Genomic DNA, 516,498 nt, shown 5'->3' with positions numbered 1-516,498 from the left:
GTAGACAATGTATGAAGAAGTCCCACCTTGTATCTGCTCCATTCTGTGCCTTTTTATGTTTTGCTCTGAAACAAAGCAAATAGGACTGTCACCTTCCTGGTGATAATCCAAGGAAAGCAATGACAGAGCAAGATTAGGATGCTGAGAGGGTAAAGACAGTCATTGAAACACATGTGCTTGGTGCAGCTCTGAAATTAGTCTCCTGTACAAGAGATTATTCTTTTTAGTCATTAGAATAAAACTCTTGATCTGCTACTGATATATTTTGAGAAAGATTCAGAGATTTGAATACTCTGAGTAAATTCACTTTATTCCCTTTGGTTGAATTCACCTAAGAATCATTTGGTTGCAGTATGATTAAAGTTTTCATTACAGGGAATGACCTCCCATACTCAGTAACTTTGTTTTGTAAAACAAAAATGTTCTGCTGCCATACTGCAAGTTGTTATATGATCAAAAATTTTTTTCCTTGTGTTTTCTTTTTGATCCCCCTGTAGCATTTGCCAAATCAGTAATCTTCACAGTGAGAGTTTTAGACATTCAGGGGCTGTTCCTTGGCTTTGTGTTGGAAATTAAAATGAGGTATCAAAAGCTGGTATATTTGAGTAGTTTTATCAAAACTTACGCATTATTGTATTGTACTTTTCTGGAAATAGATTAAGCATTGTGCATATACAGTATAGTACAATTAGAAAATTACCATCAGAAAGAAAGACTACTACTTTCTCATGGTCTCTCTCATCTACAATGTGGGGTTCAGCTTAGTATATTTTTGAATTCACTACACTGATTTTTATTATGTACAAGAAAAATGAGACCTGGTATGTGACAAAAAGCTTGTTAGATGGAGTACGTGAACAACAAATAACAATATGACCATACCTCTAACACTGAAAGATTGTGAGTTTGTGTTAGGTTCCCAGTGGAAAGCAACAATGTTATACATAATAAAACTAACGAGAAACAGTAAATTAGTAAACATGTTACTAGATTTTAGATTACTAGATACTAATATTGCTGCAATCAGCTTTGCATTATGATGTACCTAAAGAGGAGATTGTACTGAGTGATGAAAAGGCAGCACTGTTGTCTGCTAATACCATATTTTAAAGCAGACAACCTAGCAATATTAAGCTTTTATCTTACAATTATCCTGGCTGCCTAGTTCCATGCTATGGTTGCTTTTCTTTCCTGTTTTCACTCTTTGCCTGCTGTGACATAGCAAGGAAACCTTTCCACCTCCAACGTAGTTTTCCTTCTGTTTTCTGCCCAACATATTTGCTATCCACCTCAGTGTTATAAATGGTCCTTTCACTCTGCTTTAGCATTCCAGCCCCGTAACAGACAGAGCTGAGTACAGTTCAGATATAAGTTACAAGAGAATCTCAACAGCTGTGTTTAGCAGAAAAACTATGAATTGAATATCTCTGTTTACACTCAGAGATGGAACAGAACAGAAACTCCTGCGATAAAGGAATAAACCTAATTGTTGCATTCAGTAAAGATGTTTGTATCTGTTTGATGCCTCCCTCAGTAATACAACTTTACAATCCCACAAGTCACATGCTTTAAAAATGTTGCCGTGTTGCCAAAATAAATCGCATTACCTACTAATATCTTTATGAGATGTTGTCTGCTGTTGGTTAAGCAGCCAGAATGGCTCACAGCCATTCCTAGGATAAGCCCAGTAAGCACTTCTTGTCTCTTTTTATAGAGATTAGCATGAAAAAAGTACCCTGAGGGACAAAAATAATAATAATAATAAAAAAAAATAGAAATAGTCCCAAGAAAGGAAAAGGAACTATTGCTTTGTTCTGGTGGGGAGAAAAATAAAATAAAATACATCAGCTAGTACTCTTAATTTTTTCAGGCAGAATCAGACAGTTCATTAAGAATATAGGAACATATTAAATATATCAAAGTAGCACTTATGCTAGATTGCAATAGAGTCCCCAAGCAATGGGAATCAATTTGGCCATTTATTTGACCAAATATCGGAGTGGTAATAGGGATGGCTTTCAGTCCCCCACCACAAAGCATTGCCTCTCTTTCATTGAAGATCACCATTTCTTTTTTCTACCCCATAGTTTTACAACTAAGGGACTTAAAGAAGAACTCAAGACAGCAAGGCCAAAAAGTTTATTCTGGTAAATCACCAGCCCAGCCCCTCAGAATGGCAGGTCTTAGCTGGTGAATTAGGACTTGGTTACAGGCCTGAATGGATTGCTCGGGAGAAGGATTCAGAGCCAGCCAGTCAGAAACATTAGACAAAGGGGTATACTGGGGTTCCTGTCCTTTTCCTGTACTTGGGCACTAGATTCAGCATGGTCCATTATGAATTTCCATGATTTGGATTTCAAAGTTCCCAGGAACTCTTGAGAAAAGATACTGAGCACAGCACTTGCTCTTTCCTAAATCACTTTTACTGTAGAAAGCAATCATCTTGCTACAAATAGGAGGCAAATGTGACAGCTTTCATAATATGGAGAACAATTCCAGTTACTTTCCATTTACTGAAGGAATACTCAAGCTATTTTAATCAAGGATTTTCACTCCCTCTGGACAAAATTCAGTTATTTTGGAAATTATGCTTTTATCTAAAGCATCAAATGCTGTTAACAGAAAATGCTAAGCTTTTTTTTCAGTTGTAGTTTTTATTTTATTTTATTTTACTTTATATTTTATTTTCATTATGCATTGTAGGAAGGGCCTTCTTGTATGCAGTGAAACAGATTGGAGACATTGTAGGAATGGAATAAATGTTTTCTTTCAGCTGACCTGGCTCGACATGGTCATATATTGCTATATTGCATATAGCCTTATTTGTTGCCAGGCTATTCTCTTCTAGTGAGGGTATTTAAAGATTGCCATGGGATTATTTGGATTTTCTTTTATATCAACAATCAATTCAAGCAATAACAAACAATAGCTGCCTTGAGGTCAGACCACGACAGATTGTTTCTGGTGCAGGCAAATGCTGATGTGGATTTTAAAACTGTTGTCTTATGTTCCTTTCTTTTTTTTCTCTGGTGGAATGCTATTGTTACCACAAATCTCACCTCTCGAGCAGCAATATTTTCCATTTGAACTTTAGATGTACTCAGAAAACATGTTGCCTGACTTGTTTAAGATCAATGACTTTGCACATTGGGAATGATAAAAAGGGGCATAACTCCTCTATTGCTTTAGATTAGTAGACTCAAAACCAGGGGAAGTCAGTCTAGTCTTGTCTAGCATCTGCACAGCACATTAAACTGAATTCATGCAGTGTTTCTCACATTAAGACAATACCCTGTGTTTCAATAGAATCTTAAAAAGACATGCAGTCTTGACTGAAAATTTTAAAATGTTACTTCTGCATCATCATAATACACATTTTAATAGTGGGTTACTTACTCTCAAAAAGAACATTCAAGAGTGTCTCTGTGTGGGTATTTGGCTGCTGAACTGCTCATCCTGACACCTTTGTTTCACTTTTACATGCAAAATAGATCATGCTCCTCCTCCTCTTATTTTTTTTTTCCATTACAAGGTTTTATGCATGCACACTTGTAGTTTAAGATGAATCTGACTCACTAAATCATACCAAGAATTCATATTCAGCCAGATTCTAAAACTGCTTTTAGGTCTTTTATAGCCCCCAGTTTTGAAAGTAGAAATCATATTCTTTATTCCCCTATGCATGATTTTGCATTTAACTATGTTATACTGATTGGATGAGTTCAGTCTAGAAAACAATCTGGATCTGTCTATAATTACTTTAGTTATCATTAAAGTTGTTTACTTATGGTTTAAGATTGTTTAATAAAATCTAAAAGTAATAAATCTAATAAATCTAAAGTAATTCTGATGCTGCTACAGGTTTATCCCTCTCTTACATTCCTTGCACCAAAATCAGCCAACAGTGACTGATCACACTTGAGAGACCGAGAAAGCAAAGGAAAAATAGAGATCCTGCTTTCTTTCTATAGTGAGAAATTGTTCACAAAGGAAAAAATGCTGATGACAGCCACTCTTGTTTTTCCCCATCTGCTGCTGTTTACTTCATTCGTAATACATTATTGAAAAGTGTGATAGCTTAGAGAGAGAGGCTTTGATAGAAATGTCAGGATTCAAGCTGCAGTAACATACTGTGGAGTTTGTGTGTTCCTAGTGATACTCTTGTCTCTCCTTTCCCTTTCAGGCCACAAGCTTGTCTGTATTACTGTCTATGGTTCTGTCTTTAATTTAAATTAAATTTAAGCAAGAATAGCCCTTATGAAAGAGCAGAAAAATATGGTTGGGGAAAATGTTTATATTACAAGTTTAAAGAGTTTGGGCTACATTAAGCTATAGCTGTGGTCAGGAATTTTGCATATTTTAGTGTTGGATTTGCACCACTGGAAAATAAAATGCCTTGTTGGCCTACTGAACAGCCATGGTTCGCAGATGTGAGAGCTTCCCAGTGCCAGTGAGCTTCACCACAGCTTTGGAAATTTCAGACACAGATGAAGACCTGAGTTCATTCAGGCCTTGGTCTTGGTTTCTCTACTGAGACTAGCTCTGCAGGTAAGTACCTGCAGTGGTAAGTACCTGCTGGGCTTTGTGACAATTGCTTGTTTGCAAGGGAGTAGAAAGGAGTAACTCTGTTCTGTGCAGAAATACTGATAATGTTTTTGCTTCTACATTAGAAAACTGCACGCTGTCTTACCCATATTCTAGAAGCACTGTCAGGAGCCATCAGTAAATGATGACTCTGGCCACCTTGAAACCCAAAATATGTATTATATGGGATATTAGAGTATATCTTCACAGAAAAGTTGCTTGTACAGTATTTTCTTTCTTTTTTTTTTTTTTTAATTACTGCTTTGAATGGCCAAGGTTGTTTTAGAATAGAAAAATAAAATGCAAATAGCACAACAGTCACACTTAGTTTATAAAACAAATATTGAAGTGTAGACTGCTAATTACTGGATTACAAACTAACATGTTAATCCCAGACTTTATAGAAAATAATATAGTTCCAAAGTCCCTGATACTTACAAAGCAAACAAGATGGTAATACTAAGTCTGGTTTGACAAAATCTGATGGCAATAGCTGGGCCACTTCACTTCAGCTGTATTAAAATCATATACTTTAATTTTCCTATGAAATTACAGAAAAAAAAAAAAGATTTTAATAGAGTTTGACCTTGTGGAAGTGCTATAGAAATTACTTCCTTAAATGGACCATTACTTTTCAAGTTTGCCTTCCTATCTTCATCTAGTCAGTTGACTTCTCGTCCTTCTGAAAACCCACGAAAATTTGTTAACAGGAGATAAAAGACAGGGCTGAAGTCTTGTCTCTAATAAGCAAATGTGGTCCTTCCCACACTATGTGGCTGGGATGGACCCTGGTTGGGCCAGGATTTCCCCCCAGATATTCTAATAATATTCCCATGGTTCTGAATTTTGTGTCTTAAGAAGGATTAGGAATTTGCTGTCTAGGATACAAGAGATCAGTTTCAATAATGCCAGTCTACTAGAAGTCAGTGTGACAGTGCTGAACATTAAAATTGTATTCCTAAAAAAATCCTATTTGTAACATCCCAAACTTGCATCCCGACTCTTACCTGTTAACGTATGCACAACAGAATTGAACAGACAGAAATGTTAACAATTGCAGTTCCTGAAAACAGAAGTAGCCCAAGCAACATTTATATCTAATTTCCCTACAAATCTTTCCTAATTACATTAGTATATGCATATATACTATAACAATAGCATGTGACTACAGTTTAAGGGCAGGATTCCACTAAAGGTATGCCTTCTATTGGAGACCATCAGGTTTGTCATTTTAGAATAAAAATCTCGGCAACATTATCATAGAAAATATTTTTACATTTTTCCCAGGTCATCTCTGTTACACAGGGACCATCCCTGTGAGTACCTAGATAAAAGTAAAATTGAAATCCATGTTAACTTACAGGATTTTGGCCAGATTTCAGGAAATCGTTTGCTCTTTAGAGATTACCCATAATCCTCCCAGTATAGATACCAAATTATCCCAGGCAGCTTGCCAAACTGTCAAGATGACGGCTGCTATCTCAGATCTCAGTTAGCACATTTCAGTCTTCAGTGAAGATTCCCAAAGTTGTTACATCAGTCTTGGCAATGCACCCCAAGGAAGCATGCACTGGATCATTACTTACATTAATACATTTTTCTCTCAGGCCCTGAACAAAAATTCTGGCAATCAGGCAGAAAAACCACACTTCCCTTTTGTCTTGTAAAATTGAGAGCCAATTAGTTAAAATATCTCTACGGAGATATTCTGTAAGCATATCTCTGTAAGCAGGAAGGCAACTTCCACTGAATATAGTACTCCTTTATTATATATATTTTCATTTTATTTATGAAACATTTTATGTAATTATATTTGAGACAGTTTTTCTGTGACTGTAGTGGCTACATATAAGAAGGCCCTGTATGTACTTCACAGATGCATGTGATATTTCTTAGGCCCATCCAATGACACCTATAGTCCAAATGCCTCTCTCTTATATGACACTAGTGACCCTGTACCTAAACAATGATCTAGTCTGAAGTATTCTGTAAAGGGACTGGATCTGTGAAATAAACATTTCTGGTACCATAGGGACTGATTTCATGGGGAAGGTCAAATGAGCTTTTGCCAAACAACCATCAGGAAGGGACCAAAAAAATCACAATTATTTTGAAGGAAATATTTAGAAAAAGCATATGGAAGGAAAGGATTGTTTAAGGTAATTTTAAGAGAATGCAGTTTTGAAGAAAAAATGTTACCGAACATTAAGCAATTCTCTAAAATTCTTCAAACTGGAATAATCACTGAAATAAGCTCAAGAGTTTCATCTGTTTAATTCTTGGTAAAATTTTCACAAAATATTAAGTACAGAGGGCACAAAAATAGTAAATTGCATAATAAAATCTTTATTATCAAGAATTGTAGCATATCTAAACACATCATATCTACTTTTTATTTTTATGCTGATTTCATCAATATCTAGAAAGTTCCACTCTAAATGAAATGAATACCATAGTGTAAACAGTATCTACAGTATCTGATTTTTTTTTTTTTTTGTCACTGTGTTACTAAATTGTATACTCCTTTGCTAACAATATTAATATGACAGCATTATCCTGATTAGGAGTCTAGCTCTCAGTATCTGATATTTAGTACTTTACACATTGATTCTGATTTTAGTTGCCTATTTAGTAATTGGATTTTCTCTCCTCTATTAAAATTCTTTTCCCCTGACCTGAAGGAGGCACAGACCTGTGTATTGAATGGCACAAATAAGCTATTTTGGAGTACTCTACAGTCTGTATAGAATATCCTCTACTTCATGCGTTTATGTAAATGATGTAACTAGGATCAAATTTATTTTTAAAGTAAATGTCAGAGGTAGAATTAATTGTCCAAACTAGAATAAGAAAGAGAGAAATTGGTTTTCAGCTCTGCCAGTGAAGATATAAGTTAGCTCAAGAAGTTAAATGGAATTTAGAGGAGGAGTTTTTGCAGTTAAAGACATCAAAATGGATTGTATTTTCAATGGTGAACTTAAAAGGATTTGGCTGCAATATGCTTGTAAAGATTGTTTATCTGAAGTACTCTAAAGAAACCATCTGGACTGATGAATGGTTAGGGAGGATGCACGGCTAACAGAGCTGCTGGCCCTCCTGCCTCCAGCAATGCTGGATTCTACGTTGACCCTTTGTGTCATCTTGATCCTAAAAAGTATTCTGGAGATAGCCACAAAGAGGGGAAAACATCTCTTAACCGTTGTCTGGCTAAATCTTGAACAGTTAATTGAAGGAGGGGTGGCCTTGAAGATAAGAAACAGGATGGTTCTATTCTTGGATTAGCTTTTGGCATGCTTGGGGAAATCATTTGATCTCTCAACATTTAAGCCTCTCATCTGTGAAAAAAAAGGCACAGTAATGCAGGCCTGAAGTCTTTTAAATCTACTGAAGCTAGTCTTTTTTGACCAAAGGTGGTCTTTTTTGTCTCAGGGAAAACCTACTGTTATTCCTTCTTCTTGTCTTATTTCCCTTTCCTGTTTGTTTTTCATTATTACTGTCACTGCCTTTGTTTTGAATATGAATTTGTTTGACCAAGTGAAGACAACACTTCCATGAACCTGAAACCAGAAGGGGAAGTTGATTCCTAGATGGCCTGTTTTTTCCAGGTCTGAGAGTGGCTGATAATGCCATTGCAGTGCCTGCACATTCCCATCAGCTGCTCTGCTGGGGACATTAAGGGTTACAAGTGACATTCTCTGTCCTTTCTTCATTCCTTTCAAGTACACAGAATTAGGTATGTGGAGAATAAGTAACAGTGAGGCCATATATAATTATGCATATCTCATTCCTGTCAGAGAGCCTATATATGTTAACATTGTTTTTACTGTGATATGAAAATTAACAACATACAAAAATTTTACAATGACATCATTTTGGGCATCTCACGAATTTATTGCTAACTAGGGATAAAGCATTGCCCTCTTGTTCTTTGAGAATTCACTTCAGATTTAGATTTTGATTACAAATATTATGATTCTGGTAGCCCCATCCCAGAAATTACTGTCTTTCTATTAACACCACAGATAGTCTTTATCAGGACTCTATGCTCGGAGTCCAAGGAACAAGACTCTACATTGCAGGAGACCAGATTAAGATGGTTTTGTTTTGTTTTGTTTTTCTTTAGATTAAATTTGTTCCAAAGCACATAACTAATAGTATACAAAAGTCTTCAAGTGACATTCCAGTCTTGCTCGGTGGACATTTTAAATTTAAGTGCCCTGTGGTGAACTAACCATGCTATTATTATAAAGGCATGTATGAAGTACAAATAGTCCAACTTTTAAATCTTTTTGAATTATTACTGTGCTGATGTACTTTTCCTAATGGCTGAAACACATATCAAGTAACTTCATTTCCACAGTTCATGTTTCCGTGTTAAAGAATAGCTTTTTATAAGTCATTCTTAAATGAAAAACAGTATTTTTGTGTCCAAATTTGCATTAGCTGTGGAGTAGTCCCCATTGGTCTTGATAAAGGGGAGCATCAGCTTCACTTTATTGTTGCAGTTATCATTGTAGACCTCTGTCGGACTCGCTCCACAAGGTCCATGTCTATCTTTTGCTGGGGAGTCCAGAACTGGACACAACACCCCAGTATAGCCTCACCAATGCTAAGTAGAGTGGAAGGATCACCTCCGTCAATCTTATCGCAGTACTTTGCCTAATGCAGCCACAAATACTGTTAGCCTTCATAGCTGTAAGGGCACACTGCTTACTCATGCTCAACTTGGTGTCCACTACAACCCTAAGGGCCTTTTCTGGAAATCTGTTTTCCATCTGGGTGGCCCCCAGCATGTCCTGGTGCCTGGAGTTGTTCCTCCTCAGGTTCAGGACTTTGCATTTCTTCTCTTGAACTTCATGAGGTTCCTGTCAGACCATTTCTCCATTTCTCCAGCCTGTTAGGGTCCCTCTGGATGGCAGCACAGCCCTCTGACATGTCAGCCACTCCTCCCAGTTTTGTGTCATTTGCAAGCTCGCTGAGGATGAGGCACTCTGCCCCATCATCCACATCATGATGTTACACAGGATTCACGTATGGTCCAGCATTTATGCCCAATTTGATTAGTCACGCTGTGATTTCTTGGCTGTGGTATATAAGTGGTCCAAAGTACAAAGTTTTTGAAAAAAAAATCTGAAATGTAAGTGTTGGATATTAAGTTTAATATAATGTGTTATGAGAATTAAGAAACTGAAAATGGAATGTATGAAAAAAAAAATATGCTGAACAGTTAGCACCCTACACTAACCTAAAGGGAAACCCTGAAGATAAGGTTGTTTATTAAATATCCTCCCTGTCTGGACTTTATATTCCATTTACAATGGAGTCCAAAAGACCATTCCTTGTTCCAAGGGCCAGCAGTGGACGTATGTTTTAGCCAGTCTTTAAAGCAATCGCTTCTGTGAATTCACATTTTCCTTCATACATAACTGAGAAAAGACATGCTACTGTTAATTTTCAGTTACATGCTAACACTTAATTTAAAACTCTGCTGAGACATTACTTTTTCAGTGCTTTTACAGTAATTTGATGACTTGTAAAGTGACAGAGGAATACTTGAGAGGCTGAGAACTAGGTGTTGTCTAATGTTAAATGCTCATGGAATGAACACAGAGAAAATTCACAGCAAAAAAGAAAAAGAAAAACTTTATACCAAGGCTCGATTGTTCTAGCAGCTGATCGTAAGCCAGGACAGTCTTGCTGCCATGCAGCTGACTCCAAAGGATTGGGATGATGAAGCTTTGTATGACAGTAAATAAAACAATGTCTGTCTCCATGCCTGCAAACTTTAGTGCTTTCTTAGAAAGACCCTGCACACTTTCAGCTCATGCCAACTATCACTTTCCAAAAAGTTACCACAATCAAGCCAATCGGTTTTAAAGGGTAGCAGTTTTTAGACATCTACAGACTTTGAGGAACCAGTGAACTAAGCGATCCCTGGGATAACTGGCAATTACCTGAGCTGCTTGAACAGTACAGTTCTATGCAATTTCTACTTTGGCTAACTATCCCTCTTTGTATGTAGTCCATAAAATAGAGGGGGGACCTATTCATATCACTCTGTTAAAGAAAAATATAAAAGGAAAATTCAATATATTCCAGTGAATACATAGTTTTAAAGTACAATAAATGTTCTCAGATAACCTAGCTCCTACCATGTTAGTCCATTTTCTCCAGAAATGTCTATTAATTGCTAAAGATTGACAGATGCTTGAGATATGGACTGTCAAAATTCAAGGCAATTATTTTCTAACAGCTGCATATCCTGCAGGTTCCTGTGCTCTGCTGACACTTCTCTGATGCCTTTTCTAGTGCATGGCCACCTTTGTTGCCTTTTTTATTTTTTTTTCTTTTTTTTCTTCATTTCTTTTTTTTCTTTATTTTTTATATTTTTTTCCCTCCTTGCATCCTTAACCTCTCATCTTAATCCTTCTACTCCCATTAACTTTTTATCCAAGTCTGCTAGCATCACTCCCACTTCGGCTCCAAGTTGGGCTTAGCTGGAAGAATCAAGCATGTCAACAAGCCCCAGCAGAGCAATTTTGAGTCTAACATAAGCAGACATTTCCTGTAAACCTGATACCTGGATTATTTCCATGTTACAAGGATGACAAATGGCTCACTAAATAATAGTCTTCATAAATACATTATCATTTCAATGAAATGTTTCATAGCATTTCTGAAAAGGCAATAAGAAGTGAACTGTAGTGCAATTCTCTCCTGAGCTTCACAGCCAGACCTAGTTCTAGGTTCATGTAAGATGCTGAAAAACAAACAGGGACATGATATCATCACCAGATGTTGGATATATAACTTGATGTATTTCTTGTGGTTAGTGGGCTGAAGAGCTGATCGAACCATTATTCCTCTTTGTGTAAGAGCAGCAATACATCTGTTAGAAATTGCACTAGGACTTTTGGGATTTTCAAATGCAGCAACACAGTTTTGCAGATGTTGCTAATTTTACACTGCTAGATAATGAAGATTTAGATTTTGAGGGTGGGTGAGGGGAAGGGAATGTATTCCATATTTTATTTTCTTAGGATTATAACTAATTGTCTTTCTATCTGATTTTGGAGAGGGTAGGCTTGAAAGCAAAGCCTTTTATTCAGTTTTATTTTTTTAAGAAGTAGCAGCTACTTCTCTTACATTGATTCCTTTACACGACACTTGTTACATAAATGTCACAATATTTCAAAGATGAGATGAACTGACTGTGGTAAAGAGTTGGTCTTATGCATGGCAGCACACACGAACAATGCACAAATTTTATCAGTGATACATAAAAATTTGTTAGAAAATAGTGTTTTAACCATTGTCTTTTGGATTCTAATATGGAGATACAAAAGAAAACTTCAGTTAAACTTTGTATTTTCTTGACAATAGCTTCAGATTATTTTCTTTGAAATTTCAGTGCAGGATATAGGACTAAAACATTGTTCTCTGGAAATCCCTGTGTATATGTCTTAGAGCTGAGCTGTAGCATGTAAAGGAGTGGTGTGATTCAGGATTGTAAAGCCAGCAAGCAAGCACATCTGGTCAGAAATTTGTCCCTTTTGGAACACTATCTACCTACTAATATATCAATTTTAGGCCAACAGTTTAGGATGTTTGATGAGGCAACTGGTTTTTACATTTACTGATGAAATGTGTGTATCTTGGACAAAATCTCTTGTCTTTGACCAGTGTTTTTTTCTGCACATGCTACTCCTCCCTATTTCCAGCAGTAGTTAAGAAACACCTTACCTCATTTACCTAACAGTGATGACATTTCAGGTCATCTTGTAAAATAAATTCAGGCAATGTATTTTTATCTTAATGTGGGAAAGGTCTGGTCAGCCTGTGAAAGTGGTTAAAAAAAAAAAAAAAAAAAAGATTCTGCTTGACCACGTGAGAAATCCTGAAGTTAGCTAGATGAAAGTATTTGTGTTTGTAATTTTCATCAACAGTAGAGAAGGCAAAGAGAAGTCAAACAGTTCCTGTCACCTGATTGTTAATCAGATATTCTGGGGATGCAATGCAGTAACTTGGCTGTTTATATCTTTTCAATGCAAAAGGAAAAGGTAGGCTAGCCAGCAGGTTCTTTCCTTGCAGTCCCGTATTCCATAGATTAGGATAGTTCGCTTGAATGATAAAAACATTATAGCTGTGCATGTCCAGCCTTGGTCCTCTGGGGTAGTGTCCATGGGATGTTTTGTGACTGAAAGTCCTTTTCTTTAATCATGACTAAAGACAGAGGAATAAGAGGAAAGAGACAAAGAAATGAGCACATATATTTGATATGTGCTATAGCAGGGGCAGAACAGAGGGGCATCAAAAGAGTGCTTTAAAGGCTTGAACTAAATATCCACTTCCTGTAGCTCAGCCTGTGGCTCATGAGCCTCAGCTCATGGCCTCTGCACATAGGAAGGCTCAGTGTGCACAGTCACTGTGAAATTACAGCTACAGTTGAGAATTTCTATCTTGAGCCAACTTTGGCATTTCTTCTTTTGGGGGCCACCACTGATCCTTTGAGTCCACGCGATTGTATCTGAGCAGAGCAGCAAATCAAGCTGTGAACCATCTGCAGTTCCAGTGCTCCCTGTCTGAAGCTCTGCTCCAACTACAACCTTGCCATCAGTAGGTGAAGTTCACTCAGTCTGCTCACAGGCTCAAGGGTGCTGGACACATGTTTTGTTTTTCAGCCTAAAGAAGGAGTCAGATGCCTGTCTTTCAAATGAGGGAATGGGAAACACAAACTATTTGGGCACATTTAATTGTATTGAGGGGAAGCAAAGAGGGACTTCAGCAAATTATATGGCTAGTTCTGTTTGTGTATATGAAATAGTTTGCCTGTTAATTTCAAGGAGATCTGCAACAAGCCGAACATCCCACTAACTGAATCAAATCCCATCCTCTGGGCTGCCATTTGGGCTTGGCAAGTTTTCACAGAGATCTTTTGCTCTCAACCTCAAGTGTATACTTCAAGTGTATCTTTTCCCCAGTAAAAGAATTTAAGAACCTAAAACAGCCTCCTGAATTTCCTATAACGCCTGCTAAAGCTGTCTAGTTTACACTGAATTGCACACAAGTTTGAGGTTTTGCTCTCTTCAGTTTCTCTATTGCAGCATAAGACTGAAAAATACATTCACAAATCCTTAATGTCCCCCCAAAACAGGACACCAGGCAAGCTACTGTATGTTAATTTTAAGCCTTGCTAGTCTCTTGACATTTTGATTTCCTTGAGAGAAACCAGCAATTATATGTTTAGCCATTTGTTTTGCAATTGGAAAAAAAAAATCAGAAATATTTTCTGTCTTATTAGCCAGACCAGTTTGTGGACACCAGGGAGTCTTTAAAAAACAGCTTTTATCGATATTTTACTTTCTTCCAGGTGGCTGAGGAAAATAATGCATCTGTTCCAAATCTCAGCAGACCTACACATTACGGACGTCACCGGAGCCCTAAAACAAACACGTTGTATAAAGCTGGAAATGTTTCAAGAGTTCCCACAATTATGAATTCATCTGATATTCACTTGAGAAACATAACAGCTTGGAACAAATTATCTTTTCTAAACTAGCTAGCTATAGCTACATTTTCCTCTTTGTGTGTATGTGTGTAAAGAGGTAGGAAGGCAACAGGGCAGACAGATAGGTTGAACAGTGTCCTGTCCTGAGCCAAGAAGGGACAGAGGTGGTTTCTGGCAGCCGCAGTTCTATGATTGCGAATGAGGTAATGACTCACCAGTCCCAGTTTTTACTCTTCTCTGGTGGTTTGAGATGTAGTACCCATTGATTAAACTTGTCAGCAAAAGATACATGAGGAGAGAGTAAGTTCTTAACAACTCAAAGCAGACCCCTTCTGCCAGAATTAACTCCCTTGCTTACTTTATTGAAGCTATTTATACATTATTTCATCAGGAAAATCCCCCTTGTGACACACTTCATATTTTCAAGGAGGTCCTGGGAAATCGTTGTGATCTCATGGTGGATATTTTAGCTGTCTTCTGCTTGGGACATAGCCAACATCACTCATGTTTCCTTTGACAGGAAATTTTATAAAAGTTTTTAAATTTTTTTCAATAACATTTTATCCCAATTTAAACAACAACAAAAAAAGTTCCCCTTAGAGATACTAGGCTGCTTTATTATGGTATGTTACTTTTTAAAATTTGTTTACCCTTAAAATGGCAATGTTCAGACATTTTTGTCTCTTCTGAAGTGTCTATACTTTTATTTGCCTTTTAATTGAGCCATAATACTGTAAAATAATTGTATCAAATAATTAGGTTGTATTCATTTAGTATTTAAAATCTCTCCTTCTGTCAAAGATACCAGAACAATACTGTTGATTACAGTGTAATTTAAAAATAATAATAATAAAAATTAAGAAATCTGAAAAATACCTTTCTGAACATGAGGAAAATTATCTACAAGGGATAGGACCTGAGAGAAGTGACAAGATACATGAGAAAACAGGGAGAAGAAATAAAGAGAAATAGAAATTTTACTGAATAGTAGGGCTTAAACTGTTGATACAGCCAAGGCATTTTTATGACTTCTTTTTAAAGGTGACTGTCTAAATTATTTTAGGTCCCATAGCTTGAACTGATGCCAGCCTGTCTCTATTTAGACTGTTTCTAGATTTTAACTTATGTCTGTTTCCAATTTCTTTTTTATTGTAACCTCTTTTCAGTCTTTCTGTATTTCTTTTCCTTTATTTATATTCTTCATTAGTTCCCCTCCTATTTTTGGCCAGGAAGTGTGTGGCAGGGGAAAGCAATGATCTTCTGTCTACCTTTGGACAATTTTCTTAAGGCTCTCCCTCAGCACACGAAGGAGTGAAAAACTGCCCTTCCCTTAGATAACTAAATTGGGTGCATGGTACAAGATGTTATATATATTTGCAGTCCTCATATAATTTAATAGCGAGTTTGTTTATTCCAGAGATATTACTCTTTCTCTTCTTTTGTTATATTTTCCCAATTGCTGGAACTGGCAGGAGAAAGAGTACGACTTTGTGAGGCCAGGACTATTTTACTGTCTAATTAAGTATGTGTTCATTTGAGTATAGTAGCACTATTAAATCCCTTAGGACCCTGCAAATCCAAGGACTTGCACTAATTTTATAAGGTACACTGACAAACCTCATGCCATTTGGGATGCCCTGGAGCAACCCACCAAGAGTAGAAAGAGGAGGGTTTTGATGAAGGGAAAAGGAGAAGAAGAAGAGAAAAAAAGTGCATACATCCTTGCTTTGAAGATTTGTCAAAAACTGGATCTTCTATTCACCTTCTTCCTGATGATGATGACCTTTCTGAGACTTGTATCCTCCTTTCTAAGAGAGAAGGGGTGTTGACAAGTATATAATATAGCAAAATTAAGCAGAGCATGCATAAAAGAATTAAGAGGTACGCTGTCAAGAATTAAGAGGTGAACTGAAAAGAATCTCATGAAGTTCAGCAAGGAGGAGTGCAAGTCCTGCAACTAGGGACAAAAAAAAAACAGGCACCAGGATATGCTGGGGGCCACCCAGCTGGAAAGCAGTTTTGCAGGCCCCCAGTACAAGAGACCTAAAGGTACTGGAAAGAATCCAGTGGAGGGCCATGAGGATGATCAAAGGACTGGAGCATATCTCCTGGGGAGAGGCTGAGAGAGCTGGGACTGTTCAGACTGGAGAAGAGGAGGCTTATCAATGTCTATAAATATCTAAATGGAGGGTACAATGCGGGCAGAGCCAGGCTTGTTTCAGTGGTGATCAGTGACAGGACACGAGGCAATGGCGATGAACTAGAACAGAAGTTCTGTCTGAATATCAGGAAAAACTTCTTTACTGTGGCAGTGCCCAGAGATGTTGTGGAGTCTCCTCCTTGGAAATCTTCACAAGCCACCTGGATGTGGTCCTGGGCAACCTGCCCTAGGTGTCCCTGCTTGAGCAGGGGAGTTGGACCAGATGACTTCCTTAACCATTCTGTGATTCTAGGGGAGATTTGGGTTCCCTGCACCAAGATAAGAATGACAATAACAAAAATGACTAAACTTTTCTGCTTTGTGATATGTAGGATGGGGAGTCCGGTATTTCTAAGAGATGAAAAAATAAATCCTGGATTTAAAAAGCAAATTCATACTTGATGTTCGTATTCCCTAGAAGCAGAGTTCTTAACTGGGTGGACATGGATGGGTATGTCCCCTTTTTCACCTGAAAATTTTATCTGAACAGAATTTATGAGGAAGATTTGTCCTATGTTAACCACTAACTTTAGCCACTACAATGCAGGCTAGTAGTTTAGCGCGTTGGAACATTGGAACTGCGCTATTAGCTGTATTGTGCATATGGTTCGTTGATAATCCATGTTTTGGATGGGCTATAAATTACAAATATATGCTTCTGCTTAGAGAGGTCAGTCTGTGCATCACTTATGCAGTGGGTTCCATGTGTCCCAGATCTGTGTCCAGCTCATTCTATTTGTGCTGTAGGGCATGTGTACATATTCCTGCCTAGGAAATGCCAGTTAAAAACTGCCTAGACTTCAGTTTACCTTACCTGGGGCAAGACGAAATGAATTTGCCACCCTTCAGGTCTCAGAAGCTTTGCTAGTTGAGTTACAACTGTAGCCAATATTTTGGAATTGGTAAGAGGAAGGAAGAATATGTTTTCTTTATTTAACAAAATTAATGTGTTGGGTTTTGTTCTTCCTCCTTTTCAAGTTAAGGGAGAGAGGTATTTCAAGGGGCAATGGCTACTGAGAACAACGAGGTGAAGAATTTAAGAGTGTGTATTTATAACAACAGTTTTCCTAGATTTACCATGAAAAGCATCATTCAGTGGCAGTCTGGCAAGCTGCAGGAGAGAGCTCTGACTATTACAGTAAGATGCAAGAAAATATTTTTAAGCAATCATCTATTTGGTAGAAAATAATATTTTGCTAATTTGAGCATCATGGGAATGCTCAATTAGTTATTGGGACAATTATTAAAATTAAGTAAAATAATTAAAATATAAAAATACTTATCTGAGTGTGAACTGCAGGAATATCGCCTAATAACGCTTTGCCTTACTAGTTGCTTTACCATCTGACATACCCTTGATGAATATGTCCTGTGTCCACACTGATTCCTGTGTTACAGTTTCTTGCAAAGCTGTTCATTATTGCAGTTATTAATATATTGCTGCATGATATTTTTATGTTTCAGAGTATAGCTGTATGTTTTTAGAAACTGCATTCAATATATGTAGTTTTAACTACTTGGTACAGATATAGTGTTCTCATGTAAAATCATGTTATGAACTTGAATTACTATGCCAGGTGTTCACCTTCCCCAGCTAGTTCCTCCAATTCTCTGCTGAAAATTCATGCATCAGATCATCTTCCTTTCCCCTGTGTAGCTCGGTAACATTTCCTTCCTGCTCTCTGTGCTCTCTACATCAAAAACAACATGATTACCTAGCTTCAGCATATCAAGCTGATCTTTTATACATTCAATTATGAGCAATTCACATTTTTCACTTGTGAAAATTCACATAAGATATTGCTGTGACACGAAATCCAGCTTAGTGAGCTCCGTCAGGAGTGAGTGCTGCAGTTACATTACACTGATCGTAATAGGTATTGCTGCCCTGGAGTAAGGAAATTCCACTCATGCCTGGCAGTGGCTTGGATGCACCACTGAAGATGATTGATGTTGATTGCTGAGCAAAACGAAGAGACTGTCAAGGGAGAAAGTGAGAATTCAGGAAAAGAAGGAACAGCAGCAGAGCCACCTACAGTGCTTAGGAAGTATTTGGAGACCTGCTACTATGTGGTAACTTTATTGTGATCATTGCATTACTTAGAGCCATGGGACTTTGTTCTGAGGATATCCAATTAGGAACCCTGAAAGAGGAGAGATTAGTCTGGGGAAACCTTGGCAGAGGCATGGAAATATTAATTACAGGCTGAAAATTACCTCTGTACCTTAAGCTCCATCATAAAACCTCAGAGCCTTGGGCCAGCTCTTTATTTTTCATGCCCTTTGTGACACTTGGATCTCTGTTTGCATACTTAAAGTTATAATCACAGTGTACGTTATTGCTAGGAGGCTGCAGAGATCATGCCTTTTCCTTGCTGTAGTCAGGAAGGGTCTGTTTTTCTCATAACATTATTTTCCACTTGTCCTGAGAACAACTTATTACTCCAGTGGTTACCATAGGGTCCAGAAGATTTTCAGCATATTCTTCCACAGTGTTTTTTCAGGCTGCTCTATGAGCCTGCACAATTACAGTAGCGTGACACCATGTTATCTTTATTTGTTTAAGAGTTTATCTTCTCTCTTAAGGAAAAACTTATTCCAAATTCTGAACAAGTTCACAGGAAGCAACAAGTAGCACTGGCCATCTCATTAGCTCATTTTTTTTCCATTTATTCGTTCTGTCTTTTCAAAGAAACCTTTTTTTTTTTTTAAAAAAAAAAAAAAAAGTTACTTTAAACCTAAAAATCTCTGGATCAAAAACCAGAGATTAACCTTAAGCTAACAGATTTGTAGTTACTTTTGTCTTGCCCTCTTAGACCTACAAGACATATAGACATAGTCAAGATTACAGAAAGTTAACACAAAGGCCTTTTCGTTCGTGTTCTGGGAGTAATAGAACAAGAATCTTTCCTTGTTATTAGTTGTTAGATCAAAGCTACTTTATGCAGGAATGTTGTATTTATGTTCCAAACTTGGATTTCACTCAGCAAATGGCTTCAGGCCCAAGCTTTGGTGATTAAATTAGGTACTTAAAGTCTGATTAAGCACTTTAATGAAAAAAATTAAAAAATATTTGACCTGTAGTTCACATTTATTTCTGCTTTGTTTTACTGGGGAAAAAAAAAAAAAAAAGTCTTTTTTTTTTTTTTCAAAAGTACCCTGGTGGATTATAGTCCTGTTTATTTTTCAGTGCACCTAATTATTTACATGTCAAGTGACTTTGGATCTTAAGGGTCTTAAAACTGTCCGCTGTTTGGCCTACAAAATTTCAGGGATCTGAAAACACTCTGTAGATCAGAGACTCTTACCTTATCTTTAAAACAGTGCCTTCTTTAAGTGGAAACTAGTAACTACTGTAATTGTTCTATGGCTCAACTAGTAAAACCTCTACTTCTAGCACTGGGATGGGTGGTGTAATAAGTGGCATTCTTACCCTTTTGGAAATAAAGTGAAATTGAAAAACCTCCAGAAATGTTCCCAAACTTGACCCTTTCGCTGAAGTTCACCTTCTCATGTGAATAGCTAGGTTTCAAACTAGACATTTTCTGAAGCTGACATTCCCTGGGCATTCTTCATAAAGCTGGCCCTGTGTTGTTTTCTTCTGTGAAAGTGCTTCAATGCTGTTTGTCAGACGGTCAGGCCAGGAGTGAAATAAGGCTTAATTACTGGGCATGAGTCAGGACACTACAGTAGGCCCAGCAGAAATCTCCTATTTACAGAAAATTTCCCTTCTTAATAACCTTCTTAATAACACAAAAGGCATGTGGCTGTCTACTGAGTATTAATATCCAGGTTTCCGCAAGCAGTCTAATGAGTTTTTGTTCTGTGCTGCAGAGCTATGCCATACTCATAGCCCTTTCTGCTTGTCTTCTCCATTTGCTTCTTATAATATATTTTGCTGGACTGTAATGTGTGGCATGCATTTTTGTGGAGATCTTCACATCTTCAATATTTGCTGGACATTCAGCAGGAACCAAGTCGTGCGCTTAATCTGATAAGCCCTCACAGCCCTGACTCTGTGAGCTGTTCGCACTATGAGGTTACGTGAGAATTCATGCATAGTTGGATGTGATGGGCTTCTAAAAATATCGCACTCCAATGTACATGCACACTGACAGAGAAATGCCAGACATTCCTCACCGCTCAAGGCTTTTCTGTTGAATGTGTGTGCATACAGAAAAGAAACCAGTTCGAGGAATGAAGCCACCTCCCAGTAAGGCAGTATTCTAAGAATTCTTTTAGCAGAGTTTCTTTGCTAATTGTTCATAGGTTCTTTGTTTCAAATAACCAGCAGCTGTAGCCTGAAGTACTGTAGATCTTCTCCTGCCCTCAGCTATTCAGTCAACTTGACTAACTGTGAAAAAAATCAAAGGCATGACTGAGGGAGGGCTGCAGTCAAAGAAAAATTGCTATTGAAACCAAAGTGAATCCGCTTCCCTGCCAGACTTTCCATGGACAAAAGGGTATTTGTTTTCCCTTTGGTACCCACGGTGGCATGGCTTTCATTAGAAAGTTAGCAGGCCAAGGTTACAGCTGTACAGGATTGCCAGCCAGCTTTTTGCAGCCAAATGGTGTAAAGCAGTCCATAAGAGCACAGCTGTCTCATAGTACAATGAGGTGAGGAACACACGATGAATAGCTACGTCTGTATCTGTGGGTGAAGTGAGGAAGGAGAAGAGATCACTGAGGCTATCACAGAACACAAGTAATACAAATTATTCCGAGAATTTGCTGTCAGCTAAATGAGCTACGCATCTGATAGTGCCTGAAAGAACAGATGGGTTGAAACAAGGATGTCACATCCAACTCGTCTTATCCATGTCCAACAAGGGAGGGGAAACATTTGAATTCCCAGCTTCAGCATCACTCTTATGCTTATGGCTTGCAGTAAGGTCCCAAAGCTGGAAGAGCCTGTTTCCCATTTAAGATGCAGCCACATTCTCAAAACCCAACAATTCTCAGGAGATTTCATGAGCTTTCTGCCAAAACTCACAAAACTGTTAAAAAAAGATGTTGGCATGGCTGCCAATGGTTGTTTGCCACCAACCCAAACTATAATTCTGGTAAATTTAAACCTTCAAGCTTCAGCCAAGACCAAAACATTGCCCCTCAGCCCATCTTTACTAGCAAACATATCTGATATTTTACTGTTGTTGGAATTGACTATATTTGAATTCAATACTAGTGAATAAATCATTGCATTTATTTAATTTTATATTTTATCTATAGGACTTACAAGTGCTATGTGGAGTTAACTAATTTTAAATAAAAATGTCCTTAAAATCAGCCAGGTGTGTGTTAAATCAAGAGTATGCAATGTTTTTGTTCCTTTGAAATTTTCCACGTGTCAAGGCCACAAAAGCACCAGTAGGCCTTACTGGTCCTGCCCAGCCTCCCCGTATGCTTCTCCCCATCATCCTTGCCCATGGGCCCTGGATCCTAATTTTAGCTCAGCCTGGGACCTTCAATCCCTGCCTGAATAATTTTGCAACTGTGCCTGTTTGCAGCCATTTTTATGGCCCCATCTCCCTTTCCTTCTTGATGGGATACTCTGGATGGACCCTGGACCTGCATCCTGGCGCATTTGATGGACCTTGCAACTAGCCCACAGATCAGCCTTGTTGCTCAGCCCATGTGAGACTGCACCCCGTTGGTGAGGGCATGGCTTCAGCTGGGTCACCTTCAACTTGCATGCATTTATGCAGCAGCTGGCCCTTGCTGCTCCCTGACAGCAGGTTTTTATCAGTGCTCTTATTTATTTATTTTTAAATAGAAGCACATTTTGTGTACAACTCCGCAGCACTGTTGAAAGAAACAGAGAGATGGTCAAGCTTCTTCATTAAATTATTTTTGTAGCTTGCCTCTGTTTCTAACTCAGTCAGCTCTTTTATGTGGTGTAAAGTCTTCACATAAATGGAGGTTGATACCCAGTATAGGGTAAAAAGACATTACTAGATTTGGACAATCCTCAGTATTTGGCAATAGCTCCACATTTTCAGAGAGCCTTCTCCTGCCAAAAGTCTTGCTCTTGAGGGTGAGCTAAGCAGTTGTGATGGGCTGTTTGCATGGAACCCGATTGTGATGCACACAGAGGGGAGGATAAATCCTATAGGCCAAGCCTTTACTAGGCATCAGCACCAGAAATACTCTTGCTCCTTTTTCTCTTCATTGTTACTCTTAGAGGCAGAAAAAGTGAAGTCATGCCAAATACCATCCTGTCCTACTCAGTATTTATGAGTGACCAATGAAACTGCTGCATTATCCGCCTACTCTCAAGCACTCTGTGCTGCTAATGGTATAAACTACTTATATTGTTAATACATCTTAGAAAATTAATGTGAATTTTTATCTGTTGATGTGTATGCAAATATGCCAATTTTGAGCCAAAATTTAATTTGTAGGCCAGAACACACACACACTCTTACATCTCAGAGAATTTCTGGAAAAAAAAATATCTTTACAGTACAAAATGTTTCTCTCCCATAGAAAGTCAGTGTTACCTTTGCTTGGAGGAAAGACATATTCCCAAATGACATGCCATACAGCCCTTGCAGAAATCCACTTAAATATGCACCTTGTGAAACTTTCTCTAAAATGCTCCATATATATCAATGAAAGCCAAGCTAGAGCTGCTCTCCTGTCTCCTCCAATCTATTAATTGACTAAACCAAACTCAAACCTAATTCCGGTGTCTTCTTTCCATATTTAAAGAACCTAAAGGGAATAGGAAAAATCACCACACAGGTGCTTCTTGAGAATGAGCTGTCCTCTCCTTTATTTTAAGCCAAACCATGTGTGAGCAAGTATCTGAATTGTCACAGAATCAAAAGTTAGAGATAGACAAAATTATAAGTCTCCTCTTACTCCCTAACAGAGCTCTTAAATACATGCTGGGGAATTCATTTATGCATACACGCACCGTCCTCTCGATTTCTCCTTTGGCAAATATGCATCAACATTGTCTTTCTCTATACAATCCTACATGCAATCTAGAATTGTATGCAAACAAAAAATCATAGGAGATAGGTGTAGGAGAGAATCAGAAGGTTTTCAGATTGATTCCTGCTTGTACTAACCTGTTGCTAATCTAAACCAATGGCTAAGATGAGATTCATCATTATCAGTTCCAGTATCAGTTCCAGTACTGCTCAATGAATCATGGGCGTATGGAAGACTTTATTTTCTTCCTTTCTGTGGATAAGTTTCACATATATGGTTGCAATTTGTTTTCTCTTCTCAGCTCTATCTAGATTGCCCAATCCTAATTCATTCAACCTTTATTTATAGGCCAAATTTTTAAGACCTTCAGTCATTCTGGTTGCTTGTCTGGACTGACCCACATTCTTCTTGATCTGCAGTGCCCAAAAATGGACACACAACTCCAGCTGAGGTCATACTACTGACAAGTAAAATGAAGGAGTTACTTCATGTGTTTTGCAGACAAAACTATTGTTTATCTATCCCAGTATGGTATGTTCTTTTTTTCCTTCTTTTTCTTTTTGTAGCAGCCTAGCGTTGAAAAATTTTCAACTTGTGACTCACTCACAGACCCTTTTCTGTAGCACCAGAGATCATAATTATTCATCCTGTCATTACACAGCTGATTGCTCTTACTTATGTGCAGAACTTGACATTCATTCTTGCTGAATTGCATTGTATTCTTCCCCAGACAATTTCTCTAAAATTGCTCAGTGATTCTGCTGTAAGCCTATTTTTAGAACCACTCTTAGCAGAAAGTGGCTAAAGCCACTGTCACTGGTGCCTCATTATCATAGGTAATGTTTGCAGTGTCACTTCTGTCACTCTGCATTAGGGTAGCCTGGACACTGATGGCACTAAAGACACCTCCATTTAGATACTTGGGAACAGATATCTACATGCCTGTTAAATGTCTAAACTTCCACTGCAAGAAATTAAACTTTGGTTTCATGTGATTTCTGAATGTTTGAAGATTATTTGCTTAACCAACCCATCGGCACAGTGGCTCTTGAGGGCTACTCAAGATGCCCTAGACTGACCCAGACACACACAGCAGAATGACAGAGGGGCTATGGAACCTCCGTGAAGTCTGTGCCTTTCTGGACGGCAGCAGGATGTCAAACAGGAGATCATAGGACCTTTCAAATGGCATCAGATCCTTCCTGTAAACCGAATCAAGCCCTGTATATTTAATGGAGTGGGAACAGAAATATTCTCCAGGCTTCACTGACTGCACACACTATACAGTGTAATTGGAACGTAGCCTGTCATGCTTATAGATGCTTAGGTGTCGTAATTACAAATTTAAGTCCTTAATATATCCTAGAAGGAGAAGGAAATCCATTGTTGAGAGGAAAAAAATATATATATTTTAAATCTTCACATAAGTGCAATGTAAAGGATTTCCTCACCATTCATCCCTTCTCTGAAAAGAGAAAATGGGACACTGGGATTAGGAAGGAAAAGGTAGGGATTTCACCCAAATCCTAGGATATGCTGTTTTAGGTAGTAGACTTTCTCCATGTTACGGAGAAAAATTAAAATCCATGATGAATGTTATATTGTATTTCCTTGTGAGCAGCACTTAAAGGTTCAAGATGATTGCACATATTTTGGAAGGGATAACCAATCTCAGCTTAGCTGAGTTACTTGTCAAAGTCTAAACAATGACTGGGAATTTTCCTTCAAGTGCAATGATCTTTTATAATGTGATTAATGAGGTTTTCACTTGCTAGAAAACTCCAGGAATGCTAAAATCAAATGTTTTACAAACTTCTAAATAGAATTAGTTGATTTTTTTTTCAGGATCTCTTTTGTAGTTTTTTTTTTCTTCCAGAGAAATGTTGCAAAAATAGCATTTCCTTTCCTCACACAGGAGTAGTACTGTTGTACTTAAATATTTTAGTCCTTGAGGTTACTTCTCATTCTTAAAGAGAAAAACATTTGGAATCCATTTCTGGATCATTATTATCTCAAAACAAACACGCAAACAAAAACCTTACAGTATTTCAGTTTCAGGGCTATGGCTCTACACCTCATACTATTCTACTTATTACAATCATAGAATCAGAGAATAATAGAATATCCCAAGTTGGAATGGACTGAGAAAGATCATTGAGAACAACTCAAGGCTCCACACAGGACTACCTAAAAATTAAACTGCATGTCTGATAGTGATGTCCAAATGCTTCATGAACTCTGGCAGGCTCAGTGCCGTGATCAACTTGCTGGGGAGCCTGTTCCAATGCCCGACCCCCTCTCAGTGGGTAAAGAACCTTTTCCTGATATCTAGCCTGAACCACCCCTATCGCAGCTCCATGCCATTCCCTCAGGTTCTGTCGCTGTCACCAGAGAGCAGAGATCGGTACATGCCCCTCTGCTCCCCTTGTGAGGAACCTATAGTACATCCCAGGTGTACTTTCAGGATGTCTCTTTCATATAATTACTTGTTCACTGTGGTGGTTTAACCCTGCTACACAGATGAACTCTACCACAATTGCTCTCTCACTCCCCCTGATCAAAGGAAAGGGGGAGAAAATATGACAAAAAGGGCTCAAGGGATGAGACAAAGACAGGGGGATCACCCACCAGCTACCATGATGGGCAAAACAGACTCAGCGTAGAGGGACTAATATAATTTATTGCCCGTTATTAGCAGACTAGCACAGTGAAAAACTAAAAGCAAATGAAAAACACCTTCCCCCCCATCGACCCTTTTCTACCTCCTCCCCCAGAATAGTACAGGAGAATGGGGAATGGGGGCTGCAGTCAGTCCCTAACGCTGCTCCTTCACGGTCACTCCCTGCCCCTGCTCCACATGGGGTCCCTCCCACGGGATGCCGTTCTTCCCAAACTGAGCCTGCAGGAGCTGCCCACAGGCAGCAGCTCTTCAAGGACTGCTCCCATATGGCTCCGTACCACGGGGTCCATCCCCCAGGAGCAAACTGCTCCAGCACGGGTCCCCCACGGGCGGCAGCTCCCCCCAGACCCCCTGCTCCTGCGTGGGCTCCTCTCCACGGGCTGCAGCTCCGGCCCGGGGCCTGCTCCTGGGGGGGCTCTCCATGGGCCGCAGCCTCCTCCAGGCCACATCCACCTGCTCCACCGGGGGCTCCTCCACGGGCTGCAGCGTGGAGATCTGCTCCATGTGGGACCCATGGGCTGCAGGGGGACAGCCTGCTCCACCAGGGGCCTCTCCACAGGCCTCAGGGAACTTCTGCTGCGTGCCTGGAGCACCTCCTGCCCTCCTTCTGCACTGACCCTAGGGTCTGCAGGGCTGGCTCTCTCACACTTCTCACTCCTCTCTCCCAGCTGCTGTTGTGCAGGAGTGTTTTTCCCTCCCCTTTCTTCAATCTGCTCTCCCAGAGGCACAACCAGCGCCTCTCCCTGCCTCGGCTCTGGCCAGCAGCAGGTCCCTTTTTGGAGCCGGCTGGAGCTGGCTCTGATCTGACATGGAGCAGCTGCTGGGCTCTCCTCACAGAGGCTACCCCTGCAGCCCCCCTGCTACCAAGCCCTAGCCCCATAAATCCAATGCATTCACCCAGTTCTTTACACTCATTATGGAAGTATTTTACTCCTGATCAGTACCTTCAGAACATCCCCAGATTGGACAGTAGTATTTAAGTGTCTGGCATGTGCAAGGGTCATATAAGGAGATTAACTTAAAGCTTAACTGATCACTGTATTTCCTTTTGTTTCACTCTGCTCAAAAATAAATTACCTTTACCTGTTTTCAAACCTTATTGTCACATCCCTTAAAACTGAAGGATTTTTTTTTTTTTTCAAGGGAAAGAATGGAGCTCATAGAAACAATGTTTTATTACAGGCCAGTGAGAATTCTTCTTCCATAAAAAAATGTTCCAGACTACCAGGGGGAGGCTGGCCATGCCTGGTTTGAGGGTACAACTTGTGTTGCAAAAGGGAAGCAATGGGTGTTGGCGGTCAGAGGCTGCATTCTGCGGGGAATGGCAGCACCTATCTGCTGACGAGGCCTGGGAGCTCTCTTGGGAGCTTCACTGCTTGCCAGAGGCCTGGATCCATGGTGCTGCAGAAAAATTGCTGAGGCTCATCTGGCACAAAAATTACTTCTCTTCACTGCAGTGGATGCTGTTTTGTTTGATATTAGCAAGGCAAGAAATATTAACAAAAAGGAGCAAGTCCAACAGACATTCACCAAGGTAGAAAGTGCTCCAGAGCACATAAAGTATAAGAGGCTAAGAGAGTAGGGCTTGTCCATCCCAGTGAAGAAAAGGAAAAGGGTAACTATCTAATTGTGGTTCTCAACCACCTGAAGGGGAAAAAGAGTTTTAAATTCATTTTAGATACAGTCAATGAAAGGAAGCAACAGCTACAAGTTAGAGCAAGGTAAATTCCAGCTGTATATGAATATGAAGTTTTCACTGTGACAGTGGCCGAGCACTGGAGGAATTGCCCAGAAAGGCTGTGGGCATCTTCATCCTTGAAGCTGTCAAAACTCAGGTCCTAAGCAACCTGGAAGCGGATGGACTAGATGGCCTCCAGGATTACCTACCAACCAAAATTATCAGATTCTAAACAATATGCATGTTCTCAAACCAAAGCAATATTGTTTTTTCATTTAATATTGCTTTCATTTTCACATCATTTTTAATTAGGATACAGATGGACAGAAGAAAATAAGAGAAGGGTGGGAGGCACCAGTAACTGAATCTGTTTGCTTTTTTTAACTGAGAAAAAAAAATATGTCCATGGCAACAACCGAAATTCACTTAATTCACCCTTAATTAAAATGAATATATATATATACTTTTAAAATCAAGGCTGCTTATAAAGTTTATGGTGTATTTATTTCTTATATGACACTATTATTGTCAGCCATGAATTGAGAAGCTTGACAGAAATAGAGAAAGAACAGCAGTTCACATGCAGAATTGGGAACAAAATATGTTTCTCCCAGAGCAGTGTTCAAAGCTTTGGACATCTTTGTCTGTTTCCTGTCAGGAGAGCTCTTGTTCTAACTGCTGTCAGTTACAATAGATATTCAAAACTAGGTGACAACTGTGCATGTTCACAGTCAGACAAGACATGGTTAGCTTGCTAGATCATGTTAGAAAGCTCTCCTCTGAAGTAACTTCTCCTATTTTCTTTGTCTTAAATGTCATTCACACCATTTGAGTTCCCATATTCCAATGAATTTATGAACAAAGAAAAGGGAAAGCACAAATGGAGTCTGTTTTTTCTCCCAAGATCCCAGCATAAAATAGAAATGTGAAGAAATAGCCACCATAGGAAAAGGTTCTTCTGTTCCAGCTGTTCTATTATGACAGCTTGAGCCCTTGAACGTTCTGTCTCCTGTTGAGCTACTCCTTTTCCTGTCTTGTTTTCTACAGCCTGACAGCTAATTTGCTGGCTCCCTATTCACTTCTGCCTTTCTTCAGACTTTTTTTCACAGGCTGTTTTGTAGCTTTGCTATCCTTTCTGCTTGCATTTTTGGATCATGGTGGTGTGGATTCTCTTGGCAGGTCATTGTCATTAATCATGTGCATGCGTCCAATCTTGCTGTAAGACCTCTCAGAGAAAACATACAGTGGGATTCCAGTTTTCCTGGAAATTTTTAGTATTTGAGCTTCAATGGGTTCTCCATACATTTTGAATGATCACACACAATTAAGTCCATACACCAAGTGGATTTGTAACTTTCCTTCATATTTATATAGATCTAAAGTTAAAATTTCCATTCCTTTTTCTATTTCTCACTCAAGTAAAAGGCTGAATTTTCTCTAACTTCAAAAACTTTTTTTTTAATGCATATTGACTTTTGAATCAACGGCTTTGTATTGGATAGTGGTGTAAGGGGAGAAAAAGCCCTCAGAGATCCTATGAATAAGCACAGTCTGTTCAATAGAAAAAAAAAATTAAAAAAATATTTACAGAACTGAGGAAATACTGAGTTCTGAGGAAAGTAGTAAAAATGTCATTAAAAATTAGTTGTGTAACTCAGGGACAGGACTGGATATTTTACTATTTGACTCTTTTTCATTTGGCAGTAAACCAGAGAAACCTAAAGTCAGCCACTGTTGCTTGACTTGCAAAATTCGCACGACTGGATTTATTTATTTTTTTTTTCCCCTGTTGGCTAAATTCATTTCTTATAATTGACTTCCTGACTTGAATGCGTACACCCACTTGTTTTCTACTTTTTTTTTTTTTCATACGTATTCATTTGTGCAAACATTTATGATGAAAGGCAGTAGTAAGCAGTGGGTATGACATGGGCAAATTTACTACGTTAAAACTATGAATAATTTAAACATTTGTGAAGACTGTTAATAATGATGAAAGGAACAAAAATATGTAAATTATTTTCATAAAGGTATGCGTTTCTTTCAGGCCAATATGTCTGGAAGCAAATGTTTCAACTTGGAGTAAGAGGCACATATTACCTGTGGGGAAGTTCCTTCTCCTCCAGCAGTTAGATGCTGACTTATATATCAAAGAAAACTTCTCCAAATGTTTTCTATCCTCTGGACAATTTCATTATTCATACACAGGTACAATAGTTTTTGGAAAACTGCTAAGTGATTTGGCTTCAGTAATGTCATGTCTGAATCCTGTCAAAATATATTTGCTCTTCACAGCCCATAAAACATATGGGAATATTTCACAAAACAGAGTAAATTCAAGTTGATAGAATTAATGCACTGGAAACAAAATAAAAAGCAGAGAGAAATTCTGCTAAAATTGTGGGCTAGAAAGAAAGGAAGATCTGGGTTTCTGTGTTTAGCACACGGTACGTGAATAGTATTAGAGTAAATGTGATGACTCAGTGTTGTTAAACAGAAGTATTAGCATCAGTCCCCAAAGGAAATAGCTTGTTTTTAATTCTCATATCCAACTCCCACTTGCAGCAATAACAGCTGCAAATGAAGGTCCGGGTTAATAGAAGATTGTATGTGTTTTAAGATTACTGCTTCTGTACAAAAAATATTGGAAAAAATGTGTAGTGAGTAATATAAATCTTTCCCATTCTAACAAATATAATCCTAGAACCAGTTAAGAAGCATGGGCTCCACTAATCAAATGTATCAGTAGTGTATGCTTTTCTGGATGAAAACAGAGAAGAAAAACAGCTGGTAAAATACAGTACTTTTTTGAAGATTGTTTCAGATATGGAACTGTGCTAATTTTGGATGAGATCCATTCCACCTAAAACATCTACAGCAGTAAATTAAACAGTACTAGAATCATTCCAGAAAGGCAGTTTGGATGAAGCTACCCTGCTTTGGAGTGGTAAGACCATTTATTATTAACGACACGGGCTGTTTCATGCCGGGTTGCCTCAGTGCCAAATGCAGCTCCTGAATATTTTTATCTTAGTAGTACAGATGTACTCCTAAGGTCTCCCTTCTTAACTTAGAATTTGAAATCCCAAATCTTTTCTAAGTTTCAGAAAGGAAACTTTCAATTTTAACTTCAAGATGTCCTAAGATTTTGCGCACCAATATTAATTTGTCACATCTTAATTTAGCTTGGAAGCTCACATGACACTTCTCAGACGTTTTACATTCATGTGCAGAGGGGCTGTTCTGAGCAGAGGATTGCTTTTGTCTGTTTCAACAGACACCAATAGCACTTTTTTTCTTGTATGATACCCTTGTGGTTAAAGCACTAATTCTTAAAGTGGGGTGCACTGGTTTCAATGCAAAGATATTGAACTCCCCTCATTGGACATTGAACGTGGAGGAAAACATTCCTCATTTCACATAAAATCCACTGCACACTTCAGTATACAAGCTGCTTTGTGTGAAAACCAGTAGGGCACAGGCACCTCAATCCTGCTGAGAGGCCGGTGCTGGGTTGATTTCAGTTTTCAACATATGTTTCCTGGAAGGTGTACATGTTTTATCTTAGACGACTAATAAAACAAATAAAACTTTCTTGCAAGCAGGCACCAGATCTCTGTCTCTGCTTTGTCTCACCTGCCTAGTTGAGCAACAGCATAGGAAAGTGGTGCCATCTTCTTAGCTCTGGCACAAGCTCCAGCACAAACTCCAGCATATTTCAGTGTTCAGCATTTTGCCTTCAAAAGGGAATGGTAGGCAAGGAGCTTCCACCCAGCTATTCCATGTTTGTGTGTTTAAAGGTTTCTCTTTTGAACAAAATGGACCCAAGAACTCAGATTTCTTCTTTGGTTCTTGAGTGCTCTAGTCATTTTAATCTGTTAGGCCAAAGATAAGAGTATACGCTGAATGCAGTTGTGTGGCCTTATCAAGAGAAAGAAGGATCAGATGCATCCTCGCCCTGTGTACTTTTAAAGGCAGACAGACTTCTGAATTACTCTGAGTCTTAGGGTACAGGTGGGCTTTGGGTATGTCACTGGAGCTGCAGAAGGTGCTTTTGCTGGGCAGAAAGGCTTTCCTTTACTGGTGTAGGGAGGTTTCGTAGTCAAAGCAAGGAACTTAGGCACTGATTTTAGACAGGTTCACAAATATTATATTTGAAGGTATTCAGGTAGGCTGTGCCATCATTCCTGAAATGTTCATTCCATACCAACACAACTGTCATTAAATGGGAATCATCATCAGGAAATCATCAGTCTACACCATTCTAAGTTTGAAAGACAGTATGAAACATACACATTTCAAGGTTTTTCCATATTCTCCTTTAGGAAGCTGTTAGATTTGCTTTGCAGTGCTAAACAAAGTCATGCAGGAAAAAAAAAAATTAAAATGACTGAAAAACATTCAAGGCCCTCTGATCCTGATATGGAAAGGTGGGCAGAAAACTGGGTCTTATAGTAGTAGAGTATCAGGATAATTAAACCCAAGGCATAGCTTGAAAATAGTCAAATAAAATGACTTTGGCCTGGGAACAGTTAAAAGTCATGGTTAAAAATATGATAGGACATTGGCTCTGGATCTGAGGAATTAATTCTGAATTTGTCTTTATTTGACCTGACACAAAAGGCTATGCATTTATTAAGAAGCTGTGTGCCTGGAACTATCCTTCAGCAGTAGGGCATGGGAAAGAACCATTTTCATCTTAGTCACCAAACCACTTTGGGTGACCATCCCTTGAGACCAGTCCCTGTCCTGCACTCTCAGTCCATGCCTCAAAGTTGTTTGGTAGAGCAATTGTTGGCCTAGGGAGAAATGGTGCCAGGGATTTTTTTTTTTTTTTTCTCAGAATTCAACACATTCAACTTCTAGTCCCCAGGAATTTTCCGTGTCACTGCTTTATTTGTTGAAGCAGATGCAGTAAAAATCCTTTTGCTTTAGACACTGAGGATGACACCTGAGACACAGATAGCAAAGATGAGCTGTATGCAAAATTAAAGTATTCAAGTATTCATAGGAGAAAAATAGCACAAAAGGATGAAGAAGATGGTTGAGGGGAAATATGAAAATTGCACCTTTTTTTTTTTTTCTGGATAAATCACTGGCAAAATAGATGCTGATTGATCTCATTTGATTTTAAAATTCTGAGACAAAGGATGGGACAGTACTTTTAGAACTATCATTCTGATGGCATTTTGCCTGTCCATTCTGAGGCATTACTGTGCTTCCTTCTAAATTCAAAAAATACTGACCATCACTTTTTACCTTTTCTGTATCATTTTAAGGATGTATCATTTCTACAAAATAATAGACTGTTACAGTTTTAATTTTTATATACTATAATGTTTTTCTCTCTCTCTCTTTTTTTTTTTTTTTTTTAGTCAGATTTCTGATTTCTTTCTTGCTTTTAGGATTATGATTTTCCAGGCATAGAGCAAAATGTTCATAATTTATTCCCAATTATAATATGATTTGCCTGCTAAAATTTCTAATTCCTTCTACCAGCTCATAATCCTTTTCAACTTTGGGGAATGTCTCCTTTCAAGGCACTAATTACCTATATTGCCTCCTCAGACTTCATTGTGCTTAATGTAGCAAGGGTAATCAAACTTATTTCTTGTACTTATACTACCATTAATTTTTATTTATATAACCAATTCCTCTTTATCTCTCAAAATGAGATTTCACCTTGTTGAGAATATAGTCACTGAATGAGGGAACTGCTGTGTAACATATTCTGAAATTCCAAGGATGGTTAAGTCCTGGCCGTTCACATTTTCACATCATTCATATTGATTTCCTCATATAATGAATTAATTTTCTTTATTCATTAAGCAGATGTTTACAGAACTCACTCTATTTTGTAGAATAAGTTGGAAATTTTCAAAACACAAGTAATAGTCCAGCTTGTACTCTACTGTCTAAGGCATAGATCCTTAAATCTTTAAGCCTATTTTAGGTGAAAACTATTAATTTTGCCAATGTTTCCTATATAGGTTATATAGCACTAATTTTAACATTCCAATCACTGATTAGGTTGATTTCACTGAATCAATTATTCCATTTCATATCTATTCTGTCTGCAGGTAGGGAAGAAAACAGAGCCCAGATCACTGTTGATGTTCTACTGGTATTTACCATGAAACTGAGTTTAGAAAGCGATTTTCTTGTTTCCAGTTTACATGTTTAGGGAAGATTAATATGTCTCTTTAATTATTTGGGCTTCCTTAATATTCGGTGTAGAGCTCAGCCCTGTTTCCATTACAGTGTAGTGGGTTTACGTGGCACGGTTTTGGTAGCAGGGGGCCATAGGGGTGGCTTCTGTGAGAAGGACCTAGAAGCTGCCCCATGTTAGGTAAGGGCCCCACTGCTGACCAGAGCTGAGCCAATAAGTGATGTTGTTTTGCACCTCTGTGAGAGCATATTTAAGACAGGGGAAAAAAAACAAACGCTGCGCCACACAGCAGCTGGGAGAGTGAGAGGAGTGAGGAACAGCCCTGCAGGCGCCAAGGTCAGTGAAGAAGGAGGGGGAGAGGTGCTCCAGGCGCCGGAGCAGAAGTCCCCTGCGGCCTGTGGTGAGGACCATGGTGAAGCAGGTTGTCCCCCTGCAGCCCGTGGAGTACCACGGTGGAGCAGGGTTGCACGCTGCAGCCCGTGGAGGAGACCACGGTGGAGCAGCTGGACCTGCACCGACGGAGGCTGCAGCCTGTGGAAGACCCCTGCCGGAGCAGATTCCGGGCGGGACCTGTAGCCTGTGGAGAGGAGACCACGCAGGAGCAGGTGACCTGGCAGGAGCTGCTGCCCGTGGGGGATCCAGGTTGGAGCAGTTTGCTCCTGAGGGATGGACCCCGTGGTACGGACCCGTATCTGGAGCAGTTCTTGAAGAGCTGCTGCCTGTGGGCAGCCCACGCCGGATCAGTTCAGCAAGGACTGCATCCCGTGGGAGGGACCCCACAGCACAGGGGACGAGAGTGACCGAGAAGGAGCGGCGGCGAAGAAGCGCTATAGACTGACCATAACCCCCATTCCCCCGTTCCCCTGCGCCGCTCGGGGGGAGGAGGTGGAAGAGGGTGGATGATGGGGAAGGTGCTTTTGGTTTCTTTCCTTTGTTTCTCACTTCTCTAGCTTGTTAGTAATAGGTAATAAATCTTACTGTCTCCCTATGCTGAGTCTGTTTTGCCCATCACGATAATTACTGTGCGATCTCCTCGTCCTTATCTCAACCCTTGAGCCCTTTTCATCGTATTTTCTCCCCGTTCCTCTTTGAGGAGGGGGAGTGAGAGAGCGGTTGCAGTGGAGCTCAGCCGCCCACCCGAGTAAAACCACCACAACTCTTTGTTGACTTCATGACAGTTGTATTGTCACATAGCATATATATCTATATATATTTCATTTTTTTTCTGCTTCCCTATTTTTGATCTATGAGCACTGCTGTTAAGTGCTACTGATGTAGAAATATTCACATTTATTTTTTTTTTTCATTTGTGCTATCTGTATCCTAAAAGATGTGTGAAAACAGTTAAAGAAAGTTTTGGGGTTTTTTTGTTTTTTTGTTTTTTTTTTTTTTTGTAGCTGTAAACAATGGTTGACTGTACAGAGAGGAATCTGAATGAAATCTTACGCACAATTTGGTATTTTTTTTTTTATGGTAGCCCATTGCAACAGGTAATAAGAAGATAAGTGTGAACATGTGTGCTCTATCACCATAGTTATTACCTAAGTTCATATAACATGGATGTTTTCTAACCTAGGGTAGGAGTCACAGGCTGTATAAAAATTGAAACAGTTTCTAGGGAAGAAAGTAAAGCGTTGTTTGGGGAATTTGCCAAATTAAGGTAAGTAGAAGAACTTTTCTAACAGCTCCATCACTATAGCTGGAAGAGAATAGGATACTCCATCTCATCCCTTGGATTGGGAAACAATGGATGTGTAGAAAAAAATAATATATTTTTTCTGCTTATTTTGCTCTGCGGAGGAATCTGAATCCTCAAGATTTTGTCTGTTTCCATTACATTGTTATCCTGCTAAAAATGGTACTGCCCACATTTTTGTTGTTTTATTCTTCTACAGAACCAGCAGGATTACAGCTTTTTCAGTGTAAATATCAGATCCTGCCCTATAAATACCAAGATGCTGAAAGAATTGCAGGTGTTTCTGACTGATTCTAGCTTGCAATAAGAAAATATCATAAGCAATCCAAATTGGAAGTGCTCCATATAAAAGAACAGGAGTGATGTTGGCCAAAAAACACTCCTGAAGGAATCTTATTTAGATATTTGGAAAAACCAGAACAACCACCCAGAAGAAAATACAAACTAACTGTAAGCTATAGTCATAGGCAGACGAGGAGAAATTAAGTTAATAGGTTTGAATGCTTAATATATAAAACTGGCTGTGCCCTGGAAAGTCTCAGACTGCAATCTGTAATTTACTCCATAATGGCTGCTGAACTGCTAGCTCCCATTCAGACATTAATTCTTTGCAAATGTTTTTTTGGTGCAAAGGCTCAAAATGTTCAGTCTTGAAAAAGGCTCCAGCTTCAAAGCAGTTTGTCTTTCCCCCTCACACATATTCCAACTGGATGGTCTTCTTTCTCTCTCCTTTTTTTTTTTTTTTAAACTAAAAATGGGAAATACCTTTCTCACTGTGAGATTTACTGCTCTTTACAAATATCTGACAGTTAACCTTGGCACTGATTTTATTGCAGAAGGATGCAAGAAAAATTTGTGAAAGTTCTGGGACTGCTAATCTGGCAGCTAAAGGTTTCCAGTGAAGCCTTGCTTGGCCTCAGACTGAAAGTGTGGAAGTTTTAATTGTCCATGTGACTAATCGAAACCAAAGAATACCCTGAATATTGAGTGGTATTTGCCAGTGTACTAGTCTGAGAGAATACATGAGAGGTTTGGCTGTTCCTGTGAATGTTTCATAACAGTCTTGTAAAAAAATGTTTTATACTCCTTTGTATTCATTGAATGATTACACTGTATGATTATTAACATAGATTAGGCAGATTTCCCTATTATTTTCCTGAATAGGTCATATAATGTAATATTTCCCATTGATATATGATATATTTTCTAATGATTTGCAACAAATATATGACCTGATGCACGTTGATGTTACTGGGACTACTTCCATTCACTAAAACAGTCTGTGGATCAGGAGTGTACCCATAAATTTCTCAATAAATATTTCTGGAGATTTTTAAAAACACAAAATCTCAGAGTTGGGAAATTATGAAGTGTGGCAATAAGCTTTTTAATAACATAAAGATGCAATAGAAGTAATATGATAATTCCACAGAAGTCAATGGATAATGAAGTTGTTCTTCAATAGGATTTTTAATGTCCTAACATTTTTTTTCTCCTGTAAGGCATTTGACTTCCTATTATTTCATCAGGAATTTGATTAAGACTAATTTACTATGGTGATCTATTAATGCTATCCATCCATGGATAACCTTATAAACACAAACATTTGTTGCCTGAAAAACATTTCTGCAGAAGATAAAATAGTCTATCCCAAATCAAGAACAGGTCCATGCACCTTGCATGGAGTCAACTGAATAGGTAAAATGCTATTCTGTGAAAACAGTAGTTGTGTGCATAGTAGCAGCATAAATAGGAATAATATTTGGAGAATCACCAGTTAAAGCTCCATTATTCAGTCTAATGTGAGGCTTGGCATAACAGTCACTGAGAATCAGATGCTTTTGCTTGTGCAGACAGCTTCATTCAGGAATGTCCCTGCTCATCCCTGCTTTCCCGTCTCCCTGATGCATCTCATCCAGCAGGAGGGAAATGAGCAGAAAAATCCAGTTCTGAGTTCTTGGACACAAGGACTGTAGAACCAAAGTAACATTGCAAAAGGATTCTTAATGTCAATATTTTCAGTGAAGTAAAGTCTGTACCTGCTGGTGATCTGAACCATATATTTTAAATATTGTATGTCTGCTACTTTTTGTGACATCAAAAAAAAAAAATCAACATGTGAATATGTGAATACAGTAAATAGTTAATTAGAAACAAAGAATCAAATAAAACAAAACAAAACAAAACAAAAAAAAAAACAACACCATCCTGTGAAAAGAACTGGTTCCATTTTTCTTTTCATATATTAAAGAAATGACGTTAAGAACAGGTGTCCCATAAAAAGAAGGCCAAATCAGACAGAAGAATTTATATGAAAAAAATCTCATATTAAGTAAAATTTAAAAATTGTGAAACCAAACAACCAGCAGCAGAGATTTCCTGATAATGAAACAGTTTAAAGAGAGATGGAAAACAAAGACACCTGCATATTTGCAAAGACACCTGCACATGTTTGGCTATCTGCTATTTTTCTTCCTACTTGTTTGATTTCATATTTGAAACTTTTGGCTGAATCACTGCTGTTGGGATTTTAGTATTAACAAATTCTAGAGCCACATGCTATGATTTACATTAACACAATTATACTAATGTTATTTACAATAACAGACGTTTCTGCTTAGATGTGTCAGAAGAGTAACTCTGTGTGAAGCAACACTTCCATTGACATTATACAATATTTTTATGATGGATGAAGAGCTAAACTATTTTGGGATCAGCTTTAGGTGTAAGTTAAATTTACATTAGAAATAATCTCACTGAACTTATACATAGGAATCAGTAGCAATTCTTTGCACTTATTGTAATGCTAGTTTGGAAGTTCTTTTCTTTTTACACCTAATTGTTAAAACAGGGTTTATACCTAATGAAAAGGACTTGCATTTCTGCTGGTCTATAGTGTAGAATTTTTGTGCAGACTTCTTGGCAAGAAATCTTTTTTTCTCAATAAAAGATTGCCATGGACAATACCTTTCAAATCTGCTCCAAGTATCTACTGCCAGAATGGCTTGACTCCAAATGTTTTGCAAGTAGATGTTTTTGAATGTTGCCAGAATTAATTCTGAAGTCTTCTGTTAGTAATATAGATTCAGTGCAGACAAAACTGTCAAAAGTTTTAGCACATTGCCTCTTGTATGGCTTACTTTATTAGAGGACGATGTATTGCTAGATCTTCAGTCAGCATAAATCAATCTAATACAACCACAAGGACTTTTGCCAGCTCTGATCTAGTGTCTAGTCAATCCTTGGCTTGTCCACTAAAACAACAGACAAGTTTGCCAAGTTGGACCAACTATCTTTATTTGTATGCTTATGCTTAGATATAGTGTGAGAAATATGGGCCTATAATATCGATTCAGAATGTACTGTTTGGTGTCCCAGGTAAAGAATCTTCCCCGCTATTAAATGAATTCATTTAACCGTCCCCTTTCCTTACACTTAAACATGTATTTTTCACCAGTTTATACAACTCAAAATAGCAGTCTTTGTCACTGTTTGTTCTGGATCTTGACCCAGCTTCTGTTGAAGTCAAAGGCTAACTTCCACTGAGACAGAAGATCAGTGATCAAAAGCAAAAAAAGCCAGGAGTACTAGTTTTTCACAGGGACATGCAAGAGAAGATTATCACACAGCAACAGTAGTCACTATGCAGAAGGGAATTTTTTCTGGGAGTGTTGCAGTCAGGATGTTTATCAGAGCTTTTGTTATGTTATGTTCTGAAGTTATCATGCTTTTCCACAGCTAAAGTTCTTTTATTAGCTGGCTTCTTGCCAAAGAGTATTTTTGTTTCCACATTTCCTTGCAAATTTCCCTGGAAAAAAAAAGTATTACTCCAAACTGTGCCTGAATATTAATCTTTTTTTTTTTTTTTTTCCTCCTTTTTTTCTGGTACCTGTTAAAAAATTGTTTGCACTAACATTTAAAAAACAAAACAAAACAAATGAAAAAAACAACTAACAGAAATAAAACAGGAAGCAGTAAGGAATGTAGGTCTGATATACCAAAGTTTTTATATAGCAACTTTGATGGTATTCCCCAGGAGAATTAAGTATACTTAATTAAGTACATTTCAGTGTTGGAGTCATCCCTTGAAACAAAGATTGGGTTCTGACAGAATTTTTGGGTGAATCCCAGAATTTAGGTCTTAAAACAACACTGGCATCTTAAAGTAGAATACCATTCTGCCTTTATCAGAAGTTTGCCTGTTGAATAGAGGCTTGGTTGGAAGGAGTTGAAAGGAATTCCCAAAAGAGTACCCCAAACAGCATTTCAAAGGCTGATGACTGGAAGAGGGAAATCTTACAGGGAAAAGAAGGGATGTTTCCAGTCCTTCTCCTTAAGTAATGTACTCATTTTTTTACTCATCTTTTAGAACCTGTCTTACATGAGCTCAAGTTTGTGCTTCTCGCTTACCATACCATTCACTTCTTTTGTGAGGCTGCTGTGGACAGTATCATGGTTCTTGGCAGTGTACTGGCACAGGACAGTATTTGTATTGTCAGTGTTGCTAAAGGATTTGGAAAGGTTTGTCCTACAATATCAGTGTACAGTACCGGGTTATCCAGACAGTGCAAACTGGTGGTCAGTCTCAGCTGTGATAACACATAGCACTTATCGCATCATACTGGTGAGTATGGTTGGCTACCTTTACTGTAGTTGGGTGCTGTGGCGTATAAGAAGCTATGATTTTATATTACGGTACCCAATAAAAAGCTCAAGAGATTATTATTTTTGTATGTTTATTATCCTAGCTGGCAACATTTGGATTCCTGCTTTTCTCTTTCTTATTTGCATAAATCTTCTGTGGAATGTACAATTTTTCTCCACATATTCTTATAGCTGTACATTTCTAGTCAGTGGTGGGACCCCATAGGATTATAGTTAGTAATCACTAATAAATGGACATCCATTTATTTCGATGGATTCAACTGGCTAAAAAGTGTTGTATTAAGATTTTTCTTGAAATTGTGTCTAGTCTTTCCACAGCCAGTTAGAAACTGGTAACAGATGTACCATAAATTCTCACTTTGACTTTGGTGTTTTGAGATTACACAGTTCTATAAAATATACTTTGTTCTTCGTTCAGCTTAATCTCAGTGGCTATCATTAGTTTTTTCAATGTAGCCCCATTATACTTTTGCCCTCCATAAAGACACATATTTACATACAGACAAATACATATGTACAAATCCCAGTTTCTTTATCATAGTCCATCATACCAAATGCAGATTTCCTTCTATCTCCTTTTTTTTTTTTTTTTTTCAGGGAGGATAAATTTTTATGAGTCCATAGAATTTGTAGTGGAAAAGGGCCTGGTAGGTGATGCTTATGGGGAAAAAGTTTGAACTGATTTGGAAGAATGAGCTTAAGGTCATTTTGGAACAGTCCTTGGCCACTCGCTGCTCAGTACCATAACATACATCTCCTATAATTCTAGCTATAAATGAACTGACTCTTAAATTAAGATTTTTGACTGTCTTACTGAAATCTCTTCATATTGTGGGAGAAATTGTAACATTTTCATTAATAGATGTTATTTTTAGTCCTGCTTTTACTGGTTTTCTTTGCATTTTTATCCTTACAATAATTTTTGAGTCAAAACAGTTTTTTTTTTTTTTCAAAATATCCTGGGAAGATAATGTGACATAGCAACATTAGTGAATGACATCTTGTATGAAAAAGTTGAGATCTGTATGAGATTTAAAGGTTTTGTTTATAATCACTTTGCAATCATTCTGGACCATAAGCTTAAAAAGGTGACCATCATTTCTAGTAGAAGTAATGCAGACAATATAGGATTTGAAGCTGTTTAAGTTGGTTTTGTTTTCTGAAACCGGTAGTTCTCATGGATGTGGCAGACATTCTGTGGTGTCATTCGCATATGTTTTGTCAGAAACAGTCTCATGGTTTGAGGGATAATCTCATTTCACATGGTACAGGGCAGGGAGAGGAATTTTTAAGTGCAGTCAGTAAAATGACATTAACTACAGTGAATACACATATGCAAACAAACACAAAGTTCTGTGTGAACTGATCCCCAGCTTCCTGTGGGAATGACATCTTCAATGGATTATATCTGAGCCCACTGAGAATCAGACGGGATGACAGCTGAGCTGGAAGCTATGCAAGAATACTGGCTGCCGTCTGGTTTCATATATGTTAGTGATACCTATACTTAGCCTGCTGTCTGGGGTAGAGACGGTAAAACTGGTATGAAAGATGGCAGTAAAATGAGCCTGATGTGTGATTCTTCCAGACAGTTGTAACATTATTATCAAGATGCTTACTGAAATGTGTTTTCTATTTATGACTTGCTTTATGGCTGAACGACTTTTGCATTCAGTTGTTAGTACTGGTTATTGTCATGCCTGTTTGGTGCATTTTTTTGATAGGAAGGTAGCTTCTTGAAAATAAAAACTCTTACTGTGTAAGAATTACATGCATAGAGTAGAATTGCAAAGTTACGTACTGCACATTGGAATATGAAGCTGAGGATAGAGATCTGGCCTTTCTATCTGTGAATATATATTTAAAATAGTATAACTTTGCTTCATCAGAAATGGCTTTATATGTAGGGCTGGTATGTGAACAGACTAAACAAAAAGCCTTTGAACAAAAGCATGAGCGTGATGTGTAAATTAGATTCCCTTAGTTCCCTCAAAAATCCTGTCATCAAGTAATGCTATTAGGATCACTTAAAAGTGATTTACTGATGTGAAAATGATAATGGTGATATAACTTACATTTTGAGAAGCAAGAAAAAAATTCAAAGAGGAATAAGAAGGTTTTTATATACATTGACTGAGGTTCTTCTGAGTCTTCTCTCCTCCAGGCTGAACAAACCCAGCTCTCTCAGCTTCTCCTCACAACAGATACTCTTCATGCGTCTTCATGCCCTTTTGCTGGATTTGTTCTAGTATGTCCATGTCTCTTCTGTCCTGAGGGGCTCAGAGGTGGACCCAGCACTCCAGATGGGTCTCACCAGTGCTGAGTAGAGGGGAAGGGTCACCTCCCTTGACCTCCTGGCAATGCCTCACCTAAAGTAGCTCAGGAAGATGTTGGTCTTTGCCACCACAGCACTTTGCTATCTCATGGTCATCATGGTGTCATCCAGGACCCATCTGGTTTCCAGCTGGTTGCCCTCATTTTGTTCCGTTCCATCCACATGATGTAAGTCTTGCTCTCAGTCTCCCTCAAAGGAGCTGTTTCCCCTACAGTTTACATAAGGAGCTCAAGGCATAACACCCTTTTAACTTAATCAGCCAAGCTGGATGTATAAAGCTGAGTGTTGCAAATATCCTTCCTGTCAGCCTGTGGAGTATTTGTAACTATCTTGTCACACCCTTATAAAATAAGCAAGAAGTATGGGTAGCAGGCTCTGTCTTAATACTTAGAAATTGTTCTGGAAAGGAATGTAAAGAGCAGAAACATGACAGAAGTGTTGAAGTGCAGTAGCTCTATAGGACTCTGGTGTGCCTCTTCACTCTCTTTCTTCCTTCCACTGAAATAAAATCATTTTTTTAATTATGATTACTACTTTAAATTCATTGCGGTGACATTTAATATGTAATTAAAAATAAATAACTTAATAAACATTTGTTTAAAAAGCTAATTCATATGAATTCCTTTTTTTCAACTTAATTCTAGCCAGGGCTTAATGATGGGTCAAACTTTTGCTGTCTAAAGGTATCGTCTATCCTTCTTTGAATGTGAATATCCTATTTCCAGACTGCCAGTCAGTCAATGCTAAACAACTTCTTCAGTCCTGATCTGTTGTTCTTGTCTTTGTGCAATTATCACAGCATCTTAATTCACAATATTTGAAGTGATCCGCAAGTTTCCCTGCAGTGTTAAAGTTGTTTGACCCTGGCATATGATTTGTAGGTGTAACGAAGAATATGTCCAATGTCTCCTGTATTTATAAAGAATCATCAGAAGTCATTACTAATGGATAGCTTGCTAATTGGGGAATGGTTTTATAGCATTCAATCTCAAATTAAATTCATTAAAGTGGATTGAACAGGATGAAAGTTAACAGCTGACAATTTTAAAATAATTATTTATGCTAAAATCTCCAGGATGCAAAAGAAAACAGAGTAGCTTGGCAGTATAAAATGTTGTGTGTGAAGTTGAAGGATTTCCTGCTAACATTATTTTTGGCCTTTTCTGCTTTGTACATTGAATCAGTGGCACTTAATTCAATGTGTATTTTCCTTGAATAACCTGAGAAAGAGAGGGCCAAATGGAAAACTCTTTAAAGGTCTTGTTGATTTAGTTTAGGAATAAGTTCTGTGATTTATTTCATATACTATTCAAAATCACGTTGTTTGTCATAATTATGTAGCAGTCTTTCACAATGTGTTTTTAATTCGCTGCCTTTCTCATTTAGACTGAGCCTCCATTTTATATATAACACAAAGACAGTATACAAACTCTGTACATATTATACAATCTCAGGGTACCTCAAGTGTAACAACAACAAAAAGATATCTAAGTCCTCGTTTTCATTAAATTCATGTCATTGGTCATTTTGAATGCCTGAATAGATGAGACCATACCTGTATGTACCTTTAAAATACACAAATCGTTATAAACATTATACCATAAACAGAGCTCTGCTCAATTCAGCAACATAATGTCTTGAGTTGGAACGATAAATTGGATTAGACTCAAGAGCAGCCCCTTTTCTTACCTTGAAAGGAAGAAGTTTCTAGACAAGCAGCACTGTAAAACTTCTGTATGACACATTTGAAAAAAAATGATTAAGTATGTTATGTAAACGGTGTTTCAGTGCTCTGCAGAGGAAGGAGCTCTCTGCTCCCATCTACTGGTTATCAGTGGGAAATCTGCTGGTTTTGTGTTTTACAGTGCATTTACCCAGGGCTCCATCTGGACAGAGTCTCCAGGTCTCCTGACGGGATGGATCTTGCAGATTAAGCGATCCCTGTACTCGAGAGCACTTCTGTGCACTGATAGATGGAGAGCTGGATGCTGCCTCCAAAATCTTTGCTGCTTATAGTTTTAGAAATCACTGGTTTGTAGCACCACAAGAGTCAAAAGGGAGAAAGGGCTCCTTTGGGTGCAGGTCCTTCCCAAGAGAAAGAAATTCTTCAGCCTCCACTCTGGAAAGGTTGCTGAAAACTAGCACAGGTGACCTTTCGCCAGGATACCCCGAAGGGCTGCATGATCCCGGTGATCACCTGCCCTCATTGGTGTCATGGCATAGGAAGAAGAGGAATGGAACAATTTTTTTTTTTTTTATTTAACTTCCTGAGACACTGACAATTGGCCCACCTGGCCTGTTACACCCATACACCTGGAGATGAGATTTTCACTAACATCAAAATGTTAGCAAGGCTTGAGTTGTGAAGAAGATTGGGATAATGTAACAATTTAGCTCTTAGCATTAGCATTTAGCTCGGGTTACCATACCAAACACAGAATTGATTTGAAGAAGACCTGTTGATGTCAGTTAAGTCTATAATTGCTGTGTTTTCTCATGCAGATACTGCATATGCTTCTTTCTTCATTACAGTCTTCCTTGATTTGTATGCATAATCAGTGCTTATGAGGGAGGGAAAATTGTCCATTAAGGGTGCTTTGGGAAGGTAGATGATAGTCTTTAGTGCAGGCTTGAGATGACTGATGATGGTTATCTGTTTTAAGGGGACTGCAAGTTGTTGGGTCCAGGCCTCTCTGTCAATGATCTCTGGAAGGAAGTTCACACTTACACAATGAAAGTGCTTTCAGATCTCAGTTAGTTACTGTTTTAGAAGAAGAAAAACCAGCATATGGCAGCCTGAGAATACAGTGTAGGATACCTATGCAATACATGAAATGACTCTTCCAGACAACTCAAGATTTAAGGATGTAACTGATACAGTTTCTCGACTTTATCCCAAAGGATGACAGCCACCTTCCTGCATTACCTCCCCAGTGATGCCTAACTGTGAAAGCAGTCACTATGGGGGCTCCACAGAGGGCTGAGGAGCAGAAGGTACTCATCCTCTTCAGCTCCCGCTGAGCTCCTGTCACCTTGCCTGCCCATTGGCACAGAAGGAACTGAGAGGAACAAAAATCCAGTTAAACTTTGTCTGGGTTCTGCATTTCCTTATGGATTACTGGCAAAATTATAAGAACCTGACAACCTCAGCATTTTTTGCAGTCAGCTGAACAATGAGATTTTAGAGAATTTTTTATTATTTTCTTAGCAAGACACCATAAATTCTAAATTTATTTCAAGGAAAAAGCTGATTTTTCTCATTGTTTGTTCTCACTTAGATAAAAGTTGAAATTCTTGAAGATGCCTGTCTTTTTCCTATGTTCTTTTTTAACATGAAACCGATACAATGATTCTGGACTGCTTATCAGCCTGTTCACCCAAGTAAGGCAAAAACTGGTAGGAAGAATCGTAAATAAAAAATGGAAATTTACATCGCTGGAATTCTTTGTAACACACAGTAATAGTCAATAGTCAGTCTTAACACATAGTTAAATTTTAACTCATCTTCTTCACAGTAGGTAACTCAGGTTACCTGGGCCAGATCTGGCATATGTAAAGGTATACATGAATTAGTTTTGTTTACATTACGTGTGCTTCATTATTTATTAGAAATTCAAAAGCTGCAGACCTAAGCATTGAATGCTGTAGATTTGAGTGTCTTCCAAAAGCTAATCCATTCTGTTCCTTAGAGATTATTTTGGTTACCACTCACTCAAAATGGAAAGAATGCCCCAGGATACCATAGATACATAATGTAACTATACAGCATTGGGAGTTGGCGTTAGATGATCTTTAATGTCCCTTCCAACCCGAGCCATTCCGTGATTATGTATGTGTCTGTACATTATGCATATCATAGATACAGGATAAGTGCAAGGTGCTACACCTGTGTCAGGGCAATCCCAGACAGGCGTACAGACTGGGAGAACTCATGGAGAACAGCCCTGCAGAGTAGGACTTGGGGGTTCTGGTAGATGAAAAGCTCGACATGAGCCAGCAGTGAGCGCTTGCAGCCCAGAAGGCCAACTGCATCCTGGGCTGCATCAACAGAGGTGTGACCAGCAGGCCGAAGGAGGGGATTGTGCCTCTCTGCTCTGCGCTTGTGAGGCCCCACCTGGAGTGCTGCATCCAGGCCTGGGGCCCCCAGCACAAGAAGGATGTGGAGCTGTTAGAGCGGATACGAAGGAGGGCCATGAAGATGATCAGAGGGCCGGAGCGCCTCTCCTATGAAGAAATGCTGGGGGAGCTGGGGATGTTCAGCCTGGAGAAGAGAAGGCTCCAGGGTGACCTTATTTTAGCTGTTCATTACTTAAAGGGGGTTTATAAAAAAGATAGAGAGCAACTTTTTGCTCAGTTAAATAATGACAGGACTAGGGGGAATGGTTTTAAACTAAAAGAGGGGAGATTTAGATTAGATGTTAGAAGGAAATTCTTCACTCGGAGGGTGGTTAGGCACTGGAACAGGTTGCCCAGAGATGTTGTGGATGCCCCATCCCTGGAGGTGTTCAAGGCCAGATTGGATGAGTCCCTGGGCAACCTGATCTAGTGTTTGTCAGCCCTGCCCATGGCAGGGGGCTGGAACTGGATGATTTTTAAGGTCCCTTCCAACCCAAGCCATTCTATGATTCTATGATACAGGATACTAATTTTAGGGTTGAAATTGATGTAATTAACTTTACTCCTAACTGCAACACCCTGCAATGTAATATCTAAGTAGTATACCTGGAAAAAAAGATCTCACAAATCAGTAAACACTGTTATCTACGTGATGTCTCATCCATACCCACTGCAAAACTGGAAAGAACTTCTGTATGCAGATGTTTTGGTCTTCAGAGGAGGAACTGGACACATCTTTTCTCTGTAATTTATTGACTTATAACTGTGAATGAATAGTCTTCAATCTACTTTTTCTCTCAGAGAATCATTCCCAAACTCTATGTCACTCAAATTCTACCTTCCCATCCCTGGATGTAACATTATTGCTACCTGAAGTAAAGAAACAAAACAAGTCCTAGCCCCAATGGACTGCAGTGAAATGGGCAATGAAAACCAAAATCAACCCAGAGTATTTGAAGTGCAGCTGTGACGGAAATGAGGAAGGAAAGAGAAATGTGGGAGGATGAGTAACAAAACCAGAGAAGTGTATGGAAACTGCTGGATTTTCTCAGGGGCATTCTCCACCCTACAATACAGAATGCTGGTTAACTTTTTGTCTCCTACATAATTATACAAACTTTTTTTCTCTCTCTCCCATTGTACCCAGGATGGGTTTCACCTATGTGCCATTGACCCCTGTGCAAGAATGTGAGTGCACTGTTTGAGCCAGCAAATGCAGATCTCTGTGATTTGCTGTGAAGCAACTTTAACCCATAGCTAAGATGTCTGGCAGGAGATTTGATTCTTCTAGTTTCTTAATCCTGGGGCAAACTACAATGTTTTCCTGGGCTAAACTTTCTTTCAGGAAAAGACTTTGCAATTGGCCTAATCTTTTGAGCTCTCATGCAGGGAACTCTCTGTTGCTTTGTTCTCACAGGATGTTTCTCAGAAAACAAGTGTATTTATAGTGAATATGGGAAGATGCAAAATTAGATTTCATCTGCCTTGTTGATAATCGTGACAAAATACACAAGGACTAAAATGAATGTCTTCAAAAGCTGCCCAATTGCAATAAGCATCTTTTTTTTTTTAAGGAGATAGCCTCCACACCCTGAAAAGCAGACTCTTTAAATTTATCAAGTCCCAAATATTAAAGGAAAAGAACTTGTATTAGATCTGAAATATGGGTGTAATAATTTCAAAGGAGCTAGTTATAGCATCCACAAACAAAACTCCTGAATTTTATCCATATTCAACTTCATTATATATTTGTAGTCACATCTCAAAGGAATTTTAGTGGAGATTCTGGTTTAGGACATGTGGTGACTGATAAATAATAATTAATAATAATAATAATAATAATAATAATAAAAGATAGTGTAAGTGAAATAAAAAAACTCAGAAGTTTCCCTGGACACCAATCAGTTTTGCAAAGAAATGAATTTAGGTTTATATTTAGTCACAAAACTCTTTTTCACAGGCTAGCAGCCTGAGAGCAAATGTAGGTTGTTGGTCCAGAAACTCTGTTTGGACAATATTGTGTCCAGATGTGCTTCCTGCAAATAAATGGAGTCCAGAAACTGAGATTTTGAAATATTAACCCAGTTAGGATGAGACACAAAGGCTCAAGGTCTAGTGCCTGAATCTCAGCTCCTCAGAAGGCAAAATGCTAAATGAAAGTTTGCTGAAGGCTGATGTTCCTGCTTCAAACCTTCCTAGCACTTCTGTGTGTAATAGTGTGTAGAAGTACCACATGAAAATGAATGAGTAGCAAAGAGAGATCAATGTAGTAAAGAAATATTAATAGAAGTGTTGCTGTTTATTAACTGAAGTCCTATCTGCAAGGATGAGGGTGGAGAGGAAAACCTGGATTAAAAAGCAGGAGATGTTAACAGAGTGCAGTGGGAGTCTGGACCCTAAATAGGTGACCTTAGCCGTATATCACTTTTAAAGACTCTTTTAATATCTTGGCTTAACTGGGCATGAAACCTCATAAACCACTGGTAATCCACATCTGCAGACATTTATTTTGTGAATGGATTTTTGTGAACTGTTTGAAGACACAACAATTAGCACATCTGCTTCTTACACTTTCCCCTTAGCTCTTCAGAACCAAAAAGTCACCTCTTACCCCATCAACGAACCTCTTACCCATCAAAAAGGAATTAAATATATATATATATTTATGAAAATAAACATAATGTTTATTCTTCCAAAATGACAAAATGATCATTTCAAACAGAGATATAGTCTCTTGGGAGACTCAATAACAGCAAATGTTAAATTCTGTTTGTTTGCCTGTTGTTTTTTCACTGAAAATTATATCCCTTTCAAAGAAAGGACTGGCTTGTTTAGTCACCTGTACTGGCTTTCCTTTAAGATCCCTGTTTGAGTCGGGAGATCCTTGGAAAGGCTGCAAAATCTTAGCGTGAGCAGAGTGATAATGCAGGCAAAGGGGAGCTTTCAATTATTTATTGAACACAGGAAAAAACAGCTGCTCTCCTACTTTGTCTCTTCACTCTGCTGCTGAAGAAAGAGGGGATAACTAATAAGAGATAACTAATCACCCTGAATAGATGTTACTGTATTGCAGTCCTTCAGCCTCATATAATCCTCGAGGAGTGAGCTCTGAATTACTGGAAGGTACTGTTATAAGGCAATCATCAACTTCTGTGTCTCAGCATGACTTTGAGTTTTTCAGCATACAAAATTACTAAGAAGAGTGGAATAACTTGTTAAGCGGTGAATGAAGCATTTCACTTGCACAGCATATTTTTAAATTTAACAGATACGGAATCATTGCAAACCTGGCACTGTCACAGCCTTTACAAAGGTAATTTGCAAAGGAATTTACTCAGAGATTGCCTTTTGTTTTGTGACAGAAATCTGTGATTTAGACTGCGTAGCTGTGCCAGCACAAGAATATATGTCATGCTTTAATCAACTTGAATGTTTAACTCCAGTTCACTTAATGTGACATACATGGAAAATATGAAGTACTCTTGATATTGTTACATGTAAGTGCTATTTTGGAAAACTGCCATACCTCAAAAGAATTCATAAACAGGAGAAAAAAAAAAAAAAAAAAGGTCAAAATTTCAGTTATAACAGAAACAAAAGTCCATAGAAAGAAGGCCCCACACTGAGCGCAGTTACATGATGAAATAGCATAACTACCTTACATTGGGTGCTGATCAATGCTCAGAAAAGCCCCTGGAAAGTTTGGCCTTTATCAATAGGATGGACTCTAAGGAACTGAGTAATAGTTAGGAATTAGCAAACTAGCCACTGCTGGGACACTACTGAGACACTCCTTGGGCCAATTTGCTGCTCTAGCAGGGCTCATTTCCTGGAGCAAATCATTCACACAACTGTCTATGGGAAAAAAAATTGTTAAACTGCTCTGAGGAAATTTATTGAGAAGCATCCATATGAGAGACATGTGGGTATATTTCCCTGGACAATGCAAAGTGTCAGAAAGGAAAGAAAAAATCCAGAATATCTTGAAAAGGAAAGGAAAGACTGTCTTTGATACTATGAATATGAATATTCATATGAATATGAAAAGCAGAAAGCTTGGTTTTAAGGCATAAAATGAATGAATGAAAAAGAATCATGAAATTTATATGTTTCAGAGTGTGAAATCTTTTTTGCTTCAGAGTGGGGAAAGAAAAAAAAAAAAAAGCAACACTTGAGATTTTACAGTCTTCCACTACTGAGCGTTTCTGGCATTTATAGTCATTGCTGTTGAAAGAGAAATGCTGAAAAATTTAATTTAACAGGTCTTTTCTATATATGTGATTTGAACAATCAGTGAGACAGAGAAGGAAACCTAAAAAGAACTAGCTTATACATCTGCTTCAGATGTGCAGCCACAGGAAATATTAAGCCCCTAAAGAGTATCTGGGCAAAAATAGGGACTCAAATTGCATTACATTTACAAGCTGGAGCTTTGCACCTGTCACTGCAGAGCACTTGCAGTCTGCAATCAAGAGGCAGAAGGGAGAGGGTATTCTGCTCTGCTGTAGTAACACAGAGGGTGATGGATGCAGGACAGAGGAGTTTCGCAAAAGCAATGGGATGCTAATTTGTGGGCAACCAGGGGTGCAATATGTAACCTAGTCTGTAATTTACATAATTTGTAACTTCTTCTTTCATTGCTTGTTTTACTTTCTATTGCACTTTAAAGATATTCCATCTTTTTTGGAAATTTCCTGGGAGGCCACCAACCTTCTGAAATGCTGTGTTATGGTCTATACCTAAACAACAAAATCACTGCAACACAAAAGACAGGTGATAGACAATTCAGATTCTTAAAGAACAGCCAGGACCTGCTTGGTTTTGTTCTACTTCACTTTAGAAATCTATAATGTGAGTGTCTGTGCTCAGATAGTCAAGCTTATTTCCCTTTACCATCAATGAAGAAAAAACAACACTTTTACATTTGATAGGATATAATATTGTGAATTTGTATGCTAAGGTGATTCCTGCACTAGACACAACTCACTCACTTTGTTGCCTGCAGAAGAAACCAAGGCTGACTAGCTTGGAAGTAAATGTATATTTTGCAGGTATCCAAAGTTAAATGAGATGGCTCTCACTGAAATTGTTCTTTATAAGCAGACAACTATGTTTTGTGCCATTTTGCTTTTCATTGTCACAGTGAAGGGTCACAAGAGCTCTTTAAAAATGTCAGCTTCAAAATATTTTCCATGTAGCAAGAAGGAGAATGTGTAAGAGCAGCCATAGTACCCACAGTGAGTTCCAACTTTCCCTTTCCTGTGGATGGTTAGTTAAATCAGCACAACATTTCTTCAAACTAACAAGAACCTTATGAATATCTTCACAAATAACACAAGCTCGCTTTTTAGTGGGAATGACATTGTTAACTGAGAGCAGACGGTTTAGGTCTCTGGTCATTTAAATAATCAGAGAAGCAAGAGTGACCTGATGCAAAGGAAATTACAACATCAAAATACAGAAAATTATTGCTGTTCCTATGTAAATGAAAGCAATTCACTCTGCTAGGTATGCGTTTCTAGTCACAGCTGTGTAAAGGGGATAGTCATTTAAGACCATTCAACTCAGTTACTATTTCTAACTGCAGCTTGTCTGGCAATGTTAGACTTGGAAAGCGCTTACAGTTTGGGTTCTGCAGAATTTTTTCCTTCTGTCTTTCTGTCTTTCTTTCCTTCTTTCACAGAATGTCATCTACAAGCTACACTATTTTTGTTTTCTGATTACAGAATTCACCTTTATTATATAGTTTGGATATTCATAATTTATACAGTTTATAAGACATACTACATAGTAAGCAAATGTTAGTATGGTACCTCCACTGTAAGACGATAAAAATCATAGGCAAAATCAGAATTCTGCCAGTAGGTCCCACAAAAATAATAAAAATATTTTACTCAATCTCAGGTTCCTAAGCCCAAAAGCTATATTGAATTATTTTATTAAAAATACAGTGTAAAAGGCTCAAAAGTGTAAAACACAGATGTGATTTCAATGATTCTAACTCCACTTTCCCTGATGTTGATTGTAGGAGTAAACAGAAGTGTCCTAGAATCATCCCACTGATTACAAGACAAAAGCCAAGCTCATAGGCAAGCTGGCCAAACCACCTGGCTTCCTCCAAGCTCACATGTTAGTTAGCAGACTCTTCCACTAAAAATGATTAATTTTCTCCAATCTGGGACAATGTTTGGGGCTGTTTTGTTGTTGTTTTGCTTGTTTGTAGGATCATGAAGCAAGCTCTTTATATGAGTATGACTTAAAACAAAGAAGCATTCAGTTCTCATCCTATTTTACCTATTAGTCTTTGGACTTTTGTTTGTTTACTGTACCACATCGAGAAAAATGATTGATCAGCCTTGGCAAGTGGTTGCATACACAATCTATGTGGGCAAATGTCTACTGCTTAGGCTGTCTGCTTTGCTGAGTATGGACCTAACCTCACCAATGAACTCTGGATTCCTTTTCTTCAGTTCCTTCCTTCAGTTCCACCTTGCTTCCGCCGTTCTGTGATACTGGATTCATTGGCCTTAAGTAGGATGCCTACAAGGTAAATGTTTATACTAGCCAATGAGGTGCCCTTCATCCTTGGGTGTAATTCATCTCATCCCAGAAGAGACATCCATGCTAACTCAAAGGAATGTGCTCTTTCATGCTTCTTTCTATCCATGGGTGATCTGTTCAGCCCAGAGGGCGAGACTGAGGGGCATCTGTCTGTATTTAAAAACTGATGACACGAGTGTGTCATTTTCACAGACTTCATACCTCCCCTGAGCAGAATCAAGGAGAATAATGTTTGTCCAAGGCTCCCATATATGCCCAGTAGAAAGCTATTGCACCCTGAAAGTTTTTTTACTTAGCATTTCTATTATTAGATGATAGAACTTAGGTGGTTGCCAAAAATACCTTACTTGCTGATTAATGTCTTCTCCTGTAGCAAGGAGCAACATGTTCTAAAGAGACTGCTTGTCAGGAATGACTGACATAAGTTTAAAAAACCACCCACAACAAAAAAAGAAGTTCTAGAAAAATGAATGTTATGTACTGTCACATTACTTGAATATATGGATTTTATTTATTTCCATGTTTCATACACAGCAATGTTTCAATGTCATCCCAGCACTTGAATGGTATGTTCCAAGATTTTTATCTAATTTTTTATCTCGAAGGCAGTTGAAATTGCCTCTCCAGATGTTGCTAAATAACCAAGGCATGCTGTAATCAGGCAGCATAATTCCCTGGAAAGGGAAATTATTTCCTGTACCTTATTTACATATCTCTAATTTCTTATAAAGCTTACAAAAGAGACTTATGACAATGGTTGCTGATGCTGTTTTCCCACTTAAGAACAAACAGTTCAAACTCTCTGCTGGCATTAACCCCATTCACTCCCATCAACCAGCCTCCTGGGAATCCTTCAAGAACAGTTCTGGGTCTGGGTGGGTTTGTCACTTTGTAGTGTAAGGATTTAGCTATCCCACAGGAAGAGCATAAGAAACTGCGTGGAAAATTGATGTAACCTTTGCTTCTGTGAGCTTGAGAGAGCTAGGAGAAATAAATGCATCTCTTATAAGAGAACTGGTTGTGTTCTTGCTCTCTTAAATGCTAGCAGGATACACATGCCTTTAATTGGATAATATAACCCTTGCACATTCCACAGTACCATTTTAAGGGCAGCTTCCATTATATAGTCTAAAGCTGTAACTTGTAGCAATAAAAAGCAATTTAACACTTTAAACTAGTGGTCTCAAAACATTTGCAGACTTAGACACTTTCAAGTAGTGCAGCTCAAAATTAAATTCATTTTCAAATAAATAAAATTTAAAAGAGACATTTAGTTTCTCCAGTCTTGCTCCACCCTATGTACAGTTTTTGTCCCCCATCACAAAACTGTACAAAATTGAGTAGAATGTAAGCCAGACCCTAAAATAAAAGCACATGAAAGTCACTATCTAGCTGACATATGAACTTAGCTTGAAACCCATCATTTGTAGCTGGATACTAACAGGCACAATGTAGTTTTGAGCACAGCAGGAGCAGTCACGTTAGAAAAAAATCATTTTATAGTTGTGATGTACACACCTAGCTTAAAGTTTTTTTACATTGTTCTATGTGTGAACATGTAATCTCCATTCTTGAACTCTACAATGACACAGATGGAATGAGAGGAAAGCAAAGGTAAAAGAATATTCTGAAAAAAAAAATATCTCTTTTTTATTTCTCAAGGGGACACTGGGCAGTTTCTGTAGCCTAACACTGGAGTATGAAATGTGAGAAGTTCCTCTCCTCCTTCTCCCTATGCATCATTAAAGGCCAAACCTAGTTAGACCTTTCTTAAGATTCATTCCCTTGAGCCCCTTACAAGTTGGTTCTGTGATATCCTATTTCAAGAATTTCCCATTTGTTCAAATGAGGCCTCATTAAATGCTAGATGAAGTCCTCCAATAACTTCATAACTCAGTAGACGTGTCCTGGGACTTTGTTTGCCCTGTTTTGTTGCTGCAAAATAACATGCAGATGGTTTATTATGCACAATCACTCCCAGTTCCCTTCTCTGACCTATGTCCTATGACATTAACATTAGACATTATAAACCTCAAGTGCATTAACATTTGAGAGCTTTCATCTTAGCAGTCATATAGTCTCAGTGAAAGACATCCATTAAAAGCAGCTCACTTTCACAAGTAAACTTTCTCATTAATGTTCCTTAAAGGTCACAGAGATGATGAAGGAAAAATTCTGTAGTAATAATTAATAGTAATGGTTTATATATATAAAGCACTTTTACTCTGAATATTCCAAAGTACATTAAAACATGATGAAGAGAAACATTTGTACTTCGGATGGCTTGTTGCAGAAAAACATTAATATCAGTGAAACAATTTTGAATAATTTGCCAGACTACACAGTGTATCATCATTGTAACTATTTTTTTTTTTTTTAAGTTCCCACTAAAACACCATTACGGTTGGTTCTCCTAAGGATGACAAAAGGAGCCCAGGTACCAAGTCAGACCTGAGTTAATATGACACTTCTCAAAATGGGCACTCAGAAATGTCGCAAAACCAGTGATTTTTTGACAAAGGCATCGTGCAAGCTATTATGAAACAATTTCCTTTCTGTTGCAAGTGTTTTCAGAGTGTCTGTCACTGGAAATGTTCAATTTTTTCCTTGAAGAATAAATGAGTCTTCTCATTCACCTCTTAACCTTGACAGGTGACAAGCAGCATTTCTCAATGAAAAGCTGATTTACACAATTTGCTGTGCTCTTACAAGGAAACTGGATCTTTATAAAGACACACACAAGAGACAGAGCATGCACTTTTCATTTCTTTGCAAGGGCCAGTAGCATAAATGGCACAGCAGTGAAGCAATAACCTTTGACAACTGACATCCAGCATCATGGTATGCAGGCAGCCAGATAGTGTGAAAACAGCTTAAGAACTAAAGTATACACAAACTAATCACTGTATGTCTACCTGGGAAAGTGATTATCCTGGAAATTCCTTTCTTGCTGAACAGCTCCATTCTTTAGTCCTACTCCACAACTGGAAATTTGCTGTTGACTTCTGTAGATTTTGAATAGAGTGTAATTCCTATTTAGGCCTATGCAAATGGCGGTACCCAATTCTCAGTGCGTGTTGCTCCTTTTAGCACTGCAAAGCCAACAAAGAGGTCTGCGAGAGGGAGTGAGATAGGAGGCAGGCTTGTGCTTCATCAGCAGATCTGTCTCCTCCATTCTGATTGCAGTTTCCTTACGGCTGCTGATGATTACGAGCCAGGAAAAATCACAGCTGTTGTTCCAAAAGCACTTGAAAACAGAATAAATCCAATCCCGTATCACTGGCAAAGCAATTAACATGAAATGATCTGATGCTGATTTTTCAGGCTTACTTTTTAGAGGCTATCAAACAGAAAGCTCAAGAATAAGGATCTAAATTATAGACACCCCATTTACATCCTCTGGCTCAGGAGCAGAAAGAAAAGACTCCAGCTGTCCTTATATTTGTTTTAATTTGTCCAGGACACACAATTTAGAAATGTTAATTAGGATCCAGAACACCCTCTGACTGAGTATAGAAACAGATTGATTGGATTTGATGTATACAGACTCCATTTACAAGAGACACAAAATGTGCAAATTCCTTTTTATCGTGAATTTATCACATATAAAATTATTCTAAATATATCATATCATTCTCCAGTGTAAAATTAGATTTTACAGACATAGAAATGAATGGCAGAGGAATATTTGTGTAAAAAAAATATATGTAGAAAACATTGTTTTGAAAGATGTTACCTTGAAAGACAACAAAAAAGATCAGGAAGCGAATGCTATTGCAATGCTGCCACTTACTGCTTTAACAGGAAAGAGGTTACTTTCTGCTTTGAAGTGCTCAGAGTAGAAACATCAGGCTGTATTACAGTTTGGAGACCTGTAATGCCAGATTTTTTATTTTTTTTTTGGTCTCTCATACGTACTGAGCCTACAGTCTTCACAGCAGGGACTACTGCTGTGAGGTTTTGTGTAACATGAGTGTGACTCCTAAATACCATCGTAATCCTGATGTTTTAATTCTAATGATAAAGCAGTTAAAGATTATGAAAAAGCAGGGAGTCAAAGTCACAGAATTACACTTGTCTATGCAGCCTTAATTCCTTTATGGTGTTTTAGAAGTGCTGGTAGAACTAGACATAAAAAAGAGTATATAGAGGAGTATGTAGGAGAGTTAAATGATACTTCTGAGGGAGGGTGACATGTCCCGTAGAATGACAGCGAGCTCCAAATATCAGAGATTTTCTGCTTCTTTAAGGTCTTGAGATAATCATAGAGCTGTTCTGCAAATAAAATGACGACAACTTGGATAAATTGCAGAACATAAACTACTTAATATCTGTGTCTGCTGGTGCTCGGCAGTCTCCTGGCTTTGTTTGCCCTTTCTGATGTGAAAATTTACTGTTCAAAATGACATTTGAACAGCTGGTGATGTTTGGGAATTTCTGTACAACAAATCAGAAACTGAAAAACAAGAAGACTAAGTCCTACACTGACAAAGCACCTAACTTTCATTGACATTGATTTAATTGACTTTGGTGCCTAAGTGCTTTCGAAATATGTAATTTAAAGAGATCTGACCCTATCTCAGGGGAACGATATTAGAGGAAAATGATTTGAACATTAGTTTATAGAGTTCAAGGCTGTCATCAAAATTGCCCAATGGCTGGATCAAGAATATTTCTTTAAATGTTAGTAGTCACTTTGTATTACCTGTGAATTGAATCCAACTATTTATTTTTGAATGTGACCCATTAAATTCTAATATTAAAAAAAAAAAAAAGTTTACTTAAGTAAATATAACTATCACATAAACTACTGAGAACAGTCTTTATTAACAGTGAAAGACTTAAAGAAGTAAAAAGACCTAATGATGTAATAGACCTTGGGGTCTATTTTGCCATTAGCATATGTGTGGAATCTTAATTGGCATTTATGGTAGCTGTGCCGGCACAGAAAAACAGAAAAGACCCTTTCATATTAACTATATTGGTAACAAAATCTTTAAAGCTCTTTCACAGTGAGTATTTCAGCTTAAAAAAAAAAAAAAAAAAAAAAAAAAAGTTCTCATACAAGCAACCTATTAAATAGGCTAAAATAACAAAACATATTTGACTTCTGGCAGATATATGAAAAATCTACATTTGTACTTGATTTATTCTGGAGCCTAAGACCTAAATGCATGTGTTTTCAGTTCACATTTATTTTATGACTAGTTCTTTCTATTTATTGCCTTCAAATCATAATCAGGTGAGGAACATCTTATCTGATAGAACAGTTTCCTGCATTGTGTATTTAGTGTAAACAACACATTTTTTTTTTCTGAACATGTGGGTTTGATGATATTTTTGAAGGATTTCTCCAGTTTCCCTCCAGCCTCTCCTTGCTGTGGCTCCAAAGAAATAAGGAGAGCAATAAAATGAGAAAGATGGAGAACCTTTAGATTGCTCTGCTTGATACCTGTTACTACTTGTCTCGCTTGCTAGTCAGAGTTTTGGTTGTTTTGACTGGATCCAGTTGCCAGGCTACATGCCCTTTTCAGCTCCATTAGTCTCTGGATGATGACTGATTGCTATTATGAGCTTCAAGCACACACAGCTATTAATCCCACAGCCATGGTAGTGGGTCTCCTACAGTCAGTGTGACTTCCCAGGCCTCTGGCATGGCACTTGGGCTTGTTCTCAATCAGGTATGATCTGTGTCTCAGAGCTTGGGATTCTAATCACACTCAGGATTGAACAGCATGGCATTCGCAATGTTTGGGGAGAAAAAATGTGATCTGGTCATCTGGACCCCAAAACACAATGACTTTAGCATAAGAAACAGCTAGAAGCTGTGGCTGTCTATGTTAGCAACTCATTATGAATGGCTTTCTAGGGAGGGGGTTTGGTGCTAGCACTAGACATCCATGCTTTACACATTTTGGGCAGATTTTAAACTACCACTAGTCTTGTCTCTGTATTTCATTTATGTGGCTAGGGCTTGGTAGCAGAGGGGCTGCAGGGGTGGCCTCTGTGAGCAGAGCCCACCAGCTACCCCATGTCACCATGTCAGATCAGAGCCAGCTCCAGCCAGCTCTAAAAAGGACCCTTGTTGCTGGCCAGAGACGAGTAAGGAGCAGAGACGAAGTGTTAGGGACTGACCGCAGCCCCCATTCCACATTCCCCTTCACTGCCTGGGGGGAGGAGGTAGGAGAGGGTGGATGGGGGTGAAGGTGGTTTTGGTTTGCTTTTAGTTTTTCACTGCCCTAGTCGGTTACTAATAGGCAATAAATAATATTAACCTCTCTATGCTGAATCTGTTTTGTCTGTGATGATAATTGTTGAGTGATCTCCCTGTCCTCATCTCAACCTCTGAGCCCTTTCCCATTGTATTTCCACCCCCTTTTCCTTTGGGGAGGGGGAGTGAGAGAGCGGCTGTGGTAGAGTTGAGCTGCCCAGCCAGGTAAAACCACCATAGTCCCATAAACTGAATGTCTCCCAGTAGTTGGAGCACACTTTGTTTGGTTTATTCAAAACCGGTCTAGTTTGGGTGCTCTAAGACCACGAGCATGATAAATGGGGGTGACTTGGAGATTCCCTTCAAAAACAATGTTCAGATTTGGAGTGAAATGCTAATGTGATTCTTATCTATAATCCTTCCCTGTGAATCTGATATGCATCAAGGAGTTTAAATGCAGTGCAGATAACTGCTGTTTAGTAAAACCTCTCCTGAAGACCTTGCCTGGGTAGCCCATGCCCAATGCTGGCTGCTGGGAATTTCATGCATAGATCTGTCACTCTCCCTGTACTCACAGTATAAGGATGGGAGTACCTGAGACAGCACTGTCAGCTCCATGTGTCCAGCAAGGAACCCACCTTCAGGTGTTGCAGCCCTGAGCAGAACAATGTCTTAAACTTTTCTTGGCTCAGGAACAAACCCCACACTTTAAAGAATCATATGCTTTTCTGTCTAAAGAGGCTGCTGTAAGCTTTTTATCAGGAAAACTCTCAAGATCCTAGATTTGCAATGTTCCTTTAGATAGCCTGTTTTCATTAGCCTACACAGTACTTTAAACATGTTGTGCTATTTTACTAGGTTCGCTCATTCTTAGTGTCTAATATCTATGCTGAGATAGCAGTCCACACACATCCACGGAGTAGAAGTGAAATAAGTAAATGCGCTTCAGATTGTGACACTTGCTATTGTGAGGCCATTTTCCTCAGACTACTCCTTTTACTATATCTCCTGGAGTCAAAAATGACAAAAGTTTTGAAAGGTTTTCATTCATTTTTTTAACATTGCCCAAAAGCTCCTTCCATGTTTTTTCATGCTATACATTCATGCTGACTCTATGAATGTAATTAAAGCCTCCCGAATCATTGTTTGATTATAATCTGAGTACGTTTAAATGCATCCCAGGAAGAGCACCTTTTGAAATCTTGGAAAACTGCATTTAAATTCTTCTTGTTTAAATACTGCACAAGTTAATGTGGCAACAGCAGCCCCAGAGCCTGCTCTACCAACAGCCCCAATCTTACACCAAAGCTTCACCTCCCATTTGGAGCCTGGCCTTTGATTGTTATAAATGTACATCACACTCCCTATCTCACACCTGCTGGTAGCCAGAGCCACCTGGAGGAGGGAGCAGCTGCATAAGTTCTCCTGCAGTGAGGATGATGAGCTTAAGGGCAGTGAATTTTTACTTATTGAACTGACAATGTCCTGCCTCTCAGGTCTTATCTATTCTTATGTACAGTCTTCTACCTTAATTTTTCTGTTTGACTTCTTCCAGTAACCTCATTGCCATCACTGTTTTCCTTTCCCCTGCACATCTTTTCATACACATCAGATCAACTATCACTCTTATTCTTGCCTTTTAAGGCTATAAGTGATAGATATTTGGCTCCCGATATGCCCTTTCCACTGGCTGGAGTCAAAAAGTTTGTGATTATTTCTTCATTGGTGAAAAATGCCATATGGAAATCTATGTTTTATGAACAACAGGAGAAGGCATGGTGGAGGCTGTGAGCAACTGGACAAAAGTGCTGTAGTTTGGAAGAAGGATCTGCACCAAAGGTATAGAGGTATAGATAAGCTGTGCCATGGGCAGTAGCCTGGATGGTGATTGCCTCCTGAGACTTACAGTCTGTGATTTGGTATTATCCCACTTGAAAAAAAAAAAAAAAAAAAGTGACCCTATGGAAAAAAATGAAGATCTGAGACTTTATGTGTGTATAAATACATATTTGCATATGTAAAGAGATTGCTGAGGCAACTAAGGTGAGTGAATGGATGAAGACAGTTAGGAAACAACTTTACTCACTAGGCTCATTGGGAGTGAGGTTTGAAGTTTTGGAGGAAGTGATGCTGGACTGGGATGTACAGTTTTGAAGTAAGAAGTAAAACATTTCTAAAACATGTGTCTATTCAACTGGATTTGTGCATAGGAGTCCAATTACCCATATCACGCAGGTGTCGTGGAAGATGATATATGATTAAGGGAGTAGGGGGAGCGAGGGTAGTGAATAGAGGAATACATACTGAAACACATGAAAAATGTCACTGAGCAAATGCATAATGCTTTTTTGTGGCTCTTTTGTAGGGAAAATGCTATGTGAACTCCAGAGTGCAACTACGGGGGGTATATTATAGACCTGAATTTTCACTGAAATCTCAGCCAGTTTTGAAGATCATCTGGTTACCAACTACAGGCATCAGATTGCATGAGTATGCTTCTGTAGTTTTGTTCCACTGGAAATAATAAAGAAATATATCTCAAGCTTCATGCAAATAGGGAGCAAAAATACAGTTTACAAGTTATCAGTGCCAACAGGAAAAACGCTATGGATTTATTGCATAATTTTCAGAAGATACTGGTATGATTTGGATAGAGTATAGATATTCTCTTCCCTTTCTAATAAATAGTAAATGAATTTGTTGAATTCAGCGGATTCAGTGGATTTAGCTGAGAAAAAAAAAAGCAGAAGTGCGTAGTAAATCACAATGAGCACTTGAATTTTTTTCTTTCCTTTAGTGGAGAAGAAATGCTGCTTCATATTCATGTCTGCTAAAACTTTTTTCACTGAATTTTACTAGAACGTATATTTTTTTTAATTCTTGATCAAAAGAGTTTTTCAGGAAATATTCTAACCATATAGGCAAGTGAAAGATAATTACGGAAAATTTCACTCCTTTCAGGTACGTGGTGTGGAATATATTTTCATACATTTTCTCTCTTTTTTTTTTTTCACATTATTTACAATCGTGTAACCTTACATAATTAGTAATGGCATTTGTGCAATATACCATGAATGGACAGTTGTACTTAATAACCAAAATTAGTATTTGTGGTTAAAGATTATGATATGGATTAGAAAGACTTGGAAATTCTATGTAATTTAAAAAATGTTAATAATTAAAGAGGTAACTTGAAAACGTATACAATAAAACAACAGCATTTTTATGTATTACTGTTTGATGAGGTAGATGCAAAAGTTAATGTTTTATACATCAGACCAACTTTTTAATGTTATGTTCATTGCTATTTCCTCCCACTTGTCTAGGTTTGACAAGCTTCAAAATACCCACATATCGTACAACAAAGCTCCTGCTCTGCTATTAACAGCATGGGAAAAGTGCTTATAAGCACTTTGTCAAGCACTGTAGTTAGAAGAGTCAGCAAAACCTACTCATTCATGTTTCTCATGAGCCTTTCCCCTCTCTTTCCCCCTCCTCTCCAACTGTCTCAAACAAAAAGCTGGCTCTGTGTTTGCAGTGCACTGTGAACTGTTTCATTGCTGGTGATTAAAAACAAAGGAAGTCAAACCTTTGTGGGAATTTATAGAGTGGTAGTAAATCCAGTACATGCCATCCACATGTTTTTCAAACTTCTTCATATAACCTCTGCTTTTTTTTTTCTCTCTTTTCTCTTTTTCCCCCTCTGGGATAAATACCATGGACAACTACTTGAAAGAAGGAAAATCCCTCTGTCATGTACTGTGCCCTCCCCCTCCCATGCTATCTTTATAACAGGAGATTAGGGGTGGGAGAGTAGTTCACCAAAGCAACCAAAAACCTATAAAAGTTGGACTCTACAGATGACACAATGCTGTCTTTGCTGTTGTCAGACATAACAAAAAAGAAAGGCTCGATTAAAAGGAGCCATGGCAGAGGGTAGTTACATAGAATGGTACAGAAGGAGTGGGACTTGAATTTAATCCTTTATAACTACAGATTTGTAGTAGTTACACTGTTGTACCTTTGGAGTAGAATATAATCGTGTGAGGTCTAAATCATCCTTACTGACAGCAAAGTTTGGACCAAAGTTTGGACTGGTCAAAGCAGAAAGAATGATGTCTGCAGTTAGTTTTGTGCTAATGAATATTTGGGAGAAAATGTAAAACTCCATTCATGGTTCAACTTTCTCCTTTGGCATTGCAGAATCAACTGAAAATGACTCTGCCTTGCCAGCTGAGGACTTGCCTGTTCAGAGAAAGTTATAGCATGCACACTTGGAGGATGATTTGTACTTGGCAGGGAGCAGAGGGAGAAGTGTGCCCGCTCTGTGCTGTGCTCCAGGAGCCATCAGCTGGCACTGCCATATGAACTGCCTGCCAGGGCAAGCGGACTGAAGGATCGCATTTGCTCTGAAGACTTAAAGAGTAAAAACAAACTGTATTGCTCCCTACTGATTATGTGCAACACTTACTAAAACATTTAGCAAACTGTCTTCTGAGTATTCATCATAGCTGTTGTATGCATAATTCCGAACAGAACTAGTGTCATAAGCAGCAGATAAAGTGCTAGCTAAAGCCATCAGCCCTTCCAATTTGAGAATTTTGATAACTGGCTGAAGTACTGAAGCTGAACACTTTTCATCAGAGAGCATAGCTAAAGTGAGAAAGGAAACAGTAAATAGTGTTTGTTTCAGTCCTCCAAGACAGGGACCAGGGAATGGGAAATATGGACTTTGTGCCTTGGTTGACAGACTTGATTGCCCAACATGGCAAGGGGACTTTGTGACACCCTATAGGATAGAACTGCATTTTTCCAGGAATTTTTCTTTCCATTCCTCCCTGTCTCATTCATTTCTTGTCACCTCTGTTCTGAGACATATCAGGCAGAGGTCCTACAGGTAGCAAAACTATGAAATTATCTTCATGTTTTTTTTTTTTTTTGAATCTTTATTTACTCATTTTTAAATTTGGAGTAAAGAAAGATTTTAAAGTCTTTCCAAACAGCCCTTTTGGCCCGCACACATTCATTCATCAGTTTCACAACATAGCTTGCACTGTGTTCTCATTTCCTCTTCAATCACTTGAACTCAGTGTTTAATTGATAGCAGTAATGAGTTGCTATCATCTCCGCAATAGCCATGAAAGGGATCTGAGACTGCTTGCCAATAGGCTTCATCAGAGCTATTTTGGAAGGAGTGAACTAAAGTACCAGAACACTAACACCAAACAGTACAGATAGCCGATGGGCAGAGCCGTTCCAGTACACACTATTTTGGATCGTTCCAGCATAAAATTAGCTCTGGCTCTCCCTGTTATGTGCCGTCATTAGAAATGTCGATGCTCAGGAATGAGGATCTGTGTTTCAGTTTTAAGGGTGACTGTGTTGTACTGGATACCGACACTTTGGGCCATATCTTTTCCCTAGGGGAAACCTTTTTCCTGCTGTCCCCACCTCCATGCTTGGGCCAAGACTCCCTGCTCTCCTAGTTCCTCAGTCAGGTGTTTCCTGACTTTTACTCAGTCAGTCCATGCTTTTCCTTCTGAGACTTTTATCCAATATAATTTCTACCCACTCCAGCTTTCAGCTCCAATCTCCCCAGCAACAGTGTCTCTTATTAACACCCCCACAATCTTCTGGCCTGCTCAATCATCCTTAATTATGTCCAAAAAGATCTATTCAGTCCTACACCACACTGCCCCACTCCATTTCCACATTTCCTCTCAAAGCACAGTACTGCCTCGCAAACATCTCCTCGCTCACAAACCTTATCCCATACGCTCTCTTTTGGCCTTTCCTATCCTGTTCTTTTCCCAAAGTCTTCATGCTTTCTGAGCTGCCTCTTCCCCTTCCTTTGAAACCCGATCAGATGATCTCTTAACTGCCCCATATGCTTCTTTATTCTTGTTTCTCCATCAGCTCCTCCTCCTACCTCATTTCCTCCACTTGGCTCCTGTTCATTAGCCCCTGCAACACCGCTGCTCCAGGAACTAAAGTTACCCTTGACTGAGTCCCACTTCTGCAGCTCACGCAAAGTACTGTTTAGAAAACTTCCTCGTGTGTATTCCCATTTTGGTTGCCAGCAAGAGCAGTGTCTGGAAGCCGCAGCTGGAGTAGAAACAGAGGGGTGGTGCTGGGGAGCTTAGGAAATTTGGACTGGCTTCAAACTTCCTTCAATGAAGCATAGGGAGGCAATTAATGGGGAAGCCTGGCACAGTGCCCATCTTCAGAGTCTGCTTGTGTTGTACAGCTGGCCTTATTCATTTGAACATTTTCTTTGGTTCAATTCACCACATGGCTTTACTTCACTAGGATTAGCTCTTCAGTTGTTGTAAACCTATGCAGCCGTATAGAAAGTAATGTAGAGATGCTGGTTTACAGCAAATAAGGATATGGTCTTTTTTTTTTTTCTTCTGTGTTTGAATGGAACTAAAAATTGAAACAGAATTTCACTTGGTGTCACGTCAAAACTCCAAGTTAGACATAATTTCAGTGTAAAACCTCAAAGTGGTCTGGGTGAATATGAAAAGGCTTATGAAGTTTAGGGAATCTTTAAATGGGCTTGATTTCAGTTCTGTACATGCAATTATCTCATGTGGTTCCCAGTGTCAGGTTTTATTACAATAATTTTACATTAATTAATTTGCAGTTGGCAGAAAAGACATAAAAATGTGCATGATGTATTCAGACGTATTTTTTCAACCATATTCTGAATCCTGCATTTTTATCAGTCTGAAATTCTCAGTTTCACAGGGTTTCTAGGCATTAGGATAGATTTCCAATGGGAAGTTAGCTTTGTGCCAAGAGAGGATTTAGGGATCTTGAAGTTAGGCAGTGCAGCAACTCTATTTTAAGCACCTTTCTTTGGCATGCAATCCAGAATCAAGAGTTACAGTCCCCAGGGCATGGGAAGAGTTGTAAAATTCAAAATGGTACTCAGAACCCCCTGTGCACTGAGAGGGGAAAGGTAAGCAATAGAAATGGCCAATGATGGGTAATGGTGAACATTTTTGGCTTGTTCGAGTTTAAGCGCAGAGTCAAGGCTCCAGGCAGGCTTACTGACTAATTAAAATATGTTTTAGAGTTACCTTAATTATCTAAGAATAATTAAGACCATTTTCAAGTTCATGTTATGAACAGGATTCCCATGATGCTCAAGCTCTGATGTCAAAAACTGTAGCTGGTTCTGTGCCACCTCCAGGCATTAATATGTTTAGGAATTTGTGCCAGACCTCAGTGATTATACATTCTTTGCTTATGCTAGATTGGCATCAAAAATATAATGCTTCTACAAGATGACTATGGAATGGATTATAAAGGTGGTACAAAATTCCCATCTTTTGTACAAATATTTTTATTTAGGGTCACTTAGGGTCAATTAATTAGGTTTATTTACTGCCTCAGTTAAAGGATATATATAACTTCAAATTAATTCCTTGTTGAAGAGCAGCTCAAATGTGAGACTGAAGTGGGATGGGAAGTATTGCCATTGCTTCATTTGGGGTTTACCAGATGAAGGAAACAATGCAAGAGGTAGCCAGAAGGGGAACAAACACAGGGCAGCCTGGCTTGGTAGCTTAGTCATCACAAAGTGTAGTGGAAGGGAGACAGTCCTGGGCTCTAATTCCTGCACTATGAACATCGCACATAGGGAGTAAAAGATGAGTAACCCTGAGTTGCTCCTGGTGTGCATAGAAATAGGACAGTTTGGTGATGATTGGATGACAGTATTAAGATTTTTTTTAAATTATATATCAGTAGATAGCAGATGCTCACAAGCACATGATTCCCCAACTGAAGACAGCCCACACTGCACATGCTCAAAAGATAGCAGGGAAAATCCTCAGGCAGAAACCCTGAATCTGAGTTTTGCATGCTGTCACCATCTTAATGTAAAAAAGTACTTGGCATATGTACACAGCAAGTAATGTGAGTAACCCTTTAATATCTTTATCGATGATCTGGATGAGGGGATCGAGTGCACCCTCAGTAAGTTTGCAGATGACACCAAGTTAGGTGCATGTGTCGATCTGCTTGAGGGGAGGAAGGCTCTGCAGGAGGATCTGGATAGGCTGGACCGATGGGCTGAGGCCAACTGTATGATGTTCAACAAGGCCAAGTGCCGGGTCCTGTACCTGGGGCACAACAACCCCAAGCAGAGCTACAGGCTGGGAGATGAGTGGTTGGAAGGCTGACTGGCAGAGAAGGACCTGGGAGTACTGGTTGATAGTCGGCTGAATATGAGCCAGCAGTGTGCTCAGGTGGCCAAGAAGGCCAACAGCATCCTGGCTTGCATAAGAAGCAGTGTGGCCAGCAGGTCTAGGGAAGTGATTGTGCCCCTGTACTCGGCTCTGGTGAGGCTGCACCTCGAGTACTGTGTTCAGTTTTGGGCCCCTCGCTACAAGAAGGACATGGAGGTGCTCGAGCGAGTCCAGAGAAGGGCGACGAAGCTGGTGAGGGGTCTGGAGAACAAGTCTTACGAGAAGTGGCTGAGGGAGCTGGGATTGTTCAGCCTGGAGAAGAGGAGGCTCAGGGGCAACCTTATTGCGCTCCACAGGAACCTTAAAGGAGGCTGTAGAGAGGTGGGGGTAGGTCTATTCTCCCACGTGCCTGGTGACAGGACAAGGGGGAATTGGCTAAAGTTACACCAGGGGAGGTTTAGGTTGGATATTAGGAAGAACTTCTTTACTGAAAGGGTTGTTAGGCATTGGAATGGGCTGCCCGGGGAAGTGGTTGAGTCACCATCTCTGGAGGTCTTTAAGAGACGTTTAGATGTTGAACTTAGTGATATGGTTTAGTGGACGATTTGTTAGTGTTCAGTCAGAGGTTGGACTAGGTGATCTTGGAGGTCTCTTCCAACCTAGACGATTCTGTGATTCTGTGATTCTGTGAACCCTCTTTCACGTATGTTCAAAAAAAAAAATAATCAAAAAAAAACCACAAGACTCACAGATTAAGAGCCTAAAGGAAGCAGTACAGCCCAGTTTCCCAACACACAAAAGCCACAAAAAAGGGCAGCTTTAGCTATCATTTAGATTAATTACTTTCCTCTTTTGTCTTTTTTTTTTTTTTTCCCCCTGAAAATAAGGTCATTGTAGTAAAATGGACCAATGCTCAATTGTTTATCGTTAACTCTCTTCTTCCAGTAAGGCATTTATTGTTCCTTCACTAAAGCACTCCTTTCCTACCAGTTTGAAAAATAAAATATTTTAACCAGACTGTTTAGCCAGGTAATGAAAAAAATATATATTCAAAACATTTTCTGCAAAGAAAATGCTTTAAAAAGTAATTATATAGTGACTGCAAAGAGCTTCATAAGAATATACCGCGAACATGTTAATTATTTTCTCATCTAACTTCTCCTTAATTTGATTCAAGGCAAAAGCAAAAACAAATCAGTTGCTAAGGATTTTAATATAAAACATCCTATTTACAAAAGTACCTTCATTTGTCTCTTCTTAGGCTAAGGCCGAACCCTCAGTGTTTTTGGGAGTTTCCTCTTAGCTGCCTGCAGTCAAATTTTTGCTGCATTTTTTGTTGCTGTTCTCCATTTGCAAGCTGTTATGTGAAGCAATACTATTCAGAGCAGGTCACTCCTCACTCTAGATAATTTTATCCTAGAAATGACTGATACAATCAGTGCATTTCATAGCTTGGAGTAAAAATACTTCCTCTGAGCTGAGCTTAAATGTGTTTCTCTCACATGATTGCAGATGCATCAGTAACATTTGCAGACCACCAGGCTTCCTGAAGAAACCACTGAGTGCCAAAGTCTGCTTCCATTTATGTGAAAGTTAAATTCTGCCATTATACATGCCGGTGGCCAATGAACCAGGTTGTAAAATAGTAATTAAGAATATCATTTCCCCAGTGTGAATAGTGTGTGCATTTTTGAGGGCAGATTTTAGCTGTTTTACCATTGTTTTCCAAAAGTTTGTTTCCCATGCAGTTGCACTTAGTTACACTTTATTAAGATTGTTTTGGGCTATGCCAAAAATTTGTACAGAATTTTACTATACATAGACTGGTAATGTTCAGTGCCATATTTTGACTGAAGTGAAAATCTTAGTATCTGATATATTCCCTCACTATAGATATTGCTCTGATTAAAGGAGAAATGTGATGCTTCAGCAAAATAAAGTTTAATGACTTTTTACCAGGTTTAATGTTCTAATATGTATACGGCTGATCTAAAGCTGACAGTCTTTGCATCTATAAAAAACCTTTCCCTTAGAAATGACATGCCAATACTGTTAACAATGTTTTCAGATTTGTGTCTTCAGACACCACTTCTGACCTGATGTTTTGTGCAGCACAACACGTGTATACTGATCCTCCCTGGAAAAAGCCACTTGCAACACTGCCTGATAAACACCGAGCAATCATAAAAATGACCCTTTCTATCTCAAGTGCACAGATGGTTCCAAATAGCAATGTTTCTGATACTTTGATACAGATGTTTTTTGGCGGATTGGGATATCAGCCATGCTGTGATATTCAGTTACTCAGTTCACTTTCCAAAATAAGTTTAAGATAGGACAGACTTACTGTCTTAATAACTACAGTGGTATCTGAATTCTCTGCTCCATTTCTCTTTGTGTCTGGGAGTGGTTTCAGCTTATTGCCTTCCTTCCTTGCACTTAAAAAGCACTACAATGTTTGCTGTTCTTTCAAAATGGGCATATAGCTAGAAAACACCACTCTGAAACTTAATTGATTATTAATTTATCCAAGCAATTTTGAATATTTAGTGATGAACACTGATTTTTAATCAATGACATAAAAGAGATTTTTTTATTCCACCATGCAGTTTAGCCAATTCTCCATTCCGCACAACTAGGCACACTGGCCATCAGCTGCCCAAAACCCGCAGGTGAGCTGCTGAGAACACTTAGAAATGTATGTGAGTGCTCTGTCTAGCTAAGATCCAACACCTTTAACCACACAGAAAAGCTTATCCTTCTGCATCTCTGTTCCTGGGTTCTTAAGATAAAGTTACTGTCTAGGTAATTCTATGTAAAGATAGCTACAAAAGATATTTTAATCCTAAAAGTTGAAAAAGTTGGAGTAATCTAACCTTTTAATTAGAGAAACATGAGCTTAAATTGTACTGCTCTAGTTACATGAAATGGCATGACATTTTCTTCCTTTTGGAAATACAACTGTTTAAGTTTGTTGCAAAACAAAAATACTATAAGACACAGTAATATCACCACCTTGTGGGGAAGAAATGTGTCCCAGCATGTACAAGTATTCTTATGTCTGTGAATATTCCTGGAGCTCCTATGTACTCAAGAGGGAGAACCAAAACCAAAATATAGTTGAAAACTGATGAATTTAGAAATAAAACAAATATTTTAACAGAAAGTAATTTGTACTACAAATTAGAAGGTATTGCAATAGATGGGTTTATCTTCTGATTTTTGCTTAGCAGTATCAACTGTCTACACTTCATAAAACATTATGATTTAAGTTTTGATTTGTAAAGGCATTTAAAATTTATAAATACGTTTAACGCATGCATAAATAAAAAAAGGATAAATGTATTTAACAGCCAGTTTGCACAGTGTTTCCAATAATTCTGCTCATTGTCATAAAATATGGTTAAATTAGGTTTTCCTGAGAATTTGGACCTCTGGCAGAGGCAGAAAAGTACCCAACCTGTACTCAGAGAATTTACAGACAAGACCATCATTTCTCCTCCTTAAGCCTCCCTTTTTTTCCTTTCCTTTTTCCTTCCCTTTTTCCTTCCCTTCCCCACTTACAAACTCTATCAGATGTAAGGCAGGGTTTGTACAGACAACGGTTTCATTCACCTCAGGCCTTACAGTCTATCCTATGCACTGAATGACGTAGCATCCTGTGGAAAATATAGTATATGCTTATGTTATTAAAGGGTGTAGTATAAAAGCTATACTCAAGGTTTAACAGCAGAATTGGAAACTTAACTCTATAATTTCCTAATGCTTTTGGATAATTTTCAACATCAGTTTTACAGAGAAAGGTGAAAACTTTTTTTTTTTTTTTTTTAATCTGTTACTGTAACACCACTGAGGTACTCCTCTAGGTCTTAGAAAAGTAAAAGGAAACTTTGAAACACTTTCTAAAATATAATAAAACCCCTAAGAAGGGGTTTTGTATTTTGAAGAAGGAAATCATTTTACTACTAGAAATGTTTTTTTTTCTCTCTCTTAGTACCTATGTAGCAAAAAAAAGAAGTCCATGTACAGCAGAATGCTATCAGGATGAAATAATTATTTGATAATTATAATTAATAATAATAATTTAATAAGAATGACATAATAATTTCCAGCATAACTTAGCATAATTATGTTATTTATGCCTTTTTAGAAGACATTATGGCTTTAACTTTACATAGGTGAAATTGTTGTTGTTGGTTTTGCTTTGTTTTGTTTTGGCCTGCACTGGAGAAAAGCATCGCAGAAAACCTACGCTACTCAAAGATAACAGAAATTTGTCACTCAGACTGCCCACCTGATGTATTTAATTCAGATCCTTCAGTACTTAAAATCAGACTCCAGGCTTTCATGAAATTATTCAGGAAACCTAAGCTGCTCCTAGGCTTCCTACCCAGACATGGGGGTCTCCAGACAGTGATTTCAGAGAGCCTTGGTTAGGAGTGCACCACTCTGTTACCTGGGAAGTCCCAGATTGGTGAATAGTAAGGTGACCAGCTTAGGATTCATAGCAGGTACTTCTGACAGCTTAATATCCAGACACTGGTTACTCTTTTGGGAGAAGGCACTTACAAGCAGGATGGCTTATTTCAAATTGTGATACAGCAGTTGCCAAGAAATCAGGAAAAGTCTCCAGGTTTGTACTAGCCTGAGGATGTTTGCATTACAATTTCTACTGCATTGTAGCCCCCCAAATGGCAGAAAACTCAGAGTTGATTCTCTTTTGAGCTTTCTCTATTTAACCTGCAAGTTTTACAGCACAAACTGTAAAAAAAAAAGAAAAAGCAAGTAAGCTAAAGAAAGCCTAACTCCTGGGCAAAGGGGATTTTACTGAGAGAAGTTTCTAGTTTTCCTCCTCCTGGTGTTGGTTGTTCACAATGACTCTCAAATACACAAGTTTCTGAGTTCTATGTATATATATATATACACACACATATACATAATTTCAAGACAGTTTCCATGTCCCTTTTCTTTTTTTTCCCCCTCATTATATAGACCTTCTGAGAGCCCAAATACATTCATTGTTAGTTATTTTTGTCATCTAATTTGTTTCTTTTTATCTAACTTTCAGACATAGTGTTCTTTCAAAAATCCTACCAGCTTCACAGCTCCACCAGATCCACAGCCAAGAAGAGGAATTTGGAAAACCTCACCTCCAGACCATACTTGTGACTGCTGTCTACATTTTGCATTTGTGAATTCCCCCAGATATACAAACACAAAGAAGATTTTTTAGTCTTCTGTGTCTCACCTTTGTCATGATTCAGAACTGAGACAAAGAGATTACTAAAACCCAGGAGAAAGCAGTATCTACTGGGTATCATCTTTGTGCACCACTTGCCTCACAGTAAGTACTGAAAAGCAACCACAGATGGTATCACCTGAGAAAGGGGAGTTGTGCACCACTTTTGCAAAACAGACCAACAGCTAGGGAACTCCCTTGGGAGAGGAGAGGGGAGGTTCTCATGTCGGGTGTTTATTCTCAAGAGTATTTCTGTTTTTCTTATTAGCCTCAAAGGGAATGCAATGAAGATGTATAATTGATCTGGGGAGAGTAGGCATAGGTCTGTCCTTAGTCATCAAGCTGTGTCCGCATCACTACGTGACAGTGCTACACTTTGTGTTTGTTCTCAGCCCGATTTCAAATAGAGTTGATGATGTACTTATTCTATCAACCATTGTATAAGGCATTCACAAACATGGTGGAGAAAATAGTTTTTAATGTCCACGGAGGATAAAGGTTCATAGAATCATAGAATCATAGAATATCCCGAGTTGGAAGGGACCCATAAGGATCATCAAGTCCAACTCCTGGCACCGCACAGGTCTGCCCAAAAGTTTAGACCATGTGACTAAGTGCACAGTCCAATCGCTTCTTAAATTCAGACAGGCTAGGTGCAGTGACTACTTGACTGGGGAGCCTGTTCCAGTCTGCAACCACCCTCTCTGTGAAGAACCCCTTCCTGATGTCTAGCCTAAACTTCCCCTGCCTCAGCTTAACACCGTTCCCGCGGGTCCTATCACTGCTGATAACGGAGAATAGGTCACCTGCCTCTCCACTTCCCCATGTGAGGAAGTTGTAGACTGCGATGAGGTCCCCCCTCAGCCTCCTCTTCTCCAGGCTGAACAGGCCCAGTGACCTCAGCCGCTCCTCATACGTCTTCCCCTCCAGGCCCTTCACCATCTTCGTCGCCCTCCTCTGGACACTCTCCAACAGTTTAATGTTCTTTTTGTACTGTGGTGCCCAGAACTGCACGCAGTACAGGGTAGTACAGGGTAGTACAGGTAGGCTGCACACAGCCTCTGGTGAGGCTGCACCAGCGCAGAGTAGAGCGGGACAATCACTTCCCTCGACTGACTAGCAATGCTGTGCTTGATGCATCCCAGGATACGGTTGGCCCTCCTGGCTGCCAGGGCACACTGCTGGCTCATATTCAACTTGCTGTCAACCACAACCCCCAGATCCCTCTCTGTGGGGATGCTCTCCAGCGTCTCATCGCCCAGTCTGTACGTATAGCCAGGGTTGCCCCGTCCCAGGTGCAGGACCCGGTGCTTGCTTTTGTTAAACTTCATGTGGTTGGTGATCGCTCAGCTCTCCAATCTGTTCAGATCTCTCTGGAAGGTCTTTCCACCCTCATCCGAGTCCACAACTCCTCCAGGTTTGGTGTCATCGGCAAATTTGCTCAAAACACCTTCTAGTCCTACATCCAAATCATTTATAAAAACATTGAAGAGGACTGGCCCTGAAGTGGAGCCTTAAGGGACACCACTAGTGACCACCTGCCAGCTAGATGTGGTCCCATTTACCACAATCCTTTGAACCCTGCCCGTCAGCCAATTGCTCACCCATCGTATGCTGTTTTTGTTAAGTTGTATGCTGGACATTTTGTCTATTAGGATCGTATGGGAAACCATGTGAAAAGCTTTGTTGAAGTCCAAAAAGATCACGTCAGCTGGTTTCCCTTGATCGACTAGATGGGTGATCTTATCATAAAAGGAAACCAAATTTGTTAGGCAGGACCTACCCCTCACGAACCCATGTTGGCTGGAACCAACGATGGCATTGTCCCCCAGGCCTGCTTCAATAACTTCAAGGATCATCTCCTCCATAATTTTATCAGGCACTGACGTGAGACTGACAGGCCTGTAATTGCTAGGGTCTTCTTTCTTACCCTTCTTGAAAATTGGCACATTTGCCAGCTTCCAGTCTACCGGGACCTCTCCAGATTCCCAAGATCATTGAAAAATAATTGAGAGAGGTCCCGCGATGACGTCAGCCAGCTCTTTAAGCACCCTGGGATGAATCCCATCTGGACCCATGGACTTGTATGGATCCAGGTGGAGCAGCAAATCCCGCACACATTCAGGGTCAGTTGGGAGTTTGTCATTCCCATCGTCATGGTCCTCCAGCTCAGGGCACCCTGGGTCCCGAAGCCCATCATTAGTGTTGAAGACAGAGGCGAAGAAGGCATTAAATGTCTATGCTTTGCCTATGTCATTGTCTGTGAGGAGACCTTCCCCATCAAATAGCAGACCTATGTTGTCTTTGGTTCTCCTTTTTGTGTTCACATACCTAAAAAAACCTTTTTTATTGTCTCCCACAGACATGGCCAGCTTCAACTCTAGTTGGGCTTTGGCCCCACAAATTTCCTCCCTACAAACACGAACAGCATCCCTGTATTCCTTCCTCGTCGCCTGACCCTCCTTCCAGCAGCCGTACACTTTCTTTTTTTGCCTAAGCTCCAGTAGAAGATCCCTGGTCAGCCAGGCTGGTCTTCTGCCCCGCTTGCCTGACTTCCAGTATTTTGGAATAGCCTGATCTTGTGCTTTTAGGAGGCAGTGCTTGAAGATTGACCAGCACTGATGGACGCCAATGCCTCCAAAAGCAGTTTCCCAGGGGACCTTGCTGACTAGTTCCCTGAGCAGCCTGAAGTCTGCTTTCCCCATATCCAGGGCTGAAGTTTTGGTGACAGTTTTCCTTCTGTCACCATAAATTCTAAACTCAACCACTTCATGGTCACTATGACCGAGATGGCCGCCAATTGCCACGTCTCCCACAAGACCCTCTCTGTTCTCCAGCAACAGATCTAGGAGGGCACCTTTCCTAGTTGGCTCCCTTAGCACCTGCTCCAAGAAGTTATCATCTAGGTGCTTTATGAACCTCCTGGATTTGCTTGTGTCAGCCGTGTGGTGATCCCAGTTGACATCTGGCAAGTTGAAATCCCCCATAAGGACAAGGGGAGTTGATCTCGAGGCATCTCTTAGTTCTGCAAAGAATAATTCATCAGCGTTGTCGTCCTGGGCAGGTGGTCTGTAATAGACTACCACAACGACATCCCCTTTATTTGTTCGTCCCTTAATCCTTACCCAGAGGCTCTCAACTTTGCTGTCACCAGCTTGAAGTTCCACACAGTCCAGCCCATGCTTCACATACATCGCCACCCCGCCACCTCACCTACCCTGACTGTCCCTCCTAAAGAGCCTGTAACCATCTATTGCAAGACACCAGCCACAGGACTCATCCCACCAGGTTTCACTTATGCCAATGATGTCGTAGCTGTGGGACTGGGCCAAGACTTCTAGCTCATCCATTTTATTCCTCATACTGTGTGCATTTGTGTAGAAGCACTTCAAATGCGCCTCCCTACACGCAGCACCTTGTGGAGCTGACTGAAGGACCTCACTAGCACACAGTCCCTCTGATTCTAGCGCACCATCCCTTAGCTCATCACCAGCGTGCCTGGTTTTATCCCCTTCCCCCTTCGACTCTAGTTTAAAGGTTGGTCTTTCTTTTAGGATATGTTTTTGCTAGTTAGCAAGGACACTGGAACCTGATTGTATGGTTAAATTTTCCCTAGGTATGCCTACAGCACAGGCTATCTTGAAATTTTCCAAACAATCCTGGTTTCAAATCAGCCCTGGTTGTCCTGATCAGTTGATGCATCCCCAACTATATCCTTTGTTGCTCACGTTTTCCATCAATTGTTATACCCAAATTTCAGCAGCAAGTTCTCAAGGTTAGGGTACCAGGATGCACCCTATGTGAGTAAAGTGGGCGAAAGAAACACATCTTCTATGAGGAGCCAGTACTTTTTTCATTTTAGTCTAAAGTAGGCAAAATTATTACTAGGCCAGTTACAATTATATTTACATTTAATTCTGTCTACCTAGCTATTACAACTTTTTCCTAATAGTGGTACAGTTAGCACAGATTTATATAATTCCTCAAGTATCTAACATTTTCTTGCACCAAGCTCATCTTTCTGTATTTCTTATGGTTCTGGCAATGATACCAATCTGCTTTGGTGTTTAAGAGAATTTAGTAAACAGTGTTGTCCAGATTCTACCAATTTCGGGCTCATGCATTACTACTGCTACTGTAGTTGTGGTGTTGCTGATGAGTGCTTTAATTGCCAGGCTAGACTGCAGATGAACTCACACTAATCATGTGTTTGTCCTTAGGATGGTAGAAGGACTTGAAATCTCAAAGCTCTGAAGCCCAGAACAGGAATATTTCTATCCTGATGCTCTGTGCTGGCCAGCTCTGGGGCCTCTGCTTCACTCACCTTTGCAAACACCTGCTGCAACAGAGTGCTTGCTGTCACTGTATCACAGAATTAGGCTGGTGGTCCAAGGCCATCCAACCCAACCTCCTTCTCCAAGCAGCACTGCTTTCCAAGTCCATTGAGGTTGTTCATGGGCTTGCTCAGACAATTTTTGAATATCTCCAGTGATTGAGATACCACAAGACCCCTGGCAACCTGTTCTTAACCTTTTTCATAGGGACTTTCTACATGTCAATAAAAACTTGAAGTTGTCTTTGCTGCAAATTGTAACTGGTACTTCTTGTCCCTTTGTTGATCACTGATAAGAAAGTTCTAGCTCTGTCTTGTCTATAGCCTTGCATTAGGCAGCAATCAGATAAACCTTTATCTCTTTTCCACACTAAGACATCTTTGAAAACAGGTTTTGTTAAAGTACCTCATTCCAAGAAGATAAAAATTAAGTACCTGGTTTCAAAGTCCTTTTCAAACTTCTGACTACAACCTACAACCAATCCGTTACATTTCTTAAATGACCGTAGCAGATGAAATCATTAATTGTATCTGGGAAATAAAAACCAACCAATCAACCAGAAAAAAACCACACACAAAAGGTAACAAGCCCAAGTGCTTGAAAGCTGTGTGTGTGAATGTACTACCCTAAACTTCCTGCAAGGGTGTTTGTCCCCAGACTGGTGCTGCTGCAGAGGAGGATGACTACCAGGCAGGTTAAACAGTAACCAGGCATTTGCCAGGGGACTTTTGATTCATGAAATGGCTCAGCTTGAAAGGATGCATAAAAGACCTTTTTTTTTTTTTTTTTTGTTTTAACCTTGGGGATGAAGGTGTGAGAAAAGCACATGAGGCTAGTTTGGCACTGCCAGGAGTTTCTCTGTGGCATCACAGACTTTCTGATGACCATCACAAGCAGCCTGCTTCTGGCTGGGGGCCACATGTGGGGACCCACACCTTGATGTGCCTGCAGGACCTTGTAGGGGATTTCACACAAGCATGAGCCCCATCAGGCTGTGGAGAGCTGCAGGGGCACACACAGAGCTGGAGCACCCACATCTCCAGGAGGAAATAGAAGTGTAAGTTTGTAAATGGGCAGCCACCAGCCCCAGGAGAGGGGGTGCGTGTGTAACCCACAGGGCCATGGAGAGGGCACGCGCGTGCTCATCTGTGTGCGTGTGTTGGCATAGGATTACAGCCTTTTGGAGCTCATTATAAAAGGGCATCCAGAAATTTGTAGGTGTTTGTTGACATTTTGTATGTATCTAGTGTTGTGGTTTTGTCATATTGCTGATATTGATTGTGAATGTATTGTTCACTGATTAGCTGTAATTTTTCATCATTTACAAATCAATAAACTGCTTTGATCCTGATTTGATTCAAACAATATGAATTGAGTGGTTCTCCTTGCATGACTCTATTAATGCATATCTCCCACACCCTGTGGCCAGAGACCCAGCAAGTGTCCCAGCTGCTATTTTGGGATCAGGCTTGCTTGCACAGAGGTGCTGCTCTGGGTGTCAGATTCCCCCAGCAGGCAAACATCTCACTAGGACTGGACACTCCTGCACAGAGTTTTAGTTTGGGTGAATCACCACGAAAAAGTTGAGTCAAAGGATTCATAATCCACTTGATTTTTTGTTTAGTTGAGACAACAACTTTAATTTTGTTGTTTTTAAAAAGTAAATGAAATATTTTATGCTTTAAGTCTTTTGTATATAAATGCAATAAACCAGGCAATAACTTAGATCTACATAGCATCTGGTTGTGTTGAAGTATCTATTCAAGACTATGTTTTTATGTGTGGCATCATTGAAGCCTCCTTAGAATTTTGTTCTCACTGCAGACCTCATGTTTATGTCACAAGCTCATTTTCCCCTATCTGTTACAGAAATGGAATCACAAGTGCAAAATGAGGATATCAGATGATCTGACAGCTATAGAGCAGCAAAGAGTGGCCGTCACCTGAGTTTTTTATCAGCTCTTTGTACTTATCAAGAATTAGGGTGAATTTACACCTGTGTAGAGAGCAAGCACTGACAGCAAGCAGTAAAACATCATATCTTTGAAACGTTGTGTTACAAGTGGTAATTAAGTGCGAAACTTGCTTGAGTTTTGATATACATTCTTATACAGAACTCCTTCATATAAACCAATTTCAGGGCTAATCCCTGGAGGATTTTGCTAAAAACACTATAAATTAATTGAAAGATATCTCATTTTCTCAATAAAGTCATCCAGTTTTCTAATAGACATTAAATAAAATTGATGGAATAACTTTGACAACTTGTCTGACAGATGGCTTTCAACCACTGCAGCACTGCCTTGCTCTGATATATGGACTTTAATGATTTTATCTTCTGAGGAGATGAATGTCTTATAAAGGCTGGGGCAATGACGACAGTTGTCTGTTTCTTATTCAAGATCAAAAACTTAAAATCTTTTTATTTTTTTTTAACCACAAACACAATTTTCTCCTTCCTGGCATGACAGACCAGGGGATGAAAGTCCAAGTCTTTCCCCTGCAGTCAGATCTGGGCTCCCTCTTTCCTGCCCTCCTTCTTTCATGACTTTCCACTTCTGCACTTTTGGCTCCACAACTATAAAAGGAGTGGAGACAACCCCAAAAGCTAGCAGTTAGGGCATTTCCCTGGAAGAGAGGGGAAAAAGAGTTTCGTACACAGCTGTCCTGTTCTGACCACTTTGCTATAGTCTTTAAAGGAAGCCAGCTCTTTGGGTTGCCAGGGGATGTAGGCATTTTCAATTAAGTCAACAAGAGAGGTAAATACCTTAGTGTATTTTAACTTTATAGCTCTCCAAAGGCCTTAAAAGCTATAGTGTTTTTTTCTGCTAACTGTAGAAAGAATTTCAGTGAGTAGATTGAGTTTTCCCCACTGGTGCTGTTTGCCCAATATTCAGATCCCTTTGCACCTAAATTAGGTACCTCAGTTAGTCACCCTGGCTCTGTGGTATGATTTCTACCTTCTTATTGTGACTATATTTCATTACCATCTCTCCTATGTGAAAATGAAAATGTGACCTTTCTGGCCACAGAGTATGGGGAGTCTGGTAATTTGCTGATGCAAATTAAGGCTTCAGGGTTGGTCTCTTGAATTGACAGGTCACAGCTTCCAAGATCTGTTCTTTTGTCCAGGATCATTGGATTGTATCGTGTTGCAACTGCCTCCTGGGAATTTGCAAGCAAAATCTTCTGGTAATGTTTTCAAACAACTACTGCCCACAAAAGAATATTGAGACCACATGGCTGACAGCAACAAGTCCAAAGTTCTGCTTAAATTTCCTGCTGGGAATTATGTGTGAGCATGCTATGTATAGCACTTCAGAGAGCCCAACATGTCCAAAAAGCATCAGGCATACTCTACATGCCCTATACCTTTTTTTTTTCTTTTTTTTTTTTTTTTCTATCTGCAGTAACCCCAACATGTCCAGACATGATGACGACATGTTCAGTAGAACAGGATCAGAGCTGTAACACTGGACATTTTGATGCTGTGATGATGGTCTGAGGTTTCATAGTGGGCAAATGTCAGCTATAGACATTATGACTAGAGCTCCTGCTATGCTGAAGGATGTCCGGAAATCCTGGGAAAATACTGAGAAACTATTTTGCCCTGAGAAGATTTCCAGGAATGAAAAAAGACTGTCCTTGCAAAACTCCAATTCATATTAACTCATCCCTTGGTCAGACTGGATGAATTATCCCATTCTACACTTCCATTCATCTGCAATTCCTCTTAATCATATTCCTCCAAATCATACCTTATATTGCCTTTTAATGAAGTTAGGCATGACCTTCACTTACTGTATTTTATTTTTACATTTTTCATGAAAGAATTTGATGCATGATGCTCTCACAAAGGAATTAAAGGATTGTAACCTAATTAATATCACTATTTTTCTATAGCTATTAGGTCATTCTACTAAAAAAAATAACTTTGACTTAGGAAGGATTTGATGTTTAGACTACTAAAAGTCAGCTGATGTAGCACTGCATAGTATTTGGATAAAAAATTTAACATTATAATTTCAAGTCTACACTAAAATAATTATCTTATCCTTAAAAGATGAATGTAAATGGTTAGTAATTATTCAGTAGGTACATTTCAATTGAGATTCTTCAAGCAAATATTCTTAGCTTCCTACTACCCTGAAGAAAACTGTTAGTGATACAAAACCTTGCTGGGACAGCTGTTTTCCAGAACAAACTTATTTGTGCAGCTAGCTGAACTCATTTGAACAATACATATTTTAATGCAGCTAATGTGAGGCTATATTCTAGAGAAAGAGGATGTTACTTACAAGTTAGGACAGCACAGACTCAGAAAGGGAATTAACCTTATCATGGTGGATAACAAACTGGACAGGAACTTATAAGGTACTGCAATGCTAAAACAGCTGATATCAATCTCTAATCTGAGTCTAGCAAGAAGCTGAATCAAAGTCTTTAAGTACCTACATGCGAAAAGATTTCTGAGAGTATATGGGTCATTAATCTTGCAAACTGAGGCATAAAATTGTCCAGTAACTGTCAGCTAAAGCTAAACAAGTTCAAAATAAAACAAGGTATAAGAACCTTACTAGGAAAGCATTCTATTTACACATCTTGAGAAGTGAAGTGAGCCCTCCTCTATCTGACCTCAAGTTTGGAAGTCACCCTAAGCTCAGCAGTCTTTCCAATGCTGTTGCTCAGCCAAAGTTGTGATCCATGCAGGAAATACTGAGGTGTTTTTGCAAAAATGCAGACTAACGAGAAAATATTATTGCAGAAATACGGTGATATACCTTCAAATATACCAAAGTGATCCTCCATTATAAAGATGAGTTGTTATGAGACAATTATTAATCAAAGCTATTTTGAAAGATAGTGATGATTTACTCTTCATGCAATCCAATTACATAGGTATGTATAGATATACCTGAAATGACTGGCAAGGCATACTTTAATATCACCACAGATCTATCTTATTTACAGCTTGTGCCACCATCTGTCTATGATCCCCCAAGGAACACAGGTTGGCGGAGCCATTGTAGTGATTTTTGAATGTGTTGTGAAAGCAGAGGACCAGAAGTGGACTGATGTGTTGGAGATGAGCTGTTGGCCAGAGCCCATCATTGAACCAGCTGGGGTGAGTGCCACATTTCCCCGCAATTTGCCAATAGCAGGAAAGCAGCTGAGGAACAGGAAAGCTTCAGGAGAGGTTGATTCATAGAGTATCAACATGAACACATAAATATATACATTGAGAGGAAACAAAGCTAATATATCTTTCTGCCCTGAAATAAAAATTGATAGTTTTATTCAACTCTGGTTTCAAGTTCCTACAAATGATTATTTAACATCTGACATAAGAATGTTGAAAAACTTGAAAGGAGTGTTTTGTACTGTTTTAGTCTCTAAGTGCATGGCTGTGACTATAACTTTAGCAATGCCTTTGTATAACCCCTGAAGACACACATATAAATACAACAACCTGACCGAACCCCAAAACATTTGGCTTATGGTAGATTCAAATTTGACATGCAAAAATATTTGCACATATTTATTTTGGCATGCTGGTCACTTAAATGAAGTTCTGATGATAAAAATAATAATTCATCTGTAAAAAATGCATATTTGAACTGAAGTATTAACCAATTAGGAGAAAAACTAAGGCAAAAGAGAATCTGGCTGGGTGTTTCCAGGGTTTCTAGCCTCAAATCATCTTCTTGTGCTGAGGTGTGAACTTAACTTACTATGATACCCCTGTATTTTTCTTCACTGAGGGCACTGGCAGCATTCAGAGAAGCTGATACTCTCCTCAGAAAAGGTTGTTTTCTGTTTTTCTTGTTGACAATTTCGATTTATTTTTTTAGGGAATTTTATTTTTGTGTATATGTTAATGTTTATGTAGTTTCCAAAGGCCTGCTGAACCATGACTTGGCTGTCTGTGTCCAGAACTGTCCTGCTGGTCTAATCAATATATCAATGGTAGTGAATGTATTCTGCTGGGAAGAGCTGGGAGGGGGTTATGAAATCAGTAACTCCCTCACCTAAATAATACTTCACAGCTTTGAGAAGCCTTGTGGAGGAAGCTATAACAGATAAAGGCAGAAGGATTTTGAAATGTCTAAATGTGTGCATGTAGTCTGTGCATGTACTAAACCAAAACAAGAATACAGCTTGGTCACGGTTTGGGAGGTTGTGTTCCAGGTCTGGGAACAATTCCCTTTGGAATTATAGGAAGATGTTAAAGGACTGCTGACGTTTGTGGTTGGTAATGTTCAGCCATACCAGCAATGAATAGTGATGAAAAAGAGTTTCAAGCACTTGCATGATCTGGGAAATTCAACTTAGTTTGCTGCAAATCACAAGACATGATTTAAAACCCTAGGAAGTCAGCTCACTGACTTAGACTCAAAAGTCATCAAAAAGGACTGGAGTGGTTGTATAGTATGAGGATGTAGAATATTTAGCATGGGGATCACAAGCCAATAAAGCTGATATGAAAACTGCGACACAGGTAGATTTTCAGTGGCATGAAATCAGCTGGGCCAGGACCAGGACTGAGAGGGTACTAAGAGGGAGCCTGTATCTATGACTTTCAGTAACTGAGCTCCTCCAAGCTCCACATTCAGTAAGAGCCAGAAGCCTCACACCTCTCTGGAAGTACTATAAGCCAGACTTCTTACAGCTGGTGGAGCTGAGAGTAAGGTTTGTTATGACTAAACTGTGTGTGACCATGTTTTTATTAAAAATTATGTCATGATTTTACTTCAAGTTACCGAGTGTGGTGTTATCTTCACGATCTCTTGTTAAACCACTAAGACTATACCCATTTTCTCTTCGGTGAGACAACTTCTGAAACAATTTTTATTTTATAACTTCTAACATGACTTTTCCGTGTGCTTCTTTCAGTCTCTATTGATTTTGTGGGAAACTGAAATATTTCCAGGAGAACGTACAATCATCTAAATTTTAGTGTGGGACTGTGGAAAGGAAGAAAACCTCAGGTACTTGTACTGCTTCCAGGACCTTCTCATATCCAGTGAAAGTGTTTGAAAACACACACTCATTTCAGCTGAAAAGATATTCTGCTTCTTCCCAAGTAAATGTCTTCTCCACTAGGCTAAAGTCAGGTTTTCTGTCTTGTCCTACTGTCTTTGCATTTCTGCTTGCTTCTGCATCAAAATGGTGAACAGCGTTCCTGGTACTTTTTATTTTTATGGATAGTTTGGGTCAGTCATGGTCTAAGCTGTTGGTAGCTTCAGCTCCTAACCTAATGAGGATGATACAGCTTTAGCATTGGTACTGCTTCATAAAATGGTGTGAAGTATTAGCTAAGATATACAAAACCAATATGCAGTCTGTTCCTAATGAAGAAAGGGATTCTCTTCTAGAAATAGGCATCTCAGAAAGGTCTTGAGTAATACAACAGAAACTTTCAAGGTACTACTGTTTCAAAAAAAGCTGATGTGATGCTAGGTTAAAATTTAATACAAGAGAGAAGTGAGTAGTGGATGTCATATTACATTCTATTTATACTCAGCACTGCTAGTATTTTAAAATGTTGAAAAAGTTGAAGAGGTGCAAAGAGAGTTTCAAAAATCAATTGAGGACTACAGAAAATACTTTGTAGTAAAAACTCCAGCTTCTTTAATAATAATAATAAAAAAAAAATCTGTGACTTTTTTACAAAATCTTAATATCGCCATGAGTAGAAATCATGCAGCAGGAAAGGCTACAAGATGCAACTGAATCCTGAACCCAGAGAACTACATTCAAAACAAGGCACAGAATCATTAACAGCTGGAGAGGACTACCCATGAAATGAGGGATATCTTCTCTCCCGCTCTCCAAATTATGACTAATTCTCAGCCAGGGAGGCACAATCATGCTACAAATGAGGTATCAAATATAATTAAAGCTAAAATGACATCTCATGCCCATTTAGAAACAGGGGAAGAACTGGAGGCAGCAGGTAGGAGAATATGACAGCAACCCTAGAGTGTAGGAAATAAAAAGGCAGCACCACCATGAGATTAGGATGGACAAGTGGCTTAATCCAGTCATGCAGAGTTCTCACTGTTTTCTTATTTGTTTTTCATCTATGAAAAGATCAGAAAACCTTGCTGAAATTTTGATCAAACATAAATTATGGGGTTTATCATAAATCACAGGATCTAAGGCAGGAGTAACTATACAAAAAAGAATGGTGTGTCAGACATGACATATCAGACCAGTCAGTCTAAAGTTTTTTTAATTGCCTCAAACTTTATGTGTCATTAAGTGAACAGGCTGCACATAATAAATTTCTCTCCCTCTTAGTGTACAAAAGGCCATCATTTCTTTCTAACTGGAAGATATATAAAGACAAATGAACACTCTTGGGAGGACTTTGTGATTGAGAAGACTATTGAAACTGACTCAGCATTTAAAAACAAAGCACACACACCACCACCACCCCGCTGAAATGAAGTAAATGCCACATCCAGTTACCTGAAGTTATAAATTACAGACAGTTTGGAAATTTTCAGACATCTCTGTTGCCCTGCCCAATTTACAGGAAGTGTTAGCTGGCTTTTCAATTCATGTACCTTCTGCTAGTATTATTGAAAAAATGGAGCAAGCTGTGCAGCAGCTGCTTTATCGTTTCAGATGCATGTTACATTACACATACCTTCAGGAATTATTCCACTTAAGAGTCAGCATTAGGCCACCAGTACAGCTCCAACAGCTCCTCCTTAGCTCTGCCAATATTTTTCTGACACTCATGAGGTAAAGTTATTAACTGTGAAGGCTGCTTGCAAGGAGCCATTATTCCAGCTTACAACAGAGTCTTTCCATACATTGAACTCCTCTCTTAAATTAAATAGGATTGTAATTCTAATTCCACCTGTTTCTTAGGTCAAACTCATGAGCTGTGAGAGGAGAAAGTATGAAATGAATCATCTGAGACTGCACTATATTGTCAGAAGGAAAATAATTTGCTGAAACTGTTCAGAAGTATTTGGTTAAGAAGATTTGCCGTAGGACACAGGAGAGATGTTTTTAAGTTCCTACCCTGAGACTTCTCATACTTCTGCCCCATGCCTCACCCTCTGCCTTACTTTTTTCTTTGCCTACAACAGTTTTTTCTTTGATGAGTAGAATTAAAGAATTAAAGGGCTAGTAACAGTACAGAAATAAGCACTGTAACTCATGCGTACCAGTTTCTGGTGCAATTTGTTCATGTGCTCTTTTCTACCATGACAGTAAGTAACACAGAATTGTGGGTTTAGAATAAGTTTATTTTGGTCAAATAATACAATTTTAAGCTTTAGAGCATTTGGGAGGGTAGCGTATAACCCCGAATCCCACAGTGCAAACTGGTATAAATTAGTAATAAATATATACAGGGAAATTATTTGTTACACCTTAAGTAGGATTTAAAGAAAAGGAAAAGATCATAAGCAATGGGCAATTAAAAATTCTGTATTAAACTACAGACAGTTCCAGAAAAAGTTACACACTTAACAGAAATACTGAATTTAAATGCATACAATGAGGTATACAGTGACCTTGTACAATTACAAGGATTTCAGAGGAGGGTGGGATAGAATGGAAGGCCAGAATGAAAGATGTTGTGTGTGATAGTGCCCTCTAGAGATAAAACATTTACAGCAACTCAGGTGGTATGGAAGAAAAACATGATTTTATCCGTCCTCCTTCGCTTCGGAACAAGAAACAACCAAAAACACCTGGGAACTGCACTCATGTGAAGCTAATCAGTTCCTTCAAGAGCAGTTGGGCGTGATCTAACACACATGTTAGTGGATGACCAGTGGACCAGAATGTGGGCACAGTGGGGCAGCTAATTCATCTGGCAGCAAGCACCTACCTGTTGTGATAAAAAAAAAAAAGAGGTAAGTGAAGACACCTGGTCACAGAACACAACGTGTGACACTGCTGAGGAGTTAAGTTGCAGATCTCTGCTTCATTCACAACATCTGATGTGACCTAAATACTTCCTAGGTCTTATAGAATTAGGAAGAATTACAACAGACCACAGTATTATCAAATTGAAAAGTAGGAAAGCTGGTATATAAAATATAAACAAGTGAAACAAACTTAGAATAAGAATCGATGAGAAAGCAAAGGTTATCATCAATTAATCAGAAAATAAGCAGTTTTGATATTGCAAAGGGAGGCTATTGGGATTAACCATAAGAAGACCACAGACAAATGTAAATTCAAGCCTATGGTGAGATTTGACATCTGATAAAATACAGTCAAACTTTACTACCAGATATCTCAGTCCTTACTGTAGATGGTGCTGTTGCATAAAATATGCCTTGCACCCTGACTGCTAATTTAAAACCATTTAGCTATGATTAACATAGTTATTCTGCATTCAGGATTAACGCACAAATCATTGTGAACAGCCATGTAAACATGTTGCAATTTATGTGTGATTTATATTTGAACATAGGATTGTTAAAAAGAAAAAGAAATAATGAAAAATATGTTGAATTCTTTGCCATAATACTAGTATGTATTGTAGCATATGCTATTTAGTGAGGTTTAGAAAGACCTCTGGAATATCCTTTCTGAGAAGGATAAAGCTCTTGCTTATTTCTTTTGGTTGCTCTGCCTTGGATGTAACAAGGCGAGGAGATTTCATCCTTATATTTTTCCTGAGAGAAAATTCCAGCCATCATTGTTTTATGGACAAACACAAAAGACTTCTTCCTTCATTGGGAATCAATGTGAATTAATTTTCACTGCTCAGGGAAAATACATTGCTAAAAATCAACTTCAGTGCATATGGCACAAGCAATTCTTATTCCAGGGAAGTCTCAAAGGACATAAAGTTATGATGCCCTGCGTCACACTGAAAGGTAACCTGTGTTTGCAGAGCAGAAATGAGTGGCTGAAACAGCTGCACACTGCAAGCTGGAGCTGGCCTTGGTGACACGAGTGGCTCCGGCAATAGGGTGGGAGTGGAGGAGAGCAGAGCATTGCTCTGTTACTGCCCATGCCCCTACACCCCTACAGCCCTATCCCCAATCTCACAGCAATTTAGGGAATTTATGTTTGGGAAATTTCCAGTTCTATTGCACATTGTCTGTGCTACCTGTTTTGGAGTTAAAACACATTGCTTGTCTCTTTCAAGTGGCCTATGCTGATGTTTTTGATATACTGTAGGAAAAAAAAAAAAAAAACACTCTCTTTTGTCTCAGTGGTGACTCAAATGGACTCCTGATGGTAGCAGAAGCCACCCTATTTAGATGTAAAATGTGAGGGAGGCTCTCCTCACAGCCAGTAACAGCAGTCTGGCTGACTCCTGCAGGCAGCCTGAGCCACAAGCTCAGGCTTTGCAAAAGGCTCAGAGCCAGTTGTCCAGCTGCTCAGGGTCACCCCTGATCTGCCTGGAAAGGTGCTTGCAGTGGGCAGCAAGCCGCTGATCCTGAAGGTGATGCATTGCCTCGCACTAATGCAGAATGAGCAGGTCTCTGTGATGTTTCACTGCTTAGCATTTCTGCTGAGAGTGCTAAGTAATCCCCACATTTTTGCCTTGTTACAGGAACATTTATCTCATGGACACACACACAAAAAAACCTTTTCTTCAAAGTTGTTGGAGCTACATCAGCATACAACAAATTAGGCTCAGGCCCACTGAACACAATAATTGTAGGGTGAAGTTAGCAATGAAAACTAAGGAAATTTATTCATTTGCCATGGTAAAAGAAGGTGATATTACTCAATGTTGCAGAAGCAAAATCAGAACACCTAACATGGAATAAACTTCTGATTATTATTCTGGATTTTGTTTAGCATCAGAACACACTGATAGAAGCAGATGAGAATGTGGGTTTTAGGTGAATGTTGCATGCCCCTTTGCTGCAAAATATAATGTGTTTACTTCACTGGAATACCAAGACTGAGAAAAATTCAGGAAGTTATTTTTTCATCCAGTTATATGTGTATGAATCCAGACATCTTTTCCCATGTCACTGTGTAAAAACCTGGCTTTTCTTTTCTACAAGCTAACTGGTTTTATAACAGAGAAAGCAGCTTCAGCTCACTGTTGCGTACTGAATATTTGGGTCCCCTTCTGCCGAATGAAGGCTGCAGCCCCACTTTCAGGACCTGTGTTCGTCAGGAAAGGTAAGTGCTTGAGAAGATATTTGCAGAGTGCATGGACCAAGGCGCTTGCTAATCTGACCAAGACCAAGTGCACAGATAATGGATTTTCAACCACACCACAAAACCTTTCCTGGATTTTCATTTCATGTTAAGTTTCAAATGGAAGTATCTCCAGTGTAGCAAGATTTCTGAAGTTATCACATTGAGACCTTCTCTAATTTTCTTGTATATCTTTGACACCTTTGAGACTTCTGTTTTTAGAAAGGAGGCCCAACCTTGCTTACCTTGTCTTCTCAGGCTTGCTTCTAGGAAAAGAAAAGAAAAAAAAAAAAGAAAAAGAAAGAAAAAGAAAAAAGAAAAAAAAATTAAAAGAAAAAGAAAAAAAAGGAAAAAAAGAGAAAAGGTAAAAGAAAAAGAAAAAGAAGAGGAAAAGAGAAAGAAAAAGAAAGAAAAAGAAAAAAAGAAAAAGAAAAAGAAAAGAAAAAGAAAAGAAAAAGAAAAAGAAAAAGAAAAAAAAAGAAAAAGAAAAAGAAAAAGAAAAAGAAAAAGAAAAAGAAAAAGAAAAAGAAAAAGAAAAAGAAAAAGAAAAAGAAAAAGAAAAAGAAAAAGAAAAAGAAAAAGAAAAAGAAAAAGAAAAAAAAGAAAAAGAAAAAGAAAAAGAAAAAGAAAAAGAAAAAGAAAAAGAGAAAGAAAAAAAGAAAAAGAAAAAGAAAAAGAAAGAAAAAAAAGAAAAAGAAAAAAAAGAAAAAGAAAAAGAAGAAAAAGAAAAAGAAAAAAAAAAGAAAAAGGAGGAAAAAGCTTTTGCTGCACTGTAGTGCTTATAGTTCAATATCTGCTTATCGTTTTGTTGGAAGCAACGTCTCTTGGGCCTCCTAGGCTCACACGCAGCCCATTTCAGTAAGCTCTTTCACATCATTGTACACTCTCGCTCACCTCATCTAGCTATGGAGGCTCCACGAGTCCTGCTGTGCAACACAGATTGGTTCCTGAGCCAAGGAAGCAACACACAAAAAAGAGACGTGAGGGGAGCAATGCAGGGAAAGAGAAAACACTGACTGGATAAGCAACTTCACATTACAGTGGATACTCAGGCAAAACACTATCTGAGTTATCAACATCTTATGAGAGTCTTTTCCGGGTATTTTTTCCCTACTTTTGTATTGGTTGCCAGTCACAGCTCTTATTTTTTTTTTTTTGTTCTGGGAGAAATCCTGCACTTAATCTTCTGGGTGCCGATGGAAGTAGTGGAGCAGGGGCAGTTGCAGGAGGGTGTGTATTTCTGATCCTGACTTATTTTGCTTCCACTGAAGTGGAACAAGAAGCAAAGTCTACCTGCTTTTTGGTGCGCTGCTTTGAGAAAGATGCTCATGCACGTGCCTCCCCTGGCCCAAGTTTTTTGCATGTGGCTAGAAGAAATGTAAAGCAGTGATATAATGTCCTAAAAACAGACAGTTTAACTAGGAGTTTGATGGTATGACTATTAAGTAGTTAGAGGCTAACACTGCTATAATAATGCCCTGAGTAAAGGTGCCAAATAACAGCACTGCTGTCAAGCTGCATCATATGGCTGGGCAACGCATGGGAGCCTGGTCTGTGAATGATGCTGGACTGAAAGAAGAGGCTGGAGCAATGAGTTTTGGTCAGCCTGTGGTCACCTTCACTGAAGAAGGCAGGATGTGATCTCCTCTTTGGTGGCCACCTGTCCCTGGAGCACCCTGCCTGCCAAGAGGTGGGACAAACCCTGGAAGCATCTGCCAGGCACTTTCATCCAGCTTCTAATTTAACACCTGAGAGTTCAGCTATGTTTTCTGCCCTCAGCTTTTTGTTTTCTGAGCCTAGCTGCCGTCTCCCACATCTTTCTCCTTCTCTGCAGTGTTTTACAGGACTGAAGCACTGAATATATGCCACTTCCAGTAAGAAACTATGAGAAACTATGAGAGAAACTATGAAAATATGCCACTTCCAGTAAGAAACTGGAGTAGCAGCAAGCTGCATGATCAGAAAGTTCATTAAGATGCAAATTTGGTAGCAGAAATTGTCAGTCCTGATAACTCCTTGAAGTTATATGACAAAACTGTTTGTCATCAACAAAGTGTTTATGTCAACAAAAAACTGACATGGTTAACATGATTTAGTCATAAGCTATTTGTAAGAAATAATTGATTTGTTGATTTGTCTTCTCAATTCCTGAATTTGCAATCAGGTTTTTGTTAATTCTTAGAACTATTTACTATATATATATATATATATATATTATTCCAAAACAACATCAACAACAACAACAAAAAAGCCAATACTTTGAATGACCATTGAACAGGAAAGAAAACTCCCACCAGTTTCAAAGGGGTTTCTTATTTCCCACTGCACTGCTGGTGTTATACCATTCTCTTACCACTGTGTATGTCTGCTTTAGCTTTGCTGTAATTTCTTTCCCTGACATGTATTTACAGTAACCTGATTGCTCCTATACCCTTCTAAATGTTCAATATATTGATGTAAGCAACTGGTTCAATTCTATATAGTTTATCCTGATGACCAGATTTACATAAGAAAATAGCTCAGTTTATAGATAGGAGCTTAGAGGATTGTTTTGAACACTGAACTCTTGTTTCTTATGCTTTTAAAATCCCATTAGGTTGAATGTGCTTGTACAATCTAGTTCATTGTTAACATTTCTTATCTCCTTCCCACTCCCCCAGTCCCTGTCTCCATTCCTTTTGTTCTGTCCCCAGATCTGCCCTCTCTATTCAGCCATTCCTCTTCTAAGTGTTTTTGTCTTCTAAAAGTGAATGTGAGTTTTGCTGGTAATCTTGAATAAATTGAGGTCCATGGAGTACTGCATGTGGGGATCTGGCCTTTTAATGGTTACCTATTTAATGCAACTAATAAATCAAGAAAAATGTAATTTCCAGCACTCCACATATAGTCCTGAGAAATGCAGCTATGTCATTTCTCCCATATGTTCTGATAGAGTTGCAGTGTTTTCATTGGTATGCTTTTCTACAACTGCTGGAAAAAGCAATGAATATCTTCAACTACAGAAGGACACTGGAATACAAATGAGCATCATTACCATAAATGAACTATGTAGTATTTTTAGCAGACGTTAATTAAAAAATAAATAAATAATAATAGCACAGCTAAAGGCTAGTTAATTTAAATAGTTTCCACCATGATACCTTATCTATTTCATAGTATACCACTGATCTGTTCTCTATATTTTTAGCCATAACAGAAGCTTGAGTGCTGCAATTAAACTGGATGATACACATTTAGCTTGAATATACCTATTCTAAATAGAGATACATCAGAATTTTGATGTAAAAGTGAAATTCCATTGAATTTTATTAATTTGAACTTTCATTCATTAATTTCACTGTTGTTAATAATGCTTTTAGTGTTCTATTGTGGGGTTAATACTCTTAATGTGTATTTATTTGATGTGTATATTTAACCAATTTATATTTAAAACCATAGTACTTGGTTTTGTAGGGTTCCTAGACTCATAAGTACAATATGAACCAAAATGGGAGTCTCTTCAAAAGCGTAACTAATAATAAGTGAAATTCAACACTCAATATGAAAATAATTTTTTCTCAAGTACCAAGATTTATGGACTCATGCATCATTTTTATCTTAATGGATTAGGAGGAGTTGGTACATGTCTTCAACAATTATTTCTGCAGGTTTGAAGAGCAGAGTGGGACTGAATGAATCAACCATCCCTGTTAAGCGCAAATACAGAGCATTGCAGATATATATTTTTACAATAAAAATTATCTGAAACAACTGATATTTATGCGCCTTAATTCACTAACACAATTTATAGTTTTATTTTTAGGACATTTCACACATTTTCTGAGTCACTCTATGTTTTCTGAAGTACAAAAACCTGTACTGTTTCAGTCACTTGTATACTGAGTGACTCAGTTTGATAACTATTAACTTCATACACAAAAGAAAGGGGAAAAACAAGAAAGTTTTCCTCATTTTATGTTTTCAAAGATTGAAGTTGAGGGAAAAAGAATGAAAATGCTTTGCTGTATTTCATGCGCTTCCACTTAGACAAGCATATCTAAAGTGTAAAAAAAGGAGGAATGTAAAATATTGCAGCTAACAAACTTCTAACCAAACTCCTTGTCAGCCAGTTGTGGCTGCTGTACCCATAATAATACCCATAATAATAACAGCAGATATAAAGCTGAGATAGGTTTATACCTTTCCTGTCTTTAGGATGTTTCTGTTCCCAAGAATTCATTACAGATAAACAGTGTACTACAGGCTTTGATTCAGAGACTTTAAGCCTTGTTCTAATGCAAAGCGAGGTCAATTATAAGCGAGGTGTTCAAGATTGGGCATATAATATCAGAAACATTTGTTTTTCCCTCTCATTTAGAGTGAATTGGTGAATTTTCAGCTATAATAGGAAAGGTTTGAAGAAGAAAATGCCTGTGCTGGCTTCAGGGACATTCTCTCAGCTCTACTTGACAGATGTAGTCGTATTTGTGGGCTGAGCTCAACAAGAGAGTATTTCAATTGCATACAGTATCATTTCCCCTAACAGCCTGTTCAGTTAGAGTGGCTCCCATGATGTGCAACTCCATCCATGGTATATTCATTTAGTTTTCAGATGTAACAGAACTTGCATTAACATTTGCATTCATTTGAATTTCAATGTTGACATGAAAAATACTGGAAATAGTTATAAAAAAAAAAAAAAAAAGAAAAGATATATTTGCCCATTTACCATTTTATGACTAAGAAGCCCCATGGAGGGACTGCAGTGACTGGCAGCTTCTGATAGTTACTTAAAAAGATTAAGGTGCTTTGGTTTGTGCCAATTTATGGCCTCCTGCAGGCAATCAAAATTCCCATGAAATCATTAAGACCAGAAAAGAGGCTTACTTCACTCACATTTACCTCAAAACCTACAACTCCCTGTTGTATCTTTACACTTCCCACAAACCGTTCTCAGCAAAATGAGCACCGCTCCTTGCTCGTCAGATGTTCTCTGACAGGTGCACTAAACACTGCTTCTCAAGTCTCCAGCCCAAGCACTAAAAAATGGATCACTACCTGGAGGGGGAGACTACCGGTGAGAAACTGGCTGAGTTGTCAGGCTCTTACAGGAGTATTCAATGCATTGTGCTCTATGCAAAGATCTGAAACAAGTGAAAGTACCTCAGGGTCTCTAAAGCTTTCAAGAGTCTTACAGACTCTTTCACAACAGCACTCATAACTATCAGCTTTGTTTCTATCTTATGTACATGAATCTCCTTCTTACTCTCAGTATTTCTCTACAGGCGAAGGAAGAGGTTTTCCTCTGCCGTGCTAAAGAAGAGGGTATAAAATGATGGTAATGATTTCTCTTCCTGTCGACTACTGTTCATTAAACAAATATAAACAAATGTAAACATTTTGCAAACATCTTACATGAAGTCACACCAAGATTTTGTCAAAATCAATACCAATTACATACAATAAGATGTTAATGATGTAAATCATATGAAGAGAATTTTCATACATATTACAAAACTTCACACTGACACTGAAGATTTAGTACACAATGGAAATAGCTCACATAATTGAGACAAGCAGTTTAAGTACTTGTGTGTATTGCTGCCTGGAAATTTTCGTAGAGCCGTCTGGTCACAGATGCATAGTCGCTAGTGCTATGAAAAGATTCATTCTTGCTCCCCAATATTGTTGCCTGAAACCGTTCAGAACAACGATCACTGTACAAGCTCTGGAGCAGTTAGCCAGTGCATCTTCACAGCTAAATAGGGCACAATACAGGAGCTCCCAAGCTATTACGTTAGAAATGCACACAGGATAGACATGATCAATGTAGGCAAATTATTATGGAGCCCCATCCACACCAATTAGTCTGCAAGGAGTAACAGACTACTGATTTCTCACTCAAGCTGACTTTGATCAGAAAATTGGTTTTCAACACTAGGAACTACTCCTGTGTTATGTGGGTATAAGCCAGGCCAGCCTAAATGCTTTTGTTTCTGTTGATTAAATATATTCAGAGAGGGACAAGAATGGTTCATGACAGAAATATGTTTTATGCATATCATGGTAATCTAGACTTAATTTCTGCCGAGGAAATGCTTTGTAGATATGAACAATTAACAATTATTGGCTTAACAATTATTAAAAACACGTTTACACAATCAGTGAATGACCTTCTGTTTGTAATGCCCAATTCTTTGACCACTTAAGCAATCTTTTATAAAACTAAAAAGTATTAATTATAAAAAAGATTATTATAATCCAATGTCTCACTCATGACCAAGAACACAATTTCTGGTGACTGCAAAGATTTTTAAACATTAAATTTACACTTTTGCTTTTCAATATGTTATGTACAGTTATGTTGACATTACCAAATTCAGAGAGGTTGGTAAAGAGGTAGGGACAGAAATTAGTTGCCAAGTTGAGATGGATTTCAGCATTAATAATGCATTTCTTTCACTGTATTAGGTTTTCATGGAAAAGTTTTAGTAGCAGAGGAGCTTACAGGTGTGGCCTCTCTGAGAAGAGTCCAGAAGAATCCATATCTGCCCTGCATTAGATAAATGCTAGTTGTAGCTGGCTCCAAAAGGGACCCACTGCTGGCCAGAGCTGAGCCAGGGAGAGACGGTGAGTGGGCCTCTGGGATAGCAGATTGAAAAAAAGGGAAAAAAACCTGCTGTGCAACTGCAGCTAGGAGAGAGAAGAGTGAGAAAGTGTGAGAGAGCCAGCCCTGCAGACCCCAAGGTCAGTGCAGAAGGAGGGCAGGAGGTGCTCCAGGCACGCAGCAGAAGTTCCCCTGCGGCCTGTGGAGAGGCCCCTGGTGGAGCAGGCTGTCCCCCTGCAGCCCATGGGTCCCACACGGAGCAGATCTCCACGCTGCAGCCCGTGGGTGGAGGAGCCCCCGGTGGAGCAGGTGGATGTGGCCTGGAGGAGGCTGCGGCCCATGGAGAGCCCCCCCAGGAGCAGGCCCCGGGCCGGAGCTGCAGCCCGTGGAGAGGAGCCCACGCAGGAGCAGGGGGTCTGGGGGGAGCTGCCGCCCACACGTGGGGGACCCGTGCTGGAGCAGTTTGCTCCTGGGGGATGGACCCCGTGGTACGGAGCCATGTGGGAGCAGTTCTTGAAGAGCTGCTGCCTGTGGGCAGCCCCTGCAGGCTCAGTTTGGGAATGACAGTATCCCACAGCAAGGAGCACACATGTCCTGGTTTTGTCTGGGATCACAGAATCTTAGAATGGCTTGGATTGGCATGGACCTTAAAGATAACCTAGTTCCCCCCCTTCCGTCCAGCTATGGGCAGGGTTGCCACCCACTAGACCAGGAGGTTGCCCAGGGCCTCATCCAACCTGTCCTCGAACACTTCCAGCGATAGGGCATCCACAACATCTCTGGGCAACCTGTTCCGGTGCCACACCACCCTCTGAGTGAAGAATTTCCTCCTAACATTTAATCTAAATCTCCCCTCTTTTGTTTTAAAACCATTTCCCCTTGTCCTATCATTATCTGCCCAAGCAAAAAGTTGCTCTCTGTCTTTTTTATAAGCCATCTTTAAGTACTGAAAAGCTGCAACAAGGTCACGCGGAGCCTTCTCCAGGCGGAACATCCCCAGCTCTCTCAGCCTTTTTTCATAGGAGAGGTGCTCCAGCCCTCTGATTATCTTTGTGGCCCTTCTCTCGACTGCTCTAACAGCTCCACAGCCTTCTTGTGCTGGGGCCCCCAGACCTGGATGCAACACTCCAAGTCAGGCCTCACAAGGGCAGAGCAAGGCGGGCAATCACCTCCCTTGACCTGCTGGCCATGCCTCTCTTGATGCAGGATAGAATTAATTTTTCTCCTAGTAACTGGTATGATGTTATATTTTGGATTTGTGATGAAAATAGTGGTGATAACACATGGATGTTTCAGTTGTTGCAGAGCAGTGCTCACACAGAGCCAAAGGCTGTTCTGCTCCTCATGCTGCCCTGCCAGCGAGGAGGCTGGGGGTGCACCAGGAGCTGGGAGGGGACACAGCCAGGACAGCTGGCCCAGGCTGGCCAAAGGGATGTCCCATACCATGTGGCCTCATACTCAGCAATAACAGCTGGGGGGAATTAGCTGAGGTGAGGGGGCTTCCCCTGCTTGGGGGTGAGAGGGCTGGGCTTCAGTTGGAGGGAGATGAGCAATTGCATTGTGTATCACTTGCTTTGTATATTCTTTTATCATCATTATTATTATAATTTCACCTTCATTTTCTTTCCTGTTAAATAAACTGTCTTTGTCTCAACCCACCAGTTTATACACTTTTTTTTTTCTCCTTTGATTCTCTCCCCCATCCCCCTATGGGGGTAGAGTGAGTGAGCGAATGGCTTTGTGGTGCTGAGCTGTCTGCCAGGCAAAACCACAACAACCACAGTGGAGCAGGGGAAGAGAGTGATCATGAAGATGAAGCATTATGGACAGACTGCAGAGATGAAACATTACGGACTGACTGTAGCCCCCATTCTCAATTCCTCTGCACTGATCGGGGGAGGAGGTAGAAGAGGATAGATGGGGAGGAAGGTGTTTTTAGTTTGCTTTTAGTTCTCACTGTTCTAGTCTGTTATCTGTTAAAAAATTATATTAATCTCTCTTATGCTGAGTCTGTTTTGACCATGGTGGTAATCGGCGACTGATCTCTTTGTCCTTATCTCCATCCATGAGCTTTTTGCATCATATGTCCCCTCCCTGTCCCCTGTGAGAGAGCGGTGTGGTGGAGCTGAGCTGCCTACCAGTGTTTAACCACCTCCAATTCATATACAAATATGGGAGAAAGGGAAGGCATTGCTCATGCAGGAGATGGAAAAATAAATGGAAGGAACTCAGTCCAGGACAAGATTGCAATGTGAAAGTCTGCTCTGACTCTTCAACTTGTTTTAGTCTTTAAGAAAGCTCCACAACACTGAATAGGGTCTAACTCTTGGAAGCTGATTTCTTGGTTCCCCCCTTTTTTTTGGTTTGTTTTTCTTTTGTGATATGTATATCCAGTTGTTCCAAAGCTCTACAGCAGGGAAGTAGAAGGACATGAGGCCAGAATACAAAAAAAGGAATAGGTTTGCCACACAAAAAAAAGCATAATTAAAGCTGCAAATTCAAATAGAGATGCCAGTTTGAAGATCATCTGTGATACTTCAGTCCCTTGTGTTTCTGCTTCATTTCCTTAGCTTTATGCTCATATATTATCTTCTTTTCCACATGAACCAGCACAGCTCATTTTGTGAACAGCATTTTCTTGCTCTTCAGCATTTTCTTGTCTCGTTCAGTATGTGACCCCATGCCATACTTACTGCACACCATTTAAATTCAGTTCCGAATAAGAATTATTAAATTCTTTGTGGATTTCATGCTAAGATCTCCACCTTCAAATTCAGGCTTGGAGCAATCCATCTCACACTCTGTGCTGGAAGTGGTGCTTGGAGCCCCAGCATTGTATAGGAGAATGTGAACTGATACAGGTCAAAAAACCACATGGATGATTGTGAGAAAAAGACCAAATCCAAGCCCCAGCCTTATACCTTAATATAGATGTAGCCTATATACAGAGCTAAATTGCGTTTTTAGACTGCCTGTTCTTGTCCACAGGATTTCTGGGCTGCATCTTCTTGTTCAGCTTTCTACAGGCTTTCTGTTGCAAAAAAATACCACCTAAAATTTTACCTCTACTTGTATGGTTGGGAAGAGTTAATGATTTGGCTAAATCACTAGGAGTTGTGGACTCGGATGAGGGTGGAAAGACCTTGCAGAGAGATCTGGACAGATTGGAGAGCTGAGCGATCACCAACCACATGAAGTTTAACAAAAGCAAGCGCCGGGTGCTGCACCTGGGACGGGGCAACCCTGGCTGTACGTACAGACTGAGCAATGAGATGCTGGAGAGCAGCCCTGCAGAGAGGGATCTGGGGGCTGTGGTTGACAGCAAGTTGAATATGAGCCAGCAGTGTGCCCTGGCAGCCAGGAGGGCCAACCGTATCCTGGGATGCATCAAGCACAGCATTGCTAGTCGGTCGAGGGAAGTGATTGTCCCACTCTACTCTGCGCTGGTGCGGCCTCACCTTGAGTACTGCGTGCAGTTCTGGGCACCACAGTACAAAAAGGACATTAAACTGTTGGAGAGTGTCCAGAGGAGGGCGACGAAGATGGTGAAGGGCCTAGAGGGGAAGGCATATGAGGAGCGGCTGAGGGCACTGGGCCTGTTCAGCCTGGAGAAGAGGGGGCTGAGTGGGGGACCTCATCACAGTCTACAACTTCCTCGCATGGGGGAGTGGAGAGGCAGGTGACCTATTCTCCGTTATCAGCAGTGATAGGACCCGCAGGAATGGTGTTAAGCTGAGGCAGGGGAAGTTTAGGCTGGACATCAGGAAGAGGTTCTTCACTGAGAGGGTGGTCGCACACTGGAACAGGCTCCCCAGTGAAGCAGTCACTGTACCAAGCCTGTCTGAATTTAAGAAGCGATTGGACTGTGCACTTAGTCACATGGTCTAAACTTTTGGGCAGACCTGTGCGGTGCCAGGAGTTGGACTTGATGATCCTAATGGGTCCTTTCCAACTCAGGATATTCTATGATTCTATGATTCTATGATCCTAAATTTAGGCATATCCTCCTCACCACCCCCCCCCCCAAAAAAAAAAAAAAAGCAACCAAACAAACAAAAAACACCAACAATCCAGCAACTCCTAAAATATGCATCCTGCTATTATTTTCACATCTGTGTTCCAAAACATGGATAGTTTCAAAGAACAGTTGTTGGCATTTTGTAATTTACTTTTGAAGGGAACCCCTTTCATGTTAGTTTCCATTTTGAAAAAAGACAACATCTTCAGGTGAAAAATTTTAAATAATAAGTTCAGACACAGAACAAATCTTATAGTGGCAATGCTTAGTTCATAAAGGGACGAAATAATTAGGAAACATGGATCATGGTAACTTGGGGGAATCTCAGTAATAGGTAGTGGTACCAGACCTGCTTAGAATTTAGGTGGTTTAATATCTTAGTTTCATTTGAGGTAACTCCATAACCATCTTAACACAGGACTCCAGAATCACAGAAATGTTCTTTTGAAGAGGGGTCTGGTGGCCATTTGGGCAAGCTTCCTGCTCACAGCAAAACTACTGCCAACAGAGAAGTAGGTTTGCTAGGGCTTTGAATCTTGAAGACCTCTGAGGATGGAGACCCATTACCTATTTGGATACACAATTTGATATCATCTACACTTATGTTGAACATGTATTTCATGTCACCTGTGTTACAAAGAATAGTAACCCTGGTATTGACCCTTAGTTTATGAAGATAATGGGAAATAGCTTTCAATCCATCAGTTTTGTAGCAAACTCACAAATAATGTAAATGCTTAAGGGTACATCTGTAACATATTGTGCAGTTTTGACAGGAAAAAATAAAATTAAAAAAAAAAAAAGGCTGGTTCTTACATGCCATATCCATGAGTGCCAGATCCTGTCTCTATATTGTGCTATGTAAAAATACCAACTCATTTGGAGTTAAACAGAATATTTCTTTGTGATGCTGCATTCCAACTGTAGACTCTATACAGCAAGTAATTGATTCTTCTTACTGCTACAGAAAAGAGTTTAAGACCAATTCAGTCTTTTTTTCTTTTCTTTTTTTTTCTTTTTTTCTTTTTTTTAATATTGTAGGAAGAGTTTAATATTTTTTATCCCTGTGGTGCAGGTGAATTTGTCACTTCAAAGTGATAAATGGAGCTCATTAGAAGCTCCCTGTTATTTTGTAATGCCTTATAGTAAATCTGTATTGTACCATAGTATGTGTCTATTCTGCCTTACAATGCAGAAATAAGGCATTGTTCAACCATCCTTTTGGAAATGCAGTGTGAATTTTAAGACAGAGAGCAAGGAAAAATTCTGATGGCACAGTCTGAAAAATCTTAGCGCTACTACTTTAAACAGGTTTTTGATAGCCATTGGCAGTGACAACAACTCAAATAGTTTGTGCTAGGTAGCATTACAGGCATTTGTTTTCTGCTTTGTGCATGCTTTCGTGTTTACATTCATTCATATGCCTTAGGAAAAATAGTTTGTCAAGCATTTTTTTACCTCAGCTTCTTCTAATTTTTTCATTCACAAGGGAAGACTACAGATTTTTCTGTATGTCTTTGCAGGCTTGTTGGCTGTCTTTTACAGATATTTAATTAAAACCAAACCAAACCATTTCAAATAGCTCTTTTTTTTTTTTATAATGTCCTTTTTTCAAATAAGAAATTAATATGTAAAAAATCTGTATTCTTACTGGTGCCTGAAACTCCAAAAAAGAGCTCTGAAAAAAGAAGGAGCAACAGAAGACAAAGCTTTATTAGAAGGAAGGAAGACCATATTTAAAATTAGCTCAACCAACATCAATAAAAATGAGCTCTTTTCTGAATACGCAGTCAAATGTATCAGAAATGTAAATAAATAAATAAATAAATCACAGACATTTTTATGGTTGGTTGTATACATGGGGAAGCTAAAACATCACCTTCAAACCTGCATGAAAAGACAATCAGCATCAAGACACTGTGTCTTAACTATGAGTCATGTTCAGTGATCTTTGTGGATATAAATATCAGCAAATATGACAATCTGAAATATTGCTATACACTTATGTAAATGCAATTGTTTCATTTCAATCTTCATTTCTTAGGATATGCAGCTATCTTGCTTATATGTTCCTAATTTGTTTTTTCGACAAAGGTTGCCAAAACCTAGGATCTTTAAAGATTCTAAATGGCTAGCATGTGAAAGTGGTAATTTGGATGAATAGAAAGCGAGGAAGCTGTATGTCAAGTGGATGTGCTAGTGGCTTGGAATGAAGCATTTATGTGCATGAAATGGAAATGAATGAAATTGAGAGAGTATGACAGCTCATTGTTTATTTATTTGTTTGTTTGTTAAGTTTTTGCTGTTTTTTCTCTTGCTGAAGATTGCTCTGGAGCTAGATAAACAATACATTTGTTCAACTTTGTATACCATGAAATGAAGAGGACATCTTGGACTTCTCAGAATAAATAATGTACTTCTCTTCAATTACTTCAAAACATTGGAGGATCACATAGATTTAAATGTACCATACTATGAATGAGGATATTAACAATATACAGGATACTAAAACTCTGAAGAGTTTAAAGTAAGATATTAACTATGAAAGCTTTTTGTTAAAGGAAGTTCATAAATGTCTGGATATTGAATGCTTTCAAATTAATTAGATATATTCTGAATTTCTACATTATCTTCCAAGATGTTTTAAGACATTTACATGCTGATTAAATTATGAAGAAGGAAAAGAAAAAATAAGTTTTACATCTAATGCTTTGCCACACACATGAAGAAAATCTTCTGCTTATTTGGATCGTAAGTATCTAATTTTAGAAATCTGCAGCTGATGAGTGACTGCACCGACAAAACTGGCTTATGTCTCACAACTCAGAAGAGGATTTTCACACTACACAGCTTCATCAGGCAATGGTGATATTGGGCACTAACTTTCTGTATACATGCTGCTGCACAGGGTCTTAGGTGCCTTGTGTAGCTGAAAGCCTCCTCTGTGCAGGTGTGCAGCTTCCTTCCACTGGCAGACTGCACAGCATCACCTGAGCCATCCCAGCGCAGGATGCTCTCCTCCTTGCTCTCACCAGTCAGTGACAACAGCACGATGAGCAGGAAGAACCAACTGGACTATGTACAGGTTATGATGAAACCTGTGTCATTTCTGCAGGAGACTCATGGGGAGACCCTTTCCTTTTCTCTGTCTCTCCCTCTCTCTTTCCTTTTAATTAGCTCCCCCACCTCCTGTCCTCTCAAGTAACTTTCAGTGTTAGAGTTGATGTATGCCATCAGCTATGAACCTTGCTGGTAAACCTTTGTGCATATGGAACTGTCTCAGCGTCCACTGGCTCTTTCTGCACCTTGCTAATATAGTCCTGCACTCACTCATCTTTTCTTTTCTTGACTTTTAAATATTTATTTTCTGTGTCTCCCAAGGTCCACACTCCTTAATTTACACAGAGTATAGTTGCCATCTGCTCTTTCATATGTGTGCTGAAGTACTCAATGTCATCATCCACATCCTTTCTAATACAGTTTCACTGGCTCCCTGCTTATTTTGGGATTCAACTCAAAGAGCAGTCTACAAGCAAAGTTTTACCCCAGTCTCCATCTAGTGTTCTGACATCTGTAGTATTTAAGGCTTATCTGTAATCTTCCTTCCATATCGAAGGAAAGGAGAACTAACTTGATTTCAAGTTCCTGAACAAGGGCAATTATCATTATTATTATTTGTATCAGTATGTGCCAGGTTGTCTCTGACACTGATTCAAGTATTTCACATATTTTCAAAGATATATTGAAATTAAAAGACAATAATCTGCCCCAAACTACTGAGCAAAATATTAGGAAAACATGTAAGAAAGTCTCAAGGCTTCTGCAGGGTTTTATATGTCCACTTTCAAATTTTCTACTGCATCCATTTTCTATACTCTTACACTGAATTTGGAAACTGGATCATTCTTTGATAATACATGATTCTGTGAAACCACTTACACTTTTGTTAAATCATTTTTGGAGTTCCGCTGAAAATCTTTTTCTAAGTTTAACCTACTCTTAGCTCTTTAAAACCACTTCACACTTTTTTTCAGACTATCAGTAAGGTAGGACAAAGGATATGCTGTTAAAATACTCATCTTTAAGTTGAGTATTACATCTCAAACATCTGAGAGTTTTTCCGTTTTTCATCTCCCTTCAGCTAATTGACAATTATTTTGTCAAACAATATGTGTACATACAAGCAAATACACATATACACCCACAGACAAGGACATACAGATCAGCTTTAACATTTTGCAATCATTCTTCTTTTCAATATAATTTACTATACAACAACAACAGCAACAAAAGCCAGCATAGAATCAAAAAAACATAGACTTCTTTATTACTGGCATTTAAGTATTTCAGCTAGGGGCCTTAAATGAAAATATCTCTGAGTAACATTTTGTAAAAAATATTTTTAAAGCATTTATATTTTAACATTTGTTAATTAAAAAAGAAACAAACAAACAAACAAAAAGACAAAAAGCGATTTTAAATCCTGTTCACATGTTTCTACCTACGATGGCAGATAAATTATTAAATATGAATAAGATGGTAGCAGAGGTATTTATCTCTGAATTTAGGATAGGGATTTAACACAATATTATTAGAGAATACTGACAAGACATTGTTAATTCATCATCTGTAGAGTTCTTCTGCAGCAGGTTGGCTTCTAAGTAAGCTGCTTGTAGACGTGAGGTCAAACATAAATTAGCTCAGTACAGGTTGTTCCTTTCCTCCAATTTGCCTAATGGAGATATGCTCTATATGCCACACAGGCAATAGATTTAATCCCATAAAGAGTCCCTTTATTATCACCCCGTATTTTTTGATAGGGAAGACAGTTTAACAGGTCCTATCAGGCATGGCATGTTTATGGGAAAATTAAAAGAAAAAAAAAAAGGCAACAACAAACAAACCCTCTTTTAAAATAAGTGCCACGTACTAAGACACCTTCTTATATTGCTAATTCATCTTCACTGGATATCAGTGCACCATGGCACAACATCAAGCATCAAGCTTAATCTTCTAATTACTGGTCTCCCGGGATGTGCTAGATGTAGCTGTGAACCCTTTAAAGTCTTCTTTTCTCCAGCCTGTAAGCTATTAGCTGGTATGGGTCTAGCTGAGAAGGAAAAGGTAGGTTCCAGACATTTTTTCAAGAAAACTCTTATCAGGGACAGAGTCTAGTTTTTGGATCCTGAATACAAGAATGCATTGGTTTTCAGCCTTCAGCTAGGTACTGAGATCTATGGGTTGCCTGGACATGCTTCATACTTAGTATTTTCAGACAGCCTAATTATAGACATTTCTCTGTGTGTGAGTATTTGGTGAAGGGAGCTGAATGTCATTCTGATGCAAATCTCTCACTGAATAGCTAGCTTAGCTGCTGCTAATTTGCCATACTTGATCTAGCCCTTGGGCTCCTATGTACTTTAAAAAAAGTTGTCTGAAGAAAATATGCGAAGTGTTTCTGTAAAAATGCTCATTAGTAAATATAGTTTCACTGGGAATAAGCACAGGAAATTCAAAAGGCTGTGTAAACTCCTGTTTTGTATGAAAGTCAAATTAGAAGATCGAATTTTATTGAACAAATGACTAACCTATGAATGACCTAGTCCTTTGCAAGAAGACAATTTTTAAACTTTTTTATTATTATTATTATTTATTTTTAATGTATGCCAGCTCTTGGACCATATGTGAAAGAAGGCTGCAGAGAAGAGAAAGAGGTCAGGGGGTGAAAAAAACATTTTATTCAGAAGAGGAGAGGAAAGATAAATCCAGGCTGTAGCAAGCATCAACTTACTGATCTACCACTCTTCCCTTTGTGTTTTATTAACACTATTAATGTTTTAGGTATAACTTCAAAAACTAGAGTTGCTGTAAAGCTCATGCAGCAGTTTAGAATATATATATATATATACATAAAATATATATATGTATGTATATCTTTAATTTGTTTTGTGCTTTTTCTTACGGGTATCAGAAAAATAGCTCCCAAATATTAGGTGACTTGTCATTACAAAATCAGAGTTTGTGCAAGAATGTAAAATGCAGGTCAGTGTGCAATGGATACAAGGAATAAAGTGTAGATCTATTATTTGCTGGAGGCAGGAAAGCAGTCTGGGTGTCAAATTTACATGTGTTCAACAGTCTTACATAAGTAAATGAACTGGATGAGTTTCTTTATCACAAATTCTTATTAACCAACGTAAGTACATCTCAGTAATACTTTTCAAAGTATTAAGCCTGTTGCTGATCCTAATTTTCCAGTTTGCTAGAAATCTAATTCCTCCATGCTGTTAAAACCGAAGAAGTTGGTTTGTGTTCTTTCTTTTCTAAAATAAATAAATAAATAAATAAATATATATATTTCATTTGTCACTTTTCTAGTGAAGAAATGGTGCTGTAGTTATTTACAAATCCAATGATGTAAAAGAGTTTAGACTGGGCTAGCTGTCTCCAAAGTATTTCAAGAGCTTACAGGAGAAGAAACTCTTTGCAGAGATAAGATTAATCATTATTAATTTCATTAAGTAAATTTCAGTCTTGCCTATTATATGTTTCTGTAGTGACAGAATAATTAAATAAACAATTCTCCTAAGCAAAAATTTCAAGATGTATCAGAAATTAAGTTCAGACGCAAATAGTTTTCACAGAAGGTGCCTCACTTATTAAGTGTCATGCAGTCTTTATTGTAACAGAGAGAAACCTCAGATTGCAAAGATGATGAAGACTCCATAAAGTAACCACGAATCCTCATTTGTTCCAGAAAAATAAAATACGCACCGTCTGACCCCAGTGCCCCCTGCCTCCCTGGTCCTGTCTAGGGTGATGGGACAGGCCCCAGCTGCCAGGCTGTGGCCAGCTGCCCCCACCACTCCTGGTCCCTGATAACAGACAATTAATCTCATCCTCATGTAGACAGCTAAAGTAGGTCAGAAGAACTATATCAGAAGAACTGTACCCCAGGCAAGCCCATTTTTCCTAGACTCCCAAAGAGGGAGCGTGATTTCAGTTACAGGCAGAAATTAAAATTGATATAAATCCTTTTCTCCTTTCTAATAAAGTATATCATAGTTTGCAAGATAATGTTGCTGGAATGCAATGCCTGTGAATTAAGAAAACCAATGGATTGGATTCACAGGAAGGGAACTGTCTAACTTAAATCATTGTAATCTCAGAAGTTATATATATATATATGCATATATATATATATATAAATTTTGGTACTTTTACTGTAATACAAAATTGGAAAGAAAGTAGATGTTATTCCACTTGTGAAAAATATCATTGCTTCTTTCATAAGTACAAGTGACAAAGAGCTTGACTTCATGTATCATCATTTTCCTTCTTTTATTTTAAGCTAAGTTACTTATGATTTTGCTTTTATGCAGCATGCCTCTAGCTGCAAGAAATCAAGGGCCATGTCTGTTGCAGGAAGAATTCTGGAGGGAGGAGCATACCTTACATTAGCTGTTTTAATATTCTTTTTTTCTTTCTATTGTTGCCAAGCTTTTTTCATAGAAGTTATACATAATAATTTGGTTTTATGCTAAACGTAAAGAAAATTAATATCGGAGTTTGCCATAATCTAAGAAGAAACAAGTGTAAAAACACAAGAAAGAACACAATAGAATCGCTCTGTATAATATACTCACTTCAGTACTTCAGTATTCATTGTACTCACCTCAACTAAACAGAAAGATTGCCTTTATTTTAAAAGTGTAATACATACCAGATAGAATCCAGATATCACAAGCACAGAAACAGGTCAAAAAGAACAGTACTGCTTTATATGGTAACAGCCCTAAGGCAGATTTTTTTTTTTTTCCCGTGGAAGAAAATGGCAGAATTTTGTAGTGTGAGGACTTGATCTCATACCATGATAAATAATTTCATTTACTGAGTTTATTTGAATAATATGTCAGAGGGAGGTCATGAAATAATTCAATTCAAAAAGTCAAAAATAGGTCAGAGCTGGTTATGAATAGCATCACTCTGAAACATAACAATTATTTTATTTCCTTCTGGTGAAATCTTATGCAACTGCCACTGTCACTTTGTCATATTTCTTATATTTTAATTGAAATTAAGAATTAAAATTTGAATTTATAGGATAGAAGTAAGCATCAGCAATTATTTACAGCCAGTGAGCTCTCTGTAGCCACCAACTTTGCTTCCAAACCTGACAAATTTCTGGGGTGGTCAACAATCTACACACTTGATATTTGGAGACTGTTTGCAGCAGATCAGAATTCCCAGCGAAACCCAGAATCCCCTGTCATGGCAGAAGTAAAAAACAAAAGATATCTCCAGAGCTATTCTAGTTGTAAGATGACCTGGCCCAGCCGAGAGTTTTGTCCTTTTCCAAAAAGTAAGAACAGAAGGCAGATAAATCTTGCAAATTTGATCACAGAATGGAAAATAGTTGAAAGCAGTTATTAATGCCATAGGCTGGCATTTTGTTTTTGTCAAAGAAAGTAGCGTTGTTTAAATACTTTCCAGATGACATCTTGGTTACTTGTCATCTCAGTGAAAAATGTCAGAAACTCCCTGAAGCATTGTGGAGTATATGAACTTTGAACCATAGCTCTAAATCTCTACATTCACACAAGACCTCATGGGATTTTAATGACCTCAACGGGTCAGTACCTTTGATTTAAAGCTCATCTAGTGGGGCACTAACCTCAGCCTGTGCTTGTTTACCTTTACTGATATTTGGCTGTACAGAGTGACAGTGTACATTTTTCTTCTTTCTAGGAGCTCAAAAAGGAAAGGAAATACAAGACTTTTATTTCAGTCACGTCAAAGATTAATGAAGATGTGAAACTGAGCACTTGTAGTGTATAGTGCTCAACCAAGCTGAACGATAGATAAATGCTGGGAAGAAATAACTGGGAAAACAGCAGTTCATTTGGAACATTGGTTGAAATCTCTCTTGCTACCTTCATGGGACTGATCCAATATTAACATTTCTCATGTTCTTCCAAAGATAATGTTCATCCTGTCTCTTGTGGCCAAATCTCATTCAGCAATCAAAGCAGTGAAGGTGTAATTAATTACAATTAATATACTAACCCCTTAGAAACCATGACTGGGAATAAAGGATAAGCACTGTACACTTTTATGATAAAAAAGCAGAGAAAGAGCTTGCAGGCCACATATATGATAAGAAAGCAGGTACATTAAATATATAAAAGGAGAATGGAAAAAGGATGATAATTCTGCCTGAGCACTGTCTGCCTACACCTTTTTCAAGCACTACACAGGCAATTTGGCAACATTGCTCTGCAAAAGCAGAGCATCTAAAATTGTAGCTCTGACTCTGCACCATGTAATAAAGTGCAAAACATCACTCTGGGGGAAATGCTCAGGACACACACCTTTGGCTTTTCACTGGCATTTCAGCACGAGTTCAGCCCTGTGGTCTGGACTTGCTTGCCTTGAATTGGTTGCCTCTGAGTTAACCCTGGGTTAACAAGGTCTACATGAAGGTTGGCTGTCCATGCTGTGTCCACTGACTTGGGATTCACATTTACATATCCACACACCCTGTGCTGATAGATATTCAGAAGCCCATCACAATGAATCTATTCTGCTGTGTCAAGTGCCAGAGCATCTTGTGCCTTTTTTCACTCTACTGTGCTGTCATTCTGATGCAAACAGAAGTATGATCAAGTGCAAACAGGCACATGGTGATTAAGTGACAAAGCTTTCCTGGAGGGTGGAATTTGTGGTTGCGCAGTGATGGGTATGCAATGCATCTTCAGCTGCCATCTGTATCCCAACAAAATTGGTTTGCTATCTTGGGAGTGGGCATACTTCCATCAGCTCAGCAGATGTGTATACTTCCAGTGCCATGTTGCACACCATATAAAATAAAGCTGACCTTCCAACCTGGGAAGTCTCATCATCAGTTCAACTTAAATTTCAGTATTCAAGAAATGCAGTCACAAGACTGACAGAGTTCTGGAGCTTAGTATGGCAAGTTCATTTGAGCCAGGATGTTCATGTGAGCCAGAATGGGAAGAATAATATGAAGAAATTTAATTTCTCATTAGCTGTCCACCAAAAGCCCTACAGAAGATCTAAAAAAAAATTTAAAAAATATTAAAAAAAATATTAAAAAAAAATATTAAAAAAATATTAAATTGGTTGCATAGTTGTGTCATTTTCAATGCCCTTAACTTGTTATAAATGTGCAAAACTCTTCTTATGTATACTGAAATGCTGAAAGCAATTGTCACAAATACCCACAGAAATCGTAATTCAGCCTTAATATTTTTCATTGAAATAATCTAATAGAAGAGGACATATCTGAAAAGAATGTAACAGCTGCTAAGTATTGAAGAAACAAACTCCAATTCTGCTTTCATTCATGTGCTTTGTTTTGCTTTTACACATCTCAGTCATTAGTGGAATAAAATCATGGTTTGAGTTCAGTACATTGTTAATTTGAAGTGCTGTACTCTTTTGCTTCAATCTATTCTCTTTACAGCCCCCTGAATACAGCTCAGTATTTATCTTAGTTTCTCAGTTAAATATTTACAAGGACATCAATCCTTCTAAAGGAAAATAAAAAAACATTGTGTCAAAATATTAGTTTTTAAAGACCTGAATAGCACGGAATCCACGGATTCCTTTGGAAGAAAAAATGTTAAATGAAGAATAAATCTTAAATAAAGGAACCATTTTTATCATAGCTTTGACAAAGGTGTCAAAAGTCATGGGTTTTGTCACTTCAAACCAGCTGGCTTTCTCACCCCCGCAGGGGGCAGTGCTGAGATTACTAAGTGACTGCAGGCCAAAGCACCTGCTGAGATGAGTCACTTAGAACATCCTGCATTTTGCAGCACAGCAAAGAAAGTTTGTCCTTTATTACATTTCGAGCAAAGTTTAAAGAAGTATCATTTTCAGGATTTATGTAGCTTTGACATAACACTACAAGCACACAAAAAGGTAAGAACATTTCTCCAAAGGTTACAATCTGTCACTGTCATAAATTTCAGTACAAAAAAAAAAAAAAAAAAAGGCCAATTAAAATTAAGAGGCCAATGACAAAGTTTTGGGTTGAATGATTGTGAGGACATTTTATTGTGCTGGGGTAAAATGAACTTTAATAGAAAGGTATTTCTAGTAATAATTAAGGATGATTATATACTAAAAAATATAAAATTAAAAAAAAAAATCATGTAGGCTAAGCTGTATACTCAGAACTGTATTAAATAATAACATTTTCACCAAAATTAAATTCTGGCATATTATGGAGATTGACTTTGAAAATCAGAGCTTTCAGTTTCCAAGTTCCTATGGGAAAAATATGCAACAAATTCAAAAGTTCTTAGAAGCAGCAGTCAGATTGTCTAGAGTTGTAACTTCATGATAGACGATTCAGTGTCCCACGTATTGTCATGGTTATTACTCCTGATCTTATCAAAAAGACCTCAATAACTTCATTCTTTTAGAATGCAATGAGTCAGAAAGGTTTCCAGGAAAGCATAGTCTTAGAGACATACCCAGGGTCTAATCCATTAAATCCCAGGTTTTATATTCTGTCAACGTTGCTCAGGTAGAAATGTAAAAACAGCAACAAGTAGACAGAATCTGATTTTAAAACACATATCAAAAGAAACCATTTCCCCTTTTTTTACTCAAACTGTATGTTTTCAATACCGTTTCATTTTAATTATGTTAACTTCAAAATATACTGCATGTGCTTTGTTGCATTCTACAATAAGTAAATGTAAAAGCTTAGAATGCCCAATATACTCTGCTAAGAAGGAATATTACGAATGTTCAAAAGTTGGAACTTTCCATCTGCTGCTAGTTGGCTATACAAACCAAAACAAAACAAAGAAGCAACCCCCCCACACACTACCACCACCACAACAAAAACAGCAACAACAACAACAACGAAAACAAAAGGCAGAGGTTCTGCAAGGAAGAAAAGAAACGTTTGCATGTGTAGATTAAGATAAAATGTTGGTTAAAAATACCACTGACTAAATACTTTAAAACTTAATATCAAAACAAACAAACAAATAAATAAATAAATAAAAATAAAAAATCATGATGACTTCTAAAATGAAGGAAACTAAAGATTCTTTAGGAAGTGTTCCAGAATCTGCAAAATCAAAAAGTATGCCATATATATGGTACCATACAGTACTTTTTACATAAACATTCTGCCCATACAGTAATTTCAAATTTGAAAATAAAGGTGTGTTTCCTTAGAAATATTCAGGGTTGACAATAGCCTATTGATCAAAAATCCTAAGTACTACAGAATTAGATCACAATTGTCATACCATTGTTTTGTAATACCTCCCATCATATTTGTAGTATCCACATCTTTTTTCTTCTGTCTGAACTATAAGGAATTCATCTAACAATGAACTGGTGCAGATCTTGCTCTTATTGGACATCAATATTTGATACAGAATTTACCTTGTCTGAATGAATCATATTTACATAGTAAAGCTATTTGGCAACTAAATTTCTTATGTACTACTTTTCTAAAGTATATATTTAAAGTGAGAGAGAAAAGGTGAGGGCACATGCTCAAATATACTGTCACTTTTGTTGACAATTTTATCGGAGATTTTAAATAGACTAGGTAAATTAAAATAATTTGATTGTGTTTGTAAGCACCTTTTCCCAGAACAGAGTATATATAACACATATTCACAAGAAACCACAAGGTCCATGCCCTGAATAACAAAAAAACAGGGTTTCACCATCACTCTATTTTTTCCAGCCAAACCAATGAAAATGTCTCATTTTCATTCTGATTTACACTGAAAATATTTTATGTGAAAGAGCACCATTACTTCTTGACAGCTAAATCTCATTTCAGTAGTAGAGATGGAACTAAATCTTACATTTCACTGTGTTTTTTCAGAACGTTTAGTCTTAGAATTATTAAAATATTATAGCTAAACCTGACATGCCACTGTTGGCTCTGTATCTTCTCTTAAGTTATTTGGTGTTTGGGATTAACAGTTAAGGACCATATCTCACTGGGAGTTGTCCTAAAATGAAGCCAGTAGCAGCTGCAGTAAACAGTTTCTAAATTGCTCTTTTGTGTGTGTGTGTGTGTGTATACCATAAAAATGGGTTAAACTGACTACAGAAATATTTATGTTCAGTTCTCAAGATATAATAACAATAAGTTATTATATCTTATATAAGTTATATACTATAACAATGTTAGTATATCTTACATTATATCTTATATCTTATAATAACAATAAGATATAATATATATAAATATATATAAAGATATAATAACAAAAAGTTACCAACCATATTTTAACATCATCCAAAGAAAAAAGCAAATAGATACTGTATAATTTCAAAGCTAATAGTTATGAAGGCACAAAAGGAAAGCTACTGAAGTAACAACAGCAAATACAGCACTTGCAGTTGAATGATTAGTAGCAGGTGAATTAAACTGAGTGGAAGGAAAATCAAGTATCTGAAGACCAAGATCTTTGGAAACAAGGTTTCTAGAATATTGAGACTAAAGCGCTTCAGAAAAACAGAACGTTTACGAGTGTTAAAACTTCTAGTGAGTTGGGCTTCATAGCCTTAAAAAGTAAGAAAGGTACCAGGTATATATGAATATTTATGTCAAAGCAGACAAGTAATTGTTAGCACTGCGGGAAACAGCAGGGTAGAATGAATGAGTTTCTTCTCAGTTTGAAATTACATTTGCTGCAGTATGCAGTGTTGGAGTTACTATTAACCTGCTCATCAGGACTACAGAGATGAAGATGAGACTCTTTCACACTTACTTATACTGATCTTTTAATTTTAAATCTATCCACTTGTTCATGCTAATTCTTTTGGTCACCATTAACGACAGAATTAAATCTTTACTGCATTTTGAATGAAGATCTGAGTAAGAGTCCAATATTGTTTATTTTTTGTGCACAACATAGACAGGAGGAAGACTGAGGGCTTTCACATAACAGGTTCTTATCCTTCTAATGTATAATACATTCATATAATAATGGCACTCAAAGATCCAATTAAGGTTTCAGAAATTTAATACAGTGGATATATTTTTCATGGATTTATCATGTAATTTAAAAATTAAAGTCCAAACTATATTACTCATTGAATTACACAGATGTTTCCCATGATGACTTTGGATAATCTTCATCCATCAATCTCATAAGCACATACTAGTCTGCAGACTGAATGTGTTTTTAATACAGCTGTTTTAAATTCTAATGTATTTTATATTTTTATACTTATGTTGTTTTTGTAAATAGTGGCTAAATACATTGAGAATCCTTTTAGTTTGAGATTAGTTCAAAGAAAACAAGATTAAAAAAATCAAGCTTATTTCCATTGTTAGAAAGGTAGGAACATTTAATTTAATGTAATCATAATGTATCTTATGATACACTTTAACTTAAAAAGCTTCTGCCAATTGACTAAGCCTTCAAAAAGTATTAGTTTTAGCCTATTTCATCTGGGGGGCTAAACATAAGTGTTTTAAATATCTGCATATTGTGTCAACATAACAGTCTTTTTCTCATGGTTAGAGTACGCACAAATCAAAAATTGGTACTTTTCAGTTCAGCTTTTTTTTTTTTTTACTTCAAACACTGACAAACAACAGACCAAACTGGCAACGGGTAGTCATCTTTGGTTTGAGGATACGTAACGAATTCACTTCCTTAATGAAATTACCATATATAAGTTTCCATCTGAGTCAAAAACATTATCCAGCCTTAAAAAAAAAAAAAAAAAAAAAGGCCATGTGCCTACTGACGAATTCTACTGATAAAAATAGGAGTGAAGGTTATATGGATGCGCAGTATTGAACAGTTAACATTACTAGAGTTCTTCAAAATTTTAAGAGCACTTCCGTTTTGAAGATTGAAATGCTCATAATAATATGAGGTGATCTCATAATTTTAAATCACTCTATACTGCAGACCTCCAAATTCATATTACTGCTAAAATTCAGCTGTTCATTTATTATATTCAATATGTTGGTTTAGAAAAGTGTTGTACTGTCTTTTTCATCAAGGTTCAGAACCTCATTCCAAATAAACAATGAAATTATCTGGGCCTTATGATTGGTGTTCATAAAAATGCAAAAACAACAAGCAAACAAAACCAAGACACCAACAATATTCATAACACTTATTATATTAGCTAAAGTAAAAACACAGAAAAGCTGTTTTATATAAATTTGTCATAAATATTTCTAACATGGAAATTGAACAAAGTAGAACACAGTTGACTCTTGGTGACATTCTCCTTCCACTTGTTAATACAAATATTTTTTAGAGAAATCTACCATCGAGTAGTTAATTAACTACTTCTTTCTCAATGGAAACAGTATGAGAAATGACAGCAAGACAAGCATATGGGCCAGTTTACAAAGAAACCATATAAAACACTACTAGAAACCTCTTCCTCATCATACCTAATTACAGAATCACAGAATTGTTGAGGTTGGAAAGAACCTTCTTCTGAGATCACCTAGTCAAAATTCCCCATATAAGCAAGTTTTTGGGGGTCCTGTCCAGTCAGGTTTTGAATATCATCACAGATGGAGGCTCCACAACAAATCTGGGAGACCTGTTCCAGTGTTCAGTCACCCTCACAGTAAAAAAGTGTTTTCTTGTGTTCAGTTGGAATTTCATGGTTTTTAATTTGTGCCCATTGCCTCTTGTCCTGTCAGTGGGCGCTACTGAGAAGAGCCTGGCCCTCTCATCAAAATTCTCTTTCAAAAGGCATTTATACACATTGATAAGACCTTCTTGAGCCTTCTCTCTAGGGTGAACAGTCCCAACTCTCTCAACCTCTCCTTGTATAAAAGATGCTCTGGTTGCTTCATCATCTTCATCACCTTTCACTGGACTCAATGTAGAAGTAACTCCATGTCTTTCTTGTACTGGGGAACCCAAAACAGGAGAAGCAGTACTCCATATGCTGTCTCACCAGTGCTGAGTAAAGTGATATGGTCCACCTCCACTGACCTGCTGGTAACACTCCTCCTAGTGCAGCCTAGGACACTGTTGGTACTCTTAGCCGCAAGGCTGCCTGTCTGGCCCATGCTCAGTTTGTTGTCCACCAGGACCCCGAGGTCCTTCTTTTCAGAGCTGTCTTCTAGCAGTTGGTCCATAGTGTGTGTCAGTGCCAGGGATTATTCCTCCCTAGGTGCAGAATTTTGCATTTCTTTTTGTTTTTTCAGCCAGTTTTCCATCCATCTCACTGTACACTTATCTAACCCATACCTTGTCAGCTTGTCTATGAAGTTTCTATGGGAGACACTGTAAAAAGCCTTTCTAAAGTTGAGGCAAGCAGAATTAGTGATCTTCCTTTATCCACCTATCGAGCTGGGTAACCTATAAAGGTTATCGAGTTGGTTAAACATGATTTTCCCTTCATAAATCCATGCTGACTATTCCCAATTACTTTCTTGTCTTTCATGTGTTTGGAAATGTTTTCCAAGATTAGTTTCTCCATCACTTTAACATCCTTTTCCACCAGAACCCTGTCCCATTTTAGTCCCACCTTGGACTAGCAGACCCTCATTTTAATTATGCTGTTTAGGTACCTTTTTTGTTGCCCTTTACATCCACTGACAGATTCAACTCTAGGTTGACCTTGGCTTTCCTGACCCCACCCCTGCAGGCATGGTTGGCTAGTAGCTCTGTATTTCTCCTGGTTCATCTGCCTCTGCTTCCACATCTTGTAAACTCTCTTCTTATGTCTCTGTTCAGACAGAATCTCCTTGATCATTCAAGAAGACCTCTTGCTACCTCCTGCTTGATTTTCCACTTGTTGGCATGCATCGTTCTTGAGTTTGAAGAAACTGATCCTTGAATATCAACCAGTTCTTTGGGACTGCTCTTCTCTCCAAGCATATCTTACATGGGATTCTTCCAAGTAGATCTTTGAAGTTGAAGTCTGCTGTCCTAAAATCCACGGCTGTGGTCCTGATTTTGTCCTGTCCCCTACTCTGAGGATCTTGAACTCCATCATTTCATAGACCCTGTAGCTAAGGCTGCCTCTGACTTTCACATCCCTTTCCTTATTTGTAAGGATCAGATCCAGAAAAGCAACCTTTCACTTTTGTCTTCTGGATCACCTGTGTCAGAAAATAGTTGTAGAAAACTCCTAGATTTTTGTACCCTGATGCATCATCCTTCCAGCAGCTATCAGGGTGGTTAAATTTCCCCATGAGGATCAGGGTCTGCAAATGTGAGTCTTCCTGTTGTTTGAAGAAGGCCTCATCTAATTCTTCCTTATCAGGTCTGTAGCACATACTCCCTAAAACAGAACCTATGTTGCTCTTTCCACTAATCTTTACCCATAAGTTCTCCACTGATTCCTGACCTATCCTAATGCAGACCTCTCACAGAAAGTGCAACATCCCCCACACTCCCTCATCACTTTCCCAGCCTGTCCTTCCTAAACAGCCTGTATCCATCCATTGTATCACTCCAGCTGTGTGAGCTATCCCAACATGCTTCAATCACCTCATGAGATCATAGTCTTATAACTGTACACTGACTTTTTATTCCTTCAGTTTGTTCCCCAGTAACGCATATCTGGGTTACAGTTCACATAATCATAACAGTGGAACTTGGACGAAGCACTAATTCTTCAGTATGTATACCTCAGATGTCGCTTTTTAGAAAGTTTAATTTTCAAACATTTTCCTTTGCTTAGTTTAGGACCAGTATGGAAGTAAAGAATAGCTGCAATTACATCTTTGAATCTAAGAAAGGGGATGATGTCATTTAAAAGTTTGTCAATATAAATTATAGCTAATATGTAATGGCTGACACTCTGCAGTGGCTTAAATCACTTGACTGATTAATGCCACAATTTTGAATTAACCAAACAATTTTAAATGCAGTTATAGTGGAGATATTGTAAAGTAAGACATATTATTTCTATAAAATACTGCCAGGAATACTTGGGAAATCACTTGCCAATTTTTGTCAGTCGCTTGCCAATGAACTCTTTCTTCCGTAGCTTAAAACTTTAAAGGGAAGAAATGAAATCAGAAATCTGTGTCACACAGCAGAAACTGTTGTAACTGACTCCAGAGATCTAGCAAACCAAACTTTAACATCAGCATACAAGGATGGGTCAAAGATGGAGACAACAAGCTCTAGTCACTCTGGTCTACAGGATTTTGCTAGCCTTACATCCTAGACATTCATCAGCGGACTGGGTTGCTGTACCTGCACCTGTATGTTTGAGTTGTCAGAAGGCCAATGAGGCCTTTAGAAAAGCACATTTGGCTTGGTCTGGGACAATGATTACTTGGCACAGTAGCACTGTCTGTAAGCACTCTCTGTTTCCTCCCTTGAAATATAAAATTTAACTAATATTTGGAGCTGTCTTGGATTCATGCCAGTGCAGTGTCCTCATACCTAATCTCTTTTATGCTGTGAACTAATCTCTTTATGCTAATCTGAAGACAGGTTTTGTCTCTGGATTTAGAGCGGTAAAGAAATATGACCACGGTTGAAAGGGTAAAGAAATAAACTGTAAATAAAGATAAGAAACACCTACAAAGAAAGTGTTTTTTCTCTTTTTCTGGTATTTTAAAAGATGAAACTATGAATGACAAGCACCATTCCTTTTTAGTTTTATCCCAGAAAGAAATAAGTCCACAGACCAATAAAAAAGGCTCAAAGAGTGGTCCTGAACAACAGCTAGAAAACCAACTGCATATACATCATATTATTGAAGTATTTTGTTTGTTTGCTTGTTTGTTTGTGAGACAATATTTTTTGCTGGGGAATTATCATCCTGTGTTTTCTTTGTGCAATTAACAACAACGGACAGCTCAATCTCACATCACGACCAGGGTATTCACTGAAACAGGAAACCAGAAATGTGCCTTCAGTGAGATTCAGAATTCGCATATAGTTGTGTGGCGTACAGCACTGAATATGCAAGTTTTGAGCACTTTAAAGTTTCTGTGTTTCTTTTGGGCACTTTGGCAAGGAAAATATTCATCTACCTGAGTTTCCATTGTAGGTTTTCATGGAGTTTTAGAGAGATCTAGTCCCTCTTTCCCCAGAACAGTAGTACCTGTATCACAGGTATATCACCTGTATAACAGTAGTACCCAGCATCAGTGTGCAACTACACTCAAGCTCCCAACCTAGAGTTTAAGGCCCAATACAGCTTCCAGATGTGCTGAAATGATGAAAAAGAAGGAAGTGCATAATTTATGCTATCCCTAAAAGGTTTGACTGTTTGGGAATGTAATAGGTGGAAATTAGCTGATTCAGATGCTGAATTTAGATACTAATTAGAACTGAGACAGATTAGATATCCCTTCATAAAAACACTCAGGAATAGTGGTTTATTTACAACAAGAATGGAAAATGAAAGCTTACTTCTGTGTCTGTGTTATTTATTCAGTACCTTCATTTATTTTACAGAATCTGGCTGTACCTAAGACTGTGTGCATAGATTTTTTAAGTATGTTAACAGCTTTTCCATAGATCTTAATTTTACGATTTTTACAGCATTGTAAAAAAAAAAAAAAAAGAACAGAGAAAATCTTAATGGGCAGTAGGCTTAAAAGCATTACCAATGCATGTTCTTCCATCTTCTGCCAGCTTGTAAGGATCAGTACAGAGACATATATAGCTGCCCTTAGTGTTAATGCATTTAGCAGATGGAGAGCATGGTGGATTAATTTCATTTTCACATTCATTGATGTCTGCAAAATAAATACACAATGATCAATAATCATTATAAATTAGATAGGGATTACTACCTTCTTATACACTCTCACTGAAAGGATCTGGAAGTGAAAGTTATCACACACTTCTGGTGTGTTACACATTGATACTGCCAAAGGTCCTCACTGTTAGTTTAAAGCACAAAGTTGTTTTTACTTCCTTTTTCATGCTACTTCTTCTTTTTTTTTTTTTCTTTCATTTTTTTTTCTTTTTAGCTGGAAATGATGAAAAATAAAGATTTTATTTTGGTAATCTGCAAGAAGCTATAAATGTAAACAAGCTGAATTTTCAGAAATACAAACCATATACTTGAGAACAATTCTTGAATGTGTTTGTGTCCTAAGACTTCGAGTTCTTCTATAAACCTTCTTCATACTGTGCTTTATAGCAATAATGAAAGTAATAACACTGACATGGTTCCATACACTTCTAGGAATAATTTTGACGAGTCAAGCATTCAGGTTAGCTTTGGATACAAAATTTATAACGGTAATCTGTGATATTACTGCAAAAATGGTTGTTCCTAGAAGCTATGTAAATTCTGTGAAATGGCAGTATCTTGGCAGAATGATGAGCAGATGCAAAATTACCCATTTGAAGATGCATATAAACATATTTTCCCTGAGGCCACTCAGGACCTTTCACAGTCTTATTATGCAATGAAATGGGAATCAGTGTAGAGTGAAGGAAAGAAAATACTCAATGAGGAAAAGAATACATTTTTTTCCTAATTTCTCTTTCTCTCTTCTTTCTGTGCAATTTTTGTTTACACTCTTCATTTGGTTACTTAAAGATAGATGTCCAACACTGTTTTAGATGGTTTCCCATCAGTGCTGTATAATTGTCAGCCTATTCAATGTCTCAGACCCCTTGTCTTGGGAAGGACTGCAAGCCCATACGTGGTCAATAGCCTTCAGTAACTTCTCTTTCTGGTTATACTGCTTCCCTTCATTCCCTACAGCAATGTTTGATCTGCTACTTCAGTGTAAGTAACTCTTTTTTCATCAGTAGTAGAAACTGATCCTGTAAAAACAACTTACTGGCTTAGCTTAGCATTGTCTCTCAGACTACTTAGGGAAAGCTGTCATTGGAAATGGGATCAAACCCGATCCTTTCTTAAATTTTAATACAAAGCAGCAGCTGTGTCCAAATCTGTCAACTGAGACACTCAAAATAATCTTAAATTTATGAATCCTTAAGAAATATCTCCCATAATGCCTCTATGAAGCAGGAAACTGATCTGTTGTTTGGGAGTTATTAATTTTCCTTAATGAGTGTTACACACTTCAAGACCACATTTTCGGTTAACTTCCACTGGTTTCATCTTTGGGAAGGAAAAATCTGAACACGCTTTATCTGCACTGTAATTCAAAGGTGCTATTTCAGCTTGCATAGGCCCATAGTCATGTTATCTGTTAACTAACTCATTTTACGACCACCAAATAGTGTATGTCAGATCTCACCAGCCTACACTACTGCTCAAAGACAGTGGTACTTTATTGAAGCAAAGTAAACACAGTTATGTATCCAGTGTAAGATAACACTTAATATAAAGGTAGCACAGTCTAGCACTAAATGACTTCCTGAATCAATAGAAATGATTTCTGTCAAAGCCAAAGTTAGTAAGCAGGAATTAACAGCTCTCAAATTCCTATGCTTTTGCCAGCAGGCCACTCTGTCTTTTCCAGAGCAGCATGTAATTTTGAAACCATCTGCAGAAATGCTAAGCTCTATCCTCCTCATTATATTGCTTGACTTATTCCTAATTTGCTGAACATTTAAAAGAATGGGAACACATTGCACAGACATACATGGAACAAAGTGCTTTCTACTGTAAAACTCAAGTAGCATCTGCATAAGTGGGTTTTGATGGTTTTCTTTTAATAAAGGCATTGCTTATTTAATATATGCAGCAGCTTGTTTTCCTATAGCAGATATACAGTCTTTTGTTTACATTGCTGAACATATTAAAAGAAACTAGGACAAGGAATGATTCATTCATATAACTTATTTATTCAGTTTGCTGCCAGAACATTAATCTATTGAAAAGATTTTATTATAATTCATTTAACAGCTTTATTTCTTTATATGGTATTTATGTGGGTGGAATTCAGTGGATAAATAGGATTTGAATAAAGGAAAGAGCTGCAAATTTCATTTGACTTTTTATATACCAGGTATACAATTAGAATGAATAGCTTTCTATTCTGCTGTCACAGAAATACTGATAAGCAGACTTTATTGCAGATCAGCTGCAGCACTTGCATTCAAATTAATTTACCACCATCCATAATATATTCCTAAATACAACCTTTTCAGGTTTCATTTTCTCTCATGCTCTCATAACTCTGAACAGAGTATGCATATAGAGATACGTATATATACATACATATCATTAAAAACACTCATTTGAAATATGAACAGAGAAAGACTTCATACTTCATAGTTGTGAAGAGTGAAAGTCTTGTAATGAAACATTTACAACATTCTCTTTCTCCCTATCCTCTTCCTTTCAACAGCAAAAACAAGGCAAAAAGAAGAGAGAAGATAAAAATTAATTAAAATAACAGGAAATCGTTCCTCTGAAATTGTTCATGGAATGAACTGTTTTTAATGATTTCTTATTTGTTGTACTTTTCTACCTGCAGAAATAACTCACTTCTGGCAAATCTTTGCATGGATTGGAGTGAAGAGAGAGAGAGTTTGGAACAGAATGATAAATAATTTGTTTAATTTCACTTGTATTCATTATTTTTCTCTTTGCCAATTTTGCTTAACTTATTAGGATAATACACCAACTACTGGTGCAGAGTTCACTTTCCATCTAGAGAATCCATTGAAGCAATTGCAGGAAAATGACAAAGGCTGGTTTGCTATTATATTGAATGTAGCAGGGAGCAATGTATAATTCTGACTTGCCTTCTTTTTTTTTTTTTCTTTTCCCTACTGGTTGTTAAATGACTCTTTTTTTTTTTTTTTTTTTTAATTAGGTAATTTCAAATGACATTTCCCTATCATCAACCTGATTGCTGAATCAGGATGGGAAGATATTAAGATAGCAATGCTGGATCAAGGAAGTTTCATGTTATTGTGTCATCCTACCTATACATACAGAATGCTGACTATCTTTTAATCTTGTGAACTACATAAGATTAATTCATACATACATCCAGGGAACACAAAGTAAAAAAGACTTTTAAACCATACATTTTGGGACAACATAGAAAGGAATTTACTTCTAATAAACTGTGATAGACTTTAGCTTTTAAAAATTTCAGAAACAAATATATATGTAGAGATATACCTATACAAACAGGAGCCTGAAAATTCCATCCTTTACTTGTGCAAGTTAATTGCTCTTCTCCTTGTAACTGAAATCCATGGTGACAAGAATAAGTCACTGTAGATTTTCCCAATTCTGAACAGTATACAAAATCACCATTTTCCACCTGTTTTGGTGTTCCACATGTTTCCTCTACAAATAAAAAATAAATTAAAAAAATTTAAAAAATCACATAAAAAAAATGCCAGCTTAGCATCAAAAATTGACATTATTCTCCATTATTGCTACAAATTAACTTAAGTTTAATTACTCACATGCTTGAGGATGATCAAGAATTTAAATTTTCATTTCTGGACAAGAATTTATATGGAATAACTCATGATTGATTTATAATTCTCATAAAATTAACATTACCTTCTAACAGTGTGCTCTACAGAGATCTTAGTTAATTTTTATCTGTCCAAGAACTCCTGCCTCAATTACCATAATGTCTGGGTATCTCACAAAACCATTCATGTTATCAAGGTGAAGCTTCAAACAGTAACCTGATATAGAGGGGAAATTTGAGAGAGACAAAGACCAAGATCCTATTTCAAAGTGATAGAAATGCTAAAAGTTTGTGAAAGACCAAGAATTCAAGACCTGCGGTAACCATGGTCAGTGCTCTAACTGCTGATTACTCATTCTCCCATCAGGGAAAAGAAAAAGAAAAAGAAAAAGGAAAAGGAAAAGGAAAAGGAAAAGGAAAAGGAAAAGGAAAAGGAAAAGGAAAAGGAAAAGGAAAAGGAAAAGGAAAAGGAAAAGGAAAAGGAAAAGGAAAAGGAAAAGGAAAAGGAAAAGGAAAAGGAAAAGGAAAAGGAAAAGGAAAAAAAGGAAAAGGAAAAGGAAAAGGAAAAGGAAAAGGAAAAAAAGGAAAAGGAAAAGGAAAAGAAAGAAAAAGAAAAAGGAAAAGAAAGAAAAAGAAAAAGGAAAAGAAAAAGGAAAGGAAAGGAAAGGAAAGGAAAGGAAAGGAAAGGAAAGGAAAGGAAAGGAAAGGAAAGGAAAGGAAAGGAAAGGAAAGGAAAGGAAAGGAAAGGAAAGGAAAGGAAAGGAAAGGAAAGGAAAGGAAAGGAAAGGAAAGGAAAGGAAAGGAAAGGAAAGGAAAGGAAAGGAAAGGAAAGGAAAGGAAAGGAAAGGGAAAGGGAAAGGGAAAGGGAAAGGGAAAGGGAAAGGGAAAGGGAAAGGGAAAGGGAAAGGGAAAGGGAAAGGGAAAGGGGGAAAGGGAAGGGAAAGGGAAAGGGAAAGGGAAAGGAAAGGGAAAGGGAAAGGGAAAGGGAAAGGGAAAGGGAAAGGGAAAGGGAAAGGGAAAGGGAAAGGGAAAGGGAAAGGGAAAGGGAAAGGGAAAGGGAAAGGGAAAGGGAAAGGGAAAGGGAAAGGGAAAGGGAAAGGGAAAGGAAAGGGAAAGGAAAAGGAAAAGAAAGAAAAAAGGGAAAGGGAAAGGGAAAGGGAAAGGGAAAGGGAAAGGGAAAGGGAAAGGGAAAGGGAAAGGGAAAGGAAAGGAAAGGAAAGGAAAGGAAAGGAAAGGAAAGGAAAGGAAAGGAAAAGAAAGGAAAGGAAAGGAAAGGAAAGGAAAGGAAAGGAAAGGAAAGGAAAGGAAAGGAAAGGAAAGGAAAGGAAAGGAAAGGAAAGGAAAGGAAAGGAAGGAGGAAAGGAAAGGAAAGGAAAGGAAAGGAAAGGAAAGGAAAGGAAAGGAAAGGAAAGGAAAGGAAAGGAAAGGAAAGGAAAGGAAAGGAAAGGAAAGGAAAGGAAAGGAAAGGAAAGGAAAGGAAAGGAAAGGAAAGGAAAGGAAAGGAAAGGAAAGGAAAGGCCAAGGAAAGGAAAGGAAAGGAAAGGAAAGGAAAGGAGGAAAGGAAAGGAAAGGAAAGGAAAGGAAAGGAAAGGAAAGAAAAGAAAAGAAAAGAAAAGAAAAGAAAAGAAAAGAAAAGAAAAGAAAAGAAAAGAAAAGAAAAGAAAAGAAAAGAAAAGAAAAGAAAAGAAAAGAAAAGAAAAGAAAAGAAAAGAAAAGAAAAAAGTTAATTACCAGATTACCAGATTACCTTCCTGATAGATTTCTTGCCAAGCTTCTAAATTCATCCCCTCTATATAGCCACAATGTTTAAAATCCTGTGGAAACCTTCCAAGTTGAAAGGCATCTGCTGGCACTTCAGAAATCCCTGTGTTGTCACAAATCACGCGGGACAAAGAGTGTTTTTTGAGTTCATGTTTTTGAGCCTCAGTGAAAATATTATCATTTTCCCACCAGAATCTGGAAAGGTTGATAGAATTATTTTGAAAAGATTAAATTCAAAGAGCTGATTATTCTTGCTTTCACAGTATCCTACGTAAGAGACCAGAGAATAAGAATTACAGCAAAATGTAGGTGGATACAACAATAATAAGTTTAAACTCCATAATCTGTTGTTTTGCATACCCAAAATACAAGTCATGGCAAGACTAGTGTGAGTCCACAGTACTGTTGACCTCAGATGTCTTGTAAAAGTCAGATGGGTAAAATTATTAATTATTCACGTATGCAGAATAATTCTTTAATAATGATACAAGACCACGAAAGTTACAATATTGAGAGAAAAATTCTTGAAGGTAAATTATTTGAATTGGATACTTAATCTTATGCAAACCAGCATTCACTGTGCATTCATAAATTGTTCTAAATACATATTACAGCGAATCACAGGAGCAGCCATAATAGATACCCATACCATAACATTTGAACTTTTCTTGCTATTACAGAATTGTTGCTATGAAAACGGGTATTACTGAATGCTTCTTTGTATATCTCCATTCAGTTCTCCATTTGCTAAAAAGATGTAGGTATGTAGATTAGCTATAGCAGAATATTTACAAACAGCAAATGTCATTTTGATCATACAAAATGGAGAGATTAAATGCTTCTTCCATTTTGTCAGATCAGAAGCATGCTGGCAGAAAAGAAAAAAACAGTGCTAGTATTGCAGCACCATATTAATGTATAGGTATACATAATATATATTATGTATAATATATAATAAATATTACAAATTATATATTAAATAATAATATCATTTATTATATATTATATGTTATATACCATGTACTACATACTATATTATAGTATATATTTTAGCATATATACTATATAATAATAAATATAAATAAATAATATGTATAATATGTACATGCACACATACAAATGTATATAAATATAAAAAAGCTTAGTGAGAAAGGGAAAGGAAAGAAAAAAGATAAACAGGATATTATCATTTTTATAACAAAGATGGGGCAACTCTATGAAAGATCACAGAGAGTGTATTTGGCTTAATTTTATAGATTGAGACATCATGAATTGCACTTTTTTTTTTTAAATAATTTATTAGCACATCTCTGTTTACATATTAAACACTATCAAGCAATGTTAAATTGCTAAGATAGTCCCCTGTGGTAGTCAGGTCAGTTGTTATTTTCCCCACCACTAGGCAGGCAGGATCTGAGCTAACATCACCTAGGACTATTACCAGTAGAGTATGGATGAAACAGTTGAACTCAGGATAGAATCAATTGAACTCAGGATTGAACCAATCGAACTTGAACCAATTGAACTCAGGTTTGGGTATCTGTAATACTGGGGGATCAACACTAGGGTTTCTAGTAAGGGCTGTCTGTGGTGTTCATGTTTACACCCCTCTAATTGGAAGGGAACAGCAGTGGACCCTGTACAAAATCTGCGTATGTGTGGTATGTTAGGTTGAATATGAGCCCTTTGAAATGTTTCCATGCAAATGAGAAATCTGATAATCCTGTTTGTGTTCTGGGGAATATAGGGGCTGGTGGTGTGCCCCATGGGGTTTTTCAGGACAAATTGCACACTGCTGACAACAGTTTTCTCAGAAGTGCAAAGTCACTCAGAGTCATAAAACTTGGTTAAGTAAGCTAAGTGCATGTGAAATTTTGAAGAGCAAGCTTTAGGTACAGGAAAATAGTTGCTTATGGTAAGATAGTTTGGGGAGAAGCCTGTCCCACTCCGCCTGTGTTGGAGGAGGAGGGAATCTACACAATCAGGGATGGGGTGAATGTCCCGTCCCATACTTCAGGAGCACTGTGATAAGAATCACAGAAGAGAGAGGGGCGCTGGAGAGAGAGAGAGAGGAAAAAAAAAAAAAGGCACCTTGCTTCTACTCTCACCTACACAGTGACCCCAGACTTCTCAGAACATCCTGAAATGTCACTGACTCTTACCAGAATCTTTCCCATATCCAAAGCTGTCAAAGGCTTTGCTTCACTCAGTTCCCCTGTACCTTCTAGTTTCTTCTTTCACGTACATTAAAACTTATTCTACTTTCGTCACAAAATTCAGTTTCGTCTACGCTGCTGAGAAGGCTTGAGCAGATCATTATTTTTTAATCTACCCAGCAGCTAGGGGATTGCTCTAACAAAAGTTGCTCCAAAAGATATGTATCAGATCACCAACATTTTACAGGTGAATTTTACAGGGTTAAAGTAAAAAAGAAGAAAAAATAAAATAACATAAAATTAAATAGAGGCACAATCCTCTGCACAATCCCTATGCAAATAATGACAAAGTTAGCTACAGGCCTTTCATCCAGTCATTACAAATTCTGAGATCAGAGAGGGATTCAGAGCAGGAAGGAACAGAATAATAAAGTAACATCCGATGGAATGGAAACAATTGGTTCCAGGTGACCAGGTGATTTGACCAGATAGGGCCTGGGTTTAATACATTGGAAAAAGAAATCCCTTTGTTTTGGCATACTACTGACTGAAGATTTTAAGGCTATGAGGATGAAGTCAGTCAAAAATTCTGTTTATCCTTGATTTATGAACTTAAACCAGTACGTTCAAAAAGATGTTTTGAAATTCCTATTTACTGACACATGGATTAGTGTATCTAGTATGCATGTAGTGTTGCTAATGCAGACACAGGTAGTATCTGATACAACATGTGACAAGTCACTGCAATGAATTTTAGATTTTTCCATTCTTACTCTTACTGTGAGACAATGATAACTTTATACCCTCCTAACTTTCATAAATAGTTCCATATCATAGTCTCAATAACTGAATATCATTTCACATCTAGGTTAGCTGTCATAAAAAAATTATGACAGAAACTTGGGGAATTCATTTAGCATTAGAAATATTCTTTTCACAATTTGGAGTTAACATGTTAAATTATCTTAGGTTTAATTAATGTTAATAGTATCATAAGACACTGAAAAATAGAAGCAAGGCTAGAAGGACCCCAATAGATATCCTTCCCCAGATAGGGTCAGGGATACCTATACAATTCAGAAGACTTACAACCATTTTTTCTTAACACTGTTGAGTGGAATGTTTGCTGTATGTACAGTTTGTGTTAATAAGATACCACCTTTATGATTAACGTTGTTTTTTCCTGTGAGCTAATTACTTAACATTTTTTAAAGTTCAGATTTAAATTCTGCCTCGGATGCTTATTTACATAATGGCTTCTTTCCACAACAGTGACTTATGAGAGGAGTGTAAAGGTGAGAGAAAGGACCAAATAGATGTACTTAAAACACAACTGCTAGCGTGGTGTGAGTCGTTTAAAATTAGTCCTCTCAGAAGATTCAAAATTACTGCCACAAGTATATATCACAGAAATGAAGAAAGAAAGGTTGGTTTTGTAATTGCTTCAGGAACAGAAATATGATAAAGCAACACCTCACACCCTTTTGTGGCCTGAGACTGCATTTCTGCTGCCTTCCTGGTGTGGACTGTTGTACTGGTGGCACTTGTGCAGGATTAGGTGAAGGAAGATCCTCTCCTCTGTCTGACAAGGCTCTTCTGGGAGTACTTTGCATTCCTGAATCCCACAAGACCAACCTGGTGTTTTTATTAACCTTTCTACGAAGCCTGTATTACAGCTCTCCAAATCTCTCTTCTGAATTTGCTGTTTGCTGTGGAAAATGTTGAGGTACTTCCAGTTAAGGACCCTGAGCCTAGTGCAGCCCTCAGGAACTGGATAGCTAAGACTGTACAGTGCTACATCCATCCACACAGAATTTAATTGCCTCGGCACAATTAACTGCTGTTGGCACCTTGCATTTCCACCAGAAGTACAAAGTTGATCATTTCAGTACCATAGAAACAATCTCTAAGTCTGGATTTGAAACTGTATACAGACTAAAGAAGGAAAAACAAAAGCTCACCCAACAAATCCTAGAGGAACTAGGATAAAAATTAGGAATTGGCAGTGAATAATTTGTTTAAAGCACGTATAAGCATCATGTTGTCTTACATTCTGGGAAGTAGCCTTACATATCTGTAAGATGACCATTGGTTCTGATTAGTATACAAATGATTCCACAGCATGAATCAACTTACCGGTCACCATCCCTTAGTGCTTTCATTTGCTTTCCAATTATACATGCAAACAGGGGACCAGTTCTAGCACCTGGAAGAAAGTCTTCTACTAAACCACCAAGCCAAACATCAATATTGCTAGGATTATGGTACAATTCCATGATTTTTTCAGTGACTTTCTGATTGGTTATTATTGTATTCAGGTCAGTTTGAGTTTCCAGTTTTGGTAAGCCACAGAATTCACGCCAGTCATTATAACCTATAAATATGATTTTAAAAGGAAGATTAGACTTGACTATAAACATGATATTTTAAATTAATAAGTTTAAAAGCACTGGATTCTGACAACCTTAATCTCAATTGTGGACAGTTATGTCTAAAAATAGACCTATTATTATTGATTAAGTTGATTGGAGAAATTATGGCAGGATCTGAAACAACAAGATATGCAAATGTTACATCATTTCCATGAAGGAAAATAAGGTTCTTCACTATTTATTAAGCAATGAAAACATGATAACAAAGGGTTATTTCTGAGCTGATCTAAACAGAAGCATGCACTTTGTGTTGACATTTTCAGACCAGATTGGGATGAAGAAAGGACAAGAAGTAACCTGAACTAAGTTAGTGACTAAAATACATTACTAGGGATAGTATCCTAAGACATATGTACAATTCCCTGGGGAGAAAAAAATAAATAAAATTACACATACACACACATACACACACACACACACATATATATATATAATTCTTTTGCGTCAATAGAATTAACTTCCCCCACCTCCCAACAATACTCGTATTTTGGTCCTGGAGACCAAAACTCCATTTCTACTCTAGTGTAGCTGAGAGCTTTAAACTCCAGGCTGGAGTCAGACTTCATTTCTACTGTCCAGGGTCACATTCCTAGCTACAGGGTCGCACAGCTTTAACAGGAGAAATGGAGAGGGTTGTCATCCAGAAATATAACATCTTCAGACAATCAGTCAGTCCTACTTCTGTGGGTAGAACATCAGGCTTGGAGCATAGAAGGACAGACAGATTTGTTCCTTATTCATGCAGACAAGTGGTCTGATCAGGCAGGGAGTCAGGATTGAAAACCTACCGTAGATTTAACAGCCAATGTAATTAAATTAACTAAACTCCAGCACAGTCTTCTCTAAACTTGTACATCCATGGCCTGATAGGCTCATAGTCCTTGAGAGTTTATTTCTACCCTGGGTGCACAGAGCAAGAAATCTAATGCAAAAAGTGGGCATAAAAATGTAATGTTTCTCAAAGTGACGTGTACATCTAACTAAGCTACCTATACCACTCCTGGGGACATCTCAACACCTTTTACTCTCAGTCCAGCCAACGAGGTTGTGTCTAAATAGACCTCTCCCACAGGCAGGGTGCAGCCTGCAGACATCAAGTAGCTGCTGCAGACAAAAAGTCCCTCTCCTCTGGAGCTGGATTCAGCAAGAGCTGGTATCAGTTACCTGCACCAGGCATACCCACATCCACTCACCAATACTGGTCTTCCACATTCCATAACTGAGAGGTTATTCTAATTTCAAATGCTGGGCAATATTTTGGTTTCATCAAAGTCAAAAATATTAGCAATATTAGCAGAAGAAACGTGTATTACTTTTCTGATAAAAACTTATTATTAAACAACTTATATACCAAATACAAGCAATGATAGTTCAGCTACTGATTGGAAGTAAATTTAAGAAAAATCAGTAGACCTGGGAGTCCGTGATCACGGCCACGCTGTAAATTTAATGATGCTAAATCAAGTGAACCATTATTGGACAACACAAACAGTTTTTCTGTTAACTCTTCATTCATCAGTTGATTTTGCACCTGTAGTTTTGCTGAATGTGCAAGAAGACCCCTTAGCAAAGGATCCAAGCCTCCTTTAAACATAAAAATAATATAATGTTAGAGCATGTATATAAACCATTATAATGTTCTTAACAAATGTAAATGTATGTATGCTTCTATATATTTTTTAAACATTGGTCACGTAGCCTTTTATATTCAAACAAATGCAAAAAATCGCTTCAGGTTGACATAACAGTGGTAATCTTACGAAACGGCTCCACCTATTTCTTCAGGTATAAGAAAATTTTAAACCTGATAATACATGTATCCAAAAAAAAAAAAGTATATAAGATATCATCAATTTATTGTCAATCTACCAGACTGATTTAATCTGGAGAGTAATTTCTATTTGATTTAGTGGACTATTTACCTAAAATAATTGTTCCAGTATTAATTCTCTGGAACCTGTTCAACAGCCTAAATCAGTGATGTAATTAAATAAATGTTCCTATTCTTAACTTAAGACCAGTAACCTTAAAAAAGTTATAATATTCTGGGGGAAACAAACAAAACAACCCCATTCCCCCTGCCCCCACCCTCCACACACACACATAAAACAACAGTTTAAATAAAAACATACCTTCTTTAATGAGCCTCCAGGGACTAAAGAAAGCTTCATGCAAATGAAGATTTGGGAGTTCTGGATCATCTAAATACTGTGAATTCAATCGCCTTACTATTGGTTGGATTGTTGCATGACCAAAACGAAAAGCAGCTGTTGAAAATATGTTAGAAACTGTAGGATTTATTGTGGGATCATAACCTGTATAAAGGCCAATATACTGATTAAAAGCATCTGGACCAATGATTTTGGGAATGTAATCTCTGAAAGTAATAATCTGAAAGAAAAGAGAAAGAAACATATCATTAATGTTTTGATAGTTGAAAAGTAATTGTTTATATGTATAGAATACCTTTTTCATCACTCATCTATTCCCAAGCATTTGGCATGATGAACATGTGAGTTGGTGAATAATAATGTACTTCTTGTAGTCAGGAGACAAATGACTGAAGAGAAGCAGTGGCAGGGTTCAGTACATTAGTGAGGTTCCTTTAACCTCCTACCAAAAAAGCTAGACCAAACCCTCCTCAGCAGAGAGTACCAGTATTGCTCACTTCTAGTCCAAAGGGGGTAAATCCAGCTCTTAGGAGCTCTGCTAATATTTAAAACTTGGATTGTGATAGCATAAATTCTAATGCCCTTAAAAATAGAAAGGAAAGCATGAATTACTATAAAAACATCCATGAATGGTTGTTGATAGGAAGAGACTCTATTCTCAGACATATATATGTGACACAAATCCTCTTTATTGAATACTTTAAATACCCAAACTTTAAAATACTGATGCCAAGAATCCCTTGATAGACATTTTATACTAAACTCAAGCCAATTTATAGACTCCTAAAAAACACACTTCAAAAATGAAAATGGTGATAAACACTTTCTGACAAATGTTTTTGCAATATGATAGTATTCCAGTCACATGAAAAAAAAAATCATATAGGTAATACTGAGAAAAAAAAAAAAGTGGAAAAAGGTCTAATGTACCAAATAAAATGAAAGTGTATTATAGGCTAAAGATTACACTGCACTCAGTAAAGCATAACAGGATGAATATGAAGCATAGTGAATTCAACAAAACACATTATAGATTCAATATATTATGCAGTAAAATATACTTTGTGTAAACGTACTTTGAGCTTGGTATAGTGAATACTGAATAGCTAGCTGTCACAAAATGACCGTATGAGAAACTTGTATCTTTATTTTAAGCATGACACAGAGACAAACAAGCCCTTGCTGAATTCACACACTTTTCTCATAAGGCAGAGCTCACAACATCTTTGTTTTCAGGTATATTAAGTCAGGTCATGCAGCAAACACAATATTTGAAAGAATAAGTTAGAATTCCCTTTACAGGTCCTTTAATACAGCTTAAAATTAAAATCAAATAATTGTTGGAAATTAATACTCACATCGTCATTGGAGAAGTTAAACTTTTCCTACATTCACAAAGGTTTTGCAAAGCAACAATTCCTTCTAATTTTAGATTTAGTTAGTTTTTATGGGCAAGATAATGACACATTGTTTCATTACTACAGAGGGCAGAAATACAGGTTTTCCAAGCCTCATTCATCTTGACTTGGGGTTAAGTGTGACTTGAAAGTATGAATGAGGCACCTGTACCCATAAATTCAAAAGAATGGGTAGAAAAGGATATTTTTTGCCATCATCTTAACAGACATGCAGAGACCTTAAATAGGTCTAGATCAGCCCTGGACACAAACATCCTGATATGACTCTCATTTTTTGGCTCATTGTAAATGAAATCTGAAGCAAAGCAGCCCATAAAGGCCAGATTGCCCAAACAAAAGGGCAATTCAGATTTTTCATTTGCTCCAGAGGCAAGATCTGAATTTTATGTTTCCTTGGCAGGGAAAGAGAGATTGTTGTTTCTACACATGAAAACTAAAAGGGTAAAGGTAAAAAAGAGTCATACGCCTGCCTTGAGCTAAGAGAGACGTATATTTGATGGAAACTTACGATGGCTAAAAAAAAGCTCCATCAAGCAGAGGTGATCTTTAGACGATATAGACTAAGGTGATAAAGCAGAAAAATGATACTGACAGAAAGAATCTGGAATCTGACAGAGAACCATATCCAAAGTAGCATGTAGCATCCTTCATGTAGACTCTGAACATACTTTACCTAAATTTGTCTGCATGAAAACAAGGAGAGGCTCACTACAAGTTCTGACTGACACATAAACAAGTTTTAAAGAAGGTGTAAACAGCTCAGAAACAGCAAAATTATTTTTCTTAAAATTATTTTGCATGCACTCCCTGCTATGAAAGAATTATTTGAAAGGTTTTTTTTCTCTTTCATATTTGGCATAAATAAGCATAATACATAATTTCAATACAGTTTTTCTTCCACAATTAAGACTCTTCTGTGGAAAAGAAGGAACATTCTTGTCTAAAAATATGTCAATAAAATCAGAACCAGAAAGAGGTAGTTCTATAACAAGAAAGTACAAGCAACTACAATGAACCATGTTGCCATTTATTACTTGAGTCTATTTATGAAGAATAAGTTAACTTTGGGTGTGGTCTCAGCTCTTTGTGACATTTATGACATTAGTGGATTAGTGGTAATCCAAGTTCCTCTTAAGAGACATTTAGCACCTCATAGAATCAGCTCAGAATTCCATAGAAACCTCATAAAGAAGTTAACTTTAATCAGAAATGTCAATATTTCTACTGTCTCAAAGCAGTCATTGTTTCAAAGGTACAATTTAGTAAAAAATGATGAAAAATGAGCACTATCTTTTAAATAGAAGCCATGTGCTCTGTATTTAAATGACTTTAATAGCCTGTATGACCAGATAGTAACAGAGGTATTAACAGTATTTAAATGTTATTAATTTAGTCATGTCAGAGAAAATAAAATTCTGATTTCCTAGCAATACAATCAAACATCTGGTAATTATCCAGAGAGAATCTAAATAATAAAACTGTCAGAAGAGGCCTTGTACAGATTAATCATAGCATGAATCGTATTCACTGTGTGTAGAAAGTAACTGAATCTTGACATGCAAACACAAATGCTACTCAAAGTCAAACAGGCTTCGTGGGAAAGGCAGCATCCTTCAGAAGGCAGAACTACAACAGGGAGCTGAAACTTCCTTATGTACTCAGCAAGCATCCTGACTGGATTCGCCTCCAGGATGGGCCACCTCCAGCGAAATTCTTCCATACATTAGTTAATTGAAAATATCTTACAAAATTTCATATTATTTTTGAGATTTTGTTGTTGTTGTTGTTCATGTTAAAAGCTATCTCAAATTAGGTGCAAAAAATATAGAAATTCATAATACTTCCTCGTTAGGTTCAGCAGACTTTCCTTTCTTAACCCACTCCAACATTTTCCAGAAAGCTGTGAATTTGTCATAAAGGATGGAAAAGGAAGATCAAAAGAAGATTGCAGAAGAAAATATATGAATGACTGTAAGAATAAGTAAGGTTAAAAGGGCAACTAATCTTTGCCATTGGCCAGAGGTAACTGCAAAGAATAATAGTATCTCATTGAGGCAGTGAAATGCCAATTAAATGAAGCTCATGTGCTTTGGAAATATTTCAGAAATAATAGAGAACAGGAAAATCTATTGATGGTGTTTAATCTCTTAAAGTACTACGTACAGTTGTTTGAAATTCTCATAGTAAATATTAAAGGATTTACAGCCGATGTTGAAGCCCTAAACACTTTAAAAAATGTTGATTGTATGAGAGTTCAAGTCTTAATAAATAATGAACACATTATAATAGCTCAGTCAATAGTCTGAACTATACTTTTATAGACATGAGTTATGTCAGAGTGAAACACATTCTTTTATAATATATATTATTTATCTATTTTTCATCTATCATTTCATAGTTAAAGCTTAAGTTTAAGCTCTGAGAGGAGTTATTTAATGATCCAATTTCACAAACAAGTTTCATCCATGTTAGCCATGGTGAACCCTATAATTTTACTTCAGTTAAAGTATGTCAGCTGTTTAAGAGACCCATTTTCAGCCCACACATAAGTATAAGGCAGAGAAGGATGCAAGATACTTTGAGAACACAGGAAGGTATACAAGGAAGAGAAAAAAACCCACACACTGAAAACTAAATGCAGTTTTCAGCTACAGGTGGGATCAACTGCCAGTAACACCATTATTTCAGAGATCCTTCTCTGAAATCATGAAAAATTAAAGAGAATTTGAATCAGACTGATCTGTGAAACTCTCGCATCACTCTTTGACTAGTGCCACTTCATTCGGCATTCACAATCAGAATGAAACCAGCACACATGCATGCAGTTTCAACTCGCAAACCAGATATATAAGAAACAGTAATGTTAAGATTCTAGCAGTTCCACAACTGAATGGTTTTCCTGTTTTGTCTACACTTTTTGTTTAAAGGAAAAACAAATTTAAACTATTTTCCCTCTAATAGCTTTAAAGGGGTTCTTCCAACGTTAACCATTTTGTGATTTTGTGTTCTAGTTCTGCTCATTCTGTTTTCTCAGGTCAAAATAAGAATAACTGAAACAAGAAGTTTCATTTTGTTAAGCAGATGACAATAAAAAATGGTGTTTTTGGTTTTGTTTTTTTTTTCACAAAACACTGTATAAATCGAGGTGTATATTTTTTACTACAGCATATTGCAGTGTTTATAGTTTAGAGTTAAGCGTGTGTCTCTCACATAAAATACAAGAAGAGAATTAACCACTGTTATGGCTTATTTAAACTACTACTTACCAATGAAACATGCCAACAATGCGAACAAAAATCTGTTTTGTCCAAGACAATAATAGGCAAATGTTATGTTTGGTAACTTTGTCAGGTTCCTACTATTAAATGCTTGCCACTAGAGCTATTTATGCTGTCAGAAAGCATCAAGGAGGAAAAGCATGGTCTAGAGACATCTACTTTTTTCATTTCCTTATTCTAGAAAGAAAGGAAGGCTTTTTGTCCAATTCCCTATAATTACATAGCAGCAGGCAAAAATTATGTTTGAAATTATTCATTCCAAAAAGAGAGAATTTGAGAAATGTGTAGCAACTGAAATAAAATTTTAGAGTGGAGATCTCAAGGTAAGTTCAGCTAGAGCTGTTATTACTGTGCTGGTTAGCATACCACATTAACAGAGATATTCCAATTATCTCTCTTAAATGAATTTCTCTGAACCAGCCAGATATAACTGAAACACAATTCTAATGAGCCATAAGCAAATCTCATTAGACTGTGATACTGGTAGAGATAATGAGTAGCCCAGATTTATGCAGCATATTGCCTTGCACAAAGTATTTTCTTTCAGGCCATAATGCTACTGGACATAGATCAGAAGTACTTGAACACATAGAAGTCTGCTTTTGGATTTTCACTTTTCTTCTAACAAATACTAACAACCATTTTGACTTGTCAATGCAATTATTTTAAGCAAAGAGCACATTTACAGCAAAGGAGCTGACATAGTGAATGTAAATAAAATATATAAAAAATGAATGCCAATTTTTTCAAAAGGACTGACTAAACTAAATTAATGTTATTTTTCTGAAATTATCTGTCTTTAAGTGCAAATAACAACACGCCAGAGAAGGAAGGTGGTTTCTTACAGGAAGTATTATGCACATACTTTTAACTAAAACTACTGGCAGAAGAAAGGATGTGTTTTATTGTAATAGTGAAATTTTCCTACCCCTCTCCCAATTTAACTTCATAACAGTCATGTTTTGACACCAAATAATCTGTTTCTAACAATCAGAAAGCATATGAAAATCATCTAATTTTCAATTTATTCTGGTCCTGATATAACATTAATGGTGAATCTCCATAAAGACAAAAGCCTTGGTGAGGATCAGAGGAGCAATGCCAGGTGGAGTAACCTGAGTACCCAAACTATCAAAAAGGGATTGGCTGTTCTCTGAGGCAACCAGAGAGAGTGCCCATACCCCAAACCTGAGGATGAACCCACCAAGATGAGGCAGTGAAAGAAACTGTCACCTGAATGTTGGGCAAGCTAAGTGGGTGATGGCCAAGAGGAGGTAGGACACATTGTGGGATGCAGGGAGAAGAGGATTTGAGGACTGTGTAAAACTTGGTATGCAATATTTAAATCATTGCATTGTTGGAATGTGTAAAACGCTGCGGTGAAACACGTGATTGTTGGAATGTGTGAAACACTGGGGTATTCAGGGTTGGGAATAAAGGTGGTGAAAAGGAGAGATTGGCGTGGACTTTGTAAGTAAAAGAGGTTGTCTGAGCATGAAGCGTTGACTGATCAGTTTGCTTGTCTGACTGAAATGTGCTTGATCACTGCAGTTTATGCTATATTCTGCAGGAGCAGAATCTGTCCACACTGAGCATATGAATTGTAACTGTGAGGAAAATAAAAGTTAAAGCCTGAATAGCTATTTTAGCTATTTTTAGCTATTTCAGGAAGAAAAATGAAAAATGAAAAAAAAAAAAGAAAGAAAGAAAAGAAAATACTGAGCAGGAACAGATTTTCCAATTCACAGGTGTAATATAAATATTGTTACAGTCTCTTATGTACTTTTGGCATATTAATTTCTCCCATCTCCTATAGAAATATATCTTATAGAGATCTAGATTAGACCTTAAAGTTTATATATTAATACAGCATTAAGGAATTCACAAGCATTTTTACACAGGGAAGTTACTTATTTATATAATTATTATAAGAAAATAAACATTTGGGGCACTATAAAAATGCAGAAACATAGCTTTTTAATTGCTTCCTTTACCAACCAAAAAAACAAAACCAAATCATCCAACCAAACAAACAAGAACAAAAAAACACACCACAACTGCAAAGAAATGCATCCGAAAATGCTTAGACTTCAACAGACAAAATAGACATGGGAGAAATCTGCAGAAAGATGAAGCAGAGTAGAAATTGCCATTAAAATCAGAACACTGAGATCTGGGGTCTGAACAAACCAAGGAGGAAGACATCACATTCAGGAAGGTGAAGAACAGAGCGAACTTTAAACGTGCCAGAGTGGAAGCACAGAAAAAGTTGGCACAGAAAAGCTAGTATGATCTCCAAAACCACTCAGAAACCTATTTGAAGTTCTGTGATTGGTTCTGCTCTACACTGCAACCAACACTGCAATGTGTTGATAAAGCAACTAAATATCCCACCTGATGGAGAGCTCCGACAATTTTCCGTGCTTCTTGGTAGACCGTCTCAGCGCTCCAGTGGCTGTTGATGGCTTTGAGGGCCCGGGCCAGGCGGTTGTGCTCTCTTAGCCACAGTGTGTGCATGGCTGCCAGCAACGTCACCTCACTTGATCGGCTGTCCCCAGCCATAAAGCATTCAACCCTTTCACCTTCACTTGCATTTGAGTCCTGTGCACAAGGTGATGGGATCCGGTCTGTAAAGGGTAGGTATTCCCGGCTGTTGTCATAATATTTACTGTTTACTCTAAGAAGACCTTCTTCACTTGTTAAATTCCTCAGCTTGTTTTCAACAGCGGGGGTGCTGCCATAGACGGTAGAAGCATCAAGGAAAGATGTTAAACCATTTATTTGTTGTCTTGGAATTAGGGCTGATAGATTTCCAAAGAGAATACTGTGATCACCAGTGCCACATGCAGGAGATGAGCGGTAGAAGGGCAGGCAATCCATCCCTGTGGATAATGTGTCATTGCTAGTTACCTGTGTAACAAAAACATATTTCCTGAGCTAAAGGCAACATAGCTGTGGATGTTTAATTAAGGTTTGTGTAAATATTTCCATCTCATCTCCATTTTCAGTTGTCCTCCAGATCTCATCTACTGGCGTGACATTCTCTAAACTCACAGAGATCATTTTCTTTCCTCTCAGATTGAAGTGAAAATATAATTCAATGATTTTTAAGCCGACTGAAAAAAAAATAATAAAAAAAAATAAAAACCTTAATCATAAGATCAGGTTACTAATGTAACCCTTTTTGAATAGATCTATGCCTGAATGTCTTCACAAATAAAATTCCTCACAAAATGTATCACAGTGGAGATGTGAACATCTGGTCAAATTATTTTGTACTGAATACCAAATGAAACTGCAGGTTTACATGTGTACATAAAAATGTAATGAAGAGTGTCAGTCTGCAGCAGCATGCTGTAAGAGCATTGTTTCTATACTATTTTAATCCTGTTTCCTAACTAAAAAAGTCATATATAATTATTCACTCTGCTGGCCCTCCATAAAGATTCCCCCACATTATTTTACAGGGACAGCTGTCTTGCAAGTGTTACATTCTGACTATCCTTATAAAAAGCAAAGACTGCTTTTTATAGTCCTCCCCAAGTGAAACTCTTCCCAGCCCTTTGACCCACAGACAACCAAGAAACTGAGGTCAAAAGGTAATCCAGCATTTGTCTGCTAGTCAGCAGAGGAAATACGAGAAAGGTTTTATGTGCGTAGTAGGATATCTAAGAGAAAAGCTCAGGCTAGCAATTCTATTTCAAGTAACACAATAGCAAAAATCATCAGGTTTCAAAATGACTGAAATCTATCTTCATTATCTAATGCATATTTAGCTTTATGAACTTTGTTTTTCAGAAGAGAGCATTATTTCCAAATTTTAACAACGGTTCATTGTGCACCAACACAATGAGACATAGCTGTTTCCACTTTGTGAGTCAGTTCCATGAGTTTCAAAAAAAAAAATAAAAAAATTAATATCAATTAAAATTATTAAAAAATGAAGGAGTCTGAATTTCAGGGAGTATAAAACTAGCGTTTTCTTATCAACAGGCCAATATGAAATAGGTACAGATAACACTTACAATAGATGCTTAAATATCTCAAAACAAATAAGTCTTTTGACGAATAGAAAATGTTTTGTGCAGACACCTGAGCTAATATTTTTTCTTTCTATTTTGCTTGCTGTTCATTTTTGAAAAAACTCTTTGGCACATGACAGTGAATACTGCAAAAGCTATATAAAATGATATAATTTATTCTTTTTACTTTTAACAGTGAAGGGACCAGTTCTGAACCAGAAGTTCAGAACAGTCCCTTAACTGGGATAAAAGTAACAGGGCAACTTTCGAATGGAATTAATGAGCTTCATTTAACAACTTTATTACCTCACTTATTATACCAAGTAATATTTTCTTATTACTGAGAACTTGTGCCAGTAGGGATTGATATCAACAAAACATTTAAGTTAAGAAAGGGTTTCATTTGTTTTTCAAGTTTTGTTTGGTAAAGAACTTCTATGAATATTTTTTCACTAGTTAGGTTTTAACAAATTAAAGTAGGCTATTTCTGAAGGAAATACATAATTTCTTTTTCTTTTTTTCACTGATGGCTGAAATCGGTAATTTTACTGCCTTGGGTTTTCCACTTAGTATTTTTCGCTATGATTAAATCCCTTGCTATTTTTTTTTCTCTTCAGCTGATAATATAAACAAGAAGCTCATCTCACACTACAAATGCATGAACTTGGCAGCTGCAATGTTGTATGTGTCTGAGTGCCTCCTTCTTCTATTTATCAGGGAAGCCTGGAAGAATTCAGGTATCACTGGGAAAAATGTATGAGCCGCCTTTAAGTTGTTAAGCAGTGAGGTTCACAACAAAACATATCAACAGTGAATGAAGTTCATACTGATTAATCTTTGGTTAACTGCCTGTGCAATTTCAATTCAAATTGTTCTGTGCCCCAGTGGAGAAAAGCAGCAGTAATGAACATTAAGGGACTGGCAGAACTGCGTAATGTAGTCCTTTCCCCTTTCATGGGGTAAGCAATGTGCAGCTAGCAGCTGAATGTGCAAATGAGAGATTCCTTATGTTATTATTCAAATGACATCAAAAATAATCTGAGAAAAATAAAAACCTTCTGCTGAAATGGGTATGGAATTACATTTTTCTCCAAAACTGATACAGAATATTCACATAGATTTTTTTTTCTTTGTCTGTATAGTTCTAGAGTGGAAAATATCAGAAAAAAAAAATCCCTCTCTGGCCCCAATAGTTTTCCTGGTACAGCTACATGTTGATTTAAACTGATTAATTGCTAACTGTTTTGCACATTCAAATCTGCTTGCAGTGAATTTTTTGATGTGTAGGAATCGCTAACTGTTTCAGGGTACCATGATGTCTAAACCATTATTGCATTTAAAGAAAAACTTTTTTTACTATTTTTTCTTTTTCCTGTGGCAAATGGCCTCCTTGTAATAGGACTTTTGCAGTACTCAAAGAAAAACAAAAACAAAAAAACCTAGCTTATGGTTTATGAAAGTATGCCAGCAAGGAAGACATAAACGTGTATTTTGGGACATGAAGCTTAGAGAAGAGTTAGGGGCCCCATCTGACAGGGAGTTGTTACCTCTGAAATACAGGAAAAAGGCAGGTGCTCACTTTGCTGGCTGTTTAGTGCACAGAATGATCCTTTTGTAGCTGAGACAGGAACCTGTCGTATTACACATCACCTTTTGCAAATCACCTCACTTTTCTTTGTTTCTTTTTCTTTTCCACCTCTTCTGTAGTTGAACTAACTGAATGAAAGCATTTCAGGATTGTATATGACTATGTGTATGCGCTGTGCCTATCTTAATGTCAGCAATGTAATTAATACTGAATAAAGACAGTAAGTCTTTCTAATGCCTCATGATTATCTCAGCCTTAATCTGAAATAATCATCTCTGGAATGACAGGTTATCTCAGCATCCCAGTTCCATGTGTCAGGCTGCTGAAAAACACATAAAAACTTTTTTTTTCTTTTTTTTTTTTTTTCATTTTCTTCATACTATGGGATTCCAAAGAGATACCAAAAATAGATGTTCAGGCTCTACCAAAAGCTATAGCCTTGGTGTGAGAATTACTGCGTGACTCTCTATAGCTTTTACTCTGAAAATGGCCAGAACAGAAAAGTGCAATATTTCCTGCTACCTACACATCCTTAATATTAATGTTCTACCGCAACATCCAAACTGTCATTAAATTGCATTGACTCAAAACATTTTCTAGACAGCTTCCTAACACGCACAGCCAGGAGCTGCTTTCCCCTGGTGAAACACCCAGAGAGGCCCTATGGCTCAGGGTGCCCAGAGAAGCATTTTTGTCCTCTCCTTACAGATGAATTTTCCCTTGGCTGCCACTTTCTAGGAACACAGCGAGAGTGCAAATGGCAGCTTTTCTGTTTGCATTGCTGGACTATGTGCTATCAGTTTTACTGACTTTGGAAACCAGATGCAGTTTCTTCATATATAAAATGACTGTATGAAAGCATTAAATGTATGAAAGGGAAGACATATATGAAAATATTAAATGTATGAAAGGGATGCCCCATCCCTGGAAGTGTTCAAGGCCAGGCTGGATGGGGATTTGAGTGACCTGGTCTAGCGGGAGGTGTCTCTGCCCATGGTGGGGGGTGTTGGAATTAGTTGATCTTTAAGGTCCCTTCCAACCCAAACCATTCTATGATTCTATGAAAATAACCATGGCTGTTTTCCAAATATTTATCAGATGGATTTTAGCTTTACTGAAGATTTCAGGAGAAAATCAGTTCTAGGGGGATATAGTTCTAGTTATATTATTAGCATTTTGTTTCTATGTTCACAAAGTAGTTCTCTGGTCACATTAATGAACTACCAAAAACCATACATTGGATACTTCAGATGTGTCCCGAGAATGTGATTCTTTAAGATCTCTGTGTTCTTTCTGAACTCTCTCAAGCTATGACTGCCAACGTTCAAAAATCCAAATCTGCTGGATAAGAAAGAAAACATTTACCTGTCTGTGGTAAAATTCCAGGCAGTCATTTCACTTAGCCTTCCTGAATTTTAGATTATCTTGCTGAGTGGAAGATGAGCCACATTTCAACACAGGAACTGATTCAGTTCCCATTACAGCAAGCAGAATATTTTCCTTTATGTATAATGGAAGTGGAATGATACACTTAAGGGAAAAGGAAACTATGTTATACTTATCAGTTAGTTATCAATTTGTTAGGGAAAAAGAGTTTTCTGTTCTGATGGAACTCATACCCTACACAAACTTCAGTGCATAGACAAGCTGGTCAGTAATTGAACTTCAGCCCTAAGGAAAGTAATTTAGGTTGCTCTGGACAGAAACTGGGGCATCAGTCCAAGGGCTGTGATAGGCATGGGGATCTCCTGCAGCATGAGGAGATGGACAGTGTGCTCTCTGAGAAACAAACAAACAAAAAAGTGATTTGACTTTGCTACTTGATTTTTTGAGTGACAGAATGGCTATATTTTCAAATTAATCAGACAAGAACATAGGCTTCTGTATTTATACCAATTTATGTTTCTTCTAATCCTCTAACAAGCTTTGAATTGTATTTTCCATCTACCCAAAGCGAAGATGTGATGTATGTAAGTTTCAGCAAATCCCTGAAGATCATTTTATACATACATTGAAAAGGTAGCTCTCTTCAAAAGTTTGCTTTAGCTGCTGGAAATATCTTTGCTTTTAGTGAGTAAAGGTAAGTTCCTTTCACTTTATCTGGCTGGCAATTTAAAAACAGAATTATTTATGACTACTTCCCTATTTTCCTCAGTGGAATGTGAAACCTTGAAGCATGAGAAAAATAACACTGGGGGGAGACTAATAAGGTTTCTTTGCAACATAAACTTGAGAGGTAGAAAACTATGATATTTGTACTAAATACTGTAGCTATAGTTTGTTATTTCTGTAAAACAATTTAAACATTTACCTGATTCATTTAATAATTACACCGGGTTTCAATATTTCTATCACCATCTGCTGTATTATTTATTGATGATCTATCAAATTCCCCTGCAATTACTTTAGTGTATGCATATCTCCAATGTATTTTACATTACTCACCTGTTTAGAGTCTGGAATTTTTCTTCAAGAAATTCATTCAAAATCTTACCTTTATTGGAAAACATGGATTTTGTTTTTCACATGTCATCTGGCACTCCATTCCAGTTAGAAAGGCGGTTCTACTCGTGCTCTGTGGTGTGAATGCAATGTCATGGTCTATGTACTGTCCCCACACCATAATGATATCAGAATATAAGTTGTCTTCAGTAACAGCCTCATTAGATGCATGAATAATTTTTCTTGTCACTTCACGAACCTGTGAAAAGAACTAATTTATCTTGAGTGCTACGTAGTATTTATTTACTTCTTACGAAATGATAAAACACTATAAAGCTGGAGGAGCAGTGATAAAAGTTATCCTCCCCATCCCACCCCCACCAGAAACCCCTGGAGTACTTTTAATGGCTTGCTTAAAGGAAAGAAAAAAAAAAAAAAAAAGGAAGAGATAACAAAAACAACAAAATCCAACATCTGACAGGCTGTTAGTTTTGTTCAGGAGCTGAAATAACTCTGCCACAAGCAGATTCAAGATGTTTCAGCTGAGTTTTTCTATATATTGCCAAATGAGCAGTGGCAGTGTATTTTTGATCTGTTCCTTTCCAGGTAATTTTGAAAACTGCATGTTTCTTTTAGACAGCCTAAAAGTTTTCTTTCTATTTATTCTGTTTTCTTTTCCTTTAACAAATGGACTTTGCTGGGCAATCTCAGATCAGTGTGGATACATAGGGGCACTGGGCTGCTCCATGAGTAAATGGAGCAGCTTATACAGCCCGGGAGACAGGCATGGTTGCAAAAAGCTCTGCTTCATTTTTCCAGGCAGGGAGAAGCCACAATATATTTCTGAGGCACTTCTGTGAAAACTGCATAGAGATATAGCTTCTTTGAGTGGGAACATGGAGACATCTACATCACACATTCAGCCTACACTGATCATCAGTTGAAGCCATTGGAACAAAATCAGCAGTTTGTGATGATTAGGATATTATTATTCACAGATTCCTCCCTCATGCTGCAAAATGTTCCATCACTTAGGAGAAAAGCCCCAAGAAAGGGCAGTACATAGAGAGTCACAGAGTCTGTAATAAATATGAGGCCTATATAACGAATGCATAAGACAGGTTAAATATAACTGGTGAGGACAAGAACATGGGACTTCTTAGGAACATCAGGATTTATATTGAAACTGCCAAGGTCAGAGATACATGGCATTCATCAGAAGTACAAGTTCTTATGTCATTATTTGAATAGCTTTGGTGGTCACAAAACACAAACTTTTTTTCCTACTGTAAGATTTTCTTACCACATTTTACTTGCTCAGCTATGCTATGTTTGAATGTCACTTTATAATGACCCTTACACTTATCTATTAGCTTCGTATTATTTTCTTGTTGATTTTTAAAGAATATATGTAGATAGTCAAAAGTACACAAAGATGAAATTATGCAAATGAGAAAAAAACATCTATGTCATTATTTCTATCCTATCTTCAAATCAAAGCAGAGAAGCTTGCTGGTGGTCAGATATGATCAGATTTTGTGCAATCATGTACGTTTTGGTTTAGTGTGTTTGACTTCACAAGAATGTACTCTAATGAATCTAAATATAGGCAGCTTGTACAATCTACTGGAAATTTACTTGTGCAAACGTCAGATTTTCATCTTCAAGCACTAAATTATGCAGCTTAGAGACAATGTTATTTAATTAATAAAATGAGTTGCAGGTGACATTAACACTAAATTCTCTTTCTTATCCTTATTAAACATATAGTGGTTAAAATAACAAGAATTTGAGTGCATTAAAAGTCATGTTTCAAAGCAATGATGACAAACCAGAAATAGTAAATCCAGCTCAAATCATTGCAGACTGCACTGGGGAATTTTTCATCCAGTCCTCTATGCAAGTATTTTTTTGTTCAAATTTCCCTCTACATCAACTCTGCTATTTTATAAGTATATAGGCTGCTAAAATTCCTAAATATTGCAATGTCTTCTTAAGTCAGTAACTTGGGGTTTCTAAAAAACTGAAATTCTGATTTGATAGTAATACTTTAGGACCCGGGGGAATGGAGTCAAGCGGCACCAAGCCTGTAGGAGTTTAAGAAGTGTTTGGACTATGCTAATAGTCATATGGTCTGAATTTTTGGGTAGACGTGTGGTATCAGGAGCTGGACACGATAATCCTCATGGGTTCCTTCCAACTCAGGATGTTCTATGATTCTATGATTCTTTCCAGCTAAGGTATGCTAACCTAGGAGGCAATGGTGGTATACATTCATACACACATAATGTATGTTGCAGATATTGTATGTGCTTTATATTTATTTAGCTAACACCCACCCTTGTCTTCCCCCTGGTCTTCCTTCCCTGAATAAAGAGAATTACTGGGAAAAAAAAAAAAAAAGCAGTCTAGATTGGAAGGAAATTCTGGAGACTGCATGATGCAACCTTCTGTTGCAAGAAGGGACTAAGTTACTCAGAGTCCCATCAAGCCATGTCTTGGGCATTTCACATGAGGAATATTCCAGCAGTAGTCTAGGCAACCTATTGAGACATTTAATCATGATCAGATTTTTTTTTTTTTTCTTGTATCAAGACAAAATATGGAGCAACTTGTAACTGTTGTCTCTTGCCCTGTCAATGTGTATCCTTGTGGAGATGGTACCTTCAGCCTCTTCAACACAGGGAGTTTGTGACTAGGTCCATCCTGGGCCTCCTTTTCTCTAGACTGAGAAATCCCTACCCTGGGTCTAAAAGCTGCCTTACGACTGGTGCAAGCCCTGCCTGTTCTCCACTATGCACCAGATTTTTTTGCTGTTACTGATGAAAATGGACATCTTTGGTGGTAGGTATAGCCAGTATTTCACATAATCTAATGGTGCACTTTCTAACCAGGGGTAGCTGGACTCCATTGTATCGGACTTCGGGATCCCATCCTCGAGGTTGGCTGAGTCCATCTTCATAGGCTGGTGGAAGCCATCTAGCCAAGGCCGTGTTGGATGCTCCCCATCTAGGATGTTCCCTGGGAAAATAAAAAAGAAGAAGAAAAAACAAACAAACAACCAAACAAAAAACAACCAAACAAACAACCAAACAAATGAAAAGAACCTTCATCTCTGTATAATAATTAATATAAAATAATTATCAACACAGGCCAACATTTCCTTGTAGTAAGATGTTTGTATAATGGTCTTTGGAAAGGCATCAACTAATGGTTTTGTGTATACCAACAACAATTTAACTGAAAAGGAAAACAAAGAAAAATTAAATCTAATTAAATACTTCTGTCTGACATGTTTCTAATTGATGTTGACTACCTTTTGATATCTTTGAAATACTTGCCTCTGCTGTGATCTCCTGATAATGAAATCACATTCCCTATGGGGTCAGATATACTCTTAAGAGCTTTTCCTGGCATTTTTTAAAAGATGCTTGTTTAGACCAATAATGAAGAAATCCAGATTTAGAATATAAAGAAACCCTACAGTAAAGGTGAAAGTTTAAAAGAAAAATGGATACTAGTCATACAGAGGTAACCATTTTACAAAATCTAAGGAGAAAGGTTGCAGGAAAGGGAAAAGATGGCTTAAGTTGCTGAATTCAATGGCAGTGCTCCCTCTGGTTGCACCTGTACTAGTAGCTTGGCTACAGCTTTGGGAAGGCCTACACAGAAGCTCATGCATTGATATGTTAACACTAACCATACTGTGTTTTTGGCTCACATCAACTAGCATTTCTGCAAACGGCACCTGGCTTGGTGCACCTTGGGATTAGTGCAGGTTGCCATCCTGCAGCCAGCCTGTTTGGAAGAGGGTAGGGATGTAAAAGGGTTTAGAGAAGATTCTAAGAGTAAAAGAGTACATATAGACAGCAGTTGGGTCATCTCTGGTTTGGGGGCCAGGAAATTATTGCTGGTCCTTTTTATTTAAGAGTTTAGTCAGTGAGTGCTGGGCTTGACCCAATTAATTTTCCTTCTATCATGAACATTCCTATTGCATTTCCCCTAAGAAAAGAATATTTTGTGGCTTTTTTGTTTGTTTGTTTGTCTGTCCATTTGTTTTACATGGGTTGTTCAATAAATTTTATAATTGCTAAATATATGTAGATATTAACAAGAAGAAATAAAATTTGAGAAATATACCCATTTGACCAAAATCATAAAATGAGCTACACAGAACTAAAAATATTCTCTGACAGTTAGCAGAAATACAGAAATACAGGGTGTTAAAACATACATTTATATGTCTATTGGGATGCTAAAGAGGGAACAATTATTTTATTAATACTTCATCGATCTCTAGCATACTGAAATGACTCGATTTGCCAAGTTATATGGTACTGTAATACACTTAATTATCTACAATAATTCACACTTGAAGGTTTAAGTATGTTTCAATAAAGCATTCAAATTAGTTACAGTTGATTTGCCTTTATTGAAATTACATAAAATACTGCACATAGTGTAGTGCTATTTTACTCAATTAAAAATAATGAAATGTTAATTTAACTGCTTAACTAGTGATTTTTCTCCTGATTGCTTTTATATTTTAACAGCTCACTGGAATGTTAGTTCAGTGAAACGCCTCTCAGATGCCTTTTTATTATTATATTAGACATGATAATGTCTTGGAATCTTGCATGAGTTAAAAAGGTTTTATCTATGGCAGATGAAATAATGGGAATTCAGTACCACAACTTTACAGAGAAGTCAGATTTGATTATGATACATTCTGTTTATGGGAAGTGGGACTTTTCATTGACTTGTTAAATTGCATACAAATAGTTAATGGCACAACAATAAAATAGAAAGCTTACAGATAAAATTCCTACTAGATGCCCAAATATTAGGCATAAAAATGTAATCTAGTCATCTAAAATCCTGCCCATCAACCCAAAAAACAACTCCTAAGTGCCATCCTGTCATCCTGTCCTATCTGTCACTATTAAGAACAACCAAAGATGCAACCTCACTGTAAACATAGACCTCAGAAATCTAAGATTAGCTGATGTTAATTGCACTGTGAGATGCTCTTCCTTTAGTACCTGTAATTTCTTTACCTTTGAATCCCTTTGCACTAAACATTAAAAACCACACAGATCAATGCCAGTTAGTTGGGATAAAAATGAACAAATAAACAAACAAAACCTATTTGAGTGTACTTTTGTTTATTAAAAATAGTATTGTAAATTTGCTTATTATTTACATAATTGCCTTCAGACACAAAGATGTGTTGCAGGTGAATGTGCATAATGATACTGCTGGGCATGTTTGATGTCCTGTTGATATTCTCCATAGAAGACCATGTTTACTCTGTTATTCCTTTGTTCTAGGAATTACATGCTAAAATAAAGTAATCTCAGTGCTGAAGAATAAATACATTGTAATTGAGCTGATCTGTCCCAAATATGCAAACTGATTAAGCAAAATATCTGTAAATAAATTCCATGCTCACTTTTAAATATATTTACTAGATTTTTCTTATATGTAAACAATTAATTCCACTGAATTTTCTTTTTTAAATATCACCCATGAAATGCAAGATTTACTGACCTAAAAGCACAGCTGCACATTCCTACTGGGTGACTAAAATCACTAATACAGCTTTGAGTGTTTTTTTCTTCTTTTCCTTCCTTCCTTCCTTCCTTCCTTCCTTCCTTCCTTCCTTCTTTCTTTCTTTCTTTCTTTCTTTCTTTCTTTCTTTCTTTCTTTCTTTCTTTCTTTCTTTCTTTCTTTCTCTCTCTCTCTCTCTCTCTCTCTCTCTCTCTCTCACTCTTTCTTTCTTTCTTTCTTTCTTTTTTCCCAGTTGAACGTTGCAGTTGTAAAACAAGAAGTACAGACTGGTACTTCATTTAATGTTTGAAGTCTTTGAAGCTGGCTTACGTTATAGAATATGTTGACTATGTTATAGTATAATGGACCTTTTCAGTAGATGTATTTCAGTAAAGCTTGAAGTATTTCAAGGGACTCACAAAGATTTAGACTAAGTTAAGAACTGGCCTGATGATTTCAAAGTCATAGTTTTTGGCTTTTTGTTACCTTGTGCCTTTTACAGACATTTAGAGCAAAGAGTCTAAAATACCACCAAATGTAAGTGATAACTTTAAAGACTGGTTTGGTACAGGCATAAAACATGGTAACTAGACTAACCAGACTCAGTGGATCACAATTACTCCAGCCAATTTTAGAAACTTCTATATACATCCAGGTAGTATTACTAGAGTCACTAAAGAGAAAAAGATGTTTTACCTTACCCACATCATCGTGTCTTTCTCTCCAGAGACGGAGAGAAAGACTACAGCAGCCATGCCAGCAAATTAAAAGCTTCAGCCATGTGCCTAAATTCAGCTGCTTGGCCAGTGTTTTCAAGGTCTGATGGAGTTGCCAATGCAAATAATAATATTAGCTGTTAGTTCAGATTCCAAGCAATTCTGCAAGTACCTAGGGGAATTTATGGATATCTACATAGTTAGATTTATAACATCAATGCATGTCAGGCTGTGTCCTTTCAGCAAAGAGCTTATCATGCACGTTTCAAATAAATGACTTCTGATATAGCAAAATTGATTAATCTCTTAAAAATACACAGTTTGATTGAATAACAAAACCACAGAATTTTACTGCTGTTCCTTCACCACGTTACAGACTGCCTTAACCTGTGTAATACTAATGGCCTTCCATCTACAGCTCTGTAGCCTTGTAACATTGCAACCTGCCTTTGAGCTTGTGACCCTATGGCTATGTATCCAGAGGCTAAGTATAAATACCATTTACTCTTATACTTGAAAAGACTCTTACTCTCTATTTTGCATCCTCATTGCACTTGAAAATCCTGAAAATGTATTTGCATCTGTTAGGTTGGGTTTGGCAAGAAACAATCCACTTATATTTGGATACAAGTAGGTAAAAGTAATCAATAATAGTCATTCAGATAGTTATTAAGAACATATTTATATAAATAGATATATGAAACTAAAAATTCACCCAGGACTCTCAGACGCATGTTTGCTAAGTATTAAGGTTATGGAAAAAATGCAAAAATGAGAATCTTCTTGATTTTCTTGTTGCTCATTGTGAATAAATACTTTTCCTGTTCTATCTAATTTAATGAAAAATAAAAGCTGGATTAGCATTCAGTCAGTTTAATTGGTGTAGAAAAAGGCATCTACTGAATAAGTCTACCCTAAATTTAAAGTTCCTAATATAATATTGGAAGCCTTCAAAGGAAGAGCCTGTCTGCAAAAATTAGTGTACCAAAGTTTAGATGAAGTGGCTCTTCCCCTAGGAGCTTTCAGAGTTACCTCATTTAGAGAGACATTGATGCCAAAGTTACATGATTGAGGTCACACCCTCAACTTTTATAGAATAAATAAATAAATAAATAAATAAAATAAATAAATATAAATTATTGAGTTTAAAGAAAAAAGAAAGAAAGAAGGATTTTTCATGGCACAATTCTTATCATACATACCTGTTATTGCAGGCACCAGTGATGAGACGATATTTATTAGCTAAGCAATTGTTTGGACATTTTGGTGGCAACATATAAGGCAGACATCCAGAAATGTTAGCAATCATAGTAATCAGATCAGCTGATAAAAGATCTGTAAGGAAGAACCCCAACAAGCAATTTGCTCTGTTGCTATATGACTGCTGCAGGAGAAAAGACATTACTGTCAGCTACAATTACAGCACTCTTTCTTCTTTCTAGGAAAGAGCACTTAGTGAGAAGTACTGCAGAAAGTAGTCTTAGGGACTTAGAGGAGATACGGGGTAAAAGCAAAGAGATGGTTTTATTATCTCATGAGTAGAGTGAGGGTCCAACCATAGCTGAGACCTGAGATTGACCTGCTCCTTTTTCTCCTTTAATTTTCTCCTCTCTGCTTCTCTCTTTCCCCGCACTGTGGTCACATCACTTGGCCAGTCCCTCTGTTTACAGCACAGGTGTAAAAAATGTCATTCAGGAATGAATGTATATACTAACGAGCAAAAATGTGGGACTGGAAAGCTGCAAAAATTTAAAGCAAGGCCAACTGACTATATAGCTAAGTGTGGAGTGGGAGAGGCATAAAATTATTAAGTAGAATTTGAAGGTTAGAGAAAAACAGGCTGCATATTGTTCATATATTTGTAATAGGATCCCAGACAGGTATCCAAGTGACAAGGGGCAAATTCACATTATTCTGTGAGCTTCAGAGAGCTGGCACCCTCTCTCAAGCTCACATGTATGTAAATATAGGTATGTCAGGCTGGAAGTAGAGGTGCAAATGCAAGAGGAAAAATATCCTTCCCAAACTCAGAAATCTTGCATTTCCAACTGACTGCAACTGTCATGTGATGAAAAAAAATTGTAGAGGCAGCAACTGACTCTTGCTCTTGTCTCCCCCTTGGCTGCTGTACGTTACCCAGTCCCACCACTTGTCTGTTCTGCCCATCCAACTCTGAACTAAGCTGATTAAGTCCATTAACCAAGGAAAAAAAAAAAAAAAGGCAAGCAAAAAACAAACAAACAAAGGTTCAAGAGTCAAATTAGGTCAAAAATGTTCTGCTGAGCAACTAGAAACTGTGCAAGGTAGGGGTGGTAATGAAGGAAGAATGGGCTGTTCGACCATCTCTGTAACCTCTCCATTATGTACTTGCTACTGATGTTAAATTTGTGGATATGGCTGCATTTCCATGTTAGTTCAGGTTCAAAGTCATACTAAGAATGCAATTTCTGGTATCTGTATTGCTTAGGTATTGATTCACATGTTTTCTTTAAAGTCAGTTTAATGCTTTGCTTCACAGAAAACTACTCTTTGTCATGGCACATAAAATGTATATAAGGTCTATTCATCTTCCATGTAAATTGGTTCACTTCTGTAAATTTACAAGAGTTTTGTGTGCTTAGTCTGTGATTTGGAAGTTCTTTTGAAACTGAACCAGCAGAAAGACCACTGTATCTTTATGTATGCCTGTGTATATATATATAAATACATGTACATACAGATGGATATATTTTTAGTTCTATGAATGTCCAATTAGTTTAGTAAGCCAGTTGTTTCATCAAGGAAAAATATAAAGGAAAAAGAAAGAACAAAGATAACTGTGGAGCTTTATAATGCTCTAATGCTTTCATATCTTAAAAATATTGTCATAGTATAATAATAAAATATAGAATACAAATTATAATTCTCTAGTTAATACTGCTTTAAGTGAAGGAATTACATTTTGAAGAAAAAAAAATAAAATTATTTCTAGGTTTTGAGCCTTCCAGACACCAGGGACTCATCTTGAAATTTATCTTGAATTAGCAGCACCAAGATTTTTACTTTACTTAGACAAATGTATATTGCTGAACTTTCTGGAGCACCTTCCTTTATTTCTCCATTTAAAATAAAAAACAGTTAAAATATAAATAAAATGGAAATAAATGTGCAACAGCAATGCAGTATTAAATTGATTTTGGAAATAAGAAAGTGTTTTCCTAAAAGAGGATTATTACTAAGGCCATCTATGACCAGAGGAAGTGTATTTCAAAATGTCAGTGTCATAGATTCATGGAAATCATATTATTTTATCTGTAAGCTCCAGGACCCAGAAGCACTAAACCCAAAGTACTGGGGAAGATAGTTATTTTGCTGTAAACAAGAAGCTTGTGACACTGTGGATATGCAATATACAGGATGCCAATAGCAAAGTGCTGCCCTTCTCAGTGATAGGAACACAGCCAACTCTCCACTAAAGAAAAGCGTACAACCGTGGCTATGTGAGGTGTTTTCAGGAATAGCAGAGAGGGCATCCTGGCCCCAAGGTGTGGACGAGATATGTACTCCTGCCTAAGGTAAAACAAAAGTGTAGCTAACCCAACTTTTAGATTAAAGACTACATTCAAGAAATCAACAGGGGTTTTGGTCAATGTCAATACACTATATTTACCAGCTGGATGCAATGAACGTTTGTGCTTCTGGCAAACTTTTTGTTTCAACACTTGAATAGACATTTCCATTCGTTCAGCTGCTTGGGAAATATCTTGACTGTCTTGTTCTGGAAATTTTGAGAAAGCCAGCAGCAAGGTAGGAGTTGATATTCCCTTTCCTTGGATACTTCTATAATTGAAATAAAATAGAATAAGTTTTTTAAAAACATATTGCTTCAGAACTTATTGATAACTGTATTTATCTATGCTGGGTATATTATGAGTTTAAGTTATCAAAGGATGTGGTGTGAAAGCAGAGAGGAAAGTTCTATGTGCAAAGCCTTAAGGATGAGACAGAAACGTGGCATGGACAGAGCGGGCAGCCCAAAGTGTCTGGGAAGACCTTATGCAGAATAGCCACAGTATAGGACTCTCCATTTAGAGACATCTAAGTGAGTAGGCTTCACTTTTATGTGACATTTAATATCAAAGACCACCTCATTCACTGCAAGTATGATGGGCTAGACTGATGGGCTGAGGCCAACTGTATAAAGTTCAATAAAGCTAAGTTTCAGGCCCTGCACTTGGAGCAAAACAGGCCCATGTACTGCTACAGGCTGAGGGAAGAGTGGCTGGAAAGCTGCCTCACAGAAAGGGACCTGGGGGTATTGGTTGATAGTCGGCTGAATATGAGCCAACAGTGTGCTCAGGTGGCCAAGAAGGCCAACAGTATCCTGCCTCGTATCACAAATAGCGTGGCCAGCAGGACTAGGAAAGTGATTGCCCCCCTGTACTCGGCTCTGGTGAGGCCGCACCTCAAGCACTGTGTTCAGGTTTGGGCCCCTCACAACAAGAAAGACATCGAGGCCCTGGAATGTGTCCAGAGAAGGGCAACAAAGGTGGTGAAGGGCCTGGAACACAAGTCCTGTAAGGAGCGGCTGAGGGAAGTGGGGTTGTTTAGCCTAGAGAAAAGGGGGCTCAGGGTAGACTTTATCACACTCTACAGTTACCTTAAAGGAGGCTATAGCGAGGTGGGGGTTGGGCTCTTCTCCCAAGCACCAAGTGGTAAGACGAGGGGAAATGGCCTCAAGTTGCACCAAGGGAGGTTTAGGTTAGAGATTAGGAGAAATTTCTTTACTGAGAGAGTTGTGAGGCATTGGAATACGCTGCCCAAGTGGCTGAGTCACCATCCGTGGAGATTTTCAAGAAATGTGTAGATTTGTAGCATGGTTTAGTGGTGGACTTTTGTACTAGGTTAAAGGTTGATGATCTAGATGATCTTAGAGGTCTTTCCCAACCGGCACGATTCTATGATTTTAAGTAGATTCACAACTTGACCTTCCACCTAGGAGACAACCACAGCTGTCTAGACACCATCTGCAGGTGACAATTAGAGACATGTCTCCTCTCCGAGAGGGTCCAAACACCTGCCTTGCACTGACTAGCTGTATACAAAGTTTCAGCATCTAGTTTTGCAGGAGCTCATTAGACATACATGGCTATACGTTAATTATAAGCCTGACATTACCTCTAGCTTTAAGTAGCTCAAGTTTGATGAGATGACTTGTTTTCCACTTAAAAAATCCTTTTTACTGTGAGGTTAGATACTGCAACAAGCTGCCCAGAGAGGCTGCAGAGTCTCCATCTCCGGAGTTATTCAAAGCTCAAATGGGCAGGGCCTGGACTGACCTGCTCAAACTGCCCCTGCTCATAGCATAGGGTTGGAATAGATGATCTCTAGGCCTCTCTCAACTATTTGGCAATTCACTGAAATATTTATTTATTTATTTATTTATTTATTTATTTATTTATTTTTCTCAGCATGGTGTGTCTTGTCATAGTGGCAGAGGATCATTGAGAAAAATGCATCATGGAGAACTCCCTTTTTGGCTGGAGGTCACAAGTCCCATACTGACTCTTACAGCTTAGAAAAAGTGTTTTCAGTCTATTCCTTTTCCAGACATGGTCATAGATTGACAAATACTCTGAGGGCTTCTCTGCAGTAGTGGTTTTCATGGAAACATTGTATTGTCATATTCACTTGAGACTGCTTAAAGCATGAAACAAAGTTAAAATAGAAAAAGAACTTTGATTTGAGCAAAATAAACAGTTAAATTTCTCTTCGCAAAATTAGAAACATGTTTACATAAAAGCATAAAGTAAGAAAGTATGTCTCCAAGGGAATTTCTAGTTGTTAAATGTGTCCCTAACTGATTCGAAAGTCTTAGCATGTTCAATTATCATTTAAACAGAAGATATTCCTTGCTTTTCATGAGCAGAACTCAAGGACTCTTCTAACTACAAGACTGAGCTATCTTGCTCCTCAGTAGTAGGTTTTTCAAGTTTTCCATAGATGATTAGAAATTTGGCTGGCAATCTGGAGTATTATAAGTCCTGAACTGTCTAGTAATTAAAAAGAAAAGGAAGATGACTAAAGAATGATGTTCTAAATGCAAGAACTCAGGTTTAATATTTAATACCCACATAAGGACAATATTGGTCATGCATCACTTTAAAAAAATGTATATGAAAAGGCAAAATATTTCTGTACCAATAATCTACATGAGAACACGTGCAAATTAGCTAGAAGTTAAGAAAAACAAAAACACAAAAACCAACACCTGTAAGGGCAAATTATATTCCATATGTTGTCTTCCACCTTTTTGCTTAATCTTACAGATATTGTAAGATTATCACACTTGTTATTGGTTTGCCACACTTCTCCTTCCTCCCCTATTACCTTTCTTAATTCAACATATGTGTGCTAGCCCCTTCTTACCCACTCTCCTAAAGCTGAGCTCTGATTCAGGAAATAGATGCTGGTTTTCTCATAATGTTAAAAATTGCCTTGACATTTTGTAATACAGAAATAGCCTCAGGAAGTTAAGACAATGATGTATTATTGTTTGGAAGATGAAAGAGAAGAAGTGTCTTTCATACTCATTTAATGATATAAACCCTTTTGTGGGCCATTGTATTTGGACAGAAGGTTTTTTATGTTTGCCAGGTGCTCAGTTACTCAGTCTCATTACAGATCAATGCTTAAATATATATATATATATGCACAAAGTAAATTCTCCAGAGTATGAGCCCATATTTTCCTTCATCCTCAGATATTTTAATTCTCAGAGATTTCTTTCTGCCTTAAAATTTATTTAGAGATTTCTAACCTGAACTAGTGCCTTACACATTTGCCACCATTCAAACCTCTGAAAACAGCAGCACTGTACAGAATATAAAGGGAATATCATTTCTTCATTCCTGAAATGTGCATGCAGCTGGCTATTATTGCTTTAAGACCAGAGTGGCACTAACTAAATGATGATGTTCAATAAGTTTCTGCAAATGTAACTGTAATGATGTATTTGGAATATTCAAAATGATTTTCCATTTCCTTGTGCACGTAAACGGTTCTATAGATGGTTCCTTCTGTAGATAGTCCTTTTGAATTGGCAATAGACAGGGGCCAGTAGAAAAATAATAATAATAATAATAAAAAAATCTTAAGTTGGGAGTTTTCCAATTCAGATTCTTTTAAAATGTGAAACGGACTAGTTCAAATGTAGTAAAGAACAATTGAAGAATTTAAGTGATCATATTAACCAGCTGATGTGAGGAAACATATTTGTCCATTTCAATCACAATTCAAGGTTAAACTGAAGTCCCAGCAGAAATTCAGTTATTTTGACTCTGTAGCTTGCAGTTCAGACCCCTTGATCACAAATTCGGTGAACATCAGGTTGGACTACTGTACATGGAATGATTATGAGTTTTCCCATTCTAACCTGAAAAAGAAGCTGCCGTTTCATCTCAGAACTAGCTCTTCAGTCTCAAAGACAGCACTGAGCTCATCTGTATTGCACTGTAGTTTTCCTCAATTACTTGTAAGCCAAAGTAAAATGAGTTTTCACAGTACTGTGACCTCTATAACTTTCAGAAGTTCAAATATGCAGTCAGATGCATTTCTTTCTTGTTTTTAGCCTTTGTGCTGACCAAAGCTTTAATTCAAGTATACAGCATTCTTTTTTAAAAAGGAACAAAAGCCTTAGCAGTTTTAAATTGATATGAAAATGCAGAAGTCTTTAATTTAAGGATTTAAACGCATTTCCTTCTCACTATAATAATCAGATGAGACAATAGCTCAGTCCTCTGTACTTTGCAAAGGGCCAAGGACTAATGTCTAAGAGGTAGGTGTAGAACCCATTTACCAGCCTTTATTAAAATTCCCAGTGACATTTATGAAATTCACTGCTCCACTTAATTGGGCCACAATGAATTGAATTATATAAGAGCACACAAGGGAAATACAATTTTCTCTTCTGTTAATGATCATTTTTAAATTGGCAGTCCTAATATTTTACATCAGCTAACACAAAAGCAAGTGATATTCTTATGGATATCAGACTCCTCATGCAGGCATAGGACACTTTTGCCTCTAATTCTATTCCACTGAAACCTTTCCACTGAAAGGTTGAGATTTACTTTTCTAAAATTTGGGTACCTCAGTATTGTCATAAAAGTACTAACAATACAAAATTAAAGTGACTTCAGTTTGTATGTAGTGAGCAGCCACAGCACTTGAAAAGTTCTGTCTACGTAAACACCCACAAATTGTGATTTATTTTCAAAACACACAGATAAATCCTCACAGCATAATGCCTTTAGAAAAGTCTAAGCAGAAGGTAGTGACTGCACCCCTAGAACTTGGCTGATGTGTTTTGAACACAGGAGAGAAGATTGGTTATTTTGGATAGCACAGAAATGTTGTCAGAGCCACCCAGAAAGCAGTTGAACTTTTTCGACCCAAAGCTCGCCATCCAGAGGCACGTTCATCATTCCTGGAAAGAATTCACTGTGTGCTTCTCTTTTAGCATAACTCAAGCACAAAGGACCTTTCCTTAATTTGTTTATTACCCATCAAGATAAATATTTTATTTCCTTTCCTTTATCATTACATCTGTTTTAGATGGAAAGGGGAATGTGAGACTCACTTCAACAATTTCAATTGCATTTAAGGAAATAGGAGTTGTTCCCATCTCAATCTGCACTTGAAAGAGAAACTTAATATTTTATTGCTCAAAGATACATAACATCTATAAAATTAGAAACTTCTGAGCTACGTGTTCATGGAATGTGATGTCTTCCTTAGATCAGAAAAACATTTCTATTTGTTTTCATATTTCTTATTTTTCTCACATTTTAAAACAGCAACTCATGTGGTGATAATGCACAATGTTATATTGGTTCAGATCATCATAAATATAATGCATCATTATATGCTTTCTCAAAGAAACAGTCTGATAAAAAAAAAAATCTGTTATGAAAGCTTTTTGCTGAATAAATCCTTCGCTTTTTTTTTTTCTTTTACCTTTCCAGTGTATATTGTGCAGCATAATCCACCAGATTTGAGCCCTTCAGGATAGCCTCAGTAATGCAGTTATCTTCAGTTTCTTCTCAACAGGAAAACAAACAAAACAAAAGAATATGTTTTTCAATAGCATATTTATTCAATTACTAACATTTATAAAATATTTAGGCTTGTAATATTAAATTACATGTATTTTTCCCCATTAAACTGATCTCCATATTTAACATTGTGGCTCCTGACCTTTCTGAAAAATAAGGTAAAAGTAGTAAATCAATTCTTTCATAGTTTATAAAATGTGAACAGTTAGGCCTTCCTTCCTTTTCTTTCAGCAAAATTCCAGCAATGTACATTAGGTAGTACCAGACCTTACAAGTCCAGCTGAAAAGTGTGGTGTTACGTGTATATGATTATGCCCCTTAGGCTTCATGTGTTTTATGCATTAAACTGTCCTTGGACTGAAAGGACAAATCTGAGCTTCCCTCATAAGCAGCATGAGCTGGCCTAAGCCACTTCAGGAATTTAAGTCCATATTCAGGCATAATTAACACAATTATCCACCTGAGATCTGGTACAGGTAACCAATGTATGAAAGCCCTTTTCCTCTCATTTTTCCACCTGTGTTTGATGGAAAACAATAGATGAAACTTATAATATTTCATCTGTGCTATTTTGCATGCTTGTATCATGGAATATAGTTTATTCCCCTTTCATGTAGATCTAGTTTTATACTAAATGAATCAGTTATGTTTAAAACACAGTGGTTTAATTTCTATCTGTTTTCCTTGGGATCAATAAACTTTTTCTTAGTAAATGAATCATAAGTAATGATTACTAACAATCATTAATGTACAATTGCTCATCATTTGTGCACAGTGCAATTTTAGGTGTCATATCTTAATGGTAGTCCATGTTGTGTTATTTCTGTAATCTATTTTTTGAATCAGGTGCTCAGATAAAGGGAAAAAAATAAGTCTGATGAGAAATAAACTTTCCAAAGCAAAATTCTGCTTCATTGTCTTAAATATCTTGTCACCATCCAAGTATTTCACTTTTCAATTATTTCACTAATAATAATTTCAGTTATTTCACTTTTTTTCTACCTGCATAAGGTAAAATATTCATATATTCATATATTCATTTAATGTTATCGTTCAGATTTCTTACATCTGAAAATATTTTGGAGTCTAAGTTAAAAATCAAGACTGATCTTTATAGGCCATAAATTACTCTAGAATTTAATATTGCAGGATTTTTAATTACCGTTATGAGTTTTATCTCAAAATGTATTTTGCTCAAAGTACTATTCATCATGTGGTATTGATTTAGATGCTAATCTTGAAGAGAAGATCCATTTGTTATACCTGAATTACACTGTCTCTCTTTCTTTTTTACTTAGAAGTATGATTTTGTCACTAATGCAGTGTTTTCAGAAATGCAGTTCTTGCTCTTTGTGTGTGTGTGTGTGTATAGTTCCCATTAAACCAAAGGACACTCCCTATAAAAATAAAAGAATCATATGAAATCTATCTATTCCATTTTTTTACAGTTCAAATATATTCATTTTTTTATTAACTAACATAAAATATAACCTCATTTTAATCTATATCTTTCCAAACAATTCATACAGAAAAATCAGAGAAGTAACTATGGAAAATAGATCTGGTCCCCTGCTCCAGGGGGATCAAAACAGATTTGTCATCTAAAGCAATGTCTTGTGGGTTTGGTTCATTTTTTTTCTTGTTTTGTTTTTTAATAATCTGGATATTATTTTATTTTATTTGTGATTCTACCCTAACTTGAGATGAAAACATTCCTAATAACTTTTTCTTCCAAACCACATCTGCAGTTATAAAATTAATTAAGAAAATGTAAAGATTGAAAAATTCTGTTTCTTCACAATCTCTGCCCTACTTCACTGTAAAATCAGTCTCTGTGAAATTCTCTTCTTAAAATTCAACCTCCTATTTACTGTATTTCTAGTTTATTAAATATCACTGATTTAGATTGAACAGATGCAAATTAATAGCTCCAGTATTTAAGACGGTGAGATTTCATTGTTTGAACACAAGCACTTCTGCAGCCTGAGATGCTGTAAAATCTCCCCACTATCCGCAAGGTGCCAGTGGATAACAGACCCACTGGAGATGTGCACGATCATGGGCCAGGTGTAAGATGCCAGGTGGGACATCCCATGGCAACTGACTCTAGCCCAGGGTTAGTAAATGTAGGGATCAGCACTCTGGGAAAGAAATCCGTCAATCATGCCTGTAAACATTACATCTGACTTATGGATGCTACTAAGAAAGTTAAATCACTCCTACTCAAAGAATACATAACTGAGATACATTGCACATCCAGTGTTTTCTTTTGGCAAGTTACAAACCTGCATTTTAAAAGAAAGCACCCATGAAACAGTTCTTACAGAAATCAGTGTATTTTGCACATAAAAAAGATTAAGCTAAACTGCCATTGCTAAACTGTCTGCAAAGTGTATTTTCAGCTTAATAGTAATCACTGACAAAAGGAAATAACAGGTATTTTATATATTACTTACCAAAGAGGACATCTTTGCCTATCTGAAGGAAAGAAAATAAAATAGCTGTGAAGGCTATAGCCGCTGAAATTCCCAAAATAATGAACACTTTCATCTAGAAGAAAGAAGAGATAACTATTGACAAAATAAATGCCTTCATCTTATAGCTAATTATAAGGCATACTATAAATAACTTCTTGCATATTGTAAATTTTACTTTTAAATTAGACTTGTAGCCATGTGTTTGAATATATTTTGGAAATTCAACATATTAATTTTCAGAAATAATTGTAGTTCCTTTTCTCTTTTTTCATTAGTACTTTTTTTTTCCTTTTGAAAAACTTCTAGCACAAGGAATTACATCACTTTTTTTTTTTTAATATCTTAATATGTTCTGCTAACATTAGCACTTAGCCTATATATTAGAAATTCAGCAATATTTTACCAGTCATTTTGAACTGCTCTGTGTATTAGCAAGGTTTGTTGTAACTTTTGTTTTGCATATAAGACAGTGAAAATGGAAAAACTAAGAACAAAATCTATCAGAACTGTTTATAGTCCTATCCATGTATAATCATAGTCTCAAAGCTGCACAATGAATATACTCATATCGCAAATAAGAGCTACATTCTCCATTTCAGTGCACTGGTTTGCTGGTAGATATTACAGCAGTGCAAATACATACATAATCTATCCAGGAAATAATATTATTCGTAAGCTATATTGTGATCAGAGTTTGAAAGATTTAAAATATTTTTAGCTCTCTATTCCATCGATATAAAAAAATAAAAAATGAATAATTCAAATAAAAATTCAGGAAAGTAATATTACCCAAAGGAAATCAATGTGAAAGCACTCCTTTTTATATTTCACAAGTTAATATGATTAATTTGTTCTGGAAAATGGCAAGCAAAAGTTTCACAGTCTGACCTTTTGTCTGCTGAGGATCTGATCTTCCACAGTTCTGTACTTTATTGATGGCAGTAACTCTGCTGAAATATGAAAGTGAAGTACTTTCCAGGGGCCCAGCCTACACTATCAGCTTGATGCAGTGCTACTCACTCAAGCTTTAAAAGTGCAAATGATTTCAAAAAAACTTTTTTGGCTACAGTCTGTTCACACAATGCAGAAATTGACGTTAACACTTAACTTGTTTATTTTTGTCCTGTTAATGAACCAAGAACTACCTTTGTAGCCATTTCTAATACCAGATTTTTTTTCAAGGATATGCAAGAGAAAAGTATTCAGATTAAATAAAATTATATTGCTATGTTACTTACAGAAGTACTTTCTAGGCACACTGTTCATTTTGCCAATAAGTTTGGAAGAGAAGGCAACTCCGTGCTCCTTTTTCTGTGTTCTAGTATCAACACTTTATCAAAATAATCTTTATAACCTCTGCTGATAGTCCCTGGTTCGCCTACCAACTTTCCTGCAGGGCTTTTTATTTTGTTTTGTTCTTTTAGATAACTTATTTTACACTTCTAAGACTACCTGTTATTATTTAGCTGTACTTTTTCAACCCCAGTGCATATTCGAAAGTCAGTATTTAGACCTAAGGAATCTACCTGTCTGTTTTTTGCTTGTCTTTTTTTTTTTTTCTTTTTCTTTTTTTTTTCTTACTATGTAGGGGGAAAGATGATTTCAGCCCTGCAATCAGAATTGAGATTTCCCTCATTTCATCTTTGCTGGTCTTGAGAGGGAAATCACAAGGTGGAGCCAAAGATCAGTGCTTTGATCTCTACCATGAGTGATAAGTAGGGGTTGGGTAGCAGGGAGCATCCTGGAGCTTGTGTACATAGCATATGGTGGTAAAAAAACAAAACAAAACAAAAACAAAACCCAAACAAAACAAACAAACAAACAAAAAACACAACTATGAACATGTGAAAAAATTGGAGGTAAAACTCAAGGCTATTATTACAGCAAACGTCAGTTAAGGAATATCACCATAATTCTGTTCCCTGCAAGGACGAGGGAACTTGGGTGAAAAGTAAGCAGAGAGTAAAGATAAACAGACCCTCATTGGATAAGTAGGTCTATGCCACTTAGATGGGGGTTTTAAGATTGCAGACAAGAAGTCAAACTTGTAATACCTCTCTAATCCCATTCCAAATTGCAAATCTTTTAAGTTTTTTTCCTTACACGAGAAAACATAAAACATATGGCACAGCAAATCATTGAGAAAAGCAGATCCATTTCAAACACCTAATAGAATAAGGAGCTTTCAACTGTATCCTTTCACATGCTTCACAAGTATCATAGGTCTCACTTCTATTCTGACACTTGAGAGACTTTCTTAAAAGTGTCAAAATGGGTCTGCTTTTTCTGCAGTTTCACAGTCCAAAATTAAAACGTTCCCATTTAGTTCAAAAAGAGCTTGCCTACAACAATTTTTATTTAAGAATCCTAACCTCTGCTCATCGGTTGTGCTTGAAGTATTTTTCAACAGCGGAATGTAAGTTGCTAGATGCAGTAAATCAATCTGTAATGAAAAATTTTAAAGGCAACATCTATTTTGTTTGTTTTATCTGATGATGTAAGTATATTTTGTATCGCAACTTGTGCTTTTAATATAAGAGTGTAAATGTTAAACTGCCCACTGAACCTCAAGCACAGTTTTACTTAGAACATGGGGGAAGTATAGGTTACACTGGACCAGTGTAGAGAAATGCAGTTGTATTCTTATTCTTACTGGAGCTCATTCAGAATCCTGTTATTGAACTTACTAGAGTATTCAGAGAAAATATCTTACTTAAAATATTATGCAATTTCAACTGTTGTTTGATACAGGGAACAGACATATTTCTCTAAATTCAGAAATACTCTTGCATTTGCACTGTAACAGCCTGCAGCCTCACCAGGCTCTCTGAGGCATTATCATTCTTATATTCAGTTCTTATAAGCAGTGGATTAGAGTGAGAGACCTCCAAGATATATCTGTGCAGCTGCAGAAGCTATTTTTGATAATAGATTATACTATTTTGCAGCATTTAGTGGCAATCCTGGGCTCTAGCCTGGTGTGAAGGACACTGTTATTATGGGTGTCTAACTTGTTGTAGAAAAATTAGTCTCTGATCTCCTCTGGCTATTAAAATTCCATGAACACTTTTGCAGAGGAGAAGCAAAAAGTGCATGTAACTATACAGTACTCTAATTGAAGTAATTTTGCTGAAGTTCCAGCTTAACATTGTACAAATAACAGCAATTAGTCTCTTTCCAGTTAGTTTAGCAAAGTGCTGCCAAGTCAAAAAAAAATTCAATAAAAAGGTTAAAGAAAAGTAGTTTACAAGGAGAATTTACTAGGGCTTCACTGATATCATGAGTTTAGTCGCTTTAAGGACTTTAAGAGGCTGTAAGGGTAAATTTGGCTGTAAAGGTAAATTCAGCTGCAAAGGAGAGTCCATTCTATTCCTTGCATCTGAATTCATGACAAGCTTGCAAAGCGCTGTTTGAAAACTCTGCCATAACTAAAGAGCAAATTATGATTTATGCGGAAGAATGTGGAATAGATGAACAATTTTTAATATATAGAAGGTCTGAAATTCAATGTCTTGATTCACAAAACAAAACAAAACATTTTAAAAATGAGACAAAAACATCTTCCATCTCAATAAAACATTGATTTCAGACCAAATTTTGTCTTTTTCAGACATATCATTTTAATGGAAAGTTTAATGGCAAGATTTCTGACTTCTTACAATGCATGTCCTTCTTGCAGAGACCACAGAGGTATCATATAATGAAGATGATGTCTTGGATTTAAGGATGGTGTGTAGATACATCATATATCATGAAGTCATAAAGCTGATCAAGTACTTACAAGGTAAAAAATGTGATCTTTTGTAACTTAACAGTAAACAAAATTTGATTTAGTAAAATAAAAATAATGACCACATAATACAATTATGGCAGACCAATTTTTGCCTGTGAATGAGGATCTCAGTGTGACTACTGACAAATACACAAGAGGATTTAAGATCCCCAAAGGAAAACTGGGAGGTGCGGGTACAGAGAGTTATTTGTTGCCATATTCAAAGTGCCCAAAGATGGGGGGTGTTCCTGTCCTCTTTTTGTAGTGTTTTGCAATGAGTGAAATATTTACAGAAACCCTGGCAGGAACCATTACACGCGGATCTCTCATGTGAGAAGCTCCTTGGATAGCAGCAAGAACTGGACCAGTGTCTTCCACCTCCTGCCTCCCAGCACTGAGTTACTGCAAAAATTCAAGCAGTGGCAACACGCTTCCATTTTGTACCCATCATGTGAAAGAATAAAAAGAGGTATTGTAGTAAAAGTGCTCAGGAAAATGACATAGATAGCTATAAAAGGAGAGGAGCAGAGAATCCTGACTGGACAGAAACTGGCCTTACAGTGAAAAGTGCAAATGCTATATACCATGACACACATTTTTTGGTATATGTATGTTCCCAGCTGTTCTTATTACCTGGTTCAGGTGTCTCAGTATGACAGCATTGGTATACCCTGTTTTGAAGAGACTTAATCTCTATCCACTCTGTCTAAAAGGCTTGAGTTTTGCTAGCTGGATATTTTTCCCAAAATCAGAGATTACATTTTTCAAGGTTGTGTTGTGCAAGTGTCTCCATGGACAAAAATGTTCCAATAACTTGTAGCAGCAGTGCTTGAATTCATTCTTACACTTAAATGTTTTCTACTGGTCTGCTTCAGTGAATTGCCTGGTAGGCTTCCCAAGCATGACATTGACATTCCAAAATTTATTATTTAACTTGAAATTATTAATTTTTTGATCGATTCAAAGATTTAGGCAACATTAGATATTCACACAGTAAGAAATCATTACAGAGATGGAATTGTGAAACAGTTTGGAGAAAGAGGTAATAAAGGGAAACACCTAGTGAAAAATTAGACTTCTATTTAGTAAATCAAGCAATAAAAGAATCTCTCAAGATGGCCACCAGATCATTAGATGGATATTCAGTAGACACATCCTACACTATAAACGCATTTTGTTAATTGAAAAACACATTTTAAAACTAATGAGATACTCAAACTGTTTTCAGCCAAGTTTATATGCACTCAAGCAAATGTGTATGCTTCTGAATTCATCTTCAAATTTTCATTAGTCTGTCTCAAATCAGGAAAGTAAATGGTCTGAAGAAGTTAAATGAAACATTCTTCACAAGCACCAATATTAAGAGGTCACACAGCACCACTCTGGGACATTTAGTGTTCAAGTGAGCCTTATGACTGTGTAGTAGAAACATCTTGGCTATCTGACGTCACGTCAAGGTTCCACAGAACTTGAGCTGTTATTGTTAATGCCCTGGTGAGTCTGAAGCATTCTGCAGCTTAATAAATAAACTCTCAGGCTGAAAAAAAAAACAAGAGATGTTACAGCTTTCTCATTTTTGTGTTTAAACATACACACGAATAAGGAACATGAGGATTACCTGGCTTGTAGCATTAAATAGTAACTAATGACAAGAATGAAACCCACCATATTTAAATGAATATTAATATAAATCAGCACTTTATGAAAGATTAAGAAGAGAATAGTTCAAATAGTTGAAGTCACAAGAGAGTCCGTGTCTCTGTGGGTACTTGTATGTAGGTGTACATATAAAAGCATATATAGATAGTCACAACAAAATAACTCATTTTTCACTAAGGTCTTCATATGTGAATTGAGGCAAAATAATAATATATACGATGGTATACTGAAAAATCCAACAAAATGTTTTTAATGCAGCCAAATAAAAGACAATATATTTGAAAATTAATTGTGTGGGTAATGTAGACATGATGGGATATTCTTGAAAACCTGTGACTCAGGAAAAAAAAAAGATATAATGGAAAAGATATAATGGAATGTCATGTTTTTGTCTGTGATAGAGTTAATTTTCTTTGCAGAGGCTCATATGATGTTGTGCTTTGGATTTTTGACGAAATCAATGCTGATAACACATGGATGTTTCAGTTGTTGCAGAGCAGTGCTCTCACACAGCCAAGGATTTTTCTGCTCCTCATGCTGCCCTGCCAGCGAGGAGGCTGGGTGTGCACCAGGAGCTGTGAGGGGACACAGCCAGGACAGCTGGCCCAGGCTGACCGAAGGGATGTCCCACAGCGTGTGGTGTCGTGCTCAGCAATAACAGCTGGGGGAAAGAAGGAGGAAGGGGGGTACGTTGGGAGTGACACAGTTTGTCTTCCCAAGAAACCATTCCATGTGATGAGCTCTGCTTCCCAGGCAGTGGCTGACACCTGCCTGGCGATGGGAAACAGTGAATGGATTCCTTGTTCTGCTTTGCTTGCACACATGGCCTTTGTTTTCCCTAGTAAACTGTTCTTATCTCATCCCATGAGTTCTCACACTTTTACCTCTTCTCCATCCCACCTGGGGAGAGTGAGCAAGTGCCTGGGTGGTGCTGAGCTGCCTGCTGGGGCTAAACCACAGCAAAGAATTATCACAGGTAAGTTTTTCAGTAGTTTTTCAAGGTAGGGCTTCACCAAGAGAAACTAATGTGTGCCCCTGAGATGTAGGAAGAGAATTAATAAAAATCATTGATCTGGTGTCAATGTATGGAATGGATAACACTATTATAAGTTCATCATATCCGCTTCTGAGGTCTGGAGATAGGGAGCAAGCTTTAACAAAAGTGAGACTTAAAGCAGTGAAGGGGCTTGGTTTGGTGAGAAAATGCTGAGAACGACATTTGTTGCGGTTGAATATTTACACTTGGAAAAAAAGAGCCCACAGGGAGCAATTTTAAATTCTGTAGAAAAAGGCTAGATACAATACCTGTGAGCTGTACTGGAGTTAAGCAACTTCATCTATGAAATAAAATGTAACTTCCAAGTAGCAAAAGCAATTAAAAGTTGAAAGACGTTACATGAACAGTGAGGAAAAAAAGAGAAGGAAAGCTTTTCATACAACCCCCAGGCATGCCTTAATTCAGGGCTCTCACGTGATTTCTCTGAGTAGCGGTAACTGGTCCTGTGGCACCAGCTCTATGCAAGAAGAAGCACAAATACAGGAACTGTACACAGTGGTGAGAAGACCCCACTCTTTCCCCATATTCTCCACACTTTAACCTGCAGATTAAATGCCCAGTACCCATCCCCTCCCAACCATCTGCTTCTGGCCCACCTCCCAACTGGAGGCAGTGAGCTCAGGCTGGGCAGCCCCCAGTCGATAACCACCTAGCTAGCTGATATTTTAACCATCAGCATGGTGCAAGGTACATAATAGTAGGCGAGCAGTTATTTATTATGGGTAACTGAGACAAGCTGGCAGATCAGCTGATATACCTGCTCATATGTATATTGCTGTAAACCACCGGGAAATTTTGCATACTGCTATGTGTACCATCACTGGAAAATATCTAAGTATTATTTTTTCTTACAATGTATCTGAAATTTCTTTACTTTTGCAGTTGATCCTTGAAGCAAAATGTAGCCCTTTCTCAGCTGATAGAAAAACAAATTTATGCACTAGTCAGCTCATTGGTATTTAACAACAGTATTTTTGCCTTCGGAGAGGATCATAGTTCCCCTCAGAAATAATGAAATTTGTTTTAATGAGAAAAAAGCACTTTGCAGAAATGTCATTTTGTGGGAAGCAGTGGTTATAGATGGTTTTTGTTAGCATAGTGGTACCATGTGCCCTCCAAAAGGACTTTGACCCTATGGTTCATTGCACTGCTAAATGCACTCATAGTAACATAAGTGTTTGTATTACTAGACTATAACCATTATAAGTCTACAGCATGTTTTGTCCTGTATTATTTTTCAGCATCTTGATACCCAGGTCTTTTTTCTAGTTTTCAGTAATGTCATCAAGGATCAAAGAGCTTCTTATCATCCAAAAAAACAAACATACAAGACATGGGTGTCTTTCATTGGTTCGTGGTACCAATGTTGTGTGGCTGAGATTGTACACGGACACTGGAGTCTCTGAATGGAAAGCTGCTGCTGTACAGTAAATTAAAGACCTGAGACACTATAGCTTTCATCTATACTACTGAAAATCTCCTATATTTCCAACCAGAATGAGTGTAGCTAAACTGCCAGTAACAAACTGCTCCTTGCTAATTCCTCAGACATGCCTACGGGTTGTTTAACAGACAATTGGCTGGCTTTGGGCAAAATCATGCCAGAGACCATTTTCACAACTTTACCACAGAGATAATCATATCTCAGATCCCCTGAAGATTTCCTTATATGTTTTAATTTACTAGCACTGAAGTAACAAAAGGGTCTTCACTAGAGAAACAGCCAGGGGAAAAAAAAAAGAAAAAAAAAAAAAAAAAGGCTCTATTCAATTTTTCAGTACAATTGAATATTGTCAACATGAAAGACGGAAGTATCTCAGACTCTTCCCTGTGTGGTAGAATACACCAAATAACATGCCCGGGCTCTCCTGATAGCCACTCTCTAAGATAAAATGAGCTTCCCAGAGCTCTAACAGGAGTACATGATTAATCAGTTTGGTTTGGGTATTCATCCACAAATAAGGACACAGTACATGACAGGACCAGTAGAAGGTTTGGGATGTGACAAAGATAATGTAATACCTTTGAAGGAGCATGAATAAAAAATCACCCCTCTGCAGGCAGAGAAGAAATTATTAATCATAGTCTGGAGTCCTGTGTTTACAATCTTCATACATCATTTAAAAACAAATAATTTTATGACACCAGGTAGCTTTTCCTAATATATATAAATCTAGAAGTGATGTTCATATTCTCTTCCCCTTGAAGCACAGAGAAGTTTAGATCCTCCACTTCTGTTCAGTCATTGAGTATTGTTACTCCATAACTGTAATAGCATCTAAGCACCTGAATTTGCATCAGTAAAACATCATCACATTTGCATGCCCATGCAAATCCACCATGATCATACAGGGCCTTAATAGCTGTGGGGAGGAAATCCTTGTCTTCCAGGTTATTAACAGGTTATTAGTTCTCAAATCTGTCTGTAAAAGATAAACACAGTGGACTTGTGGCCTCCATTGGACGACTCTTTGGGCACAGGAGAGAGCTATCCATACACAGGGGAAAACAGTGGAAAGAAGATGCTGGTGAGCACAGATCTTTTATTTCCCAGAGAACTGGTCACCAGAGGAGAGTGCCCTGATTGTCCTGAATTAACTGTCATCTCTTGAGATCTCATCCGAGACAAAGAAAAACAACTTGCAGAGGCAGTGAATATATCTGCCGTATGAAAAAGGTGATTTTTATGCAAGGCTACCACGATCTTCGTAGATGTAAAATACTCCATTGCTACATCAACATTAGCTCAGTACAAGCAAAGTTCTTGCAGCACAGGAAGCCTGTACTTTCACTGGCAGAGAGACATTAGCACAGGCTGGGAAATGCAGATGCAAGCAGGTTGAAGGGAGGTGGAAGGTGGCAGAGACAGCAGGTCTACCTTTTGAAGGGGGAACATGCAAAAAGTGGCAACAGTAATGGGCAGGAAAAGGCATAATGTTCCTGGAAGTCTGCCTGTGCCAGTAGCAGTTCTTATATGGCAGGAGGAAGCTGCCAGCAGTGATGTTTGTTTTCTGTGCAACAATCAGGCTCTGGTATACATAATTAGCAAGCAGATGGCAAGAGCCCCATGAGGACCTGAGTTTGTGATGACTTTTGCACTCCGCTGCTTGTGCCATAACATTCTTTTTAAAACAAAGCATGTGCCAGGTCTGGGTAATGGTTTAACAGATGCTTCATCTTGGTTTCAGGACAGCAGATGCAGGAAAGTTTCTCTGAGAGCCAGGAAGGAGACATTCATGAAGCTATGGATGCTCCAGTATATACAACATTGTATGGGTGTACATATACTCCTTTAGCCCTGGGTATGCCAGGGGCCTGTAGATTCATTGTGCATGTTCAAGGAGGGGGAAGATGCAGAAGAAATTTCCTTCATCCTTTCCCATGAGAGCCAATGCTTCATGGCTTCCATTATACAGTGAACTGGATGGTTTGCTCAGTTATTGGGTTGGAGAATTTGGATCCAAGATGCTGGAAGGCTGAACAGGCACAGGCACAATCCAGGGTTAGTTATATGGGACCACTTGAAGAAATCTGAAGAGTCCTGCATCAAAAATATTAGTAGTAAATATGTCCAGTAATAGTTTTGGCATCTTTCAGGGTATTTCCATCAGTTAACTCCAATAGCTTTCAAGAATAACAAGCTTGCTCAGAGAACAAACAGGTAAGAATTGGCAAAGGCCAGTTGCTCATGGGGCTTTTGGTATGCTTAAATACAATTCTGGTGTTAAAATAGCATTGTGGCCTGCCATTTAAATCTGCTTCATGTGTCAGTGTTAACTTGTCCCATGTGTAAGTCATTTTGTTCAGGTGGCTCAGCTGTTCCCACACCTGTTACAGACTGCTCTGACTCTCTGCTTTTCCTCACTATTTTCCATTCAAACCTCAAACTACTTTCTCCTCTTTTCTTCTCAGCTGTATGTTACCTCTAGCTTGTTTATCACCTGAAGTTTCACTTTGTCTCCATGTTCCCCACATCGGCCAAAACTCTGAGGCACAACTGTCTCCTTAAAGTGAGTGCACCCAATTTCTAAAGTGAGTTGGACCAGAGCCCAAATTACAACAAAGTAGCTCTGAGCATAGATAAGATGTAAATATCCTGGGAAAGACATGAAAGTCCAATCCCTTTGAGCTCATTCCCCCAGTCCTAATCTTCTTCTAGCAACTTGATGTACTTTTAATCTTTAACTCTACCAACTCCCCTGCTACAGCTGGAAATGTCTTTCCTTCCAACTTCCTTTTGCCCCAGCTTTATTCAGTATTTTTTCCATCCTGCTTCATGCTCACCCACCCCCACTGCACACCTCAAAATGCTCAATGTTAATATTTGAAAGGAGACACCACTCTGATTCTCAAACAAAGGTACAGATATTTGTCACTTTTCTAGTGCAGGACACCCACTCTCCATGTCCCCCTTAATTTTTATCTCTTACTGTCCTCATACAGATCCCGCTTGCTGACCCCATCTTTCTAGTTCTCATTTTCCAACCCATTTCCATGCTCCCACCCTCCATTTTCTACCCCCTTCTCTATCCCCTTCTCTTAATTTCCACCATATTCTTTGTCCTTATCCTACTTCTTCCATCCTGGGTCTCCTTTAGTTGTCAGTTAACCATTCTCCTGATTTCCACCACAATTTTGGATTCAGCAGGGAGGGTCTTAGGTGCTTTAAAAAACACAAAGAGGTAATACTTTGTGCTAGTTAGACAAAATATTTTTTGGTAAAATCCTTGGATTTGGTAGTGCTTTCGAGGCTGGTATAGGTTTGCACAAAGGATCTGGGGCTGCTGCTTGGTTGGGAACTACCCAGTCTGAGACCACAAAATGATTGTTCTGAAAATCCGAGCTTGTTGCAACTCCTTAGGTAAGAAGGGGTGGTCTCTTAGACCAGCTAGCTGGGTAGGTAATAAGTATTTAATGCAATGGGAGTTTCACAGATATCAAACAAGCAGTCTTAAGCTCTTCTTGCTCTACTTTTGACATAGTCAAGTAAAGTTCCCCCCTTGGATGCATTAAAGCAGCACCTAAATCATTAAACAAGGCTGCATGGGAACAAGAAAGTCCAGCTTTAAGAATACAGAAAAGTAAGACTGTCTCTTCTCTTTAATTAGTTAAAAATTAACCTACCCCAATTCTCCTGTCAGGTGCGATGCTACCAGTTCTGAGTTCATAGGCTGCAAAAAAAAGATTGACTATGACCTACTTTAATAAAAGTGAGCTGTGCAGAAAACAATTCCCATTTTGGGAAAATAAATAAATAAATCAGTCAATAAGGAAGCTTGCAACTAGCAGCAACCAGCATTAAAAATCCTAAGAACAAAATCAATGCTATAACTTTAAAATTAACCACTGTCTAAACACTTTGGCTGCAGTTGAAATAAAAACATTTTTCCCAATCTGTAGGAATTTTCTTCTCTTTTGAACTGTGTACAGCAGGAAATAATTCAGCTCTGTAGTTCCAAGCATGAAATAAAACAAAGCAGATGAAATAATTAATATAATTTAGTGCAAAGCAATTACTTCTATTGCCACGAGAAGCACAATTTACTACTACAGGGAAGTGAAAAAGTTCAGGATGTCAATATGTCACAGTAAAATACAAGATAATCTGCACATAATGCAACCTTCCACACTGCTCTGCATTTTGCATCACAGAGCCACTGGGTGAAGCACAGATGATTTCTTTAGAAAGGGGACTATTGGAGTTGGACTTGATGATCCTTATGGGTCCCTTCCAACTAGGGATATTCTATGATTCTATGATTCTATTGCTCTGGATTACACCTCCCCAGCTGAGCGTCCTGCCTGCTGGGTTACAGAAGCCTGCAACTTCAGCTGTGCTTACGCTCCCTCCCCAGCAAACCTTTCTCATCAGGAGGCCAAAAAGTGTGCCTCTTGAGTTGAAGAAGGCATCTATGACATTGCACCAAGGGCTCAGGAACATGCTGAAGCAAAGAGTGGTTGCTTAAAAATGTGCAGGCTCTTGGCAGTGACACTGCTCAAAGCCTGGCACGCTGAACGAGCCCTCTTCTAGGGACCACTGGAGTTGAAGTGCCAGACTGTTAGCCACAAGGTAGGCAAGTATTGTGGTCTGCAGCCTCTTCTTAGGAGGTATCCCAGAGGAAAGAGGGTGGATAGGAATACTAGGATACCTCAATTCAAAGGCTAAGAGATGAGGCAATTTTGAAACGTTTAAAGTATTTGCAGGTTGTTTTTGGTCACACTGTGTTGGCATTAACAAAGAAAGAATGCTTAGCTCCATTACAAGCACAACCTTTTTCTTTTAGGTTTAAATTCAGGATTTATTTTTCATTCAGAATATATTTTCTTGAAATGCTGTTATTTCCTTTAGGAAGAATTTCCTCCTACAATTAACCACCACTACCCATCAACGATTCCATGGTTAACAATATGAATATTATCTTTATGGGGGTAAGTGTAGATGATGTCTTTGTAGAAGCTAGATATACTAGAAGACTTGGAAAATATATATATATATAAAAAATGTTTCTGAAGTCCCTTTTTCCAAAGATCTTCCCAGTAGATGCTGGGCTTTGAATAATTCAAGCATAGTTGTTTGGAGGTGGATGGGCACTATGTTTTTCATCTGTTAGTGAAGCAAGGAACAATTATAGAAAAATCACAAGTTACAAATGAATTCTGCCAAGATTTGAAGGCTGTGGACTTTTTGCTGCGTAGCACCTTTGAATTCAGGATTTGAGCACTGATCTCTCACTGAAACAAATAATATGTATTGTGATCATTATGTCTCAGCAAATCTCAGCTGGCTGTATTTAAACCATGAGAAGTGGGAATGTTTCTAATTCCTTATTTTAGACTATCAACAAGGGCAAAATATGACTCTGCCTTGTTATGTATCCCTTCCTCCATACCTTGATTTCCACTGCCAAAACCGGTCTATGTGTCTGGAGGAAGATGATGCCCCCTCTCTTGATCAGGACTTCTGGGTGAATCATGGATCATACCTAGGCTTTATCATAGAAATTAGGTCAAGCCAATGATGATTTATTGAATTAAAGGTGAAATTAAGTCCAATTAGAAGACTTTCCCCTTTTATCACGAAGCCCACCAAATAACTAATGATATATAAACTTCAAATAACTGGTAACAAATCCCTTATACTTATTTTATAAATGAGGAAAACCCACTGATGAGCAATAAATTATTTATTCAAAAACATCTATACAAAATAACACTCTCAGAGATAAACACTTTTACATTTTTAAAGTGCATCTCTTCATTGCTACAATATTTGGTTTACTAATTTACACTGTACATTCATAATTTATAAAAAAAATAATTGGTGAATATTTTTTGAGTTGGATGTTAGTAACAGTGACAGAGAGCACATATTCCATTATAGAAATCACTTTTGAAGTGTGTACATATACAAACTATTAATATTCAGATTTTAAGACAACACTGTGACAATAGCAAGAGCATCACTAGAAAGTGGAATTACAGTATACTGTATGATAATAGGTCCTCTTATTATAAAAGATTATTTAAAAGTGCAAAATATATACACTCTGCCTTTATATTACTTCCTTGTTTAATCTTTACTACCTTTTAAATCATTTTCTGACTTCCTGAACTGAGCAGATAAAATTACAGTAATTTTACACTATTTACTACAACCATGCACATGTTGCAAGGTCGGAAAAAAAAAAAAAAGGAAAGAAAGAAAGAAAAGAAAGAAAAAAAAAACAAAGCTTCATACACAAAAACACTGAATTTCAGATTTTTTGTTTAATTTGCCAACTAAAATACATAAAACACATAACAAAACATCATGAATATAACTTTAGATGTGAAACATTATTAATACGAAAAAATCTTGTTAATTTTTCTTTGACAGTTAACAGATTACTCGTAAGCAGTTCCCTATGCAGTCCATTGAGGTGATCACATTTACTACATCATTTTGTTCCACAATATTTTGGCCCTCGACACAACCTTCCACTAAACTGAAAAGAAACCTGCAATATGCAAAAACTCATTAAAAAAACAACAATCATTTAATTGCCACATGACCAAGAACAATGACATTCAAACAGTCCCTATGTGATTGTATAGAACTTTAATATCCATTAGGTTTGGCTCTATTATGATATGTTGTACATTTTAGTGTATTTTTAGGACAAATCTAGTAGACTGTCAGGAAATGCTTAATAATACATGGCTATTGGTTGCAATAAAGTATACTAATTAAAATGTTTTTCTATTCTTAAAAAGAAAAAAAAAACCAAAAACCTCTGCATTTATGTTGTGTAAAGTTTAAAGCTGAAAATTTCATGCTAATTATCTGGTGTAGCTCACTTTTTTTTTTCCTGTGCCAGACATTTCAACAGACTTAATATTTTAAAATTTATGTCAATTTCTGGAGAGAAGATGATTTTTCCTTTTCAACAAAGAAAGATTTACAGGGTAGAAATGAGAATGAATGGCAGTTAGGGAGGAAACCTGAGTGTTAATGGCACCACTGATGATTTAATTCTAGATGCCCTGCATTCTTAGGGAATTCCAACAATGTCCATTGATTTTCAAAGACATGAGTCTGGAAATGGTTTAAAACATTTCCCATAAAGTATCTGAAATATTAATATCTCCTTTTCTTATTTGGCTGACAAAAAGAAGATATTAAAAATAATATACACATTTTTCATTGAACAAGAGTAAGCAGCTATCAGCCTGTTGAAGAAACACTTTTGTTATACTGTTATATGAACTTCTGATCAGTGTGAACAAACTAGGAAGTTTGTGTGATAGCCACACACAGTAGAAAAGCATTAATTTAATGATTTAAAAAAAAAACATCCACACTTCACTTCCACAATGTGTTTTTGTAGGTTTTCACTGAGAAACAGAAATCACTTTTTACTTCGCAAAAAAAGATCACATGATGAGGAGGAGGGGAAGCAGTGGCCACATATTTCACACTGATAATTTTGGGAAGTAAATTCCCGCAGCTGTATGTAGTACTTGGCTCTGTTACAGATGGTGTTTTCCACCCATAGTGGAGAAATTTACTGCAGTGTTTGAGATAGAAACTCCTCGAAATATTGACATAAAAGTACATGCGGGAATGCTATTAATATAAATTTTGGGGACACAGATATAATAACTACTTTTCTCAAACACAAAGAAGTCAGTTAGTTTTCCCTTGCTTTTATTTACCACTTTCATGAAGAATAATGTCTTTTCTCCATTTTTTTTTTTTACAGCTACGTGAAACCTGAGAATATTGTGAGGACTTTAAATCCCTTTAGTTTGAAATAATCAGTTATTTATAAAATTTTATCTTTACCAGCCTAAGACATTAGTCATATTTCTGTTGAAACTGGAGTAGTATTGGATGAATATAATAATATTATATATAATATAGTAACATATGAATATGCCAAAAAAGTTGAATTAAAATTAAAACCCACCAATCTCGCTGCATAGCATTTCATTCATTTTGTTGAATTTTCTAGTGGTGAAAAAGACAAATACAGATTCAATTATCTAAAATCATGATTTTTTTTTTAATAATTGTATTACAAATATTCAATCTTTTTAATATAATGGGATAAATATATTGACATAACCATAAAAAAAAAAAAAAAGAATGACCACTCGATGGTGTCAGGTCAAAGGAAAATTTTAAAATAAATGACATTTTGTATGTCAATACAATGGGCTAACAGAAAACTCTAAATGAGGCTAGACTCCTATCACCCTCTGTCTCTGAGAGACATAAGTACTCCAAAATGTGGGCTGGAAATGAGAAATTCTGAAGAAATTGTTTAACAGAATGTAATTTTTGGTATATAGAACAAATGAATGAAAGGCACTACACCAGATTAACAAACAGCAACTAAACACCACCACCACTAACAGAAAAGCAAGGATGTTGATATACGTGAACAAATACAGTCAAGAGCAGAAATAGGACTAGTGAATGGGCACCTGCTGCAGAGCGAGCACATGCAAAGGACGTTAGGACATATTAGGACAGCCTGCAGTGACCATCAGGGATTTGACCTCTGGAGATCATAATTTTGCTCAGTGAATGCTAATAATGTACCCCCAAATGGATGGCTGACATTATAATCTGGATAGCAGAGTAAAGAGGTATACGTTTACATGCTTCAAGAAGAGATACAGAAAGTACTTGCACTTGCAACATCTCTCACTAGAACAAAAAGCATAAAAAAGCACAAAAGATTTTATTTTCTCTGATAGGTCTGCTGTTATTTAATAATTGAGCAGTATTTCTTCTTATGCGATGTAAGGAAATGCTGTGTAATTCTCTTTTCCTGATCTTAACATTTTTGTTATCACTTACCCTGCCTACTCTAGCCAGTTTAGCAGTTCCTCAGGACATGCTCAGCATATTCCCAAGTACCTGGCTGCATCAGTTCCAGCAGAGATCACTAGCTTGCATTTTTTCCTGTTCATATCCTTTTTTTTTTTTTTCATTTAAGAGAGTCCTTCTACAGTTCAAATATCATTTTCTTTCCCACCATTGAATTCATATTTGAAATGACTTCTAAGCATCAGTGATCTAATTGACTGTTCATGGAGCAGACTATGGAGTCCTGCTCTTTATTATGAACATTGCACACATCTATGGCACAAAGAAAAGTGATTCATCAGAAATATATTACCCTGTGTATAAGAGGAGGTTAGAAGTATTTATGTATGCTTTTGTGGAGCTTTGTGGTCTACAGAAAAGTGCCTTGCAAATGCAGTTACCCTATTTACCCAAAGGTTTTACTTAAATTTTGTCTTTTTGTCTGTAATCACATGTTGTATCATGGATATTGTTTTCACACACACATGCACACAAAAAAGAGCACAAATATTAAATGTTTGAAACTGAATAGCAAGTCTTTCTAGATGAAATATACTTGTCTGTCACTGTAAATATCAAAGTAGTCTATTTTTGTTTGAACACTTTTGACAAGAGAAAACTACAAATTTTAGGCAGTGAATTAGCCCAAGATACTCCATAATTTGTTAACTCCTCTGTACGATTAGGCACCATTTTCAATGTGGAGAAAACTTGTGAGTGCGGTCATAACCGTGATAAACAAGCTGAGGAAGCACAGCTAAAACTGTGGAATAATACAGAAACAAGACAATTAGTTAACACAAAGAAAGAGGAGAATCGGACATCTCTCACTTTTAGTACATCCTGACAGTGGTTTAATTTCTGCCCTGATCTGCAGTGCTGGAAATTGTAATGAGAATCCATGCCTTTCTCCTTGAAACCTGTGCCATTATTAAAATGGAAGAACCTGGAAACATCTTTAAAATCCAGGGCCTGTTTTCAGAGATGAAGAATGACAGCTAGCAGGAAAACCGATGGGTTGAGAATTTCCCATGTGCTGGATTCTAGTCTCTGCTGTCCACTTTTCCCTATCAAGATCATTTCTCCTTTTCCTTCTAACAGCTGAGAAACATACATTCGTTTCAGAGATTTAAATACAATTCCTGGTTTCCATTCCTTTTTTTGTCTTGCACTCCTTCTCCAGGAACACTGTAATGTGTTTTTGACAAATTCTAAGCTTTGCTGAATACCTTCAGGAACTAGATGCTATAGAAAAATGTATCAGACATAGGGTCTCTCCCGCACAAAATCTGTGCTTTATTGTAACACTTCCATTGCCACCAATATTTCTGCCCCTTGGCAATCTTGTTTGTGTACACAAAGCACTGAATAAGTCACTGTGCCTTTTCCACTTCAAATCATCTGTTAATCAAATCATTTTCTGTTCAGGCCAAGCTCAGCCTTCCACTACTTGCACTTGTGCAGGGACAATTGAATTTGCCCTTTAGAGCTATTACAGGGACATCAAGTTTCCTATTCCTCACTGGGTTTCAGCAGACCGGTATTTACTGAAGTGATTCATTTTATGACGGAGAACAAGGGACCTAGCAGTCTGCTGAACACATTTTATTGCTGGGCAGTGAAATGCCTCTGTGTGTGTAGAAAACTGGGGCTGAGGCCACACTTGCTTGCTAACACCTTGCTGATGGAATGCTTTCAGAATGCTTGCCCTGTTTTGTTTCATTTTTGGTTCAAGGAAAGAAAGCATTTTTCTTCTTGGTCTGAACATAAAACTGTCCTTTACTCTCAAACAAAAATCTGAGACAAAATATGCTTATAAGAAATGGTGAACCTTTGCTTTCTAATGTGGCAGAGTGTATTTGTAGGATGTAGGACCTCCAGGAGTAAGATTGGTGATTATTCTGCATATGGGCACAAAAGAAAGAAGCATTTAAAGAAAGAAGCATTAAATAGTGATGCAACTGGTAGTCAGATGCACCAAATGACCTCTCATATTTGAAAATGTTACAGCATTACAGTTTAAAGGCTGTCTTTCCTACTCTGTATAAATATGTTGCAATGAGTACAAAATAGATGACTTAATTTGATATGATTAGAAGTTAGAATTTAGGAAAAAAAGGGATGAATTTTCAATAGACTTTTCAAGTGCATCATGCATGCTTATTTTCTTTTTCTACTTGTAATATTTGTAGATATATCTACTTATATTTGCTCTTGTTACACTAAGAATATTTTGTAGAAATTTTTCTATATTCTATATTTCTATATTCTTAATTTGTTTCAAATCCACCAGTGAAGCACACTTCTAGTGGAGCTAATCTATTTGACCCCAAAAGTCACAGGACATATTCACAGATAAATAACCATAGGTAAACAGCCTATTACACCTTAATGACTTCCACTCATCAGCTGAGGCACGGCAATCATCTAGTAGCATATTCCCAGCTCATTGCAGATATTAAGTGAAACACATTCAGTAAACAACTGCAGAGGTCTAGGAATTCAACGCGAGTCTGAGTAGATGGCAGCATATTCAGCAATTTTAATTATTAGGCCCATGGGGGGGGGGAAATCTAAATAACCACATCTGAATGAAAGACTACGTCTTTTTTTTTTTTCCCACTGCAGGATCCATTAATAGCGAGCTATTAATGGATTAATTATTAATTATTAATTAATTATAATTAATTAATATTATTAATTATTAGCTAATTAATAGGGGGAGCTGGTTAGGATTGCTGACTTCCAAGCTGTCTCTGAATGAACCCATGTGTATGTTTCATAGCCTGGTCTCCGATGTCACAAACTATGGCTCATAAAGGCACTACAGTTTTGTCTTTGTCTTGCTCTGGTTCCTAGCTATTTATCCTTTTTGAGAGCATTTTCAAAATATCATCACCTTGGTTTTTGTTAGTTGGAGGTTGCTGCTTTTTGGGAAATCCTACAGGCAGCCTGCAAACAGATTGCAAACAGCACACAGTGAATGTAGTTGGGTTATACTCTCAAGTGCTAGCGTTCGGCTTTTTAAGATCTTGCATACAGTACTTTAAAACAAGAAGAAGTCTACTTTTTTATTATTATTTTTTATTTTTTGAAGAGCTGCATCAGTTTGGATAACTCTTTCATAAGTATTTAATTCGGGTCACTGGCTTTTCCAGGTTTGGGAAATCTTAGTTGAACCCAAAATGGTAGTTCTTTTGCTTTGGGTAAGATTTTAATGTAATGAAACCATTATACGTCCAATAATGGGACATTTTGTCTTCATTATGCTAGACAAATGTTCCTTGTATTTGCAATACTTAATGAAACACCCATTCCCTCAGATTAATTTTTACTTGGAGTTCAAACTCATTAAAGTACCTCTGCACACACTCCTGGCCATTTTCAGTCTGAGATTTCAAAGAATAGTGAACCGCTGACCTGCCCTATGCAATTTTTTTTTTTTTCCATACAGTTTGAATTCCAAGCATTTGCATTTGGAGCAGATGTTTTCATGCCAAAGAACTGGTCCAATTTATCTTCTAAAAAATGCTAGTTTTGCTTTTGAAATCAAAAAGGAATGTAGGTAAATGAAGAGAAGGATGGAGCATACCATTAAAAAAATCCAAATCTTAATTTTATTTATCTTATTGTCAGCAAACCAAAAATGAAGAGAAAGAAAAATACCATAAATAAAACAAGTTGTTTTAGAACAACTGCAAAGAGCTTTTTTTCAGGCTGTTGAATTTTTTTCAGGAGAAGAGATGGGAATGCAACTATAAAAGAACAAAGATTGATTTTGGAAAGACCTATGACAAATGAACACAACATATACTCTTCAGAAAAATTAAAAAAAAAAAAAAAGTGAAATGCTGTGATAAATCAAAGGGCAATGTATATTGCAGATTAAAATGCACCAACAAAATTGAAACAACTGAATAGCATTAAGGAAAAATATGGCCCATTATTACACAAAGTTTAACATACATACACTTTCAGCCAACACACTTTTGCAAGCAGTATTAGAAAATTTGTACAGCTGTGGATGGGAGAAAAAATACTGTGATTATTAAAAATAATAATAATATTAACAAAACACAAAACAAGAAAACAAACAAAACAAACAAAAAAAACAAACACCTGTACCTTGTCCGCTTGCTTGTATTGTTAGGAAAAAAATATCAGTCATGTCAAACTAGGAGAACAATTCCTCTGAAGGCAAGGGAGCTAAGTAATTCTGACTGCAAGGAACCACTTGATGATGGCTGGCAAAGCTATTTAGATAGAGAAAGGGGAAACCTACATGCCTCTTAGCTAGATTAAGTAAAATCATAAGAAGACACATAAATGGATTTAATACTGATGAAAAGGCACCTATTGTTGAGGAATGCATGCTAATTAGCAAAAGAAAAGATGTATGGTACTGCTGTGTCTAGAATCCACCAGACAAGAAAGGAGTATGGTGCAAGATTTTCCAAGGGGAATAAAAAAAATAAAATAAAAAGAATGAAAGAATATTTTAAAAAAGATTCACAAAAGGAAAATGTCCATAAAAGGAAGAGAAAAGCCTTGTTTACACCCTTTTTATATGAACATTCAAAAACTAAAGATTACAGGGTTGTTTTATGACTTACTGCAGAACTTTCTCTACAGGATATAAAAAAGGGTGTTTGAGAAATGTATTAAGAAAGTAAAATGAAATGCAAAAAATATTGAGAGTTGAGAGAATAGAAATGGATAATGTGGCAACAGAAGGCATTAGAATTATTTGGCATGTATTTTATAGGAAATTATTACAGTCAAAATGATTGTAATAAAAAACAACAACACACATTTAAGAGTATTTTGAGATCTCTTTCAAATGAAAAATTTTAAATGCAAAATGAAGAAACAGGCAGCTAAATAGCAGGACTGGTAAGAAGTTAATTCTGTACAAGTTAAATGACCACAAACTCAGAATTTGGCACAGTTTATGGCACAGAATGATAGTATTCTCACCTACAGTATACAGTAGTATACAGTATATTAAAATTTGAAACTCCACAGTGCCTTGATCCAAAGAAAGGTGAAGGGCAAAAGAAGTAGAACTTTAGTTTTGAATCTAATTCCTTTTCCTCTCATCCTACTATAATATTCTGGTGATGGGGAGAAATACATCTGTGATAATTCTAAAAATGATGATAAAAACACCATTGGCTTCCAGGAAGAACTAAAGCCCAGAAGTGGTTTTGATACTGCAGGGCTTCAACCCTGCAGCTGTTTAATATTTCCTACTTCTCTCTGACTGCATGTATTTACAAGTACATACAGAATACTAAGCATGCAGGTAAGTGCTAGGGCTTTGGTGGTGACCAATGTGTTTTTAGTAGCAGACAGGTGGGAAAAAACACAGCGTTTACTACAAAAACTCTTCTTTGCAGTACTGTATAAAGCTAGAACACAAGGCATATGCAAACCATAGAATTTCCAAAAGTCTCATCTTGGTATGAAACATTTAAGAAAAACATTTAAGAAACAATTTTTTCTTCCTTCCTGTTTTATCCAACAGCAAAATAATCTAACTAAACGCATTGGTTCAGTAAAGGATTTATGCTCTAAAACACAGGGAAAATTTTATCCCTAAAGCCAATTAAATATTCATATTAAATCAGCCAGGGAATATTTGTCCAACTTCTGTGCAATAAGAAAACAGCGAGCTGATTATGTACTCTGTTTATGGATGTTTTAGGGTGTACTAAAGGGCTGTAGTTTAGCTCAGCTCTGAATTTTAATTGAACAAACTGCTTAAAGACACAGTAAAAGGTCTCTAATATTTTTGTTATGTGTAGCTTGATGTTATAAGAGTCAGTGTATCCCCTGAGACATAGAACCAATCTACAAATTAATACAATTTCTACTGCCTCATTTTAGAAATATTTTCTACTAAGCACTAGGTAGTAACTGCTGGCTGGAAAAGTAGGCTAAGTTCTTTCTCTTTCCTCACCCTCACTCCAGACTTGTTTAAGGGGATGACAAACTTCTGGTTTATACTCCGTTCATTTCACGATTGTTCTACTTTATTTTCATAATCCTCCAACATTGTTCAGTGTAGGACAGGCAATGGAGAAGGATGAATATCTTTTCAGAACATGATTCAGCCCACTGGTTTTAGGCATCCATAACAGGTGGGATTAAAGCACTCTCTGCAACTGCCAGTGTCTTTTCACTTATTATGAGTTGAGACAGCTGACTAACAGAGACCGGACAACTAATTTCTCCATGAATTCATTAATAAGCATCATGTATCATGTTTCTATCATATTTGAAAATTTAGGGACATGTAAAAACCTGGCAGCTTCCTAGCATAGAAATATAACAGAAATAATGTTCCAATAATAACTTTTAACTAGGAAAGAAAAATAAAATCCTCCTCACATTTAACTTCCTTTCCCTTTTTCCTATTCTGGCAATCCTACAGACTATGTCAGACTGTCATGATTATGACAGTCATGATCAAGTTAGTGTTACAGAAAGAAAGAATGAAGCACTCTCACAGCTCTAACAGTAATAAAAATATTAAATACATGAACATTAAGTATCTTTTCAGTTAATTGTTCTTGTAAATCTGTCTTATTTCTAGTAAAAAAGATGATTTCATCATTAAAGTAAAAAAAAATAAAAATAAAATAAATTCTGTATTGAAAACAAACCAAACCAAACAACAATAAAAACAACAAAACCCTCACTAACAGAATTTCCCTCCAGCCCCCACTCACCTTCTCTAGAAATTAAAAGATTTTGACTTTGGGAAAAACAAAATAAAAAGAAAGAGCAATGCTTTCCCTAGAAATTAGCACGTCAGTGTTTACAAGAGCAGAAGGCTCTTGTGCAGCCCAGTTTCCTGTGTAGCTTAGACCCTTCTGCCACTCTCAATTCCCAATGTAGTGACATTTACACAATATATCATGCTTTTTCCAGAGCCTGTGATGCATCTAGACTGAGGTATGAACACCTGCATAACTGTAATTCCCATAAGGCATCATAGCAGCCTTTCCAAATAAAAGATTACAGTTTTCTGTCCAAGTAGTCTGAGTTTGATTTCTCACTGAAAAGTCAGCTTTTTTTTTTTTTTTCCTGCAGGAATAAACCCCTTTACTGACAATGAAGGCAGCTGTGCACCAAGGCAATATTAGAAAAGAAAACAGTTTTTCTCCCTGCCTGTATTACTTAAAATTGTGTATCTTTTTCTCATTTTTCAGCTTAAGTCCTATTTAAGTCACTTGGAGCCTGTTCATCAACAGCAGTGGATTTTGCCTCCAGTCCATAGGACTTAATAACTTGAAATTTAATGAAAAGATTTTACTTGTAGAGTTCTTCTGGCTGAACCAGATTAAAATACATCTTCAATTTCATCTTGCATGCAACAGAAATCCTTTTTGTACTTTCTAATAAATTTACTACAAGGTCTTTTACTTCACATCAGATAATCTCTTCTCTACATGCTTCAACAAAAAAGTATGTAAACATTCTTGAAGCATACATTAAGAAATTAAATAGATGATTACATGATATGTTTTACATTATTTTCTTTGAAATAGCTCCCTATTCAGCAGATATAACTCAATGGCAATCAACTTAAAGTAAGAGGACTACATGAAAGAATTTCTCTATGAAATCTCGAGAGTGATAGATACTTTCAGCTTGTATGTTTACGTAAAGGAGACATTTAAGACTGCACAGTCTGTCCATCCTTCCCTTGCCTCCATTTTTGTAGTGCTTTGATCCATTTCCTATACATTGGAAAGAGGGACAGAAATCACCGCTGTCTTCTCTTCACCTCTCACGTAGGCATGGAGGAAAGGGATTCCTTCCTAATGTCCATCCTCTTTGATGCACTTTGAATATTGCAGTAGAGGTGATATTCAGGTGGGTGGGGAAGTGTTGCAAAATACCAACAATAGAAGCATTTATGGAAATCTACTTAAAAAGATCTTCAGGCATTTGTAAATAATGCTTATGCCACTACAAAGATTAGACTATTAAAGGCTTTGTGGAAAAGCATGCCTTGTTGGAAGTTACCTATGAATTAATGTAGTTCAGACAGAAAACAGGTGTTAGATTTACAATTGCAATATCTGTCAGAGTCTATCCCCTCCTGCCCGCCCCTAAATAATAATAAAAAAAAATCTTGTTTGAGCTTCAAGCTTACTGGTAAAAGAGTGGCTATTACTCTGAAATACTTTCTGTTTTTTAAGATCCTAGTGTGAAAAGAATTAGGTCAGATATCCAGAACTTGAGCTTTGGCTGGATCAGCACAGCTTCAATATTATAATTCTATGCTTTATATCTATAATCAAAAATAAATATAAATAATATAGGTCAGCTACACTGGGTGAGGCCCTGCCTCCACTGAAGTCAGTGAGAATCTATAGCAACATCTAAATTTATAACTAAAATTGTCAGGGCTTATTTTCTATCCCTGAAGCCATCTGGCATGGTCTGAACACATCACCTCTATTAAAGTCTCCCTTGTTTTAAACAGGGTAGGCACAACCAAGACATTTACTGGGAACAGACCTGAGCTCACTCAGCTCATGACTGTGCACAGAAATTTTCTGCAGATTTCAATTAACATTGATCAAAGAATGCCAGGAGTTGTTTTAACAAATCTACAGTACAGTTCAAGTCCAGTTCCCAAGTCCAGTTCCCATAGCACTTAGAATATATATCACTGACGTTAAATCCATGGCACAAGTCATTTACTCAGTATCATGTTTCCAAGTGGAGTCATATTTAGTTTTGAGCTTAAATTAAAGACATAATCAGGACATATAGAAAATACCTTGGTTTTACTACATTTTTAATCATGAGTGGCTATCTTGATTTTGTGATGTTGCACAATTTTCTAATATTTCTGTGTGTCTTTACTTGGCCTTCTGTTTAGAGCTCTGCTGTAGCAAATGCCTCTCTCCTCCTACCCCTTACTCAACTCTGGCATCACTTTGTCTTCCTGGAAAAAAAACAAGAGGAAACTGTACACAAATGAATAATGAGGTAGCAAAACCACCAAGTACAAAACAAAGTATATTAAATTTTGTTTTCAGTTTTGATTATTAAGTAAATATTTGACATTCCAGCTGCCCAGATACCATAAAACATCTGTCCTCTGCTTCAGTGATTGATTCTTTCGGGATGACTGTGGAAGGTATGTAGCCACCAACAGATCTATTTACCATTTGTGGATCCTACTGTTTTGGGGTCTTCAATGAGCTGAAAAGTAGTGACAATAGTGATGATATCCGATGGCAAAAAGTATATACATGTTATATTACACACACTGTGAAGGTGATGATAAAATAATACGCTTTAACGACATAAAAAAATGTAACAAATAAACATAAGACACCAAACAAATTGGTAGTGTAACATTTTCACATATGACGTATGATGCCCTGTTAAGAGAACTACAAAGAAATCCAAGGTCCTGGGGAAGTCCTATACAACCCATATCAGAGCTGAATAACAAGCTCTGTGTTAGCTTTTCCCAGGCTCTGCCAATTTCCTCTGAAGGCTGGCCTTTAGTCCCTGCTTTGGGATTGTTGCAGAATGTGAAGGAAAGGAAAAAGAGAGTGAGCTAACAAGAAATTTCAAGTGTCTCTTTAAAAACATCTTTGGAGAATTATTTCTAAAATACAGCCCTAAAATCCAGTGGGTGAACTGCTAAGAACTTTTTCTCTTATTTTGCTAGAGATTGATTTGCACATATCAGAAGAAAAATCCTATCTTGCAAAAATGGTAGAGAACGTTACAAAAAGACTCTTAACAGAATTTAGGAATTCCCTCAAACAAGTAAGAAAATTCCTTCAAATAAATATAAGCAACTTCATATAATAATTCTGAAGGTGGCTAATGAAAATATGCAATATCCAGATGCACTTGACAAATAAATAAATAAATAAATAAATTTACAAAACTGTTCTAAGGAAAGGAAATGCAGGATTCTGATGGAGAGAGACAAATCCTTAACAGAAAAATAAATAGAAGTGTTTTGAAAAATATAACAGATAATCACATATTTTGAAATGAGAAACTGAGAAATAATTTGCAAGCAAATGTGTGTTGTTGAGAATAATCAGTAATCTCCAAGTGTAAAATAAAAGGGGCATGGGAATGAATTGTCAAAATGAAATACTAGAGGCATCCTTATAGTTATTTCCAAGAAATTGTTCTTTACCAGAAAGTTTATTGTATTGACCTCTAATGTTAATATTATTAAAATTCATAAATATAGTCTTAACTGCATCTTGTATTTGCAATTAGTTTGATATTGACTTTTTTCATTCTACTCGTATGGACTTTCTAAACTTTCTGAATAATGCTTACTCTGAATTGCAGAACTTTTTAGGACAAATGAAAGATTATTTAATAAATTGAACTTAAATTCTTTTAAGGTTTTAATTACAGTATTTGGAGATATATTCTTTTTTTGTTTTGTTTTTGTTTTTTCCTAGTGCTGAACTTTGTATATAAGGGAGTAACAGTAAAACAGAGGAAGAATTCCATCATTCTTCAAACTACAGTCACTCTGCCATCTATAATTGTTCACACTAATAACTGGGAATTGACTGTAAAAAAGCTATCATTTGTGTTAAAATCTCAGTAAGCACAAAAAGCTGAAAATTAAAAGGAAAGCTGAAAATTAAATGAAATATTTTCAATAAAAGCATGTTTGAGAAAGACATCTTTGAAAAAAAGTAATATAAAATTTAGATGCTATTTGTTTATAATGGTTATAAATATGTATTTACAATTAATAAAAATATTTCTCAGTTTTGCTAAATAGTGTTTTAACAGTAGCTAGCTCTTCTACTACGCCTCTTGCAAACATTAGAGCTGTAAACAGCACTAGAATTGCTAACAGCATCCCTAATATTGAAATTCTCTCAGGATACCACTTTGCAGTAGGCAATCATTATGGTAGGATCAAATCACCTTCTTTTGACACTTTATTTGTGCATTAGCTTTAAGTGGACAGATAAGCATCCCTTTAAAGTAGGTGCCTAAGGCCCACTGCAATCTGCTCTACCTGCCTTACGATAAAGGAGGAAGCTCTCTGACTAAATTTGAGTACTGAAGCTATGTAAAAAGACTCCTCACCTGAGAGCTTTTAAAGGCACATACCTTCTTTCCTTAGTATACAGTGATTTTAGGCTTTTACTTTATCAAGACACTTTCCTATACTCCTAAAATATAGGCAGGGCTTTGATCATTTTGATCCATACTCATTGTATATATTTAGGATATTCTTCTTGCTTGATTTCTTGATTGTGTGCTTTTTTTTTTTAATTTCTTAGGGAAAAACAAAACAAAACAAAACAAACAAACAAACAAACAAACAAAAAAACACAAAGATATTGCCTGATGCTGACTCAAAACTGCACTTAAGAACAACTGAGACTTCCATGACAAGTCTAGAATACTTGGCATCACTTACCACTAAGATTAAAATGTCTTCCCTTTAAAATTTTTCAGTATCAGGATGTTTTCAGTAGCTGTGCAAGTAAAAAATTGATTTCAATAGGAATGTTAGGAATATGCTAAAAGTAGAGCTGTCTTATTTTCTTAGCAAGGAGAAACTCTTTTCATTTGTATTTAAGCATGTATGTAAATCAGGGTTAGAGGTGAAGGAAAAAAAAGTTAGGTGGGCTAGAAAAATCTTTATGTCCAGCTATCACCCTACTGACAGCATCCTCTGCGAAGCAAAGAAGTCACTGAAGAATGTCTGCAACCATACACAGCATCGCATCTGAGGCTAATGTCAAGGCAATCTATGAATGATTAGATGATTGATTCATGGAAACATCAATAATATATCAGAAAACCCTACAGGTCGGTGCTTATAGTTATGTCAAATGCCTGCTTATGCCTTTTCCCCAATCTCAAATAGAGTACATCATGTTTTGCCCCAGCTAACCCTCAGGCCTCCAAAGAACTGGACTAAGGAATTATACTTTTCAAACATACCAAAGCAAGATGAAAGATCAATTCTTATTGCAGTTTTCTAGAATAATTAGTTCTTTTCTACAGTGAGGGCTGCAGCAATTTTCAAAATGCACTTAAGAGGCCAAACTTTGGACACATGCTTTTCAAACGTTAGTCCATGTTTTTATCTGATAAGGGGGGTTATGTGTGACCATAAGAACAGAAATCAAAATGACACCACAAATGTTATTGAATGAATATTTGCTCAGAATTTTACATTAATGCCGAAGACAACAAACTGATTCAGTTTGACTTAATACTTGTTAACTCATAGATTCAAAATTTTGAACAGATTGTGAAAACTGTTAACATTACAGATAACACAACTATAGACTTCTTAGAAAATCACAAAGTTGCAATATTGTGCATGAAATAACTACTTTCTTTAAGAAAATAATTTATTTTCCATAATCACAACATATAGTCTTGTATCAGTTACTGTACATATATTTTCTTGCAATGCTCTGGCTGTCTATGAATACTGGATCCACAGATGCCACTTTTGCTGCTATAAAGGAGTGAATACAGTGTAATACTGCCGTCAAATCCTGAAATTCAAGTTCCTGAAAGAGGAAGCAAGAGAAAAAAAGAGAAAACGTGATTTCATATTCAGGTCTATAACCTTTTTACATAAATACAGAAAAGACTAATCAGCAAATGGCAATTGACTTTAAATGAAAATTTGAACCTTTAAAGGGAACTGTAAATTTAAAAGTGCTAAGAATAAAAGATGGATATCCATACCTCGTTCACTGGAAGTGCAGTACGTCAATTTAATTTTCACCCTCTGCTGCTTTATTGTTTACATTTCACTCAGCTTAGGCAATGAGAGCATTCAGCTTGCAAGAACATTTAAATATCACTCCATGTTTTAAATTATTTGAAAAGTTAAAGATGTTTGGGAATGATGTGGTCTCAAGTCTCAACCAGGGGAGGCTGATGAGGACACATACCTTGGCAGCCTCTGAAGGAAGGAAGCTAGGAGGACAGAGGCCAGGTGGAAGTGAAGATAAAGTCATACCACAGTTTGCACATAAAAATAAGGCTATTTGAAATATGCCCCAATTCAGCAAGAAAAACAGTTACTCTTAACCAGGTCTCAAATCCCCTTGACTTTTTATAAAATATTTAATTTTCTGTGCACTACGGACAACGTTTCTCTTTCCCAATCTCAACAGACAGAAATGGAGTGATATTCTAACATAATGACAAAAAATAAAGTATAAAAAGCATGTTAAATTTACACAATATTACTATTTGTAAAATCTGCAGCTGGATATTTGGTATAGTTTTTGGTTTGAGGAGAACACATTTGATTTCAACAGGATATGCATTTAAAGGTATTGGTTACACAGTAGCTTATCAGGGAATAACCTATCTGCTTATCTTTAAATGAAAATTAAAGCACTGAACTTCTGATTTTCCTATTACAGTATTTTACAGTATCTCCTAAACATAATTGTCTTAGACAGAACATTTGGAATGTATTCCTGTTCAGGAAACCATTTTGCTATCAAAGGCAACTTTGTATTGGGCATTGCTGGCAAACTTTTGGCAGTGGGAAGACTGCATGGGCAGCCTCTGTAAGGAGAGCAAGTTGTGCCAGGGAAGGTTTAGGTTGGAAATTAGGAGAGGAGATATTTCTTCTCAGAAAGAGTGGTCAGGCATTGGAACAGGTTGCCCAAGGAGGTGGTGGAGTCACCGTCCCTGGGGGTATTTAAGGAAAGGTTGGACGTGGTGCTTAGGGACATGGTTTAGTGGGTAATGTTGGTGGTAGGGGGATGGTTGGACCAGATGATCTTGGAGGTCTTTTCCAGCCTCAATTATTCTGATTCTATGAGAGGCTGGGGATGCCCCATGCCGGACACACCTGGTTTCAGCTGGCTCCAAAGGCCCCACCGCAGGGCACGGCTAGGCCCAGTAGTCAAGATGGTAGTGATTAAAAATACACTTAAGAAAGGGCAGCAAATGAAAAATAAAAATAAAAAAAATAAAAAAGACAACAAGGAGGACAGTGCAGCAGAAAGTGCTCCATGGTAAACACCCTCAAAAGGACTGCAGCCCATTGGGGACCCATGTTGGAGCAGAGGAAATGAGTAGGAAGGAAGGAGCAACAAAGAAAAAAATGAGAATCGAGGAGTGTCAGAAAGAAACCATTGCACCTTGACCCCAACCTTATGTGCCACCTCACCAGAAGGCCTGAGTATATCTTGTAGCGAAGATGGGGGGAGACTGGGAGCAGAGGTCTCTGAACTGGGGAAAAGGGAGGAAAGGTGTTCTTCCTAAGTGTTTAAATGTGATCTTCGCTTCCCAGCACCTGAACCAGTAATTAAATGTCTTAATTTAAGTTAAATTCTGCAAGAGATATTGCAGATTTTATTATTATTATTATTATTATTATTATTGTTGTTGTTGTTATTGTTATTGTTATTATTATTATTATTATGATATATTTTACTGTTTTGCCTTTGACAGTAATTTAATTGGTGAATGATTTCCCTGTCTTTATTCTGACCCACAAATTTTCTCATGTCTGCTCTTCCCTCCCATTGCTGGTTGGGGAATAGGCAAGTAGCTGGGTGGGTGGTCAGCTGCTGGGGGGGGGACAGTAGGCATTGTACAGGCTCAGTCCATACTCAGGGACCTCCTAACTGAAAGTACAGGAAGTACTCCTGAGAATGAGAGTTACTTACATGAGTAATAGCTTCAGGATCAGCCCAAGCTTGCTAAAGAGGACATTCTGAAGATACCTGCATTAACCACCTTCAGCATGAAGAGGTACACTTCTGCAACGACTTTGAGCGTTTGGGGAACCAAAGGAGTTAACAGGAATATATCAGGAAATGGACCAGTATAATGAAGCTCATCTTTCTGTACTACTATGTTTTTTAAAAATACTACAGGTAGTCAGAAACTGTTTTTCATCTTGTCCAGATGTGCGGTGTTCACTGTAAGATGTTTGGCATTTGAGAGATTTTGAGAGATTTATTTTTCCATCATGGAATTTTTCTTTTTCCAGTATCACTTACTACCCTACTTCCAATATTGTTCTGATTAAGCACTTCCCTGAAATATATATCTTTTACATACATTTTTTTTTTTTTCTGCTTTTCAACATCTTTATTTTACTGACTTTTTATTTTGAGGTAGTTAAGTTGATTCCTTCAGAAGCTAAAGATAATGGGACAGGTGTCCTTGTAAACATCTGGTATATGAACATTTCGTGTATGAACATACTGTGAAGTAAGTAACAGCTATAGTGATAGATACCTTTATTATTTTTAATAAATATTTTATGTCTCTTTGTTATATGATAGTAATCATACTGTCTCCTCTTCTGTGGCAGTAAAGCATTACCTGAATACGAGGTCATTTTGTACATCTCCACGGAAGGCAGATAATGACTAACTCAGGTGCTGATACACAACAAGTAATACTGTGATTTCATTACTGGAAAGCAACCTGTAAGCATTTGGCAAGATTCATAAGCCTGACTCACTATGTTCACATAAAATATGTGAATTAGTTTAGCCATATTTCTTTGCTTCTGCTTGGCAGATTCCCCAGGGTAAGTGAACTATACTTTGGTTTTATTTCTACTGAGCCAGGTACAACTTTTTTTAAAACAATCTGGATGTTTTAAGTAGACACAGCTAATAAATAGTCTGGTGTGATACAGGACACATTGTTCAATCTAAATACAGGAAAAACTGCTTGATTTCCCCCTAAGACAAATGCTAATAAGAGTTTTCACAGGACAGACGTGGTCTCCAAGACCCTGAATAAAATTAACTCACTGGGGATTTCAAATTATTTAAAAAACAAACACTTTTAAAAAAATAAAATGATCAAAAATAGAGGTTCATTGTTCATTTTTCAATATTGACTAGGTTGCAAGCAGGAAAACACAAATTGTAGATTCTTATTCTACCTCACATTCTGCAAAATAAAACAAAGTTGATATTTGCCTTTTTACTGTTTCATTCAGGAAATAGCCAGGGATTCTGGTGGAATTATGACGAGAACAGGATCAGACACATGAAAAATAAAAACGTGGAAGAAGAAGAAGGTGGCATCAGACTTTCAATATTTGAAGACTCTAGTTCATGATGAAGATGAGTATATATTTTTTTTCAAACAATAGTGCACTGTTTCCTTACAGCCTCAGGTACATATAGTTTATTGTCTCAGGGATTTTATTTTCCGCTAAGCAAATCTATTATTCTCAGACAAATGTAATTTTCCTTTACTGTCTACTTCCTCCAGCATAAGGTGGCGATAAGCAATATTACTGTACAACAAGAGTAATGGGATCATATTCAGCATGCTTCCAGGATATGCCCTTACCATGATGATAAGTGGCTTTACAAGTGCCTTTATGCTCAATGAAACATCCAAGAAAGCTACAGAAAAGTCCTTCTCAGACGCAGTAACCTTTGGACAGAGAAAGTTTTGGCAGCAAGCTCTCCTCAGAGATTGTTCTCTCAGTGCACACATAAGCCTGGGAGAATAATGCTTTCAGCCCTTAAATCCTGCATAGAATATGTAAGCAGAGATATTTGGATGTATATAATAATTTGTGTTCATCATCAATTTGGTTCATCATCAGACAAATAAATTTTAACTTTCCAGAATCTTGAACCACAAGAATTTTGTAATTACACAGCTTTAAGAATTTGTTAACATAAATGAAGCGACTCCCCCATCCCTTCAAAAAATTTTGAAGTTTTCCTACAGCTTTTGAAGTAAAAATAGGTGAATTCAGACACTATGCACAGGCCATTTTTCATGCCATCATTTGAATTAATAAGCCATTATAAACAGATTGTTATAATTGGATCTCTTACACAATGTGCCTCTGCAATATTTCATTGCTTATTTTCCTTCCATGCAATGGGAGAACATTTTAGTTTTTATGACTAGATTTTAAAGAAATATGTATTGCAATAAAAGTCAGATATTCTTTTATCTAAAAGCAGCTAACACAGGAGAATAGATTATAGATGCATGACAAAAATTAAGGAATCTTAAACATTGCATCTTGATTAAATCAAGGTTTAGGGAGGTGTGCTGTTATTCATCTTTCATGGTTCTTCACTACAAAATTCTGCTTTCTGAGTATATCATTCCATGCATTTGAAATGCAATGCAAACTGCTATGTGACCTCCCACTACTTCCAGTTTCTAGTCAATGAGCACAAGTTTATCAAAATGTATTATGGAAAAAGTTGCTACCTGCAACATCTAATTGAAAAAAAGTTTATAAACCCTTACCCCTTAAAATGCTGCACTTGGTTGCTTCTTTGTGAGAAGATAAATATACCTTAACTGGAGTAAAACAATCTGTCAATTACAGAAGTTCTCTTAATTGTGTTAAACAGCTACGGACCCCCATGTATTTAATGGAAATTAAATTGAAATTAAATTAAATGGAAATTAAACTGACACTTCCAAGATTCTAAATAACAACAAACACAAAACACCCTATAATCTTATGAAAACAATAGAGGCATAAGCCAACACAACCAATGAGCATACTGTGCAATTTATTATGATTCATATCTAGTTAAATAAGGAGAAAAAAAAAGATAACATCAAGGGAAGTGGCAAAACTCTCTCAAACTTCTGTTTTTGTGTACTTGCTAGTTAGTAGGTTAAGAAATAATTACCCTAAAAGAAGAAAAATCTCGTGAGAACTTATATCAAACCAAGCACCTTGGTAATGCGTAATAATTGGCATCCAGTTGCTGAAGTATTCATTTGGGCCTCTTACTCAAAATCAGATCTCATTGTGGAAGAAAAATGAAGCGTAAATGTTGGTTAAAATCCTTTGAGGAATTTAAACCCATGTGATCTTTATTCTGATTTTTTGGAGGCATAAAGAAACCACTTTTTCTATTTTGATTGATAGATATGGTCATGAGGAAATGTTTCTTAAAACATTTTATTGTCATTTTATTTGTATTTTATTGACAATATATGTCTATTGTAAACATTAATATAAAATTAATGTAAACATTCAGAAAAAAAAAGTAGTGCCATTATTTAACTCTCTTTGTATAAATTTTACATAACTAAAATCGAGTATACACACAGGACTTTTAATAAATGCAACTCAATAGAAAATAATATGGAATAATGTATCTATTCTCAGCTCAAGTCAAAGTTTAAATCTCTTGAATTACAATATTTAAAAACAATAAATCATAAAATACAAAAGCACTCACATTAGTCTTAGATTTGCTCCAAAATGAACGGAAAACATCCAACAATTTCACCTCAGGTTCTGACTGATTCATTCTGACATTCAACATATTGAGTTACTGCAGCCAGAAGAGCTCAGAGACAAGAGCCTTTTACAAAGCTTTTCATTTCCTTACTGCAAATATATTCACTTCAAAGCTGTACATATTTATCAAGAAAAACAATTAGAGATAGCTAACACAGATTGTAGGCAGGATTTCAGACTGCTCTAACAATGTTATGTGAAGAGTTTTTGGATAAGAAAAGAGGAAAGATAGGAATGTGTCAGCACTGGGAGTCAATCCAATTCCCCTACTGCACAGTGCTCATTGATTCTATCAGAGTACACATCAAACTGCAGCAGTCCCTCCTGTGTACCTCAGAATTTTGTCTAATCTGTTACAATTAATCTTTTGGATACTTACAATATGATTTTATTTCTATATAATATAATTTACATGCAGTTGAAAGAGGAGAAGCGTTGCCAAACCTGTGTTTTAAGTGAAGACAGCACTTTATTTTCTCCAGATAATGCTGCAGGTCCCTCAGAGGGGTTACTTTTAAGAGTGGTACTGTTTTTGGAAGCTGTTACAGAACAGGGTATCCAAACAGGTAGCATATGAGCTTTCTACATGTAATTTACCAGTTGGCTCACTTCCCTCATGTTCTCTCCCATCTTCACTATTTTATATTAAGTTTTCTATTAGGGTGTGAGATCATGGAGGATTATAAGAAGAGAGGAGAACTCTGAAACTATTCTGTTGCAGGGCTCTGATATGGTCAACTTTGGTAGACTGTGTTAGATATGGTCATCGGAGAGGTAAGGTTCACCCTGAGGCCTGAGAAATCCAATTAATCACAAGAGTATTTGACACAGTAGGACATAAATGAGGGTGGGGATGTGGTGCTTTGTCCCTGAGAGACACTTGATGTCTGCACTGGCTACCTTCACAACCTTGAAGCTGTCTAGCAAGGGGCAGTCATGTATATCCAGAACAGGCATTGGGGTACAGGTTTGTGCAGACTGAGGATAGGGTTTGCTCAGAGAACTGGTGTTCAGGTGGTGAATATAGCTTGGATGAAGATTACAACAGGAAAAGGGGAAGAGGATTGGGGGGTTAATTTGGAAATATGGATTTGGTGAAAGATAGGGATGGCATGAAGGACATGGGAAATGTAGATACTGCATTGTCAGAAGACATGGAGACAATATGTCTGCTAACGAGAGACCATCTGGAGTATGGTTTATAGGGTGGAAATTTTGCTTCTTCAGGTTTAGAATGTAATGTGATTTTTTTTTTTCTAGAAAATAACACCAATGATACTTCTTTCTAATAAATGAATCACTCCAATCTCTTTGTCTATTTTTTAAAGTAACATATTTCACCGCATACCCAGCCAGGCAGATAACTGAGTAACTGATCATTTTATTTGCCCTGCATCATCTAACTCCACCTTTCTGCTTGCTCGCCTCATCTGTGATTGCTGTTTTTTTTTTTTTCTTAATTACAATTGTCTATTTTATGTATATTTAGAAGAATCTCTGCATGTCTAATATTTCAATAATCAAGGCTATTTCAGTTTACTATATGCATCCTAGTAAGTAGTTAAGGACAGCAAAGGCACTAGAGGGAAGACAGCGAGCAAGAAAGAGCATAAAAGATCGGATCAAAGCAGTGGAAGATAAGACTACAAAACTGCCTGCTGGTACTGAGAATATAAAATATGTGCACACTGCACTGACCTTGATCACTGTATGTGCACAACCAAGTAAGAAAAATGTATGTTCTTGCTTTGCCCACCCACCTATAACAGCTGGATATATGATGTATCATAAAGACCTTAACAGGCCTGTTGCATCACTACCACACACACACTTAAGTTTATTGATTACTTCTGAGAGCTGTTGAATCACTATTTGAACAAGACATGAGCCTGTATCCTGTAAAGGCTCTCTCAGTGTCTAATTTTCTGCACCTGTGCATTTCATGACTTCTTTAAGGACGTTGGTGAGTCTTAGTGTTTATTAATTGTTGACATTAGTATAACTGTTGCTACTGTATTCTTCAGCATATTATTTCATTCTTTTTGATTGAAGTGCTAGCCACACTTTTTTGGAAAGTAAAACAAAACAAAACAAAAAACAACAACAACAAAAAACAAAAAATATCTAGCTTTTAGCTGTAGTCAACAGAAGAAATTCTAAATTCAGTTCTAAATTTTAGCAAGTATACCACAGCTTGGTTGCCATATCATGATTGAAAAGAACAAATGTGTTAGTACAGTGCAGCTTAAGACTGTTATAAACAGGTGTAGTGGGTTTACATGGCAAGGTTTTGGTAGCAGGGGGCCATAGGGGTGCCTTCTGTGAGAAGGATCTAGAAACTGCCCCACGTTTGGTAAGGGCCCCACTGCTGACCAGAGCTGAGCCAATAAGTGATGTTGTTTTGCGCCTCTGTGAGAACATGTTTAAGTCAGGGAAAAAGATAAATATGCTGCGACACACAGCAGCTGGGAGAGTGAGAGGAGTGAGAAACAGCCCTGCAGGAGCCAAGGTCAGTGAAGAAGGAGGGGGAGAGGTGCTCCAGGCGCCGGAGCAGAAGTCCCCTGCGGCCTGTGGTGAGGACCATGGTGAAGCAGGTTGTCCCCCTGCAGCCCATGGAGTACCATGGTGGAGCAGGGTTGCACGCTGCAGCCCGTGGAGGAGACCACGGTGGAGCAGCTGGACCTGCACCAACAGAGACTGCAGCCTGTGGAAGACCCCTGCCGGAGCAGATTCCGGGCCGGACCTGTAGCCTGTGGAGAGGAGACCACACAGGAGCAGGAGACCTGGCAGGAGCTGCTGCCTGTGGGGGATCCAGGTTGGAGCAGTTCGCTCCTGAGGGATGGACCCCGTGGTCGGGACCCATATCTAGAGCAGTTCTTGAAGAGCTGCTGCCTGTGGGCAGCCCACGCCGGATCAGTTCAGCGAGGACTGCATCCCGTGGGAGGGACCCCACAGCACAGGGGACGAGAGTGACCGAGAAGGAGCGGCGGCGAAGAAGCGCTATAGACTGACCACAACCCCCATTCCCCCGTTCCCCTGCGCCGCTCGGGGGGAGGAGGTGGAAGAGGGGGGATGGGGGGGAAGGTGCTTTTGGTTTCTTTCCTTTGTTTCTCACTTCTCTAGCTTGTTAGTAATAGGTAATAAATCTTACTATCTCCCTATGCTGAGTCTGTTTTGCCTGTAATGATAATTACTGTGCGATTTCCCTGTCCTTATCTCAGCCCTTGAGCCCTTTTCATTGTATTTTCTCCCCGTTCCTCTTTGAGGAGGGGGAGTGAGAGAGCAGTTGTGGTGGAGCTCGACTGCCCACCCAAGTAAAACCACCACAACAGGCAAAAATAAATTTTTGGCTATGGAATGAGGTATGAAAGCTTGTCCAGCTGTAAAGTTTTATTTAAAACTCTTTGTGAATATTTGTGACTATCATTTACACACACACACACACAAACTAAAATGGTGCTTTTACATTGTAAGCCTAAGAACTTGATCCATGATGACAAAAATCAATGCCAGATGAATTGCAACTCTATCTATGAGTTGTACTTAAGTTTTTTAACAGTGTTCTACAGGGACCAGGAAGAGTCAGACGGCTTTTCAGTGCCAGCTTCAGTGATTCCAACTGCCACTGTCTACTGTCAAATCTGGAACAAGTTTAAATGTGGCATTGGCAGATGCAAACTTTACTAACGCATAAGAAACGCGTCTGAAAAGTTGTCCTGGAGATGCTCGTCTAGGAGCAGGCAATTAAATTCACCCCTTCCAGAAAATATTAAAATTAATTTCCAATAGCAATCCAACTGTCCGATACTGTCAAATGGATAAAGTCTTAACTCATATCCATCATAATCTTGCAAATGTTTTTCAAGCTCTCAAGATGTTCAGTAGTAAACTGCCAGACTTCAGCAACAAAAGACCCATATTAATAAAAAAACAGAAGGGCTTGAGTGCTAGATTATGGTTTATTGATGCTAGAGATTAATGTTGTTGTAAAGAGAGAGCTTTGCTTGCACTCTCCTTAATATCCCATAGTTCTCAACTAATGTGGAATATATTTCCTCTCAGGTGCATATAGTAAATCTAAAGACAGAAGCACAGTTGCCGACTTGTCCTTGATCACTTTTCTGAAATTCTCCTATTTTAAATAAAAAGGATTTGTTGCAAACTGTGCTGCACAGTCTAATTGCAAAAGCGTATCAGAGTGTGCTCCTGTACCACTGCAAAATTACAATAGTGTTGAGGCTTGAAGTCAGTGAAGAAAGAATACTGTATGCACTCTGATAAATATGCAGGGTTCTTAAATTATATGCATAACAAACAGGAAGTGCATGAGAAAAGCAACATTTACTTGAATGCTTAAATATGGCTCACAATTGTCTAGTGAAACTATGATTTATTTTTGTATTCTTTCTTCAATTAAATATTTGTGACCAAGTTGGTAAAAGAGGAAATGTAGTGAAGAAAGATAAATAAGGTCTCTTTCCCTTCTCAGTGTGAATGAATTGCTAAAATATAATTCCACTTTTCTTTTCAACAGAGGATAGAAAGAAAATGAGATGAGAAAAAAAAATGCTTATATGGCTCAATTAAAATATGCTTGGAAAAAAAAAAGATCTTATCTTCCAGGTAGCTACAGTTTAACTAGGGAGTTAAAACATGAATGCAATCTTAGAAATATTAATCTCTCTTTTTATTTTTTTTAAAGCAAGTGTACTTGCTTTAAAGGCTCAGAATATCTATAGGTTCTATATAGGCTCAGAATATCTAACGTTATTAACATTACTTGGAACTTTTTCTGTACTGGATCCTGTGTTCAGGTACATAAGTTATATACAACTTTGCCAAATATAAAATGTTTTGGCCAATATTTACCATGCCAGTGACAAAATTACTTTTCAAAAGAAAACTTTAGCCAAAATTCCTGAGACTCTAAAATTTGGCAGGGAGATTTGCATCAGAGGTTGTTTTTTTACTATTCCTGTGTAATCTGTCCAAATTTGTTAACTGGAAAATTTACTTGCCAAGATATTATTTTCGCTGAGCATGCTCCAGCTTCAAACTTCTACCAGACAGGAAATTAAAGGAGTGTGACTCTTGATCAGGAAAATTTGGGTATATTATATTCTTCTATTTTTCAAGCAACTGATGGAACCTACTTTTTAAATTGCTTTTTCAATTACTCAATTTATTTTATGGTAACTTAAGTTTTATTTACCAAAATTACTTATGAAAAAATCACATAAAACTTGAATAAATTCAAGACAAATCATGAGTATTGTTTCCCCCCACAGCAGTTATCCTGTCAAAAAAAATGGAAATGATGTAACTTTAATAGAATCTCATTTCAAAAATCTACCTTGCTTCCTACAATTTTGTTATTTTCTCTATAATTATGTAATTACAAATTGCTTATTCAATAATCTTTGTGTTTATTTAATAATGTTTGCATTTTTCTACTATCAAATTGAGGCTGACTGGTCTATATGTTTCTACATCTCCCCTTGGTCCTTTAAAGAAAAAAAAATATCTTTCTGTAATTTTATTTATTTACCTGGACTTCTCAAACACAACTTCCACTACCTCCTAGTGTGAAAACTATCATTTAAAAATACTCCAACCACTTTCCCTCCATATTCTGGCTTTTCTTTATAACCCCTTGATCTTACCTGTAATGTGAGATGTAATTGCATTTTTTTTTGATAACTGAAGCAAACAAAAAAGCACAGAACGTACCCTTCTCATCTGCTATTTGCTCAGTTTATGCAGTAAGCTATGAATTATTATTTGCCTTCAAGCCTTCAGCTCTCCCCTGCTACTAAAATATTCACAGATTCTTCTTACTTGTTGTTATGTCTTTTTTTTTTCTTCATTTTTTTTACTGTTAAGAAAATACAAAAGCAAGGATTTTACATAGAAACTTTTGACATGTAACAGGTCCATGTTGTCTCACTTCTGTGCCTGGCAAGATTATGGAACAATCCTCCTGGAAACCATGCTAAAACACATGGAAAATAAGGAGGTGATTGATGATGGCCAACATGGCTTCACTAAGGGCAGATCGTGCTTGACAAATCTGGTGGCCTTCTACGATGGGGTTACAGCATTGGTGGATAGGGGAAGAGCAACTGACATCATCTACCTAGACTTCTGCAAAGCATTCAACCCTGTCCTCCAAGATATCTTTGTCTCTAAATTGCAGAGACATGGATTTGATGTATGGACCACTCGGTGGGTAAGGAATTGGCTGGATGGTCACACTCGAAGACTTGTGGTCAATGGCTCAATGTCCAAGTGGATATCAGAAAAGAGTGGTGGTCCTCGGGGGTCAGTATTGGGACCAGAGCTGTTTAACATCTTTTTCAGTGACATGGACAGTGATATTGAGTGCAGCCTCAGCAAGTTTGCTGATGACACCAAGCTTTGTGGTGTCGTTGAGCTGCTGGAGGGAAGGGATGCCATCCAGAGGGACCTGGACAGCTTGAGCGGTGGGGCTGTGCGAACCTCATGAAGTTCAACAAGGCAAAGTGCAAGGTCTACATATGGGCTGGGGCAATCCCAAGCACAAATACAGGCTGTGCGAAGAATGGATTGAGAGCAGTCCAGCGGAGAAGGACCTGGGGGTGTGTTGGTTGATGAGAAGCTCAACATGAGCCAGCAATGTGTGCTTGCAGCCCAGGAAGGCAACCATATCCTGGGCCGCATCAAAAGAAGTGTGGCCAGCAGGTTGAGCGAGGTGATTCTCCCCCTCTTGCTCTCCTGGGACCCACCTGGAGTGCTGCGTTCAGCTCTGGGGCCCACAGCATAAGAAAGGCATAGATCTGTTAAAGTGGGTCCAGAGGAGGGCCACAAAGATGATCAGAGGGCTGGAGCACCTCTCCTACAAAGAAAGGCTGAGGGAACTGGGGTTATTTGGCCTACAGAAGAGAAGGTTCCAGGGAATCCTTATAGCAGCCTTCCAGTACCTAAAATGGGCCCTACAGGACAGCTGGGGAGGGACTCTTTGTCAGGTAGTGTAGTAATACCAGAAGGAGTAATGGCTTTAAACTAAAGACAGGAGATTTAGATTAGATACAAGGAAGAAATTCTTCACTCAGAGGGTGGTGAGGCACTGGAGCAGGTTGCCCAGAGAAGCTGTGGGTGCCCCATCCCTGGAAGTGTTGAAGGCCAGCTTGGATGGGGTTCTGAGCAATGTGGTCAAGTGCAAGGTATCTCTGCCAATGGCAGGGGGGGTTGGAATTAGATGATCTTTAATGCCCTTTCCAACTTAAGCCATTCTGTGAAACTGTGTGTAATGAATATGTTCCATCTGGTTTAAGAGCCCCTCACCAAAGTGACATGAAAGGGCATCTCCAGCTCAAATAATTTCAAACTTTTGATTCAAGGAAAAGCACATAGACATACAAGCTCCACATTAATGCCATGGTCCAGAAACACTTCATAACTAATCTTTCTCCTCCTCCTTTCAAAACAGCTACAAAGCTACTCCTTCATAGAAAAACATGTACATGCTATGCTGCAAACAGATTTTTTTAAGAGCCTTTAAAAAAAACCAACTGATTTCCTAAACAAATAACATGCTGAAATTACATAAGTACACACTTGTGTTATTTTTACATTTGTTGAAGTGGTGGATACCTCAAAGGAGCTGAACTTCTAGAATTGTGTTACAAGTTGCTGATGCGACACATTGGGAGGTCCTGTTACCACCCCACACTGAAGTGAAGGCAGGAAGAGCACTGTCCTTTCCTGTCTTGACCAACAACTGGGGCAGGGGTCACTTGGCCACCCATTAAACAGGGGTTGTCTAAATACGTAATACACACATACCTGCAAACTAGCTGCAACAACTGCTTTTTTTCCCATTACCAGGCATTCTGCTGGATTTGCGGGGTTTTCAAGGATTTGAAGTGGTATTATTGGAAGTATTAAAGGAAGAGTAAGTACAGAGTAGTACTGAAATGGGAAAGTACAAGGGGAAGTTGTAGGGAATATGAAGGACCTGAAGAAGAAACAACTGACAGGAATCTAGGACTTACTAGTTCCTTTAAACAGAAAAAAAAAAATGGAAAAATATATTGTTCTTCACCTAATACTGAAGTGCACAGGAAGAAGCACTTCACTCAAAATTTGTAGGAGAAAAAATACCATCTCTAGTTAGTAACCAAGATGCAAAAATAGAATTCCCAAATGTGTTTTTTTTTTTCCCCAAAGAATTTATAAGCATATAGAACTCGATGTAATCTGGAAAAATCTTTTGCAACCTTAATGCTACTGATTACTGCCAAGTGAACATAAGCCATCTGTATCAAGCTTTATTTCACATGTAGTAGAAATTAAACTTCTATTATTTGATGACATTTTCTGTTCCTGATTATTGGCTGCATTTCACCATACAGCAACATCTGGCTCTTTCAGTACACTAAGCTGAGGCAGATACTGTAGTATATACTATGGGTATTAGAGATGCTTATTTCATGATTACTCTGTAATTCCAAAGTCTAAGAAATAATACCATTTAGAAGTGTAGTGGACATAAACTTGAATATATGAACCAAGTATCTAGAGCAGGGAGGCTGCATAGTTTTAGCCCAGTCCCATTTAATGTGAAATCTTAATGAGAATGGGAAATCTTAAAGGATAGGTAAAGATATTAACTATTCTACCTTTGTGATATGGTCATTACAGCAAATTTTCACTTTATAGGTCATTTTAACCAGTATAACTCCAGGTAATAGTATTTGAGAGCTTTCATAGATCTTCGTGTTTTTGTTTGTTTGTTTGTTTGTTTAATTTTTCTTTGACTTTTGTCCACCAAATCCCAGCTGAACCTCACTCTTGCCTTCCTCTTCTTTGTCATATCACATCAAAGTTCTGATTCCTTTCAAAACGTCATGATTGAATAATTCTGTCTTCACTTGTTTATGTTTTATTGAATTATTCTTTACTCTCTTTATTCATCAATGATCTCTACCTTTGTATTCCATTTCTCCAATTTTCATCCAATCCCTTAGGTTGTGTGTACAACTGCAAGAAGCTTAGGATCACAGAGGAGAATCTGAGGCCAGATTCAGGCATTACAGCTACACCTCAAGATGATAATTCAAAGTACAATCCTGAATTAGAAACTGCTGAAGTTCAGTTGGGAATCTGAATTCTAAGTTTCACAACCATATCATATTGCTGGAAGCAGAAACAGACACCAGCGGTATCTCATCTATAGTAGTGACTGGCTGTCACCACAACTTAATGCCAGATCCTGCAAAGCACTGAATGCTCCTTAAGTCACAGTAGAACCAATAGGTTTCAGGAAGTGCCTGGCCTCTTTCAAGGTTATTTCCTTTTTTTTATTTTTATTTTTAACTAGTAAAAGTTACACAATATTTTATTTATTTGCATATCTTAAACACATTTGCTTGAAATTGTCTACTATATAGCAGCTTAAAATGTATTTAGTCATTAAAAAGTTTTATTTTTCCTTTATCCTTTTCAAAAGCAATTTTAAGGTACTGTATGATTACAGGTAGGCTAAACAACTGCACTAAAGAAATCATCTTTCTGATATAGTGAAACACCATCAAAACACAGCTCAGTAACAGACTTGTACAAATACTGCAATAAATTTATAGATGTTATATCACTTTATTTATTGTGGAGTTTCTACAGAACAGCAGAGAAAAAGATAAAGTGTGGTCTGCAGTTCACCATGTGCAAGTGCAGCAGTAAATGGAATTGATAATTGATAATTCCATTTCATTTTTTACTAAGCTGAGAAGGAATATGTCACTTACCTTTGTCTCAATTTGTTTGGTGTCTAGATTCTGAAAAAGCAGCTTTACTCTTGTTTTCCCATCATCTGAAGAGCCTTTGAGCTGAGAGAATTTAAATCTCCACAGCACGTTCTAAAGAGAAAGAAATTTGATTAAGGACTCTGTTACACACAGTTACCTAGAACTACAGATAAATGATTAATGTTTATGTATTAAGATGAAGCATTAGGGCAGTAAACACAGTGCATGATAACAGGCTGGTTGCAGAGCAAATAAAATTAACAGCTCAGTATCACATGTGGGAACAAAAGACACAATAATAATACTTGCTAATTAAAAACTTACGTAGAAGTTCTCTGAAATGTAAATGTTTCCATTCCCTACATGATACAATATCAATATCCTTGACAAAAGCTTAGTTTTAAAAAGTGGTTTGAAATCCAAAGATAAATATGAAATAGAGATGCAAAAACTTTATTACTGAATGTGGTCTTGCAAAGTACAAAAAATATGTTCTATGTTACACAGTTGTTTCTAAAATACATAGGAAAGCTAGGCTTCTTGCTCTTTTACAGGTTTACGCATGGGTTCTTACTACTGCTGGCATATCATAGATTCACAGGAGTCTTTTAATATGTATAGAGATACTTTTCAAAAAAAAGAAAAAATTATTTTTGAAACCAGCATTATTTGTATTTGAATGTTTTCTATTGATACAAGTGTATACTTTTTATTTTTTTTTAAGGAAAAAAAGCTGTCTAATTGCATAAAGGCCTTCTGCTGATGTTTCCTTAATACCTATAACATTAATGAAAATTCCATGTACATATTGAAATGTGATTCAGTCCCTGGACACTGTTGAGAAAACACAATTTAAATGCTTTAAAGGCTATTGCAAAAGCAAATATAGTCAGAGAAAAGTTTGCTATGTTCAATTTTTCAATATACCTTACTGTAAAATATTTTCTTCATGTAGACCAATGCTATACCTTCACCTGTAAATTTTCTGACTTTTTCTCTGTGCATTTTTCCAGTATTCTATAGATAACGCTGACTGGATTTGGGGTGGAATAGCTGCTCTGTGAGTCAGATGCAGTCCTTTCTACAATCAGTCCTTTCTACATAAGTTCAGACTACTTTTACTGTCTGAGAGGAGAGGTATTCTGCTAAATTTTAAACTACTTCTACATATTCGAGTCCTGCGGCATAGTTAGTAAATTCAAGGGAAGTGTTGGATTACTCCTATTTTAGAAAACGTAATTTGGAAGAGAGCAGGAGACCTGCTTCCTTCAAATTAGCACTTTGGTAAGTTATTTCTTCACATTGTTGCCAGCTATTACAATAGATGCCTTGATGCCTTTAATGGTAATTAAATATTTACATTTAACTTGATATATCCTTGTTGAGACTAAATCCCCACTCTTCTGGGTGCTGCCAGAACACAGAAAAGAAGAAATACCAGTCTGAGAGATGATTAGAATGATAAAGGAAAGTAGAAGTTTTGTATTTGTCTCATTAGCCAATGATTTTCCTTTTTTAGTGGATATGGCAACACTTGTATAAATGACAACTGGTAAGTGTGATAATCTATACACTGAATGATGAAAGCCTCATGAATTTCAATTATTTTTTTGTGTGTGTGATCTTTAGAACCCTACTCATGGTTTGAGAAGGAATACCCTATGCACAAACAAAACAAAACAAAACAGAAAGTGTTTATGCATTTGTTTATACAAATAAAAAGGTATGAAAAGCCTTATTTAATCTCCTGGTTCCCTGCAGACACAAACATCATTGGCTTCTTAGATTTCTTAATATAAAGGGTGAAAAAAACTCACCCCATCAACAATGCTATGGCATTCTGCTGGTGCTTAAACTTTACATTCATGAACAAATTTTAACTGGGTCCAGAGGGCCTAATTAGACCACCTGAAAGGTATTCTTAAATAGGTTTGGATCTAAATAGGATAGAGGAACACTCACTATATACTATAATTGCTTAGATGGGGATGAAACACAAACAATTTAGCAATAATAGGCATTGCTGCAGTCAATAGTTGACACTGAGTGGAAAAGAGAAATAGATGGCTCTGGAAAGAAGAAGAAAATGCACACTTGGGGATCCCTTTATTTCAGATAAGCGGCTGGAGGCATGGGATAGGGAAGATGAACCAACTAAGCCAACAGATAAAGAAAATCTCTATGATCAGACACAAAGCAGCTGCAGGATGTAATGGTATCTCTGTGATGGGCCCCAAATGGTATATCTGAATGCGTTAAGTCCATGATGACCACAGAACAGACCATGTATGTCATGAAGCAATTATTTCAAATATGTTTGAGAATCCCCCAAAACTGTTCTAATGAAGAGTTTTCTAAAAGATGCATAAACTCCTAAGGAGAAGTTCTTGCCCTTTCTATTTTGTCATTTGTAATGTGGAAGGCCTCTTTACATCCCCTTAAAGGCTGTAATAGCGAAAACTTTTTAATAAGTGCATGAGCTTTTTGCCCCAAATTTGAGATCCGCCCTAGAGATGTAGGTCAGACCAGAGGAATGCACTTCATTTTAATAAGCCTGTATGAGCACCTGCTGTGTTTTAAGATCATTTTCTTTGCATCAATAGATGACCTTAATTTGAAGTTCATTGTCTAGAAGATAAAATATTTATTTTCAGCAAAACTTTTTGTGTCCCTAATGAACTGCTAATTACTTGACCACTTCAACAACTTACTCAGTCTTGGTAAGAAATATTCTAAAAAGACTGATTGTGTAGCAACACCATCAACTTGAGATGACAGTTATGGGCAGTAAGAATGAACAGTGGAAGCTGCCCATTACTGCCTCACACAGGCTTGAGGATACAGAGCAGGTCCATCTCTCACAGACATGAACAATAAATGTGTATGAACTCTCCAGAATTTTTACAGTTTAACAACAGAATTAATATATCTAATGTTATTTTTTTCCCCTTTTGGGTAAGCATCAAAGGTTGATCAAAATCCTCCTCATCATATATGCTGAAGGTAGGCACATTGGGTCAAAGTCCTACCCTTTCTATAGGTAATACCCTGGTTCTACTGAACGCAGTAGGAATGAGATTTTAGTTATGACTCATTTTCTGATCTTGTGAAAATGAGTATCAATTGAGAAATTCTTTTTGTTTTAAAGGTGGCAGTACACTAAATCAACATTCACATATAAAAGAAACATCTTCCATAGTCTAAACTAATGAGATGATTACTGTCTATACTTCATCTGTGGCTACATGCAAAATGTGCTATGCAGAGCATAATTTCAGAATGCAGTATCACCAAAAACAAAGAAGAATATGGAAACATATGTTCTGAATTGTTATGCTATTCATAGCACATGTAAGGCAACTAGTCTAAATTTTCAAACAATGATCTTGGTCATTATTTCACTGCACAGAGATTTCAATAAACTTGTGCGTTTTTGCCAAAATACCAAATAAGCCAACACACAAAAACTAGATCCTGTGTCAATGTTTCAAAATGCAGTATCTTTCATCTTAACTCAGAATGACTGATTAGCATATATTATAAAAATAATTTCAGTTTGGATTTGAAGATCATATTTTAGAGGACAGACCTTCTACTGTACAGCTCTATTAAGGTAGAAACATTTTTTTTTTAAATGTAAGTTTGCTTTTACTGGCAAATAAATTTATAAATTTATTTAGAATCGCTTCAAATTATATTTAAAATAGTAGAATTATAGATATGGTTTTGAAGTTGGCATGTGCCATAAACCACTCCCTACAGTCACTTTATATAGCCACTCAATTTTGCAAGATAAGTGAATTTAATCATATAGATTGGCTTTAAAATGCATTTGCCCTTGTTCTGTTTAGTTTAGATATAGCCTAAATTTCTTATGATGGAAGAATAATTCATTCTATTTTATATCTGTAGCTTCAAAACAAATAGAACCAGGTGAAAGTTCAATATTTTTCATGGCTGGTAATCTTTTCAAAATCTTGAAGTTTCTCTGTTACTAAGAAACCAAGTTCTCTGCTATATATAACCTTCTTTTTTTATTGCTTGGAAAGGAAATTACTTTTTTTTATATCTTTCTCCAATATCTATCTTTACATGCTATGGCACAAGTAGATTATCCTTTTCTAGTCTCAAACTGACTGCATTTTGGAGGTGCTTTAAAAATAAAAAGTACAGTATATTTGAGGAAAAAATACTCCACATCAATATATGGTTACTGATAACTTCAAGAACAGTGGAATAAAGCAGTTATATATGTATATGTATATATATTTTTTCATCTTACCTTTGTTTTACTGTCAAAACAGGTAAATCCCAGAGCAAAGTCAACAGTGAAACATAGGGTATCCCCTTGCCAACTGCACATATACGTTTTAGACTGGGAAAAAAAAATAAAATAACAAAAACAACCACACATGAATTTTAGGAGAACAACCATTATCTCAATTTCTCACATAAAAATAATACTTCATATGATTATTTTTGGTGTGTGAGAAGACACTCAGCTAGCAGCACTGGTACTGCCTTATCGCATCTTAAAATTGTCAAAAATTTCTGACTAAGTTTGTATGAGATCTGTAAGCTAGAGATGAACTGGAGATCTTCTTTATGTCAAATCACTCTTCTGCAAAATAAAGACGGTGTTCCTGAAAGCCATTCCTTACCAAATGCAACAGAAAACAAAGTACAATCTGACTATTTTAAAGCTACTGGAGAACTGCATGGACTGCACCTATTAATGACTTCTCACATCTTCTCCAGTAAATATGGGGGTAAAACTGCCTAAATGTTTAATGATTGCAGTCTAATTATAAAAGAACTGTCTATCTACTTGATCTCTCTGCTTGATATAAAGTTTGAAGACAGTCTTTTACTTTGCAACGTCTTCAGTTGTAAACTTGGCTGACATGCCAGTGACACACCGTGATGGTTCATTTTGTTTAAAACAATTTAACAATTACAACAAATAACTAGTACTCATTATTTAGCACTGCTACTTGTTAGATACATAGCCAGTGCTATATATATGCCAATTCTTCAATCTTCTTTCATTCTTCGATCTCCCTTAAGAGGGAGTACAAATATTCTGTTTTATTAAAACAACAACCAGCCAACCAACCAACAAACCCAGAAGTTTTTGTTTTAACTTATGAAAAAAATTTACAGCAAAAAATCATTTAATGCTCTTTGCATGTATTTTTAAGGCTAGCTAACTTTGGTCTTTCCTAGATTCTGAACGTATGACAAAGTATGATGCTGATGTAATGTGAAAAAACTTGATGAGATTCACATTAAAGTAAACGGCAAAAAGCCCACTGCCTTCAGCATGAATAGAGGTCAGAACATGCCTTGAGCCTTTCCTCACCTCACCTTACCAGCCATTTCATGATATATACATACCCTCAATCTTTATGAAATCTTTTTTACTTTTTTTTTTTTAATTTTCCCCCAAGGGAGCATTATTTTGCTCTCATTGATATTTCATAAACCACACTGTTGCCTTACCCTTAGACATTTATTTGCAGGATTTTTATTTTTAACTGGATAGTTTCTTTAAATACAGAAACATGGTATTAACATAAGAATTTCCTAAAGGAAACTGAAAGCATTAATGAAATTGCTTAAGTTGAAAATTGTCCCATGAAGTTGTTCTTCAAAATTTTTTTTGCATAATATAAAACTTCTGTTTTTAGTAATTGTGAAGGTTTCCTTTTCCCACTACTTAAATAAATATTTAGAGTTATACTAGAATAAGAATTTCTGAGTTATAGACTAGAATAAGAATTTCTGAGTTATAGACATGACATTATGTTAAGGATTTTGAAAGGGCTGGGAATTAAATTCATTTATTAGTACAGGCTAGTATTATAATCAACTGAACAATGACAGATGTAAATTATTTCTGAATAAACTACTTTTCTCATTAGTGTTCAAAGATCATATTATTTGGTATTAAAAAGATTTCAGTGATTGATAATCAATCAGAACACTTTTTAATTTAAATATTTATATATATATGTATTTAATATATTTAACTTAAATATTCCCACATTTTATGCAGTAATTGTAAGGTGGTATTAAGCATCAGTCTTAACTTATTCTCTATTATTATCCAATTTAAATAGTTAAAAAGCTGGGCTCTGACTCAGAAATGCAGTTTTGAAAACGTATTAAATTAGATTCCCCCCATGAGTAAACATCTAATTGCTCTGTCACACATGGTGATTATTAAAATGAACTATTTACAAATAATTAGCCTGGACAATTTTACAAATATTAAATATTTGTAAATAATGGAACTGGTTTAGAAATGATTTGCAGGCAAACACTAAAGGCAAACAGATTATGCTGCATTTTCAGTGTGATAACCATTACAAATAAGGTTTGTACTTAACAAAAAACAAAAAACCAAAAAAACCACAAATAACGTTTTCTTTATAACAGAAGTAGTTTCAGTTTTGCCATATAAGAGAGATAACAGCAGTTATTAAATTTAAAAACCTGCCTCTGGCATTTGCTCAGTGACTTTGAACAGGTTCTCGGATAGCTCTAATAAGGACCCCATCCCGACTTATTCACACTAGTACAGAGCACTATCCCTTCTAATTCTTGTCTTTGGAATAAGCTTCCCATACACTTGCAAATATGTGATCACCCTTGTTTATCTACATAAGTTGTTTACATAGAGGTTTAACAATAGAAATCTGATCTTAGCTGTCTTCAAATGTAATTTTCCAGAAAAACATCTTGCTACATATCAGCCAGCTCTCTGCAGGTGTTCAACTTGAGAATTCACAGTTTAAGCACCAGTGAGGAAAAATATAGGTTATTTTAAGCAGTCTTCCTTACCAATTGGAAATTAGATTTTTCTTCTGAGCTTAGGTCTAATACTGGTTTATCACAGAGCACTTAGGAATTGTAAATAGCTGAGAACTTACAAGGTATCAATTTAAATTTTGCATTAAAATATTTTCCTATCATTAAGCTATACTCAAATAGTCACATTAATTTTCATTAATTTACACAGCTCATGTATATATGAAAGTTCAAAACTGTAGCAAATGTGGCACAGTGACAATGTTTGGCTTGCACTGCTCCAGAGTAGGTGTAGTTTTCTAGCTATAATCTTGGTGTCTCTGATGGTAACTGATTATCATAAAAGCCAGTGGTTATGGAGACTGGGAGTTTAAGCCCAATGAACTTTCTTTAGTAAAAAGAATTAAGCTGTTAAAAGCAAGGCATCACATCTGAACTGCATCGGGTCAGAAAATTGTAGTATATATCCCAGATCAATTACTTAATCTCTTCCAAGCACAGGTGAAGTGATCTGTAGAATAATCATTTGTAATGGAAGACAATTAAAAACTCTTACCTCTGTAACCTCTGTATCTCTGTTTTTTTTTCTCTTTTTTTTTTTCCATATATCAATATCATAATGCATATATATTTAACTCATGAAAAGATCACTAAGTTGACAATATGACTGTCCAAATAGGGGAAGAATGGTGTTTATGACCCATTCGCCAAAGGAATTTGTTAAGACTTCCTGTGCCTACTCAGAAACAGGGTGAAAGTGTGACAGCATCATGGTAACAACGCACTGCAAACGTAGGCAGCATCAAGCAATACTAATATTATTATGCACTAATTAGCATTATCTTGCATGCTGGCATTACCAGGTTTGAGCAGTCCTCAACACACATGCTCTCTGCCTCTATCTTGTCCATGCCTCCAGACTGGGTCCTCTTCACCAGCAGGTCATGTGGAAGTGAGCAAGCCTCTCTGTTCCGGCAGCAGTAGGGGAAGGCTAAAAGCTTTTCCTTCTAGATGATGGAACTCCCACCTGTCCTCAGCAAATCACTAATACAAAGCTGAGCCCATGCCTTTACATAAACTGCAAGTAACTGAGATTCTTAGAGAGGAGTATGGAGAAGAGTGGGTAGAGTTTCTCTGGGAGGTAGAAAAAAGACAGTCCTGGAAGCTAAATGATGGGAAAAGAGATCCTGTGCTTAGGGGCAGGAGGCATCAGAGAGAGCAAGTACCCTTCTACTGTAGCCTTCAGAACAAAATGAAGTCCCTATGTTTATCCTAGGGCAAGACTTCAGCCCTGTAAGGAAGTCACATCTGGACAGCTGTTCATCTTTCATTTGCCATCTACAAAACTCTTCACACATCCATCCCTCTGCATGACAGTACAGTTAACTAATCTTCTGATGCTTGGGAAACTTAGCACTTTTTTCCCTTCCCTTCCCTTCCCTTCCCTTCCCTTCCCTTCCCTTCCCTTCCCTTCCCTTCCCTTCCCTTCCCTTCCCTTCCCTTCCCTTCCCTTCCCTTCCCTTCCCTTCCCTTCCCTTCCCTTCCCTTCCCTTCCCTTCCCTTCCCTTCCCTTCCCTTCCCTTCCCTTCCCTTCCCTTCCCTTCCCTTCCCTTCCCTTCCCTTCCCTTCCCTTCCCTTCCCTTCCCTTCCCTTCCCTTCCCTTCCCTTCCCTTTTTTATTTTTTTTCCATTTTTTCCCCCCCTTTTTTTTTCTCTTCTGTCCACATAACCAGAGACTTAATTAGTATCTTCCATGACTACACACACATCATGGAATCTGCAGGAGGTAATTAGCACTGAAGGCTTGGGTCAACTACCTCTTAATGGTAAAAACAGAAAGACTTCTTTAATGCTTATCTTCCATCAGTTTTTAAAGCATGGAGAGGACAGAGGACAAGTTGCTTCAGTACTCTAAAACAAAGACTGGTGTAGCATTCTGTGTAACAATGAGCAGAGACTTTTAAAATACATTCAAAGACAGGCCAAATAATTTTAAAGCTGGCTTTTATGATAAACAGTCACAATGACGGTTTCCTCAGAAAGAGGGAATGTGTTTGTGAACAGATCTGGTAACTCAACACAAAGGGCTTTAAACTCGATTCATAGGTGTCAGGTTCCTAAGTAAAAAGGTAAGGAAATGCTAAAAATGGAGAACAAATTCACAGGAAAAGGCAAGACAGACTTTCTTATTTCCACTCAGAGACAAGAGTGCAGAGGAATATGCCTCAAATTTCTGTACGGTGAGACAGAGATGGGGACACAAACAGAAAGAATGATTAGTTCACGTGTAGGCACTGGCCTACGACATGGTTGGAATGAGGCCACATGGGAGCATTGTGTCCAGTTGTGGGCTCCCCAGTACAAGAGGGACATGGAACTACTGGAGCGAGTCCAGAAGAGGGCTATGAAGATGATGAGAGGACTGGACCACCTGTTGTACGAGGACAGGCTGACAGAGTTGGGCCTGCTTAGCCTGGAAAAGAGAAGAATGAAGGGAGTGTGTATACATCAATGTGTATAAATATCTGAGGGGAGGGTGTCGAGAGGATGGAGCCAGTCTCTTTTCAGTTGTGCCCAGTGACAGGACGACAGGCAACGGGTACAAACTGAAGCACAGGAGGTTCTGGCTGAATACAAGGGGGCACTACTTTACTGTGAGGGTGACAGAGTACTGGGACAGGTTGCCCAGAGAGATTGTGGAGTCTCCTTTTCTGGAGATATTCAAAACCCGCCTGGATGCCATCCTGTGCAATGTGCTCTAGGTGATCCTGCTCAGCAAGGGGGTTGGACTGGGTGATCTCCAGAGGTCCCTGCCAACCTCAGCCATTCTGTGATTCTGCGATTCTGTGATTCTGTGAATTAGAGACTTGGCAGGTAATAGGCACCATTGCAGCTGAGGCACTGGCTGTTTATGAAGGAGAAGCAAGGAAGAAAAAGAGGTCCTCTCCTCTTCTTGAGTTGTCTTCTGTGTAAAGGGATCCTTGACCACACAGAGCCATAGTATGGAGCAAGAAGGAACTAAGTATACCTGCCAGATCTGAGGCCATCTGATTTCAGCACAGGTATTTGGCTCTCCTGCCTAAGCTGAAGCCATAGGTCATTTGGGTTGCTTCAGGGACTGCAGTCCAAATGCTTCTGAATAAATCTGCACATGCAAAACATTTTTGCAGTTGATGGAATATGAGCTTATTGAAATGCCTTTGCTGGATGACCTAATTTGTCTAAACTCTGTCATAGGTGGCCAGTGTAGCACCTCTGGACTTTTCCATGACATGCAACCTTTTAATGTTCCTCTGACTTGGGACTGGATTCTGACCCCAGATTGCCCAAGTGGCATAGGGGTTCCATTTGTTTGTGTCTTTAAAATATGACTACTAATAATGACTGCTGATTGGGATGCTGTGTTCTGAGATCATCAAAAATGTTTCATAGCAAAAAAATTAATTTAATATATTTTTCTAAAGAATCAGGGTGATCTGTTCAGTCAGCATTCCTTTTCCTAAGATTTCATTTATTTCCTTGGCAAATGAAATTTCCTGTGAACAACTGAGATCCAGTGACATCGCTCATGTAAGGGCAACAGTGAGAAAAATGATATATTGCATATTCCTTTTAATGGAGTTTACTTTCATGACTTTAGTGCTGTTGTTCCTAATGCCCCATCAAGCTTACAATTTCAAAAATTCAGCTGAAACCTGGCTATATTTTGGTTAATTTTTGTCTTGAATGAAGAGAAACTCACTTCTGCTTTAACTAATGTTGCTTGCTATACCATTCATTCATATTCAATATATTCATTCATTCTGGACTAAGTTATGTTCAATTAAGCAGGAATTCTGGTGTTTTTTATCAGCCAAAATACAGGGGAAAAAAAAAAACACACACAATCTTTTATTCTAATTGCATACAATTTTGGCATGTATGTTATTTTGCTTATTTCTTTTCCAAAAAAACAATTGGAAAGTAGACAATATCATTGCACTTTATTGCTTAAACTTCACATTTCCCCTGCTGTTTTGTCACCTACTTTATAGATGTATAACAAGCATTTGCACTAAGATGGTCTGTAAATGTTCATTACATGTGAGTAGGAACACAGACACTATTTCTCAGTATACTCATGTTGTACAGTTCAAAACATATTTACTTTATAAAAATAAATAACAAAAATAACCAGACAGCAAAGATCTGGGCAAGAACGATATCCATACCCATACGCAGAGAGTATGCGTATTGCATAAATTTCTTATTATTCATTTAAAGTTAAAAATGTGCTGTGCTTCTGTGTAGAAATAATACACTATCAATAAACTGGGAAAATCTTAACAACATTTTTACTTTTCTTAGAGCTAGGTAGTATTTGCATTCAAATTAAATTAACATTATTTTATTAATCTAATTAATTTTTATATTATAAACATCTATTGTTTTCCAGAGACAAGCCATCCCAATTACAATATAGAATAGAATGTAGAATAAACAATACAAATGATGAGAACAGTTTTATCAGATTCAGATAAAACTCCAGATACTATAAAACAATTATCATCACCTGGTTATGATCTTTTTCATCTTTTATAATTAAATGCCAGCCAATATATATAGAAACCAACAACAAGAATTTATGCATTTAGCATGGTTTATTTAGTCACGATCCAAAATCTGACAGATTTAATGGCAAAATTCTTTTTAGCTACTCAGTACTTGTCTGTTATTAAATGTCCAAAAAAGTAAAATATTAATGATCAGCCATAATCAAACTAAGAAGTTTTCTTTCTTTCTTTCTTTCTTTCTTTCTAGCAGTGAGATTTCAAAGTGCATTCTTAAACCTTGGCTTATGTCAGAACAGATTGTGCTTCCTCATCTCTATGACTGAGCAACCATTTTTTGGTTTTGTAGTAACTGATTTTTCCATAGGAAAAAAAAATACAACTATGAATTAAATACCCATAAATTTCCCCACATATATTTTTACATACCTGAAGCAGATTCACAGCCATAGTAATCAGGCTGGCATCATTCATTTCAGTAGAAATCTACTAGCATACTTCAGCAAAGGCACTGACTTGTTTTTGAGACAGTTCTTTATTATGTAATAAATTATTTTTCTGGTGATTTATAAACATCTGAATTTCTAAAATGCTGCTGATTTTGCTGTTGAGAAATGATTTTAATTAGAAGTATCAACAAGAGACATTACCAATTCAATTCCGGAACAATTAAGCAATTCAAGAATTCAAGTGTTCATTACCAGAACAATATTCAGATCAACGATGCTTAGATAGGGATTTTGTTTTTTCTACCTGATTCTAACAAAGAAATCATAGGCAGAAGACAATAGAGAACACCAACTTTTGAAAATAGAAAGTAAGATATCAAAATACTAAGGTTATATTTCTCTATAAATTTGAAATTCCGTTAGAGTAACTTTACACTTTGAATTGTTTCATCCTTATTCAAGTCTGTAACACACTCTGGAAAACAGTAACAAAATTAGACTCACAACACATCATTATCTAAATCTTTGGATTTATAAATAAATATAAATATATTGATATACATGACTTTGGATTTAGCCTTTCAATATCTGTAATTTTAAGAACACATTATTTTGAGAAACGTTGGTTTATCTTCATGAAAATCAACATTTTATATTAATCATGTTTAAAATATAGAATATGTTAACGAGATTTTCTTCAATATCATTGTAAATTACTAAATTCTTATTGGAAAAAATGCAAGAGAATTTACCTGCTGTCTGAATTGCTCAATTATTAATCATTTTTACAACTATATTTACAATTAATCCGTATAGTTCTCAGCATATTTATTTGGGTTGGAGAATTGTTTGTGTGTTTCATTAGTGTGAAAATGAATTCGCAACTAATCGCATTTCTAAAGATGACCGATTAAAAGCTTTCTGTACATAATGAAAACAACCTAAAACTTAATTGTGTAATTAAAGTACTCAGTTTACTGAGTGCTTCTGGTAACAAACTCATAAGTATCTTTTAATGATCCTATAAATCTAACCTAATTTAACAGCTTTTTATTATCTTACCTGAATTTAAGAAGGGTATTCAGTTTATTTATTTATTAGTTTGTTTCAGAAATAAGAATGAGGTATCTTCTGAAATTATTAATATGGTGGCATTTCCAGTATTTAAGGTATTCCTATATATGTCTGATGCTTTGTCATCAGAATATAAAATTGAGATAGCATTGCCAGCTGTATTCAACATTTTTGTATTTTAAATAAATTATTTGGAGCTTAGAAGTATTACACTGTAAACAACCAATCTTGTTTTACTCATCCTCTCAGGTTACCATAAAGAAGTAATAGATTCACAAGCTGGAAATGACAATTATTTATTATTCAGGCTGCCTAATTTCTGCTTTTTTGTTTGTTTGTTTGTTTTCCATTGAAATGGACTTCTCTTGCACAGGCTCAGAAAATGATTTAGACTATTGTTTCTCAAGCACCACTTAATTCCCAAATTTTCCTAGACACAATCAGTGTGTGTTTTTTGACCACAGAGTTGCTGAGACATTCAAAGTTTTCTAAACATCTCAGAAATTAGGTAGCCAGAAGAGCCAGATTAGCTGTGATACAAGGATGAGTAGAAAGATACTTCACCTGTGCCCAAGTCCCAGTGGGAACACAGTCTCTAAGATCTATTCTGATTACATCTAACTTGGGTTGTAATAAGATCAAACTAAAACACCATTTGAGAATGACTAGAAAACACCTTTTGTGTAATGTTCTAGGAAAGAGACCCAGGAACTAAACTTTTAGGCTGCTTGGATCCAGACACCACAAGTTTCATTTTAGTCTGTTTTCTCTAAATCCAGAATTGTCAGTCATCAGACTTGTACATTTCACTCTACTAAACACCTTCAGATGGGGCTGTTTTCACACTTCTGTGCAGCTTGGTCACTATACAGCAGAAATGCGAGGACTCCAAATCACTGACCAGTGCACTCCACTGTTCACACTTGTAGTTGCTTGCTTAATGCTCACCTCTATGTATAATCTGCTTTATAATGCTAGGTTGCTAAAATATTCTTTTGCCTTAGGAAAAACAAAAGATTACTGCAGAATCCAACTTGAAGCACATGTGTGCTAAATGTGGTTCTGACCACATTTTAAGGGTCCACATTTTAGGTATTTTTTAAAAACACTTGGCATGCATAGTGGATTTCAGTTGTTCTCTTTTCTTATGAAAATATCAGACTACTTGATAAAATGTATTATAGAAATCTACGTGTATACTCTTCTACTCTTCTTGTTGTGCAATATATAATCTCATCTAGATCTCGGGCCATTTGGAATAAAATCTTTTGTCCATAAAATAACGTCAATTGGCATTCCAGTACATCTTCAGTTATATATTACTTCAGACCAAAAATATTGGCCTGGTTTAATAACAGAGTAGTATATTTCAGTATACTTATTACATTCTGACCAAGGTGTTGGTCCTTAGAGATTTTTATTTTGAATAGAAATAATAAGACCTAAAAAAAAAAATAAATAAATTGAAAACATACATATAGGCTAAGATATATCTATATATATCATAATAGAACAGAACTAGGTGCAAGATTGTACTGCTGTTCAGTAGAAAAAATGTTTAGAAGCTGCTTAGAAGCCTTTAATTTAAAGGTATTTCAATGGGAGTTTACTGTTATCTCCAGTGGACTGAGAATAAACCCCCAAATATGTAAATTAATTTTGTGTCTTTCCGGAGCTGCTCCAAATATGGAATCTACTTTATTCCTTTACTCCATTATTAATTCATTTAATTTGATGAAAATGTAGTTTTTTAAAATGTCAGTGTAGGTTTTTTTTTTTTTTAACTTTTCAAAAAATTAGTGTATCCAGAAGGTTAGGAAGTAGTGACTTCTTATAGCGAGTATATTCATATGGTCACTATTATATTGATATTAAATACAATATAGTCAATCTATGCACCTGAAGGTAAATTCTGAGAAACACTGCTTTCCTGTAAAGGTTACTGAAATCAGTTCTGTATGTTTTCAATTAGTTCTAGCGAACCTTTTCAGAGCATTTTTAACACAAATATGCATGAAAAATTAAGTAACAGTCCAGAACAAACAGCAAGTAGTTTGTAGGAATGATGAGACTGCACAGATTACTTTCTTTATTTTTATACAATAAACAATATTACTTTTATACAATAAACAATATATGTTTCACGGAAGACAACTTGGATTAGAAGTGAATTAAAACTGTAGAACGGATAAAATTTATGAAAAGGTAATACAAGGAAATTTGAAAAGATGAATAGAAGAGAGGATAGCAAAAAGTACCCAAAACCAGAAACAAAATCAGAGGTAGGCCATCAAGCAAAAAAGGGAAGAGAAACAAAGCTGAAGAAAGGAACTGTGTAAACAATTTCTTCAAAATAATTACAGGATTTGGTTGTTTTTGTTTGGTTGGTTTCCTTTTGCTTTAATCATCAATAAAGTGGTTTTAGACTTGTCAGGCATTTCATGTAGATCATCCTGAATAACATACAGTGTATAGAGGAAAATGTTAAAATCTTGCGTAGGAAGCTCACAAACTAAGGATGCTGTGATATATGTTACTTGCATGCCTGTCATCTTTCGTAACTGTGGAACACTGCTCATGTTCACAGATGAACACAGAGATTGGCAGGACAGAATAATATTGAAATGAAATTTATTGTTGCTTACAAAACAGAAAAGGAATTAATTAATTGCATTTAAGTATTGCTTTATTTTTTTTTTTTTTTAGGAATTTTAATCATGGTGTATTAGCAGAAAAGCAGTTTTGAAAATAAAATTGAGAGCTTCATATGGGAATCCTATAGAAATAATGCCCTGGGTTTGAATGCACAATTATTCCTAATAATCATTGTTGCAGTCAGTCAGGAACAGACATAATCAGCAACCAATTCTGCATCGCAATGAGCCAGTCTGGCTTACATGTTCAGCATCGAGAATCTCATTATGAAGAATTGTTTGTTGCTAACTCTTAGGAAAATAAATAAATGTTAAAAATGCATAAAAAAAAGATAAAACATCCAGGGAAGCAGATACGTGTTAATGAGAATACAAAGGGTGAAAAAAAAGGATACTTGTTTTGTACATTTATGTTCATATAGTTTTTTGGATTTCCAATCATGATTCACATGACATGAATTTAAGTGAAATATGATTACATTGTTCATGAAAAATGATTGGTGTCTTGTTATTTTTAAAGTATTTTCCTGACAGGAAGAATTTATGTCATTCCAGAAACTGAATTTTACTCCCGATGTATCTAGTATGGTGATACATTCATATCCCTGTCCTCAACAAATACCTATTTTATTTTGACAGACAAATTCTGGAAGTCAATGGAAAGAAATTTTCTAGAAGTAATTACCTTTTTGTACAGAAAGTACGCATTCAGCAAAATTTCTCAATTATTCTATTATGAATGGTTAGAGATCAACATCTGACCAATTTTAATTTTGTTTTTTTGGTAACTCATTTTTAAAAAGTGTTTTTTTTTTTTTTTTGTCCAAGAAAAGTAAATGTTTTCATGAAACTAGGTTAGCCAGCTGTATTAGGATGGGACAGCACTTGCAGCATCTGCAACACAGCTGGAAGGAAAAATTTACTTTCATGTTTAAAGTTTCTAGATAAATGATGAGAGTATGTAACTGTGCCTCCTCGCTATAAATCAACCGCAGGTTTTTCAGAGATGCTGCAGTGGATGATTTTACCCTTGTGTGGTTTTTTTTTGCAGTCTCCTGGGAGCTCTTCCATTTTGTGAAACAGATTTGTCTTAGACTCTGTCTTCTGCCATCCATGTAACAAGGACAAAGTTTTACGATGCCAAAACAATTAACCCTTTGTGTTTTTTTACAGCGTTTGTATAGGTGAAAATGAAATGTTGTAACTCTTTCTTCTGTCCCCTACCAAATATGACTGCAACATCCTTGTCTGTCCTCCTGTGGGACAATAAGGAAGGCTCCAAAGATCCAAATCATCCTACCAAAGAGTTTCTGCATTAAACAGTCATATCTAAAACTTAGATGAGGTCATGATATGCTTTGGAAAGAATAGTGTGACAAGAGGGAAGAATACTGAGAAAGTAATAAAAAAGACAACGTTGAAAAAGCATGGAATAATATCGCATCGTACTGGCAAGCCAGTACTAAGGGTCAAAGAATTAGTAAGGAATCTTGAAAAAGTGCTGGCCTTTTATTTTTGAAGACTACAAAAAAACTTTTTTTTTAAAAAAAAAAAAGAAAGACGACTTAATCTGACAATCATTAATTGGTCTTGTGCTGCTGAGGGTGTTCCAGCTGAGACAATATGGCTGGATGGGACTTGTGAGAGATGACTGAAGTTTTAGTTGAGAGAACTTCACAACCTATCTTTAACACACTTTTTCTGCCTTTCAGTTGCCTTCCTGCCCTACTTCCACTGCATTTCTAATGACCCCATCTGTCCAAATTATGCCATCCACAATTAAAATGTTTTTTTTCTAGGAAGAAAATATAGATATTTCTGTCACAAGTATTTAACATAAATTCACTTGTTATCATTGTTTGCAAATGGAGTAATTTAGAGTCACTGAATTTCACAGTTTTGTGGTAAGATCCTGTTTGTAAACACTTGCAGCTTGAAATAGGGCTTTAAGATACCTGAAAGGGAAGTGATATTGTGAGGGGAATTTCTTCCTGCCTTATCACATTCTTCCCATTATTTAAAACTGGTATCATTTTCATAAGAAATGTATAACAAATCACAATTTTGAACATACCATTGCACCTTAACATTGCTTTTCATAGACTGTGTAAGGACAGAATTTTCTCAGAACTACTATTCTTATAAAAATACCATAGCCAAAGAACAGGTACAGGATGTGTTTAACAACAGCTCTGACAAAGACAAGATCCTAATGGTCCTTGAAAGCAAATAGAAGGAAGCCACGTTTAAATACGAATGGCTGAAATGATACAGTGACATCCAACCCCACCATGAATCTCTCCCAATCATTTATGAAAGAAAATGAATTTCCAACTGCAATTATGGTTCTTACCCAAAAGAAAGATTTTTTTATGGACAATCTAACCTACAGGTTACAGCCTTTAATCTTCTGGGTACTGAAAAGTTAATTCTTTTTCTATGGCTTGGAATAATCTATGCAATATAGATATATATGCAATTTAAGAATGCATATCATTCATGCTGCCTTTGATATCTACCTGAAAACCAGAGCATGCAAGCAGTATTCATGTTTTGAAGGAAGACTTTGCACTGCTTAAGAGTGACCACACCACTATATGTCCTACTGACATAGCAGTTTTCAGCAAACTTGTATGCATACAACTGAAAATTAAAATGAGAATAGACATGGAGACTTAAGCATTGTAATCAGGATTTTAATAGATTGCCTCTCCTGGAGGTTTCAGATAGGTTAAACCAATGATGGAAGAAATATTAATGCCTTTTATGGATATTGGTCTAGCAGCTTGTTGGATTGAAAAGACAAAAGGTCATTGCATAAGCAAAAGAACATCCCTTAATTTAAAGACTGTTAGTTGCAATAGAACAAGAAGTTTTGAGTTTTACCAATAAACTCTTCAGAATCAATCAGTTACAGAACCAGTTGATATCCACCCTTATTGCACTTAATTTTAATGAAATGTTATCTGCTTTTTATATGATGATAAATAGGATAATTGAATGGTTGGTCAAACAGATGCACCATAATTTCTTGACGAGTTTATGCAAGAAAATATTTTATGTATACTCAGTTAGCATTATGATTCCACCCCTGACACCCAACAACTTTTCAGGAAGAATCCTTTTATTTATTTATTTATTTATTTTTTATGAAGAACTGCATTCTTTCTCAGACACACAGGAGCAACAGCATCACCATTGCAAAATCATTTTTGTTACCCCATCAGTTCGAAGAGACAATTAGAATTGTTCTATGCGAGCGCCTGCAAAACTCCTTAGGATCCCAGAGACTTGGAAATTCAGAAGAGCTGATTCAGCAGCTATGCTAAGACTCCTGTTCCTTGCATGTTTTGTTAATGCAATGCTGTGATCCAGTGCTCCTGATAACTATCTTTAGGAGGTCCCTGTCAACCAGCACATGCCAGATCAAGCTTGAGTTTGCGCTAGCTATGTAAATATGTTTATCATTGGAGAAGGCCTATACTCTTAATCCATATATTCCCATACCACTGGACCAGTTCACTTGGATCCACATGTTCAGAAAATAATTTTTTTAATACAACAGTACAGAGTTGCTTTAGACTACAACTTAACTCAAAATCCATAGATGTTCTCTGTCTTCATACCACAAAATATATTTTATTTACTTTAGGATGATCACATTTATCCTCTGATCTCACTGATCTAATCACGCTGATTCTAATGGAAGCTTAGTCACCACAATACTAACAGACACATATTTAGACAGATACACCAGGTACCATAACCTTAAACATGAAACCATCTAATGGGAAGTGTATCCTCAGGTCTAAGAAAATAATTGGCTTGAGAAAATTTGACTAGCCAGCAGAAACTAGTCAGCTGCTGTTTAATTAAGAGAATTTAAGATTTAATATGACAAACTTTCATCTTTTACTCTGATTCTTCACATTCTTCCAATGTTAACATAGTCAGTCCCAGTTTTCAATTAACAGTGTAAAAATGAAATATTTCTTTTTTTTTTTCCTTTTTTTTTTTTTTTTAAATAGAACCATAATGTAAAACAAATGTACCTTATGTGAGCTTTATGGAAGAAAATGTTCAAAGTGGTCTAAAGAATCTCCTCAAAAATGTTTTTCACTGGCAAAATATATCAATTTCCAGTTTTATGTAATCAAGGTAAACCTTACTCACAGAATGTTATTACATAGGCATACTAGGCATACTATCTAAAGATTTGTTTTACTTCTTTTACTGATGAAATGGCTCCAGGATTTAAATTATTCATTACTTACCCCAGTTCTTTGAACTTCCAAGAAAATTGCTCTTTGAAATGATTTCTCCCACACTGCCAGCTCGCTGCATAGCTCTACATTGAAATAATGACTCTTGCCATGTCCAACCATAACACTGAAACAATATGGCCTGTGGTCTTCAAGATCAAAGTCCTGATGAATACCTAAATACAAGTTTGCTTGTAGCCAGCAATCATCAGCAAGCCAGAGCTGAAAGACATGTTTCAGTATGTGATTCTTCATCTAGCAAAAACAAACAGTTAAAGCAACATTGTCTTCTGTAAGTGATGGGTACTTCGATATGTTACATCATTATGTTAATAATTAGCTTGAAGAAATATTCTGAGAATTAAGCAACACTGGCGAGAACAATTTATCTCATTGATTCTTATTCACCTTACCCTGTATCATGTAATCTAAGCTACTTCTGTAGTTCAGAATTACTGTCAAAGTTTTAGAAGCAACGCATATATAATTTAAAAGGAATTTATAGCAATATGTTCTTTACAGTGAAGAGGAAGGTAATTCCTAAATTGTGTGAATACAGTTCAAGAGCTGTTTATCAGCCTTCTAGCAGAATATAACTACTCCATTTTAATTGGGTTCCAAACTGCTAAACACCCAGAGATGCAGTAATTCATCAAACATATGGGCTAATTCTGGAAATAATGATGTCAGCTTTCAAATATCCCCTAATAGCTGCCAGTGCTGCTTTGCAACTACAAGAGGAGTGAAGTGAGATCCTGTCATCACCTTCAGGATGAAGAAGATGAGAAATTCCACATTAGTCTTTCATAATATAAAGTATCCCCTAACAGAAGGTTTTGTAAATGGAAACAAATTCTTACAAGAAGCTTCCCTAATCTTTCAAGTGTTCACTGACTAACATAAATATAGAGAAAAACAAAACTAAATTAAAAGCTTATACATTTGAGTATTTTCCATGGCTGATTTTCCAAGTTAGGTATTTTTTAAATTTCAATTTATCAGAGCCCTTTCCTATCTCTATTTCTCTATGATGACATGGGACAGGGAATACTGAAAGAACAATTTACAAATGGAATCTTATTTCTTATTTTCAAGAGTTACCCGCAACCAGAATTTTATTTCTCCAGTACTTCACGTTAAGTTTAGGAGCTTGAGTCAAGCAGATCTGAGGTAAAACAATAGTGCTGGACTGGACTTAGGTGGCTTTGAAAAGACCAGAACGCAGCTCTCTACTGGTACACAAGTCCTAGAATCTTGTAGTCAGGATAAACCTTTTAAAGAATTTTAACTTATTTTCCTAGGACCTCTAATAGTATATTATACTCTACCAAAGCCTGCAGCTGAAACTCTATGCACATAAAAAACAATCAATTAATTGGGATTTGTACATCAAAATGTAACCTGAAATATTTAGATTTATGTAAGATAAATGTTTAAAAGTTCAGGGTCTTGCATCCCTCCTGTCCTAGATGCACACACAACCACCCTCACAGGACAGCAGTGAAGATCCACTTCTGAGTAATAAAAAGCAGAGGTAACAAATCATCTATTGGTGCATGTGTATTGCTTCCATATACATATACTTCCAAACAGGATATACTCACATTGGAAATGATAACGTTGATTGTGCTGGTGAATTATTGAATAACATTGAGCTGGCATATGTAACCCCATGCAATTTACTCTGTTAAGTCATGGGTGCATTGGGGAATATCTCAGAGGCAGCACATAATGCCACCAGGGCACATGACACTGTGTTGTCACAAAAGGCCCTAAGCTAGCCTAGCAGAAAGGTAATGAAAAAAGCTATTTTTTGCCACTCCTTTGGACTGGTAAAAAGGAAACTGAACAAAATAACTGCATGTCATCTGGAGTAACAGTTATTAAGCCTACGTCTGCTTCAAGACTCAGTACTGCAATTAGACTCCTAGCAATTAGACTAATGCATTTATATTTTATACTTTCTATTTAGAAATGTGATGTGTGAAAATACTATTAGAAACAAAAAAAAAAAAGATAAAATGTTTTAAGACAGGTTGCTTTTAAAAATGCATATAATGTTCTCGCCTCTGAGAAATACAGGTTTTCAGTAACAATTCCAGTAAATACGGAGTGTGAAGCAAGCTTAGGAGGAAACACCTGATAAATGAGATCATATTTTCAATCACCTGGTTGTTACCACTAAATGTTCATGTTATGCCAGTATGTGATATATAAATTTTAATTCACGTATTTGCATATGTATGTGAATACACATAAACATATGTATACACACATAAGCCTAAAATACAGCAAACATTTGGTTTTAAAATGCTATTCTCATATCAAATTCTTATTTTCCATTTTCAATTCTTATGGCATAATGAAGATAGGTGAGAAGCTTACATTTAAGTGAGTAACAAGTGCACCTTGCCTTATAACCATCTTTCTTGAGAAAATACAAAAACACTCTACACCACAGCTTTGCACTAGATCTAACCAGCTCCCCCAAATCCTTAAAAACACTCTCCCATACTGCAGTTTTTACAACATAAACTCCACCTTTCAGTCTGCAATGTAAAAACTTTAATCTCTTGAGATTATTTCCATCTTTTTGGATTTGCTTAGTTTGCCCCCTTGTCATTTATATCAAAGAATCAACAGAAAAGAGGTTAAAGTGTTGAATTTGAGCTTCTGCACTTTAGTTAATGTATTCATGAAGACTGGTAATTAAGCATTCATTTATTAAAATGTCAAGAATATTAAAAAGTTGAATCTTTGGTAGTTTATTTCCTACTTCTTTTTCGTAATGAAAAAGAATTTGAATTATCATAGAATTATCATAGAATTTGCTTTAAGGATAGACTGTCCTTGAAATTACCAGAATATTCAAGGAAGGAGTGAGCTTCAAATCACTCATATTTCAAGGAGAAAAAAAGAAACAACAACAACAACAAAAAACAAACGTGACAGCGTAAAACCTTTTCAAAAAGCATAATGAATGTTTGCTTTAGTGCTGCCCAACTTATTTATCTGGAAAAAATGTAAATTTTAAGAAAATTCAAGGAGACAGAATCAATAACCAGGGTTAAATTCTCTGCTTTTTGCAGCTGTCTCAGTGCTGGTCAGGATCTGATGTTACCCATAGACACCCAGTTGGAGATATGTTCACATTAAAATAATACTATTCCCACAGAAATAGGGTTGAGCTCCTGCAGCCTGTGCTCTGGAGCTCATCTCTAGTCCTGAACTTCAGGATTGCCAGATTCTTGGCATGGCACTGGCCAGGACCCTTCCCTCTCCCACTTCTGCTAGAATCATGCCCCCCTGTCCAGTGAAAGCAGGCTTATAACAGAATGCAGACAGGCAGCGATGGGCTGGAACTTCTGAACTATCAGTTAAAACTGCAAAACCGGCAACTGACATCAGGCTCTTTTAGCAGACAGTTAATGGCATTGACATCTCTGTAAAATATAGTTATCAGCTCATGATTGAGAGCTATTTTTCTTTTTTTGTTTTATTTTATTTTGTTTTGTTGTTTCAGTTCTGTGTGCTTATGGCCCTGTTTGTAACTTCATCAGGTTTTCAATTTATTTATTTTTAAATCACAATCCACAGAATTGGTGTAGGACATATGCCCTTGTTGTGGAAAGTCAGATTGGTACAAGTAGTTTGAGCAGTCAGGACATGGGAACTCGCGGTCACCCCAGGGAATTATTTAAACACACCGCCAAGGGTTTGTCCTAAATACTTCCTTGGGACAAGCTAAACAGAAAACATGACAGCATCTCTAGATGGTGGAAAAAAATAATTATATGGTACACAAATGGAACATGTTGCCCTTTTTAAGGTAAAACCAACTATACTGTTATCAAATTACCCATTATCTAAGAATGACAGAATTGTCTACTTATTACTCAAACTTGAACAAAAGCATTTTTATGTACATCAGGAATTACACTGAAAGCATTCTTCATTACATTCACTTAAAAATCTAAGCTACTAAAAATATACAATATCCAGAGTCATTATGATTAACTGTTATTTCATTTGACTGGTTCTCACACAGAAAAAAAAAAAACAAAACCTTCAATTTGGAAGAATTTTAGGAACTTGCTCACTTGGAGCTTAATCCATTTTCCATACTTATATTTATACAGGTAATGCAATAGCCACTGCAAAAAGGTTTTATAACAACATATAAGATATTTCTATGTTAGCTACTCCTAGTTGTGATTAAATTGAGCTCATCATTAACAGGAAGAGGCAAGCTTTCTTTACTATATAATGTAATTGTTAGGAAACCTACCTTGTGAATTTTAAATAGAACCTCACAGAGGTTATAGATTTTTTCAGCTCGTACCCAGTCTAGTGTGCTTACCTATAATATCAAAATACAGTATTAAGAACAAATTCTTCTTTATTCTAAAATCATATAAAGATGAAAATATTATAAAGATTTCACCAATCATTATTCTATCAGATGCTTTAAGTATAAGCAAGTGTTAACTACATTTAATATCCAGCATCTAGAAAAGACTGTCAAACAGTATTCAGTTTTTCCAGAAACAGCATCTACATGACTTTTGCTATAATTAAAAGGTATTATATACTTACATTGATTTTTTTCCATTATTACTACAGCATGATGGAAACCTCTTTGTAATCTCTGTGGTGAGGTACATAAGCATATTTATTTTACAGTATGCTAACACACAAAACCTCCTTAAACCTAGAGGCATTCAGCAGCACATCTCAATTTAATAAAACTCTTAGAACCAACAGACCAAGATCTGTTCCTAAATTCAGATTTGAGTTTATATACAGCAGGCCACCAGTATCTTTATATCTATATTAAAAACTGAAAAGGACTATGTGTTTACAAAATTTGAATTTAAAATCTTGTCAGCTGTGTGCTTCATAATGATAGATGTTACTAATAGATGTGTTTTTTGTTACTTTATCTTGTTCATATTACAGGCTGTTAGAAGTTGACAATTAGAATGACAGTTGAAGATTTTTCCTAAAGTCTAGGTCATGACACAATGTGATAATCTGTTTTCTTAACCTACATAGGTTAAGAAAAAGAGAACCTATGAGTATGAAAAATACCAGGGGAATACACATTATTTTGATTACATATTTTAGAGCAAAATACTAGCTCTTTGTGAATGCATAGGAATGTCTGTATAGATATATGAAAAATGTGACTAAACTGAAGCTTTTAGCACATGGAAATAACTGTTTTGGTGACTGCAATAGATGCTTGGATGCTTTAAAATACCAGGGAAGATGCAGCTTTGTTTTCCTCTCCTGCCTTGCCCCTCAAAGGAAGAAAGTAGAAAATGTCACTTAAATTATTAGCAAAAGCAAAATTTGGCTATAAAACATCTGGCTTCTGTGGAAGAAACATAATCAGGAAAGAACGGTGGAAGTCCAATAATGGATTCTTTCTCTCTGTATTCATAATAACACAAAGCTCACCTATAGTATTTGAATCTTGCTTCTGTTGTTTTGTATGAAGAGCTGCTTTTTTTTTTTTTTAATATAACTTTTACATTGAATTACCATGTCTTCATGAATTCTAAACCATAAGGGTTTAGAAAACCTTGAGTCATAATAAAATGGTGAAAATCCAAACCAGTACAACACTTGGGAGCAGATTATTGTGACTTTTACTAGTTATCAAAAGTTATTTGATTGAGTGCTGCCAGAGGAATAAAGTGAACTTGGTTTTATTTTCTGTCTAATCATATATGCTTTTTGTCCGCACCAATTGGAACCAGTGAACATTATTATCAATTAGCCCTTTTTTTTTCTGTGTGTTTCAAAGCAGTGCTTCAGAATTTACCTGAATTCTGAAGATGGCAATCACCTTACCTAAATTTAGACATCAGAAGGATCTAATTTTAACAACTGAATCTAATTGTTAATTTAGTTTTAATTTCTGTATATTGGAAAAAAAAAAAAAAAAGTTTTCTCACAGCTCTCTTAGCTCCTTTCCATGAGATTGATGAACAGACTTTGGGAATTCTTTTTATCTTCAGTCACTGAATGTAGAATTTGATAAGTTTAGATCAGATCTTTACACTCTAAATGATTGAATTTGGATGAGATGAATCACCTACTGCAAAAGGGACTGAAGACATCTGGAAGAGAAAGTTCTATCACCACTTCTTTTCAGGGTATAAAGGGACTCAAAATCTAGGGTTCACCATTTGAAACTTTTTATATTTTAGCAGTCAAGTAAGAAACATCACTTGAATACAATGCATGCAGTAAAATAAGTAAAAGTATATAAAAGATGTATACTTTCTCTTTCTGTTATATTACAAGCAATTTCTCATTACAAATTAAAGCTCAAACCATTACTTAATGCTAACTTTCAAAGTTAGCAATTTCCTTTAAGGAAGTTTTTCAGATTAGAAAATTAAAGCAATTTTAGATAGTATATTTGTAGTCCCATCACCTCATGAAGTGTAGAAGTTTTTAGTCACACAGTTCTAATTTTTAGATTTCCATTAATCTTCTCCTTCAAGGTCCATTCAATATTTTATTTGAGTTTTGCTTTTTTAATTATTGCTAAAAGTAAGCAATCACAAAAGATTAGAAACAACTGAAACTGAGAAATTATAAAACTGATTCATAAAGAAATATAGTTTTAAACATGCTCACATACAGCAAGTACTGCAGGTTTTTGCTTGATCCTTTCTACAGGATTTTTTTTTTTTTTTTTTTTTTTTTTTTTACTCTGATGGCTGTAAATATTATAGGTTTTGGATCATTTTTGTTTTTGATCCTCAAAGAGGATCTTCAAGTTTTTTGCAAAATAAGGTTTACAGGCTAGAATGGTGGCTAGTTCATTATTTGGTCTTGAATTTCTGAAAAGGAAAGATTCTTTCCAATCTCAGTTAAAACCATGAGAATCCTTCATTCCTGTTAGTGGTTAGACAAAACATAAAAGCATAAGCACCTACTTCATCTGCTGTTTATGAAACTGAATTTAGTGACATGGGCTATAACCTAAAAACTGTTGAGACAGGACTCAACTTACATTTCCTCATATCTTTTGTTTTGATTCCTGAAGATTAATTTAAACTGTTAGAGTCCTTTTCTGTTACTAATGATGTACCATGGACAATGGTTACACTGCTGTTAAATCCACTCTGAATACCCCCATTACCCTGACTACTGCCTTCTCCCCATTATTCTGTGCATTTCTTTCATCTTTTGTTTCTCTGTAACCTCTTATGACTTTTTCAGCAGAGATAGCTAATGATCACAGATCACTACCAGCAACTATGTAAGCCAAGATTTTCTTCTACTGTGTGTATCAGAGAAATACTACAATACTTAAAGACAAGTGAAACTGTCTGAATATCATAGTGTGCAAGGTCACCAGGAGAACATGAATGACATTTTGAGGAGGTTCCCCTTAAGGAAGGGAAACAAACATAATACAGAGGGATACTGGAATCCAAAGAGACAGGTGACATTATTACAGTTTTCACCTCAGAACTATCATAGTAAGTTTAAAATACAGTTGTTAACAGTTGCATATCATCACAAATTACCTTATAATTCTAGTTAATGAGAAAAGCTGGAAAGGATCAGGAAAAAAAAAATCACAAAAAGTGCAGTATATCTAATTTGTTTTAAGGGACGTTCCCATTTATTAAAGGCTTATCTATAATCACCCATTTAAACACTGGGTAATGACATGTAGAATTATAGAATCATAGAATATCCCAAGTTGGAAGAGACCTACAAAAATCATTGAGTCCAACTCCCGGGTCCCCAGAGGACCACCCAAAAATACATGGTTGTATGGCTGAGAGCATTGTCTAAACACTTGAACTCAGTGCTATAAACACTTCCCTGGGGACCCTGTTCCAGTGCCTGACCACCCTCTCGGTGAAGAAGCTTTTCCTGATAGGAGAATGCAGGTAACTAAGATAAAGGTAATATTGAAACATATTCCTTATATAATACAAAGTTTTTCTCATTATTATATTTTCTCATTATTTCCCTTTTTTTCTCATTATTTCACTTTGAAATGATTCCTGTAGGTATTCTAGACATTGGAATATCTTGCACTTATCTTAACATGTCAAATCTTAACTATTTTTGAGTAAAGTTTTTGACAAAACATTTCTAAAAATGTATATTCAGAATGGCTTAAGGAGATATACTTTCATTCATACAATTTAGTTCTGGCAAAGTGCCCAAAAAAGCGTAAAAAATACATTATAATACCAAGTGGCATTCAGTTAGCTTCCAATTTATTTCCTGTTTGTCTAACACACAAATTTATGACCATGAGTAGCTGAATGCTGCTATTTACAGTAATTTGGTGAATATACAACTCCCTAGCTAACTCATGCATTACATGATGAAAAATTGCAAAGGCTATAGAATATTTGGGTTTGTAGGTATTTTGCTAATTAACTCTTTCGGAAAGATCAAAAAATAACACATTTGTAAACTCACAAATAACACTAAGCTGAGATGAAAGGGAGCACGAGTGCTCAGAAGACCACAAAGATAACAGAAGTGAACTGGGATACAAAAATTGGAATCTGAACTTACAGTTTTAAGTCCATAATGAGAGACTAATAAGAAGCCCTTAAGAGTTACAAAAATGTTAATTATTCAGTAAGGACTTTTAACTTCAGTGTGAGTTTCTATAAGCATATCATGTTTTCAAAAAAAACATCACAAAGGATTCAAGAAACTAAAGAAGCTACTCAATTCTTCTTAAACCAAGTTATCTCAGCACCAACTCAGGAGAATGCTCGTATTCTAAATATACTTCGTTTTAGATATGTAAATAAATAATTATTTTTTTTCTTTAAAAGGTTACAATTTAAAATAGGATATATATTAAAAAAAAAAAGTTAAATTCATTTTGCAACATACTTATAGCAAGCAACAAACTGAAGAACGGTTATTCCTTAAAAGAGAATTCTGTAATGAAACCAATCATAAAAGATTTGCATGCTTATTCAGAGATCAGCACTAAAGGATTGTACTACGCACATGGGAAATAAACGGCTGCATTTAAAGGAGTATCACACTTCAAAGCATCCAATTCACCTAGAAATACCAAAATGATAGAGACAAAAGATTGAACATTTTCTGGTCAATGGTAGTTCTTTTCACTAGCCTCTTCACCAATCGAAAAAATGAGCCAAGTCTAATTCTCAAAAATTATAAAAAAGATATTAAAATGGAAAAAATATATCGAGAAATGTTCTTTAGATGAATTGTGATATAGCAGTATAAGAAGCCTAAGGATCTGTAAACCAACTCAAACTAGATGCTACAAAACACACAATAAAGAGAAATCAGATCCTAGTAAGATGTGAAGAAATAAATAAAAAAAATAAAGAAAGAATTTGTACATAGTGTTAGAAAGTTCACCAAAAGCATCCATGGTCAAGTCTATGCCCTACAACTCATTGCCACCTCTTTCCTGTTGTTACATGGGCATACATATACTGTACAATTACCACTATTCAGAACTTATGTGGCAGTTCTCTCTACATACAAAGCACTGTCATGAACCTACGGATAAAAGTCATGCTAATAAAATTATGAATGCTTCCCTGCAATGTTTTTCAAAGATGGAACACTGATAAAATACTCTATATTAGTTTCATAATTATTTCTGTTACTTACACAGTACTGTTGCATTTATTCCTTTTCTTAAAACTATAAGCAGGATATTCAGTGATTGCTTAACTACCTTCACATAAATCACTTCAGTGCTATTTAATCACAACGAAAAAGACAGTTTTGTAATTAAGAGCAACATAACAACTTCAAAGGCATGGCTACTTTAAGACTTGAATTGAAAAACAATATTGATCTGTGAGTACGACATAAAAAAATTACTCAGTACCGTCTTCCCATACATATAGCACATATTCAATAAAAACAAAACATTTCATTTTTCTGTACATTTTCAATTAAAGAAACAAAAAAGTTTGTTTTTAAATGATAATTTTGAACGATGTCTCCACAATTTCTTCTAGGATATGAATTCAGAACATTTTCAAGACCTGAAAATTGACAGAAATGTATCAGATGCTTTTAGAATGTAATAAAATACTGCTTGTATATTAACATATCCAAAATAATAAATTCTATTTGCACTGTGGTATTTTTCATATGTGTAGTTTTCAGAAATGCGCCATAATCCAGATACAGCAATCTGTAAATTAAAGCTGCAGATTTCTTAAATACTGTTAGATGAGCCACTTCAGGGGTGCATGAAGACCTTTCTCTAGTGAGCAACATTGTTGACATTTACTTTTATTCTGAAGATTCTACATTTTTAGAAGCAGCATCTAAGATACTGTTGAAACAAGAGTAAAAATAGACTACTTTCCATAGATTCTTTCATATTATAAAATCAACATTTGCTCTATATTTTTCTTGATTCTTGTGCACGGTTAACCATATCTTTTTCATTCTTATGAAAGTTAGCAGCTGTATTTACATTCATGATCTTTTACACACAAAGAAACAGAAAAAGAATAAAAATTGTACTAGATCCTTTTATAAGCAGTTGTAAAGTTACAAGTAAGGTAATTACAATTAAAGATAACTATGACGTGTAGGTCATCTACTTTGTGTGATTTAGCATGCAAATAGCAATACCATCATAGAAACATCTTAAAATAAAACATAGTGGAAAATCTTATCTACTATGTTAATGTTAAAACATTTTTATTTTTGTGGTAGAACAATTCAAAATTTAAAAAAAGAAGTCAGTAGAAGTAATGATAAGAACAGCACCATTAAATATGTCTAAAAATAGCGAAGCAGCTCCCTGCATGGCTTTGTGCAACTGATGTTTCCAGCGACAAAGCTGGGACATACCATATCACCAGCGCCTTGGCTATGAGAGCTCTCCCTGGGGTCTGGCAGGGCAGGGTCTCTCAAGCCAGGGTATATGACACCAACTTGTAGTGGATTGACCCTGGCCAACAGCTAAGCATCCAGCCAGCCACTCACTCACTAACCTCTAGCAAGAAAAGGGAGAGAATTAGCACAAAACCAAGAAAGCTCACAGTTAAGACAAAGGCAGCTCAATAAGTGGTGGAAAAAGAGAAAAAAACCAATGGAAAAAGAAAAACAAAACAAAACACACACACACACAAAAACAATACTGTCACACACTGCACACACCACACCTGCCCAAGTAGACCAATGTTCAGTGTCTAAGCAACATACTCTGTTAAAGACAAAATCCCTATTTTTTATTGCCGAGCTATATGGTATGGAATATCCCTTCTGTCCAATTTGGGTCAGCTGTCCCAGCTGTGTCCCCTTCCAACCTCTTGCCCTCCACCATCCTACTTGCTGGGGAGGCAATGTGAGAAACAGAGGAAGCCTTGATGTACAAGTACTGCTCATCAACAGCCAAAACACGGGTGTGTTATCAGCTCTAATTTAGCCACACATACAGAACACAGCACTGTAGGGGATGTTATGGGGAATGTCAACTCCCTTCCAACCAGGCCCAGTACATGCCCCCAGGCAGAAGCCAGGCAGCTGGGGACACTGCAGAAGCCTCAGCTCACTAGGCACCTCCCTGGGGATGGGGCCAGGCAGAGGCCAGGCCAAGATGTGGGCCTGCGGGTGGAACTGGCCTGGTGGGGGCTATTGCTTGGCAGGGCAGGGCTGTGGGGAGCTGCCTTGCTGCAGCCTCACTGTCTGACAGCCCTAGGTGTTGACATGGAGTCCTGGCTGTCATGGACAGTCAGGGCTGGAGGTGCCCTCAGGGCCCTGATAATCAGCTTCAAAGTGTAGCCTTAGATTCAGCTTTGAATTCTCAACTGGTGTGGTTGCTGGAAACTTCTAATCTCCTTTTTTCCCCCGATACAATAAATCAGTGGCATGATTAAATAACAAGGCAAATGGTCTACAGATTTTTTATTATTAATACGCTCTGTCATTAATATTTTACACTCACTAGTGTATCTGATTACTGATGTAACATAACACAATGACTAAAGGGTCACCTTTGTGCATTTTTCTGAAAAGCCATTGTTTCTACAAAATTTTTGCACAGAAATCCAATAGAATGTAGTAGATACTGACAAATAACATGGTAAAATACTATTAAACATTCATCCTCATTTGTCTGTTCTTTTGTAAAGTGCTGAACATGATAAATGAAGCAGTTTATCCCCAATTAGTATCATGTAGATGGATAGTTTTAATTATATCAATAATGTTTCTTCAAAAACAAGTCTAAAAGCAATAACAAAAAATTATAACGGAAAAGCATTCATGTGGTGTGTTATTTATTTGTTTAATATTTTTGTTTTGTTTTTGCATTTTAATTGGATTGCAGTAATTGAATCAAAATTTAGTTTCTTGACTTAACATATGGAGTAATAATTTTTTTGCAGGGGAAAAAAAACACAAAACCTTTTCCCAGATGTGCTAAATTACTATTACTTAGCAACTTAAAAAATAATGTTTGAAGTTAATAGGAATCCCTGGATTTAGAATTACAACCTAGAGAAAGAGAAAATGTTACCGATTGGTTTGGCCTAAGGTTCATAAATATGGTTTGAAATTTGTACTTCAGTAACGTAAAGTAGACAGCATACATGTAAAGGATGAGATTTTTTTGGATCAGCTGAAGAAATTGGGAGATTGACCACCTTCTGAGCAATAATGTTACAAAGCTGTTTAATTGAAATTGCATTCTAATTCCACATATTGTTCTTTTTGATTAGCTAAAAAAGCAAAGGCTTTCTGGAGAGAAAAGAAAGGATAAAAAAATACAATGTGATAAGTATGGGTAATTTTTTAAGAGTTTAGAATTCTACAACTCATTTCTGTTCCATTCTTGTAATTTAATTTTCTTAAGGTGATTTTTTTTTCTTTTTTTTTTCCCCCCCAGAAATATTAGGTAAGTCATCTGTTGTGAAATAGAATCCTCTTTACTAACTATGTAATAAGAAATTATCAAAGCAAGATGCTGTCATTTGTTCAAACTGTACACTTAGCATTGGATTCTCTCTAACAGTTCAATCCCTTACCTGTGCGCAAAATCCACATTTACTATTAGTATGGATGGTGCATTTCATTATGTGTATTGTCTTTAAGGAGTTACTAGCAACTCATTACATCTCCAAAAATGTCTTAGAATAAATGTAAGATAAAAAAATTTGTCTGTAACTAACCAGAGAAAAATATGAACTTAAAAACTTTAAAAAGTAAAAACAGTATATTCCCTATTAGGAATTCTTTTAGCTAACCAGATCTGGTATGATTTTCAGAGGACCTTGAAAGAGGTTAAATATCTAAAGCTTAGTGAAATTCAGTGGCATTTATGGCTCTAACTTCTTTTGAAATCTCAGCTGACAACTTCTCTTAGTATGGAAAAATAAACCCAGACATAACAAACAGGTTTCCATATACAATGGCACTGTAACAAAAATATTTTTTTTTACCGGTGGAGTACTGAAAATGTAGAAGGATGAACCCTTCAGTGCCAGAAACTTGAATTTGTAGAGCTGAGACGAATCAGTTCCTTCAAGCCTCTCATGTACCCATCCCATATGTATGACCTGCAAAAGAAAATAATTTAAAATGAAAGCTCTATTTTTCAGTGGGTCAAAAATATATCTGAATAGATTAAGTCTTTCCACGAGGAAACTGGTCATCTTAGATTAGGATGCATCATCTTCTTCATGTTTGCTTTCCCACCGCTACCGTACTCTTGAAGCCTCTAATCATGCTGGTGTGTAAAAAGTCCTTCAAAGTACCTTTACAGTACAGGTTGTCTGAATCTTGCTCTGATCCCAGTCAGCAAAAGTACTAGATTTGCATACACTGTGTGTCTATCTCAGCCACAGAGAAAAGGTGGAATTTAATATGTAAAAATTAAGTAATTATTATAAAAGCAGATGTACCAAGACAGTGAATCTAGCTAAGTTAGAAGGTTCCATTAGTAATCACCATTTGAGAAGTCATTACTTGTGTCTCAGCAGACTCTCACTTGAGCCAGCAGAAAACCTAGGTGCACATAAATATTACAGCCAGCAGTTTATATACAATATGATTCTACCCTACCTATTGCACAGTCAAAACTTGGAAATACTAAACAAACCTTCAGTTGCTTACACCTCTAAAAAAATATATCTGAGTAAGTCACTAGATTTACCTGAAATCAAATAGCTTTCTGTATGCTCACGTTTGCCACTGTAAAGAAATTGTCTTTTTCACACTAATTGTCTTACAGAATTTATATACTTTTTTTAGGTACATTTTATCTCATGACCACGATTTATGTTTTGGTAGAATTAAATGTCAACATAATTTGTTACAGAACTCTGCTCCAACAGTATTACAATACTTTTTTAATATATTTCAGATAAATTAATTTTAAGATAATATAAAATTAAGAAGTAAGAGTGCATGCTTCCTTTCTGAGAGAACTGCAAATTTGTAAAGGAATAATCCCATAGTGTGGTAGTAGAATATCACGAAAGTAGTTGCCCACCAAAAATAACCTAAATGTATTCAAAATGTTTTCATATTCTAAAGTTTTTAAGAGCATATTGCCCTTGAAACAAGAACTGGACTCTAGAATGCTCCACCAATCTGAATATAAAGCTATTGCGTTCTCATTTTCATTTAAGGCTACACTTATGAAAAATACTGAACTACACAGGGGCTGAAATGTCATAACACTTGCGAATATTTTGAGCCCCCAGAGTTCTGCTGCAAGTCAGTGAAAACATAGCCCGAAGAAAGTATTCATTAAATTGTATGAAAAGTTCAGCATTTGCGCTATGGGTAGATTTTGGGAAAAACAAACGAACAAACAAACAAAACCCCCCCACACACAGACAAAAATAGAAAAAGTAAAAAAAAAAAACAGTGATCTCAGAAATACTTTTCTATTGAAAGCTTGGTATGTTCATGAGTCGTTGATACTACAGAGCACAAAGGTGGAAAAAATGGATAAGGATAAACTAATAGTATAGATGTACGTTTATACTCTTGTATCATGAGGATTTCACACATTGTTTTCTAGTTTTTTATTATATGAGGCTTATGTCTCTTACCAATCTATTTGTTTAGAAATGATTATATAGATCAATATGTTGAGCCAGACACTGCTTCTGCTATACTCTTCTACTGAGGTCCAGCATTATCATTCTAAAGAGTAAATAGCACAATAAATACAGTAGCCCTTTCAATTCTCACTTTGCTGTTTCATAAATCCAATAACTCTCCCCAAAATTTTGCATCTATACTAGTCAGCAAAGGTTTAGAAGCAAAATGTTCAGACACTTCATAATTCTAACAAAATATACCATAGTATTGCTGATAATCTACTACAAATTGTATCATATATTGCTTTTATCAGCATGGTAGTATAATACCAAATAACTCAGAAAACAACAATGTCCAAAACACAGGACCTAAACAATACATTATTCTCCTTCACATTCATGAAGTCATGTTTGCTGACTTGCAAATGCACACAATTAATTAACTTGTAACAGTATTATTTTTTTCTAAAAAAATAAATTACTGATTAAATTGATAAGCAAAGGATTTAGCTCACTATTATGTTTTTCATTATCATCATTGCCATCACCACCATCACCACTTATTCTTAAAGCAGCATTCACCAAAGAATTTTAGAATTACCCACAACGTCAGATGGCAAAACTGTCACAGATAGTCTTCAGCTTGTCCAGGCCATTCATCAAACATCATATATTAAAACAAACGTGGCACATCCCAAGAAACATAACTATATATCTTGTTGCAAATCAAAGATGTTTACTTAGTATATTAAAACAAGTTCTTAGAAGTTCTTAGCCGATACTCAGGGCAGGATGATATCAGAAGACTGCAATTCCATACAAGTGTGTTTTCACTTCCAAATAAGTTTGATTTTCTTTTGTTGACAGTAGTTGACAAAAAACACAGGTTGGCCAGTAAGCATTGGTTTTAAGTACCAACAGTAGTGCAGAAGACAACGATAACCTTCTTTTGACTAACATTTTCCATTTAGAAAAAGGGTATTGAATTTCTCTAACTTGAAAGAAAATGAGATTTCTTTCCAATTAAAATGTGCCTTACGCCAACGTTTTCCGTTTGTAAAATGGGAATAATAGTCTTTACTTGTTTTATATAGTCTTTACTTGTTTTAATAATAATAATAATAATAGTCTTTACTTGTTTTATAGAATGTGTGTGAAGACTGTCGCTGCTGTATTCTTATCTACGACTGCAAGATGCAGTAGGAGTGGCAAACATTACAGCCCTGAATTAGTGTAGCACTTATCTTTTAGATTATTCTCTTACGAATGTACTGAGCTACAAACACAGACTGTACTGAGCTACAAACACAGACCGTATTTTCTGATTAGTTGCAGAGATACTCTTTGGCACGTGTTCAAAGATTTTTGGCTGAGATGGAACTGATTATTTATTTTTATTGTAGTCACATCATACAGTGACCAGTCTACCAGTCTACCTAAGACCAGAATCAGCTTTAAATTTGATTCTCCACACTGCAAACAGATTTTCGTAACTATTAGCATCTATGAACTCAATAGTAAGCTGGTAAGCTGTCCTACAGGACATCTTTCAGAATCTTTTTCAACCTTAGACCAAAAAAAAGAATGGTACAAAACCACATTCACTGGATTAGCTTTTGGAGGAATGTGAACCCCATTTTGAGGGAATGGTACTTCTTGAGGGAATGGTACATTCAATGGTTCATTGAATTATTACAACATTGTAACATCTCTCATTTATTTTCTTATTCATTTAATTTATTATTGAAAAAAATACATGGATATGGAGTAAGTTCACGTATTCATTCTACTTTATCAAAGTCTACACAAAAAAACAAACATCAGTACTTCAGTTACCTTTCAAATATATTGCTCTGAGTATTAGTCTGCTTGACTGAAACAACTAACAAAAATTCCAGTTCCAGGAAGAAAGAACTCTAATCAAAAAAAGCCTAAATAACATATCATGGAAGCAAAGAGAGTCTTAGAACTATTAAAAACATAAGAAGAGCCTTTTTGTTTCTAAATTTGATTATAATTCCCAAGAAATATCAGACATTGATCAACAGTTCTTCAGTTCTCATTTTCTTTAAAACCTTTACTTAACTGCACCTTGTCAAAATACGTTGTGGAAGTAGAAAACAATTTTATGTCTCACAGTAGAAATAAGGATGAAATGGCCTGCTGATTTTTTACAAAAGAAAATAAAAAATGATGCACAAAAACTAGACGGTATGTTATAATTCAGTGTAATTTGAAAAACAAACAAATAAAACAACAACAAAAAAATTACCACCCTGCAAACAGTCTTTTAAATCACAAGATTATAGCTTGTATATTACCACCATGAAATACTTACCTAAGTGTTAAAGGTGCTAGTAGACAAAATGATGTAGTATCTTAGTGTTTTTTAGAAAGATCTAAAGATCTAAAAAACACTTATAAAATGAATGCCTATATCAACTTGGTCCATTTTTTTTTAAACACAGATGTGAAAGAATTCAACAAATAGCACATTTGTAGATCAATTTTGAAATCAGAGAAGAGTATCCCTGAAGAATATTAACTGAAGTCTCAGTATTTATATATATTTAGGAAGAGAATTATAGTACAGCTAGAAGACATAAAAGCTTTTTTTGTTTGCTTGCTTGTTTTAGAATTTTTGTGTATTTAGGAGAAAAACAGGGCTTGAGTTGATTTATATGCAGATTGCTGCACCAGATACGGAAGATTGAATGAGATACTCTCTAGGGGAAGAGGGAAAGTCAAGCTAGGTAACTGAGGAATGATTACTATTGAAAGATTTGTAGTGAGCTCAGTGGATTTAGAACTGTATTACCGTTACTTGGGATAAGAGGAAGGCAAACTAGAAAGTAAGTACTAATGACTATGAAAAAGAGGAAGAGCAAGTGTAAACCAAAACGATGAAGGAAAAGACACTCAAAAAGGAGAAATAAACTAATTTGTTAAGGCAGGAAATAAAGAAACAGGAGAAAATATAAAATTAAAAGAACAAGAGAAAGGACGCTATACAGGTGTAGAAAGTGAGAAGCATAAATGCAAGAATATTTGGAAGGAAAAAACAAATAAAAAGGAGTTCCAAATGTATACTTGTCTACAAAAATATAAAACACTAAAAAAGTAAAGAAGGAAAATAGAATTTCCTTCTTCAGAATCAGTGTTTGCTTGAATTTTGCATATATGCATACATATAGTATGTATAAATGCATCTTTTTATATGGATGCAAAAAAAAATCTATTATTTTTTACTTTCTCTCCCCATGCCTTTCTTACTGACAGGTTTATTTAATGGTCATTTAGACCATACGAGTGGACAAAGAATAATTATTCGGTTCAAAAAAAGTCTGTATGGAACAAAAGCAACCAAGTCCTGGTACCCAATACCAAGCTATTTGTGTTTCTTCAGTATGTAAGTGAGATTTTAATTGAGTCTCAGTACGTGGGTGGGATAAAAATTGTTCTGTTACTTGGATTGAAACCTGCCATTTGATTTCTTACAGAGTAATAAGGCATAACACTCCAAACTGTCCCATTCTCAGCACAGCTTTCACCACTCTATTCCCATACTGCATAACCAATTTGAGACTACTATTGGAAACTGCATGGAAAATTACCCATACATCATCAATGTATTATTAAGTTTCTAGTGTGTTCTAACATACTTTGCAAAAGTTCCTGTAGGAACAAAATGAGCAATGGCACTCATTATGAGGAGATAAAACAAGTCACTAACAAAATGTAATCCAATCATAGCAGATAAATGAAAGTTCTTATTTGCACTTACTGTTTTCCTACAGCAATAAAGCATCTTGATGCTGCAATGACTAGGAACCTAACATGTGTTACGTTTAATAAAGCAATCGGTACATTTTGTGTATAGTACTTTTAGTTAAATGGTTAAGAAAAGTAAATGAAGCATAACACTCAAGGGGGAAATGAAGAAAGAAAATCAAGTAGATCTCTGATGTATGAAAAGTCAGAACAGATGGGTACACTCATGTAATTAAAGTGGGATATGAATCTACAACAGATGCCAGCTTGGTCTGCAAGTCAAGAACAAGCGTCGTACCATGAAGCATCGTGGAACAATACAAAATTAAGAAAGCAAAGAGAAGTACATCTTGTGGTAACATAAGTAGTTGCTTTTGGTCTTTCCAAAAACAAGTGGGTAGACTTGTTTTAAAATTTTACATATTGGGAAGAAAAAAAAAATCTTATAGATTTTCTCTATCAACTTTTGTATTTGTATGCCTTTCACATATACAATGATCTACTCCCCCACCCCCCAAAAAGGAATACTAGAAGTTTTGATTAATGGTTATAGAATGTTTGCTATTCAAAACATAATGTTATAGAGATGAAACCATGGAGGAACTTAGAAATGATGACACTCAGTGTTTTACATGCTTCAGCTTCAAAGCAGGCTTTCTAAGTTCCAGCTAAGCACAGCTTGAACACCACAAATAGCAACATGTCTGTACTAAGCCAAAGGAAACTATGAAGACTGATATGTATGTGAATTCATGCAGCTTCCCACCAGTTAGCTGCTGATGCAAAATATGGATTCAGAGTACTTTGGGTAGTGAAAATTGTTTCACCTCTTTGCTTGGTTTAACAAGGAGGCTTGGAGAATTTGGGGCTGATGCCACTCAATTTTTCTCATAACTGTCTTGTTCAGGTTACAATCCAAAACACAAAACTCTCTTGAAGGCATGTAGCAGTAAATCACCTTTGAAAAAAAAATCCTTCTTGAGTGCAACAGGCAGTGGTACCCCAATGCCCACCTTTTATACTGTAGCTCAGTGTAATACTGTCCCTGCGTTCTGTGGCCCTTCCACAGTGCGTGGTTGCCTCTCATGTGAAAGGAATGTCTGGTGAGAATTGTAGGTCAGCTTCCATGACTAAATGTCAAATATATCTGTCCTGTGAACAAGTACAACCAAAATAAACAAAATGCACATCTCTACACAGTTGAGAATTTCTTAGCCCCTCTGTCAGACATCAAAGCAGCTCTGTCAGAGCTGACATTGTTCTCTTTGATGATATCTAAGAGCCATTCTGGAAAGAAGATCCACACAGAATCATATGCTGACAGAGGCCTCTGGAGGTCATCTAGTCCAACACTCTGCTTAAAGCCAATGTAAATCAGTTTGCTCAGTGATCTGTCCAAATGAGTTTTGAGTATCAACATAAATAACATATAACACATGACATAATGCAATTAACATAATAGCAGGTGTTTTTTTTTTTTGTTTGTTTTTTGAATATCAAAGATGAGGATTCCATAGTCTCTCTGAGCAACCTGACCTGGTGTTTGATCAAATCAACAAGTTTCTGTACTTGAACACATTCACATCTTCTCTTTCTGGAAGACCATATTTGTGTCTAAGTTAGTGAGATGGATAGGAAGATTGTCAGGTTCCCTCATTGAATCTGGAGATCATGAAAAATGGCTATCACCAAAACAAGACTCATATTCTGTAAATGTTTTAAATCTAGTTGTAAATCCTTTTGCTTTTGGTTCAATCAGTTCAGTTCAATGTTTCTCATATCAAACCCAAGGAGTTTTGCCTTGACTTCTTAACCTCTTCATTTGTGTTTTTCCTCCTATATTTCCTTGCTAGTTCTTCCAGTTACTGTGTTTCTCTGACATTTTCATGGAAATCATTCCACAGGTTATGTCCTGCAAGAATTCAGAATTAATGAGCATTAATTGCACCTGAATCTGAATTTAATTTAGCTTAATTAGATTTAATTCTTTATTCATGCAGCGCATTTGCTCCTTTTCTCTTTCTAAAAGCAACATTCATATCACAACAGTTGATGGTCAAGTCTTATTTAACTATTGTGATTCTTACTTTTCTGTACTAGCAGATGCCCAGTTCTGTTATAATTCTCGTATTATACTAAATCAGTAGAACTATTTGTGCAGCAGAAACTGTCCAAACTAATTACAAATTGAAAGCTCAGGTCCTTCATGTATGTTTGTTTGTTTTACATGCCTACTCTATCTTTTAGTGATACTACAACAACAATAAAGTATACCTAAAACACTATTCTCTTCTTCACCAAATAAAGACTGTGATTGTTCTGCCATTTTGGAAAAATAAATAAATAAAAAAAAATCTTTCAAACTTATCTATTTCAAAGGAATCCTCAAAGAAGAAAATGCAGTCTGAAAATGAGTCTCAGCTTCCTTCTGCATGTCATTCCCCCAAACAATCACATGACAGTTCTGCTTAAAATTGTGTTAAAATAATTTTAATTGGAGAATCATCCTGAAGGAGAAGGACTGATCTCATAGTGTTAATCCAGTGAAATAGTATCTCTATAATACTGAGTGGAAAAGCAGTGTGTTCTAAAAGCTGTTAAGAGCGTACTCTAAATTCTTTCTGACAATACACAAGGCAGAAATAAAGTGAAAAGGAGAATAAAGAACAATTGTTATTTATTCAATTTTCAGATGTATTATAACAGCTGAGGAAGACAGCTTAACCAGAGAACATGACTTTTAACTGAAGACAGAATTACATTGTTCCATGCACTCCCAGACACACCATAGATCCAGCTGAATGCTAGAAGATGCAGTCAATATATTAGGGTAAGGCACACTACTTAAATACACTCCTCTGTATATATTAACTTAAATAGGAGTAAGTTTCTTTCATCTGACCCATTCTATAGCTTCCAGAATCCAATGTTTACAAGTCTTACAACTTTGAAGAGAATTCTAATATAAACTATTTAATTAACACACAAAAATGGAACATATAAACAGCATGGATGCACTGAGAAACGTGTTTTAGAGAACAGTATGTTCAGAAATGCAACCATGGTATTCAGAATTGGTATTCAATATTAAGGCTTTTTTTTTTTCCAGAAAGTTTGGCAAATCTCTTGATTTTTTTTTTTAATCTGCAGCATGCTCCTCTCTAAAATCAGTATAGTAGTAATAATTATTTACCTCACAGAGGCACTACATATTAGCTAACTGACTACAGGTTGAAAAGTTCAAGTGCTTTGAAGTGGTGCTTAGAACAAGTTGTATTTTCAGTGAAAGAGCAGAAGTCCAAGAAAGATCTCTGAAGCAGATCAAGAGAATTTCATTAGGAATTGCATAACTGACCTCCCATACAAATAAATTTAAAACAATTACCAGGGAAATAACCTTTACATTGTTACTTTATGCTTGAAGAAATTTAGTCCTGTTCCTTTTCTACTGGTGTAAATTGTAAAGCTATTGTTTGCAAGAATTGAATTTCTCCATATTAACAAATGGGAGAAAAAAATTATTGGCATATAATATAATTTTAAAACTTTTTTTTTTTGGAAATAAAGAAGGAAATTTGATCTTACAGGAGTATGTGCAGGGCTTCTTTTAATCTGCAGCATGAGGCCAAGAGAAAATGTTCATGGTATATCTGGGGCAGCAGTTCTGCTATAAGGAACAAACCCTCCATATCTGAGAAGTTCCTTATTCAGCATTAGGATTCATAAAATCATCAAAAATAAAGAGGAAAAGAAAATTCTGAGAAATTTAGTACGTTATGTCTCTGCAATGCAGGACTAATGACATCTACATTGTTTCTAACAGATACTTCCTTATTGGCCTAAGGGTCTCAAGTAAAAGGGCCTTCAAAATTTCTCCTGGAATCTCCCATGAATTTATTAGCTTTACCAGTAATGAGGAAATCTATTCCTCATGTTTAACATGAATCACCATTACCGTCTAAGAGTTTTTACCCTGGCCTGACATTAAACTGATGAAGTAATAATGTGAGAAACTGCTGGACATTGTGTACAGTGCAAAAAACGGTTGGCCAGCTCAAGCCCAAGGCTAAACTAATTAAATAATAATGGTATAAACTAACAGGTGAAATATATCGATAGGAAGTACAGGAACTCAATTTGAGAGAAGAATGTCAAAAGATAGTGAAAAAAGGGGGATAGTTTACTGACAGTTGTTGCTAGTATCACAGCCCAAAGCTGAAATACTCCAATAAGCATGTAAAATCATAAAAAATAAGGAGCAACAGAAAGATTAAAATTTGTCTGGGTTACTTTTCTTGGGAGGGGGAGGAAGAGAAAGAAAAAAAAAGAAAAAAGAGGTAGATAATCTATGTGAATGGGGCTTCTGGAAGGTCTGGCTGACCAGCCCTGTACCTGATTACAACAGGCTGATGTAAAAATACACCATAATAGTAAATCTGTTGTTTTGTTGACCATCTATCTGACTGGCTTCTGCAGTCCGGAATCAGTGAGGTGTCCCCTCCACTCTACCTGCAAATGCTAGCAATGCAATGGAAGACGGACCAAAGCTCACTAACAGAATTTGCCTCTCCGTATACTTTTCAAGTATTTTCCAGTAAACACTTTTCCAGTTGTTCCTATGGCCTCTGACATACAATTGCTGATTATACTTGCTTACATGCTGTACTCTAACTGACTTCCACCCTGTTTTTCAGACTCGTTTTTCAATATGTCAAGATCATTCTTATGTCTAGTGCTATTCTTTAAAGCCTCATGTCTGCAAAATTAATAGGCTTACTTTTGTTAATACACCATAAAGAAAATATTCAAGAGAACTGGATCCAGGACAGGTCTTTTCAGGACTTCTAGTCAATACATCATTCAGTTTTGAAAGTGAACCATTTATAGCTATTATTGGATTATCTAACAAAGTTTGTACAACCAAATCTTGGCAACAGTTGTTTAAAATATTGTTGTGTCAAGAAATGTCATAAGCCTTACTGAAATCAAGACACGTTGCAGCAAACACCTGTCACCCATGTCACCCATCCACATGAGGAAATTAGATTGGTTGTCACTATTTATTCTTGACAAATCCTTCAGGGCAGTCACTCATCTGTTATCTCAGATGCATACAAATATTTTGCTTATTTATTTCAAATTTCTTTCTAGTGATTGATGTTAAATTGACTAGTCTATAATTCTATTGCTTTTCTTTCTTTTTCATTAACAGCCATGATGTTTGACCCTTGCTAGTCTTTTGGTATGTCACCCTGCAAACCTACTTTTTTCAAGTATGTTAACAGTAAGAGGAGGTCGAAGGAAACATTGGACTACTACTTGGAGTGGGTGGTCACCTTACACATAAGAAAGGGGAAAAGGCAGATGCATTTAATGCCTTTTTTTTTTCCCCTCAGTATTTAACAGTAATGACAGATCTTGGGCTGCCCAGACCTCAGAGTTGGAGGATCATGACTAGGGGAGCAGTAACTTTCCATCTGTGGTCACTGAAATTGTAAGGGATCAATTTTATCAGCGTAACATTCACATCCATGGTGTCTGGCAGGATTCACCTCAGAGACCTGAAGGAATTGGTGGATGTTCTATTTATCCTTTGCTGGTGCATCTTAATCTGTGTCCTAGCCTTCCAGCTAGTCGTATGCTATGCTTTTATAATCATTGTTTCTAGATTTCATTTTCTGTATGATTTCCTCCAGAGGTCAATGAAGAGCTCATGATTTAGGCATCTGACTCTTTCTTTATGGAAGACATATGTCAGAAACAACAAAATAAAATGATTCAAACCCCAGTTAATTCAATTACTGTGTTACTGCAGTCTTTGCAAGCCTTGACTATGGCTGTGAAGGCCAATGAATAATTCTGGTGAAGTATCTCTGCAGTGAAGACAGATTCACAATCATTTTATGGGTTGACAGAGATACAGATGTGAAACTTTGGTATAATTTAGTGGGAGTTTCACAACTACAGGGCTGCAGATGCAGAATGCATTGTCTCTGAGATACCACCATGCACAAGCCTGCTAAAAAAACACAAGAGCTTGACCAAGACTCCAAACTTAAGGGATCTCACAATGCTCTAAATTACTGACTTTTATGAATATTGAAATCCTCTCAATCACTACAGAAGAAAAATTAAATATACAGATGCATACGTAGGTAGGGAGTTTACCTTTTCCTTGAACTACAAAAAATCAAAGCAAAGAAAAAAAGAGACATCACAGGAAGCAGCAAAAGCCTGTTTTATAGCATAAGAATAAAATATATAGTCTTAATATCTGATCAATACTTTGCTATTTCTACCAAGAAGAAATCACATTATTTTAGTGGAGGACAGGAAATGTTTTTGTTATTCTTAAAAGCATTAAAAACAGTAAATGAAATATAAAAACACCTTGAAAATAGTGTTTCTGTACAGAGAATCACCTAATTTACTGTTTTATAAAAAATATATGGAAATCCAACAGTGTGTGCCTTTTTAAAAATTGAGTCCCCAATCTATGCCTGCTAATAACACAGAATCAAGTGCTTTCAAGTCTCTAGAGCACTGTAATAAATTATATCAGGTAGAATCAAAACTTATAGTATTTGGAGAACGGTGACTGTCAACAGCCTTTGTACTCAATAAAATAACGTACAAACTGCCTCAATCCCCCTCTATCCTTGTGAAGCACCAATATTCTCTAAAAGTATCCAATGCCTAGATGTTATCTGAGATCTACACAGGTTATATATACAAAGAGCCAGAGCTTTAGCAGTGGTATTTACTGAACACCTTTTTATTTATTGTGATTTCTGTATATTTGTTAAATCCTTGTAGTCCTTAACAAGGACTAACTAGTACGGCATGGCTTAGGGTAACTCTCAACACAAGAGAATAATCCATTGTTTGCTACTGTCAGTCCTGCCTTAAATTTTCAGTTCCTGAAATTAAGTTTCTAATTGTATCTTCTTTTGCTTTCATATTCTGCATGGAAAAAGTGGGATAAGTACTACCTAACTTTAGGCACCTACCTTAGATGATAAGCTAAGAGGCTACTCTTCTTAGGACTCCAGTAGAGCAAAGACAGAGAAAAGGCTCCTACAAAGAATAATTTAAAGCACCAATATCAAGCGCTACATTTGAACAACTCTCAGGAAGAGAATAATTTTCTGCACTGATTATGTGGGTAGTTTATGGACACTAACCTGTTAATTTAGGTGTCATGGTTTTGGCTGGGACAGAGTTACTTTTCTTTGTAGAGGCTTGTATGATGCTGTGTTTTGGATTCTTTTATGAAAATAATGGTGATAATACAGGGATGCTTTAGTCATTGCTGAGCAGTGCTTACACAGAGCCAAGGACTGTCAGCTCCTCGTGCTGCCCTGCCAGACAGGAGGCTGGGGGTGCACCAGGAGCTGGGAGGGGACACAGCCAGGACAGCTGGCCCAGGCTGGCCAAAGGGATGTCCCACACCATGTGGTGTCATGCTCAGCAATAACAGCTGGGGGACAGAAGGAGGAAGGGGGGTACGTTGGGAGTGATGGTGTTTGTCTTCCCAAGAAACCATTTGGCATGATGAGTCCTGTTTCCCTGGGCGTGGCTGACACCTGCCTGCCAATGGGAAGCAGCGAATGAATTCCTTGGTTTGCTCTGATTGCACACATCGCTAGTAAACTGTCTTTATCTCAACCCATGAGCTCCTGCACTTTTACCTTTCCAATTCTCTTCCCCATCCCACCTGGGGATAGTGAGCAAGCAACTGGGTGGTGCTGAGCTGCCTGCCGGGGCTAAACCAGAACATTAGGAAATCAGATTAGGTAGTTAGGGTTGGATTGTATGATTGTCCTCAATATTTAAAAAAAAAATATGAGAATATCTTTTTAAAACTGTAACTTTAAAGCTATACATTACATATATCAAAATTGATATAAGTAAACTTTAAATAGCTCCTAAATTACTTGTAGTAGAGGGTTTACCCAACAACAGACATTCAAATTCAATACCTTTTCCCCTAGCTTTCATAATCACCAGTTTTTCATATGGGTTTTATTAATAATTAAAAACCATGGCAGAGAGATCAATTAAATGATTCCTTCTTATACAGAAGAGGTATTTGTTTTGGTTTGGGGGTAACTTCTGATCATCTGCCATATACAGAATTGTTTTTTTTCAAGTGCATTTTTATTTCAAAATACTGACCTAAATATAAGAAAATAATTTAACACAGGAGAAAATATTAATGGTTAAATATTTTTAATAACTTATTGAAAAGTCTATAAATTTCCAACTACCTTTTACAAATAAGATGACAAAACAGTGACATATAGAAAACATATAAGCTGTCAAACTAGTAACAGATATTTATTTCTTCCTGATACGAAGCATTTTGACTCAGTTTTTGACGTCTGTAATAAAACTTCATAATAAATTTCTACAGTAAAACATTAAATATTAAAGACAGCTTGCTTAATTTTCACTTCTTTAATCAACGAAGCCAACATTTTTGCAAACTGCAAGGACTGGACACTTTCTTCCTGAGTAATGGTACAATGCCAAATTGACGATATGAAAGCACATATAAAGTGAAGTTTTCTAATAACACATTCAGAGTGCTTCCCCGAATTACAGGATTAGCCTGGAAAATGCTACAATTATGTTTTACAAAGTAAAAGAAAAAAAACTCTTTACAATGCTATAAAAAGTAAGAAGGCTTCCCACTATGGTAAATTCACTTGGGTCTTTGGGACATTTGGCTAGCTGGAGCAGAAGCATTATCTCACTAGGCTGAGCTCCATAAATCCCAGACAAATGCTCATGGCAAACATGTAATCTGCACAGCTTGACATATCCAAAACAGATTGGTTTCTTAATGCACTGCTTGGCTGTCTGTGCATGATATGCAATGTAAATACAGAGTTAACTTGTCAGACTCACTGTAATTATACTGCATGCAAGCACACACTGTGCTTTCCACGACATGGTTGTAATTTATGTTGTCCCCGTCTTTCATGTATATACGTTATGTACTAAAAAGGACAGTTCAGAACTTAAAAACACAGAAAACATTGTTTTATAATTTGCAAATGGGCTAAATGTGTGCATGTAAGCTCTTAAATTTTGCAGCTGAACAAGAATTAGAAAAACTGGGTAAAATAATGAAAGTCTTACCTGGTCTGAGGGAGAACAGCATTTATTTGCCATTTTCATCTATGAAACAAAGATGGAATAATACTCAGAGTTATTAATATGCTGATATGAAGAGTTTCTCAATTAGCATCGAGGTAGTTATTGAACACTGTATTAACACTTTCAAATTATAAGAAAATATATAGTTCCACGCACAAATACTGGATTTTTACTATTATACTAAGTTTACAAAACAAAAGACTGGAAACCTTTTATCTGAGTTTTCATGAAATCCTTCATAAAGATTTGCATTTATGAATTTAACTTTTCCACTCCGGGTAAAAATATTATACTGTCCTGTAGACACCTCACTTATGAAAACAAATGCCATACTGTATACGACATGTTTAAGGATGAAGGGAATATTGCTTAGAATTTCCTTTAGTTTATTGTCAGTATAAAGTTACATATCTTTCTTCTCACAGTTCAAATAAGAGTCCTGCTGATTTTAGATTTTCTTTGGCAGTCATAGTTTCCACAGATGAGTGGTGGACAAATCCTGGCAGATATTCCCTTCTTTAAAGTGAAATATTAGTAAGTGTAGTAATGAAATGGAATAAGACTAAGTGACTGTATATATAGACTCCTTTACACTCAGGGTTATAAACTGCAAAAAGTCATGCAGCTGATAAACACTTCCAAAGGATCTTGTCATTACACAGCCTATTTTGTAACAAATGAAAGGTTTGTGATAAATACCAAAAGCTACAATTATGCACAGGAAAAGCTACAATTTCAACAGAAAAAGAGCAGAAGAAATCTGGGGCCCTCTCTTGTATCCTGGCAAGAGCAGATTTGTAAGATCAAATCTGCAGAAAAGCAGAGCATGTCTGTAGTCATGTAGCTTAGTAAACACAGTGACACCATTACCTGTTACAGTGAGTCAATTCTGGACAACAGCTGAGGGCCCACCCAGCTGTCCTCACTTCCCCTTTCCAACAGGAATAGGAAGAGAATAGGAACAGGAAAAGCAAGAAGACTTGTGGGTCAAGATAAAGTATATTTAATAAGTGAAGGGAAAAAAAAAAAAAGAAGTGACGTAAAGGCAATCCCTCACCACCACCTACAAGAAGACCAATGCCCAGCCAGTCTGCCAGCAACAGCCACCAGGAAGACAAATGCCTACCTTCTACTGCTCCCCCAGCTTTACTGCTGAGCACAATGATGATGGTATGGAATACCTTCTTGGACAATTTGAGTCTGCTGTCCCAGCTCTGTCCCTTCCAAATTTCTTGCCCATCCCTCACTGAGGGGTGGAGGGGGTCAGAGTAAGAAAAAGAGAAAGCCTTGGTGCCCTGCAAGCACTGCTCAGCAACAAACAAAACACTGGTGAGATATCAACATTGTTTTAGCCACAATTGCAAAGCACAGAACCACAATGGCTGCTACGAAGAATGTTAATTCCATCCCAGCCAGACCAAGCACACCTGTGAGAGGCCAACAGGCTTTGTGTTAATGTGAATGACAGAGACCTCAAACTGTTTAAGGGTTTTTCTCAATTTGTCTTGGGCTCTCTGAAGCTATTTTACAGCTCGTTTAGCGATAAAATAACAATATAATGACCATTAGACTATTCTCTATTTGGTTTTAGCAATGTATAATTGCAGGATGTAATTACATATATGTGTATACATGCGCTTGTAACTAATAGATGGCAATAACATGTTGTAATTCTCTATCGAGTTACCCATGACTGCAAACAAAATAGCCTTAGAACACAATGTGACGTGGAGGAGTATAAGATGACAGCAGGAGCCTTCACTTTACGGACACAGGCAGATACAAAGGCCCAGGCCTATATGAAGTCATCAGTCATCCCTAACCCATCACGGGCCACCAAGCCTTCTTCCCCACGCACTCACTTTTTCAGCCTGTTTGAACTGAATTGTTTGCTTGAATGGTGCAGGTGTGCTGCTGGGACCAGACAGGTAGGGGTAACTGATGAACTTCACAGGTGCTTCCAACCTCAGCCATTCTGTGATTCTGTGATTCCATGCTGGGAGAGCCTGCCAGCCCCTCAGAGGGGTCCTGCCATGCTTTGCACCACCTCCCCACCACCCTAGAGGAGGAACAGAGATAACCACAACAGAGGCAGGGCACAGCCTGCAGGTGCGGGCACATGTACCATGGCACAGACAAGGACAAAAGGAGGGGACTGGAGCTGACAGGCAGCCGCTAAGCAAAGTGGGGGCTACTAACATGGCTCCTCACAGCTTCCACACACAGCTCTGCCCAGAGCAGCCTGACCCCAGGCTGCACGGCCACATGTGGCCCGGACGGAGATGAGGCGGCAGAGCTTCTTTTTCTTGGGACACTGACAGTAACAAACCAGTGGGAACCCTAGAATCCTACACTGTAATGTGGATAAAACAAACTGGTCACATGCTCAGTGTTGCTGAAGGAAGCAGAGCTCACGGGTCTGCTTTAGTGAGTGGCCTGATCCTACTGGCCTAATCCTGAGCATTTGTGCAGGACATAATGAAAAGGCACATGGAAGCCTGAAACATCAGGAGGAATGCCATCACACCCTGCCCAGCTTCAACTTCAGCTTCAGCCTGTCTCCACTGCTTTGGAGAGAAATACACACGCAAAGTAACTACACAGAAGCCAAGCTATATAAACTTAATATATTATTTCCATGCAGGTGACCACAGACATGCTAAGTAATAAGATTACGATAATATAAAACAGTGCAAATAAGCAGGGCTAGCAGTGATCCTGTCTCGTTCACCTGCCTCTCTGGCTCAGTCCAAACTACTTAAGCTCCCTATATAATAGGAGTAATTTTTCTTATCTTACTTTTTATTTTATTGTGTTCAGATGTGCCTGGAATATTGAGTGTGAGACTGGCCATGCAGTTTTTCTGGAGAATGAGGGAAGAGCACCGTGAAGAACATCTTCACCACCAGTTAGCTTCCTGTTGGTACAGGCAATAGGAAAGAATGCTTTGGACTCTGCAGCTTTTCACTGTACAGACCTAGTTCATTCAAAGCAGGGATGGCTGCAGCCCTAATGTGGGTCTGTGGGGAGGGGAAAGAACTCCTGCACCACGTTACATCCTGAAGAGAGAGAAGTATGCACTCTGCACTTTGCCCAGCACCACATGCTCTCTACATTCCTCCACAGCTGGTGCACTGAGACAGGAATACAAATGGAGTAGGCTACATCTTGCTGGGACTGCATTAATATTCAGCACTGCAGTATAATAACTGGAGCTGGAGACAACAAGAGAGCTAAAACCAAAACCCTGGATCTGCGAAGACTGCAGGCAGTTTGGAAAAGGAAGCATAAAGCAACTGTAAATACTACACTGTTTTAAATAAATACATACAGGGCAGGAACAGAATGGGGATGAAATAATTCAGAACCACATGCTTAAACTCAAATATCTCCTAGGCTGGGATTTATCTCACTTAACTTTGAAAATCTAAAAAAAAAAAAAAAAAAAGAAAAATTTTTACATCTAATATACCTATACTCCATTTCTAGTGAGCAGAGAGAAAAAGCAAGATTTTGACAGGTACTTATTTTTTTTTCTAGGTAACAGAGGGTTATATGCAACTGCTTATTGTTTGGCTAAATTTAGGTGATGTGGTTCCTAGCCTTCCTGACACAACCTTCTTTACAACCTCAATGGCTTGATTTGTGATACTTTCAGATGGGAATTTACGAGTTAAAAACAAAAAAAAAGGCAGCAAAGAAATACCACGTTTTTCTACCACCAGCAGAACTGTTATTGAGGTAGTCAAATTTGTGTTTCCTACATATTGTAGGCACCCAAGGATGTTGTTTCCATCTACAGGTACCCCACATATTGCTATGGAAAGAAAGCAAGACACCTTCCCTCCTCTTTCTTTTTTATATGCAAGTTCAAAACTCCGAGTTCGTAAGTCTCTCACTAGCCAAACAGAAATTTCACTCCACTTTGATATACAGTATTACTTAGATATACCTGTACATGAAGGCATAACAGAAAATGTTTAATACTACAATATGTACAATTAAAACAGCTGTCAAAGACAAATATCCCTGTTTTGAAACCAAATTTTAAGTTTCAACCACTCTCCAATGAAGCTGCTGGAATGATTTAAAAAAACCTTAAATGATACTTTAAGTGGAACAACTGTATCCTAACTCATTTTCTTACCTGCTTATGATTTATTCATCTATTTGTGATTAAAGTTCTGAAAAACAACACCTTTAAAATGTACCAAAAAAAAAAAAAGAAAAACTTGAAAAAGTTATAAATACAAGAAATAAGTCTCAGTAATGCAAATGAACTGGCAGCATTAAGTTTATGTGTTTCTGCATACCATTACTATATTAATGTTCAGTGTTATATTTGAAAGAAAACAAGATCTATGAGAAAAGCTTCACATATTTAATAGCTTGTACTTGAATGGCACAAAACAGAAAAATATCAATTATTCCAAATTGTGAAGAACTTCCCCAGCACAGCATTGCTGCACCCTACAAAAAACAAACAAACAAACAAACAAAAAACTTCTAACTAAGCAAATAAGAACAGGAGCAGTGCAATGCAGATGCACATTCAGACTGAGTTGTCCCTGTGCTTTTCAACTCATCATGGCAGCTTCACTGGCAGTTTCTGTTCCCTCTCTCCCCTCAGCTTCTTCAGCTGCACTTCCTTCTGTGGGAAAAAAGGTGCACGAAAAAGTAAATGTGAGGTCCTGATTCACCTCTATTATTTTCTTCTGCCAAAGGTAAATGTGAAGAGCTTGGAGAACACTGAGAAGATTGGAGATCATATCACAAAGAAAGAAGATGGGGAAATTTCACGCTGGCAGAAAAGTATGTGAAATACAAGAATATGAACGGAGCGGTGAATAATTTCTGGCAAGAGTCCTTAGAAAAAAGTAATCCATACTGCTTCTAAAGCTCACAATTACAGGGAGATTTTCCTAGCTAAACATACAAGACATGTATCAGTAAGGAGGGTTGAAAAGACACCTTTACATCTTTCTCAATGTTGCAATATTCCGTGTACTCCTCTGTCTTGTAAGAATTACCACTCTGCAGGCTGGTACCAGAATCATTATTTCTCATTTACTGAGTAACGCTTTCTAGATACGGTAGCATCCAGGGGTAGCATTCTTATGCAGTGATGATTCCTCACATCTTCACTATTGAAAGACAACTCCTCCTTTACACTTGATCCCCAGAGAGCTTGCCTTTGCAAAGAAGTTAGATGTTTCAGTACTTCAAAAAAGTAGTCTGACATTAACAGAAGTGTCACATTGTGGCAGAGTTATTTTTATACTGCCTACATTAGGATTATCTTCTGGCATCAGCAGGAGATCTGACAGAGCTGCCAGTTGCTGAATGAGACTATATTATTGTAAAGTGGCAAAATAAAATATATTAGGGTAAAGTGATGTATGAAAGAGAGGGTGCACTACAAGAAAATAATTCATCTGCATCAGGAGCACTTTACGAATGAAAATTCAAAGAGAAATTATTCAAAATGGTATGCAAAAGTATATGACAAAAGTTATGTATAAAAGAGTAGCACAAATATGCACAGCTGAATTAAGAATGATTAAACTGCAGGAAGAGTGGATAAAATCAAGAGATAAATATTAGCAGAATCAAAATAAAAAACCGTGAAGAAGTAAAATTGAACAATGGAAAATATTGCTTAAATACATAGTAATGGGGCAGGTAAGAATGCTGACATTCTTTATGCCAACAGTATCACTTGGAAGATCCACTGTTATTGTGTATCTAGCAATTAATCTCTGAACCAGTAGAGATTATCTTCAGGGACTGCAGGAGAGGTACAGAAAAAATACAGCAACAACAACAACATTTTGTGAAATGATAATAGTGAGGTAATAAAAAGCATCCGGAATGGATTTTCAATAGATCTAATCCGAAGGCCTTGCCCTAAACAGCGTGGATGTCCCTTTCCCCGTCAGAGACAGGGGGCAGTCCCTAGCTTTCTTTTGCTGTACACTTAAGTTACACTCCAGTCTCACATTCTTGGTCTTAAAAAAAAAAAAAAAAAAAAAAAAAAAGTAGTTCACGGTGAAAGGGATTGTCACTGGCTGTTACATCTCCTATTCCAATCATTAGTAATTAAAACAGCACTGTGTCCAGACCTGTCTAGTTGTTCTATAGGCAGCACCTCTGACAGAGCCTGTAAAGCACTAAATTGAATGAAAAAGTTTATTCTCTTCTTATACGCTCTATATAGACTTTACTCTGTATCTGACCAAGAGCACTGAATACAGGAGTTTTTCACATTTTTTTTCTTTTTTTTTTCTTTTTTTTCTTTCTATCAGATCCTTCTCCTGAACAGCCACTTAGATGAACACCAGGTGGACTACTTGGTTTAGAGAATTCACTATTGTGATAAATAACTGAGAAGACCAAGAAAAAAACTCTGTATAAAATAAAATATTTATGCAGACCGGTCACAATACACTGAAGATACTACATCAGAACACATCCTACTGTATATAGTGCATTTTGAAAAACAACAGACTAGAACCCTACCGCAGATAAAATCTGCGTGTACCTATAGCCACTTTTTATTGGCTTATTCATCTATATTCTTAAAATGACATTTATTCACTGGATTTTTTCAAAAGCAAAAGAATTGGGTTTAGGAACTATGAACTGGAAGTGCTCTAAAAATATTCCCATACACTTCTTTTTACTATTAACAGTGCAAGAATAATGAAAATTCATGAATAATTTACATAGCTTTCTTAGAATTATCAAATAGCAAGACCTATATTTATAAAGAACGCATCATAAGCAAAAATATTTTATTTTGTCAAATATATTGCTTAAGTAATTGAATATTAAATAATAATTAATTTATTTAAAAAGTTATTTTGATCAAATCTGATTCCAAGTAACTTTTGAAGACCAGAAAAGTAAATTATAATCTGTTTTGACCACAGATTTACATTGAAATCTAACACAAAGTCTACACAATATAATCTAAAGAACTAAGCAACAATTAACCAGGAGTATGAAGTAGAAATTAAAGATATTTATGCCACCAGATCATGATTACGGTCATGAAATGAAATTACAGTCTGACCACATCTAAACAAAAAGACATTAAAAACATGCACAGAAAATTATTCCAGGGACAGCTGTGCAATAGTTTTTTCATCATTGATTTCTTAACATTTCAGAAAGACTGAAATATATTTTCAATATACTACATGTTCAAGTTGCCTATTTAACTTTATGATTCATTCCAGAATCTTCAATATTTTTTGTTGTTCTTTCTTGGAATAATAACGTGCTGTCCAAATGACTTCTTTTGCTCCAAGGATTATTTAATGCTTCTGCTTGCAATAGCAAATGCTACTTATGAATTAGCAGTAATAATTTGTACTAACATAAGCAACCTTGCACTTCCATAGAGAAAGATGAAATAATGTGAATTTAAATAAAACAACCTCTAGACAACTTACAGAGGTAAAAAATACTGTCTCCTAGTAAGCCCCTATAAGTCACACTTCACTAGCTACAGAATTTCCACATGCCTATTTCAAAATCAATAAGTGGTAATTTCAAGCATAATTTAATTACAAAAATGTAAAAATAAATATTTGGTCATTTCTAAAGCTCTGTGTAATGACCAAGAAGGATCAATACTTTTCCTTAAGAAGTCTTTAAAATAATAAATGCAATCTGAATTTCTACTACTCTCTTATTTATAAGAACACTGCAACGCTTGAAAACTTGATACTTTTGATTGATTAGACAACCTCTTCCTGTTCTTTCCTTCCTCCTTTTTCTCCCCCAGAACACACATTTTATATATATGGTATCTTAAATGTGAATTATTTTCTGCCCTTGGAAAATTAGAAATAGTTTTACAACAGCACAGACAAGAAAATATGCAGAAAGTAACATACATTTTGAAGTGTCAAATCACTGATGTTAGTTGATATTGCTCTCAGCCAGTCAGCACTCTCCTGGGCTGTATAAAACTGAAGTATCCCAGTACTAACTCCATCGAGTGCCAGCACTTCAAATGCGTTAGATCTGCAGTAAGAAGAAATATATCCGTAAAGGAAGATATATCAGTTTTCTTAAACTGTCCAATATCTCTCAGTGTTTAAGTGATCCTTACAACTTTTGAAAAGTTTTGGGGTTTTAGTTTACAAATAAAAAGAAAGGTAACAAAAAGAAGGATAATAATGGACAGTATTAGCAGCAAAACATACAATAAATACTTTCTCTGCACCAGCAGCTATATGTGCTGATCATTTACTTCCCTTAAGTATACAGACTGTTTATAATTACTAAACTCAGGGTACTGTATTCAGGAAGAATGCATTAGACCTTTTTGAACAAATATTAACATTTTTGAAACCAAAAGACTTTTTTCTTTATTGAATTTTTGGTTTCATTTTCTAGCAATGTGTCTGTTGCAACAAACTGCCTTCCCTAGTTTTAATTTATTCCATTCCTATACTTTCTATGTAAAATTCTAAGCAAAGTTTTCTTTAAGTTCTTTTATGACACAGAAATTTGAAAAATGTACTTAAAAGTTTCTTTATAATATTTTTTAATGTAAGGCCCTTTCTCATAACAGCATCTACATGTGCTAATATTCAATTGATTTTTTTTTCTTCAATTTTTATGCTTCTTTTATATCTTTAAAGCAACTTCGTTCTACAAATGCCAGTGTTTCCTTACTATCTGTAGGAAGTTGAGCTCTATGCATTTACCTCTAAAATCCCACACATCTGGATGATGGTGGGATACACTTTTTCGACTGTTAAATTTTTCAGTAGGAATAACAGAAGTCTATTCAGTAGTGGCATGGAAGTACACTGGTCTATATATCTTTAAAACATATGACATGCAATAGTTTCAACTAAATTTCAGAGAGTTACATAGGTTACTTAGATGTCCATGAGTGTTATGAGAATTAGATTTTACTTATATACTATTGTGCACGTTTCTTTTTTATAACTTGGAGAATATCACTGCTCTCTGCTATATTTACAGTCGATATATTTATACTTTAACGCTATATTGCTTTCCTTTTGGTACTAAACTAGAAGGAAGTAAACTATTGAATCCAGAATACTGCTCTGTGAAGTTGCTGGGTTGGGGGTTTATCTGGGATTCTCTTATCTAAGGTGAAATCTTCTACCGTTTCATTTATGATATATGTTAGTATGAGCATTCAAAGTGACACACAAAGGTTACCTGAGTCACTCACTCATGACTTACTGAAAAAGTTATTAACCTAACAATTGTAATTTATAGGGAGTTTGATAGTGAGCATGAGGACTTAAAACTACATGCTAAAAAGGTAATATAAAATACCCATCATATACAATATTAGCAAGATGCAATATTCTAATATATATATATATATACACACATTAACTGATATCTTTTACTGTTAAATGAGTTGTTAAGTGTTACACTTGCTGCTAACAAAAATAACGTTCTTGGTCTGAAGACTTAAATGTTATCAGCAGATTCCCTTGTTTTCCTTTCATGATTGAATTATCTTGTTACCTACTAAAACCTAAAAACAATGTCAAAATTCTGTGCAACTTTCATTTCAGGAGATCTCTGTTTCAGCTCTTCAGAAAGAAAGAAAAGGTGAAAAAAAAAATAAATAATTACATTATCTTCAAGTAAACTGAGTGAAATAATCACCCCTCGAGCACACAGTTCCTTTTATCTAAGGCTCTCATAAATATCGCAACAGTGCTGTAATGGAATGATTTATGGTATGATCTCTTCAACATCCCTCTGAGACAGGGAAGATCTATCATTGCCTATTCATTGATACACGGTGGAGCATGGAAACAATCAAACTGCTGCCTTGAAGAGGATCCATTCACAATGCCTAATTTAGACAGAAAATTAAAATATCAAAACTAAGATACTAGAATCTTTACACAAATGAGAGAGGACAATCCAGAGAATTTAACAGAGGCAGAAAACAGTGCACTCCACTGTCACCACATAGGGCGGTCACCAGTGGTGTCCCTCAAGGCTCCATTTTAGGGCCGGTACTTTTCAATATTTTTATAAACGATCTGGATGTAGGAATAGAAGGTATTTTGAGCAAGTTTGCTGATGACACCAAACTTGGAGGAGTTGTTGACTCGAATGAGGGTGGAAAGGCCTTGCAGAGGGATCTGGATAGGTTAGAGAGCTGGGCGATCACCAACCGCATGAAGTTCAATAAGAGCAAGTGCCGGGTCCTGCACCTGGGACGGGGAAACCCTGGCTGCACGTACAGACTGGGCGATGTGACGCTAGAGAGCAGCCTAGAAGAGAGGGATCTGGGGGTCGTGGTTGACAGCAAGTTGAATATGAGCCAGCAGTGTGCCCTGGCGGCCAGGAGGGCCAACCGTGTCCTGGGGTGCATCAAGCACGGCATCGCTAGTAGGTCAAGGGAGGTGATTGTCCCGCTCTACTCTGCGCTGGTGCGGCCTCACCTCGAGTACTGTGTGCAGTTCTGGGCACCACAGTATAAAAAGGACATGAAACTGTTGGAGAGTGTCCAGAGGAGGGCTACGAAGATGGTGAAAGGCCTGGAGGGGAAGACGTACGAGGAACGGCTGAGGTCACTGGGCCTGTTCAGCCTGGAGAAGAGGAGGCTGAGGGGAGACCTCATCACAGTCTACAACTTCCTCGTAAGGGGGTGTCGAGAGGCAGGAGACCTTTTCTCCATTAACACCAGTGACAGGACCCGCGGGAACGGCGTTAAGCTGAGGCAGGGGAAATTTAGGCTCGACATCAGGAGGGGGTTCTTCACAGAGAGGGTGGTCGCACACTGGAACAGGCTCCCCAGGGAAGTGGTCACTGCACCGAGCCTGTCTGAATTTAAGAAGAGATTGGACTGTGCACTTAGTCACATGGTCTGAACTTTTGGGTAGACCTGTGCGGTGCCAGGAGTTGGACTTGATGGTCCTTATGGGTCCCTTCCAACTCGGGATATTCTATGATTCTATGATTCTATGAATCCAGAGAATTTAACAGAGGCAGAAAACAGTGCACTCCACTGTCACCACATAGGGTGCCTACATAATAACTCAGGTTCAGAAGATACATGAATGTATGCAGTGTGAATTCCTTATCTAAGTGGCACAAAGTTACACAAGTGGCTGACGAAAGATCACAGATATGAACTCTTAGGGTAACAACTAATACAGCTAACACACAATCAAGCTTTTTTTAAAAAACAAACAAACAAACAAACAAAAACTCCACTACAAGTTTTGCTATAAAAATTAGCCAATCTTTTCTAATTTGAAACATGGTGCTGGCAATACTGCAGATGACACTAAAGCTCCCGCTGTCCTTTACCTTATCAAAATATTGTGATCAGTTATAAAAGACAGTTAAGAGATTCAAACAAAGGCAGCTAGATATCTGAACGATTCACTGACAGGATATTTGCACAGAACCAAAATGTAGGGTGTGAGGGATCCTAAATTCCAGGCCAAAAATGGATACAGTATTTTAGATGCAGGTATTTCAGATGTGGCCTCACAAGTGCAAAGTAGAAGAAAATAAGCACTTCCCTTGACCTGCTGACTCTGTTATTACTAATACAGCCCCATTTGTGGCTACCCTCCATCCCTGAAAGTGCATACAGCTGACTCATGCTCCACATACTAACCATCCAGTGGGTTTGTTCTCAACCTTGCTCAACTTTACTATACTATTTCTTGCTTTCAATTACAATTGTTTCCCTCTACAAATTCCATTAGGTATTGTTGTATGTATCACACTGTGGTCTGTAAAATATAATGTATATAAGGCAAGAAGTGAAAACAATTATCCAAACTAAAACCAAAAGCTAAATGAAATGAATGATGAAGTTCTTTTTTTCCACTTTAAGTGAAACAACCAGTACATACTGCAAGCACCAAGACAGCACTGAAATTTGGGTGAAAACAAATTCTAGAGGCTTAAATAGCACACTTTTCTCCATTTTAACAAAATGCAGAAAATAAAAAAATAGAGGGACCTCTAAGCACCTACTCCTGCTGGCTGACAAGGATGAGCTTTAATATCACATAAGAGTTTTGAGAAGTTTCAAAATGCTATGAAGTCACATCACCACAAAACAAGATGACATGGCTTTTTTTTTGGGGGGGGGGGAGGTGTTGGAAAGCGGTAAAGGAGGGGGAAGGCTTCAAGACTTTTAAGACACAGCTAGAGGAGTTTCCTGTCTCTTTTATTCCTGCTGTTATTGTATTATTGCAATGAGAACCAGAAGTGAATGGAGTGGAGTTCTGATAGTTTGAAACAGCAGAAAATGAATACTGACTGCAACTTATAACCTATACACAACTATATATGGGGTTAACAGGCTTCAAATCTTTCTAAGACTGCAAATGCCACCTACCACCAAAAAAATGAGAAAAAAGCACAAAAAAAGGAAACAGAAATGTAGGCAGTAACTTCTCTGTCCCTTTACACTGACTATCACTTGAAATACACACCTGATGACACTATCGAGAATTTTACATAACTATTTTAAGACACTACCAAAGCTCATTAAACTCTTCTCTGAATGAAACACAAGACAAAATCCTTCCAGTTTCCACTTCAATAGATGCATCAGTCATATGGAATTTCCCCTTCTTCCATATGATTGGAGGCATTCTTCATCACGAAGTAGCAATCACTGAATCCATCACGTAAAAATAGTCTTACTGATGCAAGAATTGTTTGAACTCCAAGGCTGAGAAAACTGAAGGCCTTTTACTCATCTTGAAAGACTGGAATTTCATGGTGGTTTCCAGTGCAGTCTGGTCAGAGATAAATATCACAGTTGCCGTGAAGTCACAACCAGACATCGTTTGCCAGCATCTGAATAGCATCGCTTCGTCAGGTGTGGATGAAGCATTCCGCTAGCAAAGATTAATTGCCAAGAATATGTTTCAACGTCTAATGTTAGAGATCCTTTCTGCTGATGTGTGTCTTCTATGGGGAAATAAACAAATGCTGCAGATACAGAAAAAGCTCTTGGAAGATGGAAATATTTTCCTTTTCATATTTCATATATTAAAATATATTAGTTTCTAAAGCTTCCTGTCTCTCTCACATTTCTACTGAATATGGCTATACTATCTTTAACTCTACACATGAGTGTGAATGATAATAATACCTAGAATATTTGCTTTTCTTAAATTCTAGAAATTTGGGATGAATTACCCTCACATTTCCTATTATTTTCATATTTGTATCCCAATCTGAAACTTTCTTTCCCACAAGCATTTCCACTAAATAGCATGAGGCACTGGTTTCTTTACTCAGCCTATTTTTAACTCACTTTCACTGTGAAATGTCTTTTTTTTTTTCTTTTTATTACATTAATTTATTTTAATAAAATAAACACTGTCTGAGCAAGAGTAATGATAAATAATAGATGGGTATTGGTAGACAGTTCTCTTCCTGACATTTGACACTTTTCGTCAATTAATATTAATAAAACAAAAAATGGCAACTGGGAGTTTTGTGATACAGAGCAGTTGGTAAATAAAGAGGTTTTAAGTCAAAAGACTTTTCTGAGAGAAAATCTATTTTCAATGCCAGCTGAACTGCAAAAATCTGAATTTTTACGTTATTGGAGGGTAAGGATTTCAGTCATTCAGTCTTCCTTCCTGTTTGGATGATTTTTTGATGTCTGAATTCAATTTTTATTGCTTTTCTTACAGTGTTTTCTAATGGCTTGTTTACATTTCTGTATGACTCTCTTGCCAGAATTTCTATTTCTAATTAGCCTGAAGTATTGTGGATTATGGAATGAAAATTCATCCCAAAAAAGAATTGTCCAAATTATTTAATCTCTTTGAAATTATGTTAAAAAATAATGGGGTGTACTACTGCAAATGAAATACAGCCTCAAAAGATGGTCAAAGTTGCTTATATAATTAGACTAACAGAAACTATTGAGATAAAAAGCTATCAAGATATTAAACATAAACTTGGATTGCATGTCAAGTTTGTTTCTTCTTTTTTAATGAACATTTTGCTTCTGGTATTGTAACTTTGCTTTATTTTGCATTAAACTTGGAGTAATGAAGTAAGATAATTTGAAGTGACACAGACATTTTGCTTCTACAGATACTATCTAACTGATATGCCACTAACAGCTCCCAGTTGTATCCCATTAAATTTGTAATAACTCACGTAGAAGAAAAAAAGGATTGTGGGAGATGGGATGGTTCTAGCATTGATTAGGTGTCTTATCCTGTACCCCATGAAGTCACACAAAATGTTACGCTAGGACTGCTGATGGGAACTAACAGGCGTACTATCACCAGCTGAAAAGAGAGTAGGATGCAGGTGTGAGATACTTGGCTTTGTTGCAGAGAGAAAAATCTCTGGAATTACAGTCTGCCAGACTCAGCATGCTTTCCTTGTCTGAAGTCGCAGAACAAAGAAAGAGGCTGAGGAGCCTTGCTGGAGACCAGAAGCAGCCTGAATGACTGAAAGACATATGCAGTATCACCATGCTACTGTCCTCTCTTGAGTGCAGAACTGTAGTAGGATGGGTCACTGTGGTGGGGTGGAGAATGGAATATATGTATCCTTATCAATATGTGTTTTATAATTTCAGCACAATCATCGGTTTTTGATAATTCAAGGGAGAGCATTTCAATTTCACCCCCTTCAGGCAAGTAAAATTCTGTTGCCTAAGTAGATGAGAGGCAACAGACACAATTTGTAGAATGGCAAATTCCGATTTGACATCAGGTTTTTCATTTTTTCATTTTTTTTTTCTTTTGTTTTTCCCATGAGGATGATCAAATACCGGCACAGGTTGCCCATCAAGTTTGTAGAATCTCCATCCTGGGAGGTGTTCAGGAGATGGCCATGTGCAATGTGATCTCATTAGACATCTTTGAGCAGGGAACAGGACCGGGTGACCTCTGGCATCCTTTCCAGCCTGACTTATTCTATGATTCTAGAAGTGAGACATACTGAACAGAGGAACTATTTTTTTTAATCATAAGTGACTGTGCAAGACAGAAGAAACACAAGACATCCTTATTTCCATCCACTGACTCCCAGCTGAGTCCAGGGATTTAGCATATTTGTAGGTGAATGACTACCAGATATCTACAGTCAGATGAGATGAATCTCATCTATTAAATTCCAATCCCAATAGATTGTGAGCATGCGAACAGTCCCAAAGAACTTAGGTGAACGTCATTTTACCTTAAGTTATCAGCATGCAGACAAATTTTTAGATTCTCCTTTGTGCTCCTTTGTCACAATGAAAGCATGCTGGAGAGATTAAAAATTTAAATAATAAACCACCAAACTGTATTTCATGTTATTCATTATAGGAAGATCGAATTTATCTCAATGATGTCTTCAGAGCTACCTTAATAGTCAGTAGCTTAAATCTCAAATATAATACATGATTTTTTCTTTCTGGCACATATAAGATGGCTAACACAATACATACATGGACAGTTTTTACTGGACTGCCTCCCACTGTAATGCCAGCTAAGTTTCAGTTTCAAGCACTATATGTCTTTCGACATGAGGGGAGTCTATAGCTCATGACAACAACAACTTTTTGTCAAGACTACAGAGTTCATCATTATGTTTAAATTATATGCAAAAGATTACTTCTTGAACATTTTCAGTTCTCCATCTGTTTATACTGTATATGGAATTCATACACATTTGTTAGAGAAAGATAGATGGCCATGTGCTTGATTTTCACTTAGTACTGTGGCAGGTTTACTTTGAACACTAAAACCTGTCTGCCTTCAGAAGACAGAACAATATTCCTTTATCGTATTTTTATTATTACTATTATTGATAATACAATGCAAACCAGGTTCTTTCCCATAACACCCGTCTATGCCTCAGAAAAAAATGCATTTCTGGAACAAAAACACATTGTGAAAAACAACAGCGATAAAGCTAAATAATGAGCACCACAGGCTACATGCTTCAACACATTCAGCTAGCTCCAGAATTCTTTATTGCTATTTTGGTGTCAAAGTTAGTGGGAAGAAAGCAGGCCTGCCACAGAACCTCAAGGCTATTTATCCTGAGGCATTTAGTGGGGACAGAGTCTTGCTGAGCTAACCCTGGTGGGTTAGAATTTAGTATTTTGTCAGACAGCAGAAGAAAAGACAACATATGTCTCACTTCCTCCAGAAACAGAAAAAAAAAAAAAGGTAATAATTCTTTGAACTCTGGCAATATTAATATGCACAATCCCCCAGAGTAATAACTTGTTATTTGTTATATATATATATATATATATTTTATTTTTTTTTTTTGGGTGGGGGAAGGGAGGGAGGAGAAGGATTTATTTTACTTTTCCTTTTCCACTGTTTTATCTTCTAAGGGAGGTTATTTACTAGAACTAAGAGTGAAGAGGTGCCACATCAATTTTCCAGAGCAACACAACTTCGGGGGAAAGGGCGAATGGTTCCTGAGTACATTCGTGTGCTTAGCTGCAGTACAGATTTTAAAACTAGATGCTAAATATTGTGAGGATGAAGAATAAAAAAAAAAAACACCTCACTCTCCTTAAGTTGGCTTCCTGCAACTGAACAGAATTAAAGGGATGTATTTGAGCATGTGACTGTATTGCCCTAGACTGCAAAGCAGCAGCAATTCCCTTAATTTTGATGCCATTGATTTTTGATGCACTTTTAGACTGCAAATATCTTGCATCCAGAATGTCTAAATTCTGGCCAAAACGTAAGGAACAGGTACTTAACTGGTCCCTAACTTTAAGAATAAATATTCAGTGCTGATCTTTAGTCTAACTGCATGGCATAGGTCCTGTCTAGCTCCTTTTTCCTGCCTATACCTTGACTTTTCTCTGAGTTAGCCCTTATTTTAGCCAAGGGTATGTCAGTCTCTCATTGTGGAGAGATCTACAGAATAACTATTCACTTCTTGGGCATCTCTCTGTTAACAGTCTGTTGAGCAGAGCTTATCCTGTATCCTGTATTTACCTGACCCCTAGCAACTGACTTCCAGAACATCTTGCTGCTTAAGTAAAATTGTAAAAGAAGTATTGGAAATACTTATTTCAACATTTTTTTTTAAATAAAAAACACACATGGCAGTGGTCAGGCAGTTAATAGAAAAGGGTGGATAGCACATTTTTAAGAAGAAAATCTCAGATTTCATGGCTTTTTCACATATCACCTTAACAATGTAGCAAAAAGCAATAAATTGTCCTACACCTCATATTCTTAAACACAGAAAAAAAAAAAAAAAGCACTTTACGTAGTGCTACAAAGCTCAAGAAATTCAGAACAAAGGTTACAGAATGGACTTCCTTACAGGCAGGTACCAAGCTCTTCAGTACTTTATAACTACACTCAAAAATCAAGAGGCATGGTAGAAATCACGAAACATTGCCCACAGCAATATATCGAATTTATTACAAGGCTACCAGGTCTAGAAGTCATTGAAAATTGCTTTCACTTTCCATATCTATGCTGAATGGAAAGAAAAAAAAGTTTAAATTCCTTAAGTGCCAAAAGAAACTCCAGTTGACAAATGCTAAAACCCTAGAGCTAAAAGTAGGAAATGTACCTGAAGAGAAAAAAAAACTCCTCTTCAAAATCATACGATATTTGAAACGGATTATATACATAACAAATTTTTTAATAAGAAGCTGCTACATTTAACAGAATAGTAAAACGTCTTAGAAGCACAGAAGGAAAACGACATATATAGATATCATGCCCATTGCTTTGCCATCGCAAGTTAAAAAAATCATATATTGCTCAATGCTCATTACTATTAAATCTCATCGCTATTAAATTCTATCTTGCTAACCAGTTAGACAGGAAAAGTTCCACTACTACAGAGACAGATCTAGAATATCACCATTCCAGTGGTTAGAAACCATTGGCTAATTTTTATCCTAATTTATTCATGGTCAGTTAGTGCCCTTGTGAGTCAGTATTTCCATCTAGCTTAACTAGCTTTTGTCCTTCACAGTGTTTTTTCTTCCTGTTAACCCTACATGCTAAGAAATCAAAATAATATATTTCTAAAAACACTGTATGCTTATCTACTGTATCCATTCATATTTTATGTTTTAATTCAAATAACCAGAATTGTAAACAGATTCTAGACGGGGTCTTAGCAATGTTTGTACAATGGTCTTTATGCTTCTCGTTTCTGGAAATTGCTTCTCCTGCTATACTCTAAAATATCTGTTTTTCCTTCATAAGTCTGCAGAACAGTGATGTCCCAGAGTTATTTTCTGCCGAATTACAGTATGGACCTAATCCTCACCTTACTCTGCTGCCATCCACCAAAAGGCTCCATTAGGTTCCTATGGAAAACTATTCCATAGATTTTTGTTCTAGTAACAATCCTTAATGTCATCCCCCTACACTTGGCACTATTACATTGTATTCCATTTCCAATTGTTCTATCCTTTCATAACTATGGTGCTCTTCTTTTGTATAGTGGATGCTGATTCTGTCACTAATGATTTTAATTAATATACTTTTATTTTCTGTATCATCAGTCAGATAGTCCTTAAGAGATAATAACATCCCTCAAAACCTTTACTTTCTTTTTCTACTTACTTTTTATCAGATGTTACTCACTCTCTCTCCTTCTTGCTGCATTTCAGTTTGGTTATGATACTTTTTATGTACATACTCATTCAGTCCTCCTTCCCTCACGTTCATTCTAATCGTTACCGAAAGCTGTAATCAAACACTTATTCAGTTTTTGTAACTCAGAGAGATTATGTTTAATTCCTATACATTTTTTCAAAATGGTTTGCTTCATCACTTGCTTATTTATGTAAATAACTAAAGGCATTTTGTTAATACACTGGAATGTTAAAATGGGAAATAGAATCCTTCAGAAAGATTCTCTCTTAAGAATATAGTGAGCCAATGATTTAAAAAAATAACAAAAACACTCACCCGCCCCCAATACACTGTAATAATTGCAATTGCCAGAATGCCAGCAAATATAAATTAATACCAAAATTTAATTAAGTTGTTTATGTAATTGGGATCACAGCTACAAGGGCTTATAGGTACTGGACCAGAGTTACTTCCAGCTCACCCATTTCTTCTGTTCAATTTCCATCTTCCAAATAAGCAATTTTTTTTCAGTCTCTAAACTTACAACGTTCAAGAGGTTATAGCTATACTACCTTCACTTAAAGCATCAGTCAATACAGCAAACAAAAATGATTATCTAGGGTTGTCAATGCCTGTTGTAAGGACTAGAAATACTTATCTACGCATAGTCCCAAATAAGGTTTTATATATTCTGTTACAAAATATGAAAGATTATAAATGAATATAACTATGTTCTTCATCTTCTATATGACTACCGGTCTTTACCTTTTTATCTTAAAAACAAAAAGTCTGCAAACGACACCATGAACAACAAATTTTTTGGGGTAAGCAAGGCTTACTTATTCCACTGTTAAACTTACATCACATTTAGTGACCAACTCTGTCTTTAACAATCAAAAATTACTAGCAATTGCATGTACTCACAGGAGTAGAATTCTCTCTGTCCATATTACCTTAATACTTACAGAGAAAAATAGCACAAATGGATTGGCGAGAATTGTAGAATTATAAAAATAGTGGTGCTATATAATAAAGGCAAGGCCGTTTAAAAGCCATTGAACTAGTAAGTAATCAAAAAGAGCAGACTAACCTATATATTACAAAGAAATATTCAAATAGATTCCAATTGCACCATCAATATGAGCTGCACTAATAAAAAGTGACTTGTGTAGTTAAGCTAATGTTTATCTTGATGTTCATACTTTCTGAAGATATAACTGGAAAGATCCTACACTGAGAAGATGAGAAACACCAACTACAATTTTCATCTTTCCTTTAAAATATTCTAGGGTTAGGGCGTTTTTTTATTTTGTTTCATTATGTGGAAAAGAGACTTCAGACTCTTTGAAGTATTTTTTTTTTCATTCCTCTTTATGTATAAGGAAGGAAAACCATCTATCCCATTCTTTCTTTTTTTCTGTTAATACCTACAGTGCTGACAAAATCTAAAATATATGAAAGATATACTTGTGTCATTAAGTCACCAACCTTCAGACTTTGTGGGAAAAGTCAAATGAAAAATCCAGTGTAATGAAAGTCAAAAGATGACTCCTTTTTCTTACACAATGAAAAAAGAATAATAGTCAAACAGATAGAGGTGCTCCTGACCATCTCGTGACACAAAAGCTAAAAGTATGTATTTTCTTGCCAAAGTTACTGGAAAACTCCAATGAAATACTATAACATACTTTAACCACAAAGGAAATAATATGGCCCAATCTGATTAGATTAGGCTAGATCTGATCTAAACCACACTAAAATTATGCCATAGTCTAACAGAGAGCTCTAATTATATAACCTGTTTCTAACTGAAAAATGGTCAAAAATATTGAGAAAGATGCTGACAGTTTATATATTGTTATACTCTGCCTTTTTTAAAGGAAAGGAAACAAAAGTTGTCTTTCAGTAATAAATCAGACTCTGTTTGACCTTGTTCCTAAGGATGTCTGAAAATTAGAGATTATTAAAACACTAGGAAAAGAAAACTGAAAATATGACAATATCTTAAATATAAAAGCAAAAGTGATAATGAGGTCAGAGGGGCTTTCTAGACTGTCTGACAGCAGCATACTACATCAGAACAGCAACAGTAGTTGGACGTACAGATACTATATTTAGCATACACAATGCTATATATTAAAACCATCAGTTTGTGATTGATTTTAGTAAAAGAGTATGCTATGACTTCTGTGACCATCTGCAAGAATTTCAGAGGTGAAAAAGCAGTTTTTCTGTCAGCGTTACCTAGGAGTGAATAGATGGCCAAATAATCATACAGGCTTTGATATCCTTTCCCAAGCTGTAATATTTTACAAAGTTACAAGAGAATGTCAAAAGCTAAAAAGACATAGATCGTTTTGGTAGAAGAATGATCCAGACCTCTCTTTCAGAATTTAATTCAGGTAAAGAGTAGGGGAAATGTCCTTTTTTATAGTGTCCACCTAGCAGAAGAGAAGGCACATAGCTGTGTATATGACACCATAGAAAATAGTTTCAATTGCTCAATGATACAGACTTAGAAAGGAGACAGGGCTGTACCAGTGCCAGAGTGCCTTCTCAAGACCAACTGAGAGAATATAAAAAGAAGCATTACATCAGAAAAGAAAACAAACAAAACAAAACAAAACAAACTAATGACAGAAAACATAAGGGACACAAAAAGTGACAAGGATTACATATGGATTCACAGAATCCTTTAATATTGAAAAAGCAAGCATTCTCTTTACCAATCTATGCAGATAGACCCTCCCAGACCTCCTTCCCCATAGTTTTTGATGCTGACCATGATGTTATATGGTATGGTTATGGAATAATCATTTGGTCAATGTGGGTCAGCTGTCCACACTGTGTCCCCTACCAAATTCTGGCCCACCCTCAGCCTACTTGTTGAGGGTGGGAAAAGAGAAAGCCTTGATGCTCAGCAACAACAAAAATACTGGTGTGTTATTATTTTAGTCAAAAATCTAAAACACGGAACCATATGGCCTGCTATGTAGAATATTAACTCCATCCCAGCCAGACCCGGTACAGTACCAGAAGATGTGTTATTTCAAGGCATTTTCAAAATGTACAGGCTGCTGTTTTCAGAAGTGGAATCTATTGGGATTGCTTCATCTAAAAAGTTAAAAAACATATGATGCATGCTGCAAAATGTTAGAACTCTCCCAAGCATATTATTTACTGGGGTTTCAACAGTCTTCACTTTTGCTTTCACTTATGTCCTGAAGCCCACAACAATCACCTTTGCTATCCTACTCCACTGTTGCTGTATGAACTATTGCCTAAGTATCTGAGATGTGGCAAGATTCTATGATGAAAAATAAAACACTTTGTACCCTCTACTTTGAGAAAATCTGTTGTCAGTATGAGTTCCTATATGACAATGATAGGCACATAACATTTTGCAGAATGTTATCATTTTTAAAGAAAAAGGAATGTTTACTGACAATATCTGAACTTATTCTATTACAGAGATATGGAGTGAAATGTAATACCTTAAAAATTAATTCAAGTAATGCCAAGCTTAACCTCTGTGCTAGCTGCTGATGAATTCCCAAGAGACATCAGATTACAGAAACATATTTATAGGAGCTATATTTACAGTCCTTTTTTTTTTTTTTTTTTTACTTTGTCTCATAATCATCATGCATGGCATTAATCTCAAGAGAAAATGGACTACATAGATTTTAATAACAAGACTTTCATATCTCCACTCAAAGAATCCTTACATAGCCAACACGCCACAGTAAAATATTAGGTACAGCTAACTAACACAGTGCTTCCCCTTTTAGATTACAAACCTTAATTTATCTGTTCCAGCTTTGTACCTCGAGATTCGAGCCATTGACAGAGGAACTGATAAGGTGTCTAGCCAGCGCTTCTCATATTTTGGTTCATTAGCTATGGGTGAAGAAGGTGATGATGGAGCCTGTGCAGAATAAATGAGAATCAGTAAGTACAGTCTACAAAACAACATAGTGCAAAAAACATGAATATTCATCTCTGGCTATGCTTGTCTCAGAAAGGAATAATATATAGTGATAAAACTATTTAAGGAACTATAGTTTCTTGAACTTTGTAGATTTAGAAACTTAGGAATTTAGTAGAGAAATAAAAATAAGTATTCACGAAGAAAGGAATGCTGTCCATCTTGATAATATATGTGACACAATTTGATACTATTTTGACTTAATTTTAGTATTGCCTTAATACTAAATAATATATATTGCCTTAACACTAACTATATATAGTTTATGTTTATAACTGAAAATAAGAAGGAAATTTGTTTTGTTTTAATCATAAATATCCTGAATTTTATCTAAATGCAACATAATTATCTAAATTTATCTAAATGCAACATAAATTAAATTTTTGATTTAAACTAATTTAGTCCATGAAACTCTTTGACATGTCTCAATTATCAAAGAAAAAGACACAGTATCCTAATGTAAGTACCACAGGAGTCATTGAGAAGACTGGTTTCTTATTTATGCAACAGACTTTTATCCATAGTATTGTTTAATAGTTGATTTAAAACTCTGTTTTCTTTATTATCAGTATCCATATATGAAATTATGAATTTTGGAAACTTCATCTTAGAAGTTTTCCTTCAAGTGCCTCTACTGGAAAGACAAGATTGCTGATACTCTCCAAGCAGTAGAAGTGTCCAGATCTCACAACAGTGAAAATACGTACTTTTATGATCTACTCATTACAGCATACAGAAGAAAATGATGTTAAAACAAATGTGTGCAAATGCCAGTGCAAAGTTAGTGGAATTAGCCTGCATATATAGCTATTAGTCAAACCTGAAGTAGAGGTCATATAGATTGTTCAGTCTGGTCATATGTGTAGCATCTTATGTATTGCAACTGAATATTTAATTAATGTATGAAAGCAACACAGTATGAAACATGATTAAAATCAAATACTTATGAAATTTAAAAAGTTGTCAAGGAACTACTGACACTAAAACTTTCATGGAACTTCAAAGGAATACACATCTTAGTCAATATACAGTTGCAGAATATGCAGTTTATTCCTTGTGAAATAATATCCAGAGGTTTACACTATTGTATCACTGACTGAAAGTACAAAACTATGTCTAAACTGTGAAGAAAAATAAAGAAAAAAAGACAAAGGTGGTAACTGTTTTTCTTTGCAAATGATTTGAAAATAGTGTTTACAGGTAAAAATCAATTAAGTTATGAACGTTATGTTATGATTAGAAATAACGTTAGTTAAGTTATAATTAGAAAATGATGGAAACCAATGCTCAGCATACCAATTCAGATTTATAATTATGATTATGAGCATATAAAAGGCTTATTAAATGAACAACAGAATGAGATAGGATTTTCTTACGGAACACATAAAGACAATACACTTGAAAGTTTACATTGGTATTTATATCTCTGCAGTACCATGACATCTGCATATTTCACTTTTCTATAAAGAGAGCCATCACTATGTACAGAGAGGCAGTTAAGAAGGAATCAAAGAGATATAGGTATTTAGGTCAAAGTTAGGCATCTATGCTATCTGTATCTGAACCGAAATTACCTGTCCCTTAGAACTTACCAGTAGAGAAGTGAGTTGAAAGATGTTTATTTTTATAAAAGCCATAAACATGCACAGAGTAGAACAAAAGCAAATAAACCAAATGATGACCCAGCATCAGCTCTCTTATGCCCAGGTGTTTAAAAAAAAAAAAAAAAAAAAAAAACACTCAAAATAGAGAGCATTCTGAGAATTGCTCCATTTCTATTTTTTCTTCCTGCTCATAAATCTTTTAGGTTTTTGTTTGTTTCTTTCTTTTTCCTAAAGCTCTTTCTTATAGTCAGTGGCAACTGATCTTTCTATTTCTTTAAATAAATCAAAATACTGACTTTCAGATTCTAACAGGATGACTGAGAGTTAGTGACTGAGGAACACTTCTCTAGCAAATAAATAAAAAAAAAAACAGTAGTGAAATTGGCAGAGTTGGTTAACAGTAAAGTACTTACTGTTGTAAGCACTACTAAATTAACTACTTAAGTTGGTTAACAGTAAAGTCTTACACTGCAAACTCTTTAAGGAAAAGAATCATAGAGTTTCATTTAGAGTATTTGCAATCCCTAGAACAATCCAGCTTTCATTTGACTGAGATCTCCTGATGTTGCAGTATGAATATTTCATAATCAAGTCCATTGACTAATTCTATTTCATAGAATTAGCCACAAAAAGATAAGGTGTCTTGAAAGCTTAGTTTAAACTTGGTAATATCTTAGTGAAGAAACTGATGCATATTTTAGCGTTCTGTACAAATGAAAATCATTGACAGAATGACAGGCAACCTGAAGTTGAAAATGATCATCAGAGTCTAACATACCTGTCCAGAAGCTGAAATGTCTAAGAATAAAGTAGAAGGTAGCTTATTACAGCCAAACAAAAATGCTTGAATATAATCACTGAATTTAAATCCAGGAATCAGAAAATAGGAACCATCTTCACCTATTGTTCCTGTCCTCTCCACTCTCAACACAGAGGTAACATCCAGATAATTTAAACATAAAAACCCTTTTCTTGCAAACTGTTAGCTGTATTTCTTTTAGTAGGCTGTATTCTGTCTATTATGTAATATTCAATTTAAGAGCATTTTACAGAAAAAAAATAATGGAAGGGTCACTAGCAATTTGATATTTCATTGTGGTCCCTTACACTTCAGTCAAATGCTTTAGTAGGATAACAGTGTAAAGAAGAAATATCTCCTTGTAAGTAAGGATAAGAATTTTAGAAAATCTACATCACAATTCTCCACTGGATTCATTAATTAAAGAGGGGAAAACCCTTGGTCAAAATTTATTAACCTCAAAGTTATGATTCTAAATGCTAAACTGTTATAACTTGTGTAAACTCCTAAGGAAATTTGGTTTCTGCAGACCATTTCAAAGTTTTGATACTTGATAAACATACCAGAAAGTGTTTTCCAGAGGGTTATGTGTTTCACCCCCTTAGTTCTGGGTTACTTACACAAGCAGAATCCATACTGCATGATCCAGCCAGTAATTACCAAGAATAGGAAAGTGATACAAAGTGGTCAAGCTGGTCCAAGTCTCAAACGTCTGTTTCTTACTAAGCCATATTGTACTAACCTGTTTATGGTAGAACAGAAATTAGAACCCTCCTTACCTTGTTACAGACAAAAGAGAGCATACACATGGCCACAAGGCCACTGCACAAAAATTAAATACTATCATAGGCCCAGCAGCCCATTTTATTCAGTTTGCCCTATAATCTACTAATATGTCAATCAGAGACAGATCCTTCACTACATCCCTTCAAAACACGTGGATAAATGTAACAACATGGGGAAGAAGAAAGCCAGTATCATTTTTGCAAACACAGGTCATGCTTCAGAAGTCTTTTAGAATTATCCAAAGCAGTTATTAATGAGAGGACCAATCACTAAGACGTACTTGGGTTTCCAAAAACCAGGAAAAAAAGAAAAAAAGATTATTAACTGATTTGCTATGAAGTAAGGGAAAGCCCCAACACAAATTAGTAATTAGGTAAATAAAACAAGCAAAACACTTCACTTAGTAACCAGTTTTTACTTCAGAGGGTACTATCAGTGGACTCCCAGATATACAAGCTATTCAGCATACTGATTGATGATGTGGACAAGATAGTAAGCAATAGACTGATGAAGTTAACTATGTGCAGCAAGTAATGAAAAATAATAAAAAGAAGAACAAACTGCAAACTGCAGTAGAAGCACCTCATGATACTGAATGACTGAGAGGTAAAAGGACTGCTAAAATATAATAGATAAATGAATACTAATGCATATGAGGGAAGTCTATATTAACTTTTCCTGGACTGTAATGAGTTATGAACAGATGATAAATACTCAAGATAAGATCTTGCTGTTGCAGGAAAAGCAGATGTTGAAAGGTATGGAATGGCTTTCATGCAAATAATTATTAAGTAAACAAAGACTAATTAGACTGGAAAAGAAGCAGCTGACATGACTGTATGACAAGTGTATATAAGAACACAGAGAAAGGGACTAGGATATAATGGCCCACTTTCCCTTAAAATACAAATCCTAAAATACAGAAGGATAAAAACAGTGAAAGAATGCATTTCTGTATATAAGAAACTCTAGTTCAGGAAGAATCTATCCAAAACATCATGGAGGTGCACAGAACATACCCTATAAATAATTCTACATATTTCCTCTGTTCTTGGATTCTTAAGGGCATCTGTTGGGGACGAGCTTTTTGGCTAGGCGGTCCTTTGGTCTGACCCAGTGTACTGAGCTGGCTTGAACTTCAAGCCTTCTGTCTACTAAACAGTTGCTGCTCATGCTCTGCACACCATTCCTCCAAAGGACTGAAAAAAATTGGCGGTTTAGAGATAATCTCTTCAACTGTGGCTTTTATCCTCTGGTTCATTTCACACCTTTGGCTTTCTGCAGAGATCACCAACAATGTTGCCAATTAATGCCAATTTGCTTGTAACACCTGTCCATTAAGAAATGGATTGAGTACAAAAATCTCATTTTTGACAGAACACTGAACCAGGATCAGTTTGTAATGACGCATAAACACTATCCACCTGGGACAGCTGTGTACTGTTGACCTGGAGGAGGGAATGATCCTATATCCCATTAGCAATCACTGACCTATGAAGGACAATGTGGGCAAGTGCTTTGTTGCTTTTAAAAACATATTTTGTAACTACTTGTTATGGGACAACCATGAAGTCATATGGTAAGTAGAATGAAAAGGCCTCCGTTAAGTGGGAGACCTAATCAGACATGTCTCTATAATTAAGCTTGCACTAAGAATATAGGAAAGACATAAATAGATCATAGTTCACTGTGATTGTCAACTTTTTATCTTTTTGTGACATATTATTTGCTGAGCTTGGGCAACTCAATTATTTTACCTTTTTAATTTTAATTTTAGACTGTCATTGATTCTAAAACCTCTGCAAGAAAAATGTCATGTACTCAAAAGGAAGCATTTCTGAATCCACACTAGTAATTTAATTTGTAGTTTCTGTTAGGCCTGCACCTTGAAAGCAGCCACAGTGATATTTTAGGATGAATGACACGCTGCTGCTTCTTTAAACATGGGCTTTAGGCAGGCTGAAGCTGGGTTAAATCAGTTTTGGACTCAGAAATACAGTCATGTTGCTCAGCAAGCTTAAGCTTGCTTTTTAAATATACTTTTCAACTTATAGTACAAACACTGTCTGGTTTGCAAAAATGCAAGTCTTGCAAAGTCTTCATAGTAGATGAAGACAAAGGACTACACCTAGAATAGCAATGTATCTATCAAAACATTTTCATATCACAATTAATCAGAGGTATCAATAATTGGTATAGTTTTTTTTCTTAAAGGACTAAACTAACTGGCATCAATGATTTATTCCCTTGAAAGCTACTTTTCTTTATTACCATGATGCCTTGCTGCTGCCACCAGCCTTAAGAAATAAAGAGAAGACAGGACTCTTTCTTATTGATATCTGAAATTTCAACTGTATATGCAACTAGCGCAAAGGATTTCACAAAAGGCTTGTGTTCTATAACTTTTGTATTTTTTTGCTAAATTATGCTTGAGGGTTTCAGAAGACTGGCAAGATGTACACTGGAAAATTAACTTTCAGTTAATTTATTTTAATTTAAATTAATTAACAAATTTAAGTAATGACAGTTTTGGCAAAGCCTAAAAGGTAAAAGAACATAAAAGAAAATGAATAAGAAGCAATTGTGATATACATAAGGAACATTTTTAACTTAAATTCTGTGATTTTGTCTTTCCTCCTGTAAGACTTTTTCTGACAATTGCAATTCATCCACTTTCTGCTTTAGAAGATTTATTCTTTCAAAATGTATCATTAAACTCTTGAGACTGTTCCATAAACTGGTACTTCTACCAAGCGCATGTGTATGTAGCAGGCATGACTTATTTTAGATTACTGCTTGTGATGAACACTGGTTCAATTTCAGATGATATTATTTATCTTTTGAGCTGTTGTTGTTGCTATTTCCTCTTTAGTGAACATTGTTGAGTTTCTGAAAAGAATATCAGATATTTCTCTGAAGATATGTGTATGAAAATGCTAGCAATATTAATATAACATTTGATCTTCATATATTGAAATATTTTCCTAGGAAAAACAACTCTGACATTAAAGTGCTAAAACATGGTGTAGCATAGCTTAATTTCTTTAAGCTATAACTGAAAAAAATGGCTAATACATGTTTATGGACTTTGGTATAAAAACAAAACAAAACAACTCAGTGTAGTTAATACTAACTTAATTGTTTTTTTTTTTTTTTTTTTTTTACAAACTGGAGAGCATCTTGTCAAAACTCCATTACTGAAGATATTGCAGTACACTCAACAGAAAGCCCTCAATATGATACGCTTTTCAAAGTAGGCAGATTTGTCTTACAGTTATTTTGGAGGAAGGGATTTAGATTTATATCTTTTCTTGCAGCAGCACTGGAAACCCCTCAGCTCACAGTGAATTGGAGGAGCTCTCTCTACATGTTTCAGTCAGGTCAGTGACTGAAATCTGTACGCATATTGCATATACATATGCAATGTACAAATGAATAAATAAATGTATATGTAGGGTTAGTTTTCAGTGGATCAATTAAGTAATCTGATTAATGTGTAGCTGAGCATTTGCCAACTCTTCTTCTAGGGCGAGACAGGAAACAGAGGCTGCCGACTAGCTGGGGAAGAAAACAAGTCCACTCCATTTAGCAGTAAAAGAGTCTTAGTTAGCTGACATTAATCATGGAACAACACAATTACAAGTGTTCATTAGAGACATGACTGAAATTCTTGCAGTGCCCAGCTAAAGAAACACTTTATTGAGGTATCTATTGTAAAGAGGAGTCAATTAGAGTGTTCAGCTTGTCTCAGATGATATGATGATATCAAAATACCTGTGCATTTCTTTGATGTAGCATCAATTCAGAAGAGGGTCTGTGTTTATTTATTTTTAATGGAATGCTTAGATGCAGGTGTGCAATTCTGTGACAGCTTTAAGAAGACAGTAATTATGTGGTAAAGTATGCATCACCAAATCATTTAATAAAGGCTTTTATACGGGAAACAAGCTCTTCCAGATGAAGTAACAATTTGGACACGTAATTTAATGTCTTTAAAATTCGATGAAAGAAGCAACTTTTAATTATACAGCTCTATTCTACACTATTTTAATTGACACACATTGTTTAATTAAATGTGAAGAAGGTGAAACAGCATGTGAAACAAGAATACTGCCCCTCCATTTCTATTACAGAAAAACTGATTTAATTCCAATGCTGCATTACATGTAGGCTTCTGAAATTTAATGTCTTCTCTTGAAGACATGTAGTGCATTTGAATTAATGGATAGTTTTGCAGACACTGAGCACCTATATGTGGTTACGTGTTAGGGATCTATGCTGCCCTATTCACTGCAGTAGCTATGCATTTAAAACAATGGGATTGCTATTCTGCTGGTGAGGAACAAATTAGAAATCTTTCAATTATATAAATTTTTCTAGAAGTGATTTACTACGGAAAAATTAATGAATATTTCATTACAGCTGTGCTGCTAGGTGGCTAGGTGCTGTACTTTTTTTTTTTTTTTTTAAATGAACCAATAAGGTACAAGCCTGACTAAGATATTTTTAAAGAAAATGTATGGACTACTGCACCTTTTTCTTTAATTTGTTTCCCTTAGGCTAAATGTAATTGGCTCCTGAGTAACCTCAACAACCTTGCCTGCAACACCTTTCCCAGACATATTCTTTCTTTGGGGGATGAGGGGGGTTGGAAAAGAGGGTAAAGTAGTTTTTAATAAATCTCAGCACAAAAGCAGAAAGTAATTATGACTCTTCTCAAATTATAACAGACGTCAGGAAAAAAAACACCATGTTAAAAGTATGTGAGGAAAAATACAGAAGAGAATATAGTGTTGAAATTATTAAAGTGTCACTTTATAAATGCAACTGTACTGAAACTTCAGTGTTACAGACAGCTTTTGGCAGCCTTTCATATCCCCAGATGGGGTGTGCTGTCCTTGCTGAGAAGAATTAGCTCAACGTTAGAGAAATATTTTGGCCTTCACACACTGCAAATCCCTTGGGACAAATTTGAGGTTTGTCTCCTGCTCCTATCACTGACTGGGAACTCAGTAAGTGTCAATTTGTTGCAGAAACTTGTGGAATGACAATGGATGCAACTCTGAGGGAGGACCTGTTGCCTTGATTTCACTGTTGTTTATTATTATAAACCTTTTATGTATATCTGAACCACTGGAGTTCGTCTATGCTAACATCGCATCTAGATCCGGGTCACCACTATTCACCTTTGTTTCCCTGCAGATCATTACCAGGGCCTGGTATTTGAAACACTAATCTAACTATGGCAACAGTAAAAGGATCTTTCTAAAAATAATAACACTAGTAATGCTTGCTTTCATTTCTAATGCTTCATCTTCTAACACATGCAGTCTTCAATCCCATGAATGCTCCCACATATTTTTTCTTTCTAACCACGGACTTCTGATACTCCCTGCTAACATACCTGAAAGATTGCTGCTCTTTCTGTTGCCAAAAGGTGATAAAGGATCATAATTTTGTTTAGTCATGCAACGGAGTTGCACATGTATAACTTCTCATTATAATCTAGCTCTGCCCTGAAGCAGTCCACTTTGTGCCTTTGTAGTTATAAGCAGGAGAACAGATAATGAGGGAAAGAGAGAAGCTTTTGTACAAAAATCAAATGCAAATTTAATTCATCCCCAGTTCTCATTCTGCATTCCTGAACATCATAAGCCAAACATAAGAGCATCGCGCATTAATAATAAACAACATTCCCCCAAACTTCTTTGTCTGTCTGTGCAAATGAAAGGTACTCAATGCACTCAGTGCAATCTACAGAGCAATACAACTCTCTGCAAAGCAGATTCCCGGTGACTGGTTAGATGAACTACTCCCTACAATCCATCAAGTAAACAAGGTTCTCCAAATATTCTAATCACAAGTGTAATTAAAAAAGAAACTGTGTAATCACCTCATTTCTACCAGCACTGATAAAAAATAAACAACTTAGGCTTTATCTCCTAAGCCATTTTCTTTTTGCTACTGCTGAAAACTACAATGAACAAGTTCATAAGAAATATGAGAAGTGCATTCACAAGAGAGGGCTGTATATGGGAAAATAGGTAGAATCAAAAAATGAAACCAGATACCTGACAAAAACAGGTTATTATTTTTTTACTTGACACATTATTTATATTATGATCGTGCTGCACTTTTTTTTTTTTTCTCAAAGATAAACAACAAAGCCAGAACCTTCTATTTGACCTTTCTTGGTCTTTGATTTCTTTTACAGGGGCTAATCCCCACTTAAAACTTCTTCTTGGGCTGTGTGTGAATATCAGTTTAACTTTCAGTGCTTAAGTGAGTACTTTCAAAACTAGTATTAGATGTCACAAAGCTGACATGTTGCTCAGTGTTCATTTATTTAGTATCTAGTAAGCCTTCCTTTTAATTCAATGCCATAAGTCCTTTCACCACCATTTTTAACTAAGTTTAATAAACAAAACAAAAACCTTAAACAAACAAACAAAAAACACTAAAACCATATATGACTTAAATTTTATTGGGAAATTAAACAAGTGCTTAATTTCTGTGCAGAAGAAATAACTATCCTGATGAATCACATATTAAATAGAAGAAGAAATAAGCCTGTGGAAAGGATTAACAATGACAGTGGGAATCAATAAAAGATGAGACTTTCAAAAATACCTTTTATTCATTTCATTAATATAGCAAAAGTCCTAATCAATTCAGAATTAGAGAAACATAACACTTTTGAACATCTAAATCTCAGATGAACAATTTCCTTACTCAATATCAAAAGCATTTTATAAGCAGATCTAGAATAGTAGAGTAGGAAGTTATTATCAAATAGCTTTTTTTCTACTGATATGATTTCTGAGAGTTGTAATCAGAAACAGAAAATTTGGATTATTTTTCTCTGTATGTAGAAAGGGAACGGTTTCATATTTTATTAGTGGAGAAAAAGGAGTATGCTTATTTGCAGTGTGTTTTATCTCTTTTCATATAGGATCTCACCACAGAAGCAGTTCAAGATATTCAGTTCAAGTGTAGCTAGCTATGTTTGTCTGTTTAAAGTATTTTCTTTTCTGTTCAGGAAATGGAAGACGTAGTGATGATTACTTTCATGAGAGTAACCAGTACTGTCTCTCTAAGTAAGCTACTTTTTGTATTTACTAGATTTATTACATCTTATGCAAATACATTACCAAATGACACACTATGAATTACAAGTCAATTTAAAGTCATAATTCTTTCATACACAGTGAGAAAATCATGGATTTTCAGATCAGGAGTTGGCAGAGTCTACTGGTATCACATACTGAATCACTCTAACAGAAAAGATATTGATCTGAATCTTGAAACTTCTTTAAAGTGAGCTACAGCATGACAAAAATGAAGAATAAAATACAAATTAAGAATGATAAATAGTATGTTTATACTGAACTGGAAGGCACTACAGAAACAGGAAAAAAGTAAAATTATTGAAGCTTTTAGATGTGGCACATCCATTTGATCTCAGCTCAATGGTCTGGTTACTTACTGCATTGAAGTATCCATCAGCATAGCTTTTACCCTCAGTAAGAGGATCTCCAACCCCTTGCATGCACCTTCTTCCCTTTTTGCCTCTGCTTGTTTGGGATTGAGCAAATCCCTCTGCAGTTGGGATTGTTTCTCTTACTCTGAAACCAGGACTACCATATATGTTAAAGACATAGGACCTATAGGTCCCACCAGATGTTGGGCATCTGTATTTTTCCTTTTTTTATAAACTGTATGTGGTGCTGAAGTAGGCATCTTTCTTAGATCAAAACTGTTTAATTGAACAGATGAAACAAAGCCACCAAATAATAAAAAAATAAAAATAAAAATAAACATGTAAGCAACTTAGAAAATTCTAAATGCTTGTTTCATTTAATTTAACCAACTAAACTCAACATACACTATCAAAATTAAATTAGAATTCTTAAATTACATGATCTACTCTAGTCGCAGTCCATTTATCAGAATATCACTTTTAGACAATTCAGGGAAGTTGGATATTCAAAGAAGTGAAAAACTACTACGGTTTCCCTTTGTATGGCAACTTTTATACTATTTAATAGTGTCTTAGTAATTTCTTTTATTTCAGACCTCTTCTTTATTTATTTGTCCAGAGGGATGACTTGGAAATCCAGCTAGGAGAACACCCCTACAGTATTTTCTCCATTGTTTTGTAGTTAGAATCCTTCATGTACATGCACTATAATCACTGGCCTAGAGAGTAGCTCTTCTAAACCTTCTATGTTCCCTGAAATTTCAGAGTACGATTAATAAACCATGTATCAGATACAGATGAATGTATCTGATACTACCAGTCTCTACAGCATTTGTCACACTGCTCAAGCACAAACTAATTAGGTGTGAAGAGAACACTTCACCTCATTTCTCTATGTTCAGGGCAATCCCTTTGAAGCACTCTACTGCAAACTACTCAAATACTATAGGAAAGATTTCCATAAATCCTGAAGATGATATCAAATCACATATAACAGACGCTTCACAGAAGATGTGATAAAGATATGTCTAACAGAGGCAAGCTACCATGAGAACTGAAAACAGTGTAATCGTATTAGGCAGAGACAGCTTGATGTTAACATGGCTAAACCACTTCCTATATGATAAAAACTAGTAACACCACAATATATTCTGGTGTCATGTGAATGTTACTGACTGAGATAGCATTAGCTCAGGTGTCTCTGTATTACCGGTTTTCAGAACAGACACGCTGAATGACTGTTTGGTAAAACTGTCATAGTAATCATTCTCTACCTCCTGTCCTTTCCTTTAATATGCATGATTTTTGGAGTAGCATTCATAAATACATGTGCATTGTCTAATATAGCAAGGATCTGACCGTAGTTAGGAAGATACATACAACATGATGTAACATTATTCATAGTGAGTCAGACCTCCCTTACCAAGATGATATTAAAATGGGGTTTAAATATCTATATTTTTACTGGGCAATACTGTCAGAGGGAATGTCAGTCCAGCTCTTCCTTTACTGAAAAAATGAAAATACCTAATTAAAATTAGAAGCACCCACTATTTGGTACCTGAAAAACATGCAATTCTGAAGTTCTAATCACAGCTCATTCATATCTTAGCTGGATAGACAATAGACCACACATTTTTAGTGGACTACCTCAAAAGTCAGCCATATCAACATAGAATACATAGAACCTTGCTTTTGGACCTCATAATAAGAATCTGGCAATTTTTAGTTTTGTTTCCTATGAAGTGAGATCATGACATTTTTACTGGGCTACATTGTTTTGCTGGGCTAAATTGTTTTGCTTTACTTCACTTCTAGGTCATTGTGTCTGGTGCACATATATAGGTCCCCACATGACTTTTTGTCCAGCTTCAGAAAAAGACAGAAAAGTGCTGTATTAACGAGTTAGTACCTCAGTATTCTCCCTTCTGTTTTTATAGAAGCTTACATGCAGTCTTTTGTGTGCTACCTTGGAAACTAACTCTAAATTACTTTGTGTTACAAGTCCATAAAACTCCAGCCACTTATTGTTGTAACGTGTAGAATTCCAAGTGTGCAATCCCCACTGTATAGTCATAACGATGATTGAAAGTTATTATGGCACACATTTTAGCAGTTAGTAGGCATTAATTTGCTAAAGCATGCTAATGCAATCAGAGGAAATCACCTGACCATAGCCCTCTTCATATAATGCAAGCACTTTGAAGAAAGGACTTGTTTGGCTGCATAGCACCTGGTAGACAGGCATTTCAGAATAATGGACCCTGATGACAGACAGTTTTTTTGCTAAGACAACACTGCAAGGTAACTAAAGGTAAAAATTATCTGGATGATTGCAAACAAATAAACATGATATCTTCTGTATCTATACTCAGTTTTTTCCCCAAGCACTAAAGTACAGGTATCAAAGCAAAACTGAATACTTTTATTTATTATTAATCATATATATTTATATAATAAATATATGCATATTTATATTATCACATATATATTTATCAGAGAAAAATAGCTTTAAGGATTAATTTAGAGGGGTAGTGGTGAAAATGTGCAAAGCTTGAGAGAAGCAGCAGACACTTAGATGTCTGAAGAAAAAGGAGAAACAGAGGTCAGCAGAAGCCTGTACTCCATTCACAGGGCATTCATTCTTTAAAATTCAATATCTAACTGAAGAGACTACAGCTGCAATTAGTTAAGAGCTAAACAATTTTTCAGCATGAACAGCTGTTCTTGTACAGCTATTATTTACATCTTCAATCTTCATTTTAAGAAAAGAGCAACATTGTCACCTACTAAAACATCCTATCTTCTTTGGTTTTGACAATTTCTATCTTTCCCAGAGAAAAGAATATATATATATATTATTTTTTTTCCCCACAATGCTGCACTTAATTCAGTCATAGCTGTTTGCTGCAGAAAAAAGAAAGAAGGGACTATCCTCTGGATTAAAGAAATAGACTTGTTTTCTTAAGTCTGCTTTCTCATTTTATTTCTTTTTCCTCCTTTTTTCCTTTTAATGAAAGTTTGCCTCAATAATTCAACCTTTACATTCTCTTCTGAATTCCATTTGCATTTCAGCATCTTTACTAAATTTAATAGCACAATGCTATAATTCAACAAAATACGTTAAAAATTGACATGAATTCATCCCCACACAATGATCCAACCTTGCTGTGATCATTCTTAGAAGCTTCTCAGTTGCCTCATAGCAACTGAGAATAGCAACTCAGGATACCATGTTGGCTATTTCACAAGAATTTTACAGCACAGGCACTTAAAAAAATATCCAACAAAACAAATGAAAAAAAAAAGTCAAAACCAAATCAAACCAAAAAACACTCAAACAACCAATCAACCAACCAACCACTAAAAAAACCTTAGGCTAGTCCTATGGTGTTACATTAGCATTCTGAAGCTCAAAATGGAGCAAAAACTTGCATAATTTATGCTGGTTTTGGTATTAATTTACTTACAGTATTAATTGAGTTTCCATTTAAATGTAAGCCACTATCAAAGAGAGGTGATGAAGCTCCACTGCTGTGATCACTGGATGGTCCAGGGGAACCTGGAAATCAGATAACAAAAGATAATCGCTTATATTAAAAATATATGTATATATCTATTCCAGCTGTAAAACACGTGAAGAATTTCTAATACATATCACCAAACCAAAACTGAAGTACTGTGTACATTTTAGGAAGATAGACAATAAAATGTGTCAATCTTGTGCTATACTTTACGTCTAACCAGAAAAAAAGTAGCTGGATGTCATTTTATGGAGGCTGTCATTCTATAGAAGCTGTGCTCAAGGTACCTTCTTAGATGCTTAACTGTTTGCAGGATTAAGCCTTTTAAGCCTTTTTTTTTTTATTTTTTTCACTGAGAATGAGATATTCAAAATCAAGTAACAAATTCAGTTACACAAATCCCATTAATTTAATGAATAAATTTCCTACTCAGTGTTGAAAGTCTCATTTTGGAGTATAATTATGGAGAGTATATCTATACACAAAGCTAATAAGAAACTCTCAAGCAAGTACTAACAGTACACATACTTACATTTTACTAATGGATATATATTTTTCATAAAGTGGCAATTACTTTCAAGAATAATGCACCTTCTCAAACTAAGAAATTAAAAGTAAATTGTCATCTTGCAATGTTGTTACTGTGTTAATACTTTATTATAACACAGCTATATTCTATATATATCTATATATATCTATATATAGAGATATCTAATCCTTTAAACAGCTATTCATGGTCCTACTTTAGCAGTTAATGGGACTCTAGGAAAGCTTAATGCATTTGTATGTAATAACTCATTTAATATAACAGAAACAACACAAAGCCACACCATTGTGTAATTTTTGCTTAAATATAAAATTATAACATATAGCGCCAATAATACACAATTACTGTCAGAATATACTTGGCCTTACCAATAAAACACATAAAATCAGTTTCACAGCATTATATTCATCATCACTGAAAACTCATTTTTCTGTCTGAAGAAGTCACCTGAAATTGCCTTTAAATCATTTCACATTAATAGGTCTGTCAAATCTAACATCACAAGAGTCAAAATGTCATTCCAAGTCATATATTTTTATATGTATCTATTCCACATATCTGAAAGATTTAGCAAAATGGAAGTTAATTCAACAAAAGCTCATTTTCTCCATAACAGCTCTCTGTCAGTCCAATATTGAGATCCCAAAATTATACTCTGTGTTCTGAAGTTTCAGCATGTTTTCATTCATAGTCTTTTCCACACAAATTGAGACGATATCAGCAGGAGGCACTGCTATGCTTTGCTGATACAGGTCTAACCCAAGTGCCAACTTAGTAGCTAGGTACATTTTGTAGCTACTGTAAACCTACAGTACACCACAAAAATTGATGTTCAGAGTTGTAGCTGACCACAGGGAATTATTGTAACAGAAAATGGTATCTAATTTTTTATTTAAAAAAATGTTTAAATAAAAAACTTGGCATTAAATTCCCTGTGGAAGAGCCCGCCTGTTGGAACCTCATTATCTCCCATAACAGACATGTATGACAGGTCCATGAGTCGATCAGATTCTTAATGTGGACCAATCCCACATCTTCTGCAGTTTCAGCATATCCAAATAGACAAATTTAATTATTTTCAAAACTCTGAATGAAGGATTTACTATAATACAACATACTACATTAGTGTTTTTAAGTATGTAAAACTGACATCTGCTGCATGGGAAAGCATACAATAAAAGGTGAAGTAACATATTTTCCTCCTCCCAACATATCCCTCCAGACTTGCTTTTCAGTTCAGTAGCTTTCTTTGGTTTTCTGAGTCACAACAAACTACTCAGCCTCCCTCAGTCTAAGTCACCTTCACCACTTGATTGCAGGGAAGTTCACAAGTTGTTTAGTCTGCTCCCTGCTTATTCGCACACTGATGGACTATTCCTTCATTGCCTTGTTCTGTATTTTGGAAGCTTCCCCTGTTTATGTACAACTGCTTTCATGGAAGGTGCAGTCCTCCCATCTCTCCAAGGAGCTCTACCTGCCTCCTGGCATGGCAGTCCCAAAGCTAGCAGGTGGGCTTTTCTCTTCAGAACAAAACATAGGATATACATACACAGCATATACACGATCTAAAAAAATTACACTAACACAAAGCAATCTTATACTACCTGCTACTATAGCTCTTGCCCAAATAGATGAGACTCCATATCAAGTGCTGGGTACCAGTTCAATCTCTGGAACTTTATTAGTTCATAACCATCCAAAAAAAGTGCTTATTTAAAATAAAGCGTCTGGTATAGACAACTCCCCTCGCCATGACTACAGCATCTTACTGGGGACTGATGCCAGAAGCTAGGTACATGGTATATTGTGAGACTTTCAGCAACCATTATTATCACCTAGCTTTCTTCTTATTCCACCCAAATTGTAGTTAGACACTCAAGCTATGAGAAATGAAAACTTGTACTATGACAGGTCTTATCTGTTTAATTTTTTTCCTTTTTTTTTTTTTCTTAGCCGTGTCATTTTTGTTATCTTAAGAACGCTAGTTCATAAAAGATCCTGTGACTAAGGGAAAGAAAGATTTTTACCTGAGCAACAGATTATTATGCTCAGAGGAAAAAACTTCCCCTGTGACGTACGAAAGGGCCGGAGAAAGAGAGAGATATCCAGTATATAGGATTTTGCAGTCCACAAAAGAGACTGAGATACTCCTGAGGGTGGCAAGAAAAAGCCAGAACTCAGAGGTGAGTGAAAGAAACTTCTTAAGGACCACAGGGGATTTTGCAGATCTAGCAGTAACTCAGGAAAACCACCAAGTTATCTGACACTAAACCTAAAGCAAGAAATCACTTGCAGTGGAACAGGTAGGAGTTGTTTATAAAACCTTTTAATTCTTTTTGACAGAATCACTGAGATTTTTCAATTTAAAAAGTCAGATATTCTGCTACTTAGTTTAATAAAGCCTGGATTTTTTTTTTTTTATTATTTACACCTTAAAAGCCTTAAACTTAGCAGACCTAGAAAAGTCTATTTTAAAGTTCATCAACAGTTTTATTTTTTTAATGTATTTCAGTCAGTGAATTACACTGAACCTCTAAACAACAAACAAAAACCTCAAAATGAGCATACCAATGTAAGGCAGTCAGAAAGACATTATCCTCTATAGCACTACAATTTTTCTTTTGATTAACATTGCTGAATGATACTGGAGACGTCCTGTATAAAAATAATAAACAAACTCATTTATCTGACTTGCTAAATATGTCATAGACAGCCTCCAATAGACAAAAAGACCATTCCAGAACAACCACAAAATTAATGTCAAAAGAAACAGAAGCTTTGCAGCCTTTGAATATTCTGATAATTTGGTGTAACCATCAAAATCAAAAAATTCTTATGATATCCTGATTTACCATAAAATGCCCTGAAGACTCTTTCCAGCAGCAGTGTATCTTATCTAAAAGGGTAAACACCTTATGTCTTGCTCAGCTCTGGGATGGGTAATGGACTTAGAGTATCCTCAAAGACGGTACCCACAGGCTGAAGCCGTAATATTCTGTAACAGGCTAAGAAATAACCCTCATATCCACTTTTAACCTCTTCAAAAAAGGAAATTCCTTCTTTTGGTTTCCAGAAACATATATCTGGTTTCTTTCTAGCTGGAAGCCACCTTAGAGCAAATCACAGGTCATGGGATGTGGAATCATCCCAGCCACGGGGCCAGACAATGCAATGAGCAGAGAGTTACTGATCATGCAGTGTAGCTCCAAGAAGATGATACCTGACTGCTGGACTCTCCTCAGCCCACCACTCCTTAGCTGGCCCACTCTATCCTTCTGAAGAGGACTGTGAATCCCAGTGTCCAGACTCCACAGGATGGTGCCCCCAAAGGCACACAGCTGTACACCCTGAAGCTAAATCCGGTGCTCCTGGAGTATGTCAAAACCTATACTAGTTGTTCACAATCCCTGAAAGAGTGAAGTAACCAGAAAATGTGAGAACTGTAGGCACATATTTTCCTGTTGTGACATCTAGTGTCTTTAGTACCTATAGTGTGAGATAGTGTAAGGAAGGAAGAGCTATGAGAAGGAAGCAAGGGAGGCAGATGCTACTCCTGATGATGTGCTTATAAGAAATAGTAGTAACAATGGTTAATGGGAAGAGACAGCATGGTTGCATTTGAAGTGAACACGCCACAGTACTAAAACTGTTAGGGTAGCAGCTGGTCTGACTGAATCCTTGGAGGTAGGGGACCATGTGCCTGAATCTTCTGGGATGCCAGGAAAGCCTAAGATACTTCAGATTTATGTGTACATGCACTTTAATCTTGCCTGCAGTGTGAGTTGGGATGCATGTAGTTGTATAGTAGAATTGATACTTAGGTTGTTATATTTGTCACTAATTCTTCATGACTGGGATTTTGCACATGGATTTGTGAAAAGCTCTTCCTTACTTGGGGTCTTACCACTGCTAATTGCCTTAACTTCAGCTGGCTGCAGGCCATGAAACAGGCCCTTTGAAAGAGAATGATATTTTTTGTAAGGTGAAAGTTTCTTGTTGAAGTGTTCAAGGATGCTGTGTACCTCTTTCTGGTCACATGAAGATAGAAGATGGCCTGGTCTTCCTGCTAATTATTGCTTTCTCATTTCCAGGAACAGCACCTCATACAAGCAGTGCCATGACCTCAGCCTCCCTGGTAGCACTGGCTGCAGCGCCTCCTGGTGCAACACAGGCAATGCAGGAGTCACCTAAGCTCCTCTTCTCTCCCATGGAGAAGACATCAATGTTCCTGGACCTGCATGATCTGCCATGTGAAAGTGGCAGCTGTCTCACACGGGATGTGTACTGTGTGTAGGTGGCAAGGCAGCGGGGCTCCAAGTGTGGCCTCTGTGAGAAAAGGCCAGGGGCTGCCCCGTGATGGACAGGGCCAGCTCCAGCCAAAACAGACCCACCACTAGGCAAAGATGGTAGCACCTCTGAAAAAGTGCGTTTAAGTAACTGCAAAACTCCACACAACAGAGAAAGGGGTGAGGAAAAAGTGTGAGAAACAGCCCCGCGAACACCAAGGTCAGAGAAAAAGGAGGGGGAGTATTTGCTAACCAGAAGAACCAGAAATTTCCCTCATCTATATTGCCCATAAACAATACAGTATTGCTACTGTTAAACTGTTGTTTATGTCACAGCGTAATTCTGCTCTCTGACAAAAATGATCAAAATATCAAAGTAGTTTATGAAATATACACAATTAATGTTATCCATTTGCTTTGTAAATGTTCTGTTTTTCCTGATTTTTCTGAAAAGGACAACATACAACTCAGCATGAATACACGACCCAGATGTTTTGTAAACATTATTTTATTGCATTCAGTCAAAGCTTCTTTAGCAAAACTTCCAGCTATCATCCATGACTGTACTGCATTTTAGTGGGTTTTACACTTTTATTTTGAATAAACTATACAGACACAATCATGAAGTATGTATTAGATTCTTACAAGTTAAGCAGAAGAGTACATAAATAATTTTCTGTTTCTTGCTGTAAAACACTCAAGGATTGAATTCTTATTTCTGTCAGTATCATATTATTATGAGAATACTGCAAAGAGGCAAACAAATTACTCCTATCAGTTAATTTCCTCTTACCTAATGGAAGCTTTAAAAATGATGGAGCTTCCCTGAGGTACTGAACAGTGATGGTAACTTCATCGCCAGCATTTCGCAGTAGGTGTACCTGTCAGTGTACAAATAACAGCTACTTTAAACCATAGAACCACGAGCCATGGAAAGCATATTATTTACAACGAAATCAGCATCTCTGTTGATCTGTAAGAAACTCAGTATGAATACTTCTGACAGGAATGGAGAGTATCAAGCCACACCAATAAAGGATAAGAATAGGCAGGACCAATGGAACAACCTGAAGAAATAATTTGGTGAGTAACTTGTTTTTATATTAGAAGCTTTAGATAACTTCTACAAACAAACTCATTTTATAAAATTGCCGTAGGGTAGTAGGGAAATTTGTGTTTTGTAGATATAACATATTAATTGTGTGTATGCACACATATACAGACACATAACATAAATATAAATTAATAACATCACATATATTTCATATCTGATTTATATTTGGTTTGATTCAGGTGTTATATTAGACACATTTTTCTGTTTCAAATATAGTTTTTGTGACTATCTTCATTATCTGTAAATATTTGCTCACCAGAAGAGAACACATATATAAACTCATTATGCATATATGTAAATACGTAAATGTATACGCATATATATATGTGTAAAGATATACACGTATTAAAACATTAGAATTTAACTAAAGGCATATCACACTACTGCATAAGGAATTTTAAAAAATCGAGAGCTTCAACTAACATCTTTGATGGAACTCTGTTCCTTTTACGGTCAGAGTTATTCCCTTGTTTCATATCCTTGACACCCAGGAAATAGGTATTGCATTTGGTTGGTAAGGTTTGCAGCCTTGGTCCCCTTTGTCAGAAACAGATGCCAAGGCCTGTGGCTTCTCAGCTGAGCACAACCAGAGCTTGAATGCATCAAGCAGAAATGTAACAACAGCAAACAGTAACTCCTATAAACGTACTTACTGATCTAATGTGCTTGAAGGAAGCACATTGTTTGTAGCACAATTTTGAACACATTTTTGAGCACATTGTTGAAGCACAATTGCTTGTATTGCTTCAGACCTCTATTTCAGCACACTGCCACATCGACTAACATCACAAGATGCAGGATTACTACTAACAAATTAATCACAGCAGGGATTACTTACTTTATACCTTTTCTGATGTGTATCAGAATGTAATCAGATATGTTTGGGCATATGCGAGTATTTTTCAGGCAACTAATGGCTTTCTGGAATTGTTAATTACAATATTGTAAGGCTGTTTGCAGATGAGAAGGAAGAGAGGAGTAAATTCAGGACATTGCAATAAGGATCTGCAACAAAATCAATATCCTCAGCCTTTAACATCATACACCATATAATGTCATGTGGACAGATTTTTGTGGACAGAAGAGCATTCATTAGCAATATTATAGACAGTTGTATTATTCATCTTGTGATTTGCTCAATGGCTATGAAAGCTACAAATCTCTTCAGGCACATACACAAATCTCTGAAAAAAGGTAAAACAGAGAAGTATAAGGAAAAATTAAATTTGAGGTAGATAGTTATGCAAGATATCTGTGATTGATTTATATAAAAATAATTTTTGTTTACATTACAAGATACCAACTTGAAAATAGAATGACTGAGAAAGTTCCAATGAGAGAGTCACTGAAGAATTAAGATTTAAAAAAAACCAAAACAACAACAAAAAACACCTTTTGTTTTCTCTAGATTTCATAGTTTTGTTTTGTTTTGTTTACTCTTATATTTTATAGTCTGATTCTCTTAGAATCACAGAATGGCCTGGGTTGGAAGGGACCACAAAGATCATCTACTTCCAACCCCCCTGCCATAGGCAGTGACACCACCCACTAGATCAGGTTGCTCAGGGCCCCATCCAACCTGGCCTTGAACACCTCCAGGGATGGGGCATCCACAGCTTCTCTGGGTAACTTGTTCCAGTGCCTCACCACCCCGAGTGAAAAATTTCCACTTAACCTCTAATCTAAATCTCACCTCTTTTAGTTTAAAACAATTCCCCCTCAGCCTGACAATATTCAATTGAGCAAAGAGTTGCTCCCCATCTTTTTTATAAGTCCCTTGACTACAACTTTTTGGTCATTTGCCTTCATAGTGTTCCACCCAGGTAATTTTCAAGTCTAGGACTTGTACTTCATGAATATTTCAGGTGTTTTATTTCTGAAACATACTTCAAGATCAGACATTCATCATGAGAGTCACTTCCTTTTACTTTATGACTTTTGCTTCAGACTTTAAGCCTGTATTAGGTGTTTAGTCTTAAGTTTTCATCTATAGATGAGAGATTTGATTGATTTCACTGAACTTCGTGTGTTTAAAGTATAAGGTTATCATCTAGGCTCTTTCTTTATTCAGAGATAAACACCCACAGGTGATGAATCCTTTTTATTCTAAGATCTCTACAGATTTCTAGGGAAAGCATTGGCAACCACTTTGGAATTGAATCTTAGCAAAAGGGCCATATGGATGAACTCATTCTTCAAAGAGATGCTCCTTTTCAATTTTAATTGCTGATACAGTTTTGATCTATATTAAGACAGAACCCAATTCAAACAGCCAAAACCCCATCTAAATCTCTGAGCAATGTGAATATTAATGATCATGTACGTTTGAAGGGTTAGAGTAAGTTATGGTAAACACAAGGCACCAGAATTTTAAAAAAATGCACATCATCTATGAATTGCGCCACTGACTTTCCTTCCTGAATTAGGCATATAGGATTTACCTAAAGTGGGCATTAACAGTAAAAATGAGTGAGTAAAAACACTCTTGAGTGTAATTAGGTAAGCGAGATCTAGGAGCTCCTGTTTGTATTTTTTACATTCTCTCTGTTATATTCTTGAGAAATAGACGTGAAAAAGAGAAGCATAATAAAACTTGGCTTGATAAATGCACTTAACTGAGTTATGCAAATTCCACAAATTAGAGCCAGCATGAAAAGTAAGCATTTCCTTTGATGCCCTTTCTCTTTCGTACGTATGAGCACACAAGTACGTGTACACACACACAAAGTTAGCTGCAGCCAGTGTACTTGATCAACTATAAAAAAATAATTCAGTCACTTTTTAAATTCTCCTTCTACTGCTACACAAAGGCAATCGTGCAACAGCTAATGTAACTTCAAAGGTACTAGATTTGTCTTGCTGGACTTACTGGACTTGTGCAAAAGCTTCACTACCACAGAGAAATACATTATTTAGTGACCTTCTGCACCATTAATGTCTTCTTGTGAGCACTGAAATTGAATCTTATTTTTGTTCTTAGTATACATGGTTCAATAATCCCACCTCTTCAGGCATTAACAATATAAAGTGGCTCCAGGAAAGTGTGATACAATACCATGTCTCCTAAGGCATAGGTTTGGTAACTTTAAATGAAAACATTATGAGTTCTTTTCTTTTCATAATATCATTTGAAATAAAAAACAAATTTAATTCTCTGCAACAGTTTTTAAGCTAATGTTTTGTTTTGTTCCATACACTTTCTTTGATGGAATTTATCTTTGTAATATTTGATTAAGACCTTCTAAAAGTACACTAGGCAGTATGTTGATCATGCAGTCTCATAGAATCATAGAATGGTCTCCTCTTCCCTCTTGATAAATACTATAATGTGTAAACATTCTTTGATTCAATAAAGAGGAAACATAGTTCTTGTGCTTTTTTTAAAAATCTACTTCAACATTTTTCTGTCCATTAGGTTGAAATTCTTGTTATTCCACATATAAAGAGCTAAAGAAGTCAACATTTGGAGCTTTTCTTTAAAAAATATTAACAATAGAGTTCTCTGTATCAATTTTATTTGGCTTATGTTTCTTCCCATTAGGTATTTCAGCACAGTACTGTGATTACATTACAAATTTGTGATTTTTGAAATTATCTGTTGGATTTACAAAATACTGATGTTTCTACACTGAGTGTAAGGTAAGCAGTGTTATATGTACCACATAATGATAAGTAGAATGATATCACAAGATACAGGCACATTTTGTGACATGAACTTGCAATTTGCAGTTGACAAACTCTGAACTCCTGTTTCCCTTATACTAACTTTTTGAATGATAATAGAGAATTCATTATCTGTTACCTTTACACTTGTACACGTAGGAAATATTTCCAATTAAGCTTTGTTGGTCCATGACTCAGAAATTCCGTGATTCTATCAATACAGTGTGGCAATAATTTGATTTACTCTTATACATGTTTTGATCAAATATAAAAGCATTCAGTCTAGTTGTGAAGGCTCCATAGCACATTAGTGTAACTGCACATTAGTGTAACTGGTGCAAAGTCATTAATTGGTGTGACTGGGCTAGAAAGAGAACATCAATTCTTTGCAGCTCCTAATGTGGATTAATGTGGATTAATGCAGTTTGGGAAGACAAATTAATCAGCTGGAGAGTGGTAAGTAACTGTAGTCTAATTTAAACATATATAAGGATATACCAACAGTTTCTTCAATTTTTAACAGAAGCGTTTTTCATGTGACAGTTCATATATACATATGTATAGATTTACACATATATGAAATACATGTAAATGTGTACATAATTCTGTCTGTACTATGTTTTCGCATATGGTTCAATATGAGTCATATGGTTTGACAGACTATTATCGTTCTATTTCAGCTTTTGAACAAAACAAGCAAAACCTGTATAAGTATATATATGTATGTCGCTCAGCTATACGTGACAGAATGATAGTGAAAGTCTGTAAGATAAGTACTGTATTTTTAGCTCCCATTGAATTGATCATGGATGTTTTTCAAAACAGAACTACATTCAGGAATATTAATTTCTAATCTTGCTGGTGCATCCAAATATTACGTGATAATGGATCTGTATAAATACTCTAATATTACTTTCTAGGCAATGTTTACATGAGTCGACACAGCTTCATGAGTTCCTGAGCATTTTGTGCAAAGTAACTTGTTTAAATCCATGAAACACATATTATATTAATTTATTTAATTAAATTTAAACTATTGAGATTCATCTCACTTAGATGTAATGTAAATGTTTTGAATCTTTAAATCAGACTAAATTTAAAAGAAAACATCCAGTTACTGAAGAATTTCAGAAGTATTTAAAAATAACGTCATAATGGAATCTGGACTAAAATATTTGTGTATGTATATGTATGTGTATTTGTATATATATAATTATTTTAATATAGATTAAATAAGAAATATCTATCAAATAGACTTTTTATTATATATAAGAAATATATATTACATATATATATAATAGTCTTCAGATAAACTAACAGCTATCTTTTAACAGTAGGACATAATTTGCATAGTTACCTACCAAATTCAGCCCTTCAGAAGTAATAAATAATGTTTGCAGATATTAAAGGAAATAAGTATTTTTGGTAGGAAATAATTGTAGATTGAACCTAGGGGAGTGAGGAAAGAGGACTGGGGAGCATGCTTGTAAAAAGAGCAAGAAGAACAGGGAAGTGGGGCCCTGGAGGAGGGAAGATTCTGGCCATGGGGGAAAAAGAACTGAGCTTAAAAGGAAATGCAAGTCCTTTACGGGAAACTTAACAGAGGTGTAGGCCTTTCCACTTTCTTTTTTTTTTTCCTTCTTACTGCTTTTACCTTTTTTAAATTATTTTTTCTCTTTTTCTTTTTTCCTCTTCCTCTTGCTTTTTTCTTTCCTTTTCTTCTTTTCTCTTTTTCTTCCTTTTTCCTTTTATCCACTTCTGCTTTCACTTTCATTGATCCATTTCTACCCATCATCTACTTGGACTTGTGTAAAGCATTTGATACTTGTCCCAAAGCACATGGGACACCACACAGCATTCTTGTCTCCAAACTGGACAGACAAAGATTTGGTGGATGGATTATTCAGTGGATATGGAATTGGCTGGATGGCTGCATCCAGACAGTGGCAGTCAACAGCTCAGTTCTCAGGTGGAGATCAGTGACAAGTGGTGTCCCTCAGGGTTTGTACTGGGCCTGGGACTGTTTAATATCTTAATAAATGACATAGTCAGTGGGATCGAAGGCACCCTCAGCAAGTTTGAGGGTGATACTAAGCTGAGTGGTGCAGTCAAAACAGTGGAGGGAAGGGATGCCATCCAGAGGGACCTGGACAGATTTGAGAAGCAGGCCCTCATGAAGTTCAACAAGGCCAAGTGCAAGGTCCTGCACCTGGGCTGGGGCTATCCCACACTTGAATACAGGTTGTGCAATGAGTGGATTGAGAGCAGCCCTGCGGAGAAAGACTTGGGGGTACTGGTGGCTGAAAAGCTGAGTATGAGCCAGCAGTGCAAGCTTGCAACTCGTAAAGCCAACCGTATCCTGGGCTGCATCAAAAGAAGAGTAGCTATCAGGTCAAAGGAGGTATTATTCCCCCTCTGCAATCCTCTGGTGAGACCCCACCTGGAGTGCTGCATTGAACTCTGGGGCCCATAGCATAAGAAAGGCATAGACCTGTTAGAGCAGGTCCAGAGGAGGGCCACGAAGATGATCAGAGGGCTGGAGCACCTCTCCTAAGAAGAAAGGCTGAGAGAGCTGGAGTTACTTGGCTTAGAGAATTCTATCATTGTATGATCCCCTACCCTTTTGCTTCTGGGCCCTCGTTCCCCAAGCTCTGTGATCTGATTGGACTCCCTGTTATGTGCTTTGGCCTTGTCAAGCTCTTGCTTCTCCCTTGCAGAGCTGTATTTCTAACTTAATAAGGGCAAGATGACATCATTCCTTCCATAGTCTGGTCACCAACCCCAAAAATAAAACATACTGTTCAGTTAGAAACTAAGTCATATTTACTACCACTTAAAAAACTTCTCGTGTCTATTACCTACCTATTGCAGCATATGGAAATTTTCAGATTTAAATTAAACCACCAATTCTCTTAGTTTATTCAACTGACACTTTTCTCTTACTTCCGTCAACAAATTCAGTAAAAGATGTTTTGCACCACAAAGCTTCACTATTCATTTTGAAAAATAATACTGCTCCTGTATGCTATAATTACTATGAATTATATACAATAACAAAAAAATATTTTTTTGATGATTTTGTATATTGCTTTATCTACTTAATCACACAATTCAGTTTGTGTTTCACTTCGAAATAATGCTTACGCAAATATCTGGCATATGAAAGACAATGCTACAAACTGTGGATTGGAAAATATTTTCTAAGCTAAGTCAGCTGTTCCCTGAAGCAATGGAAGTTAAAATAAATTTGCTTAAGGCTAACTGTTAACTGAAGCATGAAGACTCATCCCTCAGAAAGTAACACTGCCATCCTTCAATAACTCCAAGAATAACAGTGCACCACAGTGACTTCTCTCTGGAACTTCAGATCTGTCTCAACCGTCATTAATGTGCTATAACTGAACAGAGTTCAAAGCCATGGAATTCATAATTTTACAAGAAACAGTATGTTTTATTGCATAGCTACTATTATGTATTACTTGTAAAAAGAAAAACAATCTCAAGAATAAAAAAAACACAGTAGACAGAAATGGTCAAATAACCAGAAAACAAACGTAATTATTAGATGGAAACTTAATTAAATCATTACTGATATATACGGTATGTAAGAAACACAGTATCAAAGTGCCACTTTCAGTTCTAACAGATAAACATACCTAACTGAGATTGGAAATGTGTATATTTAACTGGAATCAAAATCTGTAGAAATACACAATTTCTCCTCTCCTATGAAGACAGGCTGAGGGAGTTGGGGTTCCGCCTGGAGAAGAGAAGGCTCCTGGGAGACCTTATAGCGGCCTTCCAGTACCTAAAGGGGGAATTGCTCAAGGCCAGGCTGGATGGGGCTTTGACCAACCTGGTCTAGTGGGAGGTGTCCCTTCCCATGGCATAGGGGTTGGAATTAGGTGGTCTTTAAGATCCCTTCCAATCTAAACCATTCTATGATTCCACAGGATAGGGAAAAAAAAAAAAAAAAAAAAAAAAAAAAACCTTCTGATTTCCTGATCCAGTTCTTTAATAGTTTTGATTCAATGAGTTAGCTTGTTTGCTATCTAAAGTGTGTGAACAGACTCACATTCTATGAGCAAGTGTTTTGTCTGGTATCTACAAAAAGGAACAACTACCAGAACCTAGCCACCATTCAGTGGCTAAACAAATGTGCTTGAAATACTAATGATAGTCATGAGATCTATTCACTTGTTTAGATCGCACTCCCGTTAAAGTGAATGACTTTATGAAGAGAAACAATAGAATCACAGAATCATAGAACCATCTAGGTTGGAAAAGTCCTTCAGTATCACCAAGTCCAGCCATCAACCTTACCTCCCTAGCCCATCACTAAACCAAGTCCCTTAGTGACACGTCTACACATCTCTTAAATACCTCCAGGGCGGGGACTCCACCCATTCCCTGGACAGCTCACTCCAATGCTTGTACTTACGTACAACTAAAAAAGTGATCTTTTCTAACCACAATACAAAATGAGTTTATTCACCTCACCTGTCATCAGAAATACAATAATTTTATCAATAAGTTCATTTTATGTGGGTGTAAGTACTCTGTATAACTTGTATTTTCCTTCCCATTTGAGGAAATTTACCAAATGCAAAATAACTGAGCTTCGCTTATATAAACAGATTGTCTAATCTTTTACAAACACATTTATTTAATTAACCAATCCAACATCACAAGAGTGTACACTAAGTCTTTTTTAACTTTTTGCTGAGTCCTCTTAATAACATCAGCCTAGATTATACAGGGCTCCATAGTTCTTTCTACCCTAATGAAAAGTTGAGGCTCATCCAATATAAGGTAGTGAATTAGTCAAAAGCACAGAACATCGTTTAGGTAGAAAAGGCTGGGAAAGGAAGTTAGAAATGGGAAGGAAAGGATATTGCTTCAGAGAAACTATGTCAACTGTAGCTGAAACCCACAGGAGTGACCAAAAATTAAAACACAAATTAGTTGTTGCACATGATGTAAGGATCAAAGGAAGCAAGGGTGGAAATGTTTTCCCAGCAATTGTCAGGAAAAACAAGGGACATAATACAGTCCTTATTTATTTTTTTATTTATTAAAAAAAAAAAAAGAAGAGAGAGAGAGAGATGATTTATTTTCCTATCAGCTTTTTAGAAGACACTCCAGGTTTATTCATGGATGTTTTATACCCTTTTGTTCTTATTCTAACATTCTCCTTTTAGCAATATTTGGTCTCCCTCCATGGTGCTCAGTTTCATGCAGGTAGAAAAAGAAGTGTGGAAAAATAAGAAAAGTAGGGAGGAGCAATAAGTGTGGTGGGTGACCAGCACAGGGTTCTGACCTCCAGGGTCTTTGGTTGTCATTGCACAGGAGTCCAGGTGCTGAGGATGCACAGAGGAGGTGCTGGCAGCAATGCCAACAGCAGTGTGGATGCAGGTGTAGTTGGTGGTGGTCCCCTTGTCTGCGTTTGGGGAAAAGTAAAGGTTGGCTCTTTGCACGAAGAGGGCAGGAAGTCCTGCCCCAACCAGTCACACTGCTGGCTGACCCTTTCTTTCTCTCCTTCTCCATACAAAAAAAGATAGAGAGGAGATGGACTCAGTATAGCTGTCCTGAGCATGTTATGTAGATTCTAAAATCGTCCTGTCTTGTACCAGTTCTCTATATTTCATATACTTGAAAAAATCCTGGATGCCCCTTTCACTTCTTTTCTGTGGCAGAAATATTACATAATCATAAAACAGGTAGAAATATGACTAATCTGACATGACCTACTTGTAAACTTGTATTGTTTGACCCAATCTCTCTTTGTCTGTTATACTTTCCAAGCAGTGGATTAAGACCAAAATTATCTTGCATCTTATTAAAAGCAAACTCCTTAGATCATGCTTATCCCTATTCCATAAAAGACAGAACTCTGTTAAATATACTATATTTGCTTTCTCCTGGTATTTGTACAACTGATTAAATTGTTCTATTTTGTAGAAGAATCTGCAATGTCATGTGCCAATCTTTTTCTGAATACTAAGACAGGGACTCCCCTATTTTAACAATAGTAAAATATGTAAATTGTGATCCTACTTCAAAGATACAAAGTTTGCTTTTATATTTTCATTCCTAACCAGCCATTAGTCATCCTGCTTCCCCTCCAGCACTATTTTTTTTTCCTTTATAAAACAAAGTTACTTTCAGTTTCTGAACTACTCTTGTATTTTCTGTGGTTTACACATTCCTCTTATGGCGATCCCATTTTTGATTATTTATGACTGAAGAGGCTAGTAGAATTTGTTATAAGTCTTTCCACATTTTTAAAATTAGAAGGAATAAAAGAGATATAGATACCGCAGTCAGGAACTAAATGAAAAACAAATGAACAAGCAAAAATTTTAAATCTTTTTACCCTTAGGAAACATTGCTTTAAATATTGGTTGTCCCACCACACTCTCTACATGCTTTATCTAAGAAGTGCTACATTTTGTGTCCACAGTATAAAAAGCGTTTAAATTCTACCTATTGCTCCTTTGTGGCAGGTAGCTGATTTTTTCTATAGGTTTTAATTATAGTAATTCTGCTTTTGTGCTCAAAGAATATGTGCACTGTAAATGCTCATAATGCCAGAGAACTCACTGCTTTTCTAACCCAGGGAATTAATGATTGTGAAATAGATAGGGGTAAAATAATAGTATTGAAACCTAGAACTCCTTAATTGTGGATGCTTTCTTAACATGCTTACATCTTGAAAATAAGTCAGTTTCCAAGAGTACATTATAGAAACTATGTAATATTTATAAGTACACACCTAATACAGATACCATAAGACATACTCTATTTTTTAAACTTTTTTTTTCCTGCAATCTTGTAATCCTTTACAAAAGAACTATAAAGGTGCAAAAGGGTGCAAATTTAACTCACAAAAATGTGTGAGTTTTATCATTTGCATGTAAAAGACATTGGAGATTAAAAGTTCATTATAACTTGCTTCTTAATGAGGAATGCAGCCAGATGTATTCAGTGATAAAATAATCACATTTCTTAGGGCATCTGGCAAACTGAGGTTGAATTGTATATCACTCAACATTTGAATGTAGTACTACAATTTGCTGCTTTTATGTGTTTTTATTTTTATGTTGTGTTGGCATACAGAATACTTATGGCAAATTAGCAGCTGGAGAAATAAAACTAAATTCAGATCTTTTTAACCTAAGAAATGTGAAGAACATTTTAAAATTATTTGTATCACTGTCAAGTAACAGGGCTGCTTTTCTACAACAACCAAATCCCCAGGAAAACAGCTCAGAAATATTCTACAGGGTAACTGAAAGAACAGGAAAACTATGAACACCACAACTTCATTCTGCAGTCTAATGACACAAATTAGCCTTCTTGTTATAATTGTCCAATTTTTTCCTCTCTTTCTGTTACTGCCCACCTACATAGCAGCAGCTAATTTTCTAAAAATGCACGTTAAGTCCCAACTAATGAAAGCAACTATGCAATACCCATTACCTGCTCCCTAATAAAAGGTTCGTTCTCTTCTTTCAGCTCCTGTGTCAGCTCTTTTATAAATGCAGCCATTCTGTAGCTATATACTCACTGCAACAGGTATTTGCCGTCCATGTAATATGTGGGATTGGCCTAGGCAATGACAAAGGAAACCTGTGAGAACTACCAAGATGAAGAAAGCAAAATCTTCTAAAGCTTGGTATCTTTTCTCTCTCTCTTTTTTTTTCCTCTAATCCAAAAAATATATTTTAAAGTTTTAACTAAACTGAGTTTTTTGGTACGCTTCATAGTTAAAGAGGTCCTCCTCTTTAAAAAACAGAAGAGATTTTTTACAGAAAAGTTGTAATTTTTTGTTTATCTGTGTCTGGAAAAAAACATTCTGTTTGAAAAAGATTTAAAAATGCTTTCAAATCTACATTCCTGCTTTGGCTGACCCCAAATGTAAATCACCTAGTAATGGGGAACACAAGCAGTCAGAGTCTGGGATCATTTCAACTAGTTCTCCTTCATTAAAATCTTCACAGCTGATGGATTCTACCCATGTTGCTTCTGTTCATGTGTCTGTGTGTAACTGGAGATAGCCTCTTAGCCTGGAACACATCAAGAACTTCTGTCAGTCAAGATATGACCCTTTTACTTAGTGCCCCAATCTTCCCATTTAAAGAAATAATGATAACAACGATACATTGGGAAAACAATACACCTAATCACAAACTAATGAAATTACATATCATATACAGAAACTAGTCATAGAAAAGTCAATAGGAAAAAAGCTCTACATTTCTTCTTCAATAGCCAATAACAATTTAGAGTAGTGTTAGAAATCAACTTGAGTAAGAAAAGTACAATCTGTTCAAGGTTTTGGCTTTTTATTATTATTATTATTTTATTTTTTTCAGGAAACAATTGTGAAACAATCTAAGGAGAAAATTCAGAAAAAGCTCGATCTTCAAAAGATTAAAACCATTTCACAGAAAAATACTTCGGTAAAAATAAAAGGAGACTCAAAGATATCCATCAGTATGGACCCCCCTAAATTATTTTACCGCATAGCCCTGTCAAGTTCTTTCAGAAAAATCTCCATCATTTTCCTCTCTATTCAGGTCTCACAAACAAAAAGATCTCAATTTCATTTGATAACTCTTAGTTCTGGCTTCTCTACTGGCAGAGACAGTGAACAATCTGTCCTTTACTATTCCTTTCATGCCAATCAACTTTACAAGTCTCCACAATATCTCATCTCAATTATCCCATTTTCATAGTAAAGCTCTACCTGCCTTTTAGCTACTCACTGTTTAGAAGCTGTTGCACATCTTTGATCATGCTGCTCACTGCCTTATTGCTTTCTCTGAACCTTTTCCTGTTTTTTTCTTTTTTTTTTTATCCTTTGAACTGAAAGGACCAGAAATACTGTCAATATTGAAGATACAAAGCCACCTTAGATGATGCATACAGTGATGTTTTCAGTTCTGCTTTCTACTCCTTTTCTAAAAAAAAAAAAAAAAAAAAAAAAAACACCTCCAACATTTGGTTAGCTTTTATGAATTCTTAAAGCCTGAGATTTTATTTCACAGCTGCAGTGGTCAGTTCAGAGCCCATCATTCTTTACATGGAGCAAGGACTCTTCCCTCCCACGTTTACAACTTAGCTTTTACATGAAAGGAGGTTGTGGCAAGAGGGGTGTCAGTCTCTTCTCTCAGGTGACAAGTGATATAGGATGAAAGGAAATGGTCTGAAGTTGCACCAAGGGATGTTTAGGTTGGATATTAGGAAGAATTTCTTCATGGAGAGGGTAGTCAAGCATTGGAATGGGCTGCCCAGGGAAGCTGGGGAGTCCCATCCCCAGAGGTATTTAAGAGATGTGTGGACATGGCACTAGGGTTTAGTGATAGGACTTGGTAGGTCAGGTTGATGCTTGGACTTGATGATCCTGAACGTCTTTTCCAACCTAGATGCTTCTATGATCCTAAGACTTCACCTTCTATTGTATTGTCACTTAATCAGCGAGTCCTACTGTCATTCTTCAGAGCTGTCCCTTACCCTTCCCAGTCTGAACAGTTCTGTTGAATGAGCAAACTGTCACCTCATGTTTCATTCCATTTCACAGTTTGTTGTGAATATCTTGAAAACAGAAGTCCCAGCAAAGTGGGATTGTGTGGGATATCCCTTCATTGTGAACTTCAACCCAACTACTCTTCCCCTCAGTTTCTATCTTTCAAACAATTATTTATCCAAACCATTGTTATTAAGTTTCCTTTAAGGCACGTATGAAACAAGGATTTTGTTGGGAGTCTGTTCAAAACCCAAGCAAACTATATCAATCCTTTATTTGCATTTTTATGGATTCTTCACAAAGCACAGGCAGGTTTCTGACACACGGCAACTCTTTGCCAGATTGTTTTTTTTTATCTATATATTTGTTAATGGTATTTTTTAAAATTATGATTGTTAATTATTTCACTAGTAAAGACACCAGGCTTACCAAACTGTGGTTCTACAGATCACCTTTTGCACCTTTCACAGGTATGTACTTTTCATCTCTCAATCCCCAAACACCAACATACCTTAGACAATGTCTTTTAATTTAAAACAATTATATTTAAACTAAATGATGGTTTATGATCTTTATGGTTTATGACCATTATGGTGGTTTTATGATTTTATTCCATCACCTCTTCTGATACAAAATACTTTACAGAAATTTACATTTTTATAAGAAATAATTCATTTTAATTATATTTTCACGTTTATATTAATTTTTATCTTACTTTATATTCATTTTTAATTGAATAGTTAAGTGTTGTGTCATCATTTATCAAATAAATGATCCCTATGGTGACATTTAAATTAGCAAATTAAACATGATCAGGACACAGATTCAAACACTGAGACATGATTAGCTAAATTCCATATAGTTAAATTGTCAGCACAGAGCAAGGTATGGTTTAGACAGTGACTACTTAACACTCTTCTCAATCCAGTCCTGGCATGGACTGGGTTAGCCTGAGCCAAGGGCCATTATCAGTAAGTGTTTTGCAGATGGGCTCCCTGTTTCAGGAGAGGTGAGTGAGTTTAGTTACATGGACAAAAGTCATGCTGTACCGGGCAACCTCAAAATGACTGGGTAGGAAATGATGTAGCGTGCAGTGCCCAGCTAATGCATCACACCAACTTCGACTCATTAAACTGCCACCGAAAGTCTTCAGTACGAGCACCTGCAAACCTTCCTATCAACAAAAATATGAAAATGAAATCTTCACACTTTCCTACTATTGTAAATGTTTGGACACAGTCAGTCAATTCCATCTCCCTGCCCAGAGAGGCAATAACTAGTTCTCTTCCAACCAACATCCACTCAGCCAGCAGAAAGGAGCCTCCTCTGTTGCTTCCTCCCTGACTGCTTCTCCTCACCGTGTGTTAGCGAGAAAGAAGAGAAACCAGTGATGTCCCGAATTACAAATCTCCAGACATTCACAACAAGAATTGCTGAGGTTTTCTCCACGTATAATACTCTTTAATTGGCAAAAAAATGTCTTTGCTTAGGGTATTTCTTATTGCTGCTTAAAAGAAGTAAATAAAGAAATTCAAGGCTGCTTCCCCTGTGGCTGTAAAGGGCCAGCAAGCACATCCTTGTATAGCTCACCCTTACAAGGAGCCATTTATTCCCTGCTATTAGATATGCCTTACTATCAATATCACAGAAAATATATTTTATTTTGCAATAATCTGATCAAATGCACCAGAAAATGCTTAATAATACTATTTGATCATATGTATCACCTGCCCACTGTAGACAATACAGGGATGTTTAATAGTAGCATACCCCACAGCAGTGTAGAACAGCTCAGAAAAACAGGGTCTCCAGTGCATTGCTATGGACATAACTCTCCTTGACAGTGATCCGAAAAATTAAATGTAAATTAATATACTGGGAGTTTGTCAAAGAAATTTTATAGTTTGGCAGACATCTCTTCCCCATGCCCTAATGAGTCCTCAATAGCATTGGAGGAATAGGTTCTACATTGCAGAAATATTTTTCAGTTGAAATAGACTACTTGGAAAGATGCATCTCTAAGACAACAGAAAATAAAAAACACCTTGAACAGCACGATTACTGTAACTCGTGGTCCAGAACCATTAAAATGATCGTTAGTTTTTATTTCTGTTAAGTACTGAAAAACTGCTACTGAAAAAAAAAAAAAGTGAATCAAAGATTTTCATTTTAAATTTTGAAAGGAGTAAAAAAACCCCATATATATGCAGTTTTCATTCCAAAACAAGGGAAGAGATTGATGCAGATGAAATATAATTTTGCATCCTGAAAGTGTACTTTAGGGTGAACATTAAAATGACATTTTATCAGGAGAACTGACTATTCCATTTGTGTTGTACAGGGTGATAATCTGATTAGCCACCAGGGAAATAAAATAAATTTCCCTCGCATATAATCAATACAGAAACTATATTAATCTCCACATTAACATTCTCTGCACTCAGCGTCTCTCCACACTAATATATTATTTATGAAAATAAACTTATTTTTCAAAAAATATAAATTATTTTCAGTTCTCCACAGTCTATTGTATTACCTACTGTAAAAGACGGATTTTCCTCAAACCCCATTTCCATTTTTTCATGTATCTATTCATACCATTAGCCAGAACTAAGCTGTGAGATTACAAGTCAGTAGCAGCTTGAAGAGTTATGAAGAAAAGCAAATCTGAGTAATTGGAAGTTAAAACCAGGAAAGCCAGTTGTTTGGCTTGCACAGAACTAAGCACCTTTCAACCTTGCTCAAGAGAAAAAAAAACAAGTATTTGGTGCAATCAGGATCAGCTGCATACATAACAATCTCCAGAATGTCAGTTGTGAAGATGGTAGGTAGTAAACACAACAAATTGGCCTCCTTTCCTATTATTCCCAGACCTTGTAGCCTTCTCACCCCTGTATTTACCCCAGTGGGTTTTAAGTCTGTGAGCTGAACTGATATGTAATTATACATAATCTTCCATTTAATAAAAGACAGGTTATCTAAAATTACGCTTATTCAGTGCACTTACTCACATGCAGAATGACGCCCAAGCAGTCTCCAAGAAATGGCTATCTCCCCCCAAAAAACCTGTCCCCAGTTTTTATTGCTGAGCATGACGTTACGTATCACAGAAAATCCTGCTGTTCAGTTCAGGTCAGCTGCCCAGCTTGTGTCCCCTACCAACCTCTTGCCCACCCCCAGCTTACTTGTTGAGAGTGGGGAGAGGTGGGAAAAAGAGAAAGCCTTGATGCTGTACAAGCACTGCTCAGCAACAACCATGACACCGATGTGTTAACACTGTTTTAGTCACAAATCCAAAATAGCACCATACAAGCTGCGTGAAAAAATTAATTCCATTCTATCAAGCACCAGTACATAGTCCTTTGGATCACACAGTGCAATATGTAATCTTGAATTAGGTGTTTGCAAATGAGGTCTTCATCACCCAGAATGGAAGTAACAAGAAAAGAAGTGTGTTCAAACTATATCACAGGATGACCTTTCACAAGTCCTGTCTTGGTGTAGATCACTGAATATATGAGATCATGGTGCAAGAAAGAAAGAAAGAAAAATAATTGCTGAATAACCTTTGACAAGCATATTCCCATCAATTAAATACTTTGTAGGATGTTAACAAGATTAACTGTAAAATGTAACCCAGTGTGAACTGACGCTAGCTAAGCCTCATTGCTGAGTGCCTTTGGAACAGAATTGCTCGATGCCTCTCAACTAATTTGACTGACACAGTTAGAAAGAAGGAGACTCTTTACAGAGACAGAAGATGCAGGTATGTTTTCCCAAAAGTTAGATGAATCCTCCAGCCCTAGCCTCCTGCTTTCTGGGAAAGTACCCTTAATCACTAAATTGCTATATTAATAGTAATTAAAACAACTTGCAACACTACCTTCTCCCGTGGCCTTTCTTTGTGCTCAAAAATATTGCACCATATGCAAATTTCAAAGTTATAAGTTTGTGTTCTTTGAACGCTGAATGGAACTTAGGAGTGGGATTTCCTATTCTGCATACCTTAGAAACCTTACCTATGAAAAACAAAAACCAACCAAACAAACAAAAAAAAAAAAACACTGAAAAAGCAAACATTATTGCAGTTATGGATCTGTGCCATACCAGAAGTTTAAAAACATAAATTTTCATCATACAAAAAAGATATAGAAATCCATGGATCCTCAAGAACTTGAACTGAAAGCTTGCTTTTTCTCTCTTTCTCTCTTCCTTTCTTTTTCTTTCTCGTTTTTCCTTCCTTCCTTTTCCTTCTCTCTCTCTTTCTTTTTTAAAAATTAAACGGCTAACATAGACTTATTCCTAAATCCAATATAAATTTCACTTTAGATGTTTATGGGTCATGTTTGTGAGCATGGGCACACAATCTGGGCCTCTGTACTCTAAGAAAAATGAGGTGAGAAATATTAGCCTCCTGACAGATAGCGGACAAGGGCATCATTATAGTTCCATCTACAAATAGTGGATACTGACAAATACTGATTCCTACAAGCTGAAAGCTTAGGAACATTAAATGTACCCTTGTTTCTTTTTTCTTCTCAGTTATAAAGCCATCATATTCAATTAAGGAGATCTCTTTTGGGGGTAAGAAAACACAACTATTATTTCATAAAAATGCAATGATATTCTTGATAAAAATAAGAAATAAAACCTCCTCTATTCTCCCAAGACATTTTGGGAATAGCCTACTAAATCTCAAATCTCACAGAATAAGCCCCTTCCTCTACCACTTGACCCATTTATCAACCCCCACTCTGATTATGATAGCAGACTGTGGTAGTAGAAATATCTCGAGGACTACTGACATCTCTTTTTCTTCTGGAGCTTCCTTCAGCCCTACGAGGTTAAGTTCCAAAATTTTGTTTAATGCTTCTGTTGAATTCCCATGCACAGTGTAAAGAGTAGTATTATACACCACTACTCGCCACTGGAGCATAGCTGTGTTGCACTGACAGTTCTGGAGTGCTTCTTGGTACTGGAAAGCAATCCTTAAGGAATGTAACTTATCATTTTGCATTGAATAACATTCATGAAGTTTAGAGTTTTGTATGTAAGATAACAATACAAGCAGCATGAGGGAAATTCACCAATAGACAAGAGACCTGACTGTGCTCTGTGAAATTCTGTCTGTAATTATTTCAGAGGTTCAGCCTCTGATGGTATTAATTGGAGAATGAATGGAGAAACATTCAACAGTGAATTGGCTGATGCTGTCAATAATGGTTTAGTGGCTTCCAAAATCAAGAGGTTCTCAACCACTTCCTTTTCTCTGTGCTTGCCAATACATTAGTCTGAGGGTTGAAGTGGAAGTGATTCTCAAACTGATATAGAACATGAAGTGCAGAAGAAAGTTCAAGAAATTCGTCTAGAACATTGGCATCAAGTATTCATCTTAGGCCTACTATAGAATATGTGATAGTAATAATGTTCTGGAAATTCAGCTAGCAACCTTTGTCTTACCTCTCATATAAACTCTGACAGGTAATATACAGCAACTGGCAAGCATTTTCTCTTTTCAGGTTTGGCTGCAAACATCTAAGCACTTAAAATGCTACAGAAGGAATTACATACAAAAATAACATATTTTAGAAAAAGAAAATACTTCCCCTACTTTATTTTTCCCCCAAGAACAGAGTCAGTCCTACTGAAATCTATCACCTTTTAAAAGGGGGATAAAGGAGTTTGAGAAGCTACCATGTTATTTTGAGAAGTCCTTGCCATCTTAATTCTACAAAGCAATATAGAACCTTTATTAATTTTCCTTTTAAGAAAATAAAATCCTTTCCAGAGTTCTTGGCCTAAAAAATATCAAATAATCTTCTTATCACTGTAAGCCATAATCTTTTATTATACAGAAATAATAACTCCCCAGAACTCACTGGAAGACCTTGGTCCACTTCTTGAACAGTACCATAAAAATGAATCACTTGCAAGATTCAAAATATTGTGCTAGTAGTATTTAACATAATTCTGCTCTAATCTAGAGGTTTGTCTAAACTGAACAAAAATTAAATACTGTTAACATTTCTTAAAAATCAATGTTAGTGAGCTTCAGCTGAAAAAAAAAGAAAAAAGTAGATATGTATTCACATCATGCTTCTATTTATTTTGTGAAATGCTTCAATATGAACAACCTTATATGGTGAAAGGCTAGAAACAAAACACTATGGGCACAGGATATTCTGTGTGCTATCAAAAAAATCAAAGTGGAAGGACTTACCACTTCTTCATGGGTAGCACTTTCTACATTAATACCATTAACCTAAAAACAGAGATGCAATAGGAATAGAATGATTTCCAATATATAAGTGAGTTAATGAAACAAACGTAAAGGCAAGTATGAAACAAATGTCTGTAGAAAAAAGCAAACCTTTACTGACCTGCATTATTGCATCTCCTATAAATAACATTCCTGTTTGGTCAGCTGTGGGATAACAGAAAGAGTACAAGTTAATTCAAAGCAGTACTGAAAAACAATGTTTATTATCTTTCAGCATTTGGTTTAGCATGCTGTTTGTAAGCATCATTTGAAATTGATTTGCTTGTGAAAATACCAATGGCATAGCAATCAGTGTTCATTCTAAAAAGGTAATAGATTCCTAGCAATTTTAAACAAATTAAGAGAGTTACCTCCCATGCACAAAGAACTTATTTAATATGGAATACAAATGTCATTTCTCACTAATGAAGGATTTAATTAAATTATGTGGAAAGCATGATTCACACTTTTCATTATTATTCTACAAATGGGAAATAGGAATTTCTGAAAATACTTAGCAATTCCTTTCCCCCTGAACAAATTTACAGGGACTGCTATAATTAAAGAAGTTGTGCCTAGAATTTAATACAACTCTTTAACGCGAAGTTTGAGTTATCTTTGTTCCTGAGAATAACATAATACATTATTTCAGTTGGTAATTTGCATGTTTCCTGCCTTACAAAATCAATGGGAATGATACAATGAAACTGCAAAGAAGAAAAATTCTACACAGACACAATGACATTTTTGAGGTGTATTCACCAGCTTTTAAATTTATTTAATTTTTAGCAGAATTCATGGATGTTTACCTTTTGAAATTTAGCATTTAATTGAAAGTAAGTCTCTGATCCTGCAGACTGATATGATTAAATTAAGCATATGAGTAGTCTTATATATACGATCTTATAGAGTCACAGTTCGAGACACTGAAGAATGTTAACCAAGATAGTATTCTGAGATATGTAAAGAGAGGAAAGAGAGGAAAGAACTAAAAATATTCTTACCATTTCTACAATAAAGCTTTTGCCACTGAAAATGTCACACTTCTGGTAAAAAAAACAGCTTCTTTCTATTAAATTTATATTTCTAATAGAATTTTCATCACTCTTTTGCCAGATAAAAGATACATTTTATCAGTATTTTTATCAGTACTTCGGAAAGATTTGTGATTTATTTTAAATACCATGTTACAAGTTGTATTGAAGGTCTTTACCCTGCATTTAATCCCACTTTGTATTTAAAAATATGCACACAATTTGTAATAGCATAATTCAGTTGCACAGAAGCGCAACTGATTTAAAGCACTTTGAAAAAAACAAGCAATTCAGTGTAGCCTGCATAGGTACCTGTATCCCTGTACTGGGGAGACAGATGCTACCTTGGGCATCTCAGTATTAAACTTCTGGTCAAGATGTCAGCAATACATACACCGATAGTGAAAGTCACCTGATCCATTTTTTTATTCAACGTTTATGCCCACTGTGTGTTAATGACTGGGAACAAAGCTAAGAAATGTTGACTGCTACACCTGTAATAGCAGGTGATGAGGCAGAACACAGATGGATTATAGCCCAGTAATAGCTCAGGACTGGCTCATTATGGGTGTCCTCCTGTAGCAGGTTGAGACCCACTCACACCTCCGTGACCCCTCCCTAGCTTATTTCTGGTTCAACAGATGTTCAAGCACTATATTATGAGGAGGTCAAAGTTTCAGGGACTGTTGTATTGCTTTTAAGTAAGGTCAGCTTCTGCGGCCCTTTACAGCTACTGTTGGTAGCAGGAGTGCATCACTGTGTGAGGCTGGTGTGCCTCAGGATGGGCTACTTGGGGGCCCATATAATAGTGAAGTTTTGTGTAACAGTTCCATAAAAACATGAAAGGGAAAATTACCAACACAAAGTTCTTGAGATAGGGTTAGTAAACAGTTCAAGGACTGAAGAGGAAAAACACTGACATGTAAAGGTATAAAAAAATCTCAAGGAATTAAAACAGGTAGCTGAAGGATGGTAACTCAGCAGCACTGAAGGCAAATCCCTTCCAGGGAGCAACAGAGGCTGAACATTCCCCTGCTGACTAACAAGACAGCAAAGGCTTATTGGCTGTCCCACAGTGATGAGTACTGCAATGCCCCTAGCTACCTATTGTGTGCATTGGCCAATAAATATTACAGTTTAAGTGCACAAAGCAATTGTATTCTGCTTGCAGAGTCTTTACACACAACTGAAGCTGTCCAGCTAAAGTGAATGAGAGGAGGAGAGTTACACAGCTGATGCCAAATGCTCTATGAACTGAAATAGAACATGGAAAATAGGCAGAATCAGAACATTTACTTCAAAAGTGCATTATACAGCAAACTAACACAATAATGTGGACACCTCCATGGCTGCTGTCATCATGGCAAGTGATGGTACTCTGGCAAATGATGCTTACAAGTCTGTGATGAAACACTTTGCTTTATACATAACCTCTATAGCTTAAAATCAATGATGATTTCTGACACAAATATTTTCCACAAGTCAAATTGTAGAGGAAATGTCACTGCGAAGCAGAAGATACAATGTAGTTGGCAAGTGTATTAGAACTAAAGTGACCTGAAAAACTCCATGGAAAGAGACAAAAAGACAGTCTTGTTCTCTCTCATTTTAAATCTGAACACAAGTAGTGTATCACTTCAAACTCTACTTATGCTTTCATTAAGTTATACCTTCTCTGCATGAAAAAAACATTGTTAATTTCAAGTGCTATGTTCCACTTCATGTAGAACTTCGTCTCCCACTGGTAGCATCCTCATATACAAAGATGTCTATGAAAGGTTGCTCTGCAATTATGAGTCACTCTGTGTAGAATTAATCAGTACTAAAAACAGACCACTTGAGCAAGTGTATTGAGATACCAAGTAGCATATAATCTTATTCAGAGGAAGAGTAAATACAACTTTTCTGGAATTCGGTATACCTCTTGAAGCTTTACTTGAAATAATATTTTATTAGTAATGAACTGAACATGGCCAGAAAAACACTTTCAAAAGAAAATATGCACAAAGTAGTAATAAGCAGAAATATACCAAGATTTAAAAGAAAATTAGGTGCGTGCTGCAACAATTAGTATTTGTCACTGATAACAACTCTACATTTCAATTATCTGTTGTACATTCATTAAATTCACAAGTGATACTGCAGTAGGAGGAAAGCATCAGGGAAACCCAAAGGGGCTTCTATAGAGGAAGTGATACAAAATAAACCATAAAAAAAAAAAAAAACTATTCTTAAGAATACATTAGACCTGAAAAACTTTCCCAAGAGTAAATGACCTATCATACTAGTTATTCAAAAAAAAAAAAAAATAAAAGACAATCAGACAGAAACATGGACTATGAAAAGTTATTTTGCACCCTTTGAAAGGGGAAAAGAACAAGTAATTCTTCTGACCTCTGTTTTATTTCCTCTTCATATTCATTAGCTGTATTAAAGTTTTGAAAATTTAAAAGACTGTGAAATGGTTAATTCACCAAACAGATTCTTGGGAAATTCTGACTTACCACACGGTAATGATGCACAGATCTATGCAGACTTGAGTCTGTAGGTAATACGATGTGCTTGTATTTTTCAAGCCTTATAACAATACATACTTTCACTAAATTTTTGCTGAATTCCTGAATACTATGAGAAATGTACCAGGTGCTAAGTCCTCTAACATTGTATATATGATACACAAAAACATGCTGTTTAAGGCATACAGGTAAGTTCATCGACTTCATGACCTCTCAATTCTTAAGTTTAACTTAAATATATGTAAAAGTGTCCAACTCCATAAAGAGAATTTAAATGACAAGTTAAGCAAGTATACAAATTAAAAAGAGAAGACTGGAGAAATTGGTATCTAGAATGCAAGAGGTTTCATAAAGTTATCTTCAAATGTTTTTCCCTTCCCTCTTGGACATAGTTACAGTCGTGACTGTAAAGACACCACTGGTGCAATTCACTTTTATATTTTCTTGAAAACAAGCAGTCTTGTAACTGTATTTGTAATCAGTACTTTAAAACAGAACTATATTAACTCAAATATTAAATACAGCCTTGTTAAGGAAGTTTTAAAAAATTAGCATGTTCTTTAGAGGACTTGAGCCAAAAACTGAGAGAGGTCATGCAAAGTGGTTGTCAAGTCTCCATCCTTGGAATTAAAGAAAACTCAACTGGACAGTCCTGGGCACATTGCTCTAGCTAATGCTGCTTGAAGGGTGTACTACATAATCTTAAGAGGTCTCTTCCAACCTCAAAAATTCTGTGGTTTGCAAAGCTGCACACAAGACTTTATTGAATATGTTTATATATTTCAACATATTTGTTCAACAACTATTAACCTATTAAGGAAGTATTTGTTGTAAATAAGGATATTTGGAATGAAAATAGAATTTAGTTTGATAGGTTGATTCTCAGATGTTAATTCTTCTCAGAATTATCTTTCGTACTCTATGCAGCCCATCTTGGTTTCTTGAAACTTTTTGCTGAGAGAAACCAAGGTATTGATTTTCTTACAAGAAAACAAAAAGATAGATTTTCTTACAAGTTTTCAATATGACTAGTAAGGAAAGTTAAGAAGAACCATCACCTCACCCTCCTCTCCCCCTGCTCCACAAAAACAAAACAAAAAAAGAAATGATGGACATTTCTATCCATATGTACTTCCATTTCTTAACATCATATCCAGTATTGTGCTGTAACGTGACTTTCTCTCTTCCATTATGACTGTCTTTTTTTTCTTCACTGTTCTGATTTATCTATCTGTATCTGTTTGTGTCTGTGATTTTCCATCTCACTTTCTTTTACTTTTCAGTGTATCACCCTTAAGGGCTGTACTCTCAACCACTCACGCCTTATTTTATTTATATAAGCACTTTAAATATCTTATTATTTATTTATTTTAAGGAAAGGCATGGCAACTGAGTTGGGGCAACAAGAAAAGAAGAGTAATTTTTTTTTTTTGAATTGTGGACTTCAGTATATGAAGGGGGCTTATAAGAAAGATGGAGAAATACTTTTTACCAGGGCCTGTGGTGGCAGGACAAAGAGAAATGGCTTTTAACTGAAAGAGGGTAGATATTTGGGTATATATTTGGGGGTTGGACTAGATGATCTTCCAAGGTCTCTTCCAATCGCTAACATTCTGTGATTTAGATTGGACACAAGGATTTATTTATTTTACATTGAGGTGGTGAGACACTGGAACAGCTGCCCAAAGAAGTGTTCTAGGAGATTTCAGAGCTGGGTTGGATGGGGCTTTGAGTAACCTGATCTAGTGAAAGATGTCTCTGCAGATGGCAGGGGGATAGGACTAAATGATCTTTGGAGGTCCCTTCTGACTAAAACCATTCTATGATTCTATAATCTTCAGAAAATTTGAAAATACTAATTGCCACTGTTATTTATTACTGGGGATACCTGCCTAACCTTAGCTAGGAAGTTCCTTGCTTTTGAAAATAAAAGTAAAAATGCTTATGCATTGTATACATACAGAATTAAGTAGCAATAAGTAAGAGGCAAAAGCAATACTTAAAACTACAAGCAAGCTATTTTTTGTCATTTTTTAAAAACAAAGTTATAATAGCCAGGCATAATAGCTAACACTCCATTAAGAGTCGGTGAAAAGCTATTTAAAATGACAGAATTGTGGTCTTTCTATTAATATGGTTAGTAGTATTAGAAGCTCTAGGTACTCTATACATATAATCAATCTAAATCTGATATTTCCAGATTTATTACAATATTTTTTCAGGTAAAATAGTTGTGTACATTTAAAAAAATAATCACTAGGTTAATAAATTGATGGAAAAATGTAGTACAATGTAAAGGAAAATTAATCTGATCATACAATTGCAATACTCTAAGGCATAAGGTTAGCTCTAATAGACATGATTAATATCACATCTAAAAGGCTTGCTGAGCTGAATAACATAGTCAGACAAGTTATGAATATGTAACATTATATTAGGATATAAATTAAAGGCAAATCTGGCATCTTAATTTATTTTTTTTTTCAAAAATGTGTAACAGCTTCCACTAAACACTATTACAGAATGCAAGAAAGTTTTAAATGCTGTAGAGGGGAAGACAAACTTGCAGACTAAGGGGGGATGCCTGAAATAATGGAAATACATGCATTAAATGAGACACAAGAGAAGAAGAGATACATTTCCTAAAATAGCCTAGAAAGTCTTTAGTTCAGAAACCAGTAATGGAAAGACAAGAACACTGAAAAGATCAAAAGTAGAACTTTTGTGAAGTTGCCGAAGGATGTTATTAAATCTCTCATATTATTCCATATAACAGTATCTCCAAGCAGAAGGGTTGTCACATTTGCTCCTTCCATCAAATATTCAGTATGATTCTTGACTGTGCTTCAGCCCAAATAATCTGAATGAGTTTTACTCTGTCTTTAATTCATATTTTTCAATGCAGTAGGAATCTTTGTTACACATTAGATGGTTTCTGCCTAGTTGCTTGCTTCTCCAGCTTCAGTACTAAAACATTATGGTAAAAGCAAGTTTCAAATCCATAGTCCAAAACACCATTCATCTTAAGAAGGACTTCAAACAGTTCTTTCCTGAACAAACTACCTGAGAGAACATGTACAATACAGTTCTCTGATTTCCCTACATGAAAAAATTATCATCAACCTTTGTCTTCAGTCTGGACTGTAGTGGTAAATTCAAAAAGTAACTTTAAATGTATTTCATCAGATTTCTGCATTTCATAAGGGCACTACACTGTTAGTCATTCAGAATCATAGAATCATAAAGGTAGGAAAAGACCTTCAAGATCAAAAGGTAAATAGAAGAAAGAATAGAAATTGTACATTTAAAGGGCATCTTAAGGTCACAGTTTTTTCACCCAACTGCTACCTGCAACAGATGATAACTAACACAATATTTTTGTACCTTTCTCTATGAATTTTGGAGTACAAATGATAACCATAATATCAGAGGTCCACTGAAATTACAGATATTGTTTTTCAGATTTTATCAACCTTTTTGCTTCAGAAACTGCAAAATGCACCATTCAAAGAGAATACTCACCATAAAAACCTAAGGAATTGAAATAATAATCCCAGAAACATTTTACATTTTAACACAGCTGTCAAGCAAAAAATAATTATTTTTTTAATCAAAAGTCGATCTTCTTCACATTCATTAAGAATAATTTTATTATTAACATACCCTATGAATATAATTTCAAACAAAAAAAATAACAAAAAAGCATTATTCTTTATCAGGAACTCAATGCACATTTTTTTATATACATCAACAGGCATGTATACATAAATATATATAGAGAGAGAACCTCACCTTGGGAAAGTATGTAAGTGACTGTTTAAATCTAGGGTCGGACACTAAATTCACTGTTTCTGATTTTTAGCCAAACCAAATGAATGAAAACAAATTCAAATTAACCCATGACAATGCTTTAATTTTCTGTGTAAAAATGTGTTTTAGATTTATCACGGTCTTAATTGCTATAAAAAGAAAACGAAGACGAATTCTATAACAAAACAAAACTACAAATATTTCATCCTGTTTTTTAGAAATAATTTAAATGCATAAAAATACATATTTCATTGTAATAATGAAGACGTTATCATTGTAAAAATATTCCACAGATTAGATTTAAACTATATACCTGCTCAGTTAGATAAACACATAAAAGTTGACCATTTGCATCCTTCTAACCAAAGAATTCTTAAGGTTTAGGTCAGTAACTTATGTTCCATGCTTCAGCACTTAATCCTTGAAACAAATCCGAATAGTATAAAGTGTTCGGTTCAAAAATTTATCTATCTATATGCATCTTCTTAAATATACGATGACTCCTGACTCCTATTCATATAATTGGACCTTAAGTATGCTCTTAACTATTCTGTTGAACAAAAATACTTTTCTGAATCAGGGACCAGAGTATCTGCACTTTGCTTGTTGACTGTTCTTCAACAGTTCACTAGGATATCCTTTCTACCATAAGAACTGCTGGTCTCAAGGATGCAATATAATAATAAATAAATCAAAAATGCAAAGAATATTCTTCGCTGTCCTGTGAAACTAAGTTTAATGCTGTAGGCATGGATCCAGTAGAGATAATGATGAGTCAATGTTACCTTTAAATATAATCAGCTACTCAGTAATAAAGAAAAATAACACTGACAAATATAATTAAAAATGACACACAGAAAATATGAATAATCCTTCAAAAGTGTATGTATATTTAATATGTAGGTGATACTAGGAAATAGTGTACATAGATTAAGTATCATCTAACTTCAAAAATTTTATGTTCAAATCAGTTCTATCTTATATTTAAAGATAGCCTTGTATTTAGCCTTCACTTTCATAACAGATAATGAAAGTTTTTGATTCATTCTGACCTCCTTATGAACACAAATATAGAATCATAGAACATCCCGAGTTGGAAGAGACCCATAAGGATCATCAAGTCCAACTCCTGGCACCGCACAGGTCTACCCAAAAGTTTAGACCATGTGACTAAGTGCACAGTCCAATCTCTTCTTAAATTCAGACAGGCTAGGTGCAGTGACTACTTCCCTGGGGAGCCTGTTCCAGTGTGCGACCACCCTCTCGGTGGAGAACCTCTTCCTGATGTCCAGCCTAAACTTCCCCTGCCTCAGCTTAACACCGTTCCCGCGGGTCCTGTCACTGGTGATAACGGAGAATAGGTCACCTGCCTCTCCACTCCCCCTCGCGAGGAAGTTGTAGACTGCGATGAGGTCCCCCCTCAGCCTCCTCTTCTCCAGGCTGAACAGGCCCAGTGACCTCAGCCGCTCCTCATACGTCTTCCCCTCTAGGCCCTTCACCATCTTCGTTGCCCTCCTCTGGACACTCTCCAACAGTTTAATGTCCTTTTTGTACTGTGGTGCCCAGAACTGCACGCAGTACTGGAGGTGAGGCCGCACCAGCACAGCGTAGAGCGGGACAATCGCCTCCCTCGACCGACTAGCGATGCTGTGCTTGATGCACCCCACGATACGGTTGGCCCTCCTGGCTGCCAGGGCACACTGCTGGCTCATATTCAACTTGCTGTCAACCACAACCCCCAGATCCCTCTCTGCGGGGCTGCTCTCCAGCATCTCATCGCCCAGTCTGTACGTATAGCCAGGGTTGCCCTGTCCCAGGTGCAGGACCCGGCGCTTGCTTTTGTTAAACTTCATGTGGTTGGTGATCGCCCAGCTCTCCAATCTGTCCAGATCTCTCTGCAAGGCCTTTCCACCCTCATCCGAGTCCCCAAGTCCTCCAAGTTTGGTGTTGTCGGCAAATTTGCTCAAAACACCTTCTAGTCCTACATCCAAATCATTTATAAAGACATTGAGGAGGACTGGCCCTAAAATGGAGCCTTGAGGGACCCCACTAGTGACCATCCGCCAGCCAGATGTGGCCCCATTTACCACAACCCTTATCTCCATCTTGGCTTAACTATTCTTTAATCTTGACCTTGCTGAGGTGAAGCTCCAAGGCTGATGAAGCCAAGGTGATGAAGAATATAAATTACAAATACAAACATGCTGTGCATCTTGCTTGTAATCTCACATCATGCCCAATGATTTATCCATATTAGGCTTGGTTACTCTAGTTGCACCACCTTTGTGGATGACTGGAGTCAGCATAGAAAAAAATACTTCTGCGGGCGTTATCACATATGCTTCCATATCAAACCATCTTTGCCTGGCATATATGTGTAAGTGAAACTGCTGTAAGCCCTCATCAAACTGGCACTGTGTCCTCCAAACAGATGGTCCTGAATGGAGGCAGCCAGGATGTGGTATTTGGACACAGTCCGTGTTTGGAGAGCGCCAAGCTCTTTGTTTCAAGCCAAGAATGTTTCAACGGCTGAATGTCCTGAGTTTGTTCCAATCCTGCCAGGTTATACGGCATCTCCCCTCAGAAATGGGCTAAACACATAAAATAACAAGTCACCCTTTATCACAGGAGGTGGGAAAATGCTTTCAAATTAAAGTTTTAACCAGTTCTGGCTCTCAAGAGAGGATCCTCTGCAAAACTGGCAAAATGCAAACTATCCCTATTACACCAGCTTTTATTCTATTTTATTTAACTATTTTTGTCATGCCTCAGTGATCTGAACCCACTGTTCTGTTTCATCACTGCTGCTTTTCTGACTCCACAGGTTATATGAGATACGAGCAGAGCTCACAGCAGTAGTCAGATTATTGCAGCAGTGCTCACAAAAACGGAAAGCTGCATCAAGGTAACCAAATGTGACTGCTAACTTGGTAACTCTGCAACGTAAAACAGAAATTCAATTCCTTGACCAGAGGAACATAAAAGTTTTTACAATTAATATATACAGTAATGTATGCAATAAAAGTCACTTGCACCTACAATCAAGTTACATTTCTAAGTCTGTAACTATTTACTGCCTCTACCCTTCAGAATCCACAAGTTCATAAAAATATTTTAGTAATTACAGATGGGAATAACGGACACTAGATGGAAAAATATAATCACACAAAAGCTTGTACAATTATCTCTATATTATTGATGAGGATTCCTTTAAGTACTTTTAATGGATCTGACATATTTTCTTACAGGTTCACTGTACATCAAGTAAGCCTGAATGATCTGATTCCTTTCAATGTTCAGGATACTCAGCTACACACATCATAAGAATAGGACTCTGCAGTGCTCAGTGAATCACAGAATCACTTATGCTGAAGGGCACCTCAGGAGCTGACCTGCTCCAGACCCCCCCACACCGAAAGCAGGGCCAAGGTTCTCATCTTCATGACAGAGATGCAACTGATAGTATATATACAGCTTTCTTCATACTTTGTCAGGTATGCCAGTGTCCTTATGCCATTCACTGATTCAGCCATGAACACTGTATAGGAGATTATTGTGATGCAGCATTGTCTCTGGTTATAACTGCTACTCACTTTAGAGCTTCCTTGGACAAAAGGCTACAAGATCTTGCAAATATCTTTTGATTTTCAAATATGCGGTAACCCACTGACACCATAAAGTTGCTGTTGCACTCATTACTCCACAAATAAACACAGTCAGTTCATGAAAAACTGCCCAGACACAAAATTGTGCATTCAAGTATTTGATATATAAAACCAGAACTAACTTTGATTCAAAGCACTGTGTCCTAAAAAGGGCAGTAGATATCTTCCCGTCATTGGTGATTAATTGTATAAACTACATTCCTTAGACCTCAATGGTTATGTTAGTATTTTTTATTATTATTATGTATTTACTTTCTTGATATGGTTTATTATGCTGTGTATTCATGGAACCTATTATTGTTCCATCTACATAAACACAACTGGCATAAAAACATCTATTCACTTTCTTCTGCAGAAACAATATCATAGAAGAGAATCATCATGTTGAAATATATCTAAGTGCCGTAACACAGGGAACTTGAAGGAGTCTTTCTAATTGGATACTGGCATAGACAATCTATTCAGTGTTCACTAGATATCACCTGAAACTGGATTACCAACTTCAGATGTTACACTTCAAGCAAAACATGGGCCCACAGAAGAAAATGCAAAGAAGAAAAAGTACTGTCTGTGATCTACTAAAGCATGAGGTTGGACACAGTGCCAAGTAAAAGCAAATGTGCACAATTTCCACTGCGGCACAGCAAGAAGAGAGGCTGATGAGTAGAAAGATGGTGTCAACGGTTTGAGTCCTTTAAGGAGCAGGGCATGCACTAGGTATTATAACATAGTGCTCTGCCTTTTCTTGCATAAAAGGTTACATGAAATATGTAGATTTATTCTAGGGAAGAGGAAATACATAGAAGGTTTATCATAGGAACACAATACTTCTTCATCTATGTAAAAATTGCCTCAGCAAAGAACAAACTAGTCCCCATTTCCACGTCCACCCGAAATGAAAACACGTTAAGAGCCTTAGGCCATCTTGCAAGGCACTGCCCACTCACATGCAATTGTTCTACTTTACTGAGCGTCCCCTTTATTTTCCAGAGCAGTTTTCAAAGATCAGTCCAAGGTCTATCATTGTCCCCAAAAGGTTATTTTTGCTAGATAAATGCCAATGTAATACTTAACTGTGTTGGGCTACACCAATTTAGATCTAATGTTATTGTAACAAACATTACAAATCACCCTCTGCAACTAGGCAAAGTCAGTCATGCTATACAATGAATTACTGTGTAAGGAAAAGATATGTTCAGTTTATATTTCTTTTTAATCGTTTGGGTTATTAAACTTAAGTGCATCAATAGGCACTATATCATAGTTTTTTTTTTTCACAAGTAATGTTAAAGGCTTTGTTTACAACACAACTGTATTACTGTAGTAAAAATATTTTTGTGAAACTATTACTTACCAGTACAACTTCAAGTGCAGGTCCTAAAGACTTTAAAAGATTATAAATTCAATACACATGCATGTGGATCACTTGGACATTTACAGAAAGGCTTAAAGACCGTATGATGCTGGAAGAATTAATTAGAATTAATTCTGAGTTTAAAGAACTTTTTTTTTTTTTTTTTTAAAATCATGTACACTACAGTACTATATATTTAAGTAACATAAATATATATTTTACCTGCTTGGTCTTTAAACATTTTTGATATGACGACAGGCACTTTGTGCTCAGCACCACCCTGTAAAAGATGCATATTAACTATGAGATCTCAATTAAGGCTGAAGTGAACTAATCTTACTGAAAATTAAAAGAAGAAACAAGAAGTTATTCATACCTTTATGCTTAAGCCCAAGCCACCAACTGGTTGTCTACGAAGTGTAACAGTTCTGTGCTTTAAAAAATTGTAGAAAAAATACATTTAGGTGAAAACACAATATCTGAATAAGTACAGAAGATGCTTTAAACTTCCTTCTACTTAAAAAATAATGATTTTCAAAGGTACCCTGGAAACTAAATAAAGTTCTGTTTTGAAGTGTCATTCAACACCGATTTATAGGCACTTATTTAACTCCTTAGCACGGAGAACAGAACTTTTCTATGAACTCTGCATGCAGACTTTTAGTATGTTTTTCTACCACTGATGTGATACTCTTCCTAAAAAGAAACTTTTACATGCTTTTGCTTTGTTCTGACAAATGTTTTCACAGTAAAACTATATGAACAGCTTTGGGATGCATATTTTCATAGCTGATTTATCTTCTTTAGTTGCTATCAGGTATGCACGTTATATTTATTCCCATATTTCAATCATATATACCAATGTCTTCTAATCCATATCTTCTGTCATATGCCATTTTTTGCAGCATATGCTAAAAGACTTTTTGTGATTGTCTGCTTCAAATGGTTATTTTCTTGCATTTCATGTTTAACTGCATAAAGAAGATAAACATTTATCAATACTTTTCTGTATCAACCTATCATATGTTTAACAGTACACTGAATTTGGCATTGTATTAATGTGCAAATCTTGGTGCCTGACAACACAATGATATCAATTCATCCATTGACGATAATTACAGAGTTGGTGAGAACTGTTTTGCAACATACTGAACAATAGTGCATATAATGCAACCTTTCAAGAACTGGAACTGAACATGTAAGATTATTTTTTTTTTTCATTCTGTATATCAGAAATCATATACAAGATTACTTTTATATGTACACCTACTGATCAGATATTTTATAATTTCTCTAATTCTGATAAATGGATTTTTTGATTTTAATACTGAAGCCCATGAGCACACATTAACACGTTATTTTTATTTTCTGAAATCCACCATACTTGCCATACTTAGATTTATGTTAACTCAGGGAAAAGGGGAATACAATGCATCATTGATTTCACCCTCATTTTAGAAAGGAAAAACAAATGCATATGGGAAAACAACAACAGCAACAACAAACTTCCACACATTTTCAAAATTTCTTTCTTCTATTACCATGAACATTATAGTACAGTAGTCTGTGCTAAAAATGGACAACTATTTTAAATGTTGACATATAGTACCTGATTTAAATCAAAAGTTGTATATGTTTCAATCTCAGACCATATAATACAGCTTTATTGAAATCTGCACTAATTTAAATTGCTTTATTGGTACATTTCTTCATTTTGAACTGACTCAAAACTTTCAATCAAAATATTCAAATGCACTGAGAAAGTTCAGATCCAATCTGAATTAGAATACATGTTTCTGCCTTCATAGTCAGAAGAGACATTTTCTATGACATAAATCCTGTTTAATTATTGTTTCTCTCCACTTATACTCACAACCTGTAAACTAATTATCACAATATATCCCATCGCATAAGAATGATGGAATAAATGCTTTAACAGCTTTATTGTTTGAGCATTATTGGACTTCAAATACACGTACACTACATGGATAGCCTTGGCCCTTTTATAAAAGACAAGCAAGGTACTACGTAATGCCATCTTGTCCACTCAACTGTAACTAACATTCGTATTTTTATACAGTAGATACATTTCACATGATAATACTGATTCTATAAATTAGTTTATAGCTCTACAAAGCACGCTATTTGCATAAGATATTTTTCTAATTTTGGCATTTGTATTTTCATAGCTCATAGCATAGCTCATTACAGAGCTTCAAATATTCCTGTTGAAGAACGCTTTCAGAGAAATTATTAAGTATGTACCTAAAAGTTTCTTACAAAACAGCTTTTAAAATCAGAGCTACTTGTAAAAATGCAAAAATCTCCTACATTTGAAGATGTTCATATTGCAAATTAAAATGTCGTAACCTGAGCAGTGTCATAACCAAGATCATTTACACAAACTTTTTCAATCCTATGATCACATATAATTCACTATGATTGCAACTAATAGTCATATAAGACCAAACACCACATTTCGTTTCCTATACATAGATTTTTCTTACTGACTTCGAATTTTTAAAAATGTAATAGTGTCCAATTCCAGAAAATTAGAAGAAATATAATACTGGGCCAATACTGAAAAATTATAAATAGAGCTGTGGATCTTCACTATATCCTAATGCTTAAAGGTCAGATAATCATAGCTCTGACAACACATAAGCCATTCCGTTATGGAATAACTATAGCCTAGTTCATAAAAAATTAAAGGTAAATAATTTTAAAGGGGAATAACGTTATGGAAAATATATTTTCAAATGAAATTGATGACAGAGTACCAGTGTTGTAACAACCCTTAAAATGAAGGGATGTGATAACACAGAAAAAGGTGATTAAAAACATAAAACTGTTCAAAATAACATGCTATATTTTTACTATATTATTACATTTTTATTATTTTTATTTACATATTTAAATTGACTAAAAGATTTCAAATCAAAATGTAATTAAGATAGAGTTACTATTTAGTGACATCTGGTGAGGTAGTGACAGTACTCGTTTTAAAAATATATATTAAAAAAATCAGTGATCTGAAGAAAACCTAAATTAATTGCAATGATGTTTGTAGGTGACACAACAGTTGTGAGAGGGTAATCATGAACAGAACAGAGCCCGAGTATACAGCAATTCAAGGTCATTTAAGGTCATTCTTGTAACTTGGAAAACAGTTCAAACAAATAGGGAAAAGCATTCAACCAAGTCATGCTCAGTACAAGAAAAAATGACTTTCCTGCATAAAGCTATGGCCAAAAGCAGTAGTGTAATTTTATATCATCAAAAGACTAGTAACTAGGAGTAGGGAGAAATAAATTATTTCTCTGACAAGATATCCACACACTTGAAATAATACAGCCAGTACTGATATGCTCATTTTCAAAATAATCCAAATAAATTGCACTGGTAGCAGGCAAGAGCCACCAGAATGCCCAATACTTTGAGACATTCGTCTAGAAATGCAACAAATACCAGGACTGAAATATATTTAGCTTTTCAAAGCACTTTTCAGGGATGATCAAGCACAGACTTAAAGCATCTTCCTTGGCAGAAGATGACCAAATCACACAGACTGATGCAATGAAAATTTCAATGACTTGAGTTCAAAACAGACACATTCAGGATACAGACACAAGACATGATTTTAAACTTTTGTGGCATGATACACCTTAACTGGATTTAAAAACCAACCAACCAACCAACCAAAAACAACAAAAAACACTTTTAAAAATAGTAATATGAGCTTGAGACCTTACAATGCACAGATATTTCTTCTTTTATCTCTATTTAAAGCACAATTTGTCACGTTATTTCATGAACAAAGATTTAATTTAGCTCTAATTGTAGGATTACTAAAATACTCAATGGAGTTTTTTATGGCAGTAGCCGGAACAGTGTTCAGTTTTTTCCACATCAGTGAAATTAGTTTCACAGCCTGCTACAAGTACACTCTTTTTACAGAGAAGGAATGCAGACACACAAAGATTTAGGGTCAATGAATTGTTCTACTGATTTGAAATGACCGAATGCTTTTTTAAGTATTTAATTTTTGTATGAACTTTATCTGTTTGAAATGTCTTGTGGACAAATTGCAACCTCAGCTTTGAATGCTCAGCACTTTAACACATCTTAGTTTTATACCAGATGATGAGAAGCACCTAATTCCTGATCAGCAGTGTAAAGTCGGATGTATATGATACAGCCAGGACCACATGGCACCTCTGTTTCCAGAGAAGAATCATTCACGAGGTGTTGGGACTACCCTTCAACTAATCCACTGCATGTCTTCCAACATTAAAAAATCAACACAGGGCCAAGACTCAAAAGAGAGCAGCCCATATAATTCTATTTTCTAATACTTGACTTTGCAACTTTGTTTTAAAGGCAGAAAAATTAAAAAAAAAAAAAAAGAATGGGGAAAAAAGCCCACAAATTCACATGGGTCACTACAGGTTGGTTTCCATTTAGTCATTTGTTTGGACCCTTAAATTCATAGTACAGATGCCCACTGCTTAAGAAAAAAAAATCTGTAAGTAATTTAGGGGGGGATTCACCATTAGATACCTGCTGAAAGCAAGACACTACCAAATTAGTTATCAGGTTTTGTAGACAAATGTGTTAAAGAGTAATTATTCATTTTCATTTGACCACTTCTCCCTGCCTCCTCTCACTTCTCCTGTTGAGGTTCTTTTCTCTTCTCAGGACCCTTCTTTGCTTTTATTCTTCCCCATCTTGTAACTCAAAATTCTGGAAGCTATTTTTCACTTTTCATTCAAATCAAAGTGCACCCCTCTCTATGATGAAACTTATTTACAATTTATAAACAGAGAGGAAAAAAAAGGCATCAATATACAAGAACTACATGCACAGATTTAAATTAAAGTATTTCTAACATATCCCTACAATACTGGTAGTCATGTACAGCAAAAAACATACATTCAAAATAAAATTCATATTAGTGAGCATTATATGTTATTTAAATTCTGATAGAAAAGCATGCAAAATTCTGGCAGATGTTACAGAGTGAGCAAAGTCCTTGGTCCAAACAACATGGAAGAATTTTCTCTTAATATGTTCTAAATGATGATGTATCTCTATTGCCAGCTAACAACTCTTATCTGCCAAAGCAGATTGTGCTGGTTGTGCTCTTGACTGACTACTGGTAGCAGAACTCCTGAATATGGATTACCATACAGGTAATTCTACCTGTTTGCCTCTGTTTTTTCCCTCAAGCTGTCAGCTGTGCAGAATTAGGAACGACGACTAACTGATGACATTATCAATAATCGTTTGTATTACACCCTAATCTGTTATACAACTGTGGATTAAATATCCAACTGACATGTTTCAGCATGGTTAAGAAGATCTGTACGAAAACAGAACTGTCTGCACACATATTGTATAACAAATGTAATCTAAACAAAATAATTGATGTTCACTTATAGAGGTGGCAGAATAATGTTTCCATCAGATCTTTGATTGCAGGGACACGCAATGAAACTAACCTAAAATTTTCACAAAGGAACAGAAATCAGTGAGAATGTCAATGTCCACCTACTGCTGGAAAGCAAGAAGGCAAAGGAAATTGCCAGATTTCCTTTCCTTTCTTTTCCTTTTTCCAGAAAAGGAAATTGGCAGATGTTTGGCTGCCTTGAGAATGCATTAGCTGGGAATTAGTTAAAACCTTTACATATGAAAAGCTACTCTGTAATGGTAACTGCTATGCACTTTTTATTCAACATTTATACCACTGTGATCCTCAAAAATGAACTATTCAAAAGTCAGGAAGGTTGTTGAAAGGAAGAATAAAGGGGAGCCAGCTAAGAAAAGTAAAACTCCATAGGCAGCATGAGGAGTTCTTAAGGCTACCACACAGATCCACTGAATGCCACTTATTAGAAAGACTTAGCTAAGAAAAAAGGAAAAAAAACATGGCTAAACAGGAGGTTATTAGATGTAAAAAGTGGTGGACATCATGTTTAAAAAGAAAATGAGAAAAAGGAACATAAGCAAATAAATTTAAAAACTGAATTGGGCAGCAACAGTAAAGACAGTTTCAACAATTGCCAAAAGGAACCACAATTAATAATAAATCTTCAAATCTATCAGGAGCAGGAGGTCTGCCAAAGAAACCACAGGAACAATTTATGATCAAGGCATAGTCAGAGGAAAGAAGGGTACTGAAGGGAAGATAAATAAACACTTTTCATTAGGTCTCACTGTAAAAGAAACTAGAAATGTTCCTCCAACATTTTTTGTAGCACAAAGGATGTATGGACCTGTCTTAATTTAAAATCACTTTAGAAGCAAATTGACTAAATAACAGTAGCAAATCACCAGGGTCAGATACCATTCACCCTGATCTTAAAGGAACTCAAGGATGAAACGAAGTAATAGCACTGGAGTGTTACTTCTCAAGAAAGCCTTGATATTCAAAGACTACAACACTACAAGTAAAATTCCATTTTTTTTCATAAAATGTTTCAATTAAGGTTTAAACTTAAGGCCTGCGCTATACAAATTAGAACTGTAGGAAAAGAAGTGTATGTATCTACAGACAGTAAGAGAAACTGTAACAAAGAACAGAATTGCTAGACACTTGAATCTACCTTGAAAAAGAGAAAGCATTTTTTTTTTTTAAAGAACAATGCCTTCCAAATCTACCACAAATCTCTGACGTGGTCAACAAGCACACTAGATTTTTTATTGAAAAAATAAAATAAGCTTAAATTATTCAAAGACTTTTGACAAAGACTACTTTTAAGGAAACAAAGGAGCCATGAGCGAAAAGCCTTGCACAGATATACTGCTAACTAAAATTAGTTAAAAAGTAGATAAGAGAACAAATGGATGGATTAAATGAGTAATTCTCACAATGGAGGAAGGTCACCAGTGAAGTTCCACTGCTGTCTATATTGTAACCTGTATTATTTAAATTACTTGCAAAGATATATATATATATATGTATAATTAAAGGTATGAGCAATGAGATTATCATCACTGCTTACTGAGGTAGGAAGGATGAGTGAACTGAAATTATTTGCAGATCTTATTAAACAGTCATCAGGCAAAAAACCAGCAGTACAATACTATAGTAGATAAATGCTAGAAAGAAATTATTTTTCCCATGTACATTATTAAGTACATTTCCCATGTACATTATTACATAATGTAATGCACATTAGGATTGATTCTGAATGAGCTGTTTCTAATATGAAGACCAATAAGGTCTAACAAGACCTTAAAGTGCAAGGGAGAGACTCTTTATCAGGGAGTTTAGCAATAGGACAAGTGTGAGTGGTTTTAAACTAAAAGAGGGTAGATTTAGATTAGATATAAGGAAGAAATCCTTTACTATAAGGGTGGTGAGGCACTGGAACGGGTTGCCCAGAGAAGCTGTGGATGCCCCATCCCTGGAAGTGTTCAAGGCCAGGTTGGATGGGGCTTTGAGCAACCTGGTCTGGTGGGAGGTGTCCCTGCCCATGGCAGAGGGGTTGGAATTACATGATCCTTAAGGTCCCTTCCAACCCAAACCATTCCATGACTGTACGACATCATCAGTTCATTGTTCAGCAGTGGTCAAAAGCACAAATTAAATTTTTGGAAGTCTTAGCAAAAGGACACAGACCAAGCAAAGAACATTATTACAGCAATGTAAAAATCTGAAGTTCACCCCACATTGAATACTGCATACTATTCTGGTCCCCTCATACCTAAAACTGCACAAAAAGGTTCAGAAAAGGCCAGTAAGGTTGATGGAACACCAGTTGTGACCAGCCACCAACAGGATTTAACTCCATTCACAATGACCCTTTTGGACTGGCCATCCAGACAAATTTTACCCAGTGGACAGTATATCTGTACTGAGAATGCTGTGAGAAATGGTATCAAATGGTTTGCTAAAACATCATCAAATGATACTACTAGGAACTAGGTTTAGAAAAAAAAAAAAGTGATTCTTTGTGCAATGTTTGGTGAGAAAAAAAATCTGAATGTTCAAAGTCTACACATAATCATGGGGAAAGTAGACAAATATACAAAACCATATTCTGCTCAGGAATAACTTGAGGCAGGAAAACTTTTAAAAGAAGTACCACATATTCTTGTCTTATCAGCTTTCCAAGGGACACATCAACAGCTACCGTCGGAGAAAAGATACTGTACTTAGAAGATGTCATGTCTGACTCAGTTCTGAACTCAGAACTCATTTCTTATAAATTAGAAATTTCATGGCAGCAAAATTTGGACAGAAACCCATACTAGCTTTGCAAGCAATTATGAAAGAAAATTCTACTCTAGAACTTCATGCCAAAACTGAATTGCAAGATTTGTCAGGAAATGAAAGGTTTTTTTGCGATATTATTGATAATTTCATGCACATAGGCAGATTAAAATACAGTGTTTTTGCCTCAATCAAACAGACAAATGATTTATTTAATTTTCTAGTTGTCTGCAGGTTATGCATCTTTTTTATTTTCAGACATTTATTTATTATTTGGGGCTAAAGTAAGACAACCATCATTATCAGTAAAAAAAAGCAGAGCTACAGTTGACTGTACAATAGCTGTGTCATTTTAGTTTATTATAGGCAAGAAAAACTCTTTAGAAAGTGCTAATAATCATCAATCTGAACAGAAAAGCTGAAATTAATACTTTTATGCTTCTTAACTAGCACTTTGTCTTGCTAATTATACACTTCAATAAAATCTAGAATTTATTTAATCCTTCATTTTAAAGGTTTCCAAAGTACTAAGTGTGTACACTGTAATGATCAACTCCTTCAACAATTATGTACCTCCTATAGCATAGTGCATAGTAGGTTTTTTTTGTTTCATTTTATTTTTTACTTCTAGGCAACAAGAGAAAGAATAAGTGCCCTACATGGAACTTCGGGATGCACTTGAATAGACAGGATGTAATTACTAAAACTGTAACTGATCAGGATACTAACATGAACTATTATTATTTTTCTGTGACCTTTTATTGCTGCAAGTTGTTGAGGATTCTATCATATATGCTTCTCAAAGTGATACTGCCTCTGTCATACCTATATTAAGTTCAAGAATTGGATTAACAACTTGGGTATGACAACCCTAGCATCAAGGTTTTTATAAGCAAATACATTGACCAGTGTCAAAGTACCAGCGAAAGAAAGAGAAGGCAGATTTACCCACTAAGTGTTTGACAGGAGGTTTGACCTGCTTGTATGGCCAGCAGATCTTTGATTGGGTAAGATGGCTGCTTCATTTTGACTTAATTTACTGTGGAAGAATATGAAGTTTAGAAAATTATTTTCTCTTTGAATGACAAATTGCAAATCTGAAAAGGCTACTACCATTTTCATTTTTGTAATGCTTAAATGTTCTACTGTCAATATGTAGTCCAAATTTTATAACATTCATTTTCTAATAAAACTTGCAATTAAGGAATCTTTTAGAAGGAAACACAGAAATACTCACTGCAGAAGTCCAACTAGGACTACAATTTTTCTAAATATAGGAGTAATAGGATTTATATTTTAAACAATTAATATAGCACTATAATAATACATGTTTCAAGGATGTGGATTAACAACAGATCTATTTCATAAAAATGCTGCATTATACAGTGCTTGAAATTTAAGCAAACAGATATAGGTATCTTTAAAGAACAAAAAGCTTGTTTTATGTTCATGTTATTTGGGTTGTTTCCATTTTTAAATGAAAATGTTACTTACGAAAAAACAACAAAAATATAAAAAGAAAATAAAAAATAAAACTAGTGAGGTTTTTTTTTGTTGATATTCTGGAGCTAACAACAGTTCCCATATAGAAGATTATTTCCTTGCTTCCAAGGTAGAAGATTCTTTTTTTTTTTTAATTTTTCACAAATTTGTTCCTGTTGTTCAAATATTATTTTTATTATAAAAAATGATTTGTTCAAATAGTTCCTTTTCATTTATCCCTAAGCAATGTTATCCAGTCACAGCTTCAGCTGTGTTATCTTCAGATCTCTGAAAACAACTTCCAAATTAGTCGACAACTTCCAAATTAGTCAGCATTCCTTTTACCACAGAAAACTTATCTGATTGTCCTTAATGGCATACCTGCGTGGATGTCATGGTTCAGACTGAATTACTTCAATCAACTGTTCCAACTCTTACCTTGCCAAAGGTCTCAACTCTTTCTTCTCCATTATATAGAATTTAAAAGCCAGTAATAAAGGCAATCCATATTCCCTAATCACACATGCCCAAGTGGAACTTTCGTCTTGTTCCAATGAACAAAACCATTGAAGAATACGTGTGCTGACTGAAGTGGTTTTTTTTTTTTGTACATTCAAAGACAACTGAACTGCGTTTAAGAAAGCAGCCTACTTTTTGTGAAAGACTAACATTTACAACCACCAAGACTGCTAGCTAGGTACAAAAGCAGATTTCTATGGATTAAACTCACATAGCTGCAACAGTGGAAGGACAGAATTTAAATTTTTGGTTAGAAGCAATATTTAGGTGCTTGATTTGTCTGTCTCAGTCACTACCCCTCTCATGGAGTAGCATTTACTCTGCAGGAGAGCCAGAGTGTGACCACCAGGTTCATACCTCATCAGCATATACAGCTCAGGGACAGAGGCTTTATTTCTTTATTTTGGAACAATATCATCTTCTGTGCACTGAGGCAAACAACTGCACTGCAGAAAAAGTTGTTAAAGATATGAAGAAGCAGAAATACTTTTGCTCCAGCCTAAGATGCAGATGCCTCTGTGCTGAAAAAGAACATGTAGCTAGCTATACCTGGGGGGCGGAGGGTCTTGAAAGGTCTCAGCAATCACTGCTGAACCAGTGAGGCAGAAGCTTTCAAGAACTCCAAGAATGATTCTAGACAATAATATGCTGAAAAACAGATCCGGTATAAACTTAACAAATGTAACAGATTTAAACTTAACAAACATAACAAATGCAGACACCATATAAACGAACATGTCAATACCTGTATAGATTATAGTATATATAGACTAGTTAGTATCTGTAGGTGTAAAGCTGCTTATAACAGCTACTGAAATTCAAAACTTTTAATAATAGATTTATTTCCAATAGGCTTTAAATTATTTTTTGAAATCTTTTCCTCTTGGGAAAAAAACATGAATGGCCACCCTCATTTTAAGCATATTTCCCTAAAACAAACAAACAAACAATAAATATCACTAACAACAACAAAACCATCTTAATATATATGCCTATCTACTGAAAAATAGTTGAAAACAATCTTATAGTTTTAATGAAGTTTCAGAAAGAATAGATATTTTTAAATGTAATTTGGAAAACTATATGATCAAGTACCTGTCTTTTAGGTATGAGATAGCTCTTGACATAAAAATACTCTAGATTCTTTTAAAGCACAATGACTTGACAGAAAAGTTTCTCTTTAGAAAGGTCTTTTATATCTCCATTCATATGAAGTGGCATGACTGGAGCTTAATGGGCAATGTGAGAAGGCAATTACAGTCCTTATTTTTGTTAGGTTTTTAGCAAAATTTTATATCCCCTGTAATGCCTGCCCATTTTGTCATTATTACCAGGTTGTTAAAGCACAGGACCAGCACTTGTGGAAAAGGATCTTTCATTAGAAAAAATATTATGTACCTTAATGAACAATGCACTAAAGGGATTTCAGAAGGTGAATGCGCTTGAAGTGCTCCACATGCATTGACATAAATGGATATATTTGGAAAAGATTCCATCCATAGATGGATCCACAATATTTTCTATCCACAATAGAAAATAAAAGCCAGTCTTGGTCAACAGTGGCAATAACAGCAGTTTGCCATCCAAGCCCTTGGGAAACATATAAGGAAAAGGAAGCACAAAACCAAAAAAGTTCAATATGAAGAGTTAAGAGAGAAGTCTGCAAACATGGATGCAAGGGAAGAAACAGCCTGATATAAGAAGGAAAAAGAAGATAGGTACTTAAAATAACAGCCATATCTTATCTTTTTTTTCAGCAACTCTTCAAGCTACCACAAGGAAGTTAGGAGATAAGAAACGATCGAAGAAACAGATCCAGTGAGAATGCGAGACCCAGTGAAATGTGAGATAAAATGCAGACATCCTGCCAGTTGCTGTATATTTGAAAGGAACAAAAAATGGTGCATGGAGAAGGATATTTGAAATCCCGCAGGAAGTTGTCTCCTCAACAAAGATGAGGATAGACTATGGATATGGATTTTCTCAGCTCGCACTCTCCGTCTCTGCATTCCCAGAGCTTCCTCAGCAACTTGAGCTACATGCATTTAGCATCCTGCCATGTGCTGAGATTTACACTTCTGCTCACACAACCCCCACTTCACACTGATTGGCAGGGCATTTCCACCTTCCCAGTGGCTGCAAGCTGCAGACAATCTTTTGTCCGTCTCTCTTCCTAGAAATGTGGATTTTAGACTACAGCAGGGGCTGCTCTTGGCAAGATTCACAATTCAGAAGAAACACCATGCCTAGGAGAGTGCGCTCAGCAGCCCTTACAAGAGAAGGTTACGGGTTATGGTTAATCACCTTGTCCAACAGTTTAGGCATGATACAGCAAGAACCATACAGCTTTATGCTGGCACGTAAAGATATACGACATATCATGCAGCATGTCAGAAGAATTACAGTGCCATCATCAAGGACTGTCATACAGAGATTCTTTTTTCCACTACACTTTGAAACTAACTGTTGAAAGAACGCTTAACTTATCCAGAAAGCACCGATTTTTAATTGTTTCTTTAGCCACTGCTGTTACTATTTATGTTACCATATGTTCCATAGTCTTTATTAAAGACCACAAGAACAAAAAAATCTGATGAGATCAGTGGAGCATGAGGAAAACGTAAATTTCAGTTAGCCACTTTGGCCAGACATCTGTGCATTTTCACAGGTTGTCAATACTGCCCTCTTCAGAACTATAAACACCAGCATCTTATAATTGATCATATGAACAATCAAATAATGCACTGAAAACTAATGTAACCGCTTTTTCATAAAACAATATTGGGGCTGGGATGTCAATTGAAGAACTTTGCTACAAATAGCATTTGCTATACTGTTGGTTATAACATGCCTAGCCTGTAGGAAAAGCCTTTTGCTAATAAATAAATAAATAAATAATAAAATTCAAAAACAGTGTTTGTATAAACTTTAGTCCCAAGTCTGTGTCATTTTTAAGTATCTTTATAGTCTTAGAAATAGTTATACAGGTATTAAAATGAAAGTCTAACATCTTGGACAGTGGAACTATGAAGACAACGGAAATACCATTCAATAAATCTCAAAACAGGCATGAATTAATCCTCCATGACATCATGTAATGCCTCACTCCACAATTCCATGAAGAGGAGGCAGGCTATACTAGGGAACAGGTAGACAGAAAGCAAAAGATTACTACGAATGGAAAAGAGTTGAAACTTTCAACATTTTGCAGTGCACAGGATGTAATCTTTTCCCCAAAGGAACAAGAAGAGTGAGTGCATCTATAACAACTGACTGAGGCATGCCAGTAGCTGTCGAGTTTCGTACAGACACAAAGCAAATCTTTTCACATGCTAGCTGAGATCTAGGACAGCTGCAGAGAATCCTTAATAAGTATGGTATAGTATGATATTTTTATTGGTTTATCTTATTTTAACTGTTTCTGTTACCGTAGATCAAAGTCTTCTTTTTTTTTTTTTTTTTTTAAGAGTAAAACGAAATCACTCGTTTTATTTTAGCCTGCCAACCTAAAGGAGGATTATTCAGAAAAAAGAATCAGATTGTTCTCAGAGTTGCCTAGCAAAAAGATGAGAGGCAAGTTTCTACTTGCAGTTAAGAAAATTCCAATTGAGCATAATTGTAAAGAATTTCACAGTAAAAATGATTACGCATTAGAAGAGGCTGCCTAGGGAAGTGATGAAATCTCCATCTTCAGAAATATTCTGTACTTGAAGGGACAAAGCCCTCAGCAACTTGCCTGGGCTGTTGTCCTGCTCTGAGCAGTGGGTTGAATTAGGTGACCTTGAGAGGTCCCCTTCAATCCAAATTCTGTGATATATTCTAGTAAAGATGACCGTGGCAAACCCCACTGCAGTTTACTCTCAAGGGTGTAGTGATCTTATTAAACGTGTCTGAATGAAACAGTCAATGTCAGTATGAGTTCACAACAATCCTCAGGTACATCTCCAGATTTGTAAAATGCTTTATTTGGGAGAAGAGCTTCCTTTGGTAAGCAGTATGAAGGACCTAGACTACTGCAACTGACAATATAGAGGACATCATCTACAGATATGGATTTCCAGAGTTACTAACATACACAGGAACCTGTGGCAAGATAATATTATGCTTCTTTTTCAAAAAAAAAAAAAAAAAAATCTGATTTCTTTCAAATCAAAAGGCATTCTATAACATGAGTTATAGCTAACTCCTGCCAGAACACCTGTTCTTTATTTGAATAATTTCATCTGCATTCACTTTGTGCAACATTTCAATTGATGACTGCTGTTTTGATGAAGATGAACAGCAGAGCTTGCATCCATCATTATCCAACATACCATCACTGGAAATGCTCATTTCCGCTGCAGGTATTCTGCCTCTAGCTTTTAAAGACTTTAAACTGCCATACAACCTCTCACAATATATACGATTGCAATTTACTGATCTTGACAGTCTGCCATGTCTCCATGTACAATAGATGAACTGAAATTTTAATAAAGGATACATACTTGTATGTATGCCTGGTTTACCACATAGTAACATCAGTGTTGTGCTGCCTTTCCTCTCTATCTTGCTGGTATGAATGCTCACCCTCAGCTGGACTCTCCTTCAAAAGATTATTTTTCAGGGATATCCATAGTCTCCTTTGCATTCCTCTGATTTGTTACAGTTATTTTTCTTTTTACTTAAGCTACTTACTCCTTTTATCTTTATTATTAAAGTTTGTCTTTTTCATCGTGCTGATGAATACTCATATTTATCATTCATTTTGTGATACTCAGTCTTAACTGTTCTCAAAATGACAGCAGCTTGTGAGCTTTCATAATAAAGATCCTAATCAATTACTTGATTGCTTTTTTTTTTTTTTTAGATATCTAGGTCAGTTTTCCAACTTGTTAAAACAAATAACAAATGGTTAAATAATGCATTTTCTCCATACAAATGATTTTAGTTTCAAAAGAATAGTCTTCCTTTAATCACCCACTTGATGTTTCAAAATATAGAAAAAAAATAATATTTTTTACCTGTTTTTAAAAGCTCTTTTAAAAATTATTTCAGACTAAAATACCATACCAGTGATGGCAGAACAGGTTCTGGGAAAATACAGTAGTAACAGTAGTTATCACAGAATCACAGAATTGTAGGGGTTGGAAGGGACCTCAGAAGACCATCGGGTCCAACCCCCCTGCCAAAGCAGGTTCCTTAGAGCAGGCTGCCCAGGTAGGGTCCAGACGGGCCTTGAATTATCTCCAGAGGAGACTCCACAGCCTCCCTGGGCAGCCTGTTCCAGTGGTATCTTGACAGGAAAAAAAAATTACTTGGGTTAAAAAATAAACTTTAGCCCTTAATACCTGTTCCCTAGAAGTATGCTAAAATAACATTCTTCTGTGTCTGTAGCATCTAAGTTATAAAGAAAAAAAGATATAGCTGTCTCATCAGGGATTGAAATGGTACTTTATGGCCCTGTTTCTATTTTTTGAATTAAAAAACTTCCAGTCCTGCTTCTTTTTTTTTTTTTCCCTCTCCATTTAGAATCAAATCAAATCGAATAGTTCAGTTGAAAGGTACCTTATTCACCTACCTCACTTTATTCTGTCAAACTCCAGCTAAGACAGGACTTGTGAAGCTGGACAACTGGGTACCGAGGATGCAAAGGTTTTTGTCATTCTAATTCTATTAGCCTCACACAAGCCTCTGAAGACTCCTCTTCCCACCAAGAAGCCAGGAGCCTGCCTCAGAAACCTGCCTGTCCACTCACAAGTCAGAAATGTTTCAGCTCTGAGAGAGGGAATCATTGTAAAAAGCCCGATACATTTCTTTTCTTTTTCTTACTTTGCAAGTAGAATCGTCAGGGAAAAAAAGATGCAGAAATAGAATACAAATTAAAAGAAAAAAAAATGTTTATGAAAAGAAGAAAGCCATAAAACTGTGGGCTGATAACATGAAAAGGATGGTAGCAACACACATGGAAGAAAAACAGAGTACTAAGGAAGGGAGTGAGACATAGAGAATGTGTAAGAAATTAGTTTCAACATGGTAAATGACAAAAAGTTATAGAAAATCACACTATACAGGAAAAGCATACTATGAAAAGGAAAAAAAATAAGGAATGCCTCTCTGTTTCTTCTTTAACTGACAATGGATCTTTCCCTGGATTTCATACAATTGACTCCTTTCTGTGAGTATTATTAAACTACATGTCTAGGAAACAAATCTTTTCTCAAAAAATACTTAGAAGTTAATTAAAATTTCTTTCTTTTTTTTTTTCCCTATATACCAGTTCCATCAATATCTCCATGCTTTGTTTCTATGAGTGCACACCAATGCTGATGCACCCTTACACATTTCTATTTCCTACGGGTCTGAACACCCCAAACACAATAGTCAGGAAGATTTGCTTAGAATGTTTGGATTTTCCAAACTTGAATTTCTGAAATACATTTCGGCGGAAAGATCAGATGTTTAATAATATAGATATAAATCATTTAAATATTACATATAATCAGCTTTATGATTCATAAATGTAATAATATATAATCAAACACTGAAAAATGCTATTTCCTACAATTGTTCCACTTCCAGAAGGATTTTTACAGATATTTAAAAGCCATCTTGTCTACTGTGGAAAAACTTGAAAACTAAGGAAAATAAACAGTTGCCTTTACACCATTTGCTTCTATACACATCTTGAATTCCAGAAACCATGTTCTTTCTCATTACTGTACATCCAAGTCAAATGATAGAAAGACAGCTCTACAATTTCTCATCACAGGTGAAGCTTTCTCTGTGCATAAAAATAGCACCTGAATGAATGCAGGGTGGCATAGTATGAAATAAGTTAAGATCAAGATGATGCTCGTAAAAGACAGGTATTTTACAGTGACAGCCTTTTATCTGTACAATCAATATGAGATTGTTGGGAATAATCTGTACTGCTGAAAGCCCAAACCACCGCAGTACCTGTGATTGCTGGTGTCCGCCACTCCTCAGCATTCATTGCTGCGTGGGGCCAGCTGAGATCTGAGTTAAGCATCTGCAAATCCTGTCCTCAGGATCAATGAACCTGTAGCTAAACTGGGGCTGGAAGCAAATGTTGTCCTACAGAACTGGCTGGAGACCAAAGCAGTATCACAAGTAGACACAGAGATCTATTTTTCAATTTCTCTATTCACATACATCCCACCTAAGAAGAAAAGTTACTCTAAAAGCAAAATCTTTCTGAATTCCTTCTATGAGTTTGAGAAGACTACAGAGAAAAAACAAACGTTATTTCTACTTTTGTTGCAAAGGAACTAGTCTGATGAATGGCCATGTGCAAATACAGATTAACTCTGAGTAACTGAGAAAGAAAAGTATAGAAAGGAGAATAAATCAGTCAGTCAAACTCATTGTTCACGACTGCCACAGAACTGACTTTCAAGTTACAGTTTCCTATTAATATTTTGAATCATACAGACGAGGAATGAAAATTATTTTTTTGAACCACTTGAAAAGTAAAGCATTTATCTCTTCTGAATTTAGCTTGTGTAGCTATAAATTTAAGACTTCAGAATTACCAAAAATAGCTCTAGAGAACAACCAGCTATTTCAGCCTGATTTCAAATTCTTCTTTTGAGCTCCTACATACTAGTAATTCATACCCTGTAAAATAAACAGGGTTCATATTAAATGGCCTTTATTTTAAATGCTAATTCTCCAAAAGTTTTTATTTTGTTAAAGTATAATATAGAAAAAGCAAATATTGCCTTGAAGTCATGACTTAATCCATTTTTTCTCATTAAACTTTGATGAAAGAAGCCCACATGGATTTAATATAACACTTGCAGAGCCTGTCCTTCTATTCTGTCTTCCTCCAGGAAATACTATTTAGGGTATCCATAAAACGTAGAAGTAAAGAGTATCAAAATCATAATCAACACAAATTTTGACACTTTTAAGTCAATATCTGGGTTAACCATTCCTTCTTTATTTTTTATGAGAGATCAATGAGTGATGATTAATAGAAATATAGTTTTGATACAACTTTTCCTCAGATCCAGTCAGCCTGTGCTGATTCATTCAAGAATTAGCCTAAGACTAGGTAGGATAGAATTTCAAATCTTTTCCTATGAAAGGAAGTTTATACACAAGGCATTTAAATACCACGAAGTCCGGTGCAATCATATACGCTTATATGCACAGATACAATATATTGCACAAAACACAATATATTGCAGCCATTCACATATTATTATAACTATTGTAATCGTAATTAGTATAAAACTTATCAACACTATCAACAATGTCTGCAGTTAAAAGCTGCAGCATTTCACATATCCCAGTGAAGCACAAAGTATATGCATGCTGATTATTTTTGGCTTAGGTTTATATTTATTTCAGCAAACCCACCAGCATGTGACATGTCTCTCACTTCACTGAGTGGTCTCCCACTACCTGCCAACTGATGCAACCTTTTTTTTTTTTTTTTTATTTTTTAAGAGCACGTCATGTTCCATTGAGTTCCACAGTACAAAATGCTACCAACCACTAAAAGCTGTTTGTTTCAAATTAATTTTTGGTGTGACATTAGACTATATATATACATATTTACTTTGACAGAAATGAAATGCGTTTTTGTGGTATATAAGCAGACTCTCTCACATAATCGCACATACATGTATCTGTATATGTATATACTTATACTCCCTATATACTTTTTGGCTCCTAATTTTCAGCAGGGTATCACAAACTCACTTCCTGTCCCCTGGTGCCAGATTTTTTGCTTATTTGAAATGTGCAATACAGCAAGCAGACAGAAGATTCCCTCTTGGCCCTCTCCAAGGAGGTGCATTGCCATGCATTGTTCATCCTAGCGAATACCATTACAGTTCATGAAATTTATTTCACTCAATAACATTTGGGATACCTATACTTAGTTTTTAGAGGAACACTGTTTATATGAGGAAATAAAATACAGTGTTTGGGAACACCCATAATCTAGAGAACATTGCTGTATGTCTTATGCAAAGTGCTACTAGTCTTTCTAGTGACATTATGAAATGGTGATACAGAAGACTCCTCTGTAGGTTAGGGGTGCAAAATGTTTTTGAAAAAGTACCATAACTGAATTTGGAAGAAAAGGCAGAAAGACATATAAATATATACACATGCTGGCACTAATTAAGCCCAATCTCTGCCTAAAAAATTGAAATAAGTGTCTGTCAAGTATTCTCTCAGCCGCCTCTGTGCCCTTATCTGTGAACGGATAACAGACATGTCTTGAACAGACAACTGCCCATACTTGATACTCCAATGAAAAAAAAAAAAGACTTCGGTGTATCAGTTTCTCTTAAAATGTTTTCTATAGGAAACAGAGCTTTTTTTTTTTCAGCTTTTTTTTTCCACTTTTTTTTTTTCCATTTAATAGCCTAACAATATTTGGTGGAAGAATGCTGTATTCTCATCATTCATAGATATCTTCTCTACTGTTACGGTTATATTTGTCAGAATAAAGGACATATAGCACTGGTAGAAAAAAAAGTAAGTTTTTGCACACAAGAATGCATGTATGCACAAAAAACAACTCATCATTACATATTTCTATTACCCAATAAAATGTCTTGCACTCCAATACCATAATCTGACCTCTGTAGAAGATATTAAAGTGCAGTCGAAAGCACAGAGATATAGAAGCACTTACATTTGCACTGTGATCACTTCCACTAACACAGACGACATCTTGTTTTTGAATTGTTAATACCTCTTTTGTGAGCTTCAGTCGGATGTCATAAGCATTTTCAGACACTTCGTCATACAACAAAGCAATACCAGTTTTAGTCTGCGAAAGCAAGGCACAGAAACAAAAATTTAAGTATATGAACATTTCTTAATGATAAATAACAACCTCTATCCCATTCAATGCATAAAACACATATAAAGAAGCATCGTTTACAGAAAGTGTTAAACTGGTCTGCTATTCAAGCTCCAAATGGATTAGACATAAAAAGCCTCTTCTGTGCTGTAAAAAGTGGGCTAAATTGCCTTTGAAATAGGCATTAATACATAAAACAGTACATTTGTACTGTTCCACAAAGGAATGTCATAGAAGCACGTTCTGTTTTTAATTCTATGACTTACCAAGAAACAGTATTATAAGCAGATAAGTAATGTATGCATAAATGTACGTGAATGCATTTTCCTGTTCCATAAAAAAGTAGAGATGTGCAACACTACTTCTGACTCAGAGATGTTCCTTCCACTGTGTGACAAAAAGTTCTGCATCCTTTATAAAAGTTGCCTTGAAGACAAGGAGTTTTATTATGGTTAAATATTAGGTTTTCATATTGTGAAACTCACAAATATACACACTGTAACCACATATAAATACAGGTGCTACAGGGCTTCAATTCTTTTATGTCAAGATGGGCATATATTTCTGAAGTTACTACTGGACTATTATCGAGTAAACTCTTTTGAATAGTCAAGGATTTTGGTATTAAAAAGGATTTCTCCATGAGAAGTTGTAAATAAAATCTATTTTAATCTTTGGTTTGTTCATTTATGTGCAAATTTACCATTAATATTCAGTCAGCTATTTCCTTAAACAAAAAATGGGGATTTAGGACTGCTTACAGCTATTTGTTAAAATAAGAAGAGTAGTACAATTCCATAGCTTTATAGTCTTTTCACAGAAGAGGAAAAACAACAGATCTTTTCTGAAACAGATGATCATATTTAAGAATAATATTTATTAGTTTATAATGTATATAACAATATTATCAGATCACTGCACTTTTCTGTATACAAATGAAGAATAATCATGCCTAATTTAAGGTTTAGCTGCAGCATTTGTTTTCAAAAGACTGCTCTAAATTTCATTAAATAGTATATTACATAAAGAACAGAGTAATGAATTAAAGAAGAAACATGCCCTGTGTACTTTTAAGTCCTTTGATTTAAAAGTAAAATCTAACATGGAACATTATAATACTATTTTCATTTCTACAGAACCAAGGAGAAGGGTCTGTGGTGTCTGTTAATAAAAACTTTTGATCTTTAAAGAACATTTAAACTTAAGGCACTTAAATACTCAAATTCAGATGTGGTGTAGCTCTAAGCATCAACAAGTGTCAAAGACTCCCTTGCAGTTGGTGGAAATGGAAAGTGAAGCAATTAAATTTCCCCTGAAGTACACACACAGCACATGCTCACGGCCACAGCTGCCATTTAAGACACCTTAGGATATCCAAGATATCCACAAATGTAAGGCTGACACAAGTGTTAGGGGAGATCTGGGTCCTTCTAGCTGGAGATGAGGCCAGACCTCCACTATTATACGAGGTTGTAGACACTGACCATGCCAGCAGACATCCACACGTGGGTATCTTAAGCTTGAAAAGAATCTCACCAAAGGTAGAAATTCACATCTAGGATGGTCATTTAGATTCTGTAAAGCCAGTGGTGAGCAACAGACACCTCTGAAACGTGATTTACACGATCCCTTCTCTACATCCAGACGGGAACAAATTGCATCACAGCTCTCTACTGTGACTTAAAAAAATAAATATAAACGACAACTCAGACACAGGTCTCTCATTCTGGACAGATAAATCTTGCCCACGGTGTTCTCTGGGAATGCCTGAAGGAAACCAAGTTCAGCGAGGGTGTAACCTTTAATCATTCTTGCCTGTTTGGAAACTGACGTGTCTCAATATTCCCAAGGTTTTCACATTTTTTAAACTTCCAGCATGTGTGAATGATATATTAGTATTATTTATAAATGAAAACATACAAAATTTGTGTCAATGCTTTCTGCTTAAAAGCTATATACCATGTAACAGCAGGTATTTTCGAGCAGTAGAAGAATTGCCTGGCAAAACCACCTTCCCCACACCATTCTGCTGTTCACAGGTTCTGCACGGCATCCACTCGGACCGGCAATCACTGTTACTTTTGCTGACACACCAGACTGTGCTTGACAGACACATCTCGAGAGAGCAACACCCTACACGAGCACTTTACACAGTCTAAAAGCAGACCTTTCTCTGGCTAGTAACTGTTACACAGGTTTAGAAGTAGCACATTGGAAAAAACTCTGAACTTTCATTGTAACAATCAAGTAATGAATGAAATATGCAGAGTAACTGATTAAATACATTAGCATTTTCTATCACATTATTTAAACTGAAAGTCTCATTGAAGCTCATCTATTCCTATTAAAATCCAATACCTACCTCGCACTTCATCTAACTCCTGATGTGATCTACGATGACATGCAACAATACCTTATTTGCTTTCAGAATCAATACGATTAATCTAGATTTCTCTCAGCCTTTCAAGTCTGCTTTTTTTAGACCATTATAAATGCCTGTGAATCAGAGTTCAAACATTCCCTTGTTCACTCTTTGTGTTGAAAAGATGATACAAGCAACTCTATCAGGCAAACTTCAGCCCAAAGTGCTTCTTCAAAGAAAGAGGTTTTAATGGGAATTTAGTCTTTGCATGTACTTGTATATCTACCAATTTAACTATGCTAGGTTCGTCCTGAATTCTCATTTAAAAAAACTCTCTCTGTACAGTACCTCTTCCAAAAACTGGTACCAGAAAGAGAGGATTGAAAAACAAAATAACTCTCCAAACAGACATAGTGATGTTAGAGTTTATACACCAGATTTACATGTGTTTTTTTTTTTTTTTAAGAAAAAACATGTAGAAAGAGCAGAGAGTTGCATAAGATTTAAGTGCTTACAATGAGAGATAGGGGAATATAAATTAAAACTCAATTGGCAAATGAGGAAATTAAATGTTGGTTTCTATACCTTTGATGAATTTTCTAGACACTGGACTCAGGAAATGGAGAGGGAGGATGTGTGTGTGTGTGCACATGTATGTGGAGGGAAGAAGAGGGAAAATAAAGGAGAACAGTAGCATAATTGTCACATCAGACTTGACTTTTAAGAAAGCTTAGTCACTATCCTGTTTTTGAAAGAAAAATTACTGAAACTTACTTTCTCAAGCAAGCCCCAAACCTGTCAATACCACACAAAAGAAAACAGCACTCTCTAGAGGGAGCTAAAACTGCAGATGAATACTTTTATCATTTTATTCTTGTCTACTCCAGGCATATCCCTAGCCATTGTATTTGCTTTAAAGCACTCCCGTTTGCAATAATGTTTTGATACCCTACTCAAAATACCCCAGTTCTTTCAGAGCACTAAAGACTAAATCTCAGAGCTCCAAATTCTGTTTCCAACTAGACATCTCTAAGCCAAACTTTGGTCTAACTGACATAAAACACTTGTCTTCCCTGCTCTAAGTTTTATTTTGAAAAAGCTTGCAAAAAAAATAGGCAGAGTGTAAAAGTGGCGTTGAGGTGTACTGGGTTTTCTGTAGAAACTATTGATTTGTTTATGGCCATTTGTTTCTCAGGTGGACGCAGCAGTATTTGTCAGGCTTTTCATCCTCGTAACTGAAGACTAGGGGAACATGTTCAAAGCTCTTACACAGACCATCAGAAAATTCATATGAGAGTCATAAAAAAATCACAGAATGTATTTGTATGCATGTAGAGGGAATGTCAGAATGCATGTGTTGCAGTGATATTATTTTGAATTAGACTGTGAGGTTCTCAGTAAATCCAAACCTCTCTTCCCGCTGTCTATGTATTTTACCACATGTGATCTGTTACCAACTAAATGGAGTATTAGTTTGTTAGACCCTTATGAAAATAGTTCCTCTGGAGTTTCCCCTACTTTACTTAAACAGTCATTTTCACCTGTCCATTTAGTTTCACTGATCCTCCTGCAGAAATCAGTATTTGCTGATTCTCATCCTCAATAAATGTAGCTTCAGTGACACGGTAGTTTGATTTTTAACTGATAAAATGCATTTATAAATTTATACACTTTCAACATTTTAAGGACAAATCTTTAAGCATCATATTTAAAATTCCACATGTAAATACTTTACAAGCAATATTTACACCTCAGAAGTCTAGTGAACAAATTCTCTAATCCAGTTTAATTTTTTTGTTTCCATAAAAACATTCCATTGAAATTTCCTATTTATGGCATACCCATGGTTGGGACATCTGCTGAAGGCATGTGAAAAGAGGAGTCACTCATTTTTATCCTACCATACTTCAAATTAGGCAGCAAGAACACTTTGGGCTGTCCCACAGAGTCTGTGCTCTGACCAATAAATTACAGCAGACTCAAATTTATTTTCTCTCATAATTCCTTTGATACATTTTATACACATCTACTATTGTGATCAAAAGACAAAGACATTTTCTCAGAGCAGGACAATTTAAATTTAAAATAGCCTTGACTGATGAAAAAAAATATAACAAAAAAGAAACAGGATGAAGCATAATAGTTAGAAGGCACAAGCTGCTACACTCTAGGAGGAACAGCAAGTTGCACAGAAAAAGAAAAGCTTTCACTATTTCTTCAGGAAAGGAAATGTAGCATTGAGGATCAACAGCAAAATATTGTCATCAATATCATATTGCAATAAAGGCAAACATAGAGATTTTGATTGCTCTCCTTTGGGTTCTTTCCTACAGATTTGCTTTTTCTCGCTCTGTCAAGACAGCACCCAAACATAAACACGGTTCTTCTTCAGCTGTGTAGTACAAAACATTCTTCAACACCACTGAATGAGGGAGGAATAACTTCAAGTCCATGAAGTAATCCATCATCAGTGTTGCATTTAATCCATCTCAGTATATCATTTCCTTTCATACAGTATTATGACAGTGTTGATTCATGACTACACTACAGAAAAGAGATAATGAACTGAAAAAGAGTCCTTAGAAACACAAAAAAAATGAAAGTGATCAGAAACCTGGAAAATAGAACCCATAAGTAATTCTACACTGATTAAGGTTGTTTAGTTTAAAGACAGAAAACAAGATGACATAATGACAGTTTTAAGTACTTAAAAACATATTGCAAAGGCAAATGGAACAATCACATAAGAAGATAATTCAGAAATCTCTTTCTTTTAAGATGTTTTAACTAGTCTGCCTAAATGGCACAGGTGCTAATCCTCTCACAGGGCAAAATCCTGAAGATGATTTATTTCACATCTGTTTATCTCTGACACTAACATTGAGAATTACATTCTTGCATATGATTGAACCTCTGCATCCAGGAGGAAGGTTGACTGGCGTCAGAAGGGCACCCGCACTGAACAACTTGCAACTGATATAGAAGGGATGAAATATAAAAGTAGAAGAATTGAAGTTTATCTTTTAGGGGCCTTGTCAGTGGATGTATGACATTTAAAATAAAATTGTCTGATAATCATAATTCTAATAACAAATAATCTGAAGGAGGACTATAACCTAAAAAGAACTGTACCTTTGCCTTTCATGATCAGAAGTTAATTCCAGGCTTAAGAGGCCTTGAGTAAGAACACAAGCAGGCTTTCAATAGACCAACATGGGATGAATGGATAAGAAGAGCAGATATGTAGGGTGAGCGATAACGCAGCTGTGGAATGCAGAAAATTAATGATTCCATTAGTACTGTAAGCACACAAAGAACCATGCGGTAAAACTAAAAGTAGATACAAGACAGAGATTAATTATATCTTCCTGTAATTAGTTACAGAGAGTGCCTTTACAGAATATGTTTCTCCTCTTAATACACATGGACTTGTGCTTTTTCTCAGCTTTAGCATATTACAGCTCTTACGCCTACCAACACTCCTTCACAACTGCCAAGACCTTAATCCTCTTTCCTTTAAGGAATTCTGACTGTAATGATAGTGAATCCCTTAAACAGATTGTTCAGATACATGAGGATTCCCTAATACTGGGGGGCAGAGCGTGCATGCATTCTAACAAAAAGTTTAAAAAAATACATAAAAATGCTATGGATGTCAAAACAGTATGCATTTGCCCCATATCTGAAAAAGTAGTTCAAGACTGCTGTTTTTAATTGAATAAGGAAAAGTGGAAAAAAAAAAAAAAGAATTACACCAGTACATGCTGGTACATGAAAGGCATTAAATCACGGACCTGTGAGACTCATTGAATATAAGCTATATGAAAAATTCCACATTGCCTAGTTTTTTTATTACAATATTTGTTAGGAAATTACACACATGACACTAATATCCAAAGTTGTTTCAAAATATGGATGTTCCGTCAGAGAGCACCAAAAGATTCTGCTGGGTGGTTTCCCCCCTCCTCCTAGTCAAGGACTTCTGGCTTCCTAACATGAAATATTGCAGAGGGGGAAAATAAGAAGGAACACAAATTTCCAGACACCCTTCTGCTCTAAATTACTATTGCCCACCATCACCAGTGCCACAACCATCCAGCTTCCAAGTACAGAGGATGTGGCAGTGCCGTTACACCTGTTAGGCCCCGAGGCACTGTCAGGAGATGCTCTAGCTCAACCAATTTTGGAGTCCAAAGGCCAGGACTACGGTGGACACACCTATGCCTTCCACACTGTGCTTCAGGAAGGGTCTACAGCCCCCATTTCCCCCTCCATGTGCACATGTAACTCACCACCAGGTGCTTCCATCTCCCTTCACAACAAGCACAAGACCTGCAGTGGGGACCACAGCACTAACAGCTCAGAGGACCAAGAAACTTGTGCCTGACCGAGGGGTCCAGCCCATCAACTTCCATCCAGGTTTGAAGAGCAATTTGAATGGAAAAAAAGCAATTTGAATGGAAATATTTTAAACGAAAGCAAAACCAAACTAAATCTGAATTTCATTCCAGTTGGAAAGCAACTGCTAATGTGAATGTTTGACAGTAGATTATTTCACAACATTTCAACAACAAAAAACGTATCTAGAACATACAAACATCCAAACCAACTTTACAGCTGCCTAACTTTTAAGATGTATGCAGAACATGCACATTTTCTTTCAGTTCCTGTTTAAAATAAACAAAGCATCAAGTCAAACTCACCAAAAACTATGCAAAAAGGCAAGCAAAAAAACCCGCTCTATAGCCTCAATAAGTAGCTAGTAAGAATATTTATTATTTTCTCACTTTTTAAAAATTCTCTTGAGCATTTCAAGTATGACCTTAGATTCTACGTTTTTATTAGAGCTGTAACACCCTATCATACTTCATAGTGCCCACAGGTACTGCTACCAATTAATGGAGAATATCACAAATTCCTGATAATCCCTTTTAGATAGGTGATTTATATACACACCAAAGCTAGTGGAATATATCTGATGGACATCAGTAATGCTAGGGCAGGTCAATTAAGGCTAAACAAATTGAATTACAATATGTTGTAAGCTTTCAGTGTGAGGTGTTTAATAGATACAATATGATAAGAATTAGAAATAAAAATTGTCAGCAACAAATATTGAAAAATTTCAGTACATTTTCCCCCAAAGCACAGTTTATAACTAAAGTATCTACCTTGAAAATTACTTTTTTTCCATAAATATTGATCTTATTTTTATGTCTGCATTTATTAATGACATTAATGTCATTTATTAATGACATTATGGATTGATGTTTCACTATATACAGTTGCAAAATATATATTAGCATTACAAATTTGTAGTAGATTTTACCAGCAGCATCACAATAATTTCTAGCAATTCATAACGAAGTTTTTCCTAAGTATCTGTAGCATACAGAAATCTACAAAGATGAGTATTAACTAAAGACAACACCAGTTGGAAAAGATGCTCAAAATACAAACTTTAAAAACCCATTTTGTTGCTTACATCACAGATTATCCAACACAAGAGCTCTGTTAAAAATAGCTTTAAGGGCAGATTGTTGGGATTTTCTGTTAACGACATTAGCCTTGCAAGAAAAGTGATTAACAGCTGGCTCTCAATCTGTGTGATCTTAGTCATTAGAAAGTAAAGCGGTAATGTCTTGCTTAATTACTGCAAGCACAGTGTGTCACCACCTAATTACATATGATTGATTATTGTCATCTTCATGCACCTCTCAAAACATCTGACACAAATATTTGAATCCTGTAATGCATGTTTGGAAAATTAACTTTCAGAATGTCATGTTGAATTAAAATTGCCTGTTTAAAAATAAAAATTCTAATCAATGCTAAATAATAGTGTTACACAGTTGAATATGTTAGAATTCAGTTTCTACCCCCGGAAAATAGCCAAGGCAGAAACTATTGGAAAAGACGTCTCATTTTATTTTATGTAGATAATATCTTCAAGGAAATTGAAGATACTAAGCCTCATTTTTCAGGCAACAAATTAAGTAGCGTAAGAATATAAAGATGCTCCTATGCTTACAGCATGTTCATACCAGTTAAGTAAGAAAGCATAACTTTCACACTTCAGATGAAATAATTTAGTAATAGACCAAAAAGACCACAAGAACATAGTCTTTGGAGATTATTTAAGAAACAGCTAGGAGATTCTCAGAAAATCAGTATCATCATTTCTATTAGTGGTACCAATCAGCCTACTCTAGTAGGACTTCAGCTGATACACAGACACTCCTGTTTAAGTATCAAAAGGTAAATGAAGAACTTCTTACCTTAATAAACACTACTGGGAGTATAATTCAAAGTGACTCACTCTATTTTCTTATTCTAGATTAAGTATGGCTACTGATTCATTTCTCTGTCCTTCCCCTTAACACTGATACAGCTCTACAACATTCATTCTTTTTCAAGCTCTACCATGTATATATATGTATTTCTATTCTATTATCACAGAATCATAGAATGGTTTGGATTGGAAGAGACCTTAAAGATCATCTAGCTCCAACTCCCTTGCCATGGGCAGGGACACCTTCCATTTGACCAGGTTGCTCAAAGCCCCATCCAGCCTGGCCTTGAACACTTCCAGGGATGGGGCATCCACAGCTTCTCTGGGCAGCCTGTGCCAGTGCCTCACCACCCTCAGAGTAAAGAATTTCCTCCTTGTATCTAATCTAAGCCGACATGCTTTTAGTTTAAAGCCATTCCCTCTTGTCCAATCCCTACACCCCCCGACAAAGAGTCCCTCCCCATCTTTCCTATAGGCCCCCTTTAGGTACTGGAAGGCCGCTATAAGGTCTCCTGGAGCCTTCTCTTCTCCAGGCTGAACAACCCCAATTCCCTCAGCCTGCCTTTGTAGGAGAGATGCTTCAGCCCCTTGATCATAAAAGTCTGTTTCTTCACCCTACAGTGACTTCTGCTACAGAAAAGAAAAAAAAAAAATCTATCACCATTATAGTATGAACTTCTCATACTGTATTGGCTTTCAGTGCTACTGGACATAGCAAGATTTAGGTAAAGATTAATCACAAGAATGCAATAGGATTTAAAGATTCCCTAAGCATTAGAGTAAGTCCAGGGAAAAATATTTACTTTCTTCTGTAATTATTGTTTTTACAGTCCAGTTGCTCAGGTAAACCCAGTGATTGGAAATGAAAATCTTTTTAGCCATGCATTTGGCTGCTGCCTTGGAAAGTAATGAGACAGTTCAATTTAATCCAAAGACTTAATGGCATGTTTATGTTTATCCTCTGCTACATCACCTTCTTCTTCTTGGCTGCAATTCTCAAACGGAACTGTGATGTGCGGTAACTTTTTAATACTTCTAATATTTAGCAGACTGAACAATAACAAAGTAGAACAAACTGGATGAATTACTGAATATGGGTGATAACATCAATAGGAATACAATGGTTTAATTACTGCAATTTATGAAGAAAAACAGAATTTAGGGACACGTAGAGGAGAAAAGAATAAGATAAATGATATGAAAAATAAAACTCTGTAACAAATTTATAAGTCTCTGTGAAAAGTAATGGAATTGGCAGAGAATGACTAAGATGGAAGCCAGGCAGGAAGATAAGAAGTTACCCTTTGATAGAAATTTCATATACAAGAGCAAAAAATGACAGCGGCACCTGGAGAGTCATTATTTAAAGGTGGAGAAGACTCTCATTTATAAACTGGTGGCATTTCATGCCACGAAAAAAGATAAGAAAGTCTGTTTACATCTAAGTCACGGAACACCATGATTTCCTGCAGCAAGAGTACACTACCAACAAAACCCTACAGTTTCATTCCGATTTTGAGAATATCTTCGGAATAAGGAATAGAAAAAAAAATCCAAATATGCTATTTTTATACAGTTGTTGAGTACATTGTAAACTTTTCAAAGAATGGATGTTTTCAAATGGATAAGATAAACAAGATTTTAAGCAATTAGTTTCTGAGCTTGCTGGGACTGCTCCACAGTATTTATTACATTTATTAAATCATTGCATCAATGGTAAGCACACAGAGATTACTCTGGTACTCACTGGTTACTTTTAGCAGTGGGTTAATATATATCACTTCAATATTATTTCAGAATCAAGCGTGAAACAAAAGATGGTATTGAAAATAAAATTAAAATAACCAAATAAATAAACAAAGAGATGTTCACAAAATGCAGAAGATGGAAAAATACCTGAAAATATCAGAGATAGGAAAGGAAAAATCAACTCCAAGTAGGGAAATAAAGTACTAAGCTTACTGAAGGGGACTAAATAAATAACAGACTCAAGGTGTTTAATAGGCATCCTTTAGAAAGTGGCATTTTAAAGCAAGAAGATTAATTAATATATATATATAACTGGCAGTTTCACATTAAACTTAATTCACATCTTTCTCAATTTGAAGAATTCATGGATTTACGGCCAGCGTATACAACTGATTTTGAAACACAGGCACTAAAACCATTTGGCTTATGCCTATTCATGTGCATTTACACATCCATACACATTTAACAAGGCAGAAAAATAAAACTGCTAGAAAATCTAAAAAGATGCGACTACAATTAAGTACAAAAGCACTTCAAAATAAGCAGGGTGATAAAGCTGGAAATTTCAAGGCTTTTGGCAGAATTCTTACCAAAACAGATATGCTTCAGAGTATAAGAAATTTATAGAATTTGCTTTTTAATCCATAATTGTCCCTCCAGTGTCATCTGTCACTCACTATTGCTTGCCAATAGTGCACACTGCATGCTGCAGAGCAGCGCAGAGGCAGCTGAACTAGCTCTGAGCAGACCCTAAGCAGCATGGAGGCAGTCACTCAGCTGTGCCTGCATGAAGAAAGCAGACTACAGAGGGAGTGGGGTAACAGCTTTACTAAACACATCCTGAAACAGCAGCAAGTCAGGAAAACAGAGCTCCTGCAGAAAATTAAGCATGAATTGGTGCTTAGCATGGAGGAGTAGGAAAGGGAAGTCGGACAGACAAGTGGTATGAGAATTTTTAACTCAAGATTTTTAGGAAACCTTAAGTTAATCTTACTGTCAGGGAAAGATGTCCATCGGATGACAGTATAAACAGTAACGAGCAAACTCATTTTATTGACAAATGGCAGGGACAAAAAGAAGGGATCAAGAGGATTTATTTTAATTTCAGAACATGGAAGCAAAAGAACTTTAACAGAGCCAGAAACCAGCAGAAACTACAATCAGATGGAGAGAAAGCTGGTATTTTATCTGTTATTTTCCTGTTCTTGAATCTTCCTGAATAAACTTTACTACTGTTGTAGAAAGCTACTTAGATGAAAAAAAGTCTTCAAAAATGTATGTATACATATACATATTATACAGATATGTAAAGATAACTGAAGGAAAAAAAAACAAAACAAGCAGAAAGATGAGTTCAGAATTTAACAAGCAAGTTTCAAGTCATAATGTATCTAGATCAGATTAAACAACTACAGATTCATTACATCAGAGTAATGTAACTTGAGTAACTTTGTAACTTGAGTGCACTTAACCAAAGATAAACAATTTGAAAACTTCAATAGAATTATTTTAGATCATGGTTGATAAAGTAGTGAAGAGCCTGATTCTAAAAAGAATATTCCTTTATGAAAATGCATCTGAAGCCAGAGATAACAATCTGAGAACTGAAAACAGTGTTCTGAAGTATCATGGAAATCCAGAACTAGTGCCACTTGTGAAATTCAACTTTGCATAAATGCAGGTAATAAAACCAGTGAAATGAAAAGAATGTGCTTCTTCTGTGTTGAATTTGGCTTAATAAGTCTCAGAACAGAAAACAACTGTATCATGACAAGAACGCTACCCAAGTTCAAACTGTTTTGTAAATATCTTATGCAGAACCTCATTTATAATCAAGTTTCTTCTCAAATGGCAGATCTCACCTCTCCTCAAAGTATGTGGCTTAAGCATTTTGAGATTCATTTTTGGGAGGAAAAAACAAAAGCCTACAAAACGTGAAATCCCACAGAATTTAAATCCTATTTGCATTCTTGCTACTTGTGAGAAAGTCCAACTATCTTCTTTATTTTCTTTTCATATTTGTATGAGTTAAATAATAACATTTACAGAAAGCAATTTCAATGTTTAGATATTATAAAAGCCATTTTAAATGTGGTAACACCCGTTTTTTGTTGTTGTTGTGGTTGTTTGCTGTACTTTTCAACAATGCCACCAAAAAAAAAGTGACAGATAACAGAAAAATTAGGCTTCTAGTCATTCCAAGGAAAGCTATCACAGCAAAGACACAATGAAAAAGCAATTACAGTGTGTCAACACAAAAGTACTCAGCACCATTCAGCATAAAGATAGTCCATCTATATAGCTGACAGATTTCACTGAAGAGAAGTGTGTACTTGGTCTAGAAACCCGTGGGAATTAATTTCAAAAACACACCTCCCATAGAACAGGTCACAACCACAAGCATTGCACAGTATTCAAGGCAAGCACAGAAGTGCACAGCATATAAAATGTGAGCTTGTTCTTGAGTTAGTGTCTTTTCTTTCTCTTCCTAACAAAGGTAATAGACCAAAAACAAACATACAAACAAAAACAACAACAAAAATCAACAATGCTGCTTGCATGTTCTACTTTTTTCTCCACTACCTCAAAACAGACAAAAATTTGAAAAACAAAAATTCATTTAGCCAGCAATTTACCTCAGGTGATCCTCTTTTAAAGCATTGCACAGTTGGAAATAACACAGACACTGACATATCCTGCCAGGTAGGGATACAAAGTGAGTGCCAGTTTTCCCAGGTAGCTCAATTAAAGTGGTTTTGGTAACAACATCAGCAGCACCATATAATCATGCCAGTGCTGTAGCAGAACTGTTGCCTGATTATCCTAACGATATTTCACAGTGGAAACATCAACGAGACAATGCTTATGTATCCACAAGTATTTTGGTGATGTGACAGCTTGAATAAAAACTCCTGCGTTATACACACTTGAAAACAATTTGTGAAGTACTTTGGCTGGAAAAAGGTATATACTCCTAAACCACTGACATTTTCAGGTTTTTATACAAGTATAAAAGTGAGATTTGCAGGGCAAGAGACAAGAGTGTTTGTAATTTGCGAAGGAATCTACAAGAGTACAAGCACAGGTGTAGAAAGACAGGGGAGCTGTTCTTGGCATGACAAAATCTTGTGAAAAAAAGAAGAGAATACAGAATACTTTGAATAAGAATAGAATAAAAGGAAGAGCATCAAGAGGAATTAGCAGTAATAACAAGGAAAGAGAGAAAAACTGAAAAAGGAATATACAGAAAAATGAAAAAAAAGGCAAACTTTTAAAAATTGCATGCTTCAACAGAGTAGTTGTCCATCAACAAATATGTCTATCTTTTGCAAGAATGTGCAACTCCAGGTTACTAGTCCGTAAGAGAATGTTAACTCTACTCAAGGCTGGTATTCAAAATCTGTGAGAAAAATGGAAACAGAATTTACAAAATGTACTCTGCAGTAGTGCTAACCAAAACAACTGAAAGCCCAACTAAAAACAAGCCCACAAAACACAGCTGGCGCTAAATAGGATTCTGCCCGAGGTGCACCAATGCAGAGATCACTGTCAGAAGGTTCACTGAGGTGACTGCCAAGGGAAACTGTGCCACCACTTTCTACAACTTGCTTCCTTATGTGTGCTGGTGCACAGATGCACCAGCCACCCTAAGGATCACTGTTAATCATTGATTATTTAACCCCATTTACCCCTGCATCACTATATGTTTACATGTGTGTGTTTTATATTCCTTTTACATACTGTGGTACTTTCTATTATCCTTATTCTGTACAGTAGAAAAACAATACTTTTTTTTTTTTAAATACAAATATTAAGAGATGGAACAGTGAGAATATTACTCCTTCAGCCTTTCTGTAAACAGCTATTTTGACTTTTGAGTTTTAGATCTAACTACCCCTGCAAGTGAAAATTTACGGTGTTTTTCACAAAACCTATGCCTGTGAGGCACTGAGGATCTTCTGATCAGAAGGGTCAGTGCAAGGCACCCCCCTGTTCCTGCTTAGGTTTTCCCCATCTCATAAATGTCAAAGGCTTACTTCAGCCTTTATTACCTTCCTTGGATTTTTGCGTTACAGGGATGCACATTTCTGTACTCAGATGATCAGCACAGATTTTACTAGGCCATTAAAAATCCTGGGAGTAAATACTAAATAATCTATCTCCTTTCCTTATACCTGAAACCAAGCTATTTCCTCTTATATAAAAAGAAACAGCATCCTAACACAAACGGACCACAAAATACCATGGATTTAATTTTAGTCTCAATGAAGTTGAAGTCAATTGAAAGTTCCCAGTCAAGTCAGGCTTTCATCGGAAAGCTATTTAGCGGAAATTGTCAGAAATGTTGACAGCTTTTCAAATTGCAAAATCCATAACACAGTTACTACTATAACTGTAAAAATTCATGCAGAAGGACATCTTTCAGGATTCTTCAAAGTTTTTTGTTAGATGAATCAGTCTGAACTCCTTTGTTAACAGATATCAAGACTCCACAACATATGCTGTTTTTCATAACTCATTAACGATTCCTTCCAGTTGCTGAACAAATAAGGGGTAGATTATCATACAATAAACATATGCAATTTCTTCATTCAAGATATGAATATGACATTAAAAAGAATCTCAGTTGTATTATTTTGAATTTCACTGTTTTAAAGCAATTTCATAATATCATGGACCTAATTAAATACTAAATACTTCAGACAACTATCAAAATATTTACTAAAAACAACAAAGAAACAATCACACAAAAGCAACATAAAATCACGTTAAAAAGGTGAAAATTAAACAAAAATAAAAACTTTACCAGACCGTTAGGAAACCTTTCTAAAAGTTACAGTTACGCTCAACAATTATCGTGACAGGCAAAACAGACTCAGCACAGGGAGACTGATGTAATTTATTACCTATTGCTAACAAGCTAGAGCAGTGGGAAACAAAGGAAAGAAACTAAAACCACCTCCGCCCGCCAAGCAGCGCAGGGGAACAGGGAATGGGGGCTGCGGTCAGTCCCTGACACTTCGTCTCCCCCTTCACGGTCACTCTCTGCCCCTGCTCCACGCGGGGTCCCTCCCACGGGATGCTGTCCTTCCCGAACTGAGTCTGTGGGGGCTGACCACAGGCAGCAGCTCTTCAGGAACTGCTCCCACACGGCTCCGTACCATGGGGTCCATCCCCCAGGAGCAAACTGCTCCAGCACGGGTCCCCCACGGGCGGCAGCTCCCCCCAGACCCCCTGCTCCTGCGTGGGCTCCTCTCCACGGGCTGCAGCTCCGGCCCGGGGCCTGCTCCTGCGGGGGCTCTCCATGGGCCGCAGCCTCCTCCAGGCCACATCCACCTGCTCCACCGGGGGCTCCTCCACGGGCTGCAGCGTGGAGATCTGCTCCGTGTGGGACCCATGGGCTGCAGGGGGACAGCCTGCTCCACCAGGGGCCTCTCCACAGGCCGCAGGGGAACTTGTGCTGCGTGCCTGGAGCACCTCCTGCCCTCCTTCTGCACTGACCTGAGGCCTGCAGGGCTGCTTCTCTCACATTTCTCACTTCTCTCTCCCAGCGTAGATGTGCAGCAGGTTTTTTTGTTGTTGTTGTCCCCCCCCTTCTTTCTTCAGTCTGCTCTCCCAGAGGCCCACCCAATGTTGCTCCCTGGCTCAGCTCTGGCCAGCAGTGGGTCCATTCTGGAGCCAGCTCTGATCTGACATGGGGCAGCTGCTGGGCTCTGCTCATAGAGGCCACCTCTGCAGACCCCTCTGTTGTCAACCCCTTGCCTCATAAACCCAGTCTGCATACCAATGCTGAGTACTGTCAGTCACCTTCTTGTCCATTATATGCTTGGAAATTGATTGCAGGAGAATGTGCTCTTTCATCTTTCCAAGGATCAAAGCATTGAGTACCTTTGCCTTTTCCATCAGATGGACCACCAATCTTGAGCATTGAAGAGGTGATCCTCGAAAATCAATGAGGAGTCTCTCCTGGATCCTTCTTTTCCCCAAGACTGTAACCCATGAGGTTCTTCCAAGCTGATCCTTGTACAGGCCAAAATCTGCCTGCCTGAAGTCTGGTGTTAGGATCCTGCTTTTTGCATTTTTCCTTCCTTTGAGGATCTCGAATTTCCAGTATCCCACGATTAAATAAGGGAAAATAAATGGACTTATAGTATCATCATATCAGATGATGATACTGTACATGTTTCTTAAAACTATCTTAAAGGTAAATATTGATTCTTATCTGGAAACAGACAGTAGATGAAGAATTGACAGCTCTTGCATTTGGAAGAACTATGATCCAACAGTTGTAAGTTTATGTTTATTTAAACTTATTTATATTATTCACTGCTGAGCCTGAAATGGTAAATCAAGTAAAATGGTTAAAGGGAATCAACAAACCCAAGACAATCTACTAAATTGAAATAGTCACATGAAAGGCTGTGGGGAAAAAAAAATCTCTTACAAGATTAGCAATCTATTTTAAAGAATACTCTGCAATGTAACAGTGGCATGCAAATATATGTGTAGTGGATAAAGTGGACAATAAAATATAATGTTTTGATATCTGATCTCATACTTAATGCATATTTCCATCCGGGGGGAAAATCCTTCCCAAAATGTTCTGTGCAAAAATGGTGGTTTTCACTCCGGTCAAAATTTAAGAATCTTGTGGAGATGTGTGTTTTCCACATAGGAACAAGTAAGTCATATAAAATCAAACTGGGAGAATGTTACAATTGTGGATACTTATGGAAACACATTACTTCAGAGTTCTTCTTATCATATCATTCAAATAATTATGGAAGAGAAACCAGGCATACCAAAGTTCTGGCTACAAAGAGAGAGAGAGAGAGAGAAGATAAAAATGAAGAATTAATTCCTTTCCCTGAGTAAGCCTATAAGCAGTTCCTAACCAATTTGGTTACACTATAATTTTGAAATACAAGTATGTAGAAAATCAAAATAAGCACCAGCTCTTGCCATTCTCCCTCAGGAAAAAGACAATGAACATACTGATGAGTAATCCTACTGTTTCAGTAAAAAAAGGTTTCCAATCCATGCAAGTGTGTGTGTGTGTGTGTGTTTTTCTACACAAAACAAAACATATATGGGATATACATAGGCTAAAGTAGCTAACCTTTACATGACCTTGTTTGGAAAGTGAGAAAAGACTAGCTGTTATGAGTTGCACACAGCAGTTTAGCTTGTTGACAATTTTGTTTTCTGACAGCACCATACTGCTATGAGTAGACTAGGACAGTCACTTCAGATCTTCACATGGAACAAGAATTCCAATGCCTGAAATCAGTCCTCCTGGAGACTTTTTGTTGTCTTCTCAAGCTTTATGTTTCAGCTTCCATGTTTTTATATGAAGATGATGTATGCTTTAGATAATTGTTTTAAATTATTTTGAGATTACTTAAAAATGTTCCAAAAATATAGCTGCAAAAATTCTTGTTTTCAATTTTATGCCTAAAAGCCACTTCTAAGTTCATAAACTGAGTATAAATTTGTGAAGTTTTTTTCATGTTATACTGCTTCATAATTGTACATAATTCCTGTTTTCTTCTAATAGTCATAAAATCTGCTTCCATCATACAGAAGATAATGGATACAATGGGTAATTTGCCTGTTCTGAGATGGCTCCATCTATGCTCCTGTGAGCTGAAGAAGAAATCAACTGGCAAAGTAGCTTCCTGAAGTATCTTTTACACTAAGCAATAGTTAAGGCTGTCAGGTAAGATGAAGAAAAGAGCAGTTGAGAACAAGATGTTGCTCAACTAAGTAGATTAGACCCAACAGTTAAATCCTGAAAGATCCAGGTGCCATCTTGGATTCTGCTAAGCAGCCTAGCTCCTGTTGATCATTTTCTTCCTTCACAGGCAGGAAGGCAACACTCTAGACTAAACACAGATTTTTCATATAAAATATGCAATTAAGTAAGTGAATAAAATAGGACTTTCGGGACTCAGGTAAGAGAAAATCATTCAAGATAATAAGGTAAAATGAAAAAAAAAAAAAAAAACATCTGCCAGGAAGATGAAAGACTCGAGATTGCCTAGTTTCTTTAATGCACTATCAAAAACAGGAAATTTTATTCTCAAATTTTCAGCCAGGTGTTCCTTTATAAACTTTGAGTGCAGAATGCATGGAAATGAGCCCTGTAACATAAGGGTATTTTCTCACTCAATAAAAATCTTATTTTGGAAACTATAAATTATTCCTCAAAACAGAATCAAAACAGCTCATTTACCATTAGACAGCAACAACTTTAAAACAGCTGATGGATGAAATTGTAGGTTCCCAGGCTACAAAGAGAACCTTAGCAGCATTAAAATGTTATTCAAGATATCAGCGTCATCTACCTGATGAACTATCTGCCTGATAGATATTTATTTACTTTTTTTAAAAAAGGGCTTTCAGCATCTGTGGGTGTATTTGATTTAATGTAGGAACTGTAGTAAGACCTCATAATGATTAAAAAGATCTAGGAACATTTTCCTAAGTATGTACCTTATAAAATGCAGTTCTTAGTTAAATAAAACATTATTGGAATTGCAGTTTCAATATTAGTTTTTCATTTTCTATAATGTATGTTCAACATATCTTAGGACTGGAACAGTTAATGGTTTCTAATCAGCTTCAGTGCCTTTAAAACATCAAAATAATACTAGCAGAAATCTTTAGAAGTCATGAGGGTAGGAAAGAGATAACTAGTTATCCAGCCAAGCAGATTTACTATTTGTACATTGTGTATAGTAACTAGTACCTTAATTATGGACCAAAGGCCCTTGTTCTGTCTTTACTGAAGGTACTAAGATAACATAGTACAAATTCATCCCCATTATATTTTGGGTACATTTCTGAAATCCCTGAGATAATCTTATCTTTATACTAACCTCCCTGTGATTTTAGGGAACAAAGGTAGCAATCTCCAAAGGACTCCTAGAGATTAAGCACCCTCTGAAGATCGATCACAAACCAGTAAGCCAACATAGAAACACTGTAATTTAAATCTTGTGGAAACACTTTCCAAACACAAGTTGAATTTTAGGGAAGGGTGTTTTGTTGTTTTTGTTTCTGTTTGGTTGGTTTTTTTTGTTGTTGTTTGTTTGTATTTTTAAATGAGGCCTTTTGAAAATAAAATTTTAGAAAATGCAACTTGAAAGTATAGTGAAGAAAACAAGAACTGGCATATGATTTGTTGATTAGCAAAGGCCAGTTCCGTTACCAAGCAAGAGGAAACAGGTATGGCAAGAACAGGCACCGAAGAAAGAAAAGAGGACTGTGTTTGATACACTACAAAAGAGGCAGAAACAACAAAGAATAAAAAAGGAAAGAAGAAAGCAACAGAATCTTGCGGCATCTTCATAAATCATAGGCCTCCTCTGCGCAACCAGAAACACCAGATTATGTCCTTTTCATTTAATCAAAGAATCATCTAGGTTGGAAGAGACCTCCAAGATCACCTAGTCCAATCTCTGACCTAACACTAACAAGTCCTCCACTAAACCATATCACTAAGCTCTACAGTCTAACGTGGGTCCATCAAGGCTGAACACTTCTAATTGTGAAGAGCAGGTAAAGATCAAAACAAATGTTTTTCCATTTCTTCAGACATTTTAAGTCATACTTAATATGTAGTGGAATTTTCACAGAGTGATGAAGATGAGCTGCTAATCCTATCATAGCTTCATTTAAACCAGCACAACTATACCAGTTCCACCGGCAGCACATTTTTTCACCTATTTATTCAGTGATAACTTTATCATCATTCAGGAAAAGTGAAAAACTTTATCTTGAGGCTGCAGGACGTGAAATGCAAGTGAAGACTTGAAGACCCAGTACTGTCCCACCTGTAACATCTATACCATAACTAGAATAAGTATACAGTTCTACCACATTCAAACTTTTTTTTTTAACCCTGAAAATTAGCAAGGAAACCATAGATCTTCAGTAAGTTATATACACATATAACTAGATACTAGTAGATAAAAAAGTAGCTTAAATACTTAACAGTAAAGTACATTTGAAGTGTAGGTGTCTGAAGAGTTTCTTCAAAACTAGCCAGGAATTAATTATAGCAGGGAAAAGTTGTCTAGCCTAGGAACTTCATGTTCTTTAGAAAAACATATAATACATATTATCTTCAAAACCACTACTTTTATAATGCAAAATACAGTTTCACTATTTAACTCTTACTATTATTATTTTATAATTACTGTTTATAAGCTTCTATTTCAGAACATTTCTTTGAGTGCTAGACTAGGTTAGTGAACAGGGTATTCATCTCTGTTAACTAAATGGAATTCAGAAATTCTCACATTTGGCAATGTTTCTTGTCCCTTCACTACAGTTGCTTACAGAGAGATTTCTTAAACCTGATTTAATAATTCATTGAATGGTGATATTTAAAACAGCTATATTGCCCTAACTAGAGGACAGTATACGTTGTAGACCTACACTTTGACATTAATTGATGGTTCCCAAACTAGAAATCTTAATATACAAAGGAGGGGAAAAATATAGTAATCCTCCTCCTCAAACAACTGCTTCAGGAAAATATTAAATTATATAAAGCCCTGCTAATCAGATGTTAATTCATGAACTGCAGCTTTACATACATCTTGATGCTCTGCTGCTAGCACCTGTTTCCATTGCTTGAAATAAATTAGATATTTATAAAACATTTTGTAATTCTAATTTTGATACTGAATCAACTACAACTACGATCAGTTACACAACTTCCCTACCCAAAGATGGAGAAACGATAAAGCCAGATACCATAAGCTGTCCTAAATAAAAATAAGCATTCCCCACAAGATAAATTTTCAGTTAAATGAAGTTTTCTTTGTTTATATTCAGAACAGCAGTAAGCTTCCATCTTGGCAATCTCCAATAATATATTATTTCCTGATTTTCCTAACATCTCTCTAACAAAGCCCTTCTTTTATTAAAAAAAAAAAGGGGGGGGGGGGTTCTGCTATATCTACTCCCCAAATCACAAAATTGACTGTCCTATTACATAGGGTGGGTTTCCTTTTTTTTGGTAGACCTCTTTCCAGTCAGTAAAAGCAAAATTGCTTAAGAAATGCTACAGGTATTTGCCTTTCAGCATACCAATGTCTCTCACTTAGACTTCCCCACATTTATTCATATTTCAGAAATGCAAAAAGTGCAAGGATTTTATTATTATTTTAAATCAGGACATTAGTTTCAGAAATTGTGTCTTGTTTACACCTAAAAACATGATCCCAAACTACTTTACAGACAAAAATAAAAGTATGAGCATTCTTCTGAATATTTAAATTTTTGAATGTTTGAATTTAGTTATAAGCCTTCCTATTACAGTTTATGTGTTATTCATATAACTGGCACTGAATTCCAAAACAGGAGTGCCAAATTAGAATATAAACAGACATAATCCTATTTTTTTTTCCACTGTAATGCTGAGCTTCTGGCATCATTCTCTCTGCTGCACGTATACTGCCTCAAGTTGGATATTTCTTACAGTTTGTTGTTTCTTTGTTTCTTCCATGGAAAACAATATATTTTTGTGTCTTTTTATCTTCCTATAGCCTTGTTCTCATACATCCAGGTAGTAAGTAGTTTGGTAAGAAAAAAGATAAGCAAAGAGACAGAGAAAAGAGAATTAAATCCCTGTTGAAACAGTAACGCAGCCTGTAACCAGAAGAGATTCGTTTCTTGACAGACAAGGAGACAGACAGAAACAATCTGTATGGAACTAAAAATCCAACAACTTTTTTTCCTCTCTGACAAAAGGTAGAAAGTAGTTAAGCATACCAATCACAGGTCTGTAACAGTAGGTGTGGCAGATGTTTTGTTAATTCTCACAGCTCACTTTCACATTGGTACAACTGTTGCTCAATACAAAGTGGACAGGAAGAAAGCATTGGGTAGATGCATGGTTCATACTCTGACGTGCATTAAACACCATTCTAGTATTAACTGAACCACATCCACACAGATATGAATTGTGTCCTCTTAAACTACATGAATTTGAATGTGAATTTCATTAGTGCGACAACACTTCCTAAACCTGAGATTGGAAAAAATATATTTAGAATGATGAAAAACACTCTGTGCATTCTACAGTCTGTTCTTAGGTTTTAAAAAGGTTCTGGAAGATCAGCAGTAGGATTCGGCCCTCTACATCTGCGTTACCTTCATATTTTCTGCTCTAGGATAACAGTGTTTCCCAAAATGAGACATGAGGAACAGTATTTGATGAAACAGGTAGACTGGCTGCTCAGCTTAATGACTTCTCGGATGTACTATTATGCGTAACACCTCATTCCTATCCAATACGATGGCCAACAGCAGATGAGAAACATTGCAATACTAATGTCTGCAAGCATTACAGCTTCATTTTCATGATTTTTGGCTGACAGATCTCAACTGCTTTCATTAAACACTTACTCTATTCGTTCTGTCTAGATCCACTGTGCTAGTTACATTGTAGTAGTATCTATGGCAGAAATCCATAGCAGCAAGGAACTGATTATGAACTGTAACTCTGTAAGAAAAACTACCTTGTTTGTATAATAAAATTTAAGTATTATTAAATGTTCATCTTTTTAATTCCTAAGTTTATAATTATATACACAATGAACATTTTCTCCACCCCAAATTTGCTATAGTTGAAAGACTATGCACAGTAAAAAATTCAGCAAGCTGATTTTTCCTAAGATGTTTCAGGTTTCCAACAGATTATTTACTTCACATATTTAAAGTTATTGTAATAGTTATTAAGAAACAATTTTATTATTAAAATACACTACACATATTGCTTAGTTTTTAGTACATCAGTATCCTACGTTAAAATATAGGAGGATGGACAAATTACTTACTGGGAAAAAAAAGAATAGAAAGAAACAAGTTGTGAGCTGTTCCTGTACACCATACAAATTGGACATTATTCCTCTTCTCAATGTTCCAACAACACAATGCTTAAAAATAAATTATTATCATCACTATGTAAATGTGAGCAAAACTCCCTTGCATCAGTGAATGATGCCTACCTACGTAGAAGGGACCTTTCAATATTCCCTCTTTGCCTTCAAAACACAAGCTATCAATAAAAAAGATTTTATGTATGTATAGAACAATTGTTAAAAAAATCAGGGGAGATTATAGAAGATGCTATTCCTTTTATGTGAAAGAGACAATGGGTAACCTGGACAGAAACACAGAAAAAACAATTAAAGGACAGTTTCTAACATTTCAGTATACCTTTCACTTTGGTTTGGACTTTGAGTGAAATGCAGGGAGTTTGAATTACACTCCAACATGCAATTTCCACATTTAATCCCACTGTCTGTCAACACCTCCATAATTACTTTTACACTGCATTTCGGTAGCCAACAAGATAGCTAGGAGCACCATGCGAAAAACTTACTTGTTCACACACTGCAACTTTTTTTCTGGCAAAGAAGTGAAGACAGGATAGATGCTGCACATGAATTCAAAAATAGTTTTAGAATGGGGAAAAGAAAGCCACCTCAGATCACCTATATGGTAAATCCCTCAGAAGCTCCTCCATTCTGTCTCTGCCCCTATATAACCACTTCCACACCATGTAAAGCACATCAGTGTAATTGATACCCTCATACCAAAGCCTCACTCTTGTGACAAAACTTTACAGGTCTTCGTGAGGTATTGGACCAAAGCCCAGATCTGATGTGCAAAAAAAATATGAAGACTCTGCACACTGGCTGCCCGGATAGCTGAATTTTGCCCAGCACTCTGATGGATTTATTTCAATAGCTTAATTATAACCTAACAGTGGCTTACTGGGGTGGGTCAGACTGGAGGTCAGAGCGAGTGCGTGCTGACAAATGTATTTTGAATCATTTTAAGATATTAATTTAAAAACAAAGAGAACGTTATAAATATTATATAACACTAACCTCAGTAAGACTAGGTTTTGCAATAAAGTAGAAATCTTTCCATATTCATCACAGATAGGCAAATTTGTTAAATGCTAATCACCCTAATTAATTCAGATCTAATGAGAATCTGCAGATACATAATGGCTAAAATGCAGAGTTATCACTGTCCTGAAGAAATACAATTCATGTGTGTTTATAGTGAAAGGCAAAATAAAACCATTATGCATGCCCAAGTTTTGCAGGAAAAAAAAGTGAGCAAAGTCAATGACAGAAGCTTTGGTCAGGGCTCGATTCAGCAAACCACTGCAGTGCGTATTCAGGATTTAACCAGAACACTGCTGAAGTATAGTCCTAAGACTGAAATCATCAGGTTACTGCAGGCCACCGTGAGCCACCCGTGTCCAGCTGGTGATGCCACGCGTGGGGACCCACACGTCGGTGTGTCCGTGGGACCCTGCAGGGGCTCTGGCACTGGTGTGAGCCCCGGTGGGCTGAGGGGTGCAGCAGGGCACACGGAGCTTGAGCACCCAAAGCATGAGATGTAAGTGTGTGGTGCATAAATAGGGACTGTTCAGAAACGTGTGGGTCTCCTAACATTTTGTGAAGTATCCAGTATTGTATTTTATCTGCTGTATTGCTGATACTCATCCTGAACAGGCAGTATCATCAGTTAATTATCTACCATTTCTAAATAAACAAGCGGCTTCATTCTTGGTTTGATTTAAAGAATGAGAGTGAGCTTTTTCTCTGCAATACCCCTCCAAGGAAAGGGAGAAAGACAGCTTCTCATACCTGTACTCAAACATACTCATACTGAAAGGATAAGGACAACCAAAAAAATGAACAGACCTTATTTCTTCGCTCAGACACTCACTAGCAAACTACACTTATGAAAGAGCTAACACTAAGGTCAAAATGAAGCCCAAAGAACAGCCTTTAGAGCACTTTACTACAACACGAGAAATGAATGAGGGCAGATTCATAAAAGGTTAACAGGTTAACATAACGAAGAAAGCAAGATTAAAGGTTATCTGGTCAAAGACATACACTCCCACCAAAAGGCTAAGATAAATAGACAGGACAACTTCTAAAATGCAGGTCCCTTACTTGCATCTGTATTTATGCAAAAATTCTGTGTGTCCTCACTCCTGACGCTCATCTTAATGGCACATGTCTATTTTCATGACCAGAAGAATTTCAAAATCTGATAATTTATTTTTTCCTGTTTGCATCTTCCACCTTCTGAAACTCTGTAAATTTTTCTCTTCAGCTATCTATTCAAACTAACTCAAGGAATGAAAGGTGCAATCAAAAACAGATTGTTCTTCAACAGATTTATGAAATTTAGTAGTGTTTCTTTATTGGAAAAGCAATGATAGTGATTTCAGCCTGAATTAATATATATATATATAAAAACGTATATAGCTATCACTATGCACCTGAAAGCACCATGCACAAGCAGGTGCAATAAACAGCAGCAAAAATACATTAAAACTTTGATTACATCTGATGATAAACATATGCATTTTTATATTGGACAGAACAAGATTATAATCTTATGCACAAGATTAAAAATATTAAGAAAAATGAAATTTAATATGAAGTCCTAAACCACCATTGCAAGCAGTTTCTGCTTAAATACAGCACTAACAACGTTAAAAAATAACCTATGCCATAGAAAAAAAAACAACCTGCATACAGTGAAGTTTCTTTGCTTTACTTCTACGTGCTTTGAAATTACATCCTACTATATGGATTGTCCAAACATAAATTTTGGTGCTATATCCAAGTTCTCAAACCTTAATTTATTTGCTATCAAGATTTTTTTTAAAAAGAAGTTTTAGGGATTTTTTTTTTAAATTATTATTATCTCAAAACGTATCTTTCCAAAATAAACTGTTCAGAAGCAAGGCTAGAAAACTTAAATTGTCCATTAATTGTCCCCTTCCACTTACTTGCTAGCACTGTTCGTAACTGTGCAGTTATCTGTCAAGGATTAATTCAGTGTGATTTCATGAGCTCAATTCTGTCTTTAATAATGCTGATAAAGCAGGACTGTTACTTCCCTTTTCAGAGTCCAGTTTGATTTGAGTTCATAAAGTTTGTATGCTCTTCCACTGGGTTTTCACTGTGGTGAGTGCAGACATTGGCTTTAAATATTCATAAACACCTTGTTACTGTAAGTGGATTAGAAATCGAAAATAGATACCCTTATGTCTTGCGTGTCCCATTTAATGAACAAAAGGAAAGTAAATGTCGTCTTTAAGATCTAAACAATCCCAAACATTTAAAAGGAAAAGGAGAAACCACCTGAAGTGAGCTGATACAACAGCCGCCTTTAGGAAATTTGTACTGTTCTCCTGTAACACAGGCAACGTAATTGGTTTTCTTAATGAAGACTTTATATCAACATTCTTTATATCACATCTGCAGAGATGCAATGATAGAGACTAGGGAAACCATACTGACAAGTATTACATGACATGGATGACAGAGTTAAAAACAAAAACTAAAACAAACAAACAAAAAACGCTCTGGAAAGGGATATCCATGAATAAAAAAAATGCAAACAAATAAAACATATTCATCACGAATTTTGCTTTATTTTGGAATTACCTTTTCCTTTCGTTTTAATTTATCTTTATTGTTTCTACAAAAACAAAAGACAACTTGATGTTTGAAAAGTCTATTAAATTTCATTTGTTCTTATCTGTCCAGCTGAGGAATCAAGACTAAACTTTACGGGTGAACTTTCAAATTGAGTACATGTCCAGTTTGGAGAATATTCCCTACCAGCACCAATCAATTATAATACAAGTCAAACTTTGACAAGATGGACAAGTGTCATTTTCAGTAAAAGGCATTTGAAATGTATATTACCTGTACAAGGTACTGAAAATATAAGCTGCATTTTTAGAAACTAAATCCGAAGTAAAGATGGAATTTTTAAATTTTAAGTGACAGCTAAAGTGCAGTACTGCAGCCAAAATACAGTCAAGAAGTGAAGAAAAGTGGCAACTGAAGGGGACAGACATACTTTTTAAAATTCCTGTCTATCATTATTATTTGCAAGATAGATGGGAAAAAAAATATGGCTGTCACACTATTTTACCATTACTGAAATCTCTTGGAAAATTATTTGTCCTTTATAGACAAATAAACTTTTACTGAAAATTTGGGGTTAAGAAGAAAAAAAAAGTAAGGTTCTTTGACAAAACAGCGTCATCATGATTTGTATCCGTATATTTCTATATACAATCATAGAACCATTCTGGTTGGAAAAGACCTCTAAGATCATCTAGTCCAATATGGTCTGAAAAGAAGCTGGAAAATACATATTTCTGGTTATTATGCTTTTAAAGCACAGCTAAAATATGCCAAAATCCCACCAAAACCAAATTGACTAGCCACTTCTGTACATTTCATAGATGTTATGTTAATCCTGAAAGGTGCATTATCGTGAACGTGGACTAAAACACCCAGAGCAGGAGAGAAAACTGAGCAGGATAATAAAATGCAATATATATATATTATGGATGAGGTTGCTCTTTTCTATTATTTCAATTACACAAATAGTATTATTCTATGATGGCAGGAAAAAGAAAATTCCTTTGACTAGTAATTTTTGACACTGCATACACAACACTGACATTCTCCGCTCAAGATCTCCAGGATGCCCTTGTGCAGATGGCAAGAGTCCATATCTGAAACCGAAAAGATCAATTTGCCATGAAAGTACAAAAATCAAGCCCTCTTCTCATTCTCCAAATCCCCTGAAGACCTCTGCGCAGTTCTTGCTTATCTGTTATTACTCAGTCATGCTCAACCTGGCTGCTGGCTGCTATTTCAGTCATGAACATCAAAAAACAACGCATTTCTCGCAGGCCTAGGGATGCTGTAAGTGCAGAAGGAGTAATGGCACGAAGGCCAAGGCAGTATTGTCACCGTTCCCTGTACTTCTGAAGTCTGCACAGTCACAAAAGACACACAGACCAGGGTTTATCTGCAGGCGTTCCCAGATCACATCCATTACCTTCATCGGGCTTCAACCTCTGCAGTTTTAGAGTCATTTTTTTCACCAACACATAGTCAATCTGGCTATGGGCTGCCCCAATGTCAGCCCAAACATGGGCTGCCCCATGTCAGATCAGAGCCAGCTCCAGCCGGCTCCAAAGGGACCTGCTGCTGGCCAGAGCCAAGCCAGTGAATGACACTGGTTGTGCCTCTGGGAGAGCAGAGTGAAGGAAGGGAAAAATAACTGGTGTGCAACAGCATCTGGGAGAGAGGAGTGGGAACGTGAGAGAAGCAGCCCGGCAGCCCCCAGGGTCAGTGCAGCAGGAGGGCAGGAGGTGCTCCAGGCACGCAGCAGCAGTTCCCCTGCAGCCTGTGGAGAGGCCCCTGGTGGAGCAGGCTGTCCTCCTATGGAGGAGGACAGGGAGTGAGAGAGCTGCATGGTCCTGCTGAGCTGCCCAGCAGTGTTACACTGCAACAGCTGGGTTAGCCAAGTAGCTTGTAAGTACAATCCATCTGTTATCAAAAGAAACAGTAAGAGGCTTTTTGCATTGAAGGCATTTAACCTGGAAGCATTTGTGTTATAGATGCATATTGGCTTCTGACAATGAGTATTGACATTGACATACTTACAGTGAATCGTTTAAAGAAAAAGGAGGATAGCAAACCAGTGCACACTGAGGCTGTTCTTAGCTCTGCTCTACCTTTATGCATGCAAAAAATATTAGTAATGTAACAGTTTCCAATTGCTCTCATACTGGGTTATTAATAAAACGATGGTCAAGAAAGAACTTGATCTGTAATACAGTGGAACGTAACTGGATTTCATATTTCTGTCACTTGATCAATTTGTAAAACATCACGCTGAATGAGCAGGAAAAAGAGAACTGTATCAGCACTATAATTATCAGCATTCTTCTCTTCATTAATCTTCTTCCTTCCAAAATTAAACACTTGGATTCCCATTTTTTTACTGTGCATAGCAGCAGCTCTGTGAAATCCCTGTGCCTGGCTGCCTGTATTCCACCCATTTGCACTTTGTTTAAAAGTTGTATTAAAAAGTTATAATCAAGTTATTTAATGAAAGGGTAACTACGGACTAGCTGTCACATTGTTTGGGCACATGACATTGTCATCTCATCATTTTGTGCTTGCTTTACTTCCTTTTTATACTGTAAACCCACACAGCTGTGTGTGTGTGGAGGAGGCAGGAACACGACAGAGGAACTTGTTAGCTATTAAAATTTCCCAAGAATCAATGTGAATCAGCCTTATGGTATTTATTTGCCTAATCCAGTTGTCACCTGAAGACACTTAAGGCAATACACTTTCATGATCCCCTATCTGACCAGACACAAAAGACCACAACAGTGCCAGAGCACAAGGCTTTACATTTCTTAACCATCCACTGTACCAGTGTACAAGAAGTTCAGCACATTCCCCTTTTACAGGATTAGATGTCTGATAAAACTGCACTACCATGATAGCAGAGTGCACAAATACCTACCTGATTGTTTAAAATGAATTTCTAGTTAAAAGTAAGTTATTTGGTCATACGAGTACAGATACAGAAAAGCGCACCTATGTTATTCTTAATATCTTGGTCTGAAGTACCTCCATTATTAAATTATCAAAGAGATTCAAATATTTAAGAAAAACATTTTCATAGAAATATTTCATTAATAGTATAAGTAGGAATTGTAATAAAAAGTTAAGATACATACTGCAAAGAGGACAGTGTACCTCTCTGTAAAGTGTACTATATCTGACCAAATCACTTATACAATATATCAGAGTATCTAAAAGTCCACATGAAATATTTGATACAAGCCTATAACAAAAAAAGCCCTTCAATCTGCAATATTAAGCTATGTGCTATATCACAACAGTATGCAAAGACTGAAAAACAGATACCAGCAGACTTTACACTGAAATTTTTTCACTAATTATATATTCTAATAATTTCTATAGTCCTACATGTTTTTTCTAAGTGTAATTAATGCCTTATGCTTCACAATAAGGTGAGAAATGCCAATTATCTAAGATTGTATCAAAAAGTTTGCATTTCCAAAATATACCACCAAAACTTAAGAACCTAGCAGCACCACTAATAATAAACAAATACAGTAATATAATGCTGCATATACAGGAAAGACTCTAATGTGATTGCACTTTACCCTAACAAAAGACAACATTTTTCTCCCTATAGCCAAATTAAAACCTACTGAATCAGAAAGCATAATACAAATACACTGCACTCCTACCAAAGCAATAGTAAGGTGAGAATGGCCAGAGAGCCTGAGACAAAGTTCATCCACAGCCTTCAAAAGTCGTGTTCTGCAGGACTGAAGGATTAAAAATTGCAACTCATTATAAAGCCTCACTCTGCCACTAACCCATTAGGTATCCCCTCCATCTCTACTGCTTTACATTTAAATAGGAAAAAAGTAAAATAAAAATAAAATCGTCCACTCCCAGTCATAATCTGAGGGCTTCTATTCTCAGCATGTGAAAACATGAAAAAGTCTAGGTAGGAGTCTACAGTTTAGCAACTCCTCTGTGGCAGTTTGCCTCCTGGTATACTATTATCCTCAAGTAAACAGAGATACATTATGAGAAGTGATAAGCCATACATTCATCACTGTTACTGTGGAATAAATCATCTATTTTAAATTCACATAACTGTTTGCACCTTCGAGAGAATAAAGCATACTCAACTGTAAGCAGCTGGTTGTATAACAACACTTAATACTTCAGGAAGAAATAATATTGAAAACAGAATTTGAGTTCAGAGTTACATAGCAGAAATAATCAGTGATTCTGGTTTCATCAAATATCATCTGAGCCTTTTACCATTCCAACCATAATTATCAATGATAAAAGTAACAACGCCATAATACATACACTATAAATCATTTTAAAATAATTTATGAATAAGGCACCTCCCCGTTTACGTCTGCCATCTCTGCAAACCATAATTAAGTGGGTTTCTTTGACACGGGTGTGCATGCAGGTGTAAGCACTCTTAAAGTCCCACCACACATGTTTGTACAGCCTCCAACAGCATTCCAGACAGGAAATGTATTATTCAATGAATGTGTCAGCAAGTTTTCCTAATAATGTGAGGCCCCGTCACCCTGATTAGCATCAGTAAGAAGCAACAACAGTCTGACTGATGGAAGAGAAGGAGTAGTAGCTATAATCTTACTTCTGGAGACTGACTATAGCAGAGCCTCATTAAGAAAAACAGCCTAATACAAGAACAAAATTCCACTCTAAAGAACAATCTTAAGATACTTTACATTCACTAGTCCACTAACATTTTTAAACAATCCTTGAAGGAAATAATGCAGAAAAGTTTTGTTGAGTGTGCAGTGGGCCCTAAGGATCCTGCGCATGGCAAGTTGTCTAGGTGCACGTATGCACGCATACCCACAACCGAATATCTTTCCTTAAGAAGTCAAAGTGAATTAATGGAAACCTTTAGACCACAGTGTGATCTTTCTACATGCTTATGTGCAGCAGACCTTTTCACCTTTTGAGCTTCAGAACACGTTTACTTCTAAATACAGATACAGCAGGGAAGTCAAAGAGAAGCTCTGGTGGAATGCACTTTTTAGAAAGCTGTCTTCTGAAAATTGTGAATAGCTGCTATGCCAAAAGCACTGAATCAAGAAAGCACTTGTCTTTTTGTGTTCTGTTTTCCTTCAAAGTTGCCCTGATTCAACTTAGGGTGGTCATGTTTTGTTGTCATTTCACACTTCTGTTTGCTTGCTTTTATTGCCCTAGTTGGGCAGAGCAAGATGAACAAGCTGGTAAAGGTGAATTTCATCCATGCCTTTTCATGGGATCCTTTTGGTTGTCTTGTCTCTTGCTCATAATATTCTGTATTTCTCCTACTTCTGTTTTCATGCTCTTATAGGATTCCTTCTTCCGAATTACATCTGCCAGATTTTCAACCTATTTTGCTTCAGCACATCACTCTTCCTATCTATTGCCTTGCTCTGTTTCTCGTTTGCTTCCACCCCTCCTTTTGCTATTTCACAAAGGGCACTTCCATTGGAAGTATTAGTCATTAGCCTTATCTGCAAAGTGCAGACAATAAAATCCTGATTTTTCATTTTCACAAGGAAACATGGAACAGAATTGGTGCAAGGAACTGTTTGAAGGGATTTTAAGGGAACCCAAGTAGAAGATTGTATCTAAAAAATAACCTTGGAAAAGTCTATGTCACAACTTTTCTCCCTCTTATTTATTTTTAAGCTGAATATGATTTACTTTCCGATGCACTACTAATTTCTGCACCAGATATTAAACAAAAGGAAACACACTGTACATAGTGCAGCTGCTTTGTGACTTCTACACACCTGTTTTTTTTACAGTTGTGTCACTTTTTAGCCATTTTATTCAGACCAAGAGGAGAAAACCAACTATAAAACAAAAATTATGAAGTGAATAGGACATTATATAGTATGGCACTACCTAAAGTGAAATCACTAAAAAAAATAAAACCAAACAAACAAAAACACACACATAAAAAGAAAAAACAAAAACACAAGTAGTAGAAATTTTTAGAAACTAGTCCTCTAGTCCTTGTTTTGAAATAGTTGTGGCCTTTTCCAGTGTAGCATATATAGTCAGATAATGCCAGTATGGAAAATGCCGAAAAAGTGATGTTTCTTACTTAAGGAAAGACAGTGAAGGGGTAATTAAGTAGCACGTGATTTTTTTTTTTCTTCAATTTTAGAAGTTTGCGTTGGGTCTCCCAAAGAACTCAGTAGCTTTTACTATTTTCTGAAGAAAAAGCAACTCTTTATTATATATCTATAGCTAGCACTTTGTGCAAAATTGTGCCATTTACTTAAAAAAGCCTGTCAAATTTTCCATTGAGAAAAAAGGAAAGTTGTTTTGACAGGTTTTTCTTTTTGCTATAATGTCTGACTAATGTACATGGCAGATTGTGGCACTAAGCAGTGATTTCAGCTGCATTCTCAAGACCTGCAAGGAGTTGGGGTTTGGGGGTTTTGTTTTTATTAAAGGACGTTTTTTTTTTTTCCTTCAAACACTTCTTGTAGCTACTTTTGATTTTAAAATGCTATTTCATGAATAGACACTTACTCTTTGTGGAAACTGCCTTTTTTCTTCACTTCACTGCAGGAGATGAAGGACCCTGTGAGGAGAGGTGAGTGAGTTGGGCTTGAGCAGCCTAGAGCAGCTGCAGCTTCCCTGGGACCTCAGAGCAGCCCCCAGTGCCTGCAGGGAGATTACTGAGCCAGACTCTTCAGTAGGGCATGGCAGAAGGACAAGAAGAAATGGGTGTAAACTGGGAAAAGACAGGACAAAGCAGCGTGTTCCCCCTGAGAGTGGTCCAGCAGTGGAGCAAGTTGCAATCTCCATCATGCAAAGATGTGCAATCTCCATCATAGGAGGTTTTTAAGACCTGACTGAAAAAAGCCCTGAGCAACCTGGTCTAATCTCAGACCTGCCACTGTTTCTGGCAGGAGGCTGAACTAGACCCTTCCTCAGATCCCTTCAACTTGAACTATCTTATCAACCTCCAGAAGTTTTGAGAAAGCACCCTCCCATATATTTCTGAAAAAATATGCTAAAAAACAATGAAAAGAAACCTGTTTAACGTTCAAGTGACCTGCAAAGCCTGTTGAGTATTTGTGTTTTGAAGAGTTATTTTACCTACGTATCCTGAAACTGACCTACTAGAAATTTGGTGACTGGCATACACAGCTTTGGCATTTTTCTTGGAACGTAAACTAGCATAGCATAGCTTTACTGCAATGAGCTCACCACAGATTAGCAGACACAGGTATCCTTACGTTTAGTTTATCTGCAGTTTTTCTGCAACCACATACTAACAGTGAGAGCAACTGTCCAGCTAGCCACAACCTGATTTTCAGCTCTACCTAGTTTGCCCAGGTAGCTTTAACAGCACCACTGCTTCGCACAAGTCGTGTTGGTGGGAAGGGATGCACCTGCAGAACCCCAAAAGTAGAAACCCCTGCAAAAGCAAAAGCACTGCTTTGCTATCCTCTGCCGTGGTACGTGTGCAACCATGTGTGCAAACCACTGCAATCACCATTGTTAAGCCTGTTGTGTCACCCCACCCTCCCAGCCTTCCTACTGCCTCGAGAGATTCAAAGCATGCTTTGCATTTACCTCAAGTCTCCGTGGCCTCACTGGATCTGTGGCAGGTGAAGAAAATATAGAGCTGCATAACAAACGAAGCTGCTAAAAAACGTTTGCTTTCAGACTACGGCACTTCACAGAAGCATGGTTAATTTACTAGATCAAACAGTGGTCTAAGTCATTTTTCAGGGCCTTCAAAAATCCTGACTCAGTACATACTCCTTTGCAATTAGTCCCACTATTTTGAAAAAAAAAAAAAGTTTTTCACTCCATTCACATTATTTTCCTAAAATCCTGTAGGAAGCAAGCACAAAGCACTGCCCAGCTGCAAGTATCCACCTGCGATCCAGCTCTTTGTTGAAATTCAGACTACCCTGTGTCACCACAGGACATGTTCATTCTAACAGCGATACAAACAGCTCACCCCAGCCACTCCAGCAGCTTTGGGTTTCTGAAGAGCCACTCTAAAAAGCCATTTTTTATCCAAGCCCAGCAGCTAATTATAGAGAACTACCACCTTCTGCCTCAGACCTCCTTTGGCTGAGCAAAAAAGCAACATGAAACTCAGACATCTTTCGTGAGATGTTTTTTCTTTACCTTAATAACCGCAGGAGCTCATCTTATACCTGTTCTGTTTTGAAGCAGTCTTTCCAAAACAGATGACTGATCCAGCACTGTATGTGATTTCCAGAACAGCATTTGTTCTCTCATCACTATTGGACATAATTTATTTGATACAGTCAAGAACTGTATTTGTCTTTTCCCTGACAAAATTCTAACAGTGCATCTCCACCATCCTGCAACTGCGAACATAAACTAACCCTGCTCCACCTCTCCTTTGGCAATTTCCGAGTTTCATAGTTAACAGCAACATACATATACTTTAAAAAAAAAAAAAATAATCATGAATGACCTCACACTTTTTAGTATTAAGCTTCATCCCATTTTATTTTATGACTTTGTCTTTGAGGCTGTTTATGTTATTGTTATCTTCCCAGGTACGTATTTTATTTTGAATCATCAGTAGCTTTGTTGATTAACTGGCAGATTCCAAAGCTCTCCTTCCAAGGTCATTCATGAAAACACATTGAAGATGAATATTTCAACTACTTTTCACTAGCAGAATACTTAACCTTTCAGCCCACTGGTACCTCCTGCACAGCTAGTCTCTAGCATTTTTACAATTAAGTTTTAATTACTCCACTCACTCTAATTTTATTCAATGCTTATCTTCATACATACAAAAAGTCAGTGATGAAAGCATAAGCTCCCTGCATATTTTCACACTACTGAAGCAAAAATAGTCTGTATGATGGAAAATACATCTCCGTCAATGCAGTTTGCAGAAACTTGTTTGGGACCAGTTTGAAATTTCTGAATATCAACTTAACCTGTCTTTAGTCCTTTTGTTTACCCTCTTAACCCATTTCGCGCAAGGGTTCTTACATACCTGCAGAACTTCTAGGCTTAGCAAAAATTCATTTTTTTTCACTGTTTATTTAACTATGGGAGAACAACTGAGCTAAGTAACTCTTTTCTCCACCCCATCCTTTGCATACAGAATCATTCTTCATGCACAAATTGATTTTTGTTATACTTCTGCTAAAGAATTGCCACTTCTATATGTGGGTTTTTCACTCCGACAACAGGCAGCTCTGCATAGTTCAGCTTTTCAGCTGTGTTCTGAAGTGTGTGCTTGCAGTGGGATTAGAAGAGAGACAGCCACTGCTCAGAGGACTGTCTGGCTAGAAGTACAGAAAGAAAGTAGGAATTATTTATGATGTTTTATAAGCACTTGGCAATACTGAGCACGGTTCGTACATTTTTTCTTGTCACATCTCCCATAGCTCACTGAAAGGGCAGATTCTTGGGTGCAATGAGATGGTAGTTCTCACAAGCCAGAAGTGGACTTAAGCATTTCCAGATTACCTCTCCACTTCTCTCTTAACCTCTCATCTTCTTTCCTGGCAGGAAATATTTTGGCCTTAATAGCCTACTCAGAACAACTTGAGGGTTGTTCTAATTAACATTAAGTGTTGATGCAGAGGCTAGGTCAGGACTTGCAGAACATAAGACATGCTACCTAACTCCCATGGAAACAACACATTCCTCAGAAGTGTCCCATCTGTAATGAAAGGCAATAGACAAAAGGGAAGAAAAACGGAATCATAAAAGCAGCAAACAGTGACATTTCCTAAGTTTTCTATTTTATCCCCAGCCTACTTCATTTGAACACTTTTATATTAATTCATTAACTGGGAAGTCAAAACTACTCCAGATTTTTATCATACACGCACAGGGAACAAAGTCTGTGTGGCTAAAAAGGGAGGGGGAAGTTTCCTGACCTCAGAAATCTAACTTCTGATTTCTAGCCAACATTTGCAGATTTGTTCCAGTCCGCATGATTTCCAAAGCAGCTAAAGGTAATGCTGATATTCCCAAATATCATAGACAGTAATATAAACTACAACATAATTATAAAAATTGTAATTCAAAGGTTAATGATTCACTAAACAATGTGACGAAGAGAACTTGTTTTGCAACTGTAATTACATTATTTCAAATGACACCTATAAAAAGGTAACAGATTCAGCATCTGAACTTGTGTGACACATTAACTTACCCCGACATGAAAATCAGTAAATGGGTAATTAGTAGAAATGCAATGATATTGTCAACATTTTCAGAAGAGCCTACAAATGGATTAATGCTTTTAAGATTTCACTAATAGTTTAAATGTGTGAATCAACTAGTTATTAAAAAAAAAAATTTCTCAGTGTTTTAATTGAAACTATTAAGCATTGCAGCCACTTATTCACTCTTAAGTTACCTTTCCCTTGGTAGGATATTTATAATTTCCAAGTCACGAGAAGGCTAGAAAATAGGTGGCATACAAAAGCTGATTGTGAAAGTATTTAAAATGATTGGTCCAGCATTAAATAGCTTAATAAAATTAGCAAAACAGTTTCTTAGCTACTCGGTATCATATGGAATAAACCATTATTCTAAAAATAGGAATTTGCTTTTCATTATCTGCTGAAATTCACTCAGCTTCTCTAAGCAAAGTGATTTTTACTGCCCCAACCAACCTTCTGATTTTCGTATCTCTAAAAATCTGTCTTTGTGCCTTAAGATTGTATGTTTTTATATATACACACACTCTATTGAATGTACCAACCAGTACTACAAACAAGCAGTTCAGAAACCTAGGATCCTTTTTTCCTGCAGCAACTCAGTATGAATACAAAAAAAATACAAATTACAAACAAAACACTAAAAAAATTATGAGTATCACAAGGCATCACCATAAACTCAAATAACAAAGGAGAATATCAACACAAAGGCATATATGTATTCTGCAAAGTAATTGACATACTTCACCCACTGACAGTTATACAGTCATCTCAAAGAAACTCAGTCTTTTTGTATAAAGACTGCTCCTCTAATGGTCTCAGCAGTGTTGTGCCAGATACCTCTGTGGCTATTTAATTACTGCACTTGTGAAACTGAGACAGCAATTATATTTTAATTAGTAAAGTAAGCTTAAACTAGTCTCTTATTAAGCACATCCCTAAGGCAACAAGTCTGGTTGTCTGACTCCCAAGTGATGGGAGAGAGAAGAGGGGCAGAACCATAATTCAGACAAACTCTAGGAACAAGTTAACTGTGTAAACACAACAGACCCAGATGCTCTTAATACCCATATGATGTTCTTCACCAGATCTCAATAAAGATTAATATATTCAAGAAAAAAAAATGTTACTCATCCCAGCTACATCCATCTCCGGCATCTAATCTCTAGTTTTATAGTAACACTGTTCTACTGAGCACTTCCATGTCTTTCTTAGTTTCCCCTCATGGCAACACTCTGTTCCGCCCCACTTTTGTAGCACCAACATTAGAAGTTTTATTGTCCTCTTTGGTCCTAGAAGAAACCTAGAGAGAACAAGGTTTGCCAGCCTTACTGGAGCAAGGCCAGCAGTATTCCCATATCCACTACTATTCCACTGTTTTCTCAAGCCCCTTGGTGCTTTGTGGATTGTAGCAGTCATATTTAATCCTGTTTATAACTGCTCATTTCAAACACTGACTCCATCTTCTTTCACTCTTTACAATGAAACAGGCAGGCAAATATCAAGCATATGATAGCCAAAAATAGTACAGTGCTCTTCATGAATTCTTACAGATGCAAAACAAAGCCATTATTGTCTAATTACCTTTTTTTTTTTTCTGAATAATACAAACCATACAATTCCATTCCAAAATATATTCAGGTGTACACAGTTTTTTTTTTTTGAAAAGCAGGCAACATCTTTAAGCAAATTTTTGAAGCATACTATATGAAGAAAACTAAGTTGAGTTCAAAAATGCTAAAAGATATAACAAATCAAAGTGAGCTAGTCATCATTAACCCCTTTCATACAAAGTGGAGTAAATAAAACATTTGTAATTTGTATTTAAATTCATTCAGTTTCAGCATCTAAGTCATTTTGATAAAAAACATCCAACAATCAAACTATCAGCAGTATTTTCTAGGCAGAAACAGAGAGCTAATTAAGTTAACCTGAGCCAACAATTTCCCCTTATAAGAGAACTGTATCAGAACAGAAAATAAATCATTGCAGTTAATATAGAAGTAAATCACTAAAAAGTTAACTGTTACACTAGACACAAGAACTATGCTGAATTCTGGTCTTTGACCATGAATTAAATGTGTCTGTTGTCTTTGCAGAGCAACTTCTTAAACCAAGGCATAGCCTGGTTCTGACGTGTGTAGTGGTCCACAACTTCCAAGGAATAATGCATTTCCATTCATTTCTCCATGAGAAGTTACTGGATGCAGATACCTCCACCATCTACACAGGACGTGAGCACAGTAACAGGGCATACAGATCTACTCCTTTTCCAAGGTTTATCCTCTCACCTTGAAGCTGGTATTTTTCAAATTGCAACAAACTTCTCATCCTTGCAAAACCAAACTGTGTTTACTGTCTATCCCCATTCACAACCCTTTGAAACGAAGAGTAGGCCCTGCACTGTATTATTTTTAATTCTTCTGAGCCCTGACCTGACGATTCCACCCTATTGAGGGGAGACTATGGAAAATACAGATAAATTCCAGATGCTGCTGAGAGCACTACAAATGTAGCAGTACACTGCAGAAGCCCAGCTCCATTTAATGCCTCTTTACGAAGTCTGTCTCAAAGCAGACAGCATAATAGGAACCATGGCAACTGCTCAACTATGGCGAAAGAGGTAAGAGCATGAACTGTAAATAATCAAATTGCATGCAGCTTATAATTTTACTTTTGAATACAGAAAGAATAAAGAATTATGTGGCTTCATACAATACATGTTTTCCTGTACTTTCCACTAGCACAAAAGCCTCAAAGTTTTCAAATGCTGTGAGGCAGACAAGAGCCAGAGTGCCAATGAACCAAAGTGGCAATGGATTCATGCGAGCCTTGACCATGAAGCATACTAAGCATGTTTCATAAATTAGGTTTTTACCCTATGAACCACTCATAGCACAGCCTAGGGCACCCCAATCAGTTGTCAGCTAAGAAGGCAGGAGTTCAGCCATAAGATGCCCTTCCTTTCTTCTGCCCTGTTAACTTCCTGTAGAAGCTGAAATCTCCCTCTGAATTTGAACTAGCCATATTTTCCTGGCCACCTCCAGTTTCCCAATATTCTACAAATGAAGGACTTCCTTAAAATTAGTCTCTTGACTGCATTATTTAGAATGGCACTTCAAAAAACCTGTGTCTTTACAACAGCTTAAATGCACCTAGAGAAAGAGATGTGACTCTTTTCTTTCCCTCCATTTTCTGCCTCTTTGTACTAATACTATTGCTTCAGCATCACACTGATGAAAGAACACTTCCAAATTTTTCTAGGATTAAATTTCTATCAGATGAATGCCCTGGATTGGGCACAATGAATGCTCCCGGTCTCCAGAAAGTTGTAAAACTTCACTGCAGTAGTAGTCTTTGGAAACGGGGATTAACTTTATTGAATGAGATGTAAGATCTTCAGAGTCTAGATTAGTTTTCAAATAGTGGCTTTCTTTTGTTTTGTTTACATCTTTTAATTAATTCTAATTATTTTAAGAAATAAAAGCTAAATAAAAATTATGTGAGCTTATGCAGGTCAGGAAAGCATCACGTCTTAATGTCCCTAACTGCTAATGCAACAAATACAAAATGAGACTCACCTTCCTACTGCAGGAAGAGACGGCAGATCACCTTCATTTGTTGTTGTTTTTTGTTTGGTTGGTTTGGTTTTGTTTTTGTAAACAGATGATACTCCATCTTCCAGAAAGATGCAGGATGATTTGTTTAGCTTTAGATAATGAGCACTTAGATGTCTAAATTAGGATTAAGAACACCAATTTATCTGCAACAAAATGAGACACTATTTTTCCCTGTTTAATCTCACACAATTGTCCCAAAGGACACTGAACAGAAAACTGGTACTTCTATTTAATGTTTGATGTGAAGTGTTTCCAGTTCAAGAGGTAGCATCATCTTCAAATGAATCAATACAAAAACTTCTCAAAACACTGACAGCTATTTTTAATGGATCGTTTTCTTGTGGCATTAGAAATTAGCTATTTAAAGTATTCTATTTTGAAACATTTATTCCTTTAGTTTAAGACTGAATGAACATTATGGTGGTTCAGTTTAGACATAGTACAGACAATAACATAACAATAATCTTTCCCTATTTATAAAAACAAAATTACTCAGTGGTGTCTCTCATTTTGATTATTTATCTCCAAGCAGTGCTAAGTAAACAAATTTATACAATTCCACAATACACTTAGAAAACTCACGGAAATAGTTCTTTAACATAATGAAGGACTGCAAGCAACTCTCATTATTCCTGTTGGACATGCAATGTTTCTTTAATAGATATACACTTTCAGCAGTAATGTCTCCATATAAATAATTCATTTTAAAAGTACATGTACTCTACCCTAATAAACATGTTTCCTAAGTATACTTACTAAAAAAATCTATTAAACAAAAGAAACACCAGAGTATATACGCTGATTTCAAAACTCAAACTCCTGCCCAGTAATTATGCAACTTATACATATACACAAGTGATTTATACCTACACCTGTACCTTATACCAATATAAATACTAATGAATATAATTACAATGATATATTTTATGCAAATGCATATGAATATACAAACTATACTTAAAAAGTCTGGTTTTACAATCCCAAATTCAGTCCAGAATCAGTCTTAAACTCTTAAAGCATCTTATACAATTAGACCTATACAGAAATACTCAAAGATAATTCATCACTTCATTCTTCACCTAAGAGACCCCAGATATTTTACTCAAATTCTGCTCAATACTTCTTAAATTCAAACAATGAATAAAAATGAAGTAAATGACCATAGTTTATTTATATCTCTGAGCTGTTTATGATCCTTGCTTTCTCATTTACAGTACCTTTAATATAAAATACCTTGAGTCACAGTCTAAGTGCTCTTCATCTGCTTCCAATTTCTTGCTTAACATTCCTACCCCATCTTACAAATTTCCTTACATAAGTTATCAAACCCGGCTTTCAATCATATTATCATAAAAATCCACAAAATAGTTTTTCAACATTGCTATAAGGATATCCACTTGCTATAATTACACCACTAACAACCGCATTATACATCAACTACTACGTTCCTAGACAGAAGCTGCACGGTAAATCAATATATGATACACTTCTAAATTACTCCCTCATCTGTAGGGAAGGATCTTTAATGACTAGCAGTTCTGCAGAGTACCAGGTATTTGTGAATGCAAATCAAACTCCTGTTAAAGGAAGCTAGTATTTCACGTTAAGGAGTCATTACCCACGTTTCTGAATCAATGTAAATGTCTACTCTATTGCTACAGAAGCAATAAAAGAAATGGCCTTTATTACAACAATATCATAATAGATGAAGCACTTTTTGTTCCAGACCCAGTGTTCCCTCTAATTACACTTAAGACAGTTAGGATCTTTCTCCAGGAAGTGGTGATTTTCTGCTCATTTTCCAAGATAGCCAGACCAAAAAACAATCTTGGTTGAAGGGTGTCACAGTTTCAGCTGGGACAGTTAATTTTCTTCATAGTAGCTGGTATGGTGCTGTGTTTTGGATTTTGGGTGAAAACAGTGGTGATAACACATGGATGTTTCAGTTGTTGCAGAGCAGTGCTCACACACTGCTCCTCGTGCTGCCCTGCCAGAGAGGGGTTGGGGGTGCACCAGGAGCTGGGAGGGGACACAGCCAGGACAGCTGGCCCAGGCTAGCCAAAGGGATGTCCCACACCATGTGGCATCACGCTCAGCAATAACAGCTGGGGGGAGATGGCTGAGGGAAGGGACAGACACTGCTCAGGGTCTGGCTGGACATTGGTCAGCAGGTGATGAGCAATTGCACTGTGCATCACTTGCTTTGTATATCTTTTTATCATCATCTTCTTTTCTGTCCTATTAATCCATTTTTATCTCGGCCCATGAGTTTTACCTCCTCCCTCCTGGATACTCTTCCCCGTGCCACTGGGTGGGGAGAAGGGGGACAGAGCGAGCAGACAGCTGTGTGGTGCTCAGCTGCCTGCTGGGTTCAACCACAACAACGGGGCATCTGGCTACTTCAGTGAAGTGCTGTAACTCAAAACCTTCAGCAAACTGGAAAACATTCTTTGCTGATGAAATGATACTGCTTCCACACTGAAAATGGTCTCCTGCTGGCACAGACTATGGATAATAGCAACTTACATTTATACCCATCTGCTAAACGTTACTGTAAGAAAGAAAAATATTGGCCTGTGTTTAGAGTAAGTGGTTTGGAGAGCTTGATTTTAACTTGTGTCACCTTTCAATTTTATTTATTTTTCATGTGTGCACTCTAATGAAGCCCAACCTACACATTCTCTCCAGACTTTTTATCCTTGACAATGTTCTGAATGAGGAAGAATAAGATATTGGTAAGTTAAACAAAACTCACAGCTTAGTTCTATACTGTAACCTGCTCAAGTAGCTACAGAAAGTTCATTAAAAAAAATAATAAAAAGCATTAGGTAAAAAAAAAAAAGTAAAGTCTTTCAAAACAACTTTTGCTTTCACAGTACATTTTTAGCAGTCAAGACACAAAGCAAATAAGATCCAAGTGTAAAATATACTTAGAGAAAAATATGACTGCTTTTATTCTAATGCCTCCATCCCTGTACATGTGTAGAGAAGAGCTTTTTCCTATAAAGTTTATTGGACTCTGTGCTTCATCCTGTTACTTACTCCAATGAGACTCTGAGCCCTGAAGATGATGAACTGGGCTGTGGACACCACAGAAGAGCAACTCTGTTGGACATCGGTTTCTGTTCCTACTTAGCATAATGGTATGGTGCTTTCTGAATCCTGCAGTGGATCTTTATGCACATCCCTTTTATTTTCTAAAGGCATAGTTCTAGAGAATATTCCTCTCCAGGGTAGTGAAAGGCTTTTGCTTGTTTGTTTTCTTGGTAAGTTTAAGGGGAGAGGTAGAAAAAAAGGAGGTAATTGCATTCACATCATTTCTATCTGTACTATTACGCATGTGTACCTATACATATATTTACACAGACACACACATACCTAATAATGTGTGCATATATATATATATGGCAATGTTAATAAGCAAAAGTAGTGTGTTTTTTTCTGGTTCTACTTGCTCAGCCAGAATAATGTAATGCAAACTAACAACCATGTCAAGAAATATCTGACTGTTAACACTCCCAAGGCTAGATAACACTAGATAACTAGATAACACTCCCAAGGCTAGATTAACAATATTTTAGACGTGAGCTTGCATTATTAGTGGATGTTTCAGTTACCAAAAAAACACTATGACCAACACAAGTTATGTTACCCCATGAGCAATCTGTTATACCCTTCCTTGCTGGTACAGACAGGGCATAAATGTTACCAATAATCAAGCAAATATCTCCTTTATAAAGACTTAGAAAGACTACCATGTATGTGAAGTGCCTACATTGCATTTTTACATTTGGGAGGAAGGGAGAAAGTGATCTGGGCAAGGATGGCATCGTATTCTGGCCTCACTGATCATGATGGCATCATATTCTGACCTCACTGATCATGAAAGGACTCAGTACAATTTGTAAAGGCAATAGTTAAAGAACAGTGTAAAAACAAAATACGGTAAAAAAAAACAAACATAAAAGCTACATTATGCAACTTAACTTGGTACCTTATCATTCTATAAGAGAAATATTTGATAGAACTAATTTGCCTAGATGTCAGTAAAAGAAAATTGAAAGCAGAAGACAAGTAAAGCAAATAGTAACATTGCACTGAAAGGAGAAAGTATCAAGCTACTGGTATACTACTTGCAGAACTCCCCAGTGGGTACTTCTCTGTCCAAACTTATCTAATATTGTATTTATTATTTGTTATAAAAGTTTGTTAAATTAAAATTGATAATGGCACAAGGGTAGGAGATACTGTCAGTACAAGGAAGGTACTATGTACTAAGAACTTCTGAATAAGTCATATTTAATAGTTTTTATTTTAAGCTTAAAGAAAAACAGAGAAGATTTAAATATATGTTCACTGAGGCTGGAGCTGACAAAATGAGACAGGCTCCAAGCCTCACTCCTGGATACTTAAATATTGATGATTAGGAAATGCTTGAAGTTTAATTAATAAAGTATCACTGATTTGCTTTGAATATTGCCTCAATTTTCTCTTTTCCATATATTGCAGCACTTTAAAACATCTGATATTAAATACTTACTTTTCAAAGACTAATCTTACAGACATGAACCTTCTGAAGTGCACTGTGCCTCTTGCTCTCTTCTTGAGAAAAACGTATGATGTTTAAAATGACAAAGGCATCTTGCTTCTTATGCAAGTATACTCTGAACGGCTATATATTCAAACTAAAAAACTGACAAAATCAGAGTAAAGTCAAAGGAATGAAAGAAAATTCTCTTTACCAGCTGAACTATTCTCTTGTTCAAGAACCTAAAAATGCTTTTAGAACAATTCAACATCATTAAAAATTCTAAAGTGATTCCTTTCCTATTAAAAACAAATCTACTTTAAAAGCACACAGTCCACCATTAAACTTGCGCATATGAAATTAGAATTTACTACTAATAACTACAAAGACTGACACTCATTGTTCTACAAAAATAGTTTTACATTTCTCCTTTGCTAGGAGACATACTACTAAATTGATACAGAAGAAAAAGTTCTGTGAAAATTTTTATTTTTGCTGTGGTTTTCAAACTGGAGATAATAGGACTGACTGCCTGACGCCAGCTTGGAATGCTAAAAAAAAAACTTAAGACAATAGAGTAGCTGTTGAAGCAACTGTAATTTAAAAGGTCAAAATTTTCATAACTACTAAGCTTGAAAGGATGACAGACAAATTTACACCATTTCTTCCTGCAATAAAATCTATACTTTTGCTCTTTTTTTGGGGGAAAAAAGTATTTTCTTTGTGTAAGTTATTGCCAAACAGAACAATGCAACACTATAGTGACATTAGAGTCAACACCTGCAGGTAATTTTAGAAGTTATTTTTGAAAATGAAAGCTTAACTGACAAGAAAATAAAGTACATACAGGCCAAGTGGATTGTGACATATTGAGACATTAACTGTATCAAGCCATGTATTGCCTTTTTCACTTACAAAACAAATTAGCACTGATTTCCTCTCATATAGTGGCAAAAGAATACACTAATAAAATCCTGCTAGAGTAGCTTCTGTTCTCTGTGTTCTTCAGCAGCATTTCTTAAATCTTAACTAGCATTTGGAGACTGTGGGAGTTAGCATCAAGTGGCCTACAGCGATTTTTGCCCACTTTTCCAAGTAGCAAAGTGCACAGATGTATTGCAGACTCAGGGCATATGATTTAAAGGGATGTAGAAAACTGCTGAGAAAGCAGGCAAAAGAACAAGACATTGCAGGATAGGATCAAAAGAGGCTTTGTGACTTGTTAAGAAAAAATGAAAACCTAAACAGAGTTCACAAAGCATGGTTACTTAGGTGGACATATAATACATAATTCTACTCCACCAAAACAATCATGGTAGAGTTAGGGTTGGAAAAGAACTCTAAAGATCGTCTCATTCCACCCCTGCTCACAACGTGGAAAACCAGAGCAGGCTGGACAGGACTGTGTCCAGTCAGTTTGTGTGCACACATGGGTTGTTTTTGTTTTGTTTTTAATATTTCCAAGGATGGAGATTCCACAACCTCTGCCTGAACTGTTCCAGTGTCTGACCAACCTCACAGTAAAACCCTTTTTTTTTTTAATATAAACAGAATTTTCCATATTCCAGTTTGTGCCCATTGCCTGTCAGCAGGCAACACCAAAGAGAGCCTGGCTCTGTCTTTACTCCCCCTCATCAAGTTTCTATACATATTGACGAGAATATTCCCCTTGCCCAAGTCTGCTCTTCTCCAGGCTGATGAGTTACAGCTCTCAGCTTTTCCTCATGTGAAAGTTGCTCCATACCCTTCAGCATCTCCGTGGCCCTCTTCTGGACTTCCTCCAGTACATCCATGTCTCTCTTGTACTGGAGAGCCCAGAACTGGACACAGCACTCCAGGTGTGGCCTCACCAGTGCTGACTAGAGGGGAAGGACCATTTCCCTTGACCTGCTGGTAACACTGCTCCTAATGCAGCCAACAATGCCATTAGCCTTTTTTGCTGCAAGGGTGCATTGTTGGCTCATACTCAACTCTGTGTCCACAGAGTTCTTCCTTTTCTACACAGTCGCTTTCCAGCTGGCTAGCCTCCAGCCTGTATTATTGCCTGGGGATATTCCTCCGCAGATGCAGGACTTCGCATTTACTCTTTCTCAAGCTTCATGAGGTTCCTCTCTTCACATTTCTCCAGCCAGTAAATGCCTCTGTGCAGCCATCTGGTGTTATCAGCCACTACCTGTTTTATATCTGGAGACTTGCTGACTATGCAAGCTGTTGCATCATCTAGGTCATTAAGGTGTTGAATAGTAATGGCTCTAATACCAAACACCGGGAACACCAGTGATCAGTCCCCAGCTGGACTTTCTACTCATTTCAACTCCTTAAGCCCAGCAGTTAGTTAATTCAGTTTTCAACATACCTCACTGTGCACTTATTTAATCCATATTCATCAGTTTAGGTATGACAATGGGGAGAAAATATATAGCCTTCCTAAAGCCAAAATAACAACATCCATTTCCAACCCCTCGCAATTGAGTGACAGACAGTTGTGGAAGGTCATGAAGTTCATCATGCCTGATTTTCCCTTTGTACATCAATGCTGACTGGTCCTGATCACCTCCTTGTCCATCATGTGTTTGGAAATGGTTCCAGGATTATTTATTTATTTATTTATTTTAATTCACCACCTTCCCAGAAAAGGAAGTGACCTTGACTGTCCTGTAGTTCCCCAGATTCACCTTCTTACCCTTCCTGAAAATAGCAGTGACATTTGCTTTCCTCTCCTTTACAAGAACCTCCCCTACTAACTCTGACCTTTCCAAGTTCAGGAGCGACCCAACAACAACACTGGCCAAATTGCTAACGGTAACAATTGGGTACATCCGATCTGGTCCCGTGCACTTGTCTATGTCCGATTTGTTTAAATTTTCCCTAACCTGATCCTCTTCCACCAAGGGAATGTCATCTTTGCTCCAGACTTTTCCTCTCGTTTCAGGGACCTTGGATTCCTGAAGGCCCAACCTACCAGGGAAGATCACTGTGAAGAAGCCATTTAAGTATCTTTGTCTCTCCCATATCCTACATCACCAAGTTCACCACCATATTCAGCCATAGGCCCATGTTTCCCCTAGTCTTCTTTTTTGCAGCTGAGGTAGCTGTAGAAGCCCACTCTGCTGCCCTTCAAAACCCTCGTTGCATTCAACTCCTGATGAGCTTTGGCTTTCCTAATCCTGTCCCTACACAAACTATTTTTATACTCTTGAGGCCACCTGTCCCTGTTGGCATCTTCTGTACACTTCCTTTCTAAGTTTGAGTTCAGTGAGAAGCTCCTCTGTCAGACGAGGATCTTTGCTCGATTCCTTGCTTGTTGGGATGGACCATTCTTAAGCCTTGAGGAGATGATCCCTAGAAAAAGAAAATAAATCAACCAGCTCTCCTGGACCTCTCTTCTTTCCAGGACAGCATGCAGCAGAAGCAAGCCATCATCCCATACTGATCTCTGGCCTCAGCAGCAGGTCCCAGAGCAGGCCAGCGTTTCCTCTCCCAAAGACCAGGTCCTTCATTATTACTTCACTATCTCTCACCTTAACTTCACCATCTGTCATTCCACCCAAGATATAAGATGGTTTGGAAAATACAGGTGGATTGCTCTACCAGCTTTTCTCAAGCAGCATGAAGGTCTTCCTGTCTTCCCAGAAAGAGATCAACTTTACTTACCCTGTCCCCCTTTACCAATCACTAATCCTCACTAACTCTGTAAAAACTTCACTATCTTTCAGATTTCAGAATAAACTTCCAGAACCCCCTCAGCAGAACAGAAAGTGTCAGAAGGGGAATATCAAATGTACAAATGAGGACTGATAGAGAATTTTTCTTGTGAAAAATTGTGGCATGAGAAGTCAAAGAAAAATCACCTGAAAGCATTAAGACATAAAAAAAAAAATCTATACCATCATAGTCTTACCTTGCTCAGACAGGGGAACATATTGCTCCACCTTCTAGAATTTAATTCTCTATCAAAATTTTGTATCACAGAAAACCAAATGCTTCAAATTTCAACCTCCCCCCTCCCCCCCCCCCCTTTTTTTTTTCTCCTGGATAAGTTAAAATTAATTCAGTCAGTCACTGATACACATTATTGAGAAATGTTTGTTTATAAAGAAAAAAACACAAACAACCCTCCACTAGGAAACCTTCTCACTTTAAAAAACATGAAAAGTAACTTAAAATTAAAAGGACCCGCAAGCTGAACATAAGAAATCTCTGTATTTGTCTGCTAAAATATAGAATGCAATTCTATGAGACACGAAGTGTAAAAGTATTTGCCAACTTAAAAGGTAAGGAATAAATTCAGATTACTCTTTTAACAAGACAAAAGGAGCAAATCCATAGGTACTTTCATCAGAACTGATCAAATATCTATGCTTTCATATTACATGTGTAACTGATAACTGCTGTAATCAGAGAAATTGGACTCGCATCAATACATAAAAAGAAGGATAAAATTTTCTTCCTCTGCTCAGCCATAAGTATATATATGTAGGCATACATGAACATATATACACACGTTCTAAATATTCATGGCACCTCTGTTTATAACATATGAATATGCATTATCAAATGACAGAGACGCTGGTAGAGAGATCTGTATCTGCTCAAAGACATGGAGCAAGATGGTATGCAGAGGTACATTTACACTAAAACTGCCACACTTCCATTGGCAACTGCTGTCTACTGAGCCTACATCATTTCTGTCTACAGGAGGAAAAAAGAAGCCTCAGCTCTTTAAGTTAATTAAGCTACATGGAAACAATCATTAAAAGCTTCCCTTGCTAAGATCTTTTGGAGAGAAAAGGGGAAATATCCAAAAATCCAAGTCACTGCTTTATGTGAATCTAGTTTAATTTCTTTTCGGGCATAAAACCCTCTAAAAATAAGACAAAATAAAAAAAACAATAAAATACTAAATATAAATAAAGCACAATATATAATAGATTCTACTTATAATAAATGGAAAAAAGATAAGTTTTTGCCTATGAAATATTTAAATTTCTTGAATACATAAAAAATTACTATTGCCTGTGCTTCAGAGTACTTGGTATAGAAAACAGCTCCATTAAAAACATTTGACTTCATATTGATTATTCTGGAAAAGCCGAGTATAACTAGGAGCTGACTAGCCTAAAAAGCAATCTGAAGACACCTTTGAAAAATAAACAAAAATGTGAGAGCAATACAAATATTTAAACCTATCCTCAGTGGTGAAGAACATTTTTCAAGCCATTATTACTTTGCCAGATAAAATCCGTGAGGTATACAGTTTTCTGCTGTAAACACTTTGTGAAGTACATATAGGCAGATTAAAAAGGCTTTAAACAGGAAAGGTACCTGAACTTTTGCGTGACATCAGATAAAGACCAATCAATAGTGAAAATGTTTATTAAAGCTAGTTTATGATAATGCATTATTGTTTAAACACTGTTGTGTAACAAACAATAAATAGGAATTTGCTACCTATCAATAGCCCACTCCTTCTCAATTTTTTTTTCAACTTGGGTTTGTGCTTAGGGGATACACTGCAATGCCAAAACTCCCAATAAGTTTTTCAGCTAACAGTAATATTATTACATAGACTCATGTTCCTATTTATAGTCCATTTCACAATGGATCCACAATAACTGCAAGTTGCGGCAACTATGTTATTAGGAAGTTTTGTTTTTTGTTTTTTCTAAAATAAAAGAAAATTATTTGAAACTATTTTGAAACTATTTGAACTATTTTTGAAAGTGCTCAGAGCACAGATTGCTTTCCTTCTTCAAAGAATATTCCATCCCCACAGGATACCATTCACATCCCTACCTTTTCCATTCAAAAGATAAAGATGTTACACAGTCATTATATTCTCCCTGAAGTTTGCACTGACAAGTTGCATACTATGTATTCTGCATACTACGTATGTTATCCTCCTAGAAGAGCGTTTATGGCATTGTTAACTCACAATAACACACCAAATCCATTATCCTTTTCTCATTACTGTGAAGCACACTATGCGCAACATGCGTAAGTGTAGCCATAAAATACTTACGGTACAAGGAGTTTTAGTTGTATTAGCACTCAGTCTATATTACTAGGAAATGATTTTGTATTCCCTCACTGAGTTAACAGCTATGATAAAGGTCAGTAAGAATGAAGCAGGCATTAAACCTAAAGATGAAGAATGGTAAGCAGAAAACTGACTGCCATGCCCCACTCAGTTACTAATGCAAGATTGTAAGGTGTAATGTTGCAATTGTAATTTCATAAAGAATACACAGAAGACCATGCTAGAGTACGTGTGATGAAGACCCTTGCAACCCACATCTACTAATGTAGTTAAAGTAAATATTAATATATTAATAAACATTTTCTAGTACTCTAGCATTTAAGTTTTGAGAAATCAGACAAACTATATCCAACTTCAAATTTACTTTGCCCATGTCAGTATGCACAAAATCAACAGTACTTTTTGGTCAGTTAGTATATGGCAGAAAACACAGGATGGAAATTTACGAATGATTGATCATATAGCCAGAAAGGAATGGTAACTATAGAGAACCCTAAATCACGTATGTAGTGGGTCTAAATCATGTATGTAGTTGTTATTTAATACATTAGACTTTTACAAGGACTCAAGGCAGTAAATAGTAACATATTTTTGTTTAAGAAAAAGCTGAAACATTTTCCTGTCAAATTTATTTCTTCATAAATACTTTCTCATTTGCAAAGAGTATTTTGTTTCTCAGTCTTTGACAAAGATGCTTACAGGGATCTGGGAAAAAAAAAGGGGGAGGTTTGAGGTAAGAGCTATGTTAACAAATCTTGCAGTAAGCTTTAGGTAATTGATAGGTAAAAGTCACGTTTTGTGATTATAACATTCATAAATTCACTAAGCATTCTTGATGTTACCACATAATGCAGACAAATGCAAAACAGGTAGATTAGAAAAAGAACACTTGTAAAAAATAAGGTTGTGCCCTACACAAATGCAAGATGGTAAAAAAAAAGTAACAAGAACACATACTCATCTTAAAAGCAGTCTAAGCACTGCAGTGGAACATTTTTAGGTAAGCAGGACTTCTAGATTTAATTGTAATTTGTTTAGTGACATAAGAAATATAAGAATCCAAACCAACAAACAATCTGCTTTACTATGTTTTCTATGTTGGATTATTATTATTTTTTAATTCCTAAACCCAATTATTCTTTATTCCAGAGTTCATTCCCTCTGTGATCAGTAAGTGAACACTGGTGAACTGTTTATCACCCTGGGGTCTGCACATCATTCTCTGCGCTTGTAATTTTAATTCCCTTGCTGTCATTGCATACCTCTATTCCTCCAAGATACACGTTTCTCTTATGGAGACAGTTCATCCTAAGCAGAGTAACAGCTTGTTCCTACTGCATTATTAGTCACAAAAGATGTATGAAATTACACAAAAAATGATTTTTCACTAGATAATCCTACAAAACTAGGCTAAACCTAAAAAGGATAGGTGTCTTGGTTTCAGGCGGGAAAGAGCTCATCTTCTTCCTAGTAAATGGTACGGTGCTGCGTTTTGGATTTTGGATGAAAACAGTGGTGATAACACACAAACGTTCCAGTTGTTGCTCAGCACTGTTTGCACAGAGCCAAGGACTTTTCTGCTTCTTTTGCTGCCCTGCCAGCAAAGCAGCTGGGGTCACACCTGTCATGGCTTTGGTAGCAGGGGGCTGTAGGGGTGGCCTCTGTGAGAAGAGCCGAGCAGCTGCCCTGTGTCAGATAAGGGCCAGTTTCAGCTGGCTCCACAAGGGACCCACCACAGGCCAGAGTCGAGCCATAGAGAGGCACTGTTTGGGCCTCTGGGAAAGCAGACTGAAGGATAAACTGCTGTTCAACTGCAGCTGGGAGATAAAGGAGTGAGAAAATGTAAGAGAAGCAGCCCTGCAGACCCCAGGTCAGTGCAGAAGGAGGGCAGGAGGTGCTCCAGGCACGCAGCAGCAGTTCCCCTGCGGCCTGTGGAGAGGCCCCTGGTGGAGCAGGCTGTCCCCCTGCAGCCCACGGGTCCCACACGGAGCAGATCTCCACGCTGCAGCCCGTGGAGGAGCCCCCGGTGGAGCAGGTGGATGTGGCCTGGAGGAGGCTGCGGCCCATGGAGAGCCCCCGCAGGAGCAGGCCCCGGGCCGGAGCTGCAGCCCGTGGAGAGGAGCCCACGCAGGAGCAGGGGGTCTGGGGGGAGCTGCCGCCCGTGGGGGACCCGTGCTGGAGCAGTTTGCTCCTGGGGGCTGGACCCCATAGTATGGAGCCATGTGGGAGCAGTCCTTGAAGAGCTGCTTTGCATATTTTTATCATTATTATTATTCCACCTTCCCTTTCCTTCCTCTTAAACTGTCTTTATCTCAACCCACAAGTTTTTTCTTTTTTTTCCCCCCCAATTCTCTTCCCCGTTGCACGGGGAATTTGAAGTGAGCAAACGTGTGGTGCTGAGCTGCCTGCCCAGTTAAACCACAACAATAAGATAACAATTACATGTTTTTTTGTGTGTTTTTGTTTGTTTTTTAACATGTTTGTTTGTTTTTAAGACATGATTGCAATTACAGTTGAGCAAGCTGTAACAGAGCTCCAGGCAAGCTTAAGGTCAGATGAAGCAAGCCTGACAAGCCACTGTGAAGAAGCGAAGTGAAGAAAGACAAACCTGTGGCCTGTCACAGGCAATGAAAACATTTATTGTGATACAGGTGTGCACTTCCTACCCTAGCAAGACTCCTGATTCGGAACCAAGTGCTCTGCTGTTAAGAACGGCTGGTCTGCAGACCATGCAAATACAGACAACATGGAGAAGCATTTCCAACTATACTGTTTGCCCAAAAGCAATCCCATAAACTTTTAACACATAAGTACAGTTACATATCCTGTATCTGAACTTAACTGAACGTATACCAATCCGTACCTACTGGGTGCGCACACACTTTTTCAGACATTTAAACCAGAACATTCAAAGTTAGCTGGAAAAAACAGCCTGCAAAACAAAATCCAAAGTGCTCCCAGCAGCTACCACCAGCTTGAGTCTCCAGAAGCAGCCAGAGTTATAAATTACAAAGTAGGTCTACTTTGGGGTTTTATGATTACCACGTGAAGTCTTCCAAAATTAAGGGTCCCCTCCTGTGCTGCTTGCGTCACTGCTGTCTTCTAGATTCATTAACCTTTCATCCAGGTATCTGCTTGGCTGTGAGCAAACTAGCCAGATCAATTGCGATCAGAGGGAGGTAAAACACTGCTTGTCAAACAGACAGAAAACATCCCATTTCCTTACTACCAGGACTAATGCATTCCCTATTCTGTTACGACTTTCCAATAAGAAAAGACTTCTGGAAAAAAAAAATGAAATTGGCTATAGGAGATAAACATTTCTAGCTATCCAAAAGAAAGTAACAAAGCAATGTAAGAATAGCTTATTTTCTTCAACTACTTGTGTGAAAAGTTAATAAAATACATATTTTGCAGCTACCAGTAGACAAGGAAAACGGCAAATCTCAAGTGAAGATAGACACCTACATATCCTTCTAAATCCAGATCTGAAATTCCCCCACACCATCTCTGCTGAATACCATTAGTGTTTGCTGTATGATGTGTTTGGGTCTTTTTTTTTTTAAATCATTTGCTTTAAAGAATAATATATGTATATGTATACATATTCCTGCCCGCCCCCATTAAGACTGCTCATTTGAACTAGTAACAAGGCATTATTCACAAAACCCGGCTCTCCACATAACAAATCTCCCATTAGTTCACTGACAGGTCTATCTGCAAGGAATGCAAAATCATCTATTTCAAAAGAGATTATTGTTCTGAATCATTTAAATATCCACAGTCCATTTTTAAAGCAGTTATGTTTTATCTTCAAAGAAAAAAAAACAAAAATAATGAAAGTATCTGGTTCCACATAGTTTAAAAATACTTTAAGTATTCAAAAAAGGCAGCTAATATAATACAAAACTAAAACATATGCATATTTATAAACCTACAGCTTAAGTGAACAGTTACTAGGCCAATAATCACACATGAGTAGCTGCTAAATGGATCAAATTCCCACGTGAAATGGGAACGTTCAAGAAAGTTATTTTTAAAGTCTGCTCTTAATAAAGCAGGTTTTTACAAGCAAAGTGATATTTAAGTAACCTAATTTTATCTGTTAGAACCATGCAACTTGCTAAGGATTAAGTTCTTTCCTTCAGCATAAGATGAAATGTGTTTCAATGTGGTTTGCTGAATGCCTGAAGCCTTTCTATATTTATCTGTTACTCAGAGAAGTCGCTGTTTAGTAGTTGGTGGTCTGCTCCATCACATACATGATATGAAAGTGTGTTCTAAGAAGGTTCACGAATTTGGATAAGAAAAGGCATAAAGTCTGAAAAATATGTTCTTCAGAGAAAATTACGTTTTCAGTATTAGAAATATATTCCTTCAAAGAGATGATCGAATGACTGTATAAACTTCTCTCATAGAATCACAGAAACACAGAACCATCGAATGGCTCAGGTTGGAAGGGACCTTAAAGAGATCATCCAGTTCCACACACCCCACGCCATGGGCAGGGACACCTCCCACCAGACCAACTTGCTTAGAACCCCATCCAACCTGGCCTTGAACACCTCCAGGGATGGGGCATCCACAGCTTCTCTGGGCAGTCTGTTCCAGTGCCTCACTACCCTTACAGTGAAGAATTTCCTCCTGATCTTTAATCTGAAGTAATTAGTATTTTGTAATTCTAAGTATTGAAAGTAGTAAGTAATTCTAAGTACTGAAACGCTGCCATGAGTTCTCCCCAGAGCCTCCTCTTCTCCAGGCTGAACATCCCCAGCTCTCTCAGCCTTTCTTCATAGGAGAGGTGCTCCAGCCCTCTGATCATCTTTGTGGCCCTCCTCTGGAACTTCTCTAACAGCCCCACATCCTTCTTGTGCTGGGGGCCCCAGAACAGGATGCAGCACTCCAGGTGGGACCTCACAAAAGCAGAGCAGAGGGGCACAATCACCTCCCTCAACCTGCTGGCCACTCCTCTGTTGATGCAGCCCAGGATGCAGTTGGCTTTCTGGGCTGCAAGCACACACTGCTGGCTCATGTCGAGCTTTTAATCCACCAGAACCCCCCAAGTCCTTCTCCACAGGGCTGCTCTCAATGAGTTCTTCTCCCAGTCTGTACTCCTGTCTGGGATTGCCCCAACCCAGGTGCAGAACCTTGCACTCAGACTTGCTGAACCTCATGCGGTTCGTGTGGTCCCACTTCTCCAGCCTGTCCAGGTCCTTCTGGATGGCATCCCTTCCTTCTTCAGTATCAACTGCACCACTCAGCTTGGTGTCATCTGCAAATTTTCTGAGAGTGCACTCAATCCACTGTCTATGTTTGTCTATGTTGTATTAAACAGTACAGAAGCATGGAAGACAGACTTTCTGCTCTCAATGCCCATGCCCAGCATTAGAATGATCACCAACAAAAGAGACACTTAGAGATGTTAAGCTTGGTCAAAATTGTGCATTATTCCACAGGAAAGCAAAAAGCATTTTTCCTCCAGGTGTCACCCTCCCCAGTCTTCAAATCATTTAAACTACATCCCCTTAAAAGAATATTTTCAGTAGTTTTTAGAAAGAAATTGAGAATGGGTGCAGTCTTAAATTTGTGGTATCTATATACAAGTACTATGTGCTAATAAATTTAGATTCCAGAAAAGTGTATGTAGTTAGTTCCTCAGATTTAAAGACTAATTAAAACCTGCTGGTCCCCCAAAACAGTTTCCTATTAGAAGACAACACTGTTTATTCATCCAACTAGATTTACTTTTCATCTTGTTTTCTATTTAATTCAGGGATTTTGCTCATGTAATCTGGAGCTATAATTCGATATTGCTGCCCATGCACCATCCAACCATAAAATAAACACGAGTCTTTCCCTGATGCCCTCTGCTTAACCTGTCTTCTCTTTATGCCTGTATGCTTCTGGTTAGGTAAATGGATTCTTCTAACACCTGTAGTTTTACAAGCAAGTGAAAGATATTTTGCTCAGAATCTGAACTGCCTGACGCCAAGAGACTAAGAGTTGTATTAGAAGATTGTATTTACTTCCCCCTCTGTGTTGCATTTCACTAAGTAGCCTTTCCCCATCTAAAGTCCAGTATTGCTTTACCCATACATTCCTGTTACTGCTTTGGCATTAGCAACTAAATGACTGCAGGGAAAGTTTTTATCAGAGTGCCAGAAAGCTGGAAAAAAAAAATAGTTAAAACTGCTTTCCACTGGAAACACTGTAAATCTTCAAAGGTCAGGCCTGATACAGGAAGACCTGGGAATACCTGCATCAGAAGAATGAAAAATGCCAGGCCTAGTCCCTCCCCTGGAAGTTCACTGAGCAAGTGGCTTAAATGAGGGAATACATGTTTGAGGTCTGGCTGATCCACTTCAATATTATAAGTTACAGGATCATGCCAACAATAAAGACCTTTAGAGGTCTCCTGTCCAACCCTGAGCTTTAAACAGAACTACATCCACCATTAGGCCACCAGTTCAGCTGTTGCTGTCTAAGAGAATCCTGAAAATCTTCCTTGGAAAGAGGTTTTATAGTCTCTAAGTAAACTTCTCCAGTGCTGTACTACCCCATCTTCTAGAGGAAATCTTTTTTTTGCTAACCCTCAACCCAAACCACCCAAGTTGCATTTTTTGCCCTTATTCCACTACCTAGCAGTAACCCAATGATTGCGACTCTACTAGATTTGTAACTGCACCTCAAACAGATCGAGGTAGCTGCTAGATCCCCTTTTGCCTTACTTTCACCTCAATTTAAAAGTGCTTAACCCAACAAACATTTTCCCAGGAAACTGCATTTGGACCCTTTAGAACCTGAACTGCATACCAGCCTGGGAACGTAAGTTGTCTAAAAAGGTATGTAAACCTTTACACGGTGTAGTAGCCAGAGTCATCAGAAAAATGGCTGTTTGCAGCTCTCCTGGTGAGGCTTCAGTCTTTGAAGATATCTGTGCTAGAGCTATTTGAAAACATGAGGAAAAACAGCAGAGTGACTGGGGGCTATAAGTGAACCATGACAGCAGATGGTTATACATGCCGGGACAGCTGAACTGATTATACTGAATATATTATCAGAACAACATTCTGGAGCCACGGAGGCATCTCTCTATTGGTGAGCTCTCTCTAGACCCTGGAGAAGGTTTTGCTGAATTCTGCTACACTGCAAAGAGTCTCTCCCGAGACCCTCTGCAAAGACGCATCTCTTTGCTGCCACAGTAAGGCTGTAACAGGCACCGTGAAGCCTTCGGGCAGTCTGATTTCCACTGGAATCACTGGTAGCTTTGCTGAAGTAAAGAGGAGTGGGGAAGAAATGTTTTTGGATAAACAGTCTTTAGAAGAATATAAAAACACTACAAACTTTGTAGAGAAACTTACCTAAGAGCATAAGAGCACATCATTTTAGCAGGTGTAGAAGTAGCAAAAGCAGAACTGTAACTTCTGCCAAGGCATAAACAGAAGACTCTGCACGTGTTGTTATGCTGGCACATACTTCGCAGCTTTTGTCTCAAAGTGAGGTAGAATTAATTACTGTAATATAATTAATGTTCTATAAACTTAGTGCCAAATGATCACTTCTGCTGAAAATATTTTGTCAATTAAAAACTCCAAATCTTAGCTGAATATACTTCAAATTAGTATGGAGATTAACTATGTAGCAGGCACAAACGTGCTTGGGAAAAGGGGTTTTCCCTTTCCTGCGTTTCATTTAGTGGTGGTTCTCTTTCATAACAAAATTATTCACATGGCAAGGAACAGCTTGTTACTAAGTCTAGAATACCAAGCAAAACTGGCCTGTGCACATGAGACTCCCATATTTCCTATTTTAAATACAGGACATGTTTGCCTCTCCTTGTGGGAGGCAACCCTCTAGCTGCTTTCCAATGGAGTTGGGAAATAAAAGTTAGCAAGCAATTAGATTATTTTTTTTGTTGTCGTTCTTATCTTCTGCAGTCCTTCCTGTCAATTCCCCTGCATAAAATGAACATTAATTTATTAATCTTCTTTCACTTCCTTCTTGCTGATCAAAAGTTTCTAAAATATAGATATAGAACTGAAGTTAACAAGGAGAAGTAAGATTCAGGCACACTACCCAAAGTATTCCTAACGCATCTTTGAGAATCAAAATAGGTTAAAAGTTGACAATGATCAACAACGATAAAATTGTTTACATGATATATAGTATATAATTAGAAGAATAGTAAAGATTATTTTTACTCTTTTATATCGATGTATTTTACTGACTGCAGCGTAATGCAGAAATAAAGTTCGGATCACTAGAATTACAAGATCTCTGAAGATTAAAAAGCCATTATTTATGGGAAAATAAGCTATTGGGTAAATCCTCAAATGCATTATTAAATTGAATTCACTGCCTGAAGTGTTGTCAAACAATATTCATATGATAACTCAGATCTGAGAACATCATAATGGACACGTCCCTCCTGTTTACACCTGAAACAAACCCTATTGTCAAAATAACCATCTTTCAGAGGGCACGTGCTACCCCTTCCCTTTAGGGAGAACTCTTTCAGGGTTTCATTTTGCATTTTCTTGTTTACTACAAAGTTCTACATAAAGCCTACATAGACAAACACCACTAAGTACTGCATTAATCATGGTGATTAACTGGTACATTGAGTTATTCAGTCAAAACCTCTCTAAACAAACATCACTTTTCCTTAAGAGTGCAAAACCAAATCTAGCATTTTACGGGTACTTGAATTTAGTATTTTATGTTCTTAAATGCATTCAGCCATCTGTGAAAGTCAAAATACGAGTTGAGATATTCCAATACTACTATTTCCTAAATAGCATCATCTTATGACTTCCATTACAGTGTTTGCTTCACGGAAGCAGAGAACTAACTCAGGTCCAAGTGGCCTACGTGCTTCTCCAGAAACCCAGGTAACTTCAGGACCCAGGCACCTTGACTTGAGCACAGAACAGCCCACGAGGTCCAGGTAAATGCCTCTAGCAGGTCAAACTGCCTCTAGCGGGGCAGACATCTCCCCCCCCCCCCATTGCTGTGCTGAAGGACACCACAGGATTTAACATTCCAAGTGAACATCAAGACTGGCGTAAAATAAAGCATGCAAATCATTTCTATTTGGACGCACTAATCCCCTAACAGTTAAGGTAATCCTCTAAACTCTCCTGGAGAGAAAGGCTGCTGTCAGGTAGTCAACAGCATTCTCATTGTAGGGTACAACTTTGTTTTTGGAAATAAATAATTATAAAAAATTCACAAGTATTTCAGGCTGGCTTAGTTTTCTAGCTATTAATTTTTGACAATCTTAATGTGATCAGAAACGCATCATATATTGTATCACAACAAAAATCTGCTTAGCACAAAATTAGGCCTTTAACAGTCTGAATGCATTTTCAATAAATGACTAAAGATCAATTTAGAACCTACTGGGAAAACAAATATTATTTCAACGGTGTAATCAAATTCTTCAGTTGGATACAACAGTTATCACAAGCCAATAATTTGAATTTGTATTGCTCTCATGTACCCTCTCATATCACAACTCTCCTGTTCAGGAACACAAACTATGTAATGATTGGAAAATTCTATTTCTATTATACTGTTAAGATTTATTATACTCATCGGGGATATCATACAAAACATGAAGTAGTCTTATATAAATACTATCACCCTGACATTTCCCTCAGCAGAAAGAGTAAAAGCTATCAGGGATCTTCTGACTATTCCCATTGAAGATAACATTCACACAACAGGATAAAAACCAATAAATTCAATAAAGCAAGGATTGTCCTCCGTCACCAAGGCCAAATGGCCAAAATAGCTCAGGTCCAGACTGCTTTATCTTGTTCGCCCTACAGACAAGAAGATGAGATGCTTCTTGCCTACTGGGAGCGGTCCCTGTCCCAGTTAGTTCCCACCGCATGCCCAGGATGGCAGATGGGAGAACACCATGTAGCCCATGCCAAAACAAAGCTCAAGATCATACTAGCAAGCTGCAAAAGCAGACAGCTGAACTGAAAGCCCAGAAGCACTGCCTGGGCTGGCTCGCCGTACTGCAGCACACATCACCAATGAAGCAGAAAGATGATACCTGGCAGAATCTGCATGGCATTCCAGCAGTTTGGTTGGCAGTTATTTGTAACAACTTCCATCATTTACATTATTTTTCTTCGTTGCCCTTTTAGATTGCTTTTTATTTGTCTGTCCGCACGTCATTTCTACCATATATTACAATCCACATGCAACCAGCTCCAGAGGGAGGGAATAAAGCTAGTTTGGTTTTGTTTACATCGAACTATAGTAAATTGTACCTTAATCTTAGCGCAGAAACAAGAAGCACATTGGTGAGAATTTCTTTCCATTCTGCAGAAGTTATGCACAAACTGAAATTTACAAAAAATCTCTTAGTTCAAAACTGTTAGAAATTGGAATTTTTAGCCTTTCCTCAACAGTTTTCTTCTTTTCCCCCTTGTTTCCTGCTTAAAATAAGTTCAAGACTAAATACCTAAATACCTCTTAATTTCATTTACAGCAATTTCCTATTAAAAAGGTATACCAAATCTCAAACTAAGCTGTAAGAATATCAGTATTTGCTTATGTTTACCAAATAAGTCTTCCCAGGGGACCTGAACACGTCTTAGATTAATTGTAATGATAAATTCAATAATCTTCAAACTATTAAAACTGAAGAGAAAAAGGTGGAGGAATAAAGACAAATTCTCTAACACATATGCCTACATTCTGCCTCCAGCTCATCAAGTGTATTCACAAAGATGTAATGGCATGTAGTTTAAGACAGACACGTGAAGAAAATCATAGAATATCCTGAATTGGAAGAAATTCACAAAGTTCATCAAGCCAAGTTCAGCTGCTGTCTCCACACAGCACCACCCAAAAATCAGACCATGTGCCTGAGAGCACTGTCCAAACACTTCTTTGAACTCTGGGAGACTCAGTGCCATGACCACTTCTTTGGGGAGCCTGTCCCAGTGCTCAACCACCCTCTCGACGAAATATAAATAATCATATATGCTGTTATGGAACTACATGATACAGAAAACATCAACTAAGAATTTATAAACACTTCTTATCAAACCTGTTAAAGCAAGTCATCTCATTCTAATGCAGCTCCTTCACCCTCTCCTCTTCCTCCTTTCTTCAACTAGAAGCAAAAAGCACTGTTACTATTGAGACCAGTCTACCTTCTCTCAGTGCAAGATCTCTGCATTTGCTTATCCATCAGTCATTAGCAAAACACCCTCACCATTAGAAAATTAGCTTAGTTGTTATTAAATCATCCATGCTTCTATTTTTCCCCATGTTTGCTTCTTTATTTTATTTACCTTGGAAATATTAAAAGGAATTTTTCTTCCACAGCTAATCTAGCTGAATTAGACTTTGGCATCACACAGAAGGTGGAGCAAGATCAAAGCAAGCACCAAGTCTAGGCCTATCCTTTAGATAAACAAAAATCCTTCCAAACTTTCACTTTTCACCTTAACAAGCAGAAACCTCTTCCTTTGTAAAGGGAAGTCCGAAGTGTTAGTCTAAGACATCAGCCAAGGAGCAAGTACCATTCCCTGCAAAAAACATGGCAAGAAGTTCTCATTTATTCCCAGGGTTTGACTTCACTGATGAAAACGCAACAAGCTTCATTACATGATCTCATTCTTTTCTTTCTGCAACCTTGGTTTTCCAGCTCTCCCACAGAACTGCTCCTCCTAAATGCTACAGTCTCCTCTGCTTAAATCTACATGCTATCACTTGCCTTAATAAATCACCAAAACCTTAATATTTTCCCAGCAAGAGCTATGATTCCTGAAGGAATACCTACCAAACATTTGGTTCTCTCTCAAGTAAATAAACTAAATAATCTAAACCTTTTCAAGGGCCTTTTTATGACCAGGACACCAAAGTGCATCCAGCCAATATGGTAAGAAAAAAAAATAATTAGAACTACTGTACTGGTTTTGGCTAACAGCTTGTTTTCTTCACAGAAGCTAATATGGTGCTATGGTTTGTTTTGTGATGAAAAACAGTTCTGCTCCTCTTGCTGCCCTGCCAGCGAGGGGACTAGGGGTGCACCAGGAGCTGGGAGGGGACACAGCCAGGACAGCTGGCCCAGGCTGGCCAAAGGGATGTCCCACACCGTGTGGTTTCATGCTCAGCAATAACAGCTGGGAGAAAGATGGAGGAAGGGGGGGTATTTCAGAGCAATGGCATTTGTTTTTCCAAGTAACCATGATGTGTGATGAGCCCTGCTTTCCTGGAAGTAGTTGAACATCTGCCTGCTGATGAGAAGTAGCAAATGTATTCCTTGTTTTGCTTTGCTTATGTACACAGCATTTGCTTATATATTAAAGTGTGTTTTAGCTTAACCCACGCTCATTTATCTCACTTTTAAATTTCGGATTCTCTTCCCCATTCCCCTGTGGAGTCAGCTGTGTGATGCTTAGCTGACTACTGGGGTTAAACCATGACAACAACTTTTCAGTTTTCAGGTTGTATCAGGTGAAAGCAGAGAAGGCAGTACACCTTTTACATGTTCTTTGTTCCCTGAAAAAAAAAGTGCATACAGGAATACACATTTCTTCAAGAGGCACTAAAAGTGTCAGAAAGCAATAGGCTACAATAATACCATTACCTACCTGAAGATTAAACCAAAATATAGTCCAAATATTGAATTCTGTTCAGTTTAAAAATACAGTGTGAAGCACAGAACACTAACAGCCAGCAATAACACCTTTTATAATTTTTCATTTTAATTGGCAGCAATAAGAGTAGAATTTAGTTTCTAGCAGGATTCAAAAGCTTCAGGACTTGACAGCTTCTGGTTTGGGGGGAAAAGCTCTTCCATCTAATAAAAGAACATTGTTGTCCATCTTATTCTAGTGGTCCCTGCTCTAACTGGTTATTAAGAAACAAATACAGAAAAGAGAAGAATCTTTCCTTCACTTTATAGAAGGCATACTTGCTGTCCTCAGTGTCAAAACAGTTTGTGACAGGACAATTATCTGCAAATTGCATTTGTGCTACCAAAATGAAATAGTTCACAAGATATGAGATATTTAATAGTTGAAGTAACTCTGACAAAGCTTGTATTATTTTTTACAAGTGTCTGGCACAAAAGATTCAATCAAAAAGTATCTAGAATTAATGAAATCTCCACCTAAATACAACTTAATAAAATCTCTACAGAGATATGGAGTTCATAATTAGTTCAGAGCATGCCATACAGAAACTTTACATTTACAAGTCAACAGAAAAGGAGAAAACTTTATCTCAAACAGACTTCTTGTATAGCTCTATTCACAACTTTCACATTCAAACATGCTCTGTTTGGCAATGTGCAAGCCACAGCCAGAATTGGATGCAGTGACCATGAGATAGTGCAGTTCAGGATCTGGAAGAAAGCAAAAAGAAGGATGCTAACCTTGGATTTAAGGAGAGCAGACTCTGGCCTGTTCATTGACCAGCCTGAAAGAATCCCATGGGATAGGGTCCTGGAGAGAGGAGTCCAAGATAGCTGGCTGATTTTCAAGGATCACCTCCTCCAAGCTCAAGAATGGTCTATCTTGACAAGCAAGAAGTCAAACAAGGGTGGCAGGAGGCTGCACAGGTGAATGACTGGACTGCAACAGGAAAAAGAAGCATGCATAGGTGTCATCAGGGACAAGTGATCTGGGAGGACTATAGAGACACTGTCCAAGTATGAAGAGAAGGAAAGCTAAAGCCCATCTGACAGTTGACTTCGGTGAAGGTCGTGAAGGGCAACAAAAAAGATTTCTATATGTATATAAGCAGCAAAAAGGAACACTAGGCAAGATGCAGACTAAACAAGTTTCCTGTGAGGTGTACTGAAAGATCGTCAAACTTCTGGGCTTGTGGGTGGTGACAAGCAGTAGGATGTCCAACTGGAAGCAAGTCACTAGTAGATGGGAGGCAGATATTAGGGCAAATACAGTTTAACTTGATAATTTATGGCCTTAAAATAGGTCATAGTGCACCCACAGCAAATTTGCAGACTACAAGCAGGAAGGGTGACATACAAGATGTTTGTGGGCCATTCACATGGACCTTGAGAGGCTGTAGAAAAACAAATATATTGAATACAAATCTCATGAAATACAAAGGAAAGCACAAAGCCCTGCACTTTGGAAGGAATAACCTCATGCACCAATACAGCATAAGAGCAACTGGGTATTAAAAGCAATTTTACAGAAAAAAGACCTGGAAATCCTGATGGACACCAAGTTGATCATAATTCATGACCATGAGCCAACAATGTGGCCTTGTGGCAAAGAATGCTAGCAGCAATGGACCGCATGAAGAAGGCTATCCAGCAGGTCAAGGGAGGTGAGCCTGTCTCTCCACTCAGCACTGGCGAGCCATCTGGAGTGCTGGCTATAGTGTGAGTCTCCCCAGACGAGACAGACATGGACATACTGGAGCAAGTGCTGGAAAGGCCCATGAAGATCAAGGACGAGAGCATCTGACATGATTAGGCACACAAAGCTGGGACTCTCCAGCCCAGAAACTGAGGGCTCAGTGGGGATCTTAGCAATGTATATAATTACCTGAGAGAGGCACTAGGGAAGATAGACCCATACAGATTCTGAGCAAAGAGGCAGTGAGCACGAATTGAAATACAAGAAACTTAATTTAAATATGAGAAAACTTTTTTTTTTCCTTTTAATACTGAAAGGTTAGCTGAACACTGGAACAAATTGCCTAGCAGGTTGAGGAGTCTCCAGAGCTGGAGATACTCAGCATTCAACTGGATACAGCCCTAAACAACCTCTTGTAGTCGATTCTGTTTTGACCATCAACTAGATGATCTTCAGAGGACCCTTCCAACTTAAACAGTTCTGTGATCCTGTTACCACTTAATTATGCCTAAGATAGAAACAATAGTTTCTTTGGGGCTAGTAGGCATGATTTTTACTGTAGTACCTACAGTATTTTGTGGTGGAACACATACTTCCTGTATTCACTATGAGCATTTAATATGTATTTATTTGAATTTACTCATTTTGTTGGGGCTTGCAATCTAAGTCTTTAGATGCTTGCAATGAACTCCACAGTTACTGCTTTTAAAATCCTCTGCTACACTGACCTTAAAAGATGTTGGGATGTTACAACTCCAGGGAGAGTTTGCTCTTTACATATAACCATTTCTAAATGCAAATCTGCTGGAAACAATAAGGGGACACATCCGTGAACCAACAAAATGAATAAATGGATTGTTTATAAATTTCTTATCAGGTATCACTATTCTAGCTATAAACAATGAGGAAATAACTGTCAGATCTTTCTCATGTTGAACAGCATTTACCACATACAATATTAGAAACGTAATTTGAGTTGCAAAAAACAAACCCCAGGAAACCCCTTGCAAAACGATTCTTACAGATTTGGTAGGAGCTCAAGCAAATAAATTTTAGCATGAAATGTAATAGCGGCATGTTTAAAGTGACAAAAAATGAAGATGTTAGAGAAAGCCTGTCATTTTAAATGAAGAAGGATTTAGTGTCAACCAGTGATTACAAGCTGAAGCAATCTGAGTCAGACATATGCTAAAACTGATGACAAATTGCGCAGAAAATTTATGACTTCTCCCAAAGCACATCCATTCTCTCAGCACCAGGGACAGAACATGCACAGAAGTCACCCATACTAATTAAATGTTAGTCTACTCCTTGGTACAGTTTGGCCAGTGCTAATTAGCATTCTCCCAGCAAATGCCCCAGTACAGATCAGGTGACAGCACTGACCAAGGACACTGGTCCTAATGGGAGGTACACGTGGGGCCATCCACTTCTGAGCAGAAAAGAGACGAGCTGCTTCTAAGTGAGCTGAGTGACACCCTCATTCATCCCAAGGTAATTTCATCACAACATCAACTCTCCATCCCTTCCTTTATTTTGTCAGTGCTTACTCACCTGCACCTTGTAGTCGTGTAAAGTTCAGCAACTGCATCAACCTTAAGTACAACACAGAAAATATTCTTCCTTTTTAATAGAAGTTAACTCAAAGTGTGTGCTGTTTGCTAAATTGCACAGAGTATTTACACTTCTTCCAAATATTTTATGAATTACCTGTTACTTAAAAAATAAAGAAAAAAAGCTATGAGACACCTGGAACACTGCCCTTTCAAAGGGAAGTATTTAAAATAAATTGGAATTATAACCTCTACTATGATATATAACTCACTAAATATTTGTATTTTAGCATTTGCATTAAATGTTTACGAAAATTATGCTCCTTATGGTTATCTACCAAGGAGTTCTTGTTTGTATCAGAGAATACAAAAAATTATTGCAACATATTAAGGAAGTATAACATGCTCTGACCTTATAAAAACAGCAATCAAGTTTTTACCTATCAATTTCAAAGTATCGATGTGAACAAGTTTCCTTGAAAAGATTAATAAGATCTCAAAGCTAAAAAGCGAGCAAACAAAAGCAGAGTCAAAATGAACACTAGTCAAAATAGAGCCCATTTGCATTTTTAATGGCTCCAACATTTTTCTTTAAAAAATCCTACTTATTAATATATGCCAGAAGTTCTACAGTCACTATATATCTGGACTGCTAAGCATTTTACATACTCAATTAGCAAAAGCATTGCTCAAAATTGCACCTAAGAATGAGGGTAGAAAATGCATTGCTATACATTGGCTTCATCTGCAACAAATGCCTTTTTATGGACAATTCCAATCTCTGTTTTTCATTTAATTTTAAAGAACAGTTTGTAAGCAAAGATTACATTTTAGTTCTCAAAGACAGCAAGATGGGCATATATTGACAAGAAAGATATTCAGCTTGCCAAATAGCTATGCAAAGTTTATTTAGTGTCCCTTTGCCAGCTAAGCTCTAGATTCTGTCATCCTTCAGTCTGACTCCGTAGACCTTTTCATGTAGTCCTTACAAAATATTTAACATCTCTTTATTACGCCTATACGACTCTAGAATTGTTCATTTGAAAGGAGTTATGAACTCCACTCATCCACACAAGCCATCTTACCAATTCCCCAAGTGTTAGTCTTTCAAAGAAGTCCATTCAAATTAATTTCTGCTTCTTATTAAAAAAAAAAAAAGTGGAGCTTGTGATTTGAAGCAAAATATAGAAGTTTACCTTATCTACGTACAAACTGAAAAAGACAGCACAACATAGAGCACAGGCATTATGGTTTCAAGGTTAAAGAAAATGAATAAAACAGATGATACCTGCTGAAAAACAACAAATATAATGAAACATCCATTAAACTGAGACATATGCAGATTTTTTAATTTACTGTAATTCCACTCCTGTGCGTAACTAGCACTGCATGTTTATGTAATATTATAGATGCATGGAAGGAGTTACCATTCCAACATATCATTCTCCCATCACCATTTTATATGACCCAACCACATGCTGTTATCTAATTCTACATGACTCCATTATCACCTGGTACAGCTTAATTTTCAGCTCTCTGAATATAATGGCACTTTAAAGACCTCTCTAGTATCTTAAACTTACAGTATCAGTATAAGATAAAATAGCCTTATCTACTGTCAAAGGGACTGTAAAACCTAGAAATGTTATTTCTGTTGCTAGTGCAAAGACTCAGAAAATAATTTTCAAGAACATTCCTAAAGATTTCTAAGAATATCCTACAGCTACCTACCTGTACTCTACATCACCTTAAAAACTATGTTACCTGAAGAAGTAATTAGTCAAGAAATAAGCTACACTCGGTATAGCTTTATTGATATGGATGACTTAAAGAACAAGAGAAATATGCAGAATTCAAGGGAAAACACTCACTCATGCAAAACTGCACCTGTCTTGGGTGCCTGGCCAGGCTGGGCCAGAAGACTTGGTGACTGATCCAACTAAGTCACAGCTGATGACCTCAGAGCAATGCCATCCTTTCTAGCCTCTGCTCTCAGTCTGTTTTGGTCCCACCTTCAGTTTGCACCATCATCTGTCCTCACTTCCCTGCACTGCCAGCAGCTCTGCATCACCTCACAAAATGGCCTGAGCCCCCAGCCTGCAGGAAAACCAGATCTCCAGCTGAAAAATGTTAACCTTTTCCTAATCAGACCTTATATATTTATCTTGCCCAACCCTTTTCCTCCCTTATCTGGAATGAGCAACAGGTGACATTAAAAGAGCAGCTCACACCATCAGCAGCCCTGCCTCTTCATGGAGACTTCAAGGAGGGGGAGACCTGAGCAGGATTATGGCACTAGAAAGGTGCCTATGCACCTCTATCCAAGCACAGCCCGGCCCTTGAAAGATGCCAGAGTTGTTTAACAGTGATGAGCACACCCCTAGGACATGGTGCAGAGAAACTCACCGTGCCAAGGCCAGAGCGTGGTTTCCCAGCTTGCTGCCCACTGCGCACCACTGCCCAGTGCAGATGCCCTGCCTGTTCAGCAGGCAGGGGCTTACTTGCTCCGTTTTCACAGCAAAGAACTTTGCAAGGTGAAGAAGAACACAGACAGCTCTCGCTCAAGCTATGACTGACATTGTAGAGGTCCACAGTCTGCGCGCTCTCCGTCTACTCTGCTTGGCCGCTGCCCTGAGCATGGCTGCAGCCCAAAAACCATGTCTAGACTCATGAACTGAATGTGCCAAGGACTGTTCCCTGGCCTGGAGCCCTGCTGACACGGCTGTGTCCTTACTGTTAAGCTCTTCCCGTGTCCCAAACGTGGGGACCTCATCCGAACTCCTCCACCTCCTGCTAACCTCTGACTGTCTGAGAAGCGTCCAGGCCAGTGCCAGCTGGTTTGGTTCAAACACTGCTAGGCTTCGTGCTGTCAGCTACCAAGCTGCAATGCCCTGGAAGTTAGCGGTATAGCAAGATGCCGTGTCTTTGTACCCAAGTAAGGAGACAGGTGCGTATGACTTGGCAAGACATCACGGCACTGCCCCTGCGTACACTATTAATACTATATAAAGCAAAAGCCTATAATAAATGCACCTTATTTGAAACAGTTCCTAACTTAAGAGTGTTACCTCTGTTTTTTGTTCTATTTGGTGCTTTTGTTACGGCATCTTTATTAGCAAGTCAGTGTTAAAAATAAAAGTAAATAAATAAAAAAGTCAGCACTTTCCAAGCCCTTGCACAAAGGGCTTTGGAAGGAAGGATCCACATCCAGGTATAGTGGCATCACCAGCTGAACAACGTTGTTCTCCTGCCTCAACCCACTGCTCTGAGAGCTCATAAAGCTGCAGAAGGACAAACAAGACCCCCACTGTGCCACCGATATAGCATCAGAGTCCACACGTGTAAGAGAGCCATTAAGCATCCTTCTGTGGGACAGCAAAACTGTACTTCAGACTAAATATTCAGTCTATCACAAACTGAGTATGCAAGACAGTTCAAATTTATCCAAAGAGTAGCCATAATTTCATGTTACATCCACATAACTGAGTTTCACAGCAGCAAATAATCTCATATATTCCAGCAATGTGAACTTTGTTCATGTTTTGTACAGAAGAGCAATTAGTTGCAGCACCGGATTTTTTATTTATTTTTTTATTTGTCAGTAACATCCCTACATGAACTTATTATTAAACAGAGTTGTTGAATTAATCAGGGGCGGGGGTAGGCCAGCTAGACTTAGCAATGGGATACAATTTTTCATGACAGAAAAAAATACCAAATTTCAAGGGTATATATTTAAAATATATATATATTTTTTTGGCAAACAGGCAACAACATTTAAAACAGGGAAGTTAAACTGTGATACACTGATGAATCTTGTTTTATATAATGAAACTGAATAAATGTGCAAATAAAAATCTGATTTATCTTAGATCTGACTTTAAATACACTTTATATATATGTATTTTTAGTGAATTTTAGTCAATAATATTTGAAAACAGCTGAAATGCCATCTGTATCTATTTTCCTTAAAAATGTTATAACTAAAAAGCCAAGGTTTTAGAAAAAAAACAAGTGATTGTGTTACAAAATAGTTCCCTTTTTTTTTGAAACATTAGATTTTCTTTCTGAAGCTATATGATTTAAGAGAGACAGGGGTTGAACATAATTTATAGTACTGTGACAGGGGCCATGTTAATTTCTAGCACTGTCAAGCTATAAATAACAACAGCTTATTCTGAATCACACACAGTTAAAATCCATTCCCTTCTTAGTTTTGTCTCATTGCAAGTAGAAATGTTTCCATTGACAATGTTTTCCATACACATTTGTGCAAACACTTAATCTCAGTTTGAGATCTTAGATGCTGTTTTAAAATAAGTGACAATTTGTTTTTTGAGCTAACACTTATTTTGGCACTCCAGGAAGGGATATTGTCACATGTAAAGACACAGAAATGGTTTGGTGATTCTGAATTATTTGCATTATTTTGGAATAACAAAAACTGGGGAACAATGCCAAATTATCATGAAGAATAAATTATTCACAATTTGGATAGAAATAAAAAGTTACAGCTCTCATTACAGAGTATTTTTTTTAAACAGCAATCATAATAGCTAGTCATTAAAATAAAAATAAAAGGCAAAATATATACTTTAAAAACAGCCTTATATGCTGACACGTTCCACAGTCTGAAAAATGTCATGAAAACAGCTTTGGCCATACCTTCGTCAACACCCAAGCAGACAGACATTGTTCATCTCTTTAAAATATCCCTTTAAAAATAAATATGTGAAGGGAGGGTCCAGAGAAGACAATGACAGGCTGCCAGGACAAGAGGCAATAGGCACAAACTGGAACACAGGAGGTTCCACCTTAACATCAAGCAGCACTTCTGTGCTGTGCAGGTGACAAACCACTGGCACAGGCTGCCCAGAAAGGCTGTGGAGTCTCCTCCTTGGAGATCTTCAAAAGGCACCTGGACACGGGCCTGGGCACCCTGCTCTGGGTGGCCCTGCTTGAGCAGGGGTTGGACCAGATGCCTCCAGAGGTCCTGCCAACCTCAGCCATCCTGTGGTTCTGCAAAACCGTCAGTATATCATACCACTGGGTCCACTTGAGACAGATGAGGTCTTTGGGTGTCTTTACAAGAAAACAGTTGTTTTGGGATACAGGGAACAGAAGACAAATTAAAAACTTCAATAAAAACTTTTTTTTTTTGCATTTTTCCTTTTCTGAAATTTTTCAGTTTTGACAGTGCATTCTGAAAGTGAGTCCAGAGGATGGCCACAAAGATGATCAGAGGGCTGGAGCACCTCTCCTATGAAGACAGGCTGAGAGTTGGGGTTGTTCAACCTGGAGAAAAGAAGACTCCGGGGAGACCTCTTTATAGCCTTTCAGTACTTAAAGGGGGCTTACAAAAAAAAGCTTTTTTAGCAATAGGACAAGGGGGAATAGTTTTAAACTAAAATAGGTTAGATTTATATTACATATTAGGAAGAAATTTTTCACTCTGAGGGTGGTGAGGCACTGGCACAGGTTGCCCAGAGAAGCTGTGGATGCCCCATCCCTGGAGGTGTTCAAGGCCAGGCTGGATGGGGCTTTGAGCAACCTGGTCTGGTGGGAGGTGTCCCTGCCCATGGCCGGGGGGGTTGGAACTGGGTGATAGATGGTATCAATCTTGGTAGTCCCTTCCAACCCAAGCCATTCTGTGATTCTATGATCAATCCTAAAACCACATTTTATATGTAATCCTGGTACATACGAAAAAAAATCACCTGACTATTATGACAGGATAACATATTACTGCAAAAGTCCTCATGAGCAAACTCTTGAGTACCTTCGCAAAGATCAGAAACCAGCTGAAACTCTACATGACAGTCAAGTAGGATTTGTTTAAGAACTGCTCTGTGGGAATGCATCCCAGGGAATCCATTTAATTTAATAATTATGGAGAATAAAGTAGGTGCTTAATTAAGAGAAATTTAAAAAAAAAAAAAAAACTATCAAAGTCTCAAAGGCCTGATTTTGAATTAGATACCTTAAAAACAGGTATTTTACATTGCAGCCAAAAAGGGTGCCTTATAGCTTGGAAAGAACAGAAGTCAATGCTTAGGGTCTCAGTAGAATTAGAGAGAGGTACTTGAGCTAGCCTGGCTCTGAGAAGCAACATTACGTTATGAGAGTAGCCCCAAAATGTCTGAAGTACTATGTTTCTCAATAAAGATAATTGGTTGAAGGATGCTAATACATCTCTATTGCTTTGGCACTGAAAAACCTCAATGGGAGCTGGACCAGTCAGTAAATTGTCTCCCCTTCCATCAAAGATTCTTCAGAAGTGGAGTCCAGAACAGCTCTGTCAGCTACACTAAGAAGCTATAAAATGTTATTGTTTTAATGTAAATGTTAAAGATTACCCCACACCTACAGCCTCATCAATTAACATCTTAATTATTCCTTTTCCTACCTTCAATTACACTGAGTCTTTTGATCCCAAAAGAAAGCCCTCAGTCTGTAGCATTGCAAATATACAATTCTGCATTGGTGGAAGCAATAAACTTAACCTTAAATACAAGGACATGCAAGATATTCTCACACAGAACTCATACTACGAGTTATTTAGATAAAGCATTTTTTTTCTCCTGGGAGCAACCACGACACAAATGGTACACATTTTTCTATTTAACAAGTGATATCTTTATCTCTCTCCAGTCACCTCTCATCTTTCCCTACCATTTTTCTTTCTCTCCACGTTTACCCATGCTCATATTTATATTTTTATTAGACATCTAGCTGAAAATGCAAACAACAACTTTCCTCAAAATCAGTGACAAAGATCTTACCTGCTGAATTACTAACTTTTCTCTCATGGACAAAATCTTCTCTACCCTCTTTCTGTGCGTAGAGTAACTGTATGCTTATAATCAAATCTGCAATGTTGTTTTTATCATTTCTTTGAATAAACCAACTCAAGCCAGCAAAAATTTTTCACTGACTGCAGTTGGCTCAGAGCAGGTTTACCCAAATATAATACTGCTACTTTATAAGGACTACTCTATCAATACAGTATTCCAGATGAAAAGAAACATTTAGTAAGTTCATTATCGTATCTACCCCAACCATGCCATACAAACCATTTTTGTACTCGTCTAAAACTTCAGTACTGAATAATGACTTAATCCAGTCTTTGTGAAATGATCCCCTTCACTTCCAATTTTATATATGACAGCTAATATATATCTTTGAGAATTCTGAGAGTTAGTATTCTCTGTTCCATTTATTTTGTGTGGTATATAATGTGATGCTTTTGCACACTGAAGCTTGCATTTAGATTTCCTTTTTTAAATGCATATTATTGTTCTTGTATATGTTCTTCAATGCCTTTTATATATATAAATAAGGAAAGGAAATCTGCGCAATGCAAGAGAATAAAAATTCTTTGTTTGGAAAGGAAACAGCTTTTTTTTGTAACATTCTGCTTATCTCTCTATGTATTTATATTGATACTATTCTCTCTGTATATTCTTTCTCTCATTAACTACAGATTCCTCGTATGTTCAACAATGCAGCATCAAATTCACCCAGTTATATATTCTCAGACTTACTCTGCAGACAACAGTTGAAGGAATTATCACATTGCTGTATTTCATTTGGTTTACTGTATTAAGGAATCCTAGACTATTAATAAACTAATATAAATTTGCTCTTCTTTCAACGGGTTTGATTGTTTTCACTACAGAAATGCAAATTAAAACAAAATTTATGTTTTTATTAGCATTGTATAGAGACATAATAGTAGTATATTATATAGGCAGGTTTTATTAGTATTGTTTTAAGGCTGAAATAAAGAAAATGGAACACTTCAGCATAAAAGGCTAACCTTTGCAGCTCACTGTCATCATCCATTTTATGGCCGCAGGGTAAAACACACACAACTTGCTAATACCTTGAAAATACTGTACACAGGGTAAGAGTCATGAACTTAGGATTATAATGAAATTTTCACTCAGGGTAAAAGTGATGGGAGAAAATATGAAACAAGCTTTCTTACTGAGAATGTGTTTTACATAAAATCTAAAAACTGTGTCAATCAAAACCACTAATTACTTGGACAATATCATTCAACAGCTGACACTAAAAATCTCTATTCAATCTCCTCATTCTTTCAAAGTCAAGCTGTAATTACATTTTACACACAGATGATCCTCAGAGATTCAGATTCAAATCACAAAAACAGATCAAGAATGTACTTTCCTTGCAGTCATTCCCACTGTCACTTTTACGCTCTCTGAGCTACTTCAATACTACATACACTCAGAACTGTTTCACATGGCGCTGAAAGCTAAAAGATAATGGGTTTGCCCACCTCCATTGCAACACTCTTAACACAGAGATTCCCCCATGCTGAAAAAAGAAGTGTTTTTCTGATTTGATTTAAAAGAAAAAAAAACACAACCCAAAACCCTGAAGATATATAGAATATTTGTACGAGCAAGGTGAGCTGAATTTCACCCTAACCTATATGTCAACCTTTTGTCTGTTCAGGCAGCAGGCTTACAGGTAGGTACGTAACAGGTATGTTCTTTCTTATGCCACTTGCCTTTGTGATTAGCTGCTCTTTAAAAATAATGGAGCTTTGAATACCGATACTTTTGAAGGGTTGCTTACAGTGTAAAAGTTATGAAGTAAAAATAAAATACAAAGAACTACCATTCTGTCAAACACCTTCCATTATCCTTCCTTCTGCAGAGGAGGATATGATTTTATAGGAGACCCCGGGGACACGAAAAACACTTGGAAAACATACAAAAATAGCATGTAAATTTCTGTCTATTCCTCTTCCACCTGAACCACAGTAATTAGAGCAGTCCTCTTTCTTTTGAGGTTCTTGGCACCCAAATTCCTCCCCTCAAGCACGTTAGAAGTGCTCTGTTCAAATGTTCTTACTTTTCTTTCATTCTTACTCCCAAATAACACTAAAGCTTTCCAAACTCCTTTTTCATTGAAGATATATAAGCATTTTGTCCTTATTCTTTACAGTCGTATTTTTTTCTCCCACAAACTTAGTCGCTTAGATCTCTGTACAGCCTTCCTCTCCACTCTGTTCTGCCAGAGCACCAGCAACAATATCCTTCTCATGTCCAACAGCACAAAGCAGTCTTGACACTTCTCTATACTACTCACAAAGCATAAAAAGGTGTTTCTGAGCAACGCTGCTCTCTGTCAATGACCAAGAATATTTGACTGATTTTAGTCTTACTGTGTATCAGGATAAGTAGCAAACACAGCATAAATTGCTCGGGCCCTACTTTTGGTAATACTGAGAGGTACTATCAAGAGGTTTGATAGTGTGAGGGTGGTCAAACCCTCGAACAACTTAAGCAGAGTGGCTGTGGACTGTCCAGCCTTGGGGATACTCAAGACCCAACTGGACATGGCCCTGACCAACCTGCTCCAGCTGACCCTGCACTGAAGGAGTTGGACTGGATGAGGTAACCCCAGTGGTTATGCGGCTCTAAGAGCTGACACAATCTCATCTAAGTCCTGACTAAAAGACCTCACTGGGATGTTTCCCCATTGTCTCCAATGGGCTTCAGTTCAAATGTCTATGACGAGCTCCTGCAACACCTCTTTTTGATTCCTACACTTCTAATTCCTTAGACTCTATAGCATCCTCTTCTCTTTTGTCTTCTTCAAATGTTTAGTTTATAGGCCACCATGATTAGAAAACAACTACTTCCATATTACCAGCATTTTCCCTTTCCATACTAAAATTTAAGTTCTACTGTGAATATATAATACGATACTGAAGATCAGATGTTTACGTTTTGCAGATATAGAAACTATACATAAAAAAAGTAAAAGGCACCAAGACAAAATAAACAAAACAAAAAAATAAGGGCTGAACAAGCAAAATAAAGATGTTGATGTAAAACAGAAGTAATATAAGAAAATGAATAGCTAGGAATAAGCATTCTTTATATATCTGGATGCAAAAAAATTCAGGGATTCAAAGGACTATTTAAGACAATTATGTTCATCAACCTCAAAAACTTCATGCAGAATTATGAAGGATCTTCATATACCTCTTGGCAAATAAACAGTTAGGGTTTTATTACATGATTTGTTTTTAGAGAAAATTTGAAATCCAACGGCAACAGCTCACCTATTTCAGTGACAGTTTTATTGCACAGAAACAAAAGGTCTAGTTTCCTGTCATGACATGACATCTGACCATAGGTCTAGCTGTGTATACAAATAAAGCACAGTAAAAACTGTCTTACGAATAAATTCAACTTTCAGTCTTCATCAATCCAACAAAATCTAGAATGTCTGTGCTGCTGTTTGCATTAGACTTAATTGTTAATTGCCAAATCCCATTTTCACATCAGCTGCTGAAATCTAGGTCTCAAACTGACTTATTTCTCATTAAAAGTGTTTGCCGGGACAATCGATACTGAAATAAAATCACTAAAACAAAGACCTGGAGTAAAAAATGTGTTAAAAAAAAAAAAAAGTAAAAAAGAAAACCACCTGTTCAATAAACAGTTGAAGCTGGGGACTTGATTTAGATGCCCACCCATATGTATCCAACGTCATTCAAGGCCTTCTGGGGGAAGATGGATGGAACCAGAAGACAAAGCCAGGCCTACAGGAGACCTGTGTCCTGCAGTGTGGCAGCAAAGAGCAGATCTTCAAAAGACACTTACAGGCATCTTAGTAATACTAGGTACTTGTGCATGTACAACAGAAAGCAAATTTGTGGAGGGATATAAGTGAAGAACCCAGCAAGTATTCTGATGCATGCTTGAGTAGAAAACCTAAGCTGTCACTTCTCAGCACCAGGAGCAAGTACTAGTTCATGAGATATCCCCTCGACACAGCATCTTCACACCTCTAATGCATTACCCAAGCCATACCCAACAGTAAGCTACCAGATACACATTTCCACATGACAGGAGAAATCCAATTCAAGGGTCCTCCCCCCTCTCACGTGAGCTGGAAAAATGCCACAAAATTTTTTGCTACAAAAAAAAAAAAAGATGCCCCTACCACTTATATAGCTGGCACCACAGCACTTACTGTCTGCTCTCCTACCTGAGAAGTCTGCATCACCTTCCTGCTTACTACAACCTTGTCATCCTGAAAGTGTCAGGTAAGTCAACACTGTGTGGAGGCATCTGGACATGGCAGAGCATGTCTACCGCTGCACTGGGGACAAACCCACTGTCACCTACACCCATCATTTTGCAGACCTGGGGCAAGAAGACCAGCAGGATCAAATAATGCCATACATCTGCAAAGACCAGAAGCACTTATAGGACTTACATATGAATGTGGACATCAAGTATCAGCATATCTTTTTTGTGAGCCATCATCACCTGCTGAAGTCACCATGTTCCAACTCTGACAACAGGTAGGTCATTTTTATTATGGCTAGGAACACAATGAAAATCTATCAAACTATCACTCTGGTAACAAAACTACAAGCACACCACATCACACCGTGAATACTTTCATAGTCTGAAGTAATCCTCTATTACACTCACACATTCATTCCCACTTATTAGTCCAAGAATTGAACCCTGCTGACAGGGCCAGAAAGCCCTGCAGAGATGCAGGCCTGCCCAATTCCCATTGCTCTACCCTGTAGACAGGAGGGAAAAGAAGAGAAAAAGAGACACACAGGAATTCAGAAAATAGAGGCTTCAGCAGCAGGAAAGCAATCACAGCCAGAACATGAAGTTGTCTGACTCCTTGGGCTGAGTTATTGGCCTTCTAAGCTGCCGACATTGATCCAGGCTGTGAGGAGGCCCAGTCCATCACTGCTGTCTCAACATCGGGCTGGTTCTGCAATGCGCAGCCAAAATTAAAAACCTGACATCTGACCAAAGTGAATTTGTGAGCTAGACCTCGGCAAGCTTTGTCTTCAACGGATCCAATACATTAAGCACATGTTGCCTAATAACCTAAAGGCCATTTAGTGCCTTTAAATAGGTATTTCACAGGATGATAAATTTGATCAATGCAATTAACCACTTGAATAGCTGGAAGCTGCCTCAAACTAAAGCAAGAACACTATTTATAGATACACATATGCATATTTTTTTTCTTGAATTAAAGAACAATTATCTAGAACAATATTTCAGAATGTTTCATTCTGATTCTGTTTATTTATTTATTAGGGAAGTGTTTTTTAATTAGAAGTCACTCAAGCTTAAGTGTGGAGTTGCCAGAAATCTGGCCTACTTTCACTTTTAGAACAATTAATTTGTGCAATTTGCATACATTTGAATAACTCATTGTTGAAATTTCCCAATGCAAACTGAACTAGATATAGATTGAATCAAAAACTCAAAAAACGGTATGGTAATATGTGAGAATGTACTTGTTGGTTATTTACTTCTTAATTATTTAAGATTATATATGTGTGACTTCAGAATATAATGATCTAGTTTACAGAAAGTTGAAAACTTGGTAACAGAAGACCTAAAGCAAAGCATGGTTGCAAAATCTTTTCTTACAAAGAATGAAGATGTCAAGCATTGTGTCTGAATTAGAGTGGGCACATGATAAGCGCAAATTATCAAGTTTCCGCTGCATGCATAAATTTTCATCATTTAACAAATTAAACAAAGAACACACGCTCTCCCCAACAGTAGAGATTTTTTTTCCTGATTGCATTTTACTTCTTGCTGAATTTTAGACATGCTAAATTGGCATTATAAAATGCAAAACTTTAAATAAAATTTGAGAGCCTAAGTGGCTCGATTGCATACTCAACATTCAGTTCAGTATAATACAGAAAAAAGTCCAAAACAATTACAGAATCATAGAATATTCCAAGTTGGAAGGGAGCTACAAGGATCATTGAGTTCCAACGCCTGGTTCTAGTTTCATATTAGTTATTGCTAGACACTGCATATGTACATATACACCAAGACTATTTCTTGGCTTTCAGAGGACTTACGCATGGACCACAAGTATTCTAGGTATCAAGTACCCCTAGCACTTGTATTCGAATTTGTCTGATAGCATCAAACAGATGAAAAAAAATGTTGATATCAGTACTATCCGTTCTTAAGTAAAGGAACTCTATTTAAGAGCATATTATATTTAGAGAATTTAATAAAGCCACAAGGATCTTTACAAGTAATGTGTAATGATGGACAAATGGCTGTACTGAGGCATTTTGATGAAATAGAGTTGACAGTCACACATCTGTCACACAGAACAGAACAAACAAAAAACTGTCACACAGAACAGAACAAACAAAAAACCCTTCACACCTCTTCTTCTAGCTCAAAGCTTACTATTTTTATGAAGTTTCATGTGAAACACTAGATACCTTTGCAAATTTTAGTTCACCAGTAAAGAAAGAAAAATTGAAAACAGCCCTTCCTGAACTGAGAACGGAATTCCTCTGCAGGAAATAAAAGGAGTAAATCTGATAGGAAGTGACAGAACAGAATTGTTTGTCATGTCATTCTCCTAGAATGCCTGGACCCCCCTCCTCCCCCCCCAAAAAAAAAAGTATATATATTTTTTCACAAAACCAGAGTTTTTTAAAGATTGGGAAACAAATAAAAAAAAACTTTCAAAACCTACTTGTTAGAAGTAACTAAAACAGGTTCAGAAATAGAAAACACAATAAAGAAATGTAGAAGCACAGGTTTCTACACGAAAAATATCATGAGAAACTTTTCTTGATGTTCAGACATGCTGCAAGGCAGTATTTTGGTGTGCATTACTTTAGGAAATTGTCTGGCAAACAGCCAACAGCTAGAATAAATGGTAAAACACAGGACTTTTTGACTTGAATTAAATACCCCTGTTTACAAACTTGAAAGACCACAAACCAAAAACTTGGGAAGTGATTATGAGAAAGTGAGAGCATTTATACCCATTTTGCAGCATTGTGCCAGTGGTCTGCTGATAGAGATGAACAGAAAGCATCTTCATTATGAGGAACTTCACTAACACAAGTGAAACTAAGATCTCTCCCAGGCATACCACTCACAAACATACCAGCTTTTCTTTGAAACACATTAACTGTCTGCATGGTTTTTTTTCTCCTCCTTTTAGCTCTTGAGCAGCCATCCAGTACCTCTGCCAATTAGGAACCAATAGTGATTTCATACACCCTACCTTTCTTCCACCGCTGTAAAAACTGTGTTGATGAAAGAACAAAAGAGCAATAAGTTAGTTTATGAAGCTTTTTAACAGCCTATTTAGTGAAAAGCCACTATACCAAAATATGTCTTTATGAAATATATTGATAGCATGAATATATTTTTCTTCTCTAAAATGTGCATTTTGCTATTTTATCACTATTTAACAATATAAAAATGCTGTTTATTATGAGCATCTCCAGTATAACTCATAAGCCTTTCAGATTCGTATTAACTAAACATCCAGTTTCACTACGATAATATTGCTCTGTTCTTCCAGAAAGTATTGTCATGTTTATTGTCAAAAACTAATTTTTTATATAAAATAAAGTCTCTTTAAAGCAGTCTTCACTACAGAGATTTTGGTATTTGTTTCTAAATGAAACAACGTTTTTTATTAAAACAAAACAGAGTATTTTCATAACTAATTTACTTTTAGTCATAATATCGCCTTAAAGGATTGCCAGAAGTATTGTACTTAATCGTAACACATTAGACTTTCATTGGATTAGCAAGAAAAGCCTGAGTGACAGCCACAATACTATAGCATTACAGAAAATGAAGCATTCATATGTTTCATCTTCTTGGAAAAGTAAGACTTACTCATCAAAAATTAATTTAAACTTTTCTATTTTAAGCTGATTAAGACTTCCATACCTGGAACACTCGGTTATTTCTCTGTTTATGCAACAGAAGGACAGTTCACTAATGTAAAAAAAGAGAGAGAGAAAGAGACAAAGAAAAGTCTGTAAGAAAGATACTGTCTCCCTAAGTATGTGAAGAAAGTACAAACACATTACATGCCAGCAATCACTCATGTAATGTACTTTATAAGTCCCTTTCACACAATGACTAATTGTTTTACAGCCTTGAAAGCATTTCACACAATAGACTTGTGAGACGAAGCACTATTTGCTTGCCGTGTAAGTACCTAGAGAAAAAAGAAAAATGATGGGCATGAATGCCTGCTACTGAAAAGTCAGGAACGAGCTTTCTCTACCTTGCTACCAAAATGATCTACAAGAAAAATCCTAGAAAGTAATGGTACAGATGTAGTTTGCTCAGACATGTTCACAAATTTCTAAAGTAGAAAGTAACTGTGGTTCAGTGCAAGCATTCTAAGTCAAAATTTACCTTTTATGAGAAAACCAACAAAAAACAACAAAAAATGGGCTGAAGGAAGCAATAAATTCACAATTCTCTTAAATATTGAGGCTGTACCTTTACCAGAAAGGCAACACGTTCACTTCCCTGTAAGTGGAAACATTCACTTTGACAGCTATTACCAGATTTGATTATTAATGTGATTTTGCATGATTTTCAAACAGATAAGATCAGTAAGCAGCTAAGTGATATAACTGTTCAGTGTGGGAAACTGGGTTTGCATTATCCCAAATACCTTGACAGAAACCATATGCAAGGAATACTGGAATTTTCAATAGTACAAGAGATACTGATGTTTTGATTCTTCTTTTATACATCAGTTTGCTCAATTTCACTTAGATCAAGATTGCACAGACTGTGTATCAACTTTTCCCACTGCTCATCTCTTTTAATCAGATGTTTATGGCTACCATATCTCAGTCACATGTTCTGATAACGCATACAGACTCCTTCAGAGGAGGGCACCAGCAGTTAACTATATAAATCTTTTTTGATGTCTGTAATGGCAACTAATAATTTATTCTCCACATTCATCTTGATTTCAAGTTCCAGAGGGCTACAAATCCAATTTTACAAGTAGAATTTTCTTACATACAAGATACTATGTTTAATTCTTATTCTGTTTTTAATTTGGGGGGAAAAATAATGCCGTTAAAATCTTTCATGTTAACATCACTGTAGAGAGGATAAAGAGGATATCCTAGAAAATAAAACCTTTTTATTCCAAATCCCTACGTTAACTTACTTTCTTTTTTCACTGTCTGCATACAATTGTCTCCAGTTTTAGAAAGTAAAGAGAAGTAGGATGATAGCAAAAATGCTAAAACCACTAATAGAATCTACTGATAACGTAAAATGGATGGTTACCACCAGTTAGGACCTTCCAGAAAGAAGGTAAAGCCTTGACTACTGGTATAAAAGGTAGGATATAAAATTAGTTAGGACATAATGCAGGGCCACACAGCAAGGACAAAGAAAGAATTTCTTCCTTAAGTTTATACATTGGAGTCAAAGGATAAGAAAGACTCAGCTGTGCCAGACAGAAGAGGACTGCAAGCCGTAGTATTATGAGAATGGAAGCTAAAAAAAAAGAAAGAAGACAAATAATCTGTAATATCAGATAAAGATGAAAGACAGATGAGTACACACTGGTAAAATGTTATCTGCATGCCCAAAAGTTTGGCTATATTTGAGAAAAATGAAGTCATATTATAACAGATATAGAAGCTGGCAAGGAGAAAAATCGGAGGAAGGAACTGTGTTTCACATAAATCTAAAAAAAATAAAATGGATTTATAAGCAAGGAAATGAAAACCAAGGGTATGGTTGCTCCTCACAAATATGCGAGAAAGATCTGCTCTGTGTCTGGTGATTTTTATTTCTCCTAAAGTCACTATCAGCATAAAACTAATAGGCATAAAACAGTCAGGTCTAAAAATACTAGTATTTCTAATCAAATGATACAGCAGCTTTCCAGAAAAAGTATGGGAGATGAGGAGAAGCAAATCCCCACCTGATCATAAGGGTATTTACAGGTTACCTGAAGTTAAGAAAGAAACTGAGCTACAGAAACCTCACTTGTGTTATTTTCCAAGAGCAGTTGTCTAAGATCTCAGGTATCCACATCCTACAACCTTAGAAGTAAACAATGTCCAAATAACTAATATATTATTAATTGATGGCACCTGATCATGGTAAAAATGGCATTCTCAAACATTTTTACTTAAGCAGCATATTTGCTGCTCAGAAACTTGCTTATTATTATTTTTAATAGCAAAAAGTGCTGATTTTCTTTCTTAATACATTCTGTGGTCTTGCACACGCAGGCAAAACTTATCTGTCTTTAAACAGCCCTGTCTATCAACGTATCAGTAGTACTTGCAACCTGGCTTCTCCATTGTCATCTCCTTTTTCAACACCAGAGAAACAAACTGAAATGATTACATATTTGAATGGAGACAGAAGAGATGCTATTTTCTGCTATAAATTCTTGCGATACCACAGACTTAGGTGTGGTTTTCTGATCTGCACAGTTACATGAAGCCCTGCAGAAGTCTTGCAGATCTGCAGTATATCCAAACAAGGGCAACTGAGACAGCCAAAAAGAGGAAGTCAGAATTCAGTGGTGTGGCTAATTGATTTAGCAACAGGATGACCTGAAAAAAATGTGATGTATGAGTTTCTCTTCAGAAGGCACTGGTGTGACAGTGCACAGTCTTATCTGTTTGAAGCTTCGTTTCAAGCTGGCTGCATGGTATTTTACATATAAGAGCTTTAGCTATCAAAATTTTCTCATTGACCATATCTTAGTCTGTAATCTTCACACAGTGGAAATCCTGTTTCCAAACACGTACAGAGGCTTAAAGCAATAAAAATTAAATTAAAAATAAATAAATCAATCAACAATTGGCTTTCACAACTATCTGCTTAATTGCTTAGAAATTCACAATTAATTTTATTTGCACTTTTTGTGAGGAACATACGTCTGTAACGGTGATCATATAATCTCTAGAGGTTGACGAAAATATTCTCTCCAGAACTGTAACAGCTTTTCTTGTGCTGTCTCACAGCAGGAGAAAATAGGCAATGAACTTTCTTACCATTCTGTTTTTTCCTTCTTGAACCTCAAGCAATTACCCGTCTGCCTCTCAGAACTCAAACAAAGTACTGTCTGAACTCTTGGGATAACGCTGCATATAAATGTAACAGTGCAGATATCAGTATAGCCCGCATCTATTAATTGATGGTTCAGAGGAACATAAAAAAAATGCAAAACCAATGTGCATCATTTTATACCCCATTACAGAAAGTGTACATGTTCCTAACGAGTTAGAAACACCCCCTGAGCTCCTTGCACAGCCACCCTCTCCTGCTGCCTCTTCCATAGACAAGGGAAGCCCGGCAAGCCCAGCACTCTGCTGCCCTGACCCCACATCAGTAAGGCTGTAAGTGATGCTGCCTTAAACACACTGTATACACGTTAGTGGAGGGCTGTCATGGCACACAAGATACAGTAAATAAAGAACTTCTTGGGATCCACCCCCCCCCGCATCTGAATTGGGATAATTTTATAGCACTACACTATCAGAAAAACTAATGTTTTTCATAGCAATAATATGAAGCAGCACTATACCTATATTCACAATGTTTTCTCAAAGCAATGTGAGTTAACACTTTTTTCAGGATTTCAGACAGACCTCATATGATGCACCTCTACCACAGAACCCTGGGGATGTGAGCAGTGCGACACATCTGGTATCTCCTTTCTTATCGCCCAGAATAGCCATAGGGCCCTTAGAAAAACACAGCAGTGCCACTCAGCTGCTGTGCAGGGTAAGAAGGGTTTGCTTTTCTAGTGGGGGTTGTTTGCATAGTTTTTGAGGGGTCAGGAGAGAGACCATCAGATCTGGCATGCATAACTGCAGAGTTCTCCTCGTCTTCACTGACAGAAAGAAAGGGGCCCCGAAGATCTGGGTTCCAGCATGACAAGAACAGCCACATAGGTTAACTGCCACAATACCGATGGATAAATATTTTTCCTTTGTGTAAAAATCACTATAATTTACAAAGCATTTTTGCAGAACACATACAAAAGCTTTGTAGATTACAGGTGGGCACAGCATTTGGCGTACCTTAACCCCATTGACTCACGTCTTCAACTATTTCACTTTTTCCAGCTAGCACAGCTTGTACAGGTATTTGCTGTTGGAATGAGGTTGATTTTAACTGTACATTATTCTCTACAATGCACAGATAATGCATCATTCTAGTTACTGCCACACCATTAATCTAAATTTGATAATTTGATGACATCATTACGTTTTACCTAAATATTCATGGGAACTATTGAAAAAACAACGAACAACAAACAACAAAGGGGTTAGAAGGGATCTCAGTAGGTCACCTGGTCCAACTTCCCTACTCAAAGCAGGGTCGGTTATGAGGTCAGACCAGGTTGGTCAGGGCTTCATCTAACTGGGTCTTGACAACTACCAAGGATAAGAACTGCACAGCCTCCTCTCTGGCCAACCTACCCCACTGCTTGGATGCCCCTGTGGTTCAAAAGTTTTGCTCTGCTTTTGCCATGCACTCAGAAAAATTGCATTGCAGCTTGTGCCTGTTGTCTTTCCTGGTTCCACCTTCTTGATAACATCCTCACAAGTACTGGGGGGCTGCTGCTACGTCACCCTAGTGCCTTTTTATCACCAGCCTGAAAAAGACCAGCTCCCTCACCTCCTCGTAAGACAGGTGACCAGCCACTGAACATCTTGGTGGCCCCCACAGAATTCATTCAGTTTATGAATTTCTTTATGGTATTGGAGGGCCCAGCTCTAGATGCAGTCTAAGAAGTGCCAAGTTATGAGGATAGATAATCCCTTCCCTTGACCTGTTGGCTGTACTCCTGTTAGCACAGCCCAGGATGCTGGTGGCCATTACTGCTGCTAGGGCTTACTGCTGGCTCAGGCTCAATGTTCTGAGTGCTGTTGCCAGGGTCTCTTCCTTCCCAGGTGCACAACTTGGCTTTGTTACCACAAAATTTTGTAAAATTTCCTGTTGTTCCACTCCTCCAGCTTGTCCAGGCCCCTCCGTCTGCCAGACCTGTTCTCAAAAACAGCAACAAATCCGTCCAGGTTTGTGTCATGTGAGAGCTCAATCAATGTCATCTCTTCCAGGTCACCAGTGCACACATCAAACAAGACAGGTCTCAGAACAGACTTCTGAGGAACTGCACTTACCAACCTCCGTGTAATGTACGACTCTTTAAACTCTAATCCCAAACAGATTTTCGCTCACCTACTTGTCCATCTAAACCATAACAGATTTACAGATTTTCAGATTGTTGGATAGGGTATTTTGGAAGACAGTATCTAATGCCTGGCTGAAGTTGATATGAGTGATGTCCACTGCTCTGTGACATGTTTCCAACCATTCTCCTTCATGTTCCCAGAAGCGGATTCCATGAGAACTTGCTCCATCATTTCCCAGGGAACAAAACAAGGCTGGCCAGTCTGACGTTCCCCATATTTTCTTTTCAGTCTTTTTTAACTAGTGCAACATTACCTTCCTCCAGTCATCAGGGACCTCCCTTGAACTCTACAGCCTTTTGAAGATGACAGAACATGAGGGGGTATCATGGTTGACATGCGTGAATGATATGCAAGGCTATCAGCCAATTCTCTCAGTGCTCCTGGATACAGCCCATCATGTGCCAAAGATTTGTATGGGACAGGTTCTCCAAAGCAATGCCAGACTCGATCCTTGCCCACTGGTAGTAGTTCTTCTCTTCCTCAAGTCTTTTACTAAGCACACTTAAATCGTAGTTTTCAATACTCTCTACAGTGCTCAGCAAAAAACCAGCATTTTCTAAAACGTGAGCCAGGTGGAAATAGTACCCATCTGTGACATGACAAGCAAGAAGTTTTTGACAGTTGCTATTCCGCTGTGTTAGACTTGAAAGACAGACACAGCAATTGACAACCATAACCTCGAACTAGCAAACACTTGGACACTCAAGTAGCACCAGTGAAAAACATGGAAGTGCTCCTATGCCTGAATCTCACCGCAGCTGTAGGTCTGAGCTTTCTCATTCTCCAAGTAACAAAAATTTTACAGCTTAAGAGTTTCAGGCATGTGATAGAATTTTTGAGTTACAATTTAGTGGCAGACTTTTAAAAAAGAAAAACTAAGACCACCCACTCACTGTTTTATGTGACAACCTAAAAGGGCTTAACTGGCTCTTCCTTAACACTTTGTTGGCTTTTACTATGTTTATTCTTGAGACTCTCGTGTAAGGTCACGCTCCATCACTCCCTTCCCTGGAATCTTGCAGGGAAAGTTTATTTCAGGAAAATGAGAGCATATTTGTATCTTTCCCTCCTCTCAATCCATCAATCCAATTAAGAGATAAGTATAAGATCTGGCACAGACATGATACACTAAGATAAGACAAACAATCACAGTTTATCATATCACATCATAACTACATATAAAGCCTAAGCATGATGTTCCCTCACACAGATTCTGGCTGGCCTTAAATTTTCCATGAAAAGGAGGAAAAAAGTTTTCATTAACATTAAAAATTACATGTACAATCTTCCAATTTTTCTATTTTTTTTCCCTTATTATTATTGATAATCGCAGTACAAACTTAGTGAATGACTATTTCAGAAAAGACAGTAATTCATTGTGACTATTGTCAGTGACATGGCATTTTCAAGATATTTAGAAAGTCTGGTTTACATGAACAGAAGTAGTCAAGAACACACACATTCTATGTTGAAATTCAATTCTTTTACACCATTTCGAACACTTTATTTGCTTTAAAGTAACAGTAGTTTACAAGATGTTTAAAGTATGCATGCATTTCACCAACTTGAACTTTGGCCCCAGTTCCTCCACGAAAACCCTTTTCTGGAGACATCCATGTTTTCTGTGCTTGTTGCTTCTTACTGTCTAAGCATAGCAAAAAGACAAAAGATAAGCTGTTCATATGGCTATGAACAGGACCTCCCCATGTTGGTGCAAAAGAGCCTGTAACTCATGAAACCATGCTCTGATACCTGACGCAGCCACAGTCTACAGGACATTTCTTAACCAACAGGTGAAAAAGCTGCAGCACTACGTGACCAAGGTGAGAGAGAACAATGAAGACACATGATGATACATGAGGAGTCCTGCAAAGACGAGATGAAGCAGCTGCCAGGGAAGTTTTCAATAACACCAGTAACAGAGGAGTGTATCTGGCAGTGAAACAGAAGCTTGCTGCATATCGTGTTAAGGTAGATATAATTTTGTTGAAATTAGGATTACGTGACTGAGACAGAAATGAATAGTGTCATAATTGTGTCTCAAGAAATTTAAATAGAAAGTACGTGTACAGCTTATATAGATGTTGCTTTAACAGATTGTATCATTTTCATAAAAATTATGTTGTCTTAACCCACCTTCCAAGCACTATAGTTCCCAAATGATTATGTGAGTGTCAAACCATCACTATTCCATGCCATGAATAATGAAGTTCATCTACGGATATACATTTACTCAATTTAATCAAGTCAAATGCAGCTATATGCATTATGAAATGAAAACGGCTCCAGGGAAACACCGTTTAAAAAAATACCCTGCTTCTTTCAGATAGTCTACAGCATATGCAATTACCCAGCAACTCATGAGGGATAGCAAACAAACAGGAAAAAGATAAATCTTGCTTCAGTTTCCTGGCTGCATTCTTAAGAAATTATTTTGACAAATCAACCTTTACTTTGTCTCCTCCGGTAGTTTTTACCTAATTGTGTTAGTAAGACTTGCAACTATGCTCCACATAATTGCACAACATAAGCACTGCGACCATCCCTTAAGATACTTCTAATTTTGTTAACTACTATGTTGTACATATATTAAGGAGTCTTACTCCTGAGACACTTGAGTCAGCTTTAATTGTTTATGGAGGGTTTTAGCAATATACTTTGAAGCTAGACAGCAACTCTTTGATCTTTAAAACTTTAAATGAGAGACTCAAGTGTATATCCTCAAACCCACAGGTAATCTGAATTAAGGCTCAAAATGAAGGACTGATTCACATTTCAAATGAATCAGGCATTTTAAGATGACACTGGCTAACTGATTAGTCTCCAAAATATGCCATTCTTGAAGACAAATAAATCCTAAGAAACATTTGTCCCAGAAAATATGTTTTTGTAACATTCTGATATAAAGACCTCATATTCTGTAACATACTCAAATGGAAGCAATTTCAATTCTTACTGAAGTCAATGGACACTAAAAGGTATACAACTATTCACATGACAGAACTGAATTTTGGCTTTGCTCTTAGAACTTTACTCACAGCTAAAAAAAGAGCAGTATTTCAAAACTGCACCAGAGCATTTCACATAAATGTACAAAATTCCACTGTAGCTGAAAGCTAAAACATAAGCTTTAGTGATTTTTTTCTTTACATAATGGTAGCTTGATAATCTCTACATTATTTCCAAAACGAAAAAGATTCCTTCACCTCTTTCCCCTTCCACTTCCATGATTATGTTCCAGCTCCCTCCAACCCCAACCCAACACACATATGCATACACCTTTTGAAATGATTAAACCAGACAAATCTGAGTTTGAAAAATAGATGAAAAGGACACTTGTACTTGTTCCTGATATTTTGGTAACAACACATGACTTCTCTTGCTTCAAAATGACAAGACTGTTTTAACAGAGGGGCTTGTGTATTTAAACACACACTTTGCAGGTTCAAAGAAGGCATATGGATTAACAGAGACTATGATAAAGTCTGCAAATAACCTCAATAAGAAGGTTAAACCTAACTCAGTGTCCTAGCATGACTCACCTCATGCACCTCGGGGGCACCAAGGTCCTCTTTAGTACAAGAAGGAGGCAAGCAAGCAAATTAGACTTTGCCAGGCACCTGCACACTAAGCATCAGATATGCCCCAAAGTGCAAACAGGAATACTGAGGAATACAGGAATACTGAAGGTCTTTCCAATAGGATGGGTGGACACACACGCACTGAGCTGAGAACACAGAGCTGCTAACCCTCTCCTGAAGTCAGGAACTCAAGAAAAGCCACCCTCCTCAATCAAGCAAGGAGACCGATTCTACAGCCTTATACTGCTCAACAACAGAAAATATAAAGTGTCTGTCTGATTTGAAATATCTTATTATAGACAGCAGGATCCTACAATGCTATAAAATTCGTAAAAAGTTTGGAAGAATAGAGGGTAGGGTCTACATGAACACGTAGCTCAGCATGTTTCCTCAGTAATTTTAATCACATTCACTGAACGAGTATCACTGAATTTCTCTCATGCATTTTATATACCTGCACCTACTTAACCATATTCCATGCTGTTTAATCTCTTTTACATGCAACATGTGGGACAGTAATCCTGAAATCCTCGATATAGTGTCATCACACAGCTACCAGTTGACACTTATTTGTGCTACAGATGCCTTACATTCTCAGCACTCGCTGTGGTCTTTAGCTTTAATCATACCATGACTGCAGAGCCATGCTAACACAGAGTATGCCCTACAAAAATGAGACATAATCCCTTTCTTATTTGTCACTTATTGCAAAAAGTGCTGAGGAGTAGCTTCAGGCTTTCCTCATCTGTAGCTAGTTTCCTAAATTCTTGTCTTTATTTTAATATTAAAGTCTTATGAGCCTGACAAGAGGACGATAGAAATGTATCTTAGTTGAGCATTCAACCAAGTGTCATTGATCATAGGAGGTTATGAAAAGTTTGCATACCCAGCATAAAATGAAGCATTATCAATCGCAGTGAACAGTATTCATACTTACAAATAACTGTTTTCACACTATAATTATCTTTAAAATGAGGACGGCATAGCTTCTCCATACCAAGTAAAATACCTGATTATTTTACTATCCAGTGAAGAGTGATACGCGACTTTCTGAATTCATCTGCACTGTCATTTCCAGCATCTCCACGCTGCCAGCTGCCAGTCAGACACTGCAGTGCCTGCACACAGAATGGCTGTTGGTTAAGATTCAAGACTTCTGTATGGTGCTAGGGAACATATGGCAGTCCAGCGCAAACACGGACACTCTTTGAATGACAAAGCAGCCTTAAAAAAGAAGTCTGAAAAGAGCATACAAGGATCACCGTTCATCTCAGTGGGATGGCAATTACTAATACAACATTGTCACTGACGCTACTAGGTTTCAGAAAGAATTTCCTGCTAAAAACTGTAAGACTGTTGTGATGCTACCTTTGGGCTCCCACAAAAAACAAATGCAAGCCCCACCTTTCCCATATTCGTTTGCCATCTCCCAACCTATTTCATGATGAATTTGTGAATTTTCAATTCAAAGCGTTATGTCTACAGAAACAACTTGAAATTATTAAAACAGATACACTGTATTATTCACAAATTTGATAGATTAGAAATTTCCATTATTTAAACGATATAAAACATACACATTGCTTTCTTTTGGGTTTTGGTCAAGCTTCCTCCAGACTACAGGAGATTTGAAACCAGAAGCATTGCTTCTCTGTGGAAACACATAGGCAAAATATTCCTCACTTGACTTCTTATCTCCAACCACTGTTGTCTTTTTATCAGACCTTTACTGAACAGCACAGACATGTTTGGAAATAAATTCTGATGACAGAGTTGACAACTATTTTATAATGTCCTGTTATACATTTGAAAGTGAATCAGAAACAATTAGTATCATTTGTTCTTAATGACAGAACAAGAGGCAACACTTCAAGCTGCAGTACTATAGCATTAGCATCCCTACCAGAGGAAAAAATCGTAGTCACCACATCATTAAACGATCTGCCAAGTGAAGTTACAGACTCATTATTGCTTGAAACATGACACCTATCAGAGAAGCCAGAAGTAATAAATCTGTCTTGCCAAATTGGTAATGGGTTGTCCATACATTCCAGAAGAAACACATTCCAAAAGTGAAATGGTTTGATTAGATTACAAAAATTACTTGTTATTGCAATCTGAATTATTTCATTTAGTTAGTAATAATGTACAAGAGAAATGCTATTGTAAACAGCCTCCTCAAAGATTACTAGACTGGCAATGTACTTAATAAAGCTTTTCATTATAAACCTTCCCTTCTTGTCCTACTGTTTTGAAATTCATAACTTCAGAGAATATAATAAGATTGGGGGCAGAAAATGACATTAATTCAGTTGTATTTTTTGCATATATTTTCTATACATGTAAACAAAATCAATACTGCTTGCTTGCCATTTATCCCACTCTATACCTTATCTGAGGAAAAAAACACCAGCTGGTACAGGAATAAATGCAGCCTCAGGCAACTACTAAAGCAGTGGCAGCCAGCCAGCTGCCACAGTCAGCTCCTGCACAGCGGGAACCTGATGTCGGGGAGCTGCAGGAGGAAGGGGTACACCCCAGGGGGAGACGAGCTGGCAGTGAGGGTGGTCTCGGAGACAGACCTCAGAACATCAGGCATGGGGACACGACAATGCCAAGGCAGGAAGCCCAAACGACAACTCAGGAAGAGAGCTGGTGCCAAGCAGTGGCGGCATGGCTTATGCAGGGGCAGTGGTTGCAGGTCCGGCCTGAAATGGGGCTCCTGGGACACGGGCAGAGGAGGCCCCATTGGAGGCTGGTCAGAGACGTTGTGTCCTGCTGGAGACTCAGGGCTCTGCCGCTCAACTGCTGCCAAAATGCACCTCTCCTGTTTCCGAAGGCACGAGAACTCTGCAAAATGTCACCCTGTGACTGAGATTTTACACCGTGTTTTATCTCAGCTTTGAAGTAAGCTCTGTTTATGACTTCAAAATTGTGAAAATTAAGCAGTTTCACCACAGCTAGGCTAACCTCTGTCAGCATGATGCAGCCAGTACAGCACAGAGCCATGTCGTGATTAAAATGAGTTCCTCTGCAGATTTGTGCCATGCTGGGATGAGGCTTCTTGCATGCCTTAGTGATTTATGTAAATGATACGGGAGTCTAGAAGAACCCAAGTTAGAACTGTGAAAATATTAAATTTAGTGGTGTGCATATGTTAATTTAAAGGGAAAGAAATTAGCAAGGGGTGTAACTGGAAAGATTACTAAGGCAGCAACAATCACTGCACTGCCTACTTCACAAGCACTGCCTTTGAGCAAATTTCCATGGTTTAGAAGAGGGAGTAGAGGCCTGATATTTAACCCTAAAATTCATCAATCTTATTATAGAGATCTCAAGCCTCACATTAAATGGCTTTCACAGACAAAACATCAAGATGCCTGCATCAAAGCTTCAATAACAGTCCCCTCACAAACAGAAAAGTGACTGGCAGGTTGGCGAACAATCAACCTCAGTCTCACAGATCACCCACTTCAGTTTCAAGGACAGCTCAGTTTAACAGAGAAGCATTTCGAAAAGACAATGAAAAGGAAATACGTCAAAAAAATTACAAGATAAAATCTTTTGTACAGAAAACTGCTAGCTGTAAAATAACAACCAAAGTTACTAAGATTGACAATTTAGGAAGATTCTTCCTTCTTCTTAGATATTAAAGTTAATTAAAAGTGGTGAAGTCATGAAGTCATTTGTGACCTATCCTCAATGTAATATAATCTCATCTGAAAAGCATGAAATTACTCTGCCTATATCTATTACTTCAATTCTTGATAACTACTATAGTCATTCAATAATCCAATTACTATAAATTACGTTGCAGAAGTAGGTCCATGCAATAACCAAAATAAAAGATTTTTGACGTTGTCTACAGAACATTAATGAAGAGGTAAAGCAAACAAACAAACAAACAATAAAACTTGCTTTGACTTCCCATCACATATATCTGAAAGAACATGACACTCTTGGAACTCAACGTTTTCAAAGGCAAGAGTCAAAGTGTATACTGAATCTAGAACGTGACACTAAAACCAGCTTTTAACATAGTTTGGAAGGCAATTTTGACACCAGTAAACAGGCACTCTTGGAAACTGCCTGGAAAAACTTCCGAGAATGCAGGACAATATGTGCATTTGTGTAAAGCTCCATTTCCTGGTGCCTAACACAGAAGGACTTCATCTAATACTGAAGAGTATGGAGCTATTTAGAAACAAGCTTTACATGCAACATTATATATGTATCCCTAGTAAGGAAAAGGTTCCCAGAGGAAGGGACTATTAAAAAAGTCGTCGGTGGTCACTGACCATACTCAACCGGTTCAAAATCTGTTCTCAGTGGAGCTTTAGTTGTTAATATAAGTTGTGAAGTAACTGCAGATTTATTTTCTCAGATATCCATCCTTCATTTCATACAGAAGAGATCTGCTTTGCTTTTTACTGCTCGAGATAAATAATTCAGTTATATCTAGAAAACCAAGACAACCATAGTTTCAAAAGGAAAAATGAAAGTTTTGCTGAAAATAACGCCACACTTTTTTTTTTCCTACTATTTCTTCTCTACATTTTGCTCCATCCATATCTTTCCTTTTACATCTTGTATTAGTAGTTTTTCATCCATGGTCATGAACCAGGTTTGCTGGTTTTGTGTCCTGCTTTGAAACAATAACAATAAAAAAATAAATAAAAAGGAAAAAAAAAATTCCAGTTTCCAAATGCTGTTCAGCTGCTTCATGATTTGTGTACTTCTGTGAAAACGAAAATCCTGGACAGCATGACAGATTTACTCAGATACTATTTTAAAAGATCTGATAATAAGTAATTAAAAACTGTAATAACAAAACTAATGTTGGGTTTGAATTTGAAATGTAGTTTTGTCTGTCCCCAATAATACATCTTTAATAAATTTTGTCTACTCTAATTGTTAATATGAAAACAAATATTCATTACTGAATGCCTGCATTTTCAAGGTTTTAATAAATGAATTGCTGCAGAAAAGCACCACACAGTTCACATTACAGAAAAAAAAAAAGAAAGCATAACATTAGCCTGCAAAAAAATACTTTCTTCTATACCATTGATATATACCAAAAAAAGGTAAATTTCTGTATTAGAAAATAAAATATTCTTAATTACTCTTCAATACAAAAAAGCATCTGTCTGATGTGGCATTTCTGGAGTAATAGTCACTTTATTGTGTAGCTTTCTCAGGTTTTGTCTGGGGCTTAAATTTCATTTTGTCCTATTTTATTTCCAGCAATTCTGAAGGAGCAAGAGCCTTAATCACAGAATCACAGAGTGGCTGAGATTGGAAGGCACCTCTGAAGATCATCTAGTCAAAACCTCCTGCAGAGTAGGATCATCTAGAGCACACTGCACAGGAGGGCATCCAGGCGGGTTTTGAATACCTCCAGAGAAGGAGACTCCACAATGTAACATGACTTTTCTTTTTTACCTACAAAATCAAATATTATTATACTATTAGCACAATATCTGTAACAAAAGTGCTAGATTTTAATTTTGTAATTCTATCCAGGTTGTATTACTTATATTTTACTTGTTAGAGGCACCACATAGACTGTTTGGATAACAGAATCACTGAGGGCTGAAGGGAGCTCTGGAGATCTCCATTGCAACCTCCTACTCAAAGCAGGGTCACCCAAGACTGGTAGAATTTGGTAACCACCACCCCAAGAGTCCAGTCATTCAGTCTGTTTCTTACCCCCACAGTTGTCCATCCATCCAGACCATAATGTGGCTGGATCCTTGATGCAAGAATATTGTGGAAGACAGTTTCAAAAGCCTTGCTAGAGTCCAGGTGAACGACATCTGTTACGCTCTCCCCTTGTCCGCAAATCCAGTTATTTTATCACAGAAGTCAATGAGGTTGGTCAGGCATGATTTAGCCTTGATAAATACACACTGACTGTTCACAATCACCTTCTTCATCTTCATGTTCATGACATCTCTTTCACATGTTCCAAGAGGGACTCATCCATGATTTTGGCTGGGCCCAAGGTGAGGCTAAAAGCCTGTAGGCCCACTAGGCCTGTTCTTAAGGTGGTTACATCTGCATTTCTCTGCTCATCCAGGAGCTCTCTTGATGTTTGTGATCTTTCAAAGATGTTAGAGAGTGGCCTTGCACAGACATCAACCAGCGTTCTCAGTATCCTTGGATGTAGCCCGTCGGGTCCCATGGAGTTGTACAGGATGAGTTCTTGCAAGCAAACTCGGCCTTGCCCCTCACCCACTACAGGTAGTTCTCCTCCTCAAATTATCCTGAAAAGCACAGAGGTCTGGGATACCTGACAGATGAAAACTGAGAAAAAGAAGGCATCAGGTACCTCAGCTTTGTCTGTGTCCACTGTCACCTGCCCCAATCAGCAACAGTCCCCCATTTTCCTTGCTTAGTCTTTTATTACCAGTGCAGTGGTAGAAGCTCTTGCTGCCCTCCACATCCCTTGCAAGTCAACTCTAGCTGAGCTTCTGCTGTCCCAATACCATTCCCACACAACCACGCAATTTTTTATTTATTTATTTATTTTTTATATAAATTCCTCCTTTGTATTCCATCTTTGCTGTATTTTTGCACTGAAGCTTAGTCATGAGTTCTCTGTTCAGCCAAGCTCTTATCCAGCAAAGTCTACTTATCCCGAGTATTGTGATGGACATTACTGCTTACAGACCTGCTGGCTTTCCTGAATACCTTTACCTTTCAGTGTTGTAGCTGGGATTTCTGGGATATAAATTCCCCCGATAAGCTGAATTGTGCTCACTTGATCAGGTAGCCTGTAACACACTCCTACCACAGGGTGACCCTCATTGGCCTCTCCTGATCTTCATCCATAAATTCTCATCCAGCCTGTTTTCCATCCCATGCAGAAGCTTCATACATCTAAGCTGCTCCTTCATATACAAGCTAACTCTTCCTTCTCCATCTTCCCCAGCACGTTAACTGTTCCTGATCCATCTGTCCCTCCTGAAGAGCTGGTATCCACCCTCCCCAGTGCTCCAGTTGTGCAAACTGTTCCACCGTGTTGTTGTCCTTCTGTAACCACACACACAGATCTTGTTCTCCATGGTTCTGCCAGCACCATCATTAGTAGCAGTGGCAATAGTTTCAGTATTTGAGTGGAGACACACATAAATATAGCAGCATTGCTGCATTTTTCCTATGGGGAAGAATTTTCTCCAGCAGTTCAGCAGGTAATTGCTGCAGTGGATCAGGAGACTACAAGGATTCCTTTGAATCTACTAAATAAATGAGTTAGGGTTGTAGTACAGAGGTTATTTATTTTATTTTTGAGCTGAGAATGGTTTTCTGGTTCCTATGTTACTCTAACAAGGAATAATGGGGAAAAAAAAAAAAAAAAAGAATTTCCAGATATACCTCAAAGAGATTCAGTTACAATTAAGTCAATTTTCTGTACTGTTTTTATCTTGCCTATTGAAGGAACAAAGCCTCCAGCCCCTCACTAGTCACTAGGACCTTATATGAACAGGCTCTCACTTTTAAAATAATTGGAGAAAAATTATTCTACGAGCAGTTTTGAAAACTAGTAAACAGCATATTCAAAACCAAGCTTTGTATTTTCAAGAAATGAATAGTTAAACATTTGAGCAAAAATTATAGATTAACTTCTAACTTAGAAAAGTTAATGTCACAGCCTTCTGATAAGAATTCTAGCACAATCCTTTCTGATCTGAGAGTAGATTAGAGTTCTTGTACCAAAGCAGGGGTTTATTTAAGAGAATGAGTTCTGGCACAAGTAGCATCTCTGCCCTAACAATTACCATATGAATAAGCTTTTCCCTCAGTTAGATGGTTTCTTCACCCTTGGATGAACAGGGATCATAACAATCCTTTCTTACAGACTTCTGCAGCTCAGACAAATTTCAAGATTGTATTTAAGTCTGTATTTTATCATAAAGTGTAGCGAAACTAGCCAAAAAAATGAAGTAGCACAAAACAAGAAAAACTTGTCATTTCATTCCCTATTTCATACTAATACACAAAAGCAATATATAACACCAGCTCTGCATTTTGTGGGTAAGTCATCTTTTGCAACCCTTTAAGTATCAGGCTGTCAGCGGCTAAAACACATATACAATGTGTGTCCACAAGACCCTTTATGCAAGTAAGACCAAGATTTAAACTTTCCAGTCTCCACTCTGGTTGGAGAGACTGGACCTAATTAGCTACAGAATTCACCATTACAAATCATTACAAATCTTTATTTAATTTACTCTCAAAATTGAGGCTTCCTTCATTCTCCTTCATAAAATAATTCCAGGAATAAAAAATCTTCAGAAAAAATGGGAGAGAATGAAGAACATTTCATAATCCCCAAAACTGTACTCTTCTACAGATCTCCTTTAAAGGAAAAGACTGCTGTTGGTAAAACAACGCAACTTTTGATGAGTTGCCTTCATTTCCTTGTGTTTCTTCATTTTCTTCTTTTTAGAAACAATTATTAGAATTTAAACTTGAACTTCACCATGAAGTGTCTAAGGAGACGGATTCCACAATTTAACTGGAGAAAGCCCTGGGCCACCAAATCTAAGGGATCAGGGGATCATGACCTCACATACAAGGCAGATATTTCTGATACCTTAAAGAGGCAGACTGTCCCAGCTCTGACACTTAGCTCTACCCTGGCAAAGTAGAAAAATACAAAATATATGCACATAAATGCACGTGGGTGACAGAGGCATTCTGTATGACATTCCATTCCTGAAAGGCTTCCCGATTCGTGAACCACAAATTCCCAGGTTTACTTTGCTGAAGAAAAACTAAGCAGAAAATCAAGCAGAATGATTCTCCCCCACAATTCATGAAGTAAACTGAGCAGCAGTTAATAATCTTGTTGCTCCCACATGCACCAAGCAAACAAGAGTAGTTTGGATCTGCGGACTTGGCTGGTGTGTATGGTTCTGAATAGTCTTTATGGGACATGCAATACAGAAACCACACAAGTAGCTCAAATATTGAACCTGGTATCACTGCTATAAAAAAGAACAGCATTCACTTTGCAATCATATAAAGGTATTTTGCCCTCCAAAAGCTAGAAATACAGATACTAAAGAACAACCTAACAGAGCCAAGGAGACAAAACCACATTCTAACACAAAGAAACAGCTACAAAAAACTTTGGTACCCTTTCACCAGAAAAGAAATTGGATGATTAAGGAAAATCACAAGCTGAACATAAATCAATGATGCATTTTTATAGACAGATATAGGCCAACTGAAGAAAGTCAAGAGCAAAGAAAAGGCATAATTGAAGGAGTCAGGAGACGGATGCTGCTTATGCTATAAAATTAATAGTCTCAATTATTGTTCAGTTTATTAATAGTCTTCAGATACACAGAAAGCTGCTGCACAGAGCAAATATCCTACTTAAAAGACCAAAGTATGAGCAAACCTTAAATGCAGGGAAAACAAACAAACAAAATATATAAAAAGAGTAAATCCAAAGGAATGAAGAAATGCAAATTAATAAAATTAATCTGATAAATGATCAATTTGGAGCTCCAGGTGCCAGGGAGCAGCCAGAGTTGGCTGCTCCAGCACGAAGGGTGAGCGGGAGCCCAGGGTGGCCGTGTGGCAGGCAGGAGCAGCGACCTTACCAACCTGAAGCACATCCCAGAGAGCACAAGCAAGAAAAGCAGTGTAAAGCACCAGCCAAAGTGCAACATCAAAACAGACAAACGGCTGAGGAATGTTTACAAATAGGCACAGGTAATTCATAAATCAGAGACATGCCTATTCCCCTTAAACTTGATCTAATCAGAAAGTTTTGCAGGTTCAGGAAATCAGAAAGTCTGCCTGTTCATAATGAAAAACAAACAAACAAAACCAACAGCTGTGCCATATTTTCACTTTCCTTCACTATCACTATAATCAGAGTGGCGACTGGCAGACTAGAAGTCAAGATATTAGTAAGACTTGGCAACCTGCAACAGGAATTAAGAATAACTGTGAATTCAGTCATTACGGCACTGGGGATGGCAGTCATATTTATATATTACTTTTTGCAGAGAGAAAAACCCCTACCTTACTGCTAGATTGTGGGTGCTATCTCTTGTGAAAAGATGCTCTAAACCAGATTTAAAGAGCCTGCACATTCTTTTCAAAATGTTTTTTTAAAGTCTAATCCCCCCTCAATTTTTAATTTATTTCCTAACTTCTCCTGGTTGATTAATTTATTTAAATTAGGAATAATTTCCCCTAGCAAAAAGAGGGTGTTTTCCATGCCTCAGAAATGAGCCATGTCTACTGCCTGGAATATTCTTTAACAATCTGCTCTGCCACCTCAAGAAGCAGAAGCTCTGTGCTTTACAAAGTTCCTCAGTTTGTGCAACTAATGGAATTCACAAACTGAGGAAATATTTTCTGTCATACATCTCAGCACATTTAAGGATAATACTCAAAATCTGGCCTTCTCAAACATAAGAAAATTGGAAAAGAGTCAGAATAAGGAGTAAGAGAAAGTGCTGTCAACATTTATTCATTCAGCCTGATCTCCAATGCTATGTATGCTTGAAGCTTACATATGCTGTATTAGAGCTTGCAGGTTCTAAGGAAAGAGTGAGTTTAGCTGGCAAAGGCGAGGAAGAGACAGGCACTCTCCTCATTTGTACACTAATGGGTAAAAAACAAGAGACAACAAAAAGCAGATAATAAGAAGGCTGCCTCTTTTAATCAGCTGGAATATGAACATAGAATGAAATTTACTGAGACTATGTCCAGACAGACTACTAATGAAGAGAAGTAGATCTGCAGAGCAAAACTGTTCCTTGTCAAGGACCCAGCCTTTCAACCGTCAGCATTTCGGGGAGGTTCTATTTTGGACTTGCATAGTCCCTTGGACCAAACCCTCATTAGTGGCTGCTATTTATCAGGTGCCTTCCTGAAATATCTTTCAGGATGAAAGAAGTTCTGCTAGGTATTAGCATTTTAGTTCACATCTGAAGTACATTTTCTGAAGTAAATCTCTCCCAGTTGTTCCCACTTAACTGTGCTGCGGTTTGCATTGTAGCATGGTCTTAGGGCACGTGAGCTCCACTAACAGGTAGACAGTCCTCAGGATCAGGCTATAGCTAATCTGAAATAAAACCTCAGTTATTCATGTAGTTCAGTGCCTCTGCCTTACTCCACAAATCTAAACATACTCAGATGCACTACTTACCAATGCCTAATGTACCTTTGGTGCACTCCAAACCACTTTACAATGCAGACTGCAGGGCAGTAAATTTGGACAATAATGAGATTCACTTGAAAAGCATATCCCTAATCCAAGGTAAAATACAGATGCACGTTTCTTAGGATGAAATAAAGACTCTTCGGAAGGGAGTATTTTCCACTGCAGTTCTATGCTTTGTTCTGCAAGCCACAGAGTGTATAAATACATGTTTGTTTTGAAAACAGTTTCCTTCTCAGCTCTTTAGTCAGCTCACTGGTTGTTAACTCCCCTGAATAAAAGGGTCAGCAAGACTAAGAGACTTCTGAGCACATCAGGTTAATGTCACTGACGAACAGGACAGCCACAGCGAGAAGGACAAGTCCAAGTGGTAAAATCTATACTACCAAATAAAGCAGCTGAGGGCCTGGAGCTACAAAACTCTGAGGTGTGGCTATACATCTAAATATCACGCGTGAAAAGATTAGGAGACCATTATGTGTTGAAAAACTATGACAAGTTGTTAAGTTCCAGATAACTAAACACTCATAAAAACTGTCTGTAAGAGCTCATTAGTTAAAGTACCTTAATTTCACATAAGAACATGAAATTAGTTCCACAAGATATTTGATCTGTAAATATCAAGCAAGCTGATAAGTGACTATTTAGACTGTAATTTACAATTAGCATATCTAATTTTTTATCCTGTGGAATAATGTTCAAGACAACAATTTTTCCATGATATTGAAGAGAGGACTTCTCAGATTTCTTGCAGATCATATAAAGAGCACACAGACTCTGCTTCGATTGTTCTTTTAAACCACATCCAATTAAATACAAGATAGAACATTAGCTCTCAGTGAGCAGAAGCCTTCCTCATGAAACATCATCACCACAAATAAAAGCAAAAATTACAGTCAGACAAGTAAGGTAGAAGGAAATACTGTTCTTATCCCTATTAATTTAAATGGAAAAGATCCCTCCTCCCTAGGTCAAGACTTTTTAATTTATGTTGGTAATGCTCTCTTGGACTGGAGCCGGTTTGCCAAAGTTTCACAGAAATTCTTGAAAAATAATGATGCTCTAGAAAACAGTCTACTTTTTACCACTTATAAATTCCAACCAAAAGGAATTTATAGAACTACATTATGTTCATCTCACACCTCAGTGCCATAAACCATGGCAGTATGCTGGTGGGTTTGTTTTACTTTTATTTATCTTTCTTCTGCTAGACGTACTGCACTAAGTCATAACTTTTGTAGGGCTGCATAGTCTGGAACTAATATTTTTATAGTTCTCCCAGAGCAGACAGCACTAACACTAATTGCTTAAAAATATACATGAAGCACTCTTTGCACTTTTTTGTGGCACTTGGCAGTGAATCACGTTAGATTAATAGAAGGGAAATTTTATAAAATTTAGATGATGAAGTCTTCATTTTATGCTATAAATTGATGAAGCAAGATCTTTTTGCAGAACAGAATTAGATTGACCCTGGACAGATTAAAATGACACTAGAATTATGAGAATTACAGAGTCAATTCAGGCAGGTTTACTACATTTAATTTTATTTAGCTATGAAACCTACATCCAATAGACATTAAGTTAACCTTATTGACATTTCTGAAAGTCTGTCAAACTAGTGAAAGCTGAAAGGAAGAAACACAGCTATCAGACTGAAGTATGGACTCTCCCTTTTACACACTGATACAAATCACATGGAAAAAAACCACCAGGCAATCCTGAGGACTAGGTAACTCCTGGCTGCCTTCTCACTCCATCTTTCACACCCACTCCCTTGAACAACTACCCTTAAGTCTTTCCTCCAGTAATGATTCTGCTCTTTATATATATATTTCTCCTCTCTCCATTTTTGTTTACTTCTTGTCAACCAGTGTGACAGTGAAATAGAGTGTCTCTGAAAGGTAGATGTTGAGTTAATGAGAAAGCCAGAAACTCTTTGTTTGAGGTACAACACAAAGATTATAAAGAAGGAAGGAGCAGAAATGAGTGAAATACAGAAATAGAGGGGTATATAAGCAGTTTGTTTGCCCTGCTCCTGGCCACCCCCTCTGAATTAGTCACACAATAAACTAAAAAAAGAAGAGGTGATAAAAACAAAGTTGAGTCTGATTATTAATCATTGAGGTTTTGTTTCGTTTTGGTTTTGACTTAGAGTCAGTACAAGATTACCCATTCTTTCCTACTTCCTGACGTCTGAAAGAAATATTCTTGAGGGTTTTAGTCACAGATGACTCCAACAGCTGCAAGTTTGCTCTTGGTAACAATCATAACTCTGATTTTTGTTTTCTTTCTCTGAAAGTTGAATTACAGGTGGTAAAAGACAGGAGAAGGAAGCATTCTTCCAAGCTACAATTTATACTGTCTGACTGTCAAGATTAAGAGAAAGCTTTTCTGGGTTGTGTATGTAAAGCAGATCTAAATAATTTCATTTCACTAATCCACATCACCAGACTTGTGGTACCATTTTGACAATTCAAATTTCAGACTTGTTTCCCGGAATACCTCCCTTTTAAAATCGCAGATTACAGAATCACAGAATGATTTGGGTTGGAAGGAACCTTAAAGACCAGCTAATTCCAACCCCCCTGCCGTGGGCAGGGACACCTCCCACCAGACCAGGTTGCCCAAAGCCCCATCCAGCCTGGCCTTGAATACTTCCAGGGATGGGGCATCCACAGCTTCTCTGGGCAGTCTGTTCCAGTGCCTCACTGCCCTCTGTGTGAAGAATTTCTTCCTAGTATCTAATCTAAACTTACCCTTTTTTAGTTTAAAGCCATTACCCCTTGTCCTATCACTACACTCCTTGACAAAGATTTCCTTCCCAGCTTTTCTGTAGGCCCCCTGGAAGGCCTAAAGGTATCTCTAGATAAGGTATCTCTGGACTCTATCTTCTTGGCCAAATAACCCCGGCTCTCTCATCTTTTCTTTGTAAGAGAGGTGCTCCAGCCCCCTATGATTCTCGTGGCCTTCCTCTGGACTAGCTCCAACAGGTCCATGTCCTTCTTGTGCTGGGGGCCCCAGAGCTGAATGCAGTACTCTAAGTGGGGCCCCACAAGGGTGGAAGTTGAGGTTGGAGTCCCTCAACCTGCTGGCCACATTTCTTTTCATGCACTCCAGGATATAGGCAGCTTTCTGTGCTATAAGCGTAAATTGCTGGCTCATGCCCGATTTTTCATCCACCAGTACCCCAAAATCCTTCTGCACAGGGCTGCTCTCAACCTATTGCCCAACCCAGACGCAAGACCTTGCACTTGGCCTTGTTGAACTTCATGAGGTTTGCACAGGCCCACTTCACAAGCCTGTCCAGATCTCTCTGGATGGCATCCCTTCCTTCTGTTGTGTCAACTGCGCCTCTCAACTTAGTGTTATCCTCAAACCTGCTGAGGGTGCAGTCAATCCCACTGTCTGTATTATTAATAAAGATATTAAACGGATCCTCAGGAGGACCCACTCAAAGCGAGAGATGCTTAGAGCAGATTGCTTTCTTTTTTGAATCAGTATTTCTTGGAAAAGATCACCTTTTTTTGAAAGTCTTTTGAGACCAGTACATCCCACATGCCCAGTTCTGATTGCTGAAATTGAGTTGTGATAGTGCCATGTTTTTGTCAATGCCACATTTAACACAGAAAAAAGAAAAACAAAAACCACAGCTATTAAATTTCTGGAAGTCTAACTTCAATGAAGAAATTAATTTTTGAAAAGGGAAGATACGATGGATAAATTTAAGCTTCATCTTCTGAAACTTCTGAAGTAAAAAGGATAATACATATCTAATTTCAGTCAATTGGGAGCAGAGATGTAAAACTGCAAACAGTGAATAAATTGATCCATATTCAATTTCTGTCATCCTTCCCTTGGTGATGCCACAATATGATAAATTAGTAATTCAACCTTAAACTGGTGTCATTTAGTAATTTTGGCTACAGTAGAATTCAGTAATTTTCTAATGTAAAACAAGCATGGAGTTTGTCTTAAGCATATATCTATTACCTATAGACTGAACACTGAGAAGTTCTTCATTTAGTGTATGATAACCGTGGAGGACATAATTTCTATAGACAGTAAAAACTCCTTCTCTTACAAATTGTAAACAGAAGTATTTGTAGCAGCAGTATCAGGAAGCATCAGTATCAGGTAGCAGGAAGAAGTATCACATAACTTTCCCATATATAATAAAGTTCTTGTCAGAAAAGTGTATCTTTTTTCATGTTTTGACTACATTACAAGTATAGATGCATACAGGCATGCATATTTTTTCCAGTAGAATCAAAGATTCCTTTAATGATCACAAAATCCGGAACAGACTTGGAGATTTTAGTACTGTAAAGTAACTCTTCAAAGCACACTTGAAAGTCTAATCCTTTTATGCAATGTCACTTTTCTCTTATTTAAAAAAGACTATTCTGTTTAGCACATCCAGCATATACACCAGATGATGCACCAGATGCCTTAGTAATTAATCCATCTTTTAAATGAAAAGTACAATAAATACTTGTATAAAACAGTGTGCTGATGCAACTGATAAATACGCTGACAATTTAAGACTAGAAAAAGAAAGGATTTTATAAAAAGCAATAGCTATATCACAAAACAAGAATGTCAGACTGATCTGGCAACACTTCCTTATGCTTCAACTGTATTCTAAAAATTAGCCCATATTGTGGATTGCTGTACAACCTTATATTGCCATTCACTTGGGGCTCATGGAGGGTAGCAGAACGATGACTAACATTACATTTACTAAAACACTGCGTAAGACAGAAGGGTATCATAAAAAATAAAGGAAAAGACAGCACATAAAACTAGATTCTAATTCCTGCTTGAAGAGAGTAGAATATTTTATTGGTACAAAAGAAACTTGCATTATATTAACACAACCACACTTGTAAGTAATTTCTTAAGCCTTTCTAAAAACTTGGCTTAATGCCGTTAAATGAGATTTGCATGGAAAGATATGTGCTCATGAATTTTCTTGCAGTTATCTGCGTCTTAGCTGCAGCCAGAGGAAAAAAACAAACAAACAAATAAATAATCTCTTTCTTTGCCTGTTGAATGAACAGCTTTTGCTCGAGAGGAAGATGGCAATACATGCTTGCAATGAAAAGTTTTTAAATATGAATGCATCCTCCTTATAAGCAATATCAGAACAATTTTTAGATGCTTTCCTCAAATAAACTGGATAGTCTTACATATACTTAGAAGCGAAAAACAGCTTCCATAGACAACACAAAATAAATACTAATCACTGTCTCCCATGTTATTTAAGACAGCTCTTAACGTGCATGCTTGTTCTTCTGTTTAACATATTCATGTTACATATTAGCTATTATATAAATTATATTACAAACCGACATTTTCAGTAAGGACAAAAATATGACTCCTGATTTACATAAGCACATGAGCAGCATTTACAAGTATGTTTATGCTCTTCAGTTTGATGAATTGGTGTTCTTCAAAGAAGTCCATATCCATTATTGGATGGGACAGGACAGTGCATGACTTTTTCAAGCACCCCAAAAATATACCTAATTGAGATATGGAAGAAAACATTAAAGCTGAAAATCATTCTCCATATAATCTTAAGGGAAGTTTCTGCATGTATTCAATAAATATAAATTACTGAAAGACAATTTACTCAATCAAAATTTTAATACAAACAAAATAACCCAACACCTTAACTAAAACTTCTTTAGCTTCTCCATGAGTGAAGTAGGAATAGTAATGCCCACCCACTTGGCAGCATAATCTGCAACTCTCAGTAGTGTTTTACTGTTTCTAATTTTTCCAGTTTACAGGCAGATGTTAATAACTGTTAGTACAAATCAGAACAGTATCACTGAGGAAGCTCTTGTCCACAAGAACACACACTGTAGCCAACATAACCGTTTCTCTACAGGCTTCTACTTCTAGTTCATCACAACAGAGAGAATGAGCTTCTCCGAGCCCCATTTGAACCTTGTCCACTTGTTGTTAGTCCTCCAGCAAAACTGGGCATAAAAAGGGAATCCCCATAAAAGGATGCAACAACTAGAATTCCTTTTTGTGGCAAGGAACAATGATCGCGAGTTGACAATAAAGATTTGACACCAACAGGCTTTGGTTTCATCCCTCTTTGGATAAGATTGCTTCTGTGATCCTCACCGCGTCTACTAACCCCTCTCTACACAGCTCCATCACAAAAATGGGGAAGTCAGCACTGCTTTAAACCACAGAGGTGTTATGAAACTGGGCTACTCAGTCTGGGAAATGCAGCTACAGCGTGGCTAACAACTGCCTTTCTTCAAAGCTATCCCGGCTGCACTTTCCCCAGCAGATTGTGTTACACAGAGTGTGTCTAGTCACAGGTTGAGTTTCTCCTCAGATTTTATTCATCTGTTGACTTTGAAATCTTATACAAACTGTGCAAAGACAAAAATCCCAGAGCAACAGACATAAACAGTTGCGCAAGTTCAGGATGGCAGGGGAAAGCATTGTAAGGCTAATGGCTTTACAGTAGCACATGTGGTGCAAGCGTGCACCACACCTCTTCAAACACAATACAAAACTGAGGTTCTGCATTGATTTTCCTGCCCAGATCTTCTCTAAATACTACAAATGTGTTTTGTGCCTACTACAATCTGAACTTCACAAGGAGATAATAAATGAGATAATATTGATTAGGCTGTGCTAAAGGGTTCCAGCTTTCAAGGTTATATCCTTTAGAGAGTTTGTTAATCTCATTACAGAAATCTGCCTGCTGATAAACATAAATAAGGAGTGGCAGAAGGATTCCCGCACGACAGATCTCACTGGAGTCACTCTGTTCTTCAGACAGAAAGTTCAGACAGCCGGGTACAGAGGAGTTCAAAACGTAAGAATCAGCCTGCCCCTTTTTAAAAGAAAACAGGCAAAAAAAATATTTATATCACCTCTGGATTAAATGAGTGAAGCTGATAAATGGCGTCTGGAATGAAGCACCGTCTTGGGCCTCTGTTGGCTTTAACTGTCAGCTTCGTCGGTAATGTGAAGGATGAGCAAATCGTTCCAAGTATTTTACTTCAACAATGCAAATTTTTTATAGTAAATGAATATTAACTTCAGATGAAAGTCAACACCAACATTTCTTTGCTTTTGGCCAAAAAAACAAAACAAAGAAAAAAAAAACGGCAGCCACAAAGGCTAGAAGCATCAGCATCAACGGAGGCAAGATCACCCTGAACACTTCCCTTTACTTAACGCTCATTAGAGCACCTCCAGAACACTGCATCCAGTTTTGTCCCCCCCAGGACAAGAAAAATATCGAGAAACTGGACCAGTGGCAATGGATGGCCACCAAGGGGGCTGGAGTACTTCCCCTGTGAGAGGCTGGGCTTGTCAAACCTGGAGAAGAGATGGCTTCTGAGGTCCTAGCAGCACCCTCCCAGTTCACCATGGGAATGGCCGAGCAGTGGAGCAGGCTGCCCAGGGAGGTCAGACAGTGTCCATCCTTGGAGGTTTTCAAGATGCAATGTGAAAAGCCTCGAGCAGCTAAGTCGTAGTTCAACACTGTCGCTGCTTCTCACAGGTTTGACTCACTGACCTCCCAAGGTCCCTTCCAACCCGAGTCAGTCTGATTTTTGCATGCTGTCTCTGTTATCACGGTGTCACGGACAAGCAGTATTAGCTGTCCACGTTGTAGGAACACGGTCATGCACTATTCCTCCTGCTGAGCTCTGCTACCACTTCTATTCTCAGCAGTCTCCGCGTGCCCAAACGCAGGTCATTCTATTTATATTCATCTCATAAAATGTTTAAAACATCAGGAAAAAAAAATGCTTACAATATGAAACACGGATCTGAGGTGTAAAGAGAATACCAACGCTGTTCTTTTTCTGAGATCAGACATTGTTTTTCAGAGCAGCAGGTGGGCACAAGGCTTATTTCCATTAAGTTGTTAAAACCATAAGCTTGAATCTGATTTTTATAGGTTTGATAGCTGTCTTCATGGAGATACATATAGATAGAAGCAGGAGTCAGATTTTGTTTTTGAGGGGAGGGTTGAAGAGTAAAGGAATGGGAAAAAATTTTCACAGCCTTATGTTTAGTAAAAGCTTGGTAAATTTTTAATAGGATCTTGAAACTATTATTTTCCAGATTTTTAGTGGGAAAAAAAAAAAAACAATAAAAAACACATCCTTCCCAAATTAGTGGGAAATCAACAAAAGTTGCACTGATAAGTAATCTCTTGAATTCACGCAATGGAATACCAGGACACCCCCTCCCTATCATGAAGCTCTACCATCTGTTTTCTTGTGCTTTCCATCCCCACATCAGGAGTCAAATTAGCTCAATTCCTGACAAAAAAAATCTGAAATCTGCGTTTCCTCAGCAATAAATTATAACCAAAAATGACTATGCGGTAGCAAAAGCTTCAATTAGTAAGTATATCCTATTGATTCATTTTGTGGTGTAGACAGACTTTGGAAATAAACTTGAAATCCATGCTAAGTGCTGGTATAACTTCTAATTAACAAATAAATAAATAAATAAATAAACATAAGAAAGTTGAAGCAAGCAGTGTTTCTTATGGTCACATGTAGCATGGCTGAATGTTGTCCAAGCCTACCAAAATACTGGTGCGGAACATCAGTGGTGGCCATCTATTTTAGGAAAATGGCAAGCTTGAATGTTGATCCTGAAAAGGTGACTAGGGAAAAGGCAAGCTGAAGAGATGTTTGTGGTAACATGACACCTAGTGTTCACCTTCGGGAAGTTTCTGTGTTGGTGGGTGCCGAACTTAAGAACAAACACACACATCAATGCCCCAGGCCTTACTTTAAAAAATACATAAATAAATAGGAAATATTTATATTAGGATCTCTACCCAAGTATCTGAATTACATAGACATAGTGAAAAAAAAAAAAAAAAAGAGGGGAACAGGATCAGAAAATCTGCATGTGTTGCACTTCATCCTCTTACTGAGATCTCAATTTGGGTAACTCCAGAGAGGAGCACCATCCAAAAAAGTTCCCCATCCCCTTTTTCCTTGGGGTTTCTGCTAAATAAATAAATACAAAAAAAGTCTGCTGATAACTTCCATACAGATTCACAAGAAAAGCTATTAGAAAACTTAATTTACTAGTTGATGACATGTAATATAACTAACAGAATTTTAAATATTCCCTATTCCAAAACACTACTGACAAGATATTCATACATAAAAATGAGCTATATACTTTTATTTCTTCATTCTAAAAAAACTAGTATATCAATAGTATGAGTGACTGCAAGGCTATCATTCCCTTTCATTCTTTTAGTAATACAATGAAAGCCACAGTACTTAATGAATTAAGAACAATGAGACTGAAAAATTCACGTAAAACTGTGGCACATACATGATGACGTAGTGGGTAACAATCCCTAAGGAATTTGACCTCTTGAGATTTTCTGAGGGGCAAAGAGGGGAAGAATTATACTGGAAATCCAAACAAAAAGCTCACTATAGATGAAGGAAACACACAGCTTTATGAAATCAGCTCAATACGAGCATGTGTCTGATCCAGAATGAGACAAGTATCAAAACGTTAGAGACAACATCTGACTGAAACTTCAGTTCTACAGAACATCAGCATCTACACTTTAAGAAGTTAATAGACACATTGGAAAAATAAAAACCTTAACAGAGCCCTTAGTGTTAAAAATACACACATAAAATAAATGGGGATTATGTTTCAAATATAGCATACCGTCTTCAATTTAAAAGTAAGCTGAGCTACTTTCCAAGGACTAGTATTAACTGTCATCCTTCCAGAGATAAAAAAAATAAAATAAAGGTACCCTTAAGAATCAAAACTGCCTAGCTACCACCATCCCAAACAATGAATTGGACTCAGCATGCAGTACTTAGTAGTTAAATGGCAACTGGTGTTGTCATATCTTATTTCTGAGAAAAACTTGCACAAACACAATCCATTCACTGATACTAATAGATGTTAGATTTTCATTTTAGCAAGGTAAACAGACCCAGATTCCAGTAGTGTTAAAGCAACTGAATTAATCAAGCACTTATCACACTGTTAATCATAAAATAAGGCCTTATTTTTTAAGATGTTAAGAGTATACTTCTCTGCACAAGCACATGATATCTCTGGGAAGCTATGCAGTTATGAACTCATATAAATAAATATCTGAATATCTGCCATAAGATGTCCCTGTTGAACTTAAGGTCTATAAGGCTTTTTTTTTTTTTTTTTAAAGACTATGCATATAGGCATTCTTTCAATCATGTTTCATATACCCTGGAAAGTGAGGCAAAGTTGTTCTGCATTTATTTGAAACAGCTTGACAGAGATTTTGATTCATGTTCCTATTTCTCATTGAGTGTCCAGGTAAACTGTACACCCATGAGCCTTTAGTTCCTACCACACTCGCCCAAGGGGCCAGCTCTCCTTCATTCGGGGACTAGCTTTGCTCCAGGCAGTATCACAGGCAGAAGTCCCGCAAGTATCAGAAGGAACAGCATGTCCTTTTGGCCTTAAATGTATGCATTTAACACCACTACAAGAATACCAGTCATAAATTTCACCTAATGATAGTGATTATTCCTCACCTTTAACGCTGAAATATTCTGAACTGCCATACAACCTACTCAGCTGTTAACATTTTAAGTAATTGCTGCACAAATTATTTTTACAGTTCAGGAACAGGTCTTGCAGATCAAGAGCTGTGCAACAGCTTTGCAACACAGAAGATCCTACAGCATAGTAGTTCGATTATTTTCTTTTTAATTAAAGAAATTCTAGAACCCCAAAAGGAAATGTTTGCATCTCTTCCTACACAGAGAAAAGAGGGATGCAAACATGCATGCAGTGCAAAAGAGGGCTAGGACAAGACAACAATTTGTTTCCACAGATCTTCAGGCAGTTGTACCTGCTTGTGATTTCAGGTATCATCTAAAACATTGCATCTTTGCTTCTCCACCTGTGTCTTCCAAATACCTACCCTCTATCTCAAGCTTACAGAGACTCAAAGAAGTTATGAAATTACTGTGAAGGAGAACGCGGCTTTAAGTCATCCTTCATGTGGCTGAAAGCAGGTGACTCCTAAATAATGCGGCGGATAAAACACTAGGAAGATAACAGTTTTCCTTCATAAATCACAAGATTGTGGTCACTGGAATAGCTTGAAGGACATGGCAAAAAAATGAATCGGCTGTTTATTTTTGCACCGGTAAACTATTTTATAACGAATGCAACTTTTTAGACAGTGGCTGAAAAACACTGCAATTACACTTCCACAAAGCAACCCTGCATGCCAAGACAAGTGCGGTACTAAACCACAAAAGCCCGTCATTATTTTAAAAGGTACGGAGGGCACACTAGATGACGTTAATTTAATAAATCAAGGACAGCTGAGAAACCACCATCAGAGGGCATCGTTTATAAATGATTTCTCAAAGGCGCTGCCACCAAAGTCGCAAGTATTTCCCAACTCCCCGTTCCCCCCCCCCTCCCCGCGCCGAGCCCCCCAGCCTGAGGCGGCTCCCCCCTCACTGCCACCTCCCTCCCTCCCCTCGGGGCCCCCAAAACTTCCCGGGGAGCTGCCCACAGCCCCCCGTGAGAGGGGGCAGCCTTGCAGCGGCTGGGCTGCCCTGTCGCCCCGTTCCCCACCCCGCTGCCCCCCGCTCTCCCCTCAGGCAGGCGCCTCCCTCCGGGCAGCGCGGCGGGAGTTGGTGCCGGGACGAGGCGGCGGGGAGCTCGGCTACTTGCCCAGGTGGGGACGAGGAGGCTGCCGGGGCGCTCAAGCGGTGCTGGAGGCGGCTGCTTCCCCGCCACGCTCATCTCCTCCCATGCAGCTGGCTTGGCTCCTCTCAGGCGGGCGGCTCGGCGGGACGCGGCGCCTTCAGGCACCGAGAGGCGAGCGGCGTGTCCCGGCTCCGCGCCGCTCCGCACCGCGGCCCCGGCACGGTGGGCGGGGAGCGGGGGGCTCGCCGGAGGCTGCGAGCCGGGAGGGGAGAGAGGAAGGCGGTGGAGGAGCGCTGCCTATTTAACTTCGCTCTTCTCCGGGGGGAAGGCGCCGCCGCTCGGGCTCCCCTCCCCTCTGCGGCCGCATCCCGACAGACGGGGCTCTGGGTGCAGCCGGGAGTGCGGCTGTGCTCCTCCCCGGTACGGCACCGGCGGGCTGAGCAGCTTGTGCCCGGGGAACGGCCCAACCTCCTTAATATCTTTATTGATGACTTGGATGAGGGAATTGAGTGCACCCTCAGTAAGTTTGCAGATGACACCAAGTTCGAGGGAAGTGTCGATCTGCCCGAGGGTAGGAAGGCCCTGCAGAGGGACCTGGGCAGGGTGGATCGGTGGGCAGAGGGCAATGGGGTGAGGTTCTGCGTGGCTAAGTGTTGGGTCCTGCATTTTGGTCACAACAACCCCATGCAACGCTACAGAGTTGGGGGAGAGTGGCTGGAAAGCTGTGCAGAGGAAAAGGATCTGGGGTTGTTGGTTGATGCTTGCCTGAATGTGAGCCGGTAGTGTGCCCAGGTGGCCAAGAAGGCCAGCGGCATCCTGGAATAGTGTAGCCAGCAGGACCGGGGAGGTGATTGTTTCCCTGTACTCAGCTCTGGTGAGGCCGCACCTCGAGTACTGTGCTTGGCTTTGGGCCCCTCACTGCAACAAGGACATCGAGGCCCTGGAGCATGTCCAGAGGAGGGCTGCAAAGCTGCTGAAGGGCCTGGAGCACAAGTCCTGTGAGGAGCGGCTGAGGGAGCTGTGGTTGTTTACTCCGGAGAAGAGGAGGCTCAGGGGAGACCTTATTGCGCTCTGCAACTGCCTGAAAGGAAGGTGTGGGGAGCTGGAGCTTGGCCTCTTCTCCCAGGTAACTAGTGACAGGACTAGAGGGAATGGTCTCAAGTTGTGCCAGGGGAGGTTTAGGCTAGAAATTAGGAGATCTTTCTTCTCAGAAAGAGCAGTCAGGCATTGGAATGGGTTGCCCAGGGAGGTGGTGGAGTCACCGTCCCTGGGAGTGTTTAAGGAAAGGTTGGACCTGGTGCTTAGGGACATGGTTTAGTGGGTGACATTGACAGTAGGGTGATGGTTGGACCAGATGATCTTGAAGGTGTTTTCCAACCTTAATGATTCTGTGATTCTAAGGGGGGTGCTGGGCAGCTGCAGGAGCTGGGGTTAGGGGGTCCTGCCATGCTGGTGTCGGGGTGCAGGCCCCAGTGACACAGGGCCATCCCACAAGGTGCGCGTCCTGATGAAGTCATCTTCAAATCAAAACCAGGAGGGGTTTGACATCCCTCTGCTAATCTTGGCACGATCCAAGAGGGAAATGTCTGCTCCTCCAAATGTTACCATAGGGTTTTGTTCTTCTGTTCACCTTAAGCCTTCATCCCAGTGTTACCAGCAGCTAAGTTCCTAACCTGGGTAGCCTGGGCCATCAGTTTTGGGAAAGTTTTTGTAGACCTGCAGTGTAACACTGAGCCTGGAACTAAGGAGAAGAGGTGCAGTGTGATCCCTGAGACACTAATCTGTTAGTAGGGTCTCTGAAGGGACACAGGGGAAAAGCTCTGCTCCTAACTTTTCCCTTGGTTTATTTAACAAGATTGCAGTTTCACACACGCAACCGTCTGTTTTCTTACCTAACTGTAATTTTGAAAAGACACTCCTTTTCCCTTTTGAAGCTGTTGTTTTGTTGTGCAAGCATGAGAAGCTATCGTGCACAAATACATAAGAAAAAGGGATGAGTGGAGCAAGCCATGTTTTTTGTGAAGTTAATTTTAAGGATGTTCTCTGTCTATTGTTTGCAAAAGTTTTTTTGTTAAAGCAGAGCAGTAGTAAAAGCAGGAATGAAAAGTGCACCATATTCTCCTTGGAGGTAACTCTACAAAACACTGCTGTGCTTTACTCTGTCAAGAACAACTCTCTTCCCAAATCCAAAAATACCTGACTTCTTGGAACCACCTATTATCCCAACCAAGTACTGCATGCCATGCTGCATGTCACTTCTGTTTACTGATTCAGCTTTACACGTACCAGAGCCCCACAGAAGATGTGGGGAGGTGGACAAGATGGCAGTTTGCTCTGAGAGGTTATGGGGTTTTGGGTGTTCTCCAGATGTGCGCAGGGCTCTCTAGCTGTGCCTGAGTGGGTTTCTTTGCCATGCCCAGAGCCTTGGAGTTTGCCACGCAGCAAGTAGTTGCTGTAATTCTCCTAAACAGGTAGTGCTCATACTCAAGCCACTCTGCCCTGTGGGTTTAAAAAAAAAAAAAAAAAGGGAAGAAGAAGCCATTTATCGCACTCCATGCCTGAAGAAAAGTGTGTGACGACAAGCTGGCAGTATGAAACATTAGGGAGTCCAGGCCAGAACCTAACACAACCATATAAACCTGCGTGTGTGCAGAGTGTGCTGATGCTGGGAGGTGTGAGTCTTTCTGCTTACGGTGAAAGACCAAGGAAAAAGAACAGCTGTGCAGAAGAGCTGCAGCCTGTTTGGGGATGGATTGCCCCAGGCTCCCAGGGCTGGGGATTGAGAGGAAGCAGCAAATAACAGTGGCTGTCCAGATTAACTTGAGAAACATCACACCTAGCCCCTTTGTGGTTGTGCTTTGCAGAAGTCACAGGCGATTCCCATGCACCCAGCATGTTTTGTTGGCCTGTACACACCTCTGAGTAGTGTGAGTATGTGTGAGTAGGGTATTGGTTATTAATGAAAATGTGCTTAGACAGTTTAGGAAGGATGGAAATTACTAAAGTTTTGCTTCTGTGAAGAGATATGGATATTTGCTAGTATAGATACTAGTTTTGCTATAATTACAAACTTGTTATCCTGCCCATATTTTTCATGGTTATTCATGTTCTTTCATAAACGTGGTGCATAAGTGGGGATTAAAAAATAGAGATGCAAGTAAATACAAAGGTCATGGCATAGTAGTATTGCAGTGTACAGGAAATTATATATATATATATATGGAAAATGACTTACAGAGATAAGTCTGTCCTTTTCAGAATGTTTCTATTTATCTATAAGCTGTACTCTTTAAATTTTATACTCTTTGTCAATTGGATATAATAACCCTTGCACAAAATATATAACTTCCTGAGAAGCTTATCTGAAAACTGACAATTGCATAAATGATTTGTGTAATGCACTGAAAATTGGATAGCATCAGACAGCTAAGGAACTACTAATACCATTTTTATTTATTTATTTAATGACTGCACTTCACAAAATTATATTCTCCTGTAGTATTGCTGTACTGAAAGCAAGTGGGAATACATGATTTGATTGAAGATTAAGAAAAAATAAGTTTTTTTATGTTATTTAAGCTAAGCCAATTTGTGATAGTTTGCAAAATTAATTAATTTGAAATAATAAATTTCTTTACTTTCAAGGGACAGTAAGCTTTAATACCTTACGAAACCTGTAAGCTTTTCAGGAGTTGATGCATCGCTCAGTTTGTAACTAGTGAAAAGCTTATATGTGTTTTTCTCTTTCCTCTGTACATAACTTTTCAGTTTCACTGCATACCCAATCCTTGCTTTTACCATTCCTGAAATACACCTACTGGAAGCTAGCTGTCAGGTAGCTTTTGTAGTGATGACAGGTTTTACTTTTTTTTTTTTCCCTGGGTTACACTGTGTCCTATACTTTGGAATAGGGAAAATATTTAGAAATTTCTAGTCATGGAGATTTTATTTAAAAAAAAAAAAAAAGAAAAGAAAATAGTAATAAAGTAATGTTACAAAAAGAGAGATTAAGTCAAGAGAATGCGAAATATGATTTCAGTAAAACACCATGAGCATAAGTCAAACTCATGATGTGTTGTTAGATAATGCCTAAAATGTTTCATTAAGTTTTAACCTGGTTGATAGCAAGATTTCAAATTGTATGTGAAGTTTGAATAAATTCAGAATTCATGAAAACAGATGCAAACTGGTGAATTCAGAAAATACCGCGTTACACATCTGTCTTTATTTCCTTCTGTTTTCATATATATACTTGCATTCATACATAAAAGTGCATGCACACAGATGCTTGGCTTACAGAATGAAAAATGAAGACTATTTCCATTAAAACAATTAATAATTTATTTTATTATGCCAAATAGATGTCGGGGTTAGAGGCTTTTTAAAGAAAAGTGGATGAAAGTGTGTAATTATATTTTTCCAGGAAATGTTGCTAAGTCTTAAAAAGACATTACAAACATTTCTCTGTACATAAACATCCGCACAGCTACTGAAGTCAGGTTGTTGTCTTAATATAAATATGAAAAGTTGCAGATGTTCCAGTTACAGGTTTTAGACATTAATATTTGCTGTGTTCTTCAGAAAAAGGAAAAAAACAAACAAACAAACAAAACCAAAGGCCTTTCTGTAAAACTTAATTGCTTTCTGAACTTCATTATACTGAATATTGTACTAACAAAATAAATGCTCATTCATTTAGTTTTGTGGAGAGAGATCAAAGCTATGAGGAAGTAGACCACACTTTTCTAAGGAATGCCAGTTAGAAGTTTCTCACTTAAAAATCACATGTAAAGCAAGGTAAAAATGCCACATGCCTCAAGGAAACTACAGTCTTTGATGGAGAGGTTGCCATTTAGCCACCAGTATTCCCCAGTTTAGGAGAAAGAGTAAGGAAGACTCTACTACACTGAAAATCAGCATTAGACCCCTATCGTGATGTACTCTCCACTTTTTTTTTTTTAATGGGTGTTCAGCTCTTGATTAAGGGACAAATTACAGGGCATAACAACTTGCCAGCCCATCAGAGCACGGTAACATGCCAGATATTGCTTAAAATATACAATGATAAATTACTAAAATTTCACAGGTATGTTATTTTGCTTCAAAAGACAAACGCTTCCTTGTTCTCACAAATCTATAATGTGAATCAAATACCCTGTAACTTCCTGTCCCAGAAATTTCCTCAGTTTGTTGAACAGGGTAAGAAACTATAACTGTACATACAACAGCAGCAAAATGGAAAGAGGCAGTAAAATTAGCCATAGCATCCAATGAAAGCAAGACACTGCTGTATTACAAACAAGCAAATAAAAACTTTCTTTAAACAAGCGTTCACCGAGAAAGGGTGGATGAAATAAGCACCTCATGGTTTTACAGCAGTGGGATTGAACCGTGGGCAGGAGAGATTTTTCCAAACCATCCTGCCCCGCTGCTGACTGACTCCCTTGTTCAGGGGCAGTAGACCTTAGCAGGGCACCCTGCTGCCAAAGGTTGGCTAAGGCAAACTGGTACGATTTTGTCTGTTCCTGCTGAAGGGATGAATATTGACTGCATCAATCAGGAGTTCAGCATCTCAGGCTGTACAAGAGAGGAATTCATCATTGCTGCCCTGAGCAGGTTATTACAAATGATGATCAAAAATAGGTATCTGAACAACTGGGTATCTGAAAGATGTATTCCCAGCAGGTGTTCAGAGAGAGATACTGGAGTGATCAGTATGTATTCTTACTTCAGAATCAGACAATGTTGATACCTCTGAAAACATCCATGTATACTTCTTTCATTCATCACCAGCAGTGGAATAGCAGCAAGGAGTAAGTGGACAAATGGCAAATGTTTTGGGTACTGTAGAACCAAGTGGGATTTCGGTACTATTTCCTGAATCTGTTCTTAAGCACTTTTTTTTACTTGCCTGTCCTTGAAATCCGCCTCGTATTACCAAACGGAGGAGCTGATGTTCTGCAAACTAGTATTTTATGTGTACTCGTTCTCTGCAGATAGCAACATGTCAAGAAGTTCTTTTAAAACTGTACGAATGTGCAAAAAAGAAATAGAAAGCACAAACAAGTGCTTAGCTTGTGAGAGGGCGACGACCTGAGTTCTGGAAACCTACTTTCACTACGCAGTTTTATGCAGTGATTACCTGGCACAGTTCTGAGAAAAGGCACTAGGACACAGAAATCTTGGAAAGTGTCTATATCACTGGGATAGCATGTGATGCCCCTTCCAGCTTTCCCTTTTGTTCTGGTTTCTGCTCATTACATTTGGCAGTAAATGTATAACCCTAATTGCAAGCTATTTGGTGTAGCTTGTTTGCTTATATTCATTATTTATGTTTCAACAGTATCTGACCAATGAATCATATGAGTGTATGCAAATAGCTGGGACTCAATTAAGAAAGAAAATGCGTTTTGTAAAGAAAAAAAATTTGATTGTAGGTAGAGGCACAGGTAAGTTATAATCAATGAATAGAGACAATGTTATGTGGTTTGGGTGACCAATAAATAAACCAGATAGAAACTTCTGAGTAGATAATTCATGGGCTACTTCTGCCAAAAATCCCATAGCCCTGTACAATGGATAATTTTGGTACTGATGGAGATTATTTTTATGGGTTTGTTGATTTGTTCATGGGCAATTCATAAACAGAATTAAGAATGCAATACATATCTTGAATTGTTCATGTAGCTGCATGACTGTACTATACCTTTGTGAATCAATTTTCAGCTCATTTTCAAAGAGACATAGATGCAGCTACCTTTGAGACAGATGTGCTTTGTTAAAAAATAAAGTGGTGGAAGTGGACAATTAGAAGAAGGTAAGAATTTTACTGCTGATTTTATTGCCTGAAAAATACCAGAAGAGTCTGTATTTAATAGTTCCCATGCAAAATGAAATAGGAAGTGAAAGAAAACGTTCATTGCAGTGATAATTTCCCTTTTCTGCTCATCTTTCTACAACAGTGCAAAAATTTGCTACATGTGTTCTGGCACCGCAAAATACTCCTTTTATCTTTTTTTTTTTTTTAAATCCATTTTTTCTCTAAGATTTACAGTTGTATTTATATTTAAGATATTGGGGAAAAATGTCTAACATTCATACCAAATGAATGTTTCCAAAGACATTTAGCTACCTTTATCAAAGAAATTGTATTTTTTTTATTATTATTACATTGTTCAATTATACTCATTGAACAGATAAAATGTTTGGTAAGCCTATTTCCTGTGATTGCACAGTAATTAAACACAAAGATTAAGTGAATGTAAACAAAGGCAACTAGGATTTTTATACACTCTGTGAGCAGCTGATCACAGGCTTTCAATTAAACTTAACAAATAACAAGGACTTTTCAGGAATTGCCTTGGGGGATCATGTGTTCTGTTTTAACTGCAACAGCAAAGTTGCCTAAGAGTTAGGGAGCTATTGCTCATCTTGCTTTTGCTTTAGTTTAACATTGACTCTGCAACTGTATGGTCTAAATAATGGTCTGGAGATTTAAAAAAAAAAAAAAAGTGATCATTATCATGGTGTTACTAACCTGAGGAACAATAAGAATAGGCAGGGTGGTCAAAAATACTGTTCAAAAAATGTATAAAAAGAACCCTAAGTAGACATAAGAGCAGGGAAAAAAAAGCAAGATCAGACTTCCTGGAGAGAACTCAGATCATGGGTGACTTGGTCCAAACATTTTCCCTTACAAAGTGAGGCTGTCAGGATCAATTTTAGGATGCAGAAGGTCATGGATGGTTAAGCCTAACACTGAGGTAAGGTTAGGTTGCAGAAAGCCAGTATGTAACAACTCAAATTGTAAGATTAATGGGGATTAGCAGTAATTGGATAATTTCGAATACACGTGTTAGTGTCATTGTAACTGGATTAATAATACGTCTTTGTTGTACTAGACTGCCAAGACACTAATGAGACTACTAATAAATTCATGGTTCTGCATATGACGGGCGTTCTGTTAAGCCAAAATTAATTGCATGTGGTTTAATGCAACAAAGTGGTGGAATATGACAGCAACGTAAGCAAACCTTTAAGGATTTGCTGAATATCTGAGAGAGAGATTGCCAAACGAGAACTTTGGGAAGTCTCTGTTTCACTGATTAGGAGAAATAATCAGAAGAACCTATTTGAAGTGTCCTTTGGCCAAGGAGCAGAGTCCTCTGCCTCCTTATTAGAGGAGAGAAGCTTTGAATTTATAGAGAAGCCAACAAAGAGCAAAGGGCTAAACAAAACCTTACGGCTCTGTTGAGGGAACAAGATATACAAAAGGGTGAATAAAGCTCAAGGGGATAACCAACCTTACAGAAGAGGGACTAAAACCCTGCAGTTTTTTTGTTTGTTTGCTTGTTTGTGGGTTTGTTTGTTTGTTTCAGAATAATCATTTCTGAGGAATCTGAAAAAACTTCTGGGGGATTCCCTGTCCCTTATACACACAAATGCACACACAGATGACCTGGTTCAGTTCTGATGTCAGGGGAGAGGTGTTTTTTTCTGGGGAACAGGCCTTTCTCTGAAGTAAGGTAAAGACCAAAAGTCCTGGCACACTAGGACAGGAGTTAAGAGAAAGGAAGCAAACAAACAAATCCCCATCCTTTACTAAGATTATTCAGGAGCAGAAGGAAGAAGCTCACCTGCTTTGCTGTAGTAATGCTTAGTCCTCTTTCTCCATTAATCATGGCAGAAGAAACGACTGAGATGTTTGATATAATTGTACAGTGAGAACCAAACCCATTGGACCAGGGATTGTAAAACGACTTCAGTAGCTGACAGAGTTTTTGAGCGTACCTTCTTCTGGAACATGGTGTTGATGGCTTTAAGCTGGCTACTCTTCTTGCAGCAGTGTCTTTTGAAGATCTGTATCATACACCTCTTGTCTGTGAGTTTCCTTATGTAGCACCTGTTAGCCAATGAGCAGTTGGACAAAACCAAACTAATGCAAGGGGAACCTATCTCAATTCCCATATAACCGAAGAACCATCTTCATCCAAGTAATATTGAAGTGTTTGAAGACTCGAAGTGTTGAAGTGTTCAAAGTGTTATATGGAGAAAATCAGGAACTCCGTATAGTATATACTGTACTATATATAGTATAAAGCTGTGCTTCCAGAGCAAATATATTTATTTTTATTTATTTATTTTTATTTTCCCCAGTCCATAAGAACAGAGGCTCCCCTGATGATACAAGAACTGTAGCATCATACTAGCAGCAAATGTGGGTCTTCTCATAATTTCATGTATTTCGTTCTCATATGGAAACAAGAAGAAATGGAGTCTTTGAGGTCTATTGATCGAAGAGATGCTAAACAACTACATTCTCTATTGAGCTGTATCCATTCAGATGTCCTCCCAAATGACAAGTAACTAAGAACATTATGGACTTTTGGTGTTGGTAAACGGTGAAAGACCCACAACGGGGTTCTCCAGCAAGTGGTTCTGTGGTTCTTGCAAAATGCAGGTAAGTAGTGGTAGTCATAGAATCATAGAATCATTTAGGTTGGAAAAAACCTCAAAGATCATCTAGTCCAGTGTTTAGCATAACACTGCCAAGTCCACCACTAAACCATGTCACATCTACGCATTTTTTGAAGACCTCCAGGGATGGTGACTCAACTAGTTCCCTGGGCAGCCTGTTCCAATACTTCACAATCCTTTCAGTGAAGAAATTGTTCATAATATCCAACCTAAACCTCCCCTGATGCAACTTAAGGCCATTTCCTCTTGACTTACCGCTTGGTGCTTGGGCAAAGAGGCTGATCCCCACCTCTCTCTAGCCTCCTTTAGTCCAAATGTGATGTCTTCATCTTGTCCAAATATATATTCCGTGAGGTTAGCAGCTATCCTCTTAATCTACTCTAATAAACCCACTGGTTTCCCGTTGAAGACACTAAAATGTTAATAGTAAAAGTATTAATAGTAACTGGGGATGCATAAGTGGAGCTACCAGAATAATTTTGAATGCAACTTTTATAAAATACTAGGAAGAGCCTTCTCGAATTCACAGAACTTTGTATAAGATCTTGTTCTCAGACTTTGACCATTTCAGGTACAAGACCTGTATCCTGTATGCTGCAACTACGTAGATATCCTGTATAAGGAGCGTAAAACCATGTGGGTTTCGTAGATTCCAGCTGGGATCTAAATAGTAGACATAGGGCTTAGATATAATTTTGAGTGCATCTGGTATCACAGCGGAAGTTTAAATTCAATCAATGTAAAGAACCATGTCTATAATTACTTGTTACTTGTTTCCCCACCACCACCTTTCCATGGTTTCCTTTACAAAACTGGCATATTCAATAAAAGATTTGTTCCATTCAGTTCCTTCAGCTTTTCTTAGCAATTTTTAATGTACTGAAAGACAACAGATAAAACTAGCAACTGATTCAATTGCTACTCTTTCTGTCAGAGGTGAGCTGTTTACTCTGAGTTCTTATTAACATTTATGTTCAAGGCAGTGTGCAGTGAGCTTCAGTGAGACAAAGATCCAACTGTAATTGTTATATTTTGTGTAAAAGTGTTGTTAGTATTCTGATCAAGTCAGTGGTCTCTTTTTCATAGACTCAGTTGTAATTTTTAAGCAAGAGACAATTATTTAGGTAAAATAACCTTCATATAATTATAATCTGATGTTTTATATAAATTTTAATGATCATTCAGGACAGTGAGTTCTGATTCTTTTTACAATTATTGTCCACTTCTGTGGTCTCTTACTTTTATTTTTGAAACCAGTTGGAATTTGTAGAATTAGGCAGATCTGAAATTCAATCCAATTTGGTATATATGGATAAGCAATATGCAATAAACAGAAAACTAGAGAGCTGAAGAATTCTCTGCTCACCAAGGATATAACACAAAAGCCATTGTGAATGTTTCATGTAAGAGGATCATTTGGGCAAGAGGAAATTAATATAAATAAGGTTCTTTTTTACTTAGAATTTATCTACTGAAGAGTGAAAGGGGATCATATGGTTTGCCATTTGTATAGTAAAGAAACTGCTGTAGAAAAGTTGACAGCACTTTTATTTTTCTTTTGTTTATGTGCTCTTCTCATTCTTCATTCTATTTATTTTTTTCTTCTGCTATGAAAGCCAATTATTTTATTTTTGGTTCTATAAATTAAGGAACTGCTTTAGTCTTCTATTGCAAAGTTTAAAAATGAATGAATGCAGTGATATGTTTACTTGCATTAACATTGTGATGGAAACAGGAAGAGTTTTTTCAAAAGCTTGGGTGTGTTCTTGGCCTCAATTATAGTACCAGTGATTGTGTCCAGAGAAAAGCAGCGTCAAGAAAGAGGAATCTGAATTAAAAATGAAGTGTCAGGTTTGGTTTTTTTGTTTTGTTTTTGAGAAACTATAGATGTCTGGAAACAGTCTGGGATACTAAATAGTTCAAGAAGATCTACACAGAGACTCACACTGTATATAGTTTGGACTTTTTTCAGAGTGCCACAGTGAAGTTCAGTTCTGTGCCTTCACAAAGAAGAATAACAAAAGAGGCTCCAATTCAGGTAGTAATACATAGTTATAGAAGAGTAATCAAATTTCATTTGGAACTGAATTTTTTTGTCTGTCAAGTATGATACTTCAGTGTCTGTCATTTGTCATTCATGGACAGCAATCATTTACAGCAGAATTCCCCTACAGAAAAATAGAAAACTCAATAAGTGGTAAGGAAAATAAATATTTTTTTCCTTTCGAATTTTTAGGGAAAAAAAATGCTTTTTCTAATTATTATTATTTTATAGGATACCTGCAGTCACAACAAAGTTTTTGATTAAATCTATGATGACATATTTAAATGTGATTCTAAAATTGCAAGGCTATATTGAGGAGAAAATGTTGCAATACAGAGAACTAAAGAAGAGTAATGAAGAAATCTTTTCACTTAGGAAAGTGTCATTGACTCTAAGGTGCCATTGGGAGAAGCACTTATTTTCCTCGATTTCCCTGTTTTCCATCTATACAATTAGGATAGATGTGGGGTTTTTTGTTTGTTTTTTGTTTCATTAGAGGAGTATTAGTGTGATAAACAAACCAGGAATTCTGAGGAATAAAACTAACATCAGGACATAGCTAACAGAATTAGGTCAAGACATTTGTTATATTAATTAGTACAGAAATTAATTTGTTCTGAGGCAGATAGTGCTTGCCATTTTACATTTGTAGTAGAACAGGAAAAAAATAATAGGTTATGTAAAGAGAAAAGACATTAGCATAGGCTGTATAAAATTAGGGAGAAAAAACCAAACTGCTAAATATGATGAAATACTGAGTAAAGTCATATGCATCACTCAGAAGCAAAGGATAGATCTATTTACTTTGGGCAAATATTGTGTATCTGTACCTAATATGGGGAAAAAAATGTTTTTCAAGGTGAGAAAGACCTTTCAGTTTTAATAGTCATGATATACAAGTCCAGAGTTCTACAATGAGCGTAATTTGGTGATAGCACTTGACTGAGAAACTTCCACATCCATCTTGTGTGTGAGACCCTTTGGCTTGTGCCAAAGCAATTTTGTTTGTATCGCTGTAGACTGTATCCCTGAACAATTCAATGTTAAAAGCACCTATTAAAGGGGAATGAGCTGCTAGGGGGGCAGATAGAGTAGATTCTCTCCAGACTCGGTATTGGTAGTAAATCCCTCATAAATTAAAACTTCAGACAAATTATTTGAGTATGTCTCAGGAAACAGAAGATTTAGGTGTTGTAAATAAACAAACAAGAACAATAAACAAACATCTCCTAATACTCCATCGCTCCTTGAATTTAACAGCTATGAATATACAATCAGTAATATAATTAGCGTGGTCCGGAAATACAGTGCAGAAGTAGAGAACAGGTGTGAGGACCTTATGCCTGCATAATGCATGTTTCAAGGAGAGTAATTCTAGTCTGGTCTCCTAAGCTGAACACTCCAGCAGTTCAGGTGCACTTGAGAGCACCTTTCGTTTTAGTTCCAGCTAACACATCATCTTGAATGAATATACAAAAATAGTTTAAGCACTCCTCAGTGCAGACGCAAGGATGGTAAGTCAGAAGATTTACTTTAAATCAGAAGATTTACTTTAAAAGTGAATCCAAACTAAAACTTTTTTTTTCCACTTCGAATGCTCTCCTGAGAAATTATCAAAATATTGCATAATTTGCTTAGACCTTTCCTCTAAGGTTGGAAGGAAGCTCCACAAGAACAAATCAGGGTGGTGAACAGCACACCAGTGACAACAGTTCATGCTCAGTATAACCTCAATGCAAAGACCTTTGATAAATATAGAATACATTAGTAAAACTCAAGGCTTGTCTGAATATGAATGATGACCTGAAAACCAAGTTTCTGCTCTGCTCTTGAGCAGGAGGAGAATTTAAAGGTGGAGGGGCTGCCTTCTGTCCACTTAACGTTATGATTTTTGACCACAGGCCATAGTCTTGCAGTGACTTTCATAGAAAGAGTGAGATGGACTGATTCTGCTACCCAAAGGTTATAAATATTTGGCAATTTGATGGAAATGCTTGAGGCCAGGTTAATTTGTTTGGGCTATGACTTTTAACCAGGAAAAAGTAAAAGATCTTGAAAAAATGTCTTGAATAATCTTGCTACTCTGTTCTGTAACCTGTATCTGTAATGTGTTTCATTATATACAGGTTTAAAAATATGATATCACACCGAATGAAATAGACATTATCACTCTGAACAAGTGATAAACCACCTCATAAAGAACTATGTCTATATAACCTCTTCTCCATACATCTATGCAGTTGGCATAGGATACTGATTAGGCAACATATCTGTCCAGTTTGATTTAGCTGGAATTTACATGAACCACATGTTTATTTGCAGGGAGTCAGTCATCTGCACTTTAAAGAATTTATTCATGCAGTGCAGTAATTCATCAACAGTTTTTCCTGTCAGTGGGATTTTCCTAATATATTTGTGTAACTGCCAACATCAAAGATTACTCCTGAAATAAAAGATCATCCCATTTCATAGCAGAAAGAATTAAAACATCAAAGTTTGCTAGTGTTTCAGTAAATTCGTATGTTAATTTTTAGTGCCTGACAGAAATGCCTCACTAGGTCAAAATTTTGCAGCTTTTGCAGAAAGGAACAGTTTGCCTTACAGAAATGAGGAATAATTAGTGGTTTCATAATTAATCTATTAGGTAAATATTTTATCCAAAAGAATTGATGTCACCTAAACCAAATGATTTGATATGCTCAAAAAGCATTTGTTTCATTTTAAAATAAGGAGAACTACAAAATACTGTGTACATCTTTGATCTGAAGTTTGTTCTTTATAGCATAACAATGGGACTCAGAGCATCCTTATAAGGAGTTTAAGACACAACATCAAGATGTTCCTCTTCCACAGAGGTCAAGTGATTGTGTTTGAAACAAACAAACACAAAAAACAACACTTTTCCTTTACTGTAAAAGCAACTAGCATTATTAAGTTAACTTCTCCATTGTATCTTATCATAACAGGTCAACCCCACACATAAAGTATGGTAAACTGGCTTATGAGGTTTTGCCCCACTTGTTTTTCAGTGTCATTTAAATTGAAGAGCTTCAAAACAAAAATGTTTTGTTTCGCTAATTCTCTTCTTTGTATTTGAAACTGTTCCCATTTGTCAAAGGACCCAACTTGTGCCTCACCAAGGTCAGTAAAAAAAAATGAAATTCAGGGACAACGATCAGATGATACTGTCATTACTTTAAAATGTTCAGGGGAATCCGATATTTTCCTTCAATATTAGAAACAAATAATATTCAACCATTTCACTAAATTATTCAAACTCATGCACTACAATCAGGTTTTGAAAAGGGCCAAATTTTCAGGTTGCTTCTAATTTGCAAGCCCACTTTTATGTGTACCATTGATAGCATCTCTGTTTGAATCTGCAAATTATGTTTTGAACTGTGAACTGTTGTCTCTAATTTGTGCTATTAGTGTTTTGAATAAGTGCCTAATCTTGGTCCTCAAAAATATGTCAGGAGCTGTGATTGGAAAGCCAGTGTAGGTATAATGTTATAGATGATACATTGTGCATTAACAGTAGAGCATTTCTTATGATTGCTGCACTGTTATCTTGAAGTAGACCTGCCCTGATTAAAATAAAAAAAAAAATAAAAATAAAAAAAAGTACCAAAAGACTACTCCTCCCTTGAAATTCCAGTGTTATTTATGAAAAATACTTTTGGGCTTCTGTGTTCATTTGCTGACATTATTGCAGTTCATTGTGTTATAATAGAGTTATAATTTAGATCTAAAATGTAATGACCAGTCATTGTTACTCTGTTCTCTATGTTCTGCCTTAGCTGAAATGGTGTATTAACTAGTATAAACTGAAAAAACAAAGGTGCCTTACAAAAATTTAAAAACTGGAACGAAATTGTATAGGATTAAAACAATTTGTATATATATATATGTATAAAGCAAGATTTGTTATTGTATTAGCTAGCATAGCTGAATAATAGCCTTTAACAAGATTACTTCTGTTATTTAGTTGGGTAATTTGTATAGAGGCACTATCCAACTAGCTTCCATTGCCTAGCCAGAGGTGTTGACAACAGAAATGCTACCCCTCCAAAGGGTCTATCCTCTCCATCCTTGGGGCAGGCATGGCACCTTGACATATGCAGGTAGAATAACTGTGATTTTAGCTATAAGTTAAACTGGTAGTAAAGAACAAAGAACATATATGCAATTTCTGAGCCTTGCAATCTTTCACTATGGCAGAATGCCTTTAAAAAACAGTATCACTTTTGTAGGGGAGAAAGGAAGTGGAAAGCATCAGTTGGTTTTTAGTGTGTTTTTTTTTTTTCTTTTTACACAGGATGTTGCCTCTGCTTCTGCTACTGCTGATAATACTTCATCTTTCTGGCAGCATAATAACATTTCTCTCAATGTTATAACAAGCAAAGATGCTTAACGATGAACATAGTATCAGGCAGTGACAAGAATTTTAGGCCTCTATATCTGCAGGCTTGTAGTCATATTAAATGTAACTCATTTGGTGGATTTAGAATTAGTTAAAATCTTGTAAAAGCAGTCACCCAAACTAAAAACTATTTCTGTTTTTCTCTACCTTCAACGTGCTCTCCAGTGTAGCAAAAAGTATATATATATATTTTGTCTGAGAAGATTTGCAGGGAGTTTATTTTTCCCCTTTGGTACACAGAGGCTCAAGTAAACAGCATCTGTAATATCTGACCTTCTGTGCACAGATTTCCCAGTGTGCCCTGAACAAACAGAAAAATCCAACCCTTTTGTATTTCGATTCCTTGACGTACAGGGATATGCTGTAAGGCACTCAAGATCAAAATATTTAAATAAATTCTGTTGATTTGAAAATTAAACAATAGAAGTAAAATCCATGGATTTTTCTTACACTTTCAGAATTTGTAATATATTTCAGAAAGGTCTGCTCAAAATCAATTTCTCATTGCAGAAAGCAGTAACTGCAATATAGTCTCAAAGCACATATTTCAGTTGTCCATCACTTTCCTTAACTTCAAACTTTGAGGAACAGTTTTTTAGACCTAATCTCTCCCCACAGGTTTGTTCTTTCTCTTTTAACATAAATTCACCATTTTTAGAACACCGTGAAAAAGAACAGTGAAATATGCTTCTCTCACAGTAAAAGAAAAAAAAAGTTGCAATTTTTTTAACAGCACCACTGTCGCTGCTGCTGGTTTCAACTGCTGAAACTTGGCATGGAAAGACCTTTTGCTCTTGAGAAGAGCCTCTGAATGCTCTTGCAAGCGTTTGTTTTGAGTTGACCAAGTTGTGAGAATTTACAAATAACATGCTGGTTACATGCGACAGGTTTACTTTCTATATGTTTGCTAAGTTTGTAATACATGGAGTTAATCTCCTGTACTGCAGAATGAAATGTATCCCGCAGCTGCACAGATCTGAGAAAAAGCTTCAGCAGGAGTCCTGCTGTGGGTAGCATATGACAGAGAAAATCCAGTTACTGCAATGCAGACTGTGAGGTCTGCAGCAACTGAGTCAAAAGCTTCCTTTTTCCTTCTTTCCAGGAAACATCAAAACTTGCAGAGCTCTCATTCTGCTCCGTACTCTTCTTGTGTAGTTTGGGAGTCCTGTGGAAGAGAACTCTTCTGGTGACCCTTTGCTCAATGGAAATAGCTTCTGTTCTTATGGCACGAGAGCCTGGGCCCTTCAAGAAGATGCCTCCCAGCTTGACAGCTGCCTGCAAGGATGCCCTCACAGGCCAAGGCTGGGCACATATTTCAGATAAATAGAAGTATCTGCCTAAATATAGGCTTCCTTCAAAACTATGTGCATTCTGTGATACCAAGTGTGTTTCTGAGACGATATTCAATGTATATTGCAGTAATATCTGATGAAAGGGGGCAGAAAATAATGCAGAAATCCCAGTACTAATGAGAGTTTTCCATTAATTTGGGATTCTTCTCAACAGTTCGTTTGGCAAGATTTCTACATCAAAACTTCATTTTTTTTGACACACCTTGACTGGAATTAATTTCTTATGTGTCTGTGGTATTATAAGACAGTTGAAATATATCTGCAAAAACACATACAAAAAATTCAAGCAGCTGTTTGAATGTGTGCCTTGTTAAAACAGTTTTAGATGTGCTCTTAGTATTCTTTCAGTGACAGAAAGTGTTTAATGAATGAGGTTTAGAAAGAATGAGAACATACATGCAATGTATTAGAAAAATGGAAAATTTTAAATGTAGAATCCATTGACCACTTCTCAGTTAAAAATGCTGCATGTAAATTATAAACAATGTGCTGATATTTACTAAATCATAAAATTATGTTTCATAGAATATCCAAGTTGGAAGGGACCCACAAGAATCATTGTGTACAACTCCTGGGTCCCAGAAGGACCATCCAAAAAAAAGAAAAGAAAAAGAAAAAAAAAAATCAGACCATGTGTCTGAGAGTGTTGTCCCAATACTTCTAGAACTCCAGCAGGCTCAGTGCTGTGACCACTTCCCTGGGGAGCCTGGAGCCTGTCCGAGTGCCCAACCACCCTTTCAGTGAAAAACCTTTTCATGATATCCAGCCTGACCCTCCCCTGTCCCAGCTCCATGCCGTTCCCTCGGGTCCTGTCGCTGTCCCCAGAGAGCAGAGCTCAGCGCCTGCCCCTCCGCTCCCCTCGTGAGGGAGCTGCAGGCCGCCATGAGGCCTCCCCTCAGCCTGCTCTGCTCTGGGCTGAACAAACCAAGTGACTTCAGAAGCTCCTCATACGTCTTCCCCTCCAGACCCTTTACCATCTTTGTTGCCCTCCTTTGGACACTCTCTAACAGTTTTATCTTTCTTATACTGTAGTGCCCAAAACTGCACAGGGTGCTTAAGGTGAGGCCACACCAGCGCAGAGCAGAGCAGGACCATCCCTTCCCTTGACTGGCTATCAAAGCTGTGCCTGATGCATCCCAGGGTACAGTTGGCCCTCCTGGCTGCCAAGGCACACTGCTGGCTGATGTTCAGCTTGCTATCCACCAAAACCCTCAGATCCCTTTCTGTGGTGCTGCTCTCCAGCATCTCGTCCCCCAGTCTGTACGTATAAGCAGCGTTGCCCCTTCCCAGGTGCAGAATCCAGCACTTGCTCTTGTTAAACTTCATGCGGTTGGTGATTGCCCAGCTCTCTTATTTGTCCAGATCTCTCTGCAAGGCCTCATCACCTTCAACAGAATCAACAACTCCACCCAATTTGGTATCATCCATGAACTTGCTCAAAAAACCTTCAGATCCTTCATCCAAATCATTTACGAAAATGAGGACTGATCCTAAAATGGAGCCCTGGGGAACCCCACTAGTGACAGGTTGCCAGACTGATGTAACCCCATTTACAAGAACCCTCTGGGCCCAAGCCATCAGTCAATTGTTCACTCATCTTATTATGCTTTTATCTAACTGTATTCTGGTCATTTTGTCCAGAAGGATACTGTGAGAGTCAGTATTGAAAACTTTACTGAAATCCATAGTGATTACATCAACAAGCTTCCTTGGTCAACAGGCTGGGTGATCTCGTCACAGAAGGAAATTAAGTTTTTAGACATGACCTTCCCCTAGTTGACCTTCCTCAGAACCCATGCTGGCTCTGACCAATGCTTGCATTGTCCTTTAAATGCTTTTCTTTAACTCCCAGAATAATCTTCTCCATAATTTTACCAGGCTCTGAAGTGAGACTGACAGGCCTGTAATTGCCAGGATCTGTTTGATCATTGTAATTTTGAAAGTCGCATTAGGTGCAGCATTTACAGTAAAGGAATGAAACACTTGTAAACACTTCATCATTAAAAGTGTAGGATTTGAATTTTAACTTTTGTAATTGGAGTAATCTTTTTTAATTCAAGCTTTCATGCAGTTCAAAGTACAGAGACTTTCCACAATGTAATTTAGACCAATCTGGATATTTTGATGTTGTTTTTTATTATTTGTATTATGGTAGTGTATTGATGTTTATGATTCTCTACACAAATATGTTTTAATACGAATGGCATGGGAAAATGCTGCTCTTAGAAAGGGCAGATAGACTTGCTAGGAAAAGTCTTGGAAGACAGAACTTTCAGTAAGCTCTTAATTGACTTAGGAAAAAAAGTCCATTAACACTGAAAGGCTTATGCATTTCTGGAAATTACATATGTGGCAATTTCCCTAAGGTTACACAGAGGGATAAAAGAGTTGTGAAGAGTACCCGAGCCTTCTAACAGACATTACAGTGATCACTTGACTAGAAAACTATTCAAATAATTCACATAATGCATCACTGGTATGACGTTAGCTATCCTTATCTCCATCTTTCTTGTCCACATGACCTATAAAGTCACAAAGATCTTGTGTAGAAGCTGCTAGAAGACAGTATTCCCAAATAATCCTTCAACATAAATTCATTTGGGTTTATGGCAGCTTTGTAAACGATGGGAATAGATTAAGCAGTTTCCATATTTCTGACCTATAATCCAATTCTGTACCAAACAATGAGGGGCTCTCTGCAGTTCTTTTAGCCGCTGGAGAGAATAAACCAGCAATCCAAAGGTTTTGCATTGTCATAGTATTGCTTCTTCTATCATAACACACGTAACATATGCATTTATACAAATCAGCTATTGAACTGAGGTGACTGCAAACAGCAACCATTTCAGGCATCCATGCTAATATACCGAGGGCTGCTTGTCAGAGGGAACTGTCTACAAAATTAGCTCCAGAGAGCTTAAGGCAAAGATGAAACTAAATCTTGGAGGTGTAAAATACATCAGAAAGCTAACAAAATCATTCTTAAAGGATTAAGTAGCATCCATAACTTGTAAAACTCTGTGGTTAGAAGTTCTTGATAAAGCCTACTGTAACAGAATATTTCAATAGATAAGGAGAATATTATGATCTGAAACTAATATAAAATTTTATTTGAAGAAGTGATTTAAATACACTATCAGTTTTAATACAAGATAATAGGGTCAAATATTTCAATGAGTCTCATGTAGAGAAGTGTTTTCATGTAGAGATAATCATCATAAATAGAAGAAATACAGAAGCAGAAACAATAAAAATCACCAAAATAACCTATAAAGAGTAAACGTAAAGCACTATCAACATGAATTGATTTTAACTTCAGTGTCTCAGCAAAGGGATGTCTTTACTTATACCGGGATAGGTGCCATGCAAGAGATTATTGCTCTTTCTCACACTGGCTCACAGTCAGACTTGGGGAGGCTATCATAATGTTCAGCATACTACAAGGTTTAAGATAAGAAAAAAAATGAGGAAAGTGAGATTAGCACCGTGAAGAACCTTCACGTTTTAGTTTTATAACAGTAATGCAGCAAGAGGAATCATGAAATCCCCAGAGAATATGCAAGAAGAGGAAAACAGAATGAATTAGGAAAGATGAGATGTAATTACTGCTGCTCTCTGACCGGACTATATTTGTAATCCTGTGAAAGTAAACAGGTTTGTAGGTGACCTTTTGGGAAAGCAGCTAATGGAACACACAAACAGCAGACGGAGAAGTGTAAGGAGTTTAAGAACATTGAGATTCTAAATTAAATCCTTTGCTATTACCTTGGACATGACTAGGAAATGAAAAATATTTTTGAGATAATCCATTTAAATGTTTGTAATTCAAGAACTCTTAAATATGTCAACAACAACGAAAAGAAGCACCCATCAGAGACTACATGAACGTTTTTGGCTGTTTATTTTTAAATGTGACTGCTATTTATGAGGGTTCTTAAGACTGCAACAGACCCATCAGTCATTGAATTCAGTTTCCTTCTGCTATAGTAAATAAAATCACATAGGCAGTTTTATTTTTAAAAAAAATGTAATTTTGAAAATGACAGCAGGCTTGATAGGCTTGAAAGAAGTACACAGACACTATCTCTCAGGTCCTTTCAAACTGCTGAGCTGTCCTCTACCTTCTCTGTCCCCAAGATTGCTCTAATCTCTTATTGCTCCTCATGGTGGAAAAAGAAAATTGTTATAAATTCAGTTTAAGTATCAGATTAGAACCACTGGGTAACAAAATACAAGCGCCACTTAGTTAAAATATGCAGTATTAGACCTTAAACAGAAGAAACCAAGGGACAGTTTATAAAATCCATGATATACAGGTTGTAAACCTATACAATTCAATGGCACCTTTTAATTTTGTGTTGCACTGGAACTACTAAGAGATGCAAATTTCAACATCAGTGTAAAATGTTTGAAAGTTCAAAGCCTGTTGAAAATTCAAAGCTGAGTATAACTCTGTGTGGATGTTTCACTTGATATTTTTGATTATGCTCATGGTTGTTTTGTACCTCTTATTAGTTACAAGAATTTTAAAATCCAGGGATGCAGTCATTTTTTAAAAATATATATGACTGAAATGTTATTCTCTAAATTGACTCATTCACTGTGGATTAGGTACAACTAAGGAGTCTGGAGTGCTCAGGATTTCTAACTTCAGAGTGTGAACTGATGACAGCAGGACAAGCTTTTAATAACATTTTTCCTTTATCAGCATCTTTCAGTCATTAAGCTGTTATTAATAAAATCAAGCCGTTCTTATTAGTAGCAGGCAGCTACTCACACAATACCTGTGCTTCTTCACTGGCGCAGGTCGCTGGCACACATAGACATGCTTTCAGCTGCCTGCTGGTGCATGGCTGAGACAGCAGCTCCAGCTATTTGCTCAGAAGCACAGAGTTAAGTTATTCTATAGCAGATACCAGAAAACAGCCTTAGTAATGCAAAATCACCTCTCAATCATAAAGTTCTCTCTCATGAAAGAAAGATGGAAGCCTACACTTTCCTATTCATATATGCAGTGTATATGTGTACTGCCATCTATTACCAAGACAAATGCCTGATCACAGCTAGATGTATGATGGTATCTTTCACAGTCAATATTATACAATGGAAGATTAGTGATCCAGCAACCATACACTATATCAGCTGGCCCAAATTCATTTTTCCTCCAAAACCTATGTAGCAGTTATAATGCTTTTAGCTTTGGAAGTGTTATAGCATGGCTTCAGGATCCTGAGCACCAACAGGTTTTCCCTATTGATCTTCCCCCTGGTGATCTGGACACAATCATTGTGCTGTGTTTAAAAATGTACCATATATTTAAATTCTTAACAATATAACTAGGAGTTATTTTCTTTCATTATCAAAGTTGGAATCCATGTCTAGCAGATATCAATGCTGGATTACTTGAACAGCTGCTTTTTCAGGTCCCTAAAACAAACTAACGTGAGATAATGTGAATAATAATCCAGAAGCAGGGTATAATTATTTCTTCAGCATAAGCAAACCTATGCAAATCTTGCAGCATATATCTGACATTTCTTGAATACATTTTCACAGAAAGATTAAGATTCTGATATATCTTATTTGTTGTGTGCTTTAGTGTGTCTTCAGTCCATAAACGTGTTGATGATACCACAGTTTTCAAATCTATGTTCTTGATCTCACTTATTTGATTGTCTTCCCTCTTGCCAATTTTAAGCTTTTATTTATTATTATTTTTTTAATTTACTTTCATTTGGTTTGTTCTCTTTTTTTCCTATCCTAATGTTTTCTCTGTGTATACCTTTTGCTTTCTGTCTCCGTGAGCTCTCATTAAACACATTTGACTAACATTATATGGGTTACCTAAACTACATTGAACGTATTCATATTGATGTCTCTGGAAGCCAATGGAAGCCAATAGTCTTTTCTAAGATGGAGTTTGTCTCTCCTTAAAACAGGTATTTAGGAGGAGTCAAATTCTAAGACTGGTTATTTCTCCAACACTACCTACATGAGTAACTTGGGGGACCATCTCAGATGTCTAGCAAGTACACATCTAAAATCAAATGAGATATATCCAACACTGAGAGTTTCCTGAACAAATTCTGTGAAGAAGTGCTACTGAAGTTGATGCATCTAAAATCATTCCCACTGTTCAGAAGTTCCCTTGCTTGCAGCTGCTGCCATCTTTATACAGCTTGCTGTTGTTCCGGGCACTGTTGCTTCCTGTGTGCCAAAGACTTATGCTTTCCTTCTTTGTATGCTGTTCCACTCTCAACATTTCAACAGTCTTTGTTACAGCAGTTCAATTTAAAAGCAGGATGCTGAAGCTGTGTTTCATTCCACATCTAGCGTATTAATTGTCTCTTGCTGAAAAGGCTAAGCTGCTAGTATTTTGTGCATTTACTGGAATAAATGTCTGTGTGGGCGCCTGATTTTCTCTTCTGCAACAGACTCCTTTTTGCCTTGCCAGAACATGCAAGCTGATCTGAGTGAATGTTCTGTTTTTTAATTCTCTATGGTATAGTGAACTTAAGTCAACCTCTCCTAATGTCACTCTCTGTCTTAGGCTGCTGAGGTCCATTAATATCTGATCCCAAGTGGGGGTCTGTAAATTCATCAAAATTGAATATTCATCTCAAGATCACAAAAATCTTTATTAAATAATTCAAATATTTCTTACCTTTTCCTGCTTTATGAAATGAAAGTAAGATCTCTCAAAAGTTTTTTTTCTTGTTAGGAATGCAATGATCTTGAAACTTTTGTGGCACAGTCTGGCAACTTGTTCTTCTTGTCTTAACTGAAGGTAGTTAAATGACTGAGAGCAAGCAATTTATTTTTAAAAAATATATTTGTGTTGTTGCTTTTTGTGACTCCTCTCACATTCATGAAGAGATTTTTTTTTTCTTTTCAGATCTTTATTTCAGCTACATTCCCAGTGCTATATTTAAGTTGCTTCCACACTGTAATTGCTTTTTCCTCTGTGCCGACATTCAAAGATACTTTCTTCTGTTTCCGCTCTCATTTTTCTTTGTTTGTTTGTTTATTTTTTTCCCTTTCCACTTTTGCTCTAACGACAGAGTTGCTGAGTTTTTTGGTGGTGTTTAAGAGGACTCTAATGTACAAACAGTTAAGCTACCAACACGGATAGAAAGATTTTAAAATGGAGAGAGAAGATCTGTGGACCATGTTCTCACATATTACGTCTTGTGTAAACCAGGAAACTTATTTTAACCGGCCACTCTAACACTTTGGCCGTATATCTCATCCTCAGGTCCCTGAGGCTGCAGAAGCTTACTTTTCTAAAATCCATTATCCTTATTTTCTATGCACTATTAAACAAAAATACCGATTGTTATATATCTATATGTTCTAAATACTTGAGGGATTATTTCTTCAGCACAATGAAATGAAGATACTTTAATTTGGCAAAATACAGTAGTTGTATGTTTCAAGCAGCTCCAAAAATATTAAGCCATTTTATTTTACCCCAGAGGGACAATGTTCTGAGCTCACTAATGGTCTTATATTCCTTTACCAGAAAATTAAAGTTGTAAGTATTGGTAAGCCTATTGCTGTTTTTGTTATTGCTTTGTGTTCATGTTGGAAATAATTCATTGGCTAAAGTACAATTAAAATCTTATCTTTAAGAATCCGAGCATGATACTAGGGATATGTACTTGGAATGCTACAAAATCTCTCTCTGCAGAATTACTGTGCTTTATTTTGTTTTACATTAAGGTTGTGTTTGTGACATTCCTCTGGTTTCTAATCAACATATATAGATTTTTAAATAAATCAGTAGAATGCTCTCAAGCCATATTTCAAGTCGTCTTACATTTAATTCCTGTCTGTGTATAATGCAATCCCTGTAAGCTTATAGAATCACAGTGGTTCTGATGGTGTCTGAAATCTGCTATACTTCTAACAGGGCTCTTAATAGATGGTCTGGCTATATCTGTACTAGCAAATTAAACATGCCAAGGACGATTTACAGGCACAGAGGCTGTTAGGAAGCAGCAATTAAAATTCTGTAGCCTCCAAATGGGGAGGGAAAATGTGGGAGGTATACTACACTCAAAATACCCATGAATTCTATGAGAGATATGTTACTCAACCTGGACCATAACCATGCCAAATTTTGGCAGGTTGTTGTCTACTGACTCCATATGGAGATCTGGTGACCTGGAATATTTACTGATGCTAGTACAGATGTGACCTCTGAATCCTGAATCAGGAATTAATTCTGCTGTAAATAATTTGAGTTCTTTCCTGGCTTTAAGGAATTATTTATATTAGTCTTTTCATTTGTCCGTAACCTGTAGCTTGCTACCTACATGTGTAACACACAAATTATTTTCCTGTGACTGAATCTGTTGTGTTGTTTTTTGTTTTTGTTTTTGTTTTTGTTTTTTTCCAGAGATTCTACTTGACTTTTCCAGAATTCTTCTGATCCTCCCTAATAGGAGGACACTTAGACAGTTACAAGCTTTCTGAAGAAGCTATAGATGGCAGGATAGCATCTACTTTTAGAAATCTCTGATATACGCAACAATTCTACATACATGCAACACTGTTTTAGCTGGAGGAAGTAGGAGCTCAAATGTTGCAGTCGGATGCCAATAATAGTCAGAAGCAAGTATTAAAAGCTCTAAAAATAGGGATTTAAATAGAAAGAGTAAAATAATTCCAGTCATAATATGGTAAATAACACTGAAACTGTGGCTCTGGTACTTTTTAGCTGGTGGGGATTCCCACTGTGCAATGCTATCTACTGGCAGCATGTAGTTGTCCTGGTATATTGTGGTGCGGGGCATTGTACTGGGATGTGAGTGCTATCCGTGCTTAGCAAGAGGGAGAAATAAAACTCAGTAAGATTTTAATGAGGATTATGAAGTTCCCATGGAGTTCCCGCTGCTGTCCAGGTAAGAACTGCCCCTGCACCTGAGTGAATTTCAGAAAAACAGACGCGGAGGTTCAAGTGAAATGCAACATTTTTTTATGAACACATACAACTAGTTTACACTTACGGAACAAATTAAGCAGTGCTCTTAGGCTATCTTTTTCTTCCTGATGACACCTCACTATAATTTATTAGTGATAATGAGTTCTGGAAGTAAGGGAAAGTACTGAGAAAGAGCTCTGGGAATAGTTCAAATAAATTACAAAATTAACAGTGTGCCCTGGCAGCCAGGAGGGCCAACTGTGTCCTGTGTCTGGCACAGCATTGCTAGCTGGTCAAGGGGAGGGATTGTCCTGCTCTGCTCTGCGCTGGTGTGGCCTCACCTTGAGTGCTGTGTACAGTTTAGGGCACCACAGTATAAGATATAAAACTGTTAGAGAGCGTCCCAAGGAGGGCAACAAAGATCGTAAAGCGTCTGGAGGGGAAGACATATGAGTGGCTGAAGTCACTTGTATTGTTCAGCCCAGAGCAGAGGAGACTGACAGGAGGCCTCATGGCGGCCTGCAGCTCCCTCATGAGGGGAGCAGAGGGGTGGGCGCTGAGCTCTGCTCTCTGGGGACAGCGACAGGACCCGAGGGAACGGCATGGAGCTGGGACAGGGGAGGTTGTAGTGTTTTTACCCAGCTGAGCAGCTGAGCTCCATTACAACCACTCTCACTCCCCCTCCTCAAAGGAAAAGAGGGATAAAATATGATGAAAAGGGTTCAAGGGTTGAGATAAGGACAGGGGGATCACTCAACAATTATTGGCATGGGCAAAACAGATTTAGCATAGGGAGATTAATGTAATTTATTACCTATTACTAACAAGCTAGAGCAGTGAGAAACTAGAAGCAAACTGCAAAAACCTCCTCCCCCCAAGCAGCGCAGGGGAACAGGGAATGGGGGCTGCGGTCAGTCCCTAATGCTTCATCTCCACCACTCCTTCACGGTCACTTTCTGCCCCTGCTCCACGTGGGGTCCCTCCCACGGGATGCCGTCCTTCCCGAACTGCGCCTGCAGGGACAGCCCACAGGCAGCAGCTCTTCAAGAACTGCTCCCACACGGCTCCGTACCACGGGGTCCATCCCCCAGGAGCAAACTGCTCCAGCACGGGTCCCCCATGGGCGGCAGCTCCCCCCAGACCCCCTGCTCCTGCGTGGGCTCCTCTCCACGGGCTGCAGCTCCGGCCCGGGGCCTGCTCCTGCGGGGGCTCTCCATGGGCCGCAGCCTCCTCCAGGCCACATCCACCTGCTCCACCGGGGGCTCCTCCACGGGCTGCAGCGTGGAGATCTGCTCCGTGTGGGACCCGTGGGCTGCAGGGGGACAGCCTGCTCCACCAGGGGCCTCTCCACAGGCCGCAGGGGAACTGCTGCTGTGTGCCTGGAGCACCTCCTGCCCTCTTTCTGCACTGACCTTGGGGGCTGCAGGCCTGGTTCTCACTCCTCGTTCTCCCAGCTGCTGTTGTGCAGCAGGTTTTTTTCCTTTCTTAAATCTGCTGTCACAAAGGTGCAAGCAACATCACTTATTGGCTTGACTCTGGGCAGTGGCAGGTCCCTTTGGAGCTGGCTGAAACTCTCTTATCTAACGTGGACGCAGCTGCTGGGCTCTGCTCACGGAGGCCACCCCTGCAGCCCCCCACTACCAAAACCTTGCTATGTAAACCCAATACACAGGTTCAGGCTGGATATTAGGAAAAGGTTTTTCACTGAAAAGAACCTGAAAAGGTTCTTCACATCACCAAGCCTGTCGGATTTCAAGAAGCATTTGGACAACACTGTCAGACATAACATCTGATTTTTGGGTGGTCTTGCGTGGAGCCAGGAGTTGGACTTGATGAGCCTTGTGGGTGCCTTCTAAGTCAGGATATTCTACGATTTTCTAAATATTAAGGAACAACTTTCCATTAATAGCTTTGGCTAATTTTTGCGAGCATCTTTATTCTCAACAATGGAATTTTCTATAAAAGAGCAATATGAAAGTAACAGATTTTCAAATTATAGAGCTCACAGCTGAACACTTAAACCCGAAGCAGCAACTCAGAAATATGGGTGTAAGGAGCTTCTTACCTACAGCTATTTCTCTAAAAATAAGCACACAAAAATACTTATGCACAGTTTCTTAAGCAGAAGAAATGCAAGAAAACAGCAAATACATGGAAAGATTCAGGAAAGCTTCTCAACAGAAGTTGTAAATGCTTTATTGCTCATGAGTGTTTGTGATATTTCTGCCTCTCTGACACCTAATGTTTGCTTCTCCTGTCCTCTTTGATACTTTCTCATTTCTCCCACACTAGTCTATGTGTTTTGTCCCTTTGTTTCCTTGCCTGCACCACTGTCATTGCTGTCCCACTCTCTGTCTAGCTGACACATCTATTCACTTCGATATTTTATGTGAAGCTGTCACATTAAATTCAGTTTATTAGCACAACATTTGTACGAAATGATTTTATGGTTTAGCTATATTTTTTTCTAGATATTTTTTCCCAAAATTATTGCAATATGGGAAGCCAAATACAAAAAGTGAAGAAGGTGAACTGAAATTTTAGATCACATTTTAAGACTGACATTCTCATGTTCCATAAAAAGTTTGACAGGCCTATTTAGTCACCTTTTTAAAAGCAAGCCTGATTTTATTCTATTAGGCTATAATATAATCCATAAATGTACCCTATACATGTCAGTATTCTGTAATTTGTTGACATCTTTTAGATAGAAATAAATAACCTCCTATCTTATTGCTTATGCAGTCCTCCTTTTCATCATGGTGAGAAACAGGCAAAATGACTACACTGCCTCAACTGAAACAGGAATTAATTAGCTGTATCAGTACTTTGTGAAGGATTAGTACAGAGCAAAACCAAAGTCTGAGTCCAAAAACCTGAAAAACAAATCACTTAATGTTGCATAACAAGCTCTTATGAAGCAAAGCAGTCACGTAAGTTTCTTAGAACAGAATAACTTCACCTATTCCAAAACACTGTCGGATATGTAAGACATGGAGCTATAGATGTTCCCAAGCTAGCACTATGGATGCGGGGAACATGCATCAGAATGCACGATGGCCTTCACCTGCTACATTTGGTCCAACACTTATGATAAGGAATGAAGAGAGTTGTGGACAGCTTCTCCATTTACACAGAATTAAGTACAGAATGGCAGAATGAAGTACAAGGAACTACCTACCTGACTTCTCTTTTCAAGAACATAGCAGCTTTCATAAATTCTGGCTTTTCACAAGCTTGCTGATTTTCTGGCTGGCCTGCTAAATTATGTCAAAGTAGTTTTGATTTCTTACAGAAAGAAATAGTTCCCAAATATGTCAGTGACTGCAATAACAGTTAAATGTCATTGTATGCTCAGGAATTAATTCATTCACCAAACAAATCTGAACTTGGACCCATTTTTCAACCTTCAGCTTCAGACTTGAACATGAAATTGGTTGTTAAACCTCATTTTTTCCAGCTGTATCAGTTGGTCTAATAATGGCATTTATATTCTGTGGTAGATTCTGAACACCGTAGCTACCCAAAAACCAAGCTAATACAAAATCATTTAAAACTGGAGAATATTAATGAATAAATTGCAAAATACACTTTCTGGGTATTTTTCAGAACATTTTCCTTTTTTTGATGTTGTTGTTTTGTTTGTTTGTTTATTTGTTTGTTTGTTTTTTTACCACCTCTTATGAAGAATGTTAAACAGAGGTTAAGTATGGAAATAGTTACATCACTGAAAATAGAGACTATGAGTGGAAAAAAATCAAAACGCCATTGTATTTACAGATATTTTCTTTATTGTAAACTATAGCACCATGGTGCATGTTCACGTCATTTTCCAGTGATCTTTCAGTACAACAAAATTATTATTTTTTTTATTGTTAATATTATTTTATTTTTATTTCTTTCTTAGAGAGAGAGAGATTTTTAAGGTTTATTTGTTTATTTTGATCTTGATGTCTCTTCTGGAGCATCACGATTGCAGGGGGTATCAAAGGCTCAGTAACAGCAGAGTAACCAAAAGGTCTGGGGAAATTAAGAATCACAGAATCATCTAGGTTGGAAGAGACCTCCAAGATTACCTAGTCCAACCTCTGACCTAACACTAACAAGTCCTCCACTAAACCATATCACTAAGCTCTACATCTAAACATCTTTTAAAGACATCCAGGGATGGTGACTCGGCTTGACCTTGTCTCCTTTCAGCTTCCTCTGGGTGCTCAGGTGCCTTGACCTGCTCAGCTGCCATCAGGGTAGCAGCAGTAAAGCAGTGCTGGAAAGAACTGGGGTGGGAAAGGACTTCAAATTCTCTACTGGAGTCTGAAATGGCTCTCTACATTCACGTTAATGGAATGAGACAAACCTCAGACCTTTTCACTGAACAGACACAGATACAAACTTATACGTTTCTTTGGAAAATGTTTACCTCGTTCGTCAGTGCTGGAACTGAATCAGAGGATTCAGGCAATAAAGGTAATACTGTCACTGCAAAGGTGGAGAAAGCAGTTTGGCTGGGCAATGATGGCTGCTGGTTACTGAGGCACTTTGTGACCATTCCCTGGCAAATATCTTTCCCTGGCAAATATCTTTCCCCCAAGAATCACTAGAAAGAAGCAAGCAGCCTCAGTGGTGTGTATGAGACCTGATTACATTACCTGGAGTCCCACAAGCAGGGTGGTACCGTAGCTGTTCTGAGCAAGTGGGAAGGAAGTTGTCTCTCTGCTTTTTCTCTAGTGAGCAGAGAGCAGCTGGGAGGTGAGCAGACATCAATGCCAGCTGAGCCTCAGTGTAGCTTTACAACAAATTAATTCATTAGCTGGGATATGTGGGTTTACATGAGTCTTGAATGATTAATAGCATAACAAGTGCACTGCAGACACTCAGAGGGCACTAAAAACATATGGATTTAAAAATTCTTCTGAGGAAAATTCTTGTTCTTACCCTGAGACCTAAGTAACCTGCTTCACTTCTTGTTCATGTATATCTAGATGGACCTAAGATAAAATAAGCCCATTTTCTACTGCTGTTTTCCAGAATTCACTTACTTCGTACCATGGCAAGTACTCCAAATGCCTTGTTAAAACAACTCAAATGTCTGGGAAGTTCTTCTTTGGACCAGCAGGAGAGCATGAAGAGTCAAATAGACTAAACAAAAGCATAATATAGATGGGGAAAACTGATTATTAGAGGTTACATAGTTAACAATGAAATAGATCAGCTTTGAAGGAGGAATTTGTTCAGAACCTTTCTTTTTTTTTTTTTTCTTTTTTCTTTTTTTAGTCCATTTGGTTCTTGTTGATCTTGTTTGTGTACATATGGAAATGTATACATTCATGTCAAAAATGTTCAAAACTAGCTGAGCATTTATTCACAAGTAGAACTATCTGCAATAATCATTTGCTACCAAAACCAATAATTTCAGTAAGATGTTGGCTGTCCTTCAATCCCATCTTAGTTTCAATATAGAAGTAAGTTGCATTTATAAATATATCTTCTTTAGATGCTGGTTCAGATGCATCATGCTTTAGGCAGGGAAAAATGCTAGAAATGACATCACTGCAGGATGGAAATCTATGAGCCAAATCCGCCTGACGGTGCATTGAAAATAAGACTCTTTTTTTTCTTTCTTTCTCCCAACATGTTGTTTAGATTTTTGTGTAATAGAATTAAACATTTCGAGTTTCAATGAGAATAAACAAATAGCTGAAAGTTAAAGTGCTCCTGCATTCATCTTAGTAGTGTGCTAACTGAAAACAAATGGTGACAGATTCATTGCCAGTATTGTTTATGTATATAGTTTGATTTAATCAAAACTGCATAATTGCTTACTGTTGTGAATCATTTAAAAGCATATTTCAAATTGATGAAATGGAACATAAAAATCTGTTTTAAATGACTGTCATTTAATACTGAATTATTTTATCTTAAGCTTGATAGGGTTACATTTTCTATATTATCTGGGTAGAATAGTCTCATAATATTTGAAATTTCTTAGGTCATAATGTCTAGAATAAGTAGTGGTCGTGAACAGTCAAAGGAAGAATAATCTGCTAGAAAGGCGTCACTGAGCAGCTGCTGCAGTTAACTGTAGAAAGCAAGAGCAGAGGAGATAAAACAGACTGCCACAGCCTCATTTCCTGAAAAAGCAAGCTTTATACAAACATGGTGCACATACATAAGTATTTCTCTATGTTTCTTCCTACATTTTTTAATACATGGCTATACCACAGTTAAAAATAACAAATTCGTGGATTTGGCATGGAACAGAGGAAAAAGACTGTGCTACTGATACAACTGAAGGAATCCTTTGAATTTATTAGACATCAATGATCTGAATCAATTTCTTAGACATCAATGCGGCCTTATAATGCCACTGCCAACGTAAATATTTTACTTCCATTCAAAGTTAACTAGCAGGCACAAATCTAAAGGAAATCATACATCACTGGTTCCAGTGTTTACAAAAGTATTTATGTCTATTTTAAGAACAATATTAAAAAGTAACTGTTTTTGTTAGATCCTGGGATTACAAGTTTAAAGTATGGATCTGTAGCACTGAAATAAAATCTGTATGGTTCAAGCTTTCTTACAGAATACTCTCAAGATACAGCCTTTGATCTATACATGTAGATTAAATGTCCAGTATAGAATAACTCAATATCCTACCTCAGATACTAGATAGCAGCTCATATATAGGGAAAGAGTATAATTACCATTAACAACCATGCAAATTTTAGAGCTTGATAAAGCTTTCCAGGTGGAGATTTCTGCTTCATGTTTGGTCTTTCCCCATACAGAAGCTGCTCTGTAGTGCTGACAAGCCTTGCTGATATTATCTTCACAGAAGTAGTTTCAGATTTTAGAAGTTCAATAATTTTTATTTGTCTAATATTGTCTACAGTAGGTATAGTCCTAGTTCCTAATTGATGAAATTCATTGAAGTTAAATAAAGTTAATTTGCTTAATGTTGCTTGCATTAGGTACAAGTCTTAATTTCAGATTGTTGAAAGTGTCATCCATCAGTTGTAGTGGAAGAACCAAGAAAAAATGGATGGTGGAAATACATGAGTCAAAGATGATGTTGAGGGGCTATCTCAGAACAGATGCAAAGGCAGAGGAATTAAAGTTTCTTCTTGGAAAGTACACACTTTCTAGGCTGGATGTAGGTGAGCTACTACTAAGTACTTACATGTTCATATAATCACATGGCTAAGAGGAAGTTGGAATTCAGATGTCATTACTGGCCAGTGCCAAAGATCCTTCCACTTGCTTTCAGAAATTTTACCCTATGCTGCAGAAGACAAACTTTCTGCTTGAAAGTATTCTTGCTCACCAGCAGGAATTCTCTTAATAGTTATAATCTTTTTTAACTGTTTTATTTTATCTGCTTTTTATCTGGTTAGATATCAAATGAATATATTACCCACATAATTTCTGTGGATTCTTAACATTTGTATAGTTATTTAAGTAACTGTAATTCGGCAATGTAATATTATCACTATCAAGGCGTCTGTTATTTTGCATTCAATCCGAAGTGGTACTATGTCCCAGAGGAGATCTTCCAACAGTTACCAGCTGTTCCAGGATTTCTATTCTGGTGCACATCAGAAATGTATAACAAATCAGACAAAAAGCTACACTAGTTAATTAATTAAAAGAAGGAGAAATACTAAATGTTTGCAGCACTAAATAGATCTGTACAAGAGCCTTGAACAATGCTTCAGTGACTTTAATTTGCATAGCAGTTGGCAGTGCAACCTCCTTTGTTAACCAAATTTTTATTCACCATGAAACTTTCATTCTTATACATACTAAAAATATGTGTATAAATTGAGTTACTTATGATCTGTTGATAAACTCTTATTAGTTACTGTAGATAATTGCAACACAGTAAAGGAACGAACGTGAATTTTATTATAGGAGGTGTGAATACAAAATCTGTCTACTATCCCTTTTCAAGTAACTGAATTAAATTTCTGGGCAGTTCAATTACAACTTGCTTGAGCATGGCATTACATCTTCTGCAATGTGCTGCCAAATTGAATGACATCTCCAGATGATTAGATTTCATTTAAAGTAGAATTTCAGCAGTGTAAAAGCTGTAATGTGCTACCGTCTATACAAATATCATAATTCATTATAGAGTAACAGGATATTTATATTGAGGTCTTTAGGACATGGTGATTAAAAGAATACAAATAACTTCTACTGTACTCTTAAACCACTGACAGCTTTACCACAGTAAAAGTGTCAGGGTGAGGCCCTTAAAGCTATAAAATAATTTAAAATGTTGCATGTCTTTCACATATTTTACAGACTAATCATTTCAATTAAAATTGAATTGTCGGAGTGTGTAGCTTTTAGGAAAGCTGACTGAATCACAGACCAAACTTACTCACGGTGAAGGAAAATGACAGGGAGTGTTTCACAGAACCATAGAATAATTTAGTTTGCAAGGGACCTCCGAGGATCATCTAGCACAGCCTCCTGCCTGATGCATGGTCAACTATAACTAGAGTTATCTCCAGGGTTGGAGATCCCACACTACTGGGCAACCTGTGACAACATTTAACCACTCAGTGGGATGGATCTAGTCAAAATTTCCTTTGTTGCAAGTTGTGTCCATTGGTTCCTGTCATATTCCTACAAGCTTCCAAGAAGCACCTGGCTCTTTGCTTTGCATCCTCGCATTAGGTAGATGAAGACCACATAAGATAACCCTGACTGCGTAGATATTTATTCATGTTGTACATGCATTATCTGCAACTTCCTTAGATTTTTATTTTATATTCTTAGGGCAGCTCTTTAGCCTTTGTTGGAATACTTGTGTCTCAACTCCAAATATTATGTGATTTGCTGTTCAGATATCACCCTGCCTATAAACAATGAAGGGAAAATAATCTTTCAAGTTCCTTCTCAGCAGCCAAGGATTTTTAAAGGGGGTAGGGACTTCAGTACAATATATTATCACTTTAGTTCACTTGCATTCAGCAAGCCAAAAAATAGTAAGTAGTCTGCTCTGGAAGGCTATATCTAGAAAGTGTTAGACTAGACGATAAGGGAGGAATATGGGAGATCTAGATCTCACAAAAATGAAAAAGAGAAGTGTCACCTCACCAAACGTAGCTATTACTTTGTCAGACACAACCAGAAATTTCTCCTATTGATATCCCTAAGGCAGGAAGTTCTAATAATGCTTTTTGAAGATGTATATAGCTAAGGACTTTATTTAGATATGATAACTTTCTATATATAATACTGTTACTCAGTATTGATACATTACTAGTAATAATTCTGTTAGTGAAACATGTATCTATCAAAAAAAAGTATAATTATAGTGTGATTAGACAAGCTTTGTATGCATTTTAAGGCGTTTTATATATCCATAGATTAAAAGAAATTCTTACCAAAAATAAGAACCCAAATGTAAATATATGAACATATATAGACTAAACATATTGCACTATGAAATTAAGATGATATTTGAAAATGCATTAGAAGAACTAGGCAGAGTGTGCCACAGTTCTTGTCCTCTTCCACATATATTCAGGAGGGATTTTGCACACAAGACATCTCTTCCCCAGAAGAGAAGTTGTTATAGGTTTGTAGCCTGTGCATTTCTGTCAACTTGAGCCTGTTGCCAGTGACTGAACACTCAGTGATTTAACAGGTGGCCCAGGGAATCAAGGCTGTCATGGTATCTAACTGATATCATTCACATATAAAGTCCACCACAGATGGACAAAAATATAAAACCCACAATGTGTTAAAAACTAAAAAAAATACTATTAAATTTCCATTACAACCATCTTACTGGTAACAGGTATACTTCAGACAGATGTATGATTCATGAAAATGAGTAATTAATTATAAAGGACTGTCTCAAAATGCACTTAGCAGATGCCATCACAATTATTTAAGTGCCACTTCAAAGTGAGTAACATCAGCAGTTTAATTATCCCATGTAAAAAAAATTATTCTATGTTAATCTAAGAACTAGCTTGTATTGAACTTTGTAGAGCCTGACTGCAGGGTTGTGAGTATATTCTTCCATTAACCTTTAGATAGATCCTTGTGTAATGTTCCCAGATGCTACACATAACACTGAGAAAACCGCATCTTGGAAATATTTCCCTGGAGCAGAGAGAAGGTGGAAAAATACTTGAAGTTCACTCATTCTGACTATTTCAAAATTACTGTACTACTCCCATCTAGTACTTGTGTTGCCTTAATACAAGGAACTTTATCAAATGAACAAATTATGCCTAATAATTTTAGTGCCTTCAGCACTGCACATCATGCCACTGCTTTGTACTGGGATGGGGCATAGGGGAGAGGGAGTCGGTGCAGGGTTCTTTCTGGATCACAGTAAGAAAGGCCCAACAACAAATGGCTTAGTATTACAGCAAGTTAACTGGAGAGATTAAAAAAAAAAACAAACAACAAACCATAGATCGTGAGTAAGTCAGATGCTGGGTACCCTTCATTTGTGCAGACGGATCTTCCCAGTGTAGACACAGATGTATCTTCCCTGCGTAGACACACTGCACAGATCCCCTCCATCCATCCATGGAGGAAGGTTCCTTCTTTTTGATCATTTGAGGTATTATATAATTTTCTTGTAAGAAAACAATTCCATCCATAAAGGATGTTCTCACAATAACTTCTTGCTGTACTTTTAGATACAGGCAAGCCCATGCAGGTGGTGTAATTGCTGGTACTGAGTGGCAGCTGCCTGGGGACTCCTCTTTTAGAACGAGCTGGCTGAGGTTATCCTGCAGCCAAGGGGTCTTGTGCAACACAGCACAACTTCAAGACCAGGCTGTATGTACAGCATAGTGCAGCACAGCACAGGCCTGGACCTACTCAGTTTACCTGCTGTGTTGATCACTAAATCTTCAATGTACAAGGTCTTCAGGTCAGGATCACTACAACCACCTATGTGGACATTTATTTTGTGGAGAAGTTGGCAATAGATGGGATCTTGCCTTGGCCGGAAAGCTTATCACCCCGATTCTGTAATTTTTTGACTGAAAGTAAGGGAGGTTTCTTTCTTGTTCTCTGCATTGGAATCATGGAAAAATCTTCTATGTCTGTAACACCAGAAGACATGAAACTGAACCTGTGGTCTGGCATTGACAATTATATAACGTTGATTTTGCCCTACTTATTCACTGAAAGCTTAATTAAGGACTTTTTTGAATTGCTTATCAATTTTTTGGACGCTGAACAACTGTCCCCACTATGAACTGCAGTGTTTTTAACGCACTACGTCAACAATGTATTGTGCTAAAATGGTATAGAAGTGCAAACGAACATTTTGGTGATGTTCAACACCTTGTTGCTTACCTGAGCCTAATTTCTGAAGGCAAAGGGCTGTGTCAGATAACTACTGACCAAGATATTTCAGTGTATTGAACATTCCAGTAAACTCAAGTTGTCTATTAGTGTTTTCCCAGAAAATGGTGAGAAGATGTCCCTTACTGAATACTGCTAACGCTGTGTGGAATAAAATAGATGATTGAAGCAGACATAGACAGTGAAATTTGATTGAATTTTTAGGGTTGAGGAAGCCACAGCTCATTTCACATTTTGTACTTAATGTCATCTCGAAACTGGAAAGCTGTGATTTGGTTTCTGTCAACTATATTTCTGCAATATGTTATTTTTTGGCATTACTGTCCGTCATTATGTTGTTCTGATAGACAGTAAATGTCCCTTTGTAATTATAGATGATAGTATTCTTGTGTTCTTCCAAAGTTTAAATCCACTTAGATCTGCTTTTGATTAATAACTTTATAGATTCAAAGGTTGCACTTTGAAGTCAGTCTTTGTTACCACATCTAGATCACGAGAGTGATATATTTGGTTTAGTGATCACAGTTCTTGTTATTCAGCATTTTCTATTTCTGAACATTCAAAGTCTGAGCTGCCAGTCTCACAGTTGTGTGCAATATTGTTTTTGTCATCTTCACTTTGAATGCACAAATAGCAATGCAAGTATACAATGCTTTTTTGAAAGACATTCAGATAACTCTTTGAGAGTCGCTTAAGAACTGAATTAGAGTGTACGATGGCACAGTACTTTAAAGGTAAATAAGCATCCGGTCTCGGAGTCTGAACTAGTTACAAACCAGAGTCCACTGAACTGCTTTTGTTTAGCCCTGTGATTGGTACTATGCTTCTGCAGTCAAAATCACAAAATGACAATGAATGGACCCTGACACCTATCTTCTTGATTGTGACATTTCTCACTTAAGTATTTGTATAAGTCCTACCTACCTAGTTTCTTCAAAGGTTTTGTTTTTCCTCTGTTAAGGAAAATGAAGGACTCAAAAACTTATCACTGTGAATATGCTGTTTCAGTTATATATAGCCTGGGCTATCTTGGATCAACCATGATCTAATCAAGTACAGAACTTAAAAGGAATCATAGATCTTGAAAACCCTTACAAAAAGATCCATTAAGTCCTGAAATGACATGACTTTGGTATTTGGGCTTATTGAAGCTCTTTGAACTTTACACATCTTCTGTGCTTGCTTATGAGAACGTCTGTTTGCACCTTCTACTTCAGAGCTTGGTTCCTACTTCCACCACCTATGCTTCAAACAAACCTGTGTTATTTTTAACTGCTTCCAAATCTATTGAGGTTACGTAATAAATAATAGTAGTAGTAGATGTATGAACAAAACTGGTACTATAGCATCTAATTTCCACATTGTTGGCAATCTTGGAATGTTGCATAGAAAGGGAAGAGATTAATTTTGAGCTTAAAGTACCTGTGTCTACTCATACATGGAAATATGTAAGCTGGGTGCTTGACTCGCCCTCTGAGTGCTAAAAATTTTTAGTGCTACTTGAGGTGATCTGGAGCCTTCTGTCTGTTGTGCAGCTCAAAAAGACTTAGATCTACGCTAGTGCCCACATCATATCTACTAACCACATTGTAGATGACTCAGATATTCTAGTGCTATATCACATGGCACTAGATGCTTTTTTCTGGATACCCAAATCAATCCCAGTGTCTAAGAGCCTATTTTAGCGAGCAGAGTTCTAGTCAATCCAGGCAATGGAGCCTTGAGAATAATTCAATTTACTGTCTGAAGAAGACACTTGGTGACTGGTCAGAATATTTGCAGCGTGAACTGGTTTCTGTATACTGGCTCAATTCAGGTGGTTAAACATAGACATTCAGTTCAGCTTATTAAATGCATCTCTTCCCACCTGTGATGCCCATATAGATTTCAGATGCAGCTTAAAAAGGTCAAGGACCTCTTGTAGGTTAAATATCAGTTCTTCAGTGTCATGCAGATGTTTCCAGTATGTTGGAGCATCTCAAATGGTACAAGATGCCTACCTTTAGGCAGATGAACTCAGCCTATAATGTTCAGTAGGTAAAATAGGAGCTAACACTCATGCTGTATAAATAAGCAACTATGTGCAAACACACAAGTCTTGGTAACCTGCATACTCTACCAATGGAGAACTCTGTTTGGCCACACAATATACTTCACTCATTTTCTGCAGTCTCTAAATGTACCATTTACTATCCCAGCCCATGTATTCTGAAGAATTAAAATCGAATCAGAAACACAGGGCTGGTGTATTTTTCCCAGCATAAATGATCTATCATTAAATAACGATCCAATTCCTTTTTCTTGATTCTTTCATATGGTTATCTGGTACAAATATTCCTTAAATAATATTCCTTAAGATATTTTTTGCCCATGAGGCTCGCATACTAATGCCATGTTTGACTAACTCTTTTTTGTGATTGCAAGAATTTTATGAGCTCAGTTTATGCAGATTATATTTTCATATTTATTGAATCTGAATCTTGACTTCCCATCATGGCAACTTGCTTGTGTTGGGAATTAATTTTGGTAATGTGCCAGTCATATTCTCGTAACTTACAGTGACTAATGACAAGTGCTTACCAAAGTATTATGTATCTATATCATCTAATGGTCCTCTATGTTTATGAGGTGAGATATTCTGTGATCCCTGAGCAAGGATGTATGTATGATTAAAATAGGCTAATCAAACATTATTCATGTCATCAGTAAGTCACCTCTTAAAGGCTGTAAGGAAAAATAGCAACTACATAAGGGAAAGCAACTAATTGTGCGGGTTCCTTAAGTCAGAACTGGGCATGGAAAACTAATCACTCAAATATCTAGTAAATAAGTATTGCTATATATTATTATTGTAATAATTAAAGGGAAATATATATTGGTTCTGTTTAGAAGTCTTAGCATTCTATTGCTTTTGTTTGGTCTGACACTTTGCCCTGGAGGTTTGCTTGTAATTTTGATGCAATGTTCTACAGGTATAACATTTCATTTGACAGTATTGTTGAAGTTAAAAAACTGTCAGGAGATAGTATCATCCTGAAGGTTAATTAATTTTAGATTTCAGAAAGAGCTACTTTTATAGATGAATGAGAACAATATATATATATTTTTCTGTTCTAATAGGACAATCTTATGTATGTATTATGAAAATAACTGGCCAGTATTCATTACACTGAAGATATATATATATATATAAATATATATATATATTTATTTAACAGTGGAAATTGGCTTGCTGAAAAGTGAGAAAACAATGAGAAAGTGGAAAAAAAAAAAAAGAAAACTATTAATGAAAATAACTTTACTCTGTGAAGCAGCACTAGAGTAAAGGTCACTAATCTAATGACAAACAATATCCTGTAACACAGCCAGGGGGCTGAACAAGGTGAGACCACTACCAGCTAAATTTTGTTTTATTCAATTAGTTATTATAACATTCATCCATATCACAGATTAGGTCACATGGTGTTACAGGTGTTTCTGACTTTCTTTAAAGTACTTTTTTCCTTCTGCTGTCTCTATATAGTATTTGGTTATTCAGAAATTGTAGCATATAATTTTTAACTGCTTAAGAAGGTCAGTGTAATTTAAATCTGCTATACTTAAATATTTTATAACAGCTTAAAAATTGTTTCAAAAATAAAGATCTATTTTACAGTCTGGAAAAAAATAAAGATACCTAGATAAGTCCTTGTATCCTGGGTCCTGGTGGACAGCAAGTTGAACATGAGCCAGCATTGTGTCCTTGCAGCAAAGAAGGCTAGTGATGTCCTGTCCTTCATTAGGTAGTCTATTGCCAGCAGGTCAAGAGAGGTGATCTTTCCACTCTTTTCATCATTTGTGAGGTCACATCTGGAGTACTGCATTCAGTTTTGGGTTCCTCAATGTGACAAAGATATTGACATAATGAAGAGAGTCCAATGAAGGACCATTAAGATAATTAAGGGACTAGAGCACCTCTCTTAAGAGGAGAGGCTGAGTGAGTTGGGGCTGATCAGACTGGAGAAAAGGAGGCTTAGGGGGAATCTCATCAGTATATATAAATACCTGAAGGGAGCATGCAATTAAGTTGGAGCCAGGCTCTTGGACAAGCAGGACAATGGGCAGTGGGTACAAACAGGAACATGGGAGGTTCTGTCTAAACATCAGGAAGCATGTCTTTACTGTGCGGGTGACGGAGCACTGGCACAGGTTGACCAGACAGGTTGTCGAGTCTCCCTCATAGAAGATCCTCCAAAGCCACCTGGACATGGGCCTGGGCAACCTGCTCTGGGTAGCCCTGCTTGAGGAGAGTTTGGATCAAATGCCTCCTGAGTCCCTTCCAACCTCAGTCAGTCTGTGATTCTATGTTTCTAAGTGTTGTGTATCCAAACTGAGATAAATTCTCCTGATTTTAAAATGCAAAGAATTTTTTTTTGTTCAAGATCTTTCTTGATCCTGTGTGAATTCCACAAAGAGGTGCAATGTAATTAACCACAAAATAGCATTTTATATGTAAAATGTGGAAAAGATGGAAAAACTTGCATGTTCAGTGACATGACCTTTACAATGATTGTAGCATCCCTAGTTCCAGACTGAAGACTCATGTCTTTTTTAAATTATTCATTTAGTATTTATTTTAATTGACCCAGTATACAATCTGTCTGACTGAAGTAAGCTGAAGCATATATAGCATCAGGAATATTCTCTCACTTGCAAACTTAGTGACAATGCCAAAGCCAGTTGCTCCTCTTCTGCATGTTCAAATCACCTGCAAATGTCAGTGCTTCCCAATGTACTTACTCAACAAATTGAGCATGTGCATTTTATTTTTTTGACCGTAATTCCTTAAGCAAAGGAAATAAGTGTAGCATGATGCTAGAATACACCTCTGGTATAGTAGGGCTTTTATTCAGATAAGGAAGGAATACATAGTACTACCACGATATGAATAATAATAGCAAGCAATGCAGCCTCATCACATATTTTATAAGAGACACCAAAATATGAGTGGAAAGCCATTTCTAAATAAAATCTTTTGATTTTAATTGCCATAAATAACACAAAGAGATAATATGTTGTGAATTCCTCAAAAATTTGCAAGTCTTCATTTGAGAAATACAGGAATAAACAAGCCTGGTACATTGATTGCTGTGACAATTCAAGTAAAAACTAATCAAATATTTCAGTAATATCTTGAAGGAAAAAGTGAGCCAGCCTCACGTGTGTGTCAAGAACAGATTCTCTATCAATGTAGTTGCAAGCACTAATCCTTCCATAAATATTCACACAGTAGATCTACAAAGTTTGTACATATGCTGTGAAAATTTTCTCAAAGGAAAAAAAAATCCTTCCTGAAAATGTGCTTCATGTTGAAATTTCCATGTTCTTTGGAAATGAGTACTATTTCTAGAACAATGTTGCACACACAGACCTAAATTCATGTTGGGATTTGTATAGACCTTTAATTTCAGACATGTAATTAGTCTTAGTCAGTTAGTATGTTAATGTTTATGCAGGAAGTTACTAACTATATTTAAGTATTTTGCTGAATTGGGGTCACATAACAGCAAACCAACAGGAGCCCAATCTTTGGCAGATCTTAACAGGGAACTCTCTAGGAGTTGATATTGCTACTGCAGCTGACAGAGACAACTTAGAAACTGAAAAATCATTAATGAAAGCTTAACATTTTTTAAAATAAAATAGAACAAAATCCCTAAGGCAGATAACTGTGGAAACTTTCATGAAACAAGGAGAGTTGAAGACATGATTCTGTTTCATCAGTAAGGACAGAAGTAAAACTATAAGCCGTATGCTGGTATGGCAAAGCATAATATATTAAAAAGAATTCTAATGTCTTTTTCTCTTTCATCTTTTTTTCATGCTTTCAAAGATAAGCACTATATGAGATTAATATTAGAATGACAGGGACACTGAACTGGAAATTCATTGGGGATTTAAAATACCATGTTTCAGGATTTACTGAAGGGATGGGGAAAATAAAACAGGAAATGGCATATTCAGTGCAGTAAAGCAGCAAGATGCTTTTATATTCATAGAATCATAGAAAGAGAATATCCTGGGTTGAAAGGATCCACAAGATTCATCAAGTCCAACTCCTGGCTCCACACAGGACCACCGAAAAAATCAGACCATGTGTCTGAGAGCGTTGTCCAAACGATCCTTGAACTCTGACAAGCTCAGTGCTGTGACCACTGCCCTGGGGAGCCTGTCCCAGCGCCCGACCACCCTCTGTGTGCAGAACCTTTCCCTAACACCCAGCCTGACCCTCCCCTGTCCCAGCTCCATGCCGTTCCCTCGGGTCCTGTCACTGTCCCCAGGGAGCAGAGCTCAGCACCTGCCCCTCTGCTCCCCTTGTGAGGAAAGTAGGTCAGTGAGGTTGCCCCTCCTTTTCTATGCTATAGACCCATCTTTCACCATCTTTGTAACCCTCCTTTGGACAATGTCTAATAGTTTTATGTCCTTCTTATATTGTGGTGCCCAAAACTGTACACAGTACTGCCATTTAGGTTGACATTTAGTTTGAAACATTACCATTTATGTTGAAATAATAGGCAATGATAAATAGAAATCAATATTAGAAAAAAAGTCCCATTAAAGGACTTTATTTATTTATTTATTTATTTATTTATTTATTTATTTATTTATTTATGAGTAGCTCTAGAAATCTTTATAACTTTATAAAGATTAGAATGATGATAACAGTTGTTATAAGTAAAGGAGCATTTTGAAGAAATGAGAATTTGTGTTGCCTTTGAATAGCCAAGTTTTGCTTTTTCCGTATATTGATGTAGCATGGATTTGTGCTAAGTCTCCTAACAGTTTTCATGGACAGAGAATTTTAGAAATAGCCAAAGAAAGAAAGAAAGAAAAAGAAAGGAAAGAAAGGAAAGAAAGGAAAGAAAGGAAAGAAAGGAAAGAAAAGGAAGGAAGGAAGGAAGGAAGGAAGAAAGGAAGGAAGGGAGGAAGGAAGGAAGGAAGGGAGGAAGGAAGGAAGGAAGGAAGGAAGGAAGGAAAAGATCAACGAAGGAGAAGAAAAATGCACAGCGGAGGTGGATAAAGGAACATATACATTAGTGGATACAACAGCTCTTGAAACCAGGCTGAGGTAATCTGAGACATGATCTGCTTTGTGTAGATAGTTAATATTTTTCTTGGTAATTTCCATCAGAAAACAACCAGAAACTGAAAGTAAGTCAAGTTGCCTCAGCTGCTGCTACTCCTCATCAACTGTTTATGGCATCCTGTCTGCCCTTGCTGCTGACTTACGCTGTCTGTATATATGTGTGTGTAAAAATATGCTCACTTATATTCAAGAATTTTGCTAGTGGTGTACTTTAAGAACAATCTTTTGTAACCAGAGCTCAGGTAGGACCTCTAGAATGGAAATTGCTGCTGCAGATGTGAGTAGGCAACAAAAAAATGAAAATATGAAATGAAAATAATAAAAGCTGAACAAGTATATATTTCATGTCTTTATTCTGAACGTATATAGACATACACATATGTGCATACATACATTCATATCTGTTTTGAAAGTTTTTGAACAAACAAATATAATACTGAGGGGAACGCACTTCACTGAATTACCATATGCTAAGTTTATTCAACTGTCATTAGTGCTGCTCGTTAAACTGTTCTCTAGAAAAAAATTCTTGGCTGAATTTAGTCTTATTTTTTGTTCCTGTTTATAAAGATTATGCAAAACTATCTTCTCTTTCAGGCTGATGCATTCATTATTCACACACACAAGATGAATGATTTCTCAGAAATTTTCCAGCTATGTATTCTTTGCAAACTATTTACACTGACTACTTGGTAAGTGTGACATAACTCATAAATCAAATTTTATTTTTATTCTCTTTAATTGGATGACTGAAACTCTTTAAAACTAGAGAATAATAAATGGCAAGTAGTGAATGAAAAGAAAACAAAGCTAGAGCAAATGTTTGATACATTCCTATTTAAGCTTAATTTGGTAATGCTTTAAGGATTTATGAATATTTTCATGAATAAGTAACTAGTTATAAGTGACAAGTAATATGACCTAACATATAGCAATAAAATGTTTCTTTACTATAATATTAGCAAATTCATTCTTTCTGCATTTGACCAATCCAATCTACACACAGAATGACATTTAAAATCCAAAACCCTTCCCTTAGGCAATAACTATTGAAATTGATGGAACTGGGGTTTCTGTGGAAAGTTTAGCATGACAAAAAAAAAAAAAAAAGTTTTTTTTTTTTTGTATTTCAGATAGTATAATTTTTAATTTTTCAAAACTTCATATTGAAAGTTTACGGCATGATACAAGATTTTCCAAGATACCTTTAACTGATACATTTGTCCATCTTAAAATTGCCATTTAAAAGTTTACAGCACAATTGCTTTGGCATGTTGGCTCTTTCTTATGTTTTGGGTTGTTGTTTTTTTTTGTGTTGTTTTTTTTTGGTTGTTTGGTTGGTATTTTTGTTTGTTTGTTTGTTTGTTTCCTTTTGAATGTGAATTGCTGGACGTTGTGTTTTTCTTTTAAATGCTGGACTACATAGGATGATAACTCATAGCTATAAAAGAAATTCTGGATCCAAAAATAGCACTGCTTCCAAAGATGGAATGAAAGTAGCAAAGAAAGAGAAGTGTGCATTTGTGCAATTCAGTTCAAAGAATGAGTTCAAAGGACCTCTCCATGGACAGGTCCCTCACAACTGTAGAGATCAATTCTCTTACCATTCAGCCATAGCTGCTAGCATGGGTGGAGAGGTCAGCCAGCCCTGGGACGTTCATGAGCTTCTGAGGATGAAGCTCTTATTGAGGATGCAAGCTAGCACCCACTGACATGGCAGATAAGAATCACTGAGATTGTAACGTCCTATAATAAAAACAACTTCTATTTCTTTTATTTATTTTCCCTTTGTAACTTCCTGTCACAGCAATCCAGCTGTGTCTCCTTCAGAAGGGGGACAAGAAGAGAAATGCAATTAGATATATTACTCTGTTTAAATAGTTGGGAAGCAGTTAAATACTGAGATGATGACAGCTACATGAATGCTTACACAGATAAATAAATGATACTTCAATGTGCATGATAAAGAACTTTTTTTTTTTTCAGTATGTGCATATTTTTTTTCTCTTTAGCAATAAGACTACCACATTCTCTTCTGAGTATTGCAGATTGAAAGGATGGTTGTCTAATCTTGAATCCAGGTTAGCAGAGCATTTTGACCTCAGAACAAAATATTAATGTATGCTTTTCAAACTACAAATATCTGCTAAATAGACATAATAGATCAGAAAAACACTAAAAGAAGAATCAGGAACACAAAAATACACTAATTATTGAATTGCAACGTGCATTTCAGCTAATAGTAAATTGTTCTTCAACTATATTTATAGGAGACTGAAGACAAAAAATCACTGAAATTATAGATGAATAAGGATAGAAAGGATAAAAGAATAGCAGATTTGTTGAACTGGTGCTTTTTTTACGTCTTTTCAGAGGAAAATGAGGACAGTGTAAACAAAGACAGGAATCATATTTCTTGATGTAGGTGAGAACAGAGGTATTAGATACAGTGTGGATAATAATAGAAATAGTGTCAGATCAAAGATAGATGACCTTGCAATTGGTAGTTTATGGGTTTTCCTTTCATATATTAATTCTATTTATATATATAAATTGTCTTTTCCTTGTCACTGTCCTTGGAAGACTTCACAAATTTAAATTTGATGACTAAGTACTCCTGAAAGAAGAGAACAGTTAAATTAAAAATGTCATAAGCAAACTACAAGGATTATATACAGAAGATATCTTAATTAAATTTTGCAAAAATAAAAATAGTATTTGTAAAATTCCAGATTTTTTATTTAATATAGTCAGCATATAAATTTTATTTGCCAGGATCAAAGAAGAAATGCGTATGCATAAAGACAGTTCAGTGTAATGAGGTGTAATCTTGGATCCTTTGGAAGAAAAATGTGTTGAATTTGAATTGCATCTCATTTTGTGTGCAATGCTACTTGACATATTATTCTGATAGATACAACCAAAACATGGTTTTGCTATAAATTTATAGAATAAATATCTAAAATTGAACAGGCAATGGTATCTTCTTACTAATAAGGTAAATTGGGAAAATGGCGATTAGTCTATTACTCCTATTAAAGGAGTACTTTAGTTCAGATATTAATCACCTTTTAACTCTCTCAATATCTTTTTTTCACTTTTCCCCAGTTTATTTATTTATTTGTTTGTTTGTTTGTTTATTCTTGGCAAAAATGAAGCATGAAAAATATGCTTTTGGTTGGAGAATAGTGTCCTAAAATACAATCTAGGCTTGCTGAAGAAAAATTGCTACACAAGTAAAGAAAAATTACAAGTAAAAGAATGTTTCAACTACTGCCAAGAGAGAAGTTTTTAAAAAAAGAATAAGAGTTATTTAGACACAAATCAGACATAGCTGCTTCTACTATGCTTGCTGATATGACAGCCTTTGACTGGTTTATGTTGTAGAATGATACCAAAGATGTAATAGTATAGAACATGTTATGGAACAAATTACATGAGAAGTGTCAAATACATTGAATAGGTGTTTACCTGAGCTGAACTTCTCAGATTTAATATGAATCTGAACTTGTAAGGTGCTTAAATGTGTCTTTAGTAATGCCAAACATATGTCGAACTGCATTGGTAAAATAGGTTTAAGACACAATTTTGTATCAATATTTTAGTTGTAACACCAACTTCTGTATTAAAGTTAGTCTTAAACTTTTTCTTTCTCTTTTTATAAGCAATTCTTTCTCACGCATAAAGTGTGAAAAGTAATTTGAACCCTGTAGCAAGTATTAACATTTTTAGAAATAGACCTCTTTATCTATATCATTAAATATAAACAAGAAAAATATCCTCTTGTATACAAATCCAAAGGCACAGTTATTTCCAGAGTATTGTGTCATCATCTATGTTCACATGCCAGGATAAAATCTGACAGGAAACATATCTTTATATAATGCTGCTTTAATAAGCAGATGAATTTAGCCAGACTTTCAGTTCTTTAATACAAATTAAGAGGTTTAGTAAAACAAAGAACTTTCTTTGTCTGGAAAGTGCATGATGACCCTTGTAAACTATAAGATTCTGACTTTTACAACATGCAAGATTCTGAAAATCTATGTGTGGATAATAAAGTGGGCCTGAAAAGAGCTTGCTACACTCTAATTTTGGTAGCAGATCCTGGCATAGATCCAGGGTGTTGCTCATATGAAAACTGGATACCCTCTGTTGAGAATTTTTGGATCTATAAAAAGTACTGATAGTGAAAGTCTAAAACCATCATAAGACATCATTAAATATGGCAATGTTAAATCATATAGAAGTCCACCTATATGACCTTTCAGAGTGTCCAGCTGCAAATACCTATGGAGGGGTGTAAGAATGATAAAAGTGTAAAGTAACATTTATCCGTGTTCAGGTTTTGTCTGGGATAGAGTTATTTTTCTTCATAATACCTCATATGGTGCTATGTTTTGGATTTATGATAAAAATAATGTTAACATGCTGATGTTTTAGCTGTTGCAGAACAGTGCTTACATAGAGGACTTTTCTGCTGCTCTTGCTGACCAAAGGGATGTCCCACAGCATGATCAGCAATAAAAGCTGGGGTAACGAAAGAAGGAGGAATGAAGTGGAGGAGATGGGGGAGGACATTTGTAATGATGGTGTTTGTCTTCCCAAGTAACTGTTAGTACATGATGAGCCCTGCTTTCCTGGAAATGGCTGAACATCTGCTTGTGGATGGAAAGTAGTGAATGAATTCCTTATTTTGTTTTGCTTGTGTGCACAGCTTTTGCTTTATGTATTAAACTGTCTTTGTCTCAACCCATGAGTTTTCTTTGTTTTTGTCCTTCCAATTCTCTCCCCCATCCCACTGAGGGGGAATGAGCAAGCAGCTGTGTGGGGCTTAGTGCCTACTGGTGGTTAACCCACAATACCCCAGAATATTTTTCTAGCATCTGTTGACATGGGGTTCAGAGATTTGTAAGGTAGAGGAGCTAAACTCTGTAGGTTTTCATTCCATCAATTTGTCCAATAATATATTGGTTATTAAAGGCCTAAAGTTTGTGGATGTTGATATTAAAGTCTGTATCTGGTCCCTGTTGTGACTTCATGGCCTCTGAGAGGAGCAGGGCACTGGAGTCATTGCTTTGCACATAAACTGGGATTTATCTTTTTCCAGTGATTATGCTGGTGTAGAGATATCTGTGGTGATGCTATATGGTCGTGCTGGGTAGCAGTTCTAACTGGAGCGTATGGGGTTACTTGGAGAGCTTATTAGGGCTTGTTAGGCTGCAACAAGAATTTGAAGGATAAGTGACAATATAAAACAGATGCACTACAGTATTCTGGAGTTAAAGAACCTAAAGTGTGGACAGGGGTACTGGCTTGAAATATGTTTTTATAAGGTGCTCTTCTGGACACACCTTTTAAAAAGACGTTAAGAAAGTAATTTTGATATACGAGCAACAAGTTCTGCAAAACCCAAACTATCAGCAAATATTTCATGTTTCACAAAGATGAGAAATCCTGCTTTAGAATATAGGTTTTTTTTCTTTTTTCTTTCCATTCACTGGGATTAAGTAGTTGTTGTAGTTTTGCTTTTTTCTTAGTTTCTAGGCCCTTGAAAATCAAAAAATACCAGAAGCAAACTGATGACACCTTAGAGATTCTAGCTAGATTAAATGCAGAAAATTAATCTGTCGCCAGCAAAAACAGAGCAAGTGAATTTTTATCGAACATAATCTCAAAGGTTACTCTGAAAAAATGACATTACACTATCTCAGGATAGTCTATGGTTTGATGATTTTAGCTTCAGGATACAGACTCATTAGATTTAAGCTGTAAGACAAATTTTGCAAAGAGGAGGGAAAAAGTACTTTCAGGAGGGTATATATCACAGCACCTCCACATTCATGATGGAAACACCTAGATTTCCCCTCTGCTTCATGATTTTGTGGCCCCCCCAGAGTGTATCACCTGTCACTTAACTAATGCAAGTGAAAACTTGGTCCATGGTAGCATTGCATTTTATAATATAATGGGAAATTCTATTTTATTGGAATGGAAAAATTAATAAGGACAAATGTCCTGTGCTGTTTTTCACCTTCTAAAACGGACATTACAGACACAAGGAGCTAAGGCATGGTAAGCCTAATTATGTTAAAATTATTTAAATAAACATAGAGAAAACAATGGCCCTTAGGTGAATGTAGTTCTGTTCCCAATACATTTTACACCAGTAAAATCAGAGTGACTTCATGGAGTCATTCCAAATTTATCTGTAGTTCAGATCAGAGGAAAAGCCTAAAGTTCTTTAATACATTTTCATACCATAAACAGCAACTGCATTACCATAGAATAGCTGGGATAAATGTTATAGAGTTTTGTGAGAAAGAATATATATATTTTTTATGTTCAAAGAGCCAGCAAGACTTTATGAAAATATAATATGCAATGAGACATGAATAGTCATGCAAGATTCAAAGAGAAAAAAAAAAGTTTGTATAATGATGAAGGCCCCTGAAGATCAGGTGTAATGAGCACTTAAAATTCTGGATGCCTGTCCAGTTTATCTAAATTCTTAAGGTCTAAGACCATGCTGAGCAGATGGTAAAACAATTTTCCATGACTTCTTATTTCATGTTTGCAGCAGAGTCATACTAAATTAAAAATAATATTATTCTTTTCTTAGGCATTTAGGTTTATGGGATGGAAAGATAGATTGAGAGTTAAAATATTGTTTACATTTACATTTGAATATTAGCATCTATACAAGCAGATCTAGAATGTTACAAAGAACTTAGCATACTAAAGCTTACCAGCAGTTACCAGTTTGTATTATTCATAGAATAATAGAATCACAAAATATCCAGAGTTGGAAGGGACCCACAAGGATAATCGAGTCCAACTCCTGGCACCACACAGGTCTACCCAAAAATTCAGACCATATGACTAAGAGCACAGTCCCAACGCTTCTTAAAATAAATATTTAAATATTGGAACAAGCCTGTGGAGAAGCAAGGTATAAAGGTATTTCCTTTGCAAACTACTTGAATCTTATGATGAAGCTATGTTTTATTATTGGTTGGACATTAGCGTTAAAGAGCTATGTCATTTCAATTGTGATCACATGGTGAAATCTTTTAGTAAATATTGGCTTTCCGAATTAAGTTCTTTATTTATCTGAGAAAGTGATTCCTAGTAAAAGAAACACAAATTTCAACCTCTGGACTTTTATTCAAAGTGGTTTTAGTAAAGGAACATGCAAAGGAGTAGGGTATCTTTAAGAAAAGATGATCAAAATTTGTTATAAATTAAGCTCTGGATTTAGGTGCGGGGTTATGGAGTTCTAGTGGCTCTCCTCTGCTGATTTACTGTGCCACTTTGACAAAATACCTAATTTATTCATTTTCCATTCTGCTACAGACTTTTTAGAAGAGTTAGATTTAACTGGACTAGTGAGGATTTTCACATCACTTTTCTCACAAATCCTCTAATTCTATCTAAGGTTCTTCAGTGCTCAGAGTCTAGTATTTCACATTCTCTCTAGCTCCTAAAGCCTGTGCTGTGAGGACCCAGGGAAACCCTGCATGTAGAGCTGCGGAAAGTGTGTTCCTCCCATCAGCAATTACCTGTTAATGGCCAACATTAATGGGACCCTCTCTCTGTCCCAAAATGAAATTTCTGGGAAAAGAAAAAAATATTTAGTCCTTTACAGCTGTATCTAACTTGTACAAATATTAATGACCGAGCCAACTGAATGCACCCAGTTTGGTCATTTGTTTATTTAGTGTGTGTGTAAGACAAAATGGTAATCTTAGTATATGTATTCTCCATTCTTGGAGATACCCCAAATCCAAATCAACAAAGCCCTTAGCAACCAGCTGTAGCTGACTGCTTTTTTTCATGAGATGGGAGATCCCTTCCAACCTCAATCATTCTGTGATCATACCTAAACTATGTAAGTTTATGTAAGACCTTCTTCCATTTGATATATGTTATAGATGTATTGTGAAACCTGGCATTATGAGCATTTTATTGCATCACTACTGGAAGAAAATAGTCTTTATAGGAAATAATGCAGTGAGAATTTTTACTTCAAAGATTAATAGGAAACAGTTTCAAATGTTGCAAATCAAGTCCCTATTCCATGATTCTCTGCACATAACTCTGTAAGTTTGAGATCCTCTTTTGGCTCTTCTCCCTTCTGGGAACTTTGTTTTACACAAATATACTTCAGGTATGCTTTCTCCTCTTTATTTTATTTTATTTTATTTTATTTTATTTTATTTTATTTTATTTTATTTTATTTTATTTTATTTTATTTTATTTTATTTTATTTTATTTTATTTTATTTTATTTTATTTTATTTTATTTTATTTTATTTTATTTTATTTTTTTTATTTTATTTTATATAATTTTTTTAGTTGTTTGTCCCATCTGGTTAGAAAGTAAAGGAAAGAAGAAATTTCTTTTCCAGTTTGACAAA

General features: G+C 37.0%; 2 protein-coding genes and 1 long non-coding RNA gene across 15 annotated transcripts; 1 reads left to right on the top strand and 2 right to left on the bottom strand.

Moving 5' to 3' along the window:
* Positions 1–118,973: 118,973 nt before the first annotated feature.
* TPO (thyroid peroxidase) lies at positions 118,974–163,355 on the bottom strand. Its single transcript, XM_066994859.1, has 14 exons — positions 163,200–163,355; positions 162,291–162,384; positions 159,737–159,821; positions 154,389–154,558; positions 151,942–152,074; positions 147,365–147,494; positions 144,526–144,732; positions 138,816–139,331; positions 131,687–131,945; positions 130,968–131,138; positions 129,259–129,496; positions 124,953–125,161; positions 122,899–123,069; positions 118,974–119,572 (listed from the first exon to the last, which is right to left on the bottom strand). Exons 2-14 carry the CDS (start codon positions 162,382–162,384, stop codon positions 119,412–119,414), a joined length of 2,544 nt encoding a protein of 847 aa, XP_066850960.1. The 5' UTR covers positions 163,200–163,355; the 3' UTR covers positions 118,974–119,411.
* A 21,125-nt stretch (positions 163,356–184,480) lies between these two features.
* SNTG2 (syntrophin gamma 2) lies at positions 184,481–464,005 on the bottom strand. Of its 10 annotated transcripts, none has more exons than XM_048078565.2 (17): positions 463,404–464,002; positions 349,458–349,595; positions 329,960–330,011; positions 329,806–329,863; positions 317,326–317,369; positions 317,166–317,207; positions 297,430–297,517; positions 291,750–291,841; positions 277,423–277,550; positions 262,940–263,069; positions 255,018–255,056; positions 240,489–240,605; positions 231,320–231,391; positions 227,044–227,286; positions 211,513–211,605; positions 207,231–207,341; positions 184,481–191,719 (listed from the first exon to the last, which is right to left on the bottom strand). In XM_048078565.2, exons 2-17 carry the CDS (start codon positions 349,493–349,495, stop codon positions 191,588–191,590), a joined length of 1,479 nt encoding a protein of 492 aa, XP_047934522.1. In that variant the 5' UTR covers positions 349,496–349,595; positions 463,404–464,002; the 3' UTR covers positions 184,481–191,587. The 10 variants fall into 10 exon arrangements, with proteins under 10 accessions (XP_047934522.1, XP_047934519.1, XP_047934520.1 ...); XM_048078562.2 differs by having other exon boundaries at positions 329,960–330,016; positions 463,404–464,001; XM_048078563.2 differs by having other exon boundaries at positions 227,044–227,253; positions 329,960–330,016; positions 463,404–464,000.
* Positions 462,758–481,564, top strand: LOC106030686 (uncharacterized). 4 transcript variants are annotated; one of them, XR_010830586.1, is made up of 4 exons: positions 462,758–463,407; positions 470,106–472,260; positions 472,536–474,894; positions 480,426–481,564. It is a non-coding gene; the product is annotated as an uncharacterized lncRNA (long non-coding RNA). The 4 variants fall into 4 exon arrangements; XR_007168897.2 differs by lacking the exon at positions 462,758–463,407 and having other exon boundaries at positions 468,061–472,260; positions 472,536–472,839; positions 474,735–474,894; XR_007168898.2 differs by lacking the exon at positions 462,758–463,407 and having other exon boundaries at positions 468,061–472,260; positions 474,735–474,894.
* The last annotated feature ends 34,934 nt before the right edge of the window (positions 481,565–516,498 follow it).

This window comes from Anser cygnoides, chromosome 3 (genome assembly GCF_040182565.1).
Source record: "Anser cygnoides isolate HZ-2024a breed goose chromosome 3, Taihu_goose_T2T_genome, whole genome shotgun sequence".
Taxonomy (NCBI): domain Eukaryota; kingdom Metazoa; phylum Chordata; class Aves; order Anseriformes; family Anatidae; genus Anser; species Anser cygnoides.
The sequence above is the reverse complement of the archived record's forward strand: the minus strand, read 5'-3'. Positions and strand labels throughout refer to the sequence as shown.

Bases quoted from the DNA above. Each gene is read 5' to 3' on its own strand.
- TPO (XM_066994859.1), bottom strand. From the start codon at position 162,384: ATGAAAGTGTTCATTATTTTGGGAATTTCAGCGGCTATAGCCTTCACA. The intron at 144,733-147,364 runs GTTAGAAAGTGC...TTCTTTTCACAG, and splicing joins ATGGAGTCCAGCTACCCCTG to GTTCGTGAAGTGACAAGAAA. The intron at 129,497-130,967 runs GTCTACTGATTT...TCATATTTATAG, and splicing joins CCGTGATCACGGACTCCCAG to GTTATAATGACTGGCGTGAA.
- SNTG2 (XM_048078562.2), bottom strand. From the start codon at position 463,475: ATGAGCGTGGCGGGGAAGCAGCCGCCTCCAGCACCGCTTGAGCGCCCC. The intron at 255,057-262,939 runs GTATGTTACTTT...TTTGTTTCATAG, and splicing joins GTGATTTGACACTTCAAAAT to ATGAAAATGGCAAATAAATG. The intron at 207,342-211,512 runs GTAAGATGAAAA...CTTTCTCTTTAG, and splicing joins GTTTTGACAGTAAAACAAAG to AACGTGCTGTGGAGATTTAA.